This window comes from Dama dama, chromosome 15 (assembly GCF_033118175.1).
Source record: "Dama dama isolate Ldn47 chromosome 15, ASM3311817v1, whole genome shotgun sequence".
Taxonomy (NCBI): domain Eukaryota; kingdom Metazoa; phylum Chordata; class Mammalia; order Artiodactyla; family Cervidae; genus Dama; species Dama dama.
In genome coordinates, this window is record NC_083695.1 from 56673091 (window position 1) to 57249806 (window position 576716).

Here is a 576716-nt window from a genome sequence, read left to right on the forward strand (position 1 = left end):
CAAATTTTTCTGGCAAATCTTTTGAAAGTTAGTGGGATTTTATAGATCCTCTCTGCCCACACCACCCCCTCTATGTTAGCTGCTCTTCATCAGAAAGTCTTTGGTAGATTGAATTATTGGCCTTGATTCTTTGTCCTCACACTTTATGGCGTGACTCTGTAGCCCCTCCCATGAAAGGCAGAGTGCATTTTTGTACTGCTGGTCACTTGCTTTGGTCAATAAGGCGTGCGTGGGAGGGACCATGTGCCAGCTCTGCACTTGGGCTTTAAGAGGCATCACTGCTCCCATTTCTATGCAAAAAGCTTTCCCCAGGGAGTTCCCACCCCCTTTCCCAGGCCTGGATAAATGCACTGGGAACCTGCAGCCTGGAGCCAAGTGCAGCTGGATCTAGAGCCACTTAGCTGAGCACAACCAAGATGGGCCAATACCCAGTTGACCCGCAGACCTCTGAGCAAGAATAAATGATTATTGCTTTAATCCACTGAATTTCAGAGTGAATTACTTGTTAGGCAATGCTCTTAATCCACTTATCTCCCCAATTCACATTTTAATTCTCAGCTCAGTATGTTTAAGGATGAATGGATCATTTTTTCTGGACCCTTCACAATGCTACAAGGGCTGGTTCTATACGTTGGCTTCACTGACAACATGTTGTTAGCCACCAGCTTCTGCTTTAATGAAGAATGACTCTGGGGAAAAGTGTAAGCTTCTGATCTCTACACACTGAGTTTTGTATAAGACAGTCCAGTCCTAGAGTGAAGTCAAGCTTCTGCCACTTAATCACTGTGCAACTTTGGGGAGCTCATGAGCCTCTCTGAATCTCCATTTCACCATCTGTTGAGTTTTCTGGGAGAAAGGAGAGATAATGTACATAAAGTGCTCTGCCCATCATAATTGTTATATAGATGGCAGCTGTTATGTTTGTGAAATAAATCAAGGAATGCTAGTTTTTGTCAGTAGCAAACATCTGGTACTTTTCATAAGGTACTAATACCTACCTCTTTCTTCAAATATGGCACCTTCCTTGAGCTCCAGCTGGTGCCTGTCTGAGTCTGATATTACATGTCATCACTATGTCTTCCTTCCCTAGTCCCTACCCAGTAAACTCTTCATAGTGGTTGTTAAGCAGTAGACCTAGCTGTTTTTGTCAGTGGGTGCTGGTCAGCAGCAGTCACAATGATAATAACAGACGTTGAGTGCTTACTAGACTTTGCCAGACAAGGCACTCCCCACTGCAGAGACAAGCAGGAACCAAAGCAAGGTCGTGGGTCCCAGACCTTCACATTTCCCTTTAGATTGAATCCATTTTTGGTAAGAAGAAGTGGGAAGGGAAGACATTCTCAATGACCTAAATAAGATTGTATCATCCAAAAAGAATTCAAACTGGAAGAGATTGAGATAGCATTCACTGACATGCTTAAAATTTTCTCTTCCCAACTACCCCGTGCAGTGATCAGAGATGAAAAAATTAAGAAACTACATCTCCTTTGCACATCTCAAGAGCAATGTGAGTGTATGTGAGTCTGTGATGTGGTGATAATAATAATACAAACACATATAAATTACATGCTGAATACCCTGCAGACATCATCTTATTTAACCCTCAGCAAGCAGCCCTATGAGGTAGACCTTCCTCCTGTGGTCTTTTCCTTCCTTCTGTAGACACCGACTTGCAGCTAAGCTCAATTATTGGTCCAAGGTGTTTTGACTGGGAAGTGATGAGGTTCCCAGACAAGGTGATTCCAGGGCCCAGATGCCCTCAGACTCCAACATGCTGCCTTGTTATTGCTCTGGCATTTTGTGTCTATGTCCCAAATTCATCCATTCATTCCCTGTACCATATTCATAGGTCAAATGGTGCCATTCCATTTCTTTTCCCTAGCAATGCTTAAAGAGAGCATTTTTAGCATCTAATTCCTATTGTGAGCACTGATTTTTTTCTCTTGGGAGCTCCAATACTCTCAAGACTGAGAAGGAACTAAAGGGAGCATGTGTTATCATAGATTATTCATAGTAAAGAATTTGCTGCGCCCAGAGCAACAAAGATCTGTTTGTGTGTAGACTGCAAGGGGAGCAATTGTATCACACTGAACACCATAAGCAGAGCACTGAGAAATGAGCTTCTCCTTGGGCCCCATGGAGTGGTCCTCAGTAACAATCTCTCATAGAGTTTCTGGATCCTTCTTAACCCGTCCTCTGCTGCTCTTTCTGAAACAGCCAAGGACTCCGCATTATCAAAACAAAAGTCAGTTATGCTAAAATGAATCCTGAAAACACTGTTTAAAAGACAGATATCAGTATTTATTTTAGTACAACTTTTCTGTCTGGAAACAGCATCTTCATGAACCTGAACTTCCACACATTTGGCTTCTTAACTGGGTATGAAGAGGCCAGAGAACAATCAGTGGATATCCAAAACAGCCCTCTTGTTTTAAGAAATCTGAATCTTAGCAGTTTTGTGAAAGAACAAACTTTTCTTTTGGGGGGGGAGTCATTGCCATGGGGTAGATTTAGTGATGTTGGGAATCGATTTCTATTTAGTGCTGACCATGGAAGATTGAAGATAGCTTGGCATTTTCTGATTCTTCTCCCATGGAGCAGAGAGTTCTAGCTCTCCATTTAAATCTGAGTTGGCTTGTGATGTTTTGACCAACAGAGTGTGTGGAGATGATGTTGGGCTGGCTCTGGGCCTTGCATTTAAGAGGATCAGCAGTTTCTGATTTGGTCTTTTGCAAAATCAAGGCTTCATGTGGGAAGTCCACCCTTGCTGCAGTTGCCAGGCTGTGGGAAGCAGGAGGCACGTGAGGGTCCTGGCAGGTGAGTTGCAACCAAAGGAGTGAGACAGAGATGAGAGAGATGGAGGGAAGGAAGGAAAGAGATGGAAAGAGAGAGTGAGAACATGCACTGTGGCATCTATTAGGTGAGTGAGAAGCAATTCCAGAATCTCAGAAATAGATCCTCCAGCCCCAGTTGGGATCAGAGATAAACCACCAGAGTGAACTCTTCCTAAATTCCCAACAAAATTGGGAACAAAATAAAGCAGTTGCTTTAAGCCACAACATTTTGGAATTGTTTGTGATATGGTAATAGATAACATTTTCAACTACAAAGATCATTGTAGCAAATCCTAAGATAGTTCTCTGGCTCTCAACTTGGATAAAGCAATAATTTTTCAGGTGTTAGGATTGGAGGGTCAAAGACATCATTGGTTCTGATATGTTTATTTCACAAAAGAAATTGAAATCCATAGATGTGAAAACAGCAGGTAGAGTGAGGGGGGTGGTTAACTGCTGTTCTAACAACCTTGGGACAACTTTCCCAGATAAGAGCATTTCTTGGTCTTCAAGTTTCCTGTGAGGGTATTTACTGCTGCCACTAAATTCAGAATCTCTCATTTTCCTCACTCTGTTCCACGGCAGGCAGGGCTTCCTCTGAGGGACCATGTCTAGTTCCAGGTTCTGGGAAACCTTCCTTTCTTCTTCTTCCACCTAATCCAGGAGCAGAGATCATTCAACTTCAAATGCAGACCCAATGGACATTGTAATTCATGCTTTCAAGTTTCCCTCCTTCACAACAGGCGCCTGGGGTGTCCCCGGGGAAGCCAAGAAAAGGCGAACCCCAGGACAGGATGAGGTCAGGCTCCTGCATTATCTGACTGGGTCTTGGGTCCTGTGGGTTCATCCCACGCTGCTCACATGTAGCAAGTCACAGCCCTGGATTCCGCCTCCCCGCCAGCCGCCCCCGCCTCACCGGCTCATGCATTTGTGTTTCTGTGGCCCGCGTGCTCTGCGCAGAAGTTAACCACTCACTTTTACGTTCACAAGGGACGGGTAGCTTGCAGGAGACCCAGCTTAGCTGACTTCCCTTAGATTAAACTGCTCTTGGTGGAAAACCTCTGAAGAAATAACCTTTCTGGTATTTTCTGTCTTTGTCTAACTGAGATCCAGAGTAAAGTAGTCCCTATTACACTTGCCCCAGCCTTACCCAACACAAAGGGACTTTAGGTTTTAGAGACTAAATAGTTTCCGAAAATGAGTCGTGGCAATGCCCCAGTCGTGGCAATGATGGGACTCAGGCTTAGTGGGAAAATTGGGGAAAATACTTAAAAGTTATTCCCTCGTCCACGAATATGATAAAAAATAATATAAAAAGAGAAAAAATATAAAGCTTAGACTAGCATTTTACAGAGTGGTTCAAGGACCATTTGCACTGGAATGACATGGGATGCTTGTGAAAAATAAAGATTCCAGAGCTCTAGTCTGGACCTCATAAACCAGGTTCTCTGGGGGTGGAAATGTAAATTTTCGTTGTTTCTCCCAGTGGTTCTTCTGCTCATTGAAGTTTGAGAATGGCTGCCTTAGATTTATTTTACACACACACTTCATGAAATATTTTCTGGGAAGTCCATGCAAATTTCAGTTCTGATTTATTGCTCCCTTCCTAATTCTTGCATGTGCACATGTATATAAGCACACCCACATGCACACACTCAAACACACATATAGACACACACACACGCACACACTTGTTTTATAAACCTCTAATGGGAATGGGGAAAGGGGTGGAGGCAGACTAATTTAAATCTTTCTGTGTGGTTTTTAGACTTCAGGACTCACACTCCCCTCCACTTAGCCTTATCTGCTCCCTTGAATATTTCTTTTTTTGCATGAAACATTCCCCATTTAGAGTTTCCTGCCACAAGGGAAATTCCCAGGTGCAAGAACTTTCAGCCAGCCTCAGGAAAGACTCTGATGTGGATCTTTGAAGATGGAGGAACTTAAATATTAAAGGATCCACCAGGTGCCAATAGAGTTGAATGGGAATCCCAAAGGGGAATTTGTTTTCAACATAAATACTAATAATATAGTAATTGTGAAGCGAATATTTATAGTGTGTGGAGTGCTCTGATCAGTGCTGCCCTGGCTGTCTTGTGGGATGTCAGGGTGTGTGAGGCAAAGTAGCAAAAAATGGGAAAGCAGTGACCTGGGGAATTTGTGTTGAACAGGGATTGCTTTCTGTCCTTCCCCCCTGACAGTTCTTGGTTCCAGGCCTCATACTCATTAACCCTTCACTAATGGAAACTTCTGCAAGTGGTCCTTCACATTATAGTAGAGAAAACCTAGAACTGATTAGAAACTTGGAAAGGCATCAGGTAAGAACACCTTTCATTCTTTAGACATGATGAAACAGCCAAGGATTGCTTAAATATATCCATTTTTCAAGACTGAGCTGAATGACAGATGCTCCATGAGGCACTTACCACATTACAAATACTATTATTATACTGTTAGTTTTTTTTTTCATAGTTTATGTAGTTATACCATTATACATAGAATATCTATGTGTATATACATAGAGAGAGAGCTTAGTTGCTCAGTCATGTCCGACTCTGTGATGCTATGAACTGTAGCCCACCAGGCTCCTGTATTTATGGGGTTTTCCAGGCAAGAATACTGGAGTGGGTGGCCATTCCTTTCTCCAGGGGATCTTTCTGACCCAAGGATGGAACCCAAGTCTCCTGCATTGGCAGGCAGATTCTTTACCATCTGAGCCCTCATATACAGCTTGAAGTAATATGCTGATTAATATTATAATAATATTAGCTACTGTTTTATAGAGATGAGGCTTCCCAGTTGACACTAGTGGTAAAGAATCTGCCTGCCAATGTAGGTTAGACGTAAGAGACATGGGTTTGATCCCTTGGTTGGGAACATCCCCTGGAGGAGGGCACGACAACCCACTTCAGTATCCTTGCCTGGAGAATCCCTTGGACAGAGGAGCCTGGTGGGCTACAGTTCATGGGGTCACAAAGAGTCAGAAATGACTGAAGCGACTTAGCACACATGCATTCCTGCTAGTTTTAATAGGCCAGTAGTGTTATTTGGCTTCTCTGGTGGCTCAGAGGTTAAAGCATCTGCCTGCTAATGCGGGACACCTGGGTTCAATCCCTGGGTCGGGAAGATCCCCTGGAGAAGGAAATGGCAACCCACTCCAGTATTCTTGCCTGGAGAATCCCATGGACGGAGGAGCCTGGTGGGCTACAGTCCACGGGGTCACAAAGAGTTGGACACGACTGAGTGACTTCACTTCCACTTTTCACTTTCAGTAGTGTTATTATCTTGTGTATTAATACCTGTAACAATATTACTATTATCCAATTAAAATAATACTAGCCAGGTAATAAAACCAGCCGCAACAATAATAATGGCTACTGTTTATTGAGCACTGACCAGATGTTACGTCTAGCCGCAAGTATGATCTCATCTAATGTTCCCACCATTCCAAGCACTCTTACTTTGCATATGAGGAGATAAAGTTTTGCCCAGCCAGAAAACAGTGAGACAGGGATTTGAACCCAGAACCCATTTTCCCCCAATTAGCAGGTCACCCCTTCTCACCCTTTGGGTACAGAGAATGGTCTGCAGTTTGATTGGAACATTTGATCACCGTCTGCCTTTTCTTAGAGCAATTTATGAGTTACCAGCTCCTGGAGGGCAGAGTGCAATTTATATCTGAAAGCTTCAGAACCCTCAGCCCTGTGCCTTGAACTTACAGATAAGCACTGTTCAAATGTTCAGAACATTGCATAAGCGCTGTTCAGATAAGCGCTGTCTGAATTGGTTAAAATTCCTCACTGACAACAGGGTCAGGCTTGTTGGTGACAGTGGTGGCCCAATTTCTCTGGTGTGCAGTTCCAGGAGAGCAATGATTATTTATAACTTGTGTCTAGTGATCACAGGATTCCCATGACTATTTCATTCAGCAAGGACCAAGGCAACTGTTATCCAATCATTTGCAAAGTGTCAATCAGGTTTAAGATGAGTTCCAGTAAACTATATAATAATAATGAGAATAACAGTCACTGAGTGCTTCCCACGTGTTGAAAACTATGCTAAACTCTCTGCAAAATTAATCTCGTAACCCTTATCACAACTCTTTGAGGTAGATGTTATCTTTTTTTCTATAGATGAAAGTTGAATAACCTGCCCCAAAATCAGCCAGCTGGTGAGTTGCAATGTTCAGATTTGAAATCCAATTTGACTCCAAAGTAAATGCTTTTAATCATTTAATCACTCTTCTAATCAACTCATTCTTCCCTTCCTTCCAAAAATATTTAATGAATGCTTCTTCTTCACTGGGCTTCTGTAAGATGAATGATGCAAAGATGAGCTGATAAGACACTTTCCGTTCCCTAAAAAGTATTGGGGGAAATCAGAGGTGAAATAAGCACTTATAAGATATGAGGGTGACAGCTCCAATAGAATTGACAGTGTTTTGAGAGCAGATGCATAACAGCCGTGATACCTGGGTACCTGCTTGGCTTTTGAAGATCCCTGAGTCCTCATACCAACCATCTGGGCTGGATGTCAGCAGTCCTCCTTGTATGTGACGATGCTGAGTTTCAGAGAAGTCACAACAATTGCTCAAGGCCACACAGACATCAAGTGGCAAACTTGCCATAAATCCCAAAGTTTGTGCTTTCCTTACCAGGCCAAGTCACCCAGGACTAATAAACCAACATAAAACGGACACCTTGCTCCATAGTGGGCAATATGTTTTCTACTAAATAAAATATTTAAATTTCCTCCTAGCCAAACTATAATCTCTCCACACACTTCAGAAAAACAACGTCCAAAACTCTTGCTTTTCGACCATCCTTTCTGTGAGGATGTGGAGGAAATCCTTAAGATAACAACAGATCTTATAATTTCTTCAAGTTCTGTTGTAATGGAGTTTGCTAGGAAAGTTGCTCCTCAGTTCATATTTATTTAAACCTTCCATACCTTGGATTAAAACCAAGAATGAGTAGCTTCATTCTGGGTTGTGACAGGCTGATTGAGGACAAGTACTAAATGCTGAAAAAAAAAAAAAAAAAAAATGGAGGTACTTGAAATACAGGGTACTTGGTGGCTGGGGCAAAACTGAGGACGTGAGGTTCCACAGGGTGTTTGAGGCTGAATTGTTAACACACTGGAAGTTCCAAGACATTTAACCTCTTGCTGGTCCTGTGAATTTTCTTTCTTTCTTTTGCTAAATAAGCCCAGTAGCATGGAATGGCTTCAGAGGGAACATAAACTGGCCTACCACTTTGAGAATACTGCAAATGCCCTGGAAGAGGAGATGAAAAGGGTTCAGAGGCAATATTCTCCTGTAAGGGCATTGGAAAACTTTCACTTCTCTGAAAGTGCTTTTTTTTTTTTTTACAGGAGTTCAGGACTGCTTTTGAACCATTATCGAAATGATCAACAGAGTAGCAGAGTCACCAATGTAAGTTTTGTGAATTTTACAGTCTTTGGTCCAAATCAGCCTCTCATCTTTAATAGAAGAGAAATTTTATGCACTTACAGAGCACCGTGGCTCAATAGTTGTCTTTGCTCTATTTGATTTCCTGATGTTTAACGCTGTCATAGTTTCAGAGGGTCCAGCAAGGCTTTTTCCCAATAGAAGGCTCTGCTAGCTTCCTGCTCTCCCTCGCCTGTGGTCTGCCCATCCACGCAGTGACATTCTTAAGCTCCAACCTCACAGGACACATCACACATTCTGAACTGCACCCTGCATTTTCGTGGTGTCTGAACACATTAAAAAAAACTGTTCTCGTGAACAGTATTTGGACATGAGACAACTAATTTCCTGCATCATGTGTGGATTTCAGAACAATGCCAGAGGGGCTAAGAACACACTTTCTCTGTTGACTACACAAAAAAGTTTTCAGCATCTGCCCAGGGCCAGAAATTTATCTTCTCCAGTATATTAAGAACACTAAGCTGGAGAGCCCATGTTAAAGAAAGAACATTTATTTAGCCAAGTGCTTTTGAAATCATTTTTTGGGGGGAGTTCTGAGAAAGCACTGAAGAATAAAGTGCCTCAACTAGTGCTGACCTGATCACCTGCAAGCAAAATTTAAACAGAAAAGTCTGATTTCCCTCTGCCCCTTCCCTTTTAACCCCTCTCACCAGTTTTCTTATTAGTTAAAGGTCAGTAATAGTTGGCTGATGTGGTAGATTGTTAATACATTGTGTTAGTGAAGGTCATTTTCATCTGACCAGAAGTCCAAGTAAATTCAAATTCAGAAGAAGTAAGTCATCATTTACTCTTTTTCTCATTACTCAATAAAAAAATTCAGACTTCCAGCACTTTTTTTTTTTAACTTCTCTCCGTGTTTATTTATTTATTTATTTTTGACCACACCACAGAGCATGATGTGGGATCTTAATTTTCCGACCAGGGATGGAACCTGCAACCCCTGCATTGCAAGTGTGGAGTCTTAACCACTGGACTGCCAGGGAAGTCCCACATCCAATACTTTTTAAAAAGAAAGTATTGATCTGTGTAAGGAAAAGATGAGCCTGAGTGAGACTTATCACAGTTACTTGTGAGAGATGACGTGCTGTGAAAAATTTCAGAAAGGGACTCATTAGGGTTGCATGATATAAAATTTGGGATTTTAGGATTTAAAAATATATTTATATTTAGATAAAAAATGGGGATCTGAGGGATCATGTTAGAAATAACAGATTATAAACAGGTGATCCACACATTACATGGAGTCCATAGATGTGTTTGTTTGGCCTAAAGAGAACTCATAGAATTTAAAATTATTCCCAGCATTCTAAAATGGGAGAAAGAAAATATACGAGAACATCTTTATGATCTTGGGTTAGGCAAAAATTTCTTAGCTAAAACACCAAAATCATGATCACATGAAAAAAAAATAAGTTGGGCTCTAGAAAAATTAAAAATTTGTGTTTTTGGAATATACTGTTAGAAGAATGAAAGCTGAGTCATGGATTGGAAGAAAATAGTTGAAAATCACATATCTGATAAAGGACATGTATAAAGTTTACAGAAAGAACTCTGGAAAATAATAAAACTTCAATAATATGAAAATAAATAACCCAATAAAATTGGGCAGAAGATTTAAATGGACACTTAAGCAAATGAGATATATGGACAGCAAACAAACACATAAAAAGATATTCAACTGAAGTAAGGAATATATTTAAGGGAATGTAAAGTAATGCAAATTAAAACCACAGTGAGATATCACTGGTGAAGTGATAGTGAAGTCACTCAATCATGTCTGACTCTTTGCGACCCCATGGACTGCAGCCTACCAGGCTCCTCCACCTATCGGATTTTCCAGGCAAGAGTACTGGAGTGGGCTGGCATTCCCTTCTCCAGGGGATCTTCCCAACCCAGGGATCAAACCCAGGTCTCCTGCATTGCAGACAGATGCTTTACCAACTGAGCCACTAGGAAGATATCACTACACAACTATTAAAATGGCTAAAATTAAAACGACTGGCCATACTGAGTGTTAGCAAGCATTCAGAGAAATGGAACTCTTGTACACTGCTGGTAGGATTGTAAAGTGGTAACTGCCATTCTGGAATCAGTTTGGTAGTTTCCTAAAAGGTTAAATACTTGGTATATATATATGTGCTTACAAATTGCACATTTTATTTTTATTTATTTTCTAGGAAGTATAGTTGATTTATAACATTGTGTCAGGTATTCAACATCAGTTCAGTTCAGTCGCTCAGTTGTGTCTGACTCTTTGCGACCCCATGAATCGCAGCATGCCAGGCCTCCCTGTCCATCACCAACTCCCGGAGTCCACCCAAACCCATGTCCATTGAGTTGGTGATGCCATCCAGCCATTTCATCCTCTGTTATCCCCTTCTCCTCCTGCCCCCAATCCTTCCCAGCATTAGGGTCTTTTCCAATGAGTCAACTCTTCGCATGAGGTGGCCAAAGTATTGGAGTTTCAGCTTCAACATCCGTCCTTCCAATGAACACCCAGGACTGATCTCCTTTAGGATGGACTGGTTGGATCTCCTTGCAGTCCAATGGACTCTCAAGAGTCTTCTCCAACACCACAGCTCAAAAGCACCAATTCTTTGGCGCTCAGCTTTCTTCACCGTCCAACTTCACTTCCATACATGGCTACTGGAAAAACTATAGCCTTGACTAGATGGACCTTTGTTGGCAAAGTAATGTCTCTGCTTTTAAATATGCTATCCAGGTTGGTCATAACTTTCCTTCCAAGGAGTAAGCATCTTTTAACTTCAATTGAGAAAGGAGTATGTCAAAGTTATATATTGTCACCCTGTTTGTTTATCTTATATGCAGAGTACATCATGTGAAATGCCAGGCTGGATGAATCACAAGCTGGAATCAAAATTGCCAGGAGAAATATCAATAACCTCAGATATGCAGATGATACCACCTAATGGTAGAAAGCCTACCACCCTAATTGCAGGATGATACCACCCTAATGGTAGAGAGCTTCTTGATGAGGATGAAAGAGAAGAGTGAAAAAGCTGGCTTAAATCTGAGCATTCAAAAAAACTAAGATCATGGCATCCAGTCCCATCACTTCATGGCAAATAGATGGGAAAAAATGGAAACAGTGGCAGATTTTATTTTCTTGGGCTCCAAAATCACTGCAGACAGTGGTTGCAGCAATGAAATTAAAAGATGTTTATTCTTTGGAAGAAAAGCTATGACAAACCTAGACAGCATATTAAAAAGCAGAGATATCACTTAGCCAACAAAGGTCCATCTGGTTAAAGCTATGGTTTTTCTAGTAATCATGTAAGGATGTGAGATTTGGACCATAAAGAAGGCTGAGCGCCAAATAATTGATGATTTCAAACTGTGGTGCTGAAGTCTCTTGAGAGTGGCTTAGCCTGCAAGGAGATCAAAACAGTAAATTCTAAAGGAAATCAACCCTAAATGTTTGTTGGAAGGACTGATGCTGAAGCTCCAATACTTTGGCCACCTGATGTGAGGAGCCAACTCATTGGAAAAGACCCTGATGCTGGGAGAGACTGAGGGCAGGAGGAGGAGGGGCAACAAAGAATGAGATAATTGGATGGTATCACCAATTCAATGGACATGAGTCTGAGCAAACTCTGGGAGATGGTGAAGGATAGGGAAACCAGGCATGCTGCAGTCCATGGAGTTGCAAACTGTCGGACACCACTTGGCGACTTAATAATACTCCATTTAAAGTTATTACAAAATAATGGCTATATTTCCCTGTGCTGTACAATAATATACCTTGTTGCTTATCTATTTTATACAGAGTATTTTGTATCTCTTAATCCCTAGCTTCTCTCCTCTCCACCCCCCACCCTACCACCATAACAACTAGTCTGTTCTCTATAGTTATGTGAATCTGTTTCTATTTTATTATAGACATTCATTTGCTTTATTTTTTAGATTCCACATACAAGAGAAAATCTACAGTATTTGTCTTTCTCTTTGTGACTTAGTTCACTTAGCATAATATTCTCCAGGTCCATCCACATTGTTGCAAATGGCAGTATTTCATTCTTTTTTTCTATGGCTGGAGTAATGTTCCATTGCATGTACATGCCTCGTTTTCTTTATCCATTCATCTGACATTTCTTATCAAGTGGTACTTTTTAAATATGTGCAATTTATTATTTGGCAATTATATTGCAATGTCCTCATTAAAAACTGGTGTACTACACCTAAATCTTTTGTATATTGAGTTTCTCTTACAAATGAAGCAAGACACCAACAGGCTGGAGCAGGGAAACCACTGATTACTTTCAACAGGATGTCTCCCGTGTGTCCACTGTGAACTGAATTAGTTTTACTTCACTTGTGGAGCCTGTCTGTTTGGCCTTTGCAGGTTGTTGACTTTAGAGCCCTAGGCTCCCATGCTTTTTGTACACATCTGAGTTTTCAAACATACTACTTGCTTCCCAGGTTAAGTTCCCTTTAGATCAGTTTTTCAGGTGTAAGCCTGGTGTCAAAGTTCACTAATACAGAACGGAAGATGCCAAGTGGTGATGAACACAGAGATTGGAGAGCTATGTCTACAAACCAAGAGCCATTAGAATTATTAGTGACCATCAGAGTGAGAAAGTGGCAAGGAAGGATTCCTTCCAAGAGCCCTGCGGTAAACTTGGTTTTCTTTAGGCATCTGTCTCCATCAAAAATCTGCCTTCTTTTATTAAGGGATTTCATCTGAGACTGGAGTATATCCTTAATTCTCTGCTTGTGTCAAAAGATGTATAAAGGCTGCCTATCTAGAAAAGGATATGATATTTCTACAAATGCAGAGGTGTAACACAGAGCTTGGAGGTTGGAAGTGAAAAAAGAGTAACTCAGCCTGGATATGTTTCTGGCCAGGTCAAATTTAGAAGACACCTCTTTTATTATTATTTTATTCTTTTTGAGTGAATAGCTTTCATCCTTTTGAAATGAATGTCAGTTGGTAAGCATAGACAAGCGTGAGTACACTCTCCATTCCACATTCATGAAGGGACAGAAGAGTGGTCTAACTAAAGTTTATATCATGAGATGTATACTCAGAGTCAGACATGATGGCCTTAAATTAATCACAATGGTGGCCATGCCATGTTTTTTAATAAAGTTGCCAGCTTCTACCGTCTGAAACATCTCTGGAACTCTTTTTCTTTGCTAACTTTTGTAAAACCTTGCATTGGATTATTTTGAAAGCCTCAAGAATGTTAAACTCTTTGATTTTTTTTTTTAAGAGTTTGATTTTGGGCATGGAATGGGCTTCCCTGGTGGCTCAGATGGTAAAGAATCTGCCTGCAATATAGGGGATCTGGGTTTGATCCCTGGGTTGGGAAGATTCCCTGCAGAAGGGAACAGCTACCTACTACAGAATTCTTGCCAGAAGAATTCCATGGATAGAGGAGCCTGGCAGACTACACAGTTCATGGGGTTGCCAAGAGTCGGACATGACTGAGCAACTAATGCTTTCACTTTCACCGTGGATTGAATAGTAAACTCTTAAAATTCACAGATACGTGGAATCTCAGAATGTGATCTTTCATGGAAATAGTGTATTTGCAATTATAATTAAAGAGGTCATAGTGAATTAAGGTGGGCCCTAAGTTCTATCTGTCTGCCCTGGTGGCTCAAAGGGTAAAGAATCTGTCTGAAAATGGCAACCCACTCCGGTACTCTTGCCTGGAGAATTCCATAGACAGAAGAGCCTGGTTGGCTATAGTCCATGGAACTGCAAAGAGTTGGACACAACTGAACAACTAACTTTAAGTCCTATCTAACTGAAGTCTGTATAAGGAAAGGAGAAGAGGCACACAGACAAAGATACACAGGGAAGATGCCAAGTTATGATGAATGCAGAGATTGGAGAGCTATATTTACAAGCCAAAGGGCATCAGGATGTAATAGGGACCATCAGAGAGAGGAAGAGGCAAGGAAGGATCCCCTCCAAGAGCCTTTAGAGAGAGAGAGCATAGCCCTGCTGAAACCTTGAGTTTGGACGTAGCCTCCAGAACTGTGAGAGGACTTCTGTTGTTTAAGCCACCCAGTGTATGGTACTTGGTGACATCAGCCCTAGGAAACTAATATGGGAACTAAGTTGAATGTCTGTAAAAATAATTAAGCTGAGTAATTGTGCTGCTAGTCAAAAAATTCCATGATTACCTAACAAGATTGTTTTTATCTCAAACTGAACTTAGATGACATGGGAATGGCTGCCTTTGATGGCCAGCAGGCTAAGACTGGTGCTTTTAGCATCATTTCATTGATCCCCCTAAAATCGTAGTATAGTAGCTCATCTCCATTTCACAGGAGAAAAAAAAAAATCTAAGGAGTTGACAGTTTAGGAAACTTGACTACACTCATGCAGCTGGTAATGGTCAGAATTCAAAATTTACGCTCCTTTCATTACACCACACTGAGTCGCAATGTCTGAAGATGCCTTCCAAAAATGTTTGAGCAATAGACATCCTCTGAACTAATTGTACTATACCCCAAAGTGAGGGATTTGCAGAATGGCTCTCTTGAACAGTAAGTTCAGATATTTTTGTTGAAAAGATTCTCTGTCATAACTTTACAGCCACACCTTGTCTATATTATGTTAGATTCTTTGCCTGCTTAACTTATCACTCCCGGAGGAGGCACTGGGACTTCTTTTCCATCTTGTACTGAACTGAAAAAGCTGTCAACAGTTAGTAAATAATCAGTATTTAAGTGATCCCTACAAATTATGACCCTCAGGCTAGAAGACTAAAAAAAAATACTCTGTTATGCAATTTTCCACTCTTTTAGTAATCTTAACAGTGTGGGTCATGTTAGTCCTAGTTGAGTATTATAATCCAAACAACATTTGACTCTGAACACAGAATGAGGTTCAGGAATCACCCTGGCTGTGTATTCTAAGACCACTCATGAGAGCTGGTCGGGCTGTTTTGACCTTTCCAGTATTTGCAAACTGGCTGGTCTTTTTGTCCCTCCTCTGCCTACATGGCACTTACCACGCACAGAATAATAGAACAATGGTAACATTTTAATTTTCTTCTTTTTTTCCTTCTTTTTTAATCTTTGAAGAAGGACCAGCTCAGCCCTATTGGTTGGGTAAGTTGAGGACCAGCTTGCATATTTGTTGGTGCTCCAACCTGAGAGGAGTCAGGCTTGAGTGTGTCTATTCCTCTGCTCAGCTATGAATCTTTGTCATTCTCTGTCCCTAGTCAGAGAAACTGGCTCTCCCCCATGGAAGGGGTTGTTTACAAACTGTCTTTAAGACTTCACCTTTCCTTTTTTCTATGTGTGTGTGTACCTGGGTGAGGCATGTACTGGTGTTTATAATGTGGCATGGAGGGAGAATGGTCTTTGGTTCTGAGGACCAACTTTGGATTGAGCTTAATCTTAAAAGTCCCCAAATATTAGTAACTCCTCTAAGAAGCATTTCGACTATACACTTGATTTCATGCCGCCTTCTCTTAAACCCTTTCTTTTTGTAAAATGAAATCATTGACTTCTTTTCCTTTATTCTCAAAGTTTCCCTTCCTGTCTAATCAACTGTACCTATATTTTTCTTGTGAATATAAATTTCATCAGCTCTTGCTTTGTCACACTTTGTACTCAAAATTATTTGATAATTAGTTGCTTTCAAGGTAAAATTCAGAAGCTTATTGTTAAAGGTCCACCACATCCTCAATCCCCTTCTAACTTGTTTGTAAAAAAATTCATTCATCCATCGATCCCTCCATCTATCCATTCAGCAAAACTTTATGGAATACCTGCGCTGTGCTGTGCTTAGTCGCTCAGTCATGTCTGACTCTGCGCCCCCATGGACTGTAGCCTGCTAGGCTCCAGTCTAGAATCCATGGGGATTCTCCAGGCAATAGTACTGGAGTGGGTGGCCATGCCTTCCTCCAGGGGATCTTCCCAACCCAGGGATCAAACCCAGGTCTCCTGCATTACAGGTGGATTCTTTACCAGCTGAGCCACCAGTGAGGCCCAAGAATACTGGAGTGGGTAGCTTATCCCTTCTCTAGGGGATCTTCCTGACCCAGGAATAGAACTAGGGTTTCCTACATTGCAGGCGGATTCTTTCCCACCTCAGCTACCAGGGAAGCCCATTGAATACCTAACAAGTGTCAAACACTATGATTTGCATTGATAACAGAATGCAGCATGGGCAGGCCTTGTCCCTCTTCTCATAGAGCGTATAATTTGGAGGCAAAATGGAACACTAAATGTGATCATACAGTGTGACAAGCTCTATGAGAGAAAGCTCAGGGGGCTGTGAGAAAAGAGAAGAGACAGTCTGGGGCCAAGGGACTCCTTCCTGAGGAAGTGCTATCTAGGCTGAAATCCTGTGAATTCAGCTATCTGGCTGAATCCTGTCAGCCAGGTGAAAGCCAGGGGAAGGGTTTCTTGGTGAGTGAAAGATAGTGTCTCAAGCCCAGAGGTGAGACACCATAGCACACTCGGGAATGGAAAGAGGTTCAGTGTAGCTGGAGGGCAGAGTGGGACTTTGTTTTAAGGTCAGTGAGGAACTACTGTAGGGTTTAAATAGATGAGAAAACAGATAAGATTTATCTTTTAAAAGGATGATTCTTGCTCCCCGAGGACAGTGGATCCGACAATGGGACTGGAAACAGAACCAGAGGCCAAAATCTAGATAAGAGATAATTGTAGGAACCAGGAGCAGAGAGACCAAGAGATATAGACCGAGAAATTTAGGTGTCACCCGGGTTCCAAATATGTCACACGATTGTATTCACATTGTACATTCACTGCCAGGCAAACCTTGCTCTTTGTCTGCACAGATTCAAGTTCTACCCACACTGATGCTGTATGTGAAGTTTTCTCTGGCTTTCAACCCCAGTACCTGTATGACTGTTTGTAAGCTATTTTCTCTCTGCACCCCTTATTTCACAAAAAGAATTAATTTGCAATGTCAATTGTTTCCTTAGCATATTTATTTTCTCAAGTGGATGACAAGCAGTAGGAGCAGAAATCATGCTAATACACCTTTTTATTTCTTTCCTCTTCAGTGTTTCCTTCTTCATCTTGTGCTAGGTGGATGAGCCATAAATATGTGTCCTATTGACCAGTTGTGATGCTGCTGTACTTCCAAAAATTCTACAGGTAGTTCTCTTTCATGTTTCATTTTAAACGGCACAACCAACCAATCAGTCTAGTAGTTCAGTTATTCATTTATTCATTAGCTTGTGCCTTTATTCATTCACTTAGTTTGCGCTTTATTCATTCACTCATATTTTTTAAGTCCTTGCTATGTCTTAGGCACTACTCTAGAGTTGATCTATTGCCTTTTTCTCAACCATCTGTTTAATTTTGGGTACTGTGCTTTTTATCACAGAGCCAGACCACTTCTCCTATTTGCCATATAAAACAAGGATTGAATGTACTGGAAATGTTTTCCTGCTATAAGCATAGCTTAGCACATGGTACCCAGATGAGCTGTCTTACGGTGTAAGAAGGGGCTAAGGTGTGGACTGATTCCTTTGGCTTCCTAGATGGAGTGCTAGATTTCTGTAGTTGGCAAATGTCTTGCCCAAGGGACTTAGACCTTGGTATTTGAATGTGTACTGGACTGAGTTAATTCTGTCTTGATTTTTAAATAGTTTCTAATGTTTACTCAGTAGAGGCAGAGTTAAATGGTCCCGAATACTCCAAAACTCATGAATCAGAAGAATGTTAGAGCCCTAATGTAAAATTCTTAGTGTAAAGAAAAATTTGATCTTTTGCCCCTGCTGCCTGACCAGCCCCGAGTAGGCCATTCCTGCCAGGAACAGGCACTGGACTAACTGTGGCTTGGGAGGGAAGTTTCTGAGTTCCAAAATTCTTCTGAGCTGTACTTGCCATGATTTTTATGCTAGCATTGCATCAAAGCTCTTCTTTGGTGAAGAAATTGCCATATATGATTAAAAATAATTTGGGGGGCAGGATTTCTACCAGGAATTGAACAAACAATGTACTGTCTTATCCTGGTTCTAAATTCCTAATGCATCTGCTTTGTACAGTCCCCATTTCATAAAACTACAATTCCTCATTTGTCTGAGTTCTTTCTGCTTGTGTGCTAGCAGAGTCACACCCCTTTATTTTTGGCCCTCAAGGCACCTTCCCAAGTTTGGGAAAGCCTCTTATTTGAAGTCACAGAAGCCCTAAATAATGCAGTTGTTGCAAGCATCCTTGCTCAACATTTAGCAAGCTACCCCATTGCTTTCCCCCAGCAGAGCAGATATTGTAAAATGGCTGACTCCTCAACTAGTTTCCTGAAGAGAACTCCCAATCTCTGCTCCACTTTCCTGCCAGAGCCGCCATCTTGCATTCTGATACTTTTCCAGTTTCTCTCTCTCGAAACTCCCCAGTCAAACATATGTGGCCACACAGAAGAAATCATATGTTTCATTTGTTCGCTTAATTATTTTTACCTGAAGGTGCACCATGAGTCTGTGAGTGAGCTTGTAGAAATTTCTAGGTTCCACCAGCTTTTGTGCTGGGCCTCAGTCTCTCAGCTGTGATCCTAAAACTTCTCCTCATATGCTAATGCCTCCTTTAGACTTAGACATTTTTTTTTTGTTTGTTTGTTTGTTTTTGATACCAGATCTCTATATCATTGTGTGTGTGTGCTCCGTCGCTCAGTTGTATCTGACTCTTTGCAACCCCATGGACTCTAGCCCGCTAGGCTCCATGGAATTTTCCAGGCAAGAATACTGGAGTGGGTTGCCATTTCCTTCTCCAGGCTCTATATCATTAGGTCACCTTAACTGGCATGTAACAAAATCCTAGCCTAAACTGGCTTAAACAAAAAGGCCATTCATCAGCTTACCTAACCTTGGAAGTTCAGGGAGCAAGGTAAGGCACAGCTGAATTCAGACTCACAGGGGATTCTTAGGACTCAGTTTCTCTCCACTCCTTGGTTCTGCCTTCTGCTGTGGTCAGCTTTTGTCCCATGTTTCATGCACGGGAGTAGTAGCACTTGGCAATAATAGATACATCCTCTAATTTCCAGGTCCTGTGGAAAAAAGTGACCCAAGATGTTCAATAAAATTCTTAACCTATCATTTTTCATGTACTCATCCCTGAAGCAGTCACTGTGGCTAGGCTTATGTGGAGTAGCAAAGAACGTCCCTGATGTGGGAGTCCTGGTAAAAAGCCCAAAACACAACAAATCAGAAGAGCTATCCCCCTCAGCTCCCAACTTGAGTGGGGAATCCCCTTTTCTCATTCCTTCACTCACAAAGGATCCAAATTGCTGTTGTTTCAATAAGGAAAAGTATTTATTTGTACCTTACACAATTTTTGAAAGCCATTATTGCTATTCAATTTTTGGTACTTACTACAGTGCTGGGAGCAAAGTTAACAAAAGAAAAGCTTATTGAATAAATGAATTACAGGTTCAATGAAGTGATAGTAATTCCTTGGCAGCTCCAGTTCCATTACAGTGACCCTTTCAGGCAGCTCTACAGGGGTTCAGACTACAGAAGAGTTCAGTGCCTGCCACAAACATGTTTGATCTGCTGCAAAATACATCCATTTTCAAGAATGTAATGCTTATGTGAGGTAAAACTTGGAGGTTACCACTGCCAAATTGGCATTGCCAGCCTGTGCATGTGTGCTCAGTAGCTCAGTCATGTCTGACTCTTTGTGACCCCATGGACTGTTGGCCACCAGGTTCCTTAGTTGATGGGGTTTTCCAGGCAAAAATACTGGAGTGGGTAGCCATTTTGTACCCCAAGGCCAGGTTGGCTTTAAAGGATACACGACCCTGTAAAACCATGTAAAACCCAGTTGTCAGGGTCTGAATGAACCATCATTATAAACATGTGTATATTCTTTTTACATTCATTAACATTACTTTTTCAGTTTCATAATTGTGGTTGTATTTGTTTTTGAGTTTTTATTTTCAGTTTTATCTTTTGTTTTAATCCCATTATGTTACATTTTCAAAGTGGAGTAATCTAGACTACATTTTCAAAATTCTTTTTTTTTTAAAGTTCATATATCATTTTAGGAGCTTCCCTGGTGACTCAGCAGTAAAAAAAAAAAAAAAAAGTCCACCTGCAATGCAGGAGCTTCAGGAAATGCAGTTTCAACCCCTGGGTCGGGAAGATCCCCTGGAGAAGGGAATGGCAGCCCACTCCGGTATTCTTGCCTGGAGAATCCCATGGACAGAAGAGCCTGGGGTCTACAGTCCATAGGGTCGCAAAGAGTCAGACACGCTGAAGTGACTTAGCACGCACACATGTCGTTTTAAATGCCATTTGTAGAAGCCCAACAAATGAGTGGAATGTATTAGCTTTTATCTTTTAATAAAAGTTATAAAATTCAACTGTTAAAGATATCTGCTAGCATTATTTTAAATGTGATGTTTTGTCTGAATTGAGAATACGCAAAGGTTAGCTCACCAAAATTCTATAAAAGTGTTTGAGAAATTTGGCTTAGTCAAGGTATCTTGAATTGGCCTCAACAAAATTGATCAAAACTTTCTTCCTGTTCCCCTTATATGACTGATGAAGAGGACATCAAAGCCTATCCCTGGTAATTATTCTTAATGTTGTTTTATAGGCCTAAAATCTCAATTATAGCACACACATGAAATTTAAATAGAAATTTAAGAGTGAGAAAACTCCTACCTCCTTCATTATTACTATTCCTAATAATTATACTGAGGATGGCTACCAGTTATTGATTGTTGACTATGTGCCAGTGACCAGAGAAGGTACTTAGATTCACAATTTAATTGAATTTCCTCAACGACTATAGGTAGTATTTATTCTCATTTCTGAGTGAGGAAACCAAATTAAGAAAACTTCTCTGAGATTTCACACAACCTTGAGAGTTAAATACAAGTCTGCCTAATCTCAAAGCTTACAATTTCCATTTCGGTCCTATTAACTGAAAGATTTAGTCTTTATGTCTACAAAACAGAAATAGCACTGCCTCATGAAGTCCTTCCACCTGGCCCTGACTGGCCCATTCTAGAGAGGTGCTTCACTTGGGTGGTAGATAATGTGTCCACAGTCTTTGGGGACTGGGCTCCAGTTTGTGTATCAGACAGGTCCCATGTGACTGCTCCTCACATTTGGACCTTTCATTATTAGTCCTCACACTGGTAAATCATCTGTAAAATTTGTTACTTGATCATTACTTTGTCATGTTTGGGAAAGAAGAGATTAAAGATCTTGATTAAGATGAGTTGGAAGTGGTTATAGTGTTCATAAAAGCTACATATTTCTATCTTGTGTCTTAATTAGTGGATAAATAAGGATGTATCAATCCATTCCCAGACTTTAGCACCTTCTTATGACCAGGAAGCCTTCCATTAACAGTAGGCTCAAAGTACAAAGGCATCAGGTGGGAAAGGCTCTTCAAGGAGAGTAGCTTTGCTCAAATGGCTTTAAGCAAGAAAAGGAGTTCTTGTAGCTAATGTCGTTGACAAGTTCAGGCAGTATCAACTTCAGGCACAGCTTGGTCTAGGGTCTCAAACAAATACCATTAGACGTCTGTGTCTATGTACCTTTCATCTCTGCTTTCCCCTCTGAGCTTAGTACTCCTGATAACAGGAGGGCCCTCAGAAGCCTAATGCTTACAACCTATCAGTTTTCACATCCAGAACAAAGGCAGTTGTTTCTCTCCTAGGAGTACTAGCCCAAATCCTGAGAATGACACTTTGGTTTAACTTGGCTTGGCTCATATACCCACTTCTTAAATCAATTACTGAAACGAAGGAAGAGAACTAGCCAGGCCTGGGTTGTATACTGTCTTCTGGGACTTTAAAGTGGGATTAGCCCCTTCAGAACCATAAACTCTGGAAATGTATAGAAAAATGTTTTTCCAAAAGAAAGTCAGGAAGAAGGAGGACCAAAGGAATCAACCAATTAACCACCATCACCAACAAAAACATAGGTGTCCACCATATATTTTCTAGAACTCAGTTTCTCTATTTGGAATCAAATCTGACTCCAGAATACTGTGCTACTGTGTACCGTGGGGGAAGCAGGCAGAAAAAGATGTGGTATATAGGCTAGCATTAGTCAGGGTAACAAGGATGAGCTCTGGGCATTCTAGTGACCCAGCGAGCCTGCAGGCTACAGTAACTATTGCTAAGATAAGAATGGGTCCCAGCTGGGAATGTTTCCCAGTTGGGGAAAGGGTGAGGGAGAGCAAGATCCATCTTGAGGAAAAACAGATTTATTTTCAAACATCCATTTGGGATGATTGTTAAACAAGCCTTTTAGAACACTTCCAAGCCCCTGCTGGGTTGCTCTCTTAAGATGTGACATTTGGGAGAAAACACCCACTGTTACTAGTGACTAGAAAATAAGGATGAAGTAGGAAACTACGTCAAATGATATAGGACCATCAGGAACAGGAGTGATGTGGGTGGCACTGAGTTAAATAGAGTTGTTTTGGAAGGGTGTGGATTAATATAGTTTGTGGAAATCACTTTCTTATCAGTTGGGTAAAAATATTAAAAGGATTTGGGTTCATGTTTCAACATTTTCAGTAAGAAAGAAAGATAACAGCCCCTCCCCACCCGCCAAAAAATCTTATCTTCTCATTGGTGGAAAGTGATGCTCACTCTGTGACTCATATTTAATACAGAAAGCCAAGGAACCTTTTGTTCAGAGCAGAGGATCCTGGGAACACATTACTAGATAATAGAATAAATTACAGGTCGTCCGGGAAAATAAAATCAAGGGCCTCAGCTATAAAGAGAAACCCAAGTTCAGAAGATGCTCTTGGAGTAGAGCACTTATAGATCAGATAAAAATTCTTATGAATTTTCTAAACTCAGAAATTTAATTCAGTTGGGTGTTAGAGGAAAAACTCTTGATGCTTCCAAATTTTAAAAAGGGGAAGAAAAAAAAGATACCCTGTTTTCTGGTTTCCTGTCCTGTGAAAAGTGCCGGAGAGCTGGGCTCCAGGGCTAATGGATGCCACCTGGAATGGGTGTCCCATCCACTTGAGGAACCAAAGTAAGTACCTCCTAAGTACCTCCTCCATCCTTAAGTGGATATTGGCTAAAGCAACTTGCCCTGTGCCTGTCAAAATATAAGCTTAGGATGGCATATGGGATTAGAGAGGGAGCATAGGCCCTCAGGGGCTTCCCTAGTAGCTCAGGTGGTAAAGAATCTGCCTGCAAAGCAGGAGACCTGGGTTCGATCCCTGGGTTGGGAAGATTCCCTGGAGAAGGGAACAGCTAATTCCAGTTGATCTGTTTCAAAAGGATGCTGTTAAAGTGCTGCATTCAATATGCCAGCACATTTGGAAAACTCAGCAGTGGTCCCAGGACTGGAAAAGGTCAGTTTTCATTCCAATCCCAAAGAAAGACAATGCCAAAGAATGTTCAAACTACCACACAATTGCACTCATCTCACACGCTAGCAAAGTAATGCTCAAAATTCTCCAAGTCAGGCTTCAACAGAAAGTGAACTGTGAACTTCCAGATGTTCAAGCTGGATTTAGAAAAGGCAGAGGAACCAGAGATCAAATTGTTAACATCCTTTGGATCACCGAAAAAGCAAGAGAGTTCCGGAAAAACATCTACTTCTGCTTTATTCACTACGCCAAAGCCTTAGACTGTGTGAATCACAACAAACTGTTCTTCAAGAGACCAGTTCTTCAAGAGATGGGAATATCAGACCACCTGACATGCCTCCTGAGAAATCTGTATGCAGGTCAAGAAGCAACAGTTAGAACTGGACATGGAAAACAGATTGCTTCCAAATCGGGAAAGGAGTACGTCAAGGCTGTATATTGTTACCCTGGTTATTTAACTTACACGCAGAGTACATCATGAGAAATGCTGGACTGGATGAAGCACAAGCTGGAATCGAGATTGCCGGGAGAAATATCAATAACCTCAGATATGCAGATGACGCCACCCTTATGGCAGAAAGTGAAGAAGAACTAAAGAGCCTCTGGATGAAAGTGAAAGAGGAGAGTGAAAAAGTTGGCTTAAAACTCATCATTCAGAAAACTAAGATCTTGGCATCTGGTCCCATCACTTCATGGCAAATAGATGGGGACACAGTGGAAACAGTGACAATTTATTTTGGGGGGCTCCAAAATCACTGCAGATGGTAACTGCAGCCATGAAATTAAAAGACACTTGCTCCTTGGAAGAAAAGTTATGACCAGCCTAGATAGCCTATTAAAAAGCAGAGATAATACTTTGCCAACAAAGGTCCATCTAGTCAAAGCTATGGTTTTTCCAGTAGTCATGTATGGATGTGAGAGTTGGACTATAAAGAAAGCTGAGCACTGAAGAATTGATGCTTTTGAACTGTGGTGTTGGAGAAGACTCTTGAGAGCCCCTTGGACTGCAAGGAGATCCAACCAGTCCATCCTAAAGGAAATCAGTCCTGAATATTCATTGGAAGGACTGATGCTGAAACTGAAACTCCAATACTTTGGCTACCTGATGCGAAGAACTGACTCACTGGAGAAGCCCCTGATGCTGGGAAAGATTGAAGGCAGGAGGAGAAAGAGATGACAGAGGATGAGATGGTTGGATGGCATCACTGACTCAATGGACATGAGTTTGAATAAACTCTGGGAGTTGGTGATGGACAGGGAGGCCTGGTGTTCTGCAGTCTATGGGGCCAAGAAGAGTTGGACATGACTGAGCAACTGAACTGAACTGAATGCACTCCAGTATTCTTGCCTGGAGAATCCCCATGGACAGAGGAGACTGGTGGGCTGCAGTCCATGGGGTTGCAAAGAGTCGGACATGACTGAGCAACTAAGCATAGCACAGCACAGCACATGGGACCTCAGACATTTCCAGGAAAAATGAATTGTATAAGGCCTGGCCTTAGATGGTCTGCAGCTCATTAATCCCCCTTTCCACAGTGGTGGGCTGGCTGCTGGAGATGTGGGCTGCAGATGGGAAGTGCACTTTCCTGGGGTGTTTGTTCTATTATCCAGGCCCCTCTTAGGCACCAAAAATATTCATTTCCTGGCATGCCTGTGGATTCGGAGCATGGATGTCCAATTTGCTCTTTGGATAGCTTTGGACAGCTGGCTGGGACCTGGAATATATGAAAGGGCCAATGGGAACCCACTATTATGCTAGGTTGTGTCTGACCCAGCCGTCTTGCAACACCAGCATGACCCTCAGCTGACCTCTCTTTTCTCGATTCTCTTACTTCTGACCATTCCAAACATTGCTGCCAGGTACGCCTTCTCAAATCACCATTAAAGAAACCTTGTCTCAAAGATCAGCAGGGACTTTTTGTTTCCAGAAGGGTTTTGAATACCTCCATCTCAGATAGGCCAGTGTTGCATCCCCATAGGCCTTCAAACACCTTGCTCATGCCTCCCTCCCAATCTTTGCCCATCTCTTCTTTCCCTTGGGCTAGAATTTCTCTTGCACCCCTCACTACCCAGTATCTACCTACCCTCTCCAGACCACTCCAACTCTCAGGGTTCTCTTCAACAGATTGCTTATATTGTACAGCATCTAAACTGCTCCTTGAACAATTAATTGTGCCATTTTTCTCTTTAGCACATTTTTATGTACTTATGTTGATGCGGCTATAAATTTCTTCCTCTCTCGTATCTCCCAGAGAGATGATCACATAGGAGACATTTAATAATTATTGAGTAGATGAATACATAACTCAGGGGCATCAATAGCACTGAAAGCCTTCTTGTGATTCGAGTAAAACAGGTTAGAAAAATAACAACCTACTTCCAACCTTGTGATTTCAAAATCTGAATTTGCTCTACAGGTAGGTCAGGGTGCCCTTTGTACCACTTGTTTTAATTTTCAGCAAGAAAAGATACAAAAAACCATCTTTCATCAGAGGAATATTTCTGCTGTTCATCCTCTGCTTAGAAACCTCTAGTGATTTTCTATCAGTGCAACGTCAATAACAAGCCAGCCCCTGGAATTCTATGCTCTCCTGCCTCCTTGCTCTGATCGGTTCCCACAGACTCCACTTCTTGGTTCCAACCTCATTTTCAAGGAGCTCGAGCAGCCTTCCTTTGCTCCTTTCCTCTCCCAGTCAGATGGGCTGCTTTCCTTGCCTCCTGGGCAAAAAGCTAGAGCCTTCTGAAGTTTTATCTTTAAAGCTGTGTAAAAGCGCCTCTAAAGCTGGAGGGCCAAAGCGGGGGAGGTGCAGAGATCTGATTTACCGTTCAGCGTCTGTGACTTGTTGAGATTAAAAAAATAAACAAAAGCAGGCATATTTGAAACATTAAAGATACATCAATTACTTCCAGCTTGTGCTGTTTCCTTTTGAACTCCTCATCTTGTGACTGTTATTGTCTCCCTGCTCCTGAGAGCCTTTGTCCCCTTCTGGGGTCTGAGGCCCACCCTTCAAGGGAGTCTTGGCCAGGGAAAAGGAAGCTAGGGGAAGTGCGGTTGTCCCCGAGCAGAGCTGGCGCCCTGATGGCTTCGCAAGCCTTGCCTGCCATTCGCTTCCCGCTTCCAAGCTGGCTCTCCACCTGAATGTTTGCAATGAGGGACATGGGTGGATGGAATGTCCTAACTTTTATGGCAGCCAAGCAGCCTAAGCCCTCCACTTGCAGATCCCTGATTCATAGGCAAAGGGGCTAAAAGCCCAGAAGGAGAACAGTGCTGGTGACAGCAAATAATATGAACAAACAGAGGCTGGAATGCCTCTACAGGTCTCATTTTCACACTCGGTTATCCCTTGTTTGGAAATCTGCTTTCATTTGCTTGGAGTCAGCTCCAGGGAGAAGAGGAGCCTTACAGGATCCCCTGGTGGTCAGGGTCAAATCTTTAGGGGTGACTTAGACCAGGGCCTGCTGAGGTCAAGTGCTGTATTTTGTGATCTTCCCTGGGACTTCCGTCTCATGGCCAGGACTGTACGCAACTCATAGTTGACTTGAGCATCTGTGAGAAATACAAATGTTGAAAGAACATTATTGTTAGAAGAGATCTGAGCAGTCAGTCTTCTTCCCATAGATGAGAACATTGAGGCCTAACAAGTATGTAAAACTCTTCTTGGATTTTCGTCTTCATTCATTTATTTATTCTGCAGATATTTATTTAGTGCTTAGGGCTTCCCAGGTGGCTCAGTGGTAAAGCATCCGTCTGCCAATGCAGGAGACCTGGGTTCCATCCCTGGGTCAGGAAGGTCCCCTAAAAAAGGAAATGGCAACCCATTCTAGTATTCTTGCCTGTGAAATCAAGTACAGGGGAGCCTAGCAGGCTACAGTCCATGGGGGGTCACAAAGAGTTGCACACGATTTAGTGACTAAACAACAACCACGAATGTGCAAGGCAGAGTGTTCAAGGTCCTAGTGCTGGTTTGTAGCAGAACTGGGACCAGATCTCAGGCTCCTCATTCCTGGTCCAGTATTGTCAGATGTATTGTTTTCCCTACAAAATATCATAAGTCAGCATGTTGATTAGTTACTTGACCGTTCATCAAGTCCCTACTAAATTCCAGGCACTGGTGTGTGACACATGATTTCAATCAATTTTATACCATCTTGAAAGATGTATGCTGAGGGAATCAAGGCTCTGAGAGGTTGCACACTGTGTTTGCCATTAAGGAGTAGAATTGGGATTGAATTGGGAGTTCATTTGACTGCAAAGTCCAAGCTCCGTTTTCATCATGGTGCATTAGCAGCTTAATTTCTCCCAAAACTTCACGCTCTAATGAGGTTGATCTCATTCCCCACCAAGGGAATCCCCTCCTTTTCACCAGAAAACCTTTGGAAATGGAGTTCCCCTGCTTGCCTACCCTTCTTTCCTTCTCTCTACCTTATTCCTACATCTCCCTTGGGGATCACACCTTAATTAGCTCATACTTCAGGAATGTTTAGAAATGATGAAACCCAGCCAACCAGGTTTTAACTTAGCTGAACCTACTGTTTAGAGAGCCATCATTCCTTCAAGTCTGTTTTATTTTGTCAGATTTTACTGACAAGCCCGGGTCAGATGAGCAAAGAGTATCCCTACATAAACCTTTGTCGCTGGTCCTTTAGAGAATGGAGGAAGACCTTGACCTGACTTTTTTCTTTTTGTTGGGAACAAATTGCTCCTTGCCCGGGGGAGGGTTATTTGTTATTGTTCAGCCGAGTCAGGGAATGCTCTGGATAATCAGATATTCTGATGAACAGAGTTACATTACATGGACCATCAGCTTTTAAGGAATTAGAATGAAATACACTTAACACAAATACTGTACTAAGCACAACATAATTTGCTTGCTGGGTTCTGGTGCTGATCCTGTGGGCACCAATTGTCACTTGACAGGACATCTTATGAATAGAGCGCAAGAAACCAGGTAACTAACCTGCTAAGTGGTTCTGAGTCATTCCACTTTTCCTTCCTGAGTCCTATTTCCTCCTCTGTAACACAAACATGTTGGATTCGATTCATTTTGGTATACACGTTGCATGCATGCCTTCATACTCTGCTCCTGGGCCCATATCAGACATCACGAATCAATTGAGGCAGTTTTTCCTTTAACCCCTGACAGCCTCAGGATTTCTTTACATCTGATGTTCCAGCACCAACCTTCAGTGGATTTGGAGTTGGCACATGAAATGAAGTCTATTTGCTATTGTTGAACTAGATGGTCTCTATGGTCTTGGCTTTTATGAGTTGCCTGGAGTAAGTGAATGGCGGATGCAAAGCTGGATGGTGAATAGTTGGTGGTATGATCAAGCGTTGAGTATGTGACCACTCAACTGTGATTGCTTTTCTCCTTCAGTCTACTAAGACCTAGGCTAATGTGGCTACTGAAAACTATGGTGGAACTTCATCTAAAATCCCGGGTGGATGGTGACAAGAGGGATTGATCAGCTTGGTTCAAGACCTAAGACTCAAGTCCCCCTCATAGAAACAGGCATAAGTCAGTAAGCCCACATCTGAGTTCCCTCTGCCCACAGCACTAGACAGGGATGTGTCATTTATGTTATGGTTAGTGGGATGTGAAATACAAACCTCTTAGTGAATTAGAAGCCCCTTGGAGTCAGGGAGGAGGTTCTAGTTATCTTTTGGATGCACAGCCTGATTCTATAACAGTTTAACCTTTGAAAAATCACTTAACTTCTCTCTGCCTCAGTTCTTAATTTACTAAACAGGGAAATAATAATAATATATACTTCTGGGGTCCGTGGTGCCTGTCAGATGAGGTTATTGATAGAAGTGCTCAGAAGACCACCTGGTATATTCTTGCTATTGTTTTATTATAAAATCACAGCCTACTCCAATGCATGATGAACACGCAGGCTGATGTATGTTGACTGACTGAATTTTTAAATGACCATCAGAGGCGAACATGCACCTTTGGAGAGACTCATCCAAGAACCGTCAGGAAGCCACATAAGACAGAATGTTACCACAAGCTAGTGGGGAACTGAACAGGGAAGAGTTAGTACTAAGGGTCTGGATCCATCTGCTTTTAAGGCCCTGAGAACTGCTGAAGGGAGACACAGGACGAGGGGAAAAGCTCTGCTCAGTTTTCTGGGCTCAGGCAATTTTTATTCTTGAAATTAGAAGCTTCCATATTTTGAAGCATATTCAAATCTTGAAAGTACTTTCATGAGAATATATCATTTTTATCTCATTGTGTCCTCAAACAAACTTATAAACTCTAGCTCAAGGCAGTATCACCTCTATATGATGAGGGGAAGCTGAGGCCCAGAAAGGTTAATTTGCCTAAGGACACACAGCTCGTGTGGGAGACGCAGAGCCTGCGCTCAGACTCCTGTCTCCACAATCTCCTCTTTTCTCTCTACTTCCTGTTCTCCACAAGCCTAGTTCAGTTATAGGTTTCCCAGCAGTTTTTTCCAAATAGCATCAAGAAAAAGCAATTTTATTAATTTATTCATATAAATAATGAGTTGATGAGTGACTTTTATCTTCCTCAAATTCTACAACCAAAATATTCTTACAAAAGGAGTCTGTAAAACATGCTTGGGCATGCCTGGAAAGAGACGACAGGAACAGCATATAATGCTTAATGAAACGTATAAGGGACAGAACTGGGCTTTTATTCGAAACATGATCTTCATTTTGCTGCCAAATAAAATAAAACAAATACGAAACAAGAACAAACCACTGTTGGACGTGTTTCCCTAAAGACCTGGACACATTGTGAAACCAGGACTTTATATGTTGCCCTTTAAAAAAAAAAAAATTAAAGGAACATGTACCTTTTGAGTAGACATGACTTTTAGTTTTCTTTTCCATGGTGGGAATACTTTTGCAAGGGATCAAAATCAGTTCATCCAGCCTTCTTCCTTGAGACCAGGACATGCAGTAAATCCACTTTCCAAAATGCTACTCCACCATGACCTGAAATGAGTGGGGCTGGGTCCCCATGTTTGCACACTTGAGAGTCCCCATTCTCATAGTCCTATGGCTTCAGCTGATTAAAATGATCTGACCCAAGAAGAGCCATATTCTGGGTAAGCCAGCAAGATCCTTTTCTTTAGATGTTTTCAGCCACAGAGAGGATTCTAGTTGGTGTAAATACTTGAGTGGGGAGAACATGGAGATCAGGCCTAAGATAGCTACATTGGGCCATGTCCAAAATGAGCACCCAGAGGAAAAACACAGGGAGAGAAACGGAAAAGTGGAGCAGATACAAAAAAAGAAGTGAAGGCATGAGAAAATACGAGAAAGACTGTGTAGGTCTTGAAAAAATAGAAGGACTATTTTTCAAAGCCCAGATTTCAACTCCAGTCCAGGAGGTCTGGCTGGACTTCTTGACCTAAGATTACATGAAATTCCATAAGATGCCCTCATGTCTTGACAGAGTGTGACACTCTAATGTTGAGTAAATTGTTCATTAAATAACCCTCCTTCCTTGGGCTACTTTGAGTAGATTTTTATTCCTTGCAACCAAAAAGTCTTTGATTGGTATGGTACAACTTTCTCCAGCGGACATACAAGTTGGTGGGGCTCATTCCAATGATCAGGTGATTTCTTTCTTTCTTTAATGTAATGATTTATTATGCATTTTACACGTTCCAGAATCTGTGCAAAATATTTCACTGTGTGATCTCATTTAAGCCACGCAACAATTTAGGTTTGTACGTGTGATTTAGTACACACAATAGTCAGCAATAAATATTACTGTATATTACTTAAAGTAAGTAAAGTCTTACTTGCTTTATTAGTAAAGTGATTGGTATCTTTACTACCAATCTTATAGAGTAGAAAAACAAGGATAAGAGTAAGAACAACTGATCTGACCTAAGTTCATACAGGCACTACACGGCAGAACTACTATTAAAATCTACAACTAGGCAGGTCATTTAACATTTCTTTGTTTCAGTTTCCTTATTGTAAAATGGACACAATAGTATCTAAAAGGAAGGAATGTTTTGAGATCTAAAGACAAGACATGAAGACATAAAAGTGTCTAACACAGTGCCTCACTATCAGTGCTCAATTAATATTTGTTTAAAATAACAGTAAGTCAAAGATTCTTAACTGAGGTCCATTGATGGGCTCTAGCCCTGTTTACTCCTGTAAGTTACATGCAACATTTTATGTCAGTGTCCACTCTTCTTTTTTTTTTGCTGGGGAGAATGTGCGCTTTCAACAGTTTTCACCCAAGTCTGTGCTTACCCTTGTGCATTTCTCTCACTTGTGAGGTGTGGCTAGAACTATTAACAGTGGGTTTTCTCATATTTGAGAGAGATTTGAGGAGAGCTGGGCCTATTAGACCTCCCCAACCAGGCAAAATAAATCCTCACAAGTACATAGGTCTGAGCCCATAGGTCATGGGGTTGGGGCTAATACCTCAGTGGGTAATAAAGTCTTCCTTTGTTAGCTCTCCTTATCATTTTCAAGAGAGAATTTGAGCTCAAGATCCCATCTGATATTTCTCTGCTTCTCAATAAGAGTTTGGCGATTTTTTAAAAAAATACTTCGTTATTACACACATACACACACAGTAGCAAAGTCTTAAGGGGATGATTTCCAAACATTTTATTGGCTTTAGTTGATAACGATTGAGGGAACTGTACTTGTATTTTAGCTTCAAAATTTGTGAAAGTGATTCCATGAATGAAATTAGCCATTTTGTCTCTTTTTAACATATAATCCAAATAATAGCACAAACACTTATTGAGTACTTATTTTATGCCAGTAACTAGTGTGTTGGGTGATACCCTGCCCGCTCAGATGGTTAAGAATCTGCCTGCAATGCGGGAGACCTGGGTTCTATCTCTAGATCAGGAAGATCCCCTGGAGAAGGGAATGGTTACCCACTCCAGTATTCTTGCCTGGAGAATTCCATGGACAGAGGAGCCTGGCAGGCTGTAGTCCATGGGATCACAAAGAGTCGGACACGGCTGAGCAACTAACACTTCAAACTAGTGTGTTAGTTTCGTTATTTCTAATTCCCAACCACCTTATGAGATTAGATATATCATTGTTTCCACCTGTAGGTTAAGAAGCCAAGCCTTGGCAAAGAAAAAGAACATATCCAAAGTCACCTGGTATGTATCTGACTGGAAACTTCAGTTACTAAAATATCATTGATTTGCTTCACGGTACAGTAGAAAGTGTGTCCTGTGTGAGTGGAATCCCATCTGTGAGGACATTTGGGTTTAATTTTCATGTCTCTCACAGCTGGAAAAATCAATTCTCAGTTTCTTCACCCAACAAATCAGGTACCCTTATTCCTGCCTCCTCTTCCATCAATGAAGAGACTTCTGTCTGAGTGTGCACACATGCTCCCCAAAGACAGAAAGTTATTCGGCTTAGTTTTAACAATATAGATTCTCAGAGTTCAGCCAACAATGACATATTCTCTGAACTTTGTAGGGAAGAAAATCTGAATTTGTTATTCTTTGTGAAGCCAGCAAGTGTTAGAAATTAAAATTTTACTAACACCCTTCTATCTTCTTAGTTTTCTACTCATTAAATTGTAGATTTGTTATATCCATTGACTGGAGCCACCATAACAAAATATTGTAGACTAGGTGGCTTAAATAACAGACATTTCTCACAATTTCAGAGGCTGGAAAGTTCAAGCTCAAAGTACCAGCCAAATCAGTGCCTGGAGAGGGCCTTCTTTCAGGTTTGTAGATGGCCAGCTTCTTGCTATATCTTCACAAGGCATAAAGAGAGAACTCTTTCTCTCTTCTTCTTTTTCTAATCCCATCACTGACCCCATCATGAATGTCCTACACTCATGACCTCGTTTAATCCTAAGTATCTCCCAAAAAATTCCCAAATAATATCTCGAAATTGGGAGTTAGGCATGAAATTTTTGCACCAGGTTTTATGTCCCTGGATATGCCCCAATGACTCTTAGTTTATCGTCCATAGGAACTTGAAGAGAATTTGTATCTACTGTTGCATGAAAATTATATAAATCTCAATTAAGTTGGTCATAGTGCTTTACAGGACTTCCCTGGTGGCTCAGATGGTAAAGCATCTGCCTACAATGTGGGAGACCCAGGTTTGATCTCTGGGCTGGGAAGATCCTCTGGAGAAGGAAATGGCAACCCACTCCAGTACTTGTGCCTGAAAAATCCCATGGATGGAGGAGACTGGTAGGCTACAGTCCATGGGGTCACAAAGAGTCTGACTGAGAGACTTCACTTTCACTTTCTATATCCTTCTACTTCTCTGTATATTCATTCTACTAATTTTTGAGAGTTTGATATTGAAACTCCAACTAAAAATCTTAATTTATCTACTGAAAAAATAATTATAATATATAGTGGAACTATATGTAACTTTGTTCTGTATTTTCCAAGTTTCCTGTAAATGTATTATCATATTGTCATAATTTAAAAAAAATTTTAAAGTAAGCAAAAATAAAATAAAAAATAAATAAATTGGAGGTTAGGGTCTCAGCATATGAATTTTGGAGGGCCACAACTCTGAACATAGCAATTGTATCTTAAAACAACTGGGAACCAACAGAGGGTTGATAACACTATTTTGTGAAGTAACTAATTATTTAAAATTAGTTAAATTTTACTATTTAGCATGTAAACAGACTAAAGGAAGGTCCTTAACATGTACTTAGCTATATAAAATACTTACACCATTGTCCTAAATTTTTCTATGTGCTGACAAAACTTTGTCATAAAACGAATTTTGTAAACCATTGCTATTGAAATGTTTAGTATGAATTTACAGTGGAAGAGATAGAAACTTAGCTTTATTAAAAAAAATGTTTTGAAGCTCAACTAATTTGTGCCCAGAGTTTTCCTAATTTTTGAATTTTTGCAATTCTGCTCTGAGACACTGCGTGGAGGCAAAGAAGTTGAGAACACTCAGTCACTGATAGACATTTTAATCTAAGACATGTTTATCCAGCCCAATGTCAAGGACATCAAAGTGGACATTTTTAGCTCTTTATCTATGCATTGTTCATATAACCCTTGGTTATCCAATGTAAAATGTTAATTTTAATCTTCAACAAATAATACTAGGTAAATAGGATATCAATCTTTGATAAGTAAAACTAGACTCAAAGGTATTAACCACTGAAATTAACATCTACTCCAACCAACCATATGTCTCTGGATGGAGTTGGAGAAGAATTTCAGCTATCTAAGACTCATAAGTTCCCAGCTCTAAGTGGGACTTCAAATCATGTTTCCAGAACACAAAGAACACTTGATAAAGTTAGAGAGAAATATTTTTCAAAAATATGTCACCAGGCAGCTTGGGAGTGATTTAGCAGAACCATCCTACAGGGTATGAATTTAACCTTTGATCCCTGCAAAGAAGGTCAGCAAATTTGTTTTTACTCTACATCTCATAATCATCTCAATGTCTGGATAAATCAGTTTCTAAAGAGGAGTCTGTGTTTGCAGATAAGTGATACTTTCACCCTCCAATTTTTAACCATTTAACCCTCTCTTCTCTGAATTAAATTCTACTGCTGTTCTCAACTTCTCTGGGGAGGGGAATCTAAAAACTTGAGATGCCATAACAGTATTTTTTTGAAGTGAACCAATTTAAAGTATTTATTGAATTTGGTACGATATTGTTTCTGTTTCATGTTTTGGTTTTTTGGCTGCAAGGCATGTGGGATCTTAGCTCCCTCACCAGGAACTGAACCCACACTCACTGCTTTGGAAGATGAAGTCTTAACCCCTGGACCACCAGGGAAGTTCCAAGATGCCATATACTAGAAAGACATGCCACACTGCTGCCTGCAGAAGAAATTAAATGTCCAACAGAATGTTTTGGTGATTTTTTGTTTCTTCTCAGAGATGAACACATGAAAAGATATTGATTTTTATCTATCAGTTCACCTGAAGTCTTCCTGCTAATCCAAGGTTGGCAAAGTATAGCCCACGGGATAAATCCAACCCACTGCTTGTTTTTGTAAAGTTTTATTGGAACACAAACATGCTCATTCATTTAGGTATTACCTCTGGCTGCTTTTGTGTTACAATGACAGAACTGATTCCTTGCAACAGAGATCATATGTCTCATAAAGCCTAAAATATTTACTCTCTGGGTCTTTACACAACATGTTTGCCAACTGCTGCTTTAAATCATAGAAAGAGGCTTGGGGTGGTGACATAATGAAAATACATCCTTAGCCCAGATACACCAGTGGCTTGGGGGTAACTGAGGATGGACATTGGTTTTCATCCAAACAGTCACTTTGCAGAAACAGAGCCTGAGAATGACATTAAACGGATGAAAAGAACAATAGTTGGGGATGCATCATAATGAGGTATAGACACAGTAACTAAATTTATTCCTCTGATCCTCCAGCAGCCTATCTAATAAAAACATGCTACGGTGGAGATGAACCCAGAATCTTCAGCTAATGTCAGCCATTTGGGAATAAGAGTTCCTTCTCTGCAGCAGATGTGTGGCTCAAAGTTCATCTCGAGTGCACTCACAGAGGCAGCAAAGCCTGTGTTGTTCTGCGAGGGGACCAGCACTGGCCTGTCAATGGAATAACTAATTTTGTTAAAGGACTTGGGGAAACAGTGGGGGTTGGGAGCTAGGCTAGAACTTGGGAAAAACAATTTTAACCCTTCCTGGGCAGGACTAATTTACTTTTTAAATTATGATGATTTTATTCAAGAAATGCCTGTGGCATTTAGACCAAAAGAATGCAATAGGTTCTGCTAGCCGTCCTCGCAAGTCACCCCGTGTGGACAGCTGCCAGGAGGCTGATACACAAAGGCGATCGTTGCGTGCGCACAGTTATTTAAGGCATAGACACTCCTCATCCCTTGAAACTGTCCCACTCTCAGGATTCTAAATTCCAGCTTCCTCTTGCCCCTGCTCAAAGGTCAAGTGCATGGGCTAATGAGGGTGGGCTCCCTCAGTTTTCTTCTCCAGTGCCAACTGCCAGGCAATCTTCCTGAGTCTGGATTTTCACTCCTCTCTTGGAAGAAGAAGGGCGGAGACCCACCTCTAGGTTTGAGCATTGCCCAAGAGAGCATGCTTCCTGCTCTCTTTAGGACACTGTTTCGTCATCTGCAGGTTCTTCATTTCTATTGACTCTTTCTGTTTCCCTAACTAATGTGCTTGGGTCTCACTTGCCCCCAAAATGTGAAAAATCAAAACCCAAAGCATCTTTTCTTCAACTTAGTTGTTCTCTTTTGTTATTTTTCTGGCTTTTTTAATCCTTTCACTATCTGCAACAAGTACAGGACTAAGTTAAGATGTAACAACAGGGTTTCCCAGGTGGCACTAGTGGTAAAGAACCCCCTTGCCAATGCAGGAGATGTAAGAGATGTGGGTTCGATCCCTGGGTTGCTGAAGGAGGGCATGGCAACCCACTCCAATGTTCTTACCTGGAGGATCTTATGGACAGAGGAGCCTGACAGTCCATAGAGCTGCAAAGAGTTGGACGTGACTGAAGTGACTTAGCTTGCACACAGCACGTGATGTAATAACACCCAGCCTCTGCGTTTCAGTGGCTTGCCCCATGCCTCCACTTCTGTAAGGATGTCCCTACACTGCTGCTGCCTACTTCCTCAGTGCTCACTCACTGTTCCCCTCACCCGAATCTTCTAAAACTTGGCTTCTGTCATCACCATGCCACTAAAATCACATTTTGTTGTTTTGAAATTTTTTTTCTTAAAATGGCCTCATTGTTATATAACTATATTTTCTCTGCTATTTCCTCTTTGTTTTCTTTGTAAAATTTGACCCAAACTTTAATTTCCTTCCTCTTGAATCCTGTTCTTGGTTTGTGTGATTAGCATTTGCAGGATTTTCCAGCTTTCTAATTTCCTTTCTACACGCTTTTTTCGGTCTCCTTCACTAATCTCTCTTGCTCTTCCTCCTGTTCAGTGGAGATTGTCCAGGCAGCTCAGACACTTCTTGTACTCCCTCTGTGCTTTCCCTGGGACTTCAGCCTTCAGTTCCAAACATGGAACTTCCAGTCCATCTATCCATCCATTCATCTATCCATCTGTTTCTCCAGATCGTCAATTACAACTCAAACTTTCACTTGGATTATACTTGCAAATTAACGTAAACTCATAGATTCTCTGAAAAACCAACACTGCTTCTTGTTCATGGAACTGTATCAATTAAAATGCTGTGGCTACAAGTGACATCATACCCCAACTCAGGTGGCCTAAACAACAAGAAAACTTATTATCTTAAGTGATAATAAGTCTAGGTGCTTCTCTTGACTCTGGCCTCTTCTGTGGGTCAGTTCTGGCTTCTGCTGGTTCCTGTCATGATAGGTAGGCTATTATAACATCCCCAGTGATTATATTCAGATACATCAGTCTCTAGAAAAAGGAGGCTGAGGTGGTTGTTTTTTTGTGTGTGTGGTATTTTTTTTTAAAGCAATAAAATCTGTTCTAGAAGCCTCCCTAGCAGTCTTTCTTTTGTTTCTTTTTAAAAAAATTAATAACAGCTTTATTGAGATACACTTTGCATACCACATAACTCACACAATTCAGTTTTTGGATAGATTCACAGGATCCACAGAACTGCACAGCCATCACCCCAATCAATGTTAGAACATTTTCATTGCTTCCAAAGAAAGCCTGCATCCATTTACAATCATTTTTCTTTTCCCTCTCTCAAGCCCCTGACAAGCACTAACCCTACTTTCTGCCTTTATGGGTTTGTGATTCTAAACATTTTGTTAAAAAGGAATCACACAACACATGGCTTTTTGTGTCTAACTCCTTTCACTTAGCATAAAGTTTTGAGGCACATCCATGTTGTACCACGAAGCAGTATCTCATTCTTCTTTATTGTGGCATAGTATTCCACTGAATGGACATACCACATTTATTTATCCATTTCTTAATTGACGAATGTTTGGGCTATTTCCACTCCTTTGATGAATTTGCCAAGAATTTTGCCATATGCTCATGTTGAATCCAATCACTGGGAAGAAAATGGAGCCACCTGGATGTCTTGGACAAGTCAATATCCACCCTCTGGTGCTGAGGACAAGTGCGTCTTCTGTTAAGCAGTGGCCATTTAAAGGAGGGTAAATATTTGAATAAAATTGGAGGAGGGGAGGAGAGATGGGGAATGTGGGCTGGACAAAAAACAGGATCTGCTAAAGGCAGCAATCAATACTTTTTAAGTCTGAAAACTTTGGTTCTTTCTTCGTTCTGATTAGTGATAGTCAACTGGTAACCAAACAGCCCCCTCTCTTTCTCTCTCTGCTCCTCTCCCCCTCCCTTCCCCTCTCTCTCTCCCCTCCTCTCTCCCTCTACCCTGCTGGGTGCTTCCTCCCCTCTCCCTTCAAGATCTTACCACTTCTCAATTGTTTTTTTCTAACGGCCTCCTGCTTACACCAGTCTTTCTGTTGTATCCTTTTCCTCCTCCAGTCCATCTACATATCTTGGTGAGAGCACATTTTTCTCAGCATCTCTCTACTAGGAATAATGTCTCAGTCTCTGCTCAGAAGTCTTCCCCAGCTCTGTTGCCTGTAAAACCAAGTCCAAATTCATCAAGCACACAGTTATTAAGGTCAACTTCTTAATAACTTTAATTATTTATTCTTCTAAGTTACAAATTCCTCTTTCTATTTATGAAAGCCTTACCCACTCTTTAAGACATCTCAAATGAGAGCTAACATTTGTTAAGCTGTGGTTACAGGTCAGCACCGTTCTAACACGATTCCACTGAGTGTTCATAAGAAGACTGTTCTCTCCCTGCCTTCTTCTTCCTCCCTCTTCTCCTTCCACCTCTCTTCACCTCTCTCTTATTTCCACTGCTTCAAGTAGACATCTGACTCCCAATACATTTTTGTGGTGACCTAGTTCACATCCTAATTCCTAATGGTGTGGTCACTCACCTAGAGCCAGACATCCTGGAGTGTGAAGTCAGTGGGCCTCATGAAGCATTTCTACAAACAAAGTTAGTGAAGGTGATGTCATTCCAACCGAGCTATTTCAAATCCTAAAAGATGATGCTGTTAAAGTGCTGGAGTCAATATGCCAGCAAATTTGGAAAACCAGCAGTGGCCACAGGACTGGGAAATGTCAATTTTCATTCCAGTTTCAAAAAGGGCAGAATGCCAAAGAATGTTCAAACTACTGTGTAACTGTGCTCATTTCATATGCTAGCAAGTTAACACTCAAAGTCCTTCAAGCTAGGCTTTAGCAGTACATGAACTGAGAACTTCCAGATGTACAAGCTGGGTTTTAAAAAAGGCAGAAGAAATGAGGATCAAATTGTCAACATTCACTGAATTATAGAGAAAACAAGGGAATTCCATAAAAACATCTATTTCTACTTCATTGACTACACTAAAGCCTTGGGTTATGGGGATTACAACAAGCTGTGGAAAATTCCTAAAGAGATGGGAATACCAGACCATCTTACCTGTCTCCTGAGAAACATGTATACAGGTCAAGAAGAAACAGTTAGAACTGGACATAGAACAATTGGGAAAGGAATACATCAAGGCTGTATATTGTCACCCTGCTTATTTAACTTATATGCAGAGTACATCATGTGAAACGCTGGGCTGGGAAATCAAAAGCAGGAATCAAGATTCTTGGGAGAAATATCAATGACTTCTGATATGAAGATGATACCACTGCAACGTCAGAAGGTGTAAAGGAACAAAAGAGCCTCTTGATGAGGGTGAAAGAGGAGAGTGAAAAAGCTGGCTTAAAACTCAACATTCAAGAAACTAAGATCATGGCATTTGGTCCCTTTGTTTCATGGCAAATAGAAGGGGAAAAAATGGAAGCAGGGACAGACTTTATTTTTTGGGACTCCAAAATCACTGCAGATGGTGACTGCAGCCATGAAATTAAAAGATGCTTGCTCCTTGGAAGGAAAACTATGACGAACCTAGACAGCATATTCAAAAGCAAGGACATCACTTCGCCTGTATAGTCAAAGCTATGGTTTTTCCAGTAGTTGTGTATGGATGTGAGAGTTGGACCATAAAGAAGGCTGAACTCTAAAGAATTGATGGTTTCAAACTGTGGTGCTGGAGAAGACTTTTGAGAGTCCCTTGGACTGCAAGACGATCCTAAAGGAAACCAACTCTGAATATTCATTGGAAGGACTGATGCTAAAGCTGAAGCTCCAATACTTTGGTCACCTGATGCAAAGAAGTGAGTCACTGGAAAAGACCTTGATGTGGGAAAATTGAGGGCAGGAGGAGAAGGGGATGACAGAGGATGAGATGGTTGAATGGCATCGCTGACATAATGGATGTGAGTTTGAGCAAACTCTGGGAGATAGTGAAGAATAGGGAAGCCTGGCATGCTGTAGTCCATGGGATCACAAAGACTCTGACACGATTTGGTGACTGAACAACAACAACTTATTGACTTCAGAGGGGTTCAGTCTCCCAGACTGAATGGTGCAGTGACTGGGGAGCAATGGAGCTAGGCTTCAAGTGAGTCACCCTTTCTGGGTGTATAGGGCTTAATGGCCGTCTAGAATCTGCGTTCTGACATTTCCAAATCTCAGGCTTGAGTAGATTGGATTTCTGTCATGTGTGACATACCAAAGAGATACAATAATAACAATAGCTCCTTAATAGTAAAGGAGCACCTACTACGTGTCAGGCACTGTGACAAGCACTGGACATGCTTCAGTCTCATGTCACCGTCCCCTCAACCCTGTGAATTCCTTCATTTGATGAATGTGGCGACCAGGGCGCAGAGAGGTGAAGCAACTCGCCCAATGTGTCACAGGCAGGAAGTGGCAGAGCCGGAATCCCAAACCCAGTCCTCCTGACGCCAGCCTCCTTCCTCTGTACCTCTTAGCCCCTCCATACTGCCTCCACAGTTGGCAAGCCGGGTTGGATCGCAGTCTGCAAGCAATTAGCAAAAGCAGCTCTCCAGCACGTCTCAGAAACAATCCAATCTGTAAAAGGGGATGGGAAAGCCATCTTAAAAGAGAGCTTTTTCCTCCCCAGCTGCTTGAGGGGGAGCAGTCTGCCACAGGCTGCTGAGGGCAAGGAAGGGGCGGAATGTTCGCTGAATGTTCATTCTCCTAATTGTTTTTCTATGACATGGAGCTCACACTCCAGGGAAAATGCAGGGGCCTGAATTGAAATGTCGTCCAAAGCCATTCAGCCAGGGCTTTAAAAGAAGCTTTTGTTGGGGAAAATCTCTTTATGGTCTTGACTCTCCCTGGGCTTAGGGTTGCCTGATAAAATACAGGATAATAAGTTCAACTTGAATTACAGAGAAACAACAAATATTGTTTTAGTACAAGTATGTCCCATGCAATATTGGGGACATACTTATACTAAAACAGCATTCATCATTTATCTGAAATTCAAATTGAATTGGGTGTCCTGTATTTATCTTTGCAAATCTGCCAACCTTTTCTGAACTTCAGGGAGAAGCCTGTTCCCTTCTGCCCTGACGGCTGACCAGAATCTGATAGATTATGTCAGAATCTAAGGATGCATTCTGAGGCTGCATGCTTATTCTATGCTGTTCCTTTAAGGAAACTTCGAAACAATGATGTAGGCCTGTAAATAATAATAATAAATAATCCTTTCAGGATCTGGGAAATGCCTTGAGGGTTTGGGGGGAATCAACTTTCCACTCAAGTTCCTGGAAGCTGCTCAGTGCAATTTGTATTTAATAAAGAGCAGGAGCATCGCTGCCACAGCGTCTTGGGAGAGCATCCCAGAGAGGAAGTGGGAGATGGCCCTGACCTCACTGGAGCAGAGGCTTCTTCCTCATAGTTCGGGTTGAACGCTAAGCTCCTCAAGACCAAGTGACAATGGAGGATGGGGTACAGGAGAGGGAAATGGGAGGATGGAGAAAGAAAAGGGGGCAGAAGAGAGAAGAGGCTTTGGTGGAAATTCAACATTGTTTGCTGCATTGCAGTGCTCCCAGCTTCCCTCTTAGTGATCAATCTGAGAGTGCATTCTTGGCACCAAGGCTCTCTTACTTGGATCCTTCTCTTTTCTTAGTTCCTGGCACCGTGAATTTGGCCATTTGCTGCATTAATGGACCATTCCAGGGAGTCCCCCTTCTAACCAGCAGCAGGCCAGCTGTCAGAGCCGCCTCTTCAAAAGGGAAGACACCCTGGGAGGAAGAGTATTTGCCAAGCAACTAAGTAGCCCCAAGTTTCCAGGTGTTTAGTGTATGCTGGTGGGTGTGCGCAGCAGCGAATACAAGAAGCCATTGTGTTCTGCACTCTGAAGCTGGCCCAAGGCCTGGTAGCCAGGGTGGGTTGTGATTCACTGCAATTCAACACATTTTTATTGGACTTCTAAGTCCAATGCCCTGTGCTTAGCTTGTGTGTGTGCTAAGTCACTTAAGTTTTGTCTGACTCTTTGTGACCCTATGGACCACAGCCCACTAGGCTCCTCTGACCATGGAATGTTCCAGGCAAGAATACTGGAATGGGTTGCATGCCTTTCTCCAGGGGATCTTCCTGACCTAGGGATCAAACCTCGCATCTCTTTAAGTCTCCTGCATTGGCAGAAGGGTTCTTCCCACTAGTGCCACCTGGGTGGGAAGCCCTGCTTAGCCTGTAGCAAATGTAAAGATTAGACAGATCCTGGCTTTCAAGGGACTTGAAATCTAACTGGGGATCAGGCAAAGAGACAGTAACATGACGGGCAGAGCAGGGTAAGTTTCCTTGAAGGAGTAACAGCCAAAGTTTTTAAGATGTTCAAGAGAGAATGAAAACATTTGGAGAGATCAGGAAAGATGTAATGGAGGAGGCAGCATTCAGAACGAGCTTTGATGGATGGGTGAGATTTAGTTAAGTCAGGCATGGAGAAGACATGTTTGGCAACCAGGGTTTTATTGTGTTTCATATAGAACTAAATTCATTCTTAACAGATATAAAATGAATTCCACTAATGGAAAGCAGGGTCATAACAGGAGTAGTATTCAAAGCTGACAAGCATGACCAATTTCATTATAATGCTTCCTCCTCTTGCAGTAGCCTTAGTGGTATCAATAAGTGACATGGTTGGCTAGAACAAAGCACCAAGCCCACGTGCCAGACGTGGTGCTGTGTGGTTTACATACCATATCTCACTCAATACGAATGAATAGCAGGTTCCTGAATAACATTATCATCTCAATTGCAAGATGAAGAACATTGTCGAGATGGACGTAGAGATTATCATGCTCGGAGAAGTAAAACAGAAAGAAAAAGACAAATATTATATGATATCACTTACACATGGAATCTGAAATAAGATATAAATGAATTTATTTACAAAACAGACTCACAGACTTAGAAAACAAACTTATGATTACCAAACAGGAAAGGGGGTGGGGGAGGGATAAATTAGGAGTTTGAGATGAGCAGATACACACTACTGTGTATAAAATAGATAAACCTCAAGCTCCTACTGTATAGCACAGGGAACTATATTCAATATTCTGTAATAAAAATGGAAAAGAATATATATATATGAATCATTTTGCTCTATATTAGAAACTAATATGACATTTTAAATCAACTATATATATAAAAAAAAAAGAATATGATTGAGTCAATTTATGCAAAATGCCTATCCACCCATCTACTCAGATCCAGGTAGTCTTCCACTGATATTACAATGCAATTTATCTATTATTTTTTCCTCCAAGTTTTTTCATTGATATACAATCTTTGGCAATGTTTAATTCAGTAAAAATGGCCAATATGGATTATGCGAGTGTTCAGTCATCTCGGACCCTGTGACCCCCAAGGACTGTAACCTGCCAGGCTCCTAGTCTATGGGATTTCCCAGCCAAGAATACTAGAGTAGGTTGCCATTTCCTCCACCAGGGAATCTTCCCTACCCAGGGATTGAACCTGTGTCTCCTGCATTGCAGATGGATTTTTTTACCACTGAGCTATCAGAGAAGCAACATGGACTGATAGGTAAACTAATTACTCCATTTTCCCCTTTATTTATATTATAAAAGTATAACACATGTGGAATGGTACTGAAATGTGTTTTGCTAAAACACAGGTTTTGGTTTGGGGAGTCATGTGCTATTTTGAGCTCTTGTTATCTCTGTGTACTCTTGTATGTGCAAATATAACACATGTGCTTAATTAAGAAACTATATAGGAAGTTTTTGGTAGTTCCTGATCAATATTTGTCTACCTCTTTAGAAATTTTTGTTCTTTCAGTAGAGTATTTATGTGAAGATAGCTATTGAAAACTTGTATTATACTTTAATACTTTAATAAGATATGGGAAGTTTTTTAAAATATTTTAAGGAAACTGAGGTATAACAGTGTTTGAAAGTGACTGGGTTTTGCTTGTGTCATAAAGTTCTGAAAAGAAAAGCTGTGGCTCTTTTAAGAAAGAGGCAGAAAACTTTGGCAGCCTGTAGACGCTGTTGGCACACTCCATGGAGTACAAGCCACTTTCCATGTGAAGGAAGTCTTGATAAAGGAAGAAGAGGTAGATCTCTGAGCTGTTTTTATGGGGGCCTAAGCAACCATTTTCTGATTTAGGAAAAAAAAGTTCACAGGAAAAAGACTATTATGTAGCCTTGATGGTTTAGCTTTTTTTTTTTTTTTTTAATAGCTAATCATCTTCAAGGGATCAAAATGCTTGTTGTTGTTTTTTAACTAATCAGCAAAAGGAAAGGATACCCCAGAAAGTAGCACTTCAGATATAATGATGGCATACCAAGGTAGATGGTTGCCTTCTCACAGGTGACTCAGCAGAGATGCTACTTAGAGAGCCAGTGGAAAAAAATCAGGGCTCAGTGGAGATCTCAAGCAACTGACTTATTCTCTTCACATTTGCATTTCCCCAGCCAGTAAACAAGCCTCCTACTGTTATTTCATGGGGCTGATATGAAAATGTGCTTTCTCAACAAATAGGTATTGAGCATCTCTCATGTATCAGCCCTCCTCAAATGAAAAAGACAGGCTCTACCTCCATGGAGTCATTAAATGTGAGGATGCCTACAGAGTCCACTTAAAGGAATCAACACCTGCTGTGGGGGAAGGCTATCGTTGGGATGACAAGAAGAGCAAGTGTCAGTAAAGGCCCATTTTCTGGGCCTCTTTTGGAAGAACACCCCAGCTGAAGCCCTGATACACAGAATGCCTCTTAGCAGTTCAGTGTTTAGGTAAACTCCCACAATGGGCTTTCCTTAGGCCTGGAAGTAGGATGGCACCGGGCACTGATAACAACGTTTTGTAGGAGAAAGATCCTCAAATTCCATTTCTGGGGTTAGAATTTCTTATTTCATTCAACTCCCTCCTATATTGACATATTTGTTATGTATGCAAGTCATTAGTTAATAAGTGGTTAGATCATGTATGTGGATATTTTAACAGTTTCTTTCTCCCTCCCTCCCTTTCCTCCTTTCTTTTTCTTTTTCCTCACTTGCTCTCTCTCTCCCCCTCCTTTTCTTCCTTGCTTCTTTCTTAGTACAAGACACATCAAGACTAGGTCTTGTATTCTAAAAGCCTAATTAGTTCATCTACAAAGTATCTCTCCTACCAAAGGCTTCTCAGAAATGGCTGTTATGAGCCTATTAGAAATTAATCAGCATTTCTGTCAATCAACAAAAATGTCACTGTGGTGTTGGAATATCTGTACACTTGTTATCTTATTTTACTGCACAAAACACATTATTCCCTCTTAAACTCTGGTATCTAAGCCTAACTTGAGATTAGCTCTTCTAAGACAACATTTCTTCTAAAAAATACAAATTTCTGTAAAAAAATAGCAGAGAATGACACTTTTTGTGTACTGCAACTTCAGCTGTCACAAGGTACAGACCAGACTATATTTTTAACATCTATCAAAGAATGAATTGATCTGGCAACAAATAGTTATTGTGATTTGTGCAAAAGTTCATGTTGGATCCTGAGGGGGCCACCCCTAAAATTTAAGCAACAAAAAATAAGACAGAACTTTTCCTTTGCAGGACCATGAAGTTGGGAAGATAACAAAAAGTTAATTAACAATTCAAAGCCAAGTGACAATCGTCCCCCTCCAAAAGTGACAAAGCACAGAGGATCAGGAAAGCTTTGTGAGGAAAGTTGTCCTTCAAACACAGGTAGGGTTTAGGTAACTCATTTTCTAAAACTTGTATAATGACAAATCGGGGACAAATGTCTTCCTAGCAACCTCAGCTGCCATGTGGTACACAACAGACTGTATTTCTCATATTTATCAACTAAGAAATTCATCAGTCAACAAGCATTCCTTGAGTATCTGCTTTGTACAAGAACCAATGTTGGATCTTTTAAATTTGTTTTTTGATTTTGGAACTTAATGAATTTCAGAACATATGTGTTGACTATTTGGAGGACAGATTTTTCAACCTCTGTCATGCTCTGGGAGAAGTTGATCTCAGCTTTCAAGAGCCAACCGACTCCCCAGTGCCTCTGAGGCGATACAGCTGGCCCCTCCCAGAGAACAGATCACTTGAAAGCCCAAGTGTAAGAATGATGACATTCTACTGATACCTTCTCCACTCACAGAAACTTTGTATCTGAGTGAAAGGGAAGTTGAGGCTAAGAGACCAAAGAATCTGGAGGGGCCACTTCCTTAAACTTTATAGCAAGCGAATTTCCCCGCATCAGACAGCGGAATTACTTTAGAAGAAACTCGTGCACAATAAATAACCTGGTAACTCCCAATGTGAAAACACAGACTCGCTTCTTGTTCATTCCCAAGTCCATGGACCCAAGCCATGAATGAAGAGTTCTGGCTCATTAAGAAGGACAGATTATTGGGTATGCTGTGGAGCCACCCCGGTTTTAGGAGGCTGGGAGTGGGTTACACAAAGCAACACAGAGTGAGAAAGTAAGATGTTTGGAAATATTTTTCTGCTTCAAGTGCTGTGATTGCAAGCATTTTCTTAGCCCTGTGGAATTCCTTTAACAGCCTGGGGATTTCTAGGTTTCTAAGAAGCTTGAGGTGGTTGTTAACCTAATACACAGTCGGAGGGAGCCAAGACGGCCTCCCCATGCCAGCTGTGTGGTAGGATGTCTTCTTAAAAGGCTCTTTAAAATCAAGTGTGTAAGGGAATCCTTCATTCCTGAACTAGGGCCTCTGAAACTGGGTCAATGGTTCTTATCCTCATCTTCCTGCTTGCTTTGCTGAAGCACAGTGTAAGCAAATAAATATCAACGAATTGCTTAATGATTTTCATAAGGCTCCATCTTTTCAAGGCAAGGGGCTCTCCTGAAATGTTTGATCTACTCCATATGAATCTGTTTTCCAAATGGCCAGCACATGTCGAGGCCTGCTGTCCTCTGGGTTACAGGAAGACGTCTTTGATGGGTTAACCGCAGAGTAACTGAACTCTTTTTTCAAGTCCCTTTCAAAAGTTCCTTTGTCCTGAGGTGGATCCTGCCACTTGGATGGTTATGGCAGGAGATTGCTCCTGGCAAAGGGTTCTAGTATATTCTCCCTCTGATCTGGGTTTTGTCCCTGGGTAATGCCATCTGTAATCTGGTGTCCCAAAGGTTTAGGCACCAGGCAGTTGTGAAATAATTACCAAACTCTAGACGGGCCACTTGTACTTTTCCAGCACTCTCCACCCAATTCATGCCTGAATGAATTTCCTTAAAGCCCAATGAAGTCATCATCATTCTCAACTGTCTCAGGGAAGACTGGTCTTCCTATTAACGAAACTGGTTGGCAGCTGCCTGATGCTGCCTTCTCTAGGATGACTGCTTCCAAGTTGCCTTCCATGCTCTGTAGTCTTGTCCACTGGGAAAAGAATGGGTGGTGGGATGTTTAGCCAGCCAATGACTTTCTGGACACTTTGCACATACATAGGAAAGTGGTGATTTCATTTGGTTTACTTCTACAGATTTTGATATGTATTCAAGTCACAGCATAATAAGTGGGATATATGTTGATATAACCAAGTTGGGAGAGCAAACTAAAGAAATGAAGGGGGAAGAAAAAGGCTATTCTGGTAGCTGCCAGCCTATGAACACAGTGCCTTGGGCACATGGGAATCACTGAGGACCAAAGTATTACAAATTTTGTGATTTCCTATACAGATTAAATCCGTTGTGAACAAAGTTTAATTTTTAATGCAAAGATGTAATAACTATTTAGAAAAACAACAAAATATGTGATAGAGCAAGATTTAAGAAAATAGAAACATCTTTCCCTCTTTGCTCTGTTTTCAATGTTAAAAATATTGGTATTGGCAATATTACCATTATTAGGTACTTCTTAACCCTAGATTAACTATTCCACGGTAGACTTTATTTTTTCTTGCTTACTGTGATGCTGGATACACAAAAGCCTCAGCTCCTTACTCATTCATACACTCTGTACACTGCTGGTATCTTTGGCCAAGTTCAGTAAACATTAAGTGGCAACTTTGTCAGGCCCAGCTCTACTGTGGGCTTCAAAATCTGGTAATTCTCCTCTCTCTCTCTCTCCTGTTATTAATTGAAACCCAGTGATGGCAAAAGCTCTTTTTCAGGCTGATGGCACGCATTTCTCTTAGTAATGTCCCCCTCATGCAAGACTTCCCCTTTGCTAATATCAGAAAAACCTTCAAATCACATGAGAAGGTCGCACACAGCAACAAAGAGTAGCCCCCACTCATCACAACTAGAGAAAGCCCATGTGCAGCAACAAAGACCCAGAACAGCCAAAAATTGAAAATAAATAAATATATATACCATTAAAAAAAAAACAAAACCCTTCAAACTGCATTTTCAATTTTGACTAATTGAATTACCATCCACAGAGCCACCTAATTCAGAAAGCTGGGAGTCATAAGGGACTCCTCTTTCCTCATTATGATCCTTCTCCCATATCCAGTCAATTAACAACTTCTATCAGTCTTTCTCTTAACTATTGCTGAAATTTGCCCTCCCTCTGTCTCTACCAGTAGTCATATGTGGATGTGAGAGTTGGACCATAAAGAAGGCTGAGCGCCAAAGAATTGATGCTTTTGAACTGTGGTGTTGGAGAAGACTCAATCTTGAGAGTCCCTTGGACTGCAAGGAGATCCAACCTTTCCATTCTAAAGGAGATCAGTCCTGAATATTCACTGGAAGGCCTGATGCTGAAGCTGAAGCTCCAATACTTTGGCCACCTGATGCAAACAGCTGATTCATTAGAAAAGACCCTGATGCTGGGGAAGACTGAAGGCAGGAGGAGAAGGGGATGACAGAGGATGAGATGGTTGGATGGCATCACTGACTTGATGGACATGAGTTTGACTAGGCTTTGGGAGATGATAGAGGACTGGGAGGCCTGGTGCACTGTGGTCCATGAGATTGCAAAAAGTCAGACATGACTGAGAGACTGAGCAACAACTGTCTCTACCATCAGGACTTTCCTCTGGCCTCCAAAGGGTGTGTCTCACACCTGGCTTTGCCACAATGACCTCCTAATCATTCTATCTGCCTCCATTCTCTTTCTTCTCATCTACTAGCTTCCTTTTTTGTACCAAGCTTAGAATGTCTTTACGTGCACTAAAATATAATAACTAATAAGCCATGGAGCTAGGATTCAAATCAGTTGGCAAAATATTTTTTAAAATTATGAATAGGAACAGGATTTTCCTGAATGTGTCCCATTATCAATTATAATATGTCAATGTGATAAATTATATGATTGATTTTCTTATGTTAAACAATTCTTGCATTCCATATGAAACATATTTTATATGCTATTTATATAATATATACCCACTCACTTTGGATTTCTTGCTTATATTTATTTAATATTTTTGCACCTTTGTCCATATGTGAGATTGAGTCTTATTTTGTCCTTGTCTGCTTTTGACATCAGGATTGTAATGACTTTATAAAACACATTGGCCAGTTTTCTCTCATTTTCTATTCCCTAGAATGGCTATTTGTTAGGGGTTATTATTTCTTCCTTGAAATTTTTTGGGAAAAAAAATGTCCACAAAACCTTCTGGAGCTAGTAGTCTTTGTGGTATATTTTTGATTGTTGAGTTAATTTTTTCCCCTTACTGGTCATAGATTTATTCAGTGTCAGTTTCTTCTCAAGTTTATTTCCATAGTTTATGCTTTCTAAAAATTGTATGGTGTACCAATATTTCAAATATATTGGTCTGCAACTGTTCATGTCATTCCCTTATGACTTTTAAATATTTACTTTTTCTGCTTCAGTGTCCCTTTTCATATCTAGCCCTGTTTATTTCTGCCTCTTAAAAAAAAAATCAATCATGCAGGAGTTTGTCTATTTAATTACTTTTTTGGAACAACCGGCTTTTCATTTTGTTGATCAGATGACCAACCATTCATTCTTGACAGCACCACAAGAGTAATTTTTTGGAAACTCAAATCCACTTTCGAAAACCCATCAGTGGCTCACCACACCACAGCCAAGGCCCGGCCTCCCAACTACTTTGCCAGTTCATCTCTCCACACTTAGTCCGTCTGCTCTCCCCTCCAGCAATATCAGATTCCTTCTGGGCCCCAAAATGTCAGCTCATTTCATGCTCTGTGCCTTTGTACAGACTTTGCTTTTTTCTTCCATTATCCACTTAGTCAAAATCTTTAAATTCCAGCTCATGTTTTCCTCCTTTGTGAAGCTTTTCCTGACCTCTCTTTAGGTAATTACATACCTCTCTTTTTTGGGCCTGGTACATGTTCATATTTTTCATCTACCATGCTGTTTTGTTTACGTGTCTGCCTCTACTTCTGGACCACAAGATACCCTTCAGGCAGGTGCAGTCCATTTTTCATCTTTAATATTACTAGCACTGTTATTTTAATACCCCCATGTCTTTTGCTTCATCAAAATGAAAGATAAAAAAATTGAGAAAATAGGATTCTATGTCTTTTCCCTCTATTTGAAGAAAGGTCAGCAGCCACACCCTTCAAATAAGAAATTAACTGAATTAGCTTCACGCTTCCTGCTTTGTCAACATGCACTCAGCACTGAACACCCTGTGTACTAATATCTTTAACTTTCCAACTTTTCAAACCACTATTTTCCTCTTATAAGAGCCAACCTATTTTATGTCTGGACGTCTCCATGCACTTCAAATATCAAGGGTACATATTGTCTTCCTCAGAGAGTTTATTTATAAACCTGCATACTATTAATTAAAAAGAATGCTAGCATTTCATTACCAACCCCACTACCTTCATATTTAGGCAAACTATTGCAAGTAGGTAATTCAAAGAAACCTCTGTTTTATCTCCCCCTGGTAGCTCAGATGGTAAAGAATCTGCCTACAATGCAGGGAACCCAGGTTTGATCCCTGGGTCAGGAAGATTCTCTGGAGAAGAGCATGGCAACCTACTCCGGTATTCTTGCCTGAAGAATCTCATGGACAGAGAAGCCTGGTGGGAAACAGTCCACGAGGGTCACAAAGAGTCAGACACGACTGAGCAACAACACTTAACTCTGTTTTAGCTCAGAGTTTTTCTCATCTAGAAATTTATACTTTACAACAATCAACCTAGATATGAATACACAAAATAAGCCACGTGGTTGTGAAACATGGAAGTCAGAAACCTAAAATTGAATCCTAGTTCACCACATACACATCAAGTCAAAAACTTTAATCAGTGTTAGCCCCATCAGTAATATAGTGGCTATCATACTTACCAGGTACATGTGAGGGTGAATTCACATAGCATAGGGAAAATGCCTTGCTCAGTGCCAGCACCACGGCACATCAACACTCACCATTTTTTTACTGGCATGATAAAACAGAATCACCAGTATACCTACTGTTCACATGACAGTTTCATATTTACAGCATTATTACCAAGGCATTCAACCTAATTAAAGAAAATCCTACTTTGCTTGAGACTCTGCTTTCTGAACTTTTTGGCCTGGAGCAACAGTTTTTGCTAATCCATTTTACTTTCATTGTTTTAGTCAAAGGACAATTAATCAGACACTGGGATTTGGGAGTCTTGAGTCCCATTTTGAGCATACACAGTCTGGTGACCTTAAACAATCAGTGGAATGATGCTCTTTTGTGAACATTTTTTCTGCCTTGCCCCGAAGGCAAAGCATTCGTCCTATCCCTCCTTTCTGCCTGCTCAGCACTAGCTTGGCAATGCTCGTTACCCCAAACCAGGACATCGATGTTTTAATTCACAAGAAAAATTCAATTCATGGAATATCTCTTTCCCTCTTTGAACTGTGGGGGAAAGGCAAGTGACCAAGCCTGAACGTTCAGCAGAAAGCCTTGGCCAATATCCCTTTAAAGTTACAGCCTTTCCACAAGGACAGCCGCCCTTTCACTGACACTTCATTTTACTGCTGGAAAGGAGACCTTTTCTGCACTCTATACCTCCACCTGAACTGCTCGGTAATTGCCAGTCATTCTGTTTCCCCAATCACCCTCGACAGCTACATGCACATCACCCATCCCGTTCGCCGTCTAAATCAGAGGGCCGAGGAAAAGTCCCTGTGGGAAGCGTGCAGAGCCAGCAGCTGCGTTGGGCCCGGCCAGCTGAACTTCAGCCTGCTCCTTGGCTCAGCTCCAGGACTGATAAAGCCTTTGCTAAGCTTTAGATTTCCCAGGCTTTTGCGAGCGAAACGAACGACCACTTTCGCCTGTCTTGATGGCCTCTCTGCGTTCTTTGGGCCTCTCAACTCCCGTCTTGGGCAGGAAGAGAGCGAGGGGGACCCCGTATGGGGTCCACATGCTTCCAGCCTCCATCAAGTTGTCCAGCGAAGGCCGACCTACATTCCAGTGACACACGGCAGATCAGAGGAGGACAGTACTGCCCGGGGAGCCGCCCACCTCTCCTCCTCCTCCTTCCTCAGCCCTGAAGGCAGCCAGATCTGTACACGAAGTCCTCTCTTGTCAAACTATGCCATGACAGGGCTCCGGGGTTGGGGGTGGGGTTTATTTAGGAGGAGAGCCCCCCAAAGCCTGAGCCTCAGGGTCATCCCACACTGTCTCTCCTCTGGGGAGCGTAGCAGTAACCAGGAGAGTGCGGAAAAGTCCACCTCTAGAGTTTGTTCAAAATGATTGCCTTCCAGCCATTGTTTTTGGACCGAACTGCTGCGTTTCTTTAGAGTGGGCAGATGGCAGGATCCTGGAGGTGTAAAACAGCTACAAAAAACAAGATGATTCAAACAGAAGGAATATGTATAAACCCTGCTGGATCATCCTGATATTAATCGGGAGAATTGGCTTTTTTTCTTTTCTTTTTTTTTTGATTTTCTTTCCAGGATGTTTAAAGTTTTTAGGCTTTCCACGCTGCACCCCCGCCCTTTTTAAAAAAGAACACTATGTATAAATCGGCCACTTTTAGGGCTTTGGCTGGGAATGCTGGTGTCGTTTTTTTGTCTTCAGCTTATTTTGAGGACGAGCCCAGTTGAAAGATCCTAGAATAAGACCACTCTCTTTGAGTGGACAGAGGAAAGTGAAAATGGAACCCCTAGAGAGGCAAGCTGAGCAAAGCTGGGCAGCCAGGGCTGATGCCATCCAAAATACAGGAACCATGCCTGAAAGAGATAATTTCAAGTTGAGCTGTGGTTTACCACAGTGTCCTCGTGATCAGTCGAGTGGTCAGATGTCAGGGGTGACTGAAAATAAGTTCATTTTCCCACAGTGAAAGAAAAAAAAAGAACAGTTTTGCGCCAATGAAACCCACACATGCACATTTCAGAGTTTGGTTGGAGCAGAAAATGTACCGTCATCCTTGTGACTTTTGTGAGGAAAGCTGAAGAAGAAACAACAGCTACTTGTTTTTGATTAGCCTAACAGTTTACCCACCCTACTCCCCCTTTATTTTCCCCTAATGATCACAAGTCACCTTTCATGGTGTAATTGCTTGGCTCCAACGTTGGTTTGATTCAAAAGATCTTCTGGAAGCGAGGGTTATGCGTTTATGTCATGACATTGCTGGAGGGGAGAAGAGGAGTCACAGACTGATCTCAGGTTGAAGGGTTTGAGATTGCGGGTGGCCAGAACTTCCTCCTTCTACCTCTGGCGCAGTCTGGTTTTAGGGGGGCAGCTGCATGCCTCAAAGGCATCTTTTCCCACTGGGTGTGAGCAGGAGGACTCTGGGAATCAAAGCGTTAAAGTGTCATCTGCAATGGGAAAATGGCTTAACCGCAAATGCATCCTGTACTGGCCTAGTTATGTGTTACTATGTGTGTGTACTTTTTTTTTTTCCATTTCAAAACTCTTGTCTTTCATGAACTCATATCCTAAAATGTCTCCTTTCTAATTTAGTGCGAGGGATTCCATCCACGACTCACCACTCAGAACAGGGTGCTTCGTCTCATCACGTCTGCCAGAGAAACACTGAATATCTCAAAGGTGATAACAGAGCATCAAATCACTGATCGGAAGCCCAAAGGCTTGATTTGGAAATCATAGACCAGGCAACTGGAAACCCCACTGTCCCGGTGCCTTTTCTTTCTGTCTTTTTGTTCCTAATGTCTCCTGACCTGATCTCCCCAATCTCACTGAACCCTGCAGCACCTTGAGCAATTCAGTGGCTGTAAAGCCCCCTGCCAACTTTGTTTTGGCTGCACTTGCAACCCACATAGGGGAGAATTAAGCGAAGACATCACAGGGCTAATAGTGCGCCTCTGTGCAGTGGTAGCAGAACGGTAGAAAAAGGTGACATCATGGTTATTCCAGAACTTCAGGTCTGCAGTGCAAAGCGGCTTCCCCGCTGTACATCAGAGTCAGAACCTGGATTGGAGACAAAAGCAACTCTCTCTTTTCATAAATATCTGCTCTAGAGCTCAAAAAATATTCTGAGTGCAATGGCTCAGAAATGGTCTCTTTCCTTGGAGACCCATCTGATTTTCCAAATCCAATCACAAACTTTTTAATAGCATGTCATGAACCTCTCAGCTCATTATTTCTGTTCAAAGCCCTCTGGTTTGCCAGCTTAGAGGCTGTGAAGTGTTGTTTGATGATGTGCTGTACCATAAATAAACGCATAGTACATGCTAAAATCCATCCTTCACTACTCTGGCTTTCCCACTAGGAATACTGCCATATAATCAAGGATGTGTGATTTGTAGCAATTGCTCTAGATTGAGGGTTTTTTTGATTTTTTTTTTTTAAACACATTCAGTCTGTAATGTAAGTAATAGAACAGATTTATCACATTTATCTAAATCCCATTTTTTTCTCTTCCTGATCCTGCCCCTCTCCTCCTCTTATGTTTAGGACATTGGAAGACGGAGAAATATAGACAGCCCTCTTCCCCTCAAACTAGCAAACACAGTTTTAACCATTCCCTTACTGCAGGAAATCATTACATGTCTCTAATGCCCAGTGTTCCCTCTGATGTTTTGAAGTTGTGAGCAGACAATCATTTTACATGTGTAACCAGCCATGAAGGTTGCAGCATCGAGAGTGGAGGTTACTCTTATAATCAAATAAAGCTATCTGACATGTGTTTTGACTAATTTTTTTATTGTATGGTAATTAGGCAAAAATGGTAAACAGTTGACCCAAATAACTGTCCATTGTATTGTTTGTTGCAAATAATGGTGAGATTAAGATGGTTTGAGGTGGGGCAGGGGCAGGGACATAGAAACACATGAATCCTATTCTTAATCAGACTCCTTTCCCTGCAGTCATGGAGGGAAATATACAAGGAGAGAATAAGGGTGTGCAAAAGATCTTTTTATTCATACCCGGGGCTTGGACATAAACTGATTGCATGACCCAATGAAGCATCACTAGAAAAAATGCCTTGGCTTTGGCTCCATGCTGTCCCACGACTAGGACCCAAACAGTCCAGGTCTTGTACCAAATTTAGGCCTGCTGACGGGCAACAATGGCATCACCTGGGATCTTGTTAGAAATGTAAACTTGTGTAACTATCCCCCCACACCCCTACCCCTCAACCCTCCATAGCCAGAATATGGATTATAACCAGATCTTCACTGATTTTTATGCAAATTCAAGTCAAAGAAGCACAGCCCCAATTTATTCTGTCCTCCTTCTCTAGATCAGTGCTTCTCAAACTGTGGTCCCTGGGTCAGCAACACCATTGACACCTGGAAACTTGTTAGGCATACACATTTCCTAGTCCTAACACAGACCTACTGAACCAGAAATAGAGGGCCCTGCCTAGCATTCCATAGTTTAAAAGGCCCTTTGGGTAACTCTGAGGTCATTGAAACTTGAGAACCACTACTCTAGGTCAAGAGTTCTCAAGCTTTCATATGCACTCAATCACTTAGGGACTTTGAAACCTCCTGATGCTCAGACTGAATCAGAATTCAGAATCTCTAGCACTGAGTGCCTGGCATTAGTAGTTTTTAAAACTCCTCCAGTCATTCTAAGGGGCTTTCTAGGTGGCTCAGTGGCTAAAGAATGCATCTGCAACGCAAGAGACACAGGACATGCAGATTCGATCTCTGGGTCAGGAAGATCTCTTGGAGGAGGGCATGGCAACCCACTCCAGTAATCTTGCCTGGAGAATCTCATGGACAGAGGACTCTGGAGGGCTACAGTCCATGGGGTCATAAAGAGTCAGACATGACTGAAGTGACTGACCACTCACGAGATTGAAAGTCACCAGGCTAGAGCACCCTCCCTAATGTATTCATTTATTTTTCAGTCTGAGCTTCTCAGTGCTGGCCTCGTGGAAGAAAGACTGTTGAGAAACAAGAGGAGCTACCCAAGTACAGGTATGTTTATCCTCTTCCTACATGGCTCTTTCTTTAAAAATGTGGTTCATTCAGAGCCTTTGATTTTGACCAGTGGTGCTCATAAAGAGTGGGGTGAGTGAGAGGAGTTGTGAACTTCTGACCATTAGAGGCAAAACCACTTTCCAGTTTTCCAGGATCTTTAAACAGAAGCCATTTGAGTGTTTCCCATGTCCTCACATACACACCCAGGATAGGCTCACACACTTGCTTGACTAATGCTACTAAACATGCTCTGAAGCAGTGGAATTTGGTATCATGGCAGAAGTGGTAAGAAGCACATGTGTGCATGCTAAGTCCAACTCTGTGACCCTATGGACTATAGCCCACCAGGCTCCTCTGTCAGTGGATTTCTCCAGACAAGAATACTGGTGTGGGTTGCCATGCCCTCCTCCAGGGGATCTTCCAGACCCAGGGATTGAACCCACGTCTCTTATGTCTCCTGCATTGGAAGCTAGGTTCTTTACCACTAGCACTGCCTGGGAAGCCCATTAAGCACAGAAGCAGCCAAATAATCATGTAATTACAATCATGATGAGCACCACAGAGGAGAAATATGGGAGGCCATTAGAGGGTATAATATGGGGCTGGGGCCTAACTTACTTTTGAGTGACCTGTGTAAGCTGGGGCCTGAAGGGTGAGGAATTACCCAAGTCAAGAAGTGGGAAAGTCATGCTAGAGGAAAGATGTGTGCAAAGGCCCTGAATTTAGGAAGAACTTGATGAGTTAAGGAGTTGAAAGAAGGTGAATAAGACCAGAATGAGGAAAGCAAGAGAGATGATGGAAGGAGAGATAAGGCTGGAGATGTACTGGTTGATTCAGGGCCCTGAGATAGACAAGGGATTTTATTCTCAGAAAAGATTGAAGTGCATACAACTGATCAAGCATAAATATGGTACACCTGATAAAACTATTAATACTGGCTTCATCTGTGGTAATAGAAAAGGCTTCCCTGAGCAAACATATGAGTTGACTTTGATGGATGAGTAGAAGGAAGCCTGGTGAAGAGGGGAAAGGTGAGTACCAAACACAGGGAACAACATGGATGAAGACTTTAAGTTAGGAAGAACACAGTGAGTTTGTAGAACTAAGTAGCAGAGCTGGACAGGCCTGGCATAGAGTCTCTGGCCTGCCATTTACTGTGTGACCTTGGGCTAACTATCCTTGCTGAGTATCAATCTTCTCATCTGTAAAATGGGGCAATAAGAGCACTAACATCATGGAGATGTAGAGAGGATTACGTGAAGTATGTTAAAATGTGGTACTTGATATTAATAAGTATACTAGTCAGGGTTCTCCAGAGAAATAGAATTAATAAGATAGATAGCTGATAGATGATAAATAGATAGATAATAGGTAGATTGATAGATAGACTGGTAAATTTATTATAGGAATTGGCTTAGGTGGTTATGGTGGCCAAGAAGTGTCATGATCTGCCATCTGCAAGCTGGAGAAGCAGGAAAGCTGGTGGAATAATTCATCATCACTCTCCTCCTACTCTGTTCATTGAAACAGTTACAAGTCCACCAGATTCAAATGAGACTGGGGGAGTGGGGAGGCAAGGACACATCCTTCAATGGGAGAAACATCAAATAATTTGGGGGTCATATTTTAAGACCATCGTTCCTGAATTAGCAATTTATAGTAGGAAACTGCTCCATTTACCTTACTTAGAATGTTTTCTGTTTTCCTAGTTGGACCCTGAACATTCAGTTCAGTTATTTTCTCTATTACAATTTCTTAAATTCTTCCAATTAGAGTTGGTCACTTCCACCTTTGTGCTACCGTGTCTCACCATAATATTTGGATAAACTGTTCTAATCACTTACAAGTTTCTCTCCCTTACTAGACCATGGATTCCTGGAGGGACTGAGTCTTACATATCTCTGAATCCTTCACTCCTAGCACATGCCTGGAACACAGTAGACAATAATATATGTTGCGTGAATTAAAGCATATTTTACTCTAACCCCACAGATCACCAAAATCATTTTGCACTCAATGCCTAGGAAAACTTGGTTGAAGGCCTCCACCGAGCTTCTTAAAGATTTTGACCCCTGATATTGAGCAGAATTCATGAACTCAAGGGCTGGAAGGGCCTGGTGTGTGTATGAAAGTCAGGCAGTTATAGGGGACAGGTGGGGTGAGGGGGACTTTGGACAGTATTTTTCTGTCTAAAGAGGCTACCCCATAGGCAGTCCTAGTCAATTCATTGCTGTCAGCGAGTGAGACTGTGACTTGATATTTCAAGAACTTCTGATTTAGGAGAAGTTAGAATCTTCACTTGTATATAATAATCTCCTGATTTTTAAATGTTGTGAAGTAATTCAAAAATTTAAAAACTGCTGTGTGGGCCAACACTCTGCCAGCCAAACCAAATATAACCTTTGGCTGGGACTACTCAACTATGTCCTCTGATTTAGAGTTCTCTGGGAATGATCCACAGATAACTTTATTAACCCAGACTTTAATGGCTTGAGATCATCATCCTAAAAATACAATCTGTGAAAGAGGCGTATAAGTTTGTTAACTAGTTAGACTCTGTAACATAAAAAAAGCAGACAATAATCTAACAGGATAAAAAAGCAAACTGCACATCAATTTGCTCCATTCTGCCAACCTTGTTTTAAAAGCTGTAAACCTAAAATTCACAGTAGTTTTGTCTTTTGAGGTTGAAGTATTTCCTCCAGATTTTGTCTTTGATCCAAACACTTGCATAGTCAGAGAGAAGGTATAGATTGCTATCTAGTGATTAGATCACTCTTCCACTATTACCCATCAGAAAGATGGCGGGCTGATGTCTCTAACTTTTATAAAGAGTACCAAAAATACAGATTGCAGGATACAAAGGGAGAGCACTGGACTGGAAGTCCAGATGACTGTCTTCTAGTACTTGGACTGGCCAGAGCCTCATGGACAACAGCTAGCATGAAGTAGACACTCAGTAATATTTTCATGAATTTATACATGAAAGAATGAACGAACAGCTATGGAACTTTGAACAATTCCTCTCCACTGCTTGTGTCCATTAGCTTTTATATATGTAAATGAGAAATATGAAAGTTATTTTATTCTTCCTTGATAAACATACCAAGCACACCCTAAACCTCCTAATAAATAGGTTTTCATTTCTATTAATATAAGCTCTAAAAATCTATAAACAAGGGTTTTCCAAGGAGTTCCAAATAATGGATTGGGAAGTTCTGTAACTACCTAATAGACAGTTCTCCCTTTTACTCTTTTTAAAAAGTTTTTTCTTTTTTTGACCACACTGTGTCGCATGCAGGATCTTAGTTCCCTGACCAGGGATCAAACTTGTGGCCTCTGCAGTGGAAGTGTGTAAACTTAACCATTGGACCACCAGGGAAGTTTTTACTCTTGAGTCAGGTGACAGTGAACAGAGGTCTTAAGTTCACCAAAAGTCAGACTTCAAACGCCCCCTAGCACATGCTCACACAAACACGCATGCAAACATTTACACAGCATGCATACAAACATACACATGAGCATGCACATGCACAAATACACTTAAGGCTGAAATGACACCTTTCGTGTTTGGTATCTTCTTGTGACTCAACTCTGTGTGCTAGTGCAGATACTCATGCAACTTAAGTCTCTGAAGCCCCTTTGAAGTTTCTTCCCCTCCATATTTCAGGTAAGTTTTGTCAAATGTTAAGCACAGGCTAGGGAGAAATCTAAGTGGGTCTTCTAAGATTTTTTCTCCCCTATAAAGAAAAAGTCCATCTAGTCAAAGCTAGGGTTCTTCCAGTAGTCATGTATGGATGTGAGAGTTGGACTATAAAGAAAGATGAGCGCCAAAGAATTGATGCTTTTGAACTGTGGTGTTGGAGAAGACTCTTGAGAGTCCCTTGTACAGCAAAGAGATCCAACCAGTCCATCCTAAAGGAAATCAATCCTGAATATTCATTGGAAGGACTGATGCTGAAGCTGAAACTCCAATACTTTGGCCACCTGGTGCAAAGAACTGACTCATTTGAAAAGACCCTGATGCTGGGAAAGATTGAAGACGGGAGAAGAAGGGGTTGACATAGGATGAGATGGTTGGATAGCATCACCGACTCAATGGACATGAGTTTGAGTAAACTCTGGGAGTTGGTGATGGACAGGGAGTCCTGACGTGCTGCAGTTTATGGGGTCACAAAGAGTCAGAAATGACTGAGTGACTGAACTGAACTGAACTGATAAAGCCTCTTCCAATGGTGTGCCATCACAGAGCATTTATCCCCCTTTCAAAGCATGTCAGAGACAATTGGCAAGAAGAGTTTTATCATGTGGAGTTGAATCCCTCCTTCCAAGTGCATCCCTCCCTGATCATCTGGGCAGAGATGGGCTTGCTAGTCACCAGTCATCAGATAAAAGTCAGCCAGGGAGCTTCTACTCGTAAGCAGCTTCTGGGTGACCTCATCTGCCCAGTACTTTCCCCCCTCCTTCTCTCCTTCACCCCTCACACTTCCCCATCTTTCTTCTCTTCTCTCTGGTCTTGCAGGAGTTATTTATCCCACACCCCCTGTTCCCGGGCTCAGAGTAGGTACTCTACATATTTGATGAACTATTCAGACTGTCTTGACCAATTTGTGATGGCAGAAAGTTCAGACAGTTCTCTAAGTTGCCAATCAGAAAGTCTGATTTTGTAATAATTCCTGGAAGAAGGAAAGCCTTTGTTTTCCTTTCTGAGTGCCCAGCTCCTCACAACATCCAGCTTTCCTTACAGACATAGAGGCTTGTCCTACTGGCAAGCTTGGCTCACCACCAGGCTTCATGACATGTGATGGGTCAGAGGACGTGGCTGGAGGGTTTAGGACTGCAGTTTTGTTTCTCATCTTCCTTTGCCCACATCCTTAATTTCCTTTAGGGCTCCTCAGATCCAGTCTTTGCTCTTGGGACCCTTCTTTGACCCTCTAAGATCCTGTGAAGTTTCTGTCGATGCACTAAGTCCTCTGTCCTTAATTCCATGAGCATTTATCGTCCTGAACTGTCATTGCTTATGGAGGTATCTTTTTCCGCTACTGGACTGTGGACGCCTTGGGGCAGGGCTGAGGCTTATCCATCATTTTATATCCCTAGTTCACTCCTGGGCACAGAATAGGTGCTTAGTTAATTGAATACCTTACTGAATGAATGACCATTTTACAAATAAGTTACATAGATAACTTTGTAGGTCTATACTCCATAGGACACAGAGGCCTTAAGCTACAGGGGAACACTGCTGATATTGCACAAGCTGGTGATACTAAGACTTTCAGTTAAGACTATAGTTGTGGACTTACGGTTACCAGGGGATAAGAGGGGAAGGGATAAATTGGGAGATTGGAATTGACATATATACACTACTATATATAGAATGGGCTTCCCAGGTGGCACTAGTGGTAAAGAACCCACCTGTCAATGCAGGAGACAGAAGAGACACAGGTTCGATCGCTGGGTCAGGAAGACCCTGGAGGAGGGCATGGCAACCCACTCCAGCATTCTTACCTAGAGAATCCCACAGACACAGGAGCGTGGTGGGCTACAGTCCATAGGGTTGTAAAGACTGAATTGACTTAGCACTCATGCATGCATACATAAAATAGATAACTAATAAAGACCAACTGGGAACTGGTGGCTCTACTCAATACTCTGTAATGGCCTATATAGGAAAGGCACCTTTTGCACCTAAAAAAAGAATGGGTATATGTATATGTAAAACTGTTTCACTTTGTTGTACACCTGAAACTAAAACATTGTAAATCAACTATGAATGTGAAAGTCACTCAGTTGTGTCCAACTTTTTGCCACCTCATGGACTATACACTCCATGGAATTCTCCAGGCCAGAATACTGGAGTGGATAGCCTTTCCCTTCTCCAGGGAATCTTCCCAACCCAGGAATCAAGCCCAGCTCTCCTGCATTGCAGGCAGATTCTATACTCAAAAAAAAAAAAAAAAAAGACAGTAGTTGTGGAGATGGAAAGGAAGCATCTTTGCTGAAGCATTGAATGCTTGGGCCTTGATCACTTGCTCCTTAGGGGGAAGTGAATTTTTCTGGAGCTTTGGCCTTATATAATTTTGCTGAAGATAAAAGCAGAGTTTAATAAAACATTTGGGCAATATCGCAGGGCAGCCAACTTGAGCAATTTCAAAAACAGTGTTTCTCCTCTGCAGCTTAGGCTATGGATGTGACTTGCCTGCTGCATTTTGGAGCCTGGGTCACTGTCCAGGCTGGAGTCTCAGGGGTCTGTCTCTGGGGTAGGAGCAAAGCTCTCAGAATGATCTCAGAGATGCTTCATGAGTCTTTGGCTTTAACATGACAGTGACCATCTGCCCTGCCCAATCCCTAGGTAGACCCTAGGAGCAGAAACATACCGACATTCGGGCTCAGAAAACCAGGTGCCTGTGCTGACACAGAGACTTCTCCTGGGTTGTCTTAAATGGGCCCAGGGGTGGGACCCAGGGACGGAACGCTGGATGGACTGGGACACTGCTGGGGGGAGCTGAGTGTGGGAGTACTCGCTTCCATAGACATGTTTCTATGGGACGTCTGTAGGGTCTTCAGAAGTTGGCACGAGCCTTGCCCTGAAAACCAGGTGGTGCCTTTCACAATGTTTCCAATGCCTTTTTATTTACCAAAGGAGTTTTATGGTAGCTGCCCTGTCTTTGGCCTGAAATTCATTGACGTTCTGTGAAAATATGATGGTGGACTTCAGAATTCTTAAGCCAGGCGTCTGCCTTTCCAGGCAGAGGGTCTCAGTGTCCATACGTGATGAGGAACAAGAAGCTAGGCTCTAGTGCCCTTGGCGTGTCCCTGCTCCCTTCTGCCTCTTCCCCAGGCCTGGATCTGTCCCCCGGGGCCTGGCTCTCAGCCAGTTGTCAACTAATCCTCGCTAAGGTGTTAGGTGGCAAAGGCTCAAGGGTTATTAATCCTTGTAGGAGCTGTCCACATTAAAAAAAATTTTGTTACTAAATCAAGGGGCATTAAAATTTCATCACCATAACAGAAAAACAATTTCTTTGTGTTCCCTATAAATCTTTACATTTACAAGTGATTATAGTTATGATTACAACTTATATATAATATTTGTTTTGTTTTTTTTCACACAGAAGGATACTTCATACATTTACTCACATTTCTAAAAAAGCTCTGTTTTCATCATCATAGTAATTTGAAGGTGACTTTTGCAGCATCTGTACATTTCATGATGATAACCACCCCCCCACCCCCCCACACAACCAACTGCCCTCCCATTCTGCCAGCCTCCCCACCAGTAAAGTGGGCCCCAGGTGGGGGGAAGACCCCCTGGAAGAGGAAATGGCAACCCACTCCAGTATTCTTGCCTGGGAAATTCCATGGACAGAGGAGCCTGGTGGGCTACGGTCCATGGGGTCGCAAAGAGTTGGACACGATGAGCACACACGCAGGAGCAGAAGGGGCCGTTGTGTAGCTGTGACCTATCCCTGACCTATGCCTGACCTCAGCCACAACTGAGTGAGCAGGATTAGCACCAGATTCAGGGTGACTCCTTCAGAGTCTTTCCCCCAAAAATGTGCAATGAAGGCCAGGAAAAAGACTGGTGTTGGTCTCTTTTGGGGGATCTGAATCTGCAATATGTCAGCTTAGGAGCTGAGGGGTGAGTTTTCTCCACCAACGACCTGGACCTGAGAAGAGAAGATGCCGAGAGATGAGAATGGAACAAATGAGGTGACCAGGACAGAGGTATCCTAAGGTCCAGGTACATTCCTGTCCTTGGTTTCTGTGAGCCACATCTGTATTTTTTTTTTTTTTTCTCCTATTAAGTTAGCTTCATTCTAAATCACTTGCAAAGGGGAGTCCAAACTCCCTATTTTGATGATATTACTGACTAAATTGAACAACTGCTATGTGGCAGCTACTTTACTCACACTGGCTCATTTATTTTTTATTTATTTATTTAGTTATTTATTTATTTTTTTATTATTATTATTTTTTTTTCCCCAGTGGGTTTTGTCATACATTGATATGAATCAGCCATGGATTTACATGTATTCCCAATCCCGATCCCCCCTTCCACCTCCCTCTCCACCTGATTCCTCTGGGTCCTCCCAGTGCACCAGGCCCGAGCACTTGTCTCATGCATCCCACCTGGGCTGGTGATCTGTTTCACCATAGATAGTATACATGCTGTTCTTTTGAAATATCCCACCCACTGGCTCATTTAATTCCTTCAATTACTTAATGAGTTAGTTCAGAGATGTTTAGACATTTTCCCAGGATAATACACCTTGGTGAATTATGGACCAGGATTTGAACCCTGATCTGTCTGGTGCTATAGTCTTTGGTTTTAACTATTATGTTACGTGACCACCCATGGTATGTGGGTCATCCCAGAGGTAGGATGAATAGAAGGAAGAACCTACATGCCTTTCAGGAATACATGTCGAATGCTCTAATTACAGAAGAAGACATATTGAGGCAGAAGCCCTTCCCTTCTCCTCCCCTTGAACAACTCCATTCAGATGACACTGCTCCTCCTATGTACTAGCTACTGGCTGTCCTCTCCTGGACTTTGGTACCTCTACGAGGATGACCCTCTCTCCCACAGCAAGGGAACCTGTGTTGAGTCAGTACCCTACACACAAGGATGTGTGGATTATCCAGGGGACCTTTGCAAAGGTTCTCCTCTTGCCATCAACCTCGCACCTTGCCCACCTTTCCTTGCCTCTAGTTGGTATATTTTTAAGCTGTTCAAATTAGTTGTTGTTCAGTCTCTCAGTCACGTCCCCCATGGACTACAACATGCCAGGCTTCCCTGTCCTCCACTATCTCCCAGAGATTGCTCAAACTCATGTCCATTGAGTCAGTGATGCCATCCAACCATCTCATCCTCTGTCGCCCCCTTCTCCTCCCACTCTGTCCTTCCCAGCATCAGGGTCTTTTCTAATGAGTCATCTCTTCACATCAGGTGGCCAAAGTACTAGAGCTTCGGTTTCAACGTCAGTCTCTCCAATGAATATTCAGGGTTGATTTCCTTTAGGATTGACCAGTTTGATCTCCTTGCTGTGCAAGGGACTCCCAAGAGTCTTCTCTAGCACCACAATTTGAAAGCACCAAACTAGTGTCAGTCTGTTATGCATTTATTCACTGTCTACAAAATGTCAGTTGGCCAGGGTCTATGGGCCTGTCCTAATCTTAGAAATACAGACAGGACAAATTGAACACTATCTCTGCCTCCTTAGAGATCACAGTGGCATCTGAAGACACTCCCTAACAACATCACACATTAATACCAGATGAGCAGCACCCACAGGCTATCTTGGGAACTCAGTGAAGGGGGAACTAACTGCATCTGAGGAAATAGGGAAGGCTTAATGGAGAAATGGACTTTGGACGCTGAGTTTTTGCACTAACCTAAGCAAAGCAAATTTACAAGTTCACAAGATCAATCGTCTGTTGGGAACCCATACTGAGTTGCAAGGCTATGTCTCCTCTTGTCTCCCTCCAAGGACATCATAATCTCAGGAACTGACATTATTTTTAGCCAATCATCCAGGAGTATTGCCTCAGCAAAGAGACAGTCTTTAAGTGAAGTCCCAGCTTCACAGTTCTCATGAACAGTAGCATACCTTTTTAGAAACCATCCAATGGAGGGTTTTCCCATGCTTGACTTCTTCAAACACAACAATAAGGCATCATGACTATGTGCAGAACTTTTCTTCCTCCAGGATGGGTACCATGGAGCAAAGTTATAGCTGCACCAGAAAGGGCAGAAAATAGAGTTTCAGGAAATCCAGGCAAAACGGGCCTGTTGGGGCCTTTAATTTAATTTTTTAAATTCCAGGCGAAAGACTGGATTGGAATACAGTCAGAGTTCCAGTGTAAAGACACTCCCCTCTGGCTATTGATCTTGCAGCATTTCTGAAAGCGGTGTGCAGGGAAACGGTCACTCTTTCCCTTTACATAACGTTCATAAATGTGCAGGCAAATTAAATGTGTCATAGATGAAATGACCTACCAGAAGTACCACCCGGCTGTCTCATGTGAGCTTGGTTTATGGATCCAGCCTTCTCCGGCGAGCATCACAAATCCACATAATGTTCCCGAGTGCTAAATCTGGAGCTCTGATTTAGCTGACAGATGTTTAAAATCACATTTAGTTGGACAACTCCCCGAGGAGGACACAGCTGCAGATGTGAAAGAGCGCGAGCTCTTCCAGTTAAGGTCGGCGGGAACTCAGCAGAAAGCCTTCCGTGTCCATCCGCCTTTTTTCAGACAGGATGGGATGGGTGAAGGAACGTTCTCAGCCTGATTCCACCCACCTTTGGCCAGACCTCCTCCCCTTGTTGAACTGTTGCCAAGAGAGACTGTGGAAGTTGCACTTGGGCCATGTCTGGGAGCTCCAGGCAGCCTTAACTGAGTGCGTGGGGGACTACCAGCTCTTTAAAAACAGCCACAACGCCACTCCTTGGAGGCCGCTTTGCCCCTCTGCTGGCATCTTAGGGCCACAAATGAGTATGATTTGGGGATTTCGCGCTTCAGGATCAGTTATTCTGATGTTGACCTTGCTGGATAAGTTGAAGTCCATATGCTAGAGGAGGGTGGAGAGGAAGAGGGTTCCATTCTTCTCTGCTCTGTCCCCCCACCCCCGCCTGCCCCACCACCCCAAACAGTTCCTCCTTCATTTTTTAAAAAACAGCAAATTTAAAATTATCCTCCACTCTTCTTTGCAAAATCACATATTTTAGACTTGTCTCTAGACTCAGACTGAAATGGATTTGTTTAAAAAAAATTGTCTGTGTATTTGACGTGGGAGACTAGTGACCTTTGGTATTTAGTGTTAAAAAAAAAAATGTTTGATGTCTAAAATTTCCCTACTGAGCTTGTATTGTTTCTGATCTCTTTCCGTGATTTTTTCCATCCTCCATCATTCCCCACGTTCAAAATCAGTTCTTTATTTACTCAGCAGAGGTTTTGACATAGTTATGAGCTCATCCTGATGGCAGCCTCAAATCAATATAAATCACATTATGATGTCAAAATTGATGTGATGTGAGTGTAAGTTAAACGATTGTAAAACAATTTTAGGACAGAGCCCAAGAGACACCCTTACGCTGTCAAGAGAGTGGCAGGAAGGAATTAGTGGAAGATCTGCTGCATTTAGATCAGGGAGCCCTGTGTGTACCAAGACTTCACTCCCAACTTAAAGTTCTTATAAAGTCATACTTAGGGTTTCCCAGGTGGTGCTAGTGGTAAAGAATCCACCTGCCCATGCAAGAGACAGGGGCTCGATCCCTGGAGAAGATTCCCCTGGAGTAGGAAATGGGCACCCCACTCCAGTAGTCTTGCCTGGAAAATCCTATGGACAGAGGAGCCTTACTTGATACAGTCGATAGGACTGCAAAGAGTCAGATGCAACTGAGCAAACACACACAGTCATCCTCAGACACCACAAAATACCCTCAGCAGAAACTGAGGGACAGCTGGCGAGGGTGACAGGGTGGGTTTAGCTCCTCTTTTTTATGCACAAGGATGAACACATATTATGTCAAGGGGGTGAGAAACTGGGAGCATACTAAACTCAACCAGCGCCAATTAATTCTGGGAGCCTAGTTTGTAACTGGTCAGGCTGGGAGGCCTAGAGTTTTAGGAGGAGGGATGCAGGCATGAGTAGGGGAGTCAGCAGTTGACTCTAGGGTCAGTGAGAGAATACCACATGGATTCCTGTGCTAAAACTTACCAGAATTATACTTTCTGACTTCCTGCAGGAAGTGCATTTTACTACATGACCCAGGCTATGATATTATCTTAGAAGCCATAGATTTTCATTATCCAGAGTGAAAGTGAAAGATTATACACCAATCCATTGCCATGGATACCTTTGGGAGGGGGGGGGGTGTGGAATTGGAAGAAGAAGGAGAAAGGTGATTTATCTGAAAACCATATCTGTACTGTTTGGTTTGTTACAACAAACATTGATTCTTTTACCTTAAAAAAATCCAATAAGATAATTAAATCATATACGCATGAACAGACATTTCTCCTCCCAAAAGAAATTTCACTGGATGAAGAGTGAGGAGACTTAATAACTCCCTAGGCAAATTCTTCAACCTCATGTCTTAGGAACCATAGTATTTCTGGGAGAATAAAATGCATCAATAGATAGGGAGAGTTCTTCGAGAAGTTGAAAGGCAGTCTTGTATGTAAAATGTTATTGTCATTATTCTTGGTAGGACATAAAAGGTAGTGTATGAATATCATTGACTGACTGTGACATTAATGATAATTCCTATAAGAGAGTCTTTTAGGCATACATTTTCAAAGGATTTTGGACACCAAAGATAAATGTTTAAAACTATGCATTCTGGATCCTATTAAATAAAACCTAATTTGACTTGTGGAAAGAACCATCTTTAAAGTCAGGTCTGCACCCTGACTTCATAACTCATTTATTTTGATACCTTTGGGCAAGTTAGTTAATTTCTCTGAGCCTCAGTTTCCATGGCTGTAAACAGAGAATATAATAATGCCTTTCTCCTAGGGCTGTCGAGAGAAATACATGAGATAATTAATATTAACTGTGTAACCCTGATATGTATGCTAGTCATGACTGCTCATTTCCATACAAAGCACAATTATTATTTGATGATGGCAAATATTCATTCTTCTCTTTTACAAGTAAAAAAACTGAAATAATGGGAAAAGTGATAAATTCAAAGCTACAAGGTGAATTAAGGTGACGATGGTTAGCAATAAATCTCTGGCCTAAGATTTGGCCATTAGGTCACAATAAAAACCATTTGATCAGATTCTATAGAAGCGCTCTTACCTTGGAGTGGTAGGAGCCTGTGATGTCTGGATATTGGAAAAGATAGTCTCATCCCTTTGCCAGAGACCTAGGGATCTTTGGCACAGGGATCATGAGAAAGTGGGGGAAATAAAGTGCAGTCTCTGATGCTCTGTTACTGATAAGCTCAAATCTCTCAAGCTAAAGTGCATTGTGGATGTCCCCAGTTTCCCACACATGGGAAGGTGGTACAGCAGAACTTGCTTAAATATTTTCTGAAGGAATAACTGCTCTACCAATTCCTAACAATGACTGGCAGCGGGAAAGGAAGCAGCAGTTGGGATGCCCAAGCAGGGAAAAAGACTGATTTCTTTCCTCCTTCCCTCTCCACAGTGGTCTGGAAGACAAGGTCTAACATGACATCTTAACAGAGTTTGAATTCTCACTCTTGACACTTACCACCTGGGTGACCTTAACTCATTTATAAAAAGGGGATAACATGAGACCCTCTTGGTATTAGTTAGGAAAGGCTAAGTCATGCTGCAGTAACAAATACAAAATATCAGTGATTTAAAACCACAGAGATCTATTTCTCACCCGTCCTATTTGTCCAGTGACTGAGGCTTCCCCATCTTATGATGTTGCCTAATGAACACGAGAATTTAGGGTCCACCATTGCAGGGGAAAAGAGTGCTTGCTTTTAGATAATTATATGTGGAGGTGACATATATCATTTCTACTTAAATTTCATCAGCCAAAGCAGGTCACAGGTCCATGCTTAACTTCAAGACGGGAACCAGAAGCCTTGGTGAGCCCTGGTAATATCTACCTGACCCCCCCTTTAGGATTATTATGGGCGTTGAAGGTCACTGATTATTGTTACAATTTTTTAGTACCCACTAGAGCCTAGGCATTAAGTGACTAAAAGGATGACCAACATTGAATCTCTGACTTTAAGCCATTCAGAGTTTAATGGAGGGAGTAAAATTAAACCAAGAGCCAAAAACAGCATGGCAAGTGCTAAAAGCTCTGAGAACTGTGCACTGAGAGAACAGAAGGATCAAACCAATCCTTTCTGGATGGATGGGTGGAGCATGAGCAGTCTTCATGGGAAGTTTCACGGTGAAGGTGACACTTGTGAGTTCTGAAAAATGAAGGAGTTCATTTGGTGGAGAATCGGGAGAAAGGCAGCCCAGATGCAGAAAGCAGTCTACACACAACTCAGAGCAGTGAGAGTTGTTATGGATCAAATGTTTGTGTCCCCCTCCCAAAATTCATATGTTGAAATCTAGTTCCCAGGGGGAGGATATTTGAATGGAGGGCTGTTGACCACCCATGGTCATGAAGGTGGGGCCCTCATGAATGGAATTAGTGTTCCCACTTCCCAACCTGTGAGGATACAGCAAGAAGTTGGCTGTCTGCAGCCTGGAAGAGGGCTCTCATCAGAACCCAACCGTGGTGACACCTTGATCTCAGACTTGAAGCCTCTGGAAATGTGAAAAATACATTTCCTTTATTTATAAGCCACCAATTTATGATATTTTGTTACAGCAGCCAGAGCTAAGACAAGAGTGCATAGTGAGTACTTTCTGGAAAATAGAGAGTGAGAGGACTTGCTCTGGTGGTCCAGTGGTTGAGACTTCCTGCTTCCAATGCAGGGGGTGTGGGTCTGATATCTGGTTGGGGAACTAAGATTCCACACGCCACACAGCCACAAAAACCAAAAAAACAAGTGTTCATACTGAGGGATTTTAGGAGATGATGGTGATAGGCAGGCAGAGCTCAGACCAATGAAAACCTTGTACATGTATGTCATAGAATTATTTTTTTTTTAACTGAAGTATTATAGATCAAGTGCCCAATGGCATGACTTAACCATGGGGCAATACGGGGCAGTGGGAAGTCCTCTGTCCTAGCTCCATAATCTGTTCAACTAGTTTTTTGAATGAACTATGCTCATGATGTCAGTGACCTCTGGCATCTAGGGTCTCATTGCCTTTATCTGTAAATGAAAGGGGGTTGAGCTATATAAATTTTTTCTTCAAACACTGAGGTTCATGGAACATGACTCAGATATGCACTCTTCTTGGCACTTCAATCCCAGGAAGTTGGCCAAGCCAGTTTGAACAGGTAATCAGACACAACCCTCCTAGTTTCCTCTGGCACCATTCCTGGTTGGCGACCAGTTTTCTGGGGAAGCACAACTTTCTGGTATGAGTAATTTGATAATAACTACAAAAGTATAAAACTTATGATAAATATATAAATTCAGGCACTGCCAAGCTTATTCTTCAACAGTTGCAACCCAGGGAAAAAAATGTATTTCTTATCAATAAATCACATATTTCAAGGTCTTGTATGTCTCAGAATAGCTGACTTGACTTGAAATATATTTTTGTTCTTGCACTATTCACAAAGGTACCAAAAGGAGACTTCAGATCAGGGCATTGGGTCTGTGATTTATAGAACATCTAGCCTTATGTCTGTTACTTTATCAAGACACTGTGATTACTGTACTTTATTCTGGCCTCTGTGGAGTCTTCTTGCGTTGATGATTGATTGACCTGGGCTACTTGAAGCATTCTGGTGTAGTGGTTAAGACTGCAGATTTCTCTCAGCACTTCAGTTTCCTCATCTGAAAAGTTTCTAACAAGCAATGAAAAAATTGCTTAAAGCAGTGCTGTGCACCTCTAGAAATGTTAATTATAATTATTATAATTATTATTAAGAAGTTGAAAGTGAGGCAGATCAATAGAGATACAAGGATATGGAGAAACTTTGAGCAGGTGGGGTGTAACTCAGATGCAGAGAAATTATACAGTGGTTGGGAAAGGAGCAGGGAGGCTCTCTGAGCACCCAGAACAACTTTGTTTCCCAAAGTAAATCCTAAAATCCTAAACCAACCAGATTTTCATATATTTGCATTTGAAGAATAATTATCACTCTTCATAGTAACACTGTTGCCAATACTGGCATCATTACAGTCAAAAGCAGACTTACTAGGAAGTTAATAGAGCTTAAGCTTCAACCTCTCTCACCTGCATGAACCCCTTCTAAGGCCCTGTACTGAATTCTGTTTTCATATATTTTTTCCTCTTTCTTAAAAAGAGCTGCCTCCCACCAAATGTGCTTTGTCAGTGGTAAAGAATCCACCTGCCAATGCAGGAGATGTGGGTTCGATCCGATCCCTGGGTTGGAAAGATTCCCTGGAGGAGGAAATGGCAACCCACTCCTATATTCTTGCCTGGAAAATTCCATGAACAGAGGAGCCTGGTAGGCTACAGTCCATGGGGTCACAAAAAGTTGGACATGACTTAGTGACTAAATAACAACAATAACCCATTAAATGTATAAGCTCAGGCTCTCCCAAAGTCGCAATGATTTGGGAAATAGGGAAGTGTAGTTAAGGGTCCAGGTTCTGGATTCAGGATGGCCTGGGTTCAAGTTTCAGCTCAGTCATTTGCTCCCTGGGTTATTTAGGCAAATTATTTATGCACACTGAGACTAAGTGTCCTCATTGCTTCAAAGAGGATTATACAAATTCTACCTTCATGATAGGGTTTGTCTAAATATAAAATGAGATCATGCAGAAGTACATAATTTATATTGGTTACTATAACTGATTTATCATTCTTTTTTGAATAAGAGGAAGGTCTGAGCTTACCTGAGTAGAATACTGGTCCATCATCCCATTAGGGCTTGTATCATGCAGTACTTTTCTCTGAATCCCTCTTCCTTCATCTCTCGGGCATTTAGTGGCTCAGGTTAGAGAAATTCACATAGAAAACATTATAAAAATTGTAGAAATGGTTGTCATTTGTTGGGCTTTTTGATATGGGGCATTTAACTGACAGAAGATAGGCTGGTAAAATTTGGCATGTATAGCATTCTGAAGGCTTCCCTGGTGGCTCAGCAGTGAAAGAATCTGCCTGCAATGCAGGAGATGTGGGTTCGATCCCTGGGTTGGGACGATCCCTTGGAGAAAGAAATGTCAGTCCACTTCAGTATTCTTGCCAGGAAAGTCCCATGGTCAGAGGAGCCTGGTGGGCCTTGGTCCATGGGGTCTCAAGGAATCGGACATGACTGAAGCAACTGAGAGCAGCATGTAGCATTCAAAATACTTTTTTTTTATGAAGCTAGTTAAGACACAGGTGACAATGAGCCATGAGGTCTTTTGAATGGGCAGACAAGTCACTTCCCAGGAAAGCTCGCCCTCTCTAATGACAATGATCTGCTTCTCTGCAGGCTCCCTTGAGATGGTGCATGCTGGCGTTGTAGCAGATTTGTGCAGAAAGCCCTGTGGCGAAAGAAACATGGGCCAATGGAAAAGATTCTCAAGGCTTATGTTCTTTGGAACTTTGGAACTCAAATGGAAATGTCTGGGTCACTGGTGAGGCTGCTCCCAAAATAACTCCCCTGATTCCTGGCCAAAAGAGAGGGCTTTTCCCCTTTGTGATTAACACAGCATGTTGGATGCCCAGTAGTCCCAGAATACTTCACACTCTTGGCATTTCTATTTCTGTTCCTTTTTAAAGTGGTGAAATTATCCTCTTTCAACCAGGCCAACAACCTAGAGTTTGGGGGTGAGATACGGCCCTCCAGACAGAAGGATTCTATTCTGGTTTTCATGGTTCTATCTTATCACAGTTCGGATCCCTACTCTTAAGGCAATCCTTCTATAGTGGCGTGGCTACAGGAGCTCTGGTGACGTATCTTCACGAATCCAAGTCCACTGGGAAACTCTTGCAAGGTTGATAGAATGAGTTTATTTCATGTTTATTTTGACCCAGAACCAGCTGCTGTGGCCAACATTGTGTGAGGTGCTGATTAATATAGACTTAGGAGGGAGGCCCCATCCCAGATCACATGGACTGAGGATGGGAAAAGGGAAGGTATCCAAAAGAAGTCTTTGGAAAGAAAGGCAGTAGATATTAGGGAGACAACTGACATATGTTCCTTGAAGTCAGCAAATTGTTGGAGTCTATAATAAAAGATCAGTGAAATGTTGGGAGGGGTATCTTCTTTGGGCGAAGAAGCAATATAATGCAAAATCCAGGGGAATAACATCTATCAGTCTTCTTTGGCAACTTTAAAAAGTATTTTATAACCATGAGATTGAATAAAATGTTTTCGTGAACAAGACTCTGGTTTAGCATTCACAAGGAGTGGGTGTGAATTGGTAGTTCTCTGAACAAAAGAGTATTTACAACAGGATCCCTGAGAACTGGTTCTTTATGTGTGGACTAAACTAAGGTCCCGTGCACAAGAGAAGTTTATTAGTTGTCTTTTTTTCCCTCCCCTATCTTCCTATTTTTTCATTGCTTATTTGATGCAGCAGCAGAAACCCAAAGTGACAGTGACATTAACTAGCTCTGAGTGGTTATTCTCACCCATCATCAAACCAAATCCTGGGCTAGCTCACTCCTAGAGAGTAGACATGGTGAAATAGGACACTTGGGTTTCACAAGGTTTAGACAAGCCATTTGGATGACTGCCACATGATAAGTCAAGGACAGAAGTCATGAATTCTGAGGGGACATAGGCTCATGAAGTTCCAGAATCAGGCAGCAAGGATCTGAGAAGTTCTTCTTAGTCTTCATTTAAGCTGTACTTTGAGGACCCCTCAGAGGAACTCAGGGGCTTCTCAGGGTGGCGCTAGTGGTAAAGAATCCATCTGCCAATGCAGGAGACTCAAGAGAATGTGGGCTTGATCCCTGGTCAGGAAGACTCCCTGGAGGAGGAAATGGCAACCCACGCCAGTATTCTTGCCTGGAGAATTCCACAGACAGAGGAGCCTGGAGGGCTACAGTCCATGGGGTCACAAAGAGTCAGACATGACTGAGGGATGGGGCACACAGAGGAGCCCAGTGGGAGTCCTGCTTCCACCTGAGGGATTGCTTTCCTTGTATATGCTTCATTTATTTATAAGACAACAGGCAACTTGGTCAGAATAAAAACTTCCACGACTGAAGCATACTTGGAAATCCAGTTATCTCACCCAAATCTTTTATATTCTGAGAAGAGGGCCCATAAACCTTCTAAACTTTGAGGCTATTTTAGGTTTTGGGGGAGAGATGACCTCTTTGACAAGAAGAGAAAGGGGTTAAAAACAAAAAACCCAATGACATCCATGTCTCCATATATAATCAGTTGACCTCTGTGCTGCTTGGTGATTCTTAGAGCCAACAGATGCCAATTTGTTTGATCATTTGAATGCCTCCTCCCATCAAGGTCTCCTTCCTATTGGACTGAGGGTCAGGTTTAATCTTCCAGCTTTGCTCCATACTTTTTATGATTTAGCTGGCTTTGCCTCAAGCATCAAGCCAGACAGTCCAAGAGCAGTTCGGGGCCACACCCTGACTGTTAAATACTGGCTTCCTTCAGTCTCAGTTGCTGTCTTGTGCCTCCAGGGTTTCTAAACCGGAAGTGGTAGCCAGGAGTTTCTTTCCTGTGCTGTGACACTGTCTCAAGAGGGGACACCATAGTGCTTCCTCACAGGAGCAACTTGAGTCTGCTCAGGATCCCCGGAGACCTTTGCACAGTCCTCATCAGCTAGCAAACACTCCGTAATGCTTGATGATCTGCATCCGTCACTGCAATCAGCAGAGGGAAGAAGGCCCTTGTGAGATCCCGAGGTCCATTTTATTTGCTAGTTTGTGAGAGAACACATTTTTTCAAATACTAATATCTCACACTGGACAGGAGATAGACACCATCCCAACTCCCAGGCAAATACCTTTTCAAGGCAACTCTGGCAGAGGCCCAGGAATGAGCTCATTTCTCAGAAGAGGGTTCTTCACCTAAACAACAAACCCTTGCTTCGGGGAATAGAACAAGAAATTCCTTTGGGATTTCTCTTCTCAGACTTCTAGAGAGCCGGTCTTCTGCAGGCGGAGATGGCTTCCAGGCTGTTCATACACAAACTGCTGCTGGCGGGCTTGGTGACTGTTTCATATTCTGAGGTCTAGCAAAGATTTAGCTCCAGGGGGTCATCAAGAGGTCATGGTCTCAATGATTTCCTCTGTTATTTATCTTTGGCTTGCGGTACTAGAGTCTGCCTTTGATAGAGGACGTTTCTACCACAACTGCACAGAATCAAGCATTTCAGTGCTTTGGTTTGAGGTGGGGAAGGGTTGGCTTCTAATGCTGTGAACATGTCACTAAATACATCTGAGAGTATCTCACTTTGCCCTTTTCTGATGAGCCACATTCATTTTGGGGGGGTGGTTACCAATGGCAATTCCCATACTCGGGTCAGGAAACGAATTGTCCTGGTGAGGTTAGCAGTTTTTTGTTTGAGTAATTCCATTTTCAGTTCCTTAAGAGAGACTCCTCTTGCCATGAGACGGAGATGAAAGCGGCCTTTCTCAGGCCTCTGAACTGCTGATGACTCACCTATGGCCGCCCTCCCTGGAGCCAAGGGACCATTTCTGCTGAACTGGCCTGTGGATTTCTCTTCCTAGTGACAACAATACTTGCGTGGCCAGCTCACAAGTCAACCACAGGAACGTCCCTGGTCTGGTCAGCTCAGCAGGCTCTTGGGCTCCCCGAGAGGAGTCCTCAGCGCATTTCATGTGGGTTTGTTAACCCCATCCTGTTTCATTTTGATTTAAGACAACCGTTCTGTCTCATCTGGGTCAGAAAGTATGGGCTACATAGGATTTCAACCAGACATGGGGAGCCTGAATTAAACGCCCAGCACTGTGGTCTGGAAAACGGGCTACGCTGTGTGCTCTGTTCTTGTTTCTTCAAAAGAGCATCCAGGGAGGTGGAAGTATTCAGTCTCAGAAGTTCCTTTCTTGTGGTGGCTCTATCTCTGCCACCAAGTGCCAGGACAGACCGCATGCCATGCTCTGTCGGGTCCTTCAAAAGAGGTGAGGTGACGTGCTGGAGACTTTGCCATCTGTGGGACAGTGCGGCTCTGGGCCCTACGCAGAAGGAAAAGGAAGTGCCGTCACGCCAGGGATTTGGCCAGTGAGTCAAATTCCCGGAACGGCCTGTTGCTTCTCAAGGCTGTGAATGTGCCCCAGGCTCTCAATAGCCCTCGATCGGGACTAAGGGAGAACTGTTGGGTATAGGGGCTAGAGAGGAAAAAAGACGTGATATATTTTACATATCATATTTTCTAGCAGTGGTTTTCTACATGAAACCCAGTTTACTTAGTGAGTCAAGGGCATAGAAACCAAAGCTTTATAAAATAATAGTGACTCTTACCATGTGTCAGCATTCTTAGTTTCTTTTTCTGTTTTCTCTTTTTCTGTTATTTTAATGTAAAAAAATTCTTTGTTCACTAAATTGCTATTATAAACCACTATGGATCAAAGTCCATATTTTGAAAAATAGCTCAGCATTAATGTATATAAGCAACATTGCAGGAAATTTTGTACATTATGGATCCCTGGTCCCTGCTTCAGAGATTCTAATGCACTCAGTCTTGAGTCCCCTGAATCTGCATTTTATGTTAACCAAACTCTACTGTGACTAGTGTGCGGGCAGAAAAGTGCTGGATCTCTGATACATCCCAAGTGTTTTGAATAGAGAGCCTGGTACAGAATAAGCCTTTGATCCATGTTGGTTGAATAAATGAATGAATGAAAAAGCATGTTTGGTGATTTAGATTCAAGTGGACTATGGATTACCATTATGTTTGCTTTGTCTTTAAATTGTCTTTTTTGATGGGGTAGCATTTTATTTTAATAAAATTTCAAGCTTACAGAAAAGATTAAAAAATAGGACAAAGATGTCCATTTATCTTTTACTTAAATTTCTAGCTTAGCTATATTTGCATTTTCTCAACTCCATATCTAATTTTTTTTCTTCTGAACTATTTGAGAGTTAGTTGTAGACAAAAAAAATGCCCCTTTACTACTAAATTACTACTGAGCTTCCCTTGTGACTCAGCTGGTAAAGAATCCGCCTGCAATGCGGGAGAGCTGGGTTCGATCCCTGGGTTGGGAATATTCCCTGGACAAGGGAACGGCTACCCACTCCAGTATTCTGGCCTGGAGAATTGCATGAACTGCATAGTTCATGGGGTTGCAAAGAGTTGGACTCAACTGAGTGATTTTCACACTATCAAATACTTTAGCATGCATTTTTCTAAGAACAAGAAAATTCTCTCACTCGGGTTACAAGGTGAGGGGCCCCTAGACCAGAGGTTAAATGCCTAAATTATTAAGCACTGGGCAGTGCTGAACATAAGGTGACTCCATCCTCCCTTCCAGCCCCATCCAGCATATTTCCCTTTTTATCTATGCTACTCTGGGTTTATTTTATTTTTAATTGGAGGATAATTCCTTTACAATGCTGTGTTGGTTTCTGCTGTACAACAGTGTGAATCACCTGTAAATATAAATATCTTCCCCCTCTGGAGCCTCCCTCCATGCCCCTCCGCCTCCTCTTTAGGTCATCACAGAACACTGAGCTCCCTGGGCTATATAGCAACTCTCCACTAGTCATCTATTTTACACACGGTAGTGCATATATGTCAATGCTACTCTTTCAGTCTGCCCTGCTTTCTTCTCCCACTGTGTCCACAAGTCCATTCTCTACATCTGCATTTCCTGGGTTTTATATAGTAAGTAGTCAGAAAATCTCCAGACTTTTGAGTCTCAGGCTTGCTTTGAGTCTCCACATGGGAAGCAACTGTAAATCTTCCAATCTGTGGCTTCTCCAATGCAGAAATTATCTGATTGCCTCTGAATCCTCTGGAGAAATGGAAAGAAAATGCAAATTTCCAGACCTCAGTCCTGGACGTTCAGCTCAGATAGATGAGTATGCGTGACCCAGGAATCTGCATTCTATCACCTCAATCCCCACCTCCCTTGCCTTCCCCCAGGTGCTATGGCTCAGCTGGGGTTGGGCAGCACAGTTCCTGTGACCTCCGTAGTTGGTGGGATACTCTAGTTGGTGACCACATGTCCCAGGAAAGCAGAGAGAAGCCCTCAGAGTTTTGCTGCACATTGGAAAGTTCTGCTTCTTAGAAATTTCCTTCTCATATTAGTTCCAGTTGCTTTCCTAATGCTACTGGTCTTGGTTCTGCCCTGTGGAGCACCTTAAAACAAGGTCAACTGGCAGCCTGTCTGTTCCTTGTAAAATACTGAAAAAGTATAAAAATCATTCAAAATTCCACCACCCTGAGAACTTTAAGATTTTAGCATATTTTTCTTTATACACACACACAAATGCACATGATATGCACTTTTTATTTTACTAGAATGAAGACCATAATACATTCTGAATTTATTGTTGCATATGTGGGGTGATCTCTCTTAACATTGTGTCATAGAACTATTCCAGATGGGCAAGTATGCTTGAAGAACACATTTTCAAATGACTGAATTAAATTCCACTGTTTTGATCTATTGGAATTTATTCAGCCATTTCCTATTAGTGTTTATTTAGGTTGTTTCCAGCTTTTCACTATCATAATAACTAATGCTTAAATAAACATACAACAATATAAATTATTATCTGAATCCTGGATTGTTTCTTTAAGATAGACTCCTAGATGTGTAATTATCAAGTCAAAAAAGCATGTTTAAAAATGTGATACATGTTGCCAACTTACTTTTCAGAGAGGTTGTGAACATTTTAACTTCTAACAGTTTTGATCTCTTTTTAGAAGTTGTGCTTAGTTGCTTCAGTAGTGTCCGACTCTCTGCCACCCTATGGACAGTAGCCTGCCAGGCTCCTCTGTTCATGGGATTCTCCAGGCAAGAATACTGGAGTGGGTTGCCATTTCCTTCTCCTTTTAGAAGTTAGTAATTGTTTTCAATTTGATAGATCAAAAATTGCATTTTGTTATGGTTTCTAGCCTACATTCCTTCATTTATTCATAAGGCAAACGTGAACAGACACATATACACGCATGCGTGTATGCGTGCATGCTGTTGCCTCAGTTGTGTCCAACTCTCTGCAACCCTATGGACTATAGCCTTCCAGGCTTCTTTGTCCATGGGATTCTCCCAGCAAGAATACTGGAGTGGGTTGCCATTTCCTCCTCCAGGGGATCTTCCTGACCTAGGGATAGAATATGTGTCTCTTATATCTCCTGCATTGGCTGGCAGGTTTTTTTTTTTTAATCATTAATGCTACTTGGGAAACCCTACACACACACACACACACACACACATATATGTGTATACATATATACGTGTATGTGCATGCTAAATTGCTTCAGTCATGCCTGACTCTTTGTGACCCTATGGATTGTAGCCCACCAGGCTCCTCTGTCCATGGGATTCTCCAGGCAAGAATATTGGAGTGGGTTGCCATGTCCTTCTTCAGGGGATCTTCCTGACCCAGAGATCAAACCCAGGTCTCCTGCATTGCAGGCAGTTTCTTTATCATCTGAACCACCAGAGAAGCCCATATATATGTATATACATATACATAGGTTTGTATTTTGGTTACTTACCAAGTGAAAAATGTTCATATATGTGTGTGTTTTCTCCCATTTTTTGGCCTTTTGTTAAATAGGATGTTAAGGGGGAAAAATAGAATCAATCTATTTTTCTGCTGGAGAGAAGGGGCCTCATGCTTCTCTTATTGGTTTGTAAATGCTCTCCTCCTACTCCTTTTTTTAAATGTAAGAAATATCAACTTCTTCTTTAAAAATTGTGGTAAAATATACACAACGTAAAGTTTACCATTTTCAAGTGTACAGTTGTGCGGCATTAAGTATGTTCACATTATCCTGCAACCATCGTCACCATCCACCTTCAGAACTTTCCCATCTGTACCATTAGACGCTAACTCCCCACCCCCACTTCCTCCAGCTCCTGGCAACTACTCACTACTTCTGTCTCTGAATTTGACTACTCTAGGAACCTTACATAAGTGGGATCATACGCTATTTGTCCTTTGTGACTGGCTTATTTCAGTTAGCATGACATCCTCAAGGTTCATCCACGTTGCAGCAGGTGTCTTCTTTTCTCAATAGCTTTGTAATCTTTCTTTACTACATTAAGTGCGTTTATAGCCATTATTTCCATTTATTTATGTCAATTCTAGGATCATTAGTGAATTGTTTTATTTACCTAATTCTATAATATATCTTAACATATGGTAAGTTCAATACTTACGGCCTGCCTGCTCATAAACTTATTAGTTACTTTCACCTAATAATTTTTTCTAGATGAACTTTAGAATTATTATTTCATATTAACAAAATCCCATTGTGATTATGTTTAATCTATAGAATAATTAGAGGAAAATGGAAAAATTCATTATATTCAGTATCCCCCTACAGGGACATGGTATATATTTCTGCTTATTCAATTTTTAAAAAACATATTAAAATTTAATAAATATTTCCTTATATAAATTCTAGATATATTTTCCTGGAGATATGTTTTTGTATTCCATGTTGTTAATAAAAATATATATGATATATTTGTATTAATTATTAACACATAGAAAAATTACTGGCCTTTGAGTGTTTATAATACTCAAAGTAGTGACTGTAGTAGTCTCTAGTAGTGACTAGAAGTGTCTTACTAATTTGAAAAGTTAGTTCACCTGAGTTTTCTAAGAAGTATAATCATATTGACAGAAATTAGGAATCACTTCACCTTTCTTTTCTAGTGTTCACATCTCTTAAGTATGCTCCATGCCTTAATGCATTCCCTAGAAATTTCAAAACATTGATGCAGAGATCTTTGATGTCTTCCCAATTTAATGTAGATAATGCTAGTAATTGGTTCTTAATTGTGATGTCTGTTATAGTTTTAAAATAGTCTTTATCCTTCTAAGATAGCTTCCCCCTCTTATGGGTTTACCATTGGTTTTATCAGTTATATATGTTAATTATGACATAATATTTATGTCATATTTTATGACAATTTATGTAATTATATATGTTAAATATGACATAATATTTAGCACTTATTGAAATAATTATAAGGTTATTATTGCTATTATTAATGTGGTTTATTAAATGAACAGATTTCCTGGTTATAGACACATTCTTTCAGCTCTTTCCTGTAATACAGAGCTTATTCGTCACAGTACTGTTCACTCTGGATAATACACTTCTCTCAATGAAGTGACACTTGCCAATTTTTGTTTTTCTCCACAATGACCTCTGTATTAACACTTTTAGGACAATCTTTTGGTTTGCAGAAAATAGTTTGTTTTCCAAAAAGTAAATACACATGGTTTATTTTAATGGCTAAAACGTACTATGTGAGTTTAAGGTTGGTGACTTGTAGAAGTGGATCCTACACTAGATCTAAAGCTTGTCACCTTTAAATCAATTCTAATAAAGAGAATACCAAGAAAATACAAATGTGATCCAATAAACCCTGCTTACACATTGTTGGTAGACGATAAACCACAATGCAGAACACACTGCCACAGAAGCTACGCTGGTTGTTTGCATAGGAAAAGCATCCTTGTCCCCGCCCCCCCACTCTAGCACATGTGTGTATACACAAACACAACAGCTACACAGAGATGGCTCATTTTAAATAATATATTTCTGGGATTTTTTCTCTTCGGTTTTTTAGAATCTAACACTCATTTTCACATAAGCTTTCCTTTTTTCAATCACCTATCCATTCAATAAAAAATTATTCGGGGTCTACTATGTGACCTACTCTGTGCTAGGTTTGGGGGATATATTTTGGATAAGTCAGACATGACTCTTGTCTTTGGAACTTACATAAGTAACACTCAAAAGCTTTTTCATTTTCATTTTTTGGTATCTTTTTGGACTTGAAAGACTTCTAGTTTTTCATTTCTTTTGCTACATCTTCTAATTATATAACGCAGCTTCCTAAAATCTGATGGTCTAAATTTCTTGAATTAGTCACTCAATTTGTGACAAGCACTGTTCTGGGTACTGGGGAATTCCAAAGTGAAGAAAAAAAAAGACACACACATACAAAACCTCTCCCAATAGAGTTTACTACATTCTAAAGAAATCCTGATTCCAAGGCTTTGCAAGATTCACCTGACTTTAATATGCCATGTGCACCAGGGGCACTGAAAAGAACAAAGAAGTGAACCAAGTATTCTGGAAAGGTAAAAGTGCAGAAATTGATGCAAAAATGAATTTCTAGTTAATAATTCTTTAAATTGAAATTCCACTAATTCCCCTCTTCAGATAATTCAACTGTCTAATTTTAATAATTTTCAATGTGTATGACTTCAGTTTCTCATAAGAAACGTAAAACAGACTCATCAGGCTGCTTTAGTCTCGTGCATTCTTTGCTCAAATGTTTGGCTTCATAGGCAGAAACCTTTACATATTAGGCAAAATGAAAAGTGAAATACAATGTTTATTAGGCAGTTTCAAACACAGAGCAACTCTCCCATATTCCCCCGCCTCCAAATAAGGACTTCCCAAAGTGAGAGGGAGCATAAAGCAGGGACTTTCTGAACTCACCTACTGATGGATACAGACCAAATAGGGAGCATATAGGTACTTTTGTAATTATCTCCTCTATCAAAGATAAGGCTTCCCAGGTGATACTAGTGGTAAAGAATCTGCCTACCAACACAGGAGATGTTAGAGACATGGGTTTGTCGGGAAGATTCCCTGAGAAGTGGCACCCCCTCCAGTATTCTTGCCGGGGGAATCCCATGGCCAGAGGAACCTGGTGGGCTACAGTGATGGGGTCACAAAGAGTCAGACACGACGGAGCGTCTCAGCACCAGCACACTGAAGATAAGGTTGGTACATTTTTCTTCTGTGGGATGATTTTGTATCAGCAATGTTTTTCTTTGGTACTTGTTGAAATTAGACTAAGCAATGTTCATCAGTTCAATGTATTTATTCACTGCATCAACATCTGTTTACTGAGTACCTCCTATGTGCCAGGCCCTGATGGTGTTGATCTTGCCAGTTTTCGTGGCAAGTAGATACAGAACCAGTCAGTACACATGTGGTTGGTATCACAAGAGTAGGGAGACTAGACTGGCTGGGGAAAAACAGTGTGCTGTGCAAGGTATATTAAGGACCACAGCAATAAACCATAAAGCATTTATTCACTCATTTACTCAAGAGTCAATAAGAATTTCTGACAAAAATTTAGTTTAAATGAAGCCAAACTTATGGTGGCATTTGAATACAGTCCCCAGGAGTTTTACACGTAATAAAGTGGCTTCCTAGCTAGGTTTAAAGTTACCTATAGATGGTGTGATGGTTATGAGACAGAAATATTTTCCTAAATCACATTTCACTAATAGTGAGATTCACAGTAACAGCTAACATTTATTATTTTCTATGTGCAGAGCACAATGCTAAACACTTTACATATTATATTCTAAAACACTCAAATAATCCCTAACCTTAAGGCAGGAAAAATTAGTGTCCCCATTTTATAGATGAAGCTCCTGAGGCTTAACGATATAAGAAACTGGTCCAAGATTACACATCTAGAAAGTGGTAAGTTTAGGATGTCACAGAATTTACCAGGAGTTGAGGTTTTTAAAATGAAGGCCAGGGACAGGAAATGAATCTGCATACTTAGCCAAACATGTCAAGAATGTGAAATAACTCACTCCCAGTTTTCACAGCATTTCAGAGATAAGTAAATAATCTTCAGCAGAATCCAATCCAAGCGTGCAATTCTTTGCATTCAGCACACATACTTGCTAAGGAGAAGACACCATTCACTACAGAGAACAGTTCTATTTTACATTATCCCTACTTCTGGTCATGACCTATCCTGGTTTTTTTCCAAGGACCACATTAGAGCAAACCCTTTGTCCCAAGCATATACTTATTAGCTATGACAGGAAAGGAGAAAGTGGCCCACACCTGGTCTCAGGCAGACCCTACTGTTTTGTTTCATGAAGGTATTGAGATTCTAGAGCTGTTAAGTTTCCGAGTTTTATCAGCATTTAGTCAATGAACAAATTTCTTACCATCAACTCTCCTAAGTGTCCTACATAAATGCAGAGGAAACTGCCTTTTGCAGGGGTCTCTGAGGCACAGGATCTGCTTACATTTTCTTCCTTACTCTTAGTCCCTTCATCATCATCATCACCATCATTGCTATTATTTATTGAGCACTTACTATGTGTCCAGCACTTTGCCAAGGTTTTAAATATATTTAAGCCTTACAACAATCTTACAAGGCAGCTACCATTAACTCAGTTTTCAACAATGAAGGGGGCTGTGTAGCTGTTTAACTGCAAGGCCACAGAATGAGGAGCAAAAGTCTGGATTAAAACAGATCTATTTAACTCCAGGGGATATGTGCAAAACAGTACTGCTTGCATTAAAGGATTTACGATGGGGCATGGGATCAAGGAGTAGTGGACCAAATGTGTACATCTAAGATAAGCCTATATTTACATAAATTGATAGGATGCAGATTTAGAGCTTACTAATCTGAGGTCCATGGAGCTCCCCCTTCAGTGTTTAAAAATAGATTTTGGAGGGTTTGTAACCTCCTAAAACAGGAGTCAGCACATTTTTTTTCTTAAAAGACCAGATAGCAACGATTTTACTTTGTAGGCTATATGGTCTCTATGGCAAACATTCCTCTCTACTGTTGTAATGCAGAAACAGCCACAGATGATACACGAACAAGTGGGCAAGGCTGTATTCCAATAAAACTTTATTTACAAAAATAAGCAGCTAGCCAGTAGGCTCTAAAATGGTATGCAAATTCTATTTGCACATGTGCATCCTTATTTTTGTTGTTATTGGGAGAAAATCTCATAGCTTTCCCAAGCTTCTCAAGTAGGTTCAAAATCCAAGATGGCTAAGAACTGGTCTAAACGGTCTCCAAGGCCCTCTAAACTTAGACATTCCAAGGTGATTCTATGTGCCTTTCAATGAACACTCTCTTTGGAAATTCTTTCTCCTTAGCAGGCACAATTGATAGATTCTGCTGTGAACTCTTAAGTAGACTTTAATTTCTGTCTGTTGAGAAGAAAACACAGAACATAGTACCATTTCAACCATTCCTGGCTTACCTGGCCAGATGATATTGGCTGAAACACAAGGACATCCCAGAGAGGATACAGCAACTCAGTCCTGCACCAGCTAGTCTGAGATTGGCTGAGGCTCCTTCCTTTTCCCAGAGACCACGTTCTGTGTTTTACTGAGCCTTCTCCACAGAAAGCACTCACTCTCCTGACCACTCTGATATACACTTTGGATTCCTAAAGGCAGCCAGGGCTGCCCAATTATGGTGTGGAGCAGAGGGATTTTGCCAGAATTGTTTTCCTGATGGATCCCTGCTTCTGTTTGGAGACCCTCTCTCTCGAGAGGAAACATGGTTCTTCCTCTTAGGATTCCCAGTATCTTATCTACTGCCTGCGATTACTGCCTCCCACTCTACGGGACTTGTCTTCCCCTAACTAGCATCTTAGGTGGAGATGGCTAATTATATTCCATTATGTCCACCACAAAGCCTGGTACCATATTTTAGTTTATTAGCACTGAGACCTTGGAAAGCTACAGTTTTAAATTCTGGCATTATTTTGGAAAAATCAAGATAATGACTATCCCGTCAACTTGAATAAAAAGCAGGATTGACTGCTTTGAACTGTAGAAAAAAGAGATTATGTTAAAGCAAAAAATTACAAATGCTATGAATCATAATGTGGTTGTATTTATATTCCAGATTTCTGAGACTGGAGAATTGGACACAGGGTAAGAAGTGGGAGGGAAAAAAAATAGGAGGGGAGAAAGTGATGGTAGGAACTGACAAGAGGACAGAATGAAACAAAAGGAATGGAGAGACAAAGAGGAGTACGGAAGGAAAGGCTGAATGCAGAGGGAGCCTGTTTGCTAACCAGCTACTGCTGGGTTGAAATTCAGTGTCATTAGGAGGCAACCATTTCTCACAGCAAGTGCCCCCCAGAGAAGGAAATAAACCAGCAAATGAAAATAACGGGATGTAAATCATTTAGTCAGTACCTACAGAGACTATATTCCGTATTAGACTCCTGTATACATCACATCAGGATTAGTGTTAGCTCTCTGAAATGAAACATCAATAAGGGGACCACATGGTGCTGACTGCACCTCCAACCAATATTCAGTTCAGCTTTAATTATCATGTTCATCTGGCAGCAGCGTGGTGCCACGTAAATAGAAATGGGTCATGGGAAGCCTGGGTTCTTGTCCTGCATTTGATGATGTGACCTTGTTTGGCCAAGCTCTGGGCCTCAGTTTCCTCATTTGTCAAATGTGAATAATAATTCCCTGCTCTGTTTATTTTACAAGATATTAGGAGGATGGAAAAAATACATATATATATACAGATGTACTTGAAATATACATATATATGTTTTATTTATATATAATCTTTTTTCTAAAATATAAAGCAGTCAATGCTGCTTTTTATTCAAGTTGATGGGAGAATCAATATCTGAGTTTTCAAAAGTAACGCCAGAATTTATATATATTGTGCTTCCCAGGTGGTGCAGTGGTAAAGAATCCATCTGCCAATACAGGAGATGCAAAAAGATGCGGGCTCTGTCCCTGGGTCGGGAAGATTCCCTTGGAGTAGGAAATGGCAACCCACTCCAGTATTCTTGCTTGGGAAATCCCATGGACAGAGAAGCCTGGTGGGCTACAGTCCATGGGGTCACAAAAGAGTTGGACACAACCAAGCAACTGAGCAGAGTACGAAGCATATATATACACACACATGCACATATACTTGGATGAGAATAAAATATCAGATAAATGTAAAATTGACCTTGTTCTTTTTACTTAACAAGGTACCAAGTAGGCGTAGGGGTGGGGCTGATGGCATTTTGCACAGAAGACTTGGTGACTCAATAATATGTCTTTTTTTCCCCCTCAGTAATATCTGGTCTGGGATTATTACTACTTTCTCGATGTTTTTAGACATACTTCTCCCCTTCAGAAATGCCAAAGGTGAAAAATACTACTCGACTGCTATAATTTGTCACCCTCGCTGCCTGAGCAAGACGTGCATAGACAGTTTAGTAATTAAGCTTTTCAACCCTGCATTGTATAGTTTTATTCCAGCAAAGGCTATATTTATCAGCTAACAAGTATTAAATCACCCCACTGCTCAAGCCGTTTCTCACTTGAATATGCTCCTTTCAAAACAGAGCAGATTTTCTTGACTGTGTTTGATTAATAAAGGTTCTTGTTTGGAAGTACTGTGGTGCTGTGTGGTCCTGTGGGAGCCGACATACATACACCCGTTTCCCAAAGGTACTGACCCGTATTTCCCAGGGGACTCGGCTACCTTTGCCCTGGGTCTTTTAGGGCATCTGGCCATCTGAATCTCATGGCCCCTGGGATGGCTTCTAGCATAAGATAGTCCCATATCTATTTCAATTTTTAAAGAGGAAGAGGTAAATAAAGATAGAGAACACAAGCTTTTGATATATTTTCTTTCCTTATTTGAGCATCAGGGAATTGGTCTGTTTCTATCAGAGATGGATCAAAATGTAAAATGAGTTTTCAAATGATTAAATCAGCAAAGTAACAATGACCTATATACTAAGCAGGGTTGTATATCTTTTCTCATATTGCTACAGTCTTTTCTGAGCAGATGCACAATTATTAGGGAAACACATTTCAAATGAACAGATATTAAAACTCATTAGTGGGATTCCCTGGTGGTACAGTGGTTAAGACTTCACCTTCCAATGCAGGGGGTGTGGGTTTGATCCCTGATCAGGGAGCTAAGATCCCACATGCCTCATGGACAAAACATAAAGCAGAACATAAAGCATAAAGAATATCATGACAAATTCAATAAAGGCTTTCAAAAATGGTTCACATTAAAAAATATTTTAAATAAAAAATAACTCATCTGTAATGGCTTAGCATACTTTCTCTAAGCAACACGTCCCACTTTTATAAATATTTTTTTCTTCTTTGGAATATATACACTCATGAAACAAATAAACATTGTTTTAAAGCTTTAGGATGCTTTCAGTCAGATGGCTCCAGAATTATATTAGTTAAAAACAAAATAGTTAATATATTTAATATATTTGCTACCGTATTTTAAGGGTATAACCAAAATAAAGACAAATGTTGATCAAATATAGGCCAAAATGATGAAAGAAATCTCAATATTTTTCCTTGTATCATAAAAGAGATCACATTAATTTCCCTTTTCCTTTCTATATTTTCAAAAATAACTGACATTAACCATACGTAGGCATTTCAGTTTTCCATCAATTGATTGCAAGTAGGAGATGTATAAGACCATTCCATAGGAAAAAACCCCACTTTGTAGTTACATAAACAAGTTCTGCCCATGCCTGTGTATGTGTATGCCTGATAGTGGGCATGTCAGTGTGAGATTTTAAATACCACCAAGCTAAGGGGTCTTTTGTGGAACTTTTCTTAGTTTGAGAGACTGCAATGATGTGAGAGGCTGTGACGATTTCTTTCCTTTCAAAATGACAAAATGGAACTCACCAGTTTGCTTTCCAAATTAGCAACAAGTACCTTGTTCAGAAGGCTGGGGATCAATTTCTCTTGAGCCAGCAAGTCATGGGCTGTCACTGATGCATGTGGGTGATATGCTGAACCGCTAAGTTGGCAAATATTGAACTATTTTAAGTGCATCTATTTTCTGGTTCAGTAAATTTTTTTTGTATTAAATTCATTAAACTTGACACAGTCTAAATGCCACAGCACACACTGGAGAGGGCATAAAAGTAACAGCACTAGCCACAGGAGATAGCACAAGGTAAAGATCAATATAATTTCTCTCAGCTTCTATTTAATTTTTATCTTTCCCATTAAGGCTGGATTTTTTAAGGTTAAAAAGTACTGTGTGACTTGGGAAGTCAAGTTGAATCTGGTTATTTTCTGAAAACTTGAAGAGGCATTTCTTTGTCAGTCAAGCTGCCCTCCAAATTGCGTTCTTAGAGATGATGACATATGTGACCTACAATTCAGGAGCATTTAATAACTTGGAAGGGAAATGAGAAACAAAAATTACCCTTTGTTTCCACAGTTTGGAGAAATATTGCAGTTCAGCAATTTGCAAAAATATCAAATCAAGGATACACTTGAAGATTTATCACGATGTCTTGATAATGATTATTCTTTATTTGGGACTGAAATTTTCAAAAGGACAACAAAAGTCTGTGAACATGAACTGTTACTTGGCTTTGACATAATTTGGGGGGAGAGCTATTTGTTTTTTCTTAAACACTACTTTGCCTCCAACAAGGAGTGGGTAGACATGGCAATTCAGAAAAGTGGAGAAGTATAAAGTACAAGGAATTTTCATTCTTGTAGGAGTTGTAACTACTGAAATTATAAAATTGATTTTACACTCCACGTGAAAAATAACAACCAGTAAAGAACAATTTTTCCAGTAATTTCTCTCAACAAAATAGAAAACAAAATAATCAATGACAGAAAATTGTGAAAACAAAACCCCCAAAGTACATGTGAAAAATAACAATACAGGCAGTACTATATATGATTCTTTAAAGCTTCCAGAACACATAAGGCAGAAGTGATGCAGCCGTCAAAGTTGGACTGAGTAAATCCATCCCCTCCACACACAAGAAGAGGCTGGAGATGAAGAGTCATTTGACCAAGAGAGTTGGCTGCCGCATTTGTGACCTGAAAATATTAAAAAAGAAGAAAGAAAAAGAATTGCAATTGACATTCAGTGCTCTGTTCTGCTATCATGTCAATGCCCACCTGGGGAAGCTTCTTTACCTGAAGAAATCAAGATGTTTTATAATGAGCAAGGAAAACTAGGTTAAGACCCCTAAACTCTTCCCCTTGCCCAAGTGTTCACACTAAAATTCTCAAATGTTTACATTTTCAGTCATTTGATAAGATAATCAGAAGTGTATTGAACTTCAAAATTAATAGGTTACGACCTGCTAAATCAGTTGGAAGTACAGTGAAGTTTTTCATTAGCGGGAAATGAAATTCATGAAATCATTCACCAAGTATTGAGAACCTGCTATGTGCCAGACAAGGTGAATACAAAAGAAATTTAAAGGGTCATGTCTTTAAGGAGTTTCCAGTTCAGCGCAACTGCTGGCATGGAAGTGTCTAAGGACTAAGGCAGAGTGAAGAGCAAGGTGCTATAAAAACACATGGGAGGAGGCCAGCATACTGGACAGAGAAAGTTTCAAAAGGGTGTGACTGGTCATTTCATTTGAGTTCTAATGGAAACATCAAAATTTGCCAGGGAAGGAAGCAGGTATAAGGCTTTCCAAAGGGAAGGAGTAAGATGTGTAAATGTCCACAGCCAATGTGCACTGTTTGGGAATCTGTGGTGCAGGGGTGTGTGTGTGTATATGTGTGTGCATGTGCATGTATGTGTGTGCATGTGTGTGTGTGTGCGTATGTGTGTGTTGGGGGAGGAGATTGACTAGAAGAAGGAACATAACTGAGAGGTAAGATAAGAGGAATACTTTGTTTCAAATATAGTCTACTTGGGCTTCTCAGGTGGCTCAGTGGTAAAGAATCTGCCTGAAACACAGGAGACCCAGGTTCAGTCTTTGGGTCAGGAAGATCCCCTCAAGAAGGAAACAGCAGCCCACTCCAGTGTTTTTTCTTGGGAAATCCCATGGACAGAGTAACCTGGTGGGCTATAGTTCTTAGGGTTACAAAAAATCTAGTCCATGGGGTTGCAAAGAGGAGGACAAGATTTAGCAACTAAACAACAACAACAAAGAATGTAGTACTGTTTATGTGCCAAAAGGGAGAATCAGTTGAGGTCTAGGACTTATTTTGTAGAACCAAGTTTATAATATTTGAAATGATGAAAAAGGCATAGAATTATTGGAAAAATTATTCTCTAAATTAGAATGTATGTTGCTAACAAACATTCACAGGGGAATGAGCGGGCGATTAATGTATTTATCTTGGATACTGATGGATTGGCTACTGAAGCACCAAAAACTCCCTAAAAAACCAAATTACTCAAAGCTATTATAAAGACAGTCTCACTTGGAACCACTTTCCTGCACAACTTCAGGGGGTGCGTTTCACATGAACTACAACACGGCAGCTCTGGTCTCCCTCATACAGAGTTTTCATGAAGAGAAGCAGAATAAGACCCATGAGAATTTACTTGTTTAAAAATCACACCAAAAAATCAAGCAATGTAATAAATGCTATTTGGATTATGGAGCTGATTTTGCTTCTTGATAGGCTGAGTTAGCATAATGCTTTCATAGTTTTTTAAAACCATAAAAACTTTACACAGATATTTTTATTTATATGCCATATTTTGTCTTTAAAAGGAGGTGGTACAATTATTTCCTTCTTGAATCACTAAGGATATGGACCTTTAAAGACCAGTATCACTCAGATACAAATGTAAAATGATATAAGTATCCTCTCACATTTCTTGAGGTCGCTTGATAGCAATATCATCTGTCATAAACATAGCAGATAATCTTTTAAAAATTAAGTCACAGTTTTAATTTATTATATTAAATTATAGTTTCTTTCATGTCCTCCAAGGTTTTGTTAAAGTATAATTGGCAAAAAAGTTATATATATTGAAGATGTACAACTTGAGGTTATGACATGTATACATTGCAAAATAATCACCATAATCAAGCTAATTAATCAGATCTGCTCTTTTAGCAAATTTCAAGTATACAATAGAGTATCGAAATGGTAACCCACTCCAGTATTCTTACCTGAAGAATTCCATGGACAGAGGAGTCTGACAGGCTATATAGTGCATGGGTCACAAAAGAGTCAGACACGACTGAGCGACTAAACAAATCATTAACGACAGTCATGCAGCTGCATGTTAGATCCCTAGAACTGATTCATCATATATAACTGAAACCGAATCTAATATATATAACTGAAACTCTGTACCCTTCAACCAACATTTCCTTATTTCCTCCTCCCACCAGCCTCTGGCAATCACCATTCTAGTCTCTGCTACTATGCACTTGATTATTTTAGATTCCAAACGTGAGATCATGCATTATTTGTCCTCCATAGCTGATAATCTCGAAATGGGCAGAAAAGGTCTTTGAGTGGTTAAAATAGTATATAGTGCAGACACTGAAGCAAAGACTTGGGTGTTCCATCAGCGCTTTTAATACCCTGCTTTAGATGGAATTTTAGCAAGTTGGATGATTTGATTTGTCAGTGAATCACGAAGGGAGGAAGAAAGCTGCTGGGCTCCTATACATACTATTGATTTTAGAATGTGACAATCCACAATCTGAAAACAAGGGATGCTATAGAAACACTAAAACACCAGACAGGCTGGGGAAAAGCCTGGCAGTCTGTGGTCACCTAGTGCAGGACAAATAACTTTCTGGCTCTTAAAAGTCCCTGAGGGTGCCAGTTATTAGTTTTCCTGCAATGATTACTGCTACTGATGAAGGCCCCAATATTTCAGGACCAATTCTAACAGGCATAAAGTATTAATCGTTGGCATTTCTTGGATGTTCTCTACATACCAAACGCCTTACACACACACACACACACCCACACACCCACCCTACTTAATTCACATATCAACCTATGAGGTATTTACTACTCTTCTCATTTTACAATTGAGAAACCTAAGACTCAGAGAGAGACTGTTTCCTGCCCAAGAACAGAAAGCTTGGAGGTGAAGAAGCATTCAAACAGAGCAGAATTTCCCCTCCAACTCCCTCAGAAACATTTCCATAAGGACTTAAGTAAAACAAAATAAAAATGTGTGATCGTCATGTGGAAAATTCACATAAATGGGATAATTCATTCACACATATTCACATATATATTAATACATAAACAGGTGTCTAGCTATGTATAATTTATATGCACACACACATATATATAAAATTCTCCATTCTTAGTAAAGTTTCCATACATTCCAGCCGGCATCCTGGTATAGATAAACCATGGTACTATTAAACATTACACAAGTGTTAAGCAGGAGGTAGCTTAAGGGGAAAAGTTCTGCCCAGAAGAGAGTGGGTAATTTATCGGTGCTGTGTAATTTCATTTGATGAGTGGTGAGTGCCAGATGCCAGATCACAGGGCTGGAAAACTAGGCCACTGATTAGCCAGTCTGCAGTTGGGATGAAATCAATCTTGCTGCATTTAGGTGGATTCGCCCATTTTGCAATTACCCAATGAGGAAAATATGAAAACACGAAGGCTGTGCTTGCAAGCTCCTTCACCCAAGTGAAGCAGAGAGCCCTGCAGCGGAGGAACACGTAACTGTCAAAGCCACAATCTCTCACAATAATGCGGTCTTTGGCTATGCTTCCAGCCACAGTGAGGAACCACAGCTCAATGACTATGTTTAAGAGAGATGTCAGGGCTGAAACAACCCCTTGGGAATCCAGGATGCTTGGACTCACATGTGTGCCAGGGCGGGTCAGAAAGAACTCACACTGCAGAAGCTGGTACTCTGGGATCATTAATGTAAGGTTTCTTTACAATTAGGTGATGACTGGACTGGACATATGAATTCGAAGCAGAAAAAGCAGTTTTACATCCAAGTGATTTAAACCCGCATCTGTTTTGTGACTCCTCTCTACCTGCCGCATAGAATGCAAACTTCTCAGCCCCCATCCCCCATGAAAAGCCCTTCATAACCTAATCTTCCCTCCATCCAAGCCTCCCCTCTTGCTGCTTCTCTCACTTTTGCCTCGCGTACCATCTATATTCAAACTAAGGTTCTTCAAGCACATCCTTCTTTGTTGTGCTTCTGTGACTTTGAACAAGTCATTCTGCTTGGTGATGTTGTATTGTTCCTCTCTTTTCTGCCAAGCAAACTGCTCATCCTTCAAGAACGAGCACAAATGTCACCTGCTCAGAGGTCTTCTTGCTCTGCCAGGCGCGGTAAGTGCCTTTTCAGCATGTTATTTGTATCTATTATGTTACTTGTTATTTTGCACTATAATTATGTCCATGCCTGTCTCCCTTCTTAGATTGCATGCTCTGCAAAGTAGGGACTGTGATGCACTCATCTTTGTATCCAAGGCTGAAAATGGTGCCTAGCCCATAATAAGTGTGCAATAAATGTTCATTGAGTTTTTAAAAAAAGACAATATTGTACACGTAGTTGATCAAATGAAGGTCTTCATATGGAACTGGCTACATAAAACCCCACAGAGCTGGCAGAAGCGCAAATGGATGAGCTATTGTATTTAGAAGGCTCTCAGTAATGATAAATATCTCTGTGAACTGCTGTCTGTGAATGTCTCCTATGTCATATGTTTTTTTTTTTTTTTTTAAATTTTTATTATTATTATTTTTTTTTCCAGTGGGTTTTGTCATACATTGATATGAATCAGCCATGGATTTACATGTATTCCCAATCCCAATCCCCCCTCCCACCTCCCTCTCCACCCGATTCCTCTGGGTCTTCCCAGTGCACCAGGCCGGAGCACTTGTCTCGTGCATCCCACCTGGGCTGGTGATCTGTTTCACCATAGATAGTATACATGCTGTTCTTTTGAAATATCCCACCCTCACATTCTCCCACAAAGTTCAAAAGTCTGTTCTGTATTTCTGTGTCTCTTTTTCTGTTCTGCATATAGGGTTATCGTTATCACCTTTCTAAATTCCATATACATGTGTCAGTATGCTGTAATGTTCTTTATCTTTCTGGCTTACTTCACTCTGTATAATGGGCTCCAGCTTCATCCATCTCATTAGGACTGGTTCAAATGAATTCTTTTTAATGGCTGAGTAATATTCCATGGTGTATATGTACCACAGCTTCCTTATCCATTCATCTGCTGATGGGCATCTAGGTTGCTTCCATGTCCTGGCTATTATAAACAGTGCTGCGATGAACATTGGGGTGCACGTGTCTCTTTCAGATCTGGTTTCCTCAGTGTGTATGCCCAGAAGTGGGATTGCTGGGTCATATGGCAGTTCTATGTCCAGTTTTTTAAGAAATCTCCACACTGTTTTCCATAGCGGCTGTACTAGTTTGCATTCCCACCAACAGTGTAAGAGGGTTCCCTTTTCTCCACACCCTCTCCAGCATTTATTGCTTGTAGACTTTTGGATAGCAGCCATCCTGACTGGCGTGTAATGGTACCTCATTGTGGTTTTGATTTGCATTTCTCTAATAATGAGTGATGTTGAGCATCTTTTCATGTGTTTGTTAGCCATCTGTATGTCTTCTTTGGAGAAATGTCTGTTTAGTTCTTTGCCCCATTTTTTGATTGGGTCATTTATTTTTCTGGAATTGAGCTGCAGGAGTTGCTTGTATATTTTTGAGATTAATCCTTTGTCTGTTTCTTCATTTGCTATTATTTTCTCCCAATCTGAGGGCTGTCTTTTCACCTTACTTATAGTTTCCTTTGTAGTGCAAAAGCTTTTAAGTTTCATTAGGTCCCATTTGTTTAGTTTTGCTTTTATTTCCAATATTCTGGGAGGTGGGTCATAGAGGATCTTGCTTTGATTTATGTCGGAGAGTGTTTTGCCTATGTTCTCCTCTAGGAGTTTTATAGTTTCTGGTCTTACATTTAGATCTTTAATCCATTTTGAGTTTATTTTTGTGTATGGTGTTAGAAAGTGTTCTAGTTTCATTCTTTTACAAGTGGTTGACCAGTTTTCCCAGCACCACTTGTTAAAGAGGTTGTCTTTTTTCCATTGTATATCCTTGCCTCCTTTGTCAAAGATAAGGTGTCCATAGGTTCGTGGATTTATCTCTGGGCTTTCTATTCTGTTCCATTGATCTATATTTCTGTCTTTGTGCCAGTACCATACTGTCTTGATGACTGTGGCTTTGTAGTAGAGTCTGAAGTCAGGCAGGTTGATTCCTCCAGTTCCATTCTTCTTTCTCAAGATTACTTTGGCTATTCGAGGTTTTTTGTATTTCCATACAAATTGTGAAATTCTTTGGTCTAGTTCTGTGAAAAATACCGTTGGTAGCTTGATAGGGATTGCATTGAATCTATAGACTGCTTTGGGTAGAATAGCCATTTTGACAATATTAATTCTTCCAATCCATGAACACGGTATGTTTCTCCATCTGTTTGTGTCCTCTTTGATTTCTTTCACCAGTGTTTTATAGTTTTCTATGTATAGGTCCTTTGTTTCTTTAGGTAGATATACTCCTAAGTATTTTATTCTTTTTGTTGCAATGGTGAATGGTATTGTTTCCTTAATTTCTCTGTCTGTTTTTTCATTGTTAGTATATAGGAATGCAAGGGATTTCTGTGTGTTAATTTTATATCCTGCAACTTTACTATATTCATTGATTAGCTCTAGTAATTTTCTGGTAGAATCTTTAGGGTTTTCTATGTAGAGGATCATGTCATCTGCAAACAGTGAGAGTTTTACTTCTTCTTTTCCTATCTGGATTCCTTTTACTTCTTTTTCTGCTCTGATTGCTGTGGCCAGCACTTCCAACACTATGTTGAATAGTAGTGGTGAGAGTGGGCACCCTTGTCTTGTTCCTGATTTCAGGGGAAATGCCTTCAATTTTTCACCATTGAGGGTGATGCTTGCTGTGGGTTTGTCATATATAGCTTTTATTATGTTGAGGTATGTTCCTTCTATTCCTGCTTTTTGGAGAGTTTTAATCATAAATGAGTGTTGAATTTTGTCAAAGGCTTTCTCTGCATCTATTGAGATAATCATATGGTTTTTATCTTTCAATTTGTTAATGTGGTGTATTACACTGATTGATTTGCGGATATTAAAGAATCCTTGCATTCCTGGGATAAAGCCCACTTGGTCATGGTGTATGATTTTTTTAATATGTTGTTGGATTCTGTTTGCTAGAATTTTGTTAAGGATTTTTGCATCTATGTTCATCAGTGATATTGGCCTGTAGTTTTCTTTTTTTGTGGCATCTTTGTCTGGTTTTGGAATTAGGGTGATGGTGGCCTCATAGAATGAGTTTGGAAGTTTACCTTCTTCTGCAATTTTCTGGAAGAGTTTGAGTAAGATAGGTGTTAGCTCTTCTCTAAATTTTTGGTAGAATTCAGCTGTGAAGCCATCTGGTCCTGGGCTTTTGTTTGCTGGAAGATTTTTGATGACAGTTTCGATTTCCTTGCTTGTGATGGGTCTGTTAAGATCTTCTATTTCTTCCTGGTTCAGTTTTGGAAAGTTATACTTTTCTAAGAATTTGTCCATTTCATCCAAGTTGTCCATTTTATTGGCATAGAGCTGCTGGTAGTAGTCTCTTATGATCCTTTGTATTTCAGTGTTGTCTGTTGTGATCTCTCCATTTTCATTTCTAATTTTGTTAATTTGGTTTTTCTCTCTTTGTTTCTTAATGAGTCTTGCTAATGGTTTGTCAATTTTGTTTATTTTTTCAAAAAACCAGCTTTTAGCTTTGTTGATTTTTGCTATGGTCTCTTTAGTTTCTTTTGCATTTATTTCTGCCCTGATTTTTAAGATTTCTTTCCTTCTGCTAACTCTGGGGTTCTTCATTTCTTCCTTCTCTAATTGCTTTAGGTGTAGAGTTAGGTTATTTAATTGGTTTTTTTCCTGTTTCTTGATGTAAGCCTGTAATGCTATGAACCTTCCCCTTAGCACTGCTTTTACAGTGTCCCATAGGTTTTGGGTTGTTGTGTTTTCATTTTCATTCATTTCTATACATATTTTGATTTCTTTTTTGATTTCTTCTATGATTTGTTGGTTATTCAGAAGCGTGTTATTTAGCCTCCATATGTTTGAAGTTTTAACAATTTTTTCCCTGTAATTGAGATCTAATCTTACTGCACTGTGGTCAGAAAAGATGACTGGAATGATTTCAATTTTTTTGAATTTTCCAAGACCAGATTTATGGCCCAGGATGTGATCTATTCTGGAGAATGTTCCGTGTGCACTTGAGAAAAAGGTGAAGTTGATTGTTTTGGGGTGAAATGTCCTATAGATATCAATTAGGTCTAGCTGGTCCATTGTGTCATTTAAGGTTTGTGTTTCCTTGTTAATTTTCTGTTTAGTTGATCTATCCATAGTTGTGAGTGGGGTATTAAAGTCTCCCACTATTATTGTGTTACTATTAATTTCCTCTTTCATACTTGTTAGCGTTTGCCGTACATATTGCGGTGCTCCTATGTTGGGTGCATATATATTTATAATTGTTATATCTTCTTTTTTGATTGATCCTTTGATCATTATGTAGTGTCCTTCTTTGTCTCTTTTCACTTCCTTTATTTGAAAGTCTATTTTATCTGATATGAGTATTGCGACTCCTGCTTTCTTTTGGTCTCCGTTTGCATGAAATATTTTTTTCCAGCCCTTCACTTTTAGTCTGTATGTGTCTCTTGTTTTGAGGTGGGTCTCTTGTAGACAGCATATATAGGGGTCTTGTTTTTGTATCCATTCAGCCAATCTTTGTCTTTTGGTTGGGGCATTCAACCCATTTACATTTAGGGTAATTATTGATAGGTGTGGTCCCGTTGCCATTTACTTTGTTGTTTTGGGTTCACGTTTATAAAACCTTTCTGCATTTCCTGTCTAGAGAAGATCCTTTAGCATTTGTTGAAGAGCTGGATTGGTGGTGCTGAATTCTCTCAGCTTTTGCTTATCTGTAAAGCTTTTGAATTCTCCTTCATATCTGAATGAGATCCTTGCTGGATACAGTAATCTAGGTTGTAGGTTATTCTCTTTCATTACTTTCAGTACGTCCTGCCATTCCCTTCTGGCCTGGAGGGTTTCTATTGAAAGATCAGCTGTTATCCTTATGGGAATCCCTTTGTGTGTTATTTGTTGTTTTTCCCTTGCTGCTTTTAATATTTGTTCTTTGTGTTTGATCTTTGTTAATTTGAGTAATATGTGTCTTGGGGTGTTTCGCCTTGGGTTTATCCTGTTTGGGACTCTCTGGGTTTCTTGGATTTGGGTGGCTATTTCCTTCCCCATTTTAGGGAAGTTTTCAGCTATTATCTCCTCGAGTATTTTCTCATGGCCCTTCTTTTTGTCTTCTTCTTCTGGAACTCCTATGATTCGAATGTTGGGGCGTTTCACAGTGTCCCAGAGGTCCCTGAGGTTGTCCTCATTTCTTTTGATCCTTTTTTCTTTTTTCCTCTCTGCTTCATTTATTTCCACCATTTTATCTTCTACCTCACTTATCCTATCTTCTGCCTCCGTTATTCTACTCTTGGTTCCCTCCAAAGTGTTTTTGATCTCATTCATTGCATTATTCATTTGTAATTGACTCTTTTTTATTTCTTCTAGGTCTTTATTAAACAGTTCTTGAATCTTTTCAATCTTTGTTTCCAGGCTATTTATCTGTAACTCCATTTTGTTTTCAAGATTTTGGATCATTTTTATTATCATTATTCTAAATTCTTTTTCAGGTAGATTCCCTATCTCCTCCTCTTTTGTTTGACTTGGTGGGCATTTTTCATGTTCCTTTACCTGTTGGGTATTTCTTTGCCTTTTCATCTTGTTTAGATTGCTGTATCTGGAGTGGGCTTTCTGTATTCTGGAGGTCTGTGGTTCCTTTTTGTTGTGGAGGATTAACCCAGTGGGTGGGGTTAGACGATTGGCTTGTCAAGGTTTCCTGGTTAGGGAAGCTTGCATCAGTGTTCTGGTGCGTGGAACTTGATTTCTACTCTTTGGAGAGCAATGGAGTGCCCAGTAATGAGTTTTGAGATGGGTCTATGTGTTAGGTGTGACCTTGGGCAGCCTGTATGTTGATGTTCAGGGCTATGTTCCTGCGTTGCTGGAGAATTTGCGCGTTATGTCTTGCTCTAAAACTTATTGGCTCTTGTGTGGTGGTTGGTTTCAGTGTAGGTATGGAGGCTTTTGGACAGTCACTTATTACTTAAAGTTCCTTGTAGTCAGGAGTTTTCTGGTGTTCTCAGGTTTTGGGCTTAAGTCTCCTGCCTCTGGATTTCAGTTTTATTCTTCCTGTAGTCTCAGGACTTCTCCAACTATGCAGCCCTGATAAGAAAACTTCTAGGTTAATGGCTAAAAGATTCTCCCCCGTTAGGGACACCCAGAGAGGTTCACAGAGTCACATGAAGAAGAGGAGAGGGAGGAGGGAGATAGAGATGAACAGGAGGAGAAAAAGGGGGACTCAAGAGGAGAGAGACAGATCTACACAGCTGTCTGTTCCCAGAGTGTTCTCCGTAGCCCAGTCACCTACAAAGATTCACAGAATTGGATTGGGAAGAGAAGGGGAAAGGAGGAAATAGAGGTGTTCTGAGGTAGAAAACAGAGAGTCAAGATTGGGAGAGAATAATCTTCAGTTTAAAAATAGGGCTTCTCTTCTTTTTTTTTTTTTGTAAGGTTATAGTGTATTGAAAATGAAAATTAAGGAGTAGTAGAGGGGTACTAGAGGACTTTAAAAGAAATAAGAGAAAAAGAAAAATAGAAAATAGAAGAGAAAAAGGAAAGAAAAAAAGAAAAAAAAAAGAAGAAAGAAAAAGAAAAAAAAAAAAAAAGGAAAAAAAAACTTTTTTTTTTCCCCCTAATTAAAAAATCATAAAAGTCTATGGAAATGAAAGTTAAGGAGTAATGGGGGTAGTAATAGGGGATTTTAAAGGAAAATAAAAGAGAAAAAATAAAAAAGAAAAAAGAAAAAAATAAAAAAAAGAAAAAAAAATAAAAAAAAGAGAAAAAAGTAAAATTATATCTAGGAGTTTCTCTGGAGCTGTTGCGGTCAGTGTGGGTTCGGCTCAGTTTCAGATAGCTCCTCGTTCCAGCTTACGCTTCTCGATATCTACAGGCCCCTTCCGGTGTATTCGGTGTTTTCTAGAGGGATTTTAATCTGTTGCACCAGTCCCTTCTGAAGCGGTTCCCTTTGTTTATTTGACTTCTGTTTGCCGGTCTCTTCAGAGCCTCATTTCCGCCCTGACACAGGCGGGCGGAGGTGGACTCTTATTCAGGTAGCTAGTTCCGTCGCTCTGCGGGGAGGGGCTGGCGCTGCTGGGAGGGGCTGGCGCTGCCAGGAGGGGCTGACGCTGCTTTCTCCTCTGCGCAGCTCAGGCTCCCGGCTGCTCTATATGGAGCGCGCCCCGCGCTGCCCGAGGTTCCAGCCCTCGGGTGTTCCACAAAAGCGCGGAGAGAAAAGCTGCGCCTGCTCTCAGTGCCTTCCCCGTCAGAGCGGTCCAGGCAGCCAGGGGCTTGGTGGGCGCACCCCCCCCAGGTGTGGCGCGCCCACTCCCTTCCGCGGACCCAGTCTCAGTTTCCGCTGGCTCCAGTCGGGTGCGCGCGCCTTCTGCCCTCCGCGTCCCCAGCCCCAGTCCCCGCCCGCGCCGGTCGGGTGCCTGCGCCCTGTGTCTCGCCGCGACCTTCCCCTCCCCCCTGCCTCCTGCCTCCGGCGGGGCTGGGCCGGTCCGCAGCCTGCGAGCTCCTCTCTGGACCCTCTCGGGCTCTTTGTTCTGCGAACGGCCGGCAGTGTGTTCGGGCCGGCTAATTTACTCTCTCTCCTTTGGTCTCCCACAGTTCAAGTTGGCAACTCACAGAAGCTCCCTCCGATTGTCCTCAGGGCACTCAGGCCCGGACCCTACCCCAAGCAATGCCGCCTAAGAGCTCCCGGGACGGATCTCCGTCCTTAGCTCTTTTGTCTCACTTTTTATCTTTTATATTTTGTCCTACCTCCTTTCGAAGACAATGGGCTGCTTTTCTGGGTGCCTGATGACCTCAGCTAGTGATCAGAAGTTGTTTTGCGAAGTTTGCTCTGCGTTCAGTTATTCTTTTGATGAATGTGTAGGAGAGAAAGTGGTCTCCCCGTCCTACTCCTCCGCCATCTTGGCCGGGTTCTGTCATATGTTAAACTACATAAACTTGCTGATTCTGTAGGTCAGAAATGGTAAAATACTGTCAATTTTTATATGATTTAACATAATAGTTTCTTTTATATTGATTGTTAATTGTGAACAGTCACACACAAAAGTCCCTTGGGTATGAGAATGAAATTAAAGATGAAAAGAAAGAGGGAGGCAGACAAGTAGGCTAATGGGTATTTCCACAAAATTATAGTTGACAAATAGCAAAAATATTCAGTGACACATGTGATAATGTACCTTCTCTCTTCCAAACCTATGCTGACAGCTAAAGCTTGTCCTTGGACTGTCAGACATCTACCAATAAAATGATCTCATTGGTCTGGCCTACAGAGAGGCTGTATTTTAGGGTGACCTGTTTCAGTTGGCAGTTCAGCCCGTTTGGTAACTTAAAACCAATCTTATGAGATACTACAATAGGTGATGTTCAAGTGAGCAAGACAAGAATTAAGATCTCAGAAACTCTAATCCTAGATGTGCAACTGACTTGAGAGAACTTAGACAACCTATAAACAATCAGGTTCTCTGCTGGGGCTTATTATGGATGTAAATATACTGCTTTTCACTGAATCTCAGGTACCATCAATTGGAAGAGGCACCAATATTTTAGGTATATGAATGAGAAATTAAAAAAATGGTGTTAGCATGAAATAAAATTTTATTTTATACTTACTAGAGAAGTTCTTTTAGAATTATCTACATGTAGATCTTTTGCAAACATAAAAAGGGAATAACAGAGGAGTAGATTGGTTAGCTTTTCCAGAAACTTCTTCATATTCAGAGCTGACTTTTGTGAAAAAACTCTCTCACTCAGGGTGTCAATGTCCATGCTCTTCTCCCCACAATCTGTGCCCTGTGGCTGCCTTGAGTGCTGGTCATGCAGCATTTCTCATAAGAGTAAATAGTCCACTAAATTGTCCCTGCTGGGGTTTTCTTCCAAGATGCTGACACCTGTTCTTCAAGTTCTGACTGTGTTCTTTCTCAGTGGGAAAGAAAAGTTTTTAAGTAATCAGCAAGACTCATATTCTTTTCTCAAATGGTCCTTCCCTAGTGGTTCAGACGGTGAAGAATCCGCCTGCAATGAGGGCAGACCAGGGTTCAATCCCTGGATCCGGAAGATTCCCTGGAGGAGGAAATGGCAACACACTCCAGTATCCTTACCTGGAGAATCCCCATGGATAGTGAAGCCTGGTCCATGGGGTCACAAAGAATTGGGTAAGACTGAGCAACTAACACATTTTATGCTGACGTCAATGGAAATGTTTGTTTACATGTTTATAGTGGTGGTCCCCCTGTTGGACCACTAAAAATGACCAAGTTCACATGTGTGAAAACTTCATCCTACCTGAAACTTTGATGGCATCTTACAACTAAGGAAATACAGCAAATAGTAAATAGGGTAAGGGGAGCAGTATGGTGAAAACCCACTAGTTAGTAAAAGCATAACAAGTACAAGGATACTGAGTGGCAGGATCCTTTAAGTAGAGCCTTTGCAGGTAAGCAGCATCTCAGTATCAGAGCATCCAAGGTCTTCAGCATTGGTATTTTAAACTCTCCAATTTCCCAATTCACCCAAATGAGCAGCCTCAGGTGAAACCAACAGAGACACACTGGTTATCACAGAATCGATTTGTTCATTTACAAAGGTAAATGTACCGATTCTAAAACTGAATCTGGTTGTCTTCCCAGACCATTCATCTTAGTAGGCACATTTCCTCAACTGTGTCATAGATTATGGGGGTGACACATGTGCAGCACTGCCTGACAGACATCACTAATCAACTGTGGCATTTCTTCTCCACTGAGCCAAGAAGTGGCTTCAGCATCCTTCTCACTTCATTGCTTCAGGCAGCCACTGGACCAGTCAATTGGAAGTGGCACTCGAGAGGAATCCTATATACCAATCCTGGATTAGAAGATTATGGAGTAAACATGTAATTAGAAATAAGAGAATTAGATATTCTTTACTGTTTTTTCCCCCTCTTTTCCCATTAAGCCAGGAGAGTCTGATGCACTGTCTTTGTCCAAAGCAGAGATACTTCAATGTCAAGAACGAGAGTGACATCAGGAGCCATTTCCTCTAATGATGCTGGAAGTTCAATTCCAATTCCTTCTAATAACCTTCCAGTAACCTCCTAGACCATTGCCCTTTCGTGGGTCACATCAGGGCTTTGACTGCCATGTGAAAATAAAATACAGATATTTTGACTACAAGATAGTTGTAGAAAACGAAACAACCATACTTCTATAAAATTGTACATTACCAGTATCAGGGCTTGTAGGAAAATAGGTTGGCATAGCCAGCTCAGAACCTAACTACTGCAAGCACGAACAAAAACAACAAAGTGAAGTGGCTAGCAATATTAACGTTCTCCCCGACTCTGAATCTTGGAACATTGATGCATCCTAAACTCTGGGGCTTATGTTTTCTCCTTTGAGATGTAGGTCCTAAAGGGAAGTTGCTTCTAAAAGAGACCAGTTTGACCAAAATTAAAAATCTCCAGGACATAGCCTTCTTCATTAGTCCATCATTTTAGCAAAGGGGAAATGTCTTTGTGATTTTTCCATCAGTACTCCCACTTTTGCTGAAAAGCATAAAGTAAAGTTAAGTCACTCAATCGTGTCCGACTCTTTGCGACCCCATGGACTATCGCCTACCAGGCTCCTCTGTCCATGGGATTTTCCAGGCAAGAGTACTGGAGTGGGTTGCCATTTCCTTCTCCACCATAACATAGGGCAAAATCCAGTGGTTCTTAAGGTCACTGTAGCTGCCACTATGGAACTAAAGGAAGATACTTCTGGAGATTTTCAGTTTTTTTCTTAAGGTTTTCCATATTTTCTGAGACTTTCTGTTTGCTTGTGAGAAAGTGTACCCCAATCACTTGAAAACATCAACATGTGTGAAACCAATATGATTTCCCTGTGACGCTACTGATCTCCTATTTCTCAACTGCATTTGAAAGAATTTACATTATAAAACCCTCTGGAGTTATAAAGGACTGTAGGTAATTTTATTGCTCTCTTATGTTACTCTACATTCCTAAGGGTCGCTTTATTTAACTTGGGTATGCCTGAATTTTGACAGCAGATGGAGACTAAACCATTACCTGTGTTTTTGATACACACACTATATCTTTTAATTGATTTTTAATCAATTTTGATGTGTGAGGGTGACTCCTTAAACTGTCCTTGGATTTCAAGAAAATCTTACTGTGTTCTAGTTGTATGCTAACTTGATTGGGGCAGACTCCCAAGTAATGATATCCTTGTGTTGGCATTTCCCCTGCCCATTGTGTGTGTGAGGGACTGACCACACTGGTAACAGGAATAGCGTGGAGGCCTGAGATGGTGTGGAGTTGATTCATACATTTCCTCACTTCCTCTACTCTGCTGCCAGGGTCAACCTGAACCCCTGCCATGGTATATAAACAGCAGGAATTGAATATTTGGTTAACTTATTCTTTTATAGCCCCTATGCAATGCTCAAAGGTAGTGGTTCCCAAAAGTCAATCTATGGCAATAAGAGAAAAATAAGGAGAATTATGAACTTTTTCACAGAGCAAAATGTATTCTATTTCTAAATTGTTATGAGGTTCTATCTTTACTACATATTTTGGGGGGAGGGTTATTATTTTCATTAAATTCTTATAGCTATGTTTTGCTTTTTAAATTCTTAACTGCAGAATAAAAAGATAGCAGTATTATACTGGTTCCCAAAATATTCAGAAGAATTTTACTGGTCCATGACATAAACACACTTGGAGCCAATGCTCTGGGGCGAGGTGCTTGATGTGGCTCGGAGCAGAGTCTCTGTCAGCCTGAGGAATGTTTCCCATAAAAGGGGTGCTGGGGGGCAGCAAAGGTCAGCTTCAAAAAACCATCAATAATCTCAAGTAACACTGCACAACCTTAGTCTGGACTTGGTGAGTGGATGAGTAATTTTAACAGATGGAATAAAACCTTGTGTAAAACTTACTTCCCAGAAACTTGCACAGCCTCCCTATGAAACAAATATTAATCAGGACAGACCTAGAACCTGGGTAAAACATTGTTTGTTTGTTTATATTCAGTGAAATATTCAGGGAGTAACCATAAAAGGTGTGGAGCAAAGTAGGAACTGGAGGAGGAAGATTTAAACAAATGTGGAATAAATAACTACCTTCAAATTGCAAGCACCTAGAAGGTAAATGTGGTTTGTATTGATTCTCTGTTTACATCTCTCCATTCTTATCATATTCCCAAGGCATTGATTATAAGCATTTATCATATGCCTGTTTACAAAAACAGAGAGAAATGTAAATAAATGAAGGCGAGACCATAATTTACACTGATGTCAATGGAAATGCTTGTTTACATATTTATAGATGGGAAGTTAGTCCAGGTACTCTGAAAAAAGAGATTTTAGTGTTATGCCGATAGTGAAAAATACTATTGACCCCCTAAGTAAATTTCTGTGATACAAGAAAGGGACATCTGAGAAATAAAAATCGAATACAGACTTCATTTTAACAGTACAGAATGTTTTCTATTGGCCAAATTAAAAATGTAATATGTTTATCCTTTTCTCTCTCTCTCTTTTTTAAAGTTCCTCTGGGGTTTGATAAAAAGGCAGTAAAATGTTGATTCCTCTTGATTCCTCTACACTTAACTCACAAAATTACAATTTGGTAAGAGATATTTGAAGTTTAAAAAGTCTTCTGAGTCCTCAGAAATATAAAGTTATGGGGACTGTGTTTTATTCATTTTTGTATTTCCAGCATCTCCATTTACATCTTCTTTGTACACGGGTGGTGTTGAATTCATAACTGCTCAAAGGCTGTATGCACACGGGCCAACAAAAACTAATTCAAATTTTGAAAGATTTAAATTCTCAGTGTTCAGGTGGTCTTTTAAATACAGTGGAGATTTTTCCTTTATGAAAATAATTTCCCTTGGTTTCTTAGTCTCTGAGTTTTTCTTTACGTTCTGTGTCATCACACCTCCCCATTCTAACTCTGTCCTTGAGCAACTTCATTGCCCAGGAAACAAGTATTCTGATGTCTGTAATCCTTGGGCTAACACTTATGTTGAAACTCCCAGAAAGTGGAATTCTCTACCACTAGCTCACTTTTTGCAGAGTCCAGGCAAAGGCACTAGGAATACGTTTGAATCAGTCTGAATTTCAAATAGGTAGCAAAGGTGGTTTCTTACCCAGATAATTCACCCTCATCTCATAAAATGCCATTGCATAAAGAATACTTTGAAAGGGATGTAAAATGGAACTAGCTGAGCGTGTATGTGTGAATGTCTATGTGTGTGTATAATGGGATATATAGATGTTTGCCTTTATGTAAAAAGATGGAGACCACAGTGACCAATCCACACTATTATCATAGTTTATAGCTAAACTGCAGTGAGCCTGCACAGACATAAAGTCTAAATAACCCTTTAAATAATTTTTTTCCCTCATGAGATGGTAAATACATTCTTAAAAGCAATAGATGTCACAGAGGGGAAAAAAGCTACATTTTTTTCTGGATGACCTAGCCAATTTACATTTACAATTTTTTTTTTTTTATCTTTTAAAAATTCTTTCTTAGGAGAATCAGCTTTCCATGTGCAGATTTTTTGTGGTGCAGCCAGATATCACAGACATATGGGATATATTTGTTATATTCTTAAGAAAAGTGTTGATAAGAATTATTTCTAACCATATACTGCACAGTATGGAAGATAAGTGATACTTAGAACCAGGAAAATGATGATAAATTCAGGGTGCTGATAAACCATTTAATCTATTTTATATGCCTTTCCTTAAAAAATATTGTACCTCTTTTGGTCACTGGTGTTTCAGGCTCTTAGATCTATATTATATTATGCTATAGTACTTAATATTCATAAAGAGCTTTATCAACACAGTGATTTCCTGCAGAGATGGTACATTTTTAATTGGTTCTTATGTGTTATGTGCATCATCTCATCTTGCCTCTGTTCTACTCATCTCTCCAGTGTTCTATTATATTTAATGGTGATTTCATAAACCCGATTCTTTGTTGTGCTTTAGGGAAAGTCATGCTTGTATTTTGGGATTCTGGCTACAGAGCTCTGTATCTGGTATACAGAGAGCTGCTGTAAAATTACTATTGGTTGGAATACTCTAGGTGTGAAGAAAGTACTGTGGTTTGGTCAATTCTCAGTGGAGCTTTTCTCTTTATTGGTATTTGTCTATTCTATTTTAATAAACCATTGGGTAGATGCAGGCAGAATGTGCCACAAATCAATTATATGATCCATGCAGCAGCTTTAGTGCGCTCAAACTGCAAAGGACATACTTTGCTGAAATTGTACATTCAATTGCTGAAGTCTACATTGAATCCTTTCAGATCTATTCTGACTTTTAAAGTCCTGAAAACACTGGAGCAGTCTATTTTTTTGAGGACTTGTTCAGAACAAGCACACAATAAAGAATGAGATACTGTTTTCTCTACTACTGTGGCAGTAATAATAGACAAAGCAACAGTCGTGGTCCATTTCCCTTTAGAGTTTTGAATTTAATAGAAAATTATTCTGTCCTTCAGCAAGTTTTAGTACATTCATTCATTAGCTCTTCAAATATCTGCTGTGTTCATAGTAGTTGCTGAGCACTGTGTAAGGTGTGAGGATAGACAAACCAGTTCCTAAGTTACAAGGTGATTTAATGGACCTGAATCCTTTTGTTCTCATCTAAATATAAATGCTGCATCACTCTCTCTCAAATGATCCCATTGCTTGGCTTCCCAGGATGCAGAGGGCCCAGATGCTTTTGATTTTGAGATGAGAAACTTAAAATCATCTTTCCTACTCAACTGAACCTAATCACCACTTCTCCTCCATTTAAATTAATAACTGCTTAATTTCCAACTAATTCAATCCTCCATCCCTTCTCCCATCATCTTCTCCTTCTTTTTCTTGACAACCCAGAAGTATGACCATTATTTCTCTCTGGTTCTCATTTATGCTGAATAAATCCAACAGCCTTTTGTTTGGGTTGAGCAATTGTGGGGAAAAGATTGCAGCCATTTTGACATTTGCATCTAGAAAATAACCTTCTTTCTACTTTTAATATGGTGAAAATAAAAGGTTCAACGCTTGTGCTCCTAAGACTATAGTTGAGGATAAAGAAACAAGTGGATATTAAAGCCAACTGAATTGAGGTATAATTTACAATACAGTAAAATTCACCCTTTTTATGTGTACTGTTTTATAAGTTGTGACAATATACCGAGTTGTGTAACTACCTCTATAAAACATTACAGAGAATGTTCTCATCAGTCTCCACCTAATTCCCCTGTGCCTCTTTGTAGTTAACACCATTCGGCCAATCACAGCCCCTGGCAACAGTGTTCTGTTCCTACAGCTTTGTCTATTCCAGAAAGTCATACAAATATTTAGAATAACGCAGTATGTGGCCTTTGATTCTGACTTTTTTCACTTAGATAATACTTCTGAGACTCACTCATGCTGTTGCAGATATTAGTAGTTTGTTGCATGTTATTACAGACTAGTTTTGCATTTATGGATGCGCAACAGTTTGCCCATTTACCAGGTAAATTTGGGGTGTTTCCAGTTTGGGACTATTATTTGGGGTGTTTCCAGTTTGGGACTATTATTATTAAAGTTTCTATAAATATTTGTTTATATATGTTTTGATGTAGATTTATGACTTCATTTCTCTTGGGTAAATTCCTAAAAGTGGAGTTTCTGGGTCATATGGTAAGTGTATATTTAACTTTGTAAGGAACAGTGAAACTGTTTTCCTACGGGGCTATGCCATGCCGCACTCCCATGGTGATATGTGAGAATCGCCACATCTGTGCCAGTATTTGGTATCTTCAGAGTTTTTGATACGAAGCATTCTAGTAGGTGTGTCAGGGTATCTCACTGTCATTTTACTTTGCATATCTCCAAGGACCAGTGATGTTCAGCATATTTTTGTGTGCTCGCTTGTCTTCCATATCTCTTCCTTGTTTTGTGGGTTTAAAATATATAACAAGAAATTTAGCATTAGTAATAGCCACTGGCAAACGTTAACCTGTTTTCTTTCTCTATGAATTTGCCTCTTCTGGATATTTCACATATATGGAATCATTCAAGAAGAGACCTTCATGTCTGGTTTCTTTCACTCAGACTAATATTTTCACGGTTCATCCATGCTGAAGCACGTACCAACTTCATTGCTTTTCACAGCTGAATGATATTCCTTCTTATGGGTATACCACACTTTGTTTTTTCATTCATCAGTTTCTGGACATTTGGGTTATTTCTACCTTTGGCTATTCTGAATAATGCTGCTGTGAACTTTGTGTACACAGTTTTATTTGAACGCATGCTCTCAATTCTTTGGGGGTATATACCTAGGATTGGAATAACTTGATCAAATTATAATTTTACATTTATTTTATTGAGGAACTGCTAAACTGTTTTACACAGTGGCTAAACCATTTTATATTCCCATCAGCAAGGTACAAGTACTCCACTTTCTCTACATCTTCACCAAAACTTAGTTTTCTTTCTTTTTTTAAAAAAATATAGCCATCATAGTGGATGTGAAATGGTATCTCATTTGGTTTTAATTTGCATTTCCCCAGCTCAGCAGTAAAGAACCTGCCTACCAATGCAGGAGACGCAAGTTTGATCCCTGAGTCAAGAAGATCCCCTGGAGAAGGAAATGGCAACTCACTTCAGTACTTTTGCCTGGAAAATCCCATGGATAGAGCAGCCTGGTAGACTCCAGTCCATGGGGTTGCAAGAGCTGAACATGATTTAGTGACTAAACAACAAGAACAACAATTACTAAGGATATGGGATATCTTTTGATATGCTCATTGGCCATATATATTTTTTGGGGGGAGAAATGTCTATTCAAGTCCTTTGCCCATTTTCAATTGGACCGTTTGACTTTTTGTTGTTAAGTTACTGAGTTCTTTATATATTCTGGATAGTAGACACTTCTCAGATAAGTGATTCACAAATATTTTCTCCTATTCTATTGATTGTCTTTTCACTTCCTTGCTAATCCTTCTATGCACACACAGTTTGAATTTTGATGAAGTCCAAATTTACTACTTGTTTTTCTTATTACTTATGATTTTGGTGCTATATCTAAGAAATCACTTCAGATACAGCCATAAAGATTTGCCACTAATTCTATGCACACACAGTTTGAATTTTGATGAAGTCCAAATTTTCTACTTGTTTTTCTTATTACTTATGCTTTTGGTGTTATATCTAAGAAATCACTGCCAAATACAAAGTCATAAAGATTTACCCCTATGTTTTCTTCTAAGACTTTTATGATTTTAGCTTGTATAATTATGTTTTCAATCCATATTAGGTGGACTTTGCATGTGGTGTGAGGTAAGGATATAACTTCATTCTTTCATATATTGATATCCTGTTGTTCCAGCACAATATGTTGAAGAGATAATTCATTTCCATTGAATGTTTTTGGGAACATTGTCAGAAATCAGCTCATTATAGGTATAGCATTTTTGGACTCTCAATTCTATTCCATTGATTTATATGTCTATTCTTATCTTGTTACAATACTTTATGGTAGCTTTGTATAATAGCAAGTTTGGAAATCAGAAAGTGTGAGTCCTCCAGCTTTATTCTTTTTCAAGACTGTCTTGGCTATTTGGGGTTCCTTGCAACTCTGTATGAATTTTTGGATTAGCTTTTCCATTTCTGCAAAGGCCATTGGGATTTTGATAGTGGCTTAGTCGCTAAGTTGTATCCAACTCTTGCAACCCCATGGACTGTAGCCTGTTAGGCTCTCTGTCCATGGGATTTTCCAGGCAAGAATACTGGGGTGGGTTGTCATTTACTTTTCCAGGGATTTTGATAGAGACTGTAACAAATTTGTAGATCACTTTGGGGAATACTGCCATTTAAAAATACTGGGTTTTATGATTTATGAACTTGGGATGGTTTTTATTTATTTAAGTCTACTTTAATTTCTTTCAACAATGCTTTGTGGTTTTCACTGCAGAACTCCTATGCCTCCATGGTTAAATTCACACCTCTTCTTCAATGAAGTACCCTTTCAAATATTTTGCCCAGCTTTAAATAGCAGGGCCATTTGTTTTCTTATTTCTGACTTGTGAGACTTCTTTATATATTCTGGATACCAATCTCTTATCAGATACATGTTTTTGCAAACATTTTCTCCAAGTCTGTAGCATGTTCTGTCATTTCCTTAAAGTACCTTTCAAAGCATTTTAAATTTTGATCAAGCATCACTTATCAATTTATTCTTTATGGTTTGTGCTTTGTGTATCCTAAGAAATGTTTGCCAAACTAAAGATCTAAAGATTTTCTCCTGTGTTTTTATCTAGAAGTTTCATAGTTTGATGTTTTATAATGTTTTATATAGGTCTATGATCTAATTTTAGTTAATTTTTGTATACAGTGTGAACCTTGAACTTTATTACCTAAAGGGACATGTTCAATTTCTATTTTTCTGTTCACTCATTGCATCGTGTTAGGCAAAACTATCAATTTGAACTTTAGTTTCCTCATTTAAACAAAGATAGAAATATTTACCTCCTGATCTGTCAGAATTGTTGTGAGGAGCAAATGGAAACAAGCATAAAATTACTTTCTAAACTCAGAGTATAAATGTTAAGTATTATTATTTCTAACATCAGCCAACAGAATGATGGCATAAGAATGTATCATAATTGGAAGAAAGCCAGATTTAAATTACCAGTAGTAGAGAGAGTGTTTAAAAACACTAACTTTTAGGCTGTCTTCATTTTTTTTTTCATTATTTTCTATATTCTGTTCTGCAGTAGTGATTTCCACCATTCTGTCTTCCAGGTCACTTATCCATTCTTCTGCCTCAGTTATTCTGCTATTAACTCCTTCTAGAGCACTGCTCATCTCTGGTTGGTTGTTCTTTAGTTTTTCTAGGTCTTTGGGAAACACTTCTTGCATCTTTTCCATTCTTTTTCCAAGATCCTGGATCATCTTCACTATAATTATTTCGAATTCTTTTTCTGGAAGATCGCCTATCTTCACTTCACTTAGTTGTTCTTCTGGGGTTTTATCTTGTCCCTTCATCTGGGACATGACTCTCTGCTTTTTCATTCTGATTAACTTTCCGTGATGTGGTTTTCATTCTAGCTGCTGTGAGACTGTGGTTCTTTTTGCTTCTTCTGGCTGCCCTAAAAAACACTAACTTTTAAGTAGACCTGTGTTTGAATTTCATTTTTGCCATTTCCTAGTGGAAGAGCCTCACAAAGGGCTCTGTGCTCTCAACTTCTTAACTTTCTGACCTTTGCAATTGGGAAGGAGTAAAAACCTCCATGGGGTGAAGATGAAGTGAGTTACACACAGAGTAGGGGATTGAGAAATGGCATTTGAGAAAGAGAGGGAGAGAATGAGTATGCATGTACACTAATAAAATGATGATGCAAACTGTCATAGTTTATATGAATGCTATAACAGTTTATGGCAGTTCAGTTTAGTTGCTGAGCTGTGTATGACTCTGCGACCCCATGGACTGCAGCATGCCAGGCCTCTCTGTCCATCACCAACTTCTGGAGTTTACTCAGAATCATGTCCATTGAGTCTGTGATGCCATCCAACTATCTCATCCTCTATCATCCCCTTCTCCTCCCGCCTTCAATCTTTCCCATCATCAGGGTCTTTTCCAATGAGTCAGTTCCTCACATCAGGTGGCCAAACTATTGGAGTTTCAGCTTCAGCATCAGTTCTTCTAATGAATATTCAGGACTGATTTCCTTTAGGATGGACTGGTTGGATCTCCTTGCTGTCCAAGGGACTCTCAAGAGTGTTTTCCAACACCACAGTTCAAAAGCATCAATTCTTTGGTGCTCAGCTTTCTTTATAGTCCAACTCTCACATCCATACATGACTACTGGAAAAACCATAGCTTTGATTAGATGGACCTTTGTTGGCAAAGTAATATCTCTGCTTTTTAATATGTTGTCTGGGTTGGTCATAACTTTTCTTCCAAGGAGCAAGTGTCTTTTAATTTCATGCCTGCAGTCACCATCTGCAGTGATTTTGGAGCCCCACCAAAATAAAGTCTGTAACTGTTTCCACTGTTTCCCCATCTATTTGCCATGAAGTGATGGGACCAGATGCCATGATCTTAGTTTTCTGAATGTTGAGCTTTAAGCCAAGTCTTTCACTCTTCTCTTTCACTTTCATCAAGAGGCTTTTTAGTTCCTCTTCACTTTCTGCCATAAGGGTGGTGTCATCTGCATATCTGAGGTTACTGATATTTCTCCTGGCAATCTTGATTCCAGCTTGTGCTTCATCCAGCCCAGCATTGCTCATGATGTACTCTGCATATAAGTTAAATAAGCAGGGTGACAATACACAGCCTTAACATACTTCTTTCCCTATTTGGAACCACTCTGCTGTTCCATGTCCAGTTCTAACTGTTGCTTCCTGACCTGTATACAGATCTCTCAAGAGGCATGTCAGGTGGTCTGGTATTCCTATCTCTTTAAGGCAAGATCAACGTAAAAAGCAAGAATGTATCCTGTACTCTCTTGGAACTGGGAAAGTGTACACATTGTTAGAACATCATTTCAACATCATTTCCTTTGCCTCTCTGGCTTCATCTTGTAGGATTTAGCTCAGGTGACATTTTCTTCTAAGAAGGTATTTATTACCATTTTCTCCTCAAATCTGCTCTGTGTTCACACAGTACATTGTTTATCCTTTTCCTAGAAGAAAATGTACCATATAATGATTATCTGCTTATTGGTCAGCCTTACTGATTATATGGGAAAGTCCTTGAATGAATGGAGCTGTCTTTGAGTCTATAGAATCCAGTATAATGTCTGGCATACAGTGGAAACCAATTGCTGACGTTGTTGAAAGTCACTCAATTGTGTCCAACTCTTTGCGACCCCATGAACTATATAGTCCATAGAATTCTCCAGGTCAGAATACTGGAGTGGGTAGCTTTTCCCTTCTCCAGGGGATCTTCCCAACCCAGGGATTGAACCTGGGTTTCCTGCATTGCAGGCAGATTCTTTACCAGCTGAGCCACAAGGGAAGCCCAAGAAACTCAATAAATGTCAGCTAAATGAAAAGCTGAATATATATTACTAATTTCTAATGTGGGTATAAATAGCTTTTGTCAACTGAACTTTTTAGTTCAGCTTGTTAGTTCAGAGCATAATACTGAGGTCTACTATGCACAGACCAAGTAGACTTCCCTTTATGGAACAGAGCCATATATAATAACATTCATCATTCAGTTTTCAGTAGTAATACTGGGTGCAGATGAATATATATTGCATTTGTCCAAGAAAAATGATACAGATTCATTTTTAAAGTTTCCTATAAAGTAATGCTGTTCAAAATAATTAGTTTTTCTGAAAAAGTGTGATGCTGACTACATGGCAGGGTAAGTTCCTGCCATGAGTATTTGAAAAAAGTGATTTAATTAAACTTAGATGTGTTAAAACATTTAATAGCTCATATAATGTGAGATTTTATGAAAAGGGGAAATATCTGCTCATATAAACGTCAATGAAACTGTGACTGAACATCCCTAATTCAATGATCAGAGTTTCTCAGCTGATGATCTCATACATACGTAGCTTCCTCAAAATAAAGTGAAGCAATGGGTTAGTTCTGTACCAGTGAGAAAGAGGTGAGAGATTACTCAGTGGAATGCTTCGGACTGACACCTGTTAGATTTCCTGCTCTTGGCAGACTGGGTCATGCCATAGCCTACCAATCCCAAAGGGCCTGTTTCAGCTCTCCATGGATTACCATAAACTTATGGCACAGAAGCAAGAGTACTCTTGAGGCCATAACTTCACGACAGGAAATTTTAACTCATGGTGTAAGTTGTGTTAAATTACCAGACACTGGACAGCGTGTAAGTTAGTTTAGGAATGAATGGCAGGAAACTGAAAAACCTATAAGCTGAAAAAAACCGACAAGAGTTCCTTGTGTCCACAGGGATTCATCACTTTTATATGACCTTGTTCTGAAGGTAATAGTCTCTATGGTATGACTTAGCATCATCGCCCCTTGAGTTGAGTCAGTCCTGAAATATCCTTGTCCAGAAATATGTGTGTGTGTAAAAAGAGAGGAGAGAAAAGACAGAGACTCTGAAAAGACAAGAGAGTGAGTAAGAAAAAATATGAAGTGCAGCAGCATGCCACACCAGAAAAGAGCAAGGGATACACAGAGCTCATCTACTACGAAACACCACAGAATCACCTTTACCCACCTCCTCTCTTCCTCTTCCTGTTGCTATTCTTATTTAGCAATAATGGAGAACTTGCCTTGTACAGTGTTACAGTAAATGTTTTCTACTGTGTTCTCTCCTTTCATTCTGACCACCATGAGGGGTCATTCTCTTCCTATGATGGAGGTTCAGTTGTACCATTTACAGATGGGCTTAGAGTTATAGTCTAGTTTACTCAAAGGCACAGGGAGAACCCAGGTTTGAACTGATCTATCTGACTCCAAAACCCAAAGTCATAATTACCCCACGTTAAATAAATTATCCAACAACACACCTAATGTACTTTAACTGATAAACACAATTGACTTGTGTCTTTCAAAGCACTTATCCTAGAAGGCCATATGATTAAATCTGTAGTGATGCACTGACCAACATCTTTTAGGGTAGGAGCTTTTAGAATCAGCTTACTGGACACATTAACACAGATAAACACAAGCAGTTATATCTCTTTAGTTATATAAAAACATTTAAGAAAATCATCAAGGTTGCCCATCTACTTTACTAAAAAGATATATGTCCAAATGACTTGAATTGTTTCTGAAACATTAAATTCAAGCTCACTTTTCAAAGACCTGATTGAACTGAGTACATGCTGAAGAATAAGTGTCAGGATTTTAAGGAGATGCCCAATCTGGCTGCAATAAGGGTGTGGCTTATTAGGGTGACTGACTATGTTGAAAGGGACACTCGTTTGAATTTATAGTCTTGGTATATTCATACAATCAATCAGTCACTGCTTTTCAGTTTCACCCTACCAAAGAGAAGACAGTGAGGGGGATATGACAGAAAATGTGAGGAAAAAAAAAAAAAAGAGGAACTATCAATTTCTACCTGACCTTCCAACACTGAAATAAGACACAGCTACTGGTCAGAAATGAATCTCATAAGGGAATAATGTAAATATGTGGGTGATTTCAGGCTCTGCTGTGTATACACACCCCGCCACCCTGTCTCACCAAACACAAACCTCCTAAGAAAAATTCTGGCCTTAAGTTGTCACCTATTTCCTCTTTTATTCCTTCCAACTCCTGAGCAGTACTATGCCAACCAATGTAATCAACTGGGGAAGACCTGAGGAAGCCAAATGGGGAATTTGCATTGAAAAGTTCTTAGATTTTCCTCTCTGGCGGGGGTGGGGGGGGTGGGGAACATCAAGTCAAAAATGAGGAATGTGAGTGGAAGCTGAAGAAAGGAAAGAAAAAAGAAAAGTCCACATGGCTGATAATTGGAAAACTCTGTGGAAAACTAGAGTTAAGGTGCAAAAACTTTGAGGGAGCTCGTAGAAGTGGGATATATAAGGAATGAGAAGAAAAACTTCAAAAAGTACTGCTAAGGATAATGAATTTTGGATATCTTTAAAGATCTATAAAAGACACTAGTAAAGATAAGAATTACTTTACATTCTCTTAGGTTGCTGAATTTTGTGTCTTTGACTACAACACAAGACTGGGCTATGAGGGATTCTTGATTTATTTGGGTTATAGGAGAATAACATTTACAGCAGGTGTTCTTAATGCTGGATTCGTGGGAGGTATTTTAGGTTGCTTGTAAATCTTCATAATTAGATGCAATTTTGTGTTTATGTGTACATGTATATTTTGAAAGGCTGTACATCTTGATATTCATGGCTTTGATGAGGTTCTTAAAGAGTTCATGATCCTTCTTAAAGAATATAAAAGGGCTCACGTTGAGCAGAGAGAAAGTACAGCCTCAGGGCAAAAGACCAAGTGAAGAAATGCAACTATAGAAGAGAACAATTCTAATTTTATAGCAAGAGTTTAATAGGCTAGTCCAAATCCATTTATTTTTGCCAAAGATACCAAAGCATTCATTTACCACCTGACTCTCCTTTTTCCCTACCCTTAAATTCCTCTCTTGATGCCCACGGTGTTTGAAATGCATTCAGTGATTATTTTATTCATTTTTTTAATAAAAGAGTAATCCATGAATGTGCTACATGACAAAAAAGGCACTTAAATATTTAGAAACTACAGAAATAAGGGGGAAAGTTAGAGTTAAACTCACAAGCAAATCATATTTTTATAGTAAATGTATAAAACTAGAGTAGTTTGGGAAAGACATCATGATAGACTCTGAAACAAAGGGAAGCACAGCGAATAATAGTGGTGAGAGGATTAGGGTTATCAAACTGATTAAGTGTCCCCTGTCAATGTACATGGAAGTTGTTTTCAGTTATTACTCTTCTGCTGACAGGATTAATATATCATACTTGTTACAGAAATCTTAACTCAATGTATCACAGCTTAGGCATCAAGGTATATTAACTGGATAAACATTTAAATGATGGAAGGCAAATAGCTGCAAAGGGGAGGAACTGAGAATCACAAAAAATCTGCCATTGCTTTGCTGTGTTTGTCTGAACCACCTACTCATGTGTTTTATTCAAACCCCAAATGGGAGGCACAGACAGTTCCGCAAGTCTTTCAAACACACCTTCTTTCTTCATCTGCCTCCTTCCTTAATAGCAGCACCCGCTAGAAAGCAGTGCTATCCTACTCAAGGCAAAAAATTTGATTTAGTGTCTTAGGAGAAGGCTTTCAGCAAAGATTAGTCTCTAGGATTCCATGGACAGAGTATTAGATGTGACCTAGGCATTTGTTATATGCTCATGGAATAAATGAGTAAACAAATGAATAAATGAACAACCATCTTTCACTACCCTGCCCGCCCCCCCCCCCACCCCACCCCTTCTCCTCAGCCCCTGTCACTGTGGATATAAGACATTAGAGGCAGAAGAAGGCTTGGAGAGTCACATCAAGGAAACATAAAATGGACTCTACACAAAATACTCCCTTACCTCTTTCAGAAAGCAGTCACTTCCAGAAAGTGGCTTGAGCCTTAAAGGGCTGGTGCTCTCCCCAGAGGTTTTATTAGAGGGGCAGGCAATACTGCCTCATAAAGGAATCTGCTAAAGAATTCTGGGGGAAGGAAGGTTATGAGGCAGAAGTAAGGCTCCTCTCTGTGGATCAGCTGGTAAAGAATGCACCTGCCATGCAGGAGACCTGGGTTTGATCCCTTGGCTGGGAAGGTCTCCTGGAAAAGGGAAAGGCTACCCACTCCAGTATTCTGACCTGGAGAATTCCATGGACTGTATAGTCCATGGTGTTGCAAACAGTCGGATAGGACTGAGCAACTTTCACTTCACTTCACTTGCTATGTAAAATATCTAGTTTCAAATTATATCAACAAGATTATTTCCGTGTTTTCTTTTTCAGACCAACCTAAGATTAAGTAAAATATCATTTAAAGACATTGGCTATTGAGATTTGAAAAAGTTGTTTTAAAAGGAAGAAGTCTTCTAAAGTGACCATGATGTGTTTAAGTAAATATTTTCCTGAAAGGTTCACTGTATAATTTAACTTGAGAAGATATGGGTAAACACATAGAACTACTGCAATATTTTAGGAAGTAATTTACCATTTCCTCTGATTTTGGAAAGTCCTTTAAAATATATAAAATCTGTTGTGATTTCTCCCAACCACTTTTTCTAAAGGGTTCACAGCTCTAGTAACAAATAGTGCTGATAAATCAGGTAATCAATGTGCTAGGAAATCTTAGGAAAAAATAGACAAGTCACTGCTTCCTTTTCCCTCTGCTCCACTGTCCCCAAACCACTTCACAACTGAGTTTACAGATCAATACTTTTTCTATTAATACTCAGAAACTTCTGTTGGAATATACAGAGGATTTTCAGAAAAGTCAGCATTTACTTAGTGTAAGGAGTTTTTTAAGTTTGAACTGGTAGACTGATCAGCAGGTTTATCTAATCCTGAAAAAACAGCTCAACTAGCTGATCTATTCATTTTTCATTCATCATTTATGCCTGATCTATTCAGGTATTCATTTCTCTCTCCCAAACAGCTCTACTGGCAGCAGTCAAAACCAAAGTGGGAACTTAATAAAAATGAAAATTGTGGTAGCAAAATATACTTACAAGGTTAATTTGACATATTGCAAAAAATTTGGGAGGTTATAGTGGTTTCTATATAACCACAGTACTGATTTAGAAAAACCTCACAGAAACAGCTGCATTTTGATATATAACCTGCCTTGCCTGCATAAGAAACCCCAGATTTTCAGGTTATATAAGTCTAGATGCTAGAATTTGAACATAACATTGGGGAAAATTATATGTGTCTCTTACTGAGAAATAACAGGATAATAAAAACTTGCATGTAAACTTCTCTATTAGACAAATGCATATTTGCTCCCAAGATCACATGTTAATTTCTTTTACTAGAGAGTGGCAAAAGATGAGAAAAAGTAAAGTCAGATCTGATTAAGAAAACTGTGCTCATACCACTGGGTTCTCTGATTACCTGTGAATGTCTCCATTTCTGGCATTTGGTAGCAACTGGCTGAGGCAAACCAGGCAAAATGTCTTCCAGCTGCTGGAAGATTAACTCCTGCACATCCTCAATGCTGTGTTCCAAGTGTGTAACTCCAAATGGGACAGTGGTGTGAATCACAAGGGAAGGTCCGATTTCTGATGACTCTAGTAGAAGAGGAACATAAAGATGTACCTTGAAGTGAGTAACATGGAAGTGTCTCTCAGCCTTTCAATCCAGATTTAAGAATTGATCACAATAATCAGACAATAAATGAAGGGAAAACAATCTAAACTTTGAAGCATAAAATTAGGCTAGTTCTGAAACTCAAAATCAGGTTTCACTGAAGAGGACGTCAGATTCAAGACATAGTTTATTTTTTTTAATTTAAAAAAAATTTAATTTTTTTAAATTATATTTTTTAATAATTGTTTCACAATGTTGTGTTGGTTTCAAGATGTATTTTAAAGAATAAATTTTCAGGTCTTGTTAAAGAACCTGAAGGAAAGCAAAAGGACCTAATATATACTTCCTTGGGTGTAATTAAATTTATTTGTATCCTTTTCATCCACTAAAACATAAGCTCATCAGGGCAAGAAGCATTTCTTTTTTCTTTTTAAAAATTTTACTTATTTATTTATTGGCTGTGCTGGCTCTTTGCTGCTGCACAGGCTTTCCTCTAGCGCTTTGAGCTGGGACTAGCCTCTAGTTACGGTGTGCGGGCTTCTCACTGCGGCAGCTTCTCCTGTTGCACAGCGCTGGGCTCTAGGGTGCCTGGGCTCTAGGCTACATGGGCTTCAGTAGCTGCAGCTCCTCTGCTCTAGGGCACAGGCAAGGACTTAGCTGCTCCACTGCATGTGGGATCAACCCAGATCAGGAATGGAACCTGTGTCTTCTGCATTGGCAGGTGGATTATTTACCACTGAGCCATCAGGGAAGCCCAGAACCATTTCTTATATATAGTCTGAAAAGGTGTTAGTTGCTCAGTTGTGTCTGACTGATTGCCATCCCATGGACTGTGGCCCACCAGGCTCCTCTGTCCATGGGATTTCCCAGGCAGGACTACTGGAGTAGGTTTGCCATTTCCTTCTCCAGGGCGTCTTCCTGACTGACCGGAGGCACCAGGGAAGCCCATACATAACCTTTACTCACTTTAAATTCTGAGAACAAAGTAGATGTTCATCTTTTTAATTTTATGTTAAATGGATTGCAAAATGCCTTGTTGAAATTATATAAATACCAGAGTAAAATGTCTTTAAAAAACCCAAGCTTCTTTCTAAAAACAAGCCTGACTTCATAATGTTCTTCGTCTTTTAGGCAGCAGTAAAAATAATTTCTGCTTTATTCATACATGGAGCTACTTCTCACTTTTGTCTACCATTGACTGTTTTTTTGCTCTATTTTCACAATGACAAACAATAAGTGCTTCATATCTTTCACTCTTTGGTAGAATATAGGAAATCGAATAGTTTGACACTGAAAACAAAGTGACTGAGGCATCAGAGAATACAACCTTGGAAGGAATGTTAACCAGGATTTCCTGCTATTATTATTTGTTTAAATCATGCAGAAGGGAAAAGCTGAGGGAAAACAAAATAGGTATGAAACACATGAAATAATAATATGAAAGTTGGTGCTCTCCCCTGCTGAAAGAAGAAACTACTAAAATATAAATTATTGATGGGGGTTGGAAAGACTGATTCTGAAAATTCTTTCAATTGGAAGTATAAAGCTCTTCTTACAATTGTTATAAAAGATAACAATCTCTTTGAGATAGGTTTGTAAAATATTTCACAGAAAAAGTAATTTTACACAGAGCAAGAAAATTTCTTGCTTTGTATGCACTCAACCTCTTTACTTTGTGTGTCTCTATGTACAATGAGAATAAGTATCTACTATGTTGTTCTGTGGTCTGGATTAAATGACATAATGTGTGTGAAGTGTTTAGCACTGTTTCTGGTACAGAAGAGGTGCTTAATAAATGTAAGTTATGGGAATAAAAGGAATTAGTTAGATATATCCAAGGGGAAAGTTTTCCTGATGTTGCTCAAATGAAGATGTGAGCTATTATTTTGTTATTGTTGTTAAAACACTTCATTTTCCCATTACACCCTGGCTTATGAATTTTACAGCAAAATGGAAAAGAAGAGAGACCCAAAATGCTGTGAGCGCTATAAAGTGGCATTCTTCCAAACATTTCAAGATATATGAGACTGTGAGAGCTGACTTCAGAATCTGTGCTGTAAATGTAATGGTAAGGAGATTGTCCAGTTTCACCTCACACTGGCTGGAACAACTTGAAAGAGGATAGAGGGGGACCCTCTCTTTGAACATACAATGCTTAATCTATTGGGGTCAACTTTACTGATATCACACAGGAGTGCAAAATCTCAAAATTCTTTCACTGGCTACAAACAATGGTGAGAAACCTATTGCATATTGTCTCAGGGGGTGTTACCTATGTTTCAGTTTAATATATTCAAGAAGGCTTATACACAGAAAGGGAATGGCAATGACACCCGCCTTCCATGAGGTACCAAATCTTCCTAGAGACAGAGAAAGCTACTCGGTCAGCATTCGGAAGCAAGAGAATTGAGGTTCTGAGTTGACTTATCTATGGCAGGCTTCAAAGGGAGAGGAACTTGTGTGCGTGAGGTTGCACTGACCCAGACATTTGTTCTAGCGGGGAGCTCATAAAATTGTTAAGGGTAGTGATGGTGCATTGCCAGGTTTCTCCCATTTACATTAGCCACCCACTCCAAGGAGAGCAATAAAAAAGGAAATTTAAGGCTAAAAATGAAACAGTTCTTGCATAACAATCAGAGAACAACCTGACTACTTGTTTTTATTGGACTCAGACAAAAATTTTTGAGAATTTCAATTAAAATATGAATACCTGCAACCTCAGACAATGACTTTTAAGGAAGAGGCCCTCGTTCCCTAAATTCAAGAGTATTTTCAGAAGCCAAAGTGCAAAAACACAGTCAACCAGAGTTTAAACGTGACCAAGGCCTGGAACTCAAGTATCATAAAAAACCACAAATATGTTAATAGGATTCGGAGCATAAATTCAGTGTAGTCATTATTCCTTGGTCACTGAGAGGGTAATGATGTTATCTTTTTCTTTTCTTTATTCAGTTTAACAAGCATACGACTTTGCTTTTGGCATTTTAAATGTAAAGTTCATAGTAAGTTGACAACTATTTCTGTATGTTGGGAGATCAATAACTTCAGTCAGAAGATAACTATTTGAACCTTTGCATCCTTAATATCCTGGTGGTCTTGGACAAATTAATCTCTTAGGCTCCACTTTCTTCCATCAATTAGAAGAGAGTAATACTGCTTACCTTATAAGGCTGTCATGAGGATTAAATGGGTTTGGATACATAAAAGTCTTCTTCAAATACAAAGTGCTATACAAACATAAGGTACCCCTAGAAAATATTTTTGTTTTGACCTCTGAGTTGTGGTAAGAACAGAATTAGAAAGGATAACAGAATTGACTTCTCTCAAAGTACTGACTAATTCTTATGTTAAAACCCCAGGAACAGTGGCGGACTATTCCTGGGTATAGGCACAGCAGTTTTTTTGGTATTGTTTTATTGTGGTAAAATGTATATAATAAAAAATTTACTTTTTAAGCCTATCTTAAGTGTATAGTTCTCTGGCATTATGTACATTTACATTGTTCTGTAAACATCACCACCATTGATCACTAGAACTTTTTTATCTTCCCAAATTGAAACTCCATAGGCATTGAACACTAATTCCTGACTCCCCACTCCCCACTTGCCCCAGCCCCTGCTAAGTGAAAGTTGCTTAGTTGTGTCCAACTCTTTGCGACCCCATGGACTATACAGTTCATGGAATTCTCCAAGTCTGAATACAGGAGTGGGTAGCCTTTTCCTTCTCAGGGGATCTTCCCAACCCAGGGGTTGAACCCAGGTCTGCCACATTGCAGGTAGATTCTTTACCAGCTGAGCCACAAGGCAAGCCCAAGAATACTGGAGTGGGTAGCCTATCCCTTCTGCAGTGGATCGTCCCGACCCAGGAATCAAACCAGGGTCTCCTGCATCACAGGCAGATTCTTTACTAACTGAGCTATCAGGGAAGTCCAACCACCATTCTTTTTCTCTTCCTATGAATTTGACCAATCTAGATACTTCACATAAGTGGAATTATACAATGTGTTCCTTTGCAAAAGGCTTATTTCACTTAACATGATGTCTTCAAGCTTCATCCATGTTGCAACAGGTGTCAGAATTTCCTTCTTTTTTAAACCCATATAATATTCCATTGTGTGTATATACCATATTTGTTGATTCCTTCACCTTTTGGATATTGTAATGCTGCTAGGAACGTGGGTGTACAATTTACCTGTTTAAGTCTCTGCTCTCACTTCTTCTTGGGGATACACCCAGGAGTGAAACTGCTGATTCATATGATAATTGTATGTTTAGGTTATTGCTCAATCACCATATAATTTTCCATAGTGGCTGCACCATTTTTTCATTCCTACTAGCAATGTACAAAGGTTCTAATTTCTCCACATCCTTGCCAAACACTTGGTATTTTATTTTTTTTAAACAGTCATCCTAATAAGTGTGAAGTGGACACTACATTTCTTTTAGTCTACATTTTTGGGTGGGGAGTCAAGACAATGGAAGCTGATAGTTGTAAGAATAGTAGCATCATCACATACTATTAATATAACACTGAGATTGACAAGCCTCTCAGATGGTATAGATTCCATTTTCAATGCAGGTTCAATTCCTGGGTTGGGAAGGTCCCCTGGAGAAGGGCTAGACTACCCACTCTAGTATTCTTGGGCTTCCCTGGTGGCTCAGATGGTAAAGAATCCACCTGCAATGTCGGACACCTGGGTTCGATCCCTAGATTGGAAAGAACCCCTGGAGGAGGACAAGTAACCCCCTCCAGTATTCTTGCCCGGAGAATCCCTATGGAGAGAGGAGCCTGGCAGTTTACAGTCCATGGAGTTGCAAAGAGTCAGACATGACTGAGCAAGTAAGCACAGCACATGAAATACTTGCAGTTAAAAGCTACAGAAGTCACCTAGTCCCCAGACAGACATCAAAATTTGTGCTGAAATGAATATTTTTGCCACCTCAGATCCATGGCCATATCAGTCATAACAACAGATAATAACAGGCTAGGATACTGTTTAGTTAAAGACAAAGGTTGTCATATTGCATCCAGAAAATAACATCTAACCATATGTAGCTTAGGGCTTCCCAGGTGACACTAGTGGTAAAGAACCTGCCTGCCAGTGCAGGAGACCTAAGAGATGTGGGCTCAGTCCCTGGTTGGGAAGATCCCCTGGAGGAGGGCATAGCAGCTCACTCCAGTATTCCTGCCTGGAGAATCCCATGGACAGAGGAGCCTGGCAGGCTTCCACAGGGTTGGAAAGAGTTGGACATGACTGAAAGGACTCAGCAGCAGCATATGTAGCTTAAAATCAAATACATTAGGGTTGGGGTTAGAAATTCTTTAAGGCCCAAGTTTAAAGATTATTCCTTTAGAGGTTTACTTTCATTTCTGCCAGGTACCTTGGAGGCAATATTGCATACGGCTACTTTAACTGGGTTTTTAGAACATACTAGCAGAATGAATTCTGGCACCAAATCTGCCTGAGGGTGGATATGTGGCTTGGCATCTCAGAGGAGACATTTTATTTCTTTTTTTGTTTTTTCCACTCCACTCAAAAATAGGCAAGCATCCCCAATGTCTTCCTCTACCAGATAGGAAACAGCAAATAAATTCTTTAAAGCCATAAAAGTATACCCATCCATGTGAAAAAACTTTCAAATCTAAAAGAAACAGGCTAATTTTTCTTGGAAAAAAGTTACTGAAATTAACTCATTATAAAATAAATCAGTATAAATGAAAATGTATAAAAGAAATTGAAAACAAAATCAATATTCAAAACAAAAAAAGTACTTCAGGACCTAACTGTTTTACTTGTGAGTAGTTTAAAATTGTCAAGCTAGTATAATGTTGATTATAGATACATACATCTCATCTACAAGTATAAACACACAGCAAACTCCAGATCATTCTTCTACAAGTGTTAACAGGTATGTTCTTTCATATAAACAGGGAGAATGAAAAGAAACATGATAATCTCAATATGTATTTAAAAGGCATCCAGTAACATTTTAATATCAAACCATGGAAAAGATATACAACATGAAAACACTGACTTTTTCAAAACGAGATAGAATAGCTTTCTTAAGCTGTTGGTCTGTATCATAGTTTATTATGAAATAATACAGATTTTCATGGTAAAATTAGCATAAAACAAGGGCACTTAGTAATACCAATGCTATTTAACATTGCTAGTGTAATGCACTAAGATAAAAAATAAAAATAAGATTTATAAATATTAGTGAAGAAGGAAAATCAAGCTTTAAAATAGTAAGTCAACATAAAATTCATCAAATTAATTAAAAAAATTTGATATTATATTGATTTCCCTACATACCAACAGTAACTAGTACAGAAACAAAATCGTAAATTAATTCTGCAAGTTTTTTTGAATTTAAAATAACACTAAAGAATAAATAAGGGAATGAGAATATTAAAATATGTTTTTGAAAAAAAATCATTGAATGGAGACTTACTTTACCATATATTTAAATGTATTATAAAGACACAGCAATCAAATCAGCCAGGTACTGGTTGACTATAATAGTCAGTGAATCGGAACAGATCTCCCTGGGAAAAAATATCCTAAAATATAGTAAATATTTAGTACAGGACAACAAATTTAACAGAGCAATGGAGGAAGATGCATTTTCATATTGTCCTAGAAAATTGGATATATGGATAGTTTTAACTTAGAATATTCCCCTCCCAATTCTGACCTAAATTTGTCACCATTTCTGATTACTTTCTTCCAAAATTACATGAGTATTCTACACTCTTCACTCATACAGCAAGCTCAGACTTACTGAGACATCCTTATTCACAGGCAAATATTTCAGAGACCTTTTTCATCTGTTAAACTTTGCTGTTAGCCATATCTGTCAAGGAAGGGGCAGGAGTTGGGTTCCCCTAAGGCCAGTTCCAGATTCTATCTCTGACAGGGAAGTCTAGACTAAAGGAACTTAAGGGGTGGCAGACACTATAGGTGCAGACCAAGAGGATCAAAAAAAATCAGTGAATATGTTTCTTTAATTACTGATTCAATCAGATGAGCATGTGGGTGCCTAGTGCAGTTTAGTACCATTGTGGCCTCTCAGAAGCTTACATCTTAGTGGGGAGATGGCACCTAGGCAAAACAATTAGAGAGCCATTATCTCTAACTGGTATGGTCTTGACTGTGTGAAAATTAACTTTAGGAAACAGATTCCTAGGAAGAGAGAAAAGGGACCAGGAGCTGAGAGCCACACAGTTTGAGGGGTGGGTGGTCAGTTCTCCTTCCTCCTTCCCCCAGCAGTGGCATTGGTGGTAAGTTCCCCTCCCCCTCCCAATGTGGAATTGGCTTAACTATCCTTGCCCTCTAGCCATGAGAGCTCTTATTACAATTTAGCTCTTTCATTTGGCTCTGGAGCCCAGCAGCAAAGGTAACAGGGAGTAAGTCAATCACATTAGTAAGTCCAACAACAAAAAAGTAACTGACTCTCCATGATGAAAGCATAGGGGAAAAGGAAGGAAGAAGAGTGGGAAAGGGAAAGGGAGACAGAGAGGGAGATACAGGTGTGCCTGTTGTCTCTCTCTCCTTCCTCATCTTCCCAGCAAAGCCAACACAGACTGCATCTAACCCTCTGCCACTTGGCATTCCACTTCCTCAGCAGTGTGACTGCTGTTATGTGTATTTGCTGCTGGCTGAGAATCAGGAACTAGACCTCACTATTCAGAGGGACCACCTGCAGGCTTTATTTGCTTTTTAATAAGCATCTCAAACAATTCTTACATATAAGTTGTGCTGTGTTCAGTCACTCAGTCGTGTCCAACTCTGTGACCCCATGGACTGTAGCTTACCAGGCTCCTTTGTCCATGGGGATTCTCCAGACAGGAATACTGGAGTGGGTTGCCATTTCCTTCTCCAGGGGATCTTTCTGACCTAGGGATTGAACCTTTGTCTCTTGCATCTCCTGCACTGGCAGGCGGGTTCTTTACCACCAGTATCTAGATGGGCTTCCCAGGTGGTCCAGTGGTAAAGAACCTGCCTGCCAATACAGGAGACACAAGAGATGCAGGTTTGATCTCTGGGTTGGGAAGATCCCCTGCAGGAGAAAATGGCAACCCACTCCAGTATGCTTGCCTGGAGAATCCTCATGGACAGAGGAACCTGGTGGACTTCAGACATGCCTGAAGCGACTTAGCATGCATACATACAGTTACAGTTCAGCCTCTCAGCTGTGTCTGACTCTTTGCAACCCCATGGACTGCAGCATACCAGGTTTCCCTGTCCTTCACCACCTCCCAGAGCTTGCTCAAACTCAGGTCCATTGAGTTGGCGATGCCATCCAAACACCTCATCCTCTGTCAATCCCTTCTCCTGCCTTCAATCTTTCTCAACATCAGGGTCTTTTCCAATGAGTTGGTTCTTCTCACCAGGTGGCCAAAGTATTGGAGCTTCAACTTCAGCATCAGTCCTTTCAGTGAATATTCAGGGTTGATTTCCTTGATTGACTGGTTTGATCTCCTGGCTATCCAAGGGACTCTCAAGAGTCTTCTCCAACACCGCAGTTCAAAAGCATCAATCCTGCACAGCTTAGCCTTCTTTATGGTCTCTCACATCCACACATGACTACTGGAAAAACCATAGCATGACTATACAGACCTCTGTCGGCAAAGTAGTATCTCTGCTTCTTAATATGCTGTCTAGGTTTGTCATGGCTTTCCTTCCAAGGAGCAAGCACATTTTAATTTCATGGCTGCAGTCCCTGTCTGCAGTGATTTTGGAGCCCAAGAAAATAAAGTCTGTCACTGTTTTCTGTTGTTTCCCCATCTATTTGCCATGAAGTGATGGGACTGGATGTATATGTATATGTGTGTGTGCGTGTGTGTGTGTGTCTGTATGTTACAGAAGCCACAATTCACTTACAAGAGCCCTACTCATGTCCTGGGTAATTTCATTGCCTCCAACTATACCTGTAGGAGGGACTTCATTATTGAATTGGAAGTACTAGCTTAAAAAAAAAAAAACAAAACTAAAAGACTTATTAGTTTCTTCTCTTCTTTTGGTCTTTGACTTGCCTATTATAAGGCCTGTGACCACTAATATATCTAGGAATGTATGCATTTGCCACTTTAAATAGAAACTAGGAAGGAAAGTTTTAAAATGAGTACACATGTATGTTTGCAATCCTTGTTATCCGAGGCTACATATGTTTGGATTTCTTATGTTTAAAAAGACACAGGGACATCCTCCAAACAATTTTGTATAAGATACCATTCTGATAGGCATTTAGTTAAATATAAGCAAGTATGTAAAATCCCACACGATGAATTGAAAATAACATGAGCATTCCCCAAAAGTTCATACTTCCAATTTCAGAAGAATCTTCCCCATAGCTCCAGTATAAATAAATGTATACAAATTCAGGAAATAATCTACCAGTAAACAATGGAAAATTGTTCACATAAAGTGTGTTTGCCATCTGCAGCCAGTTGAGCAGTAAATGATAACATTTACCAGTAATCCAAACTACTTGAATAATAAACATGTTGCCTATTTCCTCAATACCTATGAGGACTGAATGCCAGAGGCTTTGGGATGGGGTCAGGAGGGGGGTGACAGGGACATGGTTGAACTACTGGGGATAATTTTCTGCTGATTAGAGGCGCATCCTTGAGTCCAGAGAATGGAGTAGTATAAGCATCAAGGTGTTGCACCAAATTGTCAAAGTGTATAAGGTTTCAGAATAAACAAGATGAGTGGTGGAAAGGATGAGGGATGACAGGCTGGGCTGAGCCTGGGGGGGATGGACAGGCAGTACTCCTAGTTATAGGCAGGAAAAAAAAATACATTGCCTACAGATATTCATTTTAATATTTCTTTTCCTACTGAATTGGCTTTGAGTCTCATGAAGGAGCTCAAACCAGTTCACATGTGGAGAAGATCTTCTGCCTAGAGATCTACCTAATAGATTCAAACAACCCAGTAGCCCTTAGAGAAAAGGCATATTATAATATATTGACCTCCAAGCTAGTTATAAAGGTCATATGAGTGAATATCTGTGTAGCAGCCATTACCAGTTCAGTGTTCACTGGCTACAGTAGCTAAATTTTGTGTTAGAGGATCAACCCTCCCCACTACTTTCATCCCTGATAAAGGTGACCCAAGTAACTGATCAATTAATCCTTTCCTAACTAAGTGATTTGTTTAGCAATGCATTAACTCAAGGCAGGCCAATCAGGTCAATGAGATTCAATTCCTAGACTAGCGTTGAGCTTATGGGGAAATAGGTTCTTTCTTTGTAAAACTTGGCATTGAAATGATTGGTACTATGAATGAATCCAATCTAGCAAAAGGCAGAGTCAAGAAATGGACAGACACTAAGTCTTCATGATGTTCATGGATCAATCTGGACACGCCTGAAGCTTTACTCCTGGAATTTTCAGGAACAATACCAATAAATTCTTCCTCCTCTTTTTCCTAGGGGAGGGGTGTTGAGACATCCAAATCAGGTTTTATGTTATTTGTAACCTGTTGCTATTTAGTCACTAAGTTGTGTCCAACTCTTTTGCAACCCCATGGACTGCAGCCCGCCAGGCTCCTCTGTCCATGGGATTATCCTGGCAAAAGTACTAGAGTGGGTTGCCATTTCCTTCTCCAGGGGATCTTTCTGACCCAGGGATTAAACCGTGTCCCCTGCTTGGCAGGCAGATTCTTTACCAATGAGCCACCTGGGAAGCCCTATTTGTAACCTAAACTAACCTAAACATATGAAGTATCTAGTACGATGCCTGCCATAGGTATGCTTGTTCTGACAAACACATTTCATTTCTTTCTTCTCTTCTCCTCTTGTCTGTCCTTAATCTTACTTGATATCTCCAATAAATAAAAAAAAGGTTAGATTTAAAAAAAAAAGGTTAGATTTTACCAGTTTCTTTAGAAAACTTAATCAATAATTATGAAAAACAAAACCAAAATCCTCCTTCTGTGCCTTAGTTTCTTTATATGTGAAGTAAAGGGGTTAGAAAAGCTTAGTACCTTCAGATTCCTTTCAACTTTAATTTTTCATGACTATAAAATGGAGGCCCAGATATTGGTGACAATTTGAAAAGTAAAGCTCATTCTTTCCCTAACCACTCCATGCTGTCACTAAGGCAGAAATCCCTGACCCTCAAAGAAGAGACTAAAACTAAGAATGCATAGGACCAATGTGATGAAAATACTTTCCTTTATCTGAGCTTTGAGTTTGCCCTAGATTTTAGGGTTTTAATTTCCATCCCACTTTTGAGTTTAAATGCAGCGAACTATTTTGTAGTATGGTAAGAAAACATACTACATTGTTTAAGAATTCCTTGGTCTGGATTCAGCTCTGCTACCAACTAGAACAGTTCTTGACATACCACAGATACTCAATTCACACATGGAAACAGATAAATAATTCACAAATGTCACAGCTCTGTGGAAAACCATGTGCAACTAACAAGAGTTAAATTGTTAACTCTAACCAGGATTGAGAATACTTTGCTTTCTAAAGATATATTAAGTTGGATTCAAGTTCATTCTGGAAATAACGTTGCTGTTGAGTATATGTATTTTGATATATGTGATCCGAGTGTGAGAATGTTAAGCCTCTTGAGATTCACAATAACTTGAGCTATCTTCATGATGTATGTTGTGAGTATGAATATCATTTGTCATGTGAGTGATGGTAAGAGAACTAGATTTCCAAGGATCTTTCATCCCCAGGGTTCTCAGTGATGGGCTGGTGGTGGCAGTGGTGGAAGCATGAGATAGATCTCACCAGAGAAGTACCATGAGGCAAGCTATACAGACCCAGATCAGTGTTATTGTGGGTTTGCTTCCAGGCTACAATAAAGCAAATATCAAAATAAAGCAAGTCACATGAATTTTTCGTTCTCCCAGTGCATATAAAAATTATATTTCTCATGCTGTGGTCTATTAAGTATGCAATAGCATTATGTCTAAAAAATGTACATACCTTAATTAAAAAAAAATACCACATTACTAAAAATTGCTAACCATCATCTAAGTCTTCAGCCAGTGTAAACTTTTTGCTGGTGGAGGGTCTTGCCTTGATGTTGATGGCTGCTGAGTGATCAGGGTGGTGGTTGTTGAAGGTTGAGGTGGCTGTGGCAATTTCTTAAAATGAGACAACAATAAAGTGTGCCACATCAATTGACTCTTCCTTTCATGAATAATTTCTTTGTAGCATGCAAGACTGTTTGATAGCATTTTACCTACAGAAGGACTTTCAGAATTAGAGTCATTCCTTCCAAACCCTGATGCTGCTTTATCAACTAAGCTTATACTACTACATACTAAGTCGCTTCAGTCATGTCTGACTCTTTGCAACCCCATGGACTGTGGACTGCCTGCTCAAATGCCCATGGGATTCTCCAGGCAAGAATACTGGTTGCCAGGCCCTTCTCCAGGGGATCTTCCCAACCCAGGGATTGAACTTGTGTCTCTTGTGGATACTGCATCACAAGCAGATTCTTTACCTCTGAGTCACTGGGGAAGCCCTATGTAATATTCTAAATCCTTTGTTGTAATTTCAACAATCTTCACAGCACCTTCACCAAGAGTAGATTCTATCTCAGGGACCTACTTTCTTTGCTCATCGCTAAGAAGCAATTTCTCATCTGTTAAAGATTTATCATGAGATTGCAGCAATTCAGTTTTAATTCTACCACCTCTACCTTTAATTCTAGTTCTTTTGCTATTTCTACCACACCTGCAGTTATTTCCTCCACTGAAATACTGAAACCCACAAAATCATCCACTAAGTTTGGAATCAATTTCTTTCAAATTCTTATTGGTGTTGATATTTTGACCTCTTTCCATGAATTATGTTCTTAATGGCATCTAGAATCACAGATCCTTTCCAGAAGGTTTTCAACTTACTTTGTATGGATCCATTGGAGGAATACTATCTATGGCAGCTGTAGCCTTACAAAATTATTTCTTTAATAATAAAACTTAAAAGTCAAAATTACTCCTTGATCTGTGGGCTGCAGAATGAATGTTGTGTTAGCAGGCATGAAAACAACATTGATCTCATTGCATATCTCCATTAGCCCTCTTGGGTGACTAGATACAATGCCAATGAGTAAAGGAATCTTTATTTCTGAGCATTAGGTATCAGTGTGAAAGAAACAACAATAAGGTTTCACTTTCTTTCACAAAGTGCAAGTTGCTCAGTCCTGTCTGACTCTTTGCAACTCCATGGACTTAATTCTTCAGGCCAGAATACTGGAGTGGGTAGCCTTTCCCTTTTCCAGGGAATCTTCCCAACCCAGGGATCAAACCCAGGTCTCCCTCATTGCAAGTGGATTCTTTACCAGCTGAGCCACAAAGGTGCATTTAAGATAGTCAGTAAACCATATTGTCAACAGATGTGCTGTCATCCAACCTTTGTTGTTCCACTTATAGAGCACAGGCAGAATAGATTTAACATAACTCCTAAGGACCCTAGGATTTTCAGAATAGTAAGTGAACACTGGCTTCATCTTCAGGTCACCAGCTGGATTAGCCCCTAACAAGAGAGTCAGCCTATCCTTTGAAGCTTTAAAATCAGGCATTGACTTCTCCTCTGTAGCTATTAAAGTCCTAGATGGCCTCTTCCTCCAAAAGAAGGCTGTTTCATCTACACTGAAGATCTGCTGTTTAGTGTAGACACTTTCATTCATTATCGCAGCTAGATCTGCTGGATGACTTGCTGTAGCTTCTGTATCAGCACTTGCTGCTTCACCTCGTGCGTCTGAGTTATGGAGATAGCTTCTTTCTTAAACCTCATGAATCACCAACCTCCGTTAACTTCAAACTTTTCTTCAGCAGCTTCCTCACCACTCAACCTCCACAAAACTGAAGAGTAAGGGCCATGATCTGAGTTACACTTCGGCCTATGGGAACACTGTGGCTGGTTTGTACTTCTATCCAGACCACTAAAACTTTCTCCATTATCAGTAACAGCGTTGTTTCATTTTCTTATCATTTTTATTTGCTGAAGTAGCCCTTTAAATCTCCTTCAAGAACTTTTCCTTTGCATTCACAACTTGGCTGACTTTGGCACAAGAGGCCTAGGTGTTGGCTTCTCCTGGCTTTCGGCATTCCTTCCTCCTTAAGCTTAATCAGTTCTAGCTTTTGATTTAAAGTGAGAGATATGTGACTCTTCTTTCTCTTATATACTTAGAGGCCACTGTAGGGTTATTAACTGGCCTGATTTCAATATTGCTGTGTCTCAGAGAATAGGGAGGCCTGGACAGAGGGAGAGACAGGGAGGAATGGCCATTGGGTGGAGCAATAAGAACACAGAGAACATTTATGGATTAAGTTCGCTGTCATATGGGCACAGTTTATGCTGCCCCTAAACAATTTCAATAGTAACATCAGAGATCACTGATCACAGACCATCATAACAAATATAATAATAATTTAAAAGTTTGAAATGTTATGAGAATTACCAAAATGTGACACAGAGAAACAAAGTGAGCAAATGATATTGAAAAACAGCCCTGAGAGACTGGCTTGACATGGGGTTGTCACAAACCTTCATTTTGTAAAGAATAAAATATTTGCTAAGCACAGTAAAGTGAAATGCAATAGAGCGAGGTATGCCTGTATAAATAAGGAGGAGAGACCCCAGGAGACTGATTTCAAAACAGAGAATCGTTTCTATCTTCTTCAGTGGAGCAGATATGGCTTCAGAGCTTATTACTGTCCCTTTAAAACAAGGTACATTTTTATATTCCTGTAAGTGTAACTCAAGAATTACTAAAGACCTGACTAGGAATACTGACTAGAGGAAAAGACAGTGTTCTACAGAGATACCAATATTTCTATTTCACAAATATTTGAAGAAATAAAATAACAAGGACACAAGAGAATATCAGATTAAATACTGTTGAAAATTTTGCTGATAAGGAATCCTAACTTTTTATCATTGTGCTGTAATATGTTTAAATATTATCTGTCAAATGTAAGCAGTAGAAGAGCTGCCTTATTCACCTGAACACTTAGAACGATGTCTGGCCCATCACTGAAATGCAATAAATATTCATTGAATGCATGACTGATGAATAACTTATGGAGACTCATAATATGGAGAGCAAAGAACATAAGATATTTCTTTTCTTATGAAGTTCATTTCCTTACAGTCAACTTTTATTATAATATTTCACTTTTAAGAAGAAATGAACATAGAATTCTTTTAAAATGAATTCTGCCCAAATTTACAGATTATATAGAAAAACATTGGTCATAAGATGAAATTATTACAAAATGAGCATTTTCCTCTCCTAAACATTAAAAAGACTTTGTAGAAAACTGTCTGAAGAAGATATCCAAGTAAGATCCTAATGGTTACTACCAAGTGAGATATTAATATAAAAGAGATTAATTACAACTTAAGAAAAGCTTTTGCAAATTGATAAAATATATCACCTATGATATACTAATACATGTGGTTTATAGTACTTTTGTATGGCCAATTTTGTTTAATATCAGGAAATATATTTGCACTATTTTTTATACTGTCTGGCAGAGATAGTTAATTTACACCAGATGGTTCATGTGCTACCTGAAATTACCAGTCCTCATGGCAGTTAAGCTGGACCATGTAACTAGCTTTGATCAGAGGACATGATGGGAAATGAAGTGCATCCCAACTAGTCCAAGGCTATTAAAAGCTATGGCATGTCTTCCATTTCTTTTTCAACTCTATGTTGACCTTAGGGGCTCATGCTCAAGATAGCACATCTACATGATGGAGCAGAGAAGCCCAACCTACATGCAGCTTTGTGTAAAAGTCACAATGTGTCAACCACAAATGCCTTTGTAGCACTGACATTCTGAGGTATACCTATGAATTATACACTCCTCATTTCAAGTGTAGAACTTTTTAAACGACATACCTTGGAAATCAATGGACTTAAAGCATCTCTTATTTCAGTTCTGAGCCCAAACTGGTTTCTTCTGTTTTCCCCTCTCAGGTTTTGATTATATTTCATTAATTCATTATTCAATTAACACGTATTTGAGAAGTTATATTAAGCACTGTGCCACAGGTGGGAGATACACAGAGGAGCAAAATAAGTTCAGTCTCATCATTCATGGACCTTACAATGTGAAGGTGAGACAGACACCAAACAAATGATTACACAAATCAATGTTTAGTTACTGCAAAATAAAATATAAAGTGTTATACTACCACATATAAAATAGATAATCAACAAAGACTTACTGTATAGCACAGGGAACTCTACTCAATATTCTGTAATAACCTATATGAGAAAAGAATCTGAAAAAGAATGGAAACATGTATATGTATAACTGAATCACACTGCCGTACACCTGAAACTAACATAACATTGTAAATCAACTATTCTCCAATATAAAAGAAAAATCAAATGAAAAAAATATAAAGTGTTACGTGTGTGTGCTCAGCTGCTAAGTTGTGACCGACTCTTTGCAACCCCATGGATTGTAGCCCACTGGGCTCCTCTGTCCGTGGGATTTTCCAGACAAGAATTCTGGAGTGGGTTCCCATTTCTTCCTCCAGGGGATCTTCCCAACCCAGGGATCAAACCTTCGTCTCCTTCACTGGCAGGCAGATTCTTTACCACTGAGCCACCTGGGAAGTCCCATAAAGTGTTACAAAAAGAGTATAATAGGAGTTCCGTGATTTTGATTGATAGATCTTTTTCAAATATATTTTATCTTCTGATTCTCTTAATATTATTATGAGGAAGGAATTCATAACTCCATTTTACAGATGACGAAGCTGTTTTGAGAGAATGTAAATGAACTGACTGGGGAAAAGCCAGTGGTAGAGCACTGACTCTAGATTGAGTACTTTTTGGTGACAACTACTCTGTTTTTTGTATGTCATTCTACAAATATTTAAAGACCCAGGAAGTTATAGAAGACTTAAATACACTCTCCTATAAAATTATAAGGCTTCCCAGGTGGATCTGGTGGTAAAAAAAAAAAAAAAAAAAAAATCCCCCTGCCAAGCAGGAGATGCAGGTTTGATCCCTGGGTTGGGAAGATCCCCTGGGGAAGGAAATGGCAACCCACTCCAGCGAGGTCACAAAGAGTCTGACATGACTGAGCGTCTAAGCACAGCATAGCACATAATCAGAAAAACCTAACCAATTTAGGGATTCAGGAATGACCTTTGTGAAAGTGACATTTAAACTAAGACATTGTAGGCAGAGAGAACAAAATGGACAATGGTTTTCAGTGGGAAAAACCATGGCAGGAACAAACAAAATGTGTGACTGGAGAGCTAAGTAAGATACGGAGGGAGGAGCCAGTGAAATCAGCATGTGCTAGATCAGGGGTTGGCAAACTAATCTGGCTTCCATGTGTGTTAGTAAATAAAATTTTACTAGAACATAGTCATCTTCATTTCTTTATATAATGTCTATGTCTTAGGTGAGTGTTAGTTGCTTAGTCATGTCCAACTCTTTGTGATCCCATGGACTGTACCCTGCCAGGCTTCTCTGTCCATGGGATTTCCCAAGCAAGAATACTGGAGTGGGTTGCTATTTCCTTCTCCAGGGGATTTTCCTGACCCAGGGATCGAATCTGGGTCTCCTGAATTGCACGCAGATTCGTTACCGTCTGAGCTACCATGGAAGCTCTGTGTGACACAGTAGAGCTAAGTAGTTGCAACAAGAGACCGTGTGGCTCACAGAGTCCAAAGTATGCACTATCTGCCCTTTATAGAAGGTTTGTGACCCCTGAACGAGATCATTCAGGATCTTGTAGGTCATGTTTAGGATCTGAGGTTTAATCCGATGTGCAGAGGGAAAGCAGTAAAGCATTCTGCGTAGGAAAGTGAAGGGCAAAACCAGATGTGTTTGAAGAAGATCATTCTGGCTACGTGATGAATGAACTGGAAAGGAGCAGTATGGAGACACCAGTTAAAACAAGATGGAAAAAAACAACAAAACAAAACAAGATGGTGCGTGGCTTGTGACTGCAGTGGTGAACAGAAGTGAGTTCAATGAAGGAAAATTAAAAAGCAAGGATAATTCCTGATTTGAGGCTAAAGGGGCTAAGACATTGATTGGTGGCTCCATTTGTGGAAACAGAGAAGATTAAAGGATGAACAAGTTCTGAATTTCGAAGGCAGGCAATCAAGAGCCAGTGCTTCACATGCTAAGTTTGATTATAACATACACAGATTTTTTTTTTTTAAAGGGGTAAAGTAACTCTTGTCAATCATATTCTGAATTCTACTTGCTTTCCAGGGCTGGAATAATCTTTCCTCTGTGATCCTTGCATCGGTTCCTTTAAAAATTCCATAGATTCTGCCCATTTAGCAAATGGGGCCACATTGAGTGGACTGCATACATTTCAGAATCTGTTTGGGAGAAGTTTTTTACTTTGGTTAAGACCTCCCAAGTTTTATGAAAACATCTATTTATCCTTAGTCACAAGGAGATTTTCAGCCTGTTGCAACTTTTACTGGCACTGCCAAAAGGAAAAAAAATGGAAGCATTTCAATAGCCCTTTAATTGGACCTACCGAGGTCCCCAGAGCAGGCGATTTGTCCTAACTCGCACTTGGTGTTCCAGGCCTTGCTGGAGTTCTTCTGCAGCATGTAAGAAAGTCCTGATTTTCTATGATGACAAACAATGAAAATGTCCCACTTTCCCAATACTCCCCAGCAATAAGCAGTCATCCCTTATTATACATTGTTATTCTGGCCTACTCAGCATCATGCCCTATATGAAATTTTGTGTGTTAAGTGGTATTATGATTGGACTCTTTTCCTGGAGTTGGGCAAGGTTTTTCCTTTGCGCCAGCATGCTGGTCTGCTCTAAGGATACCACTTTATCACCATAGTTAGCTGCATAATTCAGTTCAGCTTTAGATCTGCAACTGTTCAAAAGGATACCATGAACAGATGAAATAAGTATCTAGACTGGAGGGTTTGACCTAATATTTGCTCTAGTTCATTTGGCACATTAAAGAGAAGGTTTTGCCTTGACATTATAAAATGCTGAATTTGAACAACTGAGACTAATCAGATGAAGTTTTTATTTATGATTGTGTCAAAATATTTCTGGTCCTTTCCACAGAAGAAATTAACTGGTTTACTGTGGACATTCTTATCTCCTTTACTAATAAGACCAGAAAAATTATTCTTCTTATTATATCTTGACAAAAAAAATATTGAATCTGAATATTTTACCCAAAATTCTTAAATCAAATAGACTATAGTCTTTATGATATTGTTAGCTACTCCTGATAAACCAATATTAGGAATATAGATAGTGGAAAAGGGGACAAACAGGCATGCTATTTGTAATACAAAAGAGTGGATTAGGTTCAATTGAGCTCAAGGTTCTAAAATGCCTTTCTTGAATCTATTAAATAATGTAAGAATATAGAATATCAACAAAAAGAACTCACTAGGTATGTATATAATAGAAATCTATTTCAGTGAGGAAAACTCTATTTTTAAATTCAAGGGTGCTTCATTCTTACAAACATGAGTTTGGAATATTTTATACTGAAGAATTCCCTTAGTCCCACAGATCAGTTATAAATATTAATGGAATTTCAACAGATTCTTTTCAGATTCTGATGTTTAATATTCATTCATATTATGTAGGGAATTCAAAGTCCTATACCGTACATGTAGATTCTTCTCATTATCTAAATGAGCACATATATAAAGTCTGTAGGAGTGATGATTATTAAAAATAGCAGGGCCCACATATGATCTTAAAGGGCATATCAAAGCCTTCTCAGCTCACTTAATTACAGGAAAGTCACTGTTAATAAACCAAAGGATTCTTTAGGCTAAATTGACTCAGTAATGTCACATCTGGGCAAAACGAAGGATTCTGGATAGAGTTAAAAATACTAACTGTTTTAAAGTATTTATGAAACACAATGAAGTGATATCCTGTGGTGAGATTTTGCAGTCAGACTTGGAAAATTGCTCCTGAATTAGTCTTAGGCCTTTGATTTGCTGATGACTTACTTTACAGTATCTAACTCTTCTCTGATATGCTGGAGTATAAATTTGGGGGGAATGATTCAAAAAGTGATTGGAGATTCCATAAAAAGAAAGAATCATATTTAACTTAATGTTCTCTGAGTTTCACACCTTATTTGAGAAATGAGTTATTGTTTAACTACTCTAATGTGTAACTGTTATGATTTTTAACAGAAGATAATATAACTAAACTTGCACTATTGGCATTTTCCTTCCCTTTTCTCTTTCTTAAAAAAAAAAAGAAGTTTGTATAGCCGATAGACTGAAATCATAAAATAATTATGTGAGAACAACTATAGAGACAGCATTTACTGTGTGTCTCCAGGAAGCAAGGCCTGGGACTAGGAGTTTCAGATATACTTCTTGTTGCTGCTCAGCTGCTAAGTCATGTCTGACTCTTTGTGGCCCCACGGACTGCAACACACCAGGCTTCCCTGTTCTTCACTCTATCCAGGAGATTGCCCAAATTCATGTCCATTGAATCAGCAATGTTATCTAACCATCTCATCCTCTGCCGCCCACTTCTCCTGCCCTCAATCTTTCAGCATCAGGGTCTTTTCCAGTGAGTTGGCTCTTTGCATCAGGTGACCTACATATTGGAGCTTCAGCTTCAGCGTCAGTCCTTCCAATGAATATTCAGGGTTTATTTCCTTTAGGATTCACGTTTCAACCCTTATTACATTTCTAGGAGATACTATTAACTTTACAGTACAAATAAGTGAAGCTCAGAGAGACTGAGAAACTTACTCATGGTCACAGAGCTATTAGGCTGAATCACATGAAAATGTTTGCTGTTATTTGACCATTTTAAATTACAAAGGCAGCAATATAATATAGTTCAACCTAATCCTAAGTATAGATTTATAATTTGAAACTAGGTCTGTGTGATTGCAAAGTCCATGTAACCATGTAACCAAACCATGCTGGATAATAATACTGGCTATTTTTGACCATCCGTGATAATAAAAACCAAATCATGAATTATACAATAAGGAATTCACCATTCACCAAGTTTGGATTAATATAAACTCATTTGTGGCAAAATTCCTATGCATGATATCATTTTAATGCCACTGTGATATAAAAAAGAGATAACTGCTAAACCATGGATGAGAAATGGCACATTCGCAGAACTTATCACATATTTTCTAAGTTAAATATCTCAGCTGGAGCACAGTTGTTTTTTAACCACTTAAAAAAAATCTTTCACGAAAAGAACAGTGGATGCTTTGAAGTGTAACCTTGGAAATCAAGGTCTGTGTTACAGGGCATCACTCAAAGCAGATGCATATTCCCCAGAGACCAGGGTAAAACTGTTACCAAGAATACTTGAACTTCTTTGGGAAGAGAACTTGACAAAATTTCCATGTCTTACTGGCAATACCTCTAATACTATGTAGTCAAACATTCCTGATGTTATAGGCATGGGACAGAGTCTTCATAAGAGGTTTCTGATCATTCTAATTACCAAGAGTTCACATAGATTTTTCTAAGGCTTCCAGATTTGGCAATTAGAGAGCTCATTCATTTTATACGATTTAAAGGGCAGTGGTCACAGATACCTAGGCTGTCTTAGGGATGAACAATTTGCTGACTAGTCATTGCTTTGCCTTGCCTGCTAAGTGGGTGACCAGTGCTGAAGCATTCATTCTCAGTGTTTATTTTGGGACAAGGGAAGGGCATCTTGGAGCTGCATTAAGGATGACTGGCTCAGCAAATATTTCCTGAGCACCAAATACACATTCCTGCTAGGTTGCGATGTTAGCGTCTATCTCTTATTTTCAATCTTGATGAAGATAAGAGGGATCAGTTGACGGATAGTGTGTGGGATAGACAGTGGCATGTATTCTCACTAAAGAATAGAGCTTCTAATCTAGAGAAAGCAGCAGGCTCTGCAAACAGGGCATATCAATTCTTTAGCCCATTAGACATTTAGATTGATCTGAGAAAGAATTCTTGACAGTGAGAAAAATGGTGAAATCTTTTCTGAGAGAGCTCTAGGCAAAGGAAAGTTTCCATTTCTTTGGGACAGTGCTGCAGTCCCAGCTAAAAATGGACCAGAAGGAAGACTTGTCAAGCTCTCATCCAGTTCAACAAGTCTTTATTGTCTCTCAGGACCTGAGGCTCACAAGCTGTCTGAGAGTTACACAGTTTTACAAGACTATTCTCAACTTGCAAAGGTTTTGAGATGCCTCCAGAATGATGAAAACCAGGCTCTTGTCTGGGAAGCAGAGCAGAGCACATCATTTTGAGCTCTGGCTTACAACCCAGGGTGTTGACAGGCTTCACTTCAGCCTGCAGTCAAGACTTAACTTCAAGAGACTTCGAAACTGTTCAGTCCCACAGAGAAAGCCTTTTCCCACTTTCCAGCTCTCTCAACAGACTGACTTGGTTGCAGGTATCATGGAAACAGTAAGTTGAGCTTGCTTTATTTGAGGTCCAGGGATGAGGAATTCTGTCTGGATTCAAAATAAGGTTCTCAAATAGATGTGAGGTTTTCCATACATACAGCAGACTCCAATTTTCTGCACAGGAACTAACCTGAAGAAACCATCAAGTTCCTAACTCTTTTCATGCGAAAGCTTCCAAAATGTGCCTGGACTATGTTGATTTATAAAACAACTCTCCAGCAAAAAGCACACATCAATTAAAGCAATTGTTCAATCCAGAACTATGTTGGGGTGGTAGAAACTCATGGCGGAGGGTCCACAAAATAAGTTAGATAGCAAACGAGTTACAGACCTACATTGCCACCCCTCAGGTCAAACCAGAGCCTCACACTGTCTAGTTTTCTCTTTCTTTTTTCTCTTCTTTGTTCTTTGCCCTTCTCCTAGTCAAAGAATATCAGGAATTTTTCCCTCAATTAGGCAAAACAATTTAGGTCTCCTTGCTTTCACTCCCAAACTGGAATTTAATCTCTCCCTAGGTACTTGGCAGACAGAAGAGCCATCACTTCAAAAGATCATAATTATAAATAGCAAAAATTAGATGGCATTACATTGAATGTAGCAGTGCCTTCCTTAGATGATAGCTACCTACCAAGTCACCTGACCATTGTTAGTGAAGGGGTCAGATGGACTGGCGATTCCCACCTGTGCACCTCCGCTGATTTTTTTCCCTTGTTGATGTACACTGGCCTTCCTCACCTCCTTACAAAGCCAAAAGAGGGTTTCCCTTTGCTGTTTCTTAATTGGCCGCAGTGATAGTAGCCTCTGTTTTCTGTTGCTCTCATCTATAACCTGTAAATTTCAGATCCATACATTTATTCATCATATACAGTCATCTGATTCTCATTCCCGTCTTCTCTCCCTCATTGCAGATCCAAACTACACTCAGTCACCAAAACACCTGAGTCTCGTGTTCTGGACCAACTCTTAGCCAACCTGAAGGTCAGTCTCAGCCTGAGAGCCACAAGTTTAGGCCAATACCACAAGTGAAAACACTGCTCTCAGAGGGCAGGCAGAACACAGAGCTGGAATGTTGGCCCAGGAAGGGACCTACACATATAAAGTTGAAGATTCTCTTCTTAGTGTGGATGCTATACACATCTGCAATTTGTTCACAGAAATACCAGGCAACTGTAGACTCCAGACTTTATTTACACTTTTGTTCACTGCTTCTTGGACATTTCACGACTTACTGTTTGCATTAATTGAATTTTTTAGCAGCTCCAGGAGAAAGTTAAATAATAGGCCATGCTAAAGTTTCTAATTTTTTTATGAATTGAAATGTTCCATAGTCTCCATCTTTCATTTCCTCATCTAAAGAAAGAAGATTGTTAGGCTTGTGTTGACAAAAGATCTTAGGTCTAAAGCATCCTTAAAAATGATCATAATATTTTCATGAGGCAACGTGACTCTCCCCAGTTTTGATCACACATGTGAGTTGATGCTCTCTGTACCGTATATATCAGTGCAACCATTTATATTTATGAGCACTCTTAGTTGATTTCAAGTCACTAGTCCAACAAAGCCTTAATGTATTGATTTCTTTCAAAATTTCTCATATGAGAAATGTTATGTTTCGTGAGGGCAGAGTCTATAGCATCCTCATTTACTAGCACAGTGCCCAGCAAACAGAGGCATCCAGTACATATTTGTAAATACTTCTTCAATTGAATAGACTGAGAATGGAGAACACATAAACACTTGTGAATTCAATTTTCCTGAAAGAAATGCCCATAAATTTTTTTTTCCCAGTAATATACTCCTTAGGATATTTTTAAGGTTTAATTTTGTTGTTATATATTTATATATAACATTTTCCACTTTCACACACAAAAAATTTTTTCCCAGTAATATACTCCTTAGGATATTTTTAAGGTTTAATTTTGTTGTTATATATTTACATATAACGTTTTTCACTTTCCACATTTTCTACTTTCTCTCTGTCTCTGGCACTGATTTTCATATGAGTTCACTTGCTTGGCAAGTGGGAAGACAAGTGTTATCATGAAGGTAAATCTTTCCTATTGAGGACAGCCTGATAGGGAAATCAGAGGTTGAAAGGGATCTTTTTGTTTCTACTTTGTGTGCAAATGTTCTCCTTACAAAATGAACTGAGTTATTTCATTTTCTAAAGAAAACCCATTTTTGATTTTCAAAGTGGCAAATGTTATGTGAAATAAGATTCATCTATTTTATAATTTGTACCAGTTACCTTAAATGACAGCATATGAGTGCTCATTTTTATGTATATATATGTATATTATATAAGTACATTCATATATCACACACATATATGTATACATACATATATATTTTTTTCTTCCTGAGAGAACATCTCAAGATTTGATATTACAATCATGTGATACTCTGTGGCATTGTAATAGTGAGATGGATGTTTGTAATTAGTCCTTGACTGCTGTTTATTAAACTGCCTTAACAGATTTATATGGACAGCATCAGTTACATAACTGAATTACAAATGACTATGTCTATGATACAAAAGACACAATATTATGAATTTTGTAATTGGTTACTGCTTGCTATTTTAAGATGATGACTACTATTTTACCTGCAAGCTTGGTTTTTGGAGTTGATATTTTAAAACAAAAGTCTGAACTGGAAATCTGATAGTTTTCCATCATCACAATTCTTTTCTTTTCCTCCCTGCCATGTTTTCTTTCCCTTTTCCTTTTTTTGTTCTACTTATAAAGTGTTACCTATCTAGACTGCATTCTCTGCAAGTTTAAGGACAAATAACTCCATAGTGTTTCAAATGCAAAAGCAGACATTTCACGTTGTCAACTGCATGGCTATTGCTTAGTTAGAATAATCATGAACTCTCCTCTTAAGTGAACACAGTAAAGTAGTGAAAGTTTTAGTCACTCAGTATGTCCGACTCTTTGTGACCCTATGGACTACAGCCCTCCAGGCTCCTCTGTCCACGGAATTCTCCAGGCAAGAAAGCTGGAGTGTGTAGCCATTCCCTTCTCCAGGAGATCTTCCTGGCCCAGGGATCAAACCCAGGTCTCATGCATTGCAGGCAGATTCTTCACTGTCTGAGCCATCAGGGAAGCCCAAGTGAACATAAGGTGACTGGATTTGTGACCCCAAGCCCACCTCAGTGATTTATAGAACATAGTATTATGTTCTTATCTTTTACAGAGTTGATATAACAAACAGCTATATGGAATAATCTTTCTGTATCTTTTGTAAAAGAGCCTTTAAATGCATTATATTACTGTTTGTTATCAAAGATCCTAACAATACAACCCTTACATGTACAAATTCCATGTGATGAAAAAGTTTGTTCACTTGTTTTCTTTTTGGATGAGTTGGATTGTTTCCTTTAGTGAGATACTGAATGCCATGTAATTATGGTCATTGGACATCACATTTCTAGAGTTCCAAACTATTAATTTCTTCGTGGTCATTAACATTCTTCTAGATGGTGAACAGGGAAGGATGCTAAAATTCTGACTAATTATTTGAGGGTGAGTCATATATTTTATTTGTTTAAGCCACCCCAATTCCTATCTGTCCTGGTAACATAGGGTTGCATTCACTTAAGTTAGGCTTTTATATTTATTCCCTTTGCTTTGGAGAATATAATATGTAAATTAAAGATTGGAATTATTGATTATAATATTAGGTACATAGGAATGGACATTATTTGCTAAATGCTATATGAAGCTCTTCATATATTTGAGCCATCTTCAACCATTTAGGGTGGGTATTATTTTCCTCATTCTATTGATAAGTGAGCAGACAGTTTAAGTAATTTATCCAAGGTCATACAGCTAGTAAGTGGTAGAACTGAGTTCACTATAGGAAGTTTGACTCCTGGCCAACTTGACTCCAAATATAAGATGCTGGGAAGGACTCAGAGATCTTCTTAGGGGTATAAAGCCATATACATAGTTTTGAGTTATATATAGCTTAGGAGCTCTGTCCCAAAGATCCTAAATCCCTTGGAATTTCCTGGCTGACAGAAGTGTCTTTGTTCTAATGAAGCAACTCTTGGTGGGCTCCTGGTTGGCTTCAGGATGGGGGCTGGTCACCAGAAAGACCAAGCCATGATTATAAGCCAAGAACTGTCAGCCCCACTCCTTATCCTCCAGGAAGGGAGAGGGGCTATATTTGAGTTCTTGATTGATCATGCCTACATGTTGAAGCCTCCATAAAACTCTCAGTAGTATGTAGTTCAGAGGGCTTCTGGTGAACACATCCTTCCTAGAGGTGTACATCCCAACTCCTCAGGGAGAGATGGTCCTGTACATAGGACCCTCTGGACCTCCCTTGCGTACCTCTTTATCTGGTGTGTGCTATATTATATCCTGCGTGTTTGTGTGTATGTGTGTAGTATGTGCTCAGTCACTTCAGTCATGTCCAAATCTTTGTGACTGTATGGACTGTAGCCTGCCAGGCTCATCTGTTCATGGGATTCTCTAGGAAAGAACACTGGAGTGGGTTGCCGTACCCTCCTCTAGGGGAATCTTCCCGACCCAGGGATTGAACCCATGTCTCTTATGTCTCCTGTATTGGCAGTTGGGTTCTTTACCACTAGCGCCACCTGGGAAGCCCATCTTATCCTTTATTACACCATAAACTGGTAAGTATAAGTAAGTATTTCCCCAAGGTCTGTGACCCGTACTAGAAACTTATCAAATGCAAGGAGGGGTCATGGGAACACTGGTCGACAGCTTGAAACGTGCGATCTGAAGTGGTATCTGAAGCAGAGGCAGCCTTGTGGGATTGAACCCTTTGCCTGTGGGCTCTGCTGCTAACTCCTTAAAGACAGTGTCAGAACTGAACTGACTTGTAGGGCACCAAGTAGGTGTCGCAGAATTGCTTGAGGTGTGGAAAACCCACACATCTGGTGTCAGAAGTGTTGTGAGTGTGATAGCAGAATGAGAGTAAAGGAGAAACACACAGGAGTGTGTTTTCTACACAGGATGTAAATGTCTGTCACTGATCCCACTGCTCCCTTTACCCTCTGCATGACACACATGGCCAGTTGTTGGTAGGCATTTTCTATCAAGTCCAGAGCCAACCTTGGAATTGCTCTTAGTTTCTGCCCCAGGTAATGACTGTTTGTTGAATGATTGGCACTTGTGTTGAAATCTATTTATCATCTATGTAGGTCTAATGAACCTCTTTCACAGAAGGATTTATGTTAAGTGCTGCAGCAGAAACTTGCTAGATGTTCATCAACCTGCTTTTTTACTCTTCCTACATACATGGGTAGACTACAACTCCAGCTTCCCTTCCAAACAGGTGTGGCCATGTAACTGTTCTAACCAACAGAATGTAAGCCCTCCTGATGTGCACTAAAAGCAGTCTGTGTGTTCTCCTCTGATCTTTTTCTTAACCACTGATTTGATTTCTATGAGCACAGTGACTCTGTAAGCCACCTGATGAAGCTGGCTGAGTCAAAAGATGGAAGGAGTCTGCGTCTCTGAATAACCTCTCTGATGAAAGCTACCCATTAATCATAAACATCTGTGTGGGTCTTATGAGAATAAGAATCAAACTTCTGTTATGCTCAGACGACTCAACTTTTTGTGTTTGTTACAAAAACTAATGCTACAAAACAAAGGTCATACAAGATAACATTATTATCATGTTTCAGAGCCAGAATTTGAATCTGAGTCTTTCAAATTCTTCCCACAATGATAATCTTATTGATAATTTAAAAAATTATCCACGTTAATGATAATTGCTTGTTGTTAAGTTGTTAAGTCATATCCAACTCTTTTGTGACCTCATGGACTGTAGCCTGCCAGACTCCTCTAACCGTGGGATTCTTCAGGAAAGAATACTGCAGTGGGTTGCCATTTCTGTCTGCAGATCTTCCCAAGAGATTGAACCTGAGTTGCCTGCATTGGTAGGCAGGTTTTTTTTTGTTTGTTTGTTTGTTTGTTTGTTTTTACCACTGGGCCACCAGGGAAGCCATTAATGATAATTAATATTACCTTATTTCAGACTGTATTTCAACCTAAACTGTCTCCAGTTACAACCCCACCAAGCTTTGAGTTTATCTGCAACAAGTCTTCTTCTACCTCTAAAAGACTCAGTATCTTCCCACTGATGACTTTAGGACTAGACTTACACATCTTCTTATCTGGCCTACAATTCCTGCCCAGGTATGAAGTAAAAATGGTGATATCAAGTCAGATGACTTCAAGATACCTGACCATGGGAGATTTTATTTAGGCACCAACCTGCTAATATCCCACAGAAATTGTTCCCCAGCACACACTTGGGAAAGTCCGACTTGATGTCAACATTTGTGCTTTGTAAGGTGAGAGGGTGTCTTTTCTATAGGAATGTCTTTTAATAGGATAATAGGTACTGAGATTCTCTAAAACAGGGGTAAAGTCAGTAGCATTTTGCACACTTGATGACAGAGCCCCCTCCTAAAGGGCATATCAAGGAACTGATGTCCCATTGAACATATTTTGGAAAGCACAATCCTAAGTATATTGAATCATACTCATAATCATTGGTGTGGGTCTAATACTTGGCATTTAGCTCCTCTTTTCCCAAGGAGACTTTTGTTTCTGGTTTGTGTACTATCTATTCCTGACACTTGACAAACGATTATTCCTTGACCTTTGTCTGGTTTGGGCTACTAACCCTTTACCCTCTGGCTCTCTTCAAAACTTGACAGCAGACTTCATTTTGTGAACTCAAATCTGCCACCCTTTGTCTATTTTGTTGCTTCCCTACCTGACAGAACACAAATGTTCCCCTTCTTTTGTTAAGTACGTGTATTTATAGTATGAATTTTTGGTTCAATCAAACACCCCCAAATAAAGGCTGAAGTTGGGTAGTGTTAGTAACATAAAGAGACAATTCTTACCGGTTTACTTAAATACCAGCATAAATAAAACTTAGTGGAGTTACTTATACGGACATTTATATTATGTGAATTCAAATAGATATACTTAGCACCCTGGCCCCAGAGAGTGAGAAAAAATTGTTTAAATGTATTTATTTATTTTTGGCTATGCTGGGTCTTCACTGCTACAGGGGCTTTTCTCTAGTTGTGATGAGTGGGGCCTGCTCTCTAGTTGTAGTGCACGGGCTTCTCATTTTGGTGGCCTCTCTTGTTGCAAAGCATAGGCTCTAAGCAGGTGAGCTTCAGGAGTTGCGGCTTGCAGGCTCTAAAGCACAGGTTCAGTAGTTGTGGCCATGGACTTAATTGCATGTGGGATCCACCTGGACCAAGGATCAAACCCTTGTCTCCTGCTAACAGGGGCCCTCCTATAATTTAAAATTTGCATAATCCAAAATTAATTTTTCATAAAACTGGCAAAGGAAGGAAGGTATTTCTTTGCTGTCTGAAGTGGCATCACCATGGTGCACCATGCAGCAAAAACATGGTTCCCAAATACCTGACCCTCAAGCATTAAAACTGTGTGATTGTTTATATATCAAAAAAAAAGTGTGGGGTTTTTTTTTTTTTTTTTTTTTTGGTATTTCTATGGTTTAAAAGGGCTTCCCAGATGGCACTAGTGGTGAAGAATCTGCCTGCCAGTGCAGGAGATGCCAGAAACTTGGGTTTGATTCCTGGGTCAGGAAGAACCCCTGGAGGAGGAAATGGCAACCCTCTCTAGTATTCTTGCCTGGAAAATTCCATGGACAGAGGAGCCTGGAGGGCTACAGTCCATGGCATCACAAAGAGTTGAACATGACTGAGAATGCATGTGTGTACACATACATGATTTCAAAAGCTGCCCATCTTGTGAGAACTTATTAATATTCTTATGTTGTACTCTTTCAAGTTTGCATAACTCTGATTTTATAAACTGGCTACTGCATTGTAGTGGTACTTTCACTTACCATCCTACTCCATTTGCACAGAGATTTACTCTGTTAGGCCATATGACTGCTATTTCTTTCTTTCCTGTGCACCTTTCATAGTAGAAAATATCATTCTGGCCTACAAATGCAAACTCACAATTTCATCTGGCCTCACCCAAATAAACTGAAATCTATTGAATGCTAACAAAATGTTATACTGAATTTACTGAACTTTAAGTCACTCTTCAAAATATCATGTAGTTTTTAGGTATTTTCAAAATAATTTTGAATATACATGATTCTTATCTTGATGTGTCAACTTTACAACCTTATCTCCCACATGAGACATGAATCTACTTGAAGAGAATGGAAATTATTTGTTGCCAACCCAGCATCACTATTTTCTTCTTTCTTCCCCACAAACTCATATTTTATTCAGGTATCTACTCTTATGTGGGGGGTTTCCCAGGTGGCTCAGCAGTAAAGAATCTGCCTGTCAATTCAGGAGACTCAGGAGACGTGGGTTCAGTCCCTGGGTGGAGAAGATCCCCTGGAGGATGAAAAGTAAAGGGAAACCCACTACAGTATTTTTGCCTGGAAAATCCCATGGATAGAGGAGCCTGGTGGGCTAGAGTCCATGGGGTTGTGAAGAGCTGGACATGACTGAGTGACTAAACACACATGCATGCACTCATATGACTAAAGGGAAGATGATCCTAATATCAGTTCCAGGAGAATATGTTGATTTGTCTGTAGGATTGTAATGGTAGTCCCACCCCCGCTTGTGTGGCAGTGATTGGTTTCAGACTTGTGAGTAACCTACGATGGTCTATAACACAATTATGACCTATAATACAAGATAGTCAGTTGAGAGGTTTCTGGAAGGATTTCCTTGATCTCATAAAAGGACAGAGACAGTAACAGTCCTTATTCCTCCTAAGCATGTTGCTGGGTCTGGATGTGACTCCAACAATTATTGCCATCTTGCTACCACTCCTCTGAGGATGTCAACATTAAGAATGGAAGAGAGCATTTCTCTGATAATGAATGATGTTGAGCATCTTTTCATGTGTTTGTTAGCCATCTGTATGTCTTCTTTGGAGAAATGCTTGTTTGCTTCTTTGGCCCATTTTTTGATTGGGTCATTTATTTTTCTGGAATTGAGCTGCAGGAGTTGCTTGAATATTTTTGAGATTAATTCTTTGTCAGTTGCTTTGTTTGCTATTATTTTTTCCCATTCTGAAGGCTGTCTTTTCACTTTGCTTATAGTTTACTTGGTTGTGCAAAAACTTTTAAGTTTAATTAGGTCCCATTTGTTTATTTTTGCTTTTATTTCCATTATTCTGGGAGGTGGGTCAAAGAGGATCCTGCTGTGATTTATGTCAGAGAGTGTTTTGCCTATGTTTTCCTCTAGGAGTTTTATAGTTTCTGGACTTACATTTAGATCTTTAACCCATTTTGAATTTGTTTTTGTGTATGGTGTTAGAAAGTGTTCTAGTTTCATTCTTTTACAAGTGGTTGACCAGTTTTCCCAGCACCATTTGTTAAAGAGATTGTCTTTTCTCCATTGTATAGTCTTGCCTCCTTCGTCAAAGATAAGGTGTCCATAGGTGTGTAGATTTATCTTTGGGCTTTCTATTTGGTTCCATTGATCTATATTTCTGTCTTTGTGCCAGTACCATACTTTCTTGATGACTGTAGCTTTGTAGTAGAGCCTGAAGTCAGGTAGGTTGATTCCTCCAGTTCCATTCTTCTTTCTCAAGACTGCTTTGGTTATTCGAGGTTTGAGATTCCATCTCACGCCAGTCAGAATGGCTGCTATCCAAAAATCTACAAACAATAAATGCTGGAGAGGGTGTGGAGAAAAGGGAACCTTCTTATACTGTTGGTGGAAATGCAAACTAGTACAGCCACTATGGAGAACAGTGTGGAGATTCCTTAAAAAACTGGAAATGGAACTGCCATATGACCCAGCAATCCCACTGCTGGGCATACACACTGAGGAAACCAGAATTGAAAGAGACACATGTACCCCAATGTTCCTCACAGCACTGTTTATAATAGCCAGGACATGGAAGCAACCTAGATGTCCATTAGCAGACGAATGGATAAGGAAGCTGTGGTACATATACACCATGGAATATTACTCAGTCATTAAAAAGAATACATTTGTATCAGTTCTAATGAGGTGGATAAAACTGGAGCCTATTATACAGAGTGAAGTAAGCCAGAAAGAAAAACACCAATACAGTATACTAATGCATACATATGGAATTTAGAAAGATGGTAACAATAACCCTATATGCAAAACAGAAAAAGAGACACAGAAATGTATAGAACAGTCTTTTGGACTCTGTGGGTGAAGGCGAGCGTGAGATGATCTGAGAGAATAGTATTGAAACATGTATATTATCACATGTGAAACAGATCGCCAGTCCAGGTTTGATGCATGAGACAGGGTGCTCAGGGCTGGTGCACTGGGATGACCCAGAGGGATGGGATGGGGAGGGAGGTGGGGAGGGATTCAGGATGGGGAACACATGTACATCCATGGAGGATTCATGTCAATGTACCAGTACAATACTGTATAGTAATTAGACTCTAATTAAAATAAATAAATTAAAAAAAAGAAAAAACTCTTAAAAAAGAAGAATAGAAGAGAGCAGAGATGGATAAATCCTAGGTCCTTGAAGATACTGCTCTTTTATTGACTCAATCAGTCATGAAGTCTCCCTAGCTTCTTCCTTCTAATGTATCAGATTGGGCTGCCATAGACTGGATGGCTTAAACAACAGACATTTACTTCTTTCAGTTCCTGGCGAAGGGAAGTCCAGGCTCAAGGTGCCGGTTGGTTTGGTTTCTGGTGAGGACTCTCTTTCTGGCTCACAGACAGAAGGTTTGACATATAACATGAGAAGATCAAGGGCTATTTTCCTTTTCTCAGAACAAAGCAGTTGTCGAGTTAAAAATGGTTAGTCCGTTGCTGTTACAGGGCATTTCATGAACTGCTGATTGTACATATATGTGATATCATGTTAACATAAACAGGCCAGCCCTTAGGGAGTTTTAAGTTATAAAAGAAACATTTTTCTAAGATCATGTGTTCTGATATAAAAACCATACTCCAGCCCAGTTCTGTCATTATAAAGTTCTGGCAAGCCAAGAGACGTTAGTTGGTGATTTTATCAGGCAAAACTTTTAACTAAAGCTTGATGAAACCATCACTGCACCATAAAACACCATAGCAAATTGCAGTGATGATTCTTTTTAAGAATTCAGTCATTTTAGATCATTACGGTTTCTTCCACAAAAAGTAGTATCTTAGTGATCACTACAATTCTACAAATAAGAATATGCTTTCACCTTTCGGACCAAAAGGAATCAGTTATGCTTATTCTTGCAATTCAAATCTAATTTTACTATCTTCAACAAAAAGGGTGCAGTGTAGATTTTATCCTGTCCTAGTAAAGCTCATAGGAAACATTTAACCTATTATTTTAGTTACATTGTATACAAAGTAATTTTATGTAGTCTTCTAGATGAACATTAAATAAATAAAATTATATAGAAGTGAAGGATTTTCATAATATAGTAAAATTCACTTTTTATATCTAGCCTGGGAAGTGGAAAGAGCAGTACTCATCAAATTTTAAAAACAAAACCAAATAAACAAAAAACAAACTCCATCAAGAAACAAATGATGAGAGATCCATTTGCATATAGATGGATCCATATTAAAGCAATAGAAACTTGGGCCATTTTGAAATCTTAAACCTTCTGACACTATTTTCATAAACTCAAGTAATACAAACCATGTGGTGAATGATTTTCTGAAAAACTTTGCTGGTTTCACTGTGTATTTTATTATTGGCCAAATGTGACATTAAATTTTATCCCCCGTGGCTTGGAGTTAAATGCTTGCTCTGTTCAGAATGGCAACACTCAATTAAACAGCATTTTTCATGATCTACACCCACCATTGTTACTGTATTTAAGGGAAATAATGGGGGTACTGACCTATATTGCGTTTCTTATTGTCAATGGCGATGAAGCGAATGCAGGGATTACTGGTGATGTACCGCCCAGCCCAAGGGACATCAATCTTCGTGCCAGCTTCATAAAAGAGGCCCAGAGCGTAGCGAGAGGAGTAGCTCACAGACTCCAGTTGCTGCCTTTGGCATTCACTCATTACTGTGGAAGAAAAAGTACCGGGCATCAAACCTGAAAATGTCATCTTTCCTTTCAGTACATCAAATACCACACTCCTTTACACCAGTTCCAACTGTTTTTACTGACTCCATCTCACTTACGATGAATTTTGAAAGGTAATGTAAAATAGCATCCGCTCTAATTTCTTTGCAGGATGATTACTGTCCTTGGCACACTTGTTTTCATCACACTGAAGGTCCAAACTCTTTATAGACTGGCATTTAAAATGTCTCTGAGTCTGACACTAAGTTGTTTTTCTAGCTTTGTATCCTAGTAATTATCCTGGGACTGGCTGGCAACATTGCAACATGATAGATCCCATACACTGAGCACTTATTGTGGGTCAGGGGCTTTGCCAAACATGTAACACGAGCGTTTCACTCTATCCAGCAATCACCATACGAGGCAGGTACTATTCCCATGTTATAGGAGGAGACTGATGATTTATCTCATGGACCTCTTACGTTCTTCCACGTCATACAGTCATTGTTTGCTTGGCATCTTTCTGCCAGTTGATTAGCATAGTTTCTGGAGCACAGGGACTACACCTTAGTCTTTTTTTGTTACAGTCCTCTCCCCTACTCATTACAAAAATACAAAGGATGAACGTACAGAGGGATAGAAAGGCAAACAAGACATGCAAAATTAGTTAAAATGTAGGAGGTAAATAATCAAAAAATGGAAAAATACTAGGAAATGAATTAGGCATGTTTGGGTTCAAAACCCAATTCTACCACTTAGTAGGTAGGTGACCCTGGTCAAGCTATTAATACTTATTCTAACTATAGTTCTTGTCTATAAGTGGCAAAAATAGAGTGCATTAGCCTGTTGCGAGGATTACATGAATAATGCATATCACAATGCATGGCATATGATAAGTGTTCATTATTTTTTTTCTATTACAGAGAGAAAAATATTTAGGAAAATAGGACAATGTTCCATCCTGGGATGAAAAAGGAAAGAGCCCCCCTTACGTTTTAATCTCCATCTCCAATTTTCCTATCTTTAAGGGTTTCAGGGAGCTTCTTGTTCATGTACTTGCATTAATAATTTGGGTTTTAGAGAAGGCCGTAGTTCTATTTTGAAGGCATAAGGCGAGCCAGTTCAGAAATGGAACATATGAAAAATTCTCATTTAATTGGTGAAAAATATCCTCCTCTGGTAGGCAAACCTCAAGGATGGTATGCTCTTGCTGCTAAGTCACTTCAGTCATGTCTGACTCTTTGCAACCATATGGACAGTAGCCCGCCAGACTTCTCTGTCCACGGGATTCTCCAGGCAAAAATACTGGAGTGGATTGCCATGCCCTCCTCCAAGGAATCTTCCCAACCCAGGGATCGAACCTGTGTCTCTGATGTTTTCCTGCACCCACAGGCAGGTTCTTTACCATTAGAGCTACCTGGGAAGCCACCTGGGAAGGATGGGGATAACTTTAGCCAAACCTTAGAGAAGTGGCTTTTGGAGGAAGACAGAAGGTAAGAAGGGTACTCAATAAATTATTTAAGCACAGTAATAATCCTAAACATTATCACAGCATATTCTTGGTTACAAAACACTTTTAGAACCAAGACTTCATTTAATCTTCACAAAATCCCTGCAAGATAGATGATTTTGCCATCCTAATTTTATCTCTATGAAGCTGAGATTCAGAGAAGTTAAGTAACTTGCCCTAGGTTACACAGCTTCCAAGTTTCTGTGGCCAAGATGAAGCAAGAATCCCACACTGGAGTCATGCACATCTTCATCACTTCCACACTTCCCTTCCAGATCTGTAAGTCTGAGCTTCAAGATGAACTTTAGCATTGCTTTCTCCTCTGACATTACTGGTTATTTTGCACTCAGAAGTAAAGGTCATCATTCCCTTTAACCATCATCTTCTGTCTTATTAAAAGGTTTAATTACTTGATAAATGAATGATCTTCTGACACTGGCCTTGTTACACTCATATCCTGGGTTTCATTTTATTATTTAACCTACTTTTGGAGCTATGGGGCCTGATATTATGCTTACTGCTTTTCTTTATGAAAACACAGATCTTCAGAAATCATAAAATATTCTCACTAGGAAGAGAGAGGAGGAGGTGAAGGAGACTCATACTAGCACGTGAGCACATATTATGCACTTGAGGGCTTATCATGGTTTCCCATTTTTTTTCAATTAAAAAAATATAACAACAAAACTGTGAAATCAGCTCTTTAGCAACTGAAAGGGCTTAAAACTCTCCCTTTTAAAAAAAAAAAAAAAAACCACATATTTTTTTCTTTGTACAAAAACTGAAGGGTCAACTAGGTTGACAACCAAACTGGACCTTTTCCTCCCCTGCCACACACATTAGTACATTTAGCTAGTTTTTAGACAAGCTGCCAAGTAGCAAATCCCACTGGGTAGCCTTTTGAAAAGGTAATTGATATCTATATAGAAACAGAGATTAACCTTAGACACCCTTGTCTGCTCCAGGGGCTCTACAATTCATTCTGAGAACAGGGAGGGGAAATTTTTGACTGAAACAATCTCAATTTCTGTACAGATTCACTTACAAAAAATTTTATCTTCTGGGCCTGGAAAGTTTTTGATTGTTGCAGGACCTAACAGAATGGTTTTATTTTGTTTGAAAGTTTTTGTAATGCAAAATGCTGGAGGGAGCTGCCCTAGGTCCGAAATATATACATTTTGGCAAGGAAAATAAATGAGTTCTTTACTATCATGTATTTAAAAAAGGACCACAAAATAAGGCTCATGTAAAGGTGCTTGATTCCAATATAATAAAACCTTACCTGGATGTCACTCTCAATTAATTCTGAACCACTAGAATTATATAATCTTTGTAATTATACACAAACACACATGCATATATAGTATTTATATATAATTAATATAATTTATGGCTATCTGATGTAAATAAAGTGACTATAAGTTCTATTGAAGGGGCAGTTTATAGTTTACATTCATACTCCTTTCAATTAGGAGAATTGTTCTTATTCCATTCTCCTTGTGCCAATGCCAGTGTGTACATGAGTACATGTGGGCATGGGGGAGGGTAGGAACAGAAGAGAGAAGGAGAGAGAAACAGAATATCTGAATGGTACTCCTGAATAAATTATGTATGTATTTCATTTCATTTTTTTTTTGTTTCCTAAAGTAATTTAATTCTTTTAGTTGCCTAACATATAGAAGAGGGTTGGACATACATATTTTGCCTTAATTCCTGTGTGGTTTGGTGATGATCTCATTCATTCATTCATTCATTCATTCATCGCCTGCTATATGATGGCAGGCATTGTTCTTGATGTTAAGGATATAATAAAGTCCCTGCTTTCAGGTAGCTTACATACTAGTGGTGGAGAGACCAGTTATCAATAAATAACCCAGTAAATGGTATGTCAGGTGGTGATAGGAATTATAAAGAAAAATAAAGCAGGCTAAAGGGATAAAAGTGACAGGTCTGGGCAATAAGGCTATTTTAATTAGGCTTTCAGGGATGTGTCTCCTTTGAGGATTTTATTCTGATTGATACAGGAACCATTGCTACTGGTTATGAGCCAAGGATAGAGGTAACCTGGTTTCTGTTTTAAAAATTATCCTGGCTACAAGTGAGGACTCCAAATATGCATGAGAGGAACTGGGGAAAACAGTTAATGAACTAGTCTTAGGTTGGAGGTAATAGCAGAGAAGATAAGAAGTAGTTACATTTTGAATGTAATACATGTCTATGTGTATACATTTGTGTGAGAGTTGGACTGTGAAGAAAGCTGAGCACTGAAAAACTGATGTTTTTGAACTGTGGTGTTGGAGAAGACTCTTGAGAGTCGCTTGGACTGCAAGGAGATCCAACCAGTCCATCCTGAAGGAGATAAGTCCTGGGTGTTCATTGGAAGGACTGATGCTGAAGCTGAAACTCCAATACTTTAGCCACCTCATGCGAAGAGTTGACTCATCTGAAAAGACCCTGATGCTGGGAGGGATTGGGGGCAGGAGGAGAAGGGGACGACAGAGGATGAAATGGCTGGATGGCATCACCGACTCGATGGACATGTGTTTGAGTAAACTCCGGGAGTTGGTGATGGACAGGGAGGCCTGGCGTGCTGCGATTCATGGGGTCACAAAGAGTCGGACACAACTGACCGACTGAACTGAACTGATAAATACATACATTGCATTATATATTTTTTATAAATATGTGTGTGCACGTATTTTTTATATATATATATGTATATATATATATATCACATATACATATAATTTTAACTGAGGCTTAACTATACCTACAGAAAAGAATGCCTTGAATTTTCATAAAGTAAATGTACCAGAATAATCATTTTGCCAACAAAGGTCTGTATAAGTCAAAGCTATGCTTTTTCCAGTAGTCACATACTGATGTCAGAGTTGGACCACAGAGAAGACTGTGTGCTGAAGAACTGATGCTGTCAAACTGTGGTGTTGAAAAAGAAGACTTTTGAGAGTCCCTTGGACATCAAGGTGATCAAACCAGTCAATCCTAAAGGAACTCAACCCTGAATATACTTTGCAAGGATTGATGCTGAAGCTAAAGCTCCAGTATTTTGGCCACTTGATGTGAAGAACTGACTCACTGGAAAAGATACTGATGCAGGGCAAGACTGAAGGCAAAAGGAGAAGGGGTCGGCAGAGGATGAGATAGTTAGATAGCATTACCGACTCAATGGACATGAATTTCAGCAAACTCTGGGAGACAGTGGAGGACAGAGGAGTCTGCGTTCTGCAGTCCATGGGATCACAAACAGTCAGGCACAATTTAGCGACTGAGCAACAACAACACACTTTATCTATTCTACTACTGATGGACATTTAGATTGTTTGCAGTTTTGACAATTATAAAAGTAACATAAAGAACATATATATGTGCTTCTCTTGTGTATCTACTGGGGATTCCTCGATCAAGGAACAAAGTGTGATATATTCTACTCTTTTGGAATGATAGAGATCAATCTCTTCAGAACAAATTCTTGGGCCCAGGAGTCTTCCTAATGAAAGCATTTTATGATTTCTGAAGGTCTGTTTTTTTGTTTTTTTTTAAAAAGCAAAGTAATGTGTTCACCTGAATTTCTCCTTACTGAAGGCTGATGTTTTTTGTCACAACAATGAATATTTCAATAGTAATAGTAAAATAAATACCTTGTAGCAGTAGTTTGATATTCATTATCAATACTCAATACTATAGTTAATGGTAAATGTTATACTGATGGGCAATCTGTGCTCACAGCAGTAACCTCCTTCTAGAAGTTTTTTTTTGTTTATAGCCAATTATAGAGGATGGCTAATTTCCCAATTTGTTACCATATATGAAGAATTTCAGCTCAGGGACAGTTGAAGTTAGGAAGTCAGTTTGATACTGGCTGCTCTTGATTTACTTATTATTGTTTTATCTTTTGTATTGAATTCCAAGAATGTCAAGAAGTTTTATGCACAAATTCATTCTTAATCTTAGACTATTTAGTTCTGTGGGTACATGAAACCAATGGTATTTTAGCCAGAATAGCTGCTTGTTCTTTACTCAAAGTGGTTGTAGAAATAGCGTTGAAAGATCCATTTTCCATATATAGTTCTCCTAGCAGGCCAGTAAAGTCTAAACTTCTACCAATCATGAGTCATTCCTTTCGTGTAAAAGCATCACAGGACCAGTCTCATTTCATTTCACCTGGAATAAATTGGACGTTCACATGGATTCTATAGGTATTGAAGTCATCACGCCTGGAAGCACATTTTCAAAAATAGCTTTGGCAAGCAATAAATCTAAAAGTTTACTGGGGACAGACTTCAACAGTTGTATCTATGTGAGATTTCCCCAGGGAAATATTTCTTCCATCCTGAGAGGTATCTCCGGAGTTAGAAAAACTTGGGTTTGAATTCTGGCTCTGACCCAGAATCTGTGTGACCTTGGTCAAATTGCTCAATCCCTCTAAGCATCTGTTTTCCTAGAAAATGAGAATGGGAACAGTGCTGCCCTTAAAGGATTGTTAAGAAAATTAAATGAGATAATATCAAGTGCTTAGCATAATGCCTAACATATAAGTGTACCGCAAACCCCCAGCACTGCAGTTCTTGAATTTAAATACCTTTTGAGGTGTCTATATATAAAGTATAACATACTTTAGAAAAAGTTTTTTTGAAACCTTTAGAGGCAATATCCTAAGTTTCAAGCACATCAAGATAATGCTAAATCAAAGATATCTCTTTGGTAGGTAAAGTATACATACTGGGTACACTTCACTTTTCAGAGCAGAGGGTAAAAAAACAAAACATTTCTTTGAAAAGTAAGACGTATTAAAGATTCTAAAACCATTTCAGATAACAGTTTTTGAAAAATTAAAATAAACCATGGACTTCTTTAGCTATCTAATCTAGAATGCTGACTGTTCGAAGATTTAGCTTTTGAAAGTAATGAAAATCCACATTTTGTATCATCATTATCCTAGTACACTGGAATTACATTTACTTAATCCTAATCCTAGCCCAGGGTTATATAAAAATGAAAGGTGCCGAACAAATAGGCTTCTCTGTATTATTAAAAACAAAAATATCTTTATTAAAAATTTAAGATTAAGCTGGTTTCACACTCGTGTTTAGGGAGAATGCTAATCATTATCTGAATACAAACTTTAACAAGTACATTCCACCTAGTTGCTACACATAGTTGTTTTTTTGGGGGACAGGGGGAGTAATTCAGTTCAGTTCAGTCACTAAGTCAAGTCTGATTCTTTGCAACCCCAAAGACTATAGCAGGCCAGGCCTCCCTGTCCATCAGCAACTCATGGAGTTTACTCAAATTCATGTTCATTGAGTCAGTGATGCCATCCAACCATCTCATCCTCTGTCGTCCCCTTCTCCTCCCACCTTCAATCATTCCCAGCATCAGGGTCTTTTCAAATGAGTCAGCTCTTCACATCAGGTGGCCAAAGTATTGGAGTTTCAGCTTCAACATCAGTCCTTCCAAAGAGTATTCAGGACTGATTTCCTTTAGGATGGACTCGTTGGATCTCCTTGCAGTCCAAGGGACTCTCAAGAGTGTTTTCCACAGTTCAAAACCATCAATTCTTTGGTGCTCAGCTTTCTTTATAGTCCAACTCTCACATCCATAGATGACTACTGGAAAAATCATAGCTTTGACTAGATGGACCTTTGTTGGCAAAATAATGTCTCTGCTTTTTAATATGTTGTCTAGGTTGGCCATAACTTTTCATCCAAGGAGCAAGCATCTTTTAATTTCATGGCTGCAGTCATCATCTGCAGTGATTTTGGAGCCCCCCAAATAAAGCCTGTCACTGTTTCCAAAGTTTCCCCATCTATTTGCCATGAAATTATGGGACTGGATGCCATAATCTTAGTTTTCTGAATGTTGAGTTTTAAGCCAACTTTTTCACTCTCCTCTCTCACTTTCATCAAGAGGCTCCTTAGCTCTTCTTTGCTTTAGAATACATTAAAAATCAGATGCATCTTAGGATAATTAAGTTCACATCTAGTAAGGGAAGTTTGCCATGTTTCCCAAATTTTGTGGGACCCCAAAATCAATGCATTCAGTTCAGTCACTCAGTTGCGTCTGACTCTTTGTGACCCCATGGACTGCAGCATGCCAGGCTTCCCTGATCATCACCAACTCCAGAAGCCTGCTCAAACTCATGTCCATCGAGTTGGTGATGCCATCCAACCATCTCATCCTCTGTCGTCCCCTTCTCCTGCCTTCAATCTTTCCCAGCATCAAGGTCTTTTCTAAGGAGTCAGTTCTTTGCATCAGGTGGCCAAAGTATTGGAGCTTCAGTTTCAGCATCAGTCCTTCCAATGAATATTCAGGATTGACTTCCTTTAGGATGGACTGGTTTGATCTCCTTGCTGTCTGAGGGGCTCCCAAGAGTCTTCTCCAGCACCACAGTTCAAAAGCATCAATTCTTCGGGGCTCAACTTTCTTCACGGTTCAACTCTCACATCCATAGATGACCATTGGAAAGACCATAACTTTGATGAGACAGCCCTTTGTCAGCAAAGTAATGTCTCTGCTTTTTAATACGCTGTCTGGGTTGGTCATAGCTTTTCTTCCAAGGAGCAAGCGTCTTTTAATTTCAAAATCAATGCATTAAGTGGCATTAAAAAGGGAAGAAAAGATACTTCGTACTCCCAGCTCACCAGATGAATCAGAAAGTGAAGGAAGGGTAGGAATTAGGTGCTGACATTTGTTTGTCATAAGGGGCATTCCAGAGTTGTGAGGTATTTGAGGGGAGAGATACTCAATGATGCTCTGGGTCAATACTGCCTTAATGAAAACATTGGCACTTCTCACAGTTGTAAAGTTTCCTTTCTCTCATTTTGGTGGCCAGTTATACCACTATAAATGTATTTTTTTTAAAGTTCACAGAGTATTAACATGTTAGAATTTTATGCAAATTTAAAGAAGTCATAAACAACATTTATTGCTTTGGTTAAAAAGATTCCATAGGACCCTAAGACATAAAGACACTGCAGTTTTCTAAGCTATAATAATACTTACTTGATCATGACTTAATCTTATTTTGTTCATGGTAAAAATAATAAACAGGGAATTATTTTAGGAGGAAGTTCTTAGGCTTCCTGGCACTCCAGCTATACTGGGGTCAGAATTCACGCTGAAATGTCTTTGCAGTACTGTGAAGGCCCAAACTGTTAGTGCTGTTTCTAGCACTGGTGATGAATCAGGTTTCCTCCCCTGCCCTCAGTGATCCAAGAGGGATTTCTAATCCCTGCTGTCTCTCCATTTCTCTAACCATAAGGAACAATCTGTCAAGGACAAAAAACAATGTTTTCTCTCTGGTCTCTGCTTCTGCTTTCTTGCCACTGTATCCCAGTGCCCTGTGAAAAGGAGTATTCAGCTATACAGTTGTGGCTGTAGTTGGCTCTTCATAAAGTCTTGGACCTTCTCCCAATCACATAAAGTCTCTGCTGTTTTATATATTCACTATCCACTCTTCTGTTTATCTGGATGGAAGTTCTGTGAAACTAAAATGATAGTTGCTTATTTCTATGGCAATTCATTCTATCCACAGGATTAGAAAAATAAGCATTTTTAAACACAGATGCTGTTTTCTGAAAGAATGTGGGATGATTTAACTCAATCATTGTTTGCGGTAAGTTCACAACGTGTCCAGCACTATGCCAGTCACCATAAAACACCTTTAAACTAAACACTGAACAGACTCTAGGATAGATTTTGGACTGGGACATTAAATAATTTGATCCTGGGTATTATCAATATTATCCTTGGGAAACTTCTTTTTGGGTATTAGAATAGCAAACATATACAATAAGTCTGGAAACCACAATAATAAGGTTGGGAAATTCTTGCCTCATTTCCATGCATTCTAAATTTTTAGACTATTATGCCATCATTCTTATTGTAGGAAAAGTGCTGAGCTTCAAATGAGAAAGAATATAATAATAAAGCATTGTGTGTACTCATATAAAATGTCACATAATATCATACATATTTTACAGGCACTCTTCCCAGCCTATCCATTTAATTACTTTATGGCCATGCCATTCGTGAGCAATATAGTCATTCTAAAATTCATAATAGTAAAAACTTTATTACATGTCACCTCATATTTTTATACAGATATATATTTTTATATTTAGGACTACAGTTAATTTAGACTGAGGCAATGACTCAAAGAATTAATATTCTAACTCAAAACTTTCATAGTTTTAGAAATCAGAAAGCAATGTTTACGAGGACCTGGAATCTGCAGCATTAAGGCAAAATGTCAGAGTCGGGTGGTGTAAGCTTTAGGACACTCAGAAATATGTTCATCTTGTACTTTGCAAACCCGCTAGCTTCTTTTCTGTTTACATAATAACAACTCCCCACAATGCTTAGCTAAAGCCAAAGCAAATAAACTGGACTTGGGGAAAAAACTGTAAGTGGCACCAGACTTCATTTAATGGAAGCCTACAGAATTTTACTAATTTTAAGTCACCATACTCCCACCACTAACAAAAACCTTAATTTGATGAAAAGCACAATTATTTAAAAGTTTTTTTTTTTAATTAATTTACTGGTAAAACATTGTTCCTTTTTCTTTGTTATCTTCGGTTTGTTCCCATTTCAAACTTAAGTTTTTGCTGCCAAGTTTCAATCATTTCCCCCTATTTCTCATCTGACCTTTACATCACTGTGAATGTTTGACCTGAAACGTCTGACAAAGGTTATCCTTAACTGAACACCTGCATTTCTGAGCCTCAGCAAAGAACTTTTTGTGTATAAATAAGTGCATATCAATATAATATGATACACATATTTCTCCTTACTGAGCATCAGTTTCTTCATCTGTTAAGTAGTGGAATGACCTTAGCTTTAAAGGGGTGATGTGAAGATTAGAAATTTTATGTTCTAAATATAACAATTTGGAAGTTTTACATTCTAAATATTATAAAATTATATATATATATGAATGAGCTTCCCTAGTGATTCAGTGGTAAAAAATCTGCCTATAAGACCACAAACTATAAAACTCCTAGAGGAAAACATAGGCAAAACACTCTCTGACATAAATCACAGCAAGATCCTCTATGACCCACCTCCCAGAATATTGGAAATAAAAGCAAAAATAAACAAATGGGACCTAATTAAACTTAAAAGCTTTTGCACAACAAAGGAAACTATAAGCCAGGTGAAAAGACAGCCCTCAGAATGGGAGAAAATAATAGCAAACGAAGCTACACACAAAGGATTAATCTCAAAAATATACAAGCAACTCCTGCAGCTCAATTCCAGAAAAATAAATGACCCAATCAAAAAATGGGCCAAAGAAGCAAACAAGCATTTCTCCAAAGAAGACATACAGATGGCTAGCAAACACATGAAAAGATGCTCAACATCACTCATTATCAGAGAAATGCAAATCAAAACCACAATGAGGTACCATTACACGCCAGTCAGGATGGCTGCTATCCAGAAGTCTACAAGCAGTAAATGCTGGAGAGGATGTGGAGAAAAGGGAACCCTCTTACACTGTTGGTGGGAATGCAAACTAGTACAGCCACTATGGAGAACAGTGTGGAGATTCCTTAAAAAAACTGGAAATAGAACTGCCATATGACCCAGCAATCCCACTTCTGGGCATATACACCGAGGAAACCAGATCTGAAAGAGATACGTGCACCCTAATGTTCATTGCAGCACTGTTTATTATAGCCAGGACATGGAAGCAACCTAGATGCCCATCAGCAGACGAATGGATAAGGAAGCTGTGGTACATATACACCATGGAATATTACTCAGCCATTAAAAAGAATTCATTTGAATCAGTTCTAATGAGATGGATGAAGCTGGAGCCCATTATACAGAGTGAAGTAAGCCAGAAAGATAGAGACCAATACAGTATACTAACACATATATATGGAATTTAGAAAGATGGTAATGATAACCCTATATGCAAAACAGAAAAAGAGTCACAGATGTACAGAACAGACTTTTGGACTCTGTGGGAGAAGGCGAAGGTGGAATGTTTCGAGAGAACAGCACCGAAACATGTTTATTATCAAGGGTGAAACAGATCACCAGCCCAGGTTGGATGCATGAGACAAGTGCTCGGGGCTGGTGCACTGGGAAGACCCAGAGGGATCGGGTGGAGAGGGAGGTGGGAGGTGGGATTGGGATGGGGAACACATGTAAACCCATGGCTGATTCATGTCAAGGTATGGCAAAACCCACTACAATATTGTAGAGTAATTAACCTCCAATTAATAAAAATAAATGGAAAAAAAAATCTGCCTATAGTGTAGGAGATGTGCAGGAGATGTGGGTTCTATCCCTGAGTTGGGAAGGTTCCCTGGAGAAGGAAATCCACCCCAGTATTCTTGCCTGGAAAAATCTCATGAACAGAGGAGTCTGGCAGGCTACAGTCCATGGGGTCGCAAAAGTGCCAGACACAACTTAGTGTCTAAAATATAACTATATATATATTATAGTTATATATATATATATATGTACATATATATATACACCAGGCACACAATAGAGGCAAATCAAAAGTAATAATAACAAGTATTGCTCTTGTTCTTGTCACAGGGAAAGGAATTAATAAGACAGCCTTAACTGGTATAGGAAGGTATAGGAAGGTACAATTATTAAAAGGAGATTTAGAAGAGGAAGCAAGGAAGGAAACAAAGAATTTTTTTTGCTCATCTTTGGAAAGATATGTTTTTTATATAAAGTTATATATATAAATATATATAAAGTTATATATATAAAGATATAAATTTTTTAGCTCATCTTTGGAAAGATATAACTTTTATAGCCAATTTTATAGCCTCAAGGTGTTCACTTCTGACCTATAACTTAACTTTATTTAAATACTATTTTCTCAACAAGTTTATTCTATTACATTTTTTTTAACCAGGTATGGGTTTTTATCAGGCATCTGTTATTAATCAGAGTTAGTATATAATTTAAATCTAATATAGTCAACCAAAGCACTTCTTTAGCCTGGAACATACTAGGTAGTTTTCTTTCTTCTTATAACATATTCCAGATCCATTGTTCTATGATCTGTAGTCAGAAACATAAATTCCTCCTTTGCTTTCCTGTCCTAACACTTACTTCACAAACCTGTTTATTCTGTGTGTGTGTGTGTGTGTGTGTGTGTGTGTGTGTGTGTATGTGTGTGTGTGTTAGTTGGTCAGTTGTGTCTGACTCTTTGAGGCCCTGTGGACTGTAGCCCGCCAGGCTCCTCTGTCCATGGGATTTTCCAGCAAGTATACTGGAGTGGGTAGCCATTCCCTTCTCCAGGGGATCTTCCCAACCAAGGGATCAAACCTGGGTCTCCTACATTGAGGGCAGATTATTTACTGTCTGAGCCACGAGGGAAGCCTCTCTGCTTGCAGATAAACGTATACAACTGCTAGAGCGTCATCTCCATGATGGGATGACAAATAGGATCTTGTCATTGTACTATAATTTAAAGAGAAAATTCCAAAGATCAAATCTTTCTCCACACCTGTCTGCCTGGGGACATTAAAACGGAGCTAGTCTCACTGGTTATAAGGAAATTTAGAGTAAAAACATGGGATTACTTGATGAAGTCATTTCAGACATATCTGGTCTCACCCTTCGTTATGGTTATCTCATGTGTATGAGAATTCAATTGCAGATGCTTTTTCCAAGCTTCCACCCTACCACCTCACCCTCACCTCCAGCTTAGGTAGCAAACAGCCTGTCCTGGTTAGATGGACACCTGATGGCTTACTTTAGCCACCTCCTTTCCTCTACTACAAACCCAAATCACCTCCTCCCCTCTCCCCCTCCCCCTCATCCAAGTTGTCCTGCCGTCACAGGAAGATCTCTTCCTAGTCACCAACTGCCTTCTCTTCTCTCTCTCTTATTCTATTTACAAACAAAACAAGGGCCACTACCACAGTAATGGGACAGAATAATTCCTTGACCCCCAAATAAGTTGAAAATGGCTTTAATAGTTGGTAATGCGAGGATAAGGAAAACCATGTATTTTGTAGTGAAATTAGAAGTAATAAAGGACCTAACTTGTGAGGGTTCCCTGGAGCCCCCTTCAGAATCTCACAAATGACTCCATCAACCTCCTCATCTGGCTTTCCCTCAATAACTAGTGTTCAGTATAAATAGAACACTTGTATTGTTCTCTACTTTATTTGAGCAAATGAATAGTATTTCTATTTTATTAAGGCTAAATAAATTTTTGTGGGCAAAATGGAGATAGCAGATTAGAACACTGTTTCTATAAGAATGTGCTGTGCTCAGCCACTCAGTCGTGTCCAGCTCTTTGCGACCCCATGGACTATAGCCCACCAGGCTCCTCTGTCCATGGAATTCTCCAGGCAGGACTACTGGAGTGGGTTACCATCTCCTTATCCAGGGGATCTTCCCGACCTAGGGATTGAACCAGAGCTTCTGGTGTCTTCTGCATTGGCATGCGGATTCTTTACCAGTAGGGCCACTCTCTACCACTGAGACGCCCCTTCTATAAGAACACACATTTCTAATTCAAAACAACCAGATTCCAGACAGAATTTATAAACTGAGAACTGCCTGGAGTGGGAACTCATTTATGTTCTGGTTTCTCACTCAGTACCTATTTCACTGATGCTAGCTTGTCCTCTTATATAAAGATGCAGGGACATGGTGCAAAAGGAGAAAATCAGAACAGGCAGCCCACAAAAAAAGTTAATTCACCTCTGTTTTGAGTAATGCATATAGAGAAATTGAATTGAATGATGCAGTGAATAAAATATTTATTTCATATATGCAATATAGATGAATCAATGTCACTCTGAGAAATTTAACTTTTTAATTTGCTAACTTGGTGTTTGTATTTTAACAGCAATTGCAAAATAATAATCTATTATTCTCTTGCAAGTCTCAAAAAAGGTGATATTGCGGGGAAAGCAGCTCCAACTATTACTCCAGGATGGCTAGAACAAGCATGCACTCTTCATTTTTTTTTTTGCTAGTCCCTGACTCCCCTGCCTTTAAAACAAAATCAGGGGTTATGAATTTGTGTAACAGTATATACAGCAATCTAGCTGCATGAAATTGATGCAAATCCTCTGCTAAGTACCCTGCAGTTAACAATCAATTAATATTACGTAAATATCACAGGTATAGTAAATAAACAAAATTAGACATTCACATTAATAATATTAAAAGAACACAGATTAGCTTTACTAAAGAATATAAACTATTTTCTTTTCAGAAAAAAAAAATCTTTGTTCTAAGAATCTAGGTAAAAATACTACTCTATGTACTAATGCACTTAAATAAAAAAACAACATAATATTTTAAACCTCACCAGAAACAGTAACCCATTTTACAAATCACTTCTTAAACTTAAGAAACTCTTTTATATAGGAAAATTCTCTTGAAGCAAAGTATTTGTGTAGCTTATTAAAATCACAAAATTAGCAACACGAGCTTCTTGCTCTCTTGAATATGATTTAAAAAATTTTTTTTAAAGTTCAAATACAAGCTAAGGTGTATTCTTCATGTTTCTCTCTCTCCCTCCCTCTCTCCTCCCACAGCTCTCTTCTCTTTCTCTTTCTCTCACACACACAAAGCATTTTTGCTATTCACTTGTGAACTCAAATCACTTAACTCCTGGTAGTTACAATAAAATACAGCAAAAAAAAAAAAAAAAAGCAATTTTAGGTTCAGTAGTGGGTATGCTCTAAATGTTGAAGAGTGAGTCAAATTAAGGACAGAGAATTTCTTTGCTTTTGTTCATGTAAATGTGAAAATGTATAGCTATTAAGTGGAGTGTGCAAAATTAATAATTTTTCATATTCTAATAAAATGACCAGTGTTTTTAAAATTTTACTTTTAACTGGGGGACATTTGCTTTGGTTTGGTTTGACAATTGTGTTGGTTTCTGCCATACAACAACATGAATCAGTTGTTAGTATGCATATGTCCTCTCCCTCCTGAGCCTCCCACCAATCCTCACCCCAACCCATCTCTCTAGATTGTCACAATTCCGCATGTCGAGCTCCCTGTGTTATATTTCCCATAGCTATCTATTTTACATACAGCATTGTATAGGTTTCAATGCTATTTTCTCAATTTGTCTCACCCTCTCCTTCCCCCAGGCTACCCTTGTGGCTCAGTTGTTAAAGAATCCGCTTGCAATGCGGGAGACCTGGGTTTGATCCCTGGGTTGGGAAGATCCCCTGGAGAAGGGAAAGGTTACCCACTCCAGTATTCTGGCCTGGAGAATTCCACTGACTGTATAGTCCATGGGGTCACAAAGAGTCGGATATGACTACCACTGTGTCCAAAATCTGTTCTCTGTGTCTGAGTCTGTAGTCAGGCCCTGCAAATAGGTTCATCAGTACCATCTTTCTAGATTCCAAATATACACATTAATACGGAGTATTTGTTTTTCTCTTTCTGACCTACTTCACTCTGTATAACAGGCTCTAGATTCATCCACCTCACTAGAACTGACTCAAAACAGTCATTTTTTAATAACATTTTGAGTAAAAAAGAAATTTGTCCAAGACCAAGTTGTTTTTTTTTTAAATCAGGCAAAAACATAATGGCAAAATTTAGCCTAATTTTTTTCTCTTATCTTCCCTTTTTATCCCCCCTCCCACTCTTTCTCCCAAAGAATGAATGAAACTGGGAAGAATTATCAGTCTGATGTGTAGTAAATGGTCTCCAGTTACCTGATTTTCATTTTCCTGACAACCACTGTGGCAGAAAGATTTTCCCCGATATCCCTCATCATACATTCTTTTGTGACATCCTTTCTATCAAGAGGTAGGGTCTATGCGCCCTGTCTTTGAATTTGAGACAGCTTATGGCTAATGCAGAACTGACACCATAAAATACAATTTATGCCTGGTTCTCTTGGGATGCTCAGTCTTGGCACCCAGTCTCCATGTTACGCAGAATCCACTCGAGAGGTGCACAGGTGTCTGGCGGATAGCTCCAGCCTACACCAGTGTCAGCTCAGACACTAGAATGAAGGTGCCTCCAGGAGGTATCATCCCCCAGCTGTGGAGTCACCCACCAGCTTCTGAGTCCTTCTAGAAGAGATCTCAGACACTATGGAGCTAAGGCAAGCTGTTCCCACTGTGATCTGTCCAGGTTTCTGACCTGCAGAGTTGCTGAGGTAGTTCAATGGTTGTTTTAAAACTAAATTTTGGTGTGATCTGTCACACTGCAATAAACAACCAGGGACGTACATCATCTTTTCATATGTTTACTGACAATTTGCATTACTTCTGTGAACTGCCCTTTGACTCTGTGTTGTTTTTGTCTTTTTCATATATTCCGCATGTAATCCTACACTTGTTACAGATATTGTAAATGTATTAAATCAGTTGTTTCTTGGTGATAGAAAACTTTGTGTTTTATGTAGTCAAATTTTCCAATTTTTTCTTTTTTAGTCTTGAGATTTTGTATCTTCAAGGAAAGGCTTTTCCAAATAAAGATAATAAAAATAATCCTATAGTCTCTTCCAGAATTTTACATCTTTATGTATGATTAACTCTTTTTTAAAACTGAAGTACAGTTGATCCACAATACTGTATTAGTTTCAGGTATACATCAAAGTGATTCAGTTATGTATGGATATATATATATATTATTTTCCACTATAGGTTATTACAGGATATTGAATTATGATCAACTCTTTAATCCACCTTTATGCTATTATTTTATATATTATAAAGTAGGGGAAACTGAATTCCTTTGAAGTGGATAGTCAGTTGCCTTTATATTATTTATTTAAGTAATCTTTCTCCACTGATCTAATATGCCTCTTTTATCATCTAAATTCTTAAATATATGTCAATTTGTGGACTCCATTCTGACCCACTGATCAATTTGACCATTTCTATAAAAATGTCATTTTATTTTAATTTCTATAGCTTTCTGATGTGTTTTAATATCTGATAGAGCAAGTAATCTGGCCTCATTTATTCCCCACACTCCAAACTTTTTGGTTAACCTTAAACATTTCATCTTTCAGATGAATTTCAGAAACAACTTGTCAATTGTCTTATGAAGAAAATTATTCTGATTAATGTGGAGCTAAGTGGCATATTTATTGTACTGAGTCCTCTTGAACATGAGTATATTTCCTTATTCATCCAGGTCATCTTTTTAGGATCTTCAGTAAAGTTTTAGTGTTTAGTGTTTTCTTCATAAACTCATAAACAATTCTTATTTGATTTATTTCTAGTTAGTTTACTGTTTTTGTTATTCTTAAAGATAGAGATTTTTTAAAAATAGTGTATTTTCTAATCAGTCATTTCTATAATAAAAATACTAAATTGTGTGTGTATTTATACCTATATGTATCAAAATATATTTTATATTTCTTACATTTAGCTTTCTTTTCTGTTATTTACTACTTTATTAATTGTAATAGATTTTCAGTTGATTCTCCTTGGATTATAAATGACCATCATGTCATCTAAAAATAATGACAGGATTACCTCTTCCTTTCCAAAATGTATATCTTTAATTACTTTCGTTGCATGATTGCATTGGCTAGCATCTCCTTTACCAGTGCTTGCTTCTTAAACTTTAATGTGCATGAAAATCACTCAAGGATCCCATTAAAGTGCTGATTCTGATTTTAATAAGCTGCCAAGTGATGTAGACCACATTTTGAGTGATCAAGTTTTCCTCTACTCTGTTAAGTGGTAGTGATGATACAGGCTCTGTGTCTTATTTATGACCTCACTAAGAATTCTAATTATGTATTTAGAAATTTATGTAGCCCCATTTATGTAGATAAACAAATTTAAATATATTAAGGACCTGGCCCCTGTGGCAAATGTCAAAGCAAGGCTCAGTCTAATATGAGAAGTTCAAAGCCTTTGTTATTAATATTTATTCTACACTAACTTTTTGTGATAAAAGTTAGTATATGTCTAACAGAGCCTGTTTTAAAATGCAGATCATGTATCACCTACTGTTGAACATTTTGCAGCAGATTTTTTAACCTACTTTAACATTTAGTTACTTAGAACAGGGGTTGGTAAAAGATATTCCATGGCCCGTATCTGACCCCTACCTGTTTCTGTATGGCCCTCCATTTGAGAATGGTTTTTAGATTTTTCAATGATTGAAAAAATCAAAAGAAAAATAATGCTTTGTGACACATGAAAATATATGTATTAAATGTCAGTATCCATAAATAAAGGTTTACTGGAACAAGGCATGCTTGTTTGTTTACATATTGCTCATCGCCGCTTTCCTGCTAACGCAGCAGAGTTAAGTGGAGTGGTTGTGACAGCTCATACAGGTTGCTCTCATCACTGTGGTGCTGCTTGTCAAGTGAAGTCACTCAGTCCTCAGTCGTGTCCGACTCTTTGCGACGCCCTGGACTGTAGCCCACCAGGCTCCTCCATCCATGGGACTTTCCAGGCAAGAATACTGGAGTGGGTTGCCATTTCCTTCTCCAGGAGATCTTCCCAACCCAGGGATTGAACCCAGCTCTCCTTCATGGTAGACAGACGCTTTACCGTCTGAGCCACCAGGGTGGTGCTGCTTAGGTGCACTACAAACCACAGTGATGCACTTATGATCTTACTCTATTTCAAGTACCATGCTGTACTGTGACATCGTTTATCATTATTTTTAAGTTACCACTGTATACTCATCATGTGCAAACAAGAAGAGAAAAGTAGACTTCAAACGGCAAGTACAGTAGCATGTGGATGATTTTGTTATCTAATTAATGGCAAATCATTGTGCTTATTGTGGAATGATACTACAACTTAAAAAAAAGAAATATAGCACACTTGGCCAATACTAAACTTAAATACTTATCACACGTTATGGGAAAGCAATAGTCATAAAATCAAAAATATTTAAATGGAATATCACAGCAGAAGTTTTACAAAAATAAAAAGTGAAAATGAGGCTTTAATCAAAGCAAGTTTCTGAGTGTCTTTGTTTCCCAAGCAAGGAAAGCTTTTTGCTGATGGTGAGTAAATTAAACTATGTTTGACTGCAGCAGTTGAAGAAATTGTCTAGACAAAATAAACTTAAGACTATTGGCTTTTGGGGAGAACAGTTGCTTGAAGAGTTCAGAATATTGGGAGTTACATCAATAGTCAATTTAAAAACAAGGCAAATTATTTTGGGTGGTTTTCTCTGGCTCTTGATGAATTGACAGATGTTACTGATACTGCTCACTTGTTATTTACTTAAGGAGTGAATCCTGCCTTTAAAGAGACTGAAGAATTATCTTCTACAAACAGTCTGTATTGTGAAAACTATAGGCAAGTATATTTTTGAAGAAATTGAGAGAACACTAACTCAGTACAACCTGAAGGGGAATCTTCTAAGATGCCTTCCAAATGATGGTGGTAAAATTAAGCAGAAAAAAGGCTTAGTTACACAATTTACAAAGCTTATGAACTTGTAAGGCATTTTAAGCCTATATTCACAAGCAGGTAGTCTGTGGAAAATATTAAACGAATCATGTATAATTGAAACAGTGTTAATGGGGAGCTTCACTTATTTTTGTAGACTTAACCATTATAAGTTCTGTAAGTAATTGTCAGAATATTATATACAGAATAATCACTAAGTAATGGTAATGATTTTTGTGATTTTTTTTTTTTTCTTGAGAGTCAAGGTTGAAATTTTTATAAATGGTATGTGCTACCATCAACTACTATCATTGGATATTGAATGGACTTGGAAAAAAGCTTTCATTGCAGAATTGATAATGCTTCTTAACAAATACAACCTAAAATTATAAGGCAAAACAATACTTAAAAATAAAACTTATACTGTAGTCATTTCAATGACAATTAATGTTGCTTGAATCACATGCAATGTCAAGCTGTTTTATACATTTCCTGTGCTGTAAAAAGTTAAAAGAAGGCCTCCATTTCCACACAATTATGCACCAGATACATTTTCTGAGTTCAAACTAACAGTTCCAGAAGCATTTTTTTTTGGACCTTGATGCCAAGTGCAAATGAAATTTCCATATTTCAAAATCTATTTAACTGTACAATTGAGGAGCTTCCACCTACCCTTCAATTGGAAGTAATTAATTTAATGACATGCTAAAAGGCAAATATCAGGAGACGAATCGGGCAGAATTCTTTAAATGCCTTCCAAGCAATGAATGTGCTCAATTAAAATCATATGCTCATGGACAGATATTAGTATTTGGCAGTACCTATCTGTATGAAAGGACATTTTTCAAAAAATGAAATATGTAAAATCTCATTATGAATCAGCATTAACAGATGGACATGTGCAACTGATTTTGATGACAGGAAACACTAACTTTGAACCCCAATTAAGAGAAATGTTATCCCTTCTCCACAATAAAAGAATTCCCTTCTTCTCATTAGGAGACCTATATTATGGAAAATTGTACTCAGTTATTATTATTATTATTAAATTTGTAATTCTTTCCAAAAAGATTTGTGGAACTTTGTTCTCTCTCCTGTTATGTAACTGCCTAAATAATATCCTTGATTCTGCCTCTTGGCCTACAAAGGCCAATATATTTACTCTCTAGCCCTTACAGAAAAATGTTGCCAATCCCTGACCTAGAATATTCTCTTATGTCTCTTGTCACAGGTGCCAAGTAAAGATAATTCTCAGAATCATTTTATAAGCGCATGTGTATTGAGTGCTTACTATGTACATAGCTTTTTCCTTGTGAGAGAGGCACTAACATTTCCAATTTATACTATGGAGCCTTTCCTAAGCTTGTACACTAATAAATAAATTAGCCATGATTTAAATTTTGTGTTTCTGGCTACAAAGCCTAGCCTGTGTGACCTTGGGGCAAATTACCTAATGTATCCAAACCTCAGTTCCTAAATCTGTAAAATGAAGATTATACTATAGTATCACCTATATCATAGGGCTTCCCCAGTGGCTCAGCAGTAAAGAATCTGCCTGCAGTATAGGAGATGAGACGTGGGAGACTGGAGTTTGATCCCTGGGTCGGGAAAATCCCCTGGAGGAGAAAATGGCAACCCACTCCAGTATTCTTGCCTGGAAAATCCCATGGACAGAGGAGCCCTGTAGGTTACAGTCCAGGGTATCACAAGAGCTGGACAGGACTTAGCAACTAAATACTAAAAACAATGTAGACATACTAAAGTATTTGAGAAAGTCAGTTGGGGTCATACTCAGCTGGCTTATTATAAGCTTTGCTACTTGTTAGCTGTGTGACCTTGGTCAAGTCACTCAACCTCTTTGATCATTAGTAACCTCTTTAATAAAATGTTAATTATAAGTAGTTTATCATTCAGGAATGATATGAGGATTAAAAAATCAACCAAAGTGAATAATTCCAAACAAACAAATCCCATCTTATTGATTGGGTATTAGAGGTTAGGGAGACTATTAGGAAGGAAAAAAATTAAGGACCTTATTAGAGCTGCCAGATAAAATACAGGACAACCAGATAAGTATGAATTTCAGCTAAACACTTTTTTTTTTTTAAGCATAGGTATATCCCAAGTATTGCATGAGTCATGCTAAATAAATTATTCATCGTTTATCTAAAATTCAAATGTAACTGTGCCAGGTATTCTTATTTACTAAATCTGGCAGGCTGGACATGACTGAATTAGGTAAGAAACCTCTTACCCTGCACAGCCAACGAGCTTCAGAATTCAAAAGAGCCTACTGTGTTTCCTGAATATTCATTGGAAGGACTAAAGCTAAAGCTGAAACTCGAATACTTTGGTCATCTGCTGTGAAGAGCTGACTCATAGGAAAAGACCTGATGCTGGGAAAGATTGAAGGCCCAAGAGGGCGGCAGAGGATAAGATGGTTACATGGAATCACCAACTCAACGGACATGAATCTGAGCAAACTCCAAGAGATAGTGAAGGACAGGGAAGCCTGGTATGCTGCAGTCCATGGGGTCACAGAGAGTTGGACATGACTGAGCAACTGAACAACAATTGTGCTTCCAACTCTAACTGCAAAAGTTTCAAGGAAAAGGTTGATCCCACCCTCTCTGTCTCTGCCAAGCAAAGGGCCCAGATGGGAACCCCCCCGTGTGAGCGATTCTGCCTCCTGCGTACCCTCTGTGGGAGCCTGGTGCAGAGGCTGCTGGGAAAACCAGGGCAGTCAGCCCCTTGTCCCCTTGGGTCCCTCTGGGTGGGGCCCTGTGGTTACAGTGTGGTGACTCTTTGTCTCTGCACCCCTGCCACGCCCTGCTTAGTCCACCTGGAGGCGGGGGTGGGGTGAGGGAGAGAAAAAACAGGTTGGAGGAGGAAAAGAAAAGCCTTATCAGTTTAACATTTTTTTCTGAGCTGGGTTGTGCTTGGCTGTCCTGGTCTGCAAAACTGTAATTATTACTTTGATGCAGGGTGGCTGCAGATTGTCATTGCCAGGCCTGATTTAATAGCCTGCTTGCACAAAGTCCGACAGAGATTGCTTTTGTTGCACTTTCGAACAGCTCGTGACGGTGGCTCTTTTACTTACGTTGAGGAGGAAATTCTGTGGTTAAACTGTAGCCTAGGTATTTTTAGAGCCGTTACCATGTTAACCGAATTTCGTACATTTCACCTGCAGGATATGTGGTAGTGCTTAGGGCCTTCCCTAAACTCTAACCAAAAATACGTTTTACCAGTTGTTAATACTGTGCCCAGGACCAACTACTTGCTATCAGAAGAGCTACTCACCAAATACGTGGGCTGCCTAAGAATTCCTTTTTGGATGGGTGGTTCTATGCCATTAGGGAATGTTTTTGCCTTGATACAGAATGATTTGAAGAAACCTAACCAAAAGGCTAAAACTGGTTAGTTCTAAAGGTCAGAGCCTGAAGGCAGTGACCCATTTGTTAATCATTAAGCTTTTCTAAGCCATCTCTGACAGAATTCTGGCTTTCTGCCACTTCACTGGTCATTTTAAGCTGCAAATTCTTGTACTGTTTCAGTTTTTAAGTAGGTAGCAAAGGTTATGAGAAAGACATCACTTGCTAGTTATTTTTCCTTATCAAATGTCTTTATGGTTTTAGAAAGCAGAGCTGTTCTGTGTTAAGGGAATCTTCTTAACATCCCAGCTATGCGGCATTGAAGATGGACCAGCGGTCCTCTAAAGAGGCAGGGTTTCTAGCTATTATTCCCATGTTAATTAGCTTCCAAAGATAAACAGGAAGTGAGTGAGAGAACACCCACTTAGCCATTAGGTATTAGTTCCCAAACGACTGCTGTCCATAGTGGTTTTCTTCAACAACCCCAGCACTGACAGTTGAAGAAACAGGAGCATGATAAGCACAATGTGTTTATCATCTTCTGTCATCAGTTAAAAACTGGAAGAGCTTTAAAATATTCTGAATGCATTTTGTGAAGCCCAATGAGGTTCAAGAGGTATGATGTTTCATTCCCAAATTTAATGCCAGTTTATGCTCTAATCTATCTGAATTAAAATTGATTTGTACACCAAAACCCCCATAAACAAAACTAAATTGTATGCAGCCAAGGGACATTAAGCTGCTAAAACACTTGCTATAATATTGAACACGGAATGGTTGTTCTCTATTTCTCAAGGGAAAAAATACAGTCAAATCTTGCTTATCCATAACCCAAACTTCCGGGAGGCTTAAGTATTTGGAATTGCTCCAAACTCTGAGCAGGGAGTGGGGAGAGGGATGCAGAGGAAGGACAGGAGGGGTGAGAGGGAGGAAGAGTGAAGGAGAGGGAGAGGAAGAAAGAGAAAGAGAGAGAGAGAATGAGAATCAGTAGAAAGCAAGCAAGTCAGCTTTTAGAAGTAGACCTGAAGCCCTAGCAACACTGAAAAGAGACCTGGAGGTTACATCTGATTGGCTTACCAGCTAGAAGGAATGGTGAGCTGTGATTGGCTGGTGATGATGTCTCCAAATAACCAGCCTTTTTCAGGAAAGCAAATTTATGTGGCAGAAGGGACAAGAGACAGAAGAAGCAAGCAAGGAGAAAGGGAAGAGAACAGGGCAAAATGAATGGCAGACTATTTGCAGCAGAGGTGATGACTAAGACCAAAATGAGAAAAAGGATAACAACACTTATTTATGATAGTGCTTAACAAGTTTACAAAGTGCTTTTACGTGTAATCATTGATATTGTCTTTTAGAAGACCTGCAGGGCTCCCAGAAGTTAAACAGGTCATTCAGCTACTCAGAAAAATAGTGAAGGTTTTCTGGTCACAAATCCAACACTTTTGATGCCACACAGGTGTTGTGGAGATGATTCGAAGTTGTCCTGCAGGACAGAGAGTAGTAAATGCTCTAAATGTAAAAAGGAATCAGAAGCCACATCAGCATGCATATTAGTAGAAAGGTGAAAGGGAGTAGGGGGAGTCGCTGTCCTTCATGACCTTAGACCTTGAAAACACAGACATAGGGATCATCTCTTGGAAGAGAAGATCATAGTGGTACAAGGGAGGGCTGTGCCTTGAGAGCTGAGGGCAGCTTTGAATCTATTTCAGTGGGGTGTATCATTGTCTTCTTGCACTTATCATGTAGAAGTTGGGTACCTAACTATTACCTCCCACCTCCTGCTTTAAAGGGCTTCCCACATGGCACAGTGGTAAAGAATCTGTCTATCAATCTAGGAGATATAAGAGATGCAGGTTTGATCCCTGGGTTGGGAAGATTCCTCTGGAGTAGGAAATGGCAACCCATTCCAATATTCTTGCCTGGAAAATTCCATGGACAGAGTGCAGAGTTGGATGTGACTGAGCAACTGAACACACACACACCCTTGCTTTGAAAGCTATTCCTTCAAGCATAGTAAATATTAATAGCATTCGTATTCACCAGTTGCTCAAGCTAAAAAACTGAAAGTCATCTTTGTCTTTGCTTTCTCCCTATGCTTAATTTATCTGCAATGTAGATTCAATTTCCAAAATGCATCTGGAATCAGGTTACTTCTGGTCATCTCTACAGTCACCACCATTTTCTCCTCCTGGACTACTGCAATAGCTTCTTACTGGATTTCTCTAATTTCTTATACCTCCTCTTCTCCAATTTGTATCCCCTTCCCTTCAAATCCATTCTCTAGGTCATATCTGCTTCTTGCTTAAAATTTGCCCTGAGAATATAACTCAAAATCCTTAGTGTGATTTGGCCCCAGTTTACTTTGCAACATGCTTTAAACTCACCCCTCTAGCTACTAGGCTCTAGCTATTGAAGAGCCTTCAATATTGTCACTACCTATTGCTGTATCAGCTATGGTTTTTCCAGCGGTCATGTATGGATGTGAGAGTTGGACTGTGAGGAAAAGCTGAGCACCAAAAAATTGATGCTTTTGAACTGTGGTGTTGGAGAAGACTCTTGAGAGTCCCTTGGACTGCAAGGAGATCCAACCAGTCTGTCCTAAAGGAGATCAGTCCTGGGTGTTCATTGGAAGGACTGATGCTGAAGCTGAAGCTCCAGTACTTTGGCCACCTCATGCGAAGAGCTGACTCATTGGAAAAGACCCTGATGCTGGGAGGGATTGGGGGCAGGAGGAGAAGGGGATGACAGAGGATGAGATGGCTGGATGGCATCACCGACTCGATGGACATGTGTTTGAGTAAACTCCGGGAGTTTGTGATGGACAGGGAGGCCTGGCGTGCTGTGATTCATGGGGTTGCAAAGAGTCGGACATGACTTAGCAACTGAACTGACTGACTGATCGCTGTATCAGCAATGGCCGGTTCTTTCTCTGATTTCATGTAACCTACACAGATAGAGCTTCTCTCACAAGCCTATCTAAGTAAGAGTTTTCCTTCATTCTCAGTCATAGTACCAAAGGGTATTAACTTCTGGTCATTTTTAATCTGAAAGTATATATGTTTTTATTTGATTCCTTGCTTATCATCTTCTTTTTATAGGTTGGTGACCCTACTAGTCACCAAGTTCCATTAAGGCAAAGATCAAGTTGATTTTCCTCACCACTGTATGCCTAGAGCCCACAACAGTGATATAGGGGAGGTCGTGTTTGATGAATGAATGAATGAATGAATGAATATTAGGGCATTAACATACTTGTGGGCCATATTACTTATGTACTCTGGAAGCCATGGGCGCAGTACACGTGTTTCCTGTTTGTGCCCTGTTGTTTGTGAACTCCCATTGGAGGTGTGAGCACTAATATAGATGCCATCTTTTGGGAAATTTTGTGGAATCTCAACACTGTAATCTCTGAAACAGTGAGTTGAATCCTGTTTGGTTTGGGACTTGAAGGATATTATAAATTTACTCTAGTAGTAAACAATTGAAATCCATCCTGAAATTGGAGCTTTATCAGATAGCTATTTTGTAGCATGTAGGAAAATGTGAAATTGCTCCTAAGATGCATCTGCTGAAAGGCATTCATTCTTTTTTAAAGCTAGAAAAGTAGAGGTTCCCACTCCTCAACAGTTAAGAAAACTGCCATTTTCTCGACAATTTGTGCAGCTCATACACTGGTCTGTGATAAAGCCTGTGTCTATTTTGATTTTCCAAAGTGGTGCCTATGAAACATGAGCACAATCTTAGCAAAATGAATCATTCTTTAGAGGGTTTAAAATCACAATGGAATCAATGTTTTGGTCAAGGTACTGCTGCTTTAATTACATTTGTTTCAACATTTTGGTTTTGGAGATTTTCTTATCTGACCTATTATGGGTCCCTGTGAAAATGAAGTTTACCATGGTGCCCTCTGGTGGAATCTCATCTGGACATTTTTAAAACTAAAGCCTTATCTAGTGAGAATGCATCCTTCTGCATTAAAGAAAAGGAGTAACTCTAAATAATACTGTCTGCATACTGTAAGAAGGGTTCTGTTGCCATTGAGGGACTATAAGAAATACATGCCTCAGAATATTTGCCTGCAAATTCAGGGATACAGCCTGAAGGAGCTGCAAAGGAAAGGCCATGATATAAATGTATGTAATTTCAATCCTGTTAGAATGAAGGCTAGGAGCCACAGCACTTCACATCACCTGGCAACATGGAAGTTGACTAATTAGGTATTATATTCAGAAGGGCAAAAGAAGGTTACGGATGTTTCAGCACTTGCAACAATATTTATAAATAGTCATGAACACAAAAGGAAAGTAGAATTTGGTTTATTGTGAATGTGGTTTATTGAGAACCAGTGCAGATTCATTTCCTCATCAGAGTTGATAAAACCATAATGTGTCCATGAAAACGGCAAGCGTCACAGTACTGGTTCCTTAAAACTGTTGTGACCATGAAATTTAGTGACTCTTCAAAAAGTATCTCTCACTTATGTCTATAAGGGGATAAAGTGATGATCTCTTAGAGATATTCTGGGTTACATATCACAGGGATCCTACTCAAGGAATTTGAGTACCAGCCAATCATAAAAAGTATCAATGGAATTACAAAGTACTTAGCTGAGGACTTAGGGTCTTCAGATAGAGGAAAACAGTTGATTATATTCCATATAAATCAGTTGTATGTTTGTTTACTTGAATGTACTAAATAAAACAGTTATTTAAAGTAAAAGCTAAAAAGGAAAAAGAAAACAAAGTGAGCATCTAATCCCTCAGAGTGTCTGCAAACGATTTAGTGTTTATTTCAGCATTCAGCATTCCTGAAAGGTAGAATGTAGGGCAGAGTAAACAGTGAGTTGTGAATACAACACACTTGCATTTGATCAGCGTGATGCTTTTCGTACTGGGGACCTTTCTTTGAAACTTGATGTATATTAGATTAAAACAAAAGCAAAAATAACTACTAAATCCTCTAACACACTGGTTTTCAAAGTAGTGGCACTGCCCCCTAGGGGGTGCTTGGGGACAATCTTGTCAGGAAGGTGTCTCAAAGTATCTAAATGATTATGTGGCTGTTATTGACATTCAGTTGGTAGTGGTAGGGACCAAAGATGGGAGGAGCAGTTCCATATCATGCTAGATGTTCCCACCAACCATTCATGTAGACTTAAAAAAAAACCCAAAAAACTTGTATGTAATTATCTAAGCCAAGAACCAAGTTCAGTTTTACATAAAAACACTGATATGCACGGTTTTAATATACACTGAATTTTTCAGAATGTTAGTCCAATGTAAATTGAGGAAAGATAGTAGGTTTTTTTTTTTTTAATTTTGCAAAAAACTGTTCAGCATTTTTGAAAATTATAATATCAGTGGTTATACGTGGTATCCAAGCACTCCTAGAGCACTACCATAATCACTTCTGTTTCAGTTCAGTTCAGTCGCTCAGTCGTGTCCGACTCTTTGCGACCCCATGGACTGCAGCATACCAGGCCCCCCTGTCCAGCATCAACTCCCGGATTTTACTCAGACTCATGCCCATTGAGTCAGTGATGCCATCCAACATCCCAATGTTTCTGTTACAAAGAGATGTGTTTGATTCTTTCACTGTATTTTCTAGTGTAGTTGTAGCCAAGCATTTTCAATTGTTATTAATATGTTCTAACTAGGCTGTTATTAATAAATTAAAATGTTAACTGTAAGCCCAGAGAAACTGCTAAGAAACTGTAAGAAAACATAGTAAATGAAACAATAAGGGAATTAAAAAGCTACAGTAGAAACTATCTACTTAATACAAAAGAAGGTAGTAATGGAAGAATCGAGAAGCAAAAATGACAATTAGAAAACAAGTAGTAAAATGGCAGATGGGATTCCTACCACCTCAGTAATACACAACATTCCACCTAACAAAAGTAGAATAACACATGCTTCCCAAGTACACATGGGACATTCTCCAGGACAGATCTATGTTAGACCACAAAACAAATTTCAGTAAATTTGAAAGGACTGAAATCATATAGAGTATACTCTCTGACCACAGTAGAGTGAAATTAGAAATCAGTAACAGGCAGACATTCAGAAATATGTGGAAATTAAACAACACACACCTGAATAACCAAAGATTCAAAGAGGAAAGGGAAGCTAGAGAATACTTTTCCACTTTATAGGATTTAGATAAGCAATGCTCAGAGGTAAATCTGTGACTGTAAAAGACCCTTGCTCCTTGGAAGAAAAGCTATGGTAAACCTAGACTGTACTAAAAAGCAGAGACATCACTTTACTGACAAAGGTCCATATAGTCAAAGTTGTGGTTATTCCAGGAGTCATGTATAGATGTGAGAGTTGGACCATAAAGAAGGCTGAACACCAAAGAATTGATGCTTTTGAACTGTGGTGTTGGAAAAGACTCTTGAGAGTCCCTTGGACAGCAAGGAGATCAAACCAGTCAATCCTAAAGGAAATCAGTCCTGAATATTCATTGGAAGGACTGATGCTGAAGCTCCAATATTTTGCCTACCTGATGTCAAGAGCTGACTCACTGGAAAAGACCCTGATGCTGGAAAAGATTGAGAGCAGGAGGAGAAGCGGGCAATAGACGACGAGGTGGTTGGATGGCATCACTGATTCAATGGACAAGAGTTTGAGCAAGTTCTGGGAGATGGTGAAGGACAGGGAAGCCTGGTGAGCTGTAGTCCAAGAGGTCACAAACAGTTGGACATGACTGAGTGACTGAACAAGAGGTATGAACAACCAGTGCCTATTAATGGATATAGAGTTTCTATTCAGAGTGATAAAAATGTTCTAGAATTAGATAGAGATGATGCTTGCAAATCAAAACACAACCTTATAAATATACTAAAACCACTGAATTGTAAACTTTAAAAGGTGAGTTTTATGATATGTGAATTACATCACAATTAAAAAAAGAAGACAATGGATTAGTATTAGTTTGCTGTAGCTGCTATAACCAATTACCCCAAGCTTGGTGGCTTAAAATACGAGAGCTTTATTTTCTTACAGTTCTGGAGGCTGAGTTTGAAATTAGTTTTACTGGGCCAAAATCAGGTTGTTGGTAAGGGTGTGCTCTCTTCAGAGCACAGAAGAGAAGCTGCTCCCTGTCTCTTTCAGCTTCTGCCAACATAAGGTTCCTTGACTCATAGTTGCATCACTATAATTTCTGTCTCTGTGGTCACAGTGCCTCCTCTTCTTCTCTGTTTTGTGTCAAATCTTCCCCACTGCCTCTCTCTTACAAAGGCACTTGTGATTTAATTTAGGGTCTACCAGATAATCCGGGCTTCCCAGGAGGTACTGAAAATGAAAGTGTTAGTTACTCAGTCGTGTCTGACTCTTTGTGACCCCATGGACGGCAGCCTGCCAGGCACCTCTGTTCATGGGATTTCCCAAGCAAGAATACTGGGGTGGGTTTCTATTCCTTCTCTGTGGGATCTTCCTGACCCAGGGTTTGAACCCAGGTTTTCTGTATGGAAGGCAGATTCTTTACTGCCTGAGCCGCCAGGGAAGAAAAATCTGCTTTGTATGCCATGTATGGATGTGAGAATTGGACCATAAAGAAAGCTCAGCACTGAAGAATTGATGCTTTTGAACTGTGGTGTTGGAGAAGACTCTTAAGAGTCCCTTGGACTGCAAGGAGATCAAACCAGTCAACCCAAAAGGAAATCGGTCCTGAATATTCGTTGGGAGGACTGATGCTGAAGCTGAAGCTTTGGCCACCTGATGTGAAGAACTGACTCATTGGAAAAGACCCTGATGCTGGGAAAGATTGAAGGCAGGAGGAGAAGGGGACGGTAGAGGATGAGATGGTTGGATGGTATCAGTGACTCAATGAACATGACTTTAAGCAAGCTCTGGGAGATAGTGAAGGACAGGGAAGCTTGGGGTGCTGCAGTCCATGGGGTCACAAAGAGTTGGATATGACTGAGCGACTGAGCAACAATAATAGTGATATGTAGGTGTTCATTATTCAGCATATTAAAGGGTTTGATTGAATTGGGAACCACCAATCTCTAAGATCAGAGTTCCTTAGTATGATATACAGGAATCCCAGCTTTCCTCCAGCTTCCCTTTACGGCTTTATCTTCTCCTCCGACTTTCTGTCCTAGCCACCTTTGTGCCATGCTTCATGCCATGCCGTGTCATACTTCCATGCTCTGCGTCTGTGCTCCCCCACCACATACTCTCCTCTCTTTGTCACACATCCAATCTTTCAGGTCCTTATTAACCACCCCTCTGTGAATCCTTTCACAGTTTCTCTAAGAAAAGGTGACATCTCTAGTCTCTTTACTGCCACACCGTTGTGACACAGCAGTTCAGTTGCTCAGTCATGTCTGACCCCATAGACTGTAGCACACCAGGCTTCCCTCTCCATCACCAAACTCATGTCCATTGAGTTGGTGATGCCTTCCAACAATCTCATCCTTTGTCATCCCCCTTTCCTCCTGCCTTCAATCTTTCCCAGCATCAGGGTCTTTTCCAATGAGTCAGTTCTTTGCATCAGGTGGCCAAAGTACTGGAGCTTCAGTTTCAGCATCAGTCCTTCCAATGAATATTCAGGACTGATTTCCTTTTGGATGGACTGGTTTAATCTCCTTGGAGTCCAAGGGACTCTTAAGAGTCTTCTCCAACACCACAGTTCAAAAGCATAAATTATTCAGCTCTGAGCTTTTTTATAATCCAACTCTGACATCCACACATGACTACTGGAAAAACCATAGCTTTGATTATACCGACTTTTGTTGGTAAAGTGATGTCTCTGCTTTTTAATATGCTGTCTAGGTTGGTCATAGCTTTTCTTCCAAGGAGCAAGCATCTTTTAATTTGCACTTGGTATTTTATTAATTTGTTTACACATCTGGTTATCCTACTAAACCATATTTTGTAAAGTAGGGACAATATGATGTTAATCTACATATGTGTTAAGCACTATTGACATATAAAAGGTATAAAAGTACATGTATTTTGAGTGAACGAATTAACAGTTGATTATCAGTGATCACTGTAAGTACCCAAGCAATCACTGCTCATTAAGAGCAGGCTTGAATTAAATTTTACTCATTCAGGACTTATGCTGCTTGTGGAAAGATCCTGCTCTTTGAGTTTTTGAGAGTTCTCCCAATAGTTCTATGTGATCTAGATTTGTTTGGAAGGGCATCTTAATTTGTTTTTTTTTTTTTTTTTTACAAATATGAACATATAGCTTAAATTTCTCAGTGTGCTATTTAACATATTAATAATTTCTTGAATCTTACTTCTTGAATATTATCATATTTAAAATAACATTCAGTTCTGTGTTTTAATAAAACATTTTAATTTTCTTTCAGGAAACAAGAATTCAGATTATTCTAGATGTTAAATTCCAGGACTTCCTCCAACTTTTTGTCTTTTCCCTATCTCCCAATGACTATCACTGATGTATAAGGTAAATTTTATCTACAGGAGAGACATCAATTAGCAGAAGTGCACTTCTGATTATTCTGAGAAAATAAATTGAAAAGTCAATGTGATAAAAAAATAAATAAAAATCAACATGCTTTCCATAAACCAGAAGGATATAAATTCCTCCTAAATATAGTAATACCAAATAATGTATACATTATCAGTAAATTAACCATAATAAATATTGAGACAGGTTTTATAATCATATATTTGAAATTTGGTCCATAAAATATTGGAATAGTTGGACAGAATTCAAATACCCTTAGTATTCACAGCCTCACAGCCTCAGACAAATTGTGTTTACAATTTTAAGGAAATTCACACTGAAATATGGATTAAACAAGATGCCTGAGATTTCCATAAAATAATTGTGGGGAACATGGGGACTTAGATGAAACAAGTTTGGCCATGGAATGATAATTGCTGAGTCTGGATTCACTATTCTATGCTTTCTATATTTATATACATTTGCAGATTTATATCATAAAAATTTAAAAATAAAAGTTCAGTGGGGAGAACACATTTTGATTAATTGAAGAGTGCTTATAGATTTTTTTGGTTTGTTTTATGGTTAACTGAAACACATCAAATCTTCCAGTATAAAATAGGATGGAAATCTAGTTTATATTGCCTATATTATTCATTGCTATCATCGTGTAATTAACAATAAAAGCAATTTTCTGTTAAATTCCTTCAAATTTACAATTTCCATACCTTTCTCATTTAGCAATCTTACTTGGCAACTTTGTTACTGTAACATAAGGCATGATTTACAGGCTTCAATGAGCTGTAGAAAGGGCATGCAACTGAGAACCATGTGACCTTGGTTTCTATCCTGCCTTTGCTCTTGGGAATCTCTGTGACCTGGGACAAATTGTTTAATCATTCTGTGTCTAAGTTTCATCATTTGTGTAATGAAGGAGTTACAATTAATCTTTTCTACAATTCAGACCTCTACCATTTTTTTTTTTTTTGGACATTTTATTCTGAAAAGTAGAAGAGGATTTTCCTAAAAACAGACAGGAAGGAGCTTAAAACTATTTTCTAAACCCTTAAGTCATGGGCCAAATAATATTCAAAATAGAAAAGCAATTTACCCAGAGAAAGGACCTTAATTTTGTATTAGAGAAAGGGGAAAATACAACTCAAGTTTAAAGAGAAATATCTGACGATTTTATCAGGATGAAGCAAAATGGTGCTAAAATGGAAAACTCAAGCTTGATAACACAATTTGTGTAGTAACTGTAGCAAAGAGAAACCATGAGGTAACCTGGGTATTTAATTTGGCATTGCCCAAATTCCATTTAGTTTATTCTTGGTAATTTTAGTAAAATCCAGTATACTTGGGAATATCCAAATGGTAAACATATAAGTGTTGAAAGGGTTACAAAACAGGCAAAGCTAAGGGAACTAGGACCAGCTGGCCCAGGGAAAAGAATTCTGGACCAAGGGAAGCTGTAATAACAACCTTCAAATAGGCAAAGAAATATTACCCAGAGGAAGATAAGGAGCTGTTTTAGTCAGTTGGGTAGAGTCGGAGCTTATATTACAGAAGAAAGAATTATAGTTAGGCTTAGGAAAAACTTCCTGGCACCTGGGAAATTGGAAATGCTTCTTCTCTGGAGATCTTTAAGCAAAAGGAAGACATCTACCTTGAGATGATTTTAGTGTAGCCTTCTTGCAGTTGTGAGGATGACTAAATGATGCGTATCTGGTGATTTATGTCCAAATCTTATAGATGTGGGTGAAAATAATTGCTTTGGTGTGGACTGCAGATACAAATCTGGCAGACACAGATCAGGCCTCATTTCCTTCTCTGATTCTTTCAATTTCCTGCTCCCTTGAACTATCATAATCATCAACATCAAAAAGTTCTTATTAAGCTCTAGGTACAGGTGGAATATACCAGCTTACTGCCAATAAAAGAACATAATCTCCATCCTCTTGAGTGTCTAGTCCCTTCCCCCCAAGAAAAAATGCAACAGAGTCACAGGGATGTAACTTACAGCACAGGGCACATAGACACTAATATTATAACAACTTTGTATGGTGTATAATACATGAAAAGGTCGAATCATTATGTTGTACCTGTGGGGGAAGAAAAGTATTGTGATAAAAGTGCAACAAGAAAAGGCTGGTTTACAGTTTTCATTGCTGGTTTAGTTTGGTTTGTGATTCCTTTTCTATAGGAACCCTCTTAAGTTCCTTAATGGCTGAGAGGGTTAAAAAAGAGAGAGATGATTGTGCTACATTATGACTGATGTGTTAGCAGAGAATTAATGCTGCTAGAACAGAGGAGGACAGGGGCATGAGAATTAAGGTAATAGGTGACATCATCATAAGAGGAAAATGGAAGGAAAATAGCAGGAGTTAGTGTAAACAAATGAAAAAAGCCAACTTTTAACTTCTCTAGTAGGTCAGCAAATATTTATTAAGTACTAAGAGCAAAATGCAAATACACAGTTTTTGTCTTCATGGTGCCTACCACCGCTCTGCTATGGCCACAGGCCTAAACAAGGGTATCAAAATTATTGGGGTTAAAGAGGACAGCCAAAAATAAATAAATAAATAAATAAAAATATAGAGGACAGCCATACCTATGTATACATATAGCTGATTTATGCTATTGTACAGCAGAAACTAATACAATATTGTAAAGCAGTTATACTCAAATTAAAAATAAAATACAGGAAAAAAAATACAGCCATGTCCCTTCTTTGAAAGTCATTATTAGAGCACTCTGATTTCGGTTTTAGTACTGACTCTGTAATACAGGGAAATCTGTTTTTTTGTGGGCAAAACACAAATGACATTGGTGACCTGACTTGCAGACTTGGTTGACACACAGCATGAAATGCTTCCATCTAAGGAAATCACTATTAGTATGAACTTTGACCCTTCTGTTCTCTCTACTGTTATGCTGAATTTTTTATGTACTTGCCTTTACCTCCACTCCCCACTTCCAGTGCTAGCAGTATACTGATATAAGATGAAAGAAAAAGCAAGCTGTTGAAGAGATATTACACGTATCACATAAATGCAATTGTTAAATGTGTTTAAACTATACCTTCAACACTTCATTTAAGGATGTCTGGAAAGTGGCCAAAATATATCTTAAAAAGGTAATCGTGGTGACTCTATGGGGAAAAGAATTGTTCAATTAGATGTGAAAGTTTTTCTTTTCCATTTCTTTCTCTTTAATCTGTAAGCACTATGCAGTGAGATGAAACTTCTCCCTTTAATAATATTGAATTTTCAATCTGGTGTTTTAAATAATGTAAATTTCTTATTTAGAAAATTATTTTTAGTTTATTGTTCAATAATTGTTTTTATAACTTTTTTTGTCCCAAAAAGGATATGAGTTGGCTCATTAGTCAGTTATATTTCTTTATGAGAGGTGAGATTTGTTTTAATTGTGTGTGTGTGTGTGTGTATGTGTGCACAGGTATATATGTGTGTTTTAATGATGTGTTGAGGAGAAAAAACCTTAGTGGAGACCCATTCTGAATATACAATTTAAATAAGTAAAATACAATTCTATTTACAAAAATGTTACTTTATACTAAATTGTTCAACTGTTCAAGAAACTGCCTACAAGTAAAATTTTTACACATATGATATGGATAAGAACAAACAAGAGTCTATACACAATGTCATTCAGTTATTTTTTGAATGTACACTGAGGTCACCCTTTCCAATCAGTGGGATCAGGGATGACTTCCCAGTTTCAGGTGTTGTTTGTGAAAATTTTCAAAGTAATGTGATTAAGGAAGTAATTTAATTAGCCTTATTTTCCATTTGGGAGCCAAAATCATGAAAAAGAACATGCTCGAATACACATCTCAAAGCATTAGAGATGCATTTTCCACCCTGTGCCACAGGAACAAAGTTCATGTACTAGTATTAGATGAATCACAATTCTGTTCTTACTTCTGTAAGCCCCATCACATATATGAATCATTAATTTCAGTTTCAAATGATTTAAATAGAGCCCAGAAAGATTCTATGAGTCATTAGGGTCTCTGACTTAGATAGTGATTTTGTATCTCATTCTCCACTTTCTTATAGGAAATCAGATCTAGATTGCAGGCCATCTCTCCTACACCTGAACATGAATGTCACTTATGATATTCAAAGGACTAGTTAAATCAACAGAGATAAATAAAGCACTGACTATGTATATAAAATAAAGGCTTCCCGAGTGGCGCTACTAGTAAAGAACCCACCTGCCAATGCAGGTAGACAGAAGAGACCCAGTTTTGACCTCTGGGTTGGGAAGATCCCCTGGAGAAGAAAATGGCAATCCACTCCAGTATTCTTGCCTGGAGAATCCCACAGACAGAGGAATCTGACAGGCTGCAGTCCATAGGGTCTTAAAGAGTCAGAGACGACTGAAGCAACTTAGCATGCATGCATATGAAATGCCCTTTCACATTAAGCTTCCAAACTGATGGAACTGTTAGTTGTTTGAAAAATCACCAGTGGAGCTGAAATTCATTTTAGATAATGGACGGCTTTTTGTTTTAAAAAATTTTCTATATTACATTTTTTTAAGAGAAATTACCCTTAAGTCTGTCAGCTCAGCAGCTCTGGGTTCTACACTCTAAAGAGCAGACTTCACTTATTTGTCTTAATATCTACTGCCATATCAAAGATCTGCAAGCTTTTTCTGTAAAGGGACAGATAGTAAATATTTTAAGCCTCGTGTGCCATACAAACTCTGTTGCAAGGACTCAACTTTGACATTATACCAGAAAGGCAGTTGCTGACATTACATAAATGAATGAGTGTGTCAGTGTTCCAATATGACTTTATTTATAAAAGAAGAGTCAGCCTGGATGTGGCCCGTGGGCTGTAGTTTGCCAACTTTTGGTCTATAAAATGGCTATATTCATAAAACAGTGGATACAGGAAAGGTTCTATGCCAAATTTAAGGGCATAGGAGTAAAAATTCAAAGACCTTTTTCTTTTAAAATTTATTTTCCCAGTTTTATTGAGATACAATTGGTATAAAACATTGTATTAGTTTTAGGTGTATGATATCGTGATTTGGTATCTGTGAAAATTATGAGATAATAACCACAATAAATTTAGTTAACATTGATTACCTCACATAGTTACAAATTTTTTCTTATGATGAGAACTTCTAAAATCTACTCTTTTAGCTTCTTTCAAATATATAATTCAGTGTTGTTAACTACAGTCGCCATGCTGTACATTCTATCCCCAGGACTTATTTATAACTAGAAATCTGTACCTTTTGATCACCTTTACCCGTTTCACCCAGCACCCACTTCCCACCCTGGCAACCACCAATCTGTTCTCTGTATCTATGAGTTCAGTTTTTTTTTAGATTTTACAAATGAACATTTAATCATTGCTCCATGTTCTAGAACTTAGATATACTGCTATACATTCCTTTGCTTTTGAAAAAGTGGAATTTGTTTCTTCACCGGACCATGGGGGAAATGCACGTTGTATACATGTTTGTTGTTAGATGGACTCTAATTTTGTTTCACACCACCTTCATCACTGATTTTGTAAATCTGCCCACTTATTCCTGCTTGATTCATATTTACATATATACTCCATACTGGCTCAAAGTCCATGTTCTGTTTTCTTTCTTTCTTTCCTTTTTTTTTTTTTTTTTTTTAACCACTTCTGTCCCTGCCAAAACACTAAAAGTCAGTGTTTATATAATTAGGTCAATAAACACAAATTGATTACACTAGGTACCAGGCCTTATGAAAAGAATGGGACTCAGATACAGCACCTCATGGAGTGCATGTGCTGTGCTGTGCTTAGTCGCTCAGGCATGCAGTCATGACCGACTCTTTGCAACCCTTTAGACTATAGCCTGCCAGGCTCCTTTGCCCATGGGATTTTCCAGGCAAGAATATTGGAATTGAGTAACCACACTGTCCTCCAGGGTATCTTCCCAACCCAGGGACTGAACTGGAGTCTCCCGTGTCTCTTGCATTACAGGCATTACAGATTCTTTACATGCTGAGCCATTGGGGAAGCCCCATGGAGTATATACCCAGTTAGGAAAACAAATAAGCAAAATTAATAGGTAAACACAATGCATGCATTAGATAGTATTGAAGCATATCTGAGGGAGATCTGTCTGCCTTAGGAAATTTTTTAAAAGAGGTAATGATGAGCTGAATTTGAAGAATACACAAAAGTTATCCAGGAAGAAAAGGAGGGAAAAGTTTTTCCAAGTAGAGCAAAAGTCACGTGCAAAGGTCTAGAGGTGTGTGAGCCCACGAGTGCTCTGGGAACTGTAGGCAGTGCAAGTGAAGCCTGTTATGGTTAATGATGCTGGAGAGATGAGCTCGGTTACATCACGCTGAGTTTGAACTTGGTTCCACTGACGAATTTGAAGAAGGAATGTGGTATGATCAGATTTACACTTCAAAGTCTGCAAGTGAGAAATATAATGGAGTCAACAAAAGGTGTAAGATGCAGGTCTGGTGAGAAGGCCTTTGAAATAATTTAGGGAAGAGATAAGGAGGCTCTGAAGTAAGATAGTAATAGTATTTATTAAGGCTTTCCTGGTGGCTCAGAGGGTAAAGAATCTGCCTACAATGCAGGAGACCTGGGTTCAATCCCTGGGTTGGGAAGACTCCCCCGGAGAGGGGAATGGCTACCCACTCTGGTAGTTCTGCCTGGAGAATTTCATGGGTAGAGAAGCCTTGTGGGCTACAGTCCATAGGGCTGCAAGGAGTCTGACATGACTGAGTGACTGATAGACAGTGCAGGTGGAGGCAGGGAAACCTAAATAGAACTCTCCTGTTGATCTGAGCATTCTAGTATGTACCTGGTGTGATGCTTTACCTTGACAAAATCCTTACAACAGTAACATAAGGAGAGGGTTGAATGAAACTGCAAGCACCTCATTTTACACATGAAGAAACTAATTTGGGTTAAATAATTTGCTCAGGTTTGCAAGATGACAAAGATGAGATCTGCACTCATATCTCTGTGACTCCAAGCTTACTTTGTAAATTTTTAGGATATATTCATCATTGATAAGAAGACCAGGGAAGGTGGGAGTTTTATCAAGAAGAATGATCAACAATTTCAAATGCCTCAACAGAAATTAAAAGATGAAAGACCCAAACTACATTGAAAGGATTGGACAGTCATGGATGACCTTAGAGGAGGGTAGTTTCCTTGGGGCAAGGAGGCCTGAGATCAGGTGGTTCAGGGAAGAGAGATGAATGAGGGGTAAGGCGGTATGGGAACAACCCTCTCAAGACATTTCTCACTAATTAAAATAATTTTAAATATTCTGTGGCTTTCCCACTGCTCTCTCTGGATTATTCCTCAAACAACTGAACTACCTGACATAAAAATATCTTTACTCATGCTTAGAGTGGTATCTGCTAAACAGTGGGTGCTCTATATATCTGTCGACTGAATAAACTTTCTTCGTTAGCACTGATTCTCAAGAAAAACCAGAAATACTTAACGTCTATGTTTTGGACACAGATCTGTTGATAATGTCCAGTCCCAAAGGAGAAGTAGTCATTCTCTATGGTGTTTGAGGAATCTTTTGGTCCCTTTCAAGGAGGGAGAAAATGTCAACTCCAGTTAATAAGAAGAAAGTATAAAGCCGGATCCTCTGTCTGAGGTCACATAATGTACCATGGTGAAGGTTGAAGACAAGATCGCCTGTGGTTCCTGCTGACATGCTTCCACACACTGTGCCCCCAAATCCTTCTGCTCTGGCAGTTAATGTCTTTTTCTTTCCTTGATTTTCTTCTGCTCCACTCCCCTTTATTAATCTAGATCTTATGTTACAGTTCTGGTAATAGTTCTTGCTGACCTGTATTTTCTTCTGTTCTTCTCACATATAAACTAGGTCTCTATTTCCAAAACTGCCTGATAGTATTTCACTAATTCTACAAATATTAAGCATCTGTGCACCGACACAAATTTTTGGCACTGTGAAAACAGCAGTGAATGGCAGTGTGTTCCCTTCCTTGCTTTAAAGTGAGCTCACTTTGAAAGATTTCCACTTGCTTGGTGTTACACTGACTTGATTTTACATCGACTTGATCTTACACCATCTCTGCTTTGTATTTACGGTCTTCTTCCAAGCAGCTGACCAAATGTTCACTGCTCTATTTGTAGCATGGCCCAAACTCCTAAGCCTCACTGAGGTGAAACCATGGGGACCATATTTTCCATTTAACATTAAGGGCCTCTTCCTTCCTCTTTCAGATAGCTCCTTTTGGTGCTTCAGTGGTTTTCTGCTTTTTTTTTTTTGGTTGGCAAATCAGACTCAACCCTTTTGCTTTGTCTCCAATTCTCATGTACTGATATATTTCAGACAATTTATCTGGGCAGATCTGACCCACTGTATTTTCTATTCCTTTTGCAGACAGTGATAAGGTTTTCCCATGTTAGTATCTTCTACTCATAATTTGAGTTTACTAGGTAAGCCACTGAGAATCCTGACCTTATTCTGATCCTCTCATTTTACTTTTCATACCAAAGGAAAACAAGCTTCACAGTCACATCTATACCAAAATTAAAGATACAGAAAATACTTTCTATCTGCAGAAGTTAATACAAATAATGTCATTTTCTTATTGAGGCTGGTTCTATTATTCATGTCTTCCGCTTTAAAGAAATTGTAAAGAGTCTATTTGTTCTGTTTATTTTTTGATGTCTGCTTAGCATGAAGCAAATATTCTGAATCCATTTGGAGAAATTTACAGAAGGCTTACAGTTGGGTCTTCTGTTAAGTTTGTCTTGGGAGACTGTATCATAACTGCTGTAGGAGAGTAATAAAAAGTGTTTCCAGAGCATAAGTAAAAACGGTGGTCAAAAACTCTCAGAGCTGAAGGGACATCAGAGATAAGGAAATTCAACTGCACACTTTTAGAGATGAGGAAACCAAAGCTGGAAAAGATGATGATGTTACTTAAAGGCTAATTCAGGGCATAGTTTCCACTTATTTTCTTTGCTCTACAACTGCTTACATCATAGGATCTTGATGCTATATCCATGTATGTGAGTGTGTACATACTGCTAATCAGATTCTTGGAGAAGAGTAAAGTTACTGTTTGAGATGATTTTAGAGCCTCAACTTTGACTATGATGTCTTCTTATGTGAAATCCTAAAATATATGTGTCCATTTTGCTTACTGTATGAACAGGAAAATTACAAAAAGCAGAAGGGCTCTCTTGAAGTTTACAGTCAAATGCAGTCACTAGCAACATTTTGGACCTTGTTAACTCTTATTTTAATGAAAGATAGGGTAGGGGTTAGAAGTTGTGTATTGAAAAGACTCGCTTGCTCAGAAATGACCCCTCCAATCAACCTGCCCATTAGAGATTCATTTAGTTAACCAAACTCATCTATTAAATGGATTGTAATTAGCTCACCAGATTGCTTCTGTGCCTCTCAGATCTGCTGCAATGAATAAATTGAAGTTTGATCTTGAGCAGGGAGGAATGCTTTTGAGAAGGGCAGGCAGAAAATCAAGTTGTGAGTAGCTAGAACTTTGGGAGAGGTGGACAGAAAGAAGACTGCAAAGGTACCAAAAATCTCTAATTTTCAATGCTGTCTTTAGCCAAAGTATTCAAATGGAAAGCACACACATACTATGAAGTATGTGTGAGCAATTAGGCAGATTATGCCCTGGACATGGTAAAAAGGTCCAACTTTGAAGAAAAATATTTCATGGTGCTGGAAAGGCAACTGAAGATCAGGGTGAAAGTTTAAGAGCATATGGGCAAGTGAATCCATATGAGATAGTTTTATGAGATGGTAAAATATTTATTTCTCTTTGCTTGTTAATGATATCAGTTATTACCTCTCTCCAAATAAACCATCCCTGCTGGAAATAACTAGAGCTCATTACGAAGCTTAAAAAGGGTATATGGCATTTGCAAGCACTGGAATTCAAGACAGCATAGGTTATCTATACATTCAAAGGACAGATTTTGGCTGGACTGGCTGGACTGATGATTTCATATCCAAAACACCCACCATGCCACTTATTAGACTGAATTGATCTGTACTTTTCTGAATGGTCCTTCCCTACCTCTATCAGTAAGGTGAATTCAATGATACTGGTTTCTGTGCCTATAGACATACTAAAAGAATAAAAGTTGACTTCATACACATTTATTAGTTATATGATTGACTAGTTACTTGATCTTTCTAAGCCTCAGTTTAACTATCTGTAAAATGGGGATAATGGTAGTCTTTGTCTCATTGAGTTGCTGTAATTTCATTAGGGTTAAATGAGATGTACTCATACAAAACCTTAGAAGAGAATCTGGCACAGAGTAAGCACTCAATTCGTGTTAGCCCAGTGTTCTCCATAAAGGTCATCTGTTCTTGCTCCCAGACAAGAATGCACATGAATTGGTTAGTCTGAATGTCAAGAAGAGGTGGAAGAAGAAGATATATTAATAAGGTTTCAACGGCAGCAGTTCTGGCCCTCCAAGTTTTCCCCTCCTCTCTCTGACCTGACTTCTGTATTCTGTAAACCTAACTAGTGGGACTCCTCCTGCCTCCTCTCCTTAGACCTTCAGTGTTCTGACCACGGTTAGCATGGCAAAGCTTATTTCTGACCATCCATAACCCTGATCTTGCATCTTGTTTCTGTATTTGCATCACAACAGCTCTATCTTATGAACTGAGGCACATTAAAAACTCCCACTGTCTTTCTCTTAGAGAAAACATGAATTCTAAGTAGGTGAAGGTTTCAAAATTATTCAGTCGCCACCTGATAACCTGACCTCATTTTTTCTCTTTGCTCTTAGAAGAGAAACATGAAAATTATGTTAAATTGGCAAGGTCTATTAAAATTTTTTGAGAACTTTATTTTTTAACTTTATACCTACCTGTATGTTTCAAATGTTTAACAAGTCTACACCATTTTTATAATGTAAAGAAACCTACATATGCGAAATATAATAATATTCCTCTTCTGCCTAAATTGTGATTTGTCCTATGTGTCCTAGCTTCCACCTTATTGAAAACTGGATTAAAAAAACAATGAGCTCATTTTACAAATATCCTTATGTCTCCATTTGGCAATATAGTTGCTGAATGACCAACTGAATACTTAGGAACCCAGGAAACAGTGTATTGAAGCCCCAAGATTATTTTATCCCAGTTAACATCTGGGGCCTAATTGAGGGCAAAGATCACAACTTAAAGAATTTTATGTTTATTGTTTATAAACCATATTCTCACCCTATATAGCTCTATGAGAATTTCCGCAAGGGAGGTTTCTGAATTCTTTCACAGATTTCCCTGTGGGAATTCTCACAGAATTATATAGGATGAGAATCTGGCCTTCCTAGGCTTTATGATATGTTTAGAGAGGGGAGTAGGAGCTTAGCTAGGTTATTTTTATTTTCCGCTGAATTCTTCTGGGGGAAGTTGTACTTTTTGAATCAAGATTGTATGTGTTTTAAAATTTCCAAAGACTTTAAAACAACAGGGTCCAAAGAATGCAGTAATGTTTAATAGTCTAAAACTTGGATTTGAACATGTGATTTGAGAAGATATTTCCCAAACCTTTTAAATAAGTGTTTCTTCTTCTATGGTTTCTATAAGCAGAAAATCTTGGAATAAAATACTATATTTAAGTTGGAATTTAGATTTAAAAGCCTTTGATTAATGAGGTAGTTCTTTTTGAAATGACTAGAGTCCACATTTATGGTGAATTATTATTAGTAAAACTTTACATTAGAACAGCTGTAAATAGTCTATTATGTTAATATGACAGGCAAATTAACAAAGAGTGTAACAGCGTGAAACATAATACAGCATGTTTCCCCAAAGGTCAAAGTGCCAACAGTACTGAATAAAATGATTCTCTTGTTTCTCGAGGTGACTTAAAGGGCAGCTCCTAAAATATGAGTTGTAGTCCTTTAAATGTCTACATTATTATGACAATGCTGAGGACTTCAGTCATAACTTCAATATCTATCCTGGAGAACAGGAAAAAAGAAAGTGTATTAGAAATGTTCTTCATTTCTACTTCATGAAATTTCAAGATTAGGACCTCAGTTGGTTATTTTCTCTGGAATCTCTCTGATTTTGTTCTTTCTGTTACCCACATAATTTTATGTATTGTAAATGAATTCTTTTTAAGATGAAGATAATGAATACAGTTTTATGTGACAGTATTGACATCTCTGATCACTTTATATACACGTGTTGTATAATTACTTACACTTTCCTCTTTTGAGTTAGTGATCTGACGTGGACATCCATGGATTTTAAAAATACACAAAAATATCCATATAAAATGAAGCCAAGGGTCAGCAATCAACCAGTAAATTCAGAATGGAAACAATGAATTTTTAAAAAAATTCCTTGCTAGAGACGCAGAGGTAGGTAGCCATCTTTTTGTCTTGATGAAGCTAATGATTCATCAGAATTTCTTTTATTCATCAGAATTTCTCCTACATGCTAGATGCTTTTACAAGTTACCTCATTTTCTTCTGGCAACAACCCTGGTAGGTATACATAATTAATCCTGTTTTACAGTTGAGGAAATAAAGATTCAGAGGTAAAATGACTTTTGCCTGGTCACTCAATTGGTGTGTGGCACATTTGAGACCTCAATCTAACACTGCTCACTATAATACAACACAAAAATTAGGGTACATTAAGACTTCCCCAGTGGTCTAATGGTTAAGACTCTATGCTTCAACTGCAGGGGACATGGGTTTGATCCCTGGTTGGGGAAGTTCCACATGCTACATGGGGCAGACTCCCTCCCCGCTCAGAAGTTAGATAATAGTTTTGGGGGAATTTAGATAGCATGCCCAGTTAGTCTATCATACTGTGCCACGTCTGTGCACACTTTTTTCAGCCATTACTGAAACTAGCAGTGTGTCCTCAACTTGGGCCATCTAAAATGATGGTTTTTGTTTCATCAAAGGTTTATAAAATCTAACTTGAATCGCCTGAATGAAGAACTCAAAAGACTCTCACTCAAGGAAAGACTCAAACTTGCATGCATGCTATGTTACTTCAGTCATGTCCAACCTTTGCGATCCTATGGACTCTAGCCCACCAGGCTTCTCCACCCATGTATTCTCTAGGCAAGAATACTGGAGTGGGTTTCCATGCCCTCTTCAAGGGGATCTTCCTGATCCGGGGATTAAACCTGGGTCTCCTGCATTTCCTGCAATGAAGGTAGACTCTTTACCACTGAGCCATGAGGGAAACCTGAGAATCAAACGTTACACTCTCCCTACTGTTTCCATTAGCAGGATTTTCACGGACTTGATCAAGCAGTTTGATTAACCAAGATATAAAGTTGGTTAAATATCTCCATCTAATAGTTCTTATTGACCACTCTCAGGTATATGTGTATATACCAAAACATAAACTACATACTGTATTTATGTTTCTGGGCTAAGGAGTCTTTACAAATGTACTGGAGATCTTTAGCAGTGACACATTGAGGCAGATAATCTATGAGATCCAGAGAAGGAGCTTTATGGAAAGGTCTGTATTCTTAAGTACACTATGGACATTTTCTTAAAAGCAATTTTCTAAATGACTTTGAGGCTGGTGGGCTTACTCTCTCCTACTCTCTTGCTTATCATGGATGGCTGAGTCCCAGCTTAAGCAGAGTTGCTCAAATACCCCATTGGCTGACCTGGAGGAACAGTGTCAGGGCTAGGGAGGCCCAGATTCCTCAGGACTCTGTGCAAGCCTGACAATTCCTTAGATTGTTTGCCAAAGTCTATTGCAGGGTGAATGTGGCTCAGAGTAGGACTTGAGCCGCCTGCTCTCAGCCACAGACAAGCCATCTAAGTACACATAGTGCCTTTGGTATGCAAATGGCATTTCAAGGAGGTCTCCTAGCTCTTCCTCCAGAGCAAGCTGCTGCTTCTAAAAGCTCTAAGCCCAGAACTGACAATGGTCAATAGGGAACATAATACAAGAATTCTGCTTGAGAGGTGAGTCATATGGCTATTGCCTGAGGATGCACGCAACTGCTCTGTGGTGGGGTCACTCACTCTCTCAAGACCTGAGGACCCCGGTCTATGTCCAGAACTCTCTCTGACCTCTTCATGTAGGGCGAGAGGTGAGACAAACAGAGGAAAATAAGACTGGGGTCAAGTCACTAGCTTTATTTTCCAGCTTTAATTCCTGTTCCTTCTTATTCTTTTGTCTTTTTAAAGATGTAGCAGCAATCAGAAGGGGGAGAAAAGCCTATTAAAATGTTCAGATGCCTTTTGAAAAGAAATTAAATTTCCCTATTTTCTAAATTCAAAAAGTGTTTTACCCTTCCTTGAGATTCTGTTCTGTTGCACACATGCCATTTAATAGAAGGAGCATCAGATTTAGTCTGAGAAAGTCCTGGCTTGGTCCTAGTTAGAGATGTGATTTTATCTTCGTTTGGTCATTATTTTATCAGTTGTAAAATGGTGATTTAAACCTATCTCACTGGATTTTGGGGAGAATTAAGTGAGATAATGTCTACTAAGAGCCTGGTGGAGGCCCTATACAGTAGGCACTTACAGATACAGAGCCAATATTATTAACCTGGAGAGATAACTGAACATTTTTCCTCTAAGGATACTCCCTTTTCTGGGTTTCAAATGGACAGGAAGCATTATTAATATTGCTGATGGTATTTTACCCAAATCTTGTGATTTTGTACATTCTGTCCTTTCTGTGAAAAGGCCTACTCACTTAGAACAAAAAGAAGCTAGTCTTATTTACTCCTGGAAGAAAAAGAAAGCGTTTAATCAAGCTAGCAAACAGCGATTAAGGATCCTAATGACTTCTGGTTCCATAAGTGTTAACAATAAGTCATTGTAATACAGTCTTGCTTCTCATTCAGACACTCTCCAGACAGTCCCTACATCTTCAAAAAGTGGTCCATATTTGCTGCCATCTCCTGAGGCTGTGCTGTCCACACACATTTGGAGTTGTTAAGTAGTCTCCTAATTAGAACTTCTGCTACCAATCACTCTCCATTCTAATCCATATTGTATCTGATACTATATGTATACTCCTCTGCTCCCATTACACATGAGACTAACCAAGATCTCTGAAAGACAAACAGTGTATAGTAACGCAGATATATGAGATCTAGAAAAATGGTACTGATGAAGCTATTGGCAGGGCAGGAATAGAGACTGACCTAGAGGATGGACATGTGGACACAGGGGCTGAAGATGAGCGTGGAACGAACTGGGAGAGTAGCACTGACATTTATACATGACCATGTGTAAAAGAGATAGCTACTGGGAAGCCGCTCTATAGCACAGGGAGCTCAGCTTGGTGCTCTGTAATGACCTAGAGGGGTGGGATGGGGTGATAGGAGGGAGGCTGAAGAGGAGGAGATATGTGTATACATATAGCTGACATAAGAGATGCATGTTTGATCCCTGGGTTGGGAAGATCCCCTGGAGGAGAGCAAGGCAACCCACTCCAGTATTCTTGCCTGGAGGATCCCATGGACAGAGGAGCCTGGTGGGCTACAGTTCATAGTATTGCAAAGAGTCGAACATGACTGAAGTGACTTAGCATGCACGTACATATTCCCTGATATCTAATCTTGCTTCCTGCTAACACTGTCTTATTCAATACACTCATGATTTTAAAACTGTCTTATGTTGAAGGATGGGGCATATGAATTAGAAGCCTAGAAGAAAAAAGTAGTTTCCAAGAGGTACATAATTTTACTTCAGACAGTTAGCATTTCAAAACCTATCTATGGCACATAGCAAATCACTAAAAATATATACGGCCTTTTCAGTATTTCTTTCAAGGATTTGGAAATGCAGTTTTCTGATGGCCTGGATTTCCTTTAATGGAACATCTGCTGTGGAAGTGTGCTGTTTCCCTATACTTTCTTCCAGATATCTGGAAAGTCTGAGGATTAACTAATTTAAGCTTCATCAGGGTGTTCTGTTTACTAATTGTGACTAAATGTCAGGACATATAGCTGATGTTTGATTTGAAAGTGTTCCTATTTCATAATTTAGCTTTCCTTAAGTGAAACACTTGATAGAAATACAACAAAAAATAAGATAAAAAAGGCAAAGAAAGGAATCAGTTCTGTTTTCTTCTGTCATGGCTGGTTTCCCAATTGGATAGATTTTTATAAAAGGAATACTTTTCAAAATGCCAGGAACCTTGGTGATAAATCCAGAATGACTGAATATCAATTCTAAGGTAAGACATTTTATTCTTTTCATACTTCTATACTATTTTATGTAAATATAATTTCTTTTTTTTCTGATGACCTGAGTTTTAAGAAGGTGGCATGATTAGACTGGACTTGAGCTCACATTAACACTACACACAAGCTGACATGCAACCTGTCAGCGTTTTCCAGGTCTCTTATGTCATGAGGACATGCTCTAATTATTTGGACCCAGAAGTATTATTAATAGACATGTGGAGCAAGCAGTACTCTTAACACTTCTTTAGAAACTAATTTCTTGGAAACAGACAAAGACTGACTTTGTTAAGGTTAATTACTTAGTATTTACCACATCTGAAGGAACATTGATTGAGAGAGTTGCTTTATTGAACAAGGCGTGTGATACTGAGACTATGGATTTAAGAGTCTCCTGAAATTAGCATGGCTTTTAATTATAATAGATTTAAGTCAGATGTAACAATTTCAAACTGAGACTTCTATGTAAATGGTGACAAAACCTACTGATTGAGTGAAAGGAATGAATTGACTGTACCGGCAATCTTGGTATTTATCTGTTAAACATTATTTGTTGCTTAGTCTCTTTTCAGTCAACTGGGCAGTGCATTGATTTTGCACATTCTCCTCAAGCCCTTGGGTTCCTGTATTGTGAACTCCTGCTGGCATTACAATGCTGCACACAGCAGGTATGGAGACTTCCCCTGGAAATACTCTCAGTTATCCATTATAGGACAATGCAGGATCAAGAACACGGCTTGGCACCATGGCAAAGAGCATGGGCTCTTGAGTCAGATGGCCTGGTTTTGAATCTGGCTTGACCATTCACTAAACGTGTGACCTCAGGCCAATTACCTGTGTCTGTTTTCTCATCTGTCATGCAAGGTCTTGCCTTAACACCCCACCTCCTGCTTTGCCCACCCACCTTCTCCTTTACCCTCTTTTATTTCATGCCATAACTCTTATTGCCACCTGGCACATATGTGTTTGTCTATTTGTTTGTTCACTTTCTGACCCCCTCCACTGGAATTGAAGGTCTGTGAGCGCAAGAACCTACTCTCATTCACCCAATACATGTAATTGTGCTTGGCACACAATAAAGCAATCTATAGTAAGTTGATGGAGAGCTGAATGAATGGATGAATGGATGGAAAATGGAGATAGAAGTCTCCAAACTGGGCAAAAAAACCTGGAAGTTTATCACAGGAATGAAGGAAATAATCCAGGAATGGGAAGAAAGAGAGCTTGATACTAGTGGAAAGAATAAAAGTCTAGGTAGTGTTAAATTAGTTTCACGAAACACATGAGCAGTGAGTCTATCAGATGCAGGCCGTAAGAAAGGCAGCGTGCCAAATTGGACTGAGGTAGAGGCTCATTGGAGGAGATGGCTCTATGCCTAGCTGATGACTTGGGGCAGCCTGCACCAGTCATAAAGTGTTCTGTCAGATCCTAAAACAAATGGAACATTATTCTTTCCTTGGAGGATATATAATCAAAGGCAAATGTTAATAAGGTGATGAATGAAGGAAGCTGCTGATCTAGTTCCATACAACGCTGACACATTACCCAGGTGGTAACATTCAGACAATGAATAGATAAAAAAAAAAAATTTTAATGCATAAATGCAGAGTAAGGAAAATGCATGGCACCAGATGCTCTTGGCCACTGGGGCAGAAGAAGTGCTTAGTGTCAAAGACAACCTTGGTCCTTGTCATGAGATCAGCTGTCGTCGTGGCTGCTCTGAGATTTGGAGCAATGGTTGGTAACGCTTTTCCCTTCATCTTCATTTGAGACTCACTTATCAGGATTTAAAATATAAACAATTGGACTTCCCTGGTGGTGCAGGGGTTAAGATTCTGCACTTCCAATGCAGGGGACCTGGGTATGATCCCTGGTCAAGGAACTAGATCCCACATGCTGCAATGAAAACCAAGCACAGCCAAATAAATACTTAAAAATAATAAAATAAAATATGAACAAGAACTTATATGACCATCCAGCATCCTGCTCATTTACAATACTTTACATTGCTTTGGATTTGGTAGCTCCGTATATTGTGATAATCAGGATGCTCAAATACATTGCCACACACTGTAAATCTGGGTAATATCCGTGCCACAGTCATTAGCACCATGTTCCTGAAAGGTATGAAGAGGAGGCGGGAACTGTGCACATAACACTTCACCCCCGTCTACGCCTTCCCCACACTTCTTCAGAACAGATGGCAGAGAGGCATTAGTTGTCTCATGTTTTGTTTTGAAATGTTTCATTGTAAAATAAACAATTCTGCAGTAGAGTTTTTATTTGTTAGCACATGCAACTAGACTTAAAGTTAAATGCTGTTATCCCACTACCCTTGCCCCAAAGCTTGAATCAAACAAAAAATAAAAATAAAGCATAGAATCAAAAGGAACGAATGAAGCTGAAATCCTACCTGCAACTTAGATCTTTGTCCTGATGTGTTTCAGCACACAGAATCTCCCTATTTACCCATAAACTATGTTTTCATTCTGTTGTGTTTATTTTTCATTGCTATTTGTTTAAGATGGTATAGACCAAGTCACCCTAGTAACACTTATTGATTTATTATTGCACCATGTGGGAGGTGCAATGCTAGGCATAAAAGTGTAAGGTCACTGCTTTCAAGGGATTTAAAATCTGGTTAAGTATTTTTCTTGAAAAATTATAACTAAAAATACTCAACAGTACATACTAAGTGACAGCTATTCGTTTAGACAACAGCTGCAATTGTAGGTCAGGGGAAGGTGAAATGACACACACACAGAATAGAGAAGGAAATGTTTACATGAGATGTGAGTTGAGATTCAGATAAGTAGACAAGGAGACATTCCATAAAGAAAGGGCAGTGAGGGGAGAGCACTGAGACAGGAAAAGATGAACTATGTTGGGGGCATAGACAATGAACTGTGGCAGGAATGGTGATGCTAGAGAGGTAGAAAGTCCCCAAACAGAATGCACGAGAGTTTCCTCCAAAAGTTAAAAGCTTCAGGATTATCTCAAAACTTATTTGGAAGTTTACTCTGTTGCTGAACAGAGGGCTAGCATACTATACTTCAAATGTGACTCCATTCATTCATTCAGTTATGCAGCAGTTTCCTGAGCATTTCTGTGTATGCATTAGGTGCTAAAGATACAGTAAAGGTAGAATATGGTCCTTTGACCTCAAGAAGATGACAGTTTAATGTGAATACAGAGAAATATTTGTGAATTACAATCCAGGTTGAAAGTCATAGCCATGTCAAAATTGGAGTACCTTTGGTCTTTCACAAAAGCCCTGCTTTAAGGAACCCTCATGAGAATAATGAAGAAGTCCAGGGAGGGACTCACGTATAATGATAAGTCCCTTCAATACTGCAACACAGGACAACTATATTGACAATACATGGGACTGGTATGCTGTAAATAAATAATACTTTGCCCTTCTTCTTTTAGTATTGGGGAAAAAAGAAAAAAAGGAGATCAGGGTAAAAAATCATCACAATAGAAGGTTAGGACCCCAAAATAAACAGATGCTTTCAGAAGAGAAAAAAATGAATACATTGTGTTATTTCCAATCATAGTTAAAGCTTACAGAATACACATTACAGTACTTTTCTGGCACTCTTCTAGGTGTTTCACATATATTAACTCAATTATCACAATATCTCAGACAGGTATTTGTGCCCCAAGCACAAAGTCAGTAAGAGAAGGAGCTAGGGTTCAAACTCATCTGTAAGCAGTAGCCATACAACTTTCTTACATGTGGGAGGATCCCTCTGGGTAATGGTGGTGCAGGGGAAGGGGGTCTTCAGAAAGATATCAAATAAAGACCATTTAAATTTAAGGAAACTTAGAATGGGTGGAACGAACTGATATGAGAATCCATATGCCTGTTTTGTTTTTGTATTTTTCGATTTTATAAGACTGTGAAAGTGTTAGTCGCTCAGCTGTGTCCAACTCTTTGAGACCCCCATGGACTATAGCCCCCACCAGGCTTCTCCATCTGTGGGATTTTCCAGGCAAGAATACTGGAGTGGGTTGCTATTTCCTTCTCCAGAGGATCTTCCCGACTCAGGGATCGAACCCAGGTCTCCTGCATTACAGGCAGAATCTTTACCTTCTGAGCCACCAGGGAAGCTGGCATAAGACTGTAATAGGATTAAATGTAAAGAGGGAATGGTCTCTTTTAGATTAATAATAATGGTACTGAATACTGACTGAACATCTATCTATCTGTATGTACCTGGTACTCCACACAGTTATCGTTATTATTCCCATTTTACGATACCAACAACAACAAAAATTGAAGAGACTCCTATTACAAAGAAAGAAGTTTGTTTGGTTTTTATCACAACCTACACAGTTAGCAAGGGCTGGAATTTAGATGTGTCTGACAAATCTTTACCATCACATTACACATTAATTAAATGTCCAGGTTATTGGCCCTGTGGACTTGCTGGGTTTGCCTTTCTTCTATTAATCTGTTAGGATCCAAAAGTTCTGCTAGGATGAAGTGGAGTTAGGGTATGGCACTGTGGGGATAAGGCTGTATTTCTTTGACAAGGTAGCTGACTCTTCATGACATTTTGGAACCAGAAAAACCATCTGGGAACCATTAGGGACAATCCATACCTGTCTCTACTGAAAGTGTGAAAAATTGTGGATCTCTTTCCAATAACCAATATTTAAATATTTATCTATGAACTATTCTTTCTCTTAAAATAAGAAATTTTGTCTACATGACCCATCTTAAGTTAAAAGGTACAGAAACTGAACTGAGAATCACATCTTACTTCAAGTTCCAAAGTAGAGTACCATAATCATCAGAAGTGATTTGGAGGTTATGCTATTTCTATTAAATTTCTGATGGCCAAATAAGAATTTATTTGCTATTTGATCCAAATAAAGATATGTACATCAATAAAGGTATAGAACAGAGAGAAATTAGTCATATTCTTAAATTTATTAAGGGGAATGTTAAAAATGATGCTTATTGGATGTCTTCTATATGTCTGCCATTTTACATATTTTACAGTAACTCATTTGGTTCTAACAATGACCTGTGTATTATGATCTCATTTTATATATGAAATACTTGAACTTCAGTGTGGTTAAGTAAATCAAACAATTAACAAGTGGCAGAGGCAAGGTAGACACACCTAGCTCTATCTCTCTTTCTCTCTTTAACTATGTTGGCCTGTACTAGAAGAGGAAAGAAACCAACTCTTTGCTTCTGCAAGAATTGTTATAAAGATTAAAAACACCCTCAACAATAGGAAAAGAAGAGAGGTTTACAGGCAGAAATAATGCAAATGAAAAAGAACAAAAACCATTGCTTGAGCTGGACAAAACATGTATATGGAACACTTGAAGTCAAGTATTTTACTTCCAATCATAATTTTCCAACCTCTTGCTCCACTTCTGTTTCTCCAGATGCCATACAAGTATGATACTAAATTTGTTTTGCAAGGGAAAGGACTAGGACTATTACTAATAAGAAAATATGGCTTTGCATTTCTTTGGATAGCTTTATAAAATGTGATCCCACTTCCAAAAGGTTGCAAAGAGTCAGACATGACCGGGTGTGTGCGTGTGTGCACGCACACACATACACACACAGATGTAATATGAAAGGCTCACTTTCTATTTATCTACATTTCTCAAATATTGTCTTTTGCAATATGTATACTGATCTAAATTTGACTCTGTTAATAACACTCTCCTTCGGCTTTCAAATGGCTTAACCATGTCTAAAAGCACAGTTGAAGAATAATCTGACTGAGACTGATAAGACCGCTCATGTGGTTTTGACCCTTAGAGAGGATAGTGGGTGGATATTATCCTTTATACTTTGTACCATTCTCAGAGGACAGTCACAGATGTGTAAACAAACGTGAAAGAGAAATAAAGGGGACAGCCAGATTGCCAGAGATCCATTACTTTGCCCCAGGGGTATGTGGCTATTACAGAACTGGGGCAAATGCCAAGAGCACTGAATTCAAAGGGAGGCTCCCTGAAGTGAGTCATCTATTTAGACAACATCAGAGGAATATTCGGTCAGATCCTACTGGGTGAAGAGGTTACACCATGGGCATTTGGTAGTCACTTTGGGAATTATATTAATTTACGGCAACATGAATACAGAGTGGCAAAGTGTCATTAAAGGCTAAGGTAAATTTATTTCTATACAAGATAGAAAGGGCAGTTGGTCATGCATCTTCTCTCATTAGCTACACTTACAAAAATGGATGGCAGCCATGATAGGCTTGAAAGAAAGATAAAGGGTAGATATCTAGTTCACTAAGTAATATCCTGGTGCCTTGAGAGAGCTGATGTTGTTATTAATCTTCTCTTTTAGCAAGAACTGGCTCTTCTTTTAAAAATCATAGACCAACTTCCCATTCTGTATAGAGAGGCGAAATGAGACAGTTTTCGAACAACAAGCAGATTCCAAGATCAAGGAACTTGTTAGAGTCTGGTCCTGCCACTTTCTAGCAATGGAACTCTGGGTAAGTAATTGAATCTTTGAGTCTCAGTTTAGTCATGTGTAAGAAGTGCATAATAAGAGTATCCCTTTTATAAAAGTTGCTATATAATTAGATGATATATAGAAAGTCCATCTGTAACTTTAACAATGCTATACAAAAGTTAGGCATGCCAGCTATATTTCAAAGAAAAAGGATTCAGGCAATATAAGTCAAATTTCAGTTTCTCTCCAGTGGTCATGTATGGATGTGAGAGTTGGACTGTAAAGAAAGCTGAGCACCGAAGAATTGATGCTTTTGAGCTGTGGTGTTGGAGAAGACTCTTGAGAGTCCCTTGGACTGCAAGGAGATCCAACCAGTCCATCCTTAAAGGAGATCAGTCCTGGGTGTTCGTTGGAAGGACTGATGGTGAAGCTGAAACTCCAATACTTTGGCCACCTGATGCGAAGAGCTGACTCATTTGAAAAGACCCTGATGCTGGGAAAGATTGAGGGCAGGAGGAGAAGGGGACGACAGAGGATGAGATGGTTGGATGGCATCATCGACTCAATGGACATGGGTTTGGGTGGACTCCGGGAGTTGGTGATGGACAACAGGGAGGCCTGGCGGGCTGTGGCTCAGGGGTCGCAAAGAGTCGCACATGACTGAGAGACTGAACTGAACTGAAACAAGAATGTTGAATGAACCTTGAGTTCAAGTTGATCTGCCTCATAAGGATTAGGAAGGACAAGGGTGGTTAGGATCATTTGCTGAGCTCAAGTCCCATTCACTAACTAGTTCTTTTATGGATTATGCTTATATTTAAGTAAGTACGTTAGTTGCTCGGTCATGTCTGACTCTCTGTGAACCCGTGGACTGCAGTCTGCCAGAATCCTCTGTCCATGGGATTCTCCAGGCAAGAATAATGGAGTGATTATTCCCTTCTTCAGGGATCTTTCCGACCCAAGGATTGAACCTGGGTCTCCTACACTGCAGGCATATTCTTTACTGTCTGAGCCACCAGGGAAGCCCATATCTAAGAAATCTTGGCCCAATTTCAGGCAAAGAACATTTCATGCAAAGATGGGCACAATACAGGACAGAAATGGTATAGATCTAACAGAAGCAGAAGATATTAAGAAGAGGTGGAAAGAATACACAGAAGAACTATACAAGAAAGATCTTAATGACCCAGATAATGATGATGGTGTGATCACCCACCTAGAGCCAGACATCTTGGAATGCAAAGTCAAGTGGGCCTTAGGAAGCATCACTATGAACAAAGCTAGTGGAGGTGATGGAATTCTAGCTGAGCTACTTCAAATCCTAAAAGATGATGCTGTGAAAGTGCTACACTCAATATGCCAGCAAATTTGGAAAGCTCAGCAGTGGCCACAGACAGGAAAAGGTCAGTTTTCATTCCAGTCTCAAAGAAGGGCAATGCCAAAGAATGTTCAAACTACCACATAATTGTACTCATTTCCCATGCTAGCAAATTAATGCTCAAAATTCTCCAAGCTAGGCTTCAGCAGTATGTGAATTAAGAACTTCCAGATGTTTAAGCTGGATTTAGTAAAGCAGAGGAACCAGAGATCAAATGGCCAACATCCGTTGGATCACAGAAAAAGCAAGAGAATTCCAGAAAAACATCTACTTCTGCTTCATTGACTATGCTAAAGCCTTTGACTATGTGGATCACAATAAACTGTGGAAAATTCTCATACCAGACCACCTTGCCTGCCTCCTGAGAAACCTGTAGGCAGGTCAAGAAGCAACAGTTAGAACTGGACATGGAACAATGGACTGTTTCCAAACTGGGAAAGGAGTACATCAATGCTGCATATTGTTACCTTGCTTATTTAACTCATATGCAGAGTACATCACGTGAAATGGTGGGCTGGATGAAGCACAAGCTGGAATCAAGATGGCTGGGAGAAATATCAATAACCTCAGATAGGCAGATGACGCCATCCTTATGGCAGAAAGTGAAGAGGAACTAAAAAGCCTCTTGATGAAAGCGAAAGAGAGTAAAAAAGCTGGCTTAAAACTCTACATTCAAATAATGAAGATCATGGTATCCGGTCCCATCACTTCCTGGCAAACAGATGGGGAAACGATGGAAACAGTGACAGACTTTATTTTCTTGGGCTCCAAAATCACTGCAGATGGTGGCTGCAGCCATGAAATTAAAAGATGCTTGCTCCTAGGAAGAAAAGCTATGAAAAACCTAGACAGAGTTTTTATTAAACTATTAAACCTAGTTTAATACTAGACAGTATTAAAAAGCAGAGATATTACTTTGCCAATAAAGGTCCATCTTGTCAAAGCTATAGTTTTTCCAATAGTCATGTATGGATGTGAGAGTTGGACCATAAAGAAGGCTGAATGGTAAAGAATTGATGCTTTTGAACTGTGGTGTTGGAGAAGACTCTTGAGAGTCCCTTGGACAGTAAGCAGATCAAACCAGTCAATCGTAAAGGAAGTCAGTCCTGAATATTCTTTGGAAGGACTGATACTGAAGCTGAAGCTCCAATACTTTGGCCACCTGATGCAAAGAGCTGACTCATTAGAAAAGACCCTGATATTTGGAAAGATTGAAGGCAGGAGGAGAAGGGGATGACAGGATGTTTGGATGGCTCACTGACTCAATGGACATGAGTTTGAGCAAGCTCTGGGAGATGATGAAGGACAGGGAAGCCTGGAGTACTGCAATCCATGGGGTCTCAAAGAGTTGGGCACAACTGAGCAACTGCAAAAATTTCAGGCCACAAATATTTTCCTTATATTTTCTTTTAAATTTTTTTTTTATAATTTTAGGTTTTATATGTAGTTCTATAACCCACTTTGAGTTACTTTTTTTACATGTTTTGAGATACAGATCAGAGTTTTCTTCTTCTTAGTGTATAGACATCCAACAGATCCAGCACTACTTGTTGAAAAGATGATCTTTTCTACACTCAAAGTGCTTTTGAATTCTTGTCAAAAATCAATTGTCTATATATATGTGTGGACCTTTTTCTATTTAGTTTTGTTGACAAGCTTTCTGTTTTCATGCCTGTGTCACACTGTTTTGGTTACTGCGGTTTTATGATAGTTTTGAAATCATGTAATATTAGCTCTTCAACTTCATTCTTTTTCCAAGTTGTTTTCATTATTCTAGGTCCTTTGCATTTACACATGAATTTCAGAATCAGCTTGTCAATTTCCACCACAAATCCTAGGAAATTTGATTTGGACATTAAATCTATAAATCAAGATGGGAAAAGCATCAAGTTTTCCAATCAATGAAAAAGATACCTCTTTACTTACTTCAATCTTTATGTCTATCAGAAATGACTTATAGTTTTCAGTTTATGGGTCTTGCATATCATTTGTCAGATATATCTTAAAGTATTTTCTTTTAAAAAATGCTATTGTACATGTATTATTTAATTTAAAAAAAAATTGATTGCTTGCTTCTACCATCAGTTCAGTTCAGTTCAGTTCAGTCGCTCAGTCATGTCTGACTCTTTGCGACCCCATGAATCGCAGCACGCCAGGCCTCCCTGTCCATCACCAACTCCCAGAGTTTACTCAAACTCATGCCCATCGAGTCGGTGATGCCATCCAGCCATCTCATCCTCTGTCGTCCCCTTCTCCTCCTGCCCCCAATCCCTCCCAGCATGAGGGTCTTTTCCAATGAGTCAACTCTTCTCATGAGGTGGCCAAAGTATTGGCGTTTCAGCTTCAGCATCAGTCCTTCCAATGAACACCCAGGACTGATCTCCTTTAGGATGAACTGGTTGGATCTCCTTGCAGTCCAAGGGACTCTCAAGAGTATAGATACAATTAATTTTTGCACATGGATCTTTAATCTGCAATCTTGCTAATAAACTCTCTTACTTGCTTTCTGTTTTTGTAAATTTTATATTTTCTATCTAGACGTTTATATTATCTGTGAATAAAGGCAATTTTTACCTTCTTTTCCAATCTTTATACTTCATATTTCTTTTTCTTGCCTAGTTGCACTGGCTAAACCCTAGATATAATGCTGAGTAAAAGTGATGACAACAGTTATTTGGTCTTTTATTATGGAGTATAAAATTGGCTGTAGGTTTATCATAGACACCATTATCAGACTGAGGAAGTTCTCTTCCTATTGCTGATAAGCTGAGTTTCCATCAAGAATGAATACTGAATTTTCCAAGTACATTGTTCAATTTTATTTTTTGCACCTATTGAACTGATCATAGATTTTTCAGAGGTTTATTAACCTGGTGAATTGCATTGATTTTTTGCAAGTTAAGCCAACCCTGTATTCATGAGATAATGCCCATTTGGTCATGATCCATTTATTAGAGTTGAATCCCTTTCCCACTATCATTTTGCTCAGAATTTTTGTTTCTTTGTTCATAGTAATAATGGTCTATAGTTTTCTTGTAATGTCTTTGTGTGGTTTTGGCACTGTGATAATAATGCTGGTCTCAGAATGAGTTAGAAACCCTTTTCTCTACTTCAATTTTCTGGAAGAAACTAGTATACATTGGATTTCTACTTATTTCTTATTATTTAGTAGAATTTCTTCAGTGAAACTGTATGGGCCTGGAGTTTTCTTTGTGAGAAGGTTTTCAAGTATTAATTCAAACTTTTTTAGTAGATCCAGGTTTATACAGGTTTTCTATTTCTTTTTGAGTGAGCTTTGGTAGTTTGTTTCTTTCCGGAAATTTGTCCATTTCATCTAAGTTGTCACATTTATAGGTATAAACTGTTCATAATATCTCTTTATTATCCTTATAATATCTGTAGAATCTATACTGAGGTTATCACTCTAATCACTGATATCGGTAATTTGTGTCTTCCCTGTTTTCATGATCAATCTGGCTAATGATTTACTAATTTTTCTTCATCTTTGCAATGAACCAACTTTGGTTTAATTGATTTCATTGTCTTTATTTCCCATTTCTTCAATGTCTACTTTGATCTTGATTATTTCCTTTCTTCTACTTCTTCAGTCACTAAGTTGTTTCTGACTCTCTTCTGCTAGCATTGGCTTTATTTGCTGCTTGTTTTCTATCTTCTTAAAGTAGAAGCTGAGGTCACTAATTTTAGACCTCTAAAGACCTTTACTCTTTACCAACTTACTGCTATAAATTTCCTCCTAAATACTGTTTTAGTAGTACTTCACACATTCTGATATATTATATTTTCACATTCATTTGTGTATTGTATTTTCACATTCATACTTTATAATTTCCCTTCTGATTTTTCCCTTGATCCACAAACTATTCAGATTTGTGCTATGTAGTTTTCCAAATATTTGGAGATTTTTCAGAAATATTTCTGTTATTGATTTCTAATTTAATTCCACCATAGTAGTCAGAGAACATACTTTGAATTACTTGAATAGTTTTAAATTTACTAAAAATATTTTAATGGCTCAGGATGGGGTCTATTTCAATAAATTTTCCATGTGCTTGTGAAAAGAATGCATTTTGCTGCTGTTCAGTGGGGTGTTCTGTAAGTTAAGCAGATAAAGTCAATTCATAAGCATTATTCAAGGGTACTATAGCACCGATTTTTGAATTTCCTTTTTCACAAATTATTGACAAAGGGGCATTGATATCTCTAACAATTACTGTGGATATCGTCATTTCTCCTTGCAGCTCTATCAAGTTTGTTCTCCCCCTATGTATTTAGAAACTCATTAGATACATGTGCATTTAGGACTCTTTTGTCTTCGAGAACTGATGCCTTTATTGTTATGAAATGATCTTCTTTTTCCTGTTAATGTTTTTTACTGTGAAATCTAATGTTAGTATAGCCATTCAGCTTGCTTTTTTTGGATTAATGTTAGCATAGTATTTACTTTTGATCCTTTTTACTTTATATATATATATATATATATATATATAAAATATTTAACGTGTGTTACTTTTTGGCAGCATATAGTTGTGCCTTGAATTTTTAATTCAATATAACAATCTCTGCTTTTAATTAAGGCATTTAAACCATTTACATTTAATGTCATAATTGACATGGTTTGATTTAGGTCTATCATTTGCTATTTGTTTTCTGTTTTTCCCATTTGTTCTTTGTTCTATTTTCTCTCTTTGTCTCTTTTCTTTTGGATTAAATGAATTTTTTTAAAAAATGATTATTGTTTCATTTCTATTGTTGGATTATGGACTATAACTCGGTTTGGTTATTTTAGGGGCTGTAATGTACTTTTTAAAGTCAAAAGTTTTCCATTCAAATACCAAGGAGTATATAAATCTGAACCCCTTTAAAAAGTCTGTGGTTACGTGTTTTGTCGTTTTTTTTTAAGAGGTACTGAAATGAATGGGCTGAAAAGATCAAGCTAAAATGAATGCCTGCAATTCATAATCTTTAAAATGGAGTCAAAATGCCAGAATACACTTTACTGCTTTTAAACCAAATTCACCATAGCCAGTACAGAGCTGAAGTGAGATTTTGGAACAAGCTGAAAATTCTTCTTTTTAAATAATACGTTGCTCTTAGTGATGCCATGCTGAATTTCTTGATAAGTTTTGAATATTGGAAATTGTGTTTATCCAGACAAAATATTAATATCTGACACTGAAAATGAACTAAAAAGTCATGTTGATATAGTGGTCAAAGAAATGAAATTGTTATTTCAGTAGTATAGGAGAAACATTAGATTCAATTTTATATACCTTTGTAATTTTCTTTTGAACGTAGTTGGGGGCCGAACTGAGAAATTCCAGGAGCCCTATGCTGGTCAGTGAATCCTAAAACCCATGTATTTACAAGGTGAATGTCTCCATCTGAGGGATGGAAACTAGTGTAGAAAACCCCCATGGTCTAGACTTGCTCTTCTAAGTATTGCTAAAGAAGCAACTGATGTGGCATAAACATGGACATTCAGAGAGAGACAACTGCAGTATGAGTTTTCCTTTCATCACCACTTAATCTCTGCTTGTGCTACACAGGGTAGATTACTTAATTCCTCAGAATGCTTCCTTATCTTAATATCTACATATCATATTTTAGCTATAATCTAAATAATACTTATTTTACAATGTTTTGGTGAGAATTGAAAGAGAAAACTTTATAGCAACTATGATTAATTAAACAATGCAAATGTAAAGTTTCCACTTTGGCCCTGCTAGGTCATTCTTTCTGGAGTTATTAGTAGTTGTCCTCCGCTCTTCCCCTGATGCTGGGAAAGACTGAAGGCAGAAGGAGAAGGGGGTGACAGAGGATGAGATGGTTGAATGGCATCACAGATTCAATGGACATGAACTTGTGCAAACTCTGGGAGACAGTGAGGGACAGGGAAGCCTGGAGTGCTGCAGTCTATGGTGGTGAAGAGTCGGGCACGACTTGGCGACTAAACAACAGCAACGACAAATGTAAAGCATTGTTTCTATTATTTACTTCCTTTTTTTTGTATTAGAGCAAAAACAGAAGTATAGCAGTAGAGATGTAATGAAGAAGATAAAATTCCCTTCTTAGAGTCCAGATATTCATATGGTATTGCTATTATTAGTATCACTAAGAACAATAATTAATGAAGGGGTAAGTGAGGACTTAGATCAAACCTCTTTATTCAGCAGGGCAATGCAATTTCTCTTGAGAGATGCCACTCATTGTTGATACTTAACGCTTTCTACTTTCTTACTCTCCCACCCTGAGTACAATGATCTAGGTGACCATACCCAAATCAAAACAATGTAATGAGTGTTTTGCGATGGGGTCATGAAGAGTCAGACATGACTGAGCGACTGAACTGACTGACTGACTCAATGCAGTGTTTATAACTTTCATTACAGGCTCACCATTTTCGCTCCAGTTGACAATGATGGTCTCTTAGAAGTCTCCAGAGCAGTGTGGCTGCTTAAGAGAAGCTTGTGTTATTTGAAGTGTCTACTAGCACTAATCAGCGTGGTCTGCTAGATTCCCCAGTTGATTAGATTCTTCAGTAAACTTTTAATTTGTCAATGTTTTCTCTTTGACACAGCTAGCTTTCTCTCTTTCACTTCTAAGCACATTGCAGAACTGCCTTAAAACAAAGATGCAAAACTTTTGGAGCATTGAGACCATATTGGAAATCTTTTGCAAACCTTAAGGGCTAATTCTTTGATGTATACTTGAATAAAACATCAATGCATTATTGAATGTAGTCATATCAAAAAAAGTCAGGTATTGTCATTTGCCATTTGTAATCTCCAATAAAGTAAGGGTGTGTGTGTGGGTGTGTATGTGTGTTAACATATACAAAGATGACTTTGAAAAGGACCAAGGAAATGGAAGTAGTAAGGCTTAGTATAAAGATGCCTAAAAGGTTGAGAATTATGAAAGTTGGGTTTTGTGCCAGGTTCTATTCTGTGAGGTCATGGAGTGAAGGGGCATAAAGTTTTTCTTTGCATCCTGAGCTCCTATTATGTACCAAGTATTATCTGCTGCACATGTAGAAATATTTGCTACATGCTACTATTAGCTGTGAGTTCCTGGGAGAGTCCACATTTCTGAATCTGACTACTCATCAGTCAACTGGAGACAATAGTCATAAAACTTTATAGGCTATACTGTGTGGGCTAAACCATTGAATGTAATCACATATAAACTGAAAAGCCTATAATGAAAATCAGAGTTCATATTGATTGGGAACACAGGCTCTGGCATCAGAGGACTTGATCAGAATAGATAGGATCTCAGATTTTTGTGCACATTCTTTAAGCTAATTATAGTTTATCTGCAAAATGGGAGTAAATGTTGGTTTGAGATGGTAGATAGAATCCAGATTTTAAAAAAAGAATCCAGGAATCCCACTGTCTTCTATAAAAAAAAAATCCTATGAAATGACAGGAAAGATATTTTTTAAAAGAATGATAAAACCATGTAGCATTGGGAAATAAGGACTTGTGCTATCAAAAAGCTAGAGATTTTGAAGTATTCCTGAAAATTAGAAATAGGACATTAAGATAGGAGGAAACCAAGCCCCAAGATACGAGCAGGAAAGCACACTCTGAAGATTGGAACAGTTAAAAAGATGTACTCTGTGCTTAGAGACATAAAAGTAGCAGAGGCATGTCTGTGTGAGTAATTGGGAAACTAAATTCTCATCAGCCGTCTTGTTACTCCCCTACTTCAATTCCTCCATTTGCTGAAACGGTGAGAAAGGGCCCTGGTTACTTGGAAGACAGCCATGACCAAGAAGAACCAGAGACCTCTAGGAGGGGCAAGGCACCCCCAAGCCCAGAAAGAGAGATCCTAGCACACTACAATGAGCTTATGTTTCTCCTTTTCCCTTCTTTAAGAGTACCCGTAATGAGAACCTGTATCTTTTTCCCTCAACCCTCTCGCCCAAAGATTTTCGAACACTAAGTGAAAATACAAATAAGAATCAAATTAGGAAACATTTGGGCTGAAGCAAAAACAACATGAAAAATATGAACAAAGGTCAACAGATAATACCCCTTAAAAGTACATAAGGAAACATTCAATAAAACTAGTAGAATATTTTAATGTTTAAATAAAAACAACATTCCAAAAGAGAATCTAGAGGATAATAGCACCATAAAAATAAGACGACAGTTATAAAAAATGAAATAGTTAAAGAATGTGGAATAAAAAACTTCCAGAAAACACAAAAAAGTGTCTCCATAGGCATGTGGAAAGCAGAAAGGACACAGCTTCAGTGCAAAAGGAGACGAATAAAAAGGTACAGAGTGGGGATAGTAAGAGTGACTGTTCTTAGAAGATTAAACAAGAGAAACCATGGAAGACTGCCTAGTTCAGTGGCTACCACATAGGAAGGCTACACTCTACAGGAACTTTATTACTATTATTATAGTTGTTAACAACCGAGCTACCCAATTCTTAGTTACTAATTTCATCATTGTTATTAAATATAATAACACTAAAACACAGTCTCTGCAAGGTCCTATGTCTATTATTCTAAGAGCTGATGACAGTAAGAGGAAGTAGAGGTGGAAAGGAGCCAGGAAATAGGACTCTAGGATCTAGGGGCAGGGTGATGACACTCAGTAGCTAGTTTAGGTGAGGAAAAGTAGGAAGCTAGATGTGAGGACAAGAAGGAAAGGGGAATGGGACCATAAAGAGAAATTCCTGTCCTGATGTTTAGGGAGAAGCAACTATGGGGCCCATCATGGTACTGGAGTGGGTTGACATGCCCTCCTCCAGATGGAGGCCCCACATTGGTCAGAGGCCACATAGGCCAGCATTAGGCTCATCTCATGGTACCCTATGCCCTGCCCACCAAAACATCCTATGGATCCTTTGGATCAGAGATAACCTTAGAACAGATGGGTCTCCCAGGATGGTTCTGAATCAGAACAAACATTTTGGGACTATGTACTATAGCAACTTCACAGATTAAGAAGGTTTTATATTTTATTTTCATCAAGATTGACAAAGCTACTCATAATTTCTTAATCAATTAAAGCTTCTATCACCTAATAAGAGGCTCCTCAGGTGGCTTCAGTGCTAAAGACCCCACCTGCCAATGCAGGAGATGGAAGAGACTTGGGTTCAATCCCTGGGTTGAGAAGATTTCCTGGAGGAGGTCATGGCAACCCACTCCAGTGTTCTTGCCTGAAGAGTCCCACGGATAGAGGAGCCTGGCAGGCTACAGTCCATGGGGTCGCAAAGAGTTGGACAAGATCACCTAATATGAATACTGGCATCAAAGTGATTTTCAGTTTTTTCATGAGACATGTTGCCAGGCTACAGACTAATAATATGCATTTACGAATCCCTAATGCAGGCAAACCCCTGAGTGCCTTTTGAGAGTTACTTCTTTAAAACTTTCCTTTGGGCTTCAAGTTGGTCTTTGTACCTCAGAATTTTATCATTTACCCCAATGCCTAAATAAATATCTTTATTTTCAAGAGAGATACGTGGGACACCCATTTCTAGACGTTTTAGAAAGAACTCATTTAACTAAATATTATATCTCATTACCATTAAATGTCTAATAAAAAATCAGTTTGCAGATATCACCTCCATTTCCATATATTATTTATACAAGCTTGAGGTTTGTAATTTCAAGACCAAAAATGTTGATAGAAATTTACATATTATTGAAATGGCATAATTTATTGATAAAGCACACAAATAGTAGAGGTGACGCTTACAGCAGTTTGGAGGCTAATGTATAATTTACAACACTAAACAACTTCACGAACAAGAGTGAAAACTGCATGATAGGCCCTGCCTGAGAAAATACTAACTATGAAACTAATGTATTTGATCTTTATGTTTGTGTAACAAGGAAGACTTTTTTGTGGGAAACTGATAAGACTATTGGCTTTCAATCTGTGAGCACATAAAAAAGCACTGATTGTCCTGAAGAGAAGAGATAGGCACAGTCATCTTCTTGCCTACCTGCCTCTCAGTTCTCCAGCAATACCAACCATTCATTAACATTGGCATGCAAAAGGGAAATCTATAACAGATTGTGTTTAAAGCCTCATAAATGATTGGGCTAATTTTTATATCAGCAATATTTCTTAAAACCAGAAAAATTTATGACTTAAAATCATTTATTTTAGAATCAAGATACTATATTATAATAAGAACTGTTGCAATTATTTCATCCAACGTTTATGTCTTAGGGGGAGATCCCACTCAAAGTTTACTCAACATACCAGCTTTCAGATCCCAGGATAACAGAGCATGCTGGACACTGTTGGAAGTCTCAATTCTCACTCCCACACCCTACTTTCTAATAAAACTTTGATTCCATTTGACCATCCAGTTTAAGATGTCAGTCCTGTTGGCATCCTAACCAACAACACCTCCATGGATATACACAGTGCTTTAGGCTAAAGCAGTCATTAAAGGCCAAGATTGCAGGTCTGGTGTTGATTGGGAGAAGAGATGATCTGTGGTTGGTCCTCCTCCAATTAAAGCACCCAGACAGACTTGGGATTTCAATTATTTGCAGGGTCTGCCCAGACATGAATATAAAATGTTAATCATAAGTTATTGTTTAAGATGCAAAGAAAGAAAAGCCCCATTCACTTAAATAATAAGGAAATTAATTATCTCATATAAGGGGAAGCCCACAAGGAGAAAAGATTCCATGTCTGGCTAATTCAAAAGCCATACAATGTCCCCCTGGGCTAAATTCCTTTTATCCCTCTCCCCTATAATCTTTGGTGTTGTCTTGTTCCTAAGGCTGGTTCCTCTCCTCCTCATTGGATATCTGCTGCTAGCAATAACTGCGTACTTCGTTATTCATGTCTAGCATGAGAAAGAAAACCCCTGGACCAACTATGCAATGAAAATCCTTCCCTGTGTTCTGAATCTAGATCACATGACCAATAATTAGATTTACTACAGTCATCACAATAGAGTCTGATCCTGCCTAGCTTAGAAATTTAAGACTGTCTCTGAACCCTGGGAAGTATTTAGCTTCACTTCACTCTCCTGGGCTGCTTGGGGGAGGGTTGGATACCTGAATAGATTCAGATTCTGTTTGGAAGAAGGAAGGAGGTATGGATGCTTGGGAGGGAATCATCAGCATACACCATCCAGGGAAGACAATTCTTCAAATTGTAAATTGGCAAAAATAACCTCTTTTATGGGATTTTGAGTTAAGAGAAAGAAAATCACTATTTCTTTTTGTAAATAATAATGTGATATAGATAAAATAAATATAAATATTTCAGTATTATCTTTTCACTGGATCAGATGAGTTATATCATGATGATTTCTGAATTGACAAAGCAAGAAAAAATTATTCTTTTTCATGTTTAGTAACATACTTTTGGGAAGCTATGGCAATTTATAAATCTTCAGATTGAACGATTTCTTTCTCAGAAGATTCATTGGAATTTTCCCTTTCAAGTCTTCCAAATTCCTATCTATGAAGCACTTATATAGCACAAGCTCTTCCTTCCCACCTACTTATATAAAAGTTGATGGTGATTCACTGAAATGCTGCTATGCTGATCACGGTGATTAAGGAAGGAGTGGAGTGCTGGGAAGTGGGCATTTTTCCAAGATTAAAAAAAAAATTGATACAGAAAGGCAAATTGCTTACCGGTCTCAAAACTCTCCGAGCCTAACTGCAGCACTAAGTGCCATGCTCTCTGTACAGAGAAGGTAAAAAAATGCTAACTCTGGGATGCCTGGCACTCCACGATTTGGGATATTTGAAATTAATTCTATTCCCACTGGCAAGCATAAGTGTGCTCTGTCCAGTCACAGTCTGCTTGGCGAGGGCTGAATTTCCTCACTGTGTGTGAAGTAGTTGGTGGGGGGGGGGGGGCAGCGTTTATGTTTCATGAAGAAGAAATCTTTTTCTAAGTATCTTAAATATAATCAAACAACATCTAAGATGGGCTAGGGATACAACGGCTGTAGTCAAATGTTACTGTGTTTCAGTTCAGTTCAGTCGCTCAGTCGTGTCCGACTCTTTGTGACCCCATGGACTGCAGCATGCCAGGCCTCCCTGTCCATCACCAACTCCCGAAGTTTGCTCAAACTCATGTCCATTGAGTCGGCAATGCCATCCAACCATCTCATCCTCTGTCGTCCCCTTGTCTTCCTAACCCTCAATCTTTCTCAGCCTCAGGGTCTTTTCAAATAAGTCAGCTCTTTGCATCAGGTGGCCAAAGTATTGGAGTTTCTGCTTCAACATCAGTCCTTCCAATGAACAGCCAGGACTGATCTCCTTTAGGATGGACTGGTTGGATCTCCTTGCAGTCCAAGGGACTCTCAAGAATCTTCTCCAACACCACAGTTGAAAAACATCAATTCTTCGGCACTCAGCTTTCTTTACAGTCCAACTCTCACATCCATACATGACCACTGGAAAAACCATAGCCTTAACTAGGTGGACCTTTGTTGCAAAGTAATGTCTCTGCTTTTAATATGCTGTCTAGGTTAGTCATAACTTTCCTTCCAAGGAGCAAGTGTCTTTTAATTTCATGGCTGCAGTCACCATCTGCAGTGATTTTGGAGCCCCCCAAAATAGTGTCAGCCACTGTTTTCCCATCTATTTTCCATGAAGTGATGGGACCAGATGCCATGATCTTAGTTTTCTGAATGTTGAGCTTTAAGCCAACTTTTTCACTCTCCTTTCTCACTTTCATCAAGAGGCTCTTTAGTTCTTCCTCACTTTCTGCCATAAGGGTGGTGTCATCTGCATATCTGAGGTTATTGATATTTCCCCCAGCAATCCTGATTCCAGCTTGTGCTTCATCCAGCCCAGCATTTCTCATGATGTACTCTGCATATAAGTTAAGTAAACAGGGTGACAATATATAGCTTTGACATACTCCTTTTCCTATTTGGAACCAGTCTGTCGTTCCATGTTCACTTCTAACTGTCGCTTCCTGACCTGTACACAGATTTCTCAAGAGGCAGGTCAGGTGGTCTTGTATTCCCATCTCTTGAAGAATTTTCCACAGTTTATTGTGATCCATGCAGTCAAAGGCTTTGGCATATCAATAAAGCAGAAATAGATGTTTTTCTGGAACTTTCTTGCTTTTTTGATAATCCAACAGATGTTGGCAATTTGATCTCTGGTTCCTCTGCCTTTTCTAAATCCAGTTTGAACATCTGGAAGTTCACATATTGCTGAGGCCTGGCCAGGAGAATTTTGAGCATTACTTTACTAGCATGTGAGATGAGTACAATTGTGTGGTAGTTTGAACATTCTCTGGCATTGCCTTTCTTTGGGATTGGAATGAAAACTGACCTTTTCCAGTCTCGTGGCCACTGCTGAGTTTTCCAAATTTGCTGGCATATTGAGTGCAGCACTTTCCTGTTCCTGTGTTTACTCCACGACTAATAAATAGGGGAGGGAAACAGGAAACCTTGACAGGTCTTAATGGGGCAACTAAGGAGGACAGCTCCTGGCCATGACACTCTCACTATGCAGCCAGCTTGAGCTTCTTGTGCTTAGAGAGGAAAACGGCTCCTCTGAGGCAGAGCTGGCAGGGTTTGTCTCCTACGGTGACACCCTCACAAAAGCTTCTCTGCCACAGGAACGACAAGCTCACACACTGTGATGAGAGGCTGGGAATATTTCCTTTGAATCTGGAAACTGTTCAGACGCCCTTCTGCAGAGACGGGGATACTCCTGGGTCCTTGGTTGTATGGTTTATGAAACTGAGGAGGGGATATCATTTTTTTTAACATGAAGCTTAATACAGTTTTATGTGGGATTTTGTTGTTTAGTTGTTTTTTCAAAGGACATCCAGAGAAAACAAACAGTTTAATGCTTCAGGACATTGTTCTCTTAAGTACTTTTTGGATATATTATATAAAAACACTATTCATTTAGGAAGGGGGGCTATATATATGCCTTACTAAAATAAGCTTCCCTGATATGTCATAGTTGGATATTTACCTGATCAAAACTTGGCTTTAATGACTCAAAATCTGGTTTTAAATGAAAAAGAGTCCCACGCCCCCCCTTGATATATCACCCTGACTTCTCTTTCTTGTTAATCTTCTAGAAAAATCAGAACTCACTACCTGTTCTTTCCTAAGCCACAGAATTCTGTGTTCATATTTTCCACTCACTTCTTCATTAGTTTTCTATCCTTAGGAGCTACATCCTAAGCAGCTGCTGACTAAGCCCTCCTTATCTGTTTCATCTCCTGGATTCTGAGCCCTGTTTCCCCTGGCTCTCCTCTCCTCCTCTAGTTCCTTGTTACTGGTCTCCGAGGGTTCCTTTTCTTTGGCCTACATCATGTTCCACAGGATGTCTTCTTTGCTTTCACATTCCTCCTGATCCATCATCTTTGCCCACATTTACGCCTTTAACAATCACATCAACACCTCCAGCTCCAGCACTTGTTTGAGTCACAGATTCTAATGTGAAGCTCACTACCAGATACCTTTACTTCATGCCCCTTGGGTATATCAAATTTAAGACAGCCAAATCTGAACTTGGTATTCCCCCTCAAATTCATTTTGCCCTGCTTCAGAGATTAAAATGACTGTTTTCAATCACTTAATGACTAGAAACTTCAGCGTCACCTTCCCTTTTCTTAATTCCCACATCCACAGACTAAAGATTAGATCTGCCGTATACCTTCCTTATATTCCCCTCTGTATTTCATCGCCTGTACTCAGGTTTTTATCACTCATCTAAATTTTGCAGTAATCTTCTAACCTTTGTCCTTTCTAATTTGAGATCCACCTAAAAATGTAATTCATTCTCTACTTTTTTGACATGGTGGCCAGCGAACTTTCTAAACTCCTTTCAAAAGATTTCCTTAAAAGTCCTTATTTCCTTTTATTTCTTTATAGAAATAATTTTCTTCATAGTTTTCAAAGTGAAGTTCTTTATAATTCTTCACAGTTTTCAAAGTTAAGTTCAAATTCCTATTAAACATGAAAAGATCTTTCTTGAACTATTTATTGAATACTAACCTCTTTCCACAGCCTTCTCTGATCACCAAAGACTCTTCACTTTTTCTGGGCGCAATTAAATAGTTATAATTCCCAACTATGCTCCCACTTATTCATACATGCAGATCTCTATGGATGGAATAAAACTCTCCTTGACATGTTGAACTCATCAAACCCTCAAAACTCAGTTCCAGTGTCACCTTCCCTAGGAAACTGTTTTAGACTCCTCATTCTGATTTATATTCTTCTCCTCTGAGTTATCTTGGTTTACTTTCTACTTTCCTTTTTATTACCTAACAGAGATTTTTACTAACTCATGAACTCATGAAGGATAAGGACTGCCATTCACTTTTTTTGTCAATTAGCTCTTGGTATTCGATATATGTTTGCTTAATGAATGAATGAATAAACAATCCCAGGTTCATGGAGGAATACAAAAGACTTATCTGACTTATACTCTGCCCCAAATAATTAAAAATACTTAATACTAGAGTCAAGAAATTAGAAGACAACTTAAAAATGGAAGGGCATATAATTAAATACAGGAAGTTTGTACGGGCTACTTATGTAGCAAAATAATATTATGAAATCCAGCATATTTTTCCTTTTCTTACTTAATTAAAAAAAACAAACTTTTGGTTTTTCTAATATTAAAATAAAGAAAGCTGAAGCATTTTACTTTAGGGAAGGGAGGACACAAAAGCAATATCAAGAACAAAAAGTCCAATTCCTGGCTTTGAGTTCCAAAATAGGTCCTTGAAATTCACGGCTGAGTCAACAGTTTTGAAAGCCAAAAAGTGTGTTGATTCACTAGAACTATTCCTTTTGAGAGGAAAAAAATATATTTGTAAGTTGTAGTAGAGTCTGGGAAACTTGAAATGTATATGCTAATGAAGAATATTAGAATAAGGGAAAGCTACAGACTTGATGTAAAGAACAGAGAGAAGAAATCAACACCTTTCTTGGGATAAAGGGTAGAGCTCAGAGAAAGAAAAGCAGAAGAGAGAAAAGAAGCCAGACAAGAGCATGGAATGCCTGTTCTCTGTCTCCCAACTAAGGTGAACTCTTTCAGAATTAGATAACAGAAAATAAGTTGGTTAGCCTGGGAAGACTGTGCATATCAGAATACTCCCACCCCATCATGCCATCTGAGAGTAAGTGTCCATGAAGATGGATCTGGGGGCAGGTTTAAGGATTTGGATTACCCCAGCAAGAGGTAGGAGTGCAGCTGAAAGATTTCAGAGCCCTTTGTGGAAGATCCACAAGTACTGACAGGGCTACTGGACTAGAAGTCATACAAAGACCATGAATATCAGAGGAAGCCAACATACAGTAGTACAGACCAAATGAAACTGCCCGAGTTCAGCAAGGCAAGAGGAGGCCTGCAGACCAATACCCTCTTGGAATTCAGATCATCCGTCACCCAAGAGAAAGAGAAGAAATGAAAAGAAAGGAATCTTGAATTAGTAACAGTATTCACTGTTAATCAGCATTTAAGAGTCATTAAAGCAAATATTCTTTCCTAGTTCTTTCTCTAAATCTCCTTGCTTGACTTAGGTTTCCTTGTTCAGTGTTTCCCACATATTCTCCTGACTATCACCACTCTGTTTACATGGCTGTCTCTGCTACCAGTTTGTTTCTTAAAGGCAGAGACTCTTATCTTTGTATCCCCACTGCTTATTATCACACAACAATTTTTCAATAAATATTTGTGAAATTAAAAAAAAGAGAATATATTGATCTGGCATATGGATAGTGGTCTAAATTAGTGATACAGATTTCATGGTGATGTATAGACAGAAGTAGAAACTACGGGAATGAAACTTCTGATGGATTAGTCATAGAGTAAGAAGAGAAGACGGTTTATTTCAAAACCACGAGGAAACACCAACTCTTAAGGGATAATGGTTGGTAGAGAAAAGGATATCACGGAAGGGTATTATCCTGGAAGCCTAAGTAGAGAAAAATCCAAGAAGGGAGTATTCAACAGAGCAAAATAACAATTGGAAATTAAAATAAAGGCAAAGAAATAGCTATTGGATTTGATAATTAGGAGGCCATCAGTGACTTTGTCCAGTGATATTTTGGCGGCATCACGGGAGGAAATATATTCAGAGTCAATTTTGTGCATGCATGCTAAGTTGCCTTAGTCGTGTCCAACTCTTGTGGCGACCCTATTAACTACAGCCTGTCTGGCTTCTCTGTCCATGGGATTCTCCAGGCAAGAATACTGGAGTGGGTTGCTGTGCCCTTCTCCAGGAGATTTTCCTGACTCAGGGATTGAACCTGTGTCTCTTATGTCTCCTGCATTGGCAGGTGGGTTCTTTACTACTAGCCCCATCTTTTCCTATGAGTGGTTGCTCCACTTACATCTGGGAAATATGCAGCATCAACTTCAGCTTCCTGTTTAAGACGTTCTCTAATTCCCCCTTCAGCAGGGGACTTTGTTCTTTAGGAGTCTATTGAGGTTTCATTAATAATGCTTTTATATCCACATGGCTCTTTGAATCTGTTTTCAATGGTTAGAATTTAGAGAGGTCAGATATATGATTATAACCTTCAAACCTCCCACAAGGTCAGCTCCTTACTGAAAGTTATAAAGCCTAACACAGAACTACTCAGAGCTCAAATAAACTGAGGTGGTTAAGTCACTCAAGGGAAACATAATAAAGTCAATTACAACTCAATATGAGTAGGTTTATCAGATTTCTTTCCCCTGTGACCAAATAAGCAAGAAGTAGAACTTGTTCCAAAGTGTGGGGATAAAGGTGGGGGTGTACCTGGAGATTGATGGAGAGCATGGAAACCAGAAACATGGATAGCCTGTGCCTGTTCCCCTGAGAGTTAGTTAACCAAGTCTGGACATAGTGCTTGCATTTGAACTATTTTATCTATACAAATACAATTCAACCAATATTTATTTAGTACTGTTATCTGTCAGGCACCATTTTAGGAACCGAGAAAAAAAAGATTGAAAAAATAAAAAAAAAATCATACAAGTAAAGGCATGGCTTCTGTCCTCAATGAGTTCACAGACTAGTAGCTAGGAACACATACAAAATTACCAATGATTTCAAAGGATACGAGTGGTATGTGCCAAGTGAGATAGAGACACACAGAGAGAGCACTGCCCTTAGCCTGGGCAAGTACCGCTAGAAAAGTACCACCAGGAATGCAGCAGGTTGATTAGAACAGAGTGCAAGCAAAGCAAAGGGAGAGAAAATCTCTTATTTTCTAGAAAAATCTTAGAATTAAAAGTTCTAAGCTTTGTAGGGCAGTAAGTTCAGGGTTATTAAAACCTATGCAGAGAGGGAATTATTGCTGTAATTACTTCTAACATCATGGCCTTATAATTCATTTTAAGCTCTCTCCTTTCTTTTTCTCCATAGAGGAAAAAACTGTAACAGAGAGTTAACACTGTGTTTACATTTCTGATAGAAGTATCTCTCAACAGCTCTGTCATTTTCCAGAAAACAAAACAACCCCCCCATCACTTTATCCCAATGCATACCCATTCATCATTTAGTCTTTTTGTTTTAACGTGAATTCTAATCTACCTCCAGTGAAAGGCTCCCAGGGGGCCTTAGCTCCAGTGAACATGAAACAACTTTAACTGATGGGCTTAAGGGATGGAAGAAGATATACAAGAAGTCAGCAAGAACATTCTTTGATAAAACTAGTCCTAATCAGAATTCTTAAGATTTGGAAAGAGAATCATGTTTATCTTACTGACAGGGGACTCTCTTATTTCCTGTTTCAACTAAGTGAATTACGAATGGTTATTTTCATGGTTATTTCTCCCCATTCTAGGCATTAAATCTCAACTTACTCCAAACTATGCTTCCAAGAGGGTTGAATAAGTACTCCAAGCTTTAGAAGAATTAAAATTCTTGTGGCTTTCCTGAAGTTCATTTTCCAGCTTGTTTTTGTTTCTATGACATCTTCCTTTGATGAGATATAATTATATATCCATATGGTGGTGGTGGTGGTGGTTTAGTCGCTAAGTTGTGTCCGACTCTTGTGACCCCCTGAACTATAGCCTGCCAGGTTCCTCTGTCCATGGGATTCTCCTGGCAAGAATACTGGAGTAGGTTGCCATTTCCTTCTCCAGAGATACCCAGCCGTATATTATATACTTCTTAAACTATATTGGTAAATTACTATGGAATCTGTATTCAAAAATTCTCAAATAATATGGAGAGAGAATAAAAAGTGATTGTGAGATCATTTTAGAAATAGAAATGACTATGAGGAATATTTATAACTATGGCAAAAAAAAAAAAAAAAAAAGAGGTTCTATGGCTTTCCCAAGGTCAAGTAGCTATTTAACAGCAGAGCTGAGAATAGGATCCAGGTAAAGGAACCAGGTCCTCTGCTGGCTGTTACCACAGGCAGGACTGCACACTACACAATGCCAAGGGCAGCATTCACACAGATTGGCAAAAACACACCCTGAATGTCCAGCAGGGACCAGGCCTAGAACCAGCCCCAGGGGGAGCCTGTTGGTGGTTTAGTCACTCAGTCAAGTCCGACGCTCTGAGACCCCATGGACTGAAGTCTGCCAGGCTCCTCTGTCCATGGAACTCTCCAGGCAAGAATCCCAGAGTGGGTTGCCATTCCCTTCTCCAGGGGATCTTCTCCACCCAGGGACTGAACCTGGGTCTCCTGCATTGCAGTCGGATTCATTACCAACTGAGCCACCAGTGGGAGCCTGGATGACTCCAATAACACAACAGCCTCAGAAACACCAGACTCCCATCCATTATTTCATTATGAAGTTTACAATGCCTCGCTCAATAAAAAAATTCTGCCAGTTCTGGTTCCTCAAGAGAACCAGGGTAGGTTTTATCAAGAGAAGAGGAAAGTCTCAAGGTTCACCAGTGCACCTCACCATCATAACACTTACTATCTAAAAGCACTTTTTCTCACTGCTGCTCTGCGCAGTATCGGTGGTTTTTGGAAAGATCCTATTGCGTCATACTTGTGGGATTTATATAGCACAAGCTTCTAAATGGTTTGATAAAGCAGAACAGAAAACAAAGCCAGCTTTCCTCCTCTACCCAAATTTAACAAACAAACAAAAAACACAAGTTTTAGAAAAAAAATCCCAGCTCTAGCCAAAATCCTTGAAGCCCTTCTGAAATCTCAGAGTTTTCTTCCTCCACCATTACCCAAGAGTTTATGCAGCCATGGCTTAAAGAACTGAAAGTTGAGGCAGTCATCCTCATTCATGCTGCTGTTTTCAGTGACATAGTTGATACTATACACCCCAGTGGCTGCCCCCACTAAACATAACACATAGTGGTTGTTTTTTATTAAGAGGCAGGAGATTTATGTGGCTATAGGAGGTAATAAAGTGTAACAAAATCATAATACTAAATGTTAGCTCGTTATCTGAAGCCTTGGTCCACCTCAAGGAGGAAAACATCAGCAGGGGAGCAGGAACAATGAAGACGAAGATGATGCAAATCATTAAAGAAAACCATTTGCCGCCTCAACTGCCTAATAAAGCTGATCCAGCCTGCTGTAGCCCCACATTCACAATAAACCTAATAAATTTTCTGCTGAATGAATGCAACAGGCATTCAAACCAGATTGCCTTTGGTGTGAGGTCCATTACCAGCAAAAGGATGTGGGATCTATGGGGCTTCTGCTGTTGATATTTTGTGATTTTGAGCAGGGGGTTTAGGTTTTAACTCAGACCCAGCAGGTGCCGTTTTCTGGGATGAATTCCTCCATATCCTGTCATTCCTCAACATCTAAATGTCTGTGAACACAGCATCCTGAACTCTCCAGCGGCTATGGAAATTTTGAAGCTAGATTTGACCTCAGAGGCAGCAGGCAGCAGGGAGGAGGCATGCCATCTGCTGGTGCTGAGTGCCCTGCCACAGACAGGCAGGCAGTCTGTGGGCTCATATTCCCTCCTGGAGACTCTGGGGCCAGCCAGACTATTTGAAACTAATATACCCTCTTATCTGCACCGTTCAGCCTGAATGGTAGCCTTCTGGGTATCACTCCTGATTCCCTACCCAAATCCTTTCCCTCCTTAAGAAACCTTGTCTTCGCAGGCCATTCATTTCGGGGTAAGCATGAGAGGCACCCCATGCCCCTCTGGACTAGCCCCACCTTTCAGCATGGCATATTAGCCAAATGGATTCCAAATTGTTTTCACTGGTTTTGCCCCACAATTCTCCATCCAGGTGCTCGGCTATACCCATTCTGCAGATACTGGGCATATAGGCAACAGAGGCCTAGCAAAATCTACCCATGCCATGTGAAACCGCTGACTCTTCTTGTCCATTCTGTTAGGCAAACACCAAATGGAGCACTGAGGTTTTTTTTTTTTTTTTAAATAAAGCAAAGGCCCTTGTGCACAGTCCCCTCCTCCTCTGGGAAGACCTTCCTCCTCCTCCTCACTGTTCCTCTCCATCCTTGCATCTCCAAACACTTCTTATATCCATGCTTGCCCCATCCCTCAGGAATTCTCCCAGTCTTACTCAGCAGGAAGAACCATTGGGAATATTTCTCAGTTCTCTGCTGAATTTCTGTTGTGCAGTTAGGACATACTGGTTGACTAATTTTCTTTTGATATATAGATGTCTTGAGTTCAGCGTGCTATAAACTCTCTGAGAAATGGCACCTTGTCTAATTTGTCATTCTCTCTCCCTATAGACTACTGAACACAAACCTTCAAAGAGAGAACAGAACAGTATTGGTCTATTGATTAAGATGGCTTCCCATCTAAGACAGAAAAAAAAAAAAAATAAAACCAAAGAAACAAGGTAACAGTCCCCAACCTAACTTTGGGAAGAGCAAATGTGATCCTCAATTCTAGTTTTGCCCAGGTTTATATTTTACAGATGAGTTTCTGGCTAGAAGCCAAAGGGCACATTTCTCCAGGGAACACTAGAAGATGACTTAGAAAAATGAGCAGCAGAAGGCTTTTTGAATGAGGGAAAAAAAAACAAAGGAAGGAAGGAAGGAAAGAAGGAAGGGTGGGCTGCATCATAGCATGTGGACCCTCAGAGCTAGAAATTAAACTTAATGCTTCCAATATTTTTTCATAAACCAGAAATTCATTGTTCATATGAAACATATGGTGTGAACTGTTCTTTCCTTTTTTATTTTTTTGTCGTTTGCGTGGTGAGGGTGGAGAAGAGGGAGGATCTGGTAGTGGGGGTGGTGTTGGTGGAGAGGTGGGAGAAGAAGAAAGAGAATGACTGTTCCCAAAAAGATCTGAGGTGAGTAAGCGCTCTTCCCCTCCCTTTTCCTTCCTTTATTATTTTGCTATTAAGAGATGCATTTTAGAGCATCCCTACTTTCTAGCAGCTATATCCTTTGATGGAAACATGTTTTGATGTTTATAGTGATTAAGTCTGTCAGGGGTAAATTCAGTGTTCAATTTAGAGACAAAGCCTTATATAAGACCAAACCCACCACTTTTTTATTGAAAACGCCAGGACTAAGGAAGAGAGGCAATTCATTCATTTTAAGCCTATATAGAGCAGGGTGCTCTGTCTGTTCGGTACTGTGCCAGGGTAGAAGTGCTGTGTGTACCTCTGCTACTAGAATGGTCCCAGAACCCCGGGAGCTTGCTAATCAACTTTAGTTACAGTCAACAGAGCCCCAAGACATAGTTAAGAAACTGAAGGTTTTCAATGATGATAGCTGAAAAGGAAAACAAATGCCTGCTCTTCTCTGTGTTTCCACTCTGCAGGGCAGAAGACAAATGACGTTTCCGGGTGACGGCATGCAATGCACCTGTGACTTCTCTCCAGTCTGACCGCAGCTGTCAGGTGAGCCCTCTGTTCACTGAAGGGCACCTGCGTTCCTCAACAGTGCTCACAATGAAAGGGCACTGGATCACTCCAGATCTTTCACTGTTAGGCAGAACTGAGATAGAGGTGACCTCTATAATTCTCAGCTTGGAAATGTATTGGCTTCAGAATCATTACCTCACATCGCAGACACGTGATGGTACCTTTTAGCCTGGCACTGGTTAGAAGGCAGAAAGGGAACAAGCAAATACAGAGGGAGCATCTGTTGAGTTCAGCATGGTGCCAGGTCATTCACCAGTTTATTTAATCCTCAGCAGGTCCCTCTGAAAGGTGAGTTTTGAGGCTTCTTTTACAGAAGTGGAAACTGAGTCAGAGGGGTAAAAGGACTTTGTAACCCTGCAAGAAAGTGGTGTGGCCAGGAAAGATGCCAGAAAAGCTTCTCTCAAGGGAAATCGGTTCATTAATAGACAAGAGAGAAATCTGATCAGTATATTTTTCTTCTTTTCTTACTTCTATTTTCTTTCTGGCTGTATGAAGAACAAGGACTTCAAGCACTTACTATGATGAATAAATGAAACAGCTCATGCCATCTTTATATTTGTAGTTCCCTCTTCATGACGTTTTTTTGCCTTAGCGAACTCTTCTTCTTCCTGGCCTCAGTTTAAATGTCATTGTCTCCACGAAGCCTGCCCAGGTTACCCACCTAAAGTATTCTCAACCTCCTGACTTGCTATCACATTTCCTTGATCATCTTCATAGCTTCTATCACAATTTGTAACTATCTTATTATTAACCATCTTCCCACAGAAAGAAGCCTCTATGAAAAAAGAGGCTGTTTGTTTGTTGCTTATGCTCTATGCTTAGTGCTTAGCACAGTGCCTGGCATGTAGCTGCTGCTAAAAAATACTGGTTAAGTGACAGCGTGAATAAATAATAAATCACTCAAAAATTTAGAGCTACTGCACACACACACATGAAAGTTCCCTTCTAGTTCCCTCTTTTCCTCTGACCATTTTTGGGTTCACTTTCGTTTGACCTCATTTTTTATTATGGTGACCAGTGATGCTGACTTAGATTACACTGAGATGCATTTGAAGCAGAAGAGGAAATCTAGCTTACCTCCTGCTCTGTGGCAAAAGGATTTAGGCTGTTTTCCTCCTTTTTAATTTGATCCTGAATGGAGAAAATGTAAGGAGGTAGAAATTGAAGATCTGGTGACTCCTGTGTCTATACAGGGATTGAAAGGCTTAATAATGGGAGGAAAGAAATGGCTCCTGTTGTGTACAGAAACTTGCCCTGACCATGCCCCATCTTCCTCAGAAAGCTTCTGAAGTGCTTCTCCACAGCACCCACCTGCCCTCAGCCTGCAGGTCACAGCAAGTCCAAAGCCCTCCTTGGCTCCTGCACTTCTAAACGTAGGTTCTACCCTCAAGACTTGGGATCTCTCCAGAGCTCAGTCGGTGAAGGAAGGGTTGCCTGTTCTTAGGAGGCCGCCCGGGTGCTTTTAGCTGGACTCTGCAACCTTTGAAATTGCTGACCTTTCAGCTGTCAATACAAAGTCAAGTGGGTGTGAAAATGGATCATCTAACCGATCACCTTGTTAAAGAGTCTGCCAAATTTTAAGCAAGGCTTTCTCCATGAAAATCATCTTTTCTTTTATGTGGGTAATCTTTCAATTATTACAGCACAAAACATTGTTCAATGTTCCTGGCCCCTGTGAAGCTTTCCCTGGCTTCTTCCAGGCACAAAGAAGAGCTCTCTGATTTCTCCTACCAACACCTCTGTGCCTCTTACAGAAGTGACTTACCCTGTGTAATAGTCATATTCTCACGTGTCTTGGATTGGTTTACAGTTTCATGGAGGTAATGTGTTTCACACATTTTTGCATTTTTCAATCAAGATCATAGTATGTTGTCAGATGCTAGGACTATAGCAAGTGTGCAATATATAACTGCAGGATATATATCTGAATAATAGAATTTTGGAGCTAAAAGGGATGCCAACTAGTGGTTTGTTATATTACAAAGCCCAAAGAAAGATAAAGTTATCACCCCAGGTAGCTACAAAGTAGCAGATATGATATACACAAATAAATATTATTTATGACTTGGAATTAAATCAGCATGATAAAGACTTCCCTAAAGTTTTAAAATCTAAAGAAATTTGAAATACTTTTTCTAATTTTAATGTTTAGACATTAAAAAAATTTAATAGGTTTCAAAATATCATAGGTTTCAAAATATCATAGAGAATATCATAGAGAATATCATAGAGAAACTGTTAAATGATGATTGTCTTAAAAGTGTTAGTTTTTCTATTATCCTAGAAAATACCTGCTTGATAAATGTTCATTTGGGTTAATTATTTACTACTTTATATTTATGTAGGTTGATGTACTGTTGGCCAGCTACTAGATGCACAGACAATATTAGATAAAATTTGATGTGGGATCTTTTCTAGTTCTAAAACAATATGCGTATATGAACTTTCCTAGGTTGATTCCATTTTTTTTATGTTACTTATTTTCAGTTGGAGGATAATCACTTTATAATTTGTGTTGGCTTCTTTTTCATACATCAGCATGAATCAGCCATAGGTATACATATGTGATTCCATCCTTAATGAGCTTTTATTGGTTGCTTAAAGCATCCCAAGCATTATGTGTCAGACACTGTACCAGGGAGAAATAAATAATACACCCTTACAAATAAGATAGATAATCCCTGTCCTCAAATAACTCATAGCCAAACAGATGAGTCAGGCATAAAAACAAACAAAATTTAATAAATGCAACTTTACAATGGAGGCAGGTACCTGTACTGTGAGAACACAGAGAAAGGAATAATAACCTGCCTGGGAAGAGTTAGAGAATGTTGTCTTCTAAATAACCTTTTAAATAAATTGGAGTTGGAAGCTGAGGATCAAGAACTTATCAAAAATTCACTCAGAGTAAATGAAAATATTTGTCCTGCTGAGAAAAAAAAATAGATGAGAGGAAAGCCTGCAAAAATCAAGGTAGTATCTCAAGGTGATGAGGCAATTCATTATATACTTAATCTCCAGGTAGTGTGTGATCTTGAATTATAGAGACTTATTTAAAAGTACATGATGGATTTAATAGTATTAAATGATTAATTCAAGTAAATACTTGCCACTTGCATTTTCTTTTCCTGATAGATAGGAGACCATATTGCTTATATTTAGGCTTTTCTTGTTTAATTTAACTAATTAAAGAATTAGCCTTTTCTTAAATAGACAGTGTTATGGGTTGAATTCATATGTTGAAATTCTAAGCATCAGCTCCTCACAGTTCAGTTCAGTTGCTCAGTCGTGTCCGACTCTTTGCGACCCCATGAACTGCAGCACACCAGGCCTCCCTGTCCATCACCAACTCCCAGAGTTTACCCAAACTCATGTCCATTGAGTCAGTGATGCCATCTAGCCATCTCATCCTCTGTTGTCCCCTTCTCCTCCTGCCTTCAATCTTTCCCAACATCATGGTCTTTGCAACATCAGCTCCTCACAATGTAACCTTATTTGGAAATAGAGTTGTTGCAGATGTAATTTGTTGAGGTCATACTGGAACAGGGTGGACTCCTAGTCCAATATGACTGGGGACCTTCGATAAGAAGGGGGGAATCTGGACATGGACAGACACACAGGGAGAATGTCATATGAAGATGAAGGCAGAGATTGGGGTGATGCTTCCATAAGCAAAGGAATGCCAAAGACTGTCAGCAAACCACCATACCCTAGGTGCCATGGACTGAATGTTTTTTCCTCCCTTCCCACTTCCAAAATTCATTTGTTGAAATCCTAACACCCAAGGTATCGGGAGATGAGGCCTCTGGGACCTCAAAGAGATCCCTTGACCTTTTTACTATGAAAGAAGACAGTCATTATCTATGAATCAGTAAGTTGACTCTCACCAGACACTGAATTTTTCAGTGTTCTGATCTTGGACTTTCCAACCTCTGGAAGTACATGAAACAAATTTCTGTTGTTCTTAAGCTACCCAGTCTATGGCATTTCATTTAGCAGTTCAAAGAACTAAGACACTAAGGAAGAGACATGGAATAGACTCTTCCTCACAACCCTCAGAAAGAACCAATGTTGCTGACACCTTGATCTTGGACTTTTAGCCTCCAGAACTGTGAGTCATAAATTCCTCTTGTTTAAGCCACTCAGTTTGTGGTAATTTGTTATGGAAGCAGTAACAAACTAATACAGACTATAAATTCTTTTTAGGGACTTGATGAAAGGCCATAGAAATTTAAAACTGAATTCCTTACTATATTGGAATATTAACTCAATTGAGAAAAAAAAAATTAAAGGAGTTAAGAAAATACTATTCTTTTCCAGTTTTTCTATTTAATAACTCCCTAAGAGCATTCAAATATATAACATACACTTTTAAAAAATCTTAATTTTAGGTCAGTCTAGCATTTGGCTAGAAAATTAAATACAGTTTTTCTATCTCTTCCTGCTAGGTTCTTGGAAAGCCATACTTGTGATTGTGTATTATTCTTTGGAAACTTAAATCTGTGAGGGCTTTGAGCTCTCAAAATAATCAGCTTTTATGAAGTAAATCTTCCTTTAACTTTTCTCCTGAAGGTGCAATATTGACCTTTATTTCAAACAAACTCTGAGGATTTGGAACAATAGAAAGAGCACTGAACTGTCTGTCTGGAAACCAAGAATCTAGCCTTAGTTTTGACCCTAACAAATTGTGTGGCCTTGGACCGGTGTTTAATTTTCAAATAGCTATCAGATTAAAAAAAAAAATTTGGATCAGGTCAGCTCTTGATACTGGTCATGATCCACAGTTTTCAAAAATTTCTATTGGAAATGGATATGCTTCAAAATGAGAAAAAACTAACAGAAAGTTCATAAGAAAATAACTGCCAATTGATATCATCAGCAAGGAAAAGAAATAACAGAGAGGAAAAAATATCCCTCTATTTTCTCCATTTACAAAAAAGAATCCCTGCTTATCATGCCTCCCTTCTCAGTTACAAAGGTAACCTTAAAACAGGAGTTAACAAAAGCAAATGATTCAAAGCTAGTGTTTTGTTTTGCTAGTGTCTTTAAAGTTATAGCAGTATCAAATGATTTTATAGCCCACGGGGGCCAGAAAAACCACTTGGAAGCAGAGTGTACCTAAGTGAGCAAGTTGTACTACATAAAGTGGCAAATGATCTTAGACAATTACAGAAACCTTTATATCTCAATCAGTACCCTGGAGACAGTCGATAATGTTGGCATATACTGCTAAAACTGTCAGCGATAAGATGTGAGGAAAACCCAAACCAGAACTTTTAACAAATTATGAGGTTCTGAAAAAGAGCAGAAACCTCTGTGGTAATGGCTTACATTAACAATACGGCTGCCTCTTCAAGACCCCCAAGTCATAAAACACTAACCATGAGGAAACGAAAGAAAAACATGTGCACACTACAAGGAAACCAGGATCAGGAGAAAAGGCCTTCACATGGAAGTATGGTGGCTGCCAAACTAAATGTTGGAGACTGGAAACCTGATGTGAAGACAGACTTAACCATAACACACTCACAGGTAAGGGCTACAAGTGGGTCTCATCATCTCATCCACATAGCATGGTACCTAAAGTGGTTCAAATTGGGATGACTGGGCAAGTAGCTCAGTTTCTGTATATGTCAAATACAGAAAGTAATATCAGTGTCCATCATATAGGCTGTTGAGAAGCTTAGATACTTTGTTAATAATAGGTAAAGGTCCTCTGATAGTGTCTGTAATTGAATATATTACCAAAAGGTGTAATCTATTACTACTTCTGCTTCTATTGCTACTATTAGACAATGAGTACTTGTCAAATAAAACAAGATCATTTTTCCAAGTATTTAGATAAAATCAGAAAGTATTATAGAATAGTGGCAAATAAATTTATGAGTTGTCTTTAGGCTCAAATCCCTATGCTTCCACTTTGCTTATTTATTTTGATTTATACAACAAATATTTATTGAGCATGGTGCTAGGGCAGTGAGTTACATACATAAGAATGAATAAGATACAATGAATAAGAATACATAGTCTCTGAATCCAAAGGGCTCACAGCGTAGGTGGAAAGTAGACAGAATTCTGAGGAGTTAGTTTGAGCCAAGTGAGAATACAAAGAGTGAGGAGGGAGGAACTCTTGTTCCAAATTGGGTGGGTAGGGTGATGGTCAGGTGTCATTCCTTAGAGGTAACATCAGAACTAAAATGTGAGAGAATGTCGTTTTAGTTAGAATAAAGATGACCAGTCAAATCAGGTAATACCCAGAACACCTCGGTGTCCCTAGTGTTACTGACAAAGAGCCTAATGTGTGTTTTTTAAAGTTAATGCCTACTTTTGCTTTTTTTTGGTTGGTGGTTGCTTATGGAATCGTTATGTGTTATGATTTTATATTTGCCCTTTCAAAGGAAATATTACTTTTAATGATCATATCATGTGTTTATAAACAGTAGTTTGCATCAATCATAGTTATATAAGGTCTGTTTGGATGCATAAAGTCCTATAGAGCCTTGAGTTGACTCAACTGACCACTAAATAAAAAAATTTTCTAGACTTAAGACTCTAGAAAAACATCTACTTTTGCTTCATTGACTACGCCAAAGTCTTGACGGTATGGATCACAACAAACTGTGGAAAATTCTTAAAGATATGGGAATACCAAACCACCTTACCTGCCTCCTGTGAAACCTGTATGCAGATCAAGAAAGAAACAGTTAGAACCAGACATGGAAAAACGAACTGGTTCCAAATTGAAAAGGAGTATGTCAAGGTTGTTACCCTGCTTATTTAACTTACATGCAGAGTATATCATGTGAAATGCCAGGCTGGATGAAGCACAAGGTGGAATCAAGATTGCTGGGAAAAATATCAATAACCTCAGATATGCAGATGACACCACCCTCATGGAAGAAAGCAAAGAGGAGCTGAAGAGCCTCTTGAGGAAGGTGAAAGACAAGAGTGAAAAAGCTGGCTTAAAACTCAACATTCAGAAAACTAAGTTCATGGTATCCAGTCTCATCATTTCATTGCAAATAGATGGGGAAACAATGGAAACAGTGACAGACTTTATTTTCTTGGGCTCTAAAATCACTAAAGATGGTGACTGCAGCCATGAAATTAAAAGATGCCTGCCCCTTAGAAGAAAAGCTATGACAAACTTAGAGAGCATATTAAAAAGCAGAGACATTACTTTGCCAACAAAGGTCCATCTAGTCAAAGCTATGGTTTTTCCAGTAGTCATGTATGGATGTGAGAGTTGGACCATACAGAAGGCTGAGCGCCAAAGAATTGAAGCTTTTGAATTGTAGTGTTGGAGAAGACTCTTGAGAATCTCTTGCACTGCAAGGACATCAAACCAGTCCATTCTAAAAAGAAAATCAATCCTGAATATTCATTGGAAGGAGTGATGCTGAAGCTGATGCTTCAATACTTTGGCCACCTGATGCGAAGACCTGACTCATTAGAAAAGACCCTTATGATGGGAAAGATTGAAGGCAAGAGAAGAAAGGGACGACAGAGGACGAGATGATTGGATGGCATCACTGACTCAATGGACATGAATTTGAGCAAGCTCTGGGAGATGGTGAAGGACAGGGATGCCTGGCATGCTGCAGTCCGTGGGGTGGCAAAGAGTTGTACATGACTAAGCGACTGAACAACAAATAGTCCTTGGGCAGAGCTACTCTGGGCACCAGTGTGTAATTGGGTTTTTATTATGCCAAAGGCAGAAAGGAGATAAATATGATGACTCTTGCATCCATTGTGAAAGGGAGAGAAAAAAGAAGAGGAAAAGGAAACAAGAGGTGATGTATTGTGAGAAGTCTAAGATTGTCCTGCTCAATATGCCACTGGGAGAACAATCTAAACCAGAGAGAAGCAACAGTTCCCTTCTGAATATGAGGAGAGGGTTATCTCAGAAAAAGTCCTCAACACCAATTAGCAGAAATCAAAATTTTGTTATGAAATTGACTAAGGTTTACTTTTAATGTGTACATACAATAGATATTTTAGAAACTCCTTAAGAAATTTTCAGTTAAAGCACACAAATAATGAACAGGTTTCCTATTCAATTCAGCTTTCCTGTTTTGCAACCCACTTTTTAAAAATGTACAACACTGGTGGTCCAGTGGTTAAGACACAGTGCTTCCACTGCAGGGGGCATGGGTTCCATCCCTGGTTGGGGGAACTGAGATCCCTCGTGCCTGTACAGCTCGGCCAAAAAAAGAAAAAGTTCAACAGATTGAAATCTTCAAAGCACAGAATTCTGCCCCACCCTAATTCTAATGAAAAACAGCAAAAGAACATTTTTCTTCCTTCTTATTGAGTTGTGATCCTCAAAACAGATTTCCTTAATTGAGAGTCCCCCAAACATTTGATAATTTAAGCACTTGGTTTAAAAATATGCAAACAAACTAAGTTTCATTTCTTAGAAATCAAGACCACTTGGGAAAAAATAGAGATGCAAAGAATGTCTGAGCATAGTAGATATTTCATCCCCCTTGAAACCACACTTCACTTGCTCAATGAAAAAAAAAAGTCCTTTTATTTTTAAAACCTCTTTCAAGCTGAAATTGGCTCTGTCCAAGCCATAGCCTAAAGCAAAATTTTACAGCTGGGTAACAAACCTCCTAAAACTTGGGTTTATAATGGAAATGCTGTCCGAGGGTTAGTTACAATGGGCTCCAGTAAGGTATAATTTTTTCATCAGTTTAGAGTTTGGAGAGAACACCATCTTGATGTGACCATATTTATCCTGAACCTCAGGCTCCATTATTTCATTTTGTTGGGTTGCACGTCCAAGGCCAGTGAGCAGGGGACGTCTCTCCTTTCTTTACTTTATAGCATCAGTTTGCCCAAAAGTTTCAGAAAAAGAAATGTTCCTTCAACAGCAGTTGGCATTGAATAACAGGTTTAAATTAGGACAGCCTGAGGGCAAGAAAGAAGTCCTGCTTGCTCCTAAGGAAGAAATCACTCATATACTCAAGAAAAATTTTTTAAAAGGTTAAATCTTAACTGTCTTTAGATTTCTTCTAGGACTTTGACAGGAAAGAGTTTACTCTTCCTAGGAGGTCTGTTTTCTGAAAGAACACCCAGCACTTCATCAATGACTGCAGAATTTAGCCTGAGACCTAAGAGACTGGGTGAGGTATTTACCAACCTTTTGTCCTAACCCAGTGCTCCTCAAATACTAGAATCACCTAGGGGAATAAAAAAAAAAAATCTGCCTGAGTCCCATCATTGGAGTTTTAGATTCAATAAGCATAGGGTGTATGTAGCCTAAGAGTTAGGAGACTTAAAAGTTCCTTAGTAGATTTTGATGAGCAACCAAGACTGCTCCGTGTCGTTCTCCTAAAAGTAGAGACCACGGACCATCTGTGTCAGCACCATGTGGAAGTGTATTACAAAGGCAGAATCTCCAACCCCACCCAGACCTGCTGATTCAGCATCAATTTTAACAAGATCTTCAGGGGTTCGCTTGCACATTCAAGTTTAGGAAACACTGTCCTATACTACTGCCACTCCAAGTAACTGCCTGACAGCCTGAGAGTCAGTCTTACAAGAATTCCAAAGTACTCACTGAAAGCATAACCTGCTTTACCTTCTACGAAATAAAAATAAATAAGGGGTTTTCTTCCACCTGATTAGGAGTTGGAAGAGAATAACAGGATGGGACTGAGGCAAGAGTCTCGAAAGATTTCTGAACTCTGCATACAGTGCAGACACAGAGTCAGAAAGTGGGATGATGGGAGGGAGGGGAGAAGGTGGAGGGGAGGTGGCTGAAATGAGTTATGACTCATCAATGTTTATACTGTACTGGTCGTTTCATATTTCGACAGCCATCTCTGTTTTTCTCTTTGGCCCAACTCCAGGGCGTTTCTTGTCATTACCTGAAATATGCCAGGCTCTTTTCATCACAGGGTCTTTGCAGTAGGTTTTAACTGTGCCTGGCATGGCCAACTACTCTTTAGCATACAGGTCTCAGTTTGTAACTTCCATAGCAAACCCTTCCTTGACTACCTAAGTGCCCACTCAACATTTTATAACACCATCCTCATCTTGATTCTCTTCTTTGCCCTTCTCATATCTAATGACTTTCTTATTTGTTGGCGTATTCTCTCTCTTCTCTCTTTAAATTTTATACTTTGTGCGAACAGAGACCTTGTCTTATGCAGTGCTTTATCTGTGTTCACTCACTCATTCGGCCAGTATTTACTGTTTATTGGCCATCTCTAATGTGCAGGTACAGCTCTAGATGCTGGGGATGAAGTACTTTTAACAGTGCCTGTCCTATAGCAACTGTTCAATAAATGTTTATTATCAAATTAACTGATACCCTTCTATTAATACAAACATTTTTAAAAGGCCATTATAGACTATTCAAAGTACTCTGAGTTGGAGAATTGCAAATGCAGTATCTAGCTACAGAGAGTTCATATTCTACTGACAGTATAAAAGACAGACACACATATACCACACAATAATACAACCCAAAAAGCACCAATGTAACCTTCAAAAGAAAACCACAGGCATGAGGGGGTGGGTCGTTGAGAGGAAGCAGTCTTTGAGGACAATTGCAAGAGGAGGCGACATTTCTAAAGTCCCCTTTCATTTTGAAAGGTAAACCAGGTGGCACCTCGTAGAGAAAATAACAGAGCATTCTAGTCAGAGGACCAGGCTATGCAAGAAATGCTAAAGAAAATGAAATGGGTAAAGAGACTAATGGGACTGGAGAAAAAGTTACATTCAGTTAGAAAGTGCCAGAAATAATGTTGGAAAGTCATAGGAAGCCCAAAAGTATATCATCAAAGGTATTTTGATTCAGTGTACATTTCTGAAAAATAATTTATCGGCATGCATCGGAAGTTTTTAAGTTATTTACTTTGCATGACTCATTATTCCTACTTTATAGGATTTATTTAAGGAAACAATCACATTATCTGGACAATAATATATGTCTAAGAATGTCTGTGAGTAAATAGTTAAAAGCTTCCCTCATTTGTGCATGAGAATTTGATCTTCAGTTACTTGGGTAAAAAATTAAAAAGCAGAAATCTAAATCAAACACAGTTGGGAAACCAAAGAATGCCCAGCAATGATAGTAGAGTTCAACAGGAAGAAAGACTCCTCTTCCTGGCTGGCAAGGACTCAGCCAAGGAAAGCCAAGAACTCTTTGTTTACTCTAGCCCTCTTCGGCCCCCAGCCACCCTCCTTTCTCTCTTATTAAAAAGTTCTTCCCTTGCTATGCATGTGGATCACCATGGTTGCAGATCCTTAACTGCAGTTCTCTGCGTGGGGTTGCAAAGAGTCGGACAGGACTGAGCAACTCAGCACAGCACAGCTTATTCCAAATAAACTCATTTTTTCTTGGAGAAATTACTGGCAGTCTGTTTAAGGTCAACACCTGATAACCTGATGAGGGGGCATGTCAAGTATATTGAAAACTAGTCAACAAAATTTATAGTAAAACTGACCCTGGATTGGTAAGTGGCGTCTATACTAGGAGTGGGGGAGTGAAGGTCAGTCTCTCAGTCATGTCTGACCCTTCACAACCCCACAAACTGTAGTGCACCAGGCTCCTCTGTCCATGGAATTCTCCAGGCAAGGATACTGGAGTGAGTTGCCATTCCCTTCTCCAGGGATCTTCCTGACCCTGGGATTGAGCCCCAGTGCCTGCATTGCAGACACATTCTTTACCATCCGAACCACTGTGGAAGCCCTATACTAGGAGAACTATAAATAATTGACGCTATCCATAGCTTGAACTTCCCTGAGTGTGGCACTCTTATAACTGAATATATTCTTCATGAGGACCCTGAAGGCTATCCCTATGGATTTGCTTCTTTGTGGGGAATAAGGCTTTTAAACCAGGACACAAGTCCCACACTTTCCTAATGTGTATCTCATCTTTCACACATGAGCTGCTATTGACCACTGCAAGGACTTCTATAGTAAAGGTATGAACATCACTGCCCTTCTAGCAAGCCCTGTTCTTATCCTATACCCCTTGGAATAGAATGATGTCAAATGTGGCTTTGTGAGTCTGAAGATTGAGATGAACCAAGAAGAAATCATGATGCTGAATGCGCAACCTAGAACTCTGTATAAACCAAAACTGGGGACAAAGTGTATGCCTAACTCTAGAAGAATACAGTTCCTTCATAACATGGACTATATGCGGCTCTAAAATCTCATGTTTCTGAAGAATAATGTCAATGGAAAATACATTTTCATGGTACATTAACTGAAAAAGTATAATGTGAGAATAAATATATGGCATGCATATATAATAAGGCTTCAGTTGGTATAGAATCCACCTGCAATGCAGGAGACCCCAGTTTGATTACTGGGTCGGGAAGATCTGCTGGCGAAGGGATAGGCTACCCACTCCAATGTGGACTATATAGTCCACGTGGCTGCAAAGAGACACAACTGAGCAGCTTTCACTTTCACTTTTCTTTTTTTTTATGCATATATAAATTTGTTTTTATAAAACCCACAAGGAAGTTCAACTGAAAAGCACAGAAAAAGAGAGTGAGGCAGCATATTAGATATCTTTTCCCTTCTCTCTTGGGCAACTAATTTTCCCCACTCTAATATTTGTAATTCTTGTCATTTTGGCCATCATAGAGCTCAATGTCCTGGCCATAGAACTCAGCCTATGTCCCAGGCTGATCAATGGAGGTATCTTATGTCTTTCTCCACAATGACTATTTGGGGCATGTTGTTCAGGTAGAGTCAACCAGAATCATTGTTGGGCATCTCGAATGTACAAATGTTGAGACAACTAAATTGAGACTCTTGATTCCTCTTTGGACAAAGATGAGAACATCGTTGCTGCCAGTGACCAGGTTCCTAAGGTAGGGGAGGAAGCCACAGTTCCTCTTCATTTTGTGGGCTTCCCAGGTACAGACATTCATAAAGCAGAAGCGTTATATGGTCACATAATCTAAGAAATACTGACTAAGGAAGAGCTTTTATTTTTAAAGTCTGCTTTAATAAACATATTTGTACTAGAACAGGGAGAGGATATAACATGTAGTGTTTATCAAATTTATTTAAAACAATAAAACTATTTTTTCCTTTTTTCTTTTTTTTGAGAAAACCTGCTAGCACGTCTGCTGATAAGATTTGTTTTAAGAATACAGAAAAAAAAAATGCTACTCTAAGAAAATAATGGATCAGTCCATTACTTTCTTCTTCGTGCTTTGCCTCATTTTCTAAATTTTCTACCACTAAAAATTATGTTTAGCATACATAGTAAACAAAATATATATTTATATATATAAATATAATGATATTTAATATATTGCCTGCTTATATCTGTGAAAGGATGCAAGCATGTTTTCCTTTCATAAATATTTATATTAGTAGTATTACTTTTACCAGTGGAGGCACACAATTTTTATTTTTAATTTCAGATCTCTGTCTTCTCTGTTTCATATCTTTGCATGAGGGTAGTCAAGTTTATCATATAATCATCACTCTAGTGTATTAGGAGAAAAGAAGTTACTTTGTTACCTGTTCAGTAAATTAATGAATCCTACTGCATTTTATGGTTCCTATGCAAGTGTGTGTGTATATATATATATAGCTTATAAAAATGGTAGCATATTATATAAATTTTCAAAATTTAATTTTAAACCTAATAATACGTGATAGCATCCTTCCATGACAGCATACAGACTTCATTACCCAATCCTGATTAGCCTAGTTTGAATTGTAAGGATGGAGTCACACAGACCTTTGCCATGTGTGCTCACTTAACCTCTAGGTGCAGCAGTGTTTTTCTCGGTGGGGATAATCTACCTATGTAGAAGGCTTGCTATGAATTTAAGTGAAATACTATAAGTAAAATACTTAGCACAGAAGGTGTTCAATAAATGGGAGCTTTATCATTAGGGGATTAAATTATTGTCATCAATGGATGATTGGGTTTTTTTCAATTTTTGCTTCTGTAAATAAGACAATACACTCGGTACACACTTGAATAAAGATTTCTTAGAATAAACTCCAAAGAGTGAAACTGCTGGGTCAATGGCATGCCCATTTTAAGCTTTCCTAGTATCGCCACATTTCTTTTCAGATGAGTGTTTTCAGTGGGCACTATCACCAGAAGAGAGCGCTACTTGCTGCCTGCCTTTCTGGAAAGGCAATGTGGAAGGGAAGGCTTTTACCTTAAATATAGTGGGCATCTGGTCACATCACTTCATGGCAAATAGATGGGGAAAAAGTGGAAGCAGTGACAGATTCTGTTTTCTTAGACTTCAAAATCACAGTAGATGGTGACTGTAGCCATGAAATTAAAAGATGTTTGCTCTTTGAAAGGAAAGCTATGATAAACCTTGAGAGGGTATTCAAAAGTAGAGACATCATTTTGCCAACAAAGCTCCATATAGTCAAACCTATGGTTTTTCCAGTAGTAATGTATACCGAAGTGAGAGCTGGAACATAAAGAAGGCTGAGTGCTGAGGAACTGATGCTTTCAAACTGTGGAAATGGTGAAGATTCTTGAGAGTCCTTTGGACAGCAAGGAGATCAAACCAGTTGATCCTAAGGGAAATCAACCCTGAATATTCACTGGAAGGACTGATGCTGAAGCTGGAGCTCCAATACCTGATGCAATGAGCCAACTCATTGGAAAAGACTCAAATGCTGGAAAAGACTGAAGGCAAAAGAAGGGGGCCAGTGGAGGAAGAGTTGGTAAGATAGCATCACTGACTCAGTGGACATCAATTTGAGCAAACTCTAGGAGACAGTGGAGGATAGAGGAGCCTGGCATGCTACAGTCCACAGGATCACAAAGAGTCAGACATGACTTAGTGACTGAACAACAACAACATAGTATGGTCCAAGGCAGTAGGCATACAAAAACACTTCTGAGGAAGAAAATTTCAGCAGCTCAGAGGTTATCTCCCAGGAGCTGGCCATGGACGAGATGAAGGCAATTCATTTCTTTGGAAGGTGTAGGGTTTGAACAAGCCACGGCTGCTGAGTTAACCTTTTTCTATCCATGGAGGGGATGTCATGAACAAAGATAGGGAGATGGGAATGCATAAACCATAATTAAGGATAAGAATGAAACCAGTATGATTAAAGAGGAGCGCAGAGGGAGACTAAGTGGAAATGTAGCTTGAGTCAAGAGTCTTCAATGCAGACAAGCATGGGTTGGGGACTATTGTGGTTTAAAAGCTGAGTTGGAGTAAAAAGAATCTGGATTCCAGGGTATCTGTTCACAAGCCACCAGATAGGAGATCCTGAAGCAGAGTGATAGCCAAGAAGATGTAAAGGACCTATGCAAGAAAAGTGAGAAGCAACCACAGTAAGACTTCATGAGTCATAGAAAACAGGAGGACAAAGGTGAAGGGGAAGAAGGGTTAATGAATCTTCTAGGACTGTAAGTTCCTGTGGTTACAGGTAAAAGCCTCTGTTGGCAGAAATAAAGATGTCAGGACAACTTTCATATACATTCATATATATATATGAATTCATATATTCATATACCTGACCGCAGTTTATCAAGAGCCCACTAAGTGCTAAAATAATAGCCATCAAAATACAGTCCATGAACCACCTACACTCCATCACTTGGGAGGCTGGCTGACAAAGCATATTACGCCCTTCAAGAGCTACTAAATTCAGGTCTCTGGGACAGGGTTGGAAATCTGCATTTTCAACAAGCTCTCCAGATATTCTTATCAAAACTAAAGTTTGAGATCCTCCATTCTCAATGGTGCCCAGAAAATCATCTGTGTATCTGAATTTAAATATATCTCAAGTTGTGAAAACAGGAAGGAGAAAAATACTATATAAAGAAACAGACACTTTTTTCTTTCAGGCAATTCAGGATGGGAGTTTCAAAGGTAGGTACAAGAATGAGGCTGAAACTATTACTGCCTTTTTGAGGGGTGGCAAAAAATGGTGGTGGGCCTTGATGTTAGGAAAGAATGGCTGAAATTTGCAGACTTGGGCATATTTAAATGTATGTTCAGGTATGCAATCTATGACTATGAAAAGCACAACTTTCCTTTACCAGGAGTAACAGGGTCTTCTATGCTGAAATTTGCAGACTTGGGCATATTTAAATGTATGTTCAGGTATGCAATCTATGACTATGAAAAGCACAACTTTCCTTTACCAGGAGTAACAGGGTCTTCTATCTAGCACAGCCTAAAACTGCTACAAAAAATACATGGCATATATTTTGGAAATAAGCACATTTAAGAGCTGCCTTTATATGTGAATCTTATTTAAATGTGGGCAGCGCTTTAGACCTGAGGATATTTATGCAGAATATTTTTTAAAAAGAAACAGCAAAGATTCCAAGTGACAGTTCAGCACTCTGTATATGACTAATTAAATAAAAAAAATCTCAGTATATATGTTTTCTTCTCTTCTAACCTCTTTAGCTATCTTTCCCCATCCTTTCCCTTTTTCCTTTCCTAAATGAGTCCTTTCCATTTCTGGCTGACAGTAAAGAAGATAGCATGCTCCAAATTATGCAGCTTTCTTCATTTAATATAATGTTGATGGTTTCTTTCATTAAGTTTTAGCATCCTTCTGAAAATCTGGTGAACACTATGATACATGCTATCTCCATTAAATGTATTAAAAGAACATTCAATCAGGAAATTAGTTAACTATTCTCTAAATAAATTATATTTGAGCTGTTACATATAAAATATGATAATTCTGAGAGGAAATCAAATTATGCATAATATTTTAATGTTCTGTTGAATACAGTGAAAAAGGCATAAGCTTTAGAGCCAGACAGATATCAGTTTGATTTATGGCTCCAGATTCGGGGAAGTTATTTAGGCTTTCTGAATCCATTATTAGATTCTCATCCATTATCATTATTTCTGAGAGGGGCATCACTGGCATTTAAGGCAGGATAACTCTGTTGCATGAGGTGGTTCTCAGCATTACAGGACAGTTATTATTACTACACTCCTTTATTTATCTATTAAATACTAGTAGCCTTCCCAACTCCAACTTCGGGACAACCAAATGTCACTACAAATTTGCAAATGCCCCCAAGGAGGATGCAGATGCTCCTTGCTAACAGCAAGTGCATTAAATGGATTATAATAATACCTCTTCAGTTGGGAGCATTTTCCCGGCACTTCTGAGAAAACAAAGAGGTAGTTAAGAGAATGCACTGAGGTCAGTCAGACCTGGGCTAAATCTCAGCCCTGTCAATAGTGGCTGGGTTGCTTCATCTAAGCCTGAGCGTCTCATCTGTACAATTAAAACAGGAGTAATACTTGACTCAGAGGACTATTGTGAGAATTCACTGAAATAACACGTGCTAAGCAGTAAGCACTGGTGCAAAGTAAGCACTCAGTCAAGCCAGCCACAGTTTCTGCAGTCATTGCTGTTATTAAAGCCAGATGCCTGCGTCTAAGGAGACAGGAGGCGGCAAGGAAATAAGACACCTTGCTTAAGAAGTTCTGCAAAAACGGAGAAGTGGGAAATAAAATGTACCTAGAGAGTGTAGAGTTGCCAGCTTCTCTCTCACCCCTCCCCCACCATCTAAGATATGGAAACTTGTATATTTGAAGACAGAGGGAAGGTAGAAAATGGTGACAATGAGGTTGAGATTCAAGAGAATAGAGAAAGGGCAGCTATGTGAGGCAATGTGATGAGGAAGCCAGCAGGCTTGGGCACACAGAAAGAAAAGAGATCATTGGCGTTCCACTGGAGCTTTTCCAAACATGAAGCTGTGTGTTTATGTGGTCACAGTCTGCCACTTTCATGGGGATTTTCACCAACTCCATACTTTATTAGCACCTCACTCTCAAGTGATGGCCAGCAATCAAAAGAGCTGCTTTAATGTTATCGAACCAGGGGGGAAAAAAGAGCCTGGACTTGAGAGTGTGCTGGTTTAATAAGAGACCAATTCACTAGGAAGTGAAGCAATCTCTTTCCTATAACTTGTTCCTGGAATGAGATCTTGACCTCAGCGCTCTGATACCTGATAGCCTTTCAAAGACCACTTGGACATTTTCTTTAACTACTTTTTCAATGGCTTATTTTAACACTCCAGTTGCCCTTTCTTTTTTCCTTTATCTTCATGAGTAACACTAAAAAACCTTTTCATATCTGGTTTATTTCAATGTCCTTTCAGATACTAATCTTAGTTCCCTATGCCAAGAGGGAATCTCCAATACAATTATTTTCAAGTCATCCCTCACATCTACTGCAGAGGTTCATTCTAGATTTTTTGTGATGATCCAGAAATCAAAAGCAAAATGGAGTCTCTGACTTCTAGGAGATAGGGTTTGTCTTGACCAACCGCTCAATATTTTTTAACTAAATGAAAAGAAATCTATAAAATTTGAAAAAAATAAAAAAACACTGACTATAGTGGTAACAGTATAGACTATGTTTCAACAATTAAAAAAAAATTAGGAAAATATCAAGTTTGGAGACTCATAATGCTATATTAAAGCTGTGTAAGTAATAGTCAAAAAGTTAAAAATAGCTATGGAATATTTTTTTTCCATAAAGTCACCTCTATAGGACACTACAGATACTGTACAAATCTAGGGTTTTATGAGATCAGAGACTGTGCTTACCTTTCTCCTCCCCTGGTGGATCACAACACAGTTCCTGAGGAGTCTCGAAGAACTCCGACTTACTTTATAAAGTCTTCCCAAACTTGTTTAAGGCTGTGTGTATGTGTGTGTCTGTGTGTGTTAGTTGCTTAATCATGTGCAACTCTGTGATCCCATGGACTGTAGCCTACCAGGCTCCTCTGTGGGATCTGCCCAACCCAGGGATCAAACCCAGGTCTCCTTCACTGCAGGCAGATTCTTTACCATCTGAGCCATCAGGGAAGCCCTCGAGTGTGCACTTTTTATGGAATACCTATAAATATCCCACAGAACTGGTGTTCTGTTGACCAATGTAGTAAAGGATTAGAATTTAGATTTTGCCTTTGTTCTGGTTGTTGTTACAGTTTTTCATTTTTTCAAGCATCCAATCAATTGTTGACTAATACAAGAGGCATATATTTGGATGTCATGGCAATGTCAAATTACCATAGAAGTTTCTAAGCACTTACTCTCAATCTCTGATGTATCCTAGACTTCTAGCAAAATGTGTGAAGGTAGGCACCAGCCTATGGACACCATAGGGAAGCAATTTTTCAACTGTTTCTCACACAGCACTAATATAGCATTATGAGTCTCCAAACTTGATTTTTTCCTTATTTTTTTAATTTTTGAAACATGGCCTATACTGTTACCACTGTGGTCAATGTTATCAATTTTCTAATATCATTCACTATGTACTACCCTTAAGCTTGGAGGAATGCATGTCGCTAGGAAGAGAACAAGAGAGTACATAAAATAAGCTCCCTGTACTCCAAAATGAGTAGACTGAAAAGCAACATGCTTTTATCTTAAGGAATGTTCATCAAAGCTAATTTCTACATCAACAGTCTTGTAATATTTCAAAGCCAAAGTCTGAACACAATATAAACCACCTCCTTCAATTATTGTTTACGAAGAATGCATCTTAAATGTGAATCACTTCCCCTATACATGTAGGCATCAGCAATAAAGAAAAAGTAGTCAACTTCTTTCCAATATCTATTTTTTAAAAAAGCTGCACATATGGGTTCAGAGGTGGGTAAAAGGAGCCAGTTCTCCATTTTTTGTTTGCCAGGGTACTGATGTTCATAAAACATGCAAAACCAAAGCATGGTTTAACAGCAAATGTAATGTTGTCCCTTAACTAGTAAGGTTTGCTAGAATTCACATCTAATTAAATCTTTTTTGAACAGGGGCTATGTCTCTGTAAGTGCTTTATGCTGTGTTCTTTTTCCACATAAGGTAAGAATGCAATAATAGTATGAATTTTGGGCAGCGTTTAACTTGCTATAATATAAATGAAAGTCAAATTTTTTGATGAACCCAAATAAGAATAACATAAGCAAATTTTAATTTTGTATCAATAGCATTAAATGATGGATTACTATCTATTATTAGAAGAAGAACAAGAGTATGGTACAGTGCGACCTAAAATAATAACAACAATTCAGAGATATTCTATGTCTAGATTTGCCTCTTAAACAGTAATAGTCAGTATTTTTCGTAGAAAAACTAATAGAGCAACAAAACAGGTGCCTATCACCTTGAAGAATTTTCTACCATGGAGACTAAAAATGAGTCTTGATGGTGACCACAGGATGAAACAGTGATGGAAAGGAAATTGGTGAACAGAGATACTGACGATGATAGAGATGACAGTGATGACGGGGATAAAGGGGATTCAGACGTGATGACAGACAGTAATAGTAGCATCTCACCCTCACTGATCACCTGTGCGCCTGGCACTGAACTAGAGGTTTTATATGCATTACCTCACTTAATGTGCACAACTTTCCCTTAAGGTGGGCACTGCCACCATCTCTATTTCACAGATGAGGAATTTCAGGTCGAAGAGGGTCACTATTTTGCTGCCTTCACACAGCTCTCCAGTACAGGAGCTGGGATACGACCCAAATTCTGTCTGATCCTATGATATACACTGTTGCTTTCTAATCTATGTCACCATCCACTAGGTAATACTCTCTAAAAGTTCATAATGCATGTTGAATGCATGCATGAAATTTTATGGGGCCATGTGGTCCCATTAGATTAATATTCATCTTGGTTAGATTTTATCTTTTTTTTTTTAAACCTGAAAACATTAAAACTTGAGAATCAGCAGCCTCAGGTTTTTTGTGGACTAAAGATCACTATCAATAAATACTTTAAAATCTATTCCAAAAGGCTCTCATATTATCTTTTAAAGACTTAAAAAAAAAAAAAAGTTTACTTTCTCCCCGCTAAACACATTCCTTGTGCCAGTTTCTGAATGTCTGCTTCCAATGCCACAGTCCTCCTGGTCTCCAAGTTTCCTGGGCTTGAAAATGTGAGGTCATTTGACTTTCCCCTCTCTCTTATTCCTTATATCCAATCAGTCTTCTGTTGATTCCCTGCAGTATATTTTTTCACTTCACCTAGTGTATTTTTTAGTCTGACTGGCTCTTTTAAAAATTTTTCATCTCTTTGTTGAATTTTTCACTGAGTTAATGCATTCATTCTTCTCTTGAGCTCAGTTAGCTTCTTTAGGACTATTATTTTGAACTCTTTATCTGGCGAATTTCTTATCTCTTCATTTAGTTCTTTTAGGTACTATTCTTTTGTTTGGAAGGTACTCCTTTCTCTCTTCATTGTGCCTCTCTGCTTCTACATATTAGGTATATCAGCTACATCACCTAGTTCTGAAAGAGTGGCTTTATGTGGAAGGTAACCCGAGGGACTCTGTGGCACAACCCCCTGTGATCACGAACCAGGTACTCCGGGAGTGCCCCCTATGTGGGCTCCGTGTGTCCTGGTGTTGTGTTTGGGCTGGGACTGCTGTAGGTTCAGTGTGGGGTAGGGCTGGCCCCTAGCCCAGCTGGCTGAGAAGTCCAGCCATGGCTGCTACTGGTGCATTGACTTGTGGGGCTGGCCCCAGAGCAATGGGCTACAAGGCCTTTTGAGACTGTTGTAGGCACACAGGTATACAGGACTGGCCCCTTGAAGTGACAGCTGCTTTAGAAGGGCATGGGTGCCAGCTGAGGTTGGGTTGGGTTGAGCCCTCAAAGTGGGAGCTGCTTTGGAGGGCCACCAGCATTGGTTGGGACTACTTTGGAGGGGTGCCAGATGGGGTGGGTTGGGAGCTACTTTGAAGGGGCCAGTCAGGGTAGGCAGGATGAGTCCTCCAGGAATGCCCAGGCAGGGCACGTGGTGCTTGGTAGGTTGATTGGGAGTGACAGAAACAGTGCCTGCCAATGACAGGTCAGCTAGGTGGAAGTGAAGTAGAGTGAAAGTCGCTCAGTCTTGTCTGACTCTTTGGATCCCATGGACTATACAGTCCATGAAATTCTGCAGGCCAGAATACTTGAGTGGATAGCTGTTCCCTCCTCCAGGGGATTGTCCCGACCCAGGGATTGAACCCAGGTCTTCTGTATTGCAGGCAGATGCTCTACCAGCTGAGCCATCAGGGAAACAAACAAACAAAAAGGCACCCACCAGGATTTGTCTTCAGAGAAAGTTCCGCCAGATCCCTGCCCCTTGGACACCCACTCTAATATTAGTCAAGGAATCTCCTTCTTGTATGACCCCCACGTGTTTTTCAAGCTGTTGCTTCTGTGCTGGAACTTGGAGAAATAAGTTTGAATGTGAGAGTCTTGGTTCCCCACAACTCCCTGGCTCTCCTAGATGTAAGCCTGCTGGTTTTCAAAGTCAGACATTGTGGGGGAGGCAAGGGGTCATCTTCCTAGTGGGTTTCCCAGGTGGCACTAGTGGTAAAGAACCCACCAGCCAATGAAGGAGACACAAGGGATGTGGATTCAATCTCTGGTTTGGGAAGATCCCCTGGAGGAGCCTGGTGGGCTACAGTCCATAGGGTCGCAAAGAGTCGGACATGACTGAAGTGACTTAGCACACACGCGTGCATCTTCCTGGTACAAGTCCGGGAGGCTGTGGAGCACCATATTTCACTCGAACCCCTCAGTCTTCAGGGAGGGCCTCTGTGGTTGTGATATCCCTCTCACTTGTAGGTTGCCACACTGGAGACGTGGATTCTGAATAGATTGCTCCTCCTAACTGCCTCAAGGAGCCTTGCATTTATATTCTTTGTTGTAGAAAATCTGTTCTGTTGGCCTTCAGAGAGAACTGTGCTGGATGCAGCTGTACTTCTGGTGTCTGCTGGAGGAGGGGAGTTCAGGATCTTCCTACTCTGCCATCTTGATCTGGAACTCTGTTTTTCTTCAGTTCTTTTTCTCTGTGTTCTTCATATTGGATAATTGCTATTGATCACTCTCAAGTCCACAGACTCTTTCTCCTGCCATTTCAAAACTGCTCTTGAGTCAGAATTTTTCACTGAATCTTTGTCTTTTTATAATTTCTATCTACTTATTGAGATTTACTACTTGATTCATACTGTCATAATTTCCTTTAATCCTTTAAAAATGATTTCATTTAGCTGCTCTGAAGTCTTTGTCTACAGAATCCAGCATCTGGGGAAACTCAGAGACACTTGCTACTAACTGCTTCTTTCCTTAGCTACACTTTCTAGTCTTGACTTTTTGTTGTAAACTGCACATTTTAGATAATATATTCCAGCAACTTTGGATTCTGAATTCTCGACTTCATGGCACTGGTTGTTGTGGTTGTTGTTGTTGTTTGTTTTTTGTTTAAGCTACTTGCCTGGGCAAAATCTGTCTCCTAGTGGAGCACAGTCACTGGTGTTCCCACTGTTTTCTTTTTTTATACTTGCTTTATTCTTTTTTAATTGGAGTACAATTTCTTTACAATGTTGCGTTAGTTTCTGCTGTACAATGAAGTAAATCAGCCATATTCATACATATATCCCCTTCCTGTTGAGCCTCCATCTCACTCCTCTAGGTTATTACAGAGCACTGGGTTGACCTCCCTGTACTATGGTTCCCACTAGCTATCTATTTTACACATGGTAGTGTATATATGTCCAAGCACCCTCCCCTCCCCAATTGTGTATGTAGAATCTAGAAAAATGATACAGGTGGACTTATATGGAGGGCAAGAATAGAGATGCAGATGTAGAGAATGAACTTGTTTGAATTTTTAAACCTAGATTCCTAGGAGTCACCCTTGTGACTGCAAAATTTAAAGGTCAGCCAATGACTGGGCTGAGGTTATGCTCAAACACCTTGAATTAGTAAAGCTTCTATTTTCTGATGAATAGATCTAACATTCAATAGCTTTTCAAGCATGAAACTTCTCAGATTATTATGATTTTGGTTGTTCTACAGGACGTCAATGGTTTCCTGTTAGTTTTTTTCCTAATAAGTTTTGTCCAGTTTCACTATTGCTGTTTTGGGAAGAGGATTTGCCAAACTCTTCCCTTGGCCACAGCTGGGAGTCCTGAAATCAGGATTTTTACTTCATTCCTGTATTCCAGTGCTTAAAATGGTAGGTTTGCAGTAAATGTTGGCAGAATTTCACTTTTAAGGTTCCTTTATTTTAAGATGGATAAGTTTCCTAAAGGCTATAGAAAAATGTCCTGTTAATCATGACTTTTCAGAATGATAGCTACTGAGTCCCAGTTCAGATCAGCTCAGTTCAGTCACTCAGTCATGGTCCGACTCTTTGCAATCCCATGGATTGCCACATACCAGGTTGCTCTGTCCATTACCAACTCCCAGGGCTTGCTCAAACTCATGTTCATCGAGCCTGTGATGCCATCCAACCATCTCATCCTCTGTCGTCCCCTTCTCCACCTGCCTTCAATCTTTCCCAGCATCAGGGTCTTTTCCAATGAATCAGTTCTTCGCATCAGGTGGCCAAAGTATTGGAGTTTCAGCTTCAGCATCAGTCCTTCCAATGAATATTCAGGACTGATTTCCTTTAGGATTGACTGGTTGGATCTCCTTGTAGCCCAAGGGACTCTCAAGGGAGAGTACCAAGATGACCTATAATGTAAAATGTCACACGATACACATCACAATAGCTGCTTACGTGAATAAACTTAGTCTTGGTGGGCTTCCCAGGTGGTGCTAGTGGTAAACAACCCGTCTGCCAATGCAGGGTCTCCTGCATTGGAAACATGGTGTTGATTCCTGGGTCCAGAAGATCCCCTGGAGGAGGGAATGGCTACCCACTCCAGTATTCTTGCCTGGAGAATCCCATGGACAGAGGAGCCTAGTGGGCTACAGTCCATGGGGTCGCAAAGAGTTGGACACAACAGAAGTGACTTGGCCCGCATGCACGCAGTCTTTCTTGGGACTCTCTTTTCCACCTATTTATTGATATATACCACTGTATAAGCTTTAGGTATACAACATGATAGCTTGATACATGTACATAATGCGAAATGATCATCTTGATATTCTTTAACTATTTCTTCTTTTATTCCAGTTTTCTTTTTTCACATTTGTTTCTCAAAGACCAAATACAATTTTTCCTGACAAGTTCTAGGTTCCATTCTTTGCTTACTTTGCTCACTGTTCTTCCTCTCAGACAATCAATATCCCCATACTACATAATAAGAAAACACAAACCCTCATATTTCATACTATGCAATCAATTTTACTCTAAATTATGTTATACAAGAACCTTACAAACTGGTAGTAATAATGGAGAATCTCTGCAGATTACCTAATTTTGCAAATTAACACTTAAGTGCCTATAATAAAGATGATTAGGATACTGTTATCAAAATACATCTTCTTTATTTTATCAAGAGTAACAGAGTTTTGTTTGCATATGCTAACCCCAAACTCTCAGTCCATCCCTCTTCTTCCTCTCCATCCCTCTTGGCAACCATATGTCTGTTCTCTATGTCTGCGGGTCTGTTTCTGTTTTGTAGACATGTTCATTTGCGCCGCATTTTAGATTCCACATATAACTATAATGGAAAAGAATATTTAAAAAAGAATGTATGTATGTGTAAAACTGAGTCACTTTGCTATATATCAGAAATTAGCACAACATTGTAAATCAACTATACTTCAATTTAAAAAAATAAAAGTAAAAAAAGAGTAACATAGCTTTAATTATATCTTATTAAAGATTCTCTTATGAATAATATTCAATTTATTATACTACACAATTCTGAAAAGTACATCTTGGTAAAATACCAATTAACTCTCTTATACAACGTGAACTAAAAGCAAATTTTTGTAAGAATTATTAATCCTAAGTATGAATAACATAAAAGTTTATGAGGGTTCTCAGTAATAGCTTGTTTTAATCTCAGTAGCTATCAAGTGAAGTCTATTAGGTCATTTAACAAATTTCAAAATTTTAAATCTTTATTATAATGAAAAATCTTCAAAAAGATAGGCTTCCCTCTTGAGAAATGTATTTCACATATGTTGTGAGTATTCACTGATAAAACACATTAACAAATTTAGAAGGCAGCATTTGATATTTAAATGTGCATATTTGTACTTTCCTATTATTGCCAGTCATCGCTCATTTGTGGAAATGTGGGGCTCAGAACAGGAACAGGAAAGATAGTGAAATCCCTAAACACAGCATTCAATCCCCTTTTTTCAAAAAGGCTTTTAATAACAGGCAAAAAAGAAATTATCAGTTTAGTCTCATTTCTTCTCTCTACCCCATCTACCCCAGAAGACACTAATGAGAAGTGAAAATCCCAGAAGTAGACAAAAAAAATTGAAGAAGAGAAAGAACAAAGTGCCTAGACAATACATAGAACAGCTAATGATTCCATGAATAATTTATTTATAAACACTCCTTTTCTAAACTTTTCATCAATCATTTTTTCATTAGTAACTGAAGGTAGAGACAAACAGCATAGCACACCTTTAAATTATATCTAATTTCTTTGAAGCTGGACTACAGGCAGAGAGGAAGAAAAAGAAATCACTGGGTAAATAAAGCATGATGAATTTTTTAAATGACCAGTTGAAATATATGTATTCAGGTCTTTAATTTCTCTCAGCAATATTTTGTGGTTTCAGTATATGTAATTCACACAGTTTTTTTTAAAATAAATTAAAAAGGTGATTCTAAAATTTATATGGAAATGCAAAAACAACTTCAAAAAGGAAGAACAAATCTGCAGAGGGAGCATTACCTGGTTTCAAGATTTATTATAAGGCTGTAGAAATGAAGACAGTGTGACACCGGTGTAGAGACAGACAATTAGGTTAATGGAATAGAACAGAGGGTCCAGAAACTGACCCACACATACACAGACAATTGATTTTTTACAAAGGTGCAAAGGCAAGTCAGTGGAGAAAAAATAATGTTTTTAATAAGCTCTTCTGGAACAATTAGATGTATGTAAAATATGAACTTTGTTCCAAGAGTGCACCATAGGCCTAAAAATCTATAACATTTCTTGAAGTTTGAGAAAAATCTTGTGACATCAAAGATATGATTACAAAATAATAGAATCACACGTTTTCCTGCTTCAAAATTAAAAATCTTCTACACTTCAAAAGATACTGTTAAGGAAAGGAAAGAGCCAGAAGTTGAGAGAAAATATTGCCAAAGTATATATTTAATGAAAGACTTGAATCTAAAATATATAGAGAGCTTTCAAGACTCAAAAATAAGAGAAGCAGTAATCAAATAAAAAAATGCACAAGAGATTTGAGTAGACATTTTGTCAAAGAAGATACACAGATGGCAAAAAAGCACATGAAAACATGCCCTACATTATTAGTCATTAAGCAAACATAAATTAAAATCACAATGAGATACACACCTATTAGAATGGCTAAAATGAAAAAAGACTATACTATGAGTTGGTAAGAAGGTAGAGGGAAGGTGGAAGAACTGAAAACTCTCATACATTGCTGGTGGAAATGTAAAATGATATAATAATTTAGAAAATGATTAGACAGTTTCTTAAAAAATTAAGCCTGTACCTCATATATGATCGACTCATTTAACTCCCAGGCATTTATCCAAGAGAAAGGGAAACTCATATTCATACAAAGACTCACACACACAGCTTGGAAACAACCAAAGTGGAAACAACCCAAATCTATCAACAGATGAATGAACAAACACACTGTTATACAGCCATACTTAGAATTCTAATCATCATTAAAGAGGAATGAACTATTGATACCTGTAATAAACAGGATGACTTTGAAAATAATCATTCTGAGTGAAAAAGTAAGACAAAGAGAGTACAGACTGTGTGATTCCATTCATATAAAGTTCTGGAAAAGACAAATGTATTTACAGAGACAAGAAGCAGATCAGCAGTTGCCTAGGAAAGTAAGGACTGAAGAATGAGTGGAGGAATGGATTCTAAAGAATCATGTGGAAATTTGAGGGAATTACAGATATACTCACTATGGTAAGTGGTTTTGTATAAAAAATTTGTACATATAAGATTTATCAGACTGCCCACTTTAAATATGTACAGCTTACTATATGTCAAATACACCTCAATAAATTTGTTTAAGGAAAAAAATAACCACGTATTACTTGTTAAAAACTTCAGAGACAGTTGTAAAGAAAGACCAATCAATAAATTAGAGAAAATACAATTTCAAAATATGAGAAAGTGGAATGAAAAATGAAATAAATGTGAAGAAAGAGAGGTTGATGCCTGAGAGAACAAAAGTACCAGAAGCCAAATTTTCTGTGATTATAGTCACAGCCATGAGTGTGCTAAGCAGAAAGTGAAGTAGTTTGGTTTCAATTAAAACACTTAAGGGAGGAATTCGGGTCATAGTTGTGCATGGTAGGGTTGCCAACATTTAAAATAAAGTGTATGCATCTGAATATTTACAAGACTTTTCAAAAAAAATTCTTTGTAGTCAGTTCAGACATGGACTCTTCTAAAATGTGATGTGCTCTTCAGGATAGAGAGATGGTTAAAGTGAGGATTATTATCCACAATAAGACATAATGTATACAGAAGTCTTGCCTTGAAATCCAAGAGTTCCAAGTCCTGGTCACAATTCTAATATGGACTAGAAGTCATCTTGACAGCAAATGATTTGCCTTTTCAATATCTTCCAATTTAAAAATGGGAAAACAGAGGGCTATGTTCTTTATGGAGAGGTCAACTAGGGTTACAAATACTTTCAGTTCCCTGGAGCTAGCCACTGCCCAGGTAAAGTTATTAATTAAATTGCATCCTTGCTTTTATCACTGCTGTTCTCATAACTTAAATGGTAAGTGTCCTCTTACTCTCATTGCCGCTAAGAAGACTGCTTTTGTCTGTTCAGAAAAAGTATGAAAGAAATCAATCCTCCAGTACACTGACTGATTACCTATGTATTTCAATGGTACTTTATCACCATGGTACCCAGGTTCTCGGATCCTGCAATAAATTGGGAACAAGAACATCAAAACCATAGCTCTGTGTGATGCGGCCAGTATAATTCTAGGACAGGAGTCCTTTGAATCCGTTCCCTTTGTGTAAACAAGTAGAAGGTCAAAATGGATGTGGAGCTTATGGTTCCCAAAGTGATTTAAATTGGAACTTAATAGCAAGGACCTCATCAATTTGAGTTCCTCATTTTCTCACAAGAACCTCTTGCAGAGAGGACCACATCAGTGCATCCAAGCAGTCATGTCTGTTAGATCTGTAAGACTCAGTTCATCATCTGAGATTTTAAGACCACCAATTTGTATTTTAGTTTCTTTTACATTAAAGTATTCAGGCTATAATTTCTTGTGAGACAAGAAAGGAAATTCAAAAGTCTGGGCTTGATTGAACTATAAACTCTTATGAATTACTGATTTTCTATATTGAGCAACTAGAGGTGAGATATTGCTAGCAGGCTGTCCATTGTATGAGCTACAGGGATCAGGTGTACTGGAATATTTATTAGAATAACATGAAAAGTTTCTTAAAACTTATAAAACTAAACTTTCTGTATGGAATTTTGGCTAGATTTTATAGGGAAAACTATGTTGTGAACTGCTGATTTCAATTTGTGCTCTTAATAGTTATCCAAAAGACTCAATTCAAGCTGATTTTGGAGCATTTTGAAGCAAAATGTTAACCTTTAGAAACTGAATTAGTGAAATTATTTCAGTGCCTCAAGATAATTCTCTGAAACGTGATCTTTAAGATTATTAAATATCAAATAGTCCAAGATTATTTTTAAAAAGTGCATGCAATATGCAGTTACTTTAATTGTAGCTAATTCTCTATTGCATAATTTTCAACCAAAATATTTTCTCATCTATAAACTTAAGCATATGAGTGGGAGCTTCGATAACTTTTACATAAAAGAATTGTGTGCACACAAAGTAAACATTAGCCATAACTATGACAATAAATTACTAAGCAAGATCAGATAACACAGAAAGCTATTTTTTTAAAAAATCAAGAATCCTGTTTATTGTTAGCAAATGTAAAAGTGTACTTTCCAGGAATACCTGTTCTAGCTCTCCTAAAAGTAACTTTACATATTGCAAGTTATAGTAACAATCTACTTAAAAATATGATAAACATTTATTTTTTAAACTTTGTTTATTTTGATGCACAGCCTTTTCAGATTCTCAGTATTCTAAAGTTATACAACTGAGCATCAAAACAACAGTCTCTTCTTACCTAAAACTGAGATTTGTTTCCTCTCAGGGAGTTAATGTATTTTACTTAAACCAATAATACATTTTTGCAATCATGTGATTATCCTGGATTCCTTTTGCCTAATTTCAGATTGTTAAGGGTTGGTTTTCAATTCTTTGGGTGTCCCTGGTATTTCAGATGGTAAAGAATCCGCCTGCAATGAGGGAAACCTGGGTTCAGTTCCTGGATTGGGAGGATCCCCTGGAGAAGAGAACAGCTACCCACTCCAGTATTCTGGCCTGAAGAATTCCATGGACTGTATAGTCCATGGGGTGGCAGAGTCAGACACAACTGAATGACTTTCACATTCTTTGGGCACTGAGAATCAGAACCACCGATTATTGCCTTAAAGGGAAGACTAATCCAGTTTTAACACATTACCAGTTTGGAGAATATCAAAAGCAAACATTTCCAAGGGAATATTCAAAGACAAAAAATATTCAGGGCATTGCCATTGTGTTAGGTGACCATGGAACTAAATGATGACACTTTTAGGTAAACAACTAGAAATGGTGTCAAGAAGCCCAGAGCTAGACCCAGCTGTAATAAGCCAGTGAGTGTTTGGGTCAATGCCTTTATTGCCTCAGTTTTTCAGTCAAGTGGAAGAGTTTGGTGAACCCATGCCTATGGTCCATTAAATTGAAAAAACTGGGATTTTCAAAACTTAAATTTTTGTTTTTTGTATAAAATTTTATGAAGTGACTAAGGTTACATGATTAGGCCACAGTATACAAACCACCTAAGATTTGTAACAGAGTAAAACCTAAAATATGAGGGAAAAGACAACCAAAACCTAGAGGCACTTCAAAACCTTTTTGGAAATATTTTTCTTTATTGTGAACCTCAAAAATGGACTGAAATGGATTCTGTCAGTTTCCACTGACTACACATGAGCTAACTATTCCCAGAAAGGCTATTTAATACTCTGGCCTACATTTCAAAACTGTATTAAAGGTATCCAAGCAATTTTTTATTAACCAACTATTCATTTATTAATATTTCCTCATCACAATCAAACAGTGTTGAGAGTACTGTATTGACAGCCCTGTGTATCTGTGGAATATGTGGTAGGAAAAGGAACATTAATTACTCATTTACGATTATCACTGACAGCACTGCAGATCTTGAAGACGTAGTAATGATGTGACAAGAAAGTAATGAAGGATTATGACGATGAAGGCTAATCCAGTGTTTCCTAAAGTAAGGATGCTGGTTCTTAGAGATGTCAAAGTATATTAGAGTAAAAGAAACTTTTCAAAGTAAGGTAAAATAAAATAAAAAGTTAAAATGGTTAAAAAAAAAAAGTAGGTTTAAGAGGAGTTGGGATAAATAGTGTTAAATAATTTGCCATAGAGCAGAATTTTTCATATATCAAACATGCATCATGTATGTCCAGAGAAAAAGAGACTATGTGAGAACCTCCCAATCTTGTTTTATCAGGAACCTGACTCCTAGTTCATCATCCTCCAGCCTGCAGACCATTTCCAAAGATACACTCTGGGAAAAGAGGCTCGGCTTCATTTTAGAAAATAAAGTTTGAGGTAGTATCTACTCCTTTTAAGAAATATTAAAAAAAAGTCCAGAATGTGGCTGTTAGGGGTAGTGCTGGGAAATGGCATGCGAGCTGTTAATGTATTTATAGGAGTAAAATGTAAACTACTAACTTGCTTTTTTTTCCCCCCACATGATTCTTTCTCCCAAGTTTTGTGTGTGTGCAGTTACCTATCTTTTTGAATCCCATCATCCCCAAATGTTTACTAAAAGACTATTTGAAGATGGTTCCTGAAAGAAGGAGAATGACCAAACTTAAAAGCATATTTTCTCATATTTCCTGATGTTTATAGCAGTCCCCTTTTCTCCCTGGAAAAAGTTCTGAGTTTAAAATTTTTAAATTTTGAAAGTGAATAAAACTATGAAACTAAGTATATTTCATAACTCAAAATATTTGTGGACAAGTGTTACTTACAACTGACATTTTACATTAGTCAACTTTTTCTGCTATGTAAGAAATTAACTCAATGTAATGGACCCTTTTTTTCACTATCTTACCAACACATGTCATCTCTGGTCTTGACATGTGGTTTATTTGCAAGCCAGCTTTAAATTGACCACTATAATAATTTGATTTATAGTTAGGAGAAATAATAAATGGGTATTTAATGGGAGGTATGTTTATTATAATTTTTCAGCAATGATATATATTATGATATTCTGGCAAATTAGATAAGAAATGTAGTAAATTGATATTTAATAGAGGCTTAAGTGGATTATGATCTTGTTTTCCCCCATATTATGCAGAATATCTTTTGATGTTAACAGAAACTATATATAGGAACAGAGGGAAGCACATAAGTTGAGCATTAGTTATTAGTCAATGAATAGCTACAACATGATATCGGTTATTCTGTGTGTTTTTTAAATACTCAGCAAATTATTTTCCCCTAGATCTCTTTCTAATTTGTAAGTTTTAAGTGTCTTTTCCCCCTGAACATTTCTTTAGTTTCTAAACAAAATGTGTTCTATCTGTTCTCATCACTTACAAACCAGCTCAAGACCACCATCTTGTATTATTTCAGGGTTATCACTATGAATTGGGGTCTTTTAAAAAAATTATAGGATAATGATTTCCCTCATTTCTTTCTCTCTTTCCCCTGTCCTGTTTTCTGCTCTCTCTTTTTGTTATAATTGGGACAACTTGAAAGGAACAAATTTCAACTATCCTGATTGCCTCCTTAGGTGTAATGGAGGAGGTGAAGTCATTTAAAACTGTATTTGTTCATGTTGCTTTTTACCACTGTTGGCAACTGGGTTATAAAAACATTACCAAACAAATCTTAACACTAACAGAGCACAAGCAAGATGGAAAATTTTAAAAGACATTCAGATGACAATGTCTTGACCTCTGATTCTGAAATTAAACTAAAATAATACTGATCATACTTTGTCATTATAGTATAAAATGAATGTCAAGAGCCACCCCTGATATGCATAGTAGACGCACACACAAAAGTCAGGCGGAAGAAAAAGGAACATATGGATTCTGTTAAAATACTTGCATTGACAGTAACAGCTTTTTGAAAGGAACAAGGAAAGCAGGAGTTGGAGATGTTCAGATTTTGAACAGCAATCAGCATCAGTGTGGAGAAATTTCCATAGTAGGAAGTCATAAGGCAAATGAAAGACTGTTTAATTTAAAAAAGTAAAAATATGAAAAAAAGCTTAGTAGCTTTTACTTTCTTAATAATCAACATACAAATGGATTATTTGTTCTTTATCTATTCAACAGTCTTCCCAGATGGCTCAGTGGTACAGTCCTCCTGCCAAGGCAGGAGATGCAGGAGAAGCAGGTTCAATCCTTGGATCAGGAAGATCCCCTGGAGGAGGAAATGGACATCCATTCCAGTATTCTTGCCTGGATAATCCCATGGACAGAGGAGCCTGGTGGGCTACAGTCCATGGGGTTGCAAAGAGTTGGACACGACTGAGCTACTGAGCACGCATGCATGCACCCATCCAACAAAACATTTTCCTCAGTCATGTGGCATATAGTCTCCGTTTTGGGCCAGTGAGGATGCAAGGACAAATAAAGAATTTAAACAGGAGTGACTAAAATTAAATAAGACTCTATAAGTTAATGGAATCTCATTTATTATTTCCTTTGCATTTCATTATTTATTTGAAGTTCTACTTAACTTTTCAAAAATATTCACTGCATTATTTTTAAGATGACCCAAGATCATTCAGAAATTTTATGTATGAAGTATTTCTGAATACGAGTGGTGCCACATTCAAAAGTCCCTGACGGAGGGACTGCTTTCAAAGGCTAATGTTACCAATAATGATGGAGAACAATCAGAAGAGCATTAGATCTGGGACTGGAGAAATTGGCCCATGTCCTTCTACTGTTGCTTTACTAGCTGTGTAATTAGGACAACTCTGATAGGTCCCTATCAAAATCAGTAAAGAATTTTTTTCTTGGACAGATAACATTTTTGATTCTTTTAAATTAAACCATAAAGCAGAAGTTCAAGACACTAACTAAACAGTTACTCTACTGTCCTTATCTTATATACTCAGGGGAAAAATAAACAACATTCAGATGTTACTAGTTTCTTTCTATATCTGAACAAATTTGGACACTTTGTTGTTCAGTCCCTAAGTCACGTCTGATTTTTTGCAACCCCAGGGACTGCAGCACGCCAGGCCTCCCTGTCCCTCACTATCTCCTGGAGTTTGCCCAAGTTCATGTCCACTGAGTCAGTGAGTCTATCCAACCATCTCATCCTCTGCCTCCCTCTTCTCCTTTTGCCTTCAATCTTTCCCAGCTTTAGGGTCTTTTCCAAATTTAGACACATTTCCCCCTTAATATTTGCAGGTTAGACATTGAGATTTACCTCCAATTCAGCATCTTCTTTGATTAAGGAAGGTGTTCTATATTTTTTAAAATAACCTCTTTTACAACAGATATTAATACAATCCTATTTCTACTACCTAATTTTAGATATGCTAAAATATCCTGCTCTGTTTTTAAGAAGCGATATTAGACAATAATCTGGTACAAATTCCAGACAAAGATTTTGTAGAGATTTTTCAGTCATTGCATGTTTTACTTATTGCAAAAATATAAAATTTATTCTGAGAAAGATGCATACAGAGGTTGGTATAACTTGAGAAAATAGTTAATAGCTTCAAGTTGTTATCTTCATCTTTAGTTCCAAGAAGGAGGGGAGATCATTAGATAAACAGTGTGACAAGGGAGCTTTGGGTCTATAAATCTTATGACAATTGGTTATGTTAGACATTAAAGTTAAACTTTCCAAATTTCAGTTATTATGTAAGATGTAGTACATAATACATTTGCTCTTACCACCTCACAGAGATTGTGTCAAAATACAGAGTCTTCATTTAAGTGAGTGGAACATATGAAAAGAAAAGGAATTAAAAGGGGCTATCAATGGGAGATGAGAAAGGAGAAAAATTTGGGGAGGAAGCAGAGAATGTAGAAATGGAAATGAGACAGGGTGGTGTATGGATAGAAGGGAGTATGTAGGAAGGAGTAGAGAAGAGAAAAGAGGAAACATGGGAGGAAAAAGGGAGGCAATGTGAAAATTTGGCTTGGATTTAGTTAGGGCAAAGCCTAACTAAGAAAATAATTTAAGATTAAGGGCAACAGGAGTGGAATTGAGAGGGTGTGCCTTAGCATTTTTTCTTTTGGTTCGGGATTTTGATGACTATCTTCTTCAAGTGGGAATTTTGAAAGGAGGGAAGGCGGAGTATATTTGAAAAATTGGGGCAGGACAGAGGACAGCAGTTTTAAAAAGTTGTGATGGGGGATGCAGAAGACAAAAAGGGAAAGAAGGCAACCATTTTTAACTTGTCTATTTTTCCTTCCATATGGGGTGCAGAAGGCAAAGGGGACAGAAGAAGAGGGGAGTGAACATTTATGTAGCTTCTGGAAGGGGAGAGATGCCCTGGAAGTACACTTTTTAAGGGAAAACTATTTGAAATTATCTATGAAAGAAAAGAAGAGCAATTGCCCAATGGACAGAGTGATTATGGACTATATTGTATGGATTAAATGCCATAATTAAAATCCCTGGAATTAAGGAATTGATAGGATTTTCAAATTATAAAGCTGGACTCCCTTGGAGGGATTACATTATGAGAAAAAGATCTAAAATTTCCAAGAAAACTGTTTAGAATTTCATTAGCTTGGCAAAGGCTAAACCCAGTGCACACTTCAAGAATGGCACAGGGGAAGGAAGACTCTATGGCTTGATGATTTACTTCTTTAGAGACTGAAATGAAGAAACATAGCCTGCTTGGCTTTTTGACTAGAGAATATGAACTTGAACCAGAACCCGAGAAAGGGAGATAAAATGCTTTTAAGAATTTGATGAAACCAAAAACTCTCTTCCAAGAAAAGTACACTATAATCTGCCACAATTTCAAAGATTTCAGAGGCTATCTATGATCAAATGCCACATTCCTTTGCCACATACAACACAAACAAACTGGATTCCTTTTAAAGAACACTTGATTTCATGGAAGAGAAAAGTTAAAGCTGGGATAGGCAAATACATGCTAAACAGATCAAGAAGTGGATCTTAAAAAACTAATTCAAAAGAACATTTCCCGGACTTCCCTCTGGTCCAGGGGTTAAGACTCTGCACACCCACTGCAGGGGGTATGGGTTCAATCCCTGGTCAGGGAAGTTTTGCATGCCATACAGTGTGGGGAAAAACAAAACAAAACATTTCCTTGTGGCATGTAGTTAGGGAAGTTTTCAAGTTTAAGAACTACAACTTACCTGGAATTTTTTAAAGAGGGCAATCATATGGAACTTTCATGGAAATACAGACATAGCTGTGGAGATGGCCAAAGTGCGGAGTATTCTAAAAGAGAGGAAAGAATAGGTACACTTAACATCGAGAAACTAAAATTGAATGCATTGCTTCCCTGGGGAAACATATCAAAATGAAAATGAAAGGAAAGAGGAAAATGCATAGACTATCTAATGAGTCCAAGTGAGAATGAACTGGATTGCTTGCAGCTACCCAAGCTGGAGGAGCATACAGAATATGAGGTAAATGGGAAATAAGTAAATTAATTTTAAAAAATGAAATCAAAGTTGTTTTGAAAGACAAACTGAAATTGTTGAAAATATTGGAGGAACAAGCTGAAGGAAAAAAACAAACAATAATACAGATAAAGGACACAAATCAGTTTCCTGGAAGCAGACAAGAAGAGTACAAAAGTAGCCTATTTTCATGTTTTAGTGTTTCAAGACAAAAGAAGATACCATAGAGAAGCAGGCTTCAAATTCCAGTAGCCCACACTGAAAGAGACTTTAAATGGCTTGATGAAGATTATTTTTAAAAGTTAAATGGGAGAGATGCAAAAAGGACATAATAAATACAATGGCAGATGTGGAGAATAAAAGCCATGGATTTAAAACAACAATTAATAATGGGAAAGTCTTTTACAAAGAAAGATGTCAAAGGCCTAAACTTGAGACGAGGAAGTAGACAGATTTGAGGATGTGGACATTTAAAAAAGTTTTTTTATCCAAATCCAGGAACAGGCAGGAGAAAAACTAGGACAAAGCAGAAATGTCATGCGAAACGTCTTATATAACAAACTGATGGCTTATGCCAGTAAAAGCTCTGGGAAAGAAGCAGCACCTGTCCAAAGGGAAGGTGTGAGGAGGAGGAGAAACAATAACACCTGGTCCCTTAATATACCATAGAGAGATTTTTGGAGCCAACTAACTAGGATTTGGGAAGAAATTTTGAGTAAAGTTATAAAATAGTGTTTGTGAGGTTTCTCAGGAGAGAAAAAAGTAAAGTCTTGGTCAAGGGAATAAACTTATTTGGATATGATTCAGGCAAGAATTATCGACGGATGCTAAAACTAATGGGTGGAAAGCTGGATAAGAAACAGGATATTTACATGGTCTCAAAGTATCTCCCTACAAATTGCTTAGTAATTACAGAAAGGAAAATAGTTACTTAACAGTGGAGATATCAAACAAACATTACATGAACCAAGTGATCACCACCAGTTCACATTATAGGTAACATCATCATCACCAGATAGCATCATCAGTAACAGGATAAATTAATATCATGTGTTATCCAAACATAACGTTCTGAGAAGTACACAACATCACATCCAACCCTGAAATGTAAAACCTGAATCTAATCATGAGAAAACATCAGACAAACCAAAATCAAGATCACTTTGTATTACAATTGTTCAGAACTCTTCAACTTTCCAAAACTATCAAGGTCATGAAAGACAAAAACTGAAAAACCTTTCCAGATTAAAGAAAACTAAAGAGACACAACAACCAAATGTTAACATGTGATCCAGGATTCAGTATCCTGAATCCTAGAGCAGAAAAAAATAATGATTTTTTTTTTCTTAGTATAAAGGTCATTACGGAGGCTATTGGCAAAATATGAATAAAGTCTTGCCTTAGATAATCATGGTAATCTCCTGATTTTGATGATTGTATTACTGTGATGTAAGAAAATGTCTTATTTCAGGGAAGTACACACTCAAGTATTTGTGGGTATGAGGCACCAGCCTGTAATCTACTCTAACAGTTCTTAGATTTGATAAAACAAATGTGCTAAAGTGTTAACATTTGGAAAGTCCAGGTGAAAGATACATAGTAATTTTTTTTGCATTATATTTGCATCTCTCTTTCTCCATTTGAAATTATTTCAAAATGAACAATTAAAACTTTTCTTGAAAGGACACACTAACACAATTCATGAATTTTGATTGGATCCTGGTTGAGGGAAAAAATAGCCATGAAAGACAATGTGAGAGAATTGGGAAAATCAAAAACACTAGATGAAATTATGGAATGATTACAATTGTCCCCAGATTTGACAATGGTAGTGTGCTTATGTAGAAGGATGTCCTTAGTTTTGGGAGACGAGTGCCGAAGAAATTAAAGGTAAAAGTGTCATCCATGCGGAGGATTCCATTATTGGTCACTAGATCTGACAGCAGCAGCTAGGCACACACCTATCTGCACTGCTCTGCTCTAGGCACAGTACTTCTTTTGTTCCTTAGCCAGATACAGCCTTTCTCTCTCGGTGACTGTCTTCATCCCTGGGGTGCAAAGGCTCCCATTTGATTAACATTGTTAGATGGCTCTTAAAGCAGGATTTCTGGGTTCCAATGAGTTTCAAAATTTAGTGAAAATGTCCATTCCGCATTTTCTTTGGTTCTCCACCCGCCTCAACCATGCTGCCCCAGGACTCAAGTCTGGGTTTGTAACAACTAATGTGTTTACAAGCTTCTACAAAAATATTTGTTATTGTGACTGCTTTGTCAGGACTGAGCATTGGATGTATTCTCCTCCTTTCCTGCTCCCTCATAGGAAGTTTCTCAGCTGCTCTACAAATAGACTTATTCAGACTACTCCCAAAATAACCAGAGAGACATGACTTCCAGAGGTGGACACAGCATGAGTTATTTCTCAAGAAGCTTTAGGATCTCCCCGCTGTCCCCCAACCACCTTAGCAGTCAATTTCTGTCAACTCTGACCTAGCACTTATGTCCTCATATGCCCAAAGCCCTAGGGAGCCCCTTTCCAGCTGAGATCTTGAGAAGTACATATAAGAAATAGACAAGAAAGAAGGATGTACTGCAGTCTAAAGACAAGTGTCAAACAGGTAGAAGAAGGGAGTATTAACTTTCTGTGTATATTTATAAGATAAGCAAGTTTTCAGAAATTCTCCTATTGGCAGGAAGAAGCATGGGAAAAGAATTATGAGTATGTATAATCATAAATATGCTTTACAATGAACTTGCAAAGGTTTGATGAGAGAAAAGCTCTGCTTATGGTTATAAATTTAATAGTGTTTTTCTGAGAAGCCATTTCTGTGATGCACCAAATGGAGCTTTTGATCAACGGGACATGAAATCTGAGGGCTCATTCTCAGATATATATAAGTTAGCTCCTGTTCTAGTCTGAACAGGAGGCCATTGATTCATTATTCCACCAGAGGAATCATCTCCTACACTAACTCCACTGGAGACAGTAAGTGGGGCCATATGCCTCACTTGCAACACTGTGATTAAGAAAATTATACAACTTATTCCACAAGTTATGTCACACAATGTTCCAGAGCTGAATGAACTCATCTGCTCTTGGGAGGTCTGTATTTTCTTAGAAGTACATTTTCTTTGAAATAACTGGGCATAACAGGCATTAGCTTTGGACTATTGTTTAGGAATTCACTAGTAGGTTAATATTACTGCAATCACCTGGATTGTTTAGAGTTTTACTTCAACTTTCATATCATTATTTAACTTCATTCAGGATAAAGTAGTTCTTCAAAACTTCAGATAAAAACTAAGGCAAGCAAATCATTCTACTTAATGTTGGCATTTCTCTGAAACTGAGAGAAATATAACAATCAACCATTCATGCTTAATCCAAAGACACATTTTAAATTAGCCCCCTCTTCAAAAAGTTTAGCTTAACTGTTAATATTATTCCTATGAATTTATTCATTTCTTGAAGAGATTACTCACAAGCAGTGTAGTGGTAGGAGATAGATAATAAAAGTATAACCATGTCCATGAATTAGACTTGCTTTCCCTTACCCTAAATAGACAGCTATCTATATAATGATATAATTGCCTAAACTCAGGAGTATATAGAAATCCATCTTCTATCGTCTCCTCAGGTGGTTCAGTGGTAAAGAATCTGCCTGTCAAGCAGAAGACCTAGGTTTGATCCCTGGGTCAGGAAGATCCTGGAGAAGGAAATGGCAACCCACTCCAGTGTTCTTGCCTGGGAAATCCCATGGACAGAGGAGCCTGGAGGACTACAGTCCATAGAGCATCAAAGAGCCGGACATGATTTAGTGACTAAACAGCAAACAAAACATGTATACTAAACACTATACCTAATGTATAAGTACGTGAAAAAGTTAGCTATTATTATCTTGGTGTTACTGAACTAGAAGTATCTTTCTTCTACTTGACTATTATTAGAAAAACTTTATATCAACAATATTAATTAAATTTCATACTAAAGAGCAAATCATTTGATCACTTAAGAATATACTTTACCTGACTGAATGCTATAAATTAGCTGTAAAAGTCATTACCTTTAAATCTGTGTCCTTATTAAAATGGGGAAAATACCTATTTCATAATGTGAAAAGAAGGCAAGATTCACAGCAGACATTCAATGAAATGAGAGTTCTCTCTCTTGCCCTCCACTGCTATGCCTAGTAGTGTACAATTCTATTCATGAAATGTATTTTAACTGACGAACAAGGCAGCCCAGGGGTAATACCTGGGTTCTCAACAGTGTAGGCTCTTAACAGTCTATCAGTGTTCCTGAGCAGATCTGAAGAATAAAACAATGACTTTGGCCATCACACTACTGAGCTCCTCTAAGGTACACCATGACAGTTCAGTGAGCTGATCGTGTGAGATACAAGGTGTTAGTAGCTTTGTCATTTTCACATTTTATAGTCAAAGCATGTGGATTTCTCTTTAATCAATAACCCAAAATCCCTGGCCATTATCAGAGCAGTTATCTAAAAATGATAACTTTCAGCTCTTGACAAGACTGGCTTGAAACATCTTATCTCTAGAAAGCAAACAATGATATATTCCTCTATATTTTCAAAGCTCTTATCATATTCTGCCCATCCAGACAAGAAACTTGCTCCCATATGATCTTCATTCCTTGCTGAGAGCTGGTAGCATAACAGAATCAACCCAATTATAGATACTCCTATGTCTTTCTTTCTGTGCGTGTCTTTCTTCTCTACTAGTTTGTCAGTTCCTTTAGGAAATACAGCATACTATGAGAATATTACATTCATCTTTGTATCTATCATTCTGCTTCACTCATAAGAGTGCCCTCACTATAAATCCATAGAACAGTGTATATCAAATTAGAGTGCACTTATCACTGGGATCAGAAATATCAGAGATATCTGCTTAAAATGCAGACTGTTTTATTCTACTGATTCATTTTAAATTGATGGTCTGGGGACCCAGGGAGATTTTAACAAGCTCTGTAGATGTTTCTTACATACAGTAAAGTTTGGGACCTCTCTCACAGAAGAAGGGCTACATGATAGTAATTTTCTTAGTAGTTTTATTATTACTGGTTGAAGTCTTATTACTGTAATTCTGAGTCTATTTTGTATGGACTGGAGCAAATGAGCAAAGATTTATGTATGTGAAAGTGAAAGTCGCTTGTCATGTCCAACTCTTTGCGACCTCATGGACTATACAGTCCATGAAATTCTCCAGGCCAGAATACTGGAGTGGGTAGCCTTTCCCTTCTCCAGGGGATCTTCCCAACCCGGGATTGAACACAGGTCTCCCGCATTGCAGGAGGATTCTTTACCAGCTGAGCCACAAGGAAAGCCCATTTATGGATGTACTTAAATTTTAAAAAATGTTTTAATAGTTTTTTTGAGAAACAGAGTTGTCATTGTGGATGCCTATGGATACCAATGGGGACTGGAGGAAAATGAGGAAGAACTCTGGTGTTGCATTTGAACTCAACACTTCTTTAAAAATGAAATCTTAGGTCTGTCCTCTGAAAGGTTGTAGGAGCAATGACATACCAGGAGTAATTAAATACCCCCAGAATGCTTCTGATGCTTTTGAACGATGGCGTTGGAGAAGACTCTTGAGAGTCCCTTGGACTGCAAGGAGATCCAACCAGTCCATCCTAAAGGAGATCAGTCCTGGGTGTTCACCGGAAGGACTGATGCTGAAGCTGAAACGCCAATACTTTGGCCACCTCATGCGAAGAGTTGACTCATTGGAAAAGACCCTGATGCTGGGATGGATTGGGGGCAGGAGGCGAAGGGGACAACAGAGGATGAGATGGTTGGATGGCATCACTGACTCGATGGACATGGGTTTGAGTAAACTCCGGGAGTTGGTGATGGACAGGGAGGCCTGGTGTGCTGCGATTCAAGGGGTCGCAAAGAGTCGGACACGACTGAGCGACTGAACTGAATTGAACTGAACTGAACTGAGGACCGAGACACTGGCTTGTAAACAATATTCCCAATCAAAAGAAATCAACTGTCCTTAGAGACATGGCTGATTCCAAGTCTAGAGAAGAAAAAGTACAACGTGAGGTTTGAAAATTTTTTGCCAGACAACAAGGAAGTGTTCTTTAAAGAATAATAGAATAATGATAACCAATTCAGACAAGGATTATCACCTGATGCTAAAACCATGCTATTAAGTAATAGAAATTCATATTTTCTTCCTACATTACTTACTGTTTTGTTGTTTAGTCTCTCAGTCACATCCGACTCTTTGTGACCTCATAGACTGTAGCCCACCAGGCTCTTCTGTTCATGGGATTCTCCAGGCAACAATATTAAAGTGGGTTGCTATTTCCATCTCCAGGGGATCTTCCCAATCCCAGGGATCAAATCCAAGTCTCCTGCTTGGCAAGCTGATTCTTTACCACTGATCCAACAGAGAGGCCCTACTTATTACTTACAGACTATCATTCCATAAATAACTCACTAAGTACAAAGGAGAAAAATGATCCTTTATAATGGAGAGATCTAACAGTCACCAACTTCACCAACCAAATGTTCAGATGATGATCATCAGAGGAATAAGCTGCCTTCTTGTCCCTTTGATGTGATACAGTAAGAAGTACACATGTCATCTATGTCAAAAATGTTTAACCGGATGTTTCTCAAAGTGTGGTCCCCAGACCAGCAGCATCAGGATTAGCATCAGCATTAGACATGCAAATAGGTCCTACTGAATCAGGAACTTTGGAAGTAGGCCAAACAATCTATGTTTAATAAAGCTCTCCAGATGATTCTGAAACGTTAAAATTGGAGAACCAGTGGTTTAACCTGAATCTAATGGAAAAACAGTGAGATAAATTCAGATAATAAAATTTTCTACTGGCTTGAAATCTTCAAAAGAGTCAAGGTCACAAATAACAAAAAAGTAAAGTCTAGGAGGAATGGTGGGAGGAAACTTTTAGATTAAAGCTAAGGAGATGTAACAATCTAATACAGTGAATTTTAATTGGGTTCTGAATTTAAAATAATAAAAAACAGCTAGTTATGATGTCTGCAACTTGTCAACTTAATTTTAAATGATCCAGGAAAAATAAAAACAACAGGCAAAAATAAACAAATACAAAATAAACAGGTATTATCTATATAGAATGGGAAAATAAATCTGAAACAATGCTAATAGTTGATGCATACAGATGTCATTGAGCTATTTTTCAGTTTTTTTTGCAATTTTGAACATTTTCACAATAAGATGGACAAAAATTAATGCAAAATTACATTTAGAAACCATAAGAAAAATGAGCATTCTAAAAACCAAAAACAGAAGTTGACCTACAAAACAATCGAACAAATTCATTTTTGCAAAGTGAAATAAATTATTCTAAAGCAACTAAATGCTTGGCAATTGAAGTGGCAGAGTTGAGATAACAGGGTTAGTCACTTACTGAGCTCTGACATAGGTTTCACCCCCATATTTTATAGACACCCACACATGGACTATATTAAAAAGTGCTGCACTTCCAATTTTTCTCTTTACTACAGAGGAAATGCAGAGAGAGTTAATAACATCATCAACCATAAGCTTTTAAGGTTCAGCATCCTAATAAAACTGAAGAATCTTGACTTGCAGCCTCAGCAGTTAAATTACTGCTATGAAAATCACTGCCAATGGCCAAGTTGCATGGAAGAATAATTATACATGTTTACTGTTAACCATCAGTCAAGTCCAAGAGCTATGAGATGAAATATGAAATGCAATTAAATGTAAATGTTAGTCTGAGGGCCTACCTGCCCCAATCTCTCTCTCCTCCCTACCCCCACACTGCCTCTCTCTCTCTCTCTCTCTCTCACATGTACACACACACACACACAAGAAATGAGCCTAATATTTTCTCTAAATATTTTCCTGGAACTCTAAAAAAGCTACTGAAAGATAAAAAACAGTAAGTCCTAAATGACATCCCTGAAAGAAGGGGTCCAATCAACTGCAAACAAATCAATAAAGTGGGTACTATGTTAATAGAAGTATTAAACTTTCATTTTTCAATCTGTTCTTGAGAAACTGTACTATCCATAGCAAGATTCTATCATCATACTTAAAGTATATGATTTATGGCTAACTTTCTTCTATAGCTTTTAAGAGAAAGCATTTTTTAGTTGTCCCTTGTGAGCTGCTAACATCTGCACTGATGAAAGAATTGAAAAGAACAAAATTCACAAAGGATTACCACTATCAGATTTTTAAAAAGAGAAGCAATACATTATAATTTGATGTACTGATAGTTTTTGAAGTACTTTCCAATGTAAACTTTAAAAGATCATAATGAATATTTAATTTCAATGAAGCACACATTGAGAGTTCAAAATTATCGACCGCTAAGAAACTAAATCCACCAATAAAAGAATGTAACCACTTATTACATCCACATGCATGATTTTGAGCTATGATTATATGTAAATCTAATGCCTCTACAACTGATAACTGTAGGACTACTGGATATTTCTGCAACCTTAAAATTGAGTAAATAGTCAATAGTGAGAGGAGTTAGTTAATGTATGGCAGTTGCAGCTGCAAAGTGAATTACCATTCTTTGAAAAATCTGAATTTTAATCTTGAATGGTCTCTATACTATAAGGAAGAACTATTTGGAAGCCTTTTATTATTAAGTCTCTTATCCTGTCTTCAGTTGCCAGCTGCATATCCATCAGACTTGGGAAAAAGAGCAAATTCCAATCAGTGAACAGCTTGAAATTGAGGGTTCTTGAGGGAAGGTTGTCAAGTGAAACAGGGCTCCAGAGAGAATTTTTAGCCTTGTGGCTACGACTGTGTCCTATGCAGACAGACAGATGTGTTTGAATAACTCCACCGCCTACAAACTGTGCAACCTAATGAAAACCACATCAGTTTTTCAAGTCTTTACTTCCCCATCTGTAAATGAAGATATTTATCTCATGAGCGGGCTTCCCCAGTGGCTCAGTGGTAAAGAATATGCCTGCAGTGCAGAGGTGCGGTTGTGACCCCTGAGTCAGGAGGATCCTCTAGAGAAGGAAATGGCAATCCACTACAAGATTTTTGTTTGGAGTATTCCATGGACACAGGAGCCTGGCAGGCTGCAGTCCATGGGGTCACAAAGAGTTGGACACAACGTAGCGACTAAGCAACTTATTCATTAATTCATTCCTTGTTTCTCATTTTATTTCATTTTTTTATCCCTTGATTGTAACAGACTCCTTGTACATACTACCTGCTGTGACAGGTTGTCTTTTGTATTTATTGTCATAAGATTATACATAATATTTTCTTATATGTGTGCTTAGTCGCTCAGTTGTGTCTGACTCTTTACAACCCCAAAACTGTAGCCCGCCAGGCTCCTCTGTCCATGGGACTTCCCAGACAAAAGAGTCAGACACGACTGTACGACTAAACAACAACCAACCAACCACAACTGACATATATTAAGTATTTGGTAGATTGCTGTTCTTGATACTTATTATTTGATACAATCCTAATGCTATCTACTGGAAACAATACCCAGGAGTAGATGTGTCTGGTAGTGAAAGTAAAGTCTGATGCTGTAAAGAACAATATTGCATAGGAACTTGGAATGTTAGGTCCATGAATCAAGGTAAATTGGAAATGGTCAAACAGGAGATGGAAAGAATGAACACTGACATTTTAGGAATCAGTGAACTAAAATAGACTGGAATGGGGGAATTTAATTCAGATGATTACATCTACTACTGTGGGCAAGAATCCCTTAGAAGAAACAGAGTAGCCATCATAGTCAACAAAAGAGTCTGAAATGCAGTACTTGGGTGCAGTCTCAAAAATGACAGAAAGATCTCTGTTTGTTTCCAAGGCAAATCATTCAGTATCACAGTAATCCAAGTCTATGCCACAACCACTAATGCCAAAGAAGCTGAAGTTGAACGGTTCTATGAAGACCTGTAAGACCTTGTAGAACTAACACCCCCCAAAAAATGTCCGTTTCATTATAGGGGAGTGGAATACAAAAGTAGGAAGTCAAGAGATAGTTCTAATAACAGGCAAGTTTGGCCTTGGAGTATGAAATGAAGCAGGGCATAGGCTAACAGTTCTATCTCTGCCAAGAGAATGCACTGGTCATAGCAGACACCCTTTTTCAACAACACAAGAGACGACTCTACATATCGACATCACCAGATGGTTAACACTGAAATCAGATTGATTATATTCTTTGCAGCCAAAGATGGAGAAGCTCTGTACAGTCAGCAAAAAAAGAAGACTAGGAGCTGATGGTGGCTCAGATCATGAACTCCTTATTGAAAAATTCAGACTTAAATTGAAGAAAGCAGAGAAAACCACTAGGCCATTTAGGTATGACCTAAATCAAATCCCTTACAATTATATAGTGGAAGTGACAATTAGATTCAAGGGATTTAGATATGACAGACAGGGTGCCTGAAGAGCTATGAATGGAGGCTCATACCATTGTACAGGAGGTGGTTATCAAAACCATCCCCAAGGAAAAAGAACGCAAAAAGGCAAAATGGTTGTTGAGGAGGTCTTGCAAATAGCTGAGAAAAGAAGAGAAGCTAAAGGCAAAGGAGAAAAGGAAAGATATACCCATTTGAACGCAGAGTTCTACAGAAAAGCAAGGAGAGATAAGAAAGCCTTCTTAAGTGAACAGTGCAAAGAAATAGAGGAAATCAATGGAATGGGAAATACTAGAGATATCTTCAAGAAAATTAGAGATACTAAGGGAATATTTCATGCAAAAATGGGTATAATAAAGGACAGAAACTGTATGGACCTAACAGTAGCAGAAGATATTAAGAAGAGGTGGCAAGAATACACAGAAGAACTATACAAAAAAGATCTTAATGCCCCAGATAACAACAATGTTGTGATCACTCACCTAGAGTCAGATATCTTGGGGTGTGAAGTCAAGTGGGCCTTAGGAAGCATCACTACGAACAAAGCTAGTGGAGGTGATGGAATTCCAGCTGAGCTATTTCAAATCCTGAAAGATGATGCTGTGAAAGTGCTGCACTCAACATGCCAGCAAATTTGGAAAACTCAGCAGTGGCCACAGGACTGGAAAAGGTCAGTTTTCATTCCAATCCTAAAGAAGGGCAATGCCAAAGAATGCTCAAATGACCGCACAACTGTACTCATTTCACATGCTAGCAAAGTAACCAAGCTAGGCTTCAACAGTATGTGAACCAAGAACTTCCAGATGTTCAAGATGGATTTAGAATAGGCAGAGGAACCAGAGATCAAATGGCCAACATCCGCGGGATCATAGAAAAAGCAAGAGAATTCCAGAAAAATATCTACTTTTGCTTGATTGACTACACCAAAGCTTTTGACTGTGTGGATCACAACAAATGGTGGAAAATTCTTAGAGAGATGGGAATACCAGACCACCTTACCACCGGCTCCTGTGAAACCTGTATGCAGGTCAAGAAAGTAACAGTTAGAACCAGACATGGAACAGCGGACTGGTTCTAAATAGGGAAAGGAAAGTATGTCAAGGTTGTATTTCATCACCCTGTTTATTTAACTTATATGCAGAGTACATCATGTGAAATGGCAGGCTGGATGAAGCACAAGCTGGAATCAAGACTGTGTGGATGACACACTCAGATGGCAGAAAGTGAAGAAGATCTAAAGAGCCTGTTGATGAAAGTGAAAGAGGAGAGTGGAAAAGCTGGCTTAAAACTCAACATTCAAAAAACTAAGATCATGGTATCTGGTCCCATCACTTCATGGAGAATAGATGGGGAAATAATGGAAACTGTGACAGACTTTATTTTCTTGGGCTCCAAAATCACTGCAGATGGTGACTGCAGCCATGACATTAAAAGATGAATGCCCCTTAGAAGAAAAGCTATGACAAACCTAGTGAAAGTGAAAGTGAAGTTGCTCAGTCATGTCTGACTCTTTGTGACCCCATGGACTGTAACCTACCAGGCTCCTCTGTCCATGGGATTTTCCAAGCAAGAGTACTGGAGTGGGTTGCCATTTCCTTCTCCAGGGTATCTTCCCGACCCAGCGAACGAAGCCGGGTCTCAGGTATTGCAGGCAGACGCTTTACTGTCTGAGCCACCAGGGAAGCCTGACAAACCTAGACAGCACATTAAAAAGCAGAGACATTACTTTGCCAACAAAAGTCTTTCTAGTCAAAGCTATGGTTTTTCCAGTAGTCATGTATAGATTTGAGAGTTGGACTACAAAGAAAGCTGAGTGCCAAAGAATTGATATTTTTGAACTGTGGTGTTGGAGAAGACTCTTGAGAGTCCCTTGGACTGCAAGGAGATCCAACCAGTCCATTCTAAAGGAGATCAGTCCTGAATGTTCATTGGAAGGACTGATGCTGAAGCTGAAGCTCCAATACTTTGGCCACCTGATGGGAAGAGCCGACTCATTGGAAAAGACGCTTAAGGCAGGGAACATTGAAGGCAGAAGAAGGGGACGACAGGACGAAATGATTGGATGGCATCACCGGCTCAATGGTCATGAATTTGAGTGAGCTCTGGGAGATGGTGAAGGGACAGGGATGCCTGTCTTGCTGCAGTCCAGGGGGTCGAAAAGATTAGAATATGACTGAGCAACTGAACAAGAACAAAAACAGTGTTCTCTACTAGTGTTTCCCCATCAGTAGCTTGTGAATCATGAATGATAGTAGTGGTTGTGATGATAGTGGCTGTAGCAACTGTAGTGGTGGGGAATTAAAAGACCACAGCTTAGAACTCTGTGTCTGTTGGTCAAAGCCTGTTTCCTATAATTCCCTTCTATTGCTTTCCCAGTATTTTACCCCATCTAGGAATGTCTCTTTGAGACAATGTTTATATAGAAGAAAACTATGCAGAAATTTAAAGAAACATTGGCATGGATAACATCAAATATTTCTACTCTCAGCTTAATCCCTAAATATAACTGTTGATTTACTGATTTACTATCACCCTCCTCCATCCTTTCTCAAAAGCACTGAACATTTCCCTCTGGGTTTCAGAATGCAATAGTTTTAGAATGACTGTTTTTCCTTTGGCAGGACACTTTTTTGTGTCTGCAGGGGATGGGGGTGGCTCTTAAACCGTTTATAAGACTGCCCCAGTGGTGTTCTCCTCCTGTATGTCTGAACTAAATTCCTCTCTGGTTCTTTTTTGGCCTCCAGAAGAACAACTCCAGTACCTCAAAGTTCAACGTCACAACACTGAGTGACAAGGTGGGACTCACCACTTTCTTCTCTATTTATATGATCATTATTTTTATGACCAGCTAGTCTTTGACAAACAAACACAGGCAATTTTTGCCATTGTCTTAAATAAGGGATAGAACTGCTTTATCTGTGAGACCTATGAGAAAATAGACCACATATGCTTTGATCCTCACTCCATTCTCAACACCTGGCATAGTGACCGGTGTGGTAGACACTGGGAAAGTATTTGCTGAATGACAGAATGAATGGCAAAAAGAAAGTAAGAGGCAAAATAAGAGAGAAAAAGGAAGCAGAAAAAAGAAAAATAGCAGTTCTAATCTCAGTTTTGAACTCAGAATGAACTATATAAAAGACTGATTACCTTTTTCAAAAATGCCATAAAATGGTTAAGTTGAATGTTTAAAAAATAGTTAGGTTAAAAAAAATGAAAAATTAGGGAACAACTCAAAAGACAATGCAAGAATGTCATTTCATAGGTGAGCTGTTCTCTACCAAGAATACAACTATAAAAAAAGTAAGGCGGCTTAAATATTAATAGTAATACCTATAAGGAAGGATATCCTTATAGCTATAACTATGAAATACCAAAACAGATGACAATTGGTCACCCAATCTCTGTTTCTCAAATATTTTTGAGAACATAAGAGTGATATTCATCTGCCTGGAACAATCTAGGAATGTTTCTGCCAAGATGACTTATCAAGCCCCATTCCCATGCTGATAAGTTTTTCATAGACTCTTTTCTCGCTATGTCCAAATGGCCAATGTAAGTAATCCCCTAGGATATTAGCATTTGGAGTACATGTGCCTACTGAGGCTTTTAAAATAAATGAATATTTAGAGAATAATTTAGGATTAGAAGTCTCAATCATTTTATATTTCATGAAAGTATATCAAATTTAAGTCAGACTTTTAGATGAAGAACTGTATTTTCCCCAGTAGAATACCATGGTATGTATATAAATTGAATGCACATTTGAGATAATAAGTGACTGCATGGTGTAATAGAAAAATCCACATTTAAAAATTATAACAAAAACATTTGGGCAGATAAGTCTAACCATCCTGATATTAACAGACAAGAAAATAGCACAGAAAAAAGAAAACCTTTAAAAATTTTCAGCTATTCAAGCTAGCAAGAAAGTACTTAACAGTGTCAGTTAAAATTTCCACTGACTTACATTACAAGCAGCTTTAGAATAAAGCTTTTGTCAAACTTCTCCTATCTCTAAAATGCTTCAGTCCACAGTGATCAAACTGTAGCAATATCTCTGTCAATATACAGGATATATTGTGTCATCAGAGAAGAAAATAAAAGGTAAGCAAGTTAGTAGCTATTAAGAGCTTACTATGTGCCAAGTACTATATACATTAGTACCTTGCACACACTTGAAATTTTAATCTACATAAAAAGACTATGAGGTATATACAGTTATTATGCCCATTTTACAGATGAAAAACTGAGGTTTTGAATGGAAACAATAGGAAACATAAGAATACAGATTAGGGTGAGGGAGAAATTTATCCATTCTAAAAATGTGGATTCTGTAGGGCATTATCGCCCTCCCTATCAGGCCAGTCAGTGCTGGATTCCTAGCCTTCAGCTGTACTGAGACCCTTAGGCCCTCACTTCTCAGGAGAATCATTTCTTAGTGATACACAGGCCAGGAGTGATTGTTGCAGCTCCCTCACTTCCTGAGTAACTAAGATGTGGGGTGTGAAAGAAAAGACTCAAAAATAACACCATAGTTTTTGGCTTTAGCAACCAGAGTTGGATGGCAGTGTTATTTTCTGAAATGTGGAAAACTATGGGAGAAATCAGAAGTTTACTTGGATGAGTTAAGTGTAAGGCACTTATCAGACAGCTAGCAGGTAGAATTCCCAGGTAGGCTGGAGTCTGGGGGAGAGACCCATGCTGAAGATGTACATTTGGGACTTAAAGTCATGAAACTGGACAAGAAGGATGGATGTAGAGGAGAAGGGACAGACATTAGGTTGAATCCTGGACACTCCAACATTTAGAGTTTTAGAGATCAGAGAAAATGAGCAGAGGGCGTGAAGAGAAGAAAGAAAGATACAAGGAGTGTTGTCTAGAAAGCCAAGTGAAGACAGTATTTCAAGAAGGAGGGAGTGATAGTAATCAACACTTAAGTACTCCAGGTAGGTCAAGTATGATGAAGGCCAAGGACTGATATTAATAGCTGGATTTTGCAACCTGGAGATCATGGACGTCCTTGACAAACTGATAAGTCATGCTGTAAAAAATTTTGCTTCTTATTTTTTCATTTGCCAGTAAACACTCTTTGAAATCATATTTTTAATGCCTGCATAACATCTCATAATATAAATATACAATGACTTATTTAATCAAATTGTTATAATGGATACTTAGATGATTTTCAATTTTTTACTTTTATAAATAACAAGGCAAAGTCATTCTTGAATATAAATCAGTCATACAATTTAAGTGAATTCAACTGAGTACTATAGCATGCACTAAAATAGTACAAAATACAAGGGAAATTTTGCCTCTAAATAGCATTTACAGTAATTATTATTCATAACATTTATATTATTTAATTATGTAATAATTAATATTAAGTAGCATGTTTATAATATTTATTCTTACATTTCTAATATTATAACAAAGAAGCTGGAAAAATTCTGTACATAGTAATCCCTCAATAGCTCTGATGACTTTTATTAGCTCTTATTATTTTCTTTTTAAAGGAGGGTGAGATTTAGAGAAAAAAATGTTTGCATACTTTTATGTCAACAAGTCCCCTTCTGCTATAATTCTAGCTGCAGTAAACTGTCAGTGAAAATCCTATTTTGGAAGCTTTTACTACACATAAGCAGAGTTTTCTTCATATGTGCATATAAAATGTAAACATGACAAATTATAATGAAAGTGCTCCAGAGTTCACAAAACATTTGCCATTCCATTTCTTGACCAATGCTCAGAAAGCAATGTGGGTAACTAAAGCTCCCCATATAGCCAGTTGTCTGAAATTCTCATTTTTTCCTCTTCTTTATCCTTCCCCATACATGGTCAAAAAGAAACTCATCTCCAACATCATCCACGGCTCCCAAATGCCTGTTGAGCTCACACTTCTGCCCGTCCTTCTCATTCTGTGCCGCTGCTCTGCACGATGCATTCTGCACTCCCGCTACTCTGGACTGCTCACAGTGCTCCAGTGAGCGCTTCGCTTCCCGCTCTCATGCCCCTTGCTCAGGCAGTCTCCTCTGCTTGGGATGCAGTTCTTCCTTGTGCTACTTGGCCATGCAAAAGGCAAAGACTTTGGCATTAGACAGACCCAGGTCCCAGCTGCGCCTTTTTCATTTACTAGTTGTGTGGCCTTGACAGATTATTAACCTTCTCAGAAATGAATTTCCTCACTTGCAAACAGTGATGATAATACCTACCTTGCCGGATGACAGTGAGAATTAAATAAAGTAAGATATCAAAAGGATCTATTATGTTTTTAAACTCTACTTTTGAGTAGAGAGCAAATGCACATGACTCAAAATTCAAAATACTGGAGAAGGCAATGGCAACCCACTCCAGTACTCTTGCCGGGAAAATCCCATGGACAGAGGAGCCTGGTGGGCTGCAGTCCATGGGGTCGCGAAGAGTTGGACACGACTGAGTGACTTCACTTTCACTTTTCACTTTCGTGCATTGGAGAAGGAAATGGCAACCCACTCCAGTGTTCTTGCCTGGAGAATCCCAGGGACAGGGGAGCCTGGTGGGCTGCCGTCTATGGGGTTGCACAGAGTCGGACACGACTGAAGTAACTTAGCAGCAGCAGCAAAATTCAAAATATATAAAAGAATAGATCTCCCTTTATTCCACCCACCAAATGAAGTTCCCCTGACAGAGGTTATATTTTTTTTTTCCATTTTTTCCAATCCTTTTAGATATTATGCACAAGTGGCAGTATATATACACAGTCTTTGAACTCTTTCTTATTTCACTTCATAATTATATCTTGGAGAGTCTTTCCTGCCTGTTCATAAACATTTGTCTTTTTCTTTTTTTAAATAACTGTAGTGCTCCAAGTTATGGATGCACTATCGTTAGATAAGCCATCCCCCTATGGATAGACTTTAAGATTACCAGCAATAATTTTTTCCCAAGTATTTTACTGTAAAGGGTTTCAAACATGAACACAAGTTTAATTTTATAGTAAAACATTCACATGTCCACCAGCTAGATTCTATATTTTATTATACACTTGCTTTATCACATATCTATCCATCCCTCCTATGAAGTGAAAGGGAAAGTGTTAGTCGCTCAGTCATGTCCAACTCTTTGCAACCCCATGTACTGTAGCCTGTCAGGAACCTCTCTCCATGGGATTCTCCAGGCAACAATATTAGAGTAGGTTGCCATTCCCTTCTCTAGGGCATCTTTCCAATTTAGGGATCGAACTATTGCAGGCTGATTCTTACCATCTGAGCCACCAGGGAAACCTGACCCCTCCTATATTTCTATTAATTTCAGAATATGTTGCAGATATTATCACTGAGATTTCTCTGTTTCAACTCTCACAATCGCTTCACTCAAATTCTACTGAATTATTTGCAGTGTCTAGGTGTCTGTGTCTTTCTCACCTATGGGCTCCTATATATATTGCTTCTTTGTAGAGCATTCTTTCAGTTTTTTTTCTGACAGATTGCTACTAGTCATTCAAAACTCACCTAAAGACTGCTTCTGCAGTAAAGGTCTTCCTTAACTCCCCAAGACAGGTTTGAATGTCTCGCCCTATCTTTCAGAGTGCCTTGTATGCTCCCTGATCAGGACACGATCCTTCTGTAATGTAATTAAATATTTTCTTACTTTCCCCTCCAGATCTCTGGGGGAAAAGACTGCTATTTCTTCATTCATCATTGTATCTTCACCCTTTAGCCAAGTACCTGGCATACAAGTAGATGCTCATAAATGTTTAAGGGAAAAGGTAAGAAAATAAAAAGGAGTGGGGAGAATGACAGCAACACATACATAGTAACATGGGCAGAACTGTGCCCCTTCAAACTCATATAATGAAACCCTAACTCCCAGGACCACAGAAAGTGACTTTATATGCAGAAAAGGCCTTTAAAGTGGTGATTAACGTAAAATGAGGTCATTAGGTTGGGGCTCTAACCCCATGTGCCTGGTATCCTTATAAAAGGAGGAAATTTGGACACACAGAGAGATATAAGAGATGCATGCAGACAGACGAAAGACCATGTGAGGACACAGGAAGAAGGTGACTATCTACAAGACAAGGAGAAAGGTTTCAGGAGAACCTACTGATGCCTTGATCTTGGACCTGTAGTCTCTGGAACTAGGAGAAAGTAAATTTCCATTGTTTAAGTCACCCAGTTTCTGGTATTTTGCTATAGGAGCCCTCACAAGCTAATACACAGTCCTAGAAAAAATAATACATAGAGCATATAGAAGGGTTAGAGCATCTAGGAGGGAAGATGGCTGGGTTAGAGCCTAAGTGTAGTGCATTAGAGGTGTGTGGAAGATTCAGATGTCCTGGCAAGTATGTCACAACTGAGGGGAAAAAAAACTGATTATTTTTCATTCAGAACAAAGAGAAGAGGGTGATTTTAAATTAAAACCTCTGTTCTCTAGATTATAATATGAATATATAATTAAATTTGATTTTGATTGGGTAAGGCTCTCTCAGTTATAATTCTCATGGATTTAGGTCATAAACTATAATGGATTTCCATGGTTGTGAGAATTTAGTCTGATTATAATAAGCCACTCAAGCTTAAGGAGGCACATGCATTCACAGCAATATTGCATTGTTGGGGCTGCTGAGAAATCTCTATAATTTTTAGTCTGCTTATAAAGTTGGATGGAATTCTATGATTTAGTATTTCCCTCGTCACTACTAGGTTAGTTTGTTTCAAAGGGATGTTTTCCTTAGAAAATGAAATTTGACACACTGACATAGTGGCATTATGAAAAAGGAAAAATGAAAAAGGAAAAACTGATCACAGGACATGAAGTCCTTGAGAGTGCTTTTGTGGTTCTATGTTTCATCTCATGTTGTGGCCATATTTTTGTGTTAAAAACTATATGCCAGCTTTGACAAACTGTTCATTTCCCTTCATATTTTGGGTAAGTCAATATATCTATGACAGTATATAAATCATTAAGTGAAATCAAATAATGTCTGGTTTTCATCTCAAAATACGACTAAAATGTGTGAAATTATATTCTGTCTATATCATGATAGCTATGATCAGGAGACTACATGGTTAATTTCCCTGACAGACTATAAAATCACCCAGCCAGGAATGGTGAAAGCTGTTAATCAGGAAGATAACCTTTGAAAGCCTTGCTCCTTTCATAATGGTTGCTAGTTAAATATGAACATCTGGGAAACCATTATGAATTCATGGTGCATCAATCTATTGCCCTATGTACAGTACCCCTTTTTATCGCAAACAGACTTCCCATAATAAGAAAAGAATTAGTGTATCAAAATTTTTTTAACCATACACATATTTGACGTACCATTTATCAACAAAATTGACACTGCTCTTGGATGTCCATAATGCTGGCTATAAAATGGGGACAATAATATTAAGCTGAGAAATATCTAAAAGGCTTAATGTTGTAGCAATGCTTTGAATTTGCTACTTTTTAATGACACTGTCTCAGAGGTTCACTTTGATATTTATCTCATGACATATGAAGTAAGTGGAGAAGGTAATGGCAATCCACTCCTGGAGAATCCCATGGACAGAGGAGCCTGATGGGCTACAGCCCATGGGTCACAAAGAATCAGACACAACTAAACTGACTGAGCACACATATGAAGAACAAGGGGAAAAAGTGGAAGCAGTAACAGATTTTATTTTCTTGGGCTCCAAAATCACTGAGGATGGTGACTGCAGCCATGAAATTAAAAGATGTTTTCTCCTTGGAAGAAAAGCTATGACAAACCCATATAGCATATTAAAAAGCAAAGAAATCACTTTGCCAACAAAGTTCCACATAGTCAAAGCTATGTTTTTTCCAGCACTCATGTACGGATGTGAGAGTTGGACCATAAGGAAGGCGGAGCACCGAAGAACTGATGCCTTTGAATTGTGGTGCTGGAGAAGACTCTTGAGAATCCCTTTGACAGCAAGGATACCAAACCAGTCAATCCGAAAGGAAATCAACCCTGAATATTCATTGGAAGGACTGATGCTAAAGCTGAAACTCTAATACTTCGGCCACCAGATGAGAAGAGCTGACTCACTGGAAAATGCTGGGAAAGACTGAAGGCAAAGGAGAAGAGGGAGGCAGAGGATGAGATGATTAGGTAGCATCACTGACTCAATGGACATGAATCTGAGCAAACTCTGGGAGATAGTGAAAGACAGGGAAGCCAGACATGCTGCACTGCATGGGGCCACAGGGAGCTGAACACAGCTTAGCGACTGAACAACAACAACATAATGAAGTAAATTCAGTGAAATGGCCTTTTGTTTTACACACATGTAACATAGGTGGGATAAATTTATGTGGTTTCCTCAAGCCAGTCTTTATTCTTCTAATGTTTTTTACTTTCAATATCTACACCAATGGGCATATACACTATTCATTGAAGAGATTTTTCCTAGACTTCTTATAGACACAAATGCCGAAGGCCTATGTTACTTATGAAAAGTGAAAAGCCAAAGAGGGTCATATAATTTTAAACTGAATAAAGATTCTCCCACCTAACAAAACTTGATTATCGATGCCAGAAGATTTTGAGAAACAATTCTCATTTGAAAAGGAACACTGAATTTTACACAATGGGAAACAATGAACAGATTACAGCTCTGCCTAATGGTGTTAAGACACTAAAATTCTGTTATAAATCTTAATTTGCTGAAGTATATAACTAGGACAGACCCTGATTCCAAATTAAACTTAATTGAAAGTTGTTTTTAAAAACATGGTAGGAGAGATTTCTCTTTTTAGTGTTGCCAAACAGAACTGACTCTGGACATTTCTTCATTGTCCTTTCAGTCAAATTAGACCATAATGAGAACCAGTCCTGTTGTTTTCTAACCCAACAGCTTAAATAAAATTTAAAATCAGTATTCTTTATTAAAATACATGAAAAAAGGCTTTTTAAAAGCTTAACATTAAGGTATACATATTTACCCACAATAGTAAGTAACATACATATGTATAATATAACCCATGGACAAAATAATAGTGTGCATCTGACATTTATACTTGTGGATAAGGCAATTTTATTCCTTACAATAGGCTTTCTTGTATTAAAAATTTTTTTTTTGTTCATTTGCTCAGTCATGTCTGACTCCTGAAACCCCATGGACTGCAGCATGGCAGGCTTCCCTGTCCTTCACTAACTCCTGGAGTTTGCTCAAATTCATGTCCATTGAGTCAGGGATTGCAGTCCAACCATCTCATCCTCTGTTGCCCCCAACCCCGCCTGTCCTTCTGATAAAAAATTATTTCAATACATCAATATGAAAAAAATCATAGTTAAAACATAAGGCTAAAATACTATGTAAATTAGGTCAGAAAATTTTACTAGAGACCCTTGTAACATGTCATTTAAAACTGTAATTGGATACATATTTGTGTAATTGGTTTCTTACTCATCTCCCTCACTAGACTATAAACAAGGGTGCTGAGTACTTGTTTTGAGGAATCACTGTTTACCTAAGGAGAGGGAATAAAGGCAAGTAAGAACTAATATTTATTGTCTACCTACTACAGGTCAGCTCCTGTGGTATAGAAGCTTTATTTCTTTTAATACTCAAAACAGCTCTGGACAGAAAGTATCAGGGTCTCCATTAAACAGCTGAGAAACTGAGATAAAAGAGATTAAGAGACCTTCTTCACAAGCAGAGTTAGGTCTAGAACTAGATCCCAACCCCATACTTTTTCCATTTGGCCACAGTGTAACCTTAAGGAAAGCAAAGATAAGCCTTTTATAAAGGACTGGCTTTTGTTTTTATAAAACAGAAAACCAGTACTTTCTCCAGCCACCAATCAGTGGTTCATAAGTTTGACTGCTCATCTGAATTATCTGAGGAGCATTTAAAACATATCTGACAAGTGCTCGGGCCTGGTGCACTGGGAAGACCCAGAGGAATCGGGTGGAGAGGGAGGTGGGAGGGGGGATCGGGATGGGGAATGCATGTAACTCCATGGCTGATTCATGTCAATATATGACAAAACCCACTGAAATGTTGTGAAGTAATTAGCCTCCAACTAATAAAAAATAAATAAATAAATAAAATAAAATAAAACATATCTGAGCCCCAGAGCCAAAGACCCTGATTCAGAAGGTCTGGGGAAGGCATTTCTATTTTTAAAATTCTCTGTAGATGAATATGATGTTTTTCCAGGCTTGAAGTTCTGTTCTTTTCCAAGCCTACCAAATGTCCTATCCCTATCCTTTCCTAAATTATAAACATCGTTCTGGTTGAAAGGGGAAGATTAGGAGTATATCTAACATCATCTGTACTCAAGTTCCAGGCATTGTGTAAAAGGGTTTCATATCTATTTCTTGCTGTTGTTGAGTTGCTAAGTTTGCAACCCCATGGTCTGTAACACACCAGGCTTCTCTGTCTGTGGGATTTTCCAGGCAAGAATCTTGGAGTGGGTTGGCATTTCCTTCTCCAGGGGATCTTCCCGATTCAGCGATCAAACCCACATCTCCTGCATTGACAGGCAGATTCTTTACTGCTGAGCCCCCAGGGAAGCCCTCTTCTAACAATTACTAAAGCTTTATTACTAGGTTAATTTTGTCTAACTTCACCTCCCCTGCAAAGGAGTTCGCTCTCCAGAAGTTCTTCCTATAAATTGTCTTCTGGCTGATCAGTTGCACCAGTCCAACAGGCATACCAGACTGTTGGCTGTGGGTCTGGCTTAGGCCCAGACTAGGGACCACCATGATACCCATGTCAACATGAAACTGGTTCGAAAAGTATGAGGTAAGAAAAGAAGATGATTGATGCGGTAAAGGAGCACAATACCTCTGCTCTGCCTTCTTCTACATCTCATACCCCGAACATGAACCAGTCACATCCCTGAATAAACATCTTACTGAACACACACACAGAAAATCTTTCATCTGGAGGAAAAGTTCTAAATCCACAACAGAACTATGTCCCCAGAATACTGGTCTATTGAAAACAAACCTGGGAGAGTTGTAGGAAGGGGCAGCATATCAGAAACTAACAATCTATGTAAATACCAGTTTTTACTAACTTATCAGACAGTCCTGGAGTTTTGGCTTTTTTTCTGACCTTGTTAGGAAATGTACTTAAAGTTTTTTCAGGCCAAGTCATCCTATTCCTGAGGCAGCCTTTTCTAGTTCAGATCCTAACCCTGGTTACTCTATTTCCTTGTCCCAACTTTCAGTGATATTGGCTTTTAGGGAATAGTTCAGTCCAGTTCAGTTCATTCGTTCAGTTGTGTCTGACTCTTTGTGACCCCAATAACCACAGCACACCAGGCCCCCCTGTTTATCACCAACTCCCGGAGTTCACCCAAACCCATATTCATCGAGTTGGTGTTGCCATCCAACCATCTCATCCTCTGCCATCCCCTTCTCCTCCTGCTCTCAATCTTTCCCAGCATCAGGGTCTTTTCTAATGAGTCAGCTCTTCGCATCAGGTGGCCAAAGTACTGGAGTTTCAGCTTCAAAATCAGTCCTACCAATGAACACCCTGGACTGATCTCCTTTAGGATAGACTGGTTGGATCTCCTTGCAGTCCAAGGGGCTCTCAAGGGTCTTCTCCAACACCACAGTTCAAAAGCATCAATTCTTCCACGCTCATCTTTCTTTATAGTCCAACTCTCACACATCCATACATGACCACTGGAAAATCCATAGCCTTGACTAGACGTACCTTTGTTGACAAAGTAATATCTCTGCTTTTTAATATGCTGTCTAGGTTGGTCATAACTTTCCTTCCAAGGAGTAAGCATCTTTTAATTTCATTGCTGCAATCACCATCTTCAGTGATTTTGGAGACCAGAAAAATAAAGTCAGCCACTGTTTCCCCATCTATTTGCCATTAAGTGATGGGACTGGATGCCATGATCTTAGTTTTATGAATGTTGAGCTTTAAGCCAACTTTTTCAATCTCCTCTTTCACTTTCATCAAGAGGCTCTTTAGTTCTTCTTCACTTTTTGCCGTCAGGGTGGTGTCATCTGCATATCTGAGGTTATTGATATTTCTCCCAGCAATCTTGATTCCAACTTGTGCTTCCTCCAGCTCAGAGTTTCTCATGATGTACTCTGCATATAAGTTAAACAAGCAGGGTGACAATATACAGCCTTGACGTACTCCTTTTCCTATTTGGAACCAGTCTGTTGTTCCACGTCTAGTTCTAACTGTTGCTTCCTGACCTGCATACAGGTTTCTCAAGAGGCAGGTCAGGTGGTCTGGTATTAGAGAATAGAGTAGATGGAATTGAATGTTAGGAGCAGTGACAGAGGGAGGATTATAAAGTAATTGTGTTTACTACTGTGATCTTGCCTTGTTTGCTGGTTTGCGTATCTTAAAATTTGTGGACTTGACCTTGTAGATGATGTAGAACCACTGGTGGTTTTTGAGAAGTGTGATAAGATGAAATTGTCTGCCCATAGTGGGTAATCTGGGTTAATGAAGGGAGATGTGGAAACAGGTTATCGTTAGGATACAATGGAAGAAAAAAGGTGACAGACTTTTTTAAGTGACATTTTAAATGGAAGATGTATATATGTCAGCAATAGAAATGCCGTTATCAGAACTGGTGAATAATTTCGGAGAGAATAAAATGGATAGCCTACTGATACAGAACTGGAGCTTAATAGAAATGATATAAACATAAATACAGAGGAAAAGAGTTAAATTGTTGCACGGGGTCACATTACCAAAGAAAAGAACACAGAGAACTGAACACCAAGAACCAAATAAACCCTGGGAACACCCACAGTTACCAGAATGGAAAGTGAAAAAAGGAGATTCGGATTTTAGTCAAAAAGCAGACATTAAAAAGTGACTCCCGTTAAACAAAACAAGGAGCAATAACTGTTGCTTTGTTTTTTACCCTGGAGTAAAGGCTCAAACAAGCTCCAGCATGCTCTGTTCACTGGCTGGTACTGTACCAGAACATCACCCTAATGTTGTCTTCGAAAATTCATCTTCAAATGGAGATTTTTATACTTCATTAGCTAAATTTCCCCAAAATGAGTCCTACTCACTCTCACCTGGGGCTGAAACAAAACTGTATTTATCTACATGTTAAAGATGTGCACAGTAGGACAGGCAGTGCCTGAAATATAAGGGCTTAATAAACATATGTTAAAGGAATAATTGAGAGACAGAATGTGCAAAACTACAATGCAGCACAAACTGGGTATAGAAACTAGAACACTGAACAAAATTCTACATGGCCATAATATTGTACAAGTTGCCAAATAGATGAAACGATAAAGACTGAATAGGTTTTCTAAGTAAAACCACTTTGATCCAATAAAGATTTAGCAGGGGTGTTGAATATCCATGACACAAAAAACTGTGCTCTGTGGAAAATGAAGGTTAAATCTGGGCCAATGTTGCTATGCATGTATGCTTAGTCACTCAGTCGTGTCGGACTCTTTGTGACCGCCCTTCTCCTCTGTCCATGGAAATTTCCAAACAAGAATACTGGAGTGGGTAGCCATTTCCTTCTCCAGAGGATCTTCCTGATGTAGGGATCAAACCTGCATCTCTTGCATTAGCAGGCAGATTCTTTACCACTGAGCCACCTGGGAAGTCCATAATGTTGCTAGGCTATAATTTAAAACCTAAGCTTTGCATGAGTATTTTCAGCATGTTGGAAACACCGGATACTCAGCCCTTTAGGCTCATTACTGGGCAAGCCTTTTTAAAGGTACTGACTGGGCCCTGAATACATACACACACACACACATACATACATACATACATACATACATACATACATACATACATACATAGAGAGGATTTGGAAGGGATCTTGAGGACACTGATCAAAGAGATTAGAGGAATAAAAAATGATAAGAAAATTGGCCCCCAAACAGAAAGACAAAGAAACGTGGTTTATTTAACCTAAGAAAGAAAAGGCTGATAAACAAGTAACACCCTTCACGTATTTTGCCAACGTGGCGAGCAGCTGTTCCATTTCCCTGTAGGCAGGACAGGAGAGAATGAACTTCCGCAGTGGAGGAAAGCAGCTGCAACCCTGGTCTTCCCCAAGAGCTTCCTTCCTGCAGGCACTGTAGTATACTATTTGAGAGGACCCTAACAGGCAGTGTCATTTCTCTTTCCCTGATCCTTCTTTAGCATGAATGTGCAGTTATATATCTGAACAACTGTCCAGTGGAAGGGGAGAAAAATCTATAAACAGGCAAATCTTTTTCTAGCTTTATAGTTCTCAAAATCATCCCACATACACAGCCATCAAGAGATGCAAGAAGAAATCTTCTTGAGATTCTTATGAGGGTGAATTCTGAACCTTAAACCATAAAAATATTTTTTAAAGAAAATTTTCCTGCTGTTTAGCTACATGTCTGCTCGGTGTATGTCCCATTGTGCCACTCAGAAAATTACTTTATCCAGTTATCTACATTTTTAGCCAAGGGTAAAAGGACACTCCACTTGACATTAGCCCACAAAATTGGAAGTTTACAGACTTTTTGAAAATAAGTTACAATTCTTCTGTAAAGAATTATTCAAATGTCAGTGTAAGCCTATAAAGCAAAGTGACTACATGGTGGCCTTTTTATTACTGTCCTATTCCAATTCTTTACTCTTTTAAAAGTAAAGGATCACTTTACATCAGGTTCCAAGCTCAGGAACATTCGGCTTCGGTCCATCCTTCCCTTTGAGTTTAGAAAATTACAAGGAACAAAATGAAAGACGACTCCCATCTCTTTCTTGGATTCCGGAATTTCAGATTCATGAGTCATTAGACTTTTTGGATCACAGACTTAGTTTAAAAAGAAGTCAAGGGAAGTCCTTTGGAGCTATTGTGTGATTCTGAAGGCAAGCGTGGTTTCAGAATTACCTGCAGAATAGAATTACTGTTCAAATTATAAATTCACCCCTTACTCCCTCACTATTGAGCCAGGACATTACATAAGGGGAATGGGTGAGTGGTAGGCTCATGTCTCATTCACCCTGCATTTGCTTGCTAGATGGATGTCACTTGGGGGCTATGGTCACTCAGCTGTACTTTGGAACAATGCTCTATCCTGGTTGAATAGCAGCTTCCTGAGATGTGCTAATCTTACAATAATTTCTACTTAGCTTTGGCCCTGGTTTCTGTTTCAGCTTTTAAAATTCTATCTTCTGGTAATTTTTGACCATATATTATTTCTTCAAACTGATTAATTATAACATTAACAAGGTCTTTTGGCTTCTGTCCTCTTTCTTTGGTTTCAGGAAGTGTCTCTGAGGGTTTTCTGGGCCCTGTTCTTTCTACCTGTTCTGTAACAGAACCTCAAGTGGTCTGTTTCATATATATGTTGTAATCTTTAAAAAGTTTTATGTATTTGAGGCCCAATTTAACAACAGAAAAACTTGTTTACTTTAATACTGAGTTCATATAGTTTAAGTATTGTACAGTATATAGTACAATATACATATATCGAAGAATTGATGCCTTTGAGCTGTGGTGCTAGAGAAGACTCCTGAGAGTCCCTTGGACAGGAAGATCAAACCAGTCTATCTTCAGGGAGATTAACCCTGAATACTCGTTGGAAGGACTGATGCTGAAGCTGAAACTCCAGTATTTTGGTCATCTGATGTGCACAGCTGACTCACTGGAAAAGCCCCTGATGCTGGAAAAGATTGAAGGCAGAAGGAGAAGAGGGCGTCAGAGGATGAGATGGCTGGATGGCATCACCAACGAATGGACATGAACTTGGGCAAACTTCGGGTGAGACAGAGAGGGCTGGCATGCTGCAGTCCATATGGTCACAAGTAATCAGACATGACTGGGCAACAGAACAACAACAGTATAGAGTAAGTATTTAATATTTGTGGAATAGATGTGTGAATGAACGACCTATGTCCTAGTCAAGCTGCTGGCAATTTTCTGTTTTATAGACTGGACCTGCTGGGCAAAATAATTTTACTATGTTACCTATATTCTTAGACAACTGTTAAAGAACACCCTATTAGCTATTAGCTATTGAAATTAATTGAAATTAAACAAAACTTAAAACTCAGTTCCTCAGTCACATTATGTCAAGTGCTCAAGAGCCAAACATGGCTGGTTTCAACCACATTAGACAGTGGAGATATAGAACATTTCCATCACCACAGAAAGTACTATTGAACAGTACCGGGTTAGACCACTTTCACATTTATCAGTACAAAATTGGCTGTCCACATAATCTTGTGCCAAACACTGGGTGTATCTAACTTTTCAGTCCACTTCAGGTACCAAAATTCCTTGCTCTAGTCCAAAGCAGATCATACCACAGTTTATTTTCCCAATCTGGCAACACAATAACAAGGAACATCCAAATGCCACATAAAAATTGCAGCAAGGAGAAACTTCGCTTGTCTAAGTCATTTCAGGAATGAAAGATGCTGCTCTGTGTGTGCATGTATGTGTGTATATGTTTATATGTGTCTGTATGTATATAACAGATACTAGAACCAAAGGTTTAATTAATAATTAAATAATCTTTTCATTCTACATCCCAACCCAAATTCCCTGCTGATCATCGCTGATATGAAATATATTATACAGAACAGAAGTAAAACTGTGAACCTCCTCTTCTCACAACACAAAAGTTTCTTCACATTTATAAAGAACATAAGACAGCCCTAAATAACTACATGGAGAGCAACTACATAATAAAACAGTTCAGATGGCTGAATCCACGGCAGTGCAGAAAGTCATTCAAAGTTAAGGGGAGAGTATTTTCCCTCAACAGGTTTTTAGCAGGCCTTATTTTTATTTTTAATTTTATTTATTTATTTTAATACAGAACTATGTTCACAAATAATGCTCCATGAATTTGCAATATCTATCTATATCTACATATACTCATCCACTTAATAGTATTCGAATTGATCCTGTGGTGAAGAAAATGATCCTCAGGCTTTCAGGTCACTAAATCTTACTAAATTAGATATTCAGGTTTGCTATTAAGATTTTACAATATTCAGCAACAAAGAAGAATAAATCAGTTCAAGTTGGTGATAAAGTATATTACTTTTTATTTATTTGACCAGAGTTCTGCTGTTGGGTACAACTAGGCTAGTAAAAACATTATATGGCCTGGTATGTTTCATGGCAAATAGAAGGGGAAAAAGTGGAAGCAGCGACAGATTTTATTTTCCTGGGCTCTAAAATCACTGTGGATGGTGACTGCAGTCATGAAATTAAAAGATATTTGCTCCTTGGAAGGAAAGCTATAACAAACCTAGACAGCATATTAAAAAGCAGAGACATCACTTTGCCGACAAAGATCTGTATAGTCAAAGCTATGACTTTTCCAGTCATAGTGTACGGACATAAGAGTTGGACCATAAAGAAGGTTGATCCCTGAAGAACTGATGACTTTGAATGGCAGTGCTGGAGAAGACTCCTGAGAGTCCCTTGGACTGCAAGGAGGTCAAACCACTCAATTCTAGAGGAAATCAACCCTGAATATTCATTGGAAGGACTAGTGCTGAAGCTGAAGCTCAAATAACTCCAATGCATATATCTTCTCTCAGTAAGTCGGTTGCTCCTCCATTTTGTTGATGGTTTCCTTCCTGTGCAGAATTTATGTAGCTTGATAGACTCCTATTCGTTTATTCTTGCTTTCGTTTCCCTTGTCTTTGGAATCAGATTCACAAAAACATAGCTAAGACTGATGTCAGTAAGGTTACTATTTATTTTCTTTCCTAGAAATTTTATGGCTTCAGGCCTTACATCCAAGTATTGAAGCCATTTTGAGTTAATTTTTGTGTATGGTTAAAGACAGTGGTTCTGCTTCATTCTTTTGCATGTGGCTGTCTAGTTTTGAAATTTATTGAAGAGACTATTGTTTCTCCATTGTATGTTCAGTGCTCCTTTGATATAAATTAATTGTCCATATATGTGTGGGTTTCTTTTTGGGCTGTCAATTCTGTTCCTTTGATGGGTGTGTCTTTTTTTGGGTTAATACCATATTGTTTTGATTACTATAGCTTTACAGTATGGCTTGAAATTAGGCAGCATGATACCTCCAGCTTTATTTTTCTTTCTCAAGACTGTTTTGGCTGCTTGAGATCTTTTGACATTCCATACAAATTTTAGAATTATTTGTTCTAGTTCTGTGAAATACATCATTAGAATTTTGAAGAGATGCATTGAATCTGTAGATTTGGGTAGTAGAAACATTTTAACAACTTGACTTTTCCAACACATGAACATAAAAATATCTTTCCATTTATATGTGTCTTCAATTCATTTCATCAGTGTCTTTAGTTTTCAGAACACAAGTCTTTTACCCCCTTGGTTAAATTTATTCCTAGGTATTTTATGCTATTCCTAGGTATTTTATGCTTGTGATGCAATTTTAAGTGGCTTGATTTCTGTTTCTAATAATAATTTATTAGTGTCTAGAAATGCCATGGATTTCAGCATGTTGATTTGGTATTCTACAGCATTACTGAGTTCATTTATTAGTTACAGTAATGGAGTCTGTAGGGTTTCTTTAGGGTTTCAGGTTTCTGTACACCATATCATGTCATCTGCAAATAGTTTTACTTCTTCCTTTCCAATTTGGATGACTTTTATTTCTTTTTCTTGCCTAAATGCTATGGCTAGGACATCCAAAACTATGTTGAAAGAAAGTGGTGAAAGTGGGCATTCTTATCTTGTTCCTGACATTAGAAGAAAAGCTTTCAGCTTTTCACTGTTAATATGATGTTAGCTATGGGTTTGTCATATATGGACTTTTATTATGTTGAAGTACAATCCATCTGTTCCCACTTTGTTGAGAGTCTTTATCATAAGTGGATGTTGAATTTTCTCAGAAGCTTTTTCTACACCCATTGAGATGATCATATAATTTTTATCCTTCATTTTGTTAATATATTGTGTTGATTGATTTGAAGATGCTGAACACTGTCTTGTACACCTGGAATAAATCTCACCTGACTGTAAGCTACGATCCTTTCAATGTATCAATGGATTCAGTTTGTTAATATTTTGTAAAAGCTTCCAATTTTCTTTACTTTTATTATTTTTGTTGTATCTTTGTCTGATGTTGATATTAGAGTAATTCTGGCTATACAAAATGTGTTTGGAAAGTTTTCCTCCTCTTTGATTTTTTGGAAAAGTTTGAGGAGAGCTATTAAATCTTCTTTAAATGTTTTGTAGACTTTGTCAGTGAAACTGTATGGTCCTGGGCTTGTGTCTGTGGAAGGATTTTTAAATTTTGTTTCAACCTCCTTGTAAGTAATTGGCCTATTCTGATTTTCTAGTTCCTCCATATTCAGTCTTGGAAGACTGTATGTTACTAAGAATTTGTCCATTTCTTCTAGGTTGTTCAATATGTTGATGTATAGTTATCCTCAGTAGTTTTTTAAGACATGAAAAGATGCTCAACATCACTCATTATTAGAGAAATGCAAATCAAAACCACAATGAGGTACCATTACACACCAGTCAGGATGGCTGCTATCCAAAAGTCAATAAATGCTGGAGCAATAAATGCTGGAGAGGGTGTGGAGAAAAGGGAACCCTCTTACACTGTTGGTGGGAATGCAAACTAGTACAGCCACTATGGAAAACAGTGTGGAGATTTCTTAAAAAACTGGAAATAGAACTGCCATATGACCCAGCAATCCCACTTTTGGGCATACACACTGAGGAAACCAGATCTGAAAGAGACACGTGCACCCCAATGTTCATCGCAGCACTGTTTATAATAGCCAGGACATGGAAGCAACCTAGATGCCCATCAGCAGATGAATGGATAAGGAAGCTCTGGTACATATACACCATGGAATATTACTCAGCCATTAAAAAGAACTCATTCGAATCAGTTCTAATGAGATGGATGAAACTGGAGCCCATTATACAGAGTGAAGTAAGCCAGAAAGATAAAGAACATTACAGCATACTAACACATATATATGGAATTTAGAAAGATGGTAACAATAACCCTATATGCAAAATAGACAAAGAGACACAGAAGTACAGAACAGACTTTTGAACTCTGTGGGAGAAGGTGAGGGTGGGAAGTTTCGAAAGAACAGCATGTGTATTATCTATGGTGAAACAGATCACCAGCCCAGGTGGGATGCATGAGACAAGTGCTCGGGCCTGGTGCACTGGGAAGACCCAGAGGAATCGGGTGGAGAGGGAGGTGGGAGGGGGGATTGGGATGGGGAATGCGTGTAAATCTATGGCTGATTCATATCAATGTATGACAAAACCCACTGAAATGTTGTGAAGTAATTAGCCTCCAACTAATAAAAAAGAAAAAAAAAAGAAAAAAAAAAGGGAAGACTATTGTGACACTATTTTTGTTATGTGTTAGCAAAGTAAGAGCTGTATTTGTGTCCTTGGTTGGTAAATGTAGAATGCAATATAAGAAAACTATTGCAAAATAAATTATGGGGTTTTAAGCCAAAAAAAAAAAAAAAAACAAAGATCTTTTGTATTTCTGTGGTATCAGTTTTAATTTGTCATCCATTTCTGATTTTATTTGAATTCCCTCTCTTTTTTTCTGGGTTAATCTAGTAACAGATTTGTTGATTAATTCTTATTTAATCTTTTCAAAGAAACAGCTCTTAATTCTATTGATCTTTTGTTGTTTTAGTCTCTATTTCATTTATTGTCTCTCCATCTTTATTATTTCCTTCTACTAATTTTTGGCTTTGCTTGCTCTACGTTTTCGAGTTTTTTCAATGTAAACTTAGATGATTCATTTGGGGTTTTTCTTATTTCTTGAGTAGGCCTTATTGCTACCAACTTCTCTTCCAGAATCATTTTTATGGCTTTTGATATGTCATATTTCTATTTTCATTTGTCTCTAGGTGTTTTTGCTTTCCTCAATGACCGATTGGTTTTTTAGTGGCCTGTTGTTTAACCTCCACATTTTGGTGGGCTTTTTTCCCTTTTTTTCTTGTGACTGATTTCTAGTTTAATATCATCATGGTTGATATGATTTCAATCTTCTTAAAAAATACTGATCAATTGCAGGAATAATATCCATGTAAATATTATGTGAGTGCAAAATAATGTAAAAATATCATAATAGTGTTTTCCTACAGTTACTGCTCAATAAACAGCTGCTGCTGTTATTTATTACTGTAAGTATTATCTTATTACTATACCATTCTAGGAGATAGAGGTGAAGAGAGAGGAGTAAGCATAAATTTATAAAGTATATTAGTTGGTGTGCAGGGTGAGAAAAGGGAAGTGAAAAGGGCAGAAATGAAGCTAGCTTGATTGAAACCAACAGTATTAGGTAAATAAAATGTTAAGTTTCTATGATTTAGAAAAAAAATCTACCAACTCAGCATAGTACTTTTGGTTGATTCACACTGATCAGAAATTTTCAGTTACATAAATTTTTCATCAATAAAATTGAGAAATTAAAATATCTTGATGATCTCCTATGTATATACAAATTTCTTACCAAGTACATCTACAAGACTCTTCAAAGGGACACTACTTGTAATAGCACCAACGGGAAAACTACTTCAATATTCATCAACAGTGAAATAGATAAAGTATGCTATATCTACACAATGTAATGCTACACATCAGTTAGAAAAAACTGATTTTAACCACATGTATCAGTAACTCTCACAAATAATGGTAAGTGAATGAAGCTAAATACATGTAAGAGCACATGCTGTTTCATTTTATTTAAAAGAAGCACATAACAGGCAAATAAAAAATCTAGAATTCAGGATAACAGCTACTGGGAAGATGGAAGAGTTAGTGACTGTAAGGGAATGCAAGTGGGGCTTCTCAGAGCACTAATGTGCTCAGTTTCTTAAAGGAGTGCTGTGTTCCTTCAATGAAGGGTGTATGTTCCCTTTATAAATTCTTCAAGATTTATATTTAACACATGTGTATTTTTCTAGAGGTATATCTCAATAAAAGTTTTTTTTTTTTTCCTTAAGGCAAGAAAAAAGATGGTGTTGATGATAACAATTTTATACCTGAACTCTTTTCAAATTTAGTCCTGGGAAACTCTGGAGGAGAAAGGAAGAAAGCTGTACTAGTTGAATCACTTGAGAGATTCAGCAGCAGAAAAATGTAACTGATGTTCAAGAAATGGCTAATGAAGCATAACTGTATGAAAATAAAATATTTATATATTAAATGAATTCAAAACAAGCCTCAGATGCCTTTACTTACTCTTATGTGACTTTAACTGGAAAAAAATTTATTACTGGAGATTAACCTGTGACTCTCACAATTAATGGAAGTGTCTGGCATCCACATAGGGCAAGATTTCCTTTGAGCCCAGAAGTATGCTGCTTTTGAAATAGATTTTAAGAAAGAACTTTATTTAAAAGAGTTGACTAGAAACAGCTGCACTTTGTTGTCAGAATAAAAATCCACAAGTATTCTAAGACTTCAAAAAATACAACAAACAATGTGACCTCATTAACCCTTATAAAAGACATTTCTGCCATGGCTATATTTGATTATCATTTCTCTCTCCTCAAAACCTCTTGTAATACCTGTCTTCAAAGATGCTTCCAGAAAAGTCTAAAGGAAGCAGAATTTGAAAGAAAGAATAAAATACTCTTTCAGTCCTAGTGAGAATCATGGCTAGTAAAATCTGATTTTTTTTTCTCTTTTTTTATAATAAGTTTTGAGCATGTTCAGTTGTAGTTTTATTCTTAATAGGGCTTAAATATGGGTTGAGGCATTAAAAAAAAAAAAAACCAAAATAGAAAAATTGAGAAAGATTTAGGAGATAGTTTTAGACATTATCCTGTCATTTCCTTTGTTTTTGACATGAAGGAATCTACTTAATACATGTGGCTGCTGACTTAGGTTACTTAGGTAAATTATAACATTGTCTTATTAAAAAATGTTTAAGAAGAAAAGGTAACTGGCTCTTTTTAATTATTTGGAATTACTTCTCCCCAAAAGGCGGTAGTCAAATCTTCCAGATTTATAACTTCATTTTGTTCTCTACTTCCATAAACAATATTGAGAGTATCTGTTTAATGGGGTGACACATTCTGTGCCCGCCAGAAAATGTAAGCTCTAAACCATAGTGAAAGTAAATATAGTTTCAAGAGATTTAGAAATTGTTTCTACAAAGACTAAGTGAGGTAGACAGTTGATAAATTAAAAATCAAAGGCAGGCAAAAAATACCTCTAATTTTTAAGAGGGAGAAAAAGAAGACCTTCAGATTAGCTGTTTTCCTATTATCTGCAAAACTGTATGACTGTGAGTCTTGACTATACTTTGTCAAATGCCTTCTTGTTGAATAACAACACTACCTTACAGTTAAAAACTTTTCCAAAATTCTCTGACATACAGAACTCACATTTTATACTACATATTAAAAATACTAGGAAAAATAAAGATACTAGGAATTGGGAGGATAGGACAATATCAGTTAAGGTGACCAAGGAGAATTCAGAAAACCACAGTATTAACTTAAATCTGAAAACTCTTTAGAGACCATGAGTCCAAATTCAATCACACTTCAAAATAAAGTACAGAACCCAGAGGTTTGGAATGAGAGCTTTTCCATGCAATAGAGTGGCCACAAAAACTTCTCTTCTCTCCAGAGAGAAGTTTGGTCTCTTCTCTTAAGAACCCTCCAGTCACTACTGTATAAAGTTACACAGCAGGGGTGCTATCTGCTTTTCCAGCACATTATCCCCAGCATCTAGGGCAACATCTAGAACTATAATGGTTACTCAAGTAAAATGTGTTGAATGAATTAATCTCTGTAAATAACTTTCTTTTTAACATGAACACATCTAATACTTATTTGAATCTAATTTCATGTTCATAACTTTGGTGCTAATGTAACATACTCAAAAATTGAAGTCATTCAAAATTAAGATTTTGAAGTAAATTTGTATTTACCTTTAAATGCCCATCAAACTATTATAATGTATGAAGTGTTCATAATCTAATTTTTCAAAATTCACATTTATTTATTCCATCAATAGGTTTTTTTTTTAACCACAACTTATGGAAAACATAATGTTACTATTTTAACAATAAAAGCCACAAACTAACAAAGATGAGTTAAATTAGATACTTTCTAGCAGAATAACATCAATATAATTTTAAATTTAAAGTTTATGATTGTGCAAAAAGCATTCCAAGTAATTATCTGGTTTACAAAATATTTTTTCCCTAATTTGTGAATTCTTTCTTTGTTAACAACACATTTTTACTAATAAAAGATGTACTTTTTTAAAAAAATGCTTATGGAACTACTATGGTTGGTTCTGCTATCACGACTACTGAGAAACTACAACATCACATATTCCTCCAAAAGTCAACAACAAGCATTTCATAAGCTATTGTGAAGGCTATTTGGAATAGCAATTGTCTTCAGGTTCAAGTGAAAATTTTCTAAAACAAGGCATCCACTAACTCACTACTGAATGTGTTGACAATGAAGTATTACATTTTGTCAACAAACATGTAAGAACTAACACATTCAGGAAATTATGTTGTTTCAAAAGTGATGTTGCTATATCAAGGTTATTACTATTATTGTAAATATTTTGAAAAGTACCCTTCCAGAACTGCTTTTAGAGAACACAGATCATTCTTTTGAATATCTGCAAGGATAGCAAATCTTTTCCCTTTGAAAGTGGAAAAAATAATTTTAGAGGAATCAAAAAGTATTCAGGCCATGGCTAGAGAATAGGTGTGTGTCTAGAAGAACATGTGGCTGCAACAGCAATTTGAAGAATTTTTCCAGGGTGGCTCCAAATTCTCAAATCCATTCTTATGTAGTTTCAAAAAATACTTTGTTCTAGCATTATTTGAAAGAATTGACTAGAACTTTATTTAAAATAATTTCCCAAAAGCTTCAAAAAGTATTTGGAGAATTGTGGAATAAGTACAAATTTCCAGAGGAACTCTCTCAAGGACAACATACATTTTTAAAATAAATTATATATAAATAACTTAAAAACCAAGTCTCATTACTTTATAAGCATGTCATATAGAGTTTCTTCACATGTCAAATCTAGATTAAGCAATGTGTATGGTAATTTGCTGGAAAGCAGGATAATTTCCTACTTTCAGTCTGAATCCAAGTTTTAGAAACTACAGATTGCTCTCAGATGATCAGGATTCACATTTTCATATATTGTGGTCACTATAGGTCTCTTCTTACTGCATTTCTTAACAAGTTTGAAATCAAAATTCTAGAATATGGTTTCAATTAAAAAATGCCAACTTCTACCAGTTGTCACCTTTGCCGGGTGATAAAACTGCTGACTGTGAAAACTATAGTCTGAGTATTTCGATTACACAGAGAGGGAATATCTACACTTTGTGAGCAGTTTCAGAATGTACTATAAATCAATACACAAACTTAACTCTCTAACTGAAAGTTTTCTAAATTTCAATGAAAAATTTAATACTTAAAAAAACCCCACAAAGCTACTTTGGTAACAATTAAAAGGAACAACAAGTCTATGTACATGTCTTAACAATCATTTGCTTCATGTTGATTTTGGCGAATTACGGCTTTTCTCAATTAAAACAGATACTTGGCCATGTTTTGAAATTACATGCTGAAACAGGATGAAACACATCCTTGAATTCTCACATATCCTTTTTTATTAATATGTAGAATGTCATACAAATGACCCACTGTGGGTGTCTGACACATTCAACCCCTTTGGACTTCGACAAGTAGCAACAGAATAAGAAGCATGTGAAACCTTCTAGACTGTTCCAAGAACTAGTGTTGAGAACACACTGTACTATAATGCAACATAAATCAGGAAGTCAGGTTGGGAAGATTATGTTTGCAAAAAGAAAATAATCATAACCTTTTTTCAGCTTGAGAAGACAACTGACCCTAACAATGGCTCCTTCTTTAGCCTTGCAATTTGTATATCTATATTCTGATCAAATCCGGGTGTAGGTCAAGTTGACCCCTGAGAAAAGAGGAAATATCCTTGTTGATCAAACCAGTCAATCCTAAAGGAAATAAGTCCTAAATATTCATTGGAAGGACTGATGCTGAAGCTGAAACTCCAATACTTTGGCCACTTGATGCAAAGAACTGACTCATTGGAAAAGACCTCATGCTGGGAAAGATTAAAGGCAGGAGGAGAAGGGGATGACAGAAGATGAGATGGTTGGATAGCATCACCAACTCAATGGACATGAGTTTGAGCAAGCTCTGGAAGTTGGTGATGGACAGGGAGGCCCGGCGTGCTGCAGTCCATGGGGTCGCAAAGAGTCGTACGCGACTGAGTGACTGACTGAGCTGAACTGATCCTTGTTGTGCCACTCCAGTCAACATACGGTATTAACTTCCTGCCTTTGATGTTTATTTGAGGATACCTTATGGAGAAAGAAACCTCAGTGGCGGAAGCGTCTATTTGGTGAGAGTGGAGATTTGAGGGACAGAGGTGTAAGAGGGATAGGATAATTAAATGAAATCCTCCGTGACTCACTCCAAGGACATAATGAGGCATTTCTGAGGGTGGTGGTAGGGGGGCTAACCTGGGGAGAGATACTTTTGCATTTTGCTTGGGGAACAAATCATGTGACTATCAAAGTCTTTTTCCACTGAGTTTCTGCTTAATTACAGCGAAAGTTGCTCAGTTGTGTTTGATTCTTTGCAACGCCATGGACTATACAGTCCATTGAATTCTCCAGACCGGAATACTGGAGTGGGTAGCCTTTCCCTCCTGCATGGGATATTCCCAATCCGGGAATAGAACTGAGGTCTCCTACAGTGCAGGTGGATTCTTTACCAGCTGAGCCACAAGGAAAGCCCAAGAACACTAGAGTACATGACAGATCCCTTCTCCAGTACATCTTCCCAACCCTGGAATCAAACTGGAGTCTCCTGCATTGCAGGTGGATTCTTTGCCAACTGAGCTATCAGGGAAGCCCTGTTACAAGCTTTCATTAAAGATAGATTCCTGTGACATAAAAATTCAAAGTTACAATGAATAGACAGCCAGCACATCAGATTAATACAGGTTCCATTTATAGTTCTCCCTCTCTAAGCTCTTAAACATAGCATCTTCGAATCGGCTCTGGAACTTAAGTCTAAAGCTATGTTTGAGGATGATTATTCTGTGTAGCAGGCACTGGAATTCTGGTGAGAATAGAAAGAGGTCCAAGAAGCCAAGCACGTGACTGGGAGTGAGAAGCGTGGATCTCCCTGTTCTATTGTGCACTCATTAGGTGCACTTGAAAAAAATACCTCTATTTGCTTTTGTTTCTTCATCTGCAAAAACAACACATACATCTTCTGGAGAGGGTGACATTCACAAATCCAGCACAAACTTTCTTCTGTCCATGTGCAATCTTACTTGGTGTGACACCAATGACCTCACGGTGAGGCCTGGGTATGGGGCAGAAAAGGTTAAATGATTAATTTGCCAAATTCAATTGCTAGGAAGAGACGGGACAATTCCAGGCAGTATAAATCAGCTATGCATTTAGAAACTATTATCAGGAGCACTAGACAGCACTGCATGATGGTCTGCAAACCACAAGTGATGTCAAAGCTGCGAAACTGCTGGGCTGCCAAAGGCTCAAGCACGATAATAGATGCTAAAATTACTGCTGAAAAAGCATATTTGATTACAGAGGGACCCAAGAGCAGTAAAGCCCTTGGAAGGCTTCCCTCTGAGTTTTACAAGAAATAAGATAAGCAGCATCTTCAACTGTAATCGCAGAATATAATAAAAATGCTGAGCTCTCATACGACTTGCAAGGACATCTCCCTTGAGTGATATAAAACCATTCCATTCCTAATACACAATGATGAAGACAAACTTACCCCCACATTGAGGCAAAGTCTAGTTTATGATACAGGCAACTCCATGATCAGCCTTTTAAAACTGATTTTAAAAGAGATGGACTTATTCAAATTGACCCCAACCTGTGTGTTCCCACCTCTTTGCTCTTTCTCTTTATCCTCAAGTCTCAGTTATATAATCCTTTTGCTCAATATTTCCAACCTAATTCCTCACAATATTTGATGAAATAATGTGGCTGTCAGCTTTCCTCCAATATCCACCATCCCTCCATCTTCTACCCTGTCCCCCATTCTCATTCCCAGCTTCCAGTATTCCCACCCTTGGTCTTGCCCAAGGTCTCTCTCTTGTCACTTGTAAAGTGGAAAATTCAGACACTAACAACTGTCAAAAAGAAAGAAAAACCATACAAGTGAAGAAATGCATTACAGAAACTGAAAAAAAAAAAAACTTTTAAAATTGGTTTTTAACCAGTTCCCATCTTCTTCTGAAACATTTTAAAGGTCACTTCATATTTTCTCTTTATATATTTTAAAATTCAGATGGTCCTGTAGGTCATCTAGTGGCTACCTAGTGCAATCCAAATTATATTTTTAAGAAATTGTATCTTATTTAAAAAAAACACATAGGAGATGAAGAAATTTAAATGTCTCTGGAAAAGCAAATCTAAAATTCTCAAAGACATCTATTTAACAGAAATAATCAGTTAAAAAGTACTAATTACACACAAAAATGCTTTGTACATCTTATAAAATATTTGTAAATTAATCATAATAAACACAAGGCATGTCAACTGCAAAGATTGTGAATGGATTAAAATGACTACAGAAGGCATCTTAACCACTACAAGCTAGTCTATGTAAGAACCAGTTCCTAATACAGGTCTTGGTGGCCAAGTGATTACATGAAATCTGAATGACCAAAAAGGATTTAAAATCCCTCAAATAAAATATACATTATTGAATATTTGTTCTGAGACACCATAAGAATTTTGATTTTAATTAAAGTTATGGGATACTTACAGTGTGATTACGGCAAAAACATTTTATTCAAAATATCTATTTGCTGTTAAGTCTGAAAATTTTCAGGCAAAACAGTCAGGGAAAAATCTGACAAGATTTGTCTAATTATTTTGCTATCAAACAAAAAGTTTTGACTTACAAGAATCTTTTCAGGGTTCTTCTGTATTCTGACAATCCAGAAATGAGTTCAACTGAAAATGTCAAGTGTGGCATATAAATAAACAACTCTGAGAAGAATGGATGTTCTGCTTTGCTTAATTTTGAAATAACAAACAGCCATGGGTGCCTAAAAGACATACACCACTCCATGAGACAGGGCTTCCGTTCCTTAATTGTACTTACACGAATGGTGACTTTTCAGTCTACCTTCATGATTTAAGTGGGAGATATCACCATGGAAAGGATACTCATACGGAAGGCAGAATTTTGTTTTGAGTTTAATTTTTTAAAATAAAGATTTGAACGAGTGCATGCTGTTTGTGATATAAAGTGCAGAATGCAGAAATAACATTCCAGTCTTAGATCCTATACAATTCTGCAATAATCCCCACTTGGCAGGAACACTCCAGGGTGTGCTATCCTGGACACCTCTGCTTTTGGGGTTCTCTAGCATTAGCATTTCATCTGATAAGGTCCTTTGAGCATCGCCATCTAACTGTAGAAGCTCCCTTCTTAGCTAGGGCTATCCTTTCCAATTCACTGCTTCTCAGGCATTTCACAACATAATCTCTATTTTCAATGCATTAAACCACTAAGAAATAGAGAAAAACAATAGAATGGGAAAGACTAGAGAGCTCTTCAAGAAAATTAGAGATAACAAGGCATTTCATGCAAAGATGGGCACAAAAAAGGACAGAAATGTTACGGACCTAACAGAAGCAGAAGATATTAAGAAGAGGTGGCAAGAATACACAGAACTGTACAAAAAAGATCTTAATGACCCAGATAACCATGATGGTGTGATTACTCACCTAGAGCCAGATATCCCTGAATGTGAAGTCAACTGGGCCTTAGGAAGTATCACTACAAACAAAGCTAGTGGAGATGCCGCAAGGAGATCAAACCAGTCAATCCTAAAGGAAGTCAGTCCTGAATATTCATTGGAAGGACTGATGCTAAAGCTGAAGCTCCAAAGAGCCTCTTGATGAAAGTGAAAGAGAAGAGTGAAAAAGTTGGCTTAAAACTCAACATTCAGAAAACTAAGATCATGGCATCTGGTCCCATCACTTCATGGCAAATAGATGGGGAAACAGTGGAAACAGTGACAGACTTTATTTTCTTGGGCTCCAAAATTACTGCAGATGGTGACTCCAGCCATGAAATTAAAAGACGCTTGTTCCTTGGAAGAAACGTTATGACCAACCTAGACAGCATATTAAAAAGCAGAGACATTATTTTGCCAGCAAAGGTCCATCTAATCAAAGCTATGGTTTTTCCAGTAGTCATGTATGGATGGAGAAGGAAATGGCAACTTACTCCAGTATTCTTGCCTAGAGAATCCCATGAACAGAGGAGCCTGGTGGGCTGCTGTCCATGGGGTCGCACAAAATTGGACACAACTGAAGCAACTTCGCATGCATGCATGCATTGGAGAAGGAAACGGCAACCCACTCTAGTATTCTTGCCTGGAGAATCCCAGGGATGGAGGAGCCTGGTTGGCTGCTGTCAATGGGGTTGCACAGAGTTGGACACAACTGAAGCGACTTAGCGGCAACAGCAGCAGCATGTATGGGTGTGAGTGTTGGACTACAAAGAAAGCTGAGCACCAAAGACTTGATGCTTTTGAACTGTGGTGTTGGAAAAGACTCTTGAGAGTCCCCTGGACTGCAAAGAGATCCAACCAGTCAGTCCTAAAGGAGATCAGTCCTGAGTATTCACTGGAAGGACTGATGCTGAAGCTGAAACTCGAATACTTTGGCCACTTAATGCGAAGAACTGACTCATTTGAAAAGACCCTGATGCTGGGAAAGATTGAGGGCTGGAGGAGAAGGGGATGACAGAGGATGAGATGGTTGGATGGCATCACTGACTCAATGGACAGGAGTTGGTGATGGTCAGGGAGAACTGGCTTGCTGCAGTCCATGGGGTCACAAAGAGTCTGACACTACTGAGCGACTGAACTGAACTGAACTGATGCAAAGAACTGATTCATTGGAAAAGACCCTGCCAGGCTCCTCTGTCCAAGGGGATTCTCTAGGCAAGAATACTGGAGTGGGTTACCATTTCCTTCTCCAGGGTACCTTTCTGACCCAGGAATCGAACGCTGGTGATTTGAAATGTTGCAGGCAGATTCTTTACCAACTGAGCTATGAAAGAAGCCCATTTTAATTTCTAGAACTTCTGTCAATAACATTAGTTTTTGTCAGTTTCTACTGTAATATATCTATCTAAATCTATAATTAATTAAAGGCAATATGAGATTTGCTGTTTCAGGTGGAAAACTATCCAAAAGGATACACTTTGATTAATTGGAATTTTTAAATAAAAAATTTCTTTATCAGTAGTATTAATGAATGATAACAGTTAGCTAAGATGATCATTCTGTGGTATTTCAAAAACCTGAATCACTATTCACTCATTCAATAAATAATTATTAAATAAAAATTTATGTGTATGGTCATGTGAAATGAAACACTGTAAATTTGGGAGTCATGTTAAGAAAAAATCTATATGATAAGTACAATGCCATTGAATAATAATTATAAAGACTGGATAATATATTTAATATTTATATATCTCAATGGTAGAAAAGTTCTATAATTACTTCCACATTAAGAATGCTAACTAAAATATGTAGCATATTCATATTAACAGATGAAATTTCATATTCACTTTTTATATACCTATTGTGAAGTCATTTGTAAACACAAAAGACTGTTTTGACAATGTTGTCTGGTCAGAACATTTTAAATTATTATAAAAGGAAGAAACATGCTTTGATGATCTTTTCACCTACTTGAACCAGATATGAAAAGAATAAAATTCTAAATTAAAGACAGGCGAATTTTAAAAACTCTCAACAGTTAAACATAGAGTTCACTGATTTATGTTGAGACAAATTAAGCAAAATAATTAACCATTGCCTTTGTTTTTATTGCAAATAGGCAGTTTTTCTTACTTTTATGTAAGAAATAAAGAATAAGTCAATGAACACCACCACAAAAGAAACTTCTGATAATTATAGTGGTTAAAAATAGTTGATTATTGGCTTCATGTTAGGGATAAATAGAAATTTTATAATCTAACCCATGATTCAGAAAATTTATGCCATATGTCAATGATTAAACAAGAAATTATCCAGGCAAGGAATGTTAAAATCTTTCTTAACTAGTCATAAACTTACTATTGAGCAGGCTAAATAAAATTTCAGGATAATAAGTATTAGAAAATCCAACAGTATTACTTCAAAGGCAACAAGAATTTTCAAACCATAAACTGATTTCTTACTAAGAACCAAGACAATGGTTAGACAACAGATGTACCATGTAAATGACAAGAAAAGAATTATGGACGGATTATGGTGGATCAACAACAGATGTCTAATAAATACTTATTGAACTAAATTTTTTGTATGTGTCTATGTGCATTAGTGCGTTGAGAATGAAAGTTTGAAGAGAAGTGAGTGTGAGCTTTTTCATTTTATCATTCTGAAGTAATGGTCCTGCAGGGAATTTAAACACCTTGAGATAATCAAGATATCAAGTCCTCAGTTTAAAACTTCCTTTTACTATTTACTTTTAAATTGTTTCCCTCTTTTTTACATTGGTTTATGAGAACACTAATGACTCAAGTATATGATCACTGAACTCAAAGAGGAAGCAGACCATGAAAGGGCTTCCATCTGCCTGTCCTGGCGTGTGCATACCGGTGTGCTATCTTGAACTTTATGAATTTAAAATTCCTAGCCACTTCCAAGTGAATTGCTCAAAAGTTCATTTTAACAAATTAGGCTATCAGTACTTGACCTAGCAAAACTGGAAGGATGTAAGGATTATTTATTCCAAACTTTCAGAGAAAGCAGTCAACTGGAATTATTTATGAGAGAGAAGAGGCAAATTTCTTAAATTCCTACATTGAAATGAATATAATACTCAATATATCATTCTCAAATGAGAATGAGCTAGTTTCATTAAAAACATTATTGTTAATGAAAATAATTACTAGGTATTTCTCTTGCTGCTGTAACCAACTACCACGAATGTCTCCAAAAGCCAAAGTATATTTATCAATACACTCCCTAATCCCAACATCCGCAAAACATTTCTGGAATTTCTTGGCATAATCTCCATTTCAGATTTTGTGACATTGAAGAAAATTTTTCTTATTATTTGCCAACCATATTTTATTTATGACCCAAAACTAGCTGCCCCTGGCTTGGAAAACTCCACTTTACTCAGTCATCAGTCAAGACTGAGTGCTTATCTTGCAGTATCAGAGTGATGACCTACTACCTCATAAGGTAACATGCATGTGTGCACGCGTGCTAGGTTGCTTCAGTCATGTCAGACTCTTTGCAATCAGTGGACTGTAGCCCACCAGGCTCCTTTGTCCATGAGATTCTCCATGCAAGAATATACTAGAGTAGGTTGCCATGCCCTCATCCAAGGGATCTTCCCAACCCAGGCATTGGCAGGTGAGTTCTTTACCACTAGCGCCAGCTTGGAAGACCCATAAGGTAACATAAGAGTAGGCAAAACTACCATTGTGAAAGAAGAATTCCTGGTGAAAATGTTTGAGGAGGTAGCATCACTATAAGTCCTCCATTAACTAATATTAAAGGTAAGCTAAGTAAATTTTAAAAAATTGTGTAGGTACACATCATAACTAGTTGGATTACATTTTTACATCATTATAAATATATCCCTACACATTTATGAGAACTTCATGTATTTTTAAAAGTCTACACATACAAAGATCAACAGATAATAAAAGCATTCATTTAACACACATGCAGTATCTAGCATTCTGCTAGGCTTCAGAATGCAAGAATAAAGTCACACTCCTTGGCTATCAAAAAGTGCCATATTAATAGCATCAATCATGCATTAAGATATGCTTATTCACAATCATTAATAAGGAGGGTGAACTGATACACCTGAATGTATGGCATAAGATACTGGCAGCACTGAATGATTAGATTCAGTGTATTCAATTAATAGTTTGTATTCAGTGTGAAAAATCCCGTATCATGCTCCCATGCATACTGAATCACAAGAGCAAGTTAGAGCTTTTGTCATATAGTTGAAGCTTGATACTATTTCATCTCCTAAAACTTGGTCCCATGTATATGAAAATTTAAAAAGCCCATCATGTAAAGATATATTTGAAAAATAACTAAGGTGCCTACTTAATTTTTTTCATAATACAAATAGGAGAACTAAAAAAATAATCTAGAGGAGAAAAATGGAAGGGAGTGAAAAAGCAGTGTAGGAGAGATGAATTTAAAGGGGTAGAGAAATGTCACTCTAGAGTAAGTGTTATAGTCAACTGAACAACTGATTTACAAAATCAGTGAATGTTTGGCCCTCAAAGAACCTTAATTGTTGTTCAGTCGCTAACTCGTATCTGACCTTTTGTGACCCCATGGATTGTAGCACATCATAATTCCCTGTCCTTCACTATCTCCCAGAGTTTGCTCAAACACACGTCCATTGAGTCAGTGATGCTGTCTGATCATCTCATCCTCTGTCCCCTCCTTCTCCTTTTGCCTTCAATCTTTCCCAGCATTAGGGTCTTTCCAACGAGTCAGCTCTTTGCATCAGGAGGCCAAAGCACTGAAGCTTCAGCTTCAGCATCAGTCCTTCTAAGGAATATCAAGGTTGATTTCCTTTAGGATTGATTGGTTTGCTCTCCTTGCAGCCCAAGGGACTCTCAAGAGTCTTCTCCAGCACCACAGTTTGAAAGTATCAATTCTTTGGCACTCAGCCTTCTTTATGTTCCAGCTCTCACATCCATACATGATTACTGGAAGAACCATAGTTTTGACAATATAGACCTTTATCAGCAAAGTGATGTTTCTGCTTCTTAATATGCTGTCTAGGTTTGTCATAGCTTTCCTGCAAGGAGAAAGCATCTTTTATCTTCATGGCTACAGTCACCTTCTGCAGTGATTTTGCAGCCCAAGGAAATAAAATATGTCAGTGCTTCCCCTTTCCCCTATTTGCCATGGAATGATGGGACTGGGTGCCATAATCTTAGTTTTTTTAATGTTGAGTTACAAGCCAGCTTTTTCACCTTCATCAAGAGGCTCTTCAGGTCCTTTTCACTTTTGCCATTCAAGTGGTGTCATCTGCATATCTGAGATAAGATATGCAGATATGAGGTGAGAACATTAAACATCATTTATCCCAATCCTATCATGTCATGCTTAAGGAGACTGAGGCCCAGAAAAAGAAATGGTGGTTTGTTTTGTTTGTATAATCTCAAATTGAAATCTGGTTTTTAAACTTCTCCATGGATTAAAACATTATCAGATTTAAAAACAACTAATATTGAAACTCTTGATGAAAGTAAAAGAGAGAGAAAAAAGTTGGCTTAAAACTCAACGTTCAGAAAACTAAGATCAGGGCATCCAGTCCCATTACTTCATGGCAAATAGATGGGGAACAATGGAAACAGTGACAGACTTTATTTTCTTGGGCTCCAAAATCACTGCAGATGGTGACTGCAGCCATGAAATTAAAAGACACTTGCTCCTTGGAAGAAAAGCTATGACCAACCTAGACAGCATATTAAAAAGCAGAGACATTACTTTACTGACAAAGGTCCATATAGTCAAAGTTGTGACTTTTCTGGTAGTCATGTATGAATGTGAGAGTTGAACCATAAAGAAAGTTGAATGCTGAAGAATTGATTCATTTGAACTGTGGTGTTGGAGAAGACTCTTCAGAGTCCCTCGGACAGCAAGGAGATCAAACCAGTCAATCCTAAAGGAAATCAACCCTGAATATTCATTGGAAGGACTGATGCTGAAGCTGAAGCTCCAATACTTTGGCCACTTGATGAGAAGAACTGACTCATAGGAAAAGATGCTGATGCTGGGAAACATTGAAGGCAGGAGGAGAAGGGGATGACATTTGAGATGGTTGTATGGCATCACTGATTTGATGGACATGAGTTTGAGGAGGCTCCAGGAGTTGGTGATGGACAAGGAGGCCTGGTGTGCTGCAGTCAATGGGGTTGTAAAGAGTCAGACATGACTGAGTGCCTTAACTGAACTAAATACTGAAACTTACTATTGTTAGAGTTGGTACTAAACTCATGAGCTGCTTCAGAATATTAATGTATCCAAATAACAGTGTCTTTAAATTCCATTCCTCCCTCATTATAATATCTACAGTCACACCCAAACCCCCCATCTAACCTCATGCCCACACACACAATTCCCAAACTTTCTTTTTTTTGTTTTTGCTATTTTGCTATTGGTTGTTGCTTTAGATATACCTTTTTGCAAATGGAAGAAAAGCCTTGCCTACGTTTCTGCTATATTTCATTTAGTGATTGTATTGTATAAGTAGAATTGCTTATAGAAATAAAAATTATTTGTTTGTAAAAGTTCAAAGAATCATTCAGCTGGCCATCAAAAATACAGCAGTGTACTTTTCTTTAATGACAGTGCAGTGATGGAAGAGGATAAGCAGAGAATTCTTTTTTCCTTTGGTACCTGATTTTTCTCCCTTCAACATAATGTAGGTACATAATAGGTGATGAGATAGTTGAAGCTAAAGAGAGCGCTAAATTGAAGAAGTCTTAGTTTCTCATAGTTGTCCACAGTGTGTGATCAGGCACACTGGAGATTTTATCATTCAATTAATTCATTCATTCAAGAAATATTATTTGGGGCAATGTAAGGTTGTAGAGATAGTATAACACTCAAGAAACTCAAGTTTAATGGATAAAAAAGACAAACTAAGCATAATCTTAAAAAAATTGAATCCTGGTTTAAATACAAGCCTTTTTCTTTCCTCCCCCAAAATCCAGTGTGTTCAGGAAAGGTGCAAGCTTGTTAACTAAGGTGTTTGTAAACAACAATGAGATATTTTTCTCTCACTCACCCACATTAACATTTTCTAAACACGATTCTGACATCTATACCCTATGAACTCATGTTCAAATAATTCACATTTCAAACAGCAATCACCACCCTCCCCAATCCCCCAACACACACACTTGTTCTCTTACAGAATCATTTTGGATTAGATCTTAGACTGAGAAGTGATCTTGGATTTCTACAGTTCAACGGTCTCACTTTACAGAGGGGAAAAATGAAGCCCAGATAGATGGGCACTTGCCCAAAGTAACCATTTAGAAGCTAATATTCAGAATTCTACATAGAATTCTCATTATTCTAATTCAATTTAAGAGTTTGTTCAGTTTCTCCATGGAAAATACACACCCATAAGTTCCTCTTTCTCAAATCAGGAACTCTTGCTACATTGAACCCAGAAGGCAATGGCTTAACAACTGAGCCCCAGGGGTCAGCTGTACCTCTCCCTAATTGCATCATCTCTTCATGCCTGATGTCCTCAGGTTACAAGGGACCACAAAGTACTAAATAAAGATAAAGAACTACTCTACCTAAGTAAGCACAGACTGTTGGTCCATGTTTACCACTTATGATTAAATAAAAGTCAAAATATCAAAACAAATCTTTTAGTAAAAATCAAAGTGATAAATTTTTATCAAAATTTTAAAAATCCTTCTGGAAGCCTAAAGAAGGAAAGTATTCCCCCCATTATATCCCCCCCCCCCATTCCTCCCTTATAAAGAAATCTTTCAGAAGATACAGAAAAATCAACTGATGCAGATGGTAGGATCTGAGAACCACCTGGGGAACTCTGGTCTATCCACGGACTATCAGTCATACTTACTTATAAAAATTCAGATTTTATATCTTATTTTGTTAATGACAGCATTGGGCATCCAGATTTTGAGAGTTTGAGACTGGGTTCAAATGAAAACTTCTAATGCTTGTGATTATAAGGCACATCCATTTTAAAAAAATTAAAGTATTTAGAATTAGAAGGGATCTTGGGGAAAAAAATGTGTAAGATAATGATTGGTTTTGGAGTCAGTATTTCATCCTTCTAGGTAGCTAATTTCACAGCTTTAGAAAGTAACTTTTAGGAGATGGTGGTACAAATAGAGAGAATAGCATTGAAACAAATACATTACCATAGGTAAAACAGATAGCCAGTGGGAATTTGCTGTATTGTATTGTATGCAGGGAGCTCAAATCTTGTGCTCTGTGACAACCTAGAAGGGTGGGATCGGGTAAGCGGTGGGAGGGAGGTTCAAGAGGGAGCGGACATATGCATGCCTAAGGCTTATTCATGTTGATGTATGGCAGAAACCAACACAATATTATAAAGCAATTATCCTCCAATTAAAAATAAATACATTAAAAAAATAAAGACATATTCAGCTTGCAAAGAAAGAAACTTTTTTTTTTTAATCTCCCTGGTCTTCTTCTATATAGTAGAGATAATAATACTACATTGTTTTAAGTATTATTAGCTAGACATGTAAAATATCTAGCACATAAAAAACAATAACAAATTGGAGCTATTTCTATTTACTTTAGTTTTAAATTCCTAACTGGCCATGTGCTTGAAGAAAGGATAACAGCAAGGGAATGAAAGGGAAATAAACCTTAGCAATAAATGCCAGACATGTGACAAATGCAAGTTAAGCCACAGCAGTAGCTGTTTCTTTTCACTAACCACTGATCATATGCCAGCAATTTATTAGAAGCTTTAATACATTATTTTATTTAATCTCCCCAAATGCCCTGATGAGATAGGAATTATCACCTCTTTTGCATAGAAAAGGAATCAGGGAGTCAGAGAAGTTAAGTAATGTGCCCAAGGACACATAGATAATAAGCAACAGAGCCAAAGTAGGAAGAAGGGCAGAAGAAATGACCTGAAGTTGCTCTTAAGCTTAATTATACATAAAAAAAAAGTATTTCAGAAGCAAATAGAAGATAAATGCAACAGACACATACACATCTTCCCAGTATGAGCTCCTTAAGAACTGGGGCCGGGGTTCATTAACCTAGGTGAACTCAGAATCTGGGGCAATTCCTGGAATACAGTGAGTGCTCATTAGATATGTGTGTATGATAATTAACTGGAAAGCAATCGGCAATGGGGGCAATAAGATATCACATTCTGTCAAAGCAAAGTCTTTGTGATGACAGTAAATATAAAAGATTGTGTAGTGAGAACATTCATGCAGAAAGACAATAGTCACAAACTAAAAATATCTTTACATATCTACTGTCTGATAATACTACTGTCTGTTCATAGAGCTTTCACTTCATTATGTTATTATATAAAGAGTTCAATCACTTTGAGTAGTATTATCTCAAAATGTGAAGGACAATGAGGAGGATACACACATTCACAGATACATACATCTGTATTTTGGGGATGACCTAAAATTTACTCCGTTGTATATGGGGGAAAAATATAAATGAAAGAAAACTCTCTTTGAAAGCTTAAAAAAATGAAACAAAAGCTTAATTCTTTCATTCAAATAATATCTATAATTTAAAGTCATGACAAGATAAATTCACAGTTATGTTAGATTCATGCAACTACATGTACACAAGTGAAACCTCAGTAATGGGATAGCTCGCTCTTTGGGAGGGAGGGGGTAGAATGGGAGTACTATGAAAACAAAGAGAACCTTGGTCCATCAGAATTTTCAAAGAAAAGAACCCTTTGGCCAGACCAAAACTCCCCATAGCAACAACCTACATATAGTCTCATACAGCGACTAAATTATGTGTATGCTTTTCTTAAGCAACAGAGCTCATTCTGACAATTTATCTACTAAGACTCACGCCAGAAAACTGCCTATTCATTTTCCATGTTCTGTTTGGCAAACAAAACATGACACATAACAATACAGAAGAAAAATACAATCCCGAGATGCACGTGCTGCGGCACTGGCTGTCCGAACAGCATTTAAACACTGCCACACGCTGTTCACCTGTGGGTCTTGCAGCCTGTGGCACCGGCCTAACCCCAGCAGAAGAATGAATCATGCACCAAATTAATGAAGCTGTTAACTCTTCAAGGGAAACCTCCCTGGCGGCTCAGACAGTAAAGAATCTGCCTGCAGTGCAGGTAACCCAGGTTCGATCACTGGGTTGGGAAGATCCCCTGGAGAAGGGAATGGCTACCCACTCCAGTATTCTTGCCTGGAGAATTCCATGGACAGAGGAGCCAGGTGGGCTACAGTCCACGGGATCGCAAACTGTCGCACACAAATGAGCGACTTAACACTTTCACTCCACACTTAACTCTTCAAAAGCACCAGTCGGTCTTGAAAAAGGGAAGTATAAAAATCTTGAGAATTAAATAATTCTGTAAGAATTAGTAATTTCTAATAATTCCATTTGCAGCAACATGGATGGACCTGGAGAGTGTCACACTGAGTGAAGTCAAGTCAGGCAGAGAAGGAGAAAAATTGTATGCCATCCCATATATGTGGAATCTAAAAGGAAATGGTGTAAATAAACTTACTTACAAAACAGAAAGAGACTCACAGACTTAGAAAATGAACTTATGGTTGCCAGGATGAAGGGACAGTTGGGGGTTTGGGATGGTCATGTACACAGTGCTATATTTAAAATGGATAAGCAACAAGGACCTACTGTATAGCACATGGAACTCTGTTCAATATTATGTGGCAGCCTGGGTGGGAGAGTCTTTGGGGGAGAATGTATATGTATAGCTGAGTGCCTTTGCTGTTCAACTGAAACTATCACAATATTGTTGATTCACTATACCCTAATACAAAATAAGAAGTCTTAAAAAATAGGAATTCGTAATTTCTAATCAAGATGAAGCACACAGTTATAGTCATGACACAGCAGTCTCTGTGAGCACACTCTTTTCAGTTACACATATTTTACATATAACATACTGAATTTACTAATGAGCTTGAATTTTTTATTTTACAAATTTCATCACATTCTCTCTTTATCAGTGTTGTATGTGATACTACATAGGAACCACGTTCTCTAAAAATATTAGTTTGAGTATATCTTTTGTAGTATACAGCAAATTACATACACTTGTTCTAAAAGTAGTGTAACATCCAGATGCTTATAATGTACCTCAAGGCAGGAATCATGCTATATTCAGTTTTGTTCTTTCCATGGCTGATATAAGAGGAGATACTGAGAAAATACTTAATAACTTAATAAATAGATGAATGAATAAGTATAGTTTAAAAGTTTAGGAATTTATAGAGAATGACTACCACATCCTCAAAGAAACTACCACTGACTTCTTGTTTCCTTTTATGAGAATAATATACTTAGAAAGAGATTCAAAGTAGTTATCATTTTTACATCTTCTTCCCATGTTCAGCAACAGTATCAACTAAAACAAAGGCACTAAAGATCTTCATTGGTTTTTGTTACTTCGGTCAGAAAAGTTGAACCAAGTTGTACCATTCTTAAATTCTTATCTAAAGGCCTTAATTTTTTTTTTTAACTTAATTTTGTACTGGGGTATAGCCGATTAACAATGTGATACTTCAGGTGAACAGCAAAGGGACTCAGCCATATATAAACACGTATCCATCCTCCCTCAAACTCTCCGCCCATCCAGGCTGTCACATAACATTCAGCAGGGTTCCCTGTGCTGTACTGTAGGTCCTTATTGGTTATCCATTTTAAATATAGCGGTGTGTACATGTCCATTCCAATCTATCCTTCCACCTGGTAAAGGTCTTAATTTTAATAAAAATCAAGTATAAAACATTCCAATTAAAAACATGCCAGTAGTAAAATGAAAAAATCTTAAGTAGCATGCAGCATAAAGTCAGTATTCACTCACTTCAGTCATTTATTCAGCGATGCAAATACTTAAAATATCTAATGTGCTTAGAGGAGACAAAGTGCTAAAGGGAAAAAGTACTGGCTGGTCTCACTTCTAAACTCATAATCTCTGGGTTCGAGTGGATCTTAGTGCTGCCCAATAACCCTACTTCACTCTGCTCAACCCATTTCCCCAGGTGACTATGTCACACCTCTCTTCTCCCTTTAAACCTTCAAAACCCCCTGCCTCTCCTCAATATCAGCTGATGGTTCTGCTTCCTGTTTCATTGCAAAACAAATCAACAAGAAAATGACTTCCACAGGCTCTCATTTCCAAAGACATCTTCCTGTCCCCACATATGCTTGTATGCTCTGCTCCCCTCCTGCTATGCTGGGAGAACTGGGGCTCCCATCTAAGGCCCCATCCTCTATCTCCTACTCAAGACCATGACTCCTGTCACTGTCCAGTTTGGGTCTACAAGATCAGTGTTCCCCTTTCTATTATATTCTTTCCATCAGTAATGAACATGTCATAATTCATCCCATCTTAAAACATACAAAACAATGAAAACATGATACAACCTCCTCCTCCAGCTACCAGTCCAATTCTTTGCTCCCCTTTCACAGAAAAAAATACTCCTCTATAGGACTGTCTAAACTATGATATTCTTGGGAGAAATAGTATAACCTTCAAAGAGCAAAAATTGGTTCTTGCATGGCAAACAATTCTTATTCTTTTTATATATAATGTGTGCATATATGTGTGTGTGTGTATACATACAATGTGTAGCAAATATAAAGTATATCCATGATATTATAATTCCATTGGGGTAGGTGGGGTAGGTGGAGGACAACTAGGCAAGTTGTCCTAAAAAAGCTCCTTAGGGAAGTGGTAATCTGCCAAGCCAGCCATCGTGACCTCACACTTGGTGCAGCTGAGTGTCAGCAGAGGTGTCCACGCCTGCCAGGTGCCCCAGCTCAGCGAGAGGCTCGCACCTGTCCTGGGCTTAAAATGCGTCCTGGCCTTGGGGTTCAAGAGGAACACTACTGCCTTTGGGGAGGAACTGAGGGCCATCCTCCCCAGAGTCCCCCGTCTGAATGTGGCATGGCTCCGGGATGCACTCGAAGACCCCAGGGAGAACCTGCAGACAGACTCTTTGGAAAGCCAAGATGAAGAGATTCTGGACACTTCCTTTGAAGACCTCTCTAAACCCAAGAGAAAGCACGCTGAGGGTCAGCAGGCTGTAGTGTTACAACCCCTGAAAATAAAGAAACTGATTCCAAACCCCAATAAGATAAGAAAACCACCCAAAAGTAAAAGAACTGCTTCAAAGTAATCTTGTATAAACCTGTCACTTGATACAGTTGTAAACAACACCTCATTAAGAAGCCTTGACATGAATAAAATGACTTTTACATATAAAAAAAAAAAACAAGATTGAGAAATACTCTACATCACTATCTCTATGTCCTCTCTCTTCCTGTTTCTTCTAGAGCATTCTCCAACCTGTTTTTCATTCCCAATGACCTACTTCCCAATGGAAGCTACTACTGTCAATGTTACCTATGTCCTTCATATTGCTAAATCCAAAGACCAACTCTTAAATGAAACTATAGGTAGCATTTGGTATAGCTTATCACTTCTTTCTACAGGCTTCCCTGATAGCTCAGTTGGTAAAGAATCTGCCTGCAATACAGGAGATCCCAGTTCGATTCCTGGGTTGCGAAGATCTGCTGGAGAAGGGATAGTCTACCCACTCCAGTGTTCTTGGGCTTCCCTTGTGGCTCAGCTGGTAAAGAATCCACCTGCAATGTGGCAGACCTGGGTTCAATCCCTGGGTTGGGAAGATCCCCTGGAGGAGGGAAAGCCTACCCACTCCAGTATCCTGGCCTGGAGAATTCCATGGACTGTATAGTCCATGGGGTTGCAAAGAGTCAGAGACAACTGAGCGACTTTCACTCTTCTTTCTACAAACATTTTCTTGGCACCACTATGCTTGGTTTGCTTCCTATATGAGGAACAGAATTGATGCAAGAATGATTGATTATTGAACATCTGGATTGCAACCAGTCTTCAACACACCACCTGCTATAATCCATATTACCCTCACTTCTTCCCTGTATCTTTATGGCTTCAGTCCATTTGGTCAACCCAGCTCTCTTATAGTCTAAATTCCACACAACAGCAGGAAAATACTTCTTCAAATCTAAGTTAGATTATGTCATTCCTTCAATGGCTTTCTATCTCATATGGAGTAAAGTCCAATGTCTTTACCACAACTTACAAATCTCTACATAATTGGGCCTCCCACTTTCTGTCTCCTCTTACCTCCTACCACTGCCCCTCCTTATACACTGTAGGGCAGCCACAACAACCCCCTTGTGAAATTCCTCATTCCTTGGGGCTTTTCTACTTGCAGCTACTTCTGCTAGACTATCCCTCCAGATAATCTCATGGCTCACACTTTCAGCTCCTACCTTGAGATCTCTGCTGCTCGAAAATCACTTTGTCTCAGATCTGCACATAAGTACTCCTTGTCACTTTTTATTTCCGTATTGCTTCATTTTCTTTCCCAGCACTTACTATCAACTCACATAGATATTTTATTTATTTTTCCTCCTCCTCCTGGAATAGAATATTATGCCTCCTCTCACTGAAAAAGAAATTCCTTGGAGCTTTACTTGGTTCACTGCTGTATTCAGGGTGTCTAGAACAAAGTCTAGCATATAGCAGATGGTCAATAAATATTTAGATAATAAATATTCAATATCTGAATAAAAGAGATTACAATTACCACTTTAAAAAAAATAAAGCTGGATTTTAAATCCTCTTCTTGGAGTTTAATTTTATAATCTCATATGCCTGTGGCAAATACAATCATCAAGGTATGAAAAATATTTAACAGTCCATAGAACGGAAGGCAAACTCTACTTTGGATGTGGTGATATTCTTTGTCTATCTCATGGAAGAAATTTTGGGAGAGACCAATATTTAAACAGTTCCTTCAAACCAACAGAGAATGCTACACTGGTAAACATAAAATGCTCTGTGCTAGCTACACAAGTACTTTTATAGATTCTAATTCTTTTCTGGAAGCACACATTCAAGTGAGAATGAGAAAAAGTCAGACTCTGGAAACAGGGTTCTGAAGAATTATAAATATGAATGTCTGGTCTTCATACAGCCATGTCTCATAGCTCTGAGACAACAGAAGAAGAAACTTCTTAAGTGAGACACATTGGTGGAAAAGAAAAACAAATCTGAGCAAAAGCTTATCCAGTGTGGAATGATGGTATTTTTTTTTAATCCCTCTCTTGCTCTTTTTTAATCTTAATGTTTTAAATTCCCTGCTTTAAAATTAGTAGTTGATTGTGGTGATACGTTCTTATTTGTGTTTAGCACATTTTATTTGAATCTTCAGATTTTTTCTATCAGAAAGCTAAGAATCCCAGTTCTCAAATTTCTTCTGTCTTTAGAATGTCTTTGCCAGCTCAGATGGGGAAAAGCTTAATTCTACTCAGTTGGTGACTCAGTTGGTGATAATGACGCAATTCAATAAAATATAGCTCTCCGCTCTCTCATCTCACCCCATCTCTAGTTTTGACATTCCTTTTTAAAGCATTTCTGTTATTGAAGAACGCTGATTGAAAAATAGAGTTCTAAGTTTAGAAGGAAGTACAGAGTAAGACAACATTAAGAAGGGATCTTTTCTTCCTTTAGAGTAGCAAACTTGTGATCTAGATTCATACCCCATACATTTATTCATACCCCATACATTTATTGACAGCATGTGTACAAGAAAAAAAGAGCCCAAATATTTACATTATAGGTGCATTTACATCAAGCATGGGGAGATCACACAGATAAGTGCAGAGTAAAGAGGTCAAAGGGTATATTGTCCCTGTTGTTATTAGAACCTAGAGAAAATCCGGATTTCAGATTTGCTACCCAACAGCTATGTGACCTTAGACAGGTTAATTTAATTTCTCTGAGTCTCACTTTTCCCTTCTACAAAATGGGAATAAAATACTTCTCCTAGGTAATTATAAAGAGTAAAACATATAATGTAGCCAAAAATGCTTAATAATAAATAAAACCACAAGATGCTATTTGATGTTGGTTCTCATCATCATCTAGTTAATCCTTGACCCTTTTTTTTTTTCATCACAAACAATTTGTTCTCTAGAGGGATATTTGTGCTAAACACAAATAAGAACATATTACCACAAGCAACTACTAATTTTAAAGCAGGGAATCTAAAACATTAAGATGAAAAAAGAGCAAGAGCAACATTCTACATTGGATATTAACATCCTCTGTCCTGCCAGGACATGGAGTGGTAATAAGTACAAGTAATATCAGAGTCTGGAGAAGGAAATGGCAACCCACTCCAGTATCCTTGCCTGGAAAATCCCACGGACAGAGGAGCCTGGGAGACTACAGCCCATGGGGTCCAAGAGTCAGACACAACTTAGTGACTCAACAGCAACAACTGTTAGAGTCAGGTCACTTGAAACTCCAAGATGGATAAAAGCCTCTGCCACTTCCACCGACTCCGGAGTTTTGGAAGGGTGACAGAGAGGGAGAAATTAACTTGGGTTGCCTATCAGGCATTTAGAGAGAGAATGGAAGATTAAGTGAAACCAATTCTCATTATTTACTATTTTGTAAATAATAATAAAAACAGCTAGATGAGACAGATATAAAAGGTGAAGATCAAGATATAATAAATAAAAGGAATTTAATAGTAATAATTGTTTATTTTCCCCTAAAACTGAGATATCAGTTCATAAGCTTGCAGGAAATGCCTAACAGAACAGCTAATATCTACAGAACTTCATAAACTGAATTATTTCCCCTCCTATGGAGATGATCTGTTGGAAAAAGCTATGAAGCATATTATTCGATGAATAAAGGACTTTTGTTTCCTGTGCTTCTAATCAAAGCCTTTTCAGCAAAATGTCAAGGAAAAATGAAGAATTTAAACTTCTTTTAGCAAAAAGAATTGGTTCTCATTTTTACAACAAGGATGATGGGAAATTCTAGAAGTTCCAGGAAGGAGGCTGAAGGTGTTCATTATGAGTTGTATTTTATCATTACATTTTATGATACATAATAAGTTCTGAGATTATGCATTTTTGTAGTCCTAAGCATCTATTTAAGAACTACTACCAAAGTTCTAAGCATCTATTTAAGGAGAAAGTGCATATGTTAAGATTGAAGCCTTTTGAATAACGTTCCCAAGTCTTCAAGTGTTTTATTCCTCTTCATCCAATTAGATAAAGCTGTTTCCCATCTCGGGGTCTCTAGGCAGGTTTTAAAAGGTGTGTGCGCTGTGTGCTCAGTCATGCCCGACTCTTTGCCACCCCATGGGCTGTAGTCCACCAGGCTTCTCTGCCCATGGAATTTTCCAGGCAAGAAGGCTGGAGTGGGTTGCCATTTCCTACTCCATGGAATGATCCTGACCCAGGGATCAAACACGCATCTCTTGCATCTCCTGCACTGGCGGGCAGATTCTTTAGCACTAGCGCCACCTGGGAAGCCTCTATAAAAGGTAGATTCTATATTTTTTAATGAACTAGGACCTCTTGTTTGTTCAACAGATGTTCATATCCAAGACTCACTGCATTCTACCCCAAATCCACATTTCCAGCTTTATCACCCCAAAATTCCCTACTGCAAAGCCCTTGCTCACACGAAGCCAATCTATTTTTCAGGTCCTAACATATAAAACAAGTGCTTATACTTTCAACTTTTTGCTAACATCAGTTTTCTCTTCAAAGCATTCTCCTCCTGTCCTTCTGCCTGTCCTTTGCGATACACTTCAGGCTGTGTCATTCGCCTGCTCAGTAAATAGAGACTGAGGGCCTACACGCGTGAGGCACTCACAGGGAGCAGGTAAGTCAGAGCCAGTTCCCATCTTTATGACTTTATATTCCCACAATCTACCAGGACAGACACACATTGCACAATGGATCAAGCCATTAATTAACTACAATTGTGATAGTGTCCAAATATGAGGCACATGAGGATAACATGTAATGGGAGAAATAGCCTGGTCTTCAGGGTTAGGAAGACATTATTATAGAAGCAATTTTGAACTGAATTTGAAGGATGAGAAGGGGGCTAAAGTAGGCCAGAAGGAGGTTAATAAGTAAGCTTTTTTGATGGGTTCATGGTTATTACTGGGGCTTCCCAGGTGGTGCTATGTTAAAGAACCCACCTCCCAATGCAGGAGATGTAAGAGATGCAGATTTGATCCCTAGGTTGGGAAGATCCCTTGCAGGAGGACACAGCAACCCACTCCAGTATTCTTGCCTGGAGAATCCCATGGATAGAGGAGCCTGGTGGGCTACAGTTCATAGGATCACAGAGTCAGACACAACTAAGGTGACTTAGCATGCACATACACACGAAAGTGAAAGTGTTAGTCACTCAGTCATGTCTGACTCTTTGAGATCCCACAGACAGTAGCCTGCCAGGCTCCTGTGTCCATGGAATTCTCTAGTCAAGAATACTGGAGTGGATTGCCATTCCCTTCTCCAGGGGATCTTCCTGACCCAGGGATCAAACCCAGGTCTCCCACACAGCAGGTAGATTCTTTACCATCTGAGCCATTGGGGAAGCCCATATGCATAGTTATCATTAAATTGGGGTCTATTAAAAAAAAAAAAAAAACACATAAGGGCTTCCCAGGTGGTTCAGTGGTAAAGAATCCGCCTGCCAATGCAGGAGACATGGGTTTGATCCCTGGGTCGGGAACATCCCTTAGAGAAGGAAATGGCTACCCACTCTAGTATTCTTGCCTGAAAAGTCCCATGGACAGAAGAGCCTAGCAGGCTACAGCCCACGGGGTCACAAAGAGTCGGACACAACTTAGTGACTAAACAACAACAATAAAAGCACAGTAAGGAATTTCTTGCCTTTCAGACATTAAAACTACAATAATATTTTTGCCCCTTTACCCTGGCTCTCTATAAAATTGGGGATAAAAAGCAATTAAAAAAGCCATTGGAGAAGGACCTGGCCAACTGCTCTTAGAGGGGTCTGAGAAATTATCAGCAAGAACAGGCCTTACTGCTCTGAGAGGCCTTACTGCTCTCAGCCCGACTGCTCAGTCAGTACAGGAAGAAGACTCAAGGGGATATGTAAGCTCAGCTTTATGAAGAATGTCACAATCCTGGAGAGAAGCTTTTCCCCCAGATCCTGCAGGGAGGGGGTAATTCCCCTCCCAAGAGGCCCCAAGAGAATAATTCAGAAACAAACTCTGGGTAGGGAACTCCCCAAAGGAGTAGCCAGGACCTTGTTTTCTAATGAGGTACTTCCTGAACTGAAGAACTTACAGGGGCTAGGGCAAAACTTTGCTGATGTGACTGCCTGGGAGAGATATTGCTGCTTCTGAGTTAGAGAAGGGGGCTGTTAACAGCCCCAGAAATGTTCAGCGTGAAGTTGAAATCTGCCCACTGGACCAAGAAAACATATCACATACTGTCTATATGGACCCATCACCAACCATCAGACAACAGGAATGAGGTGCAGGGAAACCTAGACCATCTTTTTACCACCACCAAGCTGCCAGTCAGTCACAGGAGTAATCAATGTCTCCCGGAGAGTACAGAGTCTGAAGGGAGGAAGGCATAGATATTCAAAGAGAAACTGAAAGGGTATGTGTATTGATATAAAATAGACCCCACAGCTCACCCTGCCACAAGCCCCTGGTACCACAGACAGGCCTACTTGGCACTAGGGATAGAGAGAAGGATTCTGAATCGAGACTGAAGTTCAAAAATAAGCACAGCTGAGTCTTAAAAACCAAGTATTTAACAGACAAAAGAGACTAGAAAGTTGGAGCACGTGACCAAGATGTCATTAAGGCACTCAACCTCTAGAAAGACATGGAGTTCAAGTAGGAAAATGTGAGGGAAGTTCCAGGAAAAAATAAAACTTCTCCATTTTTGCACCCATATAGTTCAGACTCCGTAAAAATGAGTAACAAACACAAAGTGACTATAAAGAAAATAGTGATAGTGTTGGCAAAGGAATAAATAAATGGAACAGAATAGGTATCCAGAAGCAGATGCAAGCATGTATAGAACTGAACTTGTGATAAATGTGGAATTTTGATTTAGTGAGAGTAAAAAACCCATACTAAATAAATGGGGCTGATAAAATTCGTACCACCAGGGCGGGGGGAAATGCCCACAAAACTAGATTTGTTTTCTCATATCTTATAAAACATATGTTACATATAAAGATTAAAATGTAAAGCATAAGAATTAAAATTATTAAAATATAATTTATAACATTTTTACGACTTTAGAATGAGAAAAATAGTCCTTAGCAAGTCAGAAAATGGAACATCTATGAAAGAAAAGACAGACATACTTAACTAAATAAAAATCTTAACAAATTATTAAGAAAAATGACAAAAGCAAAATGTAAATAAATAATAATCTAGAAAATATTTTGTAATATCTCTTACCTATGAAATACTTTAATGTCTCTTATGCATGAAATGCTCCTAAAAGAACAGCCCACTAGAAAAGAAAGCATAACAGATGACCAGGACATTTACAAAAGAGGAAATTCAAGTGACCAATAAACTTATGCCGTGAGGTTCAATCTTACTTTAAGTCAAGGGAAATACAAATTAAGGCAAGAATAAAGTCGCTGTTTTCATTTATCATTTTGGCAGAAATCTTAAAAGATTAATAAAAAATTTAAAATATTCAGTGTTAATGAGTATAGAGGCATTCTCAAACACTGAGAATGAGAACCATTACAAAATTTGGGGAAAGTAATATAGCAATATGTATTAAAACATACAGATGTCAGAATTCCAATGTTGATACTTTATCACCCAGTTTAGCAATAAACAGGAATGAAAAGGAAAAAAACTGGAAACCAGATGAATGCTATCAATAAACAATAAGAGGTGACAATCGAAATTCTAGTACTCCCAAACTACAGAAAATAATGCAACTGTTAAACAGAAATAAATTAGATGTATTTATCTAAAAGGACTGTTAATTTAAAATGCAAATTTCAAGACAATACACTTAGAAGGTACCCATATGCCTGGAGCAAGGTGTAGAAGAGCACTCACTAAACTGTTAACGTTAATTACTATACCTCCAGGGAGTAGAAAAGGAAGACAGCACAGAAAATGAATTATTACTTCAACTTTGGATTGTTTCAGTTTTATAAGATTACTAATCAGCTTTGTCATTTAAAGTAATGAAAAATTATTTGGGGGAGAGGAGAAGCAAGACTACTCACTTTTTTTAACTTACCCAACAAAATGTAATATAGTAAACATTCAAAAAATATTTGTGGAATGAAGTAGAGGGGAATAGGAGGGAGGTGAAATATGTTTAAATTTAAGTGTGTTTGCAATAGGTAAGAAGATAACCAACAATGGAATGACAAAGCACTGTAGATCGTATAAATGAACAATGTGAGGAAAGGAATAAGAATACTTGGTAGAGTTGGCCAATAAGAAAATGGGAAAAAGTGGGAAAAAAAGTAAAATAAAAAATAGACATCAATGTTAAGGATAAATACAATATAATTGTTATTTCATTAAATGTAAAAGGGTTGAATTCTCTTATCAAAAGAAAGAGACTTCATGTTAGATTTAGAAACTCTCAGCTAGATGGGTTACTATCTTTGTGGCTGGAATTATGACTGGTTTTATTTTCTTTTTACTTTCAAAACTTTCATAAATAAAGTATATCAATTATAAAATAAAATTCAAATTTAAAAAGTACATAATATCAAAAAAAGAAAGATTCTGAACAATTTTATACACCTTAAATATAAGCACTAAAGTGAAAATTGGTGATAGAATATCTGAAATCAGAGATTGGAAAGGAAAACAGAGTGAGGGGACAGTCTGAGGAGCTCTGTTTTGCTTGCTAGAGCACCAGTGTGAGAAACGAGTAGGGATGGTATGTAGGTAACTACTGAGAAGGTGGTTATTTACTAGTACATCTTTAGAAAGTAAAAAATGTAACCCCAGGATTTTTAATAGTTCATTAAAAACCTACCATCTGTGAATTTACTGAAACTTTTAAATGATTACACTTCAGATGAACAAGTGTTTTGACTTTTAAAATGTAAGCCAAGTAAGCATTTTTTGTACTGTGTGGACACGCATGTGTGCTAAGCCACGTCAGTCATGTCTACCTCTTTGCAATCGCACAGACTGTAGCCTTCCAGGCTCCTCTGTCCACGGGATTCTCCAGGCAAGAATACTGGAGTGGGTTGCCATTTCCTTCTCCAGGGAATCTCCCCAACCCAAGGATCAACTCTAGTCTCCTACATCTGCATTGGCAGGTGGGTTCTTTACCACTAGCGCCACCTGGGAAGCATTTTTAGATGCAGTCAAATAAATGATATTTTATTGGATTGAAAACTTCTGTACATTGAAGTAGAGTGGCATCTCCTTAGTGTAAAACTATGTACCTTAAGGCTTAAAGGCTTCTGCTCTTCCTTTAGTGGCTATATTCTAGAATTTTGATGACAGTTGCAGGTTCTCCTAATTTATAACTAAATATACATGTACATGTATACATGCATCTCCACCACTATTGTAAATCTCCATTGTACAAGTGTGGAGTATTATATTTCTAGATAAAGAATTTCTCATTTCTTTTGGATTATATTCATATATGCATGTGATCCTTTGGTTATTATAGTTTGCCTGCTTGAGACCTGTAGCTTTACCACATTTTTGCTATAATACAGCAAGTAGAAATTAAAGAACTCACCAAAATATGGTATTTAGGAAAAATAAACTCCCTTTTCTTCACCTTCCAATCTAGGAAAGAGACATTCAATGTTGTGTTTCTAAAGGTTGGGATAGCCACATACATACCCATAGTCAAAAGCAAAGTGTCTTTCTTTTGCAGTCTTAGATTGGATTAAGTTGGCAGATTCCTGAAAAAGGGAGGGGGAGGGGTGGAGATAAAATGCTTCAGGGACATGGGTTTGGGGGGATTCCTATCCAGGTGGAGACCTAGCTCTCACCTGCGTGCCCGGCCTGGCTGGGATCTTACTGCACAACGCCTATGGAGTATGTCTCTCAGCATGTAGAACAGTGGAAAGCTCTCGGTGTCAGTGCAGTGTTATCCCTTGAAAGGCATCCTTGAGTTCACACAAGGCATCACATCTAACCCATGTCAGAGGACCAGGGCTGGCCCAGTCCCACCCAGCAGAGATGATGGGGCAGTAACAATGACAACCTTATGGACTTAGGTCCCATGCCTCCTCTGGTTTTGGGCATTATAGAAGCCTGGGATTCCTGTGGGATCCCAAAGGGAAGGGAAGCAGCTCTAATGATGACTGAGGTTGGGTTTGCTATCAGGTGGATAGAAATATGGTCTAAGCAGATAATTTGTATATTTAGAGAAATGAAGGAATGAATGATCCTTTGCTCCCTAGTGTTGCAAAATCTAACTTAATATGATCACAGGATATTCTGGATACAAATACACCATTGTTTTGCAGGAGGGCAAATTAATATTTCTCATTGTGATCCCAATATGATTTTTATTGATATCCAAAATCCTTACTAGGAGATTTCTGGCTGCATTTTTGTAGGCACACATTTGAGTGATAATAATGAATCTGACTTGTCTACAGAGATGATTTGTACACGATCATTTGCTTATTCATAACCAAGAGCTCAGACCACACCACCTTATAAAAATGCTTTCCTGTTGGTTTTCCTTAAAACAGAACTTGACACTTGTCAGATGTAAAGCTCATCTGTTATTTTTGTGCTCACACACAGCCTAATGAGAACACCTGGCCAGTGGGCTTTGCATCTTCTAAATTTACATGAGCTAGCATTTAGAAAAAATGTCAGGAACATGCGGACACTTAAGAAATGTTTCCATCATGGTGCTTCCTCAGAGGTAGGGGTGATCCTATGAACAGTGTACATGGAGGTCACATGGGTGGGTGCAGATGTTATGACCTGGTGTTTATTCACTGACTTTAGTACAGGTTTGGGGTGTGGGGTAAAGAGATGTAGCGGAAGAGTGAGATTGTACCTCCCTCTGAAAGAGGAGGCTTTCATAAAAATGTCACTGCTGACTTGTGAAAAAGCTCTGATAATGGCTTATTCCTCTTACAAAAGTGATCAACTCATTAATCAAAAGTTAATTAATGTAGGGTTTTCAAGGCAATTGTCATGTTCTTTCATAACAGTGAATATGTCTGTGATGTGTTCTATTTGTAAAACCCTGAAAGTAAAATAGTCACTATTGTTTAATCCCCAACACTAAACATACAACCTTTTAAACAGACATCTCAGAACTCTTCATTAAGGGTAAAGAAGTCGTAAACACGAAAAAGTTACTGGCAGTATTAATATCAACACTAACAAGTTCTTACTGTGTGCTCAGCATACTTCTAAGTCCTCTACTCAGGCTATCCCATGTAATCTTCACTAAATCCTATGTGGTTAGATAATGTTACCTATCCTCATTTTATGAAGATGGAAACCGAAACCCAGAGAAGTTAAGCAATTTGCCCCAGATCACCCAGACATTAAGAGGCAGGGCTGGGTTACAAATTCTGGCTCTGTCTCTTAACTCCCTCCACAGAGTAGCCAATGATAAATAAGTAAACACCAAGTGATCAGAACACTTTCTGTGAAGCACATTTTCTGTGAAACGGATTTCATTTCATTCCGGCTTCCCCCTGGAAGCTCTGAAGGACAGAGGCTGAGCTGGATCCTGAAGGGGAAAGAACACAGAGGAGGTGTCAAATTGTGCTGGGCAACGGGAGCTCTGTGAACAAAGCACAGGTGAAGCATGTGTGGTTCATTCCAAGACCCCAGAGGAGACTGGGATCCCCAAAGGAGGCTGGCTCAATGACTCCCCTTGCCTCTCTCCTCTCTCCTCCTGGCGACTCTTCTGACCTGTGGCCACGAGCTCAGCTCAATGCAGACCCTCACTTCTGCTCCCACCCAGTCCGTCTCCTCTCTCTCGGGGTCTCTCTGTGTCTCTACCTCTCTTCCTTTTTTGCATCCTTCCATTCTCTTTTCCTTCCTTCCTTCTTTCCTTTCTTTTCATAAGAAAAATTTATCACTCTGTTTTAAGGACCAAACTATGAAGGATGCATATTCATTAAGACCCTTTAAACTACTCATTCCTCTCATCTAAGCATGTGGGAGAAAACCTAAAGAGCCCCATAGAGGGGAAGGTCGGGTGCAGAGAAAAGAAACTTCTCATGTTCCTCATTCCTCAAAACGGAGAAGGCAATGGCACCCCACTCCAGTACTCTTGCCTGAAGGAGCCTGGTGAGCTATGTAGTCCATGGGGTCGCTAAGAGTTGGACATGACTGAGTGACTTCACTTTCACTTTTCACTTTCATGCATTGGAGAAGGAAATGGCAACCCACTCCAGTGTTCTTGCCTGGATAATCCCAGAGATGGCAGAGCCTGGTGGGCTGCCGTCTATGGGGTCGCACAGAGTCGGACACGACTGAAGCGACTCAGCAGCTGAAGCAGCAGCATTCCTCAAAATCACTCAGCACATCCCATCTGCTTTATTTTCACAAGGTTTATCCCACTCTTTTCCACTGCCTCTGCCACTTTTCTAGCAAGAGAATGAAACAACTATGGCAGGAAAGTCAGGATGTGCATCTCAGATGTTCCATTACAACTGATGAAGAGCTCTATTGAAATGCATGTGCTCAGTCACCTCAGTCATGTCTGACTTTGGAAGCCCATGGACTGTGGCCCTCCAGGCTTCTCTGTCCATGAGATTCTCTAGGTAACAATATTGCAGTGGGTTACTGTACCTTCCTCTAGGGGATCTTCCTGACCCAGGGATTGAAGCTGCATCTGCATTGCAGGCGGATTCTTTATGGCTGAGCCACTAGGGAAGCCCCCTTTAAATGTGTAGGAAACATGAAATCAAAACAATGATATTTGAAAGGTGTTTCTTTTTTTCTTGACCATACTTTCTCCTGTCCAGCCCCTAATACATTATATGAACTGATACAGGACTGATGACGTCTTAAATTGCTCATGAGGGTGAAAGAAGCAATTAGCCTCAAAGTTCCTCCTAATCCTAAAATTCCATGATCTATTGACATTCACGCTTTTATCCTAGTATCATTAACCAGGGCGCAAGCCAGAACCGGTAGACTCTAAGATTCACTGACTTCTAGGAGCTTATAATCAAGTTTGGAAATAAAAGAGACATTCATTTGGCAGATACTGACTGAACAATAACTATGATGTGTGGGTCTGCATGGAGATGCAGGAGACACGGGTTTGATCCCTGGGTCAGGAAGATCCCCTGGAGGAGAAAAAGGCAATCCGCTCCAGTATTCTTACCTGGAAAATCCCATGGATAGAGGAGCCTGGTGGGTTACAGTCTGTGGGGTCTCAAAGAGCCAAACATGACTGAGCATAGTACATGGTGGGTCTGTATACAAAATGGTATTTGATGCTGGGTGGGGATGGAGTGGTCTATAGGAGCCGTTTCCTCTGAATTTTATGGCTTAGTGGGGAAGACACTTACTGAAAAAAATAAGTATCACAATAAAATCTGAGGAGTACTATGATAGGGCAGACTGTGCCAAACAGGCTTAACTGGGAAGAAAAAACTCCCATAAGTGTACCTGTTAAATATACAGATTCCTGGGCTCAATCCAAAGAGTAAGAATCAAAATCTTCTCAAAGCTGCCCCTTGTTGTTGTTCAGTCGCAAAGTCGTGTCCAACTCTATGAGACCCCATGGACTGCTGCACACCAGGCTCCTCTGTCCTTCACTAGCTCCTGGAATTTGCTCTGACTCATGTCCATTGAGTCAATGATGCTATCTAACCATCTCATATTCTGCCACCCCACTCTCTTTTTGCCTTCAATCTCTCCCAGCATCAGGGTCTTTTTTTCAGTGAGTTGGCTCTTTGCATTAGGTAACCAAAGTATTGGGCCTTCGGCTTCAGCATCATTCCTTCTAATGAATATTCAGGGTTGATTTCATTTAGGATTAACTGCTTTGATCTCCTTGCTGTCCAAGGGACTCTCAAGAGTTTTCTCTAGCACCACAGTTCAAAAGCATCAATTCTTTGGCACTCAGCCTTCTTTATGGTCCAACTCTCATGGCCGTAAACAACTACTGGAAAAACCATACTTTGACTATACAGACCTTTGTCAGCCCCTTAAGTATTTTTTTAACTCACAGTGTTCATTAAGGAAAGTTTGAGAAACATGGTGAACAAGAATGAGCAGGACATTGTGGGAATTCACAAGTACAGGAAACAATCAGTAATAGCAAGGTCTAAGACACTGTGCCTAAAAGTGGTTATGTGTATAGGCCCTGAAATCACACTACTAAGGCTCACATCTCACCATCACCACCAGAAATGGAAATTATAGCCATTAGAAGCGTTGTGAGGATCAAGTGAGTTAATCTCTATAATATTAATATATAGAGAGTAGCACAGTTATAAAGTGAAAGTGAAAGTGTTAGTCGCTCAGTTGTGTCCGACTCTACGAGACTCCATGGACTGTAGCCCGCCAGGCCCCTCTGTCCATGGAATTCTCCAGGCAAGAATACTGGAGTGGGTTGCCATTCCACAACCAGATGGCAAATCATGAATCACAAGACATTCACTATATCGTGCATAAAGCATCCTTATTCTCCCAAGTGGGAGAATGTAATAATTAACTGCCAAAACCACTAGCTCTGTTTTTCCTGTAAAAAGGAAAATAGGGAAAGGGGGAAATAGATAAGGGAAAATCCAGACCATGCTGTAATCCAAAGGGAAGTCTTTCAGGTTAGAGATGGCTCTATATTGATTCTACGAGTAGACATGATTGAGAAAGAGGGACAGAGAGAATGAGAAGACAAGAACAAAGGAATCCAGAGACACAGGTCGGCACGAATGTGAGACCTGTAGCACAGCCCTAGTTCTGTCACTAATTGCTATAAACTTTCGGGTAAGTTAGTTAATTATCATGGGCCTAAATTTATTTCCTTGTGTGAATGGAGTTTGTGAATTATATTACAGATAATTATATATATAGCCTATATTTCAGTCTTACTCATAGTTCTCGACCCAGGGATGGAACTTGTATCTCCTGCATTGCTGACGGATTCTTTACCCTCTGAGCCATCAGGGAAGCCCCCAGTTCTCTGGAGTTAAAAAATTTGGAGGGAAACTGCAATATATACTGTGTCCACTAGATGGCGATAGATAGCTTTGTAAATAGAGGTCTTCCATAAACATTGAAGATGACTAATCATTGGAAAAGACCCTGCTGCTGGGAAAGATTGAAGGCGGGAGGAAAAGGGGATGACAGAGGATGAGATGGTTGGCAAGGATCACCGACTCAATGGACCTGAGCTTGAATAAACTCCGGGAGTTGGTGATGGACAGGGAGGCCTGCCGTGCTGCAGTCCATGGAGTCACAAAGAGTCAGACACGACTGACAGACTGAACTGAATTGACTGAACAAGCAAGCAACACTGTTTAAGGTTCTCCAAAAACAGAGAGATGACAGTAATTTCTCATACCGAGGTCCTTATTGAGATTTATAACATAAAGAGAAATCATGTATTTTTAATCCCTTTGTTTTAGACCCACAGGTATTCAAGGGTCATGTTAGGACATTCTGTTTTTAACCTTTACTGCTAGAGTGGGTTATTTCATAACAACGAAGTAAACACAGAATTATTTGCATGAAGGCCAATTCTGAACTGAGCTGGAACAACACCCCAAAGATCCTTGCCCTCAGTCAAAAGTACTAAGTCAATCATTCTTAAATTTTTTCATCACAAAGAGCCTATATGTTCGCTCTTATCACATCCAAATCTTTGGGGTCCCAGAGATTGTAGGACCCCACAGACTGTAGCCCACCAGGTTCCTCTGTCCATGGGATTTTTAAGGCAAGAATACTGGAGTGAGTGGTCATTTCCTCCTCCAGGGGTTCTTGCCAACCCAGGGACTGAACTCAATTCTCTGGCGTCTCCTACATTAGCAGGCAGATCTTTACCACTGAGCCACCTGGGAAACCCCTAAAGAGCCTGTGTATCCTATCACTAAAACAGAAAAGGAAAAAGAGATCTATTTCCTTTTCAGCATGATACACTTTTAAAATGGTGTAAACATTACATTTTTTATACATTTTTTATAGTAACAGTAAACTACCTTTATTTTTAAAGTTATGACTGTTCAAAAAATTATGATAAAGAAAATGAAAACCATCTTGAAGCAGTAACAGTGCTATTAAACTATTTTTGGTAGACACAGAAGAAAAAGTGATGCATCTTTTTATCCTTTTTAACTTAAAAATATTTCAAAATCTTTCCATGTTAGTAAATAAAATGATCACTAGCATTTAATAGTTCACAGATAGGTATTTACAAAATTTATGGAACATACTTTAACTGAAATGTCTGGTCTTCTGTGACAACACTGTTTCAAATTGATAGAAATGGCCCTATTTAAAGATGAATAACGATTAGGCAGGAACCTATGCAGAGGAAAGGAAGACAATAGAACATAACAGACCCTAACAAATAAGCTGAGGAAAAGACATTAGAAAATATTTTTCTAGGAAGCAGATTAGTTCAACAAATACTCAGGCAATGAATGACCTAAAAACAGTGAAGAAATCTATGACCTCTTTAAAACAATATCTCAAGGAAGGGAGCAAAAGGAATACATTTGGAAGCAACATGGATGACATAGAGGAAGGCTAGAAATAGAAAGTAAAAAATAACAGAAAGATCAAAATTGAAACTGAGTTAAGACAAATGGCAGATATTTGTGTATTGAATTTTTTAAGATACTCTGGGATCGTAATAAATGGAACAAAGATAAATCATTATTTAAGTACTAAAAGGAAACTGAGCTGAAAATAAGGGAAAAGCTGAATCCTCAAATAAAAAACAAGTAACACAGTCTGTGAAAAACTGACACAAAGCTATTAACAATAAGATATATCTTTACGAAGTTACTGGACTCAGAAATAAACAAATAAAAAAGTACTTCTAAAATAAATATCTCCAAAAGGCTAAAGTAAAAAGGATGTACCAGACAAATGAAAATAAAAGAACAATCATCTTACTTATCAGTCAAGGTTGATGTGAAAGCAAAATAAAATAAAAATGACACTAAAGAAAGAATTTAAAGGGTATAATTTTAATGGAAACATATTATGAAGCAAATACTATAGTATCAAAAATTCATAAAGCAAAATTCACCTTCCCAAACCCCAGGAAACCAGCAATACAGTAATAGTAGAGTTAAGTTATCTCTCTCAACCCAACACAGTTCAGCTACTCAAAAAATAAGACTATAGATGATCTAAATAAAATTATTGATTAGCAGGCCCTTGAACATCTTAGGACTCAGTCTGTGTCATGGTGTGATACTTTTTATGTCATTTAATACAAATATTGAGAAATATTTTTAAAATGCATCACTAACGGGTCTCTCATTACAAACAAAGCTATGTAGCTTTAAAAACTGGAATATGCAATTTATAATACAACTGAATACATGGGCCAATAACCATGTTTTAGTTAAAAGTTACAATATGTTATTTAACACTGTCTCAAAATCAATTCAATTTCTATAGAATCCATGACAATAAATTATCCTACTTTAAAGTGACTTTGGTAGCACACTAGATAGAGATGCATGAAAGAGATCTTTGACGTTAGTTTTCTAGCTTGCCTATAGCCATCTAATAAATATTCCAGTCCTTTTTATATTCCTATCTCACACAGTACTAGAAAAGAAGCTATATATTGTTACTGCATGGTAGAACTGATACTCAAACTGCTTTCAAGATGAAATATCCAGCTCCATTCTTCCTCAGAGAACAAGCTCTATTACAGTTCTAAATCTAAGATCTATAAACCATACTTATTGCCAGGTTTCTTTCCAATGGTGACAAAAGGCCATTTCTCAATCAAATCCAATGTCACCTTCAGTCACGCAATAAAGTCAGAAGCTACAGGCATGTCACATCCTTGAAGTCTTGCCACCATCACCAGACTCTGTCTTGTTTCAACTCATGGAATTCAAGGCAATATGAAGTATCATCCAGAAATCAATGACTTTGATGTATCAGGTTCACTCAAAACACGATGAAGGTCAGGGAAATAATCAGTTAAACCTGGAACAGGTAGACGCAAAGCCGAGCTTATAGAAAAGCTCTTCTTGAGAATCCAGATAACAGGGAACTCTATAGAGACAGAAACTAGCTTATTGTCTGCTTAGAGCTGGGGGCAGGGATGGAAGATGGAGGGATGGAAGTGAGAGCTATTGACTGCGGGAATGGTTTCATGTCATTGGAAATCTGAAATAAATACCATTGAAATACACACTTCAGGTGGATGGGTTGTTTAGTATGTGATTTAGTCTCAAAGCTGTTTTTTACGAAAAGAGGTGGAAGAAGATAGGTAAAGGGGTAGTCCAACAAATTTTAGTCAGTGAAGAACCTGAGACTCATCTCAGAACAATTCAAGATAAAGTTTACCATGTCTGTCACATAATCAATGTTTACATCATAAAAATCTTTTTTTCCAGAATAGCCACAAAGAGACTGTTCTTCTTTTGGGTCAAACTACTATATCTTCCTCAAAAATACTTCTTAAAGACAAGAACAAAAAGAGAAATACTCAATTTTTAATTTTTTTAAAAAAAGTCTGGATTGCAGTTTGACCGAGACTAGTATCATGAACCAGGCCATATTATCTGTTTTTAGAACATGCAAATCAGTAGAACCCATATCTACCCTTTGCTAAGGCAGTTAAGCTGAATTCACTCAGATCAGAGAAAGCCCAGTCCCTGAGGTAAACAGCGCGGGCTGAGACTCACAGTTGGCGATGTCACCTCGAAGCTGCAGAATCTGAGGAGCAGGCATCGTGAGGACAATGACATCAAACTGCTCAGAGGAGCCCGTTTCCCTGGAGACTTCCCACTTGTTGTTTCTCAAATTGATCTGGGTCACACGTTGTCTGAAGCAGATATCAGCGCCTGTTCCAAAAGCAAAATCATGCTGACATAACTGGGATTTTCCACACGAATGAGGGGGAAGAGAAGTCACAAACTGGATCCAGTCAGATGAGTAGAATGTGAAGTTCATCTCCTACAGCTTCCTGGGCTTCACTTTCTATCTCACGTAATGGGACTCCCTCCCTTCTGGTACTGTTAGACTTCCCTGTCATTGCCTGCTGGGGGAAAAAATACTACTCCAGTTAATAACAACAGTAACCATGGTGATCTTTCATTAATCATCTACTGTATGCCAAGGCTATGCCAAACACTAGATATACATTATACTAATTCATTTCACAGAAAAGGAAACAGATTTAGAATTGTCATGCCATGATTTAAATCCATATCCTTCTGACTATAAAGATCAGTATCTTGGTAGAGCAAGTATACAGCTTAGTAAAGGTGTTAAGGATTCTTCTCTCCGGTAATATTCCTTATTAAAAATATCAATATTCTCTATTAAACCTGAAAAAGTAACTCTGTAAGCAAAATCCAAGTCTCATCAATAGATTAATTATCTTAATTAAGAATCAAAATTAAGAAAAATACAATCTGGAATATCCTCTCTTTTCCCTTCTTTGCACTTATCACAAATATACTTTAATAATTATTTGAGTACTTATATGATTGATATTTTATTTCCTTTTAATTTGTAAGCTCCATGAGTTTACACCTATTTTTTCTACGTATAGCATATATAAAGTATTGTACTGGGAACAGAGGTATTTAACCAATATTTGTTTAAGAGAATGAATTATGAACTGAAAGCTAGGAAAATATAATTGTATCATTAAGTCCCCTTGGTATACCAATTCTTACCTCACATTCTAGTTTTCAGAAAACTTTCATTTTAAAACAAATCTACTTTTATTTGGCCTCATGAATAGAAAGGAAATAAATGAAAATGGAATAAAGGGGGAAAAAAGGACACTAAAAGATCCTGTCCATCATTGCATGTGACATCTCATATTCCTAACTACTAAGAATCCAGCTTAAGTCCAACCTTGGCATGAAGCTCCCTTTCCGTAGCTATTCTAGCTCAGTGTGCTATTCTCAATGAGCTATTCTAGCTCATCTCCATAATCACTGCCTTTACCACTCACTCGGACACTGATTCAAAGCATCTCTATGTTTTAGATATGTCTTGCTAAGTCGCTTCAGCCGTGTCTGACTCTTAGCAACGCTATGGACTGTAGCCCACCAGGTTCCTCTGCCCATGGGATTCTCCAGGCAAGAATTCTGGAGTGGACTGCCATGCCCTCCTGCAGGGGATTGTCCCATCCCAGGGATGGAGCCCACATCTCTTACATCTCTTGCACTGGCAGACAGGCTTTTTACCACTGGTGCCACCCGGGAAGCCCTAGACATGTCTCATCAATCCCCAAATACTCTAGGGCTCCTCCATGTCAGGTCTCTAGATCTCATACACCTTTATATCTTTCATATTCCCTTGAATAACTCTACAATATAGTAATTACAAGTTTTAAAATTCAAATGCAAATATGTTAGAAGGACCGATGCCCTCAATCTCTTTGAGGCAATTAGAGTCTTTCTGTTCAAAGAATTAGAGCAATGGTTTGTAAATAGCATTCGAACTTGCCTGAGGGTTTCTCTAAGGACCCTCTTCAGGGAAGGTGCAAATAATTGGTGCTTTGAACTCACACCCACCATTCCCTTGACTCCAACCAGAGCGGTTCCACTTCCCTCTCTTCAGTTCCTTTAGGACGTCTTTCCCCTGACTTGGTTGCCTCACGTGTCTCTCTCTCTCTAGTCCTGGCCCTGATCCAGACTTCAAGTAAGTCAACTAACTTTATAAACTTTATTCAGTTGTGTTTTCACATAATATTCCTTTGAAAACAGCATTACATTGGTTTTGCTTTTGGTGGTCAGTAGGAGGGTGTGGTTAAGAGAACTGAACTACACTAACTTTTAACAGAAATTCTTCATATCCAGTCAAATGCCTTAGACATATATCTCAGTGGTCCCGAAGTGTTCTGCAAGATAAATATCAGTGGTTCTCTAGGTGTGGACCTCAGACCAGAAGCACCTTGGAACTTGCTAGAAACACAAATTCTCAGGTCCCAACTCAGACCTGAATCAGAATCTGGGAATCAGGTCTAGTAGTCTGCATTTAAGAAGCCTCCGGCTTTGTTACCATGCACATTAAAGTGTGAGAACCACGGCGGGTAGATAAATAGACACAAATCTAACACTGCAACTGGCAAAGCCACTCAAAAACAGTATTTTCCAAGAATTAGGGGCAGTGGTATACCTGCTCTAGCCAGGAAGTTTTCCTTTCCAATTGTGATGATTCAAGTTTCTGGGAAAGTAGCATTTCCTTGTGAAAGTAACTAATAACTTTTGAAAGGACCACATGACCAAATCTAAGGCTCTGGAAGATCATTTTTAAACAGCCAGAAAACTACATAAAAATGTTCAGTCTGAGCTTAGTAAATGTCACCATGTCCCTGTGTTGCATATCATTTTTCAGAGGTTTCTCACTGTATTTAGGATTAAGTATAAAATCTTAATAGTGCTTACAAAGCCCCTTATGATCTGGCCCCTGCCTTACTCTTGAACTTCACCTACTGTTTTCTCCCTCATTTACTACCCTCCAGTCACAATGACCTTTTCATTCCATAAATGCACCATCTTCCTCCTACTTGAGAATAGTTTCAACTTGATATGTCCATTGCATGCAATTCTCACCACTCAGCTCTTGGCCTAGTTCACTCTTGCTCACCTTTCAAGTATCTATGAAAACATTAGTTTCTTAGAGATGCTTTTCCTGACACATCTCCCCTTTCTCACTCTTTTCAGACTCACGTTAACTTAGGTACTATTACTTTAGCTCACTCATTACACTCTCACTTTTTCTTCTTAGCATTTATTATGTACATTTTTATGTGCATGAAATTAGTTTTTGTCTTTCCCTCCAACTATGCTCTACATTAACAAAGGTGAGGTTCAATGTGTTTTACTTACCACTGTTTCCCCAGCATATATTTCATAAAAAAATTTTTTTAATCTACAGATAGCTACAAAGATATCAAACTACAAAGAAATTTTAACCATTTTACAAAGGCAAATAGGTTTCTGTTATGTATTTATTCAATGCCTATCCCCTGCCTTCCTCCATGTTAGAAAATGTTAGTCACGTTTGACCGTTTGTGACCCCAGGGACTATACCCTGCCAGGCTCCTCTGTCCATGGAATTCTCTAGGCAACAATGAAGTGGGTTGCCATTTCCTTCTCCAGGGGATCTTCCTGACCGAGGGATAGAACTGGTCTCCTGCATTGCAGGCAGATTCTTTACTGTCTGAGCCACCAAGGAAGCCCCTCCATGTTACAGCATCTAAATTTATCTTTCTCCAATAATGTCCTACAAACAGGTTTCAGTTCAGAACTACTGAGATGGACCAGTAAGCAGTGTCTAACTACAAGCATGGCTTAAAGTTCACTGCGGAGTGCTTAACCAAGGTCTCAGGTTACCCTCTACCTTCTCTCTGAAAGACACTGTTATGGATGAGTGCCATGATCACCTGCCTAGGAGCCATTTTGAGACAGAACTGCCCAGGCTTAATTCCCTTACATTAATTTTAGAAAGAAAATAAACACAAAAGTAAAAAGGGAGAATATGATAAAATTAAATATTGCTAGAAAGAAGTCACACTGGCTGATAGTTATCTGCAAATTAAACTATCTTTTCTAATAAATCATTTCGGTTGGCCAAAAAGCTTGTTCAGACTTTTCCATGACATCTTACAGAAAATTCCAATGAACTTTTTGGCCAAACCAATATGTTGTCCATGTTGACTTTCAATTGTTAGTCCATGTCCCTTTTTGAAGTAGACGGTAAAATAAAAACAAATAAATACAGCAATAGTTCTTCCTGTGGCAAAATGAAAGTGAAAGTCACTCAGTTGTGTCTGACTCTGCAACCCATGGACCATACAGTCCACAGAATTCTCCAGGCCAGAATACTGGAGTGGGTAGCCATCCCTTTCTCCAGGGGATCTTCCCAACCCAGGGATGGAACCCAGGTTTCCCACATTGCAGGCAGATTCTTTACCAGCTGAGCCACAAAGCCAAACCAAATAAAAGCTGCTCACCCTGTCCTAGAAACTAAATTCATCCTCTTATGAATGATTTAATAATATGGGCCTTATTCAAAAGCAAAAGGGCTTGGTTAATCACTGTCCAAATGTCACAGAAAGAACCATCATGTGACTGATCTTCCCAAGTGCATAAAGAAATATATGGCAAGACTCCTTGGTAGCCCCTTCCTTCCCCCTGGGGCAGGGACTAATCAGTGAAAGAGGAGGCCCAGGGGCAGGGCTCCATGAGTCTGTTCTCTTGAACCAGGGTGGGATGGGAGCATCCTCTCAAACTGTATGGGAAAAACCAGGAAGGAAAAGATGTTAAATCAGAGGTCTGAGGCCTTCTCATCGTCCTCCGTGGGATCCTCAAAAGGTAATGACAACAGGGTCAGCTTAAAGAGAGTGCTGGCGTCTTACTTACTAGTTAAGCCATTATAAGCAATGTACTTAACTTGTCTGAGTCTCATTTTTCTCATTAGTAAATGAGGATAATGGTAACTACTATGAATGGTTATATAATAATTAGAAATGATGTATGCTAAATGCCTAACACAGCATCAGATTAATAGGTTTTAACAAATGATAAAGTAGTTTTTATTCTTTTGAATTTCTCCTACTCCTACAACAATGACAACAAAAAATAAATAAAACAGAAAAATAGAAAAATCACATTTTATTTACTCAGAAGACAGCATTAATTGGGAAAACAGGAAGTAGGTAAAATTAATGCCAATAAATAATTTTCTTTGTAATAAGCTTAATGTGAATACATGAAACAATAAGTGAGAACAGAACACAAGTGGCATGTGCCTATTTCCTCCTACCCTTTACCACTCATTCTGGAAAACTGGTCTATTTAAATATTGGCTTTAGATATTTGAACCTATTCTAAAGCATATTTGGCTGGACATACTCCTTACAGATAATTTCCTTGTAAGTCTGGTTGCAAACTAAGTAAAACTGGTGGTATCATAAGATTGTAGGGATGTGAACTCAACTGATTCCCAAATGTAAAGTAAATCTGGAATGACCTGGCAGTTTGGGGTGTTATACACTGAACACATGCAAAGATCAGCTTCATTTAAGATTATTTTTTAAGCTAACATTTATCAAGAGATTTCTAAGTATATGGCCTATTATTTGCTTGAATTGGCAATGGGTAGATTATATCCTTTATTCTTCACAAAACTTTGCAGTAGGTATTGTTACTGCTCTCATGTTTCCAGTGAAAGAACTTAAGTACAGATTTTAACACTTTCCTAATATTACACAGCTAGGAAAGGGTGGTAGAATGTGAATTTGAATCCAGGTCATTCTGACTCCAGGGACTCTCTCAACTTTCATTGGGGAAATACTAAAATAGGATAGGATCCATTTATAGGCAGAAAGATTTAAAGAAGTTTAAAGAATGTTTAAAGGGATACAGGGGCTTCCCTGGTGGCTCAGGCAGTAAAGAATCCATGTGCAATGCAGGAGACCCAGGTTCAATTCCCAGGTTGGGAAGATCCCCTGCAGAAGGGAATGGCTACCCACTTCAGCATTCTTGCCTGGAGAATTCCACAGACAAAGGAGCCTGTCGGGCTATAGTCCATGGGGACCCAACTGAGTGACTAACACTTTTTCGAAGGGATATAATTATAAAATTTTGAATGGTATAGATGGTTTATAAAACCTCTAATAATAGATCTCGGTAGAAGGTGGAAAGACCTCTTGAAACATTACAAAGATAATATTAAAATAAACTAAGAAAAAGTTTATATACACTCAAATTATGTAGGCCTTGAACTCAATTATATAAAAATTATTTTTTAAAAAAGCAGAAAGTATGTCACAGAATGAACTTACAACTGACTTACATATTATTGTGACACTTTTCCCTGCTAATTTCTGTTATTTTCCAGATTTTCAACTATTAGCATGTAATTCTTTTTTAAAAGTTACTTAAATATTTCACATAGTGATAAGAAAATCTAAAGTACTCATGCTCTCAAGAGACTGTACAAAGTATAAAGAGGTTTTTAGGAAGAACTGGTTAAACTACAATGAATAAATATATGTATTTTTATATATAGGGCTTCCCAGATGGCACTATTGGGAAAGAACTCACCTGCCAATGCAAGAGACGTAAAAGACATGGGGTTCAATACCTGGGTCGGGAAGACCCCCTGGAGAAGGGCGTGGCAATCCACTCCAGTATTCTTGCCATGGAGAGGAACCTGGTGGGCTACAGTCTATAGGGTTGCAAAGAGTCAGACATGACCAAAGTGACTAAGCACACACACACATATATGTGTGTATATATATGTATAAGAAATCTAACTCACTTATACCTACCTACTCTATACCAGGTACCATTAGATTGTATGTGAGCTACAAATAAATATGACCTCTTCTCCCAAGAGTTTCCAAAGCAAAATTGGAAAAAGAAAACCAAAAATCATATATTACCCCAAACACCTAACACAAAAAGGATGTAGGTGCAGTGTATTCAAGGACTGTCCCTTAGCTATATGATGGCAGGAACTTTGGTTCTTGTATGACTAGTGTCTAAAACAGTGTATAGTAAGCACTCAGCAAATGTTTATTGAATGCATAGGTATATGCATATATGGATGGCTAGATATATAATATGATTAGTAAGTACTTGGAGATTCTAATAAGTATGTACATCTAATTTGGGTTAAGTAAAAGTCATGACGGAAATGAGATTTTTTTTTTTTAAAGTTATATGGTGGCAATATATGAAGCTGATGACATTCTACAAAATATACAAATAGTGTCACCATCTGTGATGGTTAATTTTACGTGTCAACTTGACTGAGTCATGAGGTTCTCATATATTTGGCAAACACTATTCTGGGTATGTCTGTGAGGGTGTTTTGGAAGAAAGTAATATTTAAATTGGTAGACTGAATAAAGCAGGTTGCCCTCCCTAATGTAGGTGGGTATCATCCAATCAGTCACAGGCCTGAATAAAACAGAAAGGCTGACCCTCCCACCAGTAAAAAAGTCTTCTTGTCTGATAGCCTTTGAACTGGGACACTGTTTCATTCTCCTACCTTCAGACTTGAACTGAAACATCTGCTCTTCGTGGGTGTTGAGCTCGCCAGCCACCAAAACTGGAACTGTACCTTCAGCTCTCCACGGTCTCCGGCTTTTGGACTGAAACTAAACCATCAGCTCTCCTAGATCTCTAGCTTGTCAATTCGCCCGGCAGATCTTCAGACTTGCCAGCCTCCAAAATCACATAAGCTAATTCTGCACAATAAATTTACCTATCTGTATAAATATATCCTTTCAGTTCTGTTTTTTTCTGGAAAATCCTGATGACTACACCATAATATTCTGAATCCTAGATGAAGAAATGGCCTTGCCTGGAATGGTATTTACTGTGTCCTCATGTTGTATATTCAGTCTCACTGCCTTCTCTCATGCCCAGTATTGGGATTCTCAGGTTTCACAATAAGTAATATTTGTGCTGTGCTATGCTTAGTCGCTCAGTCGTGCCAGACTCTTTGAGACCCCATGGACTGTAGTCAGCCAGGCTCCTCTATCCTCGGAATTCTCCAGGCAAGAATACTGGAGTGGGGAGCCATTCCCTTCTCTGTTTTCCCAACCCAGGGATCGAACCCAGGTCTCCTGCATTGCAGGCAGATTCTTTACCATCTGAGCCACCAGGGAAGCCCAAGTAATACTTGATGTAGTCCAAAACAGTAATTATTCTAGAAATAGCTTATAAAATAAAGTCTCAACTTACACTTCTCCTCTATGATCTTCAATTGGGCATTTAATTATGATTTATCAATAAGTCTATTTCTGTTTTAAAGGATAAATCATTAATCGTCCAGGATTATTTGTCATCCTTTAAAAAAAAGTCCATTTTAAAACACTCGTCATATACATAAAAACAAATGAAAATCCTCATAGAAACTGGGCAAAGGTTATAAGACATTCACAGAAAAAAAGGCACAGACTTGGTTAGCAAAACAAAGGTGCATAAACTCACTCATAACTAAGTAAATGCAAATCGGACCACAAGGAAATATCATTTCAACCCATCACATGGGCAAAAAATTTTATTTTCCATAATATCAAGATGTACAGAAAGACATGTTCTCATTTACTATTGATGACATATTCCTTAATAGGAATAGATGGCACAACTTAGTTAAATAAAAAATGCACAAACCATTGACACACCAACTATACTGTTAGGAACTGATCCTACAGATAAACTTGCAAAAGTATGTCAGAGTTAGAAATTGCAGCAATATTGGTACTAGCATAAAACAAAACAATCCCTAACTCCCCAAACAATCTACATACTTAACAGAAAGTTAACAGTTAAATAAATAATGATATTCATATACCATGTAATACTGAACAGGCATTGAAAAGAATGAAGAACCCTGAGTTTGCTGATATGAAAAAAGACCAAAGATATGATTCAGTCAATGATTATGTATTAGTCAGGGTTCTCCAGAGAGACAGTATCAAGAGGATAGACATAGACATAGATAAGAGAGACAGAGAGAGAGATTGGTTTATTATAAACATAGATGAAATAAAGCATAGAATGGCTTATATAAAATAATCTCATCTATGTTTTTAAAAAGAACATATACAAACGTCTATAAATAGGGAAATAGAGACAGTCACATAGAGCAAGAGATAGATGCAGAAACATTTTTCTGGAAGCATATATAGGAAACAGTGATTACTTTAGGGGAAGAAAACTAGCTATTGAGTGGTGCATAGGAGAACATCTATTTTATAACTTTCCTTACAGTATTAATATTTAATTATGTGTATAACTTTTAGTTTAAAATGCTTACTTTAAAAGAAGGCAAGAGAAAATTTTATTCTCACCTGATTGTTTCAAGTAATGGTTAACAATTGAAGAAACTCCATGAGGTGCTACAAAGTTATAGTCTCCTTCTTTTATCACCATTCCATCAATAGGAGAGGTCAGAGGCTTCAAAATGCCACCAGCTAACAATTCATCATAAAAACTGAAACAAATCAAAATGTATAACATAACTATTTGCTATACTTAGCTCTAAACACTAAATTCTCTTCAAAGAATTCTTCGAGATTATAATCCTAAATAAAAACTAGAAATCTTCTTACAAACAACTCAACATATGTTTTGTGTTAATAAGACATAATTTTGGTGAAGAACGGAAACATTTTGAGAATCCATAGTCTTTTGCTGATTGCAGTCAAAGGTCTACTTTCTCATATATTTCAAAATTAAAGTCAGTGAAAATCAACAGAAAGGTATTCACTACACCGATTTTAAATCTGGTTAAGATTTGACTTCCATCACAGTTATCTGTCCTCTTTCTCAACACCAACATAGTTAACTCCTATTTATTGAGCTCTTACCATGTTCCATATAACATCTCACCTGATCTTCACAACAACTGGAGAGGCATGTATTACAGTTTTCCCACTTTACTTATGTAAATCTTTTATTGCTATTAATACTATGATCAATGATGATGATATAATTTCACTGTATTACAAGACTCAAAGTTTAACTCCGCTAAAAATGGATGATTTGTATCTTTTATCATCCTCAACCAGGAAGACTGATTCCACTCCTTTCAACTAACTCACCTTTGGTGTATTTTGGCATAATGAGGAGTGCAGGTGATATACTGGGCACCCAAGTCCACTGTGCTCTGTGGATTATGAGGACTGCTGGCTGTAGTCATTCTTCCTCCTTGAATTAGTCCCCAGGAAAATATCTTAATATATTAGAATGAATATTTCACAATTAACACTGATCACCCCAGGTTATACCAAAATGGATAACTTAGAACCGTTTCAGAAAACACATTTTTAATTTTTTACTTTTAGATTTCATAATAATTAATACATTTTAAAATTTTGTTTTCTCCAGAGTCCAGAGATCTAAAAAAATTGTTTTTTAAATTGAAGGTTTTGTCATCTAACACTGTTAGGAAGTAATTGGCAGAGACAATTCAGTCAGGGGGTGTGAGATATTTTTTAAAAAGAACACATAAAGAATACAGCAGCCTTCAGCACTGTGCCTGCTCCATCTACGTACTGATCTGAATAAAGGCAATGAATGAACGGACCAAAGAAAACAAAATAATGAATGAAATGTCAGAAGGAATGAATCAGCGAATGCTTTCCCTCTTGCTGTCAGGTTTCAGGAGAGTGACAGGATTCTCTCAAGTAGACAGATTTTCGGAAAGTCGTGGTCAATGGGCACTGGAGGATTCTCATAATCTAAAGAAAGCTGCCAGGGTACAGAGCAGCCAAGGGAAAAAAAAATTCACTTCTTGGCGACAGCGGCAGGCCCAAGCTTTGCAAACTCCAGTCAGGAGGTCTCCCAGCCGCTCAGGCCTCCCAGGGAAGTGCTCCGGGATCCCGCCCTGCCCCCAGCCGCCCCACCGCCCGGCCTGGGTCGCCGCCCCAACTCGCGCCCACTCTTCTGGCCGTCCCGGGCGCCGGAAGTCTCCGACCACGTGATCAGGCGCCCGCCGACCTGCTGGGTGTTCCCGAGCCTTACTCGGAGAAGGCCCACACCACCAGCCAGTGTGCCCGCCGGTCTTCCTTTCCCTGGCTTCCGTCCGGAAACGACCCACCTGAGTCCCCGGCCTTGTCCCACACAGTGAGGCGCAGAGGACTGGACGCCTCCCTCCTCAGCAGCGCCGCGCACAAGCTTCCCGTCAGCCCGGCGCCCACGATCAGCACCCGCGCCATGGCCCGCGGTCTCCGCGCCCGGGTGGCCGGCCTGCAGTCGGGGGAGCCGCCGCCACAGCCCAGCGGGCCAGAAGCTGTCGGCTCCGCGCTCCCGGCCCTACTCGGCCCCTGAGCAGTTCCCGGGTCGGCCTGCAGGGGGCGGAGAGGAGGCGACTCGGCTGAGAATGATCAGCACTGAAGACCAGCAAATCTTGGCCTTTCTCTTGGTTTGAGAGCCAGGAGCTGTCTTCAAGGATCGTCTGCCTCCATCCGATAAGCTGTGATTTCCAACCTGCCTCTCGCCCCCCAAAACTGTAAATCATATAGGTTAGAGCGTGAGACCCCGCCTCGCCACAGGGCTGGTGTTGACTACCGCGGAGACCCAGCCCAAGGTTAACTACTAGGGTAATTGTGCTTTGTTGGAGCCTTGGCTTCTTAATAATCTTAAGTCTGAAAGGAACACAGCGGTGATGCCAGAGCCAGCTTTCTTCAAGCACCTTAATAGTCACCATTCACATAACAGAAAAAGAATTTGGGAGAGATTTTGCTTAACTAACCCTCGGGCTTTGTGTAAATGATAAACTTTTTGAACTTCAATTTCTCCACCTGTAAAAGGGGGCCAGAGAATTCTGTATTCCAGATTATCGACAGTTAAAGATATATGGTTCACCAGAGAATTTTAGGTCAATCTTCTCTTCAGTAAATATTAAATTTTATGACAAAACAATCCAGTTGCTGTAAGGGATGTGTGGATGAGCAAGACAAGGATTCATGCCCTTACCAGTAGTTTTTTTGTTTGTTTGCTTTCTAACGTTGTCCTGGAAATTCTCAAGGAAACAGTAATATGCAAGGATAAGACTGAACCATTTCAGTTACCCTGAATTGCAGATAAATTATTACTTGGACACTAGAGAAACTTGTTATAAGAAAATTGACAATGATAGTCAATTATAATGAAAACATTAAAAATTAGAAGTTTTACTGTATGTACACACGAGGGAGAAATTACCAGGCTTCAACATGGTGATAGATCAATATTACATATATCTAATAAAAGATACAGATATAATATCTAATAAAGGATAATAGAACTATACTTTGGATAGTAACCCCTTATTGGTCATATCATTTGCAAATATTTTGTCCCATTCAATACATTGTCTTTTAATTTTAATAATTATGTCATTTGCTGTGTAAAAGCTTATAAGTTCAATTTAGTTTCATGGTTTATTTTTGCATGTGTTTCATTTGCCTTATGAGACAAGTCCAAAAAAAAATACTGCTTACTTTTATATCTAAGAGCAGTCTGCCTGTATTCTATGAGTTTTATGGTTTTAGGTCTTACATTTAGATCTTTAAATCATTTTGAGTTTCTTTTTTTTTTTTTTTTTTGAGTTTATTCTTGTATAAGGTGTGAGGAAATGTTCTAATCTCATTTCTTTACATGTAGCTTTCCAGTTTTCCCAGCGCTGAGACTATATTTTTTCGACTGTATAGTCTTACATCTTTGTTATGGATTTATTGATCTTAAGTGTATGAATTTATTTCCTGGCTCTCTATTCTGTTCCATTCATCTATGTGTCTGTTTTTGTGACAATATCAGTATTTTGATTTCAAGACTTTTTTCATATAGTCTGAAATCTGAGAAGGTGATACCTCTAGCTTTGTTCTATTTTCTCAAGATTGCTTTGGCAATTCAGGGTCTTTTGCACTTCTGTATAAATTTTCTGATTATTCCAGTTAGTGAAAAATGTCCTGGTTATTATGATAGAGATTTCATTAAATCTATAGATTGCTTTGGATAGTATGGTTATTTTAACAATATTAATTTGTCCAATTTATGACCACAGAATATCTTTCCATTTCTTTGTATCATCTACAAATTTCCTTTATCCATGTTTTATAGTTTTCAAAGTATAGTTTTAACCTCCTTAAGTTTATTTCTAAGTATTTTATTAACACAGTTTTAAACGAGATTGTTTGCTTGCTTTCTCTTTCTGGTATTTCATTATTAGTGTATAGTAAACTAACAGATTTCTGTATATTAATCTTGTATCTTGCAACCTTACTGAATTCAGTTTTTAGTTCTAATAGCTTTTGGGTGGAGACTTTAGGGTTCTCTATGTAGAATATCGGGTCGTCTGCAAGTAGTGTCATTTTTGCCCTTGTTGTTTTTGTTGTTTAGTCACTAAGTTGTGTCTCTTTGTGACCCCATGGACTGTAACCTGCCAGGATCCTCTGTCCATGGAATTTTCCAGGCAAGAATACTGGGTTACCATTTCCTACTCCAGGGGAACTTCCTCCCCTAGGGATCGAACCTGCATCTTCTGAATTTCTTGCATTGCAGGCAGATTCTTTACTGCTGAGCCACCGGGGAAGCCCCATTTTTGCCCTGCCCTTCCTTAAATTTGAATAGCTTTAATTTCTTTTTGCTATCTGATTGCCATGGCTAGAACTTCTAGTACCATTTATTTAGAAGTGGTACGAGTGGGCATCCTTGTCTTGTTCCCAGTTTTAGAGGAAATGCTTCCAGCTTTTCAGCATTGAGGTGATATTAGCTGTGATTGTATCATATATGGCCTTCACTATGCTGAGATATGTTCCCTCTATACAATTTGATGAGAGTTTGTTTTTTTTTTAATCATGAATGGATATTGAATTTTGTCAACTGCTTTTTCTGATCGTGTGATTTTTATCCTTTTTATTATTGTGGTGTATCACATTGATTGACTTGCAGATATTGAACCATTCTTGCATCACTTTACATATGTAAATATAGACACTAAATTCAAGTGAATTTTTCCTAAATTAAGCAGTATCTTGAGGAATCAATGTAGGTCCTCATGATCTGTTGAATACATTCTTCTCTTTCCTGTCATCTCCTCTTGTTACCTCATTTCTGTTAATAATCTGGTCATCTTGCATAATCAGACTTGAAACCTCATAGTCATCTTCAATATATCTATTCTCTTTTCTCATCCTTGATATCTATTAGTCTTCTGGTATTTTTTACCTCTTCTCCTCTGTCTCTTAAATCCAATCCCACTTCATTGTATCTCAGAGAAGTACAAATTTCATTTCTACCAGCAATATTCTGCATTGCCTATTTTACTGCATTCTTGTCAACTGTGAACATTGAGCATTTTGAAAGGTGATCATTGACAGATTAATCCATTACTTAAGTTCAAACAGTCATTAGTTCTTAATTTAATTATTATAGTAGCTTTCTAACTGACCTCTCTGCTCCTAATCTCTGTTCTGCACCAAGTTTCTAGATTGGTCATTGCCATTCTCAAATAACTTTTAGTAATTCTCAGTCTCATACAGATTAAAGTTCAACTACTTGGTATAAAAATATTCAGTCACTACTATATATATAATAGATAACTAAGAAGAACCTGATGTATAACTCAGGGAACTCTACTCAATATTGTGCAATGCCCTATATGGGAAAAGAATCTTAAAATAAAAAGAGCAGATATAGGTATATGTATAACTGATTCACTTTGCTGTATGCCTGAAACTAACACAACATTTTAAATCATGTACGTGCCAATAATTGTTTTTTAAAAAGTATTCAGTGATATTTCTCAAGTCTATGTTTATATCTTATCTTGGTAGTCTTTTTTTTTTCAGTTGTTTCTAATGAACTTTTTTTGTTTGTTTGTTTGTTTTTATTGTAGTGGTTTTTGCCATACATTGACATGAATCAGCCATGGATTTACATGTGTTCCCCATCCTGATCCCCCCTCCCACCTCCCTCTCCATCCAATCCCTCTGGGTCTTCCCAGTGCACCAGCCCCAAGCACTCGTCTCATGCATCCAACCTGGGCTGGTGATCTGTTTCACCCTTGATAGTATACTTGTTTCAATGCTGTTCTCTCAGAACATCCCACCCTCGTCTTCTCCCACAGAGTTCCAAAGTCTGTTCTGTACATCTGTGTCTCTTTTTCTGTTTTGCATATAAGGTTATCATTACCATTTTTAAAAATTCCATATATATGCGTTAGTATACTGTATTGGTGTTTATCTTTCTGGCTTACTTCACTCTGTATAATGGGCTCCAGTTTCATCCATCTCATTGGAACTGATTCAAATGAATTCTTTTTAATGGCTGAGTAATATTCCATGGTGTATATGTACCACAGCTTCCTTATCCATTCGTCTGCTGATGGGCATCTAGGTTGCCTCCATGTCCTGGCTATTATAAACAGTGCTGCGATGAACATTGGGGTGCACGTGTCTCTTTCAGATCTGGTTTCCTCAGTGTGTATGCCCAGGAGTGGGATTGCTGGGTCATATGGCAGTTCTATTTCCAGTTTTTTAAGGAATCTCCACACCGTTCTCCATAGTGGCTGTACTAGTTTGCATTCTCACCAACAGTGTAAGAGGGTTCCCTTTTCTCCACACCCTCTCCAGCATTTATTGCTTGTAGACTTTTAGATAGCAGCCATCCTGACTGGCGTGTAATGGTACCTCATTGTGGTTTTGATTTGCATTTCTCTAATAATGAGTGATGTTGAGCATCTTTTCATGTGTTTGTTAGCCATCTGTATGTCTTCTTTGGAGAAATGTCTGTTTAGTTCTTTGGCCCATTTTTTGATTGGGTCATTTATTTTTCTGGAATTGAGCTGCAGGAGTTGCTTGTATATTTTTGAGATTAATCCTTTGTCTGTTTCTTCATTTGCTATTATTTTTTCTTCCATTCTGAAGGCTGTCTTTTCACTTTGCTTATAGTTTCCTTTGTTGTGCAAAAGCTTTTAAGTTTCACTAGGTCCCATTTATTTATTTTTGCTTTTATTTCCAATATTCTGGGAGGTGGGGTCATAGAGGATCCTGCTGTGATTTATGTCGGAGAGTGTTTTGCCTATGTTCTCCTCTAGGAGTTTCATAGTTTCTGGTCTTACATTTAGATCTTTAATCCATTTTGAGTTTATTTTTGTGTATGGTGTTAGAAAGTGTTCTAGTTTCCTTCTTTTACAAGTGGTTGACCAGTTTTCCCAGCACCACTTGTTAAAGAGGTTGTCTTTTTTCCATTGTATATCCTTGCCTCCTTTGTCGAAGATAAGGTGTCCATAAGTATGTGGATTTATCTCTGGGCTTTCTATTCTGTTCCATTGATCTATATTTCTGTATATAGAAAGACAGAAATACAGATCTTGGTAGTCTTTATATGCCTTGTGCTACTAAGTTGGGGCTACCCGGATGGCTCAGACAGTAAAGAATCTGACTGCAATGTGGAAGACCCAGGTTTGATCCCTGGTTCGGGAAGACCCTCTGGAGAAGGGAATGGCCACCCACTCCAGTATTCTTGCCTGGAGTATCCCATGGACAGAGGAACCTGGCAAGCTGCAGTTCATGGGATCACGAAGAGCTGGATACTGAGCTATTAACACTTTCACTTTCACAGCTAAGTTGAGTTATTTTAGTTCCGTGAATATATCCTCAGATTTTCCACTTATCTGCGGAAGTGAGAAACATTTGCTTATGTTGTTCTTGAGTATAAGGTATACTTTCTGACTTGTGTTGCCAATAGTTGTGAATTTGCATTAATTCTTCACTCTCTTTTTCTTTTCCCCTATGATCAACAATATCCTTTTTTAAAAGTTATCCAAAATTTGGGAATGTTATGACCATTCAGTAGAAGTAGCCATGGTGGTTTGTGATTTCTTATCACTTTTTGTCTTCAGGGAGTGACAGAACCACCCTCCCCACCTACACTCCTAACCTCCAAAATGGATTATATTAATTTAGAGCTATAACTCTAAGGTTGTGTGGGTGCGTGGTTGGCTACTAGCACTGGTGTATCTCTCTGAGAGAGGTGTGAATGACTCAATGACCTAGAGAAGGTAGTATTGTAAAACAGCTGGGACAGATGGACTTGCATTTACTCTTCCTATTCACCTTGGCATTTTGCCTTCACTTCTTCCCAGTTTTCTGCAATGGCTCCTCCTGATCATTCAAGTCCAGCTTAAAAGTTACCTAAAAGAGGTCTTCTCTAATCACTTGACCTAAAATAGCCACCCAGTGACCCTCTTTTGCATTAACCTATTTTCTTAATATCACTTAATTACCTTTAGAAGTGAACTCACTTTTTACTTGTTTAACTATTGTTTATTTAGTTTAGTTTTTCTTTCACTAGAATTTAAGCACCAAGAGGACAGAAACAGCGTCATGTTCAATACAGTATCTTTGGCAACTGGAATCCAAATTAGAATTCTCAGAGATTGAGAGTTCACTGACTCTTTGCCTAGAAGATATCCAAGACTTTTGAGGATAATACTTAAAGGAAGATAGACAGAATGGTAATTCAGTGGGGTGATATCAATATTAAACATATTTTCTCAGAGAGTTCTTTTCTATGATATAATATTACTATAATGATATAAAATACAATGTCAGTGAACAAAGAATATCTGATAATGTGATTCACAGCACTTTCTGTCCTTATTTATTTCATTGATAATTTACATAATCATTAATGACATATCTAACAGTATTTAGATGGCATAAAATCAAGATGAATAGCCCCATGGAGCTATTTTATCTTATTCCTTAATGTAATTTAATTTTTTATTGAAGTATGGCTAATGCACAACACTGTTAGTTTCAGGTATATAGTAAAGTATGTGTATATATGTGAACTTCCCTCTTATACCTGCTTTTGCGGCATCCCATAGATTTTGGAAAATTTTGTTTCCATTTTGATTTGTCTTGAGGTATTTTCTTATTTCCTCTTTGAATTCATTTTTCAAATAGCCTGTTGTTTAGTCTCCATGTGTTTGTTCTTTTCCTGGTTTTCTTTCTGTAGTTGATTTCTAATTTCATACAATTGTGGTAAAAAAAATACTGTTTCTACAAATGTTATTATTTTATTGTTATTTGTATTGTTTTCATTGACTTTATTTGGCATGATTATTTTGAAATTCATGTTGTCGAATGTGTCAGTTTGTTTCTTTTTATGGATACATGATATTTCTTTATATGGATATATCACAGTATGTTTATCTGTTCACCTCCTGATGAACATTTAGGTTGTTTCTAAAAATAAAGCTGCTATGAATATTTTACAAGTCTTTATATGAACACTGGCTTTCATTTATCTTGTGTAAATATCTGGGGGTGGAATAGTCTGGTTATATGATAGATGTGTTCAACTTTGAAAGGAACTATCAAGTGAAACTTTTTCCCAAAATGACTTTATAATTTTACATTCTAACAGGACCATTTGAAGATTCTATTTATTCTCCATTCTTAGTATCATTGAATATGATCAATCCTTTCAACTTTAGCCATTCTAATAAGTGTGTGATGGCATTACAGTAAGGTTTTAATTTTAATTTCTCCAATGATGTTTGATATTGACCATCTTTTCATGTGGTCATTTGCCATTCATATAAGCTACTTTTGTAAAGTATCTGTTCAAAGTTTCTACCTATTAAATAAATTGGGTAGTTTATTTTCTTATCACTGAATTTACAGAGTTTATTATATATTTTGGATACAAATAAAATGTGTGACTAGCAAATGCTTTATTCCTGTCTATGACTTCTATTCATTATATTATCGGCATGTTTCCAAGTGCAGATATCCTTAATTTATACATTTTTAGCTTATATGGTTTCTACTTATTGTCTTCCATCAAAGAAATACTGAATTTATACTTCAAGGTAATGAAGACTTTTCTCTTATGTTTTCTTCCAGAAGTTTTATAGTGTTATTCAGTTCAGTTCAGTCACTCAGTCATGTCTGACTCTTTGCGACCCAATGGACTGCAACATGCCAGGCCTCCCTGTCCATCACCAACTCCCAGAGCCCACTCAAACTCATATCCATTGCATTGGTGATGCCATCCAACCATCTCATCCTCTCTTGTCCCCTTCTCCTCCCACCTTCGATCTTTCCCAGCATCAGGGTCTTTTCCAAAGAGTTGCTTCTTCGCATCAGATGGCCAAAGTACTGGAGTTTCAGCTTCAGCATCAGTCCTTCCAGTGAACATTCAGGACTGATTTCCTTTAAGATGGACTGGTTGGATCTCCTTGCAGTCCAAGGGACTCTCAAGAGTCTTCTCCAACACCACAGCTCAAAAGCATCAGTCTTCGGTACTTAGCTTTGTTTATAGTCCAACTCTCACATCCATACATGACTACTGGAAAAACCTCTAGCTTTGACTAGACGGACATTTGTTGTAAAGTAATGTCTCTGCTTTTTAATATGCTGTCTAGGTTGGTCATAGCTTTTCTTCCAAGGAGCAAGTGTCTTTTAATTTCATGGCTGTAGTCACCATCTGCAGTGATTTTGGAGCCCCCCCAAAATAAAGTCTCTCTGTTTCCATTGTTTCCCCATCTATTTGCCATGAAGTGATGGGACCGGATGCCATGATATATTTTTTTTCTTTTATTTATTTTTTCTTTTCTTTTATTTATTTATTTATTTATTTTTGTGGGTTTTGTCATACATTGATATGAATCAGCCATAGAGTTACACGTATTCCCCATCCCGATCCCCCCTCCCACCTCCCTCTCCACCCGATTCCTCTGGGTCTTCCCAGTGCACCAGGCCCGAGCACTTGTCTCATGCATCCCACCTGGGCTGGTGATCTGTTTCACCATAGATAATATACATGCTGTTCTTTCGAAACATCCCACCCTCACCTTCTCCCACAGAGTCTAAAAGTTTGTTATGTACTTCTGTGTCTCTTTTTCTGTTTTGCATATAGGGTTATCGTTACCATCTTTCTAAATTCCATATATATGTGTTAGTATGTTGTAATGTTCTTTATCTTTCTGGCTTACTTCACTCTGTATAATGGGCTCCAGTTTCATCCATCTCATTAGAACTGATTCGAATGAATTCTTTTTAATGGCTGAGTAATATTCCATGGTGTATATGTACCAGAGCTTCCTTATCCATTCATCTGCTGATGGGCATCTAGGTTGCTTCCATGTCCTGGCTATTATAAACAGTGCTGCGATGAACATTGGGGTGCATGTGTCTCTTTCAGATCTGGTTTCCTCAGTGTGTATGCCCAGAAGTGGGATTGCTGGGTCATATGGCAGTTCTGTGATCTTAGTTTTCTGAACATTGAGCTTTAAGCCAACTTTTTCACTCTCCTCTTTCACCTTCATCAAGAGGCTCTTTAGTTCTTCACTTTCTGCTCTAAGGGTGGTGTTATCTGCATATCTGAGGTTATTGATATTTCTCCTGGCAATCTTGATTCTAGCTTGTGCCCCATCCAGTCTGGCATTTCTCATGATGTACTCTGCATATAAGTTAAATAAGCAGGGTGACAACATACAGCCTTGATGTACTCCTTTCCGTATTTGGAACCAGTCTGTTGTTCCATGTCCAGTTCTAACTGTTGCTTCCAGACCTGCATACAGATTTCTCAGGAGGCAGGTCAGGTGGTCTGGTATTTCCATCTCTTGAAGAATGTTCCACAGTTTGTTGTGGTCCACATGGTCAAAGACTTTGGCATAGTCAATAAAGCAAAAGTAGATGTTTTCCTGGAATTCTCTTGCTTTTTTGATGATCCAGCAATGTTGACAATTTGATCTCTAGTTACTCTGCCTTTTCTAAATCTATCCTGAACATCTGGAAATACATGGTTCATGTACTGTTGAAGCCTGGCTTGGAGAATTTTGAGCATTACTTTGCTAGCGTGTGAGATGAGTGCAATTGTGCAGTAGTTTGAACAATCTTTGGCATTGCCTTTCTTTGGGATTGGAATGAAAACTGACCTTTTCCAATCCTGTGACCACTGCTGAGTTTTCCAGATTTGTAGGTCTATGGTCCTTTTTAAGTTAATTTTTGCATTTGATGTTAGATATGAATCAAAGTTCATACCTTTGCATATGAATATTTGTTTCACACTGTGTGGTTTAGACTGAATTGCCTTTGCATCTCTGTTGAGAATTAACTGACCATGTAAATGTAGATCTATCCTAAACTCTGTTCTCATCCATTTATATATCTTGTTCTGCCAGTGCCACACTCTCTTGATAACTTTAGCCTTACAATAAATAAGTCTCGAATTTGGTACTGTGAATATTCCAATTGTGTTCTTTTTCAAAATTATTTTGACTCTTTGATATTCTCACCATTTCCATATACTGTCTAAAAAGACCTTAATTTCTATGAAAATGCCTTCGATTTTAATAAGAATTGTTTTCTTCAGTCCTTCTAAATCCTTACTAATTTTCTATATATGTGCCCTATCAGTTATAAATTAATATCTCTAACTGTAAATGAGGATATAAATAAATACATGTCTTTCTCCTTACAGCTTTATCAGGTCTGGGTTTTTGACTCCTGACTCTCTTTTTAGAGAGAGATGGATATAAATATATAGATTGATAAACTGTTGCTGAATTGATCTGTTTATCATTTTGAAATTGCACTATTTATCACTGGTTATATTTTCCTTTAAAATCTGTACTGCCTGATATTAATATAGCTTCCTTTTGATTAGTATTAGTTTGTTATATTATTTCCCCCCTTTACAGTTTTACTATAGTTATGTCTCTATCTTTAAAGCAAATTTCATGAGGGTAGCTTTCCTTTTTATCCAATCTGACAATCTCTTTTAATTGGGCTTTTAGATTTAGCCATTTACGAGGGAGAGGAAAGTGCTATTATAATTGGGATTTTTAAAATTTCAAATCCCAAGTGTTTATTGTTGACTCTTCTATGTTATCTTTTATCTTTAATCCTTTAAAAATCACTTATTTTGTAGGAAATTTTTAAAGTATACATAGATTCTTTGGGATTTTCTACATAGGTAATCAGATATGCCTTTAATTTTTTTTTTTTTTTTCTTGCTTAATTGCACTGGCTAGGACTTTAAGTATGATGTTGAATAGAAGTGGAGAGAAAGGACATCTTTTGCTCCTAATTCTTATCGAGAAAGCATTCAGTCTTTCACCAAGTATGATTAGAACTGTAGACTTTTCATAAATGGTCTTTATTAGTTTAAGGAAGTTTCTTTCTATATATAATTTGTTGAGAAGTTTTATGACTAAATGATTAACTTAGTCAAACACTATATTGCATCTTCTGAGGTTTTTGTTTTTTTCTTTCAGTTTAGCCTGTTAATATGGTAAATGACACTAATTGATATTTGAATGTTGAATCAGTCTTTTGTTTGTGGGATGAACCCCACTAGACTGAGATATATTTTTTTAATATATTGCTGGATTTATTTTGATAATATTTTGGTGAGAGTCTTGGAATCTGTATGTATGGGGGAAATTGGTCTATAGTTTTCTTCTTTCATAATGTGACCTTATACAATTAATTGGGAAGGAAATCAACTATATGCCAATAAAATTTTTTAAAAAATTAATTGGAAAGGATACCCTTCTCTTCTATTTTCTGGAAGAGACTGTAAAGAATTTTTTTTTTTTAATATTTGGTGAAATTTGGCAGTGAAACTATCTGACTTGGATTTTTCTTTTTCAGAAAGTTTTTATGCTATACATTTAATTTAAAAAATAGATACTGGAATATTCAAGTTATCACTTTTTTTGGGGGGGTGAGTTTTGACATTAATAGTTTCTCTTTTTAAGGAATTATTGTATTTCATTTATGTTTTCAAGTTTATGAGCATTGAGTTAAGTAGTCCCTTATTATAATTAATTTTAATATTTTTAGGATCAGTAGACTGTTTGTTTTTTCTTCATTCCTGATATGGGTATTTTACATTTTCTTTTTTTTCTTGGTCATCTTGGCTAAAAGTTTTTTTTGACCATTTCAAAGAATTAGCTTTTGGTTCATTGATTTCCTCTATTTGTCTTTCATTCCTTTTCTTTGACTTCTTGCCAATCTTTATTATTTCTTTCCTTCTATTTATTTCAGTTTTAGTTTGCTTTTTTTTCCCTCTAGCTTTTTTAAGGTAAAAACTTCAATTACTTGTTTTTCTTACCTTTCTTATTTTCTCACATAAGTAGTTATTGCTATAAATTTCCTTCTAAGTATTGCTTAGCTGCACCACACAAATCCTGATACTCTTGTATTTTCATTTTCAGTTAGTTAAAATATTTTTTATACTTCTATTTATTTCTTTTTGGCTATGCTGGGTCTTCATTGCTATGCAGGCTTTTCTCTAGTTGTGGCGAGTGTGTGTGGAGGGGTACTCTGAGTTGCAGTGCATAAGCTTCTCATTGCAGTGAGTTCTCTTGTTGCAGACAGAGTGGGCTTCAGTAGTTGCAGCACATGGGTTCAGTAGTTGCAATTCCTGGACTCTAGAGCACAGGCTCAATAATTGTGGCACAAGGGCTTGGTTGCTATGTGGAATGTGGGATCTTCCCAGACCAAGGATCAAACCTGTGTCTCCTGCATTGGTAGGCGGATTCTTTATCATTGAGCCACCAAGGAAACCTCTTGAATATTTTTAAAAGTCCCTCTTCTTTAATCTCTGGGTTACTTAGAAATGTATTATTTAATTTCCAAGTATTTGGGTACTTTCTGTATAACTTTTATTATTGATTGCTATTTTAATTTTGTTCTGGCCCAAGAAGTTTGTATGAATTTTATTCCTTTAAATTTAAATCTTTCCTACTGGCCACAATCTTGATGAATGTTTTTTTGTATGTTTGAGAAGAATGTGTATTATGCTATGGTTGTATAGAATGTTTTATAAATGTCAATTAAATCAAGTGATTGCTAGGTATTGCCCAGGTCATCTATATTTTTACTGATCTTCTGTCTACTCATTCTGTCAAATACTGAAAAGGAGGGGTTAAATTTTCCAAATATAATGGTAAATTTGTCTGTTTCTCCTTTTAGTCTATTAATGCTTGCTTACATATATTTAAGAGTCTGTTTTTTGGTGCAGAGGCTTCCCACATGGCTAAGTGGTAAAGAATCTGCCTGCAATGCAGGAGACATGAAAGACACAGGTTTCATCCCTGGGTCAGAGATATCCCCTGGAGTAGGAAATGGCAACCTGCTCTAGTATTCTTACCTGGAAGGTCCCATGGACAGAGGAGCCTGGCACGCTACAGTCCACAGGGCCACAAAGAGTCAGAGGGGACTAAGCGGACACTGAGCTGTTTGGTGCATACACTTTTAGGATTGTTATGTCTTCTTTGAGAACTGATTCCATATTGTTATGAAATCTTGCTTTTTATCTATATTTCTTATTCTGAGTCTACTGTAATTGAAATCAACATAGTTAGTCCAGCTTTCTTTTGGTATATCTTGCTTTACACTTTTACTCCTCAACCTATCTGTCTATTGATAATAGTAATCTGTATTTAATGCAGATTTCTTATAGGCCTCCCTTGTGGCTCAGCTGGTAAAAAATGCTCCTGCAATTCGGGAGACTTGGGTTTGATCCCTGGGTTGGGAAGATCCCCTGGAGAAGGGAAAGGCTACCCACTCCAGTATTCTGGCCTGGAGAATTCCATGGACTGTATAGTCCATGGGGTCACAAAGAGTCTGACAGGACTGAGCGACTTTCACTTTCACTTTTCTTATAGACATCACAGAGTGGAGTCTTGCTTTTCTAATCCACTCTGACAATTTCTGTGTTTAACCAGTATATATAGACCATTTACAAATAATTCTTCGATTCCTGGGTCGGGAAGATCCCCTGGAGAACAGATAGGCTACCCACTCCAGTGTTCTTGGGCTTCCCTTGTGGCTCAGCTGGTAAAGAATCCACCTGCAATGTGGGAGACCTGCGTTCAATCCCTGGGTTGGGAAGATCCCCTGGAGAAGGGAAAGGCTACCCACTCCAGTATTCTGGCCTGGAGAATTCTGTGGACGAGTCCATGCGGTCGCAAAGAGTTGGACACGACTGAGCAGCTGTCACTTACACTTTCACAAATGATTATTATGTTGTTGATTAAAATCTACCAGGTTACTACTGTGTTTATTTGTTCTTCATTTATTTTTTTGAAAATCTTTTACTTCTTAAGGTCTAACTGAGCATTTATTATTAACCCGTTTACCTTCTTTATTGACTTACTCTTTGTACTTCTTAAAAGTTTTTTGATTTTCTTGAGTTTACAACATATATTTTTAAATAATCTAAGCCAAACTTCAATGTTTTTCTTTCTATCATATGTGTTAGGAAAAGAAATGAGCACTTGTTTATGTTTTCCATAGGGAGAAATCTTCAAAACCCAACAATAATGATATGACAGTCGCTTCTATATTTGAACTGCTTTACACCATTCATAGACTTCGTGTTTACTACTCATTACCGTCATTAAAGTGACTGCCAGTCAGAAGAACAGAAATCTATTTTAACACTTTAAGGGAGTTAGAATTATGTCTTAATAATTCTGATTAAAAAAAAAAAAAAAAAACTGCACTAGTGGGAAACTACCACTAACAACCTCTGTGGATATTTTTGTGAATGTATTTAGAGTAGCATATGAGAAAGTGACTTGAAAAGCTGCTTAGCATTTATTAGTATCAACGGTGTTCTTTCAAAATTTTTTGTAGTTTCTGTTGCCAATTTGTATAATGCCAGGTTTGATTTTGCACTGAAATTAAATGTTCTCATTTTTTAATTTTTTCACTTTATCTATGATTATATTTAGCAACCTTTACCAAAAGGAGCACAATATGTGATTGACTACTTTGAAGACACATATATTAGGCACCTAAAATCAAGAAGAGCAAAAAGGTATGGCATAATGTTTTTTATTGTTGTGGGTTGTATCTAAAGTCAAACTAATGATTTTAATGGCAGAAACTGAAGAAAATTGATCCTCAAATCAACTTTTAGAAAATTATATCTAGTTACAGATGGGTGCTGTTAATAATGCAGCTCTTTGGTTTAATTTTGTTTAAGTGCTTTTGCTAACTGTGTGATAATCTTTAAAAATCATTATGTAAGATATTTATTACTCTTGCACAAAGCTCAATTTTCTGTCACGCTTCCATCTTTAAAATCATCTTTTAAAAGTTTGCCCCTACACTAAGCAAAGCACCAGTTCATGACATAGTATTTCTCCAACCAGCCAACAGAGATGAAAAATTATGGTTAATGACTAAAGCTGAGGTAATAGTAATTACTAGATTAGATACTAGGTTTTACAGGTAAAGTGATATTTTAGTAACAACATCTAGCTCTATGGTATCTGTATAAATTTAATAAATAGTGGTCCACTGTATTCAAATGATCATTTTAAAACATCAGCATTTAAAAAATCATTGATATATTTTAAAACTCCTTCATACTAAGCCTTTAAAAATTGATATGCCTTTTACTCCTAAAAAATTTCAATTTGAGAGCTAAATTTTTTATCAGACACTTAATGTGTTTAGATTCCATAAAATTTATACTTAAAAGAGTAGTTTCAAGTACCCAAATTGCTCTGAATATATTTTAAAATCTCAGTAACTGAATTGACTATCAGTAAGTAATTTTTCTTATATATTTTCATCTACTTTGACAAAATTATTTCCAATATTTTTAGATGGATTGATTTAACTTTTAAGCAGAATACCAGTATAAAAATTGCATAGGTCCAAAGTATATTTGAAAACTCATGTTAACTTAGTAACATCAATATCAAATTCAATTTGAGATGAAAAGCAACTTAGAGTTTATCAGTATCAACAAAATAGTCTTTGAAGTTTTTGTTGTTGTTGCCATTTTACATAACACTGTTTACATAACACTTTGTATAACACTGTTGTGACCACAAGTGTTATAACTTTTTTTCTTATGCACTTAAATTAGCAGGTTTCTCTCTCTTTGGTAAAAAGTTTGGTAATACTGTTCTAAAATTTGCTTTCTGTCTTCAGTGAAAAGCACAGATATTATACCAAATATAATGCAAACCTCTGGACCAAAGGTGAGATGTTCAGTCTCCATAAATCAAAGCTTTAAATTAAAAGAAACTTTAAGTAATAAATAAAGGTTCAATTACATATCCACCTAATTTGTACCAAGTTATTAAATATTGCACTGGAGATTAGCTTAACATATACATGCTGCAGCTAAGTCACTTCAGTCGTGTCCGACTCTGTGCGACCCCATAGACGTCAGCCCACCAGGCTCCCCCATCCCTGGGATTCGCCAGTGTTCTATTGGAGTGGGTTGCCATTTCCTTCTCCAATGCATAACATATATATAAGATATAGCAACTGTTTGCATGCAAATTATTTTCCTGAATTTCTAGTGTTTTGTTTGTTCTCTTAAGGTGGTCTAATATGTATTAAATGTTAGTTATATGACTAGTATTATATTACAGTTCAGTTGCTCAGTCTTGTCCAACTCTTTGTGGCCCCATGGACTGCAGCACGCCAGGCTTTCCTGTCCATAACCAACTCCCAGAGCTTGCTCAAACTCATGTCCATCCCATCAGTGATGCCATCCAACCATCTCATCCTCTGTCTTCCCCTTCTCCTCCTGCCTTCAATCTTTCCCAGCATCAGGGTCTTTTCCAGTGAATCAGTTCTTCACATCAGGTGGCCAAAGTACTGGAGCTTCATCTTTAGCATCAGTCCTTCCAATCAATAATTAGGACTGATTTCCTTTAGGATTGACTGGTTTGATCTCCTTGCAATCCAAGGGACTCTCAAGAGTCTTCTCCAACAGTACAGTTCAAAAGCCTTCTTTATGGTCCAACTCTCACATCCATACTTGACTACTGGAAAAAACCTTAGCCTTAACTAAATGAACCTTTGTTGACAAAGTAATGTCTCTGCTTTTTAATATGCTATCTAGGCTGGTAATAGCTTTTCTTCCAAGGAGAAACCGTCTTTTAATTTCATGGCTGCAGTCACCATCTGCAAATCTCCAAATAATTTTGGAGCCCAAGAAAATAAAGTATTATATTAAAAAAGCATCATGTCACATTTATCAAATTTAAGTTTTATAACAAACCTGAGAAGTAGGCATTATTTACACTTTTTAAGTAGGAAAACATGCTCAGAGAGGGTAAGTAACTTGCTTTAAGTCACACAGTTTACAAGTTGTGTAGTTGGGAGTTTTATAAATGCCTCATAATATCCTTTCAGGTACAGTGTCTGGCTCATTTAACAAGGCTCATGAAATTGGTAAATCGAGGTCTGGGGAGAAAATCTGGATGTGACCTCTGTGATTCCCTGGTTTCTCAGTTTTCATGAAATGATTTATGTGTCTGGCTTTCCAGAATTTGGTTACTCAAAGTCATATTTCAGTAAACAAAATAAAATCCAAACCCTGAGAGGCCGAATGTAAGCTATACAAGCTTTCTAATCTTCACATTAGCCCCTTTTCCCTCTCCCAAACCCAAAACCCTTTAAACATACTTTAAATAAATAATAGTCTGGTAAGAGTATTATTATATCAGTAATATCAATTATATTAGTTAACCTGCAGTATATAGTAAAACTCTTAAAACTGAGCTAAGCAATACTATTAACAAGACTTTAAAGAGGGAATTTGTGCTACAGAATAGAGTAGTTGGAAAAGCATGGAGTTTGGAGTGAAGCAGGCCTGAATCTGAACCGTGATTGCCAGTTATACATTGTATATCCCTAAGTTTATTTAATTTTTTAGAGCCTCTGTTTTGTCATCTGAAAATGGTAATATTCCCTACCTCACAGAATTATTTAAGCAGTCAAATAGTATTAATTGCTGCAATTTTAATATTATTAAAATCTTTTTTACATGTAGATTCCAAATGTGGTACCTTTTCAAGGTGATGTCTTTCATCCTAATTCTTGGAACTACTCATGGTGCCTTTAGAAAACAAAGATCTGTGAACCCTGAAGCAAGTATGAATATTGTAAGTTGCTAGGACATAAATGCTAAGCTGATAAAATAACAGGGAATGTTACTCTTCAGTTTTGAGGGGTCTTATTTGAATAGATCTACAGTCAGTTTATATCTCTGCATTCATGTATTTTGAATATGGGTCAACTAATATTCCTCATCTGCTTTCCTATAGCTTACAGTTTCCCTTTCTGCTTTATTCTGTGTCTGAAGTAAAAATATGCATAAACATATCATTTCTCTATTCTATATATGCATTTACATAACAAATTCCACATATGTATGTATCCTTAGCTATATATATAGACAAACAAACACTTGTGGGTAAACATATTTTAAAATTGTATATTGGTATGTAGGTAAAACTATGATTAGTAGTCAGAAAAAAAATAATAGGTTAGTTCTTGAGATATCTCCTTGAATGCAGGGGTTTTAATTTTTTGTTGTTTTATTTATCTATGAACCCCTGGTATATAAGACTGATGCTTAGTAGATGTTCTATAAATATTTATTACTGAATTAATCAGTGAATTAGTGAAAATAAAAAATGCATAAGCTTAAGATTGAGAATACAAAGATTCATTATTACATTAATGTGTGTTTGTGTGTGTTGGTCAGTCATGTCCTACTCTTTGTGATCCCAAGGATTATAGCCCTCCAGGCTCCTCTGTCCATGGGATTAGGTTAGATTTAATTAGGTTACATTAATTCACTAACAGTCTTATTCTAAAAGGTTTGCTTTTTCCTTATCTAGAGTCAAATTATTTCCTACTGGGGCTACCCAGATGAAGAGTATGATATTACAACTGAAGATGGTTATATCCTTAGCCTTTATAGAATTCCCTATGGGAAGACAAACAGTGAAAACAATTCAGGTAAAGCTCAGTTCAAGATAAACTGGTGATTATCTGAAGCTCTTAACTTCATTTCTTCTCAGTGCGTTTAGGACAAGAAAAGGGTTTAAAGATTAAGTGAACAGTTAACTTCTCATGCATATCTCTATATGCCCCAGGAAGAGAATCTGACCCTCCTTTAGCTTCCTGTTTAGAGTGGTTTTAAAGTAAGGTGGAACACACATTGCTCCTCCCAAGTTTTCTTTGTGGATCACCATACTCATCCATGTTGATTACCTAGAATTTTCTTTGTTTAATGAGGGGTTAGAAATGCTCTGTAGATTTGATGTATGGCTGGTAAAAATTTCTTTCTTTGTGCCTGTGAATCTCTCCTCTAGTAATAGCAAAGAGATAAGTTTGAAAAGTTTGGTAGCAGTCTCATGGCTCTTTACTCCAGTACTATGTACACTACTGTCAGCAGAATGAGACGCTGAAAAACGCACTAGAATTTGTCACTAGGGTCATAATAATTCTAGATGTATCACTTACTAGCACAATATGTAACCAACTACTTTTCTTATTTGTCTAACTGTTGCAAAAAAAAAAAAACAAAAACAAAACAGAGAATTTGTCTTTTCTCCTTAGATTTTGTCCTTGAAAAAATTGTTTCTCATATTTTAGGGCACCCTGTCAAGTTCTCATTTTGAACATTATGGTACATTTCAGAGAAAATTCATTAATTTTGAGCAGGCTCTACCAATATAATTTTTGATCCTTATAGAGGTCACATCTACTAGGCAGAGAATTTTGACATAATTATTGTAATCATTCCTCAGGGTTTGACTCAATTTTTCTAATAAAAGACTTAAAGATAATTTTAAAATATAGTAAGTACCTTAGAGTTCTCTAGAAGCAGCCCTGAGACAAGAATATAGGTGCATGTAATTTATTGATTGGAATACTTTCATGAGAAGATAATGTGGACAAGAGGGAAAGGCAGGGGAAGGTGCTAAAGAAGGATGAGACTCAGCTAATACAATGTTGTCTCAGAGGAGTTTATGGATCCCTGAATTGCACTGCAGACTGGGTCCCACCTTGAAGTTAGGGAGCTAGCTTTTTTGCATTCTTATATCAGTTAGTCACTGCCTGAAGGGCATCTATAGAAAGAAATAAAGTCTGGCTGAGGAAATTCCCCTTAGCCTGGGGGCAGTTCCACAGAGAAAGGGGCAATAGTGAACCCTTCAAAAGCACCAGTCAACAATAGCTGGAAGAATGATTCAGCTGCTTAGCAAAGGAAATCTAGGTGTGACACTAAAATAATCTAGTAAAGGGTACTTCTTGCACTGCTCGGATCCACTTGTTTTTCACAATAAGTTTATTTCATCTGGTATTACATTTTTTTACATTTATTTTTATTAGTTGGAGGCTACTTACTTTACAATATTGTAGTGTATTTCATCTGCTATTACATTTGATCCTAATGCCATATCTGGTATTTATACATTCCTTCCTCTACTACCCACTGTAAATTCCTCTTCCTCTTGGCTGTCTTTCCTTATTTGATAAACCAGGCCTTTATCCCTAAGGGCTACTATGTCCTTAATATGTCATAGTTGCCATACTTGCACATTTACAGTTAAAACAAGGCATGGGAGTAACAAAAGATGCCTATGTGTATCATCTCAATACCAAATATCTTTTTCCCAATAAAAATTTATGTATCAGCAGCCCTACCTCTCTATTTTGATCAAGGTCAGTTATTCTGGATCTAGGGTTTGTCTACACTGTCAGAGAGCATGTACAAACCATTCATCACTTTTTTGTATCATCACAGGAAATGTAATATTTTAGCCATTGAAGTGCTATAATATACAAGGTTCTTTCAATACTCCAACTACAATGTCTGGCAATCAGTAATGATGATAATGATATGGATTATGTGAAGGGCAATTTGGGGCTTAAAACAAAGTTACCAGTGAGCAGACATTATGTTATTCAAGGTGTTGCCTCTCGAAAACCTTGGAAGTATAAATTAGACCTCTGGGAACACTGGTGATTAAAGCAATGGTTCTAGTGATAAAATCTGTATTAAATATATCTGTGAAAATGTGAGTATAAAATTATTTTATGAAGTGAGAAAGGTGGGGTAATCATATAAAATATATCTTATGTAACATGCTATTTAAAGAAGAGGTGGCAAGAATATACAGAAAAACTGTATAAATAAGATCTTCATGACCCAGATAATCACCATGGTGTGATCACTCACCTAGAGCCAGACATCCTGGAATGCAAAGTCAAGTGGACCTTAGGAAGCATCTCTATGAACAAAGCTAGTGGAGGTGATGGAATTCCAGTTGAGCTATTTCAAATCCTAGAAGATGATGCTGTGAAAGTGTTGCACTCAATATGCCAGCAAATTAGGAAAACTCAGCAGTGACCACAGGACCAGAAAAGGTCAATTTTCACTTCAATCCCAAAGAAAGGCAATGCCAAAGAATGCTCAAACTACTGCACAATTGCACTCTTCTCACACGCTAGCAAAATAATGCTCAAAATTCTCCAAGCCAAGCTTCAGCAATACATCAACTATGAACTTCCAGATGTTCAAACTGGTCTTAGAAAAGGCAGAGGGGCCAGAGATCAAATTGCCAACATCTGCTGGATCACTGAAAACGCAAGAGAGTTCCAGAAAAACATCTACTTCTGCTTTATCAGCTATGTCGAAACCTTTAACTGTGTGGATAAAAATAAGCTGTGGAAAATTCTTCAAGAGATGGGAATACCAGACCACCTGACCTGCCTCTTGAGAAATCTGTATGCAGGTCTGGAAGCAATAGTTAGAACTAGACATGGAACAATAAACTGGTTCCAAATAGGAAAGGAGTACATCAAGGCTGTATATTGTCACTCTGCTTATTTAACTTACATGCAGAGTACATCATGAGAAACCCTGGACTGGATGAAGCACAAGCTGGAATCAAGATTGACGGGAGAAATATCAGTAACCTCAAATATGCAGATGATACTATCCTTATGTCAGAAAGTGAAGAACTAAAGAACCTCTTGATGAAAGTGAAAGAGGAGAGTGAAAAAGTTGGCTTAAAGCTCAACATTCAGAAAATTGAGATCATGGCATCCGGTCCCATCACTTCATGGCAAGTAGATGAGGAAACAGTGGAAACAGTGGCTTGACTTTATTTTGGGGGGCTCCAAAATCACTGCAGATGGTGATTGCAGCCATGAAATTAAAAGACGCTTACTCCTTGGAAGGAAAGTTATGACCAACCTAGACAGCATATTAAAAAGCAGAGCAATTACTTTGCCAACAAATGTCCGTCTAGTCAAAGCTATGGTTTTTCCAGTAGTCGTGCATAGATATGAGAGTTGGATGGTGAAGAAAGCTGAGCACCAAAGAATTGATGCTTTTGAACTATGGTGTTGGAGAAGAGACTCTTAAGAGTCCCTTGGACTGCAAGAAGATCCAACTAGTCCCTCCTAAAGATCAGTCCTGTGTTCATTGGTAAGACTGATGTTGAAGTTGAAACTCCAGTACTTTGACCACCTGATGCGAATAGCTGACTCATTTGAAAAGACCCCGATGCTGGGAAAGATTGAGGGCAGGAGGAGAAGGGGACGACAGAGGATGAGATGTTTGGATGGCATCACCGACTCAATGGACATGAGTTTGAGTAGGCTCTAGGAGTTGGTGATGCACAGGGAGGCCTGGTGTGCTGCAGTCCATGGGCTCGCAAAGAATCGGACACAACTGAGCGACTGAGCTGAACTGAACATGCTATTTAAATGAGTCCAAGTTACTAAGAGATGTTTGAATATTCTATATCCTTAAAAATTTGTATGTTTAAGTATGTGTAGGCTAAGTAGCTTCAGTCATGTCTGACTCTTTGCAACCCTATGGACTGTAGCCTGGCTCTTCTGTCCATGGGGATTCTCCAGGCAAGAATACTGGAGTGGGTTGCCATGCCCTCCTCAAGGAAACCTCCTGGACCCAGGGATCAAACCTGCATCTCTTATTTCTTCTGCATTCTCAGGCCGGTTCTTTACCACTAGTGGCACCTGGGAAGCCCGTGTTTAAGTATGTGACATGACCTAATTGCCCACTTGGTCATATGAAAGAAATTCATTAGTGAACAACTCTGACATAAAATGGGATTAAAAGGTGAAAAACCTACCCAATTTAGCAATTTTAAAAATCTTTATCCTATAAGATTAAATTTGAGGTGAGATACTCATGTAGACACTACAATATTTTAAAAGAAATTTTCTACATTTTTTTCCAGTTCAGAGACTTGTTGTATACTTGCAACATGGTTTGCTCACATCTGCCAGCAGCTGGATTTCCAATCTTCCTAATAACAGCCTAGGCTTCCTTCTGGCGGATGCTGGTTATGATGTGTGGATGGGGAACAGCAGAGGGACTACCTGGTCTAGAAAACACTTGTACCTAAAAACAAATTCCAAAGACTTCTGGGCTTTCAGGTACAGAAAAAACTGAGTAATATTTTATTGTATAAGTGTATTGGACTGTTTCCTTCTTTTTGAATGAAATGAAATGAAACATAAGTCTTTTTTTCTCAACTCAGGGCTCTCAATATATTAAAATTTATATAAATTTTACCTGGAAAGTTAAAGAGTACTTGTTTGATTTTGAGCTTACATCTCATTTTTAAGCAGTAAGCTTTACTGACTACCCTACTGTATTTTTTCACTCTGTCACCTGTATATGTAGTCTACTTCACTGTTCTTAGAATATACAATCACCTTCTTTATAAAACTCTTGTGGCTATTTTATTTCCTTAACTTTGTGTTCTCACAGAAGTCTCTAGTCAATAGATAATTATACTATCTAACTTATTGATAGTACCCAAGGAGAGTTGAAAAATGCTTTAAAAATATTTACCTAATCATTATCTTCAAATGTTAACATAACATTAGTAGAATATACATTTTCATTTTCTTTTTTCTTTTGTAGCTTTGATGAGATGGCTAAATATGACCTTCCAGCCTCCATTGATTTCATTGTGAAGCAAACCCAACAAGAGCAAATATTTTATGTAGGACATTCACAAGGCACTACCATTGGTATGGCAAGAAAGATCATTGCTGCTATTACTTTATTACACTTTCAAAGTTTGTAGATATATTCTTAAGGATATAGGTCAGCTTCTAGACCTGTAAGTGAACCAAAGCAGAACTGTGAGACATATATCACAGAGCAGTGCCCTGGAAGGTTATATCCTGTTTTAATTCTATATAGCATTCTCTAGTCACAAAGAATTGACTGTAAAAACAAGGTTTTGTTTGTTTGTAATGTATAAAAGCTGGATATCCATCTAAATATCACAATTAAGTCATAGCTGTCATTTATTCCACAAATAGAAATTGTATAATTATTTTTCTTTTAAAAATCAAGCATAGGGTTTTATGAGTAAGAAGTTTTAAAAGGGTGCTTGGGTTTTTACATTTAGGACATATTAAACTTAAGAAATGAACAGAGATGAAGAAATCCTTCCTATATTTAAAGATGACTAGAAAAGAACTTTCATCCCTTTATAATACTTAACTCTTCTACCTAATGTGTATCAATTTTACTTTCAGAAAAATATTCCCTAAGACTTAATGTAATTCTCTTTCTTGGTACCATAAAACTTAATCTTTCTACTTTGGAAGCAGAAAAGTCTACTTTATAGTAGAACCCAGTATTAAATGAGTTTTTTCTAGACTGTTGAGTATCATCTAGACTGTATTAGTCATCATCATTATCATCTAGACTATAAGAGTATTATCTAGACTGAAGAGTATAAGTATTTCTTATAGGAATCATCCACTTTCTACCAGAAAAATTATGTTGAATAACAATCTCTTTCCATTTCTCATAGACCTTTTGTCTGATATTTATTAACCATGTGTGAATTTTAGTCCAAATTTTCATCAACTGTTCAGTATGGAACCAAGAATCCTAGGAAATAACCAAATAAAAAAAATGAGTGATGTGCCAGAGCTTATCAACTTGCAGTTTGATATGATATATAATTCTTTGCTTCTTTGACTTCTCATAACCCAGGGAAAAAAGAACCAATAAAAATAGAGGGGGTGTGCATTTAGATAGCTTGATAAGGTATCAAAAAAGGAAAAAATTCTATTTGTCATATTAATTACTCTGGATTATCAGTAAAATATAGTGTTTAGTAGCCTCTGTTCAAGAAGGCTAAGACATTTTTAATTAAAAGTAAATATTAAAACAATTTTATATTTATTGAATTTCTCACCTAAAGTAGATTTATCTATCTGAAAAATTCACTTTTATCATTTTCACCATTGCCAGTTATACTAATGTATAATAGTAAATATTTCTGATTTTCAACTGTGGTGTTATAAAAGTGATTTATTGCTGAATTAAACTCATTTATGATCTACACATTTGTTTTAGATCCTAATAATCAGCATTATGTTGTGATCAATATGCATGTCTCAGTATGTGTAGTCAATAAATATTTGATAGATAAGAAATGAATTAGTAAATTAATTATTGAACTTATCATTGTCATTTCTTACATGATAGTAATTGACTAAGAATAGTTCATTTATATCTTATTTTCTTTCAGCCTTCATAACATTTTCCACAATACCAAAGATAGCTGAAAGAATCAAAGTATTTTTTGCCTTAGCCCCAGTTTTTTCCATTAAATACTCAAAAAGCCCTTTAATTAAAATGGCATACAACTGGAAGTCACTGATCAAGGTATGTTATTTCTTCCCTTTTTGTAGTTGACAACCCAAAATGATAATGATTCTCTGCTTTCAAAATAAAAGGTCTTGGCTATGTTTGCACAGCCACATGTATGATTTGAATTTTTTGGCTTCGTTTACACTGGATTCTTGCTTTTGTTTCTACACAGGTATAAGACTTTACTTATGATACTTTTGGATGACTCATTGTGTAAGAATTTCACTAATCACATCATCTCTTTATATTGCTCTCAAATTTCATCCTTAATTTAAATGTTTTAAACTAATGTATTTGGTTGTAAATGTAGTGAACTCACCAAATCAACTTTTGATTAAATTGTTTTAGTCTTCCAAACATGAATACAGTAAATTTATTTTGCAGTTTTTTTCTGGCAGCAAAGAGTTCTTACCTAATACCTCCTTTAAAAGATTTGTTGGTTCAAAGCTGTGTCCACTGAAGATTATTGATAAGATTTGCCGTGATATCTTATTTATGATAACTGGATATGACCTAAAGAACTTAAATACGGTGAGAACAAGTTGTATTTAAAATATACTTTGCCAATTTTTAGAAAGCAGCTTTTAATAGTGCTTATTCTATGCTTTGTGTATCATTTTATGTTTTATCCATTTATTCTTGTAGTTAGATTCTTAGCCTTTCTAATTTTGTGGCTGTACCAACATTAAGAAACTAATTTGTATTAGCATGCTGGGATTTTTTTACTTCCATATTTGTCTTGATCTCTGTAAAGAACAGAAACTAGCTACAGCTATATCTTTATTAGTCTTTGCAGTTACATGTTAGTTGTCTGGGATTTCATGTATTTAGGTTGTCTTCCATTCACTGTCTTACATAACTCCTCCTCTTATATCCTGATTCCTAATACTTTTCCACTTCCTTGATTTTTCCATAATTAGGGGGCCTGGCAATTAACTTATATGCTTTTGGCATTCATCAAAATTCCTGGAGTGGGAAACTCTTTTGGTATTCAAGCTACTATTAGAAGGCAATCTGTATTGATTGTATATAAATTCTCTTAAAGATGCAAGGTTTTATCAGCACATTAAATTAAAAAACCCAAATTTGGAAAAAGCAGTTGTTTGTGACATTTGGACTAGTTTATTGATTCTTGCACCTGGGCCTTTTAAGAAAGTTCTTAATGAGAACCAATGTATCTGTTCATAGGAAAATAGGTGTTCTTTTAATTTCTAAGCACATTTTCTTACCACAAGGATATATGTTGATTTTTTTTAACCTCAAGAAGGTCTTATTGAAAGTCTCAGACAATTACAGATATTTTAAAAAAACACTAATATTCTTCATAATAGAAGAAAAGAACTCCATTCTCTCCCTTTTCCCCAAAGATATGAAAAGCATAATTTTCTGTCATAGAAGATTACCTTTTTAAAAAGGCCTCTTATATTCTTCTATCTAGTGTTATATATCTACCATAGAATGTCTAGAAACATCATAAATATAATCTTTATTTCTGCTTACCTTTTTTAGTTATTCTATGTCTTGGGTTGTGTTTTTGGCTATTGACATCTTTATTATAATTATGGTGTCTTTGAGAACTCTTTTGTAGGTGGACTATTAGGAAAGCTTATATTCTAACTTCTTAGCCTTTAAATTAGTGAGTCTCCTTTCTGGGACAAAAGTTGACAGTGTCATCAATTGCAATTAATTGTGTAGTAAGTTGTCTAGGATTGGGAAAGTCTGAAGTGAAAAAATTCACACACAGTGTATATGGGAACAGTAAGAGTGATAGTTCAGTTTGATTCAGTCCTTTTTTTTTTGATTCAGTCCTCTTGATCCTGTCAAGACTGATAGGAAAATTAGGATCTGACTTGAAATTTCTTTCCTGTAGGCAATATGAAAAACCAGAAGAGAATCTTGCAGTTTGCAGATAGGCAGTGTCTAGAATCAGGCCAATGTCACTCAGCGAACTGAAAGGAAGTTATCATGCAAGGAAGATCAGGTAGCAAAAACTCTCATCAATGTAATTTGGATATGTCATCAAATAACCCAGAATTTTGACTTTGTCCAGTTCTTGTAATTCAGCTTATTGATTATATCTTTCATGGATTGTGCCTTTGGTACTATATCTGAAAAGTCATTGCCACACTCAAGATTGTCTAGATTTTTTCCTGTGTTATCATTTAGAAGTTTTATAGTTTAGCATTTCCCATTTAGACCTATGATCTGTTTTGAGTCAGTTTTTGTGAAGGTCTGTGTCTAGATTCTTTTTTCTCCCCCATGTGATATCCATTTGTTCCAACACCATTTATTGAAAAGATTATCATTTTCCTATTACATTGCCTTTGTTTTTTTGTCAGAGATCAGTTAACTGTGTTTCTAAAGGTCTATTTCTGGGCTCTGTATTCTGCTCTATTTATCTATCTCTCCACTCTTTCACCAATACTACACTGTCTTGACTACTATAGCTTTATATTAATAATGTCTTGAGGTTATGTTTTGTAGTCCTCCCTTTAATAATTGTGTTGGCTATTTGGGATCTTTTGTCTCTCTATATAAACTTTGGAAGCAGTTTGTCAGTATCGTAAAAATAATTTATTGAGATTTTAGTAGGGATTACATTGACCTTATATATCTTATTCACTGATTGAGGTTCCCAGGGAGTATGTAGGCAATGCAAAACTAGGTTACAGGTTGCCATGAGCACAGCTGTATTCCTGATTAAGCTTTACTTTGAGTTGAACTTTCGGGCCTCAGTTTATTATGGAAAGAATTTCTTTTTAAACCTTCCCACTGTCCTCAAAAAGTCCTGGGCTGATTTTTGCTCTCCTTAACTAGTTATCTTTTTGCCTTTTCATACTGTTCATGGGGTTTTCATGGCAAGAATACCAAAGTGGTCTGCAGTTCCCTTCTCTAGGACAGGAAAGCCTGGCGTGCCGCAGTCCAGGGGGACATGACTGAGCAACTAAACTGAACTGATTTCTTAAAATGAAACTTTAAATTTTCTAGGATTGGCAGATAAACTTAAGTGATTTTAGTACATTGCTTTTCTTTTGAATTCTCTGTCTTTTCTCTTCCATTTGCCCTGGTAATTTCTTTTTATCTTTTCAGTTCTTTAGTGCTTTCAAAAAGTGTGTGTTACATTACTTTTGATTGTTTTCAGCATGGGTGATGGGCCTCAGAACTTAGAAATTCAATAATATCTTCTACATTAATGCAAAATTTACATTCAATAGGTACATTTATATATTTAATTTAAATATAATTTTGTTTTATTAACATTATTTATTATAAATTAAATTTCCTTGAAATTTTTTAGTTTAATAATTATCAAAGATTGTTTTTTCTGGTTGGAAGAATAAAAATAATGTTTTAAACCCTCAGAGTCGTGTGGATGTGTACATGTCACAAAACCCAGCAGGAACATCTGTTCAAAATATGCTCCACTGGTGTCAGGTACACTAAAATACATTTTTAAGTGCATTTTGGTAAAATTTTTTTAAAACTACTTGCAGTTTATCTCATGATTCTAGGGATCTGGCCATTGCCATAGAATGATGAATTTAGAAGGATATATTGAAATTATTAAAAATATGTATGATTCTTAAAAGTTTATAATGTATGTTAATAATATAATCTATTAAATCCTCAGTTTAGGCAATAAGAGGAGTACAGTTATTTTCTATTTTACAAATGAGAAAATGTTCATTCAGAACAGTAGGCAAGGGATCAACTAGGCTATGCTCATGATTTAATATGCCCATATATTTAAAACTTTTTCTTAAAAAACAAAACAAAACAAACAAACAAACAAAAAAACTAAGACAAGAACTCAGGTCTCTCAATACCTACTCTTTCTCACTAGATTATACTTTCTCCTTGGTTAAATTGTGAACTCCATGAAGACCATGACCAAGTTTTGTTCAGTTATCTATTTTAAAACTAAGTTTGTGGCATATAGTAGATACTCAGGAATATTTGTTGAGTGAATATTGATAAAGAAAAACACAGTATGAATGCCATCTTAATATTGAGAGCCAAGATAACATAAGAATATATATGCTTGAGATCAAAATACAAGATATTGAATTCTTTCTCTAAATCTTACTGGCAGTAGGACATTAAATAAGATCAATAAATCTTTATGAATTCAGTTTCTTTAATTTTAAAAATAGAATTAATAATCATGCTCTGACCTAACAAAAATAACTATGAGAATTAAATAGGATAATGATTATGAGAGTCTTTAAATTTAATGAACACTAGATACATTGAAAGTGTTACTAGTATTGATAAGACACTAATGAAAGATATCAAAGATGACATGAACAGATGGAGAGATATTCCATGTTCCTGAGTAGGAAGAATCAATATTGTGAAAATGACTATACTACCAGGTACAATCTATAGATTCAATGTGATCCCTATCAAATTACCTACATTCTAATATGAGATATACAGACAGTAAACAAAAAGCATATTAAATAAGTAAATTGTTAAAATAGTAGATGATGATAGAAGCTATGAAAAATAGGAGGAGAGGACCAGAGAGAAAAGATTAGGTATGCCAGGATTCAGTTGTCTACCTGAATAGGGAGGTTAGATTGAGCCTCAGTGAGATGGTAACACTTGAAAAGATTTAAAGGAAGTGAGAAGGTTAGCAGTGTGAACATGTGGAGAAAGAATATTCAGATGGTAGACTAATAGGTGGAAAAGCCATTAGTCAGGAGCATTTCTGATAGGCACAGCTAAAAGGCTAGTGTGGCTAACATGAGTGATTCCAGAAGAGAATAGTAGAAAACAGGGGCAAAAAAGTAAGAGGGAGTCAGAAAAGAACCTTTGTGCCATGGTAAGGACTTTGACATTCTGTATCAAGTGGGTTAGCCACTGCAGGTTTTTGAGAAGGGAAGTGACTTACTATGATTTACACTGAAATGCAGAAAGGCAAAATGGTTGTCTAAGAATGCCTTATGAATAGCTGAGAAAAGAAGCTAAAGGCAAAGGAGAAAAGGAAAGATATACCCATCTGAATACATAGTTCCAAAGAAGAGCAAGGAAAGATAAGAAAGCCTTCCTAAGTGATCAGTGCCAAGAAATAGAGGAAACAATAGAATGGGAAAGACTAGAGATCTCTTCAAGAAAATTAGAGATACAAAGGGAATATTTTGTGAAAAGATGGACACAATAAAGGACAGAAATGGTATGGACCTAACAGAAGCAGAAGACATTAAGAAGTGGTGGCAAGAATACACAGAACTATGCAAAAGAGATCTTAATGACCCAGAAAACCACAAAGATGTGATCACTCAGCTAGAGCCAGACTCCTGGAATGTGAAGTCAAGTGGGCCTAAGGAAGCATCACTACAAACAAAGCTAGTGGAGGCAATGGAATTCCAGCTGAGCTATTTAAAATCCTGAAAGATGATGCTGTGAAAGTGTTGCACTCAATATGCCAGCAAATTTGGAAAACTCAGCAGTGGCCACAGGACTGGGAAAGGTCAGTTTTCATTCCATCACAGAGAAAGGCAATGCCAAAGAATGTTCCAACTACCACACAATTGCACTCATCTCAGTTCAGTTCAGTTCAGTTCAGTTACTCAGTCATCTCCAACTCTGTGACCACATGAACTGAAGCAAGTAAGGCCTCCCTGTCAATCACCAACTCCCAGAATTTACTCAAACTCATGTCCATTGAGTCGGTGATGCCATCCAACCATCTCATACTCTGTCATCCCCTTCTCCTCCCACCTTCAGTCTTTCTCAGCATCAGGATCTTTTCAAATGAGTCAGTTCTTCGCATCAGGTGGCCAAACTATTGGAGTTTCAGCTTCAGCATCAGTCATTCTAATGAATATTCAGGACTGATTTTCCTTTAGGATGGATTGGTTGGATCTCCTTGCAGTTCAAGGGACACACAAGAGTCTTCTCCAAAACCACAGTTCAAAAGCATCGATTCTTTGGTGTTCATCTTTCTTTACAGTCCAATTCTCACATCCATACGTGACTACTGGAAAAACCACAGCTTTGACTAGATGGACCTTTGTTGACAAAGTAATGTCTCTGCTTTTTAATATGCCATCTAGGTTGGTCATAGCTTTTCTTCCAAGGAGCAAGTGACTTTTAATTCCAGGGATGCAGTCACCATCTGCAATGATTTTGGACACCCCCCCCCCTGCCAAAATAAAGTCTCTCACTGTTTCCTTTGTTTCCCCATCTATTTGCCATGAAGTGATGGGACTGGATGACAAGATCTTAGTTTTCTGAATTTTGAGCTTTAAGCCAACTTCTTTACTCTCCTCTTCAACTTTCATCAAGATGCTCTGTAATTCCTCCTCAGTTTCTGCAGTGAGGGTGGTGTCACCTGCACATTGGAGGTTACTGATATTTCTCCCAGAAATCTTGATTCCAGCTTATGCTTTATCCAGCCCAGCATTTCTCATGATGTACTCTGCATATAAGTTAAATAAGCACAGTGACAATATACATCCTTGACATACTCCTTTCCCAATTTGGAACCAGTCTGTTCCATGTCCAGTTCTAACTGTTGCTTCTGGACCTGCATACAGATTTCTCAGGAGGCAGGTTAGGTGATCTGGTATTCCCATCTCTTGAAGAATTTTCTACAGTTTGTGGTGATCCACACAGTCAAAGGCTTTGACATAGTCAATAAAGCAGAAGTAGATATTTTTTTTGAAACTCTCTTGCTTTTTCAATGATCCAATGGATGTTGGCCATTTGATCTCTGGTTCCTCTGCCTTTTCTAAATCCAGCTTGAACATCTGGAAGTTCATGGTTCACGTACTGTTGAAGCCTGGCTTGGAGAATTTTGAGCATTACTTTGCTAGCATGTGAGATGAGTGCAATTATGCATAGTTTGAGCATTCTTTGGCATTTCCTTTCTTTGGGATTGGAATGAAAACTGACCTTTTCCAGGCCTGTGGCCACTGCTGAGTTTTCCTAATTTGCTGGCATATTGAGTGCAACACTTTCACAGCATCATCTTTTAGGATTTGAAATAGTTCAACTGGAATTCCATCACCTCCATTAGCTTTGTTCATAAAGAAAACATAGTGGGCTTACTAGGGCCCACGTGACTTGGTATGCCAAGATGTCTTATTCTAGGTAATGAACACACCATCGTGATTATCTGGGTCATGAAGATTTTTTTTGTATAGTTCTTCTGTGTCTTCTTGCCACCTCTTCTTAATATCTTCTGCTTCTGTTAGGTCCATACAATTTCTGTTCTTTAGTGTGCCCATCTTTGCATGAAATGTTCCCTTGGTACCTCTAATTTTCTTGAAGAGAAATAGTCTTTCCCATTCTATTGTTTTCCTCTATTTCTTTGCATTGATCACTGAAGAAGACTTTCTTATCTCTCCTTGCAATTTTTTAGAACTCCACATTCAAATGGGTATATCTTCTCTTTTCTCCTTTGACTTTCACTTCTCTTCTTTTCAGAGCTATTTTTAAAGCCTTTGCAGACAACCATTTTGACTTTTTGCATTTCTTTTTCTTGGAAATGATCTTGATCCCTGTCTGTACAATGTCATGAGCCTCCATCCATAGTTCTTCAGGCACTCTGTCTATCAGATCTAATCCCTTGAATCTATTTCTCACTTCCACTGTATAATCATAAGGGATTTGATTTAGGTCATACCTAAATGGTCTAGTGGTTTTTCCTACTTTCTTCAATTTAAGTCTGAATTTGGCAATCAAGAGTTCATGATCTGAGCCACAGTCAGCTGTCAGTCTTGTTTTTTCTGACTGTATAGAGCTTCTCCATCTTTGGCTGCAAAGAATATAATCAATCTGATTTTGGTATTGACCATCTGGTGACATCGATGTGTAGAGTCTTCTCTTGTGTTTTTGGAAGAGGGTGTTTGCTATGACCAGTGCATTTTCTTGGCACAACTCTATTAGTCTTTGCCCTACATCATTCTGTACTTCAAGGCCAAATTTCCCTGTTATTCCAGGTATTTCTTGACTTCCTTCTTTTGTATTGCAGTCCCCTATAATGACATCTCGTTTGGATGTTAGTTCTAAAAAGTCTTGTAGGTCTTCATAGAACTGTTCAACTTCAGCTTTTTCAGCATTACTGGTCAGGGCATAGACTTGGATTACTGTGATATTGAAGGGTTTGCTTTGGAAATGAACAGAGATAATTCTGTCGTTTTTGAGATTGCATCCAAGTACTGCATTTCAGACTCTTTTTTGACTATGATGGCTACTCCATTTCTTCTAAGGGATTCTTGCCCACAGTAGTAGATACAATGGTCATCTGAGCTAAATTCACCCATTTCGGTCGATTTTAGTTCACTGACTCCTAAAATGTCAATGTTCACTCTTTCCATCTCCTGTTTGACCACTTCCAATTTGCCTTGATTCATGGACCTAACATTCCAGGTTCCTATGCAGTATTGCTTTTTACAGCATTGGACTTTACTTCCATCACCAGTCACATCCACAACTGGATGGTGTTGTTGCTTTGGTTTCGTCTCTTTATTCTTTTTTTTTTTTATTAGTTGGAGACTAATTACTTCACAACATTTCAGTGGGTTTTGTCATACATTGATATGAATCAGCCATAGAGTTACACACATTCCCCATCCCGATCCCCCCTCCCACCTCCCTCTCCACCTGATTCTTTCTGTAGTTATTTCTCCACTGATCTGCAGTAGCATATTGGGCACCTACCAACCTGGGGAGTCCATCTTTCAGTGTTCTATCTTTTTGCCTTTTCATACTGTTTCATGCGGTTCTCAAGGCAAGAATGCTGAAGTGGTTTGCCGTTCTCTTCTCCCATGGACCACATTTTGTCAGAACACTCCACCATGACCTGTCCATCTTGGGTGGCCCTACACAGCATGGCTCATAGTTTCATTGAATTAGACAAGGCTGTGGTCCATATGATCAGATTGGTTAGTTTTCTGTGATTGTGGTTTTCAGTCTCTGCCCTCTGATGGAGAAGGATAAGAGGCTTATGGAAGCTTCCTGATGGGAGAGACTGACTGAGGGGGGAACTGGGTCTTGTTCTGATGGGCAGTGCCATGCTCAGTAAATCTGTAATCCGATTTTCTGTTGTAGGGTGGGGCTGTGTTCCTTCCCTCTTATTTATCCGGGGCCAAACTATGGTGGAGGTGATGAAGATAATGGTGACCTCCTTCAAAAGATCCCATGCAAGCCCTGCTGGACTCAGTGCCCCCAACCCTGCAGCATGCCACCATGGACCCACACCTCAGCCAGACTCCTGGACACTCATGAGCAAGTCTGGGTCAGTCTCTTGTGGGGTCACTGCTCCTTTTTCCTGGGTCCTGGTGCACACAAGGTTCTGTTTGTGCCCTCCCGGAGTCTGTTTCCCCAGTCCTGTGTAAGTTCTGGTGGCTCTATGGTGGGGTTAATGGTGACCTCCTCCAAGAGGGCTTATGCCATACCCAGGCCTGCTGCACCCAGAGCCCCTGCCCCTGTGGCAGTCCACTGCTGACCCATACCTCTGCAGGAGACACTCAAACCCAGTTCTGTCTCAGTCCCTGTGGTGTCTCTGGGTCCTGGTGCGTACAAGCTATGTTTGAGCTCTGATTGTCTCTGGTAGGTGTGGGCTTTGATTCTAAACACAATTTTGCCCCTCCTACTGTTTTGCTGGGGCTTCTCCTTTGTCCTTGGATGTGGGATATCGTCTCAAAGTTGCTCCAGCACTGCACAGCCACTGCTCCAGTGCCTACTATCTTTCTGGGGCTTCTGTGTCCTTGGACTGCACCCTGCCCTTCTCTACACTCCTCTCACGCACTAGCAAAGTAATGCTCAAAATTCTCCATGCCAGGCTTCAGAGTACATGAACTGAGAACTTCAGATGTTCACGGTGGATTTAGAAAAGGCAGAGTAACTAGAGATCAAATTGCCAACATCTGTTGCATCACAGAAAAAGCTAAAGAGTTCAAAAAAAAAAACCAAAAACCTACATCTGCTTTATTGGTTATGCCGAAGCCCTTGATGTGTGGATCACAACAAATTGGAAAAGTCTTCAAGAGATGAGAATACCAGACCACCTTACCTTACCTGCCTCCTGAGAAACCTGTATGCAGGTCAAGAAGCAACAGTTAGAGCCAGACATGTAACAATGGACTGGTTCAAAATTGGGAAAGGAGTATGTCAAGGTTGTATATTGTCACCCCGTTTATTTAACTTATATGCAGAGTGCATCAAATAAAATGCCAGGCTGGATGAAGTACAGGCTGAAATCAAGACTGCCAGGAGAAATACCAATAACCTCAGATATGCAGATGACACCACCTTTATGGCAGAAACTGAGGAGGAACTAATGAACCTCTCAATGAAAATGAAAGAGGAGATGAAAACGCTGGCTTAAAATGCAACATTCAAAAAACAAAGATCATGGCATCTGGTCCCATCACTTCATGACAAATAGATGGGGAAACAATGACAGATTTTATTTTCTTGGGCTCCAAATTCACTGCAGATGGTGACTGAAGCCATGAGATTAAAAGACACTTGCTCCTTGGAAGAAAAGCTATGACCAACTTAGACAGCATATTAAAAAGCAGAGATATCACTTTGCCAACAAAGGTCAATATAGTCAAAACTATGGTTTTTCGTGTAGTTATGTATGGATGTGAGAGTTTGACCATAAAGAAAGCGGAACATGAAAGAGTTGTTGCTTTTGAATTGTGGTGTTGGTGAAGCCTTGAGAGTCCCTTGTACCAGAAGAGTATCAAACCAGTCAATCCTAAAGGAAAGCAGTCCTAAATATTTATTGGAGGGACTGATTCTGATGCTGAAGCTCCAGTACTTTGGCCTCCTAATGCAATGAACTGACTCATTTGAAAAGACCCTGATGCTGGGAAAGATTTAAGGCAGAAGGAGAAGGGGACAATAGAGGATGAGACGGTTCTTTGGCATCACCGACTCAATGGATGAGTTTGAACAAGGTCTAGGAATTCATGATGGACAGGGAAACCTGGCATGCTGCAGTCCATGGGGTTGCAAAGAGTTGGACACGACTGAACAACTGAACTGAACACTTTTAAAAGAATGCTTTTAGCTTCTATGTTGAATAGATTATAGTGAAGCAAGAGTATAAGCAATGAGAAAGTTAGGAGATTATTGCAGCAATGCAAAAAGAACTGATGATAGCTTGCTCTGATATGTTCCCGGTAGAGGTGGTAAAAATTGTTAGATTCTGAATATGCATGTGTATATCATAAAAATGGAGCCTATAAAATTTAATCATGGATTCTGTGAGAAGTAAAAGAAATGAATCTTGGATGATCCAAAGTTTTTGGACTAAGTAATGAAAAGATGAAATTAATTTTGAAGGAGAGGGAGAAGTTTGATGATGAAATGGCTTTCGAGGAAAGATAGGATGTTCTGTTTTGGAGATATGGTTTTAGACATTCAAGTCTTGATTTTGAATAAGTTGTGTATAGAAGTCTAGAGGGCTTTCTGGTGGTTCAGTGGTAAAGAATTCACCTGCATTGCAGGAGCCACAGGAGATGCCACAGGCTTTTGATCCCTGTGTTGGGAAGATGCCCAGGAGGAGAGCAGGGCTAACTGCTCCAGCATTCTTACCTGGAGAATCCCATTGACAGAGAAGCCTGGCAGGCTACAGCTCTTAGGGGCACAAAGAGTCACACTGACTGAAGCAGGAGACTGATAGGAGTCTAGAATTTAGAAAAGACTTAGAAGATAAACACTTTGAATATGAATAACATTTAAAGCCAAGAGACTGGATGAGAAGACAAATAGACTGAGTATAAATAGAGAAGAAAAGAGGAGTAAAGATTAAGTGATGAGACATGAAAAGATTAAGAGGTTAGCAGGAGAAGCTAAATTTGCCAAGGAAGCTTAAAAGAAGCACTGGGTGAAACAATGAAAAAAGAAAAATGAAGATCAAGATATCATGTTATTCTAGAAGTTAAGTGAAGAAAAGATCTCAAGGATATGGGGATAAATAGCTAATCAAATTCTACTCATAGATAAGATGAAAAAATTGTCTAAGAATTGACCAAAATCTTGCAAATGTTAATGTCATAAATAAACTTGGCCGATTTTGGAACTGCAGGGAAAGAAGTATTCTCAGGGAAAATCAGATTAGCAATCAGAGAAGAGTTTTAATACATAGGTTGATGATGGTATAACAGATGATAGAGTTTTAAGAGTTGGGGAGTGTTGGCAGGAGATAAAATACGGGATATATAGAGACATAGACATTTTATCATTCTGGAGAAGATGAGTAACATGAGAAACTTAACCTTCTTGAAATGAAAACATAATCACGGGGAAAAACGGTCAAAATCAGATTAGACCTAATAGGTTCAAAGCTGGTGGTAAGGCTGCAAGTGTTAAGGGGTAAAGAAAGGGGTGGCTTCTGGGACATGCTCTTGATCTTTGTTATTTGAAGCAATAATTTTTAGGGCAGTGTCAACTTAGTCCTAGCACACTTAGTCCTAGACCTCTGTAGACACAGCTGAGAATTTCTGGGGAGGCCTAATATTACCCAAAACACACCTGCCCCCTTTAATATGGTAAAAAACCTTCAGGAAATGTGCATTTATATGAAGATGGTAGAATTATTGTCTGCAGATTTCCCTGCCCCCCACCTCCTAGCTCTTCCATTTCTTACCCTGTGCATAGCAAGAGGAACAAAGAAGCCCACCTACACATATACTAATAGACTTAGTAGTACAAAGGGGCTTTTTGTGCAATGCATACCTAGCTTGTATCAGCTGCCATTGTAACAAAAAATGAGTATAGTCTTACTTTAAAATTTTTCTTTCAGCTTTTTAATTCTAGTCACTTGAAAGCTTTTGACTGGGGCAGTCCTGATCTGAACTTGGTTCATTTTAATCAGGTACATAATTATGTATAAATTAAAAATTATCTCCCTGATCAATTGAAATAATTTTTACTATTAAAGATTCATCTGTGAAACCCAAGAGTACAGTAGTACAGTGAGAAAGACCAGTAAACGAAGATCATCATGATTTGGATCCATATGTTCATTTCCAACCAAAGTGGCTTTTCCATATTCTCTATGTATTTTAACAACAAATATCTTAGATAAGTCTAGAGAAGTTGACAAGCGGTAGAATAATTCACCATGCCTCAAGAGGAAAAATACTGTATTTATAATGTACATAGCTCTGAGCTTGGTTAAATAAGAAATAGAAAGCAAGCATACCATTGTTCTTGACCCTAAGACTGTTGTGTTTGGGAAGATAAGATAAACACATATACTAATTAGAGAAAGTAGAAGTTACTGAGAAGCTGATAAAAACTATCTGAGTATGATGACAAATGTCTTGAAATACTAGAGCCCAAGTCTATCTACTTCAAAATTTATGCTTCTCCACCATACTTTTCTGCCTTCACTAAGCTCCAATGCCTGATGTAGTTTGCTTGTGTAAATATTTGAAGTAAAATATACAGATCTAATTCATTAAAATAATATTGAACTTGGCTGCCAATGTTTATCATTTACTAATAAACATACTGACTCATTTGAAAAGACCCTGATGCTGGGAAAGATTAAAGGAGGGAGGAGAAGAGGATGATACAGGCTGAGATGTTTGGATGGCACCACATCCAAATGGACACGAGTTTGAGTAAACTCCGGAAGTTGGTGATGGACAGGGACGCCTGGCGTGCTGCAGTCCATGGGGTTGCAAAGAGTCATATATGACTTAGCAACTGAACTGAACTAAACTGATATTGACAGTTATATAAGCCAAGACAAATTTGATACTCTGGATCAGAACAAACTCTAGTTTTAATTTTAATTTAATTAATAAGTAAAAATTACAATATTCTTTCATACTCATTGCTTACTTAATAACAATTATTTTAGATTAAGCTTACTTTTAAATTGTACTTTATAACTTAAAGAATTAGTAAATAACACTTTATATGTATTATTCTCTGTGAAAACTCTTACCTTTACTTATTTGCATTTAGACAACTTCTCCATTGTACAATGTGACAAACATGAATGTGCCAACTGCAACTTGGAGTGGTGAAAATGACTTGTTGGCTGATCCTGAAGATGTTAAAATTTTACTTTCTGAAATCACAAATCATATTTACCATAAAACTATTTCTTACTATAATCATGTAGACTTTTTGTTTGGATTAGATGTATATCATCAAGTTTACAGTGAAATCATTGATATTATTCAAGGCAACCCATAAAGAACCATGGTATCCTATGTTGAAGGATTTATATAATTTCTATTAAAATCCAATTATTTTGTTCTTACTATGTATACTTTTCCAGTTATTTATATGAAGTCTGAAATTTTTTCTTCTTTTTTTGCTCTCCATTCATAAAGTAGTGCCATCTATTACACTAGGGGTAATGGCCGATTATAACTCAGCCCAAAGCAATCTGTTGAGTTTCTAAGTAGAATGTAAATAACTAAAAATAGAAACAATAGTCTTAAATATTTTCAATTATAGGAGAAGGTTTTTTGAGAAAGGTGGAGTTTTTTTCTTCAAGAAATATGAGAATATAAGAATTTTTAGAAATATAGAGTTTGGAAGAATACTTGCTGATATGAAAGCTAATTTTTCTGTAACCAAGTAGGACCTTTTGGGGGGTTCCAGGACAGACCCTGCCCATCACCTCCCTGTCTTCTGGCTGTCTCATGTTTATAGAAAAACTTTAGTGATCCAGGCCTGCCCTGAGTTACAAAAGGCTGGCTCAAGAATTAATGTTTAAAATAATGTGAATATGTAGCAACAACAAAAAAGAAATAGCAGTTGGGCCAGGAGAACTCATAACAATTTAAGCAATAAATCAGCCATATAGTAGATTCTTTACTTACTTCCTGAAGAACATAGTGTCTGATGCACACAACCTCTGATATGCAGATAACACCACCCTAATGCAGAAAGTGAAGAGGAACTAAAGAACCTTGATGAAGGTGAAAGAGGAAAATGGAAAAGTTGGCTTAAAATTCAACATTCAAAAAACTAAGATCATGGTATCTGGTCCCATCACTTCATGGCAAATAGATGAGGGAAAAATGGAAACAGTGACAGTCTATTTTCTTGGGCTCCAAAATCACTGTGGACAGTGTCTGCAGCCATGAAATTAAGAGATGCTTGCTCCTTAAAAGAAAAGCTATGACAAACCTAGACAGCATATGGAAAAGTAGAGATATCACTTTGCTGACAAATAGCTGTAGAGTCAAAACTATGGTTTTTTTCAGTAGTCACATACAGGTGTGAGAGTTTGTCCATAAAGAAGGCTGAGTACCAAAGAAATGACATTTTCAAACTGTAGTGCTGTAGAAGACTCTTGAGAGTCTCTTGGACAGCAAGGATATCAAAACAGTCAATCCTAAAGGAAATCAACCCTGAATATTCAATGAAAGGACTGATGTTGAAGCTGAAGCTCCAATACTTTGGCCACCTCCAATGGGAAGAGCCAATTCATTGGAAAAGACCCTGATGCTGGGAAAGACTGAGGGCAGGAGGAGAAGGGCAGGGACAGAGGGTGAGATGGTTGGATGGCACCATCCAGTGACTCAATGGACACGAATTTGAGCAAACTCTAGGAGATAGTGAAGGACAAGGAAGCTTGGTGAACAGCAGTCCATGAGACCACAGAAACAGACATAACTTAGCAACTGAACAACAACAAAATATTTTACAGACACTAAAGTGAAGTGAAGTGAAGTTGCTCAGTCATGTCCGACTCTTTGCGACCCCATGAACTGTAGCCTACAAGGCTCCACTGTCCATGGAATTTTCCAGGCAAGCGTACTGGAGTGGGTTGCCATTTCCTTCTCCAGGGGATTTTCCCGAGCCAGGGATTGAACCCAGGTCTCCCGCATTGCAGGCAGATGCTTTACCAACTGAGCCACCAGGGAAGCCCAAGACACTGAAGTCCCTACCAAATGAAAGAAGCTGACTGCATGATGACCAAGAGCATGTAGCCCCGAGTCGAGCTAGATTGATGATGTTATCCCAAAGGACACCTGCCTATTACCACATCATTAACTGATCAGAGAATTATGCACAAGACGATAATTTACTCTGTACTCTCTCCCTCACTTTGTCTTTAAAATTCGCTTTCCCTGAAATTCACTAGGGAGTTCGGGTCTTTCAGGCATTGCATGTACTATAGTTTGCTCATTTTTATTACTGAGTAGAATCCCATTGTGTGGATATATGCTACACTCTATTTACCACACTTTATTGCTTACAGTAATTTTACAGGAACTTGATAAAGTCTTGAAATCAGGGACAAGTCCTCCAATTTATTACTCTTTGTTAAAATTCTTGAATAATCTAGGTTCCTTGTCAATCATAGATTTTAGTATTAGCTTGTCAGTTCAGTTCAGTCGCTCAGTTCAGTTCAGTTCAGTCGCTCAGTCGTGTCTGACTCTGTGACCCCATGAACCGCAGCATGCCAGGCCTCTCTGTCCATCACCAACTCCCAGAATCCACCCAAACACATGTCCATTGAGTCGGTGATGCCATCCAACCATCTCATCCTCTGTCGTTCCCTTCTCCTCCTGGCCTCAATCTTTCCCAGCATCATGGTCTTTTCCAATGAGTCAGTTCTTTGCATCAGATGGCCAAAGTATCGGAGTTTCAGCTTCAACATCAGTCCTACCAATGAACACCCAGGACTGATCTCCTTTAGGATGGACTGGTTGGATCTCCTTGCAGTCCAAGGGACTCTCAAGAGTCTTCTCCAACACCACAGTTCAAAAGCATCAATTCTTCGGCGCTCAACTTTCTTTACAGTCCAGCCTCTCACATCCATACATGACTAGTGGAAAAACCATAGCTTTGACTAGACAGACCTTTGTTGGCAAAGTAACACTTTCAAATATGCTGTCTAGGTTGGTCATGACTTTTCTTCCAAGGAGCAATCGTCTTTTAACTTCATGGCTGCAGTCATCATCTGCAATGATTTTGGAGCCCCCCAAAATAAAGTCTGTCACTGTTTCCACAGTTTCCCCTTCTATTTGCCATGAAGTGAGTGGACCAGATGCCATGATCTTAGTTTTCTGAATGTTGAGCTTTAGGTCAACTTTTTAACTCTCCTCTTTCACTTTCACTAAGAAGCTCTTTAGTTCTTCTTTGCTTTCTGCCATAAGGGTGGTGTCATTTGCATATCTGAGGTTATTGATATTTCTCCTGGCAATCTTGATTCCAGCTTGTACTTCATCCAGCCCAGCATTTCTCCTGATGTACTCTACATATGAGTTAAATAAGCAGGTAACAATATACAGCCTTTTCATACTCCTTTCCCTATTTGGAACTAATCTGTTGTTCCATGTCCAGTTCTAACTGTTGCTTCCGGACCTGCATGCAGATTTCTCAGGAGGAAGATCAGGTGGTCTGGTATTCCCATCTCTTGAAGAATTTTCTACAGTTTGTGGTGATCCACACAGTCAAAGACTTTGACATAGTCAATAGAGCAGAAGTAGATGTTTTTTTGGAACTCTCTTGCTTTTTTTGATGATCCAATGGATGTTGGCCATTTGATCTCTGGTTTCTCTGCCTTTTCTAAACCCAGCTTGAACATCAGCAAGTTCATGGTTCACATACTGTTGAAGCCTGGCTTGGAGAATTTTGAGCAAAATGTCTGCTGAAATTTTTACTGCAGTTATATTCAACATATAGAAAAATTTCAGGAAAATTGACTTTGTAAAACACTGAGATGATGTCAGCATCAAGGTGGTGAAAGGTTTGCTTTTTTGTCCTCCCTTTTGACAACTAAACATTGGCAACCATGCACAAACAAAATATTTCTTTGAGGGTTATGGAATCCAGCCCAAGGGACCCAGGAGAAACCTCATTTCCTGTGTATCTGGTAACAGGCAGGTATACCTCCATATGGGCTCCAGAATTAGCCAAAGCCGGCAAACCTGCAGTGGTCTCTCTAAGCTGAGGTTGGGGAAAACCTGGGAATGTTATCTTGGGCAGATACCCCTAGACCTTATAGAAATCCAGCCATCTGAAAGGCAGATTTCAGTATACCACTGGAGAACAACAAATAACCAAAGTCCCCATGAGTTTGGGCACATTGGAGAGGTTAAGAACTTTGTTAGGGCTGCCACTATACTTTGTCACACATTTAAAATTTTAGGAGGGTAGAACTCATGTTGTGTATTCTTAGCACAATAAAATAAAATTTCAATAGACATATAAAACTTCATTTTGTTTTTATATGCTAGATTTGGTATGTCATTTTATGAATACCTATAACAACTCTCAAAAACTCTGGTAAAAATTGTTTTGCGCAGAATTTTCAAAACTATACCAGTAGGCCTTACTGGCTGTTTTAAGATAAATGGACATGTTTATGAGCTAAATGCTCCTACCCAAGTCCTGGTGAAAGACTTGACAGCTAGAGTCTGGATTATTTTTTTTTCCAATTGCTTAGTCCTGTCTGACTTTTTATGACCCCATGGACTTCAACCCTCCTGGCTCCTCTGACCATGGGATTCTCCCAACAAGAATACTAGAGTGGGAAGTCATTCCCTTTTCCAGGGGATCTTCCCTACCCAGGGATGCAGTCCAGGTCTCCTGCATTGCAGGTGATTTCTTACCATCTGAGCTACCAGGGAAGCCCAGAGTCTGGAATACTCAGAGAATAAAGATACAGGGAAAGCAGAGTTTGACTAGCTGATAGATCAAGGAGAAAGTATCTCTGAGGATGGTTTTGGAGCTAGATCCTTTTGTGAATTGACTGTTAATGCAGTATTTGACTTGCAATTTGGCAAATATAAGAACTTACCTGAAATGTAACCACTGAACATTCTTAGGAAAGGTCACCCAAAATACACAGATACATGTATATAAGTATAGATAGAGAAGGGAAAAAAGAATTAAATTTTTTACTTATCCAGGAAGCAGAAAGCATCCACATTTGGTGACAGTAAGTATGACTCTCTGGCACAGTAAAATTTATTTATTATACTTTAAAAATTAATATATTTAATTATGAAGTTTAGCTCTATTTTAAATAAAATATAATTCTCCATTAAAATTTTCAGTCTTGATTATATGCATATAAACCTTTTATGAAAAAGTTTCTTTCCTCTTTTTCTACTTCTCTAGGGACTTAATTTCTGAGAATTTGAAAAAGGAAAGACTAAGCAGTGCTCTGAATGTGTAACAGGAGCTGGCTGCCTTGCCACTTGCTCTAGCTGCTAGTTTCTAATTTAAAATGAAATCTGACTTATTCTCAAATCAGTAAGGGGAGAGTGACCCTCTAATAAAATATCTATGAGAAGACAGAAGGTGTTTGAAAACATATTCTGTATTTATTAGCAAATGGATGTGGAGTCTTCTGAAAAATTCATTTAATTTTCTAATTCCAATAAGATACAAGGAATGTTTCTGGTGTTTATAGTTATCAGAAGAGGCCAGGTTGGAACTTGACCAGATTAGGTCCTTCACAGGCACCAATCCTGGTAGCCTATGGAGGTCATCTTCTTTTACTCTCTCCCTCTCACCCCCAAATGTTAATTTCCCTTCAGCCTTCTATCTTAGGCTACCTCTACTCAAAATCTGAAGGCTTTGAGTTGAGATCTTTACAGTCTTTGGTCTAAACAGCAAACACTAATTTTTAGTACTTTAAGACAAGTCCTAAGGAGCCTTTGATGAGGTTTGTACAGTGAATGAGAAAAAATTTTATTATATAGTTGAGGAAAACATAAGGGACCATGGGTAACTTTCAGGAGCAGTGGTATCATTTATTTTTCATTTAATTTTAACTGTTCTTTCAAAAGTATAGTGCTATTACAACAAGACATTGAATTTGAAGAGTACTCTTAATAATATGATTAACTTTTATTTATTGAACAGCAAATACTTATTAGAACCAAGGACTGAGCAGGATGCTCTATATCTACATGGTTACCTAGTCATTCTTCTTTCTGAATAAGTCTAAAGTTTCAGTTCACCTATGGGATTTTAAGAGCAAACATGTAGGCCTTGAGTCGACCAAAAGTAGAAGGGACTGAGAAATGCATGGACATTACAGGTAAGAGAGCAAGTAGAGAGAGCTGGTATTGCTGAACTATCACTAGATTATATGGACCTCAAAGGCAGAAAACATGCCATTCCTTCATGGATCCCTCAGGCTAAACATTTTCCTGGTGAAAAAATAGGCCAGGTTTAGAGTAGAAGACTATGGAGCAGGAAACTAAATTTCTGAAACTTTGAAAAATTATTGGGCTGTGAATGGACACAGTGGAGCATTTCCAAGGTGTGGGTGAGAGTGTGGTTATGCTTGTTAATGCAGTTGTCCTTTAGTGAAACTATTAGAGAGAGGTGAAGAATTGCTGTATATCTTTACAGTAGTATACATCATGTATATTACAGTGAGTGAAACATTTAATAGGTCATTTTGAATTCAGATATTTTAAAGCAAAAATATAAAAATTTATTTGTTTTGGCAGTGTTTGAGTAACATTTGGTCTGCCTTTTTGAGGGGATTAATGTGTGTTCTCAAATATAAAACAGACGCTAAATCAGGGATCACGTTGTTTTATTCATAAGTTCAACAAAGATCAGTCCAGTATTAAAACTCTTTCCCTTCTCTGACAGATGGTTTATCATTTTCCTAGGACTGTCATAACAAAATAGCACAAAGTAGGTAGCTTAAAATAATAGAAAATTATTACCTCACAGTTTGGAAGCTAGAAGTCTGAAATCAAGGTCTTTGCAGAACCATACTCCCTCTGAAACTTGTAGTGAAAGAATCCTTTATTGTCTCTTCCGAGATTCTGGTGGTTTGCTAGCAGTTTTTACCATTCATTGGCTTACAGCTGTATAGCTCCCACCTATGTCTTCTCTATCACATGGCATTCTCCCTGCATCTCCTTGTCTTCATGTGGTAATCTTCTTTTAAAGACTGGTCTTATAGGATCTGAGGCTCACCCTTCTCCAGTAATACCTCATCTTAACTTATATCTGCGATAACCTTATATACATATTCAAAAACATTCCAGGGTATTGAGTGTTAGAATTTAAACCCTTTTTCAGGGTGGTGTGGTGGAGAGACACAATTCAACCTATAACATATAGTAAATGGTAGCTCTGAAATAAAATCTACAGGTGGGTAGATAAAAGGTCCTCTGAGGAAATATCATGTACACAACTGAAAGGAAATAACCAGGAAAACAGAAGTGTTATAAAACCATCTAATAGGCAAAGCAATAAAGAACCAGAGGATATGGTAACAAACAAAAACTCTGTGAAGTAAATAGCAAAGCAGCACAAGAACCCTGACTTTCTATTGAAACATTTACTGCATCATGCTAATAACTTTTTTCCTTAGTAGGTTGAAAATGTGGTGGTTACTTAAAACAATGTGTGTCCTCCATGTGTTTGGAAATGCATTTTGTTTTCCTTGGGAAAAAAGCTAATAATCCTGAGGCCAATATGGATGTTGTAAGTTATTACTCTCACTAATTAAGAAAACACCTCCAAAGACTGTCACTATTACTTTCATTCATTCTTTTAAAATTTCTTTTGTTATAAAATCTGAAAGCTCTCCTTACATAATATATGTTACCCTACCAATAAGAAATTCTACTTTAAGAATCATAAAATCGGCCAAGTAAACTCATAAAACTAAATGTTCTGTCTTTTCTCCATTCAGAGTCAGATAATTTCCTACTGGGATTACCCAAGTGAAGAGTATGAAGTTATCATTGCAGATGGTTACATCCTCAGCTCAACTGGATTCCTAATGGGAAGAATAATGCTAATTATTTAAGTAGGATTTATGTGATGGAAAAAGCTGAGTGTCTCAAATCTTGAATCAAATACAATTCAATCAGATATATTCTAATCATAGAACATGAGATTAATTTACTCATAAAAAAAAACATCAAACCTTTTTGAACATTATGCTGAGGATCTGAATGACACTTGATTTACAATGACTTCTGTAACAAAGTGAAGCACACACTGGCCTGTGAACTTGATTTGGTGACCTGGGTGGAGATTCAGAGCCTCTGAATAGAAGCCCCACGCAGAATTTTCAACGAGTTTTTCTCTGGTATTCTTCGGTTTACCCAAGTGTGTATTATCATTGCTCTTCCTGGTGTAATAGTATAGTTCTGGTTCACTCCTCTTTTCTGCCTTAAGTACTTATAGCAAGCATTATTCAAGCTTAGGAGGATACCTTTTATTTTTTTCTTTGATTATCTGCACATGAGATTTTAAAGACCCAAAGCATTCCTGTTTCTGGAGAGTTCTCTTTCATTTTTTCATGAAGTGTAAACTCTTTATATAGTTATATAAAAAATATAAATTGTAAGCCTTAGAAATTAAAATCAGTAACTAAGGAAAAGCATGCTCCAGGAAGTGGGATAAGAAGAGGACATGGGACCCCATAGATGATGTTGCAGTTCTTCTTTTGCTCTGAAGATTAAGGAATAATATCAGTATTCAGTGTGTGTGTGTGCACACATGCTCAGTTGTGTCTGAGTCTTTGTGAACCCATGGATTATAGCCCACCAGGCGCCTCTGTCCATGGGATTTCCCAGGCAAGAATACTGGGGTGGGTTGCCGTTTCCTTCTCTAGGTGATGTTAGCATAAAATAAATATAATGAATAGTTAGCACATTTCTTTTGGATACAATCCAATCAGTCCTAACTATATTAAAGTGACTTGAAGACCTTTGTTATACTTTCAGATATATTTTTCTGCTATCAAATACTTTCAATGCTTTCTTTTCAGTCCAAAAGCCAGTTGTGTTCCTACACTATGGCGTGCTTATAACTGCCAGCACTTGGGTTTCCAATCTTCCAAACAACAGCCTAGGCTTCCTTCTGGCAGATGTTGGTTATGATGTGTGGATGGGGAATGACAGAGGACTACCTGGTCCAGGAAACACTTATACCTAGATCCAGATTCTAAAGAATTCTGGGCTTGCAGGTAGGGGAAAAAGTCTGTATTGTTTTATTTTGATATAAAATGTGTTAAATCTGTTTTTAAATTAATAATATTGATATAATTTTGTAGAACTTGGAAGGTATTTCAATGGAATAAAGGTATTTCATTAACATATGCAACTTGAATAATATTTTTAAATATTTTAAAGGTTTATATGTAAAAGCTATTCTAGACTTTAATTTGTATGGTTATTAATGCACCTAAGAATTTCCTGAGGGCTCAGTGGTAAAGAATCCATCTGCCAATGCAGGAGACCTGGGTTCAATCCCTGGGTCAGGAAGACCCCATGGAAAAGGAAATGGCGACCCACTCCAGTGTTCTTGCCTGGGAAATCCAACAGAGAGAGGACTCTAACAGGCTATAGTCCTTGGGGTTGCAAAAGAGCCTGACACAACTTAGAGACTAAACAACAACAAGAATTAAAATGAAAATATGTCTGAAAGACATCATTTCCTATTATTCCCCAGATTCTAAAGAATTCCCCAGCTTCCCTCCAAAAAACCTGTCCTTTTCATCCTAGGGGACTGGAATGCAAAAGCAGGAAGTCAAGAAATACCTGGAACAACAGGCAAGTTTGGCCTTGGAGTACAAAATTAAGCAGGGCAAAGGCTAACAGAATTTTGCCAAGAGAATGCATTGGTCATAGCAAACACCCTCTTTCAACAACACAGGAGACATCACCAGATGGTCAATACTGAAATCAGATTGATTATATTCTTTGCAGCTGAAGATGGAGAAGCTCTATACAGACAGCAAAAACAAGACCAGGAGCTGACTGTGACTCAGATCATAAACTCCTTATTGCCAAATTCAGACTTAAATTGAAGAAAGTATGGAAAACCTAGACCATTCAGGTACAACCTAAATCAAATTTCTTATGATTATACAATATAAATGATAAATAGAATCAAGGGATTAGATCTGATAGACAGAGTGCCTGAAGAATTATGAACAGAGGTTCCTAACATTGTACAGGAGGTGGTGATCAAAACCACCCCCAAGAAAAAGAAATGCAAAAAGTTTGTCTGAGGAAGACTTACAAATAGCTGAGAAAAGAAGAGAAGTGAAAGGCGAAGGAGAAAAGGGAAGATATACCCATCTGAATACAGAGTTCCAGAGAATAGCAGGAAGAGATAAGAAAGCCTTCTTAAGTGATCAGTGCAAAGAAATAGAGGGAAAAATAATAATGGGAAAGACTTAGAGATCTCTTCAAGAAAATTAGAGATACCAAAGCAACATTTCATGCAAAGATGGACACAATTAAGAACAGAAATGGTATGGACCTAACAGAAGAAGAAATTAAGAAGTGGTGGCAAGAATACACAGAAGAACTATGAAAGAAAATCTTAATGACCCAGATAACCACGGTGGTGTGATCACCCCACTAGAGCCAGACATCTTGGACTTTGAAGTCAAGGGGACCTAAGGAAGCATCACTATGAACAAAGCTAGTGGAGGTGATGGAATTCCAGTTAAGCTATTTCAAATCCTAAAAGATGATGCTGTAAAAGTGTTGCACTCAATATGCCAGCAAATTTGGAAAACTCAGCAGTGGCCACAGGACTGGAAAAGGTCAGTTTTCATTCCAATCCCAAAGAAAGGCAATGCTAAAGGATGTCCAAACTACTTCACAATTGCACTCATCTCACACACTAGCAAAGTAATGCTCAAAATTCTCCAAGCCAGGCTTCAACAGTACATGACCTGAGAACTTCTAGATATTTAAGCTGGATTTAGAAACAGCAGAGGAACCAGAGATCAAATTGCCAACATCTGTTGGATCATAGAAAAAGCAAGAGAATCCCAGAAAAAACATCTGCTTCATTGACTACATTAACGCCTTTAACTGTGTGGATAATAACAAACTGTAGAAAATTCTTAAAGAGATGGGAATACCAGACCACCTTACCTGCCTCCTGAGAAATCTGTACACAGGTCCAGAAGCAACAGTTAGAACTAGACATGGAACAACAGACTGGTTCAAAATTGTGAAAGGAGTAGGTCAAGGCTACATATCATCCCCCTGCTTGTTTAACTTATAAGCAGAGTACATTATGAGAAATGCTGGGCTGGATGAAGCACAAGCTGGAATCAAGATTGCTGGGAGAAATATCAATAACCTCCAACATGCAGGTGACACCACCCTCATGGCAGAACCTGAGGAGGAATTACAGAGCCTCTTGATGAAAGTGAAAGAGAGTGAAAATCCTGGCTTAAAACTCAACATTCAAAACACAAAGATCATGGCATCTGGTTCCATCACTTCAAGGCAAATAGATGGAGAAACAAAGGAAACAATGACAGACTTTATTTTCTTGTGCTCCAAAATCACTGTAGATGGTGACTGATGCCATGAGATTAAAAGACACTTGCTCCTTGGGAAAAAAAGCTATGACAAATCTAGACAGTGTATTAAAAACCAGAGATATCACTTTGCCAATATAGGTCCATATTGTCAAAGGCCAGTATAGTCAAAGCTATGGTTTTTCCATTAGTCATGTATGGATGTGAGAGTTGGACCATAAAAAAGGGTGAGAGGCAAAGAATTGATGCTTTTGAACTGTGGTGTTGTAGAAGGCTCCTGAGAGTCCCTTTTACCGCAAATAGATCAAACCAGTCAGTCCTAAATAAAATCAATCCTAATATTCATTGGAAGGACTGATGATGTAGCAGAAACTCCAGTACTCTGGCCACCTGATCAAAGAACTGACTCATTGGGAAAGACCCTGATGCTGGGAAAGATTGAAGGCAGGAAGACAAGGGGATGACAGAGGACAAGCTGGTTGGATGGTCTCACTGACCCAATGGACATGAGTTTGAGCAAGCTCTGGGAGATGGTGAAGGGCAGGGAGGCCTGGCTTGCTGCAGTCCATGGGGTTGCAAAGTCGGACACAACTGACCCACTGAACAACAACTCCAGTTTCCCAAACGTTCGTCACGTTGCCAACCCACCACTACTTTTTGCTTTATTTTTTTTCAGAGAAATGTAGAGAAGAGAGGAAAAGGCAAGGGTAAATATGTACATGATTACTTTTTACCACAGCATGTATGCATGCTCAGGCCCTAAGTCGTGTTTGACTCTTTGTAACCCCATGGACTATTCCCCACCAGGCTTCTCTGTCCATGAATTATTCAGGCAAGAATACTTGAGTGTGCTGCCATTTCCTTCTCCAGGGTTTTATCACAGAAAAATCAAATAATATAATAGCATCAACTCTCAGCAGTTGCCAAAAATAATTTGACTTTCTACTTTTATTTCTGTATACCTAGAAATGATTATAACATATTGCATATTTTGGCTTTCCTGTCACTCACTTGACAATGATTTTTGTCTACTACATATTTTTAAATAGTATATTTCTCATAATTCTCTTATGGGAAAGCCATAAAATGCTATATCTTAGAAGCTGGGCTCTAGAACAAGAGCACTCTGAAATTTAGTCTATCACATATTGGTTATGCTCACAGACACATTTCCTGTTTCCTCCGTTCTAAAATGTCCATAGTTATACCTTTAGGTCAAAGGTATTTTGTGGGCATGGAATAAAGTGGTGCTTAGAAGAAGGTAACATGTTAGTAGCTAACAAAGAGGAAGTGTGGAATCAGTGTTAGTTCCTATGATCCAGGTGTCCCTACAGAGGGCTTTTTAAGTCCATAATTTAAGATATGAAGGTAACTTTCTTATTATATTAAAGAATTAAAACAAGTTTTATTCGTTTTGTTTCATGCAGTTTGATGAAATGATAAAATGTGATCTTACAGCCACCATTGATTATATCGTGAAGAAAACAGGACAAAAGCAAATTTATTATGTGGACCATTCCCAAGGAACACTTACTGGTATGCTAAGAAATAATGAAATGCGATTATGCTATAGTTTTTATTTTTAAAATAACAGAAAACTTTTCTTTTTAAAAAGAATTTGTTTTAGAAAGTATACTTATTCATTACAATTATTTAGAACATACGGACAAGCCAAAAAGAAATAATATTAAAAGCTAATGAGTATTGCTTTATTATGGCATATAGGTGTATGATCCTTTAAAAATGATTAATGGATATCATCATCTATTGGTGTGATCTTTCCAATCATACCACACATTCTAAACAAGATGTATGTGTTAGAGTTACCTAACATTCTCTACAACTGGAATTTCCAAGACTGAAGACTTGGCATGTGTGTTTAAAAATTTTTTTTCCCATAGTGCTCTCTTTAAAAAAAAAAAAGTGTTTATTTATTTATGGGTGTGCTGAGTCTTTGTTGCCACATGGGATTTTCTTCAGTTGTGACAAGTGAGTGCTACTCTCTGGTTGGGGTGTGTGAGCTTCTCACTGTGGTGGCTTCTGATGTTGCAGAGCACAGGCTCTAGGGCACATGGGCTTTAGAAGTTGCAGCATGTGGACTCTGTAGCTGTGGCTCCTGGGCTCTAGGGCACAGACTCAGTAGTTGTGGCACACAGGCTTAGTTGCCCTGGCATGTGGGATCTTCTGGGATCAGGGATCAAACCTGTGTCTCCTGCATTGGCAGGTGGATTCCTCACTACTGAGCCACCAGGGAAGCCCTTATAGTGTTTTCTTAACAGAAAGTTGATGTGTTGCTACTCCTTAGGAAAAGTCTGAAGTTTGGTTGGTATGGTTTCTTTGATCAGTGACATTCTGCTGCCCAGTGAGTTTTGTTTGCGCTTTGCCTGGGATCCCATCTAGGGTAGTATGAGGCATATTAATTTACATCCTGAAAGACCAGATGCTTCAAAACTTTTCATTTGGACAGTAAAACATTTCTAATTACTTCAAGTATTCATTCTTTAAATGTGCAGTATATCTACTATTTGAAATGTACTTTGTTGGCTGGTATTTGCAATGTATATTATACACTAAAGAAATCTCATTTTCTCAAAGCTCACAATCTAATAAGGCAAGGTTTGTCTCCCTCATCACTACTGGTATTTTGCTGGGGGTCAGGGTTGGGGCTTCCCTGTGCATAGTAGGATACTTGCACTGCCCCCTTCTGTCCTTGCAGTTATGATAACCAAAATGTCTCCAGACTTTTCCAGATGACCCTTGGGGACAAATCATCACTATTGGAGAATTGCTGCAAAAGGGATGATGTTTTCAGCAGGCTTATAGTCAGTCAAGTGAACCAGAATGAGGAGAGCACAGAGGAGAGAGTTAAATAACCTAGCATAAGAGCAGGCTCCTAGGGTTCATAATACTTTATGGGCACCTCAAAATATTTAATTACTTTCAAAATCAAAGGAGTAGAGGAATATAATTTGGATATTATGAATCCATAATTCATTTTGGATCATGTTCATGTTTATGTCAACACAGTCACAAAATATGGTTTTTACATAGATTTGGGATGGGAGTGGGGAGGAAGGGACCTGTGAAGGCAAAAGCATCTGGGCCTTGAAAGTAATCATGTGGCCATGGAAGGAAACATTTCCTTTGATCACAATTATTAGGGAGGATTTTGTGATAAAAAGAAAGAATGTTGAACTGTACCTTGAATATGGATGGTCTCTTGAAAGAAAGATGGCCCAGCCTCTCTTTTGGAGAAGAGGCCAGAAGAGCAGAGGATGTATCTAGGCCTCAGTAAGTGTAAACCACATTTAAAGTAATCAGTGGAGGCAAAAGCAGGTGAAACAGCCCAGAGAGGAAACTATCCCATGACCTTGCAATTCTACTCCTGGGCATTTGTAAAGAAAAAAACAAACAAACTATAATTCAAAAAGATACATGTACCCCAATGTTCCTTACAGCACTATTTACTATACCCAAGATATGGAAGTAACCTCTATGTCCCTCCCAGATGAATGGATAAAGAAGTCGGGATACATGTTTACAATGGAATATTACTTAGCCATTGAAAAGAATGAAATAGAGAGACCTAGAGATTATCATACTGAGTGAGATGTCAGATAAAGACAAATATGATATGATATCACTTATACATGGAATCTAAAAAAAAAAATTACGCAAATAAACTTATTTACCAAGTAGAAACGGACTCACAGACTCCAAAATCAAACTTATGGTTACCAAAGGAGAAAAGTGAAGGGGGAATGATAAATAGGAAGGTTGGGATTAACATATACACATTATTATGTATAAAATAGAAAATAAAAAAGAACCTACTATAAAGTGTAGGGAACTCAGATCAATACTTTGTAATAATCTATATGGGAAAAGAATCTGAGAAAGAATATATATGAAACACTGAATCACTTTGCTATACACCTGAAACTAACACAACATTATAAATCAACTATACTACAATACAAAATCAAACCAAATTAAAATTTAAAAAATAATCCTGAAAGCCTAAGGGAAATTCTTCAATGGGAGGAGAAATGGTTCATTTTACCCAGATTTTTTACTAATGAAATAAAACAACAGGTGTCACTAAATATTAAATCATAGAATTAGCAACCACAGGGAGATTGGGAAAAAGACAAACAAAATGAAATTCCGAGAAATTAATCTTGTGTTAGTGTGCAAAGTAAATTGTAGAGAAAACTTTTAGAGACCGCTCTGGAATATATGGTAAAGATAGTAACCCTATTATGTAATCATAGGTAAACTAGCCAAGTAACAATGAAAAGTTGAAGCAAGACAGAACTCAAGTAAACTTGTCTACTTTCTTGTTTACTTTCAGCTTTTGGAGCATTTTCAATAAATCCACAACTGGCTGAAAAGATTAAAATTTATTTTGCACTGGCTCCAGCTACTTCTATTAAAAACACAATTTTACTGCATCCTCTTACTTTCACCAAACTAACACAATTAAAGGTTTGTGATTCATTATAGCATATGCTTATAGTTTTCAAAATGAGAAAATGTGAATAATACTGAAGAAGAGGGATGCTTACATAGCCTCCTGCTGGATTAAAATGTTCCATTTTCCTCACTGGCTTGGGTATGTAATGCAGCATTCCCTGAAATTTGATGATGCATTCTGCATTGTTCTCAGCCTCACATCACCCAGTTTATTTCACCTTTTCCCTTATATCTATCATCAGTTTTTGAAATCATTATTAGTCCTTTTTTCCATACACAAATCCATAATGTGTATTTCTCTTTCAAGTTTTGTGTGTGTCTGTGTTAGTTGCTCAGTCATGTCTGACTATTTGTGACCCCATGGACTGTATAGCCTGCCAGGCTCCACTGTCCATGGAATTCTCCGAGCAAGATTACTGGAGTAGGTAGCATTCCTTTCTCCAGGGGATCTTCCCCACCCAGGGATTGAACTCCAGTCTCCTGCATTGCAGGCAGTTTCTTTACTGTCTGAGCCACCAGGAAAGCCCCTTCAAGTACTACTATCATGTAATTTCATTTTAATTTTACGCACTGAAATTTCATAAGGTTGAATGGGTTTTTCCCCTTTCAACTTCCTTTCTGTTTGCTGCCACCTTGTCTCTATCTACTCTATCTCTCCATTATATTTACTTATAGGCATTATTTTGCTTGTATATTTAGTGCAAGAATATTGTAGAAATTATCATAATGAAAGATAAATAAAATTACTGGAAATCCTACTGTCATGGTCATAACAACAGCCATTTGGTCAGTGTATGTTTGACTTCATGAAAACAACTTAAGTTTTCAAAATTTTAGTCTTTGTAATGGGTGCAGGGTTGTTTCTTATCATGCTTTTAATTTGTGTTAATCTATTGAATAATGACTGAGCACTTTCCAACTGTGTACTTGCTTCCATAAATTCCCTTTCCTCAGAGCTTACAACTTTTACTATTTATATTTTCAGCTATACATATATATGTATATATATATACATATATCATTAAAATATAAGTAATTTTGTATGTCTTTGCTATGTTTTCTTTTATATAATGTGTTGACTATCAGTGTGGGCTTAGGTATGTCATTAATATAGAAGCAATTACTTTCTTAATCTTATTTCTAACTTACTTATCCCACTAGTGTTGTTGAATAGACATGTCATCCTTATGAAAATCTTTTATAGTAATTCTGGAATCTTGCATAGATGCAAGACTTTTTTTTGCCTGTGGCAGCTCTGCCCCCAGTGAGGCTTGAGCACGAGAGTTGAGCAGTGAGGGTTGAGCTCCACCACAAAGGTGGTGGAGCTGCTTGGCTTGCGGGGACCCTGGCAGCAGTGTGCAGGGACACAGACTGCCTCCGCTGCAGGAGTTATAACTCTTATCAGTCTTTTTTTGAGCCTCTTGTAGCTGGCAATCAGAAGGCCTCTTTCGCTAGTCTTTCTCCGTAGCTCCGCACATTCAGGCACTTAGAGGGCTCCCTTGCCTGGAGCCCTTCTCGGCAGTTAGGTGCATCAGGCACATAGATGGCCCCCTGGCTGGAGTCCTCCTCTGTAGTTCAGTGCATCAGGCATTTGATGGGCCAGCCTCTCTTTGTTCAGTTGCCATGCTGGCATGTGGGGAGAGAGAAGTATGAAGATGGCTCCACCCACCATGCGTGACTCAGCAAAATCGCCCTGCTTCCATGGTTGCCCAGCTTTTCCTCCACAGGCATTTCCCACCACAGTCTCCACCCTCACATCCCCTTGATCCGTCTCTCCACAGTCAACAGCAGCCCTAGCCCTGGGATTGCTCCACAATCCCTAAACTCCAGCTCCTAGCCACTGCGCCTTCCAGGGGACCTGCACCCCTGTCCAGGGTATGTATGGTCACGGCAAGGACTGTCTGCTTCTCATTCCATTTAGGCTGCCACAGATCAGCTGTTTCACTCTCAGCCTTAAATGTTTCTCCTCTGACTCAGACAATTGCCCCAATGTGGGGCTTGGACCCCTGCTTCAGTTCCCCCACCCATAAAGGGCAGGTCCAGTCCTACTAACACTCCTGTTTCCCCCCTAGTTCTTCATCCTACCGAGTTTTGCATGGTTCTATATATTCTTTTCCACTGGTCAGGTACTTCTGTCCACTTCAGCTGGTGTTTTGCATGCACTTCTGTGTCTGAAGTTGTATTCCTGATGTATCTGTGGAGAGAGATGTACTCCACATCCACCTACTCCTCTGCCATCTTGTTCTTGATTTTTTTTTTTTTTTTTATTATTATTATTTTTTTTTTCCGGTGGGTTTTGTCATACATTGATATGAATCAGCCATGGATTTACATGTATTCCCAATCCCGATCCCCCCTCCCACCTCCCTCTCCACCCGATTCCTCTGGGTCTTCCCAGTGCACCAGGCCGGAGCACTTGTCTCGTGCATCCCACCTGGGCTGGTGATCTGTTTCACCATAGATAGTATACATGCTGTTCTTTTGAAATATCCCACCCTCACATTCTCCCACAAAGTTCAAAAGTCTGTTCTGTATTTCTGTGTCTCTTTTTCTGTTCTGCATATAGGGTTATCGTTATCACCTTTCTAAATTCCATATACATGTGTCAGTATGCTGTAATGTTCTTTATCTTTCTGGCTTACTTCACTCTGTATAAGGGGCTCCAGCTTCATCCATCTCATTAGGACTGGTTCAAATGAATTCTTTTTAATGGCTGAGTAATATTCCATGGTGTATATGTACCAGAGCTTCCTTATCCATTCATCTGCTGATGGGCATCTAGGTTGCTTCCATGTCCTGGCTATTATAAACAGTGCTGCGATGAACATTGGGGTGCACGTGTCTCTTTCAGATCTGGTTTCCTCAGTGTGTATGCCCAGGAGTGGGATTGCTGGGTCATATGGCAGTTCTATTTCCAGTTTTTTAAGAAATCTCCACACTGTTTTCCATAGCGGCTGTACTAGTTTGCATTCCCACCAACAGTGTAAGAGGGTTCCCTTTTCTCCACACCCTCTCCAGCATTTATTGCTTGTAGACTTTTGGATAGCAGCCATCCTGACTGGCGTGTAATGGTACCTCATTGTGGTTTTGATTTACATTTCTCTGATAATGAGTGATGTTGAGCATCTTTTCATGTGTTTGTTAGCCATCTGTATGTCTTCTTTGGAGAAATGTCTGTTTAGATCCTTGGCCCATTTTTTGATTGGGTCATTTATTTTTCTGGAATTGAGCTGCAGGAGTTGCTTGTATATTTTTGAGATTAATCCTTTGTCTGTTTCTTCATTTGCTATTATTTTCTCCCAATCTGAGGGCTGTCTTTTCACCTTACTTATAGTTTCCTTTGTTGTGCAAAAGCTTTTAAGTTTCATTAGGTCCCATTTGTTTATTTTTGCTTTTATTTCCGATATTCTGGGAGGTGGGTCATAGAGGATCTTGCTTTGATTTATGTCGGAGAGTGTTTTGCCTATGTTCTGCTCTAGGAGTTTTATAGTTTCTGGTCTTACATTTAGATCTTTAATCCATTTTGAGTTTATTTTTGTGTATGGTGTTAGAAAGTATTCTAGTTTCATTCTTTTACAAGTGGTTGACCAGTTTTCCCAGCACCACTTGTTAAAGAGGTTGTCTTTTTTCCATTGTATATCCTTGCCTCCTTTGTCAAAGATAAGGTGTCCATAGGTTCTTGGATTTATCTCTGGGCTTTCTATTCTGTTCCATTGATCTATATTTCTGTCTTTGTGCCAGTACCAACTTTTATGTGTTATGCTTTTTCTATTGCTCTACTAACATTTTGCAAAAATTTTGAATATTTTTGCAGGTATCTTCATAAAGTCTATTAGCTATAGTTCTCTTCTTGTAATCTGTTTTTCTAATTTTGGTATCAAGGTAATACTTGTCCTCATAAAATGAGTTGGATAGTAGTCCTTTTCTTACACTTTTCTGGAAGATACTGTGTAAAATTAATATTCTATCTTTTAAAAATACTTTATCTGTTTTACCAGTAAAGCCATCTGAGACTGAAAGTTTCTGCTGGGAGTACTTAGCTACAAGTTCAATATCTTCAATAGACATATGGCTATTCAAGTTATTTATTTATGAATGGATAGTGGTTTAGTCACTAAGTCGTGTCCGACTCTTGTGACTCCCATGGACTGTAGCCTGCCAGGCTCCTCTCTCCATGGGGTTTCCCAGATATGCATGAACATACTGTGATAATCTTTCCTCAATGTGCCCATTTCATCTGAGTTTTAAAATTTATTGTCATAAGATTATACATAGTCTTTTCTAGCTGTGTGCTTAGTTGCTCAGTTGTGTTCAACTCTTTATGACCTCATGGACTGTAGCCCACCGTGCTCTGTTCACAGAATTTTCCTGGCAAGAATACTGAATCAGGTTGCCATTTCCTACTCCAGGGCACCTTCCTGACCCGGGGATTGAACCCATGTCTCCTGTGTCTCCTGCATTGACAGGCAGATTCTTTACCACTGAACCACCTGGGAAGCCTAACAAATTTTTCCTATTCTTTTAACATCTGTTAAAAGATGTCCTTTTTCTCATTCTAGATATTGATTTTTTACATCTCATTTTTTTTTTGTCCTGGAAAGTCTGATTAGAGACTCATAAATATTATTAATCTTCTCAAAGAACTGGTCTTTAATTTACTGATTTTATCTATATATTTTTTAAGATAGCTCATGGATTTCCATTTGCTCTTTAGCATTTCCTTTCTTCCAACTTTGGATTTTGTAATTTCTTTTTTCCTGATTTCTTAGATCATCACTTTTTAATCTTTGTTTTATAATTTAAGCATTTATTGCTATATGATTCTGTCTAGGCACTGCCTTAGAGCTGTCAAATAAATTTGAATAGGTTATGATTTCATTTTCATTCAAGTTAAGCTACCTCAGTTTCTTTTTTGATTTCTTATTTGATCTTTGCTACTTGAAAGTGTGTAATATAGTTTCCAGTGATCTTTCTGGATATTTTCCGGGGATTTTTCTGTTGATTTAAAATCATTTCTAGTTTGTCCAGAGAACATGATCTGAATACTTTTAAATTCATTGAGACTTGTTTTAAAGTCCTGAATATGAATACATCTTGGTAAATGTATCATATGCATTGAAAAGAATGTGCAGTGGATGTATATTCTGTTGCCATTGGGTAGAGTATTCCTTAAACTTCAGGTAAGTCATGTTGGTCAAAAGTATTGTCAAGATTTCTTTGTTCTTACTGATTTTGTATTTTTTCCTGTCAATTATTACAAAAATATTGAAATCTCCCACTGTAATGTATTTGCCCATTTCTCTTTTGAGCTCTATCAGTTTTTTGTTTCATTTATTTTGAAACTCTTCAAAGTATATAAACTTTTAAGGTTTTTTAATGTCCTTTTGATGAATTAATCCTGTTGCAGAGAATCCATATTATCTCTGCAGCAGCAGCAGTTTGTTATTAATCATTATCATGGTATATACTTTTTCTATCCATTTTCTCCATTTGTTTTTATTTATAAAGAGTTGAATCTCTCCTTTCAATGCTATTTAACCACCCCTGTCTTTTAATCACAGTGTTTCAACCATTTAAATTTAATAATATATTTGAGATGTTTATGTTTAAAACTATTTGTTGTATTTGTCCAATATGTTCTTTGTTCTCTTTTTTCCTGCCTTATTTTGGATTAATTGTGTATATTTTATTATTTCGTCTCCTTCATTGTCTTGGGTATGTCATTTTATTTTGTTTTCTAGTGGTTGTCTTAAGGTTTATAGCACTGTATACTTTTTTAACTCATTATAGTCTATGTGTAAGTAATATGTACTGCTTAACATATAGTGTGATATCTTTAAAGCATTAAACTCTCTTTCCCTCTCTCCAAGAATTTGTGCTATTTTTGTCACAATTTTTATGTCGACATGTTACCAATACTAAAATATATTATTATTCTTTAAAAATAAATTTATCTTTTAAATTAGTTCACCATTAAAAACAGAAAAACCATCTTTTACATTTTCCTGTGTACGTCCTATAACTTGTGCTTTGCGTTTCATTGTGTAGATCCTGATGTATCATTTCCTTGGCACTATAAAACTTGCTTTAATGTTTCTCGTGCTGTTGATAATAAATTATATCAGTTTTCTTATTTATGAATACTATTCATTTTGCCTTTGTTTCTGAAAAATGTTTTCACTGGGCATAGAATTCGAGGTTTTTAGTGTTTAGTTTTTCATTAGTACTTTAAAAAAGTCACTCCATGTTTCTGACATGGCAGATATTTCCAGCAAGAGGTCTTTTATTGTTATAATTTTGTCTTCAGGCAATCTTCTTTTACACTATTTCATTTTCTGCTGATCCTACACAGTGTGTATTATGTCTCAGACACTTTAGTTTTCATTTCCAAAAATTCTATATAGGTTTTCTGTCATCCATGTTTGCCGGGAGCCATTATGGGAGGTCCCACCCATGACGAGGTCATGAAGAAAATACCTGACACGCAAGGCTGTCCAGGATCCCATCCATGACGAGGTCATGAGGAAAAAACCTGACAGGCAAGGCCGTCTAGGATAAGGGACCCTCCATGTTGGTCTTGGCCTCTACCCACCTGTATCCTCTCCCCGCCTTTTCTGCTGTTGTTCTTGTTTGCCCTGCTGCAGATTCTTGTGTTGCCTGCCGAGAGTTCTTCTGCTCCTCTTTCACTGAATAAAGATCAACTTAAAACCCTAATTAATAAATCTTCTGGACGCTGGTACCCTATGAAGGGGCCAGGGATGAAGGAAATGCTTCAGTTCAAACCCTTTTGCTGGCATTCTGGCTTGTTTGATAAATGTGTGCTCTCATTGCAAAAAATGCTCATGATTGTTCTAAACATCCTAAGCACAGTACGCTAAGAAAAGAAACTATTAAGCATAGGTCCCTCCGCAGGCTGAGAAAAGCTCCACAAATAATAGTCACAAATGTGCCTAGTAGAAAATACTTTAGATAGAGATTTGCTGGTGACTTCTTGCAGGTAGTTAACTTTTAGACTAAGAGCCTGTTTTGTGCTATATCTGCTGTTTTTGCAGTCCTTCGCATTTCTGTTCTGTAAAAATGTAATCCTATCTAGTTCCCATGGAGATGACGCCTAATAGAAAGAAAATAGATTAACCACAAAAAAGACAGGGTCGGCTACTGAAGTTGCTTAAAGTCACACCAGGTACAAGCCATAAAATGTTAACAGGCCTGAAGGCCAAATGATAAAGAAGACTCTTGTGAATGAGAAACATGTGGATGATATCCAGTTTCTGTTGAAGGTCAAGTTGCTGTAATGTTTTGAGATGACCTGTGTGTAAGCAATATGCACTTCCCCAAAAAAGATGTTGTAAAGGGTATAAAGGGGCCGTGCAAAAATAAACTCCAGACTCAGCCCCGAGCTTTGTCTCACTGTGTCTCTCTCTCATTCGCCGACGCCATCCATCCTGAGGGTTACCCGGGATCCTGCTGGGGCAAGGACCCCGGCACATGTTAATACTTAACATGCTCATTTTCTGTCTTAGACATTGTGTGTGAGTTAGTTGTTCAATCGTGTTGGCTCTTTGCAACCCTGACTGTAGCCCGTGAAATTCTCCAGGCAAGAATGCTGGAGTGGGTTGCCATTCCTTCTCCAGGGCATCTTCCCCATACAGGGGTCAAATTTGGGTCTCCTGCATTGCGTACAGATTGTTCACCACTGAACTGCCAAAGAAGCCTCTAAGACATATAGAATGCAATCAAAATAACTTTTATCTTTTAATTACATTATCTGTCTTTTGAGCCTTTTGTTGTTTCATTAATCTCTCCATAAGGCCTAATTCCTGGGTTTTGGTGTGACTGGAAATTGTTAATGGATTGTCAGCCTTTGTAACTGTTTTGTTGTTGTTGGGTAGAGTATTCTTGTATTTCTGGGAATAGTTTTGAACTTTTCTTGTGGGATACAGTTAGCTTATTTGGAAACATTTTGATCATTTGAGGCTTACTTTTTTGTTTCCTTAGTAGAAACCAGAAAAGCCTTTTAGTGTCAGTCTAATTTTTCCTTCCTATGAGTCAATTATTTTCTGATTACTCCAATCCTGGTTAATCATGAAGTTTTCAAATGCATTTGGTGGAGACAGATACTATTTAAGGTCTTCTGCTCTAAGGATTGTTATCTTGAATGCTTTCAAATGGCTTAATTGAAGGCTTTGAGTCAGTTTCTTCACATATATTTGTGTGTGTGCTAAGTTGCTTCAGTCATGTCTGACTCTGTGTGACATTATGAGCTGGCTATAGCCTTCTAGGCTCCTCTCTCCATGGGATTATCTAGGCAAGAATACTGGAGTGTGTTGCCATTTCATCCTTCAAGGGATTTTCCTGACCCAGGAATCAAACCAGTGTCTCTTACATCTCCTGCACTGGCAGGCAGGTTCTTTACCACTAGTGCCACCTGGGAAGCCCAATACATGCAGTTCTGGAGTAAGCTGAAGAACTCATATGGGACTTCTATAGATCTCTAAATCTCTCTGGATGTCTCTGTCTCTCAGGGTCTCTCAATTTCTCATTCTCTCTTTTCCCCATGGTGACTCTAGCTACGTTGGCAGATTCCAAAGTCTCAACCCTGTCTCATTAACTTACATGGTTTTCCTGGTTTGCTTGAGTTTCTATACTGCAGCCAGCCTGGGATCATTAGGTAATAGCTGAGCATTTGTGGGGTTCAATTTGTTTGTTTCACCTTTTACTTTTTTTCAGAAATCACTGTCTTGTGCTGCCTAATAGCCAATTTTTGAAAACCCTTGTTTCATGGATTTTTATGTTTCAACTATGACTGCTATCTAGTTCCATTTGTAATCTCAGAAAGAAAAACCCAATTGTCCCTTTCCCTTAGAATCTGGGCAACCAGTAATCTTTTAATACTTTTTGCCCGTATGGATCTGCCTATTTTAGACATTTCATATGGGTGGAATCATATAATCATGAGGCATTTTGTGTGTTTGACTTCTTTTACTTAGCATAAAATTCTCAAGATTCACCTGTGCTGTAGCATATTAATACGTTTGTACTTACTTCATTTTTTATGACAGAATAACCTTCCATTGTACATATATGCCACATTTTGTTTATTAATCCCCTGGTGGTCACTGGTGTTGTTTCCAGGTATTTGCTAATATGAGTAGTGTTGATATGTACCTTCCTTTAAAGTTTTAGTGTGGATATATGTTTTTATTACTATTGGGTATATACCTGAAAATGGAATGCTGGGTCATGTGATAACTATGCTTAATATTTTTAGGAAATTTATGTTTTCCTATTTTCCAATTTATGTTTTCCAATTTGCTGACAAATAACCTCAGATACTCAGATGACACCACCCATATGGCAGAAAGTGAAGAAGAACTAAAGAGCATTTTGATGAAACTAAAAGAGGAGAGTGAAAAAGTAGGCTTAAAACACAACATTCAGAAAACTAAGATCATGGCATCCGGTCCAATCACTTCATGGCAAATAGATGGGGAAACAATGGAAACAGTGGCAGACTGTATATTTTGGGGCTCCAAAATCACTGCAGATGGTGACTGCAGCCATGAAATTAAAAGACACTTGCTCCTTGGAAGAAAAGCTATGACCAACCTAGACAGCATATTGAAAAGTAGAGGCATTACTTTGCCAACAAAGGTCTGTCTAGTCAAAGTTATGGTTTTTTCCAGTAGTCATGTACAGATGTGAGAGTTGGACTGTAAAGAAAGCTGAGTGCCGAAGAATTGATGCTTTTGAACTGTGGTGTTGGAGAAGACTCTTGAGAGTCCCTTGGACTGCAAGGAGATGCAACCAGTCCATCCTAAAGGAGATCAGTCCTGGGTGTTCATTGGAAGGACTGATGTTGAAGCTGAAACTCCAATACTTTGGCCACCTGATGCGAACAGCTGTCTCATTGGAAAAGACCCTGTTGCTGGGAAAGATTGAGGGCAGGAGGAGAAGGGGATGACAGAGGATGAGATGGTTGGATGGCATCGCCAACTCAATGGATGTGAGTTTGAGTAAACTCCGGGAGTTGGTGATGGACAGGGAGGCCTGGTGTGCTGCAGTCCACGGGATCACAAAGAGTCAGACACACCTGAGCGACTGAACTGAACTGTTTTCCAATGTAGCTATACCATTTGTTATTCTCAACAACAGTTTATGACCATTACACATCTTGGCACTTATTATTTATCTTTTGATCATAGCCTTGAAAGTGGTTATCAGATGTTATATTACTGCAGTTTTGTTTTATTTTGCATTTATTTAATGGCTAAAGATGTCGTGGGCTTCTCTGATGGCTCAGACAGTAAAGAATATACCTGCAATGCAGGATACCCAGATTTGATCCCTGGGTCAGGAAGATCACCTGTAGAAGGGAATGTCAACCCACTCCAGTATTCTTGATTGGAGAATCTCATGGACAGAGGAGCTTAGAGGGCTATAGTCAATGGGTTGCAAAGAGTTGCACATGATTGAGCAACTAAACACACAAGGTTGTCTTAAATTGTGTCATATGTTTATTGGCCATTTGCTTCTTTAAGTGTCAGTTCAAATCCTTTGCTCATTTGTTAATTATTTGTCTATTTATTGTTGAATTGTAAGACTTCTTTATACATTCCGAATATAAGTCCATTATTAAATATATGATTTACAAATATTTACTCCCATTCTATGCACTGTCTTTTCACTGTTGTAATGGTGTTCTTTGAAGCATAAAAGCTTGAATTGAAGTCCAATTTATCATTTTTCATTTGTCTCTTGTGGTTTTGGTGTCTTATCTAGGAAATCATTACCTAAACCAAGATCAAGAGACCCCTGGTGGTTCAGTGGTAAAGTATCCACCTACCAATGCAGGACATGGGTTCAATCCCTATGTCAGGAAGACACTCTGAAGAAAGAAATGATAAACCCACTCCAGTGTTCGTGCCTGGAAAATTCCATGGACAGTGGAGCCTGGTGGGCTAGAGTCCATTGGATTGCAAAAGAGTTGGATATGACTTACTGACTAAACAGCAAACAAAACAACCCAAGATCAGAAGCATTTCCTATTTTCCTTCTAAAAGTTTTATAGTTTTACTTTTTGTGTTTAAATCTGTGATCCATTTTAAGTTAATTTTTGTATATGGAATGAGGAAAGAGATCAACTTAATTTTTGATGTATACATCCAATTGTTACACTCCATTGGTTTATGCAAAGAATATTGTTTGCTTATTTAATTGCCTTGCACCTTTGTTGATAATCAATTGGCCATAGATATACGAGTGTACTTCTTGACTCTTATTTCTGTTCCATTAATCTGTATGCCTATCCTTAATACCACATCATCTTGATTGTTTTATCTTTGTAGTAAGTTTTGAAATCAGGAACAATGGATCCTCTAGCTTTTTTTTTTCTTTATCAAAATTGTTTTGGCTGCTTTTGTTTGTTTACTCACTAAGTCATGTCTGACTCTTCTGCAACCCCAAGGACTGTAGCCCACCAGTCTCTATTGTCCACGGGATTTTCCAAGCAAATCTCCTGAAATGGGTTGCCATTTCCTTCTCCAAGGGATCTTCCTGACCCAGGGATCAAACCCACATCTCCTGCATGGGCAGGTGGATTCTTTACAATTCAGCCACTAGGGTCTCTTGTATTTCCACATGAATTTTAGGAACAGTTTACCAATTTCTGCAAATAAGGCACATGGGATTTCTATAGGGATTGAACTGAATTTGTAATTGGATTATATTTTCTACTTAAATCTATTCTGCTGACTTCCTACTTTTGTTTGGAGTATTTAATCCATCTAGGAGTAACATAGTTTCTGAGAAAGCAATATTTATTTCTCCCATTTTATTATTGAGTTTCTAAATGTCTCATGCCTTTTTGTTCCTTTATTCATTCCTTACTGACATCTTTGGTGATATGTAGACTTTTTAATGTACCATTTAATTCTGTTGTTGTTTCTTTTCTTTCTTTTTTAATTAAACAATGACTTTGCTGCTTCAGTACATAGACAAATTTATGGAACTAAGGCAGAGGCTGTAGATGACTCCTATTTTCAGTTGAAGGGGAAAACTCATTTGGTCTTATGATATCAAGCAAGCCAATGATTATGGTTCTCACTCAGAATAAGAAGCAATTTAGCATTCTTATCCTTTCTATTCCACTTGAGATGCTTTAAAAGAACAGCAGCTTCTGTAAAATATGGATACCTTCAGGAAGATCAGGAGCAAGTTTTTTGACTTAAGAATTCAATATTTAATTGCGTGTCACAAAACGTACTTGTGTAGCACCATATGAGTCTCTCTCAGAATCATGCTGATTTTTCAGGAAATCAGGAACTTTTTGGCCATTTTGTAGCTCTGTTCCTTCATGTCATCAGATGTCATCTTCATCCAGGTGGCGACAGTGCAGTTGTAAGGCAGATCTAAATGGGATAGACTTTTCCCGGAAGCGTGCATGTGACCCATGATAGCAGTAGTTAGAGAAAAAGAGCCCATTGTTTCTTATATGCTCATTTTTGGTTATTTTTTTGTTTGACTTGGAGGTTTACAAATGACATCTTAAAGCAATCAAGTTTAAATTAATACCAACTAAACCCCAGGAGTATATAGACACTTCGAACTAATGTAGCTCAATTTCTGTGCTTTCAGTATTAGTCTTGTCATATAAATTGCATGTTGATATATTATGTCTATCAATATGTTATTATAATGATTGTCTTTTAAATAATAACATGGGAAAAAGAATTACAAATAAAAGTATGTTTAAAAAAATACATTCTACATAAAGGAGGCAAAAATATGCAATGGAAAAAAGTCTCTTCAATAAGTGATGCTGAGAAATTACAAATAAAAGTATGTTTAAAAAAATACATTTGGGGCCTTCCCTGGTGGTCCAGTGGTTGAGACTCAGCGCTCCCAATGCACGGGGCCTGGGTTCGATCCCTGGTCAGGGAACTAGATCCCACATGCAGCTACTAAAAAAAAAAATCCCATGTGCTGCAACTAAGACCAGGAGCAGCCAAATAAATAAATAAATAATAAGTCCCCCCCCCAAAAAAAAAATAAATAAAATAAAATTATTAAAATGGTAAATTAAAAAAAAATACATTCTACATAAAGGAGGCAAAAATATGCAATGGAAAAAAGTCTCTTCAATAAATGATGCTGAGAAAACTGGACAACCATATGAAAAATAAGAAATTAGAACATTATCTCACACCGTATACAAAAATAAATTCAAAATGGTTGAAGACCTAAATATAAGACCTGAAAAAATAAAACTCCTAGAAGAGAACAGAACAGTATTTGACATAAATCAGAGCAGTATTGTTTTGGATCTGTCTCCTAAGACAAAACCCCAGGGTTTCCCCAATGGCTCAGTGGTGAAGAACCCACCTGCAGTGCCAGAGACCAATCCCTGGGTTGGGATTGGAGAAAATGACAACCCACTCCAGTATTCCTGCCTGAAAAGTCCCGTGGACAGAGGAGCCTGGTGGGCTACAGTCCAAAGTGTCCTAAAGAGTCAGACATGACTGGGCACATAAGCACCTAAGACAAAAGAAAGAAAAACAAAAATAAGCAAATGGGACCCAATTAAACTTAAAAATTTTGCATAGTAAAGGAAACCATTGACAAAAAAAAAAAAAACCTACTGAATGGAAGGAAATATTTGCAACTTACCTGACCTTTAGGGAGTTAGTACCCAGAATATATGAACAATTCATACAACTTTATGTGTATACATATATATATATATATATGTATATATATATATGAAAGTATATATATATATATATATATATATACATATGAAAGTATTAGTCACTCAGTCGCGTCTGACTCTTTGCAACCCTGTGAACTGTAACCTGCCAGGCTCCACTGTCCATGGAATTCTCCAGGGAAGAATACTGGAGTGGGTAGCCACTCCCTTCTCCAGGGATATTCTTGATCCAGGGATGGAACCTGGGTCTCTTGCACTGCAGACGGATTTTTTTACCATCTGAGCCATCAGGGAAGTCATATATTTATATATACAAACAACCTGCTTAAAAATGGGCAGAAGATCTGAATAGACATTTTTCCAAAGAAAATATACAGAGAGTCACTAGGCATATGAAAAAATACTCAATATCACTCATCCTCAGAGAAATAGAAATAAAAGCCACAATGATATATCACCTCACATCTGTGAATTGTAAAGTCTATAAGTAACAAATATTGGTGAGAATGTGGTATAAAAGGAAGACTAGTACACTGTTGGTGGGAATGTAACTTGTTATAGCAGCTATGAAAGCAGAAAGAAAGCTCCACAAACAACTAAAAATAGAACTACAATATGATCGAGCAATCTTACTTCTTGGTAAAAAAAGAAAGAGAAAATATGATTTTGAAAAGATACATGCACCCTCAAAGTTCCTGGCAGAATTATTTACAATAGCCAAGATAGGGAAGTACCCTAAGTTTCCATCAACAGATGAATGGATGAGGTTCTGGTAGACACATACAATGGAAAGTTACTGAACCATAATTTAAAAAAATGAAGTTCTTCCATTTGCAACAATATGGATGGACCTAGAATGTATTATGCTTAGTGACATAAATCAGAAAGAGAAAAACAAATAGTTTATGTTATCAATTGTATGCAATATAATTTAATATAAGTGGAATCTAAAAAACAAAACAAATGAATGTATACACTATAAAAAAGAAACAAATCCACAGATTTAGAGAACTAGTGATTACCAGTGAGGAGAGAGAAGAAGGGAGGAGCAAATTAGGGGTAGGGGATTAAGAGATATAAATTATTATGTATTAAAGAAGCAAACTACAAAGATATACTGTACAGCACAGGGAGATACAGCCATTATTTTGTAATAATGTATGGAAATACAAAAAACCTCGAATAGCCAAAGTAATCTTGAGAAAGAAGAATGGAACTGGAGGAATCAACCTGCCTGAGTTCAGACTATACTACAAAGCCACAGTCATCAAGACAGTATGGTACCGGCACAAAGACAGAAATATAGATCAATGGAACAGAATAGAAAGCCCAGAGATAAATCCACGTACTTATGGACACCTTATCTTCCACAAAGGAGGCAAGGATATACAATGGAAAAAAGACAGTCTCTTTAACAAGTGGTGCTGGGAAAACTGGTCAACCACTTGTAAAAGAAGGAAACTAGAACACTTTCTAACACCATACACAAAAATAAATTCAAAATGGATTAAAGATCTAAATGTAAGACCAGAAACTATAAAACTCCTAGAGGAGAACATAGGCAAAACACTCTGACATAAATCACAGCAAGATCCTCTATGACCCACCTCCCAGAATATTGGAAATAAAAGCAAAAATAAACAAATGGGACCTAATGAAACTTAAAAGCTTTTGCACAACAAAGGAAACTATAAGCAAGGTGAAAAGACAGCCCTCAGACTGGGAGAAAATAATAGCAACCGAAGCAACACACAAAGGATTAACCTCAAAAATACACAAGCAACTCCTGCAGCTCAATTCCAGAAAAATAAATGACCCAATCAAAAAATGGGCCAAAGAAATAAACAGACATTTCTCCAAAGAAGACATACAGATGGCTAACAAACACATGAAAAGATGCTCAACATCACTCATTATCAGAGAAATACAAATCAAAACCACAATGAGGTACCATTATACCAGTCAGGATGGCTGCTATCCAAAAGTCTACAAGCAATAAATGCTGGAGAGGGTGTGGAGAAAAGGGAACCCTCTTACACTGTTGGTGGGAATGCAAACTAGTACAGCCACTATGGAGAACAGTGTGGAGATTTCTTAAAAAACTGGAAATAGAACTGCCATATGACCCAGCAATCCCACTCCTGGGCATATACACTGAGGAAACCAGATCTGTAAGAGACACGTGAACCCCAATGTTTATTGCAGCACTGTTTATAATAGCCAGGACATGGAAGCAACCTAGATGCCCATCAGCAGACGAATGGATAAGGAAGCTGTGGTACATATACACCATGGAATATTACTCAACCATTAGAAAGAATTCATTTGAATCAGTTCTAATGAGATGGATGAAGCTGGAGCCCATTATACAGGGTGAAGTAAGCCAGAAAGATAAAGACCAATACAGTACACTAACGCATATATATGGAATTTAAAAAGATGGTAACGATAACCCTATATGCAAAACAGAAAAAGAGACACAGATGTACAGGACAGACTTTTGGACTCTGTGGGAGAGGGCCAGGGTGGGATGTTTTGAGAGAACAGCATCGAAACATGTATATTATCTAGGGTGAAACAGATCACCAGCCCAGGATGGATGCATGAGACAAGTGCTCAGGGCTGGTGCACTGGGAAGACCCAGAGGGATCAGGTGGAGAGGGAGGTGGGAGGGGGGATTGGGATGGGGAACACATGTAAATCCATGGCTGATTCATGTCAATGTATGGCAAAAACCACTACAATATTGTAAAGTAATTAGCCTCCAACTAATAAAAATAAATGGAGAAAAATAAAAAAATAAAAGTCAAAAATATAAAATAAAATAAAATAAAGTAAAATATTGAATCACTATATTGTACAACTAAAACCAATATAATATTATAAACTATGTAAGTGAACTTAAATTTAAAATAGCATAAATGAGTACTAAGGGATATAGTGTACAGCATGATAAATATAATTAACATTGCTATATATCATACATGAACATTGCTAAGAATGTAAATCCTGCGAGTTCTGATCATAAGGAAAGTTTTTCTATTTTACTAATTTTCTATCTAGAAGAGATGGTGTTTACTAAACTTCTTGTGATAATCGTTTTATGATATATGTAAGTTGAATCATTATCTGTACACCTTAAATTTATACAGTTTTGTGTGTGAGCTATATCTCAAGAAAGTTGAAAGGAAAAACCCAAAATATATTTTTACTGTCTTTTATGAATACTTATATACTTCTTTTCACTGTTCCTCTTTATTTGGTGTTGTGAATTTAAGTTACTGTTTAGTGTCTTTTTATTCAGCCTGAAGCCTCTCTTTAGTATTTCTTGTAGGTCAGTTCTGTTATTGGCCAATTCTCTACTTTTTTGTGAGTTTTGGAAATGTCTTTATTTATCCTTTGTTTCTAAAATATAGTTTTGCTGATTATAGACTTCTTAGTTGATTGTTTTTTTTTTTAAAACTGAATAATGTCATTGCACTGTCTTCTAACCTCTGTTGTTCCTGATCAGAAGTTACTTGTTAATTGTATTAAGAATTCCTTTCATGTGATGAACTGCTTTTCTCTGGCTGCTTTCAGAGTTCTTTGTCTTTTGACAGTTTGACTATGTCTCTTGGTCTGGACCTTTTTGAGTTCATCCTACTTAGAGTTTATTTAGCTTCTTATATAAAGATAAATTTGGAAAATTTTCCACTCTTTTTGCAAATATTTTTCTTAACTCTCCTCAATTCCCAGACTCCAACTATGCATACATTAACATGTTTAATGGTGTCGCCTAAATCTCTAAGAATGAATCAGGGCTATTCACACTTGGTTAACTCTGAGTTAGGGCAAATAAAAGCAAGTTCTATGAAAAAGGCTTTTCCAAGATCTGTCAGGCTAATCGAATTATAATAGTTCTCTGGAAATTGGGCATTTTGAGGAGCTTCAATCCCATTCACTTTCTTTCAGTGTCTGCTAAACTACTGATTTACAAAGCTACATTGGTTGCAAGGGTCCTGTTTTTCAAAGCTACTACAAAGTTGTAAAAAGACATAGGCATATCATAAGCTAAACACCTCATAATGTATTATTCTTACCAAGATTCAGGAGTTTTCTTAAACATACATTCTGTGGATTTTTGCAAGCTTTTGGTTAATTTTCAGAATCATCAAAAAGTTTATTTTATAAGTTTTCATTGCCATTACTGAGGAGTGGGTCTTTTGTAGGATTTTATACCATCAACTTGGAAGGCACACCCCTGGTCAAATTTTGTAAATTTTTCTTGTATACTTGCTAAGAATGTGACTTTTCTCAAGTTCCCAGGCCATATTGCAAATATTTTAAATACATTATGTTGCTTAAACTGCTTAAATTTGTAGTCATTTTTGGTTTGCATTGTTTACTACCCAGGTATACTGTAGATGGAGCCCCTTTCAATGGAATTAATTTCACTCATAATTTAGCTTTGCTCCTTTCACAGGACGTGCATACAGATTATCTTCTCTCAATATCCAAAAGTTGTGTTTTTGTGCTGTAGGTTTTTCTTTCTACTATATATCTTGTATAATGCTCCTTTAAAGGTTATGGTTGCCATATTTATAAGCTTATGATGCTATTTTTTAATTAATTTAACATAGGTAAGATTTATTTACAACAAAATGCACTGATTTAAAATATATTATCCAGTAAGTTTTGACTAATGTGTAAACCTATGTAACTACCACCAAAATTAAGCTATAGAATATCTCCATCATCCCAGAAAGTTTCCATTTGTCCTTAGAGCTCAGGTATTCTCCCACTCCCAGCCTTTAGTCACTTTAACTATATTGATTATGCTTTTTGTTGCTAACAATTAGTTTTTAAATTTCTAGAAACTCAATAAGTGGAGTCATATAGCATATATAAATCTGTGCTTTACTTTTTGATTTACATTTATTCTTTGACTTTTATCTGTATATTTTCTATTTTCCTTTTTTTAAATCTCTGAGATAGTATTCAACTATTTATTTGAAGATAAAATTTTATCTAATTTATTTTGTTTTTAACTCATAAATTTCTCTAAATATATGTCTTCCACTGTCCTCTCCTTGAAGGATTTCAGAAAAAATATATCTTCCTATAATGCATTCCATAATTTACTCTTTGGTATTGTTTCTTGCTATTTTTATTATTACATCACTTAATCTGGCTTAGTTTTTTGTTTTTGTTTTTTTTTTTTTGTCTCTCCTCCACTACCTCTTGAAATTTATTTTCTCTCTTTTAAAAAATTCACTTTATAAATCTCATTCTATTACCTTTTCTTACAAAGGACATATATCAATATGAGCAGATTTATTTGCTTAATTGTGCATGTTTAAGTGTGGGTGAGTTTTCTTTCCATTTTTATGCATGTAGCACAGCATCAAAAAAATGTGCTTTGTACTCATTAGCTTTATTGTATTTTACTTGCTCTACTTGAGGTGAAATCAAGTTCATTACTCTCAAAGGTGCTTGCTTGGCTGAATTTCTTTAAAAAATGTCTAACATATTCTATTTTACTAGACAATTTTTTTCATACTGCTGGTATAGTATCACAGTGAACTAAATCTACTACTCAGTAACACATTGCAAATTTTGTATATTTCATTAATTCTGTCTTTCCTGATTTCTACTGCATGAAATACATTTTTCCATCAAAAGTTGTCTTTCAAATATATCATTTTCAGATCCTGTTTGGTGAAAAAGAATTTTTACCCAATACATACATTAGCAAGTTCATTGGTCAGAATGTGTGCAACCATGTGGTAGTTGATGTGTGTAGCAAATTACCTATATTGTTCTTTGGAAATGATCCCCAAAATTTAAATAAGGTAGGCATCACTTAATGATTTAAAGTAAATTTTTTTGAAGATGTGCTAATGATGTATAGACCCAGGGACAAGTTATCCAATATATGTATATCTTAAAATGTTTGATATAGGTGAACTATATTATAATCCAAGATGTGTTTTGCACATAAATTTAAAGTTCAATATTTCTGGGATGAAGTAATTCAATATAACTATGTAGATAATTCAAATTATGTTTTTATGTCTTATACAAAAGTATGTTTAAATATCATATGTAAAAGAATTTTAATCTTTTTTCCTCTGTTTGCCTCCTAATAAATCTAGTATCATTATCTAGGCACTGCTTCAATTTAAGACCTTTATCTCAGAAAAAAATTTTGATCAAACATTACCATATTAAAAAAAGTGGTTTAGATTTCTCTAGCAATGGACAGTGTTTAATTCTAAACTGATTGAGGTGACACAGTTTTACTATTATGAAAAATTCTAATTCTTGTAAAGGAGCTAATGACTGACAAACGTGTATGTTGTTTTTCTTTCTTCTAGAGTCATATTGATGTATACTTATCACAGAATCCAGCAGGAAGGTCAGTTCAAAATGTGCTACACTATTGTCAAGAATGATTTTTCAAATTTTACCACTCAGTATTTATGGGACTTCCAATACTTATTTAAAGAGCATGGGGAAAAAAAGTACCGCTGTGTGATGTGTTATATTTTTAAAATTGATTTTGGAGACTAGAGTAAGATAAATTATTCCAGAGCTTAAATCTCAATCAGATAACTTTTATTTAGGGTTGTCAGATTTTAAAAATATACAGGACACTCAATTAAATTTTATTTTCAGATAAATAAATTTTTAGTATATCTACTATAGCATTCCAAATTAACTTAATTTAGAATCCTGTATTTTATCTGGCAACCCAAATTTATCCCATAATAAAGGAACTGTTTGAGTTTTTAGTAAAAAAGGGAAATGTTTCATAAATATATCAGTAACATTTTTGTCATTTGTTTTTATAGTCTCATTGAAATAATACCAATTTATATAAATCATCTCCAACCAATGACAAGTGGCAAATTTCTTAAACATTTCCCTCTTCTTTCCTTTCAACCCTTCTTTCTTTTCCCTCTTTCCTTGTCTCCCTTTCTTCTCTATCTATCTCGCTCTTTTTTGTTTGAAAGCTCTCCTCATTTATAAGTCTTAGTGATTCTGTTTGTTATTGTAGCCTGTATATTATATCTTTTTTGAGGCAATAAAAGGGAACTCCTTTGATATCAAAAACAGATAATGGCCAGTGACTGGAGATTAAGGGGATGTTATAAAGACAGAATTGTTACTTTTATGTTCAAAGGTGATAGCTTTCTATTCATTTCAAATTGGAAAACTGATACAAATGTATTTTATGTCAACTTACCATCAGTTTTCCCTGGTAGCTCAGTGGTAAAGAATCTGCCTACAGTGCAGGAGACATAAGAGATGTGGGTTTGATCCCTGGGTCAGGAAGATCCTCTGGAGGAGGGCATGACAACCCATTCCAGTATTCTTACTCTTTCAGAAGAATTTCCCATGTAATAGCCAAAATACTGGGGCCAAAGTGACCTCACATTACTAAAATCATTTGCTAAGGTATAAGCTGATATTTACATGCAGGGTGTGAGTGCACATTATTTCAAGGTACATACCCTTGAAATCTGTAGATGAATGATACTCTTGGATGTCATGTGCCTTCTTTGCCCTGAAAGTTTTTACTCTACTTACCTATAGTCAATAAATCAACATTTGTCTTTAGAAGAGATGTCTCCTCTCATAATCTTGTTTGCAGGCATCTGTTTAGGACACTTCCACTGCCTAGCATCTCCACTTTGTAGAAAAGATAGTTCCTGAACTACTCTTGTCTTACAATTATAATAGAATGCTACTAAAACCCCATTTTTACTCATTCCAATTCTGAGGCAATTCTTTTGTACCAGAAATCTTTGTCTTACTGTATTTCAAAAATTAACTTTTCTTGGAGTATCATGGGGAAATTTTTACTAAAAGGAAATTTTGTATAAAGGATAAAAACTTTTCCTGAATATCAATTCTGAATGCAAATGTTAACTGAATTATTCTGTTTGAAAATGTATTTGATAATTGGATTATAAAGCAACAAAGCAGCTTTTATACTTGTAGTAAATTAGTATTCCATATTTTATTTGTGCTATAAGAATTAATTTGGATCTTAGTGACTTGAAGTAGTTGGATCTTAAGCAATATTTATAGACTGAAACTTAATTTGTACCACCAAAATAAAATATAATACAAAACTTAATGTTATAATAAGTTTACATTTTAAAATAACTTGACAAGCATTCATTTGTCTGTGTGAAATCATAATTATAGTTTTTCATCTGTTTATTAGGTCTTTCCTTAATAGATAGTATGTTACAATGGTCCAAACATTGTCAAAATGTGTGTTTAATGTCCTTTTCTTGAAAGTATGATATTTTTGCCAAATTGTCTGTTTCTAGTTCTCTGGGAATATATTTCAGCAGCCATTCATCCAGGAGCACACAGTATTGTGGCAGAAAGACTGGACTTATATATGAGAGACATTAAATCTGAGTCAATAGATAATATTGTAAAATGAAGCAATTAAACCCACTAGTCTTCAGCTCTACTTATTTTGTAAGATTTTATAAGTAATAGTTTATTTTGTCTTTATTTAAGGCTGGTATTAAAGGTACATTTCAAGCATATAACTGGGGAAATACAATTCTAAATATTCTACATTATAATCAGGCAAGGTTGTGTTTTCAAAATTTGATTATTTGGCTCTTAAAGGACAAAAATGAAGATATACTAAAGATCTAACAAACCACTTGTTTTTAAAAGATAATGCAATGTTTTATGATTCCTAGAAAAATGATGTAGATAGACCTAAGGATAGGTTCAAAATAATAAAGCCTAATTGTTTTACAACAGTACTGCACATGGTAAAATTCAATGTATTATGCCTTTTGAACCTCACAGCAACTTTGTGATATTCAGCAGATGTTTATTATTATTACCATTTCACACATGAAGAACCCAGGTACACAGAACTTCTAGTTTGTGAAAATCATTTTACTATGATGGAAGGCTTGGACAATAGTCCATTTCTGTCTGACAATGGTTGAGATTCCACTGATAATTTCTGTGGACCAAATAAACAGGTAATTACTATCATAGTTTCAAGGAGGAAGAAAATAAACAAGTTACTATTCCTCATGTGATATATTATTAACATACACTTTACTATTTCTCATTTCCCTTTAGCCCACCCCTCCATTATACCATGTGGAGGATTTGAAGGTTCCAACTGCAATGTGGAGTGGTGGACAAGACATTTAGAAGTTCCAGGAGATGTTAATGTTCCAGAGTTCCAAAGAATAGCAAGGACAGATAAGAAAGTTTCCCTCGGTGATCAGTGCAAAGAAATAGAGGAAAATAATAGAATGGGGTAGACTAGAGATCGCTTCAAGAAAATTAGAGCTACCAAGGGAATATTTCATGGAAAGATGGGCACAATAAAGGACAGAAATAGTAAGGACCTAACAGAAGCAGAAGATAGTTAGAAGAGGTGGCAAGAATACACAGAAGAACTATACAAAAAAGATCTTCACAACCCAGATACTCACGATGGTATGATCACTCACCTAGTGCCAGACATCCTGAAATGCAAAGTCAAGTGGGCCTTAGGAAGCATCACTATGAAAAAAGCCAGTGGAGGTGATGGGATTCCAGTTGAGCTATTTCAAATCCTAGAAGATGATGCTGTGAAAGTGCCACACTCAATATACCGGCAAATTAGGAAAACTCAGCAGGGGCCTCAGGAATAGAAAAGGTCAGTTTTTACTTCAATCCCAAAGAAAGGCAATGCCAAAGAATGCTCAAACTACCGCACAATTGCACTCATCTCACACTCTAGTAAAGTAATACTCAAAATTCTCCAAGCTAGGCTTCAACAGTACGTGAACAGTGAACTTCCAGATGTTCAAGCTGGATTTAGAAAAGGCAGAGGAACCAGAGGTCAAATTGCCAACATCTGTTGTATCATCAAAAAAGCAAGAGAGTTCCAGAAAAACATCTATTTCTGCTTTATTGACTATGCCAAAGCCTTTGACTGTGTGGACCACAACAAACTCTGGAAAATTCTTAAAGAGATGGAAATACAAGACCACCTGACCTGCCTCTTGAAAAATCTGTATGGAGGTCAGGAAGCAACAGTTAGAACTGAACACGGAACAACAGAATGATTCCAAATAGGAAAAGGTGTACGTCAAGGCTGTAGATTGTCACCTTGCTTTTTTAACTTATATGCAGAGTACATCATGCAAATTGCTGGGCTGGAAGAAGCACAAGCTGGAATCAAGATTGCCAGGAGAAATATTAATAATTATATTAATATAATTAAATTATAATTAATAATTAAATATTAATAACCTCAGATATGCAGATGACACCACTCTTATGGCAGAAAGTGAAGAAGAACTAAAGAGCCTCTTGATGAAAGTGAAAGAGGAGAGTGAAAAAATTGGCTTAAAACTCAACATTCAGAAAACTAAGATCATGGCATCCGGTCCCATCACTTCATGGCAAAAAGATGGGAAACAATGGAAAATAGTGAAAGAGTTTATTTTTTTGGACTACAAAATCACTGCAGATGGTGACTGCAGCCATGAAATGAAAAGACACTCCTTGGAAGAAAAGCTATGACAAACCTAGACAGCATATTAAAAAGCAGAGATATCACTTTATCAGCAAAAGTCTGTCTAGTCAAAGTTATGGTTTTTCCAGTAATCATGTATGAATGTGAGAGTTGGACTATAAAGAAAGCTGAGCACCAAAGAATTGATGCTTTTGAACTGTGGTGTTTGGGAAGACTCTTGACAGTCCCTTGGACTGCAAGGAGATCCAACCAGTCCATCCTAAAGGAAATCAGTCCTGAATATTCATTGGAAGGACTGATGCTGAAGCTTAGACTCCAATTCTTTGGTTCCTGATGTGAAAGCTGACTCATTTGAAAAAACCCTGATGCTGGGGAAGATTGAAGCCAGGAGGAGAAGGGGACGACAGAGGATGAGATGGTTGGATGGCATCACCGACTCAATGGACATGAGTATGAGTAAACTCCGGGAGTTGGTGATGGACTGGGAGACCTGGCGTGCTGCAATCCATGGGGTTGGCAATGAGTCAGATACGACTGAGCGACTGAACTGAACAGAACTGAGAAGATATTAAGAAATTAGAAGCCAAAGTCTCCAATTTCATTTACTCTGAGAAGATTCCCCACTACAATCATCTTTATTTTGTACTAGAATTAGATGTTTACAATCAAATTTATACTGAACTCATTGCAATAATAAGTGAAACTCAATAAGGTTAAAAATTTTACTCGTATTTTCCACCTCTTTGAGGTTTTCTCACTTCTCCATCCACAAAGTTTTCTTGCTTGTCTTTTTGTTTGTTTGTTTAAATAATCTTTCATTAAGTCAGAATCATATCACTTGTCCAAAGAAGTATAATAAGGACTAATAAAATGTTTCATTCATTTTGTCATGGTTTTCATGGCATGATGATTTCAATATTTTTGACAAGAGAACTCTTTGAAGAGTAAGCACATTTCTTACCAGCAATAAAAAAATCTTGAAATATTTATGCAGAAAGAATCCAAGTTTTATGGTATGCATTTGGGCAGTATGGTGCCTTGAGAATTGATTGTAAAAATGTCTGCTATTCTTTTGGCAAAGAAGCCAAATGAGACCTTATTAATTAGTCCTCTTGGCTAGAGTTCAATGAAACCAGGTCTTCTGTCTCACCATCTTTATGGACTAGGAACTGTTCTGAAGAAGCTGATTATATTAGTGTTTTTTAAAATGGAAAGGGGTGGAATACTTATGGATCATTTACTCATTATAGAAAATGCTCATCCTAGGACGAGTAGTTCCACAGTGAAGTTTGTCCATCAGTAATTATATTAAAATGTCAAAAACCCAAACAAACATAAAGTTGGTATGACTATTTATTGACTCTCAGGCTTTAATTCATTTTCAGTTATGCATTGGTCTAAATAAATCTGAGTCATTAGCATGTTATGCTGTAGAACTTAGTCATTCTATATGTGTTGAAAACCCAAAATTAATGTGACATTACCAAAATACTTTTGTTCCTTTATCAGTCTCAAAATACTGTCCAATATCCAAAATATTGTCCAAAATGTAAGTGGACAATAGCTACATTTGTTGTCGTTCAGTTTCTAAGTCATTGAACTATTTAAATTTTAATCAGAATTAAGTTAAATTAAAATTTCAGTTTCTCAGTCTCCCGAGCTGCATTTCAAGTCCTCAACAGCCATATGTGGCTACTGGGTACCATATTGTAAAGCATAGATATACATTTCTTTATTGAACAAAGTTCTCTCTTTTTTTTTTTAATTTCATAATTTTTTAATTTTTATGGGACTATAGTTGCTTTACAACATTGTGTTAGTTTCTGCTATACGTCAAAATGGGTCAGTTATGCATACACGCAAGTGCCCTCTTTATCAGATTTCCTGCCCATTGAGCAGTGAGTAGAGTTCCCAGTGTTGTGTAGTAGGTTCTCACCGCTGCTGCTGCTAAGTCGCTTCAGTAGTGTCTGACTCTGTGCGACCCCATAGACGGCAGCCCACCAGGCTCCGCCGTCCCTGGGATTCTCCAGGCAAGAACACTGGAGTGGGTTGCCATTTCCTTCAATGCATGAAAGTGAAATGTAAAAGTGAAGTTGCTCAGTCGTCACCGACCCTTAGTGACCCCAGGGACTGCAGCCCACCAGGCTCCTCTGTCCGTGGGATTTTCCAGGCGAGAGGACTGGAGTGGGGTGCCATCGTCTTCTCCGACAAAGTTCTCTTGAAGAGTTTATAATATCAGTTGCAAAGGACTTGAAACTACTGCTAGGAAAATTGAAGTTGTCATTGATAGTAACTTAGGTATTGAAAGCCTTTCCAAAATGATAGAGTCTTAATTTTTATAAATCCTCCACTGGAAATATGCAAATACCCTCAAAGAAGTCACCTTGTATGATGCAACTTAATGCTGATTGTGAAAGTATTTATCCTACATTATACATTCAATACATAGTAACTGGTAGAATTGCGATGATGTTCTAAAGACAATAACCATGCTATAGGGCTTTTGAGAATTAAGACCTGTTGTTAGTATTCATCTCAAATTAGAATTCTGTTTAGATTTAGAAATTCCCTTACAAAGCAGCTTCATATAGAATTCAACAGGAACTTAAGGAGGAATGTTTGAATATGGAGAAAAATTTTATAAACATTTTTATTGATTTGTAAAATAACAAACAGGAATACAACAATATTTATTATAGGGACAATACAAATGGGAAGTTTTCAAATAAAAGTTGAACTTTAAGAAGCAATAGAGAGAGATAAAGAATTTTCCAAAATTTGCATATATGTGCTAATTGGGACAAAAATAAATCAAATTTTGCTCAACATGGATTGAATATCAGAGTGGGAAATTTAAAGAGAGAAGGGATGAAAAAATAGAATGACATGGGAATAAAAGGAGAATCTGGAGAAGCTTAACCATTTAACAAATAATAGGTCACTTGAAGTGAAGTAGTGAAAGTGTTTGGTGTGTGTGACTCTTTGAGACCTCATGGACTGTAGTCCACCAAGCTCCTCTGTCCATGGAATTCTTCAGGCAAGAATATTGGAGTGGGCAGCCATTCCCTTCTCCCGAGTATCTTTCCAACCCAGGTATCAAACCCTGGTCTCCTGCATTGCGGGCAGATTCTTTACTGTCTGAGCCACCATTAATATTTGACATCATACCAAACAATTGGGGTACATCTGAGACCAAACAGATAAAGATCCCTACTTTCAGGGAACTTTAAAAAAACTTTTTATTTTGTATTGGGATATAACCCATTAACTATGTTGTGATAGTTTCAGGTAAACAAATAGGGACTCCATGATATATATACATATATCCATCTTCCCCAAATTTCCCTTCCATCCAGACTGCCACATAACATTGAGCAGAGTTCCATGTGCTATATAGTAGATCCTTGTTGGTTATTCTTCTTAAATATAGCAATGTGTACGGGTACATTCCAAACTCCCTAATTATTCAGAGAACTTTTATTGAGGATGAAAATGTGTTAGGCACATTTGAAGTTTTTTTTAATAGTAAATAACACATAATTTAAAAAAAAAAAAAAAACCTGTAAGATAGGAACTATCGCTGTCTCTATATTATAGATTGAGAATTTGAAGTAAGGGAAGGAAAAGTAGCATCATGGTGTTCTTGGACTGCTGGAGAAAACAATGCCATAGTCTGAGTGGTTTAAACAACAGACATTTACTTCTCATAGTCCTGGAGGCTGACTGGTCTAAGATCCAAATGCTGACTAATTCAGTTTCTGGTGAGGACCCTCTTCCTGACTTGTAGATAGCCACCTTTTTGATGGTGTCCTCACATGGAAGAAACAGAATTAGACAGCAGCTTCTCTGGTCTCTTCTTGTAAGAGAACTAATTTATCACGAGGGCCTAAACCTTATGATCTCATCTAAATCTAATTACCTCCCAAAGGTTTTGAATACTACCATATGACAGTGAAGGGTCAACATAGGAATTTGGAGGGAGACACAGGTCAGTTGGTAGCAATTAATTTTGCTGAAAATTTCACAAGTTGTCAGTGGCAAGGCCAGCATTCAGACACAAAGAGTCTGACTCCAGAGAATTATCGTTTTTTCACAGTTAAAAAACATTTCCATTAATTAGGGCTCAGGGCTTCATCATTACATTATAGAGAACAAGTTCATGATCAATATTAGAATCACACTTCTAGATCTACCATTTCAAATTAATGCTCATCTGTATTTGAGCTATAGAAAATATAGATCAAAATGTAAATAATAAAATATAAAATGTATTCCTATTGCAAGTTTAATCTTTGTCAAGCAAATCACTTATGCTCTATGAAGTTCCAAGTTAAGAGAATTTTTTTTCATTTCATACATGAAGCAAATCTAACTTATTAAAAATACCAGTTAAGATCCTAGTATACTCAAGATGGCCCAAACAGTTGGTCAGGTTACTTTTAAGAATAGTCCTAATTAAGGCCTTTTCCAGTTACTGTTTTACCGCTGCTGTGAGGTCAGCCTTTCTTGAAATCTTCTGAGGGCAAGGTGGAACTACTCTATAAAAATGTTAGCATCTCCTTCATTGGTGCAACAATCAGCCTATCACTCTTCATTTAATTACTGAAAAGTGTACTAGCCAGGCTGACTGGTTGCTTAAAAATATCTTAGGTACTAACCATGGCCTGGATGGGGCAAACTCTTATTCTAATATCAGACAAGTAAAGACAGATTTGAGTGAAGTATAATGGTGATAAAGATAGGCCAGGTAGAAAATTTTTAAAGCATTAAGAACTAATCCATTTCAAATTCTATACAGGGCCTTGAAAAAGAATAAAATTTCCTCATATAAAAATTATTTGGATTTTCCCCACTATAACTATAGAAGCTACAATGGGTCATCAGTTAAGGTAGGAAAATAAATCATTTTATTCATTGTTTTATTTATTCATTGCTTTATTCAACAAACATTTGTTTGACACCTATATTTAGATACAGAATAGTTCACTTGATTATGACAAAACCCTTATAAGATGGATAAGAGAAATAAAAGGAATTAGAAGCTAAGGATTAGAAATCTTCAGTTGAATTGCTAAATTATTCAATCAGGATCATTCTGACACTAAATGTTAGAGCTGGAATCAACTTAGGTCGGTCTTTTTGTTTTCCACTCAAGGCTCTATAAGCTATTACATGAGGCAACAGTCTCCAACTATAGATATTCTCCAGGTAAACTCTTCAGCAAGAGTCTGGGTCTGCAAATAGAACTGAATATTGCCAAATACTTATTTTAACTCTTAGTAATATTAATTATATTAGAAATAACACAAGGAACCGTTCTCCATAATTTTTTTCCTAACTAGATACTGCTATACTGAGTAACAGTTCCCATCTCTGATTCTCCCTTTATACACACGTGCTTACTTTGCAATTTAGCATCTCGGTAATTTATTACTTTTTACTTAGTGGCATTAGGAGCATATTACTGATGCAAAGAACTGACTCATTGGAAAAGACCCTGATGCTGGCAAAAACTGAGGGCAGGAGGAGAAGGGGGCGACAGAAGTTTGTTCTGAACCTCTTTAGATCATTTCAGAAGTGATGATTATTTTCCGTCTGCTATAACATACTCCTGGTTTCTTCAGATTTAAAGACATTTTGAGGTCAAATTTGAGTTTTAAATAACCTATTAATATTCAGATAATTCAGATTATGCACAGGTCCAGAAATCAATGAATGCCATTAATACAGAAATGTGCTTAATGGTAATATCAGAATTGCTACAGATCTAGCAGTGTTTTAGTGTTAGCTCTAAAATTTAACCATTTTATGAAATAAATTCTGAGAGTGGTCAGACAGGGGCAAGAAGGCAATAATCTTATGAGCAAAATACTTACTGTTACTTAGAATTTTCCCAACCCAGGGATTGAACTCATGTCTCCTGCATTGGCAGGCAGATTCTTTACCATTGAACCACCAGGAATCTATTGTTAAAGTAGTATCATATTTTCATATTCACAATCTGTTTTCAAAGGAAATTTATAGGAATTATTTGTTGTTGTTCAGTCGCTAAGTTGTGTCTGATTTTTTTCGACTTCATGGACTGTGGCAGGCCAGACTCCTTTGTCCTCCTCTATCTCCTGGAGCTTACTCATGTTCTAGTCTATGGAGTCAGTGATGCTAACCATCTCATATGCAGTTACCCAGATTTTCCACTAAAGGGAACATTTGGAGATTTGCTTCTGCTTTTCATCTTAATCTAGGGTATTTACTGTGTTTAGATGGTTCTTGTGCTCATTTTACTCAGCCTGTTAAATTTATGTGTTAAAAATTATGCAAAATTTATCTTAAAAATCAGGAATTAAATCTTAGAGAATCTCACAGGCAGAAGGTAGGGAAAACAAGTACTTTCCTAAGTACTTTATAATGACATAACAATTCCCACAAAAATGCTACAAAATTGGTAGTGAAATGAAAGTGAAAGTCTCTCAGTCGTGTCTGACTCTTTGTGACCCCATGGACTGAATTCTCTACGCCAGAATACTGGAGTGAGTAGCTTTTCCCTTCTCCAGGGGATCTTCCCAACCCAGGGATTGAACCCAGGTCTTCCGCATTGCAGGGGGATTCTTTACTACCTGAACCACAAGGGAAGCCCAACAATACTGGAGTGGGTAGCCTATCCCTTCTCCAGCAGATTCCTGGCCCAGGAATCAACCCAGGGTCTCCTGCATTGCAGGCGGATTCTTTACCCACTGAGGGATTTTTAAAAAGTGAGGATGCTGAGGATAAATTGTGCATGCAAAGTCACAAGACAAATAGAGGAGCTGAGATTTAAATTTAGGCCTTTTTCTTAAGAAAGTCATTCAGTGATGACTCTTTGTGACCCCATGGATTATACAGTCCATGGAATTCTACAGGCAAGAATACTGGAGTGGGTAGCCTTTCCTTTCTTCAGGGGATCTTCCCAACCCGGGAATGGAACTCAGGTCTCCCACATTGTAGGCAGATTCTTTACCAATTGAGCCACAAGGGAAGCCCAGGAATACTGGATTGGGTAGCCTATCCCTTCTCCAGCTGATCTTCCCGACCCAGGAGTCAAACTGGGGTCTCCTGAATTGCAGGTGGATTCTTTACCAACTGAGCTATCAGGGAAGCCCCCCACAAAAGTCAAGTTTGTTCAATATTCCACACCACCAAGTCAAGTCCTAATACAAATGTGTGAATTACAATAAACTGTGGAAAATTCTGATAGAGATGGAAATACAGACCACCTGACCTGCCTCTTGAAAATCTGTATGCAGATCAGAAAGCAACAGTTAGAATGGGACATGGAACGACAGACTGGTTCCAGGTAGGAAAAGGAGTATGTCAAGGCTGTATATAGTCACCCTGCTTTTTTTAACTTATATGCAGAGTACGTCATGCAAAATGCTGGGCTTTATGAAGCACAAACTGGAATCAAGATTGCCGGGAGAAATAACAATAACCTCAGGTATAGATGACACCAACTTTATGGCAGAGAGTGAAGAAGAACTAAAGAGCCTCTTGATGAAAATGAAAGAGGAGAGTGAAAAAGTTGGCTTAAAGCTCAAAATTCAGAAAATTAAGATCATGGCATCCAGTCCCATCACTTCATGGCAAATAGATGGGGAAACAGTGCAAACAGTGGCTGACTTTATTTTTCTGGGCTCCAAAATCACTGCAGATGGTGATTGCAGCCATGAAATTAAAAGACGCTTACTCCTTGGAAGGAAAGTTATGACCAACCTAGACAGCATATTAAAAAGCAGAGACATTACTTTGCTAACAAAAGTCTGTCTAGTCAAGGCTATGGTTTTTCCAGTAGTCATGTATGGATGTGAGAGTTGGACTATAAAGAAAGCTGAGCTCTGAAGAATTGATGCTTTTGAACTGTGGTGTTGGAGAAGACTCTTGAGAGTCTTGGACTGCAAGGAGATCCAACCAGTCCATCCTAAAGGAGATCAGTCCTGGATGTTCATTGGAAGGACTGATGGTGAAGCTGAAACTCCAATACTTTGGCCACCTGATGCAGAGAGCTGACTCATTTGAAGAGACCCTGATGCTGTGAAAGATTGAGGACAGGAGGAGAAGGGGACAACAGAGGATGAGATGGTCAGATGGCATCACCAATACAATGGACATGGGTTTGGGTGGACTCCAGGAGTTGGTGATGGACAGGGAGGCCTGGCGTGCTGCAGTTCATGGGGTCACAAAGAGTCAGACACAACTGAGAGACTGTACTGAACTGTAACTTAATATAAGGCGTATAATTTTTGAGTTTGAACTACTTCACCTTATTAACTTACTTTTAAAACTTCTATATTTGAAGTTTTCAAAGAGAAAATTTAAGAAAAAAAGTATAGGCCCCCAAATATCTATTTTCCAGCCTAAATAATTATTAACATATGGCCATTTTTTTCTCCTATACTGAAGGGAAGCAGAATCTTTCACTCCAAAACATGCCTCTTGATTATTTTAGGTTGATTGTTATCTTTTCCTCTCTATCCTTTTATTATCAAATTAGTGACAATTCACAGAAAAACAAGCCAAAGATGCTGCAAAATGAGCACTACATAAACATGAAGTCTACGTGAAATGTTTGTTTCCAAATTTTGTTTGTTTGTGTTTGCCTGATGATAAAACATTGTTCCAATTCAGATCAGTCGTGGATGGGTAGACAGATCTATTTGACCCTGGACTCAGGATTTTCCCTAACCTTTTTTAAAATTATAATTTTTGCATTGAAGAATAATTGACCCATAACACTATATCAGTTTTAGGTGTATGAACATAATTATTCAGTGTTTCTATTTCTTACCAAAGGATCACCACAATAATTATTGCCACTACTTGTCACCATACAAAGTTATTACAATATTATTGAATGTAGCTCTTGTGCTGTACATTTCATCACTATGACATTTATTTTTTAAATGTGTACTTCTTAGGGGTCCCAGGTGGTGCTAGTCGTAAAGATCCCACCCCACCAATGCAGGAGACATAAGAGACACGGGTTTGATCCTTGGTTCAAGAAGATCCCCTGGAGAAGTAAGTGTAACCCACTCCAGTATTCTTGCCTGGAGAATCCCATGGACAGAGGAGCCTGATGACTGAAGTCCATGGGGTCTCAAAGAGTTGGACACAGTTGAAGAGATTTAGCACACGTGCATGCACATGTATTACTCAGTCTCCCTTACCTTAATTTCCCTTACTCATTTCTTTCATCTCCTTACTCTCTGGCAACCACCTGTTTACACTCTTATTAGTCATTTCTGTTTTGTAATGTTTATTCATTTGTTTTGTTTTTTAGATTCCATATAGAAGTGGAATCATACAATATTTGTCTTTGAAATATTTCACTTAGCACAACACCTCTAATTTCATGCATGTTGTTGTAAATGACAAATTTTCATTCTTTGTTATGAAAGCTGACTGATCTTTCTCCCTATATATACATACACATTTTTATCTGTTCATTTATCAATGGGCACTTAGGTTTCTTTCCATACCTTGGCTGTTATAAATAATGCTGCAATGAACATAGTGGTGCATATATCTCTTCAAATTAGTGATTTCGTTTTCTTTGGAAAAATGCCCAAAGTGGACATGCTGGATCATATGGTATTTCTGGTTTTATTTTTTGATCTTACTACTTTTTTCCACGATTATTACAAATATACATTCTCAACAACAGTGCATAAGGGTTCCGTTTTTTCCACATCCTTGCCAACATTTCATGTTCACTCTCTTTTATAAAAACCATTCTGACAAGTATGAGGTGATATCTCATTGCAGTTTTGATTTGCATTTCCCTGATGATTAGAAAAGTTGAGTACTTTTTACTATAACTGTTGGCCATCTGTATGTCTTCTTCAGAAAAAAGATTATTCAGGTCCTATGCCAATTTTTAAATTGGAGTATGTGTTCCTTGATGTGCTACTCGTATATCTGATATTATTTTAACCCCTTACAAATATTTAGATACCATTTGCAAATATCTTCTCCCATTCAGTAGGCTGCCTTTTCATTTTGTTAATAGTTATTTCACTATACAAAACCTCTTTAGTCTGAAATAGTCCCATTAGGTTATTTTTGCTTTTGCTGTCCTAGCCTGAGACATAGTAAAAAAAAATATTGCTAACACTGATGTCCAAGAGAGTACTAAATATTCTTCTAGAATTTTTATGGTTTTAAATCTTACATTTGAGTCTTTAATCTCTTTTGAGTTTATTTTTGATTATGTTGTGAGAAAGTAGTCCAGCTTGATTCTTTTTCATGGAGTTGTCCAGTTTCCCAGCCCTATTTATTAAAGAGGCTTTCCCCTGCGCCACCCCCCATTATATATTCTTGTCTCCTTTGTCATAGACTAGTTGACTGTACACATGTGGGTTCATATCTGGGCTCTCTGCTAAGTTCTATTGATTTATGTGTCTGTTTTTTCCCAGTACCATATTGTTTTAATTACAGTTTGAGATCATCCAGGTTTGTTCTTCAAGATCACTTGCACTATTGGGATCTTCTATGTTTCCATACAAATTTTAGAAATATTTCTTCTAATTCTGGTGGCTCAGACAGTAAAGAATCCGCCTGCAATGCGGGAGACCTGGATTCAATCCCTGGGTTGGGAAGATCCCCTGGAGAAGGGCATGGCAACACACACCAGTATTCTTGCCTGGGGAATCCCCATGAACAGAGGAACCTGGCAAGCTACAGTCTATGGGTTCCCAAAGAGTCGGACATGACTGAGCGACTAAACGCAGAATGGTCATTTTAACAATATCAACTTTTCCTATCCTTAAGCACAGTATATCATTCCATTTATTTGCTCATCCTTAATTTATTCTGACAATGTCTTATAGTTTTCCAAGTACTGATCTTTTACCATTTTCGTTAGATTTAGTCCTAAATATTTTATTCTTATTGATGTGATCATAAATGGTATTACTTTCTTAATTTCTCGACCTGATAGTATGTTGTTAGAGTGTAGAAATGCAAGAGGTTTCTTTATGTTAATTTTGTATCCTGTGGCTTTACTGAATTCATTGAGGAGTTCCAGCAGTTTTTTGGATTTTCTCTTTTAAGAATTTTCTATATATGGTAAAATGTGATTTAAAAAGAGTGACAGTTTTATTCCTTTCTTTTCTCTTTGAATTATTTTTATTGCTGTTTCTCTGATTGCGGTGGCTAGGACTTCCAAAAATGTGTTAAATAGAAGTGGCGAGAGTGGGGATGTTTCTCTTGTTCTTAACCTTAAAGGAAATGCTTCCTGAGACATTTGTTGCCTTTTCACTCTACCCTCCACTACCCAGCATCTCAATGGAAGATGAAAAACTAGCCACTTCTTTTGACAATGGAGGATTCATATTCCCCCAGCTGTCGACTGACAGTAACTTTGTATTTTGAAATTGCCTTATGCACGATATGTTGCATTTTATGTTGTCTCACAATAAAGCAAATTTTTAAATTTTGGCCTAATTTATTTTAACACCTTCCCATGTAAAGTAGCTTTAAAATGAATTTTCACAATATCCTAACTTTATTACTTACTGTTACTAATAAACATTATTCAGTATCTCATGTGGATGGGCAACAAATGTTAGGTCATGTCTAGCTTGTAAGTGTGTGAAAATGGAATGTAAACACTCAGTTTGGATATATATTATAACTTTATTTTTACATTCAGTTAAGCATCTTTTTCCCCAAAAGGATTGTGTAATTCACCTCCACCAATGATGATTTCATGGGAATATATATCTTATATGCCAAAGTGTTATGCAACCTGTCAACTACAAATTGGCACTTGCCATGGGTACTTGCCATCTACCTCTATCAAGATTAGATGATGTGCTGCTGCAGCTACTGACCTTCAATATGCTCTAAAAGGAGTTCAGAGTGGAGAGCAGAAATGAGGCACTCCGTGCTTGAGGTAAAACTGGTAGGACATGTCTTCAGATAGATATTTTCAACCCAATTTTATGAAGCTCCATTCTTGCATCTCCCCATATCTAGAAAAGCACTAAAATCCTTCCTGGTGATGACTGTTCCTTGTGACTAGCAAAGTTCCATGAGACTAGTAGAACTCTTTTGGAAAAATACGTGTAATTGATTGTATGTACTTAGCCTTCACCAAAATTACATATATACTGATCTATCCACCCCCCCCGCCCCTGCCACTTTGGAGCAGTTTCTCAGAGCTAATTGAGGTGTTGTCTCACTGGTGCTTCCCAGGCGGCCGCTAGTGGTAAAGAACCTGCCTGCCAATGAAGGAGACATAAGAGATGCGGGTTCTATCCATGGAACGGGAAGATACCCTGGAGGAGGGTATGGCAACCCACTCCAGTATTCTTGCCTGGAGAATCCCATGGACAGAGGAGCCTGGTGGGCTACAGTCCATGGGGGTCACAAAGAGTCAAACATGACTGAAGTGACTTAGCACTCCCAGGCTGCAGTCCTCATTTTGCCCCAAGTAAAACTTAACTGGCAGCTCTCACATGGTGTATTTTTTAAGTCAACAGACATGACATTGTTTTATCCTTGACCACACTGTCATTAGCTACTTTTATTCTAACTAAAGAAGTTGATAACATTTCATTTTACTTTCCTAGACCCTGCCTTGCAGGTGCCTCAAAAATTTTCTTTCAATTCTCTGTATTTCCTATGTCACCTACTTTTTCTCTAGTTCTATCAACAGCTCCGGAATTCACTTCACGCCTTATGCATCTCCATAGATGACAGCACTGGCAGGAACTCTCATTAGCTATTCAGTAGCTGTTTGAATAATTGTAAAAGCCTTCCAGATATTCCCATGCATTCGTGAGTATCCTAACCTTTAGTTCCCAAGGACACTGTTGTCCAACTACATAGTACAAAGACTCTTCATATTACTGGTAATCCATTTGTTTATTTTTTATGGTACTAGCTTCTTTAGAAAAGTAGTGTGATCTCATTGATCATGCAATACATTCCCATATATTACAATCTTGTTTCCTAGTTGGCACTGACAGAAAATCTAAAACCTGTAAATTTATTGAACCATTGAAGTGAAATGTTCAGTGTATTTTCTGATTAGATACTCATTTGAAGCTTCCTGATAGCTTTTAATATCTTAATTCATTTCTTTTGTCCTGCAAGTAAGCATAAAGTTTCCGCACCATCAAGACTATAATAGCAATAACCACACCAGTTTCTCATGCCTGAATTGGTTCCCTTCTGAAGCATTAAGATGATTAGGCCCATGGCAAAAAGACTTCTCTTTTGTGATACTTATGAATCTTTCTGTTTAAATAAGAATAGGACAGTTGTTTACCTGCCACCTCACATCCTGGGAGAGAGAAAGAAAACATTACTCCTTGGAATATAAATAACTGGCTTAATGACTCAGAGTTTCATCCCTCTTTGAATGTGAACAACTCCTCTGGAGAGAAAGAGGACAGTCCCTATCACAGAATGAAAGCAATTGATTCCAAGGAAATATTTATTACTCATTGAATGGGAATCAAGCTAGGTCTACACCCTTAACTTCCAAGGCTTATCCTTTAATTCAGGTTGAAGTTTTATTTGCTCAGAAAGTGCTGACTAAGAAGAAACATAAAAATATTCACTTCTGCACAATACTTTGGGTTCACTGAGTAAACTTGAGTATAGAATCAGACAGCCATAGATATATTAGGTTAGAGATAAGTTAATGACCATCTCCAGATACAACTTTTAAATATGATAAGCAACTTAATCTTCATCTGCTGAGCACTATCAGTCCAAATGTTGTTGTTCAGTCGCTAAGTCATGTCCGACTCTTTGTGACCCTGTGGACTGCAGCATGCCAGGCTCCTTGTCCTCCAGTATCTCCCAGTTTACTCAGATTCATATCCATTGAGTCAGTGATGCCATCTAACAACCTCATCCTGTGCCGTTCCCTTCTCTTTCTGCCTTCAGTGCAGGTGGCATTATTATTGCAATTACAGTGCAGATTGCTGTATTATTTTGTAAGAACACACTTGTCATGCCTCAACTTTCTGCTAAGCATCTCTTCTATAAATCAAAAGATCAGTAAATGAAAAAAAGATGATATTAACCTCTTGATATGTTAACTTTTCCCCAAATATATCACATTTTTTATTCTTTCACATGACTTCATTAATCACCATTCTAACATATCTGTAAGTCATACAATTCAAATTACAGTCTTTAGAGTTTATAGGCATGGTGCTATTTGTAAGTCAGTAAAATATTTTCTATTAAGTTTGACTTTTTAAAAGTGAATGAATAAGTTCAATGGATTCATGAAGACTGTAGTCTCTTTATATTAAGAGATTATGTGAAAATATGTGCCTAGTAAAAACTAGGTCTACAAAGATCACTATAATAAATGTTTAGGAGTTATGCTAAGAAGAGCTTCAGAAAGGGTGAGAACTAAGTAAGCGGTGCCTCTGCTAGGACCAGTTAATTCAAACAGTATTCATAGGTGCTGATTCAAGAAAAAAAAGTTCAAGACCAGGAGTTCCAAAGAACAATAAAACCAAGGCCCACTCTCCATAACACCCATCTGATCCGATTGAGTTACACCTTTGGGATTAGTGTGAAGACCCTTTTAATGGTCTTTCTCTTATTCTCTTTTTTTCTTTTATAAATACCTTGAAATATAATTAATGTGCATTAATTTATACATATTTAAAGGGTACAATTTTGTGAGTTTTATTACATGTATACATCCAGAAAACTAACATTCTAGTCAAGGTACCCCACACTCTCATCACCCCAAAAAGTTTCCTCATGCACCTTGCTAATTTATTCCTTAATTTTAGTCATTATAGATAAGCTTTCACTTTCTATAATTTTGTATAAATCAAATAATAAAGTATGTATTTTTTGTCTTTTTAAAAATAATGTCCTGTGTTTATTCATATTATATTATTATATTCAGAAGTACAAACAAAACATGTCTTTATTTTAAATTAACAGATGCAATGCTCACCTCAGTCCCCCCATCTCCTGAGTATCTAAGTAAAGAAGGATGGTGGAGGCAAGTACAGAATAATAAATTTATTCCCATATGACATTTGTGCATTTATAATTGCATATATTTTAAATTTACATACTTTCTTTTAGATTGTTCACTTCTTTCAGATCTACCTTTTCCCCTACTCCTCTCCAAATCTGAGTGGTCTTCTCCAAGCCAGACCTGGAGTGACTCTGAAAGTCACGAAGTTTAAAATTCAAGATCCTCGTTTGCACACGTCCCTTCCAGGGCTCTCTAATTTACTCACAAGGTGATACATTTTAATGAAATTTGCAAAATCCATATACATTAACCACCACTGATGAAGACTATTGGATGTTTCCACTCTCATTCCTGTCACTGTTCCCTTTTGTTAGCTAGTGCTAAGTATGGCCATGGGAAATTTTGGAATTTGCTTATGGACACTTAGCTGATACATATAGTCTAAATATAGGGTAATATATTTTTGTAGTTTGCCGCCATTTCTGTGTAAGTAAATTATTGTTAACAATCTTTAAGCACTTCTAGGAATAATGTAGTCAGTGTCGAGAGTACTTAAATATTTAGAGGGACTTGAACTGTCCTGAAATTTTAAAGCACACATATGACAGAACCTTGACAGAGGGCTTTCCTGATTTGACAACAGTGGTAAAAACCTCACAGCTTTACTAACTATAAGTTGTGAAGTTGAAAATAACTTTTCTGAAGCTAAAAAATTAATAATTTTAAAGTGATCATCTTTATTCATATATAATTGTTATAATATTACTGTAGCTTCAGGCATACAACATAATGATTCGATTTTTGTATATATTGTGAAATGATCACCACAGTAAGTCTCATTAACACCACACACATAGTCACAAATTTTTTCTTGTGATAAAAACTTCTAAAATCTACTCTGTTAGCAACTGTCAAGTATACAGTACAATATGATTCATTAGAGTCACCTGCTGTACATTACATAGCCATGACTTAACTTTATAGCTGGAAGTTTGTATCTTTGACCTTATTCACCCATTTCACCCACACTCAGCCCCATCTCTGGCAACTACCAATCATTTTCATCTATGAGTTCAAATATTGTTTTCTTTTACATAACTTTTAAGTAGGATCATATGACTTTGACTTTACCTGTTTGATATATATATGTGCATATATATATGCATATTCCTTTTCCAGTTAGTGTTTTTATTTTCTTTGATGAATATGCAGAAGCAATATTTACTGAATCATTGGTACTTTTATTTTTACTATTTTGAGGAAACTGCATGCTGTTTCCCATACTGGCTACACCAATTTATATCTCCACCAATGATGCATAAGCATTCCCTTTTCTCCACATCTTTTCCAAAACTTATTATCTCTTGCCTTTTGATAATAGTCATTCTAAAAGGTGCAAATTAATGACTCATTGAGTCTCTAATTTGCATTTCCCTGTTGATTAGTGATGTTGGACACCTTTTCATGTACCTCTCAGTCATCTGTATGTCTTCTTCGGAAAAATATCTACCCAGATCCTCTGCCCATTTTTTAAATTGAATTAGTTGTTTTCTGATTATTGAGTTGTGCGAGTTCTTTATACATTTTGGATATTAACCATTTATCATGTTATTTGTAAATGCTTTCTCTTATTTTGTAGGTTGTCTTTTCATTTCGTTAATGATTTCCTTTGCTGTGAAGAAACTTTTTAGTTTGCTGTAGACCTGCTTGTTTATTTTAACTTTGTTTGCTTGCCCTTCCAGTTTCAAATACAAAATAAATTACTGCCAAGATTAATGCTAAAGGAGTTTACACCATATATTTTCTTCTAGGCCTTTTGTGCTTTTAAGGTCTTATATTAAAGTCTTTAATCCATTCTGTGTCAATTTTTATGTATGGTATAATATGGTGGTCTGTTTTCATTCTTTTGCATGTAGCTGTCCAGTTTTTCCAATACTATTGAAGAGACTCTCCTTTTTCCATTGTATGTTTTTGGCTGTTTGGTGTAAGTTAATTGACCATGTATGTGTTAATTTCTGGACTGTCTCTTCTATTCCATTGACCTCTGTGTCTATTTTTGTATCAATACCATACTGCTCTGACTACTACAATTTTCTAATATACCTTGAAATCAGGGAGCAAGACACCCCTGGTCTTCTTCTTTCTCAAGATTGCTTTGACTGTTCGTGTTTTTAACGTTTCCATAAAAATTTTAGGATTCTTTGCCTTATTCCTGTAAAAAAAAAAAACAAAGCCATTGAAATTTTGATAGAGATTGTATTGAACCTAGTGAGAAGGCAATGGCACCCCACTCCAGTACTCTTGCCTGGAAAATCCTGTGGTTGGAGAAGCCTGGTAGTCTGCAATCCATGGGGTCATGAAGAGTCGGACACGACTGAAAGACTTCACTTTCACTTTTCGCTTTCATGCATTGGAGAAGGAAATGGCAACCCACTCCAGTATTCTTGCCTGGAGAATCCCAGGGACCGGGAGCCTGGTGGGCTGCCATCTATGGGGTCACACAGAGTCAGACACAACTGAAGTGACTTAGCAGCAGCAGCAGCAGCATTGAATCTATAGATTGCTTTAGGTACTATGCAGAGTTTAACAATATTAATTCTTTCAATCATTGAGCACAGATTTTTTTCTTTTTGATAAAGGCTTTAGGGTTTTCTGTATTTAACATCATGTCATCTGCAAATAGTGAAAGTTTTACTTTTTATGATTTGAATGCCTTTGTTTCTTTACTTCACAGAGTGATTTAGAGATCCATCCATATTGTTTCATACAATAGTAGCTTGCTCATTTTTATTACTATGTAGAATTCTATTGCATGGATATAGAAGTATTTTGTTTACTACACTCTCTTGGTTGTAGTAACTTTGCAGTAACTTGACTGTCTTGAAATCAAGGAGAAGTACAGTAAGCCCCTTACATATGAACCTTTCAAGTTGTGAGCTTTCAAAGATGCAAATGTGCACTCATATGTCCTATCACATGAGTTAGTTCACGTGTCTGGCATATATTGTCACATGGGTACATCCTTTTCAAGTCGTTGGGCTTTTATGTACTTTACTGTGCAGTACTGTATAAAGTACAGGATCTTTATTTCAAGCCCTGGATGTCTGGAAGCAAGCATAAAAGCAGTGGTGATGTAGCTGGTACTGCTAAAAAGCGCCAAGCCATAACAACGGAAACAAAAGTGAAAATAATTGAATGAATGGAATGAGGTGAAAGGATGGTAGACATCGCTCATTCTTATAACACTGAACTCCTTGCTGTGCAACAGGAGGAGTTTACTATTGAAGACTTGATGGAATTAGAGGTCCAGAGAAAGGATGAAGAGAGACAAAAGGAAGAAGTAACTGAAGAACCAAAGAGATTCACAATGCTGGAAATGGCAAAGGGATTTTATTTGAGGAGGTACTGTTGGTTTCTGAGGCACAGAACTGGAACAAAGAATGGTACAAGAAGGTTGCAGCAGACATTCAGAATGTAATCCAGTGCTACTGTGTCCTCTGTGGTAAGAAAGAAAGAGCTACTACCCAGACATCCCTGGACATTTTTTTTTTTTCCCCAAGAGGGTAGATAGAATTGAAGCCACCAAGGAATCAGAACCTGTGCCATCAATATCAGGTGTAAATGAAATTGCAGCTTGCCCTCTGTCTCCTATTGCTAATGATCCTTCGGCTCTACCATCTCCCACCTCCCCTCCCTCCTCCAATCAGTAATTCTTCCTGCCTGTTTACTCGATGCCAGTCCCTGAATGCCAACTGTTCTACTATACTTTTAAGGCCACTGTACTATAAGATTTAAAATGTTTTCTTTATTTTTTGTGCTTGTTATTTATGTGGAAAGTAATAGAAGCCTATTGCAGTACGGTGCTGTATAGCCGATTGTTAGTTGGGTACGTGGGCTAACTTTGTTGGACTTACAAATAAGTTGGACTTACTAATTCCCTCTCAGAATGAAACTCATTTGTATGTAAGGGACTTACTGTACTCAAACTTGTTCTTCTTTCACTTTCTTTAAATATTCTAGGGTTTTTGCTTTTTACATAAGGTTTAGTATTAATTTCTCATCTTTCATAAAAAACTGATAAAATTTTTACTGGGATTATATTGAATATATGGAAGGAAATGGAGAAGGAAAATGACAACCTACAACAGTATTCTTGCCTGGGAAATCCCATGGACAGAGGAGCCTGGTGGGCTACAGCCCATGGTGTCACAAAGAGTTAGAATAGCCACTAAACAATAACAACAAAGTAGAAAGAAAATTGAGAAAAGTTGATACTGTAATAATACTAAGGTGACATCAGTATCAAGGTGCTATAAGATGTCCCTCCTGTTTGTTCCCCTTTTTAACAACTAAAACTTAATATCCATCATAAATAGAAAAACCTCTTTGGGAGTTGTAGAATCCAGCAGCATATGCTGAGGGACCTAGGAAGTGTCTTACTCATTTGTGCAGCTGGTAATAGGCAGACACCACCTCCATACAAGCTATGAAGCCATCAGGAGTCAATAAAACTTGTCCAAATCTTCACTGTCACCATTGGGTAAACCTGGGGAATGCCACCATGGGCCAACATCTATGGATGAAGACTTTGTAAAAGTCAAGCCATCTTTTCATGTGTTTGTTAGCCATCTGTATGTCTTCTTTGGAGAAATGTCTGTTTAGTTCTTTGGCCCATTTTTTGATTGGGTCATTTATTTTTCTGGAATTGAGCTGCAGGAGTTGCTTGTATATTTTTGAGATTAATCCTTTGTCTGTTTCTTCATTTGCTATTATTTTCTCCCAATCTGAGGGCTGTCTTTTCACCTTAACTCTGTGGGAGAAGGTGAGGCTGGGATGTTTCAAAAGAACAGCATGTATACTATCTATGGTGAAACAGATCGCCAGCCCAGGTGGGATGCATGAGACAAGTGCTCAGGCCTGGTGCACTGGGAAGACCCAGAGGAATCGGGTGGAGAGGGAGGTGGGAGGGGGGATCGGGATGGGGAATACGTGTAAATCTATGGCTGATTCATATCAATGTATGACAAAACCCACTGAAATGTTGTGAAGTAATTAGCCTCCAACTAATAAAAAAATTAAAAAAAAAAAAAAAAAAAGTCAAGCCATTTGGAAGGGAAACTCCAGCACACCACTAGAGAAAACAAAATGCAAGTTTGGACACACTAGAGAGGGTAAAAGGAAATTTTCCAGTGCTGCCACTGTGCTGTATTACACTTTAAATTTTGTTAAGAGGGTAAATTTCATGTTAAGTGTTCTTCACACAATAAAATAATATTTCAATAAATAACCCTACATTTTATTTATATTTGTAAGATTTGGTATTAGTTACTTTATGTCTTTGGCAACAACTGTCAAAATTTTATGATAAAAATGTGTCTCTCAAAATTTGAAAACTATATCAGTGGGTCTTACTGTTTTAAGATAAAGATGCTTCTTTATGAATTAAAGTGCTCCTACCCAAGTTCAGGTAAGGCTTCCCAGGTGGTGCTAGTGGTAAAGAACCCACCTCCCCAATACAGAAGACATAAGAGATGCAGGTTCAGTCCCAGGGTTGGGAAGATCCCCTGGAGTAGGACATGGCAACCCACTCCAGTATTCTTGCCTGGAGAATCCTATGGACAGAGAAGCTTGCAGGCTACCATCCATGGGGTCACAAAGAGTCAGACACAACTGAAGCTATTTAGCATGCACATGCACCCAAGTGCAGGAGAAAGCTGGGTGATTCCTAGAGTCAAGGAAAACTCAGAGAATGAGAATGTAGGAAGGCGGAGTTTCAGCAGGTGATAAAGCAAAGATAATGAATCTCTAAGGACATTTTGGAAACAAATCATCTTATGAGTTGACTATGCAATATTTGACTTACTATTTGGCAAATATGGTAACTCACTGGAAACTCAATGACTGCACATTTTTAGGAAAGGTCACCCAAAACACACACACATACACCCATATATATCGGGATAAACAGTGAGAGAGAGAAGGAAAAAGAGAATTAAGTTTTTCATTTACCTTCAAGAATGCAGAAAGCATTTGTTTTGGTGACAGTGAGTATGACCCTCTAGCGTTATAAAGTTTATTATGCTTCAAAATTAATATATGTATACGTGAAGTTTATTTCTATCTTAGGAAAAATACAGACTTCCTTAAAATTTTCAACCTTGATTTTATGTATATACATTTTTTTTTCTAGGAAGTTTCCTCCCATTTTTTTTTTCTACTTTTTTGGGGTTTGATTTCAGGAAATTTGAAAAAAGGAGACAAAACAATGCTCTGAATGTGTAACAGGAATGGGCAGCTTTGCTGCTAGGCTCTGTCTCGTTATTATCCAGTTTCTAACTTGAAAGGAGATCTGACTTATCCTCAACTCAATAAGGGGAGAGTAGTACTCTAATAGAATATCTATAAGAAGAGACAAAGATCTTGAAAATATATTCAAATTTTATGAAAAATGTATGTGATGCCTTTCAGGAAAATTCATTTATTCTAGCAATTCCAATAACATTCAAAGAATTTTTGTGGTGTTTATAGTTATTGAAAAAGGCTAAGTTGATAGAACTGACCAGAATGTGTCCCTCACAGTAACCAGTATCCTGGTATCTTACGAACATTCATCCTCTTTTGCTCTCCTGAGCTCACACCTACTTGTTACCTTCCCTTCTGCCCTTTCTCTTAGTATTCCTCTGCTGTCAAATCTGTGATCTTTGAACTGAGCTCTTTACAGCCTGTTCAGAACAACAAACAAATACAATAATTTTTCCCTTTAGGACAAGTCCTAAGGAACCTTTGATGAGGTTCATGCAGTGAGTAAGAAAGAATTTTTATTTTAATGTTTGATAAGAAATGGTAGCTCTGACATCAAGTTTACAAGGGGAGGTTGATAGATTAAAATATCCTTTGGGGAAGTAGAATAATGCACAAAACCAAAAATAAATGACCAGAATAGCAGAAGTATTGTAAAAGCCATCTAATTGACAAGATGATGAGAAAAGGGAGGACCATAGGATAGATAAGGTAATAAATGGAAACTCTGTGACGCAAATAGCAAGACTACTCATGCTGTAACAAGACTTTATGCTGTAACAATGACCATGTTGTGCTAATGACTTTTCTCCCCTAATAGGTTCAAAATGTGGTGGCCTCTTGTAATGATGTGTTTCATCCACATGTCAGGAAGTTCATTTTGTTTACTTGGAGAAAACACAAAAAAACCCTGAAGCCAAGATGAATCCTGTAAGTTATTCCTATCACTGAACAGCAGCAAAAAAAATCTGTTCCAAGGATATTGGCACTATTATTCCTATTAACTCTTTTAAATATTCTTTTATGATTACATTATAAAACATGAAAGCTTTCTTAACATGGTATATATTACCCCAAACAATAAGAAATTCTACTTTAAGAATCATAAAAGTGGCAAAATGAGTTTATAAAGCTAAATATTTTGTCTTTTCTCCATTTGCTGCTGCTGCTGCTGCTAAGTCACTTCAGTTGTGTCCAATTCTGTGTGACCCCATAGACAGCAGGCCACCAGGCTCCCATCCCTGGGTTTCTCCAGGCAAGAACACTGGAGTGGGTTGCCATTTCCTTCTCCAAAGCATGAAAGTGAAAAGTGAAAGTTAAGTCGCTCAGTTGTGTCCGACTCTTTGCGACCCCATGGACTGCAACCTACCAGGCTCCTCCATCCATGGGATTTTCCAGGCAAGACTCAGATAATTTCCTACTGGGGTTACCCAAGTGAAGTACATAAAGTTATCACTGCAAATGGTTTCATCATTCCACTCTAATAAATTCCTCATGGGAAGAATTATACTAATAATTAAGGTAGGATTGTTGTGAGGGGAAAAGATGAGTGTCTCAAATCCTGAGTCAAATGCAATCAAGTCAAACATATTCTCAGCAGAGAATATGAGATTAAGTTACTCATAAAAAGACAAAACAAAACCTTAAACCTTCTGGGACCTCTGAGAGTAAGCTGAGGGTCTTAGTGTCACCAGATTTACATTGGCTTCTATGCTGTGAAATACCCTGACCTGTGACTGTATTAGCCTGGTGCGAAAGTAATTGCGGTTTTGCATTGTTGAATTTGCCATTTGATACTGGGAAACATTCTTAAATGTGGTTATGTTATACATCATTTTAATGCACATTTCTTGCTTAATGTTTTTTGCTAATGAATTAGTACTTCCTGTTTATTTCATATGTATTCTAGTCTATTGAAATGATATTAGACAAAAAAGCAAATTCTAGCAACTTTCTTATTCAAGTTCAGAATGGGTCATAAAGCAGCAGAGACAACTCGCAACATCAACAACGCATGTGGGTCAGGAACTGCTAGTGAAAGTACAGTGCGGTGGTAGTTCAAAAAGTTTTGCAGAGGAGATGAGAGCCTTGCCGTGGCTGACCATCAGAAGTTGATGACAACCAGTTGAGAGAATCATTGATGATGATCAGTTCTAGCTGATCCTCTTACAACTACATGAGAAGTTCCTCAAGAACTCAGTGTCAACCATTCTATGGTTGTTTGGCACTTGAAGTAAATTGGAAGGGTAAAAAAGCTTGATAAGTGTGTGCCTCATGAGCTGACTGCAAATCAAAAAAATTGTCACTTTGAAGTGTCCTCTTCACTTATTCTATGCAACAACAACAAACCATTTCTTGATTGGATTGTGATGTGTGACAAAAAGCGAATTTTATACTATAACCAGTGACGACCAGCTCAGTGGTTGGACTGAGAAGAAATGAAGTGAAACATGTACCCAAAAAGGGGTCATGATTGATGTTTGGTAGTCTGCTGCCTGTCCAATCCACTATGGTTTTCTGAATCCTGGCGAAACCATTACATCTGAGAAGTATGGTCAGCAAATAGATTAGATACACCTAAAATGGCAACACGTGCAGCCAGTGTTGGTCAACAGAAAGAGCCCAATTCTCTGCGACAACGCCTGACCACGTGTCGCACAACCAATGCTTCAGAAGTTGAATGAATTGGGCTACGAGGTTTTGCATCTTGACAACTTTTTGCAGGAAAAATGCTTCTACAACCAGCAGGATGCAGAAAATGCTTTCCAAGGGCTTGTCAAGTCCCAAAGCAAGGATTTCTATGCTACGGGAATAGACAAATTTACTTTTTGTTGGCAAAAATGTGTTGATTGTAATGGTTCCTATTTTGATTAATAAAGATGTGTTTGAGCCTGGTTATAATGATTTAAACTTCAGGGCCTGAAACTGTAATTACTTTTGCACCAACCTAATAGTTTATTGTGCTGGGTGGAAACTCAGAGTCCCTGAATAGAAGACCCACTTAATTAATATAATGCTGAATTTCCTTAGAATATTATTTTTAATAGTTTTTTGAAGTATAGTTGGCATACAATAAACAGCACATATATGAAGTGTACAATTTGATATGTTTGTCATCTGAGAAACCACCACCACAACTAAGATGACATATTCAAAAATATTCAACTCTACCAAAAACAAGCATTTAAGTTTAATATGAAACTAAGAGCCTATATCTAACTTCATGCTTAACTGAGAATAAGGAACAAGTTTATAAAGATTTTAAACAACTTTCTTTTTTAGGTAAGAGACCTGTTATGTTTCTGCAACATGGTGTGCTTGCTTTGGCCACAAACTGGATTTCCAATCTGCCCAACAACAGCCTGGGCTTCTTCTGGTGGATGCTGGTTATAACATGTGACTGAGAAACAGCAGAGGAAACACCTGGGCCCAGGAAAATTTATACTATTCACCAGTCTCAGCTGAATTCTGGGCTTTCAGCTAAGAAGGGGACAATTGAAAATATTAATAAATATTGAGCTAAAAAGACACATGGGTATTCACCCCTTCCAAACCATTCTTATTTTAACACATCACATTCCAAACAGGAGTGTCATTTTCAATTTAATCCTTTCTTGGATTCCCCTTTACACCTCTTTTCAAGGGTAGTGTTTCCTCCCAGTACAAACTGTGTGTGATCCCAGTACACAGTATTCATGGATTTTCCATAAATATACATTTCCACATGGAATGGGCAAAATGACTGATGCAAGAAAATTTGCTGCCTCCAGAAGATTCTGGTAGGAACATTCACTTGGACTTAATAGGAGGTTAAACCCAGTTGGGAAACCAGTCAGTGGACTCACTGTAACCCAGGGGACAGATTATCATGACCTAGAAGAAGAGGTGGGGTTAATTGTGGAGGTAATGATACATGATTAGGTTTTAGAGGTAGTTTCTAAATATATTTAGGAGAGGGAAACAATAGGATTTGCTTATGTCATCTGAGAAACCACCACCACAATTAAGATGACATATTCAAAAATATTCAACTCTACCAAACAAACATTTAAGTTTAATATGAAACTAAAAGCCTATATCTAACTTCATGCTTAACTGAGAATAAGGAACAAGTGTTGGATATGGAGTATAAGAGAAAGCGGAATCAAGGATGACACCATGATTTGTGACCAGAGCACCTGGAGTGACGGAGACACTATTGGCCAAAATGAGGGAGACAGTGAGAAGAGCTGATGTGGTGGGGAGAGCAGAGGCTCAGTTATGGACCCAAGCATTACATGCTACTGGAGATTCAAGTGGAGAGTCAATCAGTCAATTGTAGATACAAATCCGGAGTTTAGGAGGGAAGACTGGGCTGAAAATACAAAATATGAGTCATCAGTATATGAGCCAGGATGCAATAACTGAAGTAGTGACTTCAGAAAGAGAAGAGGAGGGGTCCAAGCCCTAAGCCCTGAGCCACAATTGAGTTAGACAATTAGGAGGAAACAGGTAAAGATGCTCGAAAATAATGATGACAGTGGTATGAAGGAAGCCAGGAGAATCTGGTGTTCTAGAAGACAAGGGGAGAAAGTGTTATCATGAAAGAAGGTTGTCAATCGTTGAAGAGGCTTTGTTAGTATGTGAAATGAAGTCTGACAACTAACTGTTGGTTTTGGCAGGCTGAAATTTCTAGGGGAATCTTCATAACAACAACTTTGGTGAAATGGTTGGGACAAAAGCATGAGCAAATGAATTTAAGAGACCATGAAAGAATCTGTAAAGGGAAGAAATAAGGTGGAAGGAGAAGGAGCAAGTAGACAGAAATAATGGTGTATTTTTTTATGCTGATCCTCACTGTTAGCCAGTGACATTACTTCCTACTACAGGTCTAAGCAATTAGAATATCCATATTTGGACACACACAGGGAAATGGATGAAATTGGTGAAACTGTGGAAATCCTCTTCCTACTGCTTGTTCATCCTAAAACAAGGATCTCACTGGTAGAATTTTAAACAAGGAAAAGGGCCAGTGAGGAAGAGCTTTACTATGTTTTTGCCATTGTGCAAAACGTTAAGTTCCCAAGGAGATACTGGGGTTTTGTTTTGTTTTCAGAAAAGCACTTTTAAGCAAAAGGTGAAGAAACGGGATGAGGCAGAGAGAAAAGTTTGGCAATGATGCAGTCCCCAGAAGGCCTCAGCCAACTCTGTATGAGAAGGCTTTTGGGAACCTTCACCAGTGGAACAAACTGGCAGGTCCTTTATTCACTTCTGAACAGTCATGAAGTGCAGGGTGTCCCATTAAGGGAGCACAACCTTCAGTTTTCCTGAGCAAATGCAAAATCAAAATGTTTCCTGTGGCTTTTGGTGAATAAATCCCTCAGACTTGGAGAGAAATTTGGGCAGTGAAGCACAGCACCAGAAGCACTTGATCAACAATAGACTCAAATGCTTTGTTAAAAGATGGGAAATGTTCTAGATTACTAAAATGTACACCATTTGTTTCCAAAGCGTTCCCCAAATTTAGCTATTTTGGGTGGAAATCTACCTCAATTTATCATCAACTCCCATGCTTTTAATAATAATAGAACACAATGAACATAGTTTAGCCTTTTTTTGATGATCTAGTATCTTAAAAACATTGCATTTAGCAGCAATGCAACAGTTTCCTTAGGTTTTATTGACTTAGAATTGCTTGTCCTGACGCCAAATATCCAATCTGCCACTCTTTTGGGTATTTAAATTTTGAACATTCTTTCTCACCAGTGGACAGTTCCTCATTGTGTCCCCATACTCATAAGTTTTGGGAAGTTGTTTCTGCCTTCTAATTTACATCTTTCAACCAATCTGCTGTGTGTGTGAAAATAAGTATCCTTGATAGAATTGTGTCTAAGATGGGATTAAATTTATTCTGAGAAGTCACCTGTCCTGACCCCAGATGTACATATTGACACCCATTCAGGCTCCTTGTGAGTGATTCTTACTCACCCTGGGTGATTTGCAGGCTGTTATCTTCCGAGTTAGGCACCAGATAAAGAACTCATTAATAAACACAGTGCTTGTGGAAAGACTGTTCTTCCAATGTAATCAGGCTGGATATTTTATAATTGATGAAGCTGTCTACGTTAGAAAGTTGTTTTTTCTTTTTTTTTCCAGGCCCTCCTTGAATCTCATTGGTATATCATTATCAACTATAGGGAGGGATTGTCCCTTGTAATTCAACTGTAAAAATTTAAGTTAATGGTTCTTTAATTACAGTTCAATCTATTTATGTGATACTGTTCATGAAACCAATTAAAAACAGACAGAGGTTGAATATATTTACTGTACATAGCCATTGGAATTATCTTGGCTACTCATTTGTCAAGTATTTGTTAAGTGACAAGTATCCTAGAAAGTATTTTACAAAATTCATTTCAATTACTTCATAAATAACCTCAAGAAGCATTTATTATTTATTATATATGTTTTGTTTTAAAGTTAAATTACAGCTCAAGGTCCAGGAAAATAGAGAGTAATCAAAATATGGTGACATAGGTGTCACCTAGGTCTGTTTCTGTATACTTTGGAGACTTTTGCATCTTTTCTGTTTGATTCTGGTTATTACTAATGCCAAATATCAAGAATTTTGTAAGTGGCTTCCATATATTTTCTGCTGTTTTAAAATCTTTTTCAGAATTGCACTTGTAATAGATGAATGTATGACTTCCCTGGTGGCTCAGACCGTAAAGCATCTGCCTTTACAATCTGGGAGACCTGGGTTCAATCCCTGGGCTGGGAAGATCCCCTGGAGAAGGAAATGGCAACCCACTCCAGTATTCTTGCCTGGAAAATCCCATGGACAGAGGAGCCTGGCAGGCTACAGTCCATGGGGTCGCAAAGAGTCGGACACAACTGAGTGACTTCACTCATAATTTAGATGAGGAAACTAAGACACTTAGTATAAATGACTTTTCCAAGGTCACAAAGCTACAAACCATAGAACCAGATTTCAAACTCTTGTTTGGTCAGATTTCAAATTTGAGCTTTGCCCTTTCCACTTATTATCCTACTCATATTAAATATTAATTAATTGTATTGTTATTATCAAGTAAGATAAATTCAAACTCACCAAAACCTGCATGAAACATAAATGATAACATTTTTGTTACCATATGAGTATTCTAAAGTTGGCGTATTTTCTAAAGACAGATAGAAGAGTGATAACTTTTGCAAGCCTTGGGGTCAGGACTCGGTAGCTGCACCACAATCATGGCATGCACTAGCCTCACCATGCCTCTCATTGTGATGAGTGTGTTCTTGGGGCTTTGTTGGCTTCCTGGTGCCCTGGTTCATCTCTAAGTGTCCCATCTGCAGAGTTATCATCACCATGTTGGGGACCTGTTCAGTTTGCTGCTATCTCTTTTGGCTGATTGCAATTCTGGCCCAACTCAACCCTCTCTTGGGACCACCATTCCTCTCTTGAGAAATGAAGCCATCTGGTACCTCAAGCATCACTAGCCTAGAGGAAGAAGTCCTGCTTACCAGTGCTTAGTCATTGAGGTCAAGAAGAGAACTCCTCTATATGCACAATCACCTCCATACCCAGACCACCTTCCTTGACCCACACATTCTAGGCATTAGCTGCCTTAAACATTCCCACCATATTTATGTATCTTGTTCTAAAATATAGCACTTCTTTTCTTTTTTTAATGTATTTATTTTTAATTGAAGGATAATTACAATATTGTGTTGATTTCTGCCAGACATTGACACGGATCAGTCATAGGTATACTTATCTTACCTTCCTCTTGAGCTTCCTTCTCAGCTCCCCGCTCCCCACTTTCCTGTCACTTTTTTACACTTGGATGGATGATGTCTCTGTGTAATCTAAACTGTGTTGTCTCCATAAAATGTTTATAAATAGAAAGTGCTGTTCTTCCGAGAAATAACATTACTCTCCTTAGAACTTGTGAATTTGAAGATGGTTTCTACCTCCTCACAACATGCGATTCATTGAAATGCTTTAAAAATTGTTACAAGACAATGAAACTCCAATGGGGCAGTCAGGAGGAGAACATGTTCAGAGGGAAAATCTGTCTCATCAGAATTATACCAAAGTATAATTTCAGGAGGAATTTCTCATTTCTGCCATCTTTTGGAATAAATTATTTTTCTACTTTCTATGGGAGAAAAAAAGGGAAAATGAAAACTTCCAGCCTCATGTCCTAAGAGAAGCAACAAAAATCTGATCAGTTTGTCAGTTTCAGGTTATCTCAGGTGGCACATTTAGTAACTCCAAAGTAATGTCACACACATAAAACACACACACACACATACCTTTTCAGGTGTTCCTTGTTGTTCTGCTTCAGGTTTTATTGCCTTTTCTACCAATCCTACCCTGGCTAAAAAAATCAAAATCTTTTATGTATTAGCTCCAGTTGCCACAGTGAAATATAACAAAAGCCCTCGTAGGAAACTTGCACTTATTCCTTCTTCCGTTTTCAAGATATGTGATTCTCTTTAACTGGGTCTAAGATATCAAATTGCTCATTTATTTCAAAGCAATGGAAAGCGAAAAAAAGGTGGTCTATTGTGTTTACATCCAAGAATAGAAATGAACATGTTTATATTATTTCTTGAATAGCACTGACCATGTTTGAATCCCCATGAGAGTTTATGAGATCCCCTGTTATCTTTTTCTTCATGACTGCTGTGTGTGTTGGCAATGACTGGGAGTGTTTTTGCTTCTTTGTGGATCTTTAGCAAGCATCCATACAGGTCTGTCAAGGCTAAAATTCCACCCCAAGACAAGGGAAGAGGAAATAAAAATAGCACAAATCGCATAAGCAGTCTAAACCACCTGGTCCAAGATAAGTGAGAAAAGAAAGGATAGGAAAGAAAAGGAAAGCAAGGGAAAAGGAGAGAGAGGGGAAAATAGCAGTGGTAGACAGGTGATAGAGGCCAGGACTTATAGACCTCTCATCAAATACCCTTGGCTTTCCAAGCCTTTTCCTAAGAGCTAGACAAATGAATGAGTCTTTTCTGCACCCTAATATTTGCAAATCTTTAAAGATGTTTTTATTTTTCAGATTATATTTGATAACAAAATATAACTTTTTATATAAAGCAACAAAATTGCTCTACTCACACAAATTTTGAACAATTTCTCCCTACTGAAGTGTGTTTCCAAGACATACTGAATCTCCTTTGCAAGAATGCCTTGTTTGCCATTACTGGATTTGACTAGGAGAACTTGACCAGGGTTTGTATTCATTGAAATTTCTATTCTGAATTTTTAAGCAACATTTTTGATTACTTGTCTCATCATCACTTATAAATAGTACTTTAGAAGACATAGAAGTAGCTTCAGAATTCTATTCATAATGTGCGGATAAGCCCAAGACAAGTCACAAGTCATTGTTCCCAGATTTGTCACCTCCAGGTCCCCTTCCACTACCCTATTGAACCACAAAGGAAACAACATGTCTAAAAAGTATATAAAAAGCTCTACTCACTTTTGACTACCTGAATAATTAGTTATATTCTGTGAGAGGACACATAGAGCTAAATAATTTGACAAGGTTCTCTGCAGGGAAAAAAAAAGTGGTCTAGGCATTGAATAAATATTAGTTCAAATATTTTTAATGCTGATGAAGTGGCAGTGTTAGTAGCTCAGTTGTGTCCAATTCTATGTGATCCCATGGATTGTCTCCTCTGTCCATGGAATTTCCCAGGCAAGAATACTGGGGTGGGTTGCCATTCCCTTCTGCAAGGGATCTTTCTGACCCAGGGATTGAACCCAGGTCTCCTGCATTGCAGGCAGACTCTTTATCCTCCGAGACACCAAGGAAGCTCTTTAATGCTGATAGTCATGCTTATAAACTTTCTAAAACTTATTTCAGTTAAAGGCTTTAACGTAGTCCATGAAGCAGATATGTTTTCTGGAATTCTCTTGCTTTTTCTATGATCCAACAGATGTTGGCAATTTGATCTCTGGTTCCTCTGCCATTTCTAAATCCAGCTTAAATATCTAGAAGTTCTCAGGTCACATACTGTTGAAGACTGGCTTGGAGAATTTTGAGCATTATTTTGCTAGTGTGTGAGATGAGTGCAATTGTGCGGTAGTTTGAACATTCTTTAGCATTGCTTTTCTTTAGGATTGGAATGAAAACTGACCTTTTCCAGTCCTGTAGCCACTGCTGAGTTTTCCTAATTTGCTGGCATATTGAGTGCAACACGTTCACAGCAACTTCTTTTAGGATTTGAAATAGCTCAACTAGAATTCTATCCATAGTAGATATGGTGGTCCAGTCTCATTCTTTTGCATGTGATTGTCCGGTTTCTCCAGCATCATTTATTGAAAGTGAAAGTGAACTCACTCAGTGTCCAACTCTTTGTGACCCCATGGACTGTAACCCACCAGGCTCCTTCATCCATGGAATTTTCTAGGCAAGAGTACTGGAGTGGGTTGCCATTTAATGAAGTGAGTCTCTTTTTTTCCACTTACATTGGTGACTCTCTTGTGATGAATTAACTGACCATATATGTGCACATTTGCTTCAGGGTTCTCAATTGTCTTCCACTGATCTATGTGTTTGTTCTTATGTAAATGTCATGCTGTTTTGACTACTATAGCTTTGAAATATAGTTTGAAATCAGAAACTGAGATGCTTTGTTCTTCTTTCTCAAGATTGCTTTGGCTCTTTGTTGGTCTTTTATGTTTTCATACAAATTTTAGGATTGTGTTCTCTATTTCTATAAACAAATAGCTATTGGAATTTTGATAGGACTTGCAGTGGACCTAAGTATTACTTTAGGTAAAATGAAAAGTTTATATTAATTCTTTTTGTCATGAGTGCAGAATATCTCAACATTTATTTGTATCTTCTTCAATATTTTTCATTAATGTCTTACAGTTTTCAGTGTACAAGTATTTCACCTCATTATTGTTGTTCAGTTGCTAAGTTATTTCCAACTCTTTGTGACCCCATGAACTATGGCCCACCAGGCTCCTCTGTGCATGTAATTTTCCAGGCAAGAATACAAGAGTGGGTTGCCATTTCCTTCTCCTTCTTTACATTTATTTTAAGTATTTTCTCCTTTTTAATGCAATTGTAAGAGGGATTGGTTTTTTCATCTATATTTCTCAGTTCATTTTTAGTGAATAGAAATGTATATATTTAGTGTATATTGATTTTGTATCCTGAAACTACAGAATTTGTTTATTTTAATTTTCCTTGATGGAGCCCTTAGGATTTTCCATATTTAATATGACATCTGCAAATAGTGAAAATTTTACTTCTTCCTTTATGATTTTTATGTCTTTTTCTTTTTTCTTTCCACAGAATGACTTGAGACTCATCCATGTTTGCCCACTTTTATTACTGAGTAGAATTCTATTGAATGGATAGAGAAATAGTTTGTTTACCACACTGTCTTGGTGAGAGTACCTTTATGATAACATAAGTCAAATCAGGAAGAAATATTCCAACATTGTTTTTTTTTCTTCTATTTTCTTTTAACATTCTAGATTCTTTGCTTTTTATATTAATTTTATTGTCAGCTTGTTAACTTTTACCAAAAAATTTGATAAAATTTTTTACTGGAATCCATTGAATATATAGAAAAAATTGAGATAGTTGACATCTTAACAATGCTAAGATAATATCAGCATGAAGGAAATATAAATGTTCCTCTTTTCTTGTTCCCCTGTCCAACGACTAAAAAGCAATATCAATCATAAACAAGAAAATCTCTTTGGGAGTTGTAGAATCCAGCACCTCATTACAGGAGACCCAAGAAAAGGCTAACCCACCTCTATATGGGCTGTGGAACCAGCAGAAGCCTTTGAAACTGTTGCTGTTGCTCAGTCACTAACACAACTACTCACAGCTGCGATTGAGAAAGCCTGCAGGATGCTGATGTGGATCGGCACCTATTGATGAGAAAAACTTTATACAAGTCCTGCAGTCTGGAAGGGATTCTAGCACGTCACTGGAGAAAAAAATTACAAGTTTTAAAGCACTGGGGAAGATCCTGGCGTACCAGTGCTGTGCCAGTACTGTACTGTTCACATACAATTTTCTCAAGATGGTAGTGAAGTGAAAGCCATTCAGTTGTGTCCGACTCTGCCACCCCATGCACTATACAGTCCATGGAATTCTCCAGGCCAAAATACTGGAGTGGGTAGCCTTTCCCTTCTCCATGGGATCTTCAAAACCCAGGGATTGAACCCAGTCTCCTGCATTGCAGGTGGATTCATTACCAGCTGAGCACAAGGGAAGCCCTTAAGATGGTAGAACTCATATTAAATGTTCAAAACACAATAAAATAACATTTTAATACATAAATAAATAAAATTTCATTCTGTTTACATGTGCAATATTTGGCATTAGTTACTTCTTAATTTAGGCAAAACAACCATGAAAAAGCTTGTGATAAAAATTGTTTTGCTCTCAAATTTTGAAAATTATTCCAGTGGGACATACTGACATGTTTTAATAAATGTGATTCTTTATGAGTTAAAGTGTTCCTACCCAAGTGTGGGAGAAGACTTGATAATTGCTAGGATTAAGAAAACCCAAAGAACAAGGAAGCAGGAGGCAGAATTTCAGCAGATGATAAATCAAAAAGAATGAATCTCTAAGGATGTTTTGGAACTATATCCTTTTGCGGGTTTACTGCTTATGTAATTGTTGAGTTGCTGTTTGGCAAATATTGGCGTTCACTGGAAATGCAGTGACTGCACATTTTTGGGAAAGGTCACCCAAAACATACTCATGTACACCTACCTATAACTATATCTATATATATATATATATATATATATATATATAGACATATAGTGAGAGAGAGAAGGGCAAAGAGAGTTAGGTTTTTCATTTACCTTCAAGAAATGAGAAGGCATTCATTTTGGTGACAGTGAGTATGACTCTCTGGTGTTATGAAGTTTATTTAATATACTTCAAAAGTAATGCTGGGAAAGATTGAGGCAAGGAGAAGAAGGGGACAACAGAGGATGAGATGATTAGATGGCATCACCGACTCAATGGACATGGGTTTGGGTAGACTCCGGCAGTCAGTGATGGACAGGGAGGCCTGGCGTGCTGCAGTTCATGGGGTCGCAAAGAGTCAGACACGACTGACAGAATGAACTGAGCTGAACTGAATGTATCTATATGTGAAATTTATTTCTAGCTTAAAGAAAATAGAATTTTCCATTGAAGTTTTAAGCCTTGATTATATGTATTTAATTTTTTTCTAGGAGATTTCTTCTTTTTCCTCCTTCTTTGGGGCTTGATTTCATGATTTGAAAAAAAGACAGAATGAGCAATGCTCTGGATGTGTAACAGGAACACGCCATATGTCCACTGGGATCTATCTCCTCACTATAAAGTTTCTAACCCGAAAAAAAACCTGACTGATTTTCAGATCAACCATGGGTAGAATGGTACTCTATTCACAATCTCTATGAGAAGTTGTAGGAGTTTGGAAAAATATTCAGTTTTTATTAACAATGTTTGTGGGGTCTTCTGGAAAAATTCATTTATTTTAGCAATTCAAATGATATTCAAGGAATGTCTATAGTGTTTATAGCTATCAAAAACGACTAGCTTAGGTTCCTCACAGTCATCAGTCTTGATATCCTATGGATGTCATTCTCTTTGGTTCTCTCTTTCTCATCTCTAATTGTTTCCTTCCCTCTGCCTTCTCTCCTAGGCTACCTCTATCATTAAAACCTGAAAGCTTTGAATTAAACTCTATACCGCCTTGGTCAAGACAACATACACAAATTCATTTCTTTAGGAAAAAATAACCCTAATAAACCCTGAAGAGAATCATATAGTGAATGAGATAGAATATTTATTTTAATTTTTGATAAAAGATAAAGGGACATAGGTAGCTCTTAAGAATAGTAGGGTCATTCATTTTTTATTTTATTTTAGCTATTAGTACATATATGATTTCTAATAAGTGAAAGCTACGCAGTTGTGTCTGATTCTTTGCGACCCCATGGACTACAGTCCATAGAACTCTTCAGGCCAGAATGCTGGAATGGGTAGCCTTTCCCTTCTCCAGGGGATCTTCCCAACCCAGGGTTTGAACCCAGGTCTCCCCCATTGCAGGCAGATTCTTTACCAGCTGAGCCACAAGGGAATCCCACTTATTAGAAATCACTTATGGAGCTAACAAAGAGTTAGGTTTGAAAAGTACTACTAATAGTGTGATTAATGATCATTTATTGAGCAGCAAATGCTTATGGAGCCAAGGTTTGAGCAGGATGCTCTATAGCTACCTTGTTACCCGACCATCCTTTTGTTTGGCTAAGTCTAAAGCCTTAGTTTACCTGTGGGATTTTACAAGCAAGCAAGCAAGCCCTGAGTCGACCTGAAGTGAAAGGGACTGAGAAATGCGCGGACAGTACAGGGAAGAGAGCAAGTAGAAAGAGCTGGTACTACTGAACTATCACTAGGTTGCCAAGTTCATTGAAGACAGAGAACATGCCATTCCTTCATGTATTCCTTGGGCTACTTTTTTTTGTTTGCTTTTTTGGTCAAATGATCATGTCAAGTTTAGAGCAGAAGACTGCAGCTGTGGAAACCTACAGCCATATTTGGATATGATGTATTTGAACAGAGTGTAGGGGAAAATATTAAGTCTGAAACTAAAAAAATTACATGGTTGCAAATGGAACACAATGGAGCATCTGCAAGGTAGGGGTGGCAGCAGGGTTATGCTAGTGCAGGCATTCCTTGGGAAAAGTATTCATTAGGAAAGGGGAAGAGTTGATGGCGATCTTCACAATAGGAATGGAGAGGAATCAGGACACCTGAAGTTAAAAATAGAGCAGTGGTTATTGATTGTCATATTTATCATGTGAGGTACAGCGGGTGAACAGAAGAGTTATTAAATGGGTCATCTTTGAATCCAGATATTTTATTTTTATTTTTTTTTATTTTTACTAGTTGGAGGCTAATTGCTTTACAATACTGTAGTGGTTTTTGCCATACATTTACATGAATCAGCCATGGATTTACACGTGTTCCCCATCCCAATTCCCCCTCCCACCTCCCTCCCCATCCCATCCCTCTGGGTCTTCCCAGTGCACCAGCCCTGAGCACTTGTCTCATGCATCCAACCTGGGCTGGTGTGATCTGTTTCGCCCTTGATAGTATACTTGTTTCAATGCTGTTCTCTCAGAACATCCCACCCTCGCCTTCTCCCACAGAGTCCCAAAGTCTGTTCTGTACATCTGTGTCTCTTTTTCTGTTTTGCATTTAGGGTTATCGTTATCATCTTTCTAAATTCCATATATATGCGTTAGTATACTGTATTGGTCTTTATCTTTCTGGCTTACTTCACTCTGTATAATGGGCTCCAGTTTCATCCATCTCATTAGAACTGATTCAAATGAATTCTTTTTAATGGCTGAGTAAAATTCCATTGTGTATATGTACCATAGCTTCCTTATCCATTCATCTGCTGATGGGCATCTAGGTTGCTTCCATGTCCTGGCAATTATAAACAGTGCTGCGATGAACATTGGGATGCACGTGTCTCTTTCAGGAGAACAGTGTGGAGATTCCTTAAAAAGCTGGAAATAGAACTGCCAATATGACCCAGCAATCCCACTCCTGGGCATACACACTGAGGAATCCAGATATTTTAAAACGATAATATAAAAATTTATCTGTATTGTCAATGGTTGAGTAACATTTGGTCTGCCATTTTGAGGGGATTAAAGCAAGTTTTCACATACAAAACAGACAGACTTCCTTGTTTTATTCACAGTTTCAAGAACGACAACCATTCTGAGTGTTCGCTTTCTCTCCCTTTTCTGACAGATGGTGTATCATTTTCTTAGGGCTGCTGGAGGAAAGGACCACAAGTGGGTTGCTTAAAATAACAGAAAATTGTTATCTTGCATTTGTGGAATCTGTAAATCTAAAGTCAAGGTGTTTGAAGGGCTATGCTCCCTCCAGAACATATAAAGAAATCTTTCAATGTCTCTTCCTAGGTTTTGGTAGTTTGCCAGTAATCTCTTTTGCCCCTTGGCTTCCATTCTCTCTGCCTTCACATGGCCATCTTCTTAGAAGAAGACCATTCATATGGGATTAGGGGTTCACCCTACTCTTGGATGGCCTCATCTTAACTTAAATTTCATCTGTAATAGCTCTACTTCCAAATGCAGTGACATTCAGAAGTATTGGGGACTTCAATTTATCTATTTTTGGGGTGTCAGTGGGAGACCAACCCAAACCATAACAGATGATAAATAACAAATATCTATAAGGGTAAATTGATAAAATGTCCTTTGGAAAAATAGAATCATGTACAAAACTGAATAAATTACTAGAGTAGCAGAAGTACTGTAAAAATCTTCTAATTGACAAAGTGATGAGAAACAGGAGAACGATATAACAGATTAGGTTATAATTGAAAAATATGTGAAGAAAAGAGCAAGGCAGCTCAATATCATGACTTCATGTTATATTCTAATATTTACCACATGATGCAATAAGTTTTTCCCTTAATAGGTTGAAAATGTGGTAGCTACTTGTAACAATGTGTTTCATCCACATGTCTGGAAACGCATTTTGCTTCTTTGGGAAAATTGCTAAGAACCCTGAAGCCAGTATGAATGCTGTAAGTTATTCATATCACTAATATTTTAAAAGCAACACTTCCAAAGATACTGATGCTATTGCTCTCATTAATTCTTTTAAAATACCTTTTATTATAAAGCTTGAAATATTTCTTTACATAATATATGTTAAGAATCAATAAGAAGTTTTATGATAGCAATCATAAAAGTGGCCCAGTAAACTCAAGAAACTAATTTTTTTCCCCTCCATTCAGAGTCAGATGATTTCCTACTGGGGCTACCCAAGTGAGATGCATAAAGTTATAATTGTAGATGGTTATATCCTTCAGGTCTATCGGATTCCTCATGGAAAGAATGATGCTAATCGTTTAGGTAGGACTGGTTGTTGTTCAGTCACTAAGTTGCGCTCCACTCTTTTGCAATCCCATGGACTGTAGCCTGCCCGGGTCCTCTGTCCATGGAGTATCCTGGCAAGAATATTGAAGTGGGTTGCCACTTCCTTCTCCAGGGGGTCTTCCCCACCCAGGAACTGAACTCACACCTGCTGTGTTGGCAGGAAGATTCTTTACCACTGACTCACCAGGGAAGCTTGGGGGGACTGGAATGAGGGAAAAAGATGAGTGTCTCAAATCTTGAATCAAATACGTTCCAGTCAAATGTATTCTAATTATAGAACATGAGATTAAGCTATTCACAGGAAAAAAAAAAATTCTCGAACCACCTTGGATTTCTGAGATTAAGCTGAGGGTCTGAGTGACACCAGATTTACATTGGCTTCAATGATGTGCACACTGGCCCATGATTTTAGTTTGTTGTACTGGGTGGGAACTCAGAGTCCCTGAATAGCAGACCCACTTAATTAACTTAACATTATGCTGAATTTCCTTATGACATAATTTTTTCAATAGCTTTTTGAGTTTAATTGGCATACAACCCACTGCACACAATTTAAAGTATAGAGTTGCACACATTTTGTCATCTGAGAAAATATCACGACAATTAAAATAATTTCAGAAATATTCACCTCACCAAGCAAGCTTATTTAATTCTGGTCTTCCTAAATTCATGTTTATCTGAGAATAAGGAGTGAATTTATAAAGGTTTGAATAATTTTCTTCTTTAGGTCAGAGACCTGTTGTGTTTTTGCAACATGGTTTTCTTGGATCCGCCACAAACTGGATTTCCAACCTGCCCAACAACATCCTGGGCTTCCTGCTGGCAGATGCTGGTTATGATGTGTGGCTGGGGAACAGCAGAGGAAACACCTGGGCCCAGGAACATTTATACTATTCACCAGATTCCCCTGCATTCTGGGCTTTCAGGTAAAGAAAGAGAGTATTAAAAATAAATATTCAGTTAAAAATCATCAGTATTCACTGCTTTCAATCCAGTCGTATCTTAATAAATCATACTTCAAGTAGGAGAAGGAAGTCCTTTGATTCTAATCTATCTTTAGATTTTTCATACACCTCATTCCAAGGGTAGTTTTCCTCCTAACTGTGATCCCAGTGCCCACTATTACAAGATTCCCTGAATCTGCTTTTCCACAAGGATTGAGCAAAATGAATAAGCAAGGAAATTTGTTGCCCTCAGCATATTCTAAAGGAACATCCATATGGATTTAAACCCAGCTAGGGTTCATGGACAACATCTCTCATCAGCAATAATGAAGTGGAAGGGGAGAAAATGAAATTGAGACACCACAGAGAGATTATTAAAGATTTTCTCTTACTGGCCTTCTTGTGCCTTATTTTCGGGAATTACTAGTGGAAGTGGGGAACAGAAGAGAAGTTGGTTGATAGAGCTGAGGCACAAAAGTGCTCTAAAAATTCTAGGAACCAAAAAGAAGCTCATCTGTTCCAAGTGTAGTGAAGAAGAGGAAGACCAAGAGGAGAGGAGACTAGAGATGCTGACAAGCCCGGATTAGGGTGGGCTGTGTAGGTCATGGTGAGGGCCTCGGAGCTCATTCTGAGTGTAATGAGAAGCTTCTGGAAGGTTTTAACAGGGGTGGGCATAGCCTGTTCTCACTTTCAAAAAATTATTCTAGATAACTTTTAAAGAATAAAATAGAAAAATTATTCATATTACATGGTAGTAGAACACTAAATACAAGTCATTATTAAATCTGACAGTCAGGTTCAGGGATGGAAGCAGTCCCCAACTACAAATACTATGGTGTTTCAAATTGGATAAAACTGCAGATATCATGCTGTGCTTTAGAAATAATGTCAGCCCTTTACATGAAGTCACCCCCAAAGAGCCCCTGACACTCAAATAGTCTGTAAGCAGCAATATTTAGAGCATCCAGTTTTCTATTTTTCAAAGGAAGCTTTAGCTTAAATAGGTTTGACTTATGGAAATTATAACACAGATGTGTGTTTAGTTAATTTTGTCTTTTTCTTTACAGCTTTGATGAAATGGCTGAATATGACCTTCCATCCACAATTTATTTCATCTTAAGGAGAACAGGACAGGAGAAGCTACACTATGTTGGCCATTCCCAAGGCACCACCATTGGTAGGTAAAAGCAATAGCAAGTAGTGTAGTTCATATAGATCCTTTTCCAGTGGTTGCGTAGGCATGTTGGTCTTCATGCTTGCTAATTGCTTTCCATTCATTATATAATGCAATGTCTGCAACAGTCCACTGATATAAGGCCATTATTATTCCTACTGCATGCATAGGGAAGCTAAATAGTGGGTGAAGAAATAGTTTGTGTAAGATAACATAGTTATTACAGGTAGGGTAGCTCAGATCCCAGGTCAAGCAATCTGACATGCAAACCAATGCTCTGAAACTTTGTACCACATGGTCTCTGGATTCAATTTATTTCATTCAGTCAACCCTATTGATAGATCTCATATACATATCCTAAGGATACAACAAAAAAGTAAATAGTTTAAAATCTGTCTTTCTACTACTAATACTCTAGCAGGAAGAGGTGGAGAAAATGATAAGTAAAATACATACGATGCTAGATAATGGTAGCATTTTTCTATGAAGAGAAAAATAAATCAGAGAGTCAGATTGGGGAGCATCAGAGGGGTGCTTATGACTGACTCCTATGCTTCTATACAGAACATGTTGGACATAGCTTAATCTTTTCTCAATGATACACGGTTATAAAATTATTGCATTTAGCTGAAATGTAGAAATTTCCTTAAGATTTATTGAGGTAAATAAAACCACTTGTCCTAACAGAAAATAACTCCATGCTGCTCTTTTGAGTATTTAAATTTTGAACATTTCCATTCTTCTTACTCACCAGTGGACAGTTTGTCATTGTGTCACCACACTCATAAATTTCAGGAAGTTGTTTCTTCTGCCTTCTAAGTTACATCTACGTCAATCTGCTGTGTACATGAAGTTTAGTTAAGTATCCTTGATAGAACTGCATCTAAAATGGGATTAGGCTTCTTTTGAGACGTTGCCTTTCCTGACCCTCGATGGACCCACTAACACCCACTCTGTCGGTAGTGCTACTGCTAATACTCCAGCGGGAGGAGACTGACTCTCCTTTGCGAATGATTCCTGCCTACTCTGGGTGACCCGCTGGCTCTTATCTTCAGAGTTAAGAAGCCAGATAAAGAACTCCTTGACAAAAGCAGTGCTGTTGGAAAGAATGTTCTTCTCCCAGTGCAATCAGGCTGGATATTACTGAGTTGCCTAACCCAAAAAGTTTTTTTTTGGGGGGTTTTTTTTTTTTTTTTTTGCTTTATTTAAGTTTTGCACAAATCTGAAGTTTTGTTTCAAAAGCTGCTCTTAAGTCTAATCAATATGTCATTATTAACAGTAAGGAGAGATTGTTCTATGAAATTCGACTGTAAAGAATTTAAGTTAATAATTCTTTGATTAGAACCATCTATTTATATGCCACTGTTCATGAAAACAATTAAAAGCAGATAGGGGCTGAGAATATTATATACAAATATTGGAATTATCTCAGCTACTCATTTTTTAAGCATTACTATGTGACTAGTTCCTGATAAATATTTTACATGATTCAACTTAATTATTTCCTAAACAACCTAAGGAAGTATTCATCATTATACCTATTTTTAGATAAGGAAACTAAAACTTTCAGAGTTTAGGTCTCTTTTCCAAGGTCACAAAGCTAATAAACCACAGAACTAAGTTTCAAACTCCGTTTCAATACATTTCAAATTTGTGCTTTAACCTTTCCACTTATATACCTTATTCATGTTAAATGTTAATTATCTCAATTTTATAAGATGAGATAATTTTAAGTAGAACCAAACCTGCTGTAATATAAATTATAACACTTTTATTACCACAGGATTATTCTAAAGTTGGCCTGTTTTCAAAAGTCAGATAAAAGAGTTAAACGTAACTTTTGAAAAGTTCTAACCTCATGTCCAGGGCATCCCAGGTGGCTCAGTCGTAAAAAATCTTCCTGCCAAATGGGAGATGTGAGTCAGATCCCTGGGTTGGGAAAATCCCGTAGAGAAGGAAATGGCAGCCCACTCCAGCATTCTCACTAGGGAAACCCCTTGGACAGAGAAGCCTGGCGGGCCCAGCACATGTGGTCGCAAGAGTCAGACACGACTTAGCAACTAAACAACAGCAAACCTCATATCCCCAGAGAGAATCTATGAAAACAAAATATACTAAAATCTGACCATTTTGTTGATTTCAGGTTGTCCCAGATGGCACCCTTAGTAAGTCCAAAGCAATGATGTCATACTTGTAAAACACATTCACACACATACACACACACACATCCCTACCTTTACACATATTCCTTGTTCTGTTTCAGGTTTTATCTCCTTTTCTACCAATCCCACACTGGCTGAAAAAATCAGTCTTCTATGCATTAGCCCCTGTTACCACACTGAAGTACTCCCAAAGACGTTTTACCAAACTTGCACTTATTCCTCACTTCCTCTTAAAGGTATGTGATTCCCTTTAACTGGATCTAAGATATTGAATTGTTTGTGGATTTCAAAGTGATAGAAAGAGACCAAACAGCTGGTGGACCATCGTGTTTATATCCAAGAATGGAAAGGAATGTGTTTATATTATATCTTGAATAGCACTGACCATGTTCGAATCCCCATAATAGTTTAAGAGATCCCCATTTTTTAAATTCTCCATTTCTTTGTGTGCTAGCAACACCTGGGAGTGTTTTTGCTCCTTCATGGGTGTTTCTTTACCAAGTATCCACACAAGTCTTCAAGGCTGTGTTTCCACCCTCAGCCTGGGGAAGAGGAGCTAAAAGCAACACAAAAAAAAAATCAAATAAGATACCTAAACTACCCAGTCTATGAAAAGTGAGAAGAGGAAGAACAGGAAAGAAAGGGAAGGTAAAGGAAAAGGAGAGAAAGAGTAAGACAGCAGCGGTGAAGTAAAGCAAGAACTTGGAGACACCTCATCAAATACCCTTGGTTTTCCAAGTCTTATTCCTAAGAAGTCTTCTCTCTTTAAACGGGGATTTCCTAGGGTAGTAGAATAGATTTCAATAAATTGTAGATATTATGTAGGCATACATGTTAGGGATTTAATAATCTTTCCTTTATCCAAAGTTTAATCACCAACTTCTCCCACTCACTGAAACCAACACACACACACACACACACTCCTTTAGGAGATCAGTTTGCCTCCGGCTACAAAATTTAATGATGCCATTTTCTTCCATGGTTGTGTGCTATTCATTTTTTTTTTTTCTTTTCACTCAGGTGTGTGCTGTTCATTTTTTTTCCTCACTAAACTAACACAGGTGTCTAAAACCTAAGAGATTTTTAACTGCAACATTATTTGTAAAACTTTTACTCAAAATGTAAAATTGTTATGACCCTGGCTGCACTGATTTAGAACATGTTTACTTTTTACTTGTACTCAGAATTTCTGACAGGCAGTATTCAGAAGGGTTTAAAAAAAGAAAGTATTAGACCTTAAGTCAGAACCTTGAGGCTTGAATCAGGATTCTAGCTGCAATCCAGTTCTCATTAGACCAAGAGCCTGACTATTTATTAGCCTTATGTTCTCCTGTATAAATTGGGGATGACAGAGTACGAACTACCAGTAATAATTACCTAAGTCACATGGATATAATGCTCATAGAGAAAGTGGTCAATACTTTATAGTAGCTTTGTATGTGTATAATTTTGAAACTTTGTGTGTAATTTTGAAAATATGGAGTCACTAAGTCATATAACTGAAACTAATAATGTAAGTCAACTATACGTCAGTAAAAAATAAATAAAATGGGGGTAACAAAGTGTCAGCCTTCCTCAAGAACAATGAGGGTGAGTCCTTTCAATTATTAAGCTACCAAACTGCGGGGAGCGGCTTGAAAGAGCTGACTCTGGGAGCTGCCTTGATTGATTATCAAGGGTCTGTTTGCAGACATAGCTCTCTGTCCCGCCACCTCTCTGGAATTTACTATCCAAGTTAACTCCTAACAGAACATTAGTGAGCCTTGAATGCACACAAGGCGCAAATAGATAGCTTTGCATGACTGCCCTTAAGATAAGTAGGATGCCTTTGGCGCCATGAGAGAGCTCTGGTGATTGTTATCTTAAAGATGATGTACATGGGGAAGAATTTTCTTTGGGATGCCTCTCTTCTTGGTTTAGTATATATGTAACCCTGAGAAATAAAGAATCATCGTTGACTGCAGTGATCCTCTTGACCCCATCTGTTCTGTCTCTTTATTTCTTAGCCTAAAGGAACGCGTCGTGTTGCTCGCTGAAATCTTCTGGCTGGCCCGGCAAGTGGCGCCCAACAGTGTGGAGCTCAACGAAAGTTCCTTGTGGCCGCTGCCCGTTGAAACTATTAAGGTAAGTAAGAATGTATATACTTGTATATTGAGGGGCAGGAAGGAATATTGTCGAGAGTATAAACCATGGGACAAGATCATAGTTGTCAGTTGTTTGTGCATATGTTACAGATAATGTTGAAGGATCGGGGAATGCAGGTTACTAAAACAAAATTGCAGACTTTTCTTAGTTTTGTTGAGGAAGTATGTCCCTGGGTTCCGCAGGAAGGGACTATGAGTTTGGAGATATGGAAAAAGATAGGGAAACAGATTCAAACATATTATACTCTTCACGGACCTAATAAGGTTCCTGTGGAAACATTTTCATTATGGTCTTTAATAAGAGACTGCCTTGATTTTGAACATGAGGAAGGGAGTAAATTAAAACACATGCTCCCACCCAAAGAACCAATTTATGCTACTCCCAAAGTTTATGCTACTCCTGAAGGGAAAGGACCCACAACCTTTGAATTAGAATCTGCCAAACCTTTGAAGGAAAATGAGGGAATGCTGACTCCAGAGGATGAGGAAAGTTTAGAGGAACAGGCAGCTGCTTATCATAAGGATGATCATTGGGAATTACTTGTAACTGACAATTCGAATGTGCAGGCAGCAGCTGCCCCTCCGACAAAGGGTCTGGAGGCACTCATGCAGAAATTATTAATAACAATAAAAGAAGAAATAAAAAGGGAAGGTAGGGATGAAGGCGCTGGTGCAATCTCTACTGCGCCTCCTGCTTATGCACCCTCAACTATTGCTGGATTAGATCCTCCACCTATTTCCAAACCTGAAAATTCATTGAATATAACTCGTGAATCACACAGTTTGTCCCCCTTGCAAAAGGCTATGCAACAGGCCCAAAGAGCTGGAGAAACTGTTCAGGGATTCTCCGCTGCTTTCCCGGTATTCGAGCATGAAAACCAACGGTATTATGAGGCCCTACCTTTCAAACAACCAAAGGAATTAAAACTTGCCTGTGCCCAATATGGACCTACGGCTCCTTTTACCCAGACCATGATAGAGAGTCTAGGAGGTCAAAATTTGCCACCTAGTGATTGGAAACAAATTGCAAGAGCTTGCTCATCAGGAGGGGACTATTTATTATGGAAATCAGAATTTACAGAACAATGTGGCCATATAGCTGAACTAAACCAGCGACAAGGGATCAATACTACATATGAAATGTTGGTAGGGGAAGGGGCCTATCAGAATACCAATGCTCAATTGAACTATTTGCCTGGAGCATATGCTCAAATTTCTAATGCTGCCCGGCACCAAACCTCTTTGTCTTTTTAATGTTTTCATGAAAATATGGCTGAGGTCATCCTTTTCACTGCTGATTTTTTGTCATTTATTGCTGAAATCACACATCTTGGAACTTAGTTTTGATATTATACAATGTTGTTTTATGATTTAATCCTGTAGCTCCTATTACCCCAACTAGACTATACCTCTTTACGCATTACACTTTTCATCAGCCAGTACAGTTCTCAATGCAACAATAAATACCCAGTATTCATATCTGCCCCATCCATTCTACATCTTTACCATGGGGATTCAATGAGAGCAAGTATTTAAGCTTCCTAAGACAACATATAGAAATATTGAAATAGACATTAATGTCTATTTCTGTCAGTAAACTAGACAACTTAAGAAGTTTCTTCTGCAGCTTGTTATTTTCAAATCTGTAATGATGCTTTTATTTTTTAGATTATATTTGGTAACAGAATGTTCTACCCACACAATTTTTTGGAACAATTTCTTGGTGTTGAAGTGTGCTCCCGTGAGACACTGGATGTCCTTTGTAAGAATGCCTTCTTTGCCATACTGGAGTTGACATTAAAAACTTTAACATGGTTTGTATGCCCTGAAATTTCTATTCTGACTATTTTGAGCAACTCTCTTGATTCCTTGTCTTATCATCAATCAGGAATGGTACTTTATTAGAACCAGGAGTCACTTCAAAATTCTGTCCAATATGCAGATAAGCCCAGAAATCACAAGTCATGGCTCCTAGTTTTGTAGCCTCCAGGTTCTTTCCATCACCTCATTGTGCCCTGAGGTAAACAGCTTGTAGGAAAAAAAAAAACAGAAAACTCGCTACTCACTTCTGATCACCTGAAAATTGGTGTGACATTTAAATTCTGTGAGGTGAGGTATTGAACCATGTTGTAAGGTTCCTCTCTAGGAAATATATGTCTAGATATTGGATAAATATTATTTAAAATATTTTGATGCTGACAGTCAACCCTATATACTTTCGAAAACTTCTTTCAGAGCAACTCGTTAAGTAAGATCTTGTCCATACTCTTTACTTTCTATTTCATTTGCTTTGCACCAAGTGGATGTTTAAAAACACGTACAACATAATGCAGTATTGAAAAGAAGTTAAAAATATGGATTCAGGTTAAAAGCATAATTGAGACCCTACCTTTGCAACACACTTGAACTCCTTCATGTTGATTCCTTATCCATGGAATGAGTCATTGTGAAGATCAAACGAGCTAACATATGTAAAGTAGGACTGTGCTCAGTGATGTCGGATTCTTTGCAGTCCCATGGACTGTAGCCCACCAGGTTCTTCTGTCCATAGAATCTCCCAGGCAAGAATAATGGAGTGGGTTGCCACTTTGTACCCCAGGGGATCTTCCTGACCCAGGGATTGAACCTGTGTCTTGTGTGTCCTGCACTGACAGGCAGATTCCTTACCATTAGTGCCACCTGGAAAGCCCCAACATATGTAGATCATAGAACAAAACAATCTACCTCACATTACATCACATTTTTCGTGTTTTGTATTATCCATTGACAACTATTCTCACTCAAAATTGTTTAGTTTAGTTATACATCCTTGAAATTAGTCCATATAATCAGAGTTTGCAAGCCATAAAGTGATGTACAACTCTTTTGCTCATATCCTGCCAGTAATGCTGCTGGTGAAACTTGATATGGATCAGAAAAATTTAGGTCTTAGGTGTTTTCAAGAAACTGAACGTATATCTAAGTGAGTGTATGTGCACTTATGTGCTTGCTTTCTAGAGTCGCTTAGATGTGTATATAGCACATAATCCAGCAGGAACTTCTGTTCAAAACACCCTCCACTGGAGACAGGTATCATTTCAAGCTGTTAAAACTTTCTTGTGGGCCTTAACCATCGCCAATTTACCTAAAGCAAAGTCTTAAAATAGTCTGTCAAAGATTCCTAGCAGGGAATTTTTCTGGCATGGGACTACCAAGTGAAATGATCAATCCATGTGAACGAAATCCTATAAAAATAGGTGTTTTGGGTAGCCAGAAATAAATGAGTTTCATGACTTGAGTGGCAAGAAAAATTATTTCAAGCACAGCCGCTTTTAAGCTTGAATCAATTGTTCTGGAGGATTCATAGTCTTTATTCTTGGAATGAGAAAAAAATAAATAATATTTAAATTTAAAGTAAATTACTTGGAAATGTTGATATGTTTTTACTCACATATCCAAGTGATTTTTTAAAAATTTCCTTGTCTTTTTAATTTCTCTCCATTAGGCTGTTAAGTCTGGGAGATTCCAAGCTTTTGACTGGGGAGCCCCATTTCAGAACCTAATGCATTATCATCAGGTAAGCATCTTAAGTAGCAGTTATTCACATTTTGAAAGACAAAGATATAAAAGGTTAAAGATGAAATTGCGATAACTTTATATGTATTTTCCAAAGTCAGCTTGCTGTCCAGACATCACAAGTCTGTCTAATGCCACGAGGGGTGATGAGTTCTGGAAGTCTCTTATTGCAGTCATGCGTTACCTTGAGGGCAGCTTGAATGAGCACAGACACTGGAGCATGAAGGCCCAGGGGAAGAATCAGGAACCATCAGCGCCTCAGATGCTGCCTTTGTCCTGGGCTCTTAACACTAGTAACCAGACTCCATCCTGGGCGGGGAAGGGGGTGAAACACCCACTCCCAACTCCATGCTCCCTGCAACCAAGCCAAACACAGCTCAGGATGGTTTCAGCTAACTGGGGAAGTGATGATAATTTAAGATCCAGAAGCTGGTTCTGGAAAACACTTCTAACAGTGGCATATGAGTGAGTAAAAGTGGGTTTATTCTCATGGATATTCTCCACACTTTTCCCTTCTATCTAACATATAAAGGAGCACAATAAAGTATTAAAATACAATGAAAAAATTACATATAATAAAACATTTCTTTGTGAATTGGCTGTTACATAAGGGTGAAAATTTTTTAATGTATTGAATCAGAATTCTTGAGAATATAATCTTTAAAAACTAACAAAATTTTCTGTGGATAGTGGGAAAATGATTAGTTATTTCTTGTCCCATTGGTCTGCTTTATGAATCTGTTTAAAATATGTGTGAATAGTGATTTTGTAGAAATAGGAAATGGAGCTACTGATAGATTTTCTAAGAATATGTACCTATATTTAGTAAAAATCAAACAGTATTTAAAATACTACTCATTTAACCAACTGACTGTCTTTCCAATGACTATACTGGGAAGTCAGACAAAATAAAAATACATGACTCAGTCCATTTTGAGAAGCTTATACCTTTAGAGTGTTTAAATTGCCAAGATTTCATTATGAAATTGGGTCATGGCTCTTGTAAAAACAAGGATGGACTTTGACAGTATTATGCTAAATGAAATAAGTTATTCATACACAGATAAATATTATTTGATCTCACTTAAATGTAGAATCTGAAACATAAAAAAAATCAGAATTAATAGATATAAAAAAGAGATTGGTGGTTGCTAGAGGCATGGGCAAAGTGGATTAAGGTGGTCAAAAGGTATGAACTTCCAGTCATAAAATAAGTAAGACCTGGAGATGCAATTACACTGTGGAGACTATAGTTACTAATACTGTACTATACATTTGAAACTTGCCAAGATGGTAAATCTTAAAAGTTCTTTCTCTCTCTGTCTCTCTCTTTCACTCACTCTCTCTCTCTCTATATATATATATGTATATATATGTAAAACTACACATGGTGGTAGATGTTAACTAGATTTTTTGTTGTCATCATTTCACAATGTATACATGTGTGGAATCATTGTTATACGCCTGCAACAAATATAATGTTATATATAAATTATATCTCAATTTTTAAGTGATATCTGATTTACCCACTGAATAAGTATTGAGTTTAAAGTGCATTTACTTATGAAAATTCTGATTTTTTTTCTCTTGTGTTTTAGCCCTCACCTCCAATCTACAATCTAACAGCCATGAATGTCCCAATGCAGCATGGAATGGTGGCAAGGACCTGTTGGCTGACACTCAGGATGTTGATCTTTTGCTTTCAAAACTCTCTAATCTCATTTACCACAAGGAAATTCCAAATTACAATCACTTGGACTTAATCTGGACAACAGATGCACCTCAAGTTTACAATGAAATTGTTTCTTTGATGGCAGAAGACAAAAAGTAGTTTTGGGATTAGAGAATTATTCATTTACTTTTTCCAAAATAGTTTCTTCTCTCCCACATGATTTCTGTACTGTTTTAAATGCAATGCTTCTTTCTGTAATGTTGACTTTCAAAATATATTAGCATCAACAAACTTTTCATTGGTCATTTTTAATTGAAAAAAAAAGCTTAAAATTATTTTTTTCACTTGGAAATGTATCTAGAAACTCTTGAGAGACTGTGATCTCAGGGAGGTGAAACTTCTCTTCCAATCCTCCCACTCGGGTTTCTTCTAAACTCCAGGTAGACAATGAGCCTTGAATCATGAGTGTTGCCAAGAGACAGTCCTGGGGTTGACTATTGATGCTTCTTTGGCACACTTAGAGATTGAATAGATTGTTTTCTATCATCTTCTGTTGCTAAAGCTTAGTCTCTTCATTTGTGCAGTGGGGCTATCACTTGCTCTTTTTTTTTTTTTTTTTAATCTTTATGTTCCTTTATTGGAGCAAGATTCCTGACCGGTATACAGTGATGTATTTGCTACAGAGACCTGTGCAGAAATTACACACTATCCATCTAGACAGGTTTTTGTTACACTTTGCCTACTGATGGAGTAGTTCCATTTATAAAGTTTTTATACATCAGAAAGCTTTGAATTTGACCCGGCTGTCCATTAATTCATCTCTGAAAGAGCTAAGTGACATTTAATTTTAGCTACTATATTTTACAGCATTAAAAAGCTTATGCATTAGGTAGCTTCTCAAAATGTGACTTATTTACGGTGGCATTTAGCAGATAGAGCAGTCCATCATCTCCTTCGGATTCACACAGACAGGTCTCATTGGAGAGCTATTTGCTAAAAAGCTGGTACTTTGAGATAAAAGTACTCCTAACCTGAGTTTCTTACCACCAACATGGATTTCTTACTCTGAAAGCCTGTCTTCTTGGCCACATCTTACAGTACCAGTGAAGACATGCGAACAATTGCGCTGTGTTAACTCGGCAGAGGAGCACCAGATCTGTCTGATGGTGGTAGCAGGCAGTATTAATATATAGGTAAATAAAAGCCCGTATTTTGAAATGATGATTTGAGATACAAATCAAAGGTACAACACATTCAGAACCGAGTTTTCAGCTATCTGGTATTCCCAGTGATGTGAAAAATTTCAGAAACTGATGGCAAATTGTACCCATGATGGGTTCCCAGCTGTGGAGACATTAATACATTGATTCAAATTCCTTTACTCAATCAATATAGCCCTGAGGTCAATTTGACTGTTACACTCCATGAAAAGGCAAAGTAGACTATAAGTTGAATTGAGGTCAGCTCACTTTCCTTTCTAGGGAGAAAAGAACACAGGTAGGTTACAAAGCAACTGCAACCCCAGTTCAGGAAGTTGGGAGGTAAAGGGTTTCTTAACCTTAATATTGCTGACATTTTGGGACAGGTTTCTTTTTATTTTCCTGGGCATTCTAGGATATTTAGCTCCATCCCTAGGTTCTACTCACCAGATGCCTTGAGTACACACCCTCCCTGAGTTGTGCTTCATACAGACCTCTTACTTTGCACCATCATATTGTTGCTCACATTCCCCTCCAAAATTAACAGGAGCAGGCAACCTTGCCATTGCTCTAACTCCTCACTACACAGTTTCTTTCTTGAATTGAAATCTTATTCTCAAATCAATAAGGAGAGAGCGGCACTCTAATAGAATATCTATGAGAAGACAGAAGGAATTTGAAAACATGTTCAATATGCATTAACAATGTATGTGGAATCTTCTGAAAAATTCACGTATTTTTATAATAGCAATAACATTTAAGGACTTTTATGGTGTTTATACATATCAAAAGGGGCTAATTTGGAGAACTAACCAGATTAGGTCCCTCAAAGTTACAATGTTGAGTAACATTTGGTCTGTGTTGTTTAGGGAGTTATAGTGAGTTCTCACATACAAAACAGACTCTAAATCAGGGACTGCCTTGTTTTATCCACAGCTTTGATAAAGAAAACCAATCAAGTATTAATTCTCTTTCCCTTCTCTGACAAATAGTGTATGATTATCCTAGGACTGCCATGGCAAAATATCGCAAACTATGTGGCTTAAAATAATAGAAAATTATTATCTCACAGTTCTGGAAGCTAGAAGTCTGAAACCAAAGTCTTTGAAGAGCCACACTCCCTCTGAAAACTGGAGTGAAGAGATCCTTTATTGCCTCTTCTTAGATTCTGGTGTTTTATTAGCAGTCTCTACCATTTCTTGGCTTGCAACTGAATTAACTCCCACCTATGTCTTCTCTGTCACATGGCATTCTCCCTGCGTGTCTCTGTCTTCATGTGATAATCTTCTTATAAAGACCGGTCTTATAGTATCTGAGACTCACCCTTCCCCAGTATTACCTCAACTTAAATAATTACATCTGCAATAACTTTATATACATATGTAATATTCTGGGATATTGAAGGTTAGAATTTGAACATTCCTTTTTCAGGGGGGTGTGGTGGGGTGACACAATTCAACCTATAACAGATAGTAAATGGTAGCTCTGAAATCAAGTCTACAGGTTGATAGATAAAAGGCCCTCTGAGGAAAGATCATGTACACAGTTGAAAAGAAATAACCAGGATAACAAAAGTGTTATAAAACCACTGGATAGATAAAGCAATAAGACACAAAGAGAACCAGAGGATAAACTAACAAATTACACATCTGTGAAGCAAACAGAAAGGCAGTACATGAACATGATTTTACACTGAAACTTTCACTGCATCATGCTAATGACTTTTTTCCTTAATAGGTTCAAAATGTGGTGGCTACTTATAACAATGTCCTCCATGTGTTTGGAAATGCGTTTTGTTTACTTTGGGAAAATCCTATTAATCCCAAGGCCAATATGAATGCTGTAAGTTATTATTTTCGCTAATTAAAAAAAACACCTCCACAGACTTTGTCACTATTATTTTCATTGTTTAAAACAAGTTTATTTTATATTCTGAAAGCTCTCCTTACACAGTATGTTACCCTGCCAATAAGAAATTCTACTTTAAGAATCATACAAATGTTTAAGGGAACTAATGAAGCTAAATATTTTGTCTTTTCTCCATTCAGAGTCAGATAATTTCCTATTGGGTTTACCCAAGTGAAGAGCATGAAGTTATCACTGCATATGTTTACATCTTTCAGCCGGATTCCTCATGGGAAGAATGATGCTAATCATTTAGGTAGGAACAGTGTGATAGAAAAAGATGAGTCTCAAATCCTGAATCAAATGCAATCCAGTCAAATATATGCTAACCATACAATATAAAATTAATTTACTCATAAAAAGTAAACTTTGAGTCTCTTTGGATCTCTGAGATTAAGTTGAGGGTCTGAGTGACACTTGATTTACATTGATTTCTATGATGAGAAAGTGGAGCACTCATTGGCTCATGAACTTTGTTTGGTGTACTGGGTGGAAACTCAGAGTCCCTGAATAGAAGCCCCAGGACTTTGAGCCACATTTTTCTCTGGGATTCTTTGTAGGGATTTACCCAAGTGTGTATTATCATTGTGCTTCCTGAAGTAACAGCAGAGATCTGGTTCACTCTTCTTTTCTGTTTAAATGCTCAAAGCAAGCAGATGCTATTCAACTTTAGGAGGGTACTTTTTTTTTTTTCTTTTTAAATAATCTGCACAAGAGTTTTTTAAGACCCAAAATATTCTTGTTTCTGGATATTTCTGTTTTGTTTTTCATGAGGTGTAAACTCTTTGTTTAGAAAGAATATAAATTGTAAACCCTAAAAATTAAAATCACCCACTAAGGAAAAATATGCTTGAGGATGTGGAGGCAAGAAAAGGACATGGAACCCCACAGATGTTGCAATTCTTTTGCCCTGAGGATAAGGAATAATATCAACATTTTTTAGCATAAAATAAATGCAATGGATTGTTTGCACATTTCTTTGGGATACAAGCCAATCAGTTCTAACTAAATTAAGTGATTTGAAGACCTATGTCATACTTTCCAATAGATTTTTCAGTTATAAACTATTTTCAGTGCTTTCTTTTCAGCCCAAGAGCCAGCTGTGCACTTACACTAGGGTCTGTTCGTAACTGCCGGTGTACGGATTTTCAACCTTCCCAACAGTAGCCTGGGATTTCTTCTGGCAGATACTGGGTATGATGTGTGGATGGGGAACAACAATCAGAGGGAATCCCTGATCCAGGAAACACTTGTACCTGGAAACAGATTCCAGAGTATTCTGGACTTTCAGGTTAGGAAGAAAAAAATCTGTACTGTTGTATTTTGATTTTAAAATGTATTAAATGTGCTTATTGAATTATTAATGTTGAAATAAACTTTGTAGAACTGGAAGGAAGATATTTTATTAAAATATGGAACTCTTGAGTAATATTCCTAAATCTTTAAAAGATTTATATGTAAAAATTATTCTAGATTTTTATTTTTATGGTTATTAATGTGCTTAAGAATTAAAATAAAAATATGTCAAAAGACATGATTTCTTGTTCTTGCTCAATTTCCTAAATATTCATGTTTCCAACCCATCCACTACTTTTTGTGGCTTTTTTTTTTTTTTAAGGAAAATTGTGGAAGGGGGAGGAGAAGAAAAGGGTAAATTTGTACATGGTTACTTTTTACCACAGAAAAGCAGAATAATAAAATAACATCTACCCTCATCAATTGCCAAAAAAAATTGATTTTCTACTTGCACTTCTATACCCCTAGCAATGGTTTTTGTCTGATATCCATTTTTAAATATTGCTCATAGTTCTCTTATAGGAAAGCCATAAATCTTAGAACATTGGCTCCAGAACAAGAGCACAGTAAAATTTAGTCTATCACTTATTGGCTGTGCTCACAGGCACATTTCCTGTTTCCTCAGCTCTATAATATACATAGTTACATACTTATCTCAAAGGTATACTGAGGGCTTGGAATGAAGTGGTGCTTGGAAACAGGTAGCATGTTAGTAGCTAACAAATAAGAAGTGTGGAATCAATGTTAGCACTTATGACCCAAGTGTCCCTTCAGAAGACTTCTTAAATCCATAATTTAAAACATGAAACTAACTTTCTTATTACTAATAAAAAATTAAAACAAATTTTATTCATTTTGTTTCTTGTAGTTTTGATGAAATGATAAAATATGATCTTCCAGCCATCATTGACTACATTGTCAGGAAAACAGGACAAAAACAAATTGATTATGAAAGCCATTCCCTGGGAACAGCTATCAGATTGTTCAGAAATACTTAAATCTGATTGTGCTTTAATTTTTATTTTAAAAATAACAAAACCACATTTTTACATGATAGAGTCTCAATTTTAGAAATCATGCATATTCACTATATTCAGAACACACAGACAAGCTTAAAAGAAGAAACTTTAAAAGCCACTGACAATTGTTTTATTACGGTATATACTTGCATAGTCCTTTTAGAATGAACAAAATGGATATCATCATCTATTAACAGGATCCTTCCAATCAAACCTCATGTACTAAACCAGATGTATGTATTACAGTCACCTGAAACTCTCTGCAGGTAGAATTTCCAAGACTGAGGACTTGGCATGTGTGTTTTTTAAAAGAATTTTCCTCATTGTGCTTTCTTAACAGAAAGTTGTGTGTTGAAACTTTTTAGAAGAAGTCTGCAGTTTGGTTAGTATGGCTTCTTTGAACAGTTACATTCTGCTGCCCAATCAGCTTTCTTTGTCTGTTGCCCGGGATCCTTCTTAGGTAGTGTGAGGCATATTAATTTTCATACTGAAACTCCTGTAAAGACTAGATTCTTCCAAACTTTTCAATTGGACAGGAAAACATTTCTAATTACCTCAGGTAGTCATTGTTTCAATGTATAGTATATCTACTGTTCAGGCTTTTCTGGTGGCGCTAGTGGTAAAGAACCTGCCTGCCATTGCAGTAGGTATAAGAAAAACAGGTTTGATCCCTAGGTTGGGAATATCCCCTGGAGGAGGGCATGCCAGCCACTCCAGTATTCTTGTCTGGAGAATCCCCTATTCAGAGGAACCTGGTGGGTTATGGTCCATAGGTCTCACAGAGTTGGACACAACTGAAGTGACTTCGCATCCACACATGCACATACCTACTATTTGAAATGTACTTTGTTGGCTGGTATTTGCAGTGTATATTATACACTAAAGAAATCTCATTTCCTCAAAGCTTACAATCTAATAAGGCAAGGTTTGTCTCCCACATCACTACTGGTATTTTGCTGGGGGTCAGGGTGGGGGCTTCCCTGTGCTTAGTAGGATACTTGATAGCATCTGTGGTCTGTACCCATAAGATTCTGGTAGCACTGCCCCCTTCCATCTTTGTGGTAATAATGATAACCAAAATGTCTCCAGACTTATCTCCCTTAGGGGCAGATTGCCACTATTGGATAACTGCTGCAAAAGGGATGATGTTTCCAGCAGGCTTATGGTCAGTCAAGTGAACCAAAATGAGCAGAACAGAGAGTTAAATAAGCCATTAGATACAGGAGGCCAAGCTCATAGGGTCCATGACACTTTAGGGACAGAACATTTGATGTCTTTCAAAAATTATATCAGAAGAATAAAAGAATATGATTCATTTTAGCTTATTTTCATCTTGATGTCAGCACAGTCACAAAATGTGGTTTTACATAGATTTGTGTGTGCGTGGAGGAAGGGACCCATGAAGGCAAAAGCATCTGGGCCTTGAAAGTCATCATGTGACCATGGAAGGAAACATTTCCTTTGAACACAGTTATGAGGAAAGATTTTGTAGGAGGAATAAAAGTGAAAGTATGTTGAACTGCACTTTGAATATGGATGGTCTTTTGAAAGACAGATGGCTCAGTCTCTCTTTTGGAGGAGAGGCCAAAAGAGTAGAGAATATATCTAGGCTTTCAGTACGTGTAAAACAGCTTCCCTGGTAGCTCACTGGCAAAGAATCCACCTGCAATGCAGGAGACCCTGGTTCGATTCCTGGGTCAAGCAGATCCTCTGGAGAAGAAATAGGCTATCCATTCCAGTATTCTTGGGCTTCCCTGGTGGCTCAGACAGTGAAGAATCTGCCTGCAATGCAGGAGATCAGGGTTTGATCTCTGGTTAGGAAGATCCCCTGGAGAAGGGAACAGCTACCCACTCCAGTATTCTTGCCTGGAGAATTCCATGGACTGTGTAGTCCATAGGGTCACAAAGAGTCGGACATTAGTGAGAGACTCTCACTTAGAGACAAAAGCAAGTGAAACACGCCAGTGAAGAAACCATCTTATAATCAAGCAATCCCACTCTTGGGCATATTATCCAGAAAATAAAAATTCAAAAGATAATTCAAAAAGATACAAGCACCCTGATGGTCATTGCAACAATATTTATAATAGCCAAGACATGGAAGTAATCTAAATGTCCATCAGCAGATGAATGGATAAAATGGTTTTGGTACATATATACATAGGAATATCACTCAGCAATAAAAAAGAATGAAATAAGCCATTTGCGGCAACATGGATAGGCCTAGAGATCATCATACTAAGTGAAGTAAGTCAGAGAAAGACAAATATCATGATACCACTTATATGTAGAATCTAAAAAATTATGCAAAAAAACTTACTTACCAAACAGAAACAGACTCACAGGCTTCAAAACCAAACTTATGTTTACCAAAATGGAAAGGTGGCGGACGAAGGATAAATTAGAAGCTTGGGATTAACATATACACATTATTGTATATGAAATAGATAATCAACAAGAATCTACTATATAGCATGAGGAATTCAAATCAATACTCTGTAATAAACTACATGGGAAAAGAATGTGAGAAAATATAAAAACTGAAACACTTTGCTGTATATCTGAAACTAACACATAACAAATCAGCTAACTATACTCCAATATAAAATAAAAGTTAAATGGAATTTTTAAAAAAGCATGATGAAAGCCTAAGAAAAGTTGTTCTATGGGGGAAGAAATAGTTCATTTTATCCAGATTTTTTAATAATGAAATAAGCAACAGTTATCACTGAATATTAAATTAATATTAAATCAGCAACCACTCAGAGTGATTGGGAAAAACACAAAATGTAATTCCAAGAAATTAATCTTGTGTTAATGCGCAGAGTAAATTGTAGAGAAAATCTTTAGAGACCAGTTTGGAATATATGGCAAAGATAACAGCCCTATTATGTAATCATAGGTGAACTAGCCAAGTAACAATGAAAATCTGAGGCAAGACAGAACTCAAGTAAACTAGTCTATTTTATTATTTGATTTCAGCTTTCGGAGCATTTACAGTAAGTCCACAACTACCTGAAAAGATAAAAATTTATTTTGCACTGGCTCCAGTTGTTAAATAGGCAACTGTATGGCACCTACATCAACCCAAAGCTATTTAAGGCTTGTGATTCATTATAACATATGCTTCTAGTTTTCAAAATGAGGAAATGTGAATGATACTAAAGAAGAGAGATGCTGACATAGGCTCTTGCTGGACTACAATGCTCTGTTTCTCTCACTGACTTGGATATAATGCAGCATTCCCCGAAATTTGAGGATGTATTCTGCATGATTCTCAGCCTTGCATCACCCAGTTTAAGTAATTTTTCCTTTTTCCTTATATTTATCATCTATTTTTTGAAATCATTATTAATTCACCTTTTCCTTATGCAAATCCACAATGTGTATTTCTCTTTCAAATTTTACTATCATGTAATTTTTTTTTTAATTTCACACACTGACATTTCAATAGGTTGCATAGGGTCTTTCCTCTTTCAACTTCCTTTCTGTTTCATGTCTCCTTGCCTCTGCCTACACTAAGGTCTCCATTATATTTACTCTTAGGCGTTGTTTTGCTTATATATTTAATGTAGGAATATTGCAGAAGTCATCATGGTGGTGGTGGTAGTTGCTCAGGTGTGTCCAGCTCTTTGCAATCCAATGTACTGGAGCACACCAGTCTCCTCTGTCCGTGGAATTCTCCAGGCCAGAATACTGGAGTGGATAGCCACTCCCTTCTCCAGGGGATCTTCCTAAGGATCAAACCCGGGTCTCCTACACTGCGTGCAGGTTCTTTACTGTCTGAGCCATCAGGGAAGCTATGAAAAATAAGTAAAATTACTGGACATCCTACTATCATGGTAATGCCACTGGCCATATGATCAGTGTATGTTTGATGTTTTTGTTCAATCACTCAGTCATATCTGACTCTTTGCAACCCCATGGATATGCCAGGCTTCCCTGTCCTTCACCATCTCTCAGAGTTTGTTCAAAGCTCATGTCCATTGAGTGGATGATGCCACCTAACCATCTCATCCTCTGTCATCGTCTTCTCTTCCTGTCTTCAATCTTTCCCAGAATCAGGGTCTTTCCCAATATGTCGGCTCTTCACAGCAGGTGGCCAAAGTATTGGGGTTTCAGCTTTAGCATCAGTCCTTCCAATGAATATTCAGGATTTATTTCCTTTAGGATGGACTGGTTTGATCTCCTTGCAGTCCAAGGGACTCTCAAGAGTCTTCTCCAACACCACAGTTCAAAAGCATCAATTCTTTGGCACTGAGCTTTCTTTATGGTCCACTCTCACATCCATACATGACTACTGGAAAAACCATAACTTTGACTAGACGGACCTTTGTTGGCAAAGTAATGTCTCTGCTTTTTAATATGCTGTCTTGTTATAGCTTTTCTTCCAAGGAACAAGCATATTTTAATTTCATGGCTAGAATCACCATCTGCGGTGATTTTGGAGCCCAATCCCCATCTACTTGCTATGAAGTGATGGGACTGGATGGCTTGATCTTAGTTTTCTGAATGTTGAGTTTTAAGCCAAATTTTTCACTCTCCTCTTTCAGCTACATCAAGACGTTCTTTAGTTCCTCTTCGCTTTCTGCCATAAGGGTGGTATCATCTGCATATCTGAGGTTGATATTTCTCCCACAATCTTGATTCCAGCCTGTGCTTTATCCAGCCTGGCATTTCTCATGACGCGCTCTGCATAGAAGTTAAATAAGCAGGGTGACAATATACACTGCATGTTTAACTTTATGAAAATAACATCAGTTTTCCAAACTTTAGTTATTGTAATTGGTGCAGCTTTTATTATGGTTTTAATTTGTTGAATGATGATTGATCACTTTTCAACTGTGTACTTGCTTCCATCAGTTCCCTCTCCTTAGAGCTTATAGGTTTGATACTTATATTTAACTAGTTTGCTATTTTATTACTAAAATACTAGTTTGTTATTTATATTTTACTATTTTATTTATATTTTTGTTTTTTTAATACATATATATATACATTTATTTATCTTGTCAAAAATGCAGGTAATGTTGCCATATGCTTGCTTTATATAAGTGTTAATTGTCTGGCTTAGGCACGTCGTTAAAATAGAAGCAACTACTTTTTTTTTTCCAATTATTTTTATTAGTTGGAGGCTAATTACTTTACAATATTGCAGTGGTTTTTGCCATACACTGACATGAGTCAGCCAAGGATTTACATGTGTTCCCCATCCTGAACCCCCCTCCCCCCTCCCTCCCCATCCCATCCCTCTGGGTCTTCCCAGGGCACCAGCCCTGAGCACTTGTCTCATGCATCCAACCTGGACTGGCAATCACACTTAATAATATACATGTTTTGATGCTGTTCTCTCAGATCATCCCACCCTCGCCTTCTCCCTTAGAGTCCAAAACTCTGTTCTATACATCTGTGTCTCTTTTTCTGTCTTGCATATAGGGTTATCATTACCATCTTTCTAAATTCCATATATATGCGTTAGTATACTGTATTGGTGTTTATCTTTCTGGCTTACTTCACTCTGTATAATGGGCTCCGATTTTATCCATCTTATTAGAACTGATTCAAATGTATTCTTTTTAATGGCTGAGTAATATTCCATTGTGTATATGTACCACAGCTTATCCATTTGTCTGCTGATGGCATCTAGGTTGCTTCCAAAAAATAGAAGCAACTACTGTCTTAATCTTATTTCTAACTTGCTTATCCCATCAGGGTTGTTTAGTAAACTAATCAGATATTTCATCCTTATAAAAATCTGTTATGGAAATTCTGGAATCCAGGAATTGTGAGTTCTTTACACTTCTAATTTTTGAAGACTATTTTCCAATAGGTCTTTGCACTAAACTTTAAAATTAATTGTCAATTTCTGTTAAGTCAGAAAAATAAATGAAACAAAACCTTGTTGGGATTGTGAATCTTTCAGTCCTTGAAAATAATATACCTTTATATTTATTTGCTGCTATTTTATTTTCTTGCAGGCTTGAAAAATTTTATTTCTGAAATTATCTATTATATAGAACAAAATTGATTTTTATATATCGATGTAAAATCCAAAACCATATCATACACACGTATCAGTTCTAATTGTTTTTTCATAGATTCATGGAGCTTCTTAGAGAATTACATTTTCTAAAAATAAAGACAGATTTTCTTTATTTTTTTAGTGTTGATACTTTTTAATTTAATTTTGTGTGTCTGCCTTATTGCACTGTGAAACATTAAGATGACTATTGAATACAAATAGCAAGAGCAGACATCTTTTTCTGTGCTCATAAGGAAAGTATTCAGTTTTTCACTATTGTATGATATTCGGTGTGGGTTTTTCATAGATTCAATCTTTCAGTTTAAGGAAGCTAACTTGTAGTCCTAGTTTGTCTATCAGGAATGAATATTTGTTATTGTTTCATCCTTTTTCTGCATCTATTGAGATGAACCCATGATTTTTCTTTTGAATTGATAGATTTTCTAACAGTTAACCTAATTATTCATTCCAGGGATATATCTCACTTTTTCTGAATATGTCATACTTTATTATGCTGTCTTCAATTTGCTAAAATCCTGTTGAAGTTTTCTGCAATTATATTTAAAAGACCTGTTGGCTATGTTTCTTTTCTTGTAATCTCTTTTTCTAATTTTAATATCAAGGTAATGCTTGGTCTCATAAAAGGAGTTGAAAATTAGTCCTTTTCCTACATCTTTCTGAAAGAGATTGTATAAAACTGATATTCTATCTTTTAAAAATATTTGGTCTATTTCACCAGTAAGGCCATCTGAGTCTGAAACTTTCTGTCGAAAATATTTTGCTGCAAACTCAATTTCTTCGATATACATATGGATATTCAGGTTATTTATTTATGCATGAATATACTTGGTAATCTTTCTCCAAACAATGTGCCCATTTCATCTAAGTTATTAAATTTATTGTCATAAAGATGATATACAGTATGTTCTTACTCTTCATATCTAAGCTCATAGTAATTTGGGGTTTGCATTATTTATTAGCTATATGTACTCTAGGTGGAGCTCTTTTCCATGGAATTAATTTCACTCATGCTTTAGCTTTGCTTTCATAGGACATGCATACAGATTATCTTCTTTCAACATCCAAAAGTTGTGTCTTTGTATGATAGGTTTTTCTTTCTAATATCTATCTTACACCATGCTCCTTTAAAGGTTCTGGCTGCCATATTTATTATTTTATGATGTTATTTTTAAATTAATTTAATATAGGTAAGATTTATTTACAACAAAATGCACTGATTTAAAATATTATCCAATAAGCTTTGGTTAATGTGTGAACCTATGTAACTACCACCAAAATAAATCTGTAGAACATTTCCATCATCCCAGAAAGTTTCCATTTGTCCCTCTGAGGTCAGGTGCTTTCCCACTCCCAGCCTTAAGAGATCTAAAATATAATAATTATGCATTGTATCACTAACAATTAATTTTTAAATTTCTAGAAGTGCATGTAAATGTAGTCATACATTGTATATAAATCTGTGCTTTACTTTTTGATTTACATTTGTTCTTTGAACTTTATCTATACCTTTTACATTTTCCTTTCAGTCTGTATGACTGAGATAGAATTCATTTATTTACCTAAAGATAAAATGCTATCTAATTGACTTCGTTTTTAACTGATAAATTTCTCTAAATATACTTCTTCCACTACCCACTCCTTGAAGGATTCAGAGAAAACATATTTTCCTATAATGCATTGCATAATTTGCTCTTTGGTATCATTTCTTGCTCTTTTATTACATCTCTTAATCCGGCTTAGTTTTTGCCTCTGCTCCATCTCTTAAAACTTATTTTCTCTTTTAAAAAATTCACTTTATAAATTCCATTTTATTAACTTTTCTTACAAAAGACATATCTTAAAATGAATAGATTTACTTGCTTACCTATGTAGGTGTTTTAAGTATATTTTCTATTTATATCTAGCATATCTTAAAAAATATACTGTTTTGTTTTCATTAACTTCATTAAATTCTATTTTCTCTATCTAAAATAAGATCAAGTTCATTACTCTCAATGGTCCTTATTCAGTTGAATTTTTAAAAAAATTCTAACATGCTATCTTACTAAACAGTTTTTTCCATATTACTGATACAGTATCACAGTGAACTAACTCATTCTACTACTCAGTAATGTATTGCAAATATTCTTTTATTTCTTCTTTCTTTCATGAATTCAACTGGACAGAATGCATTTTTCCTTCACAAGTTATCTTTCAAATATGTCATTTTCAGATCCTGTTTGGTGAAAAAGATTTTTTATCCCAACACATACATTAACAAGTTCATTGGTCAAAATGTGTGAAACCATGTGGTAGTTAACGCAGTTTGTAAAAATTTATTTTCATTATTTGCTGGATATGATCCCCCAAATTTCAGTGAAGTAGGTGTCACTTATGATTTAAAGTAAATTTTTGTTGATGTTTTAATGATGGTATTTCATTAATAGCAGAGACAAGTTAACTTATGCAATATATGTATATCTTAAACTGCTTGATATAGGCAAACTGTATTATAATCCAAGCTACATCTTGCTCATAAATTCTGAAGTTCAGTATTCCTGGGACAATGTAATCAACACAGCTATGTAGATAATTCAAGTAAACACTTTCACATCATACATGAATATATGTGTAAAAGAATTTTCATCTTTTTCCTCAATTTGCCTCATTTCAATAAATGTAGTATCATTGTCAAGGCACTGATTATTCAGTTTAAGACTTCTTTCTCAGGAAAAATTTTTTGCTCAAACATGATCATATAAAAACAGTTAGACTGCTCTGGCAATGGACAATGCTTCATTCTAAACTGACTGAGAAGGGACCTGAATCATAGAGGTAACACAGTTTTACTACTATGAAAAATTCTGATTCTTGGAAAGAAACTAATTATTGACAAATATGTATGTTTTTCATTTTTCTAGAGTCATCTTGATGTATACTTAACACAGAATCCAGCAGGAACATCAGTTCAAAATGTGTTACCTCTTAATCAAGTATGACTTTTCAATCATTCTATCACTCGGTATTGATGGAACTTCAAATACTTACAAAAAGGTATGGAGAAAAAAAAGCGTGGCTATGTGATGTGTTATATTTTAAACACTGACTATAGACTAGGGTAAGATAAGTTATTCCAGAACTTAAATCTCAATCAAATAACTTTTATTTAGTGTTGCCAGATTTAACAAATAAAGATATAGGGCACTCATTTAAATTTTAATTTCATATGTATGAATATATTTTCAGTATATTTACTATAGTGTTCTGAATTTAGTTAAGTTAGAAACCAATATGTTATCTGGTAACCCAACTTTTTTTATCCCATCACGAAGGAAGCCATTTGAGTTTTTAGCAAAAAAAGGAAAATATGTCATAAATATATCCATCAGTTCAGTTCAGTTGCTCTGTCTTGTCCGACTCTGCAACCCCATGGACTGCAGCATGCTAGGCTTCCCTGTCCATCACCAACTCCCGGAGCTTACACAAACTCATGTCCAACCAGTCAGTGATGCCATCCAACCATCTCATCCTCTGCTGGCCCCTTCTCCTCCCACCTTCAATCATTCCCAGCATCAGGGTCTTTTCTAGAGAGTCAGTTATTCGCATCAGGTGGCCAAAGTATTGGAGTTTCAGCTTCAGCATCAGTCCATAACATTTCTGTAATTTATTTTCATAGTCTCATTAACAATAACAACAATAAAGACAATTTATATGTCATCTCCAATGACAATAAGTGGCAAATTTTTTAAACATTTCCCCCTTTCTTTCCTTTCAGTCTTTCTTTCTGCTCCCTTGCTCTGTGTCCCTCTTCTCTCTCTCTTTTTTTTTTTTTTTTGATAGGTCTCCTCCTTTATGAGTCTTAGTGATTCTCTGTTTGTTACTGTAGCCAGCATACTACATCTTTTTTGAGGAAATAAAAGGGAACTCCTTTGATATCAAAAACAGATAATGACCAGTGACTGGGGATTGAGAGGATGTGAATTGTTTCTTTCCTTTACGTTCAAAAGTGATAGCTTTCTTTTCTATTCAGAATGAAAAACTGGTACAAATATATTTTATGTCAACTTAACATCAGTTTCAACAATCTTCAGAGTTTGATGATAGATGGAAACTCTAAGAACATTTGAGATAAATGAGTAAATTATGATAACTTTTCTTTTTTACTCTTCCAGAAGAATTTCACGTGTGATAGGCAAAATATTGGAAACAAAGTGACTTCACATTGCTAATACCATTCGCTAAGGTGTAAACTGATACCTACACACAGAGGGCAAGTGCATCTTATTTCAAGGCACAAATTCCTGAAATCTGTAGATGAATGATTCCATGTGTCTTCATTGCCCTGAAAGTTTTTACTCCACCTACCTATCTATAATCAGCAAATCAACATATGTCCTTAGAAGAGATGCCTCATCTCATTGTCTTATTTGCAGACACATGTTTAAGACATTTCCACTGCTAGCTTCTCCATTTTTTAAAGAAAAGGTAGTTCTTGAACTACTCCTGCCTCACAATTACAATGCTACAAAACTCCCATTTTTCCCTTCTTCCAATTCTAAGACAATTCTTTTGTACCATAAGTCTTGGTCTTATTATATTCCAAAAATTACTTTGTTCTAGACTATCATTGGGAAAGTTTTACCACATAAAGGATAAAAACTCTTCCTGGATATCAGTTCTGAATGTAAATGTTAACAATTCTGTTTGAAAATGTATTTTGATACTTGAATTGTAAAGCAACGAGCAGCTTTTATACTCATAATAAATTAGTATTCCACATTTCATTTGTGCTGTAAGGCTTTATTAATTTGGGTCTTGGTGATTTGAAATATTTAATCCTTTAAAAATATTTGCAGACTGAAATTTCTTTGTATATACCATCAAAATAAAACAAAGCAAAACTTAATAAGTTTGAGCTTTAACTTAACAAGCATTCATTTATTTATCTCTGTGAAATAATATAGTTTTTTCACCTTTTTGTTGTGTTCTTCCTGTGATCCCATGGACTGTAGCCTACCAGGCTCCTTTGTCCATGGAATTTTCCAGACAATAATACTGGAGTGCGTTGCCATTTCCTTCTCCAAGGATCTTCCCATTGAACCCAGGTCTCCTGCATTACAGGCAGATGCTTTACCATCTGAGCTACCAGGGAAGCCCAGATAGTCTGTTACTATAGTTCAAACATTATCAAAATATGTGCTTAACCTCCTTAATGTTTTCCTTTAAAGGATGATATTTGTGCCAATATGCCTAATTTTTAGTTCTCTGTATATTTTAGCAATCATTCATCTAGAAGCACATTAATATTAATTATTAATATTGTTATTAAAATTAATAACATTGTGGTAGAAAGAGGACTGGACTTATAAATGAGGGATAGTAAGTGAATAGATTGTATTGTAAAATAAGGGAGTTAGATCCAGTAGTCTCTAGTTCTACTTATTTTGTAAGATTTTATAAGTAATAGTTTATTTTATATTTATTTAAGACTATTAATAAAAGTACATTATAAGCTTATGACTGGAGAAATTCATTTCTAAATATCCTGCCTTATAATCAGGTAAGGTCATGCTTTAAAACTTTAACTATTTGGCTCTTTTGGAAAGACATGGATGAAAATATATTAAATATCCAACAAACCACTTGTTTTTAAAAGATAATGCAATGTTTTGTATTTCAGAAAGATGATGTAGATAGACCTAAGGATGGGTTCAAAATAATAAAGCATGACTGTTTTTTATGACAATATCACAAACAGTAAAATTCCATAGATTGTGCCATATGAACCTCACAAAACCTTATGATATTCAGCAGATATTTATTAATATCACCATTTCACAAATAAATAGCTAAATCATACAAGCTTCTAGTTTGTGAAAATCATTTGGCTAGTACAACTGAAGGCTTGGGCAACAGTCCATTTCTGTCTGACAATGCTTGCAATTCCATAGATAATGTATATTAACCTAGTTAACAGGTAATTGCCATTATAGTTTCAAGGAAGAAGAAAATAACCAACTTGCTGCTGCTACTAAGTCACTTCAGTCGTGCCCGACTCTGGGCGATCCTATAGATGGCAGCCCACCAGGCTACCCCATCCCTGGGATTCTCTAGGCAAGAACACTGGATTGAGTTGCCATTTTCTTCTCCAATGCATGAAAGTGAAAAGTGAAAGTGAAGTTGCTCAGTCCTGTCCAACTGCTTAGTCGTGTCCAACCCCACGGACTGCAGCCTACCGGGCTCTTCCGACCATGGGATTGTCCAGGCAAGAGTACTGGAGTGGAGTGCCATTGCCTTCCTCGAATAATCAACTTACTAGTCCTCATTTGATATGTTAACATAAACCTTACTATTTCTCATTTCCCTTTAGCCCATTCCCCCACTATACCATGCGGAGGATATGAAGGTTCCAATTGCATTGTGGAGTGGTAGACAGGACATTGTGACAGTTCCAAAAGATGTTAAGAATTTGGAAGCCAAAGTCTCCAATTTCATTTACAAAAAGAAGATTCCCCACTACCATCATCTTGATTTTATAATAAGGTAAGATGTTTATAATCAGATTTATACTGAAATCTTTGCAATAATAAATGAAGCTCAATAAGGTTAAAAATCACTCTCATTTTACACCTATTTTCCACCTTTTTGAGGTTTTCATGATTTTCTATACACAAAGGGTGTCTTGCTTGTCTTTTTGTTTGTTTAAACAATCTTTGATTTTTACGTCAGAAACATTTTGCTTTATTATTTGCATTTGTCCAAAGAAATATAAACACTAATAAAATATTTCATTCATTTTGTCATGCTTTCCATGCTATGGCAATTTTAATATTTTTGACAAGAAGAGAGCTTTTTGAGGAGTAAGCACATTCCTTTTTGGCAATAAAAAATCTTGAAGTATTTATGCAGAAAGAATCCAAGTTGTATGGTATGCATTTGAGCAGTATGGTATCTCGAGAAATGACTATAAAAATGCCTGCCATACTTTTGGCAAAGAAGTCTAATGGGACCTTATTAATTAGTCCTCTTGACTGGAGTTCAATGAGACCAGGTCTTCTGTCCCACCACCTACATGGACCAGGAGCTGTGTTGAAGAAAATGATTATATTAGTGTCCTTTAATAAGGAAAAAAGACAGATATTTAAGGATCATTTATTCATTATGGAAAATGCTCATGAAAGAACCAGTAGTTCCACAGAGAAGTTTGTTAACCGATAATTAACATGAAGTGTCACAAAGAAAACATAAAGTGTCAGAAGCTAATATGACTTCTTTCATTGACTCCCAGAGTTTCATTCATTTTCAGTTATATATTAATCTAAATGAAACTGTCATTAGCATATTATGTTGTAGAACTGAGTCATTTCATATGTGTTGAAAGCCCAAGATTAATATGATACTATCAAAACACTTTGGCCTGCTTCATTTATCAATCTTAAAGCACTGTCCATTAAGGTAGACAATAGCCACATGTGGCTATGTAAATGGAAATAAGAAATAATTAAATTAAATTATAATTTCAGTTTCTCAGTCTCCCTAGCTGCATTTCAAGCCCTCAACAGCCATTTGTGGCTACTGGGTACCATACTGGAAAGCATAGATATACACAAGTTCTTTATTGCAGAAAGTTCTACTGAAGAGCTCTGGAAAATGAAGAAAAATGAATCATGGATATTGTAAACAGTAGAGTTATCCTTCAAGGTTTATAAATTTATACACACACATACCACAAATTAAGCAGAAAAAGAAGACAGCTTATAACATCAGTTGCAAAGGACCTGAAACTACTGCCAAAAAAATTCAAGTTGTCATTGCCACTGACTCTGGTATTGAAAGCCTTTCCAAAATGGTAAAGCCTTAATTTTTATATATCCTCACAGGACATATGCAAATATCCTCAAAGAAGTCATACTGTGTGATACAACTTAACACTGATTGTGAAGGTATAATGTTGACATTAATGATATTCCAGAATGCACCTACAATATACACGGATTGAAGTACATCAGTTTACAAGGTTGATAATGTTCCATCTACTGTAACATATTCCTGGTTACTTCAACTGCAACATGATTTTGAAATCAAACTTCAATTTTAAATACGCTAGGCATATTAGATACATATTTTCATTGCCATAAAAATGCTCCAAAGACACAGATTTTAAAGTGTGTTCAGACTGAGGACCCTCCATCCACTCCACTCTAAACGTGGCATTCCCTTTAGGAGCTCCTTTATAACTAGAACACAAGCGGCTAGATAAATGAACTGGCCACCAATATTAGCATCAGCCTACAGCAGCTGTCAAGCAGGAATTACTCTGCTCTTTCCCTTGTTCTGCCCTGATACCCTGGAGGTCTTAGAGATTTTGATTCAAGAGAGAAAGGAAGTGAAATGGGGCAGAAACCTATGGTCCTTGCCTCCCTATGTCTTCTGCCTGCCTTTTGCCTGTGGAAAACTTTAGTCAAAGAATAAGTTTAATCAGAGAAATGAGAAAAATGCAGAAACAAAGGAAAATAATCAAAGGAGACCAAATAATAATAATTGTAGCCCTTAACAAGTCAAGGACCTATAGTTCCTTCTCAAAGGCTATAGATAATATTCTGAGCCATATCCTGTGAGCTGTCTTATAGATACCGAAACTCCCACCAGGCGAAGGAGTTAACTATGTGATCAGATTGCAGCCGTGGCACAAGCTGCCACGGTTTTGAGAATCTTTCTCCATGAAATGGAAACAAACTGACCCTGGAACCGAAGATTGTGCTGTGTGCTGTGCTGTGCGTAGTCCCTCAGTCATGTCCAAGTCTTTGCGATCCCATGGATTATAGCCCAACAGGTTCCTCTGTCCTTGGGAATTCTCCAGGCAAGAATACTGGAGTGGATTGCCATGCCCTTCTCCAGGAGATCTTCCCAACTCAGGGACTGAACCCAGGTCTCCTGCACTGCAGGTGGATTATTTACCATCTGAGCCACAGGGAAGCCCAGAACTGAAGATTCAGTTCAGTTCAGTCGCTCAGTCATGTCCGACTCTTTGCGGCCCCATGAATTACAGCATGCCAGGCCTCCCTGTCCATCACCAACTCTCAGAGTTTACTCAAACTCATGTCCATTGAGTTGGTGATGCCATCAACCATCTCATCCTCTGTCGTCCCCTTCTCCTCCTGCCCTCAATCTTTCCCAGCATCAGGGTCTTTTCCAATGAGTCAGCTTTTTGCATGAGGTGGCCAAAGTATTGGAGTTTCAGTTTCAACATCAGTCCTTCCAATGAACACCCAGGACTGATCTCCTTTAGGATGGACTGGTTGGATTTCTTTGCAGTCTAAGGGACTCTCAAGAGTCTTCTCCAACACCACAGTTCAAAAGCATCATTCTTCAGCATTCAGCTTTCTTTACAGCCCAACTCTTACATCCATACATGACCACTGGAAAAACCATAGCCTTGACTAGATGGACCTTGCTGGCAAAATAATGTCTCTGCTTTCTGATATGCTGTCTAGGTGGGTCATAACTTTCCTTCCAAGGAGTAAGCGTCTTTTAATTTCATGGCTACAATCACCATCTGCAGTGATTATAGAGCCCAGAAAAATAAAGTCAGACACTGTTTCCACTGTTTCCCCTTCCATTTGCCATGAAGTGATGGGACCAGATGCCATGATCTTAGTTGTCTGAATGTTGAGCTTTAGGCCAACTTTTTCACTCTCCTCTTTCACTTTCATCAAAAGGCTCTTTAGTTCTTCTTCACTTTCTGCCATAAGGGTGGTGTCATCTGCATATCTGAGGTTGTTGATATTTCTCCTTGCGGTCTTGATTCCAGCTTGTGCTTCATCCAGCCCAGTGTTTCTCATGATGTACTTACTCTGCATACAAGTTAAATAAGTAGGGTTACAATATACAGCCTTGATGTACTCCTTTTCCTATTTGGAACCAGTCTGTTGTTCCATGTCCAGCTCTAACTGTTGCTTCCTGACCTGCAAACAGATTTCTCAAGAGGCAGGTCAGGTGGTCTGGTATTCCTATCTCTTTCAGAATTTTCCAGTTTCTTGTGATCCACACAGTCAAAGGCTTTGGCATAGTCAATAAAGCAGAAATAGATGTTTTTCTGGAACTCTCTTGCTTTTTCAATGATACAGCAGATGTTGGCAATTTGATCTCTGGATCCTCTGCCTTTTCTAAAACCAGCTTGAACATCTGGAAGTTCACGGTTCACATAGTGCTGAAGCCTGGCTTGGAGAATTTTAAGCATCACTTTACTAGCATGTGAGATGAGTGCAATAGTCATTAATAGTGTATAAAATGCAACAGATTTTTGTATATTGATTTTTTGTCCTGTAAATTTACTAATTTTGTTTACAAGTTATAACAGGTTTTTGAGTAGTCTTTAGGGTTTTCTATACATAATATCACATTATCTTCAAATATAGACTGTTTTACTTTTTCCTCTTGATTTGGATGCCATTGTCTTTGTTCATTCCACAGAATGACTTTGAGATTCATCTATGTTGCTTCATGTAATAGTAGTTTGCTCATTTTTTTACTGAGTGAGATTTCAATGTATGGATACATACTGCAGTTTGTTTACCACGCTCACTTGATTACAGTAACTTGATTGTCTGTCTTGAAATCAAGGAATGGCTTCCAACTCATTCTTCTTTCTTAAATTTTTTTAATGTTCCAGTTGTTTTGGTTTTCATATAAGTTTTAACATTAGCATGTCAAATTTTACACTGTAATTATACTGAACATATAGAAAAAATTGAGGAAAATTGACATCTTAACAATACTGAGGTGTTACCAACATCAAGATGTTCCTTTTTGTTCTCCTTTTCAAAAACTAAAAAATCAATATCCATCATAAACAATGAAACCTTTCTTGGAGTTGTAGAAACCAGGACCACATGCAAGGGACCTAGGGAAATTCTAATTCATCTGTGCAGATGGCAGTAGGCAGACACACCTCCGTCTGGGCTGTGGAACCAGCAAGAGACAGCAAAGCTGCCACAGTCCCTTTCAACTGAGATTGGGAAAACCTGGGTGATAATGACTTGGGCATATACTCATTGACGGGAAAGATTTTGTAAAGATTCAGCCATTCTGAAGGGAGATTCCAACACAACATTTGAGGGGGAAAAAATGAGAGTTTGGACACTGTGGAGAGGGTAAGAGGAATGTTGCTAGTGTTGCCTCTGTACTAAATTGTACACTCAAAAATTTCTTAAGAAGTTAGAGCTCATGTTAAGTGTTCTTAGCACAATAAAGTAATATTTCAATTAATAAATAAAACTTCATTTTATTCATGTAAGCAAGACTTGGTATAACTCATTTTATAACTGTGTTATAACAACCATCAAAATCTTTTTTTTAAATTGTTTCTCCCCAGATTTTAAAAATTTATTTATTTTTAGTTGGAGGATAATTTCTTTACAATGTTGTGTTGGTTTCTGCCATACATCAACATGAATCAGCCATAGGTATACATATGTTCCCTCCCTCCGGAATCTCCCTCCTACCTCCTATCCCATCTCACCCCTCTAGGTTGTCACAGAGCCCTGGTTTGAGTTTCCTGATTCATACAGAAAATTCCCACTGGCTATTTTACATACAGTGTGTATATGTTTCCATGCTACTCTTTCCATTCATCCCACCCTCTCCTCCCCTTCTTTACATCCATAAGTTTGTTCTCTATGTCTGTCTCCATTGCTGCCCTGCAAATAGGTTCATCAGTACCATCTTTCTAGATTCCATATATATGGGTTAATATTCAGTAATTGTTTTTCTGACTTACCTCACTCTGTATAATAGGCTCTAGCTTCATCCACATCATTAGTGCTGACTCAAATGAATTCCTTTTATGGCTGAGTAATATTCCATTGTATATATGTACCACAGCTTCTTTATTCTTTCGTCTGTCAATGGACATCTAGGTAGCTACTATGTCCTAGCTATTGTAAATAGTGCTGCAAGGAACATTGGGTGCATGTGCCTTTTTTCAATTATGGTTTTCTCAGGGTATATGCCCAATAGTGAGATCATTGTGTCACATGGTAGTTTTTTTCCTACTTTTTTACAGAGTCTCCATCTGTCTTCCATAGTGGTCATATCAATTTTCATTCCCACTACTAGTGTGAGATGGTTCCCTTTTCTCCACACTCTCTCTAGCATTTATTATTTGTAGAATTCCCTCCACCCCAAGTTTTGAAAACTATGTCAGTGGGTCAAACTGACTTTTTAAGATACATGCACATCTTCATGTGTGAAAGTGCTCCCACCTAAGTGTGGGAGAAGACTTGATGATGGCTAGAGACTGAAATACTCAGACAATGTGGAGATATATATATGTATATATATCTTATATATATATATATAAGAGAGAAAGAATTAAATTTTTCATTTGCCTTCCAGAAAGCATTCATTTTGGTAATAGTGAGTGTCACTCTCCAGCATTATAAAATTTACTTATATACTTCAAAATTAATATTTTGTTTTGTTTCTGGCCATGCCACTCAGCATAAATCAACTAATCCTGACTCCCCAATCATGGATTGAACTCGTGCCCTCTGCAATGGAAGCACAGAATTCTAACCACTAGACCACCAAGGAAGTCCCCAGATTAATGTATTTATGTGTGAAATTTATTTATATCTTAGGTAAAATATAACTTTCCATTAAAAATTAAAACCTCAATTATACTTTACATAGGACTTCCCTCATAGCTCTGTTGGTAAAGAGTTCACCTGCAATGCAGGAGGCCTGGGTTCAGTCCCTGGGTTGGGAAGGTCTCCTGGAGAAGGGAAAGACTACCCACTCCAGTATTCTGGCCCGAAGAACTTGGTCTGGGTCACAAAAATTAAATCCTTGGTTATACTTTACATAAAGACTTTTCTTAGGAACGCTTCTTGTCTCTTTATCAACTTCTTTGGAGTCTTGGTCAGGGAATTTGGAAAAGGAAAGACTAGACAGTGCTCTGAATGTATAACAGGAGCAGCCTGCTTCGCCACTGGCTCTAGCTCTTAATTTCTAACTTGAAATGAAATCTGACATTCTAAAATCAGTAAGCAGAGAATGGCACACAAATAGAACACCTATGAGAAGACAGAAGGTGTTTGAAAATATATTCAGTATTTATCGACAATGTATGAGAGGTATTCTGAAAAATTCATTTTACTTTAGCAACTCCAGTAATATTCAAGGAATGTTTTTGGTGCTGGAGACTTGACCAGGTTGGAGACTTGACCAGATTAGGTTGCCCACAGTCACCAGTTCTGGTATCCTACAGACGTCATCCTCTTTTGCTCTCCCCATCTCACCTCCAACTGTTAACTTCCCTCTGGCCTTCTCTCTTAGGCTATCTCTACTCAAAATCTGGGGTCTTTGAATTGAGATCCAAACAGTCTTTAGTTTAAACAGCATAAACTAATTTTTAGTCCCTTAAGACAAGTCCTCAGAAGCCTTTGATGATGAGGTTGATTACAATCATATTTGGATATGAGGGTTTCATGAGAGGGTAGGGGAAGCTATAAGCCTGAAACTGAAAAAATTGCCGAGTTTGAACAGTACACAATGGAGAATTTCCCAGGTGGAGGTGGGAGCAGGATTATGCAAGTGCAGGAGTCCCTTATGAAAAGTATCCCTTAGGAAGAAGGGAAGAGTTGGTACAGATATTTGCAGTAGGAATGGAGAAGAATCAGGTCACTTAGAAGTTTGAAAATGAGCAGTGGTCACTGATTAAGTCATTTTCATCATGTGGAGTAGAATGAGTGAACAAAAGAGCTATTCAATAGGCCATATTTTAATCCAGATATATAAAACAATAATACAAACATTTGTCTGTACTGTCAATGTTTGAGTCACATCTGACCAGCCATTCTGAGAGGATTAAAGGAAGTTCTCAGATCCTGAATCACTGACTGCTTTGTTTTATTCACAATTAAAAAAAAAAAAAAGATCATTCCAGGTACAATTTTCTTTCCCTCTTTTGAAAGGTGGTGTATCAGTTTCCTAGGTCTGCCTTAACAAACTACCACAAAATGTATGGCTTAAAATAACAGAAAATTATTGTCTTATCTTTCTGGAATCTGGAAATCTGAAATCAAGGTGTTTGAAGGGCCATGCTACCTCTGAAATCTGTTGGAAAATCCTTCATCGCCTCTTCCTTGGTTATGATGGCTTGCCAGAAGTCTCTTTTGCCCCTTGCTTGGCAGCTGAATAGCTTCAGTCTCTGCCTGTATTGTCATATGGCATTCTCTCTGTGTGGCGCTATCTTCAAAAGGCCATTGTCTTACAAGGACCAGTTGCAGAGGAATAGGGGCTCACCCTGGTTCAGTATTGTCTCAGCTTAATGTAAATTATTTCTTCTGTAATAACCCTATTTCCAAATACAGTGACACTCTAAGGTATTAGGGGTCAGAGCTTGAGCAAGTCTTTTTTGAGAGGCATTGGGGGCAGGGAAACATAATTCAACCCATAACAGGTAGTAAAATGTAGCTATGTAAAAAAGTCCTCAGTAGTAGGTTAATATATGAAACAACCTTTGGGGAAATAGAATAATGTACACAATGAGAAGAAATAATGAGAGTAATAGAAGTGTAAAAACTGTATGATAGATGTGGCGATAAGGCACAGTAGAACCGGAAGATAAAGTGACAAATGGAATATCCGTGAAGCAAATAGCCAGGCAGTAAGTAATATGACTTTACAGTGAAACATGTACTGCATCATGCTAATAAATTTTTCCTTGGTAGATTCAAAATGTGATGGCTATGTGTTTTATCCACATGTTTGGAAATGCATTTTCTTTACCAGGAAAGAAAGCCACTAATCCTGAAGCCAATATGAATATTGTAAGTTATTTTTATCATTATTAAAAAAAAATCTTTGGCACTATTATTTTCAATTGTTCTTTTAAATTTTCTTTTATTATAAAATCTGAAAGCTCTCCTTACGTAGTATATGTTATATCAACCCATAAGTTTGACTTCAAGGGTCATAAAAATGGCCAAGTGAACTTGTGAAGCTAAATGTCTTGTCTTATTTTTTCTCCATTCAGAGTGAGATAATTTCTTACTGGGGTCACCCAAGTGAAAAGTATGAAGTTATCACTACAGATGGCTACATCCTTCAGCTCAACCGGATTCCTCATGGGAAGAATGATGCTAATCATTTAGATAGAATTGGAGTGAGGGGAAAAGGGAAAGTCATCAAGTCCAAGTCAAATACATTCCAGTCATTCTAATCATAGAATATGAGATTAAGTTACTAGTTAAAAATGGAGCTTGAATTACTGAGATTAAGTTGACAGTCTGTTAACACTTAATTTACATTGATCTTTATGATGCGAAAATGAAGCACATATGTGTGTGCTAAGTCACTTCAGTCGTGTTCAAATCTTTGTGATCCTGTGGACTGCAGCCCTCCAGGCTCCTCTGTCCATGGGATTCTCCAGGGAAGAGTACTGGAGTGGGTTGCCATGCCCTCCTCCAGGGGATCTTCCTGACCCAGAAAGTGAACCTGTGCCTTGTATGTCTCTTGCATTGGCAGGTGGGTTCTTTACCACTAACACCACCTGGTGAAGCACACACTGGCCAATAAATTTCGTTTGGTGTACTGGGTGGAAATTCAGAGTCCCTGAATAGAAGCCCCAGGACTTTCAACCACATTTTTCTCTGGGATTCTTCACTTACCCAAGGGTGTATTAGCATTGCTCTTCCTGGTCTAACAGCAGAGATCTGGTTCAGTCTTACTTTCTGCCTAAATTCTCAGAATGTGGGTGCTCAGTCACTTTAGTCATGTCTGACTCTTTGCAACCCCATGGACTGTAGGTTATCCAGGCTCCTCTGTCCACAGAATTCTCCAGGCAAGAATACTGGAATGGGTTGCCATGCCCTCTCCAGGGTTATCTTCCTGACCCAGGGATTGACCCCACATGTCCTGTGTCTCCTGCATGGCAGGCAGATTATTTACTATTGAGCCACCAGGGAATCTCAAGTACTCAGAATAAGCAAATGCTATTCTAAGTTCAGGAGGGTAACTTTTTTCTTTAATAATCTGCACATGAATTTTTAAGACCCAAAACATTCCCGTTTCTGGATATTTCTTTCAACTTTTCATGAAGTGTAAATTCTTCACATAGAAAGAATGTTAACTTGTAAATCCCAGAAATTAAAAACTTTTACTAATGAAATTTAACTTAAGGAGGTCTGGCAAAAAGAGGACATAGGACCCCATAGGTATGGCTGTTCTTTTGCACTGAGAATTAGAGAATAGCATTTCTATTATTAATATAAAATAACTTTAATAAATTGTTAGCTCATTTCTTTGCCATACAAACCGAATAATCCTAACGATAGCTGGTGCTTTGAAAACCTGTGTTGTACTTTCCAATAGACTTCCTTGTTTAAAGATATTTTCTTTGCTTCTTTTCAGTCCAAAACCCAGTTGTGTATTTACAATATGGTCTGTTTATAACTGGCAGTGTCTGGATTTCCAATCTTCCCAACCGTAGCCCAGGCTTCCTTCTGGCAGATGCTGGGTATGATGTGCGGATGGGGAACAGCAGGGGAAGTAGGTGGTCCCAGAAACACTTATACCTGAAAACAGAGTCCAATGAATTCTGGGCTTTCAGGTAAGGAAGGAAAAGATCTGTATTGTTCTATTTTGACTTTAAAATGTGTTTTTTAAATTATCATATTTAAATAAATTTCTAAAACTGAAATGAAGGTATTTCATTTAAAATATGTAACTCAAAAATATTTTTAAGGATTTATATACAAAACTGCTCTAGATTTTTTATATTATTAATGAGCTAAGAATTAAGATGAAAATATGTCAAAGAGACATTATTTCCTCTTCTTCCTTCAAACTGAAAGTGAAAGAAAATGAAAGTGTTAGTCACTCAGTCGTGTCTGACTCTTTGCGACTCCATAGACTGTAGCCCATCAGGCTCCTCTGTCCATGGAATTCTGTAGGCAAGAATACTGGAGTGGCTAGCCATTCCCTTCTCCAGAGGATCTTCCCAAGCCAGGCATCAAACCTGGGTTCCTGCATTGCAGGCAGATTCTTTGCCATCTGATCCACCAGGGAAGCCCACCAAATATTAATCATGTTACCAACCTACCCACTACATTTTACTTTGTATATCACTACTGCTATTTTTAGGGGGAAAAAAAGTGGAGGAGGGAGGAGAAGACAAGAGTTAAACATGTACATGGTTACTTACTTTTCACAACAGAAAAGTAGAATAATGTAAAGCATCTGCTGTCACCAATTGCCAAAAAAAAAAAAAAATTTGATTTTCTACTTTCACTTTACCCCTAGCAGCAGTTTTTGTCTGCTATTTTGAAATAGTATATTGTTCATATTTCTCTTATGGGAAAACCATAAAATGCAATATCTTATATCTTAAGATCTAGAGCAAGAGCACTCTGAAATTTAGTCCATCACTTACTGGCTATGCTCACAGGCACATTTTCTGTTTCTTCAGCTCTAGAATGTGTGTAGTCATATACTTACTGCAAAGAAATTTTGTGAACTAAGAATGAAGTGGTGATTAGAAGCAGGTAGCATATTGCTTGCTTGTTTGTTTAGTCACTAAGTCATGTCGGATTCTTTGCAACCCCGTGGACTATAGCCCACCAGGCTCTCTGTCTGTGGGATCTCCTAGGCAAGAATACTGGAGTGGGTTACAATGTCTTTCTCCAGGGGCTCTTCCGGACCCAAGGATTGAACTACCGTCTCCTGCATTGGCAGGCAGATTCTTTTCCACTGAGCCACCTGGGAAGCTCTAGGTAATGTATTGTTGTTGCTCAGTCACTAAGTTGTGTCTGACTCTCTCTGACACCATGAACTGCAGCAGACCAGACTTCCCTGTCCTCCACGAAAACGTGATCCGTTGGAGGAGGGGATGGCAGACGACTACAGTATTCTTGCCTGGAAAATCCCATGGACAGAGGAGCCTGGCAGGCTACCGCCCATGGGGTCACAAAGGGTTGGACATGACTGAGTGACTAACACACACATTCTTGCCACGAGAACCCCATGAACTGTATAAAAAACTCACATATTAGCAGGTAACAAATGTGAAAGTGAAAGTGTTAGTCACTCAATCGTGTCCAACTCTTTGCGACCCCGTGGGCTCCTCTGTCCATGCACTGCAGTCAGATTCTTTACCATCTGAGCCACCATGGAAGGCCTGGTAACAAACAAGATGTGTGGAATTAGTGCTAGGTCTTATGACCCTTCTTAAGTCCATTAAACAAAGGATAAGTTTCTTATTTACTAATAGCACAGAGAATTCTGCTCAATATACTATCGTAGCTAAATAGGAAAAGAATCTGAAAAAGAATAGATACATATATATGTATAACTGAATCATTTTGCTATATACCTGAAACTAATACAGTATTGTTAATAAACTACGCTACAATATAAAATTAAAATTTTTATTATAAAACATAATTTTTTTAAGTTTTACAAAATTAAAACAGGTTTTATACATTTTTGTTTCATAAAGTTATGATGAAATGATAAAATATGATCTTCCAGCCACCACTGATTTTTTTGTGAAGAAAATAGGACAAAAACAAATGTACTATGTAGGCTATTCCCTGGGAACAACTATAGGTATGTTAAGAAATATGAAAACTGATTATGGTATAATTTTTGTTTTAAAGATAACAAAGAAAACATTTTTTAAAACAAAAATAATTTTAGAAATCATATATATTAGCTATAACTATTTAGAACATACAAACAATCCAAAAAGGGACACATTTAAATGCCAATGATACTTGTTTTATTATGGAATATACTTGTATAGTCTTTCTAGAATAAACCAAATGGATATCATCATCTATTAACATGATCTTTCTAGTCATACCACATGTATTAAAGAAGATGTATATGCAGAGAGTTACCTGAGACTCTCTGTAGCTAGAATTTCTAAGACTGAGGACTTGGCATGTGTGTTTTTAAAAAAAAATTTTCCTTATAGTGTTTTTTTAATAGAAAGTTGATGTGTTGATACTCTTCAGAAGTCTGAAGTTTGGTTGGCATGACTTCTTTGAGCAGTGGCATTCTGCTGCCCAGTGAGTTTTGTCTGCACTTTGCCTGGATCTTTCTAGGGTAGTATGAGGCATATTAATTTGCATACTGAAAATCCTATAAAGACTAAATGCTTCCAAACTTTTCAACTGATATGTAAAAATTAATTAATTCATCATTTCAACATTCAGTGTACCTACTATTTGAAATGTACTTTGTTGCCTGGCATTTGCAATGTATACTGTACGCTAAAGAAATCTCAAGCTTGCGATCTATGAAGGCAGTTTGTCTTCCTTGTCACTACTGGTATTTTGCTTAGGGGATGTGGAGGGTGAGCAGTCCTGTGCATAATGCGGTGTTTGGTAGTATCTCCAATCTCTAGCCACCAAATTCTAGTATACGAGTTGCATACGAGTTGCATACGAGTTGCAAGAACAAAAAATGTGTCCAGATTTTGCCAAATGTCCCTTGGGGGTTGCAAATCACCACTATTGGAGAACTGCTACAAAAGGGATGATATTTCCAGCAGGCTTCTGGTCAGTCAGATGAACAGGAAGGAGGATAGCAGAGAGAAGAGAGTTAAATAGCCAATTAAGCATGAAAGGCTACTCTCCTAAGGTTCATGATACTTTAGAGACACCTCAAAATGTTTCATTTCTTTTAAAAATTAGAAGAATAAAGAAATATAATTCATTTCAGATTATATTCATCTTTATATCAGTCACAAAATATAGTTTCACATAGATTTGTGTGTGCAGGTGTGTGTGTGTGTGTGTGTGTGTGTGTAGGAAGGGACCTGCAAAGGCAAAGGCATCTGGGGCATTGAAAGGCATCATGTGGCTGTAGAAGGAAACATTTCCTCTGAACACAGTTATTAGGGAAGATTTTATGAAGAAAAAAAAAAAAAGAATGGTAAACTGTACCTTGAATGTTGATGGTCTTTTGAAAGACAGATGGCTCAGCCTTCTTTTTGGAAAAGAGGCCAAAACAGTAGAGGATGGATCTAGGCCCTCAGTACATTTAACCAGATTCAGGGTTATCAGTAGAGACAGAAGCAGATGGAACAATCTTTTGATATGAGGGATGGGTTATATTTTCTAAATTTTTAAATAACGAAATAAAACACCAGGGGTCACTGAAGGTTAGTGATGGAATCAGCAACCACTCAGAGTGATTGCAAAAAAGTCAAATAGAATTGAATTTCAAGAAATTAATCTGGTGTTAATGTGCAAGGTAAATTGTAGAGAAAATCTCTAGAGACCAGTTTAATGAAAAGATAACAGCTCTATTATATAATCTTAGGTAAACTAGTCAAATAACAATGGAAATTTGAAGCAAGATACAAGTAAACTAGTCTATTGTTTACTTTCAGGTTTTGGAGCATTTGCAACCAATCCACAACTGGCTGAAAAGATTAAAATCTATTTTGCACTGGCTCCAGTCAATACTCTTAGATATATAATAACTATAGTTTGTGGTCTTGCTTCCATTGAACCAACATTATTCAAGGTTTGTGGTTGGTTATATCACATGCTTATAGTTTTCAAAATGTGGGAATGTGAACAAAACATTAAAAAATGAAACTGACATAGCCTCCTGCTGGATCAAAATGCTCTGTTTCCCTTGCTGACTTGATTGCAATGCAACTCTCCCCTAAACTTGACGCTGCATTGTACATAGTGCTCAGCCTTGCGTTACCCAGTTTATTAAGTATATTTTTCTTTTTTACTTATATGCATTGTTTATCTTTTGAAATCATTATTAATACAGTTTCTTCTTATACAAATTCCACAATCTGTTTTTCTCTCTCAAGTTTACTATCTTGGTCTTCTTTTAATTTTGCACACAGAAATTTTAATAGGTTGATTTTTTTTCTCCTTTCAACTTCCTTTCTGTTTTCCATCATCTTGTTCCTGCCTACACTAAGGTCTCTATATTGTACTTGCAGTCATTATTTTAATGATATATTTAGAGTAGAAATATTGTGTTGTTGCTATTTAATAGCTCAGTCACGTGCAACTCTTTGCAACCCCATGGACTGCAGCACACCAGACTTCCCTGTCTTTCACCACCTCCTGGAGCTTACTCAGACTCACATCTATTGAGTCGGTGATGCCATCCAACTATCTAGTCCTCTGTCATCACCTTTTCCTGCCTTCAATCTTTTCCAGCATCAGGGTAGCAAATTTTTAAAGATACTAATGAGAGATAGATAGAATGATTGGAAATCCTATTGCTCATGATAATAACAATAGTTACGTGGTCAATTATGCTTGTTGTTGTTGTTTAGTCACTTAGTTGTGTCTGACTCTTTTGTGACCCCATGGACATAGCCCGCCAGGTTCCTCTGTCCAAGGGATTTACCAGGCAAGAATACTGGAGTGGGTTGCCATTTCCTTCTCCAGGGAATCTTCCCTACCCAGGGATCGAACCCACGTCTCTTGCGTCTCTGCATTGGCAGGTGGATTCTTTTACCTGAGCCACCAGGGAAGCCCTGGTTGATGTTTACCTTGATGAAAAATATCAGTTTTCCAGAGTATCTATTCCATCTTGAACCACTAATAAAATGTCATGGTTCTAGTTCCTCTGCATCTTTGCCATCAGTTGATATTTTCGGGTTAAAATTTTAACCATTATAATTGTTGCACTTCCTTGTGGCTTTAATTTGCATTGACCTATTGACTAATGATTGGGTATCTTATCATGTGTATATTTATAGCATTCCATCTCCACTCCTCAGAGCTTATAATTTTAACTAGCTTATCATTTTTATTTTCAGCCAATTTTATGCATTTATGTACTGTTAAAAAATAGGTAATGTTGCCATGAATTTGTTTTACCCCCTTTTATATAAAAAGTGCTAATTATCAAACTGGGTTTAGGCAAAACATTGAATAGAATCAACTACTTTCTTAAACTTATTCCTAACATCCAATTAATATTATTATGTAGAGTAGGTAGACATTTAATTTTTATGAAGATTTTTATGGTAATTCGGAAAGACAGTAACTGTTAGTTCTCCATATTTATTCTTCTGTTTCAAAATTATTTTCCAGTGATATCTTCTTGCACTAAACTTTAAAGTTAGCTGCAAATTTCTCTTAAGCAAACAAAGCAAAACTTTGCTGAAGTCTTGAATCTTCCAATTTATAAAAGCAGTATCTCAAAACACTCTCGGACATAAATCACAGCAGGATCCTCTAGGACCCACCTCCCAGAATATTGGAAATAAAAGCAAAACTAAACAAATGGGACCTAATGAAACTTAAAAGCTTTTGCACAACAAAGGAAACTATAAGCAAGGTGAAAAGACAGCCCTCAGAATGGGAGAAAATAATAGCAAGTGAAGCAACAGACAAAGGATTAATCTCAAAAATATACAAACAGCTCCTGCAGCTCAATTCCAGAAAAATAAATGACCCAATAAAAAAATGGGCCAAGGATCTAAACAGACATTTCTCCAAAGAAGACATACAGATGGCTAACAAACACATGAAAAGATGCTCAACATCACTCATTATCAGAGAAATGTAAATCAAAACCACAATGAGGTACCATTATACCAGTCGGGATGGCTGCTATCCAAAAGTCTACAAGCAATAAATGCTGGAGAGGGTGTGGAGAAAAGGGAACCCACTTACACTGCTGGTGGGAATGCAAACTAGTACAGCCGCTATGGAGAACAGTGTGGAGATTCCTTAAAAAACTGGTAATAGACCTACCATATGACCCAGCAATCCCACTCCTAGGCATACACACTGAGGAAACCAGAAATGAAAGAGACACGTGTACCCCAATGTTCTTCACAGCACTGTTTATAATAGCCAGGACATGGAAGCAACCTAGATGCCCATCAGCAGACGAATGGATAGGGAAGCAATGGTACATATACACCATGGAATATTACTCAGCCATTAAAAAGAATTCATTTGAATCAGTTTTAATGAGGTGGATGAAACTGGAGCCCATTATACAGAGTGAAGTAAGCCAGAAAGATAAACACCAATACAGTATACTAACGCATATATATGGAATTTAGAAAGATGGCAACGATAACCCTATACGCAAAACAGAAAAAGAGACACACATGTACAGAACAGACTTTGGGACTCTGTGGGAGAAGGCAAGGGTGTGATGTTTCGAGAGAACAGCACCAAAACATGTATATTATCAAGGGTGAAACAGATCATCAGCCCAGGTTGGATGCATGAGACAAGTGCTCAGGGCTGGTGCACTGGGAAGACCCAGAGGGATGGGATGGAGAGGGAGGTGGGAGTGGGGATCGGGATGGGGAACACATGTAAATCCATGGCTGATTCATGTCAATGTATGGCAAAAACCACTACAATATTATAAAGTAATTAGCCTCCAAATAATAAAAGAAAAAAAAAATAAAAACAGTATCTCTCTTCATTTATTAAACAATTTTTTGAGTTCAAAAATTAAATTATGACTGTTACACATATATAGAACAAGTTGATTTTTATATATTGGTATATATGTTACACCTTTTTAAACATATATTAGTTCTAATTGCTTTTCTGTAGAATTATGGTTTTCTATTTAGAAGATCGTGTTTTCTAAAAATAAAGACACCTTTACTTTATTTTTTAGTTTCAGTACTTTTTTAAACTTAATTTTGTATGTGTGCCTTATTGCACTGACCAAAAGCTACAGGACAATGTTGAATATAAATAGCAAAGGCAGACATCATTTTCTCTGCTCACAGGGAAAGCATTCAGCCTTTCACTATTCCATGATATTACATGTGGGTTTTTCAGAGATCCACTTTATTAGCTTAAGGATGTTAACTTTTGGTCCTAGATTGTTGAGAATGTCTATTAGGAATGTTTGTTGGGCATTGTTTGATGATTTTACTGCACCTATCGAGAGGATTTCATGATTTTTTTTTTTAATAAGGGATTTTCTGAGTGGTAAACTAATTTTCATTCCAGAGATAAATCTCACTTTTCTTGATATATTATGCTTTTTATATTGCTGGCCTCAATTTGCAAAAATTCTGTTGAATATTGCTGGAGTTATAGTCATAAGACCTATTGGCTATAGTTTCTTTTCTTGTAAATCTCTTTTTCTAATTTTGGTATCAAAGTAATGATTGGCCTCATAAAATGAATTGGGAAATAGTCCTTTTCTAGAAAGGATTATGTAAACTTGATATTCAATCTTTAAATATATTTGGTCTAGTTCATTTGAAAAAGCCATCTGGGCCTGGAATTTCAATTTCTTTAATGAAATCTTCAGGTTATCTATTTTTGAACAGTATACTGTTCATTCTCTTCAAACAATATGCTGATTTTCTAAGTCATTGAATTTGTTGTCATAAAATTATACATAATATTTTCTGACTGCTTGTTTAATATCTATAGAATCTGTAGTGATATCCCATTTCTTGTTCCAGCTATTGATAATTTCTTGCCTCTCTCATTTTGTCCTGATCAGTCTGACTAGAGACTTACTAATTTTATAAATCTTCTTGAAACCCTAGCATTTGGTTCTACTGGTATTTTTTGTTCTGTGTTTTTTTTTTTTAATAGCTCATTGATTTTCAATTGAACTTCATCATTTCCTTTTTCTAAATTTGGAATTAGTAGTTTCTTTTATTTCCTGAGTTTCTTAGATAATTGCTTCTTGAAATTTCTTTTCTAATTTAAGCATTTATGTTTATATATTTTTGTCTAAGTAGTGCCTTAAAGATATCAAACATTTTTAATATGTTTCTAATTTATTTTTTATTCAAGTTAAAATATCTGGGGCTTTTTTTTTTTTTTTTGACATCTTAATGGACTCTTTGCTACCTAAAAATATATTATACAACTTCCAAATATATGGACATTTTCCAGGTAGATTTCTGTTATTGACTTATAATCTAATTCTGTTTTGTCCAGAGAATATAGCTTGCCTGATCTGAATACTTTTAAATTCACTGACTTGTTTTACAGTGCTAAGTATGGTCCATCTTGATAAATGTTTCATATGCATTGAGAAGAACGTGCATGGAATGTGCTTCTACTGCCATTGAGTACAGTGTCCTTTAAACGTCAGTTAGATCATGTTGATCATTGACTTGTTTTACAGTGCTAAGTATGGTCCATCTTGATAAATGTTTCGTATGCATTGAGAAGAACGTGCATGGAATGTGCTTCTACTGCCATTGAGTACAGTGTCCTTTAAACGTCAGTTAGATCATGTTGGTCAAGTGTTTTTTTCTGTAAATTATTGAAAGAAGAGTACTGAAGTCTCCTACTATAATTATAGATTTGCCTGTTTCTCCTATCAGTTTTTGCTTCATGCATTTTGAAGCTTTCTTAGTTACATAAATATATAGGATTTTTATGTTCTTTTGATGAAGGGATCTTGTCATTAAATAATTCATTTTATCTTTGTTGGCATTCTTTGCTCTAAAATTGACTTTGTCTAATATTAACATAGCCATTCTAAGTTCCTATTTGATTAATATTATTATGGTTACTTTATTATTAATCTATTTGATTAATGTTAATACTATTCATAATATATTAATATTATTATATTTTTCCATCCTTTTTCTCAACCTGTTTGACTTTACATGTAACATGGATTTCTATTAGGAAGCATAGAGTCGGACCTTGCATTTAACCCTAAATAACAGTCCCTGTCTTTTAATCATGGTGTTTAGACCACTTACATTTAATATGATAATTAGTATAGTTAGGTTTAAATCTTGATATTTGTGTTTGTCCAGTCTTTTTTTGTTCCCTTTCTTTAGCCTTATTTTGGATTAATTTTGTATATTTTATGGGTTCATTTTGTCTCCATCACTGACTTTTTAAATTTATCATTTTATTTTGTTTTGTTCTCTCATGTTTTTTTCAGGGTTTTATAGTATATTTCTTTAAGTTAGCACAATCTATGCTAATAAAGTAATATTTATTACTTAGCACATAGTATAATAACTTTAAACATTCAGCTTTCATTTGCTCCTCTCCCAGCATTTCTGCTATTTTTGTCACACTTTTTATGTTGGTATATACTACCTAAACAAAAATACATTGCTATTATTCTTTGAATAGTAATTTATGCTTAAATTATTTTTCATTAAAAACACAAGTCATGTTTTATATTTTCCTGTATAGTACTATGTCTTGTACTGTTCATGTCACTGCAGATCCAGATTTTTATCTGACATCATTTTTTCTTTGGATTATTGGACACTTTTTAAAATTTCTTATATTGTTGATGATTAATTATATCAGGTAGTTTATTTATGAATATCTTTATTTTGCTTGTGTTTCCAAAATACATTTTCACTGGGCATAGAATTTTAGGTTTATAGTATTTTATTTTTCATTGGTACTTTAAAAATGTTGTTCCATGTTTTGGCTTTCATTGTTTCCAGCAAGAAGTCCTTTATGTTTACAGTTTTTGCTTTACATGTAATGTCTGTTTTTCTGCCTACTTTAGATTTTTTTTTTTCTTTCAAAGATTTAAGCAGTTTTTAAAATTATGTGCTTTGGTGTATTTTTTTATGATTCTTATGTTTGGAATTAATTACGTTTTTTGGATTTGTGGGTATATAGTTTTAAAAGTGAAATTTAAAAGTATATTTCTACTTAACATGCTAATTTTTTCCTCCATTGTCTTAGACATATGAAATGTAGTTAAAATAATATTTTTGTTTCCTAATTATATCATGTGCATTTTTATGTTGATTCATTCTTCTGCTTATATGGACCTATTCCTTCTTCTTTGTGTTATTGATAATTTTTAATTAATTGTCAGTCTTTGTGACATTTTTCTTGTTGGATGATCCTGTATTCCTGGTAATAGTATAAACTATTCTTTTAGAGTGAAGTTAATTTAACCTGGTTACAAATTGATCATTTTGAGTCTTGTTCTTTGTTTTGTTAGTGGAAGTCAGAAAAGCCTTTAGTTTTAGTTTAGGTCTAATTTTTCCTTCCTCTGAATCAGTTACCTTCAGATTACTCTAATAATGGTTATTATTAGATTTTCAAATCTGATTGGTGGGTACAGGCACGATTTCAGACCTTCTAACCTCATGGATTGTAATTGCTAGCTCTGTCAAGTGGATCATTCCCTGGCCTTGAGTAAGTTTGCTCAATTACAGGTGGTTTCATTCTAACTAAATGAATTCATATGAAACTTTTGTAGGTCTCTCTGATCACTTTTTTTCTCTCTTTCGCTCCCATTTTTAACATGGGTTCTTTAGATACATTGACCTTCTCCAAAATCTCAACATTATCCCATGATTTGGGTAGTTTATGCAGGTTTTCCTGGGTTTCTATACTGCAGCCTGAGAACTCTCTTCAGGCAGCAGATGAGCAACTGTGGGGCTCAATTAGATTTGCCTCTTACTTTTTTCAGGGATCACTGTACTGACTGATATTCAGTGTTTTAAATCTCTTGTTCAACAGCTTTTTGTTTCTACTGTGACTATTATCTGGTTCCAGGACATAATCATAGTCTCAAAAATGAACACCCTATTGCCTCCCTGCTCTGGCACCTGGTGACAAATAATTGACATTCTATCTCCATGGATTTGTCTTCTCTACATAGATATTTCATATAAAGAAAACCATACAATACCTGGTCTTTTGTATATGGTTTCTTTTACTTAGCATAAATTCCTCATGTTCACTCAAAGTTCATCTTTGCTGTAGAATGTTTCAGTACTTTGCTCCTTTATATGGCAGAGTAATATTCCATTGTATGGATATACCACACTTTGTATATTCATTTATCCATCCATTAGTACACACTGGTAGTGTTTCTAGGTTATATATATATACGTATTATGAGTAATGTTGATATGCACATCTGTTTACAAGTTTTAATGTGGACATAATGTTTTCATTTCTGTTAAGTATATACTTGGGAATAGAATGTGGGTCATATGATAACTCTGTTTAATATTTTTTTAAGACATTTCTAAGTTTTTTCCAAAGTGGCTACACCATTTTTTCCCACTAACAGAGTGTTTGGAAAAGACTCTGAAGCTGGGAAAGATTGAGGGCAGGAGGAGAAGATGGTGACAGAGGATGAGATGGTTGGATGGCGACATTGATTCAATGAGGATGATTTTAAGTAAACTCCAGGAGATAGTGAAGGTCAGGGAAGCTTGGTGTGCTGGAGTTCATCACAAAGAGTCAGACCCAACTTAGCAACTGGACAACAACAACAAGCAGAGTATGGGCATTCTACCTCCTGGTCAGCATTTGTTATTGTTTGTCTTTTACTCTGAGCCATCGAGGTATATCATTGCATTTTTGTTTGTTTGTTTGTTTTAGGCTAGTCAAGTGAAGCAGTGGGAGTGGAGAAGGAACAAAGAAATCTGTAACTAGCTGTGATCAATTAATTGTAAACACCACTGCACTCGGACCAGCCTTGCCTTTCCTTAATGAATAATGATATTAAGCATTCTCTCAGGTGCCTATCAGCCATCTGTTTTTCTTTGTTGGAGTAATACCTATTCAGTTCTTTGCCTATTTGTTTACTGGGTTCTTTATTTTTTGTTGAGTTCTAAGTTCTTTATACATTCTGAATACAAATCTCTAATTAGGTATATAGCTTGCAAGTATTTTCTCTTCTTCTATGCATTGTCTTTTCACTATCTTAATGACGTCCTTGGAAGCATGAAAGTTTCAATTTTGGTGAAGTCCATTTTATCTTTTTCCTGTACCTTGTGACCTTGGTGTTATAACTAATAAATCACTGCCTAAACCAAAACAAGATATCCTCCAGCTCTTTCTTCTAAAAGTTTTAAAGTTTACTTCTTATATTAGTCCTAAGATACATTTCTGCTTTATTGACTATGCTAAAGTCTTTGACTGTGTGGATCACAAGAAACTGTGGAAAATTCTGAAAGAGATAGGAATACCAGAACACTTGACCTGCTTCTTGAGAAATCTGAATGCAGGTCAGGAAGCAACAGTTAGAACTGGACATGGAACAACAGACTGGTTCCAAATAGGAAAAGAAGTATGTCAAAGCTGTATACTGTCACCCTGCTTATTTAACTTATATTCAGAGTACATCATGAGAAATGCTGAACTGGATGCAGCACAAGTTGGGAATCAAGATTGTCGGGAGAAATAGAAATAGCCTCAGGTATACAGAAGACACCATCCTTGTGGCCGAAAGTGAAGAAGAACTAAAGAGCCTGTTGATGAAAGTGAAAGAGGAGAGTGAAAAAGTTGGCTTAAAACTCAACATTCAGAAAACTAAGATCATGGCATCTGGTCCCATCACTTCATGCAAGTAAATGGGGAAACAGTGGCAGACTTTATTTGGGGGGGGGGGGGTGCTCCAAAATCACTGCAGATGGTAACTGCAGCCATGAAATTAAAAGACGCTTACTCCTTTGCCAACAAATGTCCATCTAGTCAAGGCAGTGGTTTTTCCAGTAGTCATGTATGGATGTGAGAGTTGGACTGTAAAGAAAGCTGAGTGCTAAAGAATTGATGCTTTTGAACTGTGGTGTTGGAGGGGACTCTTGAGAGTCCCTTGGAGAGCAAGGAGATGCAACCAGTCCATCCTAAAGGAGATCAGTCCTGGATGTTCATTGGAAGGACTGATGTTGAAGCTGAAACTCCAATACTTTGGCCACCTGATGCGAAGAGCTGACTCACTGGAAAAGACCCTGATGCTGGGAAAGATTGAGGACAGGAGGAGAAGGGGACAACAGAGGATGAGATGGTTGGATGGCATCACTGACTCAATGGACATGAGTTTGGGTAAACTCCGGAAACTGGTGATGGACAGGGAGGCCTGGCGTGCAGCAGTCCATGGGGTTGCAAAGAGTAAGACACGACTGAGCAACTAAACTGAACTGAATTCCTTGGAAGGAAAGTAATGACCAACCTAGACAGCATATTAAAAAGCAGAGACATTACTTTGCCAACAAAGGTCCATCTAGTCAAGGCTATGATTTTTCCAGTAGTCAAGTATGGATGTGAGAGTTGGACTGTAAAGAAGACTGAGCACTGGAGAATTGATGCTTTTGAACTGTGGTGTTGGAGAAGATTCTTGAAAGTCTCTTGGACTGCAAGGAGATCCAACCAGTACATCCTAAAGGAAATCAGCCCTGAGTGTTCATTGGACTGATGCTGAAGCTGAAACTCCAATACTTTGGCCACCTGGTGCAAAGAGCTGACTCATTTGAAAAGGCCCTAATGCTGGGAAAGATTGAAGGCAGGAGGAGAAGGGGACGACAGAGGATGAGACGGTTGGATGGCATCACCGATTAAATGTACATGAGTTTGAGTAAACCCTGGAAGTTGGTGATGGACAGGGAGGCCTGGTCTGCTGTGTTTCATGGAGTGCAAAGAGTTGGATATGTCTGAGCGACTGAACTGAACTGATGATACATTTTAAATCAATTTTTATATATGGTATGAGGAAAGAGGCCATATATACCTTTTGATATAGACATCAATTGTCACAGCTCCATTTGTTTTTCCAAAGACTATTCTTTCCATATTTAATTGCTTTGCAACTTTATTGATAATCATTTAACCATAGATGTATAAATTTACTTCTGAACACTTAATGCTGTATCATTTACCTATATATTTCTATCTTTATGCTGAAACCACTCTATCTTGATTACTTTACCTTTGTAATAAGTTTGAAATCAAAACTATTGAGTCCTCCAAATTTTTACTTCTTTTTCAAGATTGATTTTATTACATTGAGTACCTTGCATTTCCATATGAATTTTAGGACCAGCTTACAAATTTCTTCAAAAATTTCAGATGGGTTTTCTATAAGGTTTGAATTGTATCTGTAGTGGGATTATGATTTTTATTTCAATCACTTCTACTAATCTCTGTATTTTGATTAGAACGTTTAATCTAGTTTTATGTTGTTGTTCAGTCGCTAAATTGTGTCTAACAATTTGTGAACCCATGGACTGCAGCATGCCAGCCTTCCCTGTTCTTCAGTATCTGCCAGAGTTTGCTCAAATTCATGTCCACTGAGTCAGTGATGCTATCTAAACATCTCATCCTCTGCTACCTTGTTCTCTTTTGCCTTCAGTCTTTTTCAGCATCAGGGTTTTTCCAATGAGTCAGCTCTTCACATCAAGTGGCAAAAGTATTGGAGCTTCAGCTTCAGCAACAGTCCTTCCGATGAATATTCAGGACTGAAGTCCTTTAGAATTGACTGGTTTGATCTCCTTGCAGTCCAAGGGACTCTCAGGAGTCTTCTCCAGCATCACAGTTTGAAAGCATCAATTCTTTAGCACTCAGCTGTCTTTATGGTTCAACTCTCACATCTGTACATGACTACTGGAAAACCAATAACTTTGACTATATGGACCTTTGTCAGCAAAGTGATGTCTGCTTTTTAATATGCTGTCTAGGTTTGTCAGAGCTTTCTTTCCAAGGAGCAAATGTCTTTTAATTTCATGGCTACAGTTACCGTCCACAGAGATTTTGGAGCCCAAGGGAAAAAAAATTATCACTGCTTCTAATTTTCCCCCATCTATTTGCCATGAAGTGATGGGACTGAACGCCATAATCTTAGTTTTTTGAATGTTGAGTTTTCAGGCAGCTTTTTGACTCTTCTCCCTCACTCTCATCAAGAGGCTCTTTGGTTCCTCTTCCTTTTCTGCCCTTTGAGTGGTATCATCTGTATTTCTGGGTTTGTTGATATTTCTGGGCTGGTTGATTCCAGCTATGATTCATGCAGCCCAGCATGTCACGTGTGTACTCTGCATAGAAGTTAAATAAGCAGGGTGATAATACACGGCTCTGATGTGTTCCTTTCCCAGTTTTGAACCTGTCCTTCGTTCCATATCCAGTTCTAACTGTTGCTTCTTGACCTACATTTCTCAGGAAGCAGGTAAGGTGGTCTGGTACTCCCATCTCTTTAAGAATTTTCCACAGCTCATTGTGATCCACACAGCTAAAGGCTTTAATGTAGTCAATGGAGCAGAAGAAGATGTTTTCCTGGAACTCCCTTGCTTTCTCATGATCCAATGAATATTCCCAGCCCATGTTACAAATATTTCAAAAAAAATCTAATTATTTGTGTTGCTTTAAATCCCCATATTTGTAGTAATTTTCATTTGCTTTACATATAACCCAGATGTACTCTAGATGAAACCCTTTTCTGTGGAATTGATTTCACTCATACTTTAGCTTTACCTCTTTCATAGAAAATGCATACAAAATACCTTCTCTTAAGAGCCATGGGTTGTATCTTTGTTCTGTAGGTTTTTCTTTCTAACATCTATTTTGTACGATGCTCCTTTAAAGTTTATGTTTGCCATATTTGTAACTTTAAAAAAATTTCAAATTAATTAGTGTGGGTATGATTTACCTACAACTTAATGCACACATTCTAAATATGTTTTCCAAGAAGTCTAATAAGTGTGTAATTCTATATAAACACAAAATATAGCTGTATCATATTTTCATCATCCTGGATAATTTCCATTTGTCCCTTTGAGGTTTGCTATTCTCTCACTCCTTAAAGTAACCTCAAATATAGTAATTTTGCTTTCTGACACTAAGGATTTATTTAACATTTTTAGAAATTCAGGTAAATGGAATCATACATTAAATATGATTTTGTGCTTTACTTTTTAATGACCTTTTTTTCATTTTTATCCACAAATTTTATATCTTCCTCTCTTTCAATCTCTATGTCTGAGATAGAATTAGATTACCATCTAAAAATAAATTTCTATCTAATATCCTTTGTTTTTAATGCATTAATTTAGCTAAGTATACTTCTATTATCCTCTTTTTGAAAGATTTTGGAAAAAATATGTTTTTCTATCATTAAATTTTTAAATTTTTTCAGTGTATACTTGATATTTTATTATCACATCTTTTAGAATATTATTACTTTTTCTAGCTTATTTTTTCTCCTGTGCTACTGTATCTCTTGAAATTTATTTTCTCTTTTTAAAAATTCCGTTTGTAAATCCCATTTTGCTATTTTTTTCTTACAATGGACATATCTTAATATGAGCAAAATTTACCTGCTTACCTTTGTATGTCTTTTAAGTGCAGATATTTCCTTTTTATGTCACACATACCAAAAAAATCTTAAATTTTTACTTTCATTGTCTCTATGAAGGTAAATTCTATTGTCTTTTTCTGAAGTGAAATCAGGTCCATTACTTGCCAAAGTGTTTATTCTATTTAATTAACAGAAAAATTTCTAACATATTCTATTTTATTAGGCAACTCTTTTTATGTAATTTGTAGACTAACACAGTGAACTAACTCATTCTCCCATTCAGAAATACATTGCAATTTTGTATCTTTTATTTCTCCTATCTTTCTTGATTTATATTGGACACAAAAATTTTTTATAACAAAAGTAGTGTTTCAAATATGTCATTTTCATATCTGTTTGGTGAAAAAGAAATTTTTGCCCAATACATATATCAATAAAATCATTGGTCAAAAAGTGTGCAACTGTAAGGTGCTTGGTACAATTTGTAATAATTTACTTACACTGATATATGGATATGATCCCCAAAATTTAAATGAGGTAGGTGTCATTCATGATTTAAAGTAAAAAGTTTTTTGATGGTGTCCTTGTGGTGATGTACCTTAATAGGCAAAATTTAAGACCCAGGGACAATTGCCTTACCCAATATATCTATATCCTAACCTGTTTAATACAAATAAATTATTATAATCCAGGATGTATTTTGCAAATAATTTTTAATGTTCAGTATTTCTGAGATGAAGTAATCAATATGACTATGTAGTAAATTCAAATATAAGCCTTGACATCATATGTGAATATATATCTGAGCATCATATGTGAAGAAATTTTAATTTATTTTCCTCTGTTTCATTTTAATAAATCTATTGTAATTTATCTGGGCACTGGTTATTCAGTCTCATATTCTTTCTATGGAAAAATTTAATCAAACATTGTCATATAAGACAAAGAGACAGATTCCTCTGGTGTTAGATAAAATTATATGCTTTCTTCTAAACTTACTGAGGAGGAATCTGAGTCACAGAAGTAACACAATTTTACTATTTTGAAAGATTCTTGGAAAGAAACTAATTATTGACAAATGCATATGTTGTTTTTCTTTCTTCTAGAGTCTCCTTGATGTCTACTTGACACAGAATCCAGCAGGAATTTAATTTCAAAATCTGTTTCACATTATTCAACTACAACTTTTGAAATTTTATCACTCAGTATTTGTGGTGCTTCTAATATTTATTAAAAATTATAAGGATTGAAAACCATGATTCTGTGATGTGGTGGAGTAAGAAAAAATATTTTGGTGATTGGAATAAGTTACTGTAGTGATAGTGAAAGTCGCTCAGTTGTATCCAACTCTACAGTCCTATGGACTGTAGTCTGCCAGTCTCCTCTGTCCACAGGATCCTCTAAGCAAGAATACTGGCGTGGGTAGCTATCTCCTTCTCCAGAATTACTGTAGAACTTAAATTTCAATCAAATGACTTTTATTAAGGGTTTAGGAAATAAGATTCCATAAATAGGAAAGAGGACATCAGTTAAATTTAAGATAAATGAATTTTAAAGAACTATGTCTAGCATAGTATTCTAAATTTAATTTTGCATCCTGTATTTTACTGAGAAACCAAATTTTTATCCCATAAAGAAAGGAAGTAGTTTGAGTTTTTAGCAAAATAGTCTCATTAAAAATAATAATTATGTATATAACCTATTTTTAACCAGATAACAATAATAAATAGCAAGTTCCTTGAACATTTCTCCCTTCTTTTCTTCATTCCCTTGTTCTGTCTCCCTCCCTGTATGCCTCCTTTTCTCTTCTTTTGTCTGAAATCCCTCTTACTTGATAAGTTTTAATGATTCTCAGTTGGTTTTGTATCAAAGGTATTACACTGCTTTTTGAGATGATAAAAGGAAATTCCTTTGATGCCAAGAACAGTTATTGACCTGTGGGGAGTGGGTGGAGTGAATGAGTGGGTGAAGTCACTCAGTCATGTCCGACTCTTTGCTACCTCATGGACTGTAGCCTGCCAGGCTCCTCTGTCCATGGGATTTTCCAGGTAAGAATACTGGAGTGGGTTGCCATTTCCTTCTCCAGGGGTCCTTCCTGACCTAGGGATCAAACCCAGGTCTCCCACACTGCAGGCAGACTCTTTATAATCTGAGCTACCAGGGAATCCCAGAAATGGATGGAGGAATCTGGTAAAGGTAGAATTTTTTCTTTTATCCTCAAAGGTGATAGCTTTATTCTCTATTCAAAACAGAAAACTGGTAAAAATGTATTTTTGTTATTGTTCAGTCACTTAGTCATTTCCAGCTCTTTGTAATCTCATGGACTGCCAGCACACCAGACTTCCCTGTCTTTCACTATCTTCCAGAGCTTGCTCAAACTCATATCCATTGAGTTGATGATGTCATCCAACTATATCATCATCTGTCACCCCCTTCTCCTTCTGCCCTCAATCTTTCCTAGCATCAGGGTCTTTTCCAATGAGTCAAGTCTTCACAGCAGGTAGTCAAAGTGTTGGAGCTTCAGCATCAGTCCTTCTAATGAATATTCAGGATTGGTTTCCTTTAGGACTGACTGCTTTGATCTTTTTGCTGTCCAACGGATTCTCAAGAGTCTTTTCCAACACCACAGTTTGAAAGCATCAATTCTTCTGCACTCAGCCTTCTTAATCACCCATGTCCATCTGTACGTGAACTGGAAAGACCATAGCTTTGACTATATGGACCTTAGTAGGCAAAGTGATATCTCTGCTTTTTAATATGCTATGTAAGTTAGTCATAATTTTTCTTCCAAGGAGCAAGTGTCTTAATTTCATAGCTGCAGTCACCATCTGCTGTGATTTTGGAGCCCAAGAAAATAAAATCTGCCACCGTTTCCACTTTTCCCCCATCTATTTGCCATGAATTGATGGGACTGGATGCCACAATCTTAGTTTGTTGAATGTTGGTTTGTAAGCCAGGTTTTTCACTCACCTCTTTCACTTTCATCAAGAGGTTCTTTAGTTCCTCTTCACTTTCCACCATTAGGGTGGTATCATCTGCATTTCTGAGGTTGTTGATATTCTTCCTGGCAGTCTTGATTCCAGCCTGTGATTCATCCAGCCCAGTATTTTGCATGATGTACTCTGCATAGACGTTAAATAAGCAGGGTGACAATATACAGTTTTGATGTACTCTTTTCCCAATTTTGAACTAGTCCCATGTCCAGTTCTAACTGCTGCTTTTTGCCCCACATACAAGTTTTTTCTCAGGAGGCAGGTAATGTGGTCTGATATTCCCAACTCTTTAAGAATTTTCCACTGTTTGTTGTGATTCACACAGTCAAAGGCTTTTGCGTAGTCAGTGAAGCAGAAGTAGATGTTTTTCTGGAATTTTCTTGCTTTTTCTATGATCCATTGGATGTTGTCAATTTGATCTCTGGTTCCTCTGCCTTTTCTAAACCCAACTTGTACATCTGAAAGTTCTTGGTTCACATACTGTTGAAGCCTAGCTTGAAAGATTTTAAGTATTATTTTGCTAGCATGTGAAATGAGAGCAATTGCACCGTAGTCTGAACATTCTTTGGCATTGCCCTTCTTTGGGACTGGAATGAAAACTGACCTTTTTTGCTCCTGTGGCCATTGCTGAGTTTTACTATCAGTTTCTGCAATCACTAGAGTTTGATGATAGATTGAAATTTTAGGAACCTTTGAGATATGAGTGTAAATTCTAACTTTTCTTTCTTAGCCCTCTAGAAGCCTATCGTGTAATGGCTGAAGTATTGGAGACAAAGTAATCTCACATTGTTAATACCATTTACTAATGTGTAAACTGTTGTCTGCACACAAGGTACAAGAGCATCTTATTCCAAGGCACACACCCTTGAAATCCATAGATGAATGGTACTGTTGGATTCCATGGACCTTCATTGCCATGAAAATTTTACTCCATTGACTTATAATGAACAAAGCAACATATATCACATCCCAAGAAGAGATGCCTCATGTCATTATTTTGTTTGCAGACATCTGTTTAGCATATTTCCACTGCCTAGCCACTCCTTTTTTCAGAAGAGATAATCTTTGAACTATTTAGGCTTGAAAATTGGAGTTCCGCAAAAGCCCCATTTCTTAGTCCTTACAATTATGAGTCCAATAGAATCTTTTGCGACAGAAATCTTTCACTATTTTGCAAAAATTCTTTGTCTCGGAGTATCATGGAGGTATTTTCATAAACAGAAAATTCCACATAAAGGTAAAATATTTTTCTGCATACCAATTATGAATGAAAATGTAAACTAAATTAATCTGTTTGAAAATAAATTTTGAATCACTTGAATTGTAAAGCAACAAAGCAGTGTTTATAACTGATATTTCAGTCTTGTCCAACTCTTTGTGATCCTATGGACTGTAGCCTGCCAGGCTCCTCCATCCATGGGATTCTCCAGGCAAGAATATTGGAGTGGGTTGCCATGCCTTCTTCCAGGGAATCTCCCAATCTAGAGATTGAACCTGCATCTCTTAGTCTCCTACATTGGTTAGGGTTTTTTTTTTTAATGACTAGTGCCACCTGGGAAGCCTATCGCACATTATGTTTGTACTATAAGACTTTATTAATCTGGATCTTAGTAATCTGCAATATTTCCTTCTTTTTTTTTATAATTATGGTTTTTTTTTTTTACTGTGCCATGCAGCATGAGGGATCTTGCCCCTATATTGGGAGCATGTATTCCTAATAACTGGACTGCCAGGGAATTCCCTGAAATGTTTGCTTCTGAATAAATATTTACAGACAGAAATTTATTTTGTACCACCAAATTAAATATAATACAAATTTGTTGACCTAACAAATTTGCATTTTAAGAGCTTGACAAAAATCCACTTATTTCTTTAAAATTGTAGTACATTTTTCTCCTGTTTACTAGGTCCTTTGTAAATAGACAGTATAAGTTACTAGAGTTCAAACTTTATTAAAATATGTGCAAAATATACTTAATTTTTAATATTTTTTAAAAAATTATGTTATTTGTGCCAATCTTTTCATTTTCTAGTTATCTGAGAATGTTTTAACCATTATTAACCCAGAACCACATAGTATTGTGGTAGAAAGAGGACTGGACTTATGCATGAGGGATGTTGAATCCGACTCAATGAGTCATATTATAAAATGAGGCAATAAGACTCGGTAGTCTCTAGTGCTATTAATTTTGTAAGATATTGTAAGTAATAAAAAATTACTTATAAAGTGAAGATTATTTTATTTTTATTTAAAGTATTCACAAAGGTACATTTCAGGCTTATGACTAGGGAAATCCATTTATAAATTATCTGCATTATAATCAGATAAGCTCACTTTTTCAAAATTTACCAATTGGCTCCATTGACAAGACAAAAATGAAAATAGAATTAATGATCTAACAAAACATTTGCTTTTAAAAGATTTTGCAATATTTTACATTTCCCAGGAAAATGATATAAATAGACATAATGATAGGTTCAAAACAATAAGAGATCAATTTTTATGACAATTTTTATGACAGAGAAAATTTGTATATATCATGCTATTTGAACCTCAAAACAACCTTATGAAATTTTCCATATATTTATTAATATCGCCATTTCATATATAAAAACCTAAGGTACACAGAGTTTCTAGTTTGTGAAAATCATTTGGTTACTATAATTTAAAGACTTGGACAGTAGTCCATTTCTGTCTGAAAATAGTTGAGATTCCATGGATAATTACCATTTTGGTTTCTTGGGAGAAGAAAATAATCAAGTTACTATTTTTAGTTTGATATGCTATTAACATAAATCTTACAATTTCTCATTTCCCTTTAGCCCACTCCTCTATTTTATGATATGAGGAACATGAAGGTTTCAACTGCAATGTGGAGTGGTGGACGGGACAATTTGGCCAACCCAATAGATGTTTAGAATTTGGAACTACAAATCTCCAAATTCGTTTACCATAAGAAGATTCCCTACGATAATCATTTCGATTTAGTAGCCAGATTAGATGCTTATTATCAAGTTTATGCTGAAATCATTATGATGATGAATGAAATTTAATGACACTGAAATTTTCTTCGCTTTTACACATATTTTCCATCTCACCTAAAGCTTCCTTGCTTTTTTATATGCAAAGGTTTTTTTGCTAGTCTCTTTTGTTTGCTTTTTAAAATGATCTTAATAATTTTTACTCAGAATCAGTTTGCTAAACCTTTTGTACTTGTATGAAGTATGAGCACTATTAAAATATTTTATTCATCTGTGAATGCATTCCAAGCCATGGTGATTTTTATATTTTAGACAAGAAGAGAGCTCTTTGAAGCACAAATATGCATCTTTCTAGCAATAAAAAAAAAGCCTTGAAATATTCATGCAGGAAGAAACTAAGTTTTATGATAGACTTTTTGGTTGGGGGTGAGAAAGAGAACATGGTGCCTGGAAAAGGGATCCTAAAGATGCCTTTCATACGTTTTGACCAAGAAACCAAATGGGAACTTTTTCAGTTAGTCCTCTTGGCTGTAATTCCACTAAACCAAGTCTTATCCTGTCGCACCAGCTATATGAACCAGGAACTATTTCGAAGAAACTGAATATATTAGTAAGAGGAAATTTTTTAAGCATCATTTTTTATTATGGATAATGCTTGCCCTAGGACAGTAGTTCCAGAGAAAAGTTTGCTAATTGGTAATTAATATAAAGTGTCAAAAGCCCAAAAGATGTTTTATTTACTCCTGTTTCCATTCTTTTTCAGTCATAAATTGATGTAAAAGAATCTAAGACATTAACATATGATGCAGTAGGATTTAGTCAATCCAGATGTATTGATAGTCCAAGACTAATGTGACTTCCCAAAATACTTTGGCCTCTTTCATGTATTTGTCAGAGAGCTGTCCAGTAAATTAGATGTCTAACAGCCTCATGTAGTTATTTAAATTTAAATCAAAGTTTATTCAATTATATTAAAATTTCAGTTTCTCAGTCTCCCTAGCTGCATTTAAAGTCCTCAATGGTTATATGTGGCTACTGGGTACCATATTGGAAAGCATGGATAGATACTTTCTTATTACATAAAGTTCTGTTGAAAAGTCCTAGAAAAAGAAGAGAGCAAAACATGGTGATTGCAAACAGTAGAGTTATCAAGGTTTAGAACATTCCGCAAAATATCCCACAAAAGAAGCAGAAAAAAAAAAAATAGATGGTTTATAATATCAGTTTCAAAGGACTGGAAAGCACTGCCACAAAAATTCAGGTTGATCGTCATTGCCACTGACTCAGGTATCAAAAGCCTTTCCAAAATCCTAGATAGAGTCGTAATTTTTATTGATCCTCACAGGAAATATGCAGATACCCTCAAAGGATCACATTGTGTGATGCAACTCAATACTGATTGTAAAAGTATCTATCCTACATTATATACTCAATATATAGTGATTGGTAGAATTGGGAACATATCCTGAAGGTACTACCATAATTTAGGGCTTCTTCTTCTCAACACATATACTCAGGTTTTCACAGGACTGGTGACTTAATTCAAGGAGACCATGAATTTTGAGCCCAAGGAGCAAAATGATAATGCAAGGTCCCTTTTTCTAAAATTACTAAGTATTTTGATATGATAATAGTAAAGTATTAGATCAAAGATGGGCTTTTTCAACATGGATCCCTGTGTCACACCTCCCTGATGTCAACAGTGGGTCTTAAATTACTTAAATCAAAGACTACCCCGTTTTGCTACGTTCTGTAACTCCTCTTCTGCTTTAGTTTTTGTCATTTCCTTTAATGTTGAATTTAGCTCAATAGTTTATGCTCAATTTCTGTATTTACCAACCACCTACATTTTTCACAAAAACTTTTTTTTTTAATGTGGACCATCTTTAATGCTTCATTAAATTTGTTACAATATTGCTTCTGAGTTTCTTTTTATATATGTTTTGGTTTCTTGACTACAAGTTGTGTGGGATCTTGGCTACCCCACCAAGGATCAAACTTGCACCCCCTGAATTGGAAGGTGAAGTCTTAAGCAGTTAACTGGGGAAGTCCTCAACCAACTATCTTTTAATTGAAGTGGTTCCTGTATCATATTACTAACCCTGCTCAGCAAGTTCATCAACGGATTTTCAGTTCTCATCTCTTACATTTATGGCTGTTTGTTATCATTTCCCTTCTACACCTGCTGCCCTAAAACCCAGGTTACACTCTCCTATTCTGGTTCTTTTGTGCTCTATCTACTCTCGTGTATTCTAATTGCCCATCTCTCTATACTGAGTCCTTGACATGTCCCCACTCTGCTTTGTGTCTAGGCGATTTCATCCTTTGTTATGATCTTGACGAATAGATAGATAATTATCTCTATAGATAATTTTTAATCTCTTGCAGTTCTGAACCCTGAGGCTGTCTTACTGTGTAACCTAGTCCACTGGCATCTACTCAATAAATATTTGTATATTATTTATCCTTCACTGAATCCATACCTGAAGTATCCACAAATTTTGTAGATCAAATATGGGTTTGCACCCAGTAACTGGCCACAGAAGTATTCCAAAATTGACATTTATTCATGAAAAATCCATTTAGGAATTATATTCTACACCATAAATTGGCCTTTCACACATTCTTCAAACACTGCTGAGGTCCCAGATCTGAAAGAAATGTAAGATGAGAAAGCTGTTTCAAATTTTAAAACTTTTAGAAGCCAAGGGTTTTCAATTAAATGTCACAATCACTCCTCTTTAGAAACACCGCTCTAAAAAATTCCTTCAAACATACTTTGTTATACACTTAAGAACTGAATTAAGAGGAGTATTCTAATAGTTCAGATAATTTTCTCTGATCTATTAAGCATAATACGCCATCTTAAAGATCTATCACTATCTTTGATTTGTTTACATATAATCAGTCTATGTAAGTAAGTAATTTTTTAAAAAAATCCCTACTGACACGTTCCTGATTTAAATCATGAAATTTCTTAATTTAAATCTTAACTCCTGATTTAAATCTTATATTTAAGATTTACACATGTAAATTTCACATGCAATTATTTTACTTATTTTACATAGACATATTTCATGTGTAATTACATATGCAATTATGTGATATACATATGTAAATTTTAGTGTTTACTTATTAAATCTTAATTATATAAATTAAATAAAATATAAAGTAGAGATTTATATTTAAATCTTAAATAAAGCCATCAATAATAGCTAAAAGGTTGTTACAAGTCTTAGTCATGTGGGTGAATATGATCTGAACAATGATTACAATGGTAACTGTTGTTGTTCAGTCACTAAGTCATGTCTGATTTTTGTGACCCTCATGGACTGTAGCATGCTAGGCTCCTCTGTCCTCCACTATCTCCCAGAATTTGCTCAAATTCATGCCCATTGAGTCAATGATGATATCTAATTATCTCGTCCTCTGCTGCCCCCTTCACCTTTTGCCTTCAGTTTTTGCCAGCATCAGGGTCTTTCCCAGTGAATCGTCTCTTCAGATCAAGTGGCCAAAGTATTGGAGCTTCAGCTTTAGCATCAGCCCTTCCAATGAATATTCGGGATTGGTTTCCTTTAAGACTGACTGCTTTGACATTTTTGCTATCCAAGGGATTCTCAAGAGTCTTCTCCAACACCACAGTTTGAAAGCATCAGTTCTTCAGTGCTCAGCCTTCTTCATCACCCATGTTCATCTGTGCATGACTACTGGAAAAAATATAGCTTTGACCTTTATTGGCAAAGTGATGTCTCTGCTTTTTAATAAGCTGTCTAGATTTGTAACAGCTTTCCTTCCAAGGAGCAAGCAGCGTTTAGTTTCATAGCTGCAATTACTGTCCACAGTGATTTTGGAAAGCAAAAAAATAAAATCTATCACTGCTTCCACTTTTCCCTGTTCTATTTGCCATGAAGCAATGGGACAAGATGTCATGATCTTAGTTTTTCTCATATTGAGTTCAAGTCAGCTTTTTCACTCTCCCCTTTTACCCTCATCAAGAGACTCTTTAGTTACTCTTACCTTTCTGCCATCAGAGTGGTATTATCTGCATATCTGAGGTTGTTGATATTTTTCCTGGCAACCTTGATTCCAGCTTGTGATTCATCCAGCTCAGCTGGATGATGTACTCTGCATATAAGTTAAATACACAGGGTGGCAACTGCTAGATTTAAAGTGGATAACCAACAAGGATCTGCTCCATAACACATGGAACTCTGTTCGATGTTATGTGGCAACCTGGATAGGAGGGCTGTTTCGGAGAATGGATACATGTATATGAATGGCTGAGCCCCTTTGATGTTCACCTGAAACTATCACAACATTGTTAATTGGCTCTATCCCAAAACAAAAAGTTCAAAAAATAAATAAGCAGGATGACAATATGCAGCCTTGTCATACTTCTTTTCCAGTTTTGAACCAGTCAGTTGTTCCACGTCCAGTCCTAACTGTTGTTTCTTGGCCCACATACAGGTTTCTCAGGGGACAGGTAAGGTGGTCTGGTATTCCCATCTCTTCAAGAATTTTCCACACTTTGTTGTGATTTACACAGTCAAAGGCTTTAATGTAGTCAATGGAGCAGGAGTTTTTTCTAGAACTCCCATGTTTTCTCCATGATCCAACAAATGCTGGCAATTTGATCTCTGGTTCCTCTGCCTGTCCTTCCAAGGATGAAACTGAAGCTCCTACCACTAATGCATGACTCCTGATGCTGTACTTGGGCTCGTCCCCTGCAGACCACCATACTCCCTTGACAGTGTGCTCTTTACTATAGCATACTGTCATAATTTCAGGGCTGCATTTAACTAGTCTCTCAGATTTTATAGACATTTTAGTTTTATGAAACTGTTAATATACAAAGAAAACATAGTTTGAGTTACTATAACTAATAGGAGGATCTCCTTATGAACCTCATGAGTCTCAACCTGCTAGACAGAAGTACACTTTAAAACAATCCAGACATATACACCATGGAATATTACTCAGCCATTAAAAAGAATTCATTTGAACCAGTCCTAATGAGATGGATGAAGCTGGAGCCCATTATACAGAGTGAAGTAAGCCAGAAAGATAAAGAACATTACAGCATACTGACACATGTATATGGAATTTAGAAAGGTGATAACGATAACCCTATATGCAGAACAGAAAAAGAGACACAGAAATACAGAACAGACTTTTGAACTTTGTGGGAGAATGTGAGGGTGGGATATTTCAAAAGAACAGCATGTATACTATCTATGGTGAAACAGATCACCAGCCCAGGTGGGATGCACGAGACAAGTGCTCTGGCCTGGTGCACTGGGAAGACCCAGAGGAATCGGGTGGAGAGGGAGGTGGGAGAGGGGATCGGGATTGGGAATACATGTAAATCCATGGCTGATTCATATCAATGTATGACAAAACCCACTGGAAAAAAATAATGATAATAAAAAAAAAAAAAAAAAAACACCAATCCAGAGCTCTTGATCTTGTAACTAGTACAGTATTTTGGGTAGCTTAGTCTATGGGACAAAAATGCATCCTTTCAGATATCCTCCCATTTCCATGTTCTCTAAAGCTAGCCTTTGACTGAAGTAGGGGCATTTGATATTTTCTTGTGGTAACTACGTGGGTCATGACTTTCATTCATTAACCTTCATTTGTACTCTGAACTGTAGATCTCTGAAGTACAATTTGTCCCATCCCAGTGCATTCAGCTGTTCCATGTGGAGAAGACACAAAGTAGGCAAAGCCATGTGTTTATTCATTATAATTTCTGTATTGTAGGACTTCTGTAAGACTATATCAATAGAATGTAGTTAGCAATACCATAATTAAAGATCAATGTTGATTTTCCATTATCAAACATAACAGGAATCCATATTCTTCTACACACATAGTATCAATTTATATCCAGATCAACATGAGATGCCGTATGGAATTTATGTGTTCTTTTCTTTTTTCCTTTGAACCATGAGATTCCATTAAACCGTATGCTAAGAACTGAAAAAAACTTTGGAGAACTCTAGCAGTTCAGTGGTTAACATTCCATGCTTCCACTGCTAGGGGCACAGGTTCAATCTCTGGTCAGGGAATGCACATGTCCTCTGGTACAGTTAAAAATAAAATCCCAATGGGATTATGTAGTTTCACCCCTGCCAACAAAGACTTTATATCAAAACATATTAGATATGCCAAAATGTTACATAAACTGACATTATCCTGTATTACATTGTCATCAACTACTTTTAGCTAAAGCTGTTGAAAATATTTCATTTTACTTTTCTAGACCCTGCCCCACAGGTGCTTGGAAAACTTTCTTTCAACCTTTTGTATTTTCTGTATCACCTTCTATTTTACTTTTCCCTACCTCTTGTTCCCTCTTTCAACAGCTCCGGAATTCACTTCATGCATTATGCATCTCCATGAATGCAGCACTGGCAGGAAATCTCATTAGCTATTTGCTAGTTGTTTGAACAGTTGTAAAAGCCTTCCAGACATTTCCATGCATTCGTGAGTATCCTAACCTTTAGCTCCTAAAGACACTGTTGTCCAAACTACACAGTACAAAGACTCTTCATATTACTGTTAATCCATTTGTTTATTTTGTATGGTAATAGCTTCTTGAGAAAAATTGCATGTGATCCCATTGAGATACAGTGAGGTTTTTCCCACATACTATAGTTTTTTTTCCTAGTTGGCGTTTTCAGGTAATCTGAAAATCTTGTCTATTGAACTGAACTATTGAAGTGATTTTTAGTGTACTCATGTTCTGATATTAATCAGACTAGATATTAATTTGGAACTATGCTGATAGTTTTTAATATCTTTATTCATTTATTTCATCCTACAAGTAAACACGAAGTTTCTGTATCAGCAAGACTATTGTAGTGATAAACACGTCACTTCCTCACGCCTCAATCTTTCCCCCTTCTGAAACTGCAGGATGACTAAGCCTGAGGCACGAAGGACTTCTCTTGTACCATAGGAGAAGAACCCTAGACTTAGGAATCCTGCAGTTTAAATAGGAATAGGAGAGCTGTTTGGTTGTCACCTCACTTTCTGGGAGAGAAAAAGAAAACTGCTCCACTAGAATGTAAATGGCTAGCTCCATGACTCAGAGTTTCATCCCGCTTTGAATGTGAACAACCTCTCTGGAAGAGAAAGGGGGCAGTCTCTATCACAGAATGAAAGAAATTGATTCCAGGGAAATAAGATTTATTACTCTCTGAATGGGAGAGAATCACACTACGTCTAATACTTTTTAACTTCCAAGGACCATTCTTTAATTCAGGTGGAAAATTTATTTGCTCAGAAAGCCCTAAGTAGAAACATGAAAATATTCACTTCTGCACGGAACCTTGGGTACACTGAGTGCACCCGAGTACAGGATCAGACAGCTGTAGATATATTAGGTCGGAGATAAGTTAATGACAATCTTCAGATACTACTTTTAAACCTGAGAAGCAGCTTAATCTTCATCTACCGAGCACTATCAAGCCACAAAACTGGGAGTGCAAATTGCCCAAGTCTAGCATTTTCTAGAAACACACATGTCATGCTTCACCTTTCTGCTAAGTATCCTAAGTAACCAGAATATGGATAAATGAAAGAATGATATGTTAACCTCTCTCCCAAAATAACAGTTTTCTTCCATTGTTGAGTCCTTGACAAGACCTTAAATTATTAATCACCATTATAATATGTTTGTAAATCACACAATTCAAATTATAATGTCTTTAGAGTTCATAAATATATTGCTATCCATAGCCCAGTAAAATATTTTCTCTGTAGGCTTATCCTTTTAAAAATGAATGAATAAGTTCAATGAACTTTATGGTCATGAAGAATGTAGTCTCTTTATATTGGGAGTTTATATGAAAATATGGCATATGTAATTTAGGTCTAGAAAGATCACCATAATAGATGTTTGGAAGTTGTGCTAAGATAAACTTCAGAGGGTGGTTTAAACCATAATCTTCAAGACCAGGTAAGTGCCTCTTAGGGCCAATTAAGTCAGATGGTATGAGTGGGTGTTAATTTAGGAAAAACAAGATCAAGACCAGGAATGCCAAAGAAAGGTAAAACTAAGGTTCAGGTTTCATAACACACACCCTATCTGCTTGAATTACACCTTTGGAATGAGTGTGAAGATCATTCTGTAAGAAGGCCTTCTCTCTTATTCTGTCTACTTTGAAATATAATTGACATACATTAATTTATACATATTTGAAAGGTACAACTTTATGAGTTTTACTACATGTGTACATGCAGAAAACCAACATCCTAATCAAGATACCAAACACTGTCATCACCCCAAAACTTCCCTCATGTTTCTTGTTAATTTATCCCTTCCTAGTTTTCCATAGCCAAACACTGATCTAATTTTAGTCATCATAAATCAGTTTTCACTTTCTATAATTTTATATGTCAAGTAATACAGTAGATATTTTTTGTCTTTTTAAAAATAATGTCTTTCATTTATTCAGATTATATTCAGAAGCACAAAGGAAACAGAGTTTCTTCATTTTCCATTAAAAAAATGCAGTTTTCATCTAACCCCCCTTCCCCAGGTGTCTGGGCAAAGGAAGGTGGTGGAGGCCAGTACAGAATAATAAATTTATTCCAATATGGTAGCATTTCTCCGTTATAGCAGATTGCATGTATTTTAAATTTACACATTTTCTGTTAGAATGTTCAGTTCTCTCAGAAATACCTTTTCCCCTGCTTTTCTGCAAAGTTGAGTGCTTCTATCCAAGCCAACCAGGAGCGATAGTGGAAAGTCATGAAGCTTAAGCTTCAAGAGCCTCATTTGCATAAGCCCATTCCAGGACTCTCTAATTTACTCACAAGGTGATATATTTTTATGGAATTTGCAGAATCCATGTGTATTAACCACAACTGATGAAGACAATTGGATGTTTCCACTTTTATTTCCTCTCTGTCATTGTTCTCCTTCTGTTAGCGAATGTTGGCATGGCCATGGGAAGTTTTGGAATTTGACTATGGACACTTAACTGAGAATTTACGTAGTCTAAATATACAATAATGTATTTTTTTAGTTTGCAGTAATTTCTGTGTAAGTTATTTATAAAAGTCTTAAAAGACTTCTAGAAATAATGTAGTCAGTGTAGAGAGTACTTTAGTATTTAAGGATGTTTGAAATCTCCTGAAATTTTAAAACACACATATGACAGAACCTTGACAGAGGTTTTCCAGATTCGACAGTGATGGTAAAAAACCTTATGGCATTGCTAATTATAAAGTTGTGAAGTCAAAAGGAACTTTCCTTAAACTGGTGCTACTCTTTAAGAAATTAATTTTAAATAGATAATTTTTGAGGTATAATTTATATATAACATTGCAGTATCTTCAGATGTACAACATAATGATTTAATTTTTGTATATACTGCAAAATGATTATCACAATAAATCTAGTTAGTATCTATCATCACACATAGTTACATATTTCTTTTCTTTTGATGAGAACATTTTAGATCTACTCTCTTAGAAACTTTCAAATATATAATATATTAACTAGTGGTCTTTTTTTTTTTAACACAGTTCATGAGGTTCTCAAGACAAGTATACTGGAGTAGTTTGCCATTCCCTCCTGCAGTGGATTGGTTTAGGATTGAGAAAGCAGTATGACAGAGCTGTCTGTTCACTTGTTTATTTAACTTATACACTGAGCACATCATGAGAAATACAGGGCTGGATGAATTACAAGCTGGAATCAAGATAGGCGAGAGAAACATCAACAACCTCAATATGTGGGTGATATTACCCTATTGGCAGAAAGCTAAGAGGAACTAAAGAACCTCTTGTTGAGAGTGAAGGAGGAGAGTGAAAAAGCAGACTTAAAACTAAATATTAAAAAAACGAAAACCATGGCATCCTGCCCCATTTCTTCATGGCAAATAGAAGGGGGAAATGTGGAAGTCGTGACAGATTTCCTCTTCTTGGGCTCTAAAATCACTGTGGATGATGACTGCAGCCATGAAATCAGAAGATGATTGCTTCTTGGCAGGAAAGCTATGACAAACCTAGACAGTGTGTTGAAAAGCAGAGACATCACACTGCTGACAAAGGTCTGTATACTCAAGGCTATGGTCTTCCCAGTGGTTGTGAATGGTTGTGAAAGCTGGACCATAAAGAAGGTAGAGCACCAAAGAATTTATGCCTTCGAACTGTAGTGCTAAAGAAGGCTCCTGAGAGTCCCTTGGATAGCAAGGAGATCAAACCAGTCAATCTTAAAGGAAATCAACCCTGAATACTCACTAGAAGGACTGGTGCTGAACCTGAAACTCCAGTATTTGGTCCCCTGATGCCAACACCTGACTCATTGGAAAATTCCCCGATGCTGGGAAAGATCGAGGGTAGAAGGAAAAGAGGGCATCAGAGGATGGGATGACTGAGTGACATTACAAATGCAATGGACATAAACTTGGGCAAACTTTGGGAGATGGTGAGGAACAGGGAGGCCTGGGCTGCTGCAGCCTATGGGGTCACCAAGAGTCGGACATGACTGGGAGACTGAACAACAACAATTAGTGGATATGGTGGTCCAGTCTCATTCTTTTACATCTGACTGTCCAGTTTTTCCAGCACCATTTATTGAAGACAGTCTCCTTTTTTCCACTTACATTGTTGGCTCTCTTGTTATGAATTAACTGACCATACATGTACACTTTTGTTTCTGGGTTCTCAATTCTCTTCCATTGATCTATGTGTTTGTTCTTATGTAAATATCATACTGTTTTGGCTACTATAGCTTTGAAATATAGTTTAAAATCAGAAACTGAGATGCCTTGTTCTTCTTTCTCAAGATTGCTTTGGCTCTTTGTGGTCTTTTATGTTTTCATACAAATTTTAGGATTGTGTGCTCTATTTCTTCTATTTAAAAAAAGATAGCTATTGGAATTTTGATAGGACTTGCATTGGACCTATGTATTACTTTAGGTAAGGTGAAAAGTTTATATTAATTCTTTCTGTCATGAGTGCAGAATATCTCTACATTTATTTGTGTCTTCTTCAATATCTTTCATTAATGTCTTACAGTTTTCAGTGTACAAGTATTTCACCTCATTATTGTTGTTCAGTTGCTAAGTTGTTTCCAACTCTTTGTGATCCCATGAACTATTGCTCACCAGTCTCCTCTGTCCATGCGATTCTCCAGGCAAGAATACAGGAGTGGATTGCCATTTCCTTCTCCTTGTTTACATTTATTTTAGGTATTTTCTCCTTTTTGATGCAATTGTAAGAGGGATTGGTTTTCTCATCTATATTTCTCATAGTTCATTTTTAGTGAATAGAAATGCGATAGACTTCTGTATATCAATAACCTCAGATATGAAGATGACACCACCCTTATGGCAGAAAGTGAAGAGGAACTAAAAAGCCTCTTGATGAAAGTGAAAGAGGAGAGTGAAAAAGTTGGCTTAAAGCTCAACATTCAGAAAACTAACATCATGGCATCTGGTCCCATCACCTCATGGCAAATAGATGGGGTGACAGTGGAAACTGTGTCAGAATTTATTTTTTTGGGCTCCAAAATCACTGCAGATGGTGACTGCAGCCATGAAATTAAAAGACACTTACTCCTTGGAAGGAAAGTTATGACCAACCTAGATAGCATATTAAAAAGCTGAGACATTACTTTGCTAACAAAGGTCCATCTAGTCAAGGCTATGGTTTCTCCAGTGGCCATGCATGGATGTGAGAATTGGACTGTGAAGAAAGCCGAGCACTGAAAAATTGATGTTTTTGAACTGTGGTGTTGGAGAAGACTTTTGAGAGTCCCTTGGACTGCAAGGAGATCCAACCAGTCCATACTGAAGGAGATAAGTCCTAGGTGTTCATTGGAAGGACTGATGCTGAAGCTGAAACTCCAACACTTTGGCCACCTCACGCGAAGAGTTGACTCATTGGAAAAGACCCTGATGCTGGGAGGGATTGGGTGCAGGAAGAGAAGGGGACGACAGAGGATGAAATGGCTGGGTGGCATCACCGACTTGATGGACATGAGTTTGAGTAAACTCCAGGAGTTGGTGATGGACAGGGAGGCCTGGCGTGCTGCGATTCATGGGGCCACAAAGAGTCGGACACAACTGAGTGACTGAACTGAACTGAGACTTCTGTATATTGATTTTGTATCCTGAAACTCTACAGAATTTGTTTATTTTAATTTTCCTTGATGGAGTCCTTAGGATTTTCCATATTTAATATGTCATCTGCAAATAGTGAAAATTTTACTTTTTCCTTGTTATTTGGATGTCTTTTTCTTTTTTTTTTTCCATTCCACAGAATGACTTAAGACTCATCTAGATTTGCTCACTTTTATTACTTAGTAGAATTCCATTGAATGGGTATAGAAATAGTTGGTTTACCACACTGTCTTGGTAAGAGTATCTTTATGATAACTTAGGTCAAATCAGGAAGAAGTATTCCAACTTTGGTATTTTTTTCTTCTTTTTAATATTCTAGATTCTTTGCTTTTTATATTAATTTTAGTGTCAGCTTGTCAACTTTTACCAAAAAGTTTGATAAATTTTTTTTACCGGAATCTATTGAATACATACAAAAATTTGAGATAGTTGGCATCTTAATAATACTAAGATAATATCAACATCAAGGAAATATAAAATGTTCCTTCTTTTTTTCCCCCATGTTTAACAACTAAAAATCAGTATCAATCATAAACAAGAAAATCTCTTTGGAAGTTGTAGAATCCAGCACCTCATTACAAGAGACCCAAGAAAAGGCTAAAGTGAAAGTGAAGCAGCTCAGTCATGTCCTACTCTTTGTGACCCCGTGGACTGTAGCCCACCAGGCTTTTCTGTCCATGGGATTCTCCAGCCAAGAATACTGGAGTAGGTTGCCATTTCCTTCTCCAGGCGGTCTTCCCAACCCAGGGATCGAACCCAAGTTTCCTAGCATTGCGGGCAAACACTTTAGCCTCTGAGCCACCAAGAAAGCCCGAGAAACAAAAGGCTAACCCACCTCTATATGGGCTGTGGAACCAGCAGAAGCCATTGAAACTGTTGCTGTTGTTCTGTCACTAACACAACTACTCACAGCTGTAATTGAGAAAGCCTGCAGGATGCTGATGTGGATCGGCACCTATTGATGAGAAAAACTTCATAGAGGTCCAGACATCTGGAAGGGATTCTAGCACATCACTGGAGAAAAAATTACATGTTTTAAAGCACTGGGGAAGATCCCGGCATACCAGTGCTGTTGCCAGTACTGTACTGTTCACATACAATTTTCTTAAGATGGTAGTGAAGTGAAAGCTGTTCAGTTGTGTCCGACTCTTTGCCACTCCATGGACTATACTGTCCATGGAATTCTCCAGGCCAAAATACTGGAGTGGGTAGTCTTTCCCTTCTCCATGGGATCTTCAAAACCCAGGGATTGAACCCAGGTTTCCTGCATTGCAGGTGGATTCTTTACCAGCTGAGCACAAGGGAAGCTCTTAAGATGATAGAACTCATATTACATGTTCAAAACACAATAAAATAATATCTCAATACATAAATAAATAAAATTTTATTCTGTTTACATGTGCAGTATTTGGCATTAGTTATTTCTTAATTTAGGCAAAAACAACCATGAAAAGCTTGTGATAAAAATTATTTTGCTCTCAAATTTTGAAAATTATTCCAGTGGGACATATTGACTTGTTTTAATATATATGTGATTCTTTATGAGTTAAAGTGTTCCTACCCAAGTGTGGGAGAAGACTTGATAATTGCTAGGATTACGAAAACCCAAAGAACAAGGAAGCAGGAGACAGAATTTCAGCAGGTGATAAATCAAAAAGAATGAATCTCTAAGGATGTTTTGGAACTATATCCTTTTGCGGGTTTACCGTTTATGTAATATTTGACTTACTGTTTGGCAAATATTGGAGTTCACTGGAAATGCAGTGACTGTACATTTTTGGGAAAGGTCACCCAAAACATACTCATGTACACCTACCTATAACTATATCTATATATATATATATAGACATATAGTGAGAGAGAGAAGGGCAAAGAGAGTTAGGTTTTTCATGTACCTTCAAGAAACGAGAAGGCATTCATTTTGGTGACAGTGAGTATGACTCTCTGGTGTTACAAAGTTTATTTAATATACTTCAAAAGTAATGTATCTATATGTGGAATTTATTTCTATCTTAAAAAATATAATTTTCCATTGAACTTTTAAACCTTGATTATATGCATATAAATTTTTTCTAGGAGATTTCTTCTTTTTCTCCTTCTTTGGGGCTTGATTTCATGATTTGGGAAAAGAAAGAGCAAGCAATGCTCTGAATGTGTAACAGGAACAGGCCATATGTCCACTGGGCTCTGTCTCCTCACTGTATAGTTTCTAACTTGAAATAAAACCTGACTGATCTTCAAATCAACACAGGTAGAAAGGTACTCTATTCACAATCTCTATGAGAAGTAATAGGAGTTTGGAAAAATATTCAGTTTTTATTAACAATGTTTGTGGGGTCTTCTGGAAAATTTCACTTATTTTAGCAATTCAAATGATATTCAAGGTATGTCTAGTGTTTATAGCTATCAGAAAAAAACAGCTTAGGTTCCTCACAGTTACCTGTCTTGGTATCCTATGGATGTCATTCTCTTTGGTTCTCTCCCTCTCATCTCTAATTATTTCCTCCCCTCTGCCTTCTCTCCTAGACTACCTCTACCATTAAAACCTAAGAGCTTTGAATTAAACTCTATACCGCCTTGGTCAAGACAACATACACAAATTCATTTCTTTAGGAAAAAATAACCCTAATAAACCTTGAAGAGATTCATGTAGTGAATGAGATAGAATGTTTATTTTAATTTTTGATAAAAGATAAAGGGACATAGGTAGCTCTTAAGAATAGTAGGGTCATTCATTTTTTATTTTATTTTAGCTGTTAGTACATATATGATTTCTAATAAGTGAAAGCCACTCAGTTGTGTCTGATTCTTTGTGACCCCATGGACTCCACAGTCCATGGAACTCTTCAGGCCAGAATACTGGAATGGGTAGCCTTTCCCTTCTCCAGGAGATCTTCCCAACTCAGGGATTGAACCCAGGTCTCCCCCATTGCAGGCAGATTCTTTACTAGCAGAGCCACAGGGGAAACCCACTTATTAGAAATCACTTATGGAGCTAACAAAAAGTTAGGTTTGAAAAGTACTGCTAATAGTATGATTAATTTTCATTTATTGAGCAACAAATGCTTATGGAGCCAAGGTTTGAACAGTATGCTCAGTAGCTACCTTGTTAGCCAGTCATCCTTTTGTTTGACTAAGTCTAAAGCCTTAGCTTACCTATGGGATTTTAAGAGCAAGCAAGCAAGCCCTGAGTCGACCTAAAGTGAAAGGGACTGAGAAATGCATGGACGGTACAGACAAGAGAGCAAGCAGAAAGAGTTGGTACCACTGGACTATCACTAGTTTGTACCTTCCTTGAAGGCAGCGAACATGCCATTCCTTCATGTATTCCTTGGGCTTCTATAGTTTGTTTTTTTGTCAAATGACCATGTCAAGTTTAGAGCAGAATACTGCAGCTGTGGAAACTATAGCCATATTTGGATATGATGTATTTGAACAGAGTGTAGGGGAAAATATTAAGTCTGAAACTGAAAAAATTACATGGTTGCAAATGGAACACAATGGAGCATTTGCAAGGTAGGGGTGGCAGCAGGGTTATGTTAGCTCAGGCATCCCTTGGAAAAAGTATTCATTAGGAAAGGGGAAGAGTTGATGGCGATCTTTGCAATAGGAATGGAGAGGAATCAGGACACCTGAAGTTAAAAATAGAGCAGTGGTTATTGATTGTCATATTTACCACGTGAGGTACAGCGGGTGAACAAAAGAGTTATTAAATGGGTCATCTTTGAATCCAGATGTTTTAATTTCTTTATTTTTTTTTTCATTTATTTTTATTAGTTGGAGGCTAATTGCTTTACAATATTGTAGTGGTTTTTGCCATACATTGACATGAATCAGCCGTGGATTTACATGTGTTCCCCATCCCAATCCCCCCTCCCACCTCCCTTCCCTTCCCATCCCTCTGGGTCTTCCCAGTGCACCAGCCCTGAGTACTTGTCTCATGCATCGAACCTGGGCTGGTGATCTGTTTCACCCTTGATAGTATACTTGTGATCTGTTTCACCCTTGATAGTATACTTGTTTCAGTGCTATTCTCTCAGAACATCCCACCCTTGCCTCCTCCCACAGAGTCCCAAAGTCTGTTCTGTACATCTGTGTCTCTTTTTCTGTTTTGCATATAGGGTTATCATTACCATCTTTTTAAATTCCATATATATGCATTAGTATACTGTACTGGTCTTTATCTTTCTGGCTTACTTCACTCTGTATAATGGGCTCCAGTTTCATCCATCTCATTAGAACTGAATCAAATGAATTCTTTTTAATGGCTGAGTAATATTCCATGGTGTATATGTACCACAGCTTCCTTATCCATTCATCTGCTGATGGGCATCTAGGTTGCTTCCATGTCCTGGCTATTATAAACAGTGCTGCAATGAACATTGGGATGCACGTGTCTCTTTCAGGAGAACAATGTGGAGATTCCTTAAAAAACTGGAAATAGAACTGCCATATGACCCAGCAATCCCACTCCTGGGCATACACACTGAGGAATCCAGATATTTTAAAACGATAATATAAAAATTTATCTGTATTGTCAATGGTTGAGTAACATTTGGTCTGCCATTTTGAGGGGATTAAAGCAAGTTTTCACATACAAAACAGACAGACTTCCTTGTTTTATTCACAGTTTCAAGAAAGACAACCATTCTGAGTGTTCGCTTTCTCTCCCTTTTCTGACAGATGGTGTATCATTTTCTTAGGGCTGCTGGAGCAAAGTGCCACAAGTGGGGTGCTTAAAATAACAGAAAATTGTTATCTTGCATTTGTGGAATCTGTAAATCTAAAGTCAAGGTGTTTGAAGGGCTATGCTCCCTCCAGAACATATAAAGAAATCTTTCAATGTCTCTTCCTAGGTGTTGGTAGTTTGCCAGTAATCTCTTTTGCCCCTTGGCTTCCATTCTCTCTGCCTTCACATGGCCATCTTCTTAGAAGAGGACCATTCATATGGGATTAGGGGTTCACCCTACTCTTGGATGGCCTCATCTTAACTTAAATTTCATCTGTAATAGCTCTTCTTCCAAATGCAGTGACATTCAGAGGTATTGAGGACTTCAATATATCTATGTTTGAGGTGTCAGTGGGAGACCAACTCAAACCATAGCAGATGGTAAATAGCAAATATCTACAAGGGTAGGTTGATAAAATGTCATTTGGAAAACTAGAATCATGTACAAAACTGAATAACTTACCAGAATAGCAGAAGTACTATAAAAATCTTCTAATTGACAAAGTGATGAGAAACAGGAGAATGATATGACAGATAAGGTAGTAAGTGAAAAATATGTGAAGAAAAGAGCAAGGCAGCTCAATATCATGACTTCATGTTATATTGTAATATTTACCACATAATGCAATAAGTTTTTTCCCCTAATAGGTTGAAAATGTGGTGGCTACTTGTAACAATGTGTTTCATCCACATGTCTGGAAATGCATTTTGTTTACTTGGAAAAATTGCTGAGAACCCTGAAGCCAGTATGAATGTTGTAAGTAATTCATATCACTAGTATTTTAAAAACAACACTTCCAAAGATATTGATGCTATTTGCTCTCATTAATTCTTTTAAAATATATTTTATTATAAAGCTTGAAATATTTCTTCACAAAATATATGTTAACAATCAGTAAGAAGTTTTATGATAGGAATCATAAAAATGGCCCAGTAAACTCATGAAGTTAATTTTTTTTTCCTCCATTCAGAGTCAGATGATTTCCTACTGGGGCTACCCAAGTGAGATGCATAAAGTTATAACTTCAGATGGCTATATCCTTCAGGTCTATCGGATTCCTCATGGAAAGAATGATGCTAATCGTTTAGGTAGGACTGGTTGTTGTTCAGTCACTAAGTGCACTCCACTCTTTTGCAATCCCATGGACTGTAGCCTGCCTGGGTCCTCTGTCCATGGAGTATCCTGGCAAGAATACTGAAGTGGGTTGCCACTTCCTTCTCCAGGGGGTCTTCCCCACCCAGGAACTGAACTCACACCTCCTGTGTTGGCAGGAAGCTTCTTTACCACTGACTCACCAGGGAAGCTTGGGGGGACTGGAATGAGGGAAAAAGATGAGTGTCTCGAATATTGAATCAAATACGTTCCAATCAAATGTATTCTAATTATAGAACATGAGATTAAGCTACTCACAGGGAAAGAAAAATCTTTGAACCACCTTGGACTTCTGAGATTAAGCTGAGGGTCTGAGTGACACCAGATTTACATTGGCTTCAATGATGTGCACACTGGCCCATGATTTTAGTTTGTTGTGCTGGGTGGGAACTCAGAGTTCGTGAATAGCAGACCCCCTTAGTTAACATTATGCTGAATTTCCTTATGATATAATTTTTCAATAGCTTTTTGAGTTTAATTGGCATACAACCAACTGCACACAATTTAAAGTATACAGGTGTACACATTGTCATCTGAGAAACTATCACGGCAATTAAGATAACAATTTTTAAAATATTCACCTCACCAAGCAAATTTATTTAATTCTGCTACTGCTAAGTCGCTTCAGTCGTGTCCAACTCTGTGCAATCCCGTAGACAGCAGCTCACCAGGTTCCCCCGTCCCTGGGATTCTCCAGGCAAGAATATTGGAGTGGGTTGCCATTTCCTTCTCCAATGCGTGAAAGTGAAAAGTGATAGTGAAGTCGCTCAGTCATTTCCAACTCTTAGCGACCGCATGGACCGCCACCTACCAGGCTCCTCCGTCCATGGGATTTTCCAGGCAAGAGTACTGGAGTGGGGTGCCATTGCCTTTTCCTATTTAATTCTAGTTTTCCTGTATTCATGTTTATCTGAGAATAAGGAGTGAGTTTATAATAATTTTCTTCTTTAGGTCAGAGACCTGTTGTGTTTCTGCAGCATGGTCTTCTTGGATCAGCCACAAACTGGATTTCCAACCTGCCCAGCAACAGCCTGGGCTTCCTGCTGGCAGATGCTGGTTATGATGTGTGGCTGGGGAACAGCAGAGGAAACACCTGGGCCCAGGAACATTTATACTATTCAACAGACTCCCCTGAATTCTGGGATTTCAGGTAAAGAAAGAGAGAATTAAAAATAAATATTGAATTAAAAATCATCAGTATTCACTGTTCCAATCCAGTCATGTCTTAACAAGTCACACTTCAAGTAGGAGAAGAAGGAAGTCCTTTGATTCTAATCTACCTTTAGATTTTTCATACACCTCATTCCAAGGGTAGTTTTCCTCCTAACTGTGATCCCAGTGCCCACTGTTACGAGATTCCCTGAATCTGCTTTTCTACCAGGATTGAGCAAAATGAATAAGCAAGGAAATTTGTTGCCCTCAGCATATTCTAAAGGAACATCCATATGGATTTAAACCCAGCTGGTGTTCATGGACCTCTCTCATCAGCAATAATAAAGTGGAGGGGGAGACAATGAAATTCAGACACCATGGAGAGATTATCAAAGATTTTTCTCCTACTGACCTTCTTGTGCCTTATTTCTGGGAATTACTAGTGGAAGTAGAGAACAGAAGAGAAGTTGGTTGATGAAGCTGAGGCGCAAAGGTCCTCTAAAAATACTAGGAACTGAAAGGAAGTTCATCTGTCCCAAGTGTAGTGAGGAAGAGGAAAACCGAGAGGAGAGGAGACTAGAGATGCTGACACGCCCCGATCAGGGTGGGCTGTGTAGGTCATGGTGAGGGCCTTGGAGCTCATTCTGAGTATAATGAGAAGCCTCTGAAAGGTTTTAACAGGGGAGGGGCATAGCCTGTCTTCATTTTCAAAAAATTATTCTGGATAACTTGTTAAGAATAAAATAGAGAAATTATTCTTATTACATGGTAGTAGAACACTAAATACAAGTCATTATTAAATCTGACAATCAGGTTCAGGGATGGAAGTAGTCCCCAACTACAAATACTTTGGTGTTTCAAATTGGATGAAACTGCAGATATCATGCTGTGCTTTAGAAATAATGTCAGCTCTTTACAGGAAGTCACCCCCAAAGAGCCCCTGAAACTCAAATAGTCTGTAAGCAGCAATATTTAGAGCATCCGGTTTTCTATTTTTCAAAGGAAGCTTTAGCTTAAATAGGTTTGACTTGTGGAAATTATAACAAAGATGTGTATTTAGTTAATTTTGTCTTTTTCTTTACAGCTTTGATGAAATGGCTGAATATGACCTTCCATCCACAATTGATTTCATCTTAAAGAGAACAGGACAGGAGAAGCTACACTATGTTGGCCATTCCCAAGGCACCACCATTGGTAGGTAAAAGCAATTAGCAAGTAGTGTAGTTCATATAGATCCTTTTCCAGTGGTCGTGCAGGCATGTTGGTCTTCATGCTTGCTAATTGCTTTCCATTCATTATATAATGCAATGTTTAAAACAGCCCTCTGATATAAGGCCATTATTATTCCTATTGCATGTATAGGCAAACTATATAGTGGGTGATGAAATAGTTCGTGTAAGTGATAACTTAGTTATTATAAGTAGGGTAGCTCAGATCCCAGTTCAAGCAATCTGACATCCAAACCAATGCCATGAACCTTTGTACCACATGGTCTCTGGTTAGTTTATTTCATTCAGTCAACCCTATTTATAGGTCTCATATAACATATCCTAAGGATACAGCAAAAAAGTGAATAGTTTAAAATCTCTGTCTTTTTACTACTAATAGTCTAGCAGGTGGAGGCAGAGAAAAAGATAAGCAAAATACATACAATGCTAGATAATGGTAGCATTTTTCTATGAAGAGAAAAATAAATCAGCGAGTCAGTTTGGGGAGCATCAGAGGGGTGCTTATGACTGACTCTTATGCTTTTATACAGAACATGCTGGACATAGCTTAACCTTTTCTCAGTGATACAGGGTTATAAAATTATTGCACTTAGCTGAAATGCAGAAATTTCCTTAAGATTTATTGAGGTAAATAGAACCATATGTCCTGATAGAAAATAACTCCAAGCTACTGCTTTTTTGAGTATTTAAATTTTGAACATTTCCATTCTTCTTACTCACCAGTGGACAGTTTGTCATTGTGTCACGACACTCATAAATTTCAGGAAGTTGTTTCTTCTGCCTTCTAATTTACATCTACGTCAATCTGCTGTGTACATGAAGTTTAGTTAAGTATCCTTGATAGAAGTGCATCTAAAATGGAATTAGGCTTCTTTTGAGACGTTGCCTGTCCTGACCCTCGATGGACCCACTGACACCCACTGTCAGTGGTGCTTCTGCTAACACTCTAGCGGGAGGAGACTGACTCTCCTTGCGAATGATTCCTGCCTACTCTGGGTGACCTGTTGGCTCTTATATTCAGAGTTAGGAAGCCAGATAAAGAACTCCTTGACAAACGCAGTGCTGTTGGATAGAATGTTCTTTCAGTGAGATAGGCTCGATATTACTGAGTTGCGCAAACCTGAAAAGTGTTTTTTTTCGCTTTATTGAAGTTTTGCACATCTGAAAAGTTTTGTTTCAAGCTGTTCTTAAGTCTAGTCAACATGCCATTATTAACAGTAAGGAGAGATTGTCCTATGAAATTCAGCTGTAAAGAATTTAAGTTAATAATTCTTTGATTAGAACCTAGTCTATTTATATGCTATTGTTCATGAAAACAATTAAAACAGATAGGGGCTGAGAATATTGTATACAAATATTGGAATTATCTCAGCTACTCATTTTTTAAGCATTACTATGTGACTAGTTCATGGTAAATATTTTACATGATTCAACTTAATTATTTCCTAAACAACCTAAGGAAGTATTCATCATTATACCTATTTTTAGATGAGGAAACTAAAACTTTCAGAGTTTAGGTCTCTTTTCCAAGGTCACAAAGCTAATAAACCACAGAACTAAGTTTCAAACTCTGTTTTGACACATTTCAAATTTGTGCTTTAACCTTTCCACTTATATACCTTATTCATATTAATTGTTAATTATCTCATTGTTATGATATAATTTTAAGCTTAACCAAACCTGCTGTAATATAAATTATAACACTTTTATTACCACGGGATTATTCTAAAGTTGGCCTGGTTTCAAAAACAGATAAAAGAGTTAAATGTAACTTTCGAAAAGTTCTAACCTCATGTCCAGGGCATCCCAGGTGGCTCAGTCGTAAAAAATCTTCCTGCCAAATGGGAGATGTGAGTCAGATCCCTGGGTTGGGAAAATCCCATAGAGAAGGAAATGGCAGCCCACTCCAGCATTCTCACTAGGGAAACCCCTTGGACAGAGAAGCCTGGCAGGTCCCAGCACATGTGGTCGCAAGAGTCAGACACGACTTAGCAACTAAACAACAGCAAACCTCATGTCCCCAGAGAGAACCTATGAAAACAAAATATACTAAAATCTGACCATTTTGTTGATTTCAGGTTGTCCCAGATGGCACCCTTAGTAAGTCCAAAGTAATGATGTCATACTTGTAAAACACATTCACACACATACACACACACACATCCCTACCTTTACACATATTCCTTGTTCTGTTTCAGGTTTTATCGCCTTTTCTACCAATCCCACACTGGCTGAAAAAATCAAAGTCTTCTATGCATTAGCCCCAGTTGCCACAGTGAAGTACACCCAAAGCCTGTTTAACAAACTTGCACTTATTCCTCACTTCCTCTTCAAGGTATGTGATTCCCTTTAACTGGATCTAAGATATTGAATTGTTTGTGGATTTCAAAGTGATAGAAAGGGAACAAACAGCTGGTGGACCATTGTGTTTATATCCAAGAATGGAAAGGAATGTGTTTATATTATATCTTGAATAGCACTGACTATGTTCGAATCCCCTTTATAGTTTAAGAGATCCCCGCTTTTTTAAATTCTCCATTTCTTTGTGTGCTAGCAACACCTGGGAGTGTTTTTGCTCCTTTGTGGGTGTTTCTTTACCAAGTATCCACACAAGCCTTCATGGCTGTGTTTCCACCCTCAGCCTGGGGAAGAGGAGCTAAAAGCAACACAAAAAAATCAAATAAGATACCTAAACTACCCGGTCTATGAAAAGTGGGAAGAGGAAGAACAGGAAAGAAAGGGAAGGGAAAGGAAAAGGAGAGAAAGAGTAAAATAGCAGGGGTGAAGTAAAGCAAGAACTTGGAGACACCTCATCAAATACCCTTGGTTTTCCAAGTCTTATTCCTAAGAACTCTTCTCTCTTTAAACAGGGATTTCGTAGGGTAGTAGAATAGATTTCAATAAACTGTAGATATTATGTAGGCATACATGTTAGGGATTTAATAATCTTTCCTTTATCCAAAGTTTAATCACCAACTTCTCCCACTCACTGAAACCAACACACACACACACACACACACACACACACACACTCCTTTAGGAGATCAGTTTGCCTCAGGCTACAAAATTTAATGATGCCATCTTTTTCTATGGTTGTGCGCTATTCATATTTTTTTTTCACTTAGGTGTGTGCTATTCATTTTTTTCTCACTGAACTAACACAGATGTCTAAAACCTAAAAGATTTTTACCTGCAACTATATTTGTAAAACTTTTACTCAAAATGTAAAATTGTTATGACCCTGAATATATTTACTGGCTGCACTGATTCAGAACATGTTTACTTTTTACTTATACTCAGAATTTCTGACAGGCAGTGTAGAGAGGGGATTAAAAAAAAATAAAAAGCATTAGACCTTAAGTCAAAATCTTGAGGCTTGGATCAGGATTCTAGCTGCAATCCAGTTCTCACTAGACCAGGACCCTGACTATTTATTAGCCTTTTGTTCTCTTGTATAAAATGGGGATGACAGAGTACAAACTACCAGTAATAAATAAATAAATCACATGGATATAAAGTCCAGAAGAGAGAAAATGGTCAATAGTTTATAATAGCTTTGTATGTGTATAATTTTGAAACTTTGGGTGTAATTTTGAAAATATGGAGTCACTAAGTCATATAACTGAAACTAATATAATATTGTAAGTCAACTATACTTCAATAAAAAATAAATAAAATGAAATCGTGGTAGCAAAGTGTCAACCTTCCTCAAGAACAATCAGGGTGAGTCCTTTCAGTTATTAAGCTACCAAACCTCTTTGTCTTTTTAATGTTTTCATGAAAATATGGCTTGAAGTCATCCTTTTCCCTGCTGATTTTTTGTCATTTATTGCTGAAATCACACATCTTGGAACTTAGTTTTGATACTCTACAATGTTGTTTTATGATTTAATCCCATAGCTCCTATTACCCAACTAGACTGTACCTCCTTATGCATTACACTTCATCAGCCAGTACAGTTCTCAATGCAACAATAAATATCCAGTATTCATATATGCCCTGTCCATTCCACATCTTTATCATGGGGATTCAATGAAAGAAAGTATTTAAACTTCCTAAGACAACATATAGAAATATTGAAATAGACATTATAATATCTATTTCTGCAGTAAACTAGACAAATTAAGAAATCTTTTCTGCAGCTTGTTGTTTGCAAATCTGTAATGATGCTTTTATTTTTCAGATTATATTTGGTAACAAAATGTTCTACCCACACAATGTTTTTGAGCAATTTCTTGGTGTTGAAGTGTGCTCCCGTGAGACACTGGATGTCCTTTGTAAGAATGCCTTGTTTGCCATTACTGGAGTTGACAATAAAAACTTTAACATGGTTTGTATGCCCTGAAATTTCTATTCTGATTATTTTGAGCAACTCTCTTGATTCCTTGTCTTATCATCAATCAGGAATGGTACTTTATTAGAAACAGGAGTCACTTCAAAATTCTGTCCAATATGCAGATAAGCCCAAGAGAAATCACAAGTCATGGCTCCTAGTTTTTAGCCTCCAGGTTCTTTCCATCACCTCATTGTGCCCTGAGGTAAACAGCTTGTAGAAAAAACAGAAACAGAAAACTCACTACTCACTTCTGATCACCTGAAAATTGGTGTGACATTTAAATTCTGTGAGGTGAGGTATTGAACCATGTTGTCAGGTTCCTCTCTAGGAAAAATATGTCTAGATATTGGACAAATATTATTTAAAATATTTTGATGCTGACAGTCAACCTTATACACTTTCGAAAACTTCTTTCAGAGCAACTCGTTAAGTAAGATCTTGTCCATACTCTTTACCTTCTATTTCATTTGCTTTGCACCAAGTGGATGTTTAAAAACACATACAACATAATGCAGTATTGAAAAGAAGTTAAAAATATGGATTCAGGTTAAAAGCATAATTCAGCTCCTAATTTTGCAACACACTTGAACTCCTTCATTTTGATTCCTTATCCATGGAATGAGTCATTGTGAAGATTAAATGAGCTAACATATGTAAAATAGGACTGTGCTCAGTGATGTCTAATTCTTTGCAGTCCCATGGACTGTAGCCCACCAGGTTCTTCTGTCCATAGAATCTCCCAGGCAAGAATACTCCAGTGGGTTGCTACTTTGTATCCCAGGGGATCTTCCTGACCCAGGGATTGAACCTGTGTCTTGTGTGTCCTGCACTGACAGGCAGATTCCTTACCATTAGTGCCACCTGGAAAGCCCCAACATATGTAGATCATAGAAAAAAACAATCTAGCTCATAGTATATCACATTTTTCATGTTTTGTATTATCCATTGACAACTATTCTCACTCAAAATTGTTTAGTTCAGTTATACATCCTTGAAATTAGTCCATATAATCAGAGTTTGCAAGCCATAAAGTGATGTACAACTCTTTTGCTCATATCCTGCCAGTAATGCTGCTGGTAAAACTTGATATGGATCAGAAAAATTTAGGTCTTAGGTGTTTTCAAGAAACTGAACGTATATCTAAGTGTGTCTGTGTGCTTATGTGTTTGCTTTCTAGAGTCGCTTAGATGTGTATATAGCACATAATCCAGCAGGAACTTCTGTTCAAAACACCCTCCACTGGAGACAGGTATCATTTCAAGCTGTTAAAACTTTCTTGTGGGCCTAAACCATCACCAATCTACCTAAAGCAAAGTCTTAAAATAGTCTGTCAAAGATTCCTAGCAGGGAATTTTTCTGGCATGGGACTACCAGGTGAAATGATCAATCCATGTGCATGAAAATCCTATAAAAATAGGTGCTTTGGGTAGCTAGAAATAAATGAGTTTCATGACTTGAGTGGCAAGAAAAATTATTTCAAGCAGAGCTGCTTTTAAGCTTGAATCAGTTGTTCTGGAGGATTCATAGTCTTTATTCTTGGAATGAGAAAAAAATAAATAATATTTAAATTTAAAGTAAAGTACTTGGAAATGTTGGTATGTTATTATTCACATAGCCAAGTAATTTTTTAGAATTTCTTAGTGTTTTTATTTCTCTCCATTAGGCTGTTAAGTCTGGGAAATTCCAAGCTTTTGACTGGGGAGCCCCATTTCAGAACCTAATGCATTATCATCAGGTAAGCATCTTAAGTAGAAGTTATTCACATTTTGAAAGACAAAGATATAAAAGGTTAAAGATGAAATTGCGATAACTTTATATGTATTTTCCAAAGTCAGCTTGCTGTCCAGACATCACAAGTCTGTCTAATGCCACGAGGGGTGATGAGTTCTGGAAGTTTCTTATTGCAGTCATGCGTTACCTTGAGGGCAGCTTGAATGAGCACAGACACTGGAGCATGAAGGCCCAGGGGAAGAATCAGGAACCATCAGCGCCTCAGATGCTGCCTTTGTCCTGGGCTCTTAACACTAGTAACCAGACTCCATCCTGGGCGGGGAAGGGGGTGAAACACCCACTCCCAACTCCATGCTCCCTGCAACCAAGCCAAACACAGCTCAGGATGGTTTCAGCTAACTGGGGAAGTGATGATAATTTAAGATCCAGAAGCTGGTTCTGGAAAACACTTCTAACAGTGGCATATGAGTGAGGAAAAGTGGGTTTATTTTCATGGATATTCTCCACACTTTTCCCTTCTATCTAACATATAAAGGAGCATAATAAAGTATCAAAATACTACCAAAAAATTACATATAATAAAACATTTCTTTGTGAATTGGTTATTACATAAGGGTAAAGAAATTTTAATGTATTGAATCAGAATTCTTGAGAATGTCATCTTTAAAAACTAACAAAGTTTCTGTGAACAGAGGGAAAATTCGTAGTGATTTTCTTGTCCCATTGGTCTGCGTTATGAATGTCTTTAAAATCTGTGTGAACGGTGATTTTATTGAAATGGGGCTACTGATAGATTTTCTAAGAATTTGAACCTATATTTAGTAAAAATCAGGCAAGTATTTAAAATACAACTCATTTAACCAACTGACTACCTTTCCAATGACTATACTGGGAAGTCAGACAAAGTAAAAATAAATGACTTAGGTCATTTTGAGACACTTATACCTTTTGAGTCTTTAAATTCTTAAGATTTAATTATGAAACTGGGTCATGCCGCTTATAACAACAAGGATGGACCTTGACAATATTATGCTAAATGAAATAAGTTATTCATGCACAGATAAATATTATATGACCTCACTTAAATGTGGAATCTAAAACATAAAAAAACTGGAACTAATAGAGAAAACAGATTGGTGGTTGCTAGAGGCATGGGCAAAATGGATTAAGGTGGTCAACAAGTATGAACTTCCAGTCATAAAATAAGTAAGACCTGGAGATGCAATTACAGTGTGGAGACTATAGTTACTAATACTGTACTGTACATTTGAAACTTAAAAGACATTAAATCTTAAAAATTCTCTTTCTTTCTCTCTCTCTCTCTCTATATATATATGTAAAACTGCACACGGTGGTTAGATGTTAACTAGATTTTTTGTTGTCATCATTTTACAATGTATACATGTGTGGAATCACTGCTGTGCATTTGCAACAAATATAATGTTATATATAAATTATATCTCAATATTTTAGGTGATATCTGATTTACCCACTGAATAAATATTGAGTTTAAAGTGCATTTACTTATGAAAATTCTGATTGCTTTCCTCTTGTGTTTTAGCCCACACCTCCCATCTACAATTTAACAGCCATGAATGTCCCAATTGCAGTATGGAGTGGTGGCAATGATCTGTTGGCTGACCCTCAGGATGTTGATCTTTTGCTTTCAAAGCTCTCTAATCTCATTTACCACAAAGAAATTCCAAATTACAATCACTTGGACTTCATCTGGGCAATGGATGCACCTCAAGAAGTTTACAATGAAATTGTTTCTTTGATGGCAGAAGACAAAAAGTAGTTTTGGGATTAGAGAATTATTCATTTACTTTTTCCAAAATAGTTTCTTCTCTCCCACATGATTTCTGTACTGTTTTAAATGCAATGCTTCTTTCTGTAATGTTGACTTTCAAAATATATTAGCATCAACAAACTTTTCATTGGTCATTTTTAATTGAAAAAAAAAGCTTAAAATTATTTTTTCACCTGGAAATGTATCTAGAAACTCTTGAGAGACTGTGATCTCAGGGAGGTGAAACTTCTCTTCCAATCCTCCCACTCGGGTTTCTTCTAAACTCCAGGTAGACAATGAGCCTTGAATCATGAGTGTTGCCAAGAGACAGTCCTGGGATTGACTACTGATGCCTCTTTGGCACACTTGGAGATTGAGTAGATTGTTTTCTATCATCTTCTGTTGCTAAAGTTTAGTCTCTTCATTTGTGCAGTCGGGCTATCACTTGCTCTTTTGACTGTTACACTCGATGAAAAGGTAAAGTAGACTGTAAGTTGAATTGAGATCAGCTCACTTTCCCTTTCTAGAGAGAAAAGAACATAGGTAGGTTAGGAAGCAACTGGCAACTCCAGCTCAGGGACTTGGGCGGTAATGGATTTCTTAACCTCAATATTGTTGATGTTTTCGGACAGATTTCTTTTTATTGTCCTGGGCATTCTAGGATATTTAGCTCCATCCCTAGGTTCTACTCACCAGATGCCTTGAGTACACACCCTCCCTGAGTTGTGCCTCATATACACCTCTTACTTTGCACCATCATATTGTTGTTCACATTCCCCTCCAAAATTTGGTCTAATTTATTTTGGCATTACAAGTATGTATTCATGTCCTGGGTATAACTTACAGGAAGATCAATATTTCTGAACTGTTTATGATCTAAAACTTATTAGATATGATGCAATTCATATTTTTAAAAATCAAGATAATCTAAAATTAAAAGATGCTAAATATTACCTAGTTTAATCCCCATCATTTTCCAAATGAGGATATTGAATTTCATAAAGGTTGAGCACTTTAATAAAGGATATATGATTGGCATTGTCAGAGCTGAAATCCACATATTCTAGTTCAAATACTCTTCTGCACAAAGTTGATTACACAGCTCTGTTGCATTTTCAAATTACATATTTCTAGAGTTATCAAAGAGGGGAAATGGGACAAGGTGATGCTTAGGATTTTATAAAGTATTACTCAGAGTAATATTGGATGTCTGAGTTACTAGGCTCTACATAGACATCTAGTAAGGGGAAAATGCCAGTTGAATGGGAGTTTTGTCTGCTAGTGTGAAAGAAGGTAAAAGTAGCTAAGTAGATATTAGAAGGAGGGAGAAGGAATAGAGGTGAGAAAAAAGTAAAGAGTGAAAAATATTAGAAGATATAGGAAAGGATTTGTGCTTTCAGATGCAAAACTCATCTGCTTTGCTGTGTCTCAGCTGGTCATTGTTGCAGCCCCACTCAAAGAAATCAGATCACAAAAGCCATGTATAATCTAAACCAAACAGGAAAAAGTATTTAAGGCATACAAAGAGGATGCCACTCTAGAATTTCCTTTTGAAAATAGCACTTAGGGAAGCAAATTAAAATATAGATGAGAACTGTCTGCTTAGGTAATCCACCCTAATTAGTTTTCAGATGGGTTGCTCATAATAACAATGAATCCAAAGCCTCATCAAAGATATCAAATTATATCTGAAATAAACTATAGGCAAGTCAACTATATATAACATATATATAACTATATATATATATGTTGGTAACATAGCAAGGTCTACAGTAAATATGGATCTATCTTTCAATCTCAAAGCATTGTGGGGATTTCTGTATTCATTTTGAACAACTATCTGTTGAATGTCTTCTCTGTTCCAGAGAGTTTAATATAATTGATACATGATCCATGATAGCATTCAACTAATATGACCCATTATTACTTTAATAACTCCAAAGCACTATGTATTAAGATCATTTTGTTGTTGTTCTTAAATACCAGATTTAATAAAACTTAGAAACTAAAGAGACCATAGCAAAAATCAACAAAGCTAAAAGCTGGTTTTTTGAAAAAATAAACAAAATTGACAAACCATTAGCAAGACTCATTAAGAAACAAAGAGAGAAGAAACAAATTAACAAAATTAGAAATGAAACTGGAGAGATCACAACAGACAACACTGAAATACAAAGGATCATAAGAGACTACTACCAGCAGCTCTATGCCAATAAAATGGACAACTTGGATGAAATGGACAAATTCTTAGAAAAGTATAACTTTCCAAAACTGAACCAGGAAGAAATAGAAGATCTTAACAGACCCATCACAAGCAAGGAAATCGAAACTGTCATCAAAAATCTTCCAGCAAACAAAAGCCCAGGACCAGATGGCTTCACAGCTGAATTCTATCAAAAATTTAAAGAAGAGTTAACACCTATCTTACTCAAACTCTTCCAGAAAATTGCAGATGAAGGTAAGCTTCCAAACTCATTCTATGAGGCCACCATCACCCTAATTCCAAAACCAGACAAAGATGCCACAAAAAAAGAAAACTACAGGCCAATATCACTGATGAACATAGATGCAAAAATCCTTAACAAAATTCTAGCAAACAGAATCCAACAACATATTAAAAAAATCATACACCATGACCAAGTGGGCTTTATCCAGGGAATGCAAGGATTCTTTAATATCCACAAATCAATCAATGTAATACACCACATTAACAAATTGAAAGATAAAAACCATATGATTATCTCAATAGATGCAGAGAAAGCCTTTGACAAAATTCAACACTCATTTATGATTAAAACTCTCCAAAAAGCAGGAATAGAAGGAACATACCTCAACATAATAAAAGCTATATATGACAAACCCACAGAAAGCATCACCCTCAATGGTGAAAAATTGAAAGCATTTCCCCTGAAATCAGGAACAAGACAAGGGTGCCCACTCTCAAACTACTATTCAACATAGTGTTGGAAGTTTTGGCCACAGCAATCAGAGCAGAAAAAGAAGTAAAAGGAATCCAGATAGGAAAAGAAGAAGTGAAACTCTCACTGTTTGCAGATGACATGATCCTCTACATAGAAAACCCTAAAGACTCTACCAGAAAATTACTAGAGCTAATCAATGAATATAGTAAAGTTGCAGGATATAAAATTAACACACAGAAATCCCTTGCATTCCTATATACTAACAATGAAAAAGCAGAAAGAGAAATTAAGGAAACAATACCATTCACCATTGCAACAAAAAGAATAAAATACTTAGGAGTATATCTACCTAAAGAAACAAAGGACCTATACATAGAAAACTATAAAACACTGATGAAAGAAATCAAAGAGGACACAAACAGATGGAGAAACATACCGTGTTCATGGATTGGAAGAATCAATATTGTCAAAATGGCTATTCTACCCAAAGCAGTCTATAGATTCAATGCAATCCCTATCAAGCTACCAACGGTATTTTTCACAGAACTAGAACAAAGAATTTCACAATTTATATGGAAATACAAAAAACCTCGAATAGCCAAAGTAATCTTGAGAAAGAAGAATGGAACTGGAGGAGTCAACCTGCCTGACTTCAGACTCTACTACAAAGCCACAGTCATCAAGACAGTATGGTACTGGCACAAAGACAGAAATATAGATCAATGGAACAGAATAGAAAGCCCAGAGATAAATCCACGAACCTATGGACACCTTATCTTTGACAAAGGAGGCAAGGATATACAATGGAAAAAAGACAACCTCTTTAACAAGTGGTACTGGGAAAACTGGTCAACCACTTGTAAAAGAATGAAACTAGAACACTTTCTAACACCATACACAAAAATAAACTCAAAATGAATTAAAGATCTAAATGTAAGACGAGAAACTATAAAACTCCTAGAGCAGAACATAGGCAAAACACTCTCCGACATAAATCAAAGCAAGATCCTCTATGACCCACCTCCCAGAATATTGGAAATAAAAGCAGAACTAAACAAATGGGACCTAATGAAACTGAAAAGCTTTTGCACTACAAAGGAAACTATAAGTAAGGTGAAAAGATAGCCCTCAGATTGGGAGAAAATAATAGCAAATGAAGAAACAGACAAAGGATTAATCTCAAAAATATACAAGCAACTCCTGCAGCTCAATTCCAGAAAAATAAATGACCCAATCAAAAAATGGGCCAAAGAAATAAACAGACATTTCTCCAAAGAAGACATACAGATGGCTAACAAACACATGAAAAGATGCTCAACATCACTCATTATTAGAGAAATGCAAATCAAAACCACAATGAGGTATCATTACACGCCAGTCAGGATGGCTGCTATCCAAAAGTCTACAAGCAATAAATGCTGGAGAGGGTGTGGAGAAAAGGGAACCCTCTTACACTGTTGGTGGGAATGCAAACTAGTACAACCGCTATGGAAAACAGTGTGGAGATTTCTTAAAAAACTGGAAATAGACCTACCATATGACCCAGCAATCCCACTTCTGGGCATACACACTGAGGAAACCAGATCTGAAAGAGACACGTGCACCCCAATGTTCATCGCAGCATTGTTTATAATAGCCAGGACATGGAAGCAACCTAGATGCCCATCAGCAGATGAATGGATAAGGAAGCTATGGTACATATACACCATGGAATATTACTCAGCCGTTATAAAGAACTCATTTGAATCAGTCCTAATGAGATGGATGAAACTGGAGCCCCTTATGCAGAGTGAAGTAAGCCAGAAAGATAAAGAACATTACAGCATACTAACACATATATATGGAATTTAGAAAGATGGTAACGATAACCCTATATGCAAAACAGAAAAAGAGACACAGAAGTACAGAACAGACTTTTGAACTCTGTGGGAGAATGTGAGGGTGGGATATTTCAAAAGAACAGCATGTATACTATCTATGGTGAAACAGATCACCAGCCCAGGTGGGATGCAAGAGACAAGTGCTCGGGCCTGGTGCACTGGGAAGACCCAGAGGAATCGGGTGGAGAGGGAGGTGGGAGGGGGGATCAGGATGGGGAATACGTGTAAATCTATGGCTGATTCATATCAATGTATGACAAAACCCACTGAAATGTTGTGAAGTAATTAGCCTCCAACTAATAAAACAAAACAAAACAAAACAAACAAACAAAAAAAAACTTAGCTTTAGGCTGGACTAACCTACTTAGCGAGAAGTTCATAGAACAGTAACATTAAGTGTACTGTCTACTGAACAGCAGACCTCATGACCTTCACACTTTTCTTGATCCTTAAAACCCATAGGGATAATGTGAAGGCAGACCTAGATGAACATTGGACATACATTGTATCCATGTCACAGTGAGGATTGTTATGCTTAGGAAACCCCTAAACTTATGGGGAGAGGCAGCGAGCAAACCTATCTCACTTCCCCCAAGAGATATTTTCTTTATCATATTGGTCAAGAACCAACCTACCTTCTATCTTGGAGAGAGCTATTATGGCTGTCTTTCAGAGCTCTTGGCTATACAAATATCCTTGGGGGGAAAATCTAGGAAAAAACTAACCTAAGAAGTGCAGAAATATCCTGGAAAATATTCTTGCAGTGGCAACCTTTAGTGTACATCAGAATCTATTGAAAGGTTTTACAAACACAAATTGCCAGGACTAACCCCATGTGTTTCTAACTCAATAGGTCTGGGATGAGCCTAAAAGTATCTTTTTCTAACAATTTCCCAGGTGACACTGATGCTGCTAGTCAGAAATACTTGAGAATCTCTGTTCTATGTCTATTAAAAAGATAACATTTTGTCGCGTTGCTTGATGTTGTTGATTTGCTTTCCTCTGGCTATGCTTTAGAATCGGAAACTCACATTTCTAAACTACCTACATCTATTGTAATCTATTCATTGAATCTGATAAGTAATGTATCTTTCAGTTCAGTTCAGTTGCTCAATCTTTGTGACCCCGTGGACTGCAGCACACCAGGCCTCCCTATCCATCACCAACTCCTAGAGTTTACTCAAACTCAATCCACTGAGTTGGTGAAGCCATCCAACAATCTCATCCTCTGTTGTCCCCTTCTCCTCCTGCCTTCAATCTTTCCCAACATCAGGGTCTTTTCAAATGAGTCAGTTCTTTGCATCAGGTAGCCAAAGATTTGGAGTTTCAACTTCAGCATCAGTACTTCCAATGAACACTCAGGACTGATTTCTTTTAGGATGGACTAGTTGGATCTCCTTGCAGTCCAAGACTCTCAAGAGTCTTCTCCAACACCACAGTTCAAAAGTATCAATTCTTCTGCACTCAGCTTTCTTTATAGTCCAACTCTCACATCCATACATGACTATTGGAAAAACCATAGCTTTGACAAGATGGACCTTTGTTGGCAAAGTAATGTCTCTGCTTTTAGTTGGTCATAACTTTTTCTTCTAAGGAGCAATCGTCTTTTAATATCATGGCTGCAGTCACCATCTACAGTGATTTTGGAGCCCCCCCCAAAATAAAATCTGTCCCTGTTTCCACTGTTTCCCCATCTATTTTCATGAAGTGATGAGACAAGATGCCATGATCTTAGTTTTCTGAATGTTGAGCTTTAAGCCAAATTTTTCACTTTCCTCTTTCACTTTCATCAAGAGGCTCTTTAATTTTTTTTTCACTTTCTGCTGTAAGGGTAGTACCATCTGCATATCTGAGGCTATTGATATTTCTCACGGCAAATTTGATTCCAGCTTGTGCTTCATCCAGTCCAGCATTTTGCACGAGGTATTCTGCATATAAGTTAAATAAGCAGGGTGACAATATACAGCCTTGACATTCTCCTTTCCCTAGTTGGAATCACTCTGTTGTTCCATGTCCAGTTCTAACTATTGCTTCCTGACCTGCATACACAGTTCTCAGGAGGCAAGTCAGGTGGTCTGATATTCCCATCTCTTTATGAATTTTCACAGTTCAAAAAGTTTCACAGTGTACTGCAAGAAATCACAGTTTCTTGTGATCCACACAGTCAAAGGCTTTGGCATAGTCAACAAAACAGAAGTTTTTCTGGAATTCTCTTTCTTCTTCTATGATCCAACAGATGTTGGCAATTTGATCTCTGGTTCCTCTGCCTTTTCTAAATCCAGCTTGAACATCTGGAAGTTCACAGTTCACGTACTGTTGAAGCCTGACTTGGAGTATTTGAGAATTACTTTGCTAGTGTGTGAGATGACTGCAACTGTGCAGTAGTTTGAGCATTCTTTGGCATTGCCTTTCTTTGGATTGGAATGAAAACTGAACTTTTCCTGTCCTGAGGCAGCTGCTGAGTTCTCCTAATTTGCTGGCATATTGAATACAGCATTTTCACAGCATCATCCTTTAGGATTTGAAATAGCTCAAATCAAATTCCATCACCTCCACTAGTTTTTTTGTAAAGATGCTTCCTAAGGTCCACTTGACTTCACATTCCAGGATGTCTGGCTCTAGGTGAGTGACCACACCATCTTGATTACCTGGGTCATGAAGATATTTTTTATATAGTTCTTCTGTGTATTCTTGTCACCTCTTCTTAATATCTTCTGCTTCTGTGAGGTCCATACCATTTCTGTCCTTTATTGTGCCCATCTTTGCATGAAATGTTCCCTTGGTATCTCTAATTTTCTTAGAGATCTCTAGTCTTTCCAATTCTATTGTTTTCCTCTATTTCTTTGCAGTGAAAACTGAGGGAGGCTTCCTTATCTCTCCTTGCTATTCTTTGGAACTCTGCATTCAAATGGGTATATCTTTCCTTTTCTCCTTTGCTTTTGGCTTCTCTTCTTTTCACAGCTATTTGTAAGGCCTCCTCAGACAACCATTTTGCCTTTTTGCATTTCTTTTTCTTGGAGATGGTCTTAATCCCTGCCTCCTGTACAATGGCATTAACCTCTGTCCATAGTTCTTCAGGCACTCTATCAGATCTAATCCCTTGAGTCTATTTCTCACTTCCACTGTATAATCATAAGGGATTTGATTTAGGTCATACCTGACTGGTCTAATGGTTTTCCCTACTTTCTTCAATTTAAGTCTGAATTTGGCAATAAGGAGTTCATGATCTGAGCCACAGTCAGCTCTGGGTCTTGTTTTTGCTGACTATATAGAGCTTCTCTATCTTTGACTGAAAAGAACATAATCAATCTTTTTTTCAATATTGATCATCTGATGATGTCCATGTGTAGAGTCTTCTCTTGTGTTGTTGAAAGAGCATGTTTGCATGACCAGTTTAATAGGCTAAACTCTATTAGTTGTTGCCCTTCGTCATTTTGTGCTCCAAGGCCAAATTTGCCTGTTACTCCAGGTGTTTCTTGACTTCCTACTTTTGTATTCCAGTCCCCTATAATGAAAAGGACATCTTTTTTTGGTGTTAATTCTAGAAGGTCTTGTAGGTCTTCATAGAACCATTCAACTTCAGCTTCTTCAGCATTACTGGTGGGAGCATAGACTTGGATTACTGTGATATTGAATGATTTGCCTTGGAAATGAACAGAAATCATACTGTCATTTTTGAAACTGCATCCAAGTACTGCATTTCAGACTCTTGTTGACTATGATGCCTACTCCATTTCTTCTAAGGGATTCTTGCCCACAGTAGTAGATATAATGGTCATCTGAGTTAAATTCACCCACTCCAGTTCATTTTAATTCACTGATATCTAAAATGTCACCGTTCACTCTTACCATCTCCTGTTTGACCACTTACAATTTGCCTTGATTCATGGACCTAACATTCCATGTTCCTATGCAATATTGCTCTTTACAGCATAAGACTTTACTTCCATCACCAGTCACATCCACAACTCAGTGTTGTTTTTGCATTGGCTCTGTCTCTTCAATTTTTCTGGAGTTATTTCTCCACTGATCTCCAGTAGCATATTGGGTACCTACTGACCTAGGGAGTTCATTTTTCAGTGTCCTATCTTTTTTTTTTTTTTTTTTTTTTTGTCTTTTCATACTGTTCATGGGGTTCTCAAGTCAAGAATACTGAAGTGGTTTGCCATTCCCTTCTCCACTGGGCCATGTTTTGTCAGAACTCTCCACCATGACCTGTCCACCTTGGGTGGCCCTACACGGCATGACTCATAGTTTCATTGAGTTAGACAAGGCTGTGGTCCATGTGATCAGATTGGTTAGTTTTCCCTCTTACATCAGGTCATACACATTTTATCAATTGATACTGCTTATTCTCATTGCGGCTTCCCAGGAGGCGCTAGTGGTAAAGAATCCACCTGCTAGTACAGGAAATGTAAGAGATGCAGGTTTGATCCCTGAGTCCGTAAGATCCCCTGGAAGAGAGCAAGGTGATCCATTCCAGTGTTCCTGCCTGGAGAATCTCATGGACAGATGAACCTGGTGGCCAACAGTCCATAAGGTCTCAAAGAATCAGACATCACTGAAGCGACTTAGCACATACACACACATGCACATTCTCATTTTATGTAGTATATTTGAAGAGAAAAAGTTAAATTGGTACATAACCTCCTGCTCATTCTGCTTCTGTAACTCAGCTTGCTTCTTGCAAAGTCTGGGTCGTGTAGGTCATGTAGTCTCAGAAAGTGGGGACCTACAATACTAGAAATTGGAACCTATCTCATTCACTCTTGCCCTGCTCCTTGCAATTGCCCAGCCCCTGCAAACCTGTTTAATCATGCCTGTCCATGTAAAGATCAGGCAGCCCTTGACTACTGTTTCCACACGCTCAAAACTGCTTGGTTTAATCCAGCCTATTAACAGCTAGTGTTGCCCACTATAGCATGTCTTTAAAAACTGTGAAACCCCTTTGTTCGGGGCTCAAAGCTTGCAGGGTTAACCACCCTGGCCTGCCAGCGTAATAAACCTGAATTCTCCAATGCTCCAAGTGTGGTGCTTGGTTTCTCGATTACTGGTTTTGGCAAAATATTAAGACCCTGGGTAAAAATTGTGGAAAACTTATCTCAAAAAATAGGAATTGAGTCCTAGAGAAGTTCACAAAACATAAGATAGGGAAAACAAGCACTTTGCTAAGTTCTTTATAATGGTATCACAATTTCCATAAAAATATTACAAACTTGACAATATTATAGCAGTTTTAAAAAGTAGGATGCTGAGGATAAATTCCTCGTGCAAAATCTCTCAGAAAATATTGGAAAGAAAATTTTAACTCAGTTCTATCTGACTTGAAAACCCAAATTTGTTTAATATTCCACAGCACCAATTCCACGCTTCAGATCAAGTCCTAAAACAAAAAACTCTTTCATATGATTGCATGCTAAAGTACATTTTTACCTCTATTATGGCTCTTACACTTTGTACAGGGTGTATGTTTGATGTATTTTAATCATGTCTGTGTTTATAAAGTCTGTAAATTCAGGGAACCCAGTTTGCTTCTTTTTATATCTTTTATGTGTGGCACAGGCAGACACATAGGAGCTTTTGTTTAATAATCGAAGCTTATTATTATGTGTGTCTGTAATTAATGCCTTTACTAATTTTGTATAACAAAGAATTGAACAAGATTTTCTCTGTGTGCCTAAACCGTCCATTTATTTACTGTGCCAGATTCTCTTTAAATCACATGTAAATAGCAAACACTTGGAACTGGCTTAATCATTACAACATTGTTTCCAAAAGTTAATGTAAAACTTACAATTCTCTAAATTTGATCCACTTTATTTCTTATTAGTTATTTTTTAAAAGCTTTTATTTTTGAAGTTTTCACATGCTAAAATTGAGAATCTAATATGGTCCCCAAATATCTATCGTCCTGCATAGATCATTATTATCCATATCTGATTTTGCTATATTTATATCCTGCCACACCAGCAATAGATTGTTTTAAAGCAAACTTCTAGACATCATATCATTTCATTTGAAAATAAAGACAATTTAAAAATACAACCACAATATAAACATCACACCTAGACACCAAGCAGATCAAAAAGTCCTCAATACTATCAAATATCCAGGCAATGTTCACATTTCCATGATTATCTCATAAATGTGTTTTTTACAATTAGTTTGTTCTAATCAGGACATAAACACTTCC

The 576716-nt window shown here is 38.0% G+C and overlaps 4 protein-coding genes, 2 long non-coding RNA genes and 6 pseudogenes across 7 annotated transcripts in view; 10 read left to right on the forward strand and 2 right to left on the reverse strand.

The window, feature by feature from the left end:
• Positions 1 to 11310, forward strand: part of LOC133070697 (uncharacterized) — an 18921-nt gene extending 7611 nt beyond the window's left edge. Inside the window, exons 2-3 of the long non-coding RNA XR_009696200.1 lie at positions 8208 to 8268; positions 11134 to 11310. This is a non-coding gene — a long non-coding RNA (uncharacterized LOC133070697). The remainder of the gene's footprint in view (positions 1 to 8207; positions 8269 to 11133) is intronic.
• A 79690-nt stretch (positions 11311 to 91000) lies between these two features.
• On the reverse strand, positions 91001 to 358915 carry RNLS (renalase, FAD dependent amine oxidase). Of its 2 annotated transcripts, XR_009696103.1 has the most exons (8): positions 357793 to 358915; positions 356795 to 356900; positions 356042 to 356184; positions 346893 to 347051; positions 156692 to 156865; positions 122227 to 122402; positions 103433 to 103630; positions 91414 to 91546 (listed from the first exon to the last, which is right to left on the reverse strand). XR_009696103.1 is itself a non-coding variant. In XM_061162117.1 (7 exons), the coding sequence occupies exons 1-7, from the start codon at positions 357908 to 357910 to the stop codon at positions 91394 to 91396; spliced, it is 1029 nt and encodes a 342-aa protein (XP_061018100.1). In that variant the 5' UTR covers positions 357911 to 358911; the 3' UTR covers positions 91001 to 91393. The 2 variants fall into 2 exon arrangements, 1 of the variants encoding a protein (XP_061018100.1); XM_061162117.1 differs by lacking the exon at positions 103433 to 103630 and having other exon boundaries at positions 91001 to 91546; positions 357793 to 358911.
• LOC133070218 (uncharacterized) lies at positions 203430 to 237760 on the forward strand. Its single transcript, XR_009696104.1, has 4 exons — positions 203430 to 203516; positions 212091 to 212241; positions 235228 to 235337; positions 236273 to 237760. It is a non-coding gene; the product is annotated as an uncharacterized LOC133070218 (long non-coding RNA).
• LOC133070567 (ribonuclease P protein subunit p38-like) lies at positions 289279 to 328408 on the forward strand (annotated as a pseudogene).
• A 16685-nt stretch (positions 358916 to 375600) lies between the features above and the next one.
• Positions 375601 to 397373, forward strand: LOC133069878 (lipase member J-like). Its single transcript, XM_061161336.1, has 9 exons — positions 375601 to 375624; positions 376366 to 376486; positions 380746 to 380944; positions 381438 to 381547; positions 383071 to 383207; positions 383577 to 383723; positions 386556 to 386627; positions 395965 to 396036; positions 397140 to 397373. Exons 1-9 carry the CDS (start codon positions 375616 to 375618, stop codon positions 397371 to 397373), a joined length of 1101 nt encoding a protein of 366 aa, XP_061017319.1. The 5' UTR covers positions 375601 to 375615.
• A 7130-nt stretch (positions 397374 to 404503) lies between these two features.
• On the forward strand, positions 404504 to 422310 carry LOC133070698 (gastric triacylglycerol lipase-like; annotated as a pseudogene).
• Positions 422311 to 424901: 2591 nt separating this feature from the next.
• Positions 424902 to 425352, reverse strand: LOC133069879 (small ribosomal subunit protein uS15-like; annotated as a pseudogene).
• A 38630-nt stretch (positions 425353 to 463982) lies between these two features.
• Positions 463983 to 487182, forward strand: LOC133070699 (gastric triacylglycerol lipase-like; annotated as a pseudogene).
• LOC133070701 (V-type proton ATPase subunit e 1-like) lies at positions 465640 to 465888 on the forward strand (annotated as a pseudogene).
• Positions 487183 to 489966: 2784 nt separating the features above from the next.
• Positions 489967 to 492421, forward strand: LOC133069880 (gastric triacylglycerol lipase-like; annotated as a pseudogene).
• Positions 492422 to 513211: 20790 nt separating this feature from the next.
• LOC133069881 (gastric triacylglycerol lipase-like) lies at positions 513212 to 537397 on the forward strand. The gene is made up of 6 exons (XM_061161337.1): positions 513212 to 513298; positions 513505 to 513623; positions 514882 to 515079; positions 516967 to 517076; positions 518869 to 519005; positions 537302 to 537397. The coding sequence occupies exons 1-6, from the start codon at positions 513212 to 513214 to the stop codon at positions 537395 to 537397; spliced, it is 747 nt and encodes a 248-aa protein (XP_061017320.1).
• Positions 537398 to 554987: 17590 nt separating this feature from the next.
• Positions 554988 to 565731, forward strand: LOC133070702 (gastric triacylglycerol lipase). The gene is made up of 9 exons (XM_061163094.1): positions 554988 to 555089; positions 555304 to 555421; positions 556437 to 556635; positions 557722 to 557831; positions 560065 to 560201; positions 562050 to 562196; positions 563380 to 563451; positions 563866 to 563937; positions 565495 to 565731. The coding sequence occupies exons 1-9, from the start codon at positions 554988 to 554990 to the stop codon at positions 565729 to 565731; spliced, it is 1194 nt and encodes a 397-aa protein (XP_061019077.1).
• Positions 565732 to 576716: the final 10985 nt, after the last annotated feature.

Coding starts and splice junctions, on each gene's coding strand:
- LOC133070702 (XM_061163094.1), top strand. CDS start 554,988: ATGTGGTGGCTACTTGTAACAATGTGTTTCATCCACATGTCTGGAAAT. Junction 555,090..555,303: donor CTGAAGCCAGTATGAATGTT/GTAAGTAATTCA, acceptor TCCTCCATTCAG/AGTCAGATGATTTCCTACTG. Junction 555,422..556,436: donor GAATGATGCTAATCGTTTAG/GTAGGACTGGTT, acceptor TTTCTTCTTTAG/GTCAGAGACCTGTTGTGTTT.
- LOC133069881 (XM_061161337.1), top strand. CDS start 513,212: ATGGCTATGTGTTTTATCCACATGTTTGGAAATGCATTTTCTTTACCA. Junction 513,299..513,504: donor CTGAAGCCAATATGAATATT/GTAAGTTATTTT, acceptor TTCTCCATTCAG/AGTGAGATAATTTCTTACTG. Junction 517,077..518,868: donor TTCCCTGGGAACAACTATAG/GTATGTTAAGAA, acceptor GTTTACTTTCAG/GTTTTGGAGCATTTGCAACC.
- LOC133069878 (XM_061161336.1), top strand. Junction 380,945..381,437: donor AAAGACTTCTGGGCTTTCAG/GTACAGAAAAAA, acceptor TTTCTTTTGTAG/CTTTGATGAGATGGCTAAAT. Junction 396,037..397,139: donor ACTTGGTTCATTTTAATCAG/GTACATAATTAT, acceptor ATTTGCATTTAG/ACAACTTCTCCATTGTACAA.
- RNLS (XM_061162117.1), bottom strand. CDS start 357,910: ATGGCGCGGGTGCTGATCGTGGGCGCCGGGCTGACGGGAAGCTTGTGC. Junction 356,901..357,792: donor GGACAAGGCCGGGGACTCAG/GTGGGTCGTTTC, acceptor GACTAATTCAAG/GAGGAAGAATGACTACAGCC. Junction 91,547..122,226: donor AGAAATGGAGACATTCACAG/GTAATCAGAGAA, acceptor TAATATTTTCAG/GTCACAAATGCGGCAGCCAA.